We start from the raw sequence: 575,309 nt of genomic DNA, 5'->3' as shown, positions 1-575,309 counted from the left end.
ACACACACACACACACACACACACACACACACACACACACACACACATATATATAAACTCATTTGGTCTTCAAAACAACCCATTCTTGTTACTAGTCCCATTTTACAGATGAGGATTGGGAAGATTGTATACCTTTGCCTACAGGCCCACATTTAGAAAAGAAAGAGGAAATACCCCAGGAATACATGCACATGTCCTCTCTGCCTCTTTTCACCCTCTCTTCCCTCATTTGGTCATCTCATCTCCTGACTCTCATCATCAGTCTAATTTGTGGGGAAAAAAACTTTAATAACATTATTAATTCAAATCAAGTATTTGGGGTATATTGCTGGACTATAAGTCACTAAAAATGATGTAGATGTGTATTTGTTAACACACAAAAAAATGCCCATACTGTATTGTTAAGTGAAAGATGTAAATTATAGAATAGAATAATCCCATTTTTGTTATAAAAAAAACATTTATAGGGCTTCCCTGGTGGTGCAGTGGTTGAGAGTCCACCTGCCGATGCAGGGGACACAGATTCATGCCCCGGTCCGGGAGGATCCCACGTGCCATGGAGCAGCTGGGCCCGTGAGCCATGGCCGCTGAGTCTGCACGTCCGGAGCCTGTGCTCCGCAACGGGAGAGGCCACAACAGTGAGAGGCCTGTGTACCGCAAAAAAACAAAAAACAAACAAACAAACAACAACATATATATATATGGAAAGATATAACTAATGTGCTAAGTTTTGATGAATGAGTATGGCTTCTGTGATAAGAAAATTATATTTTAAAATTATTTTTTGAAGGCTCCAAGAATCTCTGCTTGGCTTCCAAAGGCACGCATGCCCTTGACCTTCCCCTGGTCCTCACAGAATGTGCCAACAGTGAGACTTGTTGACATGCAGCTGCACCCAGCCGGGGCGGGGAACACGTGCCAGCCCCGAAGAAGGTCATCTGGGCACCGCCCCTCCAGCTCAGCATACCCTCATTATTATCACTGCTGGTGGAGCAGGCTTTGCCCCATGATTCTTATCACTTTCATTTTTTTCTTTTTTACCTCATTAAAACAACAGTAGTCTTGGTGTAAGGAGTGGAAATGGGAAATTGACTTTTCAATGGTTTGGTCATAAAAAAGTGGTGGTGATGGAAAGGCAATCCTTGGAATTTTCCAGGTCCCAGTTTATGGCCCAGTGTATTTTTAAGTGATTGGATGACAACATTTGCAGAAACTCCTGCTATGAAATACTGCTTTTAAACTCCCCTGCAGCTGCCCAGTCTCAGAAATGGGACATTTCTAACATTATATGTCTAATGGGGGCTTTAAACTGACACTAGTGTAAAACGGCATTGTCTTGGTCCTCTCCCTGTGGAGACTGGATTTCCCACGCCCATAATTATGGGATACTACTGCTATTTCCATTGCCCCAGGAGCTGGGTTTTCAAACTCATAGGAGGAATTGTCTCAGAAAAGTCTTTCTCTGAATCCATATGCTACAGGAAACAGACATTTTAGTCTCCTTCTCTTCTTTCAGTCTTTTCCTCTGGTGCACCAACCTCTCCTCTATTAACTCGCCCACATTCAAGGGAGACTCTCAGGTTCTGGCTTTCCTATTACATTTCATTGGATTGTCACACACTGTCTTGGTTGGAGTTCCTGGGACAAATCCCTTTGCAGGGCCCAAGAGCCATCCCATGACCCCAACAAGTACATACCCCTTTAAAACAAGAACTTGCTTTGGTGGTCAGCCCATGTTCTGAAAGACTGAAAGCTGTAGGCCTTCAGGGTTGAGGTAGGTAATAACCCTTGATTGTAAGACAGGAGTTTTGGTTTAGCCACCAATGAATGCTGTATGTGAAATGAAAAGGGTGATTGTCTTTTAACTTTGTTTTTAAAGGATTTTTTTTTTCCTTCTCTGCCTCTTAGGAGGTGGAATTTTATTTTATTTTATTTTTTTGTTGAAGTATAGTTGATTTACAATGTTGTGTTAATTACTGCTGGATAATTCAGTTATACATATATACATATCCTTTTTTTAATCTTCTTTTCCATTTTGGTTTATCATAGGATACTGAATATAGTTCTCTGTGTTATACAATAGGATCTTGTTATTTATCCATTCTATAAAAGCATAACATCTGCTGACCCTAACCTCCCACTCCATGCCTCCCCCAACCCCCTCCCCCCTTGGCAACCACCAGTCTGTTCTCTATGTCCATGATTCTGTTTCTGTTTCATAGATAGGTTCATTTGTGTCATATTTAAGATCCCACATATAAGTGATATCATACGGTTTTTGTCTTTTTCTGACTTACTTTGCTTAGTATGATAATCTCTAGTTGCATTCATGTTGCTGCAAATGTCATTATTTCATTCTTTTTTATAGCTGAGTAGTATTCCATTATATATATATACCACATCTTCTTGATCCATTCATCTGTCGATGGACATTCAGGTTGTTTCCATGTCTTGGCTATTGTGAATAGTGCTGCTATGAATATAGGGGTGCATGTATCTTTTTGAGTTATAGCTTTGTCCAGATATATGCACAGGAGTGGGATTGCTGGATCATACGGTAGTTCTATTTTTAGTTTGAGGAACCTCCATACTGTTTTCCACAGTGGTTACACCACCTTATATTCCCACCAGTGGTGTAGGAGGGTTCCCTTTTCTCCACACCCTCTCCAGCATTTATTATTTGTAGACTTTTTAATGATGGCCATTCTGACCAGTGTGAGGTGATACCTCATTGTAGTTTTGATTTGCATTTCTCTAATAATTAGTGATGTTGAGCATCTTTTCATGTGCCTATTGTTCATCTGTATTTCTTAAAGGATTGTTTTTTTAAAGGTGGTTGGCTTGTGTCTGGATAGGCAGTCCCTAAACCTCTGGCCACTTTTAGTAACAGGAAGAACTACACTCAACTGGTCACATAAAAAGAGAGGGGCCAGGAGCCATCTCCACAGGTGGCCTAGGAAAAGGGGATGAGCAGTGTCCCACCCCGATGCTGCTGTTGCACCTGCCGAGGTCCTTGGACCCTCATCCTTTCTCCAGGGTCAACTCTCGTGAGCTCTGTCTGCACTGGGGAGAGAACATACCATTGACTCCCTCCACTGGCTCAGTACTTTCCTCCACCTTTTCTTGCCAGGTCTCCAGAGGCCCCCCCTTGTGGGTCTGAGTCTCCAGTTAACTGTCCACTCCTTAGGGGGAAATGAACCTGCATTTAACGCCATCTCTGGAACCAGACAAATGGATCTTTAATCAAGACTGACACACATGGCTCCTGCTTCCTCCTCCCTAAGTGCTTCAAAAAGAAGTAAAAGCAAATTATGAAAACTCAGTCATGTACCCTGAGTACAAAGAGGCTAGAATATGTTTTTCCCTTTTTACTCAAGTCCAGCACAGCCTCAGGCCAATAACAACATCTTGGGATGATACTTCGAGTTCGCAACTTGCCCTCACCCCACCGTAGTTCATATTTCCTTGGATTTTACGCACACACACACACACACACACACACACACACACACACACACACACCCCTCTAGGCTATTGTGTGTTCATTGTCTTAGAAAATGCAGAAACATCTGGACAGCACACCTTCTTATCAAGCTCCCCACTTTCCCGTAGACTAGAAGATTCCCTGACCTAAAATGGGGTCAGAACGACAGAAGGGAAGTGATAAAGTTGGTGGGTTCCAGATGGGGCCCTGGCCTCTGCTTCCCTGGCGAGACCTCAGAGAGGGTACCACTCCAGAGGTGGCTCAGACAGGAAGGGCCTTTGATGACTTCCCAAGGTCACAAGAAAGCAGGATGACCCCTGTGCCCCCAGCTGGCAGACTTGGAGCAGAAATATCCTCTAACTGAAGGTTCCAGGAGGGCAAGAACTCAAACATCTCAGCAGGGTTTGGCAAAGACAAATCACAGGGCCTTGACAGAGCTCCCATTTAATGAGATTTCTTTCCGGTACTCCTGGGAATTGGGCACTTGACACAGAAATTGAATTGAGAAACAGAAAAATAAAGCAAATGACGCGTCTTGCTTCCCGAGTCTGGGCTGACACACCCTGCACCACTCTATCTAGTGTTCTCTCAGGAAAGCAGGTTGTCCCAGTGTCACAGACAGGGAGCTGAAGAAAGAATGGAATGGGATGGAGAACAAGTTCAGGGTTGTCCAGGTTTCTCACAAGCATGATTTGGGGACGTCCTCCTCCTGTTGCTCTCAGCAAGCAAGACTCGTGCTTTGGAATCACTCTCAGGGAGGACGGTCTTCTCTTGCCCTCACTTAACACCTTAGAGTGCCAGACTTAGAATGCCAGGCTTAGAGCCCCGCATTCTCTCTCCCTCCCCGGGGGCAGAGGCTGCTGTTCCTATATAATAATTGGGGGTCTGAACACTGGAAGACACCTTGACTTTTGGGCCTTGCTTGTGGCTATTTGCTCCTTGGTATTTGTAACCACATTTGCATGCATACACATCCACACATAAGTACAGAAAGCAATCACCAGTGACATCGTCTTAGATGTTCAAAGTGTCCATATTGAGAGAATTTTGAAAGAACATGTGGATCAAAGGTGTAGGAATTGTCCTGGCAACCTTTCATGGCCACTAGAGGGAGGACATGTGACATGTCACTAGTTAAAATCAGCAAATGGCTCTCAGCTTCACTCACTCACTCATTTATTCTGTTTGTGCCCAGAGTTGGCCAGACATTGGAGACATAAAAATGAATAGAACACTCCCTGTGCTCACTGGGAGTAAACTTCACACCTAAAATACTGACAGTCGCATTTATCACATGTGTAAGTGCTGTCTTTATAAACTTAATGTAAGCTTATTTGGTGCCTAAGAAAGTTTTATTAGGGTTCTTTTAATCATGGTATTGACATCGGTGTACAAAAGAGATGTGTTTTTCCAAGTTATGTCTAAGGCCATGTGTGACAAATACATATTTGGTCTTTTTTCCCTGGTTCCTGGCACATCCCTCCTAAAAACCCTTGGAATCTCCAGAGCAATAAGAGTCTTTTGTATGCTAATGAGATGGTTGGTGGCTGGGGGCCCCTAAATAGCTTCAGGATGGAGACTGGTCTCCAGAAAGACCAAGGCATGATTAGAGTATTGGAACTTTCACCCCACCCCCAACTACTGGCATGGGGAGAGGGGCTGGAGATTGAGTTAACCACCAATGGGCAATAATTTAATCAATCATGACTTATGTAATGAAAGCTCCGTAAAACCCGTCAATGATGGGGTTTGGAGAGCTTCTGTGTTGGTAAACACACCAAGGTGCTGGGAGGGGGACGCTCTTAGAGAGGGCATGGAAGCTCCACCCCCTTTCCCCATAGCTTGCCCCATGCATCTTTTCCATTTGTCTGTTCCTGAGTTGTATCCTTTATTTTATTTTTTTATGATTTTCTTTTTTAATTTCTTTTATTTTTTATTGTTTTATTTTTGGCTGTGTTGGGTCTTCGTTGCTGAGTGCGGGCTTTCTCTAGTTGCGGCAAGCGGGGGCTACTCTTCGTTGTGGTGCGCAGGCTTCTCATTTTGGTGGCTTCTCTTGTGGAGTACGGGCCATAGGCCCACAGGCTTCAGTAGTTGCAGCACACGGGCTCAGTAGTTGTGGCACGCATGCTCAGTAGTTGTGGCTCACCAGCTTTAGAACGCAGGCTCAGTAGTCGTGGCACACGGGCTTAGTTGCTCTGCGGCATGTGGGATCTTCCTGGACCAGGGCTCGAACCTGTGTCCCCTGCATTGACAGGTGGATTCTTAACCACTGCGCCACTAGGGAAGTCCCTGTATCCTTTATTTTAAAACTCAGTAATGTACGTAAAGTGTTTTCCTGACTTGTATAAGCCATTCTAGTGAATTACCAAACCTGAAGAGGGGGTCATGAGAATCTCAATATTTTCTTTTTAAGGTTTATTATTTATTTATTTATTTATTTATGGCTGTGTTGAGTCTTAGTTGCGGCAGGTGGGAATCTTTGTTGAGGCACGCAGGAACTTTCGTTGTGGTGCACGGGCTTCTCTCTCGTTGTGGTGCACAGGCTGCTGGGCACGTGAGCTCTGTAGTTTGCAGCACCCCGGCTCTAGTTGAGGCACGCAAGCTCAGTAGTTGTGGCTCACAGGCTTAGTTCCCCCACTGCATGTGGGATCTTAGTTCCCTGACCAGGGATTGAACCTGTGTCCCCTGCATTGTAAGGTGGATTCTTTACCACTGGACCACCATGGAAGTCCCCAGAATCTCAGTTTAGAGCCAGTCAGTCAGAAGTACAGGTAGTAACCTGGGGCTTGTGACTAGTATCTGAAGTGGAGGCAGTGTTGTGGGGCTGAGCCCTTAACCTGTGGGGCCTCTGCTAATTCTGGGTAGTTAGTGTCAGAGTTGAATTGAATTGTTGGACACCCATTTGGTGTTCAGGGAACTGCATAATTGGTCGCTCTTGGGAAAAACACCACACCTTTGATTAGAAGTATTGGGAGTAAAAACAGCTCACCATGTTTAAATTTAGCTGAATCAGAATGTTTATGATCAACTTGAATGGCTACAAATGTAGCTATGTAGCCTGGCTCAGTGCCTGATAACCAGTAGTCACTCAATAAATTATAGTACTTCTCTGTACTGAGCATCAACTTTGTGTCAGGCTAAGAAAATTAACAAAATTCTTCATTAAATAAGAAACAACAGGGCTTCCCTGGTGGCGCAGTGGTTAGGAATCCGCCTGCCAATGCAGGGGACACAGGTTCGAGCCCTGGCCCGGGAAGATCCCACATGCCACGGAGCAACAAAGCCCATGCGCCACAACTACTGAGCCTGCACTCTGGAGCCCACGAGCTACAGCTATTGAGCAGCGTGCCAAAATTACTGAAGCCCACACACCTAGAGCCCGTGCTCTGCAACAAGAGAAGACACCACAATGAGAAGCCTGTGCACCGCAATGAAGAGTAGCCCCCACTTGCCGCAACTAGAGAAAGCCTGTGCACAGCAACAAAGACACAACACAGCCAAAAATAAAAACAAATAATTAATTAAAAAAAAAGAACATAAGGCTTAGAAATAGTTATGGTAAGTTGGGATAGCAAATACTAAGCACGTGTGCCTCCATTTACCTCATTCCCCCTCCCATAGCAGACATTGCTAATCGATTATAGGTCTCTTTCCCATTGAGTCTGAAGATGGCCTCAGAATCCTTCTCTCAGTCAAAGATATAACCCATTTACCACTCCCATTCCTAGGCTAGGAGAAAGAGACTAGGAGCCTAGAGGTTCTTCCTTATTTTGTCTCAAGGTAAGGATGCATGACATTTTTATATATATATATAAATTTATTTATTGTATTATTTTATTTTACTTTTTTTTGGCTGCATTGGGTCTTTGTTGCTGCCCGCAGGCTTTTCTCTGGTTGCGGCGAGTGGGGGGCTACTCTTCCTTGCTTTGTGTAGGCTTCTCATTGTGGTGGTTTCTCTTGTTGCAGAGCATGGGCTCTAGGCACGCGGGCTTCAGTAGTTGTGGCATGTGGGCTCAGTAGTTGTGGCTCGCGGGCTCTGGAGCACAGGCTCAGTAGTTGTGGCACACGGGCTTAGTTGCTCTGCGGCATGTGGGATCTTCCCGGACCAGGGCTGAAACCTGTGTCCCCTGCATTGGCAGGCAGATTCTTAACCACTGCACCACTAGGGAAACCCCAGGATGCATGACTTTGAGATAAGTCATTAAATTCCTCTGAGCATATGTTTACTCATCTGTAGAATGGAGACTATAGCTTCCCCTAACTACCCCATACAGCACTTAGGAGATTTAAATGGTAAGAGGGGTGGGAAAGTGCCTGAAGGGTTAAAAGAGCAAGGCACTCCCAAGGGGACAGCAAGAGCTTCCAGAATTCACAAAAACAAAAATAGCATCTTTGCCAGGTGACAAAGCTCCATTAAGAGCTCTGTTCCTATTTAGAACAGAGAAGATACTGTTTCAAAAGGACTTCCTTCTTACTAACACAGAGAAGGAAAGGAGAAGAGGAAGCAAAATGGAAAAGGAACAAGGAAAAAGGACACAACTTGGAGGCAGAGGCTTAGATTCAGGTCTCCGTTCTGTCTCCTTCAGGGCATGGAGTTGGAATACATTACTAAGCTTCTCTGGGCCTCACATTCCTCACTCATTAAATGGGGAAAGTTACCTTCCAATAACCCTGAGCTCCCTCTCAGGGTTATTGGAAGTATGAAGTGAGTCCATGTCTGTGAGAGGGCCTAGCTCAGCAACAGGCACACAGGAGGGACTTGGTGAACTCCCTGCCTTGGTGAGTAGAAGGAACCACAGCTTGGAGCCAGCCGAATGCCGCAAGGGTAGAAAATGTGAGGTTTTACTTTGTTCCCATTCATCTATCCATTCACCTTCCCTCCCTCCCTCCCTCCCTCCCTCCCTTCCTCCCTTCCTTCCTTCCTTCCTTCCTTTCTTCCTTCCTTCCTCCCTCCTTCTACTGAGTGCACCCACTTGAAGCTGAGCAGAGCGAATCCGTGTAATGTTGTTGAATGTTTCTCTGATCTCAGGGTCACCATAGGGGTGAAGAAGGCCCTTTTGCATGATGTGATTTGAACATTTCCCCAGTATCCCAACTGCCCCACAATTTTACCCCTTTTAAGTTTTTGAGTCTCCCTTTAGGGAACTTTGCTTACGACTCTGACTTTTGAGCTCCAGAGAGACGATGGGCCTCCCTGGGCAATTCAAGGAGCCTCGGGCTAGAAGAATGAGCGCCACCAAGTGCTGCCATGTGGGCACTGTGTGTGGCCAGCACAGAGGACGAGTCTGTGCTTTTAGGAAGTTATCACGGTCCGCCTCATCCTTTCAGGGCCAGTGCAGTGTGACCTTGCCTGGCTGTGAGCTCCTGCAGTGCTTTATCTCTTCCTCTTATCGTCACTTCTCAGCATTTGGAGACACAATGTAATCACATTTGTGCACAGACATGGCTTCACCTCTCGCCTTTCTTAACTTCCCCTGCTCTGGGCTCCTGGCGCTGACTCAGAGTCCTTCAAGCCACTCTTTCCTGCCCCTAGAAATCTCTCCCTGACTATTCCACAGTCATTCTTTCTTCCCTAATTGGATCTGCCCTAATTCCCCTGACGAGTAGAGGCTCCTCTATTCCACTTAACATCCCAGAGCAGGGTCCTTCACTCAGTTGTCTTTCCTCTTCTCCGGTCTATAAGTTCTGCCAGGGCAGGGATGTTTCTTGGGTCCTGCTATATCCTGGGCACCTAAAACAGGGTTTAGAATGTAGGGGGTGCTCAAATAGCTCAATGAGAACTGTATCTTTTATTTATTTACCTACCTATTTATAGTTGATTTACAATATTGTGTTAGTTCCAGGTGGAAAACTGTATCTTCTAACTTTTTCAACCTTCTCCTATACAGATGAGAGTGCATAGCCTAGTGCTAGGTGCTCAATAAATGCTTGATGAATGAATGAGTGAGTGAATGAATGAATGAATGGCTTGTAAAATAACCATAACCCCTAGGGTCTCAGCCAAGTCTATAAATAATAAGGGGTGATGCACTGAATATTTTCTAGATCCTTCCCAGATCTACTCTCTACCTTGTCTCATCCTTTTCAGTATCCTTGAAAGTTGACCTTTATAAGACTGTATCAACGGGTCCTTGTGCCCTCTGGTTGGGTTCAGTCAGTTGGAGGCACCAATAGATTAGAGGGAGGGAGAAGAGTGAAGTGTAGGTAGAGTTGATCCTCCTTATCTGCAGATTCTGCAGCTGCAAACTTGCCTACTTGCTAAAATCTATTTGGAACCCCCAAATCAATGCTCGTGGTGCTTTTGTGGTCGTTCATAGACACACACAGAGAGGTAAAAAATTTCTGTTGCCCGTTGTGCACATTCCCACCTGAGGTCAGACAAGGTAACTGCTCTGCCTTCTTATTTCAGTTCTCTTACCGTGAACAATCGTCCCTTTTACCGTCCATTTAGCACCATGTTTTTGCACGTTTGTGTTTTTTGCTGGTGATTTCACTGTTTAAAATGGCCCCAAGCTTAGAGCTGAAGTGCTATGTAGTGTTCCTTATGGAAAAAATACGTGTGTTACATAAGCTGAGTTCAGGTGCTCTTGACTATGAGTCCAAAGTTAATGAATCAACAGTATATATTAAATAATGTGTCTTTAAAAGAAACACACGTGAAGCAAGGATATGTATTGATCGGTTGATGAAAATGTTGTGGCCAGAGATTGCAGGACCCTAACTCTGGATCGCCCCAGGAGCAATGGGTCAGCACTCACTAATTCAGAGTCAGCTGCAGCTTCATAGAGCATAACTGCCTTGAATAATGAGAATCAACTGTATTTATTCCCCAGGAAGCTTCCTACCTGCTGGGTTGACATGAGGTTGATTCCATCCATCTGTCAAAAGCCACAGCTCCCATCAGGGCAGCTTCTTTGGAATTATAGTTATTGTCTTAGAATTCTGGTAGCAGCTCCCTCTCCTTGTCCCTTTAGGTGCCTGGGGTGGAAACAGGTCCCCACTGAAGCTAGCCCCGGGGTGCTTCACGGACCGTTGCTGACTTCCCTGCATCCTGCCCACACTTTTGTAAATAATCCCGGTAGTAAACTCCCTTCATCTCCCATTTAAGTGTGCTATCAGTTTCCTGCCAGAATCCTAACCAGTACGGACAGTTTATGGAAAATCCCAGCTGTTTTCTTTTTGGAACCTAGATACCCACGTGACCGTGGCCCCCCTCCTCCCTCCAGTTCAGAATGGATCTTCACCCACAGCAGTTCCTCTTTCTCCATGTCAGCCCGACTGGAGAGTCCTAACTCTGGGGCAGTGCTACTCAGTGTGGTCCCCTGACCAGCATCCCTTGGGAGCTTGTTAGAAATGCAAATTGCTGGGCCTCCTAGACATACTGGATAGAATTGGGGCAGGGCCCTGGAATCTGCAATTTAATAAGGCCTCCAGATGGTTCTAACGCACACTCAAGTTTGAGAACCACTTCCTGGAGAACTGGGGGTGGGGAGTGGTTCTTCTAGGACCCTTGCCAGGGCTTCTAACTCACACGTACGTGGCTTTCCAAGGCTTCCCAACCCTTGTTTCTCAAGGCTGAAGCACATTTAAGAACACACACAAGCTGGGGTGCAGAATCATTTGAACCCCATGTGGTGGCTGTTTCTTAATGGGCAGAGCATGATTCCTAACAGGACAAGTATAACAATCCTGGGAGCTCAGCCCTGAAACCTCAGGCATCTCTGAGTGCAGCCACAGGGCAAGAGGGAAGACAAGTGATGTGGTGAAGGGGCCCAGGATGAGCTATGCCAAGGATGCCATTTTGGCGTATTGATTATTTTGAGCTGAAGGTGACTGAGAAACAGCAAATGCAAGAAGAGCTCTGTCCTCCCCTCTTCATAAAGCAGGGTATAAATTTCCCTCTTGAAGGTGGCAGTCATTTACCTCACCTCTTGTCCTAGGATGGGGAGAGTGACCCTTATCATTGTAGATGGAGGATTGGCACCAAGTTGCGTCTGCATAAACAGACCTTACTAATATAACCCTTATCTTCTACCTTCTAGTAGTTTCCCCCATGCATCTCCTAGTCCCTTTCACATAGTTTATTGCCCCTAGAAGCCCGAACCCCCTTTCCTTTGTCTAGTCACTTCTCCACTACTTATCACTTTGTTAAAATGGTATATAACTCTAACTGCTTCTTTGAGTTTTCACCTCTTTTCTGTGAAGCCCCTGTGCACATAAAATTTGTTTGCCTTTTCTTCTGTCAGTTTAATTCGCAGGTCTCAGTGACTAAACTGAGAATAGTGAAGAAGGTCCCCCCCTCCCCGCCTGCTACAGTGGAAAGAACTGACATGTGGCATGTCATTGAAAAAGGAAAATTTTTCATCCCACTTATAAAAACATGTCTCTGTGGTGAATGGAATCTCTTCTGTTGCTGTTATTAACTTTTCTATAATCTCCCTTATTTCAAAATGCAGATTTGAGGCAACTTATTAAGATATACATAATACAAATCTAAAAAAAAGTAGATATCATTGGAGTTTGTAAATTGTTCATTTAAAACGTTCTTAAAATGGTTGGCTTCTTTGCTGGTATGATAGCAACAAAATGTTCCAGTGTTTGAGCATATGAAAGACTCTGATAGTCACCTCTGCTAGAAGTAACAGCATCTAAAGTAAAGACTTAAGAAAAACTTGGTGACATCAAAATTATCCTTCAGGTGCTGCATTCTCTCTATTGTTCTTGGTTATTAAAAAAGAAAGCATACTTGTCACCGAAATTTAGTTAACATCTTACAACTGATTATGTATGTCGCTTAGATAAATGCAATTGCTGTAAATGTCAATATGATCTGGGATTTAGTTTTTATTTGAAATGGGAGCTTTTTTTGTATACAAGGTCATTAAAAACCAAAAAGTGTTTCTGTAAAGAAATGAGTTTTTTTTTTTAGACAATAACAAAAATGCCTTGCTGACTCACTATGAAATCAAAATATCCCTAATTTGTTACTAGACTACTTCAAGCCTTTTGTAAAGGAAATATTCCTTTGCAAATTATTTTAGATGTAGTGTTATAACTTTTTCTTAATTTTTTGTTTTAAAATAAATGTTGGGGTGTGCGTGTGTGTGTGTGTGTGTGTGTGTGTGTGTGTGTGTGAAGGTTCAAAGGCATTCTTTCATTTTCTTTCTTTTTTTCACATTCTTTTTTAAATGACTCATAGACATAATACCTAGTATCCCAACTGCCAGGCCTTCATATTGTAACTCCTGCTGCCACTGATGTAACAAGTGGCCTGATTATGAATAAGAATGAAAGTGTTAAAAGGTTTGATCACAAAAGAAAGTTTTAAAAAACCCTTGTGAATTGGCTCTGAGCAGATTGACTCTCACCCTTGGTGAGTATCACTGTGTGCAAGGTTCTCACCTGAGCCTCTCTCCCCACCCACATCTGTAAGTTACCTGTGCAGGTGCTTCCTTTCTCAGTCTTATTTGCATGGTCTTTTATTTTTCTCTCTCTGACCTAAGAGGAAGAAAAATGTATTGATGATAACTCTTTAAATAGTGTAATTTATTCACTTACAGCATGTCAAAATAAATTGAGAACGTTTGTCCAAAAAAAAAAAAAAAGGGAAACGCAGAAACAAGTGATGAAAAAAACAAGGAAGGAAAATAAGAAGTGGCCCAGGGCTGAGAGTATACACAATGCATGCCACATGTGCTGTATAGTTGCTGAAAGTGAGCTTCCAATTTGGCTCTGAGGTTCAGAGTAGAACGAAGGAAAGAACAAATCAATTATAAGATTCACGGTATCCACAAAATGGAAACACTCCAGAGGCTTTGCTTGATACCAGCAAAAAGGGAACACTGGGGGAATCTTTGGGGAAAGGCCATTAGGGGAGGACCTCAGGGTTCGGGCAGTTCCTTCCTCACTGATTTGGGGATGAGGTTGCTGATCCAAAACCCCGGTGTTCTCAGGGGATTCCACCTTGTTCCTCATTCCTTGTCTAGTCTCTCTAAGCCGTGTACTTCCTTCTGGGACCCTGCAAGCTAGGACACAGCCAGAAGGATAGGGTTGATTTACCTGAGGAGTTACCCTGACTTTGGGGTGAAGCATTTGTTATCACTGCTCACAGGGCTGTGGGTTTCAAACTCTGCACATTAGAATAATTTGGGCAACTTTCCAAAATTAGGTAATTGCCTGGGCACCACTTAAATGAACTGAATATAGATCTCTAGGATTGGGCCCAGGAATTCATATAGATTTTAAATGTTCTAGCTCATGTTTATGTACAACCAGCTGAGTAGAGACCCGCTGACAACTGGGTCTACTTGGAGGTCTACAAACCTGAGTATGTATCAGTCACCTAGGGAGGTTGTTAAACATTAAAATTCCCCAGCCACATTCTGTCTCCTAATCCACCCAGTTTCCGACGCAGAAGGCCAGGGAATTCTGTATTTTTAACAAGAACCCTAGGCAGCCATCTGAGGCAGCCATCCACAGATTCACACCAGTCCATGAAGTTTAAAGGGGGAAAGACTTGGGGTCTAGTCTGCTCTGACAACAGCAGGCTATGTGACCTTGGGCCTATTATTAAGCACTCTAGTTTTGCTCCTCATTGGTAAAATGTTTATAGAAATAATCTGCTATACCTGCACCTCCCAAGCTCCACCAAGTCAGGGACTGAGACCTATTAATTTTTGTGTCCCCCCAACCTAGATCAATGCCTGGCACAGAGTAGACACTCAACTAAATTGAAGATGTGCTCCTATTTGGGAAAGCAGATTTTAAAAGGATTAAGTATGTCTGTGGCCACCAGGTATGCATTTTTATTGGGGGTGTGTGTGTGTATGGGGGGCGGGTTATGTGTACAGAGGGCTAGATTGAAATCCACAAGCCCACGATGGAAATCTGGGTCTCTGGGTTCATTCATTTAAGCCTGTGTGTGAGTTTGGGACATGGGTGGAGGGGTGCCCTTTGGCCTGGTTTCGTCTATCTTATGTCAGAATTTGGGTGGATTTAGATGTAATACAATAGGCAGATGGAAGTTTGCCGCTGCTGGCATAGGCACTTCTGCAAGAACTGAGCTTGCCAAAGATATGCTATAATTGAATAATTTATTTTTGTGACACATGTAGGTCTGAAATAAACCTGTTATAACAGCATGGGTTTTATTGGCCAAGTATAACAGGACAATTTATTGAAGTATGAATATTTCTTGGTGATTTAAGAGAGTGTATACAGGGCTTCCCTGGTGGCGCAGTGGTTGGGAGTCCGCCTGCCGATGCAGGGGACACGGGTTCGTGCCCCGGTCCGGGAAGATCCCACATGTCGCGTAGTGGCTAGGCCCGTGAGCCATGACGGCTGGGCCTGTGCGTCAGGAGCCTGTGCTCCGCAACAGGAGAGGCCGCGAAAAGGAGAGGCCGGCGGACCGAAAAAAAAAAAAAAAAAAAAAAAAGAGAGTGTCTACCATCCTCTGAACAGTGCCCAAATTTTGATCTTATTTATGTGAAATACCCAATTAGTGTACCAAAACTGCACCAAGCGCCAAGTCAGGGGAGTGGGCAGAGCAAAAGACTGAGGCCAGGGACCAGTCTGGGCTCTAGTCCTGACCCAGGACTCACTGTGTACCTTGGGCAAGTTGGCTCTCATCCCTGGGACTAACTTCCTCATCTGTACAATGAAGAGGTTGGATGATTATCTTGAGGGCCCCTTTTGTCCCCCACAGGCTGTGACTATCTGATTGCAAGACTGCAGCTCGGAAAGGCTTCCCCGTTCATTCTCTCTACTCAGTCAGAGTCACCCCATCTGATCAGAGTAAACCAAGTGGGTCTCTCCTTCCCTTTTCTGGCATTCAACCTGCACTCAAACTGACACCCCTGTAACCCAGTCCACACTACTCACTCTTTTGGAAAGGTGATACTCAAGAAGTCTACCAATAATTTCCAATGCAAATAAACTTTAGAGTCGTTATTTCTTTAATAATCCCTATTAAACCAGAATTCTATCTACAAACAACCACCTTCAAACAATAAAGGGCTTATTTGGGGGTGGAGATGGGGAGAGGCCATCTCATTCTGTGGTTAAGAGTTAAGGCTCTGAGCATTAAAAAATAATTACAGTTCCCTAAATCCACATGGAAAACCAGAAATGTCTAATAGCAACGTATATATGACTCATTGACAAAACCAGACTTTTCTTTCCACTATTCCTCCTATCGGTACAAGCAGATATTGTTTCTGTTTTTTGTTTTCAGATATTGTTTTATTGTGCTTCACTTTATTGCACTTCACAGAGAGTTCATTTTTCACAAATTGAAGGTTGCGGCAACCCTGTGTCGAGCAAGTCTTTTGGTGCCATTTTTCCAAAGCATTTGCTTATTTCGTGTCTCTGTGTCACATTTGGTAATTCTTGGAGTATTTTAAACTTATTCATCATTATTATTATATTTGTTATGGTGATCTGTGATTGGTGACCTGTGATGTTACTGATGCAAAAAGATGACCACTCGCTGAAGGCTCAGATGATTTTTAGCAATAAAGTATTTTTAAGCTAATGTATATACATTGTTCTTTTATACATAATGCTATTGTACACTTAATGGATGACAGTATAGTGTAAACCTAACTTCTTTACGCACTGGCAAACAAAAGAATTCCTGTGACTCACTTTATTGCAATAGTTGTTTTATAAATGTTTATTTATTTGGCTGCACCGGTTCTTAGCTGCGGCATGCGGGATCTTTGTTGCGGCATGTGGGATCTTTTAGTTGCGGCATACAGACTCTTAGTTGCAGCATGTGGGATCTACTTCCCTGACCAGGGATCAAACCCGGGCCCCCGGCATTGAGAGCGGGGAGTCTTAGCCACTGGACCACCAGGGAAGTCCTGAAATATTTGTTTTATTGTGGTGGTTTGGAACTGAACCTGCAATATCTCCAAGATATGCCTGCATGTGTATTAGTTTCCTATTGCTGCTATAAGAAATTACTCCAAGTTTCGTGGCTTAAAACAACCCAGATATGTTACCTTACAGTTCTGGAGGTCAAAAGTCCAAAATGGCTCAGCTGAGCTGTGTTCCTTCTGGAGGTTCTAGGGCAGAATCCACATCCTTGCCTTTTCTAGCTCCAAGAGGCTGTCTGCGTTCCTTGGCTTGTGGCTCTGTATCATTCCAACCTGTGCTCTGTCTTCACTTCTTCTCTGACTCTCTCACCTCCCACTTTTCCTTATAAGAACGCTTGTGTTTATACTGGGCCCATCCAGATAATCTCCCATCTCAAGGTCCTTAATTTAAGCAATCTGCAAAGTCCCTTTTGCCAAATAAGGCAATATATTCACAGGTTCTGTGATTAGGGTGTGGACATAGTTGGGGCTGGGGGAGGGGTGGGCTCTTATTTTGCCTAACCTGCAGATTTACCTTCAGATCCCACCGTGGCCACTTACTGTTCATGTGACTTTTGTTTTTTGTTTTATAAATTTATTTATTTTTGGCTGTGTTGGATCTTCATTGCTGTGCGCGGGCTTTCTCTAGTTGTGGCGAGTGGGTGCTACTCTTTGTTGCAGTGTGCGGGCTTCTCATTGTGGTGGCTTCTCTTGTTGCGGAGCACGGGCTGTAGGCACGCGGGCTTCAGTAGTTGTGGAACGTGGGCTCAGTAGGTGTGACTCGTGAGCTCTAGCGCGCAGGCTCAGTAGTTGTGGCACACGGGCTTAGTTGCTCCGCGGCATGTGGGATCTTCCCTGACCAGGGATCGAACCCGTTTCCCCTGCATTGGCAGGCGGATTCTTAACCACTGTGCCACCAAGGAAGCCCCGTGACTTTTGTTAAATTGTATCCTTTCTCTGAGCTTCAGTTTCCTCATCAATAAAAGTGGGTTAATAACAAATCTACTTCATAGGGTTTTTGTTTTGTTTTAATTGGTTGGTTTTTTGAGGATTAAATAAGGTAAAGCTTGTTAAGCACATGGCATACTGCCTGCCTGCTGAGTGTTATAAGAGAAGGAGAAAAATTAGGGCTTTAGTTTAAAAATCAATCTGGAGCTTGTCTACCGTCATCTACATCTTGGTATCATGTGTAATTAGCGATGATATTCAGGATGATGACTCAGATGCTGCAAAATCCTAATCTTCAAAAACTTTAAGTAATTGTTTGGGATATTCTGCTAATTAAGGTAGTGAATTGGAGAGTACTGTTTTAGAGAAATTTTTAATTGTAAGAATTGGGAGGGAAACTCCATATTTCCTAGATATAATGGTAAGTTAAACAGAAAATTCCATTTGCCAGTCTCTTCCCCTCTCTCCTGGATATTCATGGTCCCTGAGGCCTGCCTGGGGGTACCTTGCCTTGGTGCTGAGGGAATGCAGTAGGAAATGTACCGAGTCTGCTGTGAGGGGTACCATCACACTGTCTGGAAAAATGGAAGGAAAATGAGCTCCGTTTTCAGGAGAAGGCATCTGTAATGTATCTTTGTAGCCTATCCATTTGGAGTTTCTTAAAGAAAGGGCCTCTAGTTCCACGTCCAACAGGAAAATCAACTATTCTGCCCACGAGTGTAAATGTGAGACAGCCCCAACTAGAAAAGAAGAGTTTCGGTCAACACAAACACTTCCTTCATCTTTTCAGATGGGAATAATCATCCAATGAAACAAGTGAGGTGATTGATGTTGAACCAGAGGGATAGCAAAGGCCCGGGACACAGACCAATTAACATCTAGTCGCAAAGGCTTTGAAGGATGATGAAACAGATAGAAGTTCCTCCTTTCCACCCAGTGCTCTGAGAAATGCAGTTAGATTTGGCTATTAATCATATGTGGGTGAAACTTTGCAACGGTGTCAGCATAATCACAGATTACATTTGCAAAGTACTTTGGCCTCTGTAAAGAGTTTCCTCATATTTTTTTCATGTAATCCTCAGGGCAACCCTGGGAATTGGCCTACGTAGGTTTTATTACCCCTGCTTTTACAGATGTGGAAACTGAGGCACCAAGGCATGAAATGACTTCTCTAAGGGCAAACAGCAGAGTAGTGGCAGAGCCAGAATTTGAACCCAGATTGATCAGCCACTGGTAGTCTTGTTTTCCTCTTGGCTGCCTCACTGTAAGACTGTCCGTCTGTTGCCTGCATGGTGAAGTGATTGCAGACTGCTTTGTCTGCTCTCTCCTGCCTCTGCCCCTCACCTCACCTTTATGCTGTCCCTAGTTCCCAAAATACTCTACCATTTTGCTTCTAAAAGTGTGGTAAAGTAGCAGCACTGGGCAGTATCAGGGAGCCTGCTAGAAACACGGAATCTTGGCCACCCTAGACCTCCAGACTCAGATCCTAGGTGTCTCCTAGGCACAGTCAAGTTCAAGAAGCCCTACTGTGCCGCATCTGCACCCAGGCCTACCTGGTATTCCAGAATGGCTCCTCCTTTTCCCTTTTTCCTGAGCCAAGCACCACGAGGGTTTTAACAGTGTAATTTCACTAATTTCCTCTTTCCTTCTGGAACTTTCCCCGTACCAGTTGATGGCTTTATGGCCTCAAAAGAACTCCTTAGGCCCGTTCATTCCCCATATTTTTTTCTGTTAAGCCCTTCCACCTTGGAGTCCTGGCTCACTCTAGCAAGAAGTACACTCAAGAAAGTTTTCTCATAAAATGCCCAAAGAGCCCTCAGCATGGTGTGCTCTCCTGAGAGGCGAGCGCTGACCCCATTGTTTGCTTTAAGAGAGACCAAGATAAGGCCTGGACCCCACCAACCTCTCTTGGGTAATCAAAGAGAACTAATCTGAGTTTTTTCTTCCCTCTTCTGTAGCAGAAACAACAGACACTTGGCAGCAAAGGAAGGGGAAAGATATGAGGGGGGGGTGTAATTAAGCCACAGGCCGGGAAGAGCACAGATAATCAGTCAATTGGGAATTGGTTTTGTGAGACAGAAAACAGAGAAGATAAATAACTTGAACAAACTGCTCTCTCACTCTAATGCTTTCTCTCTCCTCCCCGCTCCTCCACAGTTTAAGAAACTTTTTTTTTTTTTTTTAAGAGCACAAATAATTGTCAAATCCCCTCAGGGTCACAGGTCAGGGGCATTACAGGTTTAAAAGTAAACAATGATTTTTTTTTTTTTTTAAGCCAACACCGAAGGAGCGCTGAAGGTTGCCTGATGAAAACAGAAACAAGTAAAATACCAAGATATAGGTTTTAGGCTCAGCAAGTGAAGTTTTAAAAGATTCAAAGGCCTGATGCTGTTCCCAGGGAGGGGCCTGGACAGCGTGGAGGGGGCCATTTTTTCCTGTTCGTGTCAGCAGGAAACCCAGCTAAGCCACCAGTGAGGCCAGGGCACATCTTACACTCTGGAGAAAACCAGAAGGCTGACATGCTCAAACCAATTGTAATTTATGGGTAAACCAGTTGGAAAGAATGTGGTATTTGTTGATTTTTCTCTCTACAACCAGGACGATGTCTCTGGAAGGAAGAACTGGGGTTGACGTAACCAGAAAGCATGAGTGTCAACTGGAAATCTATGGTTTCCTGCAAGGCTGATAAACCTGAAAACCCCAGGGGAAAGGAGGGGTGCAGGTAGTTTGCCTAGGTTTCTTCGAGAGGAGCGCCTTTCCGTCTGACCCAAGTAGATTTTTGTCAGGTTTCGGCAAGGTGGACTGCAGAGGTTTCTCTTTAGTTCTTACAAAAGTTGAATTTAATCTCTCCTGCTGGGTCACTGTGGCTCCTTGGCCACTTATGTCTGAGCCTGGGAGGAAAGAGCTCAAAGGTGCAGGAAGGAAGTCCCGGGATTTAGGATGCCAGTGTTTTCCAGGACAGGGTATCTAATTTTAAGAAGAAAGTGTTTTTCTTAACATCAGAACCAATTTGTAGGTTTGACTGAGTCTCAACTCCTGGAAATGCCCTCCTAGTTCACAGAGGATTACACTTCAAATTAAGAGTCGGTGCTCCTGGTATTGGCCCCTGTGTGGAGGAACACTCCTTGTTCCCCACAGTTGTGGGCTTTATCCTAGGCCCACTCGCTCTCTGCTTTTCCCTTCCTTCCTCTCCACGGGACACACAGGGAGGGTAAATAACAGCTGCATAGTCCCAGCTTGGTCCAGAATCTAAGAGGGCTGTAACTACATGTCAGTTTCATGCTCCAGTATGTTCAAAGCAAAATAAAGATGGGGTGTCGGGGGAAGAGGAATAGAAGGGGGATGCATTTGACAAGACTCACCTGTCACCTAAAAAGAAAAGAAAGAGGCCTGGCTATACTGGCTATATCTGACCCACTCTAGCCCTGTAAACTTTACCCTAAATCGAGAGCTAAGAATTCTGTTTATAATCTGATTGTCACTCAGGGAAACATTTTATCTTTAGCAAGTGTGTCCTTGAAGGTGAGGGCTCAGAAGTTCCATACTGGCAGCTGGAGGGCAGGATCCAGTTTGCAGACCTGTTTTGTTTGGCATGTACAATGATCTCTTTTTAAAATTAGATCTCAACATTAACAGCAGAAGGTTTCACATAAATACCTGAATTTCTGTCATTTCTTGAAAAACTAGAAGACCTGGCTATGCTGAGCCCCAAATTCCACAGAGCAACAGTTACAGATTCAGGTGGGGCTTGAGGTCACAGTTCACCCCAGTTCCTACCACCCCCTACAACTGTAATCTGAACTGTTTTATTCTTACCTTATCTGCCCATATCAGAAAATGATAGGTGAATGCTCTTTTCTGTCACCCCAAATAAGTCAAAGCCACCTTGTGGACACAATAGCACAGTTCTCTTAGATTTTTATCTCTGAATCTCTCAACTTGGGCTCCCGATCTTGCAGGAGTCCCTTAAAGATTAGCCTTACCTCTGGCTAGCCCTTTATGTTAAGTGAAATTAGAACCATGGAGGAATCTGGGAGGAAATGATTTTAAAAACTTGAGGCCATGAATTAAGCTCCTTCCCTTGCCTTCTCTAAAGAATCAGCGTTTCTGCCACAGATCTGTTCATTGATTTTCTCAGGGAAAAAAACCCAAAACACCTTGGAGCAGAAATCCTAATTTGAGTTGCTTGGAAATAAGAAGCTATTGAAACCCATGGACTTCATTATTATCATCACAATTTATAACAATAGATCTGGAGTCACAAATCATTTTACTGTAACTGAACTTGGGCAGGCATCTGTCTCTGGAGCTAAGAATTCTTTTTAAATTCCACTTACTATCTAGTCAGCAGTGTATAATTTATAGTGAATAAAACTTTAAATTATTGTTATTGAGGTAAAATTCACATAATATAAAGTGTACAATTTAGTGGCACTTGGTACATTCACAATATTGTGCAAGACGCCACCTCTATCAAGTTCCAAAACATTTTCATCAGCCCAAAAGGAAATCTTGTACCCATAAAGCAGTTGATTCCATTCCCCCTCTTCCGTTATCCCTGGTAATCACCAACCTGTGTTCTGTCTGTATGAGTTCACCTATTCTGGATATTTTATATGAACAGAATCAGACAATATGCCATCTTTTGTGTCTGGCTTCTTTCATGTAGCATAATGTTTTCTCTGTTCATCAACATTGTAGCGTGTATCAGCACTTCATTTCTTTTTGTGACTGAATAATATTGTGAATAAGTTTTTATTATTTAAAAAAATAAAGTACCTATTCTTTTTTTTGTTTGTTTTTTTGTTTTTGTTTTGTTTTTTTGCGGTACGCGGGCCTCTCACCGCTGTGGCCTCTCCCGTTGCGGAGCACAGGCTCCGGACGCACAGGTTCAGCGGCCATGGCTCACGGGCCCAGCCGCTCCGTGGCATGTGGGATCCTCCCGGACCGGGGCACGAGCCCGTGTCCCCTGCATCGGCAGGCAGACTCTCAACCACTGCGCCACCAGGGAAGCCCCAGTACCTATTCTTGATACTTCTGGTTTTTTGCTCATTAACCTCTGTTAGACCTTCGCGGTCTCCTAGGAGTTTCGACTCGCCCAGGAAACAACAAGAGTCGGAAGCCGATGCAAAACGCAAGAGGTTTATTGAAGGCCGGTGCACCGGGGTTCCTTGGTCCTCACGCAGGAGGTCGAAGAAGGAACCCTTTTGGGCGCGAATATGTCAGTTTTATAGGTTCCCACTTCCCCGTATGTAAATTATAGATTTGGTTGTGTTCTCCTGCTGATTGGTCCCGGCTTAGGCTCGGACCAGAGAGGGAACTTGTCCCCAGCTGCCTGATTGGTCTTTGACAGACACCTTTTTTACATTTTGTTATCTCCCTCCTTCTCCCCAGCTGCCTGATTGGTCTTTGACAGACACCTTTTTTACACTTTGTTATCTCCCTCCTTCTCGGAAGGGGGCAGGACATCCTGGAAATTTACCCATTGTCTAAGAAACCCCTACTGTCTGGAGAGTTCTTAATCATTAGCTGGAACAATGTCCCTCGAGTCCCACACCTCTTATGTACCAAGGGAGACCAAGACTTGAGATAAGAGAAGAAAACAGGTTTTTCACAAACCCTCTCACCAAGAAGGTAGGAATAAAGAGGAATGTACTTGTAAGGATGTGAATGCGTGTATTTCAAGGGGATGGAGAGAGCAGAGCAGTTGCCCTTCCAGTAAAGATAGAAGCTAAGTTTCCCTCGGGCTAAGGTTGCAAACTGCCTTTCACAACTTTAAGTTGCTGTAAAGGGGTCTGTCCGAGTTCTCTGATTTCCTTTCACTCACATAGACACCTGCAAAAGAGTGATTGGAGAATTTGGAAACTGAGTCAGAGACGCAGAGATGTTATCTCTTCATCTTCCGAATGTCCTACAGATAAGGTTCAAACCACAGAATAGGAGCAACAACTGTCACACCTTGAGCTCTTGCCAGGTCTTCCGGTCTAGGCCCTCAAAACAGCCCTATTAGCCCTACTTCTCAGTTGGAGAAGCTGAGGCACTGCAAGGTTAAGTAATTCACTGGAGGTCACACAGCATGTTGGTGGTAGAGAGCCCAGATGGAAGCAGTTTGAGTGCAGAACCCATGCTCTTAACCAGTGCACCTTCCGCCTCTGGCATCCCTATTTTCTAACGAGATGTGGCAAAGTGCTACACTGTTCTTCTGGCCATTGCGGGTGGGGTGGGCACGGCAGGTTGGAAGAAGGTGGCAGCAGCAATGCTGACTCAATCTTCCTAAAGGTGAGGGAGGGACCATCTGGCCCAGGCTCCACTCACAGTCGGCCCGTGTGCCATCTTGGGCTTGTGGACCACAGACAGAAGACCCTTGACTGCACCGTGGTTTACCATTTTGGCGTACGTAGGAATCACAATTTCCAGGGCCTTGCCTGCAGACTGTCAGATGCAGTAGGTGCGTAGGACACAGGAAAACTATTTTTTAGCAGGTCTCCAAGTGATTCTCATGCCACGTGGTCCTCAGACCACACTGTGAGAGATATTTGTTACTCTCATCCAAGATCCATTGTTGTCCCTTTTCTCCTTTGGGTGTCTTGAAGAAGCACAGTTGCAGAGGCTATTTTCAACCAGTAAGGTCCAGATGAAGGTCACAGGCTCACAGGGCAAGTCAACCAGGCCCAGCACAGAGCCAGCGAGAGGGGTTCAGGCAGCTGCAGGAGGAGGTAGCTGCTTAGAGATGGGGTCTCTGGGTGTGCTGTCTTAGATGCGCTGAGCCCTGGCAACACTCATGCTCATTATTATTTTTTTATTAATTAATTATTTTTGCCCGCGTTGGGTCTTCTTTGCTGCGCATGGGCTTTCTCTAGGTGTGGTGAGCAGGGGCTACTCTTTGTTGTGGTGTGTGGGCTTCTCATTGTGGTGGCTTCTCTTGCTGTGGAGCACAGGCTCTAGGTGCACAGGCTTCAGTAGTTGTGGCGTGAGGGCTCAGTAGTTGTGGTACGTGGGCTCAGTAGTTATGGCTCACGGGCTCTAGAGCTCAGGCTCAGTAGTTGTGGCACATGGGCTTAGTTGCTCCGCGGCATGTGGGATCTTCCCGGACCAGGGCTCGAACCCATGTCCCCTGCATTGGCAGGTGGGTTCTTAACCACTGCACCACCAGGGAAGTCCATGCTCATTAATTTTTTGGTTGTCTAAAACAACTGAGCTTCAGCATGGAGTCAGCTTCTCCCACCCCCAAACTGCTGAGTCACCCACCTCTGTCCCTGCTCACCTGCCCCTGCAGCCCCGGAAGGAAGGCAAATAAAACCCTGGGCATGTGGCCCTCAAGTACCAATAAATCCCTGGAGACTTCTGGCTTCCTGGGTTCTTTTCCTCTAATACAAAGAATGTACTATGGATGGAGGGAAGAGAAAATGCAAAATCCAAAGCCATTTAAAAGTCTAAGCACCAGTTCTTCTCTAGTGTCACAGACTGAATTTAAAGAATGAGAATTAAGTGAAAATTCTCTCCAAAAAATTTTTTTATTGGTTCAGCTATTCATTAATTGCTGAATCTTTACCCTAAAACTTTTAGTCTAGAAATGTACTTGAGCTCAGGTCAGAGATGAGGTTTTGACATTGCATTCCCCTGTTGGATCATATCCATGCTGGAATCAATTTAAAAACTGCCTTCCTAAGGATTAAAATGTGGCAGATATTAAGCGTCTTCCTAGACACAGGGTTGAGGAGCCTGACCTCACAGCCTGAGGCTCTTTAAAGAGAACACTGAGATCATGGTAAGAAAGGTAGGAGAGAAATGAATAAAGAAGAGAAAAATCACCCACAGAGAACCACTGTCATTGCATCAATGTATTTCCTTCCACATATTTAATATTCAGAAGTATATGCTTTGCTCAATTTTGTATATTTTTTCCTTCCTCTTAATATTTACAACATGAGCATTTCTCCCACATTATTGAATAGACTTCGGTAATGTTGTATTTAATACTACACGGTGTCCCATACTCTGGATGTACTGTAATTTATTTGACCTTGATTTTTATATGCTGAAGTCATTTCCACATGTTTGATTTTTATAGATGAACATTCTTTTGCATTTTTCTTTTTTTTTTTTAAATTTTATCATATCAACATATTCTGACATGTGAAAATACTACATCAAAAATTGTAGATTCTTTTAAGGCTCCTGGTACATCTTGCCAAATTGCTTTCCAGAAAGGCATTCAGATGTATATTCTATCTGCATCATGTAAGTGCTTATCAATTAAACTTTTGCCAGCGTGCATATTATAATTAAAAACAGAACACAGAAACCTTTTTCAATGTGATAAGTTTAAAATGGCCTACATTTTCACATGTATTCCTTTGATACAAAGGGTGAATGGTTTACATATTTTTCTAATGAGGCATTGATATTTTTCTTGCTGATGTTAATATATATATTAAGTTAAATATAACTATAATAAATTATATAATATAAAATAATATATAATAAAATATAAATATGTACATTAAATTTATCAAGACAGAATGACAGAGTGTAATTAGTCTCCTGTTCTAAAAATTTGTTGAAAATAATGTTTCAAATTTGTCATTTGACTTTTCATTTTTTTGCTGATTGTTTTTGACATACAGAAGTTTTAAATTTTGTGTGTTCAACATGTGATTTTCCACTTTATGATTTCCTCTACTTCTTTTTTGATTAAAGTGTCCTTGGCCATTTCGAATCTTAATTATTATAATTATTTAATTATGTTTACCTTATTTTTTAATCAGTTAAAAATTATTTAATCAGTTAAAAAATAATTAAATGATATTTAATTCTGATTTCTACTTGATTGGGGGGTGTAATATGGCATAAGTTTCCAATTTTATTTTTTCCCTCAAAAGAGCCAATTTTGTCACTCCATTTGTTTCCAAAAGGCCTCTTACAAAATTTATTTTTTTATTGAATTATAGTTGAATTATAACATTGTGTTAATTACTGCTGTACAGCAAAGTGACTCAGTTATACATATATACATTCTTTTTCACATTCTTTTCCATTATAGTTTATCACAGGATATTGAATATACTTCCCTGTGCTATACAGTAGGACCTTGGTGTTTATCCATTCTTATATATGCCAGTTTGCATCTTCTAATCCCAAACTCCCACTCCTACCCTCTACTACCCGTCCCCCTTGGCAACCACCAGCCTATTCTCTATGTCCCTGGTTTTGTTTCTGTTTGATAGATAGGTTCATTGTGTCATATATTAGATTCCCCATGTAAGTATATCATATGGTACTTGTCTTGCTCTTTCTGACTTACTTTGCTTAGTATGATAATCTCTAGTTGCATCCATGTTGCTGCAAATGGCATTATTCCATTCTTTTTTACGGCTAAGTAGTATTCCATTGTATATATGTACCACATCTTCTTTATCCATTCACCTGTTGAGGGACATTTAGGTTGTTTCCATGTATTGGCTCTTGTGAATAGTGCTGCTATGAACACAGGGGTGCATGTATCTTTTTGAGTTATAGTTTTGTCCAGATATATGCCCAGGAGTGGGATTGCTTGATCATATGGTAATTCTATTTTTAGTTTTCTGAGGAACCTCCATACTGTTTTCCACAGTGACTGCACCAACTTACATTCCCACCAACAGTGTAAGAGTGCTCCCTTTTCTCCACACCCTCTCTAACATTTGTTATTTGTAGACTTTTTTAATGATGGCCATTCTGACCAGTGTGAGGTGGTACCTCATTGTAGTTTTGATTTGCATTTCTCTAATTAGTGATGTTAAGCATATTTTCATGTGCCTACTGTCCATCTGTATAACTTCTTTGGAGAAATGTCTCTTTAGGTTTTCTGCCCATTCAGAAGGCCTTTTTAGCCAGATATGGGTTCTTCCAAAATCAGAGAATCTCCTTTCCAGTTGGCCATGGAAAAGGGTTATCAGACATGGTAACTTCAGCTGGTAATGAAACTGGACTGGTTTTCTACCTCCTATGTGGCCACCAGCAACAGGATACTAAAGGAGTAGGAGGGACCAGCCTGGAGTTGGAAGGGGTGGTAAGAGTGGTGCACCGTCACCCTCTCCCTAGGCTCCAAGGACAGCTCAGCTCATGGGCGTAGAAAAGCTCTGAACAAAAGGGGGATTTACAGATCTGGCCTCTGTGCCCTTTATTTATTTAGAAAGCACTGTCTCTTTTATTTTACTTTTTTTTTTTAAGATTTATTTATTATTTACTTATTTTAGGCTGCATCGGGTCTTAGTTGCGGCACGTGGGATCTTCGTTGACGCACGTGGGATCTTTTATCGTTGTGGTGCGCGGGCTTCTCTCTAGTTGTGGCCTGCAGGTTTTCTCTTGTCTAGTTGTGGCACGTAGGCTCCAGGGTGCGTGGGCTCTTGTAGTTGTGGCGCGTGGGTTCCAGAGCATGAGGGCTCTGTAGTTTGCGGCACACGGGCTCTAGTTGAGACGCGCGAGCTCAGTAGTTGTGGCACGTAGGCTTTCGTTACCCTGCAGCATGTAGGATCTTAGTTCCCCAACAAGGGATCGAACCCTCATCCCCTACATTGTAAGGCAGATTCTTTACCACTGAACCACCAGGGAAGTCCCTCTGTTTCCTTTAGAAAGCCCTTTTCCACCGGCACTGTCAGCTCCCAGACTGCCTGGCTTATTGCAGGTGCTTACTGTAGCTGACCATTGTTACCAGCTCCCAAATATTCCATTGCAGAGCTCCATAATTAGGAAGACCAGTTGTCTACCGGCACCCTGAGGCCCTTGCTTAACACTGAAGGGACCTAAACCTGCCCTCTGCCCCCCGAAAAAACAAAACCCAAAACCAAAAAACTAATGGTGTCCCCTGAACCTGAGCATGAGCTCCATCCCTGGCCCTTTAAACAGAGTCGGCCCATCCTCATACCACCTCAGTGAGTACATTAAACCCTGTTGCTGTAGGCAACAGGACCTGTCTACAATATTTATCCAAGATCTTTTTTGCCTTTGGAATCATTGTTCTTGATTTCTCGATCTTTGATTCACTCTGCCTGTCAAGTTTTGACATCTCCTCTGTCTTTTGCAACCGGTTTGCATTCTCTCTCTCTCTCTCTCTTTTTTTTTTTTCTTTTTTGGCCGTGCCACACGCGGCCTGGAGGATCTTAGTTACCTGACCAGGGATCAAACCTGGGCCCTTGGCAGTGAGAGCGAGGATCCCTAATCACTGGACCACCAGGGAATTCCCTGGATTCTCTTCTCACCTCTTGGCTTGGCACCTCCCTTGATTTTAACGTCAGTCTCAGAGAACTTTCACCAAGTGCGCCAGTAGCCCCTCTTCCAAGGAAGGAGGCACGTAGGCCGTGGGATGACCTCTGTGGAAGACAGAGTCTGGCAATTTACCTGAATCCTGACAGCTTGCATGCCTTTCCATTCACCTTGGCCGGGTTACTAGGAAATACTGGAGAGATGGCAAAACAGGGACTTGGGACTCTCAATGCCTGTCAAGTTGGTTTAACTCTCACTTTGTCATAAAGGGACACATAAGAAAAACACAATTATCTGCCAAGCCAGATGAATTGAGTCAACCCCACTGATCAATAGCTCACCAGATGGGGCAGAGGAAGACTCTCACATCCCATTCTGTCCTCATCAGCAATTTGATATGTAGGAACTAGAATGTGTGTTTCAATTGACTGTGGTCTACTTCCCAGCAATTAAAACTACAGATAAATGACCTCAAATACTTCAAAGGCCAGAAATTAGCAAAGTCTTTTATTAGCCTCTGTCATCTAGGTATGGTCATTGTGCTGCTCTGCCTGGCACTGAGACACTGAGTGATCTCATAAAACATAACCTAGAGCATAACATTTTCCTGCTCAAAACCACTCCAGAGTCCTTGCTGTGATCCAGGAGGCCCTCCTTGCACTGGCCCCTGCCCACTTCTCTGATCATCTCTATCACTACTCCCTACCCCCATGCTCAGTCTGCTTTAGCCACATGCCCTGCTCAGTGTTGCTTCAGAACACCCCAGTTCATTTCCCTCTGCTGGGAACATTCTTTCCCCAGGCTTTCATGGCCCTATTCCTGACTTCATGCAGAGAGAGAGAGAGATCAAATGTCATCTCCTCAGAGAGGTCTTCTTTGATCACCTTACTTAAAAGAGCAGCCTCGGTCACTCTCAATTCCCTGCTTTATTTTTCTCCATAACAGTTTATCTGACATTTTATTCACACAGAAACACACACACACACACACACGCACGCACGCACTTTCATTTATTGTCTCCCCACTAGAATGTAAGCTCCGTGAAGGCAGAAACACTGATTTGTTCATCTAGATGTTTACCCACCTTGATCAGCATCTGACACAGAGTAGACAGCCAACAACTGGTAGCTTAAAAATATTCAAATGTGAATAGCATAGGTTATATAAGTCTAGAGAAAGACTGCCTTCCAAGACCCCAACTATAATAGCTCAACTTTCACCACCTAGGACTCTATGATTGTATCATGATAGGAAACTGGCTTTTAACCCATTCTGCCAAGGATTGTATAAGAAGGAAAATTCTGGAAAATAGTATTTAATGAGATTTATGTATGAGGATCTTTCACATGGATTAGCTGATTAATCCTCACTGAAGTTCTTTAAGGCAGCCATTATCTCCATTATCACAGATAAGGACATTTACACTGAAACTTTACCTTGCATAATGCCATGTGTATTAAAGGTACATGATTCAGGAACTCAGATCTTTTTGACTCCAACGATCAGGCTTTTTTTCTTTTTCTTTTTTCCAGTCTTTTTTCTACTATGGTACACTGCCTCCCATGGAATATTGTCAGAGATGCTTAACATACATTATCTATTCAGAAAAAGAGAGCCCAGATGACTTAACCAGTAACACAGCTCCTGAGAAGTGTAACTCATCCCTAGGTTTTCTGACACCCACCCAGCCTAGCAAGTCACAGCATAAAATAAGTAAAGTGTAAAAGACCATGAGACATTTGTGCCCTACCCCTAGGAACTAGAGACCTCCACAACTTGTTATGCTGCAGTGGACAGAGTCATTTCTGAGGTTTTACCTTCCAAAGATGGTGGAGGTGCTGAATTTTTGGAAAGAGACAAGACAGTAAGACAGCTGGTTCTTATAAAAAGACAATATATATTCATTTGCTCATTTAATAAATATGTATTGAGTGGTGACCACGGGCTAAGCACAGAACTAAGCACTGAGGATATAGTAATGAATAAATAAGATAGACATTGTCGTTGGTCTCATGGATCTTAACGACTAAAAAGGATCTTACTGAGCTAAAATTATGCTGCTGCCATAAAACTGTTATGATTTCATTCACTCACACAATCAAGAAATATTTATTGATTACATACTACATGTTGTGGTAAGAGAAGGAAATAAAATGGTGAGCAAAACCAGACATGATTCCTGCCTTCATGGAGCTTACAGTCTAATGAGGAAGATGTTAAATAATTACACACATACAAGGTGCTATGAGATCCTACAATTAGGGGAAACTGACTTCATCAGATTAGGAGATTCTTGCTTGAGGAAGTTCCACTTAAGCTGAGACTTGAATGATAAACAGGAGTTAAAACTAGGCAATGAGGGGAGGGAAGAACATTCCAGACAACTCAGTGTATAAGATCCTGCTGTAGAAGGAAGGATGGTGAGCAGGAAGGACTTTGAAAGAGGTCACTGTGACTAGAGAGTTGGAAATAAGGAGTGCCCTGGTCTCAGGTGGGCCTGAGCAGTAGGCAGGGGCAGACCGGTCAGGTAGTGCACATTCCCAGTTGGTCTCTAGGTTAATAGACAGGGTACCTCAGCAATTCCATGCTGGAGACACAGAGATTTGAGGCAGAGAGGCTCATTGCATCAGCAGGAAGAAGACTAGATGCTCACTAGGGTCTACACTAAAACCAAGGCTCTGCTTCTTCCCACCCAGGGCGACATGGAGGGAGGAATGTCTTTTCTGAATCTTCCTTTCCAGAGTGCCATATTCAATATGCTCTTTTGGGAGCCCACTGAATTAGATTTAAGTTCTTCACCTGTTACCTGTAAGTTCTTCAGCTATTAAGAGGACATAAAAATACTTTCTTTTCAGGATTCTTATGAGAATCAAATGAGTGTATTAAAGCACTTAGCACAGTGTTTGGCTTATGGAGGGTATTCAAGAAATAACAACTATTATTTTTCTTAGTCTGTTAAATGGAGACAATGGTTACCTCACATGGTTATGAAGACCTGTGATTAGATCACTGTACGTGGAAGCATGAGGCTAGGCCTCCTCTGCGCAGTCGTGTTGCTAATATGAAGAGCCAGGCGCCTACTTTTTCCAGAGCGTATTCTAATGCTCCTTGCGAAAGCTGGGCCATTGCCTTCTTCATGATGTGTAAATGATGAACCTCGTGCATTCTTTTTTTTTAAATTTATTTATTTATTCATTTATTTTTGGCTGCTTTGGGTCTTCATTGCTGCGCGTTGGCTTTCTATAGTTGCATCGAGCCGGGGGCTACTCGTTGCTCTGCAGCATGTGGGATCTTCCCGGACCAGGGCTCGAACCCGTGTCCCCTGAATTGGCAGGCAGATTCTCAACCACCGCGCCACCAGGGAAGCCCCCTCAGGGAAGCCCCCTCAGGGAAGCCCCCTCAGGGAAGCCCCCTCGTGCATTCTTTTAAAAACAATCTCTCTTTTCTCACGTTTCTAGGTTTATGCTTATCTTTCCATTTATTAATCTCTGTCCCCACACCAGGCAGGGAAGCCCTGAAATAAGAAGGTACGTCTATCACGCCCAGCCGGGTGTTGGCCCTGCCGCGGAGCCCGCCAGCAATCTGCCCGAAGAACCTGGGTCACGGCGCGGCGGGACCGGCCAATCAGAAGAAGTTTGGCCCTCTGCAGTTTCCGTCCGCTCACTAGGAGGCGCTGCGGCCGCCGCGGCGGCTCCCGGGGCTATCGCGGGCCGGGGCGGTTGGACTGGCGGCTGACGCTCGTGGCCATGGAGTGGGGTTCGGAGTCGGGAGCTGTGAGGCGGTACCGCATCGGAGGGGAGCGCCGGGACGGCCCGGCGGCCGCGCCGCAACTGGAGAGGGAGGCCCTGGCGCAGGAGCCCCCGGCGGACGCGTGCGGCGGCGGCGGCGCGAGGACGCGGAAGCGGAGCGGGGAGGGGAGCGGCGGCGCGAGCCGGGGCGCGGGGACCGGACTGTCTGAGGCGCGCGCCGCGCTGGGGCTGGCGCTTTACCTGCTCGCGCTGCGGGCGCTCGTGCAGCTCTCGCTGCAGCAGCTCGTGGTGCGTCGGGCCGCTGTTGGGCACCGCGGAGAGTTCGACGCACGCCAAGCCAGGTACCGCCGCCTCCGCCGGGCCCGGGCGTCCCTTTTCGGTGCGGGATGCCGCACCTGTGTGCACCTGACCCCGCGGGGCCTCCTGGGCTCGCCGCCCCCGCCCGGCTGCACGTGGGGTGGGGTTGCCTGGCGCGTCCCCCTTCTGGAGCCCCAATTTGCGGGACGCGGGGGTCGCGCGGCCCCCTATTAAGCTCGTGGTACACGTGCGGGTGGCCAGGGTGATTGCGCCGGCTTTTCCATCCCTTTTTTGCCTCACCTGCAGATGGTTTGGTTATTAGTAATCGCCCATCTTTCGGAGCAACTTACGCTTTTTACTAGCTCTCCTACTTTGCGAGTGAGATGGAAGGCTGTGAGGTTTGTGGACCCAGTTCGGTTTTCTGGGAAGGGTCCGAAGGGGCTAATGCAGTGGTCTAAATCTTTGAGGGTCACAGGTCTCAAACCTGAGAGCTATGGAGGCTCTCCCTGGAAGACGGCACATTCAAAATTTTACTATTTCAGAACTTCTCAGTTTCCTGGAGTTTGTCCTTGGGTCCTTGGTGTGTGAGGTTTGGCTTTTTCTTTAAAAAAAAAAACACAAGAGACCTTTACGTATACTAGGAAATGTGAATTAAGTCAAAGGTATTGTGACCTAAATGTGTCAAAGCTCATAAAATCATAAGCTAGCAGACTTTTCAACAGCCTTGGTGTTTTAGAAAACTTTTAAGTACAAAGTGCTGGAAGCTTATTTTCTTAAAGGCTTTCTGAAACACGCCTCCCCACCCCCTGTTTTCCTCACTTGGAATGCAGTGAAAAGACAAAAAATTTTTTTGTTTGTTTTAGGGGTAGAGTTGGTTTTGGCCTGAATTGAAGTTACTTGGCCTTGTGTGCACAATGGGAGGGCTGAGTCCATTCTTCAAAAGTTTTTCTTTGCTTATTTAACCTCTTGACTTAATTGTCTTTGCTCTTGGTTTCTGCTACTTAGAATCAGTAACCCAGCATCAGTAACCCTCCAGAGTGTGACACAATGAAATTGTATTCTGTTCTGTCTAGCCATCAGCAGTTATACGTTTTGAATAAAATCCCTTGTCTTTGTATGGATTCGATATGGGGGTTGGGAGAAGTTGGGAGTGGAGTGAGTGTAGAAAACTGAAGGGATGAACTCATGGAAGGCCAAATAAAATGATGGAACTTTGCAAGTGATTTTCACATGTTACGTGAAATACTAAAGGCAGCCTCTTTTATGTGAGAAGTCAGAGAACTTGTTCTTTGGAAAGGGGAAGTGTGGAGGAAGAGTTGCTCTGTGCGAAGTGTTAGTCTTAAGCCTAGGACGCCTTGTCATCATGATTCTTCTGGTTGCTTCCAGGGATTATCTTGAACACATAACATCCATTGGCCCCAGGACTACAGGAAGTCCAGAAAATGAAATTCTGACAGTGCGTTACCTTTTGGAACAGATTAAACTGATTGAAGTTCAGAGCAACAGCCTTCACAGAATTTCAGTAGATGTACAACGGCCCACAGGCTCCTTTAGCATTGACTTTTTGGGAGGGTTTACAAGCTACTATGACAACATCACCAACGTTGTGGTAAAGCTGGAACCCAGAGATGGAGCCCAGCATGCTGTCCTGGCCAACTGTCATTTTGACTCAGTGGCAAACTCACCAGGTTTGTGCCTGTTTTTTAGTCATTTTGAAATCCTCACAACAAGGAAGCTTGTTAACTCCAAGCTGCTTGAGCAACTGTGGGCACTATTTTCTTAGACAAATCTTCTTTTCATTGCGATGGAAGATAGGATGATTAGAATAATTATCATTTAGTTTAAGGTCTACCTTTCAGTATTCTCTCAAGTGCTTTGTTTACTTAATTTTTAAACATTAGTGCCAGCAGCCCAGCGACAGGGCATCGAGTATTTCTGGCAGACTGAAATAGCCTTATCAGTGTTACCAGTGTGTGTTCTTCAGTCATGGAGTTAGGTCCTGCCACTTCAAGTGTTTGCTCAGCTAGGTGTGCTAGGCTTTGGGGTTGTGGGATGAAGGAACTGTACTGGCCTTCAAGGGACACATGGTTTGGAGGCTCACTCTCCTAGCAGTTTCTGTCGACCTATAATGTGAGAATGTTGGTCCATTGGGGATGCCATACTGGTAGAGTACCTCATTAATCCATAAATCTTGCCCTGAAAATACTTCGGCAGAATAGAGTACTTGATGTTTAGGACAGTGCCTGACCAGTAAATATTTGTTGAATTCAGTATCTCCTAAATTGAACTTCAATTTTTTAGAGTAAGATTCCTCAGAAAAAGGTTTTCAGTAGCTAGAAATTGTAAATAGGGAAGAATAGAAAATAATAGCAATTTGCAATGAGATGGCATCTAGTTCAATCCCCTCATTTGACACAGGAGTACTCTTAGCTGATCACCACTGATCTGAGACAGGGCCAGGACCTGGGTTTCCTGGCTAGTCAGTTCTTTTAGCTATATTTGAAAGGAAGGAGAGTATTAGGATGTAGTTAATGTTCCCTTTGGCAAACTACTTAACTTCTTTCCTCAGTTTCTAATCTGAAAAATGGCGATATAACAGTACTTTCCTAATGGCATTGCTTAGAGGATTAAATGCGGATTAAATACGAGTAAAATAGTAGAATAGCAACTGGCATGAAAAATCCTTTTTTTTGCAATTAGTAGTTATTTAATATTAAGTACTTGCGGATTGCTTAAACTTAAACCAGCCCCAATATGAACATCTAGAGTTATACAAACTATAAATTAAAATTTGCGTGCTTGATAAAATTATTCATACTAGGATATCTTTAATTAGGAATCTTGCCAATTGCATTTAGAATGTAACATGCTTTTTCAAAAATTAGTATACACTCATCTGTTTTATAAAGTCAGAAATACCTTTATATGTGCTGGGGAAATTAGTGGTCTTGTATGTCCATTTTAAAGCGGTAATAAAATAAGCATCACCCTGTGCCCACTATTTTGATGCTTAAAATCTAGGAAGGGACAAATTAACATCATGGTTATTTAAGAGCATTATATAAGAAAGACATCTATACAAGTATCAGAAACAAACAGTACCAAATGTTAGAAATCATATATATGAAGTCCAGTAATGAAAGGATGGCATTTTGTGGGTTACTGGAACCCATTTTTTTTTTTTTTTTCCCCCTGGTACGCGGGCCTCTCACTGTTGTGACCTCTCCTGTTGCGGAGCACAGGCTCTGGATGTGCAGGCTCAGCGGCCATGGCTCATGGGCCCAGCCTCTCCCCGGCATGTGGGATCTTCCTGGACCGGGGCACGAACCCATGTCCCCTGCATCGGCAGGTGGACTCTCAACCACTGCACCACCAGGGAAGCCCCTGGAACCCATTTTTAACTAAAATTTTGTAAGGATACCTATGCCAACAATCTCAGGGAAACTTCTGTCATTAATAAATTGTTAAAAATAGTTTTAAAAACGTTCATAAAATAGATTGTCACCTAAATTATTTTAGTGGATGAACAAACTGAAACATGGTTATTTTTTAAGGGTACTTCTCAGCAAGGTATCTGGAACTTAGGAACTGATACCAATTAGGAGTAATGTTACCCACAGAAAAAGGCCTTAAATATCTTCTTGGGTTTGCTGCATGGTTCCAGGTTGTTACTCTGGGGCTGGCTTCAGTTTCAGGGTTAATTCTAAATGGAAAGGGATGTTGGTTAAGCATCCAGCCCTTATAGATACTGTCCTCTAACTTTCCTTCACTTTCTTAAAGATGTCTAACCCTTCTCTAGGTTTATTCTCAGACACCAGAACCATTAAAATAAAGGAAGATAAAAGGACAGTTTAACTTTTAATCAACTCTATAGAGATATATATCTTTAAATTTCCATTTCTCTTCCTTTGAATAAAGAAAAATTTTACTGCTTTTTATTTTAAAGTAAGTCACAGTCTCAAAGTTAAAAATCATTTGTTTCCTTTGGTTTTTGAAAGGTGGCACTTTTTACTGATAGCTACATTATACTTCCTCCTTGATAGTACTTAGGTAATTATTACTTTGTTTCACTTCGATTAAAATACAATCCAGTAATCACTACTGAGACAAGTATAGCTAATAAGTAGTTTCCTCTCAAGTAGGAATGGGGTCTGGAATTTAACAGCACCAAAACAAGCATTTTAGCTGGCTGCAGAGCCTTCCTTAAGTTTGCAAAGAGAAGGAAAAGCTAACACTGAATGCCTACCACAGGCTAGGCACTGTGCATTACCTTGTAATCCTCACAACACAACTGTGAAATATAGATGTTATTAATCTGCTCTCTAGACCAGGAAATAGTAAAGGGGCAGAGCTAGAATTTACATCCAAGTCTTTTCTTACTCTAAAACCCACACTATTCTCTGTAGCACCCTGCCTCCCATGTGTAAACCCAGAAATGCTGTTGCCTGGGTTGTTACTGTGCCTATTTACTTTGATTATTCTTTGAACTTTTTATTATGGAAAATTTCAAATATATACAGAAAGAGAATTGTTTAATGAACCTGAGTGTACCAGTCACCCAGCTTCAACAGTTCAATCTTGCTTCTTCTCTACTGCCCTACCCCCCACCCCGACCTTGACTATTTTAAAGCAGATCTCAGCTATATCAGTTCCTCTGTAAGTATTTTGGGTTGTATTGTTGAAAGATAAGGACTCTTTTTTTTTTTTTTTGACATGCTCATAACACCATGAAAAACTTAACAATAATTCCTTAATATCATCAAATATCCAGTCAGTTCCTTAATGACTTCTTATGGTACTTTAAAGAAAAGTCTTGGCCCTAAAATCATCTTTATAATCACCTTTAATTAATATATAAAGTTTCTGAATTAAGAGGTTAAGTGATTTGATGAGGTTCTCTGCTTTATCAGTGCTGGGACCAAAGATTACTACTCAGGTCATTAGTCTCCTTTCCTGTATCTTATTAGATTGGGTGTCTTCTTTGTACTTTTTCATCACATGATCCCCTTGGAGAAACTTTAAAAAATGCTACACTATCCATACTGACCCCTCTTATGATTTTTAGCAGGAAAACTAGCAGGAAGGGAGTGGGTGGCAGTTGGAGATGACATAGGAAACCGTGAACACCAGAAGTGAGGATGCTACAGAGGACGTGGAATAAGGATAAAGAATTTTAAAAATTGCTTTGGGCGATGAGAATGCCAGTTTTCAATATTGCCTTAGGTTCCTTCTGGTTGATTATTCAACAGGTATTAATTGAGCAACTATTGCGGGGCCAGGCACAGTTCCAGATACTGAGAGTAAATCAGCAAGCAAACCAAAGATTCCCGTTCTCCTGGAGTTTACTGCTGGTGGGTGTAGTTATCACCAGATGATGACAGAGCTATGCTACTTGCAGCTATTGTGATGCTTCCTTGATGAGAAAACTCTGTTTCTTGCCATAATGGTTCATACTGTAAAGGTTTTAAAATCTGAGAAGCAAATCTGTTTTTCTGATTTAAAGGTGCCAGTGATGATGCAGTTAGCTGTTCAGTGATGCTGGAAGTCCTTCGTGTCTTGTCAACATCTTCAGAAGCCTTACATCATGCTGTCATATTTCTCTTTAATGGTGCTGAGGAAAATGTCTTGCAAGTGAGATTTTACTGTTTTAAAGACTAGGCTTGAGTAATAATGGTAATGAGAATAATAATAATAACAATAGCTAACATTTATGCATTTTGATTATTCATTCGAGTAGTATCATAAAATGACATGCAAAAGAGATACTGTACTGGGCTGTACTTTAAAAAAATCTACAGCCACTTATGTATACATGTTTAATATTTGAAAACTCAACTTAGAACAGATCGTCTTGTCAGTGTTTTTTTCATAAAAGGGCTCTGTGATGGCATAATTTTTCACCTCAGGTTTTCTAGAGTTTCAGAGATGTTTTGAGGCAGGCACACGGCATGAATGCCCAACCACAGGGATAGCGCCTTCCCTTCTATTGTTTTGCACAGGCTCACACTTACTAAAGATGTTGTTTGGCTCCACTCATGGAAATCAGGCTGCCTTCTGTGAAGAGTGACTTTCTGCTGAGCAAACTGCACATGGCCATTAGGCAGAGAGAGACACACAGATAGATGTCTTTAGATCCTGCCTTTGAAAAATATGATTTTTTTTTTTTATTCTTCCCTTCATCAACATAGACGTCCTTAAAAAAAGCAAAATAAAGACTTTAATAGTATAAGATTGTTTAACTGATATCTGTTTTCTTTCCTTCTCATTCAGGCCAGTCATGGTTTTATTACCCAGCACCCGTGGGCCAGCTTGATTCGTGCATTTATTAACCTGGAGGCCGCGGGTGTAGGAGGGAAAGAACTTGTATTCCAAACAGGTGTGTGAGGCTGTACGTTGTATATTTTAATGCTATTTTTGTTTTTATAAAATGGAAGTTTTTTGAATGTAAATAATCTAATGAAATGAACATTCTTTTAAAATCATGAGACAGTTTTAGCTTGTCTTTTTGAAGTTTTTAACAAAATAATATTAATGTTAATGTCATAAAAATCCAGTAATATGAATCAGAGTTCAAAGCTCAGATTTGTTTGGTTAGGGCATACTAAAATCTGATGTTGGTCGTTTCATGCCATTTTCCTGCTCTATTAGAAATTTGGGTAATGTATTTTAGCCAGAGATGTAGCATTTGCTAGAAGCTTAATAATGAGGAGTATTTTGAGGTATTAGGTGGGCTAGGGGAAGTGAGGAAGGTGATATGGGAACTTGTTTTTTATTTTTTAGCACCCTTCACAGACATGATATTGCTTAAGTTATAGAGATATGCTAAGTATGTCTTCATAACCTAAACAGTACCACATTTTAATATTCTCCATCCAACTTACTTTAGACTTTTACCACTCAAAATGAATGTGTATTTTAACTTCAGCCAAACCTATGAGCATCTCAAGGTTATGAGGTCAGAAGCAAGGTTCTCCCTTCTTTTCACCTCAAACCTTTCTGTTTACTCTTCATCTGAATAATGAGAAGAAGCTGGTACCTAATATCTATAGGGGTCGGTGGATGCAACACTATTATCCATTTTCCTCTAATTCTTGGATGTCCGTCAGGGTAAGAGGAACACTTGATATAACAACCACCAGATCAAAAAGCAGCAAGAGAACATTCTGTAAGCAAAGAGGACACTGTGTCTTTCTTTTCTCTGGTGAAAATACTAGGGCTGCACATGGGCAGGAGTGTGTCTTTGTATATTTTCCCTACTGGAAGCGTACTATAATTTAAGTACCTTCACATCCATACTTTTTAATTTGTTATCACTGGACCCTGCCCCTGTACTTCTAGGACCCAAAGAAGAACCAGTCTAAGGTTTAGTGTGTGCCTTTCCTGAATTTTTCTGTGCATATTTATTAATGCATACATATTCTGTGTGTATATATTAATATATCTTTCGTACATATAATCCAGAGAGGTTAAAACACATTTACCTAACTCCTGGGTATACATTCAAAAACAAAAACAGACAGAGACATTAATTTGAATAGTTACATGCACTGCAATGTTCCTAGCAGCATTATTTACAATTGCCAAGATACGGAAGCAACCTAAGTGTCCATCGACAGGTGAATGGATAGTGTGTGTGTGTACACAATGGAACACTCCTCAGCCATGAAAAAGAATGAAATTTTGCCATTTGCAGCAATGTGAATGGACTTGGAGGGCATTATGCTAAGTGAAATCAGTCAGAGAAAGACAAATACTGTATATCACTTATATGTGGAATCTAAAAAATACAACAGACTAGTAAATATAACAAAAAAGAGGCAGACTCACAGATATAGAGCACAAACTAGTGGTTACCAGGGAGGAGGGGAGGGGCACTATAGGGGTAGGGGAGTAGGAGGTACAAACTATTGGGTGTAAGACAGGGTCAAGGATGTGTTGTGCAACATGGGGAATATAGCCAATATTTTGTAATAACTTTAAATGGAAAGTAACCTTTAAAAATTGCATTTAAAAAAAAATACTTACCTAGGGTTAGCAAGGGCTAGACCCAAGTCATTTAATTTATTTATTTACATTTATTGAGTACTCATTTATGCTAGGTCTAATTTACAGTCCCTGCTCTTTTTACTAAATGCGGACAGTTAGACATAAAAATTCTACAGTTTACATTTTAGATATAATTGCATTATTTGGAAGGATATAAACAAACTGTTAATAACAGTCACTACTGGATGGTGGGCATTGCTGTCAGAGCTGTGGTGGGTGTGACTAGAGTGGAGGATGGGGCAAAATGTGAAAAGCCAATTTGAACTCTCCACTGCTTCATAAACTTACAATCAGAATTGCCATTACAGCTTTACTGATACTCTTTATAGTTTTCTGTATTGTTTAAATTTTTTGCATTTCATATGATTACTTTAATAATAAAAACAGACTTGTTACTACTTAGCAATATATATACAATTTAAATGTTTTACTCATTCTAAAATCCTCGTATTTCAAAATTAAGTTTTTTCTAGAGGGGCATCCTACAAATATTTGTAAAGAATGTTTCTCCCCTTTCTTTGAGTCTTTGTATGCTGTTTTCCCTCTAGGTTTTGGTAGCTTATTCTTGTGGCTAAACTGTATACCTGAAAGCTTTCTGGGCACTTTCTGACAGTCTAATACCTTTCCCAGTATTTCTCTCACTTCCAGATGCCCTTCCTACAAAAAACTAGCTTTCTTGTGGGGATTGCTTTCAGAAAGCTAGTTAGTGTTGCTTCCATGTCTGAAGAGGGAGGATGAGGCCTCCTGGGTCTGGAGTCCTGGGGAGCTCTGCCAGACCACCCTGTCCTCAGCTTCTGCAACAGGCACTTTTATCCTACACAGTAGCGCTTGTCCTGCCCTGGGAACGTTTCCGTTAAAAACAGTTTGTCCTCTCTAGTGCTCCATTGTCACTTCAGAGAGACATTCGTTTGGGGAGTTTTTAGTGACTAGAATAATCATTACTACCTAATTTTTAAAAAAATTTGTTTTATTTATTTATTTTCGGCTGCATTGGGTCTTCGTTGCTGCATGTGGGCTTTCTCTAGATGCCGCGACTGGGGGCTACTCTTCATTGTGGTGCACGGGCTTCTCATCGCGGTGGCTTCTCTTGTTGCGGAGCGCGGGTTCTAGGCACGCGGGTTTCAGTAGTTGTGGCACATGGGCTCAGTAGTTGTGGCTCACGGGCTCTAGAGCGCAGGCTCAGTAGCTGTGGCGCACAGGCTTAGTTGCTCCGCGGCATGTGGGATCTTCCCGGGCCTGGGCTCGAACCCGTGTCCCCTGCATTGGCAGGCGGATTCTCAACCACTGCGCCACTAGGGAAGCCCCTTAGAGTATTTTTTGAGGTTCATCCATGTTGTAGCATGTATCGGTACTTCATTCTTTTTCTTTTTTTTTTTTTTCCACCACGTGGCTTGCGGGATCTTAGTTCCCCCCAGGAATTGAACCCGAGCCCTTGGCAGTGGAAGCGCAGAGTCCTGATCACTGAACCGCCAGGGATTCCCAAGTACTTCATTCTTTTTTATGGCTAGATTATATTACATTGTATGGATATCCTGCATTTCATTGATCCATTCATCAGCTGATGGACATCTGGATTGTTTCCACTTTTAGGCTATTATGAATAATGCCACTATGAGCATTTGTGTGTAAGTCTTTGTGTGGACATATAGTTTAATTTCTTTTGGGTGGATTCCTAAGAATGGAATTCCTGGGTCATATGGTAAATTTATGTTTTAACTTTTTAAGAAACTGCTAAACCAAATAAGTTTTATTTTAGAAGAAATGTAAATTCAGATAACAGAATTTTTTTAATACTAGATTTTCAAAAAGTAAGTAGAATGATAATGCCCAGTTCTGATGAATACAGAGGAACAGGCATTTTCAAACACTATTGGTGGAAGTATAGATTGGTGCAGTTTTGGGGCAGTTTGGCCATATGTATCACTTTAAAAAACGTACAGACCCTTCTGTCCAGCAGGTCCACTTGCAGGAATTTATCCTGTAGAAATAGTTGCACATAGACGCATAGGTCTAAGTACTGCATAATCTTCTCAGCTTTTTTTTAGTAAGAATGAAAAACTGAAAACACCTTCCACGTCCATGCATAAGGGACTGGTTATATTAGTGTTGAGTTAATAAACATCTTACTTGGCTTCCATAATAATATTCTCTGCTCTCAGTCTCCTTTTTTAGTTCCTCCTTTTTTTGTTTATTCTGGGCATTGATGCTACCAACTAAAGTTAGAAGAAAGCAGAGCAGAGGGAATGATGCTTGGTGTGAGTTGGTTCTGGACTTCCAGGGAACTTTGGCTTTTCATTGTTGACATTGCAATCTGCCTCCCCTCAATATCACACATGCTCATGCCCTTTGCTCTAAGAAAGATGGGATGCATTCTTGAAGAAGAAATGGGTACACAAGAAACTGGAAGCATCATGGGATTTAGATGATGGCAGGAGAAAGACTATAAGGTGAAAATATTTCTGTGTGTGCCTCCCACCTTCCTCTGTGAGATAATTAAGATAAGAGCTTTCTGGGGGAGGCAGGATAGGTGGTGATTAAGAGCACAGCCTCTGTGTTCTGCTGACCCAAGTTCCAATCTCAGCTGTAGCATTGCAACCTTGGAGCTCCATGCTTCAGCTCCTCATCAGTAAAACTGGGATAATATAGGATTAATAACCAGTGCGTAGAATCCTCAAGTCTGTAATTTCTTGTTTAAGAGCTGCCTTTGCCCTGTTTATATCACAGAGAGTATCTTACTCAGTAGTTCATCTGCCTTCCCCATCCCAGTCTCCCTAGTCTTCCCTTTTTCACCAACACTTGACCTGTCTGTGACCTGTAGGCCTCAGTGGACAATCAGTGAGAGGATGGAGTAGGGCTGGAGCACTACTGTGCAGCAGTGTGATCTGAAAGGGGTCAAAGGCCAGGTAGTGGCTATTCAAAACCCTTTCCTACTGATGGATCTTACGTTCTTCTCAAATATTTTTTATGGTACAAGGCATAAAGTGAACTTAAACTTGATGATATCCTTAGGTGTCTTTATTTCATCTTTTATTATAAACTAAGAAAAGTACACAGCTCTGAGAGTGCTCAGCTTAATGAATTTTTACAGACTAAGTCATGTAACTAGAACCCAGCTCAAGATTGAGAGTATTGAGAGTACTCCAGAAGCCTGAAGCCTCCTCTGTGTCCCTTCTCAGTCTTCTTTCCCCAAGATTACCCCATTCTAACTTATGCCTTGATAGATTTAATCTTGCTTGTGTTTGAACTTTCTGTAAATTGACTCATACGCTATGTTTTCTTTTGTGTATGGCTTTTTTTCACTCAGTATTATGTCTGTAAGATTCCTCTATGTTGTGTTTAGTTCATTCTTTTTCATTGCTGAATAATATTCCATTGACAAGGATATCCATTCTACTAGTGATGTTAGGTTGCTTCTAGGCTTTGGCTCTTATGATTGGTTTTAGGAACATTCTTATGAGTGTCTTCAGCACACATGTTTGTGTATGCACATTTCTGAGTGGAACTACTGAGTCATAAGGTGTGTGTAATTTCAGCTTTGGTAGATAACTTTTGGTAGATATATGCCATACTTGGATGCAAAAATCCTAAATAAAATATTATTAATACTGGTCCTGAATCCAGCAATATATGTGTAGTTACGTGTATGTGTATATGTGTACATATATGTACATACAAAAAAGATAATGCTTTCCAACCAAGTTGAGCTTATTTCAGGAATACAAGATTTTTTAAGTTTCAGGTGTACAACATAGTGACTCAGTATTTGTATATATTGCAAAATGATCATCAGTAAGTCTTGTTAACACTCATCACCATAAAGTTGCAAATTTTTTTTCTTATGCTGAGAACTTTTAAGACCTGTTCTCTTAGCAACTTTCAAGTATACAAGACAGTATTATTAACTTAATTACCATGCTGTACATACACTACATCCCCATGACTTATTTATTTTATAACTGGAAGTTTGTACTTTTTGACCACCTTCACCCGTTTCACCCATCTCCCAACCTCCCCATCTCTGGCAACCACCAACCTGTTCTCTGTATCTATGAAGTCCTCTTTTTTTTTTTTTTTGGTCAAGATTCCACATATAAGTGAGATTGTATGGTATTTTTCTATCTCTGTCTGGCTTATTTCACTTAGGATAGGCTGAATAATATTCCATTGTGTGCGTGTGTGTATACACACACACACACATTTTCTTTATCCGTTCATCCATTGATGACACGGTTGCTTCCATGTCTTGGCTATTGTAAATAATGCTGCAGTGAACATGGGGGTGCAGATATCTTTCTGAGTTAGATTTTTTTTGGATAAATACCTACAAGTGGAATCATACAGTAGGTCTATTTTTAAATTTTTTGAGGAACATCAGTACTGTTTTTCACAGTGGCTGCACCAATTTACTTTCCCACCAAATTCACAAGGGTTGCCTTTTTTCCACGTCCTCACCAACACTTACTTCTTGTCTTTTTGGTAATAGCCATTCTGACAGGTATGAGATGATATCTCACTGTGGTTTTGATTTGCATATCCCTGATGATTAGTGATGTTGAGCACCTTTCAGGGACCTCTTGGCCATCTGTTTGTCGTCTTTGGAAAAAATGTCTATTCAGGTTGTCTGTCCATGTTTCAATCAGATTGTTTGGGGGGTTTTTTGCTCTTGATTTGTATGAATTCTTTATATTTTAGATATTAACCCCTTATCAGAAATGTGATTTGAAAATATTTTCTCTCATTCAGTACACTGCCTTTTTTATTTTGTTGATGGTTTCCTTTGCTGCGCAGAGGCTTTTTAGTTTGAAGTAGTCCCATTTGTTTGTTTTTTGCTTTTGTTGCCTTTGCTTTTGGTGTCAAAACCAAAGAATCATCACCAGGACCAGTGTCAAGGAGCTTACTGCCTATGGTTTCTCCTTGGAATTATATGATTTCAGTCTTTTAAAGTTTATTTATTTATTTATTCTGGCCACATGGCTTGCGGGATCTTAGTTCCCCAACCAGGGATCAAACCCGCCACCCCTGCATTGGAAGCTTGGAGTCTTAACTACTGGACCGCCAGGGAAGTCCCTGATTTCAGTCTTATATGTTCAAATCTTCAACCCATTTTGAGTTAATTTTTGTGTATGGTGTAAGATAGTGGTCCCTTTCCATTATTTTGCTTGTGGCAGTTCAGTTTTCCCAATATCATTTATTTGAAAAGACTGTCCCTCACCAATTGTGTATTCTTGGCTCTTTTGTTGTAAATTAGTTGACCATATATATGTGAGTTTACTTCTGAACTCTATTCTGTTCCATTGATCTATGTTTCTTTTTTTATGCCAGTATTATACTGTTTTCATTACTAGCGCTTTGTAATATAGTTTGCAATCAGGAACTGTGATGTCTCTAGCTTTGTTCTTCTTGCTTAAAGTCGCTTTGGCTATTTGGGGTCTTTTGTGGTTTCATACAAATTTTAGGATTGTTTGTTCTATTTCTGTGAAAAATGCCATTGGAATTTTGGTAGGGATTGCATTGAATCTCTAGATGCTTTGTGTGGCACGGACATTTTAACAATATTAATTTTTCCAGTCTGTGAGCACACAGTTTCTTCCATTTATTTGTGTTATCTTCAATTTCTTTCATCAGTGTCTTAAAGTTTTCAGTGTACATTTCTTTCACCTCCTTAGTTAAATTTATTCCTTGGTATTTTATGCTTTTTGATGCAATTGGATATGGGATTATTTTCTTAATTTCTCTTTCTGATAGTTCATTATTAGTGTATAGAAATGCAAATGATTTTGTGGAATGATTTTACATCCTGCAGTTTTACTAATGGTAAATGAAGATGGCTTAATATTTGAGTCACTCCATGTAGTTCACCACATTATCAGAGTAAGGGAGAAAAACCATCTCAATTGATAATCTCAGCATAATCATCTCAGTAGATAAAGAGCAAGGATATGTTCCTTCAATAACAGTACATTTATCACACTCAAAAAGTGTGACATTAATATAAAACTGTTAGGGCTTCCCTGGTGGCACAGTGGTTGAGAGTCCACCTGCCGATGCAGGGGATACGGGTTCGTGCCCTGGTCCGGGAAGATCCCACATACCGCGCAGCGGCTGGGCCCGTGAGCCATGGCCGCTGGGCCTGCGCGTCCGGAGCCTGTGCTCCGCAAAGGGAGAGGCCACAACAGTGAGAGGCCCGCGTACTGCAAAAAAAAAAAACCCCAAAAAACCCCCCCAAAAAAACTGTTAGTGAATAAACAGTACATATTCAGATTTCTATTGTTCTGATAACATCCTTTGTTTTGTTTTTTAGTCTGAGTTCCAATCCAGGATCAAATGTCAGATGTATTTTGATACATCACAGTCATTATATAACACGCACATAAAAAATATCAGTGTGAACTTAATTATTATAAAGTGAATACCCTTCTAACCCCCACGTGTGAAAGAGGATAGACTCTTTTTTTTGCGGTATGTGGGCCTCTCCCTGTTGTGGCCTCTCCCATTGCAGAGCACAGGCTCCGGACGTGCAGGCTCAGCGGCCATGGCTCATGGGCCCAGCCGCTCCACGGCATGTGGGATCTACCCGGACCGGGGCACGAACCCGTGTCCCCTGCATCGGCAGGCGGACTCTTAACCACTGCGCCACCAGGGGAGCCCGAGGATAGACTCTTGCTACACCCTCCCAGAAGTTTTCCACCTGCCCCTTCACAAATACAACTCCCTCCCTCTCATCTAAGGTTAGCCATTATTCTAATTTTTATGATCATTACTTTCTTTCCTTTATAGTTTAGCTTTACCTGTTTTTCAATGTGGTTTTAATATTTTAATCATAAAACTTTATTAATATCTAATTGTAATAGTAATAATATTTTAATATTTTAACATGATATGGTTTGATAATCTGCTTCCCCACCATCATTTTTTTTTTTCCTTTTACATTTGTGTTCTTCTCAGTGCATCACATCAGAAGCATGTAATGTCTGTCTGATTACTGACGGTGTTAACCTTCTATCACTTGATTATATTTGCCAGGTTTTTGTACTTTGTAAAGTTACACCTTTGTAATAAATAGTTTGAGGCTGTGTAGATATCCTGTTTCTTGTGAAACTTTGATCCTAGTTTTAGCAATCATTGATGATTCTTGCCCCAAAGCATTTTTACTATAATGTTAGCCAGATGCTGTTTTCTGGGTCCGTCATTCCGTCTGTAGTTAATAGTTGGAGTTCGCTAGAAGGAAGGCTTTCTCTTCTCTCTTGTGTGTATTTATTTCAGTGTTTCATGTATGTTTTATTTTATGGATTTTATATTCTGTTATAATCATTTTGATGCATGAATTGTTCCAGTTTAGGCCAGTGGCAGCCCCTTCAGCTGGTGCCTGTCCCTTTGACATGTCTCTGACATGTTTGTTTGAGCACCTTCTTACTTTCTGGCACAAGATGATCCCACTTATCAGTATTTTCCTAGGCTCAGATCTGGAATTGGGCATGTCTCTAGGGAGAACTGGTTCTTTTAGTGGATAATTGTATTCAGAAGCAAAGATCTTGGTGCTGAGTAGGTTTTTTAAAAAAATATTTATCCTATTTGGGGTTTGTAGGGCTTTTTGAATTCATAGCTTGGTATTTAAGTTTTGGGAAATTATTGGCCTTTACCTCTTTAAACATTGCTTCTACTCCATTCTTTCTCCTCTTCCTCTGAGATTCCAGTTACTCATGTTAGACCTTTTCACTGTATCCCATATGTATTATAAGCATTTCTATGTTTTCCATCCCTATTTCCTTCTGTGCTTTAATTCTCTGGATCTATATTTTTTTCTTCTGTTGTGTTTAACTTTGTATTAAACTATATATGTATTAAAATTCTTAACATCAATTATTATGCTTTTCAGTTCCAGGGTTTCCATTTGACTAGGTCTCTCACTCTCTCTTGTTAATAGGTTGTAGTTGTCTAGTGAAATTCTTGCTGTCATCTGTGTTTTTGAATAATTAATAGTATTTATTTTAAAATCCATGCCTGGTAACTCCAGTCTCTGGGTCACTTGGGTGTCTGGTTCTGTAGTGTTTCTCCACCCCTTCCCTCCCCCACCGTTTATGGTTATTTTTCTGTAGGAAAGCAAATTGATTATCTGTTTATAAAGTTATAAAAATGTTAATATTCTTAGATTTCCTGAAATACAGTTACTTGATCTGTCTACAGCAGACAACTTTTTGGTAAATTTAGTTGTAATATACAACCCTTGAATCTCAGTGGATTACAATAGCAAAGGCTTATTTGTTGCTTGCATTACATTCTGGTTCCTGAGTAACTGCAGCTACATCCCATGGTTATTATGTTCTATGTGTCTTATTCATTCTGAGACCTAGGCTGAAGGAGAAGCCCTCATCAGGGATGTTTTAATCTCAGGGCCAAAGTTAATGGGAGAGATGGACCATGTGATGGTTCTTCAGAGTCTTCTCAGTTGAAGTTCATTTCTCTCCCATTCACAATCAATTGACTGAAGCAATTTATGTATGTGCTACTTCCCCAGGGAGGCATTATAAGTTATATGGGAGGGAGGAGTGAATAATTGGGAACAGTAATACAATTTATCTTGCTATCCTAAAGAAAAAATTCCCACATTTGAAAAAAGCTGTATGTACATGAAGATGTTAATGCAGAATTATTAACAATGATAAAAATTTATAGTAGTAAGGAACTTTATGATATATTCAGTGATTATGCAGTTCTTAAAATGATTATTGTAATATCTAGCAACATAGGAAAATGCATTTAGTACACTGTTAAGTGAAAGAGCAATGTAGAGAGTATATATACACTATCAGTACAGCTATGTACACACAGTCATACATTTGTAAGAAAATAGAAAAATGATGATAGTTATCTTAGTGGTTTTTCATTTTTAAACTTAAAGTTTTTATAGTGCTGTTATTTTTTATTTTTTTTTTTGCGGTATGCGGGCCTCTTACTGTTGTGGCGTCTCCCATTGCGGAGCACAGGCTCCGGACGCACGGGCTCAGCGGCCATGGCTCACGGCCCAGCCGCTCCATGGCATGTGGGATCTTCCCGGACCGGGGCCCGAATCTGTGTCCCCTGCATCGGCAGGCAGACTCTCAACCACTGCGCCACCAGGGAAGCCCTAGTGCTGTTATTTTATAATTAAAAGCAATTTTGTTTTCTTAAAGGTTATTTTTCATTCTAAAAAGTCATACACATTTATCAAAGAAATGTTGGAAAATACAGAAAACAGGATTAAAAAAAACAAACTCTTGACCTATCTCCCCAAATCACCACAGTAACTATTTCAGGTGTGTTTAAAAAATTACTATATTAAAAATATTTACCAGATTAACCTTGTATTATGTTGTCATGTTTCATTTCAGGTCCTGAAAATCCTTGGTTGGTCCAAGCTTATGTTTCAGCAGCTAAACACCCTTTTGCTTCCGTGGTGGCTCAGGAGGTTTTCCAGAGTGGAATCATTCCTTCAGATACTGACTTTCGTATCTACAGGGATTTTGGGAACATTCCAGGTATTCTGTCAGTCGTTACGGGCTTTTTTGTGACAGTGATTAATCAAAAACAAGTTTTACATTTTGGAAGTTTGTGAGTGAGCAGCATTTTATGAGAGCAAATTCTCTGTGTGAAAACTGCATATTTTGACTTACTGAAAGAGAGACCCTGATAGTTTCTTTTTCTTTTAAACTCCAGTCTAAGTTAAATGCTTCCCTTTTCTAGAACATGTCATCTTGACCCACAGTGTGACAGAACAGGGGAGAACTGGTTAGCACTTCATTCCCAAAAGATGGTAATAGATCCTTCAGGGGTCTTTTTCATTGTTATCTTGCTGTGCCAACTGCCCTGGGGGCTTGTACAGCTTATTTGAAGTTAAAATTTGGCTCTGGCCTGGCAAGGATGTCGATGGCAAAGTTTTGATGACCTCCCGTGCTCAATATTCCTACCCCTTGCTGTGTGAATTGTAATGCCCCAGTCATAATGTATTGAATTATGTACCATAACTATTGGTTCTGTGAGAATTTGGAAGAGAATTTACATCATGCATTCATGAATGTGACAAAGCAATCATGTCACTGCTTTGATGTTTTGTCTTTCAGGAATTTAATACATTAAACAAATGGGCCTAAAGTAAGGTTGATCTTTAAAATGACTTTTTTTTTTTTCTTCTGTATGTCTTAGGAATAGACTTAGCTTTTATTGAGAATGGATACATTTATCACACCAAGTATGACACAGCGGACAGAATTCTAACAGATTCCATTCAGCGAGCAGGTTGGTATTCTAATTTAGACTTTTTTTTTGCAGTACACGGGCCTCTCACTGTTGTGGCTTCTCCCGTTGCGGAGCACAGGCTCCGGACGCGCAGGCTCAGTGGCCATGGCTCACGGGCCTAGCCGCTCTGCGGCATATGGGATCTTCCCGAACTGGGGCACGAACCCGCGTCCCCTGCATCGGCAGGCGGACTCTCAACCACTGCGCCACCAGGGAAGCCCCTAATTTAGACTTTTGATATTAAGATGGAATACAATGGATGACCTGTAAACCTATAAATATTCTGTGTCCTGTGCATTAGGGAGGCAGTGTATGGTGTAAATGAGGTGGGGCTTTGGAGTTAGATGAGGCTTTGAATTTTAGCCTTGAAATCTAGTTTAGCAGTTAAGAACATAAGACTATTCATTATGAGGAATTTGAAAGGGTGTTGACCCAGGGTTATGGTCGGATTGCTGAGTGATGAGCCTGTAGCCAAAATGGAAGCTATACATTGGAGGTGGCACAAGCACATCTTTGGGCAACTTGCCGAGGTCTGGAAAAGTTACATTGATCCAAGGTTGAGTGGTGAGGGCCAGTGAGTGGGTTATAGGACAGGTGTCAGGACAAGGGGCAAGGGAGTTAAAGTGTTTTCCAGAGAGATCCATAGTAGTCAGGGGAGGTGAGTCTGTTGCTGAGCCTTAAAAAGAGTTGGTGGGATTTGGCACAGTGGAAAAGAGAGGATGTCCCAAGTAAGAGCACAGCACGAGTAGGGTGTGTTTGTGTATGAGGGGCTGTTGGTGAGTAGATTGTCAGAGAATGGAGGTTGCATTTTCAGAAATAGAGGGAAATGAGGCATAAGTGTATAGGGTAGAGAAAATTGTAGAAAGCTTTAAAAATCAGCAAGAAGACACTGTAGGAATAAGGACTCATTAAAGGCCTGAGTACACGAATGAATGATGGTTTAAAATGCTGTCAGTCTGGTGATGCAGTGTGGAGTGGATGGTGGAGACGGGGAGAGAGCCAAGAGTCAGGGCTGTTCCAACAGTAATTTTCGTGTGGAATAGTAAGGGACCTAGACTGGGTGTTGACCAAAGATAGAAATGAAAGCAAGGGGATAGAAAATTAGGTATATTTTGAATGTAAATTCAACAGAACTTGACAGATTAGATAAAAGGGACAGCAAGGGGCAGCATCAGGCCTAGCTGGCTGTGGGAGAGATGATGCAATTGACCATTATGGGAACACGGGAAGGAGGCCCCCATCCAGAGCAGTCATGAAGAGGGGAAGGAGACTGAAGTCTGTCAGATGTAAGACGGAGGGTGTCTGAACTGACCAGATGAAAATATAGATACACTGTTAGAGCTCATGACAGAACTGGATTTCTGGGTTTGGAAATTAAAGGCATAGAGAAAACCACTGAAGTATGGAGAATGGAAATGGTTTTTGGAAGAGGGAAGCAAAGGTAGAGGACTAAACTTGAGCTTTGGGGAAGACACATTCTAAGGTGTGACAGAGGAGCCAATGAAAGAAATCCCGCAGTAAGACAGAGGTGGTGTCTTCAGTGGAAAGAGAAAGTCAATGGGATGAGCAGCAGGAAGGAATGCCAATCATTCATGTCTCCTTGTAATTCTTCATTATTAAGTTCAAACTCGTTTAGTCATTGATTGATATAACAGATATTTGTGACGGCATCTGATGTGCCAGATTCTCCCTGATAATGGCTCTCCCAGCTCTCCAGTTTCATTGTTGAATACTCTCTCTACTCATTCCGGACTTTTTTTCCACCCTGTATTTGGAACTTGCCCTCCTCAGAGCCTTCATCTACACAGATGAACAGTCTCAGCCTGGACAGTCTCTCCCCCGATGTAGCTCCTGTCCATCCTTTAGCTGTAAATTTCACTTCCTCGAGTGCTTCCCTGACTTCTCAAACTCCATTAGTCTCCCGTGATATGTTTTTAGGGGACTCTCTCCTTCTTATTTCTTTTTTTAATTGGGATATCATTGAAATTCCTTATTAATTCTTAACACACGTGTAATAACTTGTTTGGTGTTTGTGAGCTTCATGAGTTTCTTGGTTCCCCACTGAATTTTTGGTATCTAGAGCGGTGTCTGCTACATTAAGTATATATTAAATGAAGAAGGACTAAGAAACAGCCACTGGATTTGTCAACAGCGAGGGTAGAACTGATCAGGGAGTAGCTGTAATAAATAGAAGAGAAAGGATGAAGACCAGGTCACTGAGCTTTGAAGTGGAGAGGAAACAAGAGTAGGGGGCATGGACCTTATCTGAGATATTTAGAAGAAAAGTGGGGGAGAGCAGTAGGATGGTAGAAAGCTATTTCTGTTCACAGTCTTTCTAGGTATTTCTTTACTCTAACAGTGGATGGTTTATTCAACTTTGTTACCTTTCTTTTCTTTTTTTTTTTTTACTAATAGGTGACAATATTTTAGCAGTTCTTAAATATCTAGCTACATCTGATATGTTGGCTTCTTCTTCTAAGTATCAACATGGAAACATGGTCTTCTTTGATGTGCTTGGCCTGTTTGTCATTGCCTACCCCTCTCGTGTTGGCTTGATAATTAACTACATGGTGGTAATGGCTGTTGTTTTATACCTGGGAAAGAAATTATTGCAGCCCCAAAATAAGAGTAAGTATTTTCCTTTAAAACTACTGTACTGGCACGGGTATGGAATTTGCCTGAAGTTTTTTAGTCACTTTGCTTATATCTTTCCAAGAAGTTAAAAATCTTAAGAAAAATAACATTTGATTTATACTGTTGTAAGAAATTTGTAAATGAATATCAGGTTGATATGCTCATTATACTTTTAGTCATGGTGAAGCAGGCAATTTTTACGTACTTATGCACTTCATAGAAGTACCACAAAAGCTTGTGGAAAATGGTTTGTAAAGATTGACTTTTAGTGAAGAGTCCCATTAAAAAGTCTTGTCCACACTACAGACCAATAGCACACTGTTCTGGAATATAAATGAGCGTCTTCTGGTTAAATTGGTCTCCTTCTACTATGTTTTGTACTCTAAGTTGGTGTGTGCTGTTATCAGATAAAATATTTAGCAGCAATTTAAATACTCATTTATCACTGGTTATTTTCTCATGCTACTTCTATTCCTGTGTTAGCTTCTTTTAGTAAGAAGCTTCCATTTCTGCTGTTATTTCAATACACAAAGCATCCCAAAGGTGATGAAGATTAAGACGACCCACTTTTCTAGCCAGGAATATATCTGAACCACTCCTGAAGACTTATCTCTTTGAGTCTTGTATGCACGGACTCTGAGTAGATGTCAATACTTGAATCTTATTCACTGATACTTTCCCTGTGTAGTGTTTAACAAACCTTACCCCTAGGAAATTTCAGTATTTTCAATTACAATGGTGAATTTTATTTTAATGTTTGCTCCTTTAATTCTACTAACTGGTTATGAAATTGATTTGATAAAGACGGTGATCTCTACTTTTTGTTTTCTCTCAATTAGCTGCTACCTACACAAAGGACTTCTTCTGTGGACTTGGCATCACTCTGATAAGCTGGTTTACTAGCTTGGTTACAGTTCTCATTATAGCAGTGTTCGTCTCTCTTATTGGACAGTCTCTCTCATGGTATAACCACTTCTACGTCTCCGTTTGTCTGTATGGAACTGCAGCTGTTGCCAAAATAATATTCATACATACCCTCGCAAAAAGATTTCATTATGTGGTAAGTGTTGGGCATATTTATTGATTTCTTTTTGCTGCCTTCTAGGATTGAAGACAAACTCAGGTGGGTGTTCCTTGTGATTGGCCTTTTGAGCTATCACAGATTGTTTGGCATGGCTATAGATAATTGACTCCCAGATCTGTGTTGACTTTCTGGAAGGCTTCTCATTCTGCAGGTAGCAGACTTCAAATGAGGTTATAAAGCTGCAAACAGTTTGGGGTGTTGGTGACAGCAAGGTGTGTTAGCATAGCCTTTTGCCTCTCCTGAGTCTGCGGTTTTTGTAACCATGCTCTTTAATCTACCAGCCTTCCTTGGGATCACCCAATTATTTATATTTGAATAGCTCTGTTTTCCACTGGACTGTAAGCTCCTTGAGGGCATGGATTGTTTTGTTCATTGTCCCCTGTGCTTAGGCAGTGTCTGAAACAGCACTAACACACAGTAAGTGTTTGCTGTGTGAATGAACGTTGCGCTTAAAACTGCGCTTAAAGTTTTCAGTTTCCTTCACTTTTTTTTTTTTAACTTTTATGTTGTTGATGCAGATTCTGTCAGCATGCCTCTGTGGTCTGGGGGTTATACTGACATATTGCTAAGGAGAATAAGGGGAGGTACATAGGGTTCCAAAATGATTTATGCTGACTTAGAGAATATAGCCATATTGTTGTGGTTTCAACTGTATACCATTGTATTTTGTTTGGTAAAAACAAAATTAGGTATTAGGGTTATGAGATAATAGGACTAAAAATAAATTACAGTGAGAGAGCAAGCAGTGGTTTCTGATTTTCTAAGAGTTAAAGGGAAAATCTTTCTTAGTTCCGTCATTTTCAAGACGGCCAGTGTACACCTGTTTTTTCAGTTTGTACTGCTGGGGATTAGAATGGAGACATGGAAGACTATAATACAGCATCCTTTCACAAGGATGTCTTTGGTACCTGAACCTTGGTCTCAGTTTCAGTTCATGTTGGGATATGATCTGAGGAGCCCTTCTGTGTTTCGGGCCCTATTGAAGAAAGGTTCTTTGAGGTTAGCCATCTGTTTATGGTTGAGCCAATGCTTGTATCTTAGTGGCTTCTGTCTCCAAAAGAATGATACCATGGGGCTCAATTTCACATGCTTATTCTTAGTGCAATGGTATGTAATCAGTCAGAGCATGGCTGACTGTCATTGATACGGCATTGGGGTGCAGTAGAGGGTAAGACAGAAATGCTTAGTAAAGTTCTACTTTGACTGATTTCAGTTGTCTGATTACAAAACTTCGGGCTGAAGGCACAATGTAAAGAATAGTGTGTTTTATTTTCATTTCACAAATGGTCTTTGAGTATCTAGTGGGCTTCCATGCTAAGGTCTGGTACAGAGATTCAGGACATAGTCTTTTTCTTTGAGAAGCTCACAGTTTCATTTGGGGATGAAATGATGGAGAAACCACAGGGGTTTCAGTACATTGGGACGAAGTGAAGTAGAGTGATATATTAACAGTGCTGTAGGAATATAGGGCCAGGAGAGATGAATTCTGTTTGTGGAAGTCAGGAAGGCTTCATGAAAGAGGTGGTGACATTTGAACTGGGTTTCTGAAGCCTGAGTAGAAGTGTGCCAGATAGAGAACAGGTTGATGGGCAAAGGTGGGAATGTACAAGATGCATTTGGCTCACAGTCAGTAAAAAGTTCAGTGTGGTGAAGATGAGGTTGATAGGATAATAACTGAGAAAGCAGGCCAGGGTGAAGTTGGAGCATGACCCTAAAAACCAGTGGGGCCACAATTTAAAATTTCTAAGCAGGATATTGAGTGTGAGAATTTGTAATTTAGTAGGAACACACTGGTAACAGTGTACAGAATGGATTGGAAGGGGTAGAGGGATAATAGAGACGGGGAGAGGGGAACTAGATTTGAGGGATGTTTGGACTTGGGTACAATGTGGGAGCAATGTAAAACATTTTCAGTTATTACAGTCTTCGTTGTTGAGATCTTTGTTTTTAAATATCTGAGTGGAATTTGGCTTCAAATTGAATCCTAAGGATTATTTTATTCTTTTTAAAGACCATGACTCTTGATTAACAGTGTTGAACATCTAATTATTTAACGATGATAGCCTGTCTTTCATTGTCCAAAGGAGGTTTGTCAAGTGAACTTTAACTTGTTTTGAAAACATGTGACAAACTCTTTTGAGCTCTTGAATTAGGGACCCTTATAACAAACATGCCCTGGACTATACAGAAATGAGAAGGCAGAGGAGAGAGAAAAGCTTAAATATATCTATATTTCCATTTTGGTATTTCTGCACTAAAATTATAACTTTCATGTTTACATTAATAGAATCGCTGGTGCAGACGTTAAAATGTATTAAGTTCATATGGCAACTTTCTTCTGAAGAACTCAAGGTGCTGCACAGGAATCCTCAGACTTCAGAGCTCAAAAAATGTAGATCAAATTTTATAACGTGAAACCACCAGGAATCCAGGATGGGGGCAAAGTTGTGCTACAAGACCAGTTGGAGATAGAAAAGACTCAGGAATCAAGCAAAAACCCCCCATGGCTGTGTGCTCTAAAGGTCCTGCAGTTCTCAAGCTGTGCTGTTGGTGGCGCTGCAGCCGCCTTCACATAGGTCATTTCTCCAGTTTGCTTGACATTCCTTGTAAGTTGCATGAATAAAAGAGCTTACAGAGGTGAATGTTTTTAGGAGAGTCCTTTCTTCTATTTTAGAACATTTCCAAAGGTCTTTCAGCCCGGTGGAGGGAGAGCACAGATTATATACAAGTAATGATGTTTTTACCCCCATCTTGTTAAATTCCCCTTTCCTGTGCAGTAATTTGAATTTATTACTTTATGATAGGAGGTAGCTTTGTCAGTGTTTACTTTAAAGTTTAAAGGATAGACCCTGCTCCAAACAAAATATAGCTTTTTGGAGCAGTGGAAGTTACACTACAATAGAAGATCTTTATGAATGGCCCATGAATGAGACGACCTGTATATTTTCTTTCTTTCAGAATGCCAGTGACCAGTATCTGGGAGAAGTATTTTTTGACGTCTCTCTGTTTGTGCACTGTGGGTTCCTTACAGCTCTCACTTACCAAGGGCTCTGCTCGGCATTTATTAGCGCTGTCTGGGTGGCATTCCCGTTGCTCACAAAGCTTTGCGTGCACAAGGACTTTAAGCGGCATGGTAGGGTATTTTTGGTTGTGATACAAATGGGAAATACCTTAAAATACATAAGATAAGGCTTCCAGGAACTATTTCCATATTTGATCCTTTTGGGTAGCCTTTCTAAATTGTTGCTGTTTGTTTTTTTTTTAACTTTCAGATCACACAGATTTTTATCTTACACCTTATACATACCCCATCATTCTCACGTAAATGAGCACATGCTAATATATTACATACTTTGTTTTCTTATTTGTATTCTACCCTAAGTCAAAGTATTTTATCTCACTAAGATAACATGTACCAAAAGGGCAAGAGTCAGAGCTAACCTAATTTCTGTTAGGTGCGTAGGTATACCAGGACTATGAAAAGCTGTTATCTCACTGGAGAATTTCAGAGATGTGTTTTCTTTCTCTTTTTCTGTAGGTGCCGGAGGAAAATTTATTGCCTTTTACCTTTTGGGGATGTTTATTCCTTATCTTTATGCATTGTACCTCATCTGGGCCGTATTTGAGATGTTTACCCCTATCCTTGGGAGGAGTGGTTCGGAAATTCCACCTGATGTCGTGCTGGCTTCTATTTTGGCTGGTTGTACAATGATTCTCTCATCCTATTTTGTAAGGAAAAAAAATTTTTTTTAAATTTCCTTCTTCATTTTATATATAAATACATGATGAGTTTTGCCATGCTAGATCCTGTGAAATAGTGTTGATTCTACTATTAAGCAAAAGAAATGGTGAATGACTCTGCATATTGTGGGTTCGGTATGGGCATAAAATGTAGAAGGGGGGGCGGTTGTTGTTATTTTTGCTTCCTCATCCTCCCAAATCCTCTGATTACACTTCTTTTCAAATAGCTTTCAAACTACCTGAATTTGAATGTGTGGAACGAATACCAAGTGAGAAGTGGTAGAGATTGCTTGGTGGTGAATTTTTAGAGTGTTTTGAACTTACTAATTAGAGGCAAATGTTAATAAATACATGGTAGTTTCATTGGTGCTGTTAGAGCTAGTGAAGGAAGACTAATTCTCATGAGGAGTTTTCCCTTGTCGTTCACCTGCCTTGGTGCTGGCACAGCCAAGGTCACTGATCGAGTCTGTGTCCTTGAGTGACATACACTTAAAACACCCAAACACGCCTTCCTTTACCAAGTAATGAATACATGTTACAGGCCTTGTCATTTTACTGTATCAGTGTTCTGCCCTCACAGGGCGAGTCCTACCTGTGCCATCCCTGCTTCTCCTCCCTGGGACTCTCCGGAGGGAAGAAAAGACATGATGTAGAGTTGACAACCAGACTGCCCTCTGTTAGAGCAAGCTCCAGGCAGAGTGCTGCCCTTGGCGTGGTGTCGGCACTCTCCAGGACTCAGGCCTGGCTGCTCTGTTCTGTGGCTCTTTTCATTGCAGTCCCTAAGAGTAAGAAGTATTTATTGAATACCTGTAGGTACACTCTGAGATTTGAGGCTAGGGTACCAAATAGAAAAAGTAGCTATGACTATTATAGCTCTTTCCTTCATGGAGAGAATAGTGAGCTTTTTCACACTGATATAGTAAAGGGCATCTCATGTGGGGACTAGGGTCTAGGGACAGCAGATACAAGTACCACGTGCGTCGTCAGTGCTGTCCATGCAAGTCCCTTAAATGGCAAATAAACAGCTGCATGTGTGACTGCGTATACAGCCCTGTAGAGTAATTCTTATGCACGCTATTGTTTGAGATCAGCTGTACTAGTTCTGAAAGAAATCTGAGCATTGCAGCCATCTTACTTTTAATATTATGATTTAGTCCTTACTGGTATTTGCAGGGATAGATGGAAAATTCTAAAATGTTCTTTGTTGCCTTCAGGGTTTACTTCTTTTGGTTTTAATATTAAGGCTTTAAATCCTCTGTATATCTTAATAGATGGTTTGCTGTTGTGAGGACTAAAGGAGATGTAGTTTCATCACATGTAGATTAGGTTGTAATCTAGAGTCAGCTGAGTTATGAACTGGACCCCCCCCCCTCCGGCCCCTGCAGTGTATTTAAATCACAGTCAATGAATGAAAGCTACTGATGCTCATAAAAGATGATCAGAATGTGGGGCATTTCAGTTCTGTTCCATAGGGAAGGGGACAAAATGAACCCTGAAAACTTCACTGTGGAAATTGAAAATGACCCCAAAAGCATGGAAATCTTGGAAACCATAAGCAAGCAGATTAAAGTTTATTACCTTCTAAATTACTTTTGGAGAGTGGCTCTTGGAATAGTTTAATGTTCATTATAATGTGAAATAACTCTGCTGCCCTTTGATGCTGTGGGTTATCATTCTCTTCGCTATTTTCTTACTTATGTGTAGCTGTGTTACAGATAGTGGCTTTTTACTAGAGTGAGACTTTTCTCCTTGGGTAATGGAGAATTGAACCACAATGCACACTTCAGAGAGCCTGTCTTTTAGTCCTTGGGGATTTATTAAATATATTTGCTAGGAAGCAATTAAATTGCTGTCAAATGATCGGTTAACAGGTTTCCTGGGGTTCCCCTGTACTGGGGCCATCATGGTTGTACTGATTAAATGAGACTGCTGGTAGGAGCGGGATCAGGAGGAGATTCTCAGAGAGAAACAGAGAAAGAGCCAGCGCACACGGGACACTTCATAGTCCCTTTTCATGCTTCTCTTCATTTTATTTCACACCCATTTCGGAACCTAGAGTGGTATCAGATGTAACATTTAAGACAAAAGACAGTAAAATGTGATACAGTGGGATCCAAACACACTGTCACTAGGCCGTTCTCTTCTTCCTTCTCTCCCACTCTCTGATCACCTTCTCATTTATCACCATTACCAAAGCTCTTCCAGAAGGTGGGTGGAAGAGGCAGAAGATGAGCCTCATGACCTGGAGAAGAGAAAAATATGGATGTGGAAACTGTAGCTTAACCTGAAGTTGTAGGACAACTTTGGGTAGCAACAGGGTTGAGAATGGCAGGAACCACAGCATTATGACAGGAAGGTTTCATTTGGACCCAAACGACTCTGTATACCTAAACTTAACCAGTCTCCCAGTGGAGGCGAAACTTATTACTTGGCAGGATATTTGACCCTGTTCTAAGGAGCCACATTTTAAATATTGTGACTGTCAGGAGAAAGAGGGACGGACAGGGTAACAAATTGTGTTTTGCTGACTCACTGCCATAAATCCTTGGGTACTCTCTTATTTCTGTCCTTCAGTGTAAAAACATTAAGATCTTCGACTTAAGACCAGTACTGTTTTGCTGGAGATTACCCTGGCGGGCATATCGTTACACTGTAGATATAAAATCTCTTAGTTTCATATAGTAGAGTATATGGTAGGTTATGAATATCTGCTTAATTTTTCATTTTCATCTCAGTAAAAATATTTTCACATTTATGTTCTTCACTTTTCTACTTATTGACCCTGGAGGGTGGGCAATAAGGGGGAGAAGGCAAAAGGGGGAGCAGGGACTAGGTCATTGTTTCTCAAAGTGGCTCCTTCAGAACCCCTAAGGGATCTGTGGACATATTCTATAATCATGTGTCCCCTGCAATTTTTAATTCAGTGACTTTATTACAATTAAAAAATATAAACATATTTAGGACTTCCTGGATGCCCATCTTGAGACAGAGCCACTTGCTTTTCCTGCCCAAGTTCAGATTTGTTATTTTGATTGTGTTGGCCTTGGTTAACTCTGCAGTGACAAGGGCAGAATTACCTTTTTTCCCCTGGTTTCAATTTTCATAGTTTTTTTGGTTTTTTTCCCAAGTGAACTATAAGTTGATTTACAATATTGTGTGAGTCTCAGGTGCAGAATTACTTTTATTGCAGTTTTTCCTTATGTGCAGGTCCACAGGCAGAGTCTTGTAGGTGTATCTAAAAGATGAATCCAGCACATAGGCACATTATGAAAGCATTATTAGAACTTGAGTTTTGTTGAAATAGGCCTGCTTACTTGCTTAAAAGCTTACCTCTGGTTCTTTAATAAAAGCCTGATGTCATGATGTTTGGTACAGTTAAATAGTGTCTGCTGTGCAGTTAACTTACAGGGTTTGATAGAATTGGAAATAAAATAAGTTCACGGTTTGACTGATGGTGGATGTACATCCTCTAGTAGTCTCTTGGCTGAGCAGAGACACTGTCTCAGTTGCCTTTTTCCCTCTTACTGTCTGGCTGCCTGTCAGAGAGGCACCATCATGCAGATGGGGGCATCTCTCATTTATTTAGGCTCTGGCTTGTGATGGAAATCCCTTACAATTAGTGCTTTGTGTACTGGGAGTTGGGAGTATGGTAGCACATGCTGATACATGTCCTTTATTATCTGTCTGACAACACCTGTTACAATGTCAAGTCAGTAAAGCCACCTTTCTGCCAATGGTAATTTTTCTATTTTTGTGTTTTGTGTTTTAGATTAACTTCATCTACCTTGCCAAAAGCACAAAAAGAACTATGCTAACTTTAACTTTGGTATGTGCAACTGCATTCCTCCTTGTTTGCAGTGGAACTTTTTTCCCATACAGCTCCAACCCTGCCAGTCCAAAGCCAAAGAGAGTGTTTCTTCAGGTAAGAGCGATCTTGCGTGAGCTATTTGAGATCCTGGAGAGGAAAGGCTTATGGTGTTTTGAGCTTACTAGTCAACAGTGAAGCTCGAAACACATAAGTGACTTTTCTACTGTTGACCTGTTAGTTGGTACCTCGACTATTTTGTGTAAGGCAGTGAGGAAAAGACCATCAAGAGGCATTCTTATCAGCTAGAAACACTTCTCCTAAGAGCCTGAATCAGAAATGTCTGCTTGTTGTTCTTATTACTGTTCAAATTACAAAAATGTACCTACTTGGAAAAACGAGAGCAAATATGTATCATGGAATAATGAGCTGTCAGAAGTACAGATTGTAAAACTGTTTGTGGGCTGAGTAAAAATATGACCTCCTGTCAACTGGCAAAATGAAACAGATTCTTTAAAATGCGGTAAGACTGATCTTAGGTAATGTTCAAGGTAATGTGATAGTGAAAATATAATCACTTAGATATTAATAAAATGAGATTTAGAACTTTCTTAGATTTCAGGTTTTTCTGCAAACTTTTTAGAGCTGGTGTAAAACAGGAAAAAGAATTTAAGTCCCCTTATTTCCAGTCTTCCTGTCTGTTAGAGGGAATGGAGTGGCCAAACAGAAAAGCCAACAGTCATAACCTAGATAATTATTCAAGGACTTGAGTAAGTAGTAATAATATATTTGAACTTAAATATGAGAGAGGAGATTTTGAGAAAGAGCCAACTATTCCTTGTTTTTGTTTCCAGTCCTGTAGGACACAGTGATACATTTTATGTGACAAATTTTACAGTCACATCAGTAGTCATTAGGAAAAGCTAGATTTTTATTTTTAAAAACTCCTGTTCTGATTTGTTTTGGGGTTCTCTTCTTCCCCAGTGCCAGAAGGTGACAAACTTTTCCTATAAAGGGCCATAAAATAAATATTTTAGGCTCTGCCAGCCATGTGGTCTCTGTTGCAGCTACTCTGTTTCTACAGAGTGAAAGGAGCCATAGACGACACCTGCAGATGAATGTGGCCATGTTTTAATAAAGCTTTATTTATAAAAATGGCAGCAGGCCATTTGGCCTGTGGGCTGTGGTTTACCCCTGCCCTTTGCAATCCTTTTTCTTTTCCTATTTGATATTCTTCAGGCTGGTTTCCGTTGTTAATAGAGCTATTCCAGATGGAGCATGGTGCCTTTTCAGAGAATTCTGTTAGGCACAGTGGTGAGCTGTGATTCCTATTTTTCTCTGCACATCAATTAGCATGTAACACCCCGAAAGGGAAATGTGTGTGTATTTCTTTTAGAATGTATTTAAGTCCTTTTAGGACTTTTAAGAGTTCTAGTTTTCATGTCTTTTATATCTGAAATAGTAGGTTTTCAGAAACTTTTTATATGAAATTTAAATTTAGAAACATATTTGTAAGAAATAATAAAGTAATCATGTGAGTATCTATTGAGTTTAAAAGAGCATTAGCTGTATCTTAGAAAACCTCAGTATTCCCTTCTTGATCCCAACTCTTTTGCTCCTCTCTCTCTTATTACCACCCCCAAAGTACTCACTATCTTAAAGGTTGGAGTTAATCATTATTTTACCACATATGTATTAATCGCTAAACAACAACATATAGTTTTGCCTGTTTTTGAGCTTCTTACAGGTAAGGCCATACCATATACTCTTTGGTGGCTTACTTCTTATTGCCCAACAGCATGTCAGAGTCTTCCAGGTTGATCTGTGTCACTGTAGTTCGTTATTTTTCATTGCCGAATAGACTTCTGTCATAGGAGGATGCCCCAATTTATTTGCCCATTCTACTGTTAATGGACATTTGGGTTGTTTCCAGTTTTTGCTAATATGGACAATGCTGAACCAACACTTTTGTACCTTGCAAGAGTTTCTCTAAGGTCCATATTCAGCAGTGGAGTTGCTGACTTGAAGGGTTATGCGCATGTTAACTTTATTAGGTAATCTAAGCAGTCTCCTAAAGTGATTGTGCCAGCGGTGGGTTCCTGTTGCTCAGTAGCCTCATCATTTCTTGGTATTGTCACGTAGTCATTTTTGTTAATCTGGGGTGGGGATGTGGGTGAAGGAGTTCAAACAGTAGTTTCCTCATTAGTCTTGTTCTTTTCAGCATATGACTAGAACATTTCATGACTTGGATGGAAACGTAGTTAAACGAGACTCTGGAATATGGATCAACGGGTTTGATTATACCGGAATGTCTCACATAACACCTCACATTCCCGAGATCAACGATACCATCCGAGCTCACTGTGAGGAGAACGCACCCCTATGTGGTTTCCCTTGGTATCTTCCAGTGCACTTTCTCATCAGGTTGGTTCATTACTTTTCTGCTTTTAGTTGGGGGTTAGTTTGTTCTCAAGTCCTATCACTGTATCAGTACTTTATTATTTTAACTGGTTAACATAGAAGTTGAGTGCTGTTTATACTATTTTTCTTTTTAATATAACTACAGAAGTTGTATTTCTTTGTGGGATAAAGCACTCAGAAGTTTTTTATTCTCCCCCAAATTTTGCTTTTTCAAATTAGGAAGTCTTTCCTCTAGAAAGCTGAATAGTTAGAAGGTGTAGCCCTCTTAACTGGTCTAACAGATAGCAAGCAGCTAAGCATCAATTTCAAATTGTTTTATTTCTGGGGAGTTTTTATGGTTTGGCTGTGAAGGAATGGATGAGAAGAAATAGGATGGGTAGTGGAATCAAGATCACCTAGGATCCTTGTTCTTAACTTTGGGAAGGTTTTATTACACAATAACCTGGGCTTCAGAGAAACTGACATTGTTTATCATATTCATCAGTTTATGTGTTTATTATATATTCTGAGCACTTCCATGAATTATAGTTCAAAATCAACTAATAAAGCAACCTGAATATTGAAGTTACCTTTCCAAATAGGAAAAACTGGTATCTTCCTGCCCCAGAAGTTTCTCCAAAAGAACCTGCTCATTTCAGACTTGTATCCAAAGAACAGACACCCTGGGATTCTGTAAAGCTGACCTTTGAAGCAACAGGTAAGTCATATGGTAGTTTTTTCTTCTCTCTTGTCATTTCTTAAAAATTTTAATACGCATGTATATTTTTTCCTCAAATGTATAATAGTGACCAGCAACTTAGGAAGAACTTGGTGTTTTTAAAAGCAATTGAAGCTGGTTATGATTTTTAAAAGAAAATTTAATAGACTTTATTTTCTAGAGTAGTTTTAAGTTTACAGAAAAATTGACCAGAAAGTACAGAGATTTCCCTATTGTCCTCTCTACCCCCCAGCTTCCCTTATTATTATCCCTTTTGCATTAAGTGTGGTACATTTCTTTTAATTGATGAGCCTACATTGATACATTATTATTAACTAAAGTCCTTAGTTTACATTAGACTTAGTTCACTCCTTGTGTTGTTTAGTTCTGTGGGTTTTGACAGATGCATATTGTCATGTATCTACCATTACAGTATCATACAGAGTAGATTCACTGCCCTGAAATCCCCTGTCTCCACTTATTCACCCCTCTCTCCTCCCTCCCTCTGGCAACCACTGATCTTTATACTGTCTCCATTGTTTTGCCTTTTCCAGAATACCATATAGCTGGAATTACACTTTGTAGCTTTTTCGGATTGGCTTCTTTTGTTTAGTAATTTCCACTTAAGGTGCCTTTATGTCTTTTAGTGGCGTGATAGCTCATTTCTTTTTATTGCTGTGAATGTACCACAGTTTGTTTATCTTCTGATCTACTGAGGAACATCTTGGTTGCTTCCAGTTTTTGGCAGTTATGAATAAAGCTTCTGTACACATCTGTGTGCAGCCTTTTGTGTAGAATAGGTTTTCAACTCACTTGGATAAATATCTAGGAGTGCAATTGCAGGACTGTACAGTAAGCATATATTTACCTTCGTAAGAAACTGCCGAAGTGTCTTCCAAAGGCAGTATGAATTCCCACCAGCAATGAATGTGAGTTCCTGTTGCTCTACATTCTCACCAGCATTTGGTGCTGTCAGCCTTTTGGATTTTAGCCGTTCTTCTTTTTTTTTTAAATTTTTAAATTTTATTTATTTTTCTATACAGCAGGTTCTTATTAGTCATCCATTTTATATACATCAGTGTATACACGTCAGTCCCAATCTCCCAATTCATCACACCCCCACCCCCTTGTGGCTTTCCCCCCTTGGTGTCCATACATTAATTCTCTACATCTGTGTCTCAATTTCTGCCCTGCAAACCGGTTCATCTGTACCATTTTTCTAGGTTCCACATATATGCGTTAATATACGATATTTGTTTCTCTTTCTGACTTACTTCACTCTGTATGACAGTCTCTGGATCCATCCACATCTCTACAAATAACCCAATTTCGTTCCTTTTTATGGCTGAGTAATACTCCATGGTATATATGTTCCACATCTTCTTTATCCATTCGTCTGTCCATGGCCATTTAGGTTGCTTCCATGACCTGGCTATTGTAAATAGTGCTGAAATGAACATTGGGGTGCATGTGTCTTTTTGAATTATGGTTTTATTTGGATATATGCCCAGTAGTGGGATTGCTGGGTCATATGGTAAATCTATTTTTAGTTTTTTAAGGAACCTCCATACTGTTCTCCATAGTGGCTGTATCAAGTTTACATTCCCACCACCAACAGTGCAAGAGGATTCCTTTTCTCTACACCCTCTCCAGCATTTATTGTTTGTAGATTTTCTGATGATGCCCATTCTAACTGGTGTGAGGTGATACCTCATTGTAGTTTTGATTTGCATGTCTCTAATAATTAGTGATGTTGAGCAGCTTTTCATGTGCTTCTTGGCCATCTGTATGTCTTCTTTGGAGAAATGTCTATTTAGGTCATTTGCCCATTTTTGGATTGGGTTGTTTGTTTTTTTAATATTGAGCTGCATGAGCTGTTTATATATGTTGGAGATTAATCCTTTGTATGTTGATTCGTTTGCAAATATTTTCTCCTATTCTGAGGGTTGTCTTTTCCTCTTGTTTGTAGTTTCCTTCGCTTTGCAAAAGCTTTGAAGTTTCATTAGGTCCCATTTGTTTATTTTTGTTTTTATTTCCATTACTCTAGGAGGTGGATCAAAAAAGATCTTGCTGTGATTTATGTCAAAGAGTGTTCTTCCTACGTTTTCCTCTAAGAGTTTTATAGTGTGTCTGGTCTCACATTTAGGTCTCTAATCCATTTTGGGTTTATTTTTGTGTATGGTGTTAGGAAGTGTTCTAATTTCATTCTTTTACATGTAGCTGTCCAGTTTTCCCAGCACCACTTGTTGAAGAGACTGTTTTTTCTCCACTGTGTATCCTTGCCTCCTTTGTCATAGAGTAGTTGACCATAGGTGCGTGGGTTTATCTCTGGGCTTTCTATGCTGTTCCATTGATCTATATTTCTGTTTTTGTGCCAGTACCATATTGTCTTCATTACTGTAGCTTTGTAGTATAGTCTGAAGTCACGGAGTCTGATTCCTCCAGCTCCGTTTTATTCCCTCAAGACTGCTTTGGTTTCTCGGGGTCTTTTGTGTCTCCATACAAATTTTAAGATTATTTGTTCTAGTTCTGTAAAAAATGCCATTGGTAATTTGATGGAGGTTGCATTGAATCTAAAAATTACTTTGGGTCGTATAGTCATTTTCATAATATTGATTCTTCCAATCCAAGAACATGGTATATCTCTCCATCTGTTGGTATCATCTTTAATTTCTTTCATCAGTGTCTTATAGTTTTCTGCACACAGGTCTTTTGTCTCCCTACATAGGTTTATTCCTAGGTATTATATTCTTTTTGTTGCAATGGTAAATGGGAGTGTTTCCTTAATTTCTCTTTCAGATTTTTCATCATTAGTACATAGGAATGCCAGAGATTTCTGTGCATTAATTTTGTATCCTGCAGTTTTACCAAATTCATTGATTAGCTCTAGCAGTTTTCTGGTGGCATCTTTAGGATTCTCTATGTATGTATCATGTCATCTGCAAACAATGACAGTTTTACTTCTTTTCCAATTTGTATTCCTTTTATTTCTTTTTCTTCTCTAATTGTTGTGGCTAGGACTTCCAAAACTATGTTGAATAATAGTTGTGAGAGTGGACATCCTTGTCTTCTTCCTGTTCAGTTTTTCACCATTGAGAATGATGTTTGTTGTGGGTTTGTCATATATGGCCTTTATATTGAGGTAGGTTCTATCTTTGCCCACTTTCTGGAGAGTTTTTATCATAAATGGGTGTTGAATTTTGTCAAAAGCTTTATCTGCATCTATTGAGATCATCATATGGTTTCTCTTCTTCAGTTTGTTAATATGGTGTATCACATTGACTGATTTGCATATACTGAAGAATCCTTGCATCCCTGGGATAGATCCCACTTGATCATGGTGTATGATCCTTTTAATGTGTTGTTGATTCTGTTTGCTAGTATTTTGTTGAGGATTTTTGCATTTATATTCATCAGTGATAGTGGTCTGTAATTATCTTTTTTTGTAGTATCTTTGTCTGATTTTGGCATCAGGGTGATGGTGACCTCATAGAATGAGTTTGGGAGTGTTCCTTTCTCTGCAATTTTTTGGAAGAGTTTGAGAAGGATGGGTGTTAGCTCTTCTCTCAATTTTTGATAGAATTCACCTGTGAAGCCATCTGGTCCTGGACTTTTGTTTGTTGGAAGATTTTTAATCACAGTTTCAATTTCATTACTTGTGACTGATCTGTTCATATTTTCCATTTCTTCCTGGTTCAGTCTTGGAAGGTTATACCTTTCCAAGAATTTGTCCATTTCTTCCAGGTTGTCCATTTTATTGGCATAGAGTTGCTTGTAGTGGTCTCTTAGGATGCTTTGTATTTCTGCGGTGTCTGATGTAACTTCTCCTTTTTCATTTCTAATTTTATTGATTTGAGTCGTCTCCCTCTTTTTCTTGATGAGTCTGGCTAATGGTTTATCAATTTTGTTTATCTTCTCAAAGAACCAGCTTTTATTTCTATTGATCTTTGCTACTGTTTTGTTTCTATTTCATTTATTTCTGCTCTGATCTTTATGATTTCTTTCCTTCTACAAACTTTGGGTTTTGTTTGTTCTTCTTTCTCTAGTTCCTTTGGGTATAAGGTTACATTGTTTATTTGAGATTTTTGTTGTTTCTTGAGGTAGGCTTGTATTGCTATAAACTTCCCTCTTAGAACTGCTTTTGCTGCATCCCATAGGTTTTGGATCATTGTGTTTTCATTGTCATTTGTCTCTAAGTATTTTTCAATTTCCTCTTTGATTTCTTCAGTGATATCTTGGTTATTTAGTAACATATTGTTTAGCCTCCATGTGTTTGTGGTTTTTACATGTTTTTCCCTGTAATTGATTTCTAATCTCATAGCATTGTTGTCAGAAAAGATGCTTGAAATGATTTCAATTTCCTTAAATTTACTTAGGCTTGATTTGGCACCCAAGATGTGATCTATCCTGGAGAATATTCTGTGCGCACTGTAGAAGAAAGTGTGGTCTGCTGCTTTTGGATGGAATGTCCTATAAGTATCAATTAAATCTTTCTGGTCTGTTCTGTCATTTAAAGCTTGTGCTTCCTTATTAATTTTCTGTTTGGATGATCTGTCCATTGGTGTAAGTGAGGTGTTAAAAGTCCCCCACTATTATTGTGTTACTGTTGATTTCCTGTTTTAGAGCTGTTAGCAGTTGCCTTATGTATTGAGGTGCTCCTATGTTGGGTGCATAGATATTTATAATTGTTATATCTTCTTCTTGGATTGTTCCCTTGATCATTTTGTAGTGTCCTTCCTTGCTTCTTATAACATTATTTTAAAGTCTGTTTTATCTGATATGAGTATTGCTACTCCAGCTTTCTTTTGATTTCCATTTGCATGGAATATCTTTTTCCATCCCCTCACTTTCAGTCTGTATATGTCCCTAGGTCTGAAGTAGGTCTCCTGTAGACAGCATCTATGTGGGTCTTGTTTTTGTATCCATTCAGCAAGCCTGTGTCTTTTGGTTGGAGCATTTAATCCATTCATGTTTAAGGTAATTATCGATATGTATGTTCTTATTACCATTTTCTTAATTGTTTTGGGTTTGTTTTTGTAGGTCCTTTTCTTCCCTTGTGTTTCCCACTTAGATAAGTTCCTTTAACATTTGTTGTAGACCTGGTTAGGTGGTGCTGAATTCTCTTAGCTTTTGGTTGTCTGTAAAGCTTTTGATTTCTCCATCAAATCTGAATGAGATCCTTGCTAGGTAGAGTAATCTTGATTGTAGGTTCTCTCCTTTCATCACTTTAAATATGTCATGCCACTCCCTTCTGGCTTGTAGAGCTTCTGCTGAGAAATCAGGTGTTAACATTATGGGAGTTCCCTTGTATGTTATTTGTTGTTTTTCCCTTGCTGCTTTCAATAATTTTCTTTGTCTTTAATTTTTGCCAGTTTGATTACTATGTGTCTCGGCATGTTTCTCCTTGGGTTTATCCTGTATGGGACTCTCTGCACTTCGCGGACTTGGGTGGCTATTTCCTTTCCTGTGTTAGGGAAGTTTTCAACTATAATCTCTTCAGATATTTTCTCGGGTCATTTCTCTCTCTGTTCTCCTTCTGGGACCCCTATAATGTGAATATTGTTGCGTTTAATGTTGTCCCAGAGGTTTCTTAGGCTGTCTTCATTTATTTTCATTCTTTATTCTGTTCCACAGCAGTGAATTCCACCATTCTGTCTTCCAGGTCACTTATCCGTTCTTCTCAGTTATTCTGCCATTGATTCCTTCTAGTGTAGTTTTCATTTCAGTTATTGTATTGTTCATCTCTGTTTGTTTGTTCTTTAATTCTTCTAGATCTTTGTTAAACATTTCTTGCATCTTCTCGGTCTTTGCCTCCATTCTTTTTCTGAGGTCCTGGATCATCTTCACTATCATTATTCTGAATTCTTTTTCTGGAAGTTTGCCTATCTCCACTTCATTTAGTTGTTTTTCTGGGGTTTTATCTTGTTCCTTCATCCGGTACGTAGTCCTCTGCCTTTTCATCTTGTGTATCTTTCTGTGAATGTGGTTTTTGTTCCACAGGCTGCAGAATTGTAGTTCTTCTTGCTTCTGCTGTCTGCCCTCTGGTGGATGAAGCTGTCTAAGAGGCTTGTGCAAGTTTCTTGATGGGAGGGACTGGTGGTGGGCAGAGCTGACTGTTGCTGTGGTGGGCAGAGCTCAGTAAAACTTTAATCCGTTGACTGCTGATGGGTGGGGCTGGGTTCCCTCCCTGTTGGTTGTTTGGCCTGAGGTGACCCAACACTGGAGCCTACCTGGGCTCTTTGGTGGGGCTAATGGTGGACTCTCGGAGGGCTCACACAAAGGAGTACTTCCCAGAACTTCTGCTGCCAGTGTCCTTGTGCTCACAGTGAGACACAGCCACTCCCCGCCTCTGCAGGAGACCCTCCAACACTATCAGGTAGGTCTGGTTCAGTCTCCCGTGGGGGTCACTGCTCCTTCCCCTGGGTCCCGATGCGTATACTGCTTTGTGTGTGCCCTCCAAGAGTGGAGTCTCTGTTTCCCCCAGTCCTGTCGAAGTCCTGCAGTCAAATCTCGCTAGCCTTCAAAGTCTGATTCTCTAGGAATTCCTCCTCCTGTTGCCGGACCCCCAAGTTGGGAAGCCTGACGTGGGACTCAGAACCTTCACTCCAGTGGGTGGACTTCTGTGGTATAATTGTTCTCCAGTTTGTGAGTCACCCACCTAGCAGTTACGGGATTTGATTTTATTGTGATTGTGCCCCTCCTACCGTCTCACTGTGGCTTCTCCTTTGTCTTTGGATGTGGGGTGTCCTTTTTGGTGAGTTCCAGTGTCCTCCTGTCGATGACTGTTCAGCAGTTAGCCGTGACCCTGGTGCTCTCACAAGAGGGAGTGAGAACATGTCCTTCTACTCCGCCATCTTGAACCAATCTTGGATTTTAGCCATTCTTATATTTACGTAGTGGCATCTTATTTTTCAATTTGCAATTCCCTAATGACATATGATGTTGAGCAGCTTTTCATACTTATTTGCCATCTGTATAACTTCTTTGGTAAGGTGTCTATTTGGATCTTTTTGTCTGTTTATTAATTTTGTTTTCTTACTGTTGAGATTTAAGAGATTTTTGTATATATGGGTATAAGTCCTTTATCATGTAAGTGTTTTGCAAATATTTTCTCCCAGTTTGGCTTGTATTTTCATATCTGAACAGTGTTTTTCATAGAGCATTAAGTGTTTTAATTTATTGAAGTCCAACTTAATCACTTTTGTTTTATGGAACGTGCTTTTGGTGGTGTGTCTAAAAATCATTGCCAAACCCAGGGTGTCTAGATTTTCTCTGATGTTACCTTCTAGAAGTTTTAAAATTCTGCCTTTTACACTTAGGTGTGTGATATATTTTGAATTAATTTTTGTGAAAGGTATAAGTTCTGTGTCTAGATTCATGTTTTTGCATGTGGATTTCCAGTTGTTCCAGTACCATTTGTTGAAGACTATCCTGTCTCCACTGAGTTGCCTTTCTTTGTCAAAGATCAGTTGACTATATTTGCGTGGGGCTATTTCTGGACTCTATATTTTGTTCTACTCATCTATTTCTCTATTCTTTTCCCATTACTGCGCTGTCTTCATCTCTTTAGCTTTATAGTATTTCTTGAAGTTGGCTGTATCAGTCTTCCAACTTTCTCTTCAGTATACTGATTATTGCTTGTCTTTTGTCTTTCTATATATCAGTTTGTCAATACCCACAAAATAACTTTTTGGGATTTTGATTGGAATTGCATTGAACCTGTGGATCAAGTTTGGGAAAATGACATCTATTGACTCTTCCTATCCATGACATGGAATGCCTCTCCATTTATTTGTATCTTATTTGATTTTTTTTTTTGGTAGTTTCACAGTTTTGCTCACATAGATCTTGTACATACTTTGTGAGATTTATACCTAAGTATGTCGTTTTTGAGGTGCTAATGTAAATAGTATTGTTCATTGCTGGTATATAGGAAAGCAACTAACTTTTGTATGTTAATCTTGTATCCTGCAACCTTGCTATAATTGTTTATTAGTTCCAGGCTTTTTTTGGTTGATTCTTCTGGATTTTCTACATAGATGATCATGTCCTTTGCAAACAAAGACAGTTTTATTTCTTCCTTCCCAATCTTTATACTTTTTATTTCCTTTTCATACCTCATGGCAATTAGCTAGGACTTCCAGTATGGTTTTAAAAATGAGTGGTAAGAGGGATAATCCTTGCCTTGTTCCTGATCTTAATGGGAAAGCTTTCTTACCAACTGAGTATAATGTTAGCTGTAGGTTTTCTGTAGATGTTCGTCAGATCAGGCTGAGGCAGTTCCCATCTATTTTTAGTTTGCTAAGAGTTTTATTCTGAATGAATGTTGGATTATGTCAAATACTTTTCTGTCTTTTGATATGATCATGTGGTTTTTCTTCTTTAGCATGTTGATGTCATGCATTACATTACTTGATTTTCAAATGTTGAACCAATCTCACATACCTGGAATAAATTCTACTTGGTCATAGTGTATAATTCTTCTTATATGTTGTTGGATTTGATTTTCTAATATTATGTTGAGGATTTTTACGTCTGTGTTCATGAAGGAGTCCTAATCTTTTTTAAGTTTTGTTTTGTTTTGTTTTTATTTTTTAAATTTTATTTATTTTTGGCTGTGTTGGCTCTTCATTTCTGTGCGAGGGCTTTCTCTAATTGCGGCAAGTGGGGGCCACTCCTCATCGTGGTGCGCGGGCCTCTCACTATCGCGGCCTCTCCCATTGCGGAGCACAGGCTCCAGACGCGCAGGCTCAGTAATTGTGACTCACGGGGCTAGTTGCTCCGCGGCATGTGGGATCTTCCCAGACCAGGGCTCGAACCTGTGTCCTCTGCATTGGCAGGTGGATTCTTAACCACCACGCCACCAGGGAAGCCCGAGTCCTAATCTTTAAGTTTTCCTGTAATGTCTTTGTGTGGTTTTGGTGTTAGAGTAATGCTGGCCTCACAGAATTAGTTAGAAAGTGTTCCTTCTGCTTCTGTCTTCTGGAGGAGATTGTAGAGAGTTGGTATAATTTCTTCCTTAAATGTTTGGTAGCATGCACTAGCGAACCCATCTGGGCCTGGTTCTTTCTGTTTTGGAAAGTCATTAATTATTGATTCAATTTTGTTTAATAAATAAAGGACTATTTCAGATTGTCTGTTTCTTCTTGTGTGTATATTGGCAAATTGTGTCTTTGAAAGAATTGGTCTGTTTCATCTGGGTTATCAAATTTTGGGGCCTACAGTGTTCATAATATTCTTTTATTATCCTTTTACTGCACGTGGGATCTGTAGTGATGTCACCTCTTTCATTTCTGAGATTAGTAATCTGTGTCTTCTCTCTTTTTTTCTTAGCTTGGCTAGAGGTTTATCAATTTTATTGATCTTTTCAAAGAACCAGTTTTTGGTTCTATTGATTTCCTCTCTTGACTTCCTATTTCAATTTCATTAATTTCTGCCCTATTTTTAAGTATTTCTTTTTTTCTGCTTAGTTTGGATTTAAATACTCTTCTTTTTCTAGCTTATTAAAGTGGAGGCTTAGATTATTGACTTTAGATCATCTTTTTTAATGTATGCATTCAATGCTACATTTTCCCCCCTAAGCTCTATTTTGGCTGCATCTCACAAATTTACAATTTTAGTTCAATTTATTTAAAAATTTCTCTTGAGGCTTCTTTGACTCATTTGTTATTTAGAAGTATGTTCTTTAATCTTCAAATATTTTGGATTTTCCAGCTGGTTTTCAATATTTATTTCTACAATTTCATTGTGGTCTGAGAGCATACTTTATATGATTTCTATTCTAAATTTGTTGAGGTATGTTTTATGGTGCAGGATGTGGTCTCTCTTGGTGAATGTTCCATGTGAGCTTGAAAAGAATGTGTATTCTGGTGTTGGATGAAGTTCTATGAATGTTTTTGATGGTGGTGTTTTAGTTCAGCTATATATCCTCACTGATTTTCTGCCTGCTGGATTTGTCAGTTACTGTAAAAGGTTGTTGAAGTCTCCAACTATAATGGTGAATTTGTCTTTTTCTCTTTCCATTTTGTCAGTTTTTGCCTCACCTATTTTGGTCTGCTTTTTAGGCACATAGCAATTATACTTGTTTGATTAAACTGATATATTAGCATTTTGATTATACTTGTTAAAAATTATTTTAAGTGGTTTAGAGCTTTCAATAAGTTCACTTTCAAGTAACACTGTACTGCTTCATGGGTAGTACAGATGCTTTATAATGTAATATTCCCAATTCTTCCCTCCCTGGGATTCTGTAAAGTTGACCTTTGAAGCAATGGGTAAGTCAGACATTTTTTTTTTCTCTTTCTCTTTCACTTCTTCAACTTTATAATATGTTGCATGTGAGCTTTTTTCCCCTCAGATTTATTATCGTGACCAGCAACTTGAGAGCTTATAGTGTTTCTAAAAACAAACTGAGGCAGATAATAATTTTTAAGGAGCCTTACTGAAAAACTTTTAGTGTCAGATATTAGTTGTCAGGTAGATCCAAAACAGCATTTGGCCTGGCATTAGTAGACAGTGTGACTTTATTTACCTTTCTTGGTATATTTACTACGTTTAAAACTAGTAGTTAGCTCCTTGAGCTACTCAACTGGTGTTCTGGCTTCTAAGTCTTGTCTCTCATATTATTTTTCAAAAATACATTTGATCACGTCACTTCCCTACTTAAAGAACTTTTAACGATTTCCTGTTGCCGCAGAATACATCCAAATTCTTTGGCAAAGCATGTGTGGTCTTCGGGAGTTTGGCCCAGGTACCCATTTAAACTTTTTTCAGCACTTCCCTTGGTGCATTCCTTAGCTACATCCAACTGCTCCTTTCTGTCCAGTCAAACACACACTCACTCCTGGTGAGAGAGAGATTTTCTTGCTACTACCTCCCACCCAAACTCTGTGTTTCTCCCCTAGGCAAAATGCCAAGATTACTCTGACCTTTCTCTCCCATCTTCTCCAACAGACTAAGCAACTGCTACCCTTTTTCTTTCCTTTGTACATATCTTGATTGTAGCGCTGACCTCCTTGTATCATGATTATTTAGTCAAGGGAGGCAGACATGGTGGGTTCTTACCCTTCTATTCTTGGTGCCCAGTGAAATCACTGACACATAATGGGCACTCAAATGTGTTGAGTTAAATTAAATTAGTCAGCTTTTTTCTTTTTAAGATGGTACCCAGATATGTGAACAAACACCATACTAGATGTTTCCAGTGAAGGTATTTTGTGGATAGGATTGACATTTAATTTAGATCAGTAAATTCTGAGTACAGATTGTTCTCCATAATGTGGTGGGCTTCATCCAATCAGTTGAAGGCCTTAAAAAAAAGACTCTCCTCCTCCAAGGAGGGGAGGTCTTGCCAGCACAGCCTAGGAATTCAAATTCGGCTCATCCCTGAGTCTCCAGCCTGCCAGCCCCTACTGCAGATTTTGGATTTGCCAGCCTCTACAATTACATGAGCCAGTTCTATAATTCTCTTTCTCTTTCTCTACACATCCTATTCTGTTTCTCTAGACAACCCTAATACAGGAAGTTCATTTTTAAAAGTTCCTGCTACTGTTCACTCTGTACTTTAATTACTGAGTTTAAAAAAAAAGGTTGAGGTACTTCCCTGGTGGTGCAGTGGTTAAGAATCCACCTGCCAGTGCAGGGGACATGGGTTTGAGCCCTGGTCCAGGAAGAGCCCACATGCTGCAGAGCATCTAAGCCTGTGAGCCACAAGTACTGAGCTGTGTGCCACAACTACTGAAGCCCGCACACCTAGAGCCCATGCTCTGCAACGAGAAGCCACCACAATGAGAAGCCCACACATTGCAAAGAATAGCCCCTGCTCACCACAACTAGAGAAAGCCCATGCTCAACAACAAAGACCTGATGCAGCCAAAAATAAATTGAAAAAAAAAAGTTGATAGAAAGTTGCCCAGGATTTTATGAGTGAAAGGTATCTTCATACGTAACTTTCCCCCTTGTTTATTTTTATTCATTCATATATATATGTACATGCATATATATATGTATATTTTTAAGGCCTAATTTACATACATTGACACATCCAGATCTTGTACAGTTCCTTTAGTTTTGATAAAAGCATACATATACCCATGTAACCACTATCAAAACACAAATCATTTCCATCACCCCAGAAAGTTCCCTTACACTAAAGTCTCCCTGCCCTGGAGAAGCAACTTTCTGATTCCTACATTGACAGATTCGATTTGCCTGCTCATTCTTGAACTTCATATACATGGAATCATCCAGTATGTAATATTCTGTGTCTGGTCATTAAGCATAATGTGTTTGAGATTGAGCTGTGTTGTTTTTGAGTATCAGTATTTTGTTCCTATTCATTGCTGAGTAGTATTCAGTGCATGACTATACCACAGCTTATCATTCTCTTGTTGACGGACACCTGGGCAGTTTCCAGTTTGGGGCTAATATGAATAAAGCTATTATGAACATTCTTGTACAAAGCTTTTTGGGAATATGTCTTCCACTTCTCTTCTTGGATAAATATCTAGGAGTGGAATTGTTTGGTTCATAGGACAGACTTACGTTTAACTTTTTTAAATTGTTTTTTTCAGTTTTTTTCACTCCCACCAGTAGTATACGAGAGTTCCAGTTACTCCACATTCTCACCAGAATTTACTGTTTTTTTTCATTTTATCATTTCTTGTGGGTGTTTAGTAGTAGTACCTCTTGCATTCCTCTGATAATTAAGATGTGGAACACTTTTATAAGTGTTTACTGGCCATTCACCTGTTTTCTCATGTCTTTTTCCCTTTTAAAAACTGAGCTTGTTGTCTTATAGGACATACATTCATACATTCTAGATAAAATCCTTTATCAGATAACTGGTGTTATCAAGATTTCTTGCCCATTCATTTTCTTAATGATGTCTTCTGATGTGAAGAAGTTTTAAATTTTTATGAAGTCCATTTTATCAGGTTTTTCTTTCAGGATTAATGCTTTATGTATCTTCCAAAAAAAGCTTGCCTACCCAGAGATCATGAATTTAGACTTTTCCTTTTAGAAACTTTATAGCCTTAAGCTTTTATGTTTAGGCCTAGGATGCACCTTGAGTTAATTTCTGTATATGGTGTGAGGTAGAGGTCAAGGTCCTTTTTCCTTTATAGATATCCAGTTGTTCTAGCATCATCTGTTGAAAAGACTTTGCTCACAGAATTGCCTTGGTGCCCTTGTCAAAAATTATTTGACTGTGTATGGTACTGGCACAAAAACAGAAATATAGATGAATGGTACAGGATAGAAAGCCCAGAGATAAACCCATGCACATATGGGCACCTAATTTATGACAAAGGAGGCAAGAGCATACAATGGAGAAAAGACAGCCTCTTCAATAAGTGGTGCTGGGAAAACTGGACAGCTACATGCAAAAGAATGAAATTAGATCACTCCCTAACACCATACACAAAATTATTTGACTGTATATACCTCAGCTTTGCCCACTTTTTACTGAAATTTCTTTTCTACAAGTAGTTTGTTTGGTTTTTGTATTTTCATTCAGTTTAACACAGCAGGGACTTGAAAATCTTGTAAGTGAGGGAAGCTGGAGGACACAAGATGGTAGTAGTGAAATAATATTTGGTAGTTAACCAGTGGGATGAAGCACTTATGGGAAGGAAGTGCCTTAGCTGACACTTCTGAAGGTGAATACTTCCGTTTTCTAGGCTTTAAAATTTTAATTAGAAATAAATTTATTTTGCACTAACTGGTTTTCTTGTTCATGCCAGTAATTTTTTACTTTATTTAAATGCCAGCCTATAAAAAGGAAGCACAGAAAAATTCAAACCTTTCTCTATCCTTTATGCACCATTTGGAGAATTCCAATAAAATTCAGGTTCCTGGCAGGCAGGTTGTACACCTACTGCCCTGTGTTTTGTGATTACAAATGACAAGAAATCATTTTGTAAAAAAATTATTTTTTGACGGTACGTGTGCAGGTCTGTTTGTGCATCAGTTACCACACTTTTAATTACAGAAGCTTTATAATTTAATGATTGGGAGAGTTAAGATCCTTTGTAGTTTTTGTTTTTTAGTATCTTCCTTGCCATTTTTTGCATGCTTATTTTTCCATAATTTTATTTAGAATTTTAGTATCATCTAATATAAAACATATTGCTAATTGGTATTTAGGGGAGTATCATAATAAATTTATAAATTAAGGAGACCCTGACATACAATGTTGAATCACCCTATCCTGAACCTGGAAATGTCTTTGCATTTGTTCGATCAGTTCTACTTTCATGTCTTTCAGGAGTGCTATAAAGGTTTTGTTGCTACTATCATTATGTCCTCAAACTGGCTATATTTTTTATGTATGAAGGCAGTTGACGTCTGTATGTCAATTTTGTATCTTGCTACCTTTCTGAATCTTGTTTTAGTTAACCACTGATACTAGGGTTCTCCAGGTATACCAGGAATTGCCAACATTTAAAGGGCCAGATAGTAAATATTTTAGGCTTTGCCATATGTTTCCATGATAGATTCTTGTTTGTTAACCACTCTTTAAAAACGTAAAAACCATGCTTAGCCTGAGAGCCATACAAATACAGACCTCAGGTGTATAGTTTGTTTACTACTGCATATCATCTGCAGATAATTTTTCTTTACCAACTCTTATGCCTCTAATTGATTTCTGTCTAAATAGCTAATATTTCTAGCATAGGATAGAACTGTTGTGGAGATGGTGAGCATCCTTGCCTTGTTCTTGATATTAGAACCAAGGTCTCTAGTGTTTTCCTATTATATAAGATATTGAGGTTAGGACTAAGGTATATATTTTTTAATCATGTTAAACAAGCATTCATCACTTGTCATTCCTTGAATTTTTTTTAGGGAATGTATTTTAGATTTTAATTTTGTGAAAAGCTTTTTTAGCATCTACAAAACTGATGATGGGATTTTTCTTCCTTGGGTCTTTTAAGTAAATGGTGTATCTTACCAGGTCACACATAGGCTATTATTTTCTTAATGTGATATTGGATTTGTTTGCAAATATATTATTTAGAAATTCCACATCAGTGTTCATGAGTGATATTGGTTTGTGTTGTTTGGGGTTTTTTTTTGGGGGGGGTGGGTTGGTACTGTCCTTATCAGATTTAGGTATACATCATAAATGTATTGAGTGTTACACATCATAAAAACAGTTGGTTTTCATTTTCTTGCAACAGTTTATGGTGCATTAGAACTATTTTGTTGAAAAGTTGGCTTGAATTCCTTTCTAAACTCACCTGGGCCTGGTGCTTTTCCTTAGGGTAGTTTCTTAATAATTTTTCTAGGGAAATTGGTTTGCTTTAGCTTTATTATCTGTTTATTATCTCTGCTCTAGCTTTATTATCTCTTATCAGTTTTGATAATCTGTATTTTCGTAGCAGAATAGCCATTTCATGTGGGTTTTCAAACTTACAGAGGGCTGCAGAGTGGTTATGTGTAATTTTTTAAACAACTTCTGCTTATTTTTCTTATTTCTCTTTGTGTATGTACTTGTTTTCTCTGCTCCACTCTCCTTTCCCTCCGTCTCTTTTCCAATCAGGTTACTTAGTGGTTGTCTTGTTAATTTAAAAAAATAACAGATTTTTGATTATTAGGTCTGTTTCTTCTATTCTCTATTTCATTGATTTCTAGTTTTTCCTTTCTTGTCTTTTTAAAAACTCTGTCCACTTGCCTGAAATAACCTTCGTTTTTTACGCTTTCTGAATCTCTTTAAGTATGTTACAGTATGTGATTAGGTCTAGCTTTGTAAGCTAAGTTAAACTTTTTTTTCTTTTAGCAGCTGGGTTAGGTCTTTTCACATTTATTTTTACTGTATAATACTTTTGGTCTCAAAAATATTTATAATTACGTGTGTTTTATCTGCTATATTCCTTTTTCTATGATGTGCTGTCTTGCTCTTGAAAAAGGTAGTTTCTGGCATATAATGTTTATATTTTTGTTTTGATTGCCTGTTATTTAACCTTTTACTATCTGTGTGTCAGTGTTTAATTGTATTCTTTAACTCTATTAGCTTATACCACAGTTTATCTGCTTTGCCCTTTCCCTCTGTGTTTGTTACATGCAACATTTGCCCATTAGCCTTCTACCCTCACCTCAATATTTGTTTGTCTTAATAATGTATGTGGATATATTAAAATCCTGTCAGTTCTTTTGCTATAGTTTTTGCAGTTATCTCTTGGGTTAGATGAAGCTTATTCTCTAGATTTCTGAAGAAGGGCTCACGAGTGGTAAGGTTCTTCCATGTTTAAATGACCAGACCAAGATGTAAACAGAGGTTTTCTCATTATAAATTCTGTGCCTTTTCTGCCGCACCTCATTACTTACCTTTGTTGATACACACTGAACGTCCAACCTGGCACCTTTTTTAGGTTTGTACTGAGTGTCTTAAAAGTGATATAAAGCATTGAACTTCGTAGTCTGCTTTGGGTGGTGGGTTTCTTTTCTTGTTGCTTTTTCAAAGATTGTTTTAACTATTCTTCCTTCCTCTTATCGTACAGGACCAAGCCATATGTCATTCTACGTCCGAACCCACAAAGGGTCTACACTTTCTCAGTGGTCTCTTGGCAATGGCACCCCAGTCACGAGTAAAGGAGGGGACTACTTTGTATTTTATTCCCATGGACTCCAGGCCTCTGCATGGCAGTTCTGGATAGAAGTACAGGTGGGAACTTCCCAGTATTGCTGGTATTACTGATCAGGTTTCCAGGTGGTATTTGGCAAGAATCTTGGGATCAGTCAGTGTTCTTGCCTTCCTAGCACTAGAGAAGTAACTAATTTTCTCCTCCAGGTCTCGGAAGAACAGCCTGAAGGAGCGGTCACTGTGGCCATTGCTGCCCACTATCTTTCTGGGGAAGACAAGAGATCCTCCCAGCTGGATGCTCTGAAAGAGAAGTTCCCAGATTGGACATTTCCCTCTGCCTGGGTGTGCACCTACCATCTCTTTGTGTTTTAGTCTTGTGGATGAGCTCTAAGTACATGCCCACGGTTTCTCCTGGTGTTTCATGGATGTTTGTATGTAAGTCAATGAATTAATGAGCATATGTTCAAAGAGCTTTGTGGTCTAACACTCTTCAGGGCCCAGCACTGTCTGTAATGGTTATGCTGTGGGGTAGTGTGCATGGCCCTTCTGACACTTGAAAATACCAGTTTTCTGGCACTTAAGCACATGTGGGTACTGCCACTTACCTACATAGGTCATTTTGTATGACCTTAAGGACGAAAGCCAACAAACCACTTTAATAGTTGTCCCCTTAGGATCATGAAAGATGCAGAAGGTACTGTAAGTCCACTGTTAATGAGACAAATGACATTTCCAGTTAAAGCCCAAGAGCATTTTTTTTGTGTCATTGGATGGTAGGTTAAATATCATTCACAGAAGTAATGATTCCCCTTGAGGCCTAACTCTGTAGGTCATTAGAAGGTAACTGCGGTAAAGACTGGGAAAGCACCATTGGGCTTTTGAGGCCCCAGCCTGTGCCGAGAGCTCTGCTTCTGCATGCAGCCTTTAGTGTGCTTTGCATCTCTGAAGCCCCGGTCCTCTGATGTGGAAACCTGTGTGAGTTGGGGACTCCTGTCCTTCTGACAAGTGGTCACTGAGCTCCATCATTGTAATGTTTTTCTGAGGTTGCTTTTTCAATGCCTGTTTCCCTCTGAAACATATATTTTCCTCCTCTCCACACCTCACCATTGTGAGAAGAGTATTTGTCTAGTTACCTTTCCCTCTGAGTTGCACAGGCCCTTTTGGTTTAGAATATTGTTCGTGCAAGTATATGATGTTAACTTCCTTCTTCAGAGCACTAGTTGCCATGGTGGCTATTCTGGGGTGGGAGGAGAGTGGGGTCGGGAGTGGCTGGGCGTTTTATATTTATTCTCACTTTTTAGGAGTCTTCTGTTATCCAAGGTTAATCCTTTAGGGCATAATTTTATTGATGCACTGGGTCCTTATTTTTGTCTGTTTTCCAGCCAGTTGAACAGATTAGTCTCTCACTAACTTACTGTGTTCAGCAGAGCTGGCTTTCCTGAGACTTGAGGCTGTGGCTTGTACTGGAATGTCCTTCTGTAACTGTCCTTAGAGTTGTCGGTGTTCAGATCCTGCATGATGGCAGCTCTAGGACTTAGAGGTACTTTTCATGTTGAGGAAGATGGCTGTTGGCTTCCTGGCTCCAGCAGTGGAAGAGTTTGATTAGAGCAGTGGTAAATTCTGCTAGCTTTCTTTTCTCCATTAAAAATGTAAAAAGACAATTTTTGCATTTAGCAAGCCTAGGCCAAAAAAAACATTTTAAAGAAAAGCCAGAGTAAAACAAAAAAAGTGGCACTCGGATCTGCCTGAACAGGAGGAGCATACATAGTAAGTGTGCGCTGTGGAAGAAAATACTTCTTGAAGCTGCTTGTGGGGTGTATACAGTTTGCTTTCTGAATCATGCTCCTCATATACTGCCTGCCTCATTTGTGACTCCTTAAAAACTGACCGAGCCCACACAGACAGCAGGGTTGCAGCCAGAGCTGAATGGTAACATGCTGTCATATGCGTGGACACTGGAACCATTGCTTTTCCTGGACTCTTTGTAGGAACCATATAGAGTTGATCCTTGAACAACCTGGGGATATGGGGTGCTGACCACTGTGCAGTTGAAAATTTGCATATTACTTTACAGTCATACCTCTGTATCCAAGGTTCTACAGCCATGGATTCAACCAACCACGGATCATGTAGTACTGTAATACCCGTTTATAATCTGCGTATAATTGGACCTGCACCGTTCAAACCCATGTTGTTCAAGGGTCAGCTGTATCACTAGTCTTGGGTGCTTCACATGTCAGGCAGTACACATAAGGTTTGCAGTGTTTATTAAAGCTTTTATAGACTCATCAATTGTGGAGAAAAAAACATCTAAACAAATTTCAAAATACAGGCATATTTTCTGTTCCTGTGGTTAATATGAAATAGATTACAAATTTCAAAATACAGGCATATTTTCTGTTCCTGTGGTTAATATGGAATAGATTAATGGAAATTATTTATAGGAAAAAGAAAAGCAAAATCACAAGTGTTGAAGAAGGACATTACGTGAGAAACCAATAGTTCCCTGTTGTTACTCCATTTCAGTAATAATCATGGTTTTCTTTTTGCCTTTGAGTTATTTTCCTATGCGAACAATTCTCTCTTGTTTTGGTTTTCTTTGGCATTATAAAGCTCTGATTATCGTACAAATGCTCACTAGTCTCATGGCATGCTTAATATTCTGGGGGACTATTTTAATGCCAAAAGTGGTTAAGTAATTATACACAATATCATGGCTCCGTTAAGAACACCGTCAGATCAGCAATCTCTGAGATTAAAGAACTTGTTAGTTTCTTGAGTATCTGATTTGAATGACTCATTTCTAAAAGGGTCTTTTCAAATTCTAATGCATTTCCTACAGAATTTAAAATGTACAGTACTGCACATTCAGGGAAAGTGTGAAGGGTTGCGATTTTGAAGAAATCCTTAAAATTTACATTGTGTCTGACCTAAGATTGTTGCATGAAGTTTTTCTGTTTCCACACTTTAGCAGATGTAAATAAGCACTATAGAGTCCTAAAATGTCACCACTGAGGGAGCCACTACTTACGAAGCCAGACTGCTGACTCAGGAAGCTATAGAAAAAAATGATTATGTCTTTTTCTTTCAACTTGTTTGCTAAGATTAATTATTGCCTTACACTTTAACTGAAATAAACTTTTTAACATACAAGTTAGTATCTTTAACAGAGAAATGGATCTTTATTTTGTTTTCCTGTATCCCCCATATTTGAAGGGTATAGAGCCTTTTAAAAAGACCTAGATGGCTCATGTGGTATCATTGATATTTTAATGGGTCATGTGAGCAAAGAACTCAACATGGCTTCAACTGGAATCCATTTTACTGTGGAATGAAATTGTGCATCTGAATTTCACAGAAATCAATGGCCTATCAATCAATCATTTGGTAAATACTGAGCTACAGCATACTTAGCAGTTTTAGCATTGCCACTGGCAAAGAAAATCACTGAAGGGCTAATAAATGATATTCTTTAAGTGATTGATAGGGATAGGAGGGAGGGAAGAAAATATGGTCTTTCAGCCAGAGAGTAACCCACTGCACATTCCAATCTTCACACAAGGAAGGGTCACCACCAGTCCCCAAACAGTGTACCACTTGTGAGCTCCCAGAGCTCTGTGCAAGTTACTTCCCTTCCTAAGTGAATTCCCTCCGAATAACTTCTATTCTTAAATACACCTTGCCTTCTTTTAGGGCCAGTAAAGCCAAAATGCATCTATGCCTCTTTACCTCTGTTTTTGTTCGAAAAAACATCTTGGGCATTTTTGAAGTGCATCAGTACTTTTTTTGATACCACTACTTCCTGATTTGATTGATTGGTAAAAAATACAATAAGCACGTTGATAATTTTTCTCCAAGTTTGGCCGTACACCATGACCAAATAGATGTATACCAGGAATGGAATGTTGGTTTAACACCTCAAAAAACCAATGTCACATACCAGGTTATTAGAATAAAGGACTACAGTATAATCTCAACAGATGCAAAACTCAACAGCTAAAACATCCTAATTTATGAAAGACTCAATACTTACTTACTCCCTAAGGTCAGAAGGACAAGCGTATCTACTATTGCCACTTGAATACTGTATTGGAGGCTCTGGCCAGGGCTTTAATCGCAGACGACATGATCTTCTATACAGAAAATCCTAAAGAGTCCACACAAAAAACTATATTGGGTCAGCCAAAAAGTTCCTTTGGATTTTTCCTTAAGATCGTACGAAAAACCTGAACAAACTTTTTGGCCAACCCAATAGTAAATGAATTCAGCAGTGCTGTAGGATCCAATTACAGCATAGTATTTTTATAAAGAACAATCCAAAGATAATTCTATTTGCAATAGCATCAAGAAGAATAAAATACTAATAAGCTTAACAAAAGTACCTATAAAACACTACTGAAAGAAACTGAAGACGTGAATAACTGGAAAAACAACCCATGTTCATGGACTGGAAGGCATATTATCAAGACGGCAATATTCTCCAAATTCATCTGAATACAATCCTTATCAAAATCCTAGCTGCCTTATGTGTGTGTGCGGGTGTGCACGGAAATTGACAAGCTGGCTGTAAAATTTCAAATGGAAATGCACAGGACCCAGAAGAGCCAAAATGGTCCTGAAAAAAACAAACTTATGACTTACTTACACATTCAAAATCTCCTACTAAATAGCAACAGTAATCAAGACAATCTGGTACCAGCATTAAGGAAAGACTCCAGAGATCAACGTAATACAACTGACAGTTTCAGAAATAAACCCATACATTTATAGTCAATTGATTTTCGACAATAGGAAAAAAATCTTTTCTGTGTATGGTGCTGGAACTGAACATTCACACACGAAAGAACAAAGTTATAGACCTCTTACTTCATACCATATATAAAAATTAACTCAATGGATCAAAGACCTAAATGCAGGTGCTAAAATATAAAACTCTCATTAGAAAACACAGGCATAAATCTTCGTAACCTAGGATTTAGGCAATGGTTTCTTGGATATGACACCCAAAAGCTCAAGCAACCAAAGAAAAAGCTGGACTTCACCAAAATGAAAAACTTCTTTGCCTCAAAAGACAGTATCATGAAAGTGAAAAGCCCTCAGAATGAGAAAATATTTGCAAATCGTATCTCTGGTAAGTCTAGTATCCAGAATATATAAAGACCTCTTGCAAACCAACAATAAAATAAACGACCCATTTGTGAAATGCGCAAAGGATGTGAATACATATTTTTCTCCTGAGATATGAAAAGACATTAGCCATCAGGGAAATGTAAATCTAAACCATAAGATACCACTTCATACATAACTTAGATGGCTATAACCAAAAATACAGACAATAACATGTGCTGATAGTAGAAACCAGAACCCTCCTCCACTGCTAGTGGAAATGTTAAAAAAAAAAAAAAAAGGCACAGGCACTTGGTAATACAATTAGGCATTGCCTCAAAAAAATTAACCAGTTATATGACACAGCATTTCCACTGCTAGAGAGAACTGAAAACATATGTCCACACAGAAACTTGTACATCAATGTTCATTATTAATGGTCAAAAAGTGGAAACCACCCAAATGTCCCTCAACTGATGAATGGATAAACATGTATATATATCCATAAAATGGATTATTCAGCCTTAAGAAGGAATAAACTACTAATATACAAAGTTGAAAACCTCATGCTAAGTGAAAGCCAGACAGAAAAAGCCACATATAAGTCCATTTAGATGAAATGTCCAGAACAGGCAAATTCAGAGACAGAAAGCAGATTTAGGAAAATAGGAAAAAGTCAAAATTCCACCTATTATTTTAGTCACACGTATTAGAGATGACTAGTTTCCTCTGGTATGTGTACTTTTATATCATTTTTTCATTATATTTTGAGTATTTTCCATGTCATCAATATGGACCGTCTGTTCCAATTGCCTATTTATTGCCAGGCATCTAGGATGCTGCCAACTCTTGATGCTCCTATTAATAAATAATTCTGCATACACATTTTAAATCTAAATTTCGAGTTATTTCATAAGGAAAATTCTAAGAGATAGAATTATATAATGAATATTTTTATGACTTTCAATACATATACTTTTTGCTGTTAACTTGAGATGATGAATAAACAAAAGTTCACGTAATGGTTTTATTGCCCTTTACCAAGTAAAAAAATACACATTACAGAAGTAGCAGCAACTTTAATTACAAGCAAAGGTTGACTCTACCCCCAAATGACTTCTTGTTTTGGTATCAGCAAATAATTTAAACTTCAAATAGTTATATTGAATATTTAAATTCACTGGTTAAAATTATGGCTTAAACAGTCGATATGTGATCCAAACAAGGCAAAATTAAAATATGAATTAAAAAAATTAATGTAACACATTACCAAAGAGAAATTTTCTATAAAGTTGCCAATTTTTTTGCCTTGGGGCCACCTATATCTCTTAGTTGAAAAGCAAGTAGTTTATACAAGAAAAGTTTCGTTCATGGCATTAACCACAGGAATACAGTTAACTTATTGGTGCCCTGCTTTTAAGAGTGCAGGATGAACCCAGCAGCACATTAGGATACCTGAAAAAGATCATAGCTGTTTACAATGGTAAGTCATTTTTATTGACTAAATACACCAAACACAAAAGTAATGCTAGTTCTTCTCCTAATGGACTAGGACAGGAGAAGAAATTCTTCAGTTTAGTTTCCTGCTGGGCTGCATGTACTCACATGGGAAACATTTTCTATCTTAAAATTCAGAGAAAGGTGGTTTAAAACAAAGGCTTAAATAAACATAGCACCAGAAGGACCAGGTACCAGTAATCACATATTCCACCCATTCAGGAGTTTTTGTATGTGAAATTATTGCACTTGTAATGTGAAAAGTAAGTGATAGTAAATTACCAAACTCAATAATTTAAAACCGTTTGATGAGTTATGAACAAAGCATTTTCAAAATGGTTTTGGGTTTCCCTTCAGAGGAAACCTGGCTAGGACAACTAAAGCTAGCCATTTACTTTAAAAAGCAAGGATAGAGGACCAAGTTTTATTTCTAAACTGTAATTGCACTATGAGAAGAGAGGCTGTTTTACATAGTGGTATGAATTTGGTCCACATCAAATACATTGTTATTATAAAAATAAGTTCATTTTTGTAAAAAATAACATTGCATTCCTTTGTTCAAATTGCACAGTACAAACAAGCTATCTAAATTAATACTGTTATAAGGTAATTGATGTACATACAGTGGATATGTGTTCAGTCTAAAGCAATTGAGTATGCAGTCATGTTTTCATAATGTATGAAAACTGAAGTTTGTTATTTCTAGAAATACATAAAATATTTAAAAAGTTACAATGAAGAATGCATTCTTTACATACTAATTTTTAGTAGCTGTGATAATACAGGATTCAGCAGTCTATTTACATAAAAGTCCATTTTTATTCAATTTATAAAAGCAATAAATAAGAAACTACATTAATTTGCACAAAACCTGTTTCATTTCATGATCAGTGTGACCATTTCTGTTACCTTATGACCAAGCCAATAAACCTGTCTTCCTCTATGAAGACTGCTTATATTTGGAAAGAAGAGCAAGCCCTGTCTTTGTTCCAAGAGTGAGTATCTATAGCCATGCAGAATCCAGCGTAAAACCTTACAAATTATAGTACAAGCCCTAAAAATATGAACAGTGCCTTTGAGTATACTTACACAAGAGTACTCACAAAAAGATAACAATTCTTTGATACAAAATAGTTTAGTGGTATCTAATAGCATAATCGATAAAAACTCCTCAGACCTCAGCCCACGCTGACCTAGCAGGAACCAAGCTTGCTAAAAAGCAGGCACACTGACTCACAGGTTAAATAGCTTCCATCAATTCAGCACTGGGATTTAACAGGCTAGAAGAGGAGCATGTCTCCTTCACACAGGCACCTCTTATGCTAGGGCAGGCATCTATTCAGAGGCCCAGTTAGGGAGGCCAGTGCTCTTGATCCACGGGGGCATACAGGTAGCTCAAGTACTTGATGAGCTATAGCAAGCACCTTAGCATTTGTTTTTAAAAAGCAGTCTGAACACACGCTGAACCAGAAAACATAGGAAGCTGTAAGTAGTGAAAAGTGTTTTGCTCATCTGGGGCAAAACAATCCCTGTGGTTTAAGAGCTACCAACCTTTAAGAATAAAACCAAAATATTCTCGTGTACATCTGTACAATATTCTTTATTACTTTCACTGCAGCTTAAAAAAATTTTTTTATGAAAGATGATTTTTTTTGATATCACATTTTTATGGACTCAAAGAGATTTCTTAGAGGAGAAAGAGTTAGTTAAAATTTAGTAATACCTTACCAGAGTCTCAGAGCTGAGTTCTCTCCCTGGTTAAATCATCCAGCTAGGTCACAGTGTCCTCAGCTGCATGCTGCTGCTAATTAATACTGCCCGTGGTGACGGCACCCAATGTTGTTAGGACACAGAACAGTCGTAAGTCCCATCCTGGAAAGGTTCCTCCTCCTCTGCTCGCATTGTGTCCTCCTCTTTCCGGCTGACCAGACTGCTACCTCCAACCTCGCCCTGGGGGATGCTCCCGTGGCTGGAGGAGCTCCTGTTCTCCTCTGCCCGGGGGGTTGTCTGTTCAGGAGTCTTACCCACAGTTACTGGCTGGAAGGCTTCAGGCTGGACCTGCTCTTCTGTTATCTCACTGAGCTTCTGCAGTTGTGGCTTAATGATGTTTAAAAATGGCTTATATCCAGGACTAAGTAGAAGAAAACGGAAATTAGCTCTCCTCTGCCACATTCAAAAGGCTCCATAGCATGTTATGGATGAATTCCTACTAAGCACTGATATAGTAAGGTCAATGAGATTGTGGGCGAGGGGAGGAGGCACAGAAGGGTCGGGAGGAAAGGCTTTTTAGGTGCCAAGGCCACCATTGAGGGAGCAGCACGTAATGTAAGTGTGAGCACAAAGAGCAAAGACTGATATTCTTTATCCAGTATTACGATTAAAAATCGTATTCTATAATCTAAGCACCGATAGGATTTTAGACTTGAAAAACAGGACCTTCAGAGAACATTTAACATGAATGAATCTACCAATTAAGGAAAACTAGACCCAAGTAAGGGAAATCCCAAATCCACACATAACTGGTGACAAAGGGGTAGAATCCCAGGCTCTTTTAACTTCATTCACTACTCTTAATTTGGGCTTGTTAGTAATTGCCATGGAATGTTAAATTCACACAGACCTTAAATTTTTATCTTCTCAAGCAGATGTTTTTAGGTTATTACCTTCTACTTGACAGAACTAAAAATCTCAAGTTCCACCCTAGATCTAAGATCATTTGTACTGCATCAGTCTTGAGTCAGTGACATGTATTCACTGACCAACACTATCTCAATGGATATTACTCATCTAAACTGGTATAAAATGGTAACTAAAGAAACTAGCCTTTAAAGTGAATATACAAAAGGAGTTTTTATCTCTAACAACCTAAAAAATCTCCAAATAAATGAACCAGAACTAAGCCTTAATGTGAAAGGACAGGATTCACCAAAGGACCGTGAAGATAACAAACCTAATGAAACTAGCACTTACCAATCTGTAGAGGCCCATCTGTCCACAGCATGCAGCCCTGTCTTTATGTTCTGTAACATCTCTCCATCTACCTCTGAAGATTGTATAATAACCAAAATCTGGTTGATTACTGAGGATTCTCTGAGAATCAGGCCTATAACAACACACCAGTCCAGACATCCTGCCTCCATGAAGATGTGTAGCAAATACCTACATATATAAGCAGAAACACAAATGACTGATGCTAAAAATGATCTACAGATGTACATAAGGGCAGTCATTATCGGGAAAGTAGCCTCTGTACCCAATTTGCCCAGATTTCCTGAGTAGGCATTCTATGCTTTCAAAATGCTGAGAAACTCACCGAAGCTGAACCTGGGATTTGTGAGGTCCTTTACTTGCCAACTCCATAGAGATGTGCTCTAGGTCTGACTGAGTTAAACTGAGTGTGGAGAAATTTTCATCCACCATTGTCCAGTCTCCATCCACCATGGAGCTACTTTCAGTCAAGTCTGTGGCTGAACCAATACTGCATTCATCACCTGATGAAGAATTGCCAAAAGTTACAAACTAGCTTCATGTAGAAAATATGTTTTCCTTTCATTATATGTTAACTGTCTCTCAGATGTTGATTTCTCTTCAGGATTTTGAGACCAAAACATTAAATCCACTACTAAAACTCCCATGTTACATTAATAATAATAGATATAAAAAAAATTATTAGGAGGTAACCAGGCCTTATGTGCCTTCATACTACCTAAAAAGTAGTCTTGCCCACCTGTGAAAAAAAAAAACCCTAGCAATAATTTGTCTTTTTTTGGGGGGGGGGGGGCGGCGGTTGGGGGCATGCTTCGCGGCTTGTGGGATTTTAGTTCCCTGACCAGGGGTTAAACCTGGGCCCCCTTCGCAGTGAGAGTACAGAGTCCTAACCACTGGACTGCCAGGGAATTCTCGATCACGTTTTTAGATTCAATTACCAATTTACAATACAGAGGAAACTGTCTAAACCATGAAGATGCAATAACCTAAAATCCACATCATGAGAAAATCCACAGAATCAAGTTTATTCAATGAATAAACTGCAAGTGGAAAAAAAAGAGAAATGGGGAGGGGGAACAATCACTAAAAAGAAAATTAAAAAACATAATCACAGTGTGTGAATCTTATTTGGATCTTGATTCAAACCATAAAAAAATTATGACATTATAAAACAGTTGGAATTTGAATATTTACTGGATATTTGATGGTATTAAGGAATTACTATTAAATTTTTAAAGAGATGTTAATGGTGTAATTATCATTATCTTCAAGAAGAGTCTTCAAAAATATATACTGAAATGTTCACAGATAAAATATATCATGTCTCGGATTTAGTTCAATAATACAGGAAGGGGAAAGTGGATAAAACAAATTTGTTCCTGACTTGGTAATAACTGGAGTGGGGGCTGGGGGAAGGGTGTCCATTATACTATTATTTCTCCTTTTTAAATATGTTTGAAGTGACCTCTTTAGAAAGTTTTCTAAAAAAAAAGCAATGATGCCACCTCACGTCCATTAGGATGCTGCTATCAACAAAACCAGCAAGTAAGTGTTGGTGAGGATGTGGCAAACCTGGAATCCTTGCCAATGTTGGTAGGAATGTAAAATGTTGCAGCTGCTATGGGAAAAAAATTGAAAATAGAATTACCATGTGATCTGCCAATCCTACTTCTGGGTATATACCCAAAAGAACTGGAAGTAGGGTCTCGAAGAGAACTCCCATGTTCACTGTACTCCCACATTCATTACAGCGTAACTCACAATTAACCAAAAGGTGGAAGCAATGCAAATGTCCCCTGATGGATGGATAAAATGTGTTATAAACACATAATGGAATATTATTCAGCCTTAAAAAGAAAGGAAATTTCCATGCATGTTACAATAGGGATGAACTTTGAGAACATTATGCTAAGTGAAAGAAGCCAGACACAAAAAGACAAATACAGAGACAGAAAATAGAATGGTAGTTGCTAGGAGTTGGGGGAGAGAGGGATGGGGAGCTATTGTTCAGAGTACAGAGTTTTGGTTTTGCAAGATGAAAAGAATTAAGAGTTCTGCAGGTTGGTTGCACAACAATAAAAATGTAGTTAATACCACTGAACTGTACACTTAAAAATGGTTAAGATAGTAAATTTTACGTGTATTCTACCAAAATTTAAAAAGAAAGTCATGGCAGCTATATGCCTCTCCACATAGCAGAAGCTCCGGTAACAGTGATGACACACTGAAAATCAAACATCAGGTGAATGCCTGGCCATTAAAAAACTCCAGAAAATCAGACCAATTGCTACTTAAGTTCTTATATAAACCTAAACAACATAAATCACTTTAAAACTTCTTCAACCTGTAATGTAACCATTACTATAATTGCAGAAGCTGACACACATTTTTTGATAAAGGGTCAGACAGTAATATTTTAGGCTTTGAAGGCTAAGAGGCAAAATTAAGGATATCATGCAGGAATTTATAAGAGAAAAAATTTTTTCCATAAACTTGTATCAGTGAAATAAAAAAATAGAAGATAACTGGGTACAATTTTATGATACGGGTCTACCTATGAGAAGAATGGAATTCTTTACACACGGATAACATTTTGCTTACTTGAGGTTCAAAGTTAGTGTTTCTGTATCATCACAGTTGATTACAAAGGTTCATTTATTAGTGCTGAGCTGTAATGAGAATTTACCTATTTCATTTATCTAAAACATGGCAAAGTATAGTCAAGGCCAATATGGCCTTGTTCTAGTAACTATCCACCTCTCCAGCAGATACAAATGGCTAATCCTCAAGGACATATCTTGAAAGAAAAGAGTGAAGCTCTCTCTCTGAAGTGCTATAGCATATAAACTTTCCTCCACAGGAACTGAAGAGGAGCTAGGGTTTAAAATGATATCTACCTTTATTAGATAAAGGTGAAAGGAAGGCATCTTGCATCTGTGGTCCATGGGATGAGGCTGTGTCTATTTCATGATGCGTGGGGCCAATGTTGCCAAGCCAGCTCCGACTTCGTTGGACATTAGAGATGCCAGCGTCTATCTCAAGGTTCAAAAAAGGGTCAGCTGACTGGGATGTTAACAGCTGCTCTCCCACTGCAAGGTAGATCCAAAAACAAAGAAAAAAATGGGAATTAAAGGTGCACACACTGCCATTTCCAATTCAGTTCTTTCAGCTTCTCTTCCCTCACCAACCCCAAATACTAAAAGTTCAGAGCTAATTACTGTCCCTACACTGCATCATCCATCCACTGAACCAGGGATGTGGGACTGTAACAGAATGGACTGACTATATAACGCCACCCAGCAGTCATCTTATATCATCATGTATCTTACTAGAACTAGGCAAAACTTCATTCTGTTCATCTTTAAATGATTTTCCTTGGTTTTAACATGACGTGAAGTTTCCAAATGCCATAATAAAGGTTTTTGTTTGAATTTTCATAAGTGATAATAATTACAACAGTCTTCTTTAAAAGACCTGAACTAAAAAACTTTTTTCTTTTATCAAAATACAGTTTCACTTTGTCCTCTCCTAATTTAGAAGATGGCCCAAGCTCTCAAGATGCATTTTTACCATTTCTCTGGAATGAGTCCTGTCAGATAAGTCACAATTTAGCTTATTTTGAGGTCTGTGATTAATAACTCCTTCCTACAAAAAACAAATGTGGGAGCTTCTATGTTCAGTCAATGCTCAACCTGCTGATCATCTGATACAACAATTGGTTGGATTCATAAATTAGACTTAAAGGTCATAAGACATATGTTCTACTTTATTTACATCCTGAGTCAAATGGTGGATGTTCCAAGTGATGCACAAAAAGTTAGCTTTTATCTGTTCTGACCTTGGAATGAAAAGACTTCCTTGAATATCAACTAACAGCAAAATGTCTACATATTTGGAGCAAAATACAATCCTCCCTGTACAAGGAACACAAAGCCTACATTACCTGTTCGGTATTTTCCATTTTTGAAAGGAGAACTGAGAGAAGAAGCTGGGATGATGGGAAGTGGCCACAGGAAATCTTTGTGGAGTCTCTTCAGGGCTAACACAAAGTTGTCTACTCGGGCAGCTCGGGTACGTTCCTTGCATAGCCAACTAATTAGTTCAAAGCCCAGCTGGGCTGCAAAGCAGCCGAGATCCTTTAGCCGAACTTCTTCTAAGAGACGCCGGGCATGTCTCCAGAGCATCATATCAATATACATGTTCTCAGCACAGTCACTGTCTTTGCTCCATCTGTAAATGGGAACACAAGAAAGCTACAGAACAATCTTCACTGGAGGACTTCAAATACTTTTATGAAGTAACACTGAAAACGCTGACAAGGAGGTAAGACATCTAAGATCTAATTCTGATTGAAGCTAAAGTATTAGGGCTTCTCCATGTGATACCACAATCTATTAAACAATACCTCGATCATAGTAGCCTCTTAAAACATATTTGTATAATGAAAATATAGAATAGGAAAGAACAGGAGACTAAGTCAAACCAGGAAGAGGATGGTAGCTGGATAAAGGAAAGAAAGGGAGCAAAAAAATGCTGTATTTGGAAAGACCAATGAAAAGAGGGAAGATCAGATCAAAGGAACTAACGAGAGAGAAGCACAGTGAAATGAAGTCTCTTAATGTGAGTTTTACAGACACATCAAAACGGATTTTTAAAAATTAACTGCTAAATATAGTCTATTGTCCTTTATTCACATGAACTGACATGGTATAACTGGTCTGGTCACTGGGTGACGGGGTGCTTTCAGCAAGAGGCAGTATTGGAGCAGGACTGCCTAGATTCAGATCTTGGCTCTGCCACACATTAGTTGTACAAACATAAAGCAAATTTATTTTTCTGGGCCTCTGTTTTTCACCTGTGTAATGTGGAACAGTATCTACCCAGATGGAGCTGTTGTAAGGACTGAAAGACCTACACATGGAAATGCTTAGAACCATGCCTAGCACATAGTGAGTGCTTAGTATATATTAGCCAGCACTTTTAAATTCAGGGGCATGGCTGAGAAGCTACTGTTTGCCTGGCAATTGTTTACAATCCTCCATGGTTGCATTTAACTTGTTTATAGTCCATGACTGTGTGTGTTTGTGTGTGTGTGTGTGCACACTGGGAATGGGGCTGTATTAATGGCTGTGATAAGAAAAAGCAGTAAAACATCACAATAAAAAATGTTCAATAAGCTCTCACTATGTGTCAGGCACTGTAGTAAGAATACACACAGAACCAAATAACACAGGAAGGAATACAAGGACCTCACAAAACGGAGGAAATTCTATTTTATAATGTTCAGTATGAGTTCATAGTTACCTCTCAGGAGAAATAACCCATCTACGTGTAATGTAGGTTTCAGGCTCCAGGATACACTTCTTTTTGGCTTCCACTGTTTAATGACTTCTCCACTCAAAAGAGTCACAGGAGAGTCAAGTACATGAGAACTAAATTTTACTTTTTGTCAAGAGGTATAGTTGGAAAGAAGGGTAAAACTGCTGACTGTAAGAAGGCTTTTGTTTTGTTTTGTTTTGTTTTTTTGCGGTACGCGGGCCTCTCACTGTTGTGGCCTCTCCCGTTGCGGAGCACAGGCTCCGGACGTGCAGGCTCAGCGGCCACAGCTCACGGGCCTAGCCGCTCCACGGCATGTGGGATCTTCCCGGACCGGGGCACGAACCCGTGTCCCCTGCATCGGCAGGCGGACTCTCAACCACTGCGCCACCAGGGAAGCCCTGTAAGAAGGCTTTTGAATTATCTGCAGATTTATCTGTCTTCCTTTTTATTCTGGTCCTCTATTATCAGAGGTAATTTAAAGTTAGTGGCATTCAGCATGGGCAAACCGAGATCTACTCCAGTACAAAGGGCAGAAACTGTACAAAGAATAAAGAAGTGAACTTTGGAGAAGGAAAAAAGGGAAGCCTTTTGGGAATGTAAAAAGGAATTGCAATTGGATCAAATAGTTGTTTTCCCAAGATGCAATTCTACAAATACCCTGAAATGCAATGTGTCGCAGAATGCCCTAAAACCAGTAACAGCTCTTCATTCTTTTACCTTTTTCCAGAAGGGCCAGACGGCATACTTAGTGTTTTCTGTAAGCTGAATTTACTAGCAGGTACATTTTCAGCTGACTGGGATAAACTGATGCTTCGATTCCTGAAGAACTCAAATCCACCACTTGAACTGGGTTCCTATGATTACACACCGTACAGTTAGAGGAAGATGCCACGTGGGTGTAATGGCCTAGAGAAGCTGTGCAATTCTGCAACTAACCTGAGCTGTAGGTGTGGATGGAGGTGTCTCAGATTCTCCAGAGCCAATGGCTTTAAGAAATCGAATCATGTGTCGACACAGGTCCCACTTGCTTTGTTCCAGGGCTGTGTTGAACAGAAGGGTGGCATGCTGCCTACTTACTGCTGGTACTTCCATGTTCTAGAAAAACAACCAAGGAAGACAAGAATTCCTTTTATACTACAAATGACTTGGGAAGATATAAGCAATTCTTTATCTCCACGGTTCCCTAAACCCAGAGAAGTAATGCAGCTACAACAATGGGAATAGTTTAACAGTAAAATTAAAAGAAGCATTAAAAAGTACCATACAAGGAAAAGTGAGGCAAATACTCTGCTGGTGTAATATAATTTATGATTTCTTGAACTCCCATTATTGCCAGATATCTTACATAAACCTTACATATTCTTTCATTTCTCCTAGTGACTCTCAAAATATGTATTTCATTCTCATTTTACAGATGAGAAAACTGAGTTAAATAACTGTTAAAGATCAACAGAAAAGAATATAAATTTGTCTCCCTGACTCCAAAAAAGCTCAGGTCTATTTCCTGCGACAGAGAGTTTTCTGAAAATGTGACTAAAAAAAATCTTTGCTTTAGGCAATAGTATGTAGTCTTGCTACACAAAGAGCATTCTCTGTAATTTTTTCACAAATTTAAACTTGCTGCTTGCCTTGGCCTTCATGGAAAGGTGCCTAACAGGCAAGTTCAACTGTAATTATTATCTGTCAATCCACAGCAACTTAGGAATTCAGATCAAGTTTCTAATTCCATTGCTTGGGAGATCACTGAAAGTCTAAGGAGTGACCTAAAACAAAACACAGCTGCATTTATTGTTTGTTTTTATGACTGTGTGGCCTTTTAAGAATACCCAAGGAATCACAGAATCTCGGGGCCACTTAGCTTCTGCCTGAATATCCCCTCTGGTTTCAATCAGTTGCCATGAAGCAAATAAACTGACAGGAAAACTGCTTCAGGCAGAATTTCAAACAAGGTCTATGGTTAGCTTCTTTAATCAATGAAAACAACTCTGCAGTAATTTTAAAGAACTTTTAAATGTAACCTATCAAATTCACATCAGACTAATAGGAAAGCAAACTATCAAGCCCTTTTGTCAAATGTATAATGAAACAAATTTTCAGGAGTCTCAAAGAACCCATTATTTTGAGAAAAATTGTGTAATTACTGCGGCAGGTTTGGGTCTTCCCTGCGTGCTATGGGGAGCCTAACGTAAGGTACTCTGTTGTAACCCACATTCTAATCAGAGTCCCCTCAGCAATTCCACACTATAAGGAAAGAGATTATTGTGGAGAGCTCAGACAAACCCACTGATATTCAAAATAATTCTTTATTATTATGTTTCTTACATATTTCAATAATCTTATGTAATATGTGCATATCATTATATGTACTATGATATATAATATGTATATACATATATGTATACATACACTTCTTCAGTATTATTCAAAATAATACTGTAAACTCATTAATTTGTTTTAGGCCTATTTATGGACAAACAGGATTAAAAAAACACAACCCTGCAATGTTACTTTATGATAGTAAAGAAAATTTCTGCCATCATATGGTAAGATTGAGTTCTTCAAAAGGAAAGATAAAAACTGAACAGAGGAGGAGAGGGGGAAGATGGCGAAGAATAAGACACAGAGATCACCTTCTTCCCCACAGATACATCAGAAATACATCTACACGTGGAACAACTCCTACAGAACACCTACTGAACGCTGGCAGAAGACCTCAGACCTCCCAAAAGGCAAGAAACTCCCCCACGTACCTGGGTAGGGCAAAAGAAAAAAGAAAAAACAGAGGCAAAAGAATAGGGACGGGACCTGCACCAGTGGGAGGGAGCTGTGAAGGAGGAAAGGTTTCCACACACTAGGAAGCCCCTTCGCGGTTGGAGACTGCGGGTGGCAAAGTGGGAAGCTTTGGAGCCACGGAGGAGAGCACAGCAACAGGGGTGTGGAGGGCAAAGTGGAGCGATTCCCGCACAGAGGATCGGTGCCGACCGGCACTCACCAGCCTGAGAGGATTGTCTGCTCACCCGCCAGGACGGGCGGGGCTGTGAGCTGAGGCTCGGGCTTCGGAGGTCGGATCCCAGGGAGAGGACTGGGGTTGGCAGCGTGAACACAGCCTGAAGGGGGCTAGTGCGCCACGGCTAGCCGGGAGGGAGTCCGGGAAAAAGTCTGGGGCTGCCAAAGAGGAAAAAGATTTTTTCTTCCCTCTGTTTCCTGGTGTGCGAGGAGAGGGGATTAAGAGCACTGCTTAAAGGAGCTCCAGAGACGGGCGCGAGCCGCGGCTATCAGCCCAGACCGCAAAGATGGGCATGAGACACTAAGGCAGCTGCTGCCGCCACCAAGAAGCCCATGTGTGAGCACAGGTCACTCCCCACGCCCCCTTCCGGGGAGCCTGTGCAGCGCGCCACTGCCAGGGTCCCGGGATACAGGGAAAACTCCCCCGGGAGAACGCACAGCGCGCCTCAGGCTGGTGCAACGTCACACCGACCTTTGCCACCGCAGGTTCGCCCTGCACTCTGTGCCCCTCCCTCCCCCCCTCCCCCGGCCTGAGTGAGCCAGAGCCCCCGAAGCAGCTGCTCCTTTAACTCCGTCCTGTCTGAGCGAAGAACAGACGCCCTCCGGTGACCAACACGCAGAGGCGGGTCCAAATCCAAAGTTGAGCCCCGGGAGCTGTGCGAACAAAGAAGAGAAAGGGAAATCTCTCCCAGCAGCTTCAGGGGCAGCAGATTAAATCTCCACAGTCAACGTGATGTACCCTGCATCGGTGGAATACCTGAATAGACAACGAATCATCCCAAATTGAGGAGGTGGACTTTGAGAGCAAGATATATTATTTTTTCCCCTTCTCCTCTTTTTGTGAGTGTGTATGTGTATGCTTCTGTGTGAGATTTTGTCTGTATAGCTTGGCTTTCACCATTTGTCCTAGGGTTCTGTCTGCCCATTTTTTTTGTTTTCTACTTAAAAAAATTATTTTTCTTAATAATTATTTTTTATTTTAATAACATTTATTTTATCTCACTTTATTTTATTTTATCCTCTTTCTTTCTTTCTTTTTTTCTTTCTTTCTTTCTACTTTTTCTCCCTTTTATTCTGAGCCGTGTGGATGAAAGGCTCTTGGTGCTGCAACCAGGAGTCAGTGCTGTGCCTCTGAGGTGGGAGAGCCAACTTCATGACACTGGTCCACAAGAGACCTCCCAGCTCCATGTAATATCAAATGGCGAAAATCTCCCAGAAATCTCCATCTCAACCCCAACACCCAGCTTCACTCAACGACCAGCAAGCTACAGTGCTGGACACCCTATGCCAAACAACTAGCAAGACAGGAACACAACCCCACCCATTAGCAGAGAGGCTGCCTAAAATCATAATAAGGCCACAGACACCCCAAAACACACCACCAGACGTGGACCTGCCCACCAGAAAGACAAGATCCAGCCTCATCCACCAGAACACAGGCACTAGTCCCCTCCACCAGGAAACCTACACAACCCACTGAACCAACTTTAGCCACTGGGGACAGACACCAAAAACAATGGGAACTACGAACCTGCAGCCTGCAAAAAGATCCTAAACACACTAAGATAAGCAAACTGAGAAGACAGAAGAACACACAGCAGATGAAGGAGCAAGATAAAAACCCACCAGACCTAACAAATGAAGAGGAAACAGGCAGTCTACCTGAAAAAGAATTCAGAATAATGATAGTAAAGATGATCCAAAATCTTGGAAAGAGAATAGAGAAAATGCAAGAAACATTCAACAACGACCTCGAAGAACTAAAGAGGAAACAAGCAACGATGAACAACACAATAAATGAAATTAAAAATGCTCTAGAAGGGATCAATAGCAGAATAACTGAGGCACAAGAATGGATAAGTGACATGGAAGATAAAACAGTGGAAATAACTACTGCAGAGCAGAATAAAGAGAAAAGAATGAAAAGAAACGAGGACAGTCTCAGAGACCTCTGGGACAACATTAAATGAACCAACATTCGAATTATAGGGGTCCCAGAAGAAGAGAAAAAGGGACTGAGAAAATATTTGAAGAGATTATAGTTGAAAACTACCCTAATATGGGAAAGGAAATTGTTAATCAAGTCCGGGAAGCACAGAGAGTCCCATACAGGATAAATCCAAGGAGAAACATGCCAAGACACATATTAATCAAACTGTCAAAAATTAAATACAAAGAAAACATATTAAAAGCAGCAAGGGAAAAACAACAAATAACACACAAGGGAATCCCCATAAGGTTAACAGCTGATCTTTCAGCAGAAACTCTGCAAGCAAGAAGGGACTGTCAGGACATATTTAAAGCGATGAAGGAGAAAAACCTACAACCAAGATTACTCTACCCAGCAAGGATCTCATTCAGATTTGATGGAGAAATTAAAACCTTTACAGACAAGCAAAAGCTGAGAGAGTTCAGCACCACCAAACCAGCTTTACAACAAATGCTAAAGGAACTTCTCTAGGCAAGAAACACAAGAGAAGGAAAAGACCTACAATAACAAACCCAAAACAATTAAGAAAATGGGAATAGGAACATACATATCGATAATTACCTTAAATGTAAATGGATTAAATGCTCCCACCAACAGACACAGACTGGCTGAATGCATACAAAAACAAGATCCATATATATGCTGTCTACAAGAGACCCACTTCAGACCTAGGGACACATACAGACTGAAAAGTGAGGGGATGGAAAAAGATATTCCATGCAAGTGGAAACCAAAAGAAAGCTGGAGTAGCCATTCTCATATCAGACAAAATAGACTTGAAAATAAAGACTATTGCAAGAGACAAATAAGGACACTACATAATGACCAAGAGATCGATCCAAGAAGAAGATACAACAATTGTAAATGTTTATGCACCCAACATAGGAGCACCTCAATACATAAGGCAAATACTAACAGCCATAAAAGGGGAAATCGACAGTAACACATTCATAGTACGGGACTTTAACACCCCACTTTCACCAATGGACAGATCATCCAAAATGAAAATAAATAAGGAAACACAAGCTTTAAATGATACATTAAACAAGATGGACTTAATTGATATTTATAGGACATTCCATCCAAAGACAACAGAATACACATTTTTCTCAAGTGCTCATGGAACATTCTCCAGGATAGATCATATCTTGGGGCACAAATCAAGCCTTGGTAAATTTAAGAAAATTGAAATTGTATCAAGTATCTTTTCCGACCACAACACTATAAGACTAGATATCAGTTACAGGAAAACATCTGTAAAAAATACAAACACACGGAGGCTAAACAATACACTACTTAAGAACGAAGTGATCACTGAAGAAATCAAAGAGGAAATCAAAAAATACCTAGAAACAAATGACAACGGAGACACGACGACCCAAAACCTATGGGATGCAGCAAAAGCAGTCCTAAGAGGGAAGTTTATAGCAATACAATCCTACCTTAAGAAACAGGAAACATCTCAAATAAACAACCTAACCTTGCACCTAAAGCAATTAGAGAAAGAAGAACAAAAAAACCCCAAAGTTGGGCTTCCCTCTTGGTGCAGTGGTTGGGAGTCCGCCTGCTGACGCAGGGGACACGGGTTCATGCCCCAGTCCGGGAAGATCCCACATGCCACGGAGCGGCTGGGCCCTTGAGCCATGGCCACTGAGCCTGTGCATTCAGAGCCTGTCCTCCGCAGCGGGAGAGGCCACAGCAGTGACAGGCCCGCATACCGGAAAAAAAAAAAACAGAAAACATGACTGTAATAGTTCTTTAAACACAATCACAGTGCCAACACAGGACATTTGCCTTCCTTTTCCTCTAGGTTTACGCTCAACAATTCTTATACCTTTGTAAGAAGAGAATTGTTACCTGTAAAATAATAAGGTACGAGGCAGCAGTATCCAAATCCTGAGCCATCAAACATTCCTCAAACAAGTCCTTGGGGTTTCCAACGGCTGCAAAAAGGTAATTCCACAGGGCATATTCAGTCTTCCTGGCACAATGAACAACTGTCTGCAGGAAGAGTGGGAACTCGGTGATAAATTTTGCCACAGTGGGAAGCAGAGGGTCGGGAATGGGCTCCCGTGAGGTAGCTTCTTCTTCCAGCACTTCATGGAGCATGAGCTCCAGCACGTGAGGAAAGTAAGGTAACGCGGCACAGGACTGGGCTAAGAGCAAGGCTTGTTCCCCAAGGTTCCTCACCAGCAGCTGACGTAGAATGTGGTGGAGGTAGATCTGAGAGGTTCTCTCCACAACACAGAAAGGGAAGAGCACCTCCAGCTGTTCCCTAGCACTGTTCCGAGTATACAAGGAATCATACAGTACAGTGTCATTGACAGCACCAAGGACTAATGCATCTTCAAACAGAACAGCCAGGGGGTAGATATTTATGTGGAAAGGCAGCATGATCCGCTGGGACAAGAAGGAATGGGGCTTACGGTGATCCCTAGGGAAGAGAGGGAGCCAGACTTTCATCCCTGAACCTCCACAGCTCAGCCAGAGGGCCTCCAAAAGGTGACGCTTTTGTTTATTTGCTCGACACGTGGTCCAGACATTTTCAACAGACTGGGCTAGTACAACAGGAGGACAGAATGGCAGCTGGAGAAGGAGAGACAGAAATCAGTTTTTCCCCTATTAAATTTGCAGATTCCTAAGTTTTCCTAGGTACTAGTTTCCCAAATCTTTCAAAATGACAGTATAAATTTTGGGGAAAATTAGGGGAATTTATTTAGAGTCAGAGTTAATAACAGTACCCTGACTTTCAAAGTATGTGTATTTAAATCTAAAAAAACCCCAAAAGAACACCCCCCCCACCCCAAGGAACTTCACCAATTTATCCTGTTTTCCCATTAGAATTTGTAAATAATAATGCCTAAGCAGTAACATCCGGCATACAGAGCATTTTATTATCATTTTAGGATCTCATCTTCCACTCTTCACAAACAGTCTTGTACCCAGAGGCTTAAGACTTATTTTATGTACTTACTCACTTTCCAAATCACAAGATAATACTCTCCTCTTAAATTCTTTTATTCCTTCATCCTCCTCCCATACATTCTTAACGTTTTAAATGACTTGCACTTTACTCACAAGTTTCCTTTGGTTAGTGTTACTGTCCTTCTCCCGGATCTGAGGGCCTGATCTGTCCCTCTGCATCATGATGAGCTGTCCTGCAAGATTTAGCATAATGCTCTCTGCATCACGAGCCTGAAAGAAAAATAAATTGTATTTATAAAAATTAATAGGTATGTTTTCAGCATTTCCCCCGCCAATGCATAAGGTTTACAGTTTAAGCAAACAACAATATTGAGTGTGTACTATGTACAGTCATTCTGCTAGGCTCTGTGGAAGTACAACGAGCTGTCTGGCTAGGGTAGAACAAGCTTAACACAATGTAATTAATGAACAATGCAAGTGAACATAAAATTGAGGGCAGAGCTGAATTATCCTGGAAAAACTAAAAGACCTTCAGAAGTTCATAAAAATGAGACATCGCTTCAGTGACCTGGCCGGCACAGCTAGACAGGGCTTAAAGGATGAGGTGGGACTTGAAAGGTGAGGTTAACCTACACGGGTGGGAGAAAAAGCGTTGGTACTTTAGTTGAAGAATGCAATATAAATGACACAGAGGTAGGATAAAATAGTTCTACTGGGAAAGTGAGAACAATCTGGCTAAATTAGGGATGTTATGAGAAAAAATGCTGATGGTAACAGACCTTCAAAGAGGGCTTGGAAAGTCAGGTAAAAATATAGCAGGAAAAAAGCCACCATGTATGGTCCTTGAATAAGGGAGTTATTAAAAATTCTGAGTTATTCAGGATGGATTACTGAGGAGAGGAAGATATCATGGGTGGTGACTTCAAGAATGAAGGAAATAGTCTGCCTTTTTATTAAGGAAAATTTCAATCAAACCCCAAAGTAGAGAACCTAGTATAATGATTTTCACTGAACCCTATCACCCAGCTTTAAGTTTCAGGAGCACTGTTTTAAAATGAATCTCAGACATCAAGTCATTTTCACTTGTAAAGAGGAAAAAGCATTTTGATTAAAACAAAACAAAACAAAAACTTACTTATATTCTAGACATGAAGGGTAGGAAAAGAAAGCTGAATCAAAGATGATTTCAGGGAACTGAATCTTGGCGAGATGCTAGAGAAGTTGCACTTGTCACTGATACAAGTTAGGAGGAGAAAATAGTTTAGGGAAGGGAAACTGAAGAGTTTCCTTCTATTGCCCATTTTAAATTAGAAAGAATCTTAAGACTTTCAAGTAAAAACGTTGTGAGAGATGACTTAACTGGAGATGAATACCAGAATCATAACCATAAAGGCAAACCTGGTAAGCTGAAGGAAACAGATGAGTTTTCTGAGGCAAAGTATATGGGAGGCAAAAGAGCAGAGGGCCACTGTCTAAGCTTTTGAAGGCAAGAAGAGAAATCAAGCATGATGTCACAGACCAGAGAAGGAAAGAGTTTTAAGAAGGAAAGGATGATTATTCAGAAGACATGGATTATGTCCCAGCTTTGACTCTTGCTGGCTGGATGAATTTAAGCTGCCGATATCATTTAGGGTTTGGTAAAGAAAACAACGTCACCCTATGTATTCTACTTGCAAAAAATATTCAGATACATGAAATGCTCTTTTGCACTGCTCTAAGACACAAGGGATTGTGTATAAAGAAATGGCAAAAGGGTACAGAATACTCACAGGCTTTGTTATTCTTTTTTGCTTTAGATCATATCCAGGTAGGTAGTAAGCATGATATGAACTGCTTTTAATTTACAAAGTAGGAATTTAAAAAATAACCCTACAAAATCTCCAAGCAACTGTCACAAAACTCAAGAATTTTATTTGGAAAGAAATCTTCATTTCCCCACTTAGCACATAATGACATGAAAACTAAAAATTGAACATCTGTCCTAACACACGAGAAAAAGCAAATAACTTGGAGGTAAAAGAAGGAAAAATGGAATTTAAAAGCTATGTGGGAATTATAAGCGCTAGAGAGTAGAGGAAAATGAATATGCAATGCCAAGAATCAAACAATATGACTGCTTGGGGACTGGCATAGGGACAAACTCCTCAAACACTTCAAAAGACCTAAAAAGCATTTACTGAAGTTCACTAAAATCTGATTAATGTTCATAATGACCACTTTTAAGTTTTAAGATGGTAAATTCACCACTACATTTTATACTACTTCATTTTTTAAAAAAGCAAAATTCTTTTTTTTCCTTCAGCTCTACATGCAGTCAACATTTTCTACTGATAATATTACAATACGTAAGAACCGGTGACCACGACAGCCCTCTCAGGCAACTTTAATGAACTTTTCAGAAACTGACTGTAACATACAAGCAGGGACTACATGTATCCTCAAAATCCTATATTTGAAGGAACCCAACATACCATCTCTTACCCTGAAAAATCCCTGGTAGATAATTTTCATTGGAAGCTTCAGAGACAAGGTGCTCACCTCTCTCCTGAGTGAAGGCCACCTTACTGTTGAACAGTTCTTACTGCTAGTTTTTTGTTGTTAAATCAAGACTTGCTTTGCTTTAAATCTTGGTCTTCCCTCTGTGCAAGATGTAATCAGTCTATTTCCTATTGTATTTCAACTTACTTCTTAATGTGCTCTTTACCAAGTTAAGTATCTCCTCTTTGTAAAGGGCCCTCTTAAAATGGGGCACCCAGTATTACTGATGCCACTGATTGCCTAATAGTAGTATCTAGGATATACAAGGAGTCCTTTTTTTTTCTAATATGACAACTTCAAACATGATCAAAAGTATGTAAAATGTACAACAAACAGCGCCCCCTTATTCCCATCATCCAGATTCACAACTATCAAGGTTTGCTCCACCTATCCCTCTTTTCTTTTTACTTATTTTGCCAAAGCATTTTAAAAGATACCATGCCATTTTACCCCTATACATTTAATAGGCATCTCTAAAATATATGGATATTTGCTTATATAATCACAACGCCAATATCACATCTAAATGTAATAAAACTTACAACTATTCCTTAGTTCACATTTAAATACTGCAAATTGTTTCAACAGTGTCTTTTTATATATAGCCTATTTGAATCAAGATACAAATGAACTTACGCATTTTGTTGTTATAGCTCGAAAGTCTTATTTAGAAGAATCTTTTCTTTTTTCCCCCACATTATTGACCTGCAGCTTTCCTATAAAATATTATTAAACTAAACCTCTTTCCCTGTATTTTCTGTGAATAGAAGATGACTCTAGAAGCTTGATTCAGATCAGGCTCAATGTTTTTGCTAGTAATTCTTCACGTGAACTTCAGGTTGCTTCACCCCAGGAAGCATGCCACATCTGGTTCTCCCACTTTTAGTGATGCTAAAATTGATTAATAAGGCTTGGGCATGACAACTTGATACCTTCATTGTAAACTTCCCATCAACCTTTCATTGGTTTCATCCAATGATCACTGCCTGAATCACTCATTTCTTCACGGGCTGCAAAATCGTGATTCTTAAATTCTTACATTCCTTCCATATCTTTTAGCTAGAGTTCTTCTGTAAAAGATAACTTCTCCTTATCAACTAGGACTATCTTGTTACATGAAATAGAGTTTGCAGAGAAAAATGGGACCTGTATTTTACAGGCACTCAGTGGAAGTGCCTTAATAGGAAGTAAAAGACAGACTGGGCAGACAGGGATGACAAATAAATCCACACAGAACTTTCCTTTGAAAATGGGTTCCACATTGACATGAAGTTTGGAAACCAGTGGTATAATGGAAGGCGGCTTGGAATAGAAAGTTATAATACCTGGGTCCTGGTGACACTGCTACCTACACAGCTACTTTAACCAGAAGCTATGGGATTATCCCTTCTCTTTGTTCATAATTAACTAATCATGGAGTCCTCTATATGTCATATTCCTTCCACTTCTTTCCATCTTCTTTTCCCTACCCAAGTTTGGGCCACAGACACCATTCACCTAGATCATTACAATGGCCTTTCAGCTGCTCTCCCTACATCCAGTTGTGTCCCACTCTGTTTCATTTTCCTCCTTTGTAATGTTTTCTCTAACATTATAAAGCTTAGATCTAATAACATCCAGCTTAAAAACACTTTAGACTTTAAGACAAACTCCAAAGTCCGTATTATCAATAAGACTCTCATCCTCTCATACTCTATGTTCCAGTCACTCTGAAATTTCTTCCAATTCCTTGAAGGTGTCATGTTCTCTCTTATCTATGGGCCTTTGAATACCGTTCCCTCTGCCTGAAATTCCCCTTCTTTACTTAGATAACTGCCACTTGTTCTTCAGGTTTCAATTTAAATGATCTAGAAATCTTCTGTGATTGCTTAGACTACTCCAGGTTTTTGTTATACACAGTAAGCCATATTACTTTTTGGTATACACATCACAATTGTAATTAATTATGTATGTAATTATTTCTTTATAGTATGAGCAGAAACCATGTTTGTTTAGTTTGCCACTGTAACCCAGCAGCTTCATGCAAGGCAAATTCTAGACATTTAGTATGTATTTGCTGAACAATTAATAGTTCCTAAAATCAAATTAAAACACAAAAAACTGAAATGAAAACTCTAAAGAGCTCTGATAATAGAATGGTACCTGCTGTGGCATTTTCAAGGTGATTCCATTCTCTGTACTCACTGATGTCAGAGTGACAGATACTACCAGGAAAGGGTGGGGAATGTAGCGTGACATGGAGACTTCCTGAAGAACTTGAATACCAGCAGTATTTGGACTGCAAAAAAGAGAAAGAAACCCATACACCTCAACAACAATGCTAATGAGGTTTTTTCCTTTTCCACTACTAATAGTATGAGATTTTATGTTTATGGCCCCAAATGCCTTCTACCTATCATTTTCTCCTCCCCAAGTATCCTTTAAACAGCAGACCAACAAGGTTGTAGCACCCAAGAACACATCTGGAAATGAGGGAGGGAAAAAAAGGGAGTAAGATGTAGAAAGGAAGAAATAAACTGGGAAGAAGCTATAGGAATAGCTTAGTCAGTTGAGAAATAGTTGGTTGAGAAAGACATGCGTTCCGAGGCTAGTAGATTTGTTAATTTTTATTTTTATATTACTCCTCAATTATAAGCTACTTCAGCAAATATGCACTTCATAGCTGTTTAAAAAAAGAAACAAAAACCATTTGAGAACAAAATAAAACTCAAGAAGAATGGTCTAAATGCCGCAAGCCAGCCAGATGCCAAGAATATAGGCAACACGCAGCTCCAACAGGTCTGACAGTTTTTCCTTTCCCAGACTACAGCCATCTAGCTCAGTTAAAATATTAATGAGTCTTCTAAGGTCATGCTTCCTAAGGCCTTAAAGCTGTAAACTCCTACAAATTTCCCCAAGTTTCTAGAACACCAGGATAGTTAGTAACCACTTGTTTTCAAGATTGTGAAAAAAAAATTAGTATTTAAAGCTTTACCCCATCCCGAACTAGATTTTTCTCAAATGAGTCCAGTAAGATTAGCTGAAGAACTTGGTACAGGCTCTTTAATTATTTTGGTAGCTAAAAAATAACTACTATATGAATATCACTAATTAAAATTCCTTGCTTTTTTAACTCCTAAAACAAAGGAAACTAAATATAAAATTAGAATAACTGTTTTGAGAAATAAAAACTACAGAGGAAACATGATAAATAGGAGCAAAAAGTGACCTGTCATACGTTATATACTTACCCATCAGATTTCCTTTCAATACTGTAAAGGCATATTGAACAGTCTGCTCTAAATACTATTACCATGTCCCGGAAGACACTAAGCAGTAATGTTTCTGCTTGTGTTTTGGTGACATGAGCAAAAGCATTGTCCAGATTTGACGTTCTCAAGTATACTCTGAGCTATAGAAAACAAAAATAAAGAAAACTGTAAAAACAAGATACCTACCATGGATGACTAAATACCTTAGACATGCTGTTTTATTATCTACTGATTTTTTCAAGTAAGAGGAGTTAAAGACTAATCTGAGCATTAATAAAAAATGGATGTTTATATTTTGACAGGGTAGGCTCATTCTACAAATAACTAAAAGATGAAGTGATCAAAACTGTGATGTACTATTATGAGATACTCCTTTTAGACCTGCGCATTTAGACCTGATACAGGGAGATCAGTAGTTTCTCAAAAAATAAATATAGAAATAAGTAAGTTAATAAATCTCTAAGGACAGCTATCTTTATAAACTTCTCAACTTTTAACTATTTTTTATTATTTACAAACTTTATAGAGAATGTCTAATGGCTAAAATCCTTAGAAAAAGTTATCACAGAAATCCTGATTATCCCTTTAAATTTTTAAGTAACCTGAAATGAAAATCCCATTTGTTAAAAATGCCAAATTCTTGATTAAAAAGTAAAACGTTTTGTTCATTTTCAATAGGTTATTTTTATATAAAAACCAAACTGTGCTTAATATCTTTAAAATGTAAAAATCTTGTTATTTCTGAGAAAACAAAAACATACCTCCTCTTGATGATCACTTATGTTATAGCATGCAAGGACAATAAAATCATTCCACCAGGCTAAGCCACCTGTCACAATCATATTTTGCTCCTTAAAAGAAAATATAAAAAACATATTTACATTTATTCCTGCCAGTAACAGACTTGTAAAATATTCCTAATCAGACAATGAAAGCTCTAATTATTTCTGCTCTACTCTCTTCCCGCCCCCCTCAACAATAAGTATTACTCTAGGGCCTTTATTAATAATGATTCACATCCTACTTTGAAAGAAAGAATATTTCTGTAAGACATAAAATACATCATTCAAAATAACTGGGTACCATGTAGCATCATTATTCCACATTCAACAGACCTTGGTTTAAATTCTGGGTTTATCATTTATCAGCTGCTTGACTCTGAATCCTAGTTTCTCTTTTATAAAATGGTGAGTAACAATAGTGCTCTCATTGGGTTGTTATGAAGAACAATGAGATAACATATGTGGAAGTGCCTGGTACACGGTAGGCACCTATTAAATGTTAACTTCCTTCTTTTCCTCCTATTTGATTCTTGCAAAATCCAACTGCATATGTTTGTATGCTACCCAAATATTTATGTCATACACAGACAAGCAGGAAATGATCTCAAATTTTGTGGAGATTTATTCCGATCATATCTGATGAACTCTACCTGGAATGTAAGAGTAAATCCTCAAGTTACAGGATTATAGTGTCTGATCTTAACAAGAATTAAAAACAAACCAACTATCTCAATACAAAATCTTTTATCAAATATCAAGTACTTTATCAGAACTGACCCTTAGTATAATCCAGTATCACTTTTTAATATTTGATTTTACTTTTTAATAAGTAAACAGTGGTTTACTTTATACTTATTTCATATTGTAGTTCTCTCATACTTTGAGAAATAGGTTTTTAATTTCAAAAAGACTAACCTGGGTAATGTTTCCAAAAAGCTTCCATTTTTTGGTGAGTAAAGAGTAATGTGCAAAACCAAACTTGCCAACCACAGCAATATTCTGTCCAAGCTTATCAATAGCTGAAAACTGATTAAAAAAAAAATTAAGAGCTCTTCCTTGAGTTTTTTAATTAGGCGTAAAGAGCTGAGGATTATGTCAGGCAAGCAGACTATTAATAAACATTTGCTAAGAGAATTAAATGTACAATGCTAAATTCAAAAATCTTAACATTTATACATGTTACATTTGACCAAATTATAGTTACACTAACAATGTACAAGGAAGCAAGTACTGAAATTTTACTTTTATCAGTGCACCCACTGAAAGGCTCAATTCCCAGAATACCTCCTGCAGCAAATGCTATCCAATGAAAGTTAACACCAACAAAGTAACAAATAACTCACCCGTATAGGCCAATTGCTCTCTAGATAGGTGCTGGAAATCTATAGAAAATAACACATCAGTTTGGTAAGACTTCTGAAATATATTTTAAAGTAAAGCACGTAAAAGCATTAACATCATGAGATTAATTTTCTTGTAATGTTTAACGTGCTCCCAAATAGGGCTTCCCTGGTGGCGCAGTGGTTAAGAATCTGCCTGCCAATGCAGGGGACACGGGTTTGAGCCCTGGTCTGGGAAGATCCCACATGCCGCGGAACAACTAAGCCTGTGCGCCACAACTACTGAACCTGTGCTCTAGAGCCTGCGAGCCACAACTACTGAGCCCACGTGCTGCAATTACTGAAGACCGCGCGCCTAGAGCCTGTGCTCCACAACAAGAGAAGTCACCGCAATGAGACGCCTGCGTACCGCAACAAAGAGTAGCCCCCACTCACTGCAACTAGAGAAAGCCCGCACGCAGCAACGAAGACCCAACACAGCCAAAAATAAAATAAATTGTTTTTTAAAAAGTGCTCCCAAATAATGAGTATTACACTAGCAGCCAATATTTCACAACTCCTGTCTTAACCATTTCATTATATGTTTCTAGACATCAGGCTTTCCTCTTTTTTCTCTACTGTTTTTATTTGATTTAAATTAAATATTGAACACTCAATAAATACAGAATGACAAAAGATATTTAGAGAAGCATCTACTAAGGCAGCCAAGAATTGTGTAGATGGAACAGTTTGGGTCCGCTGATATGAACCATCCCAAAAAACCCTTATCTAATAAAATCAGAGCCTCAGCAAGAGTTTTGTTTATGTTTTTTTAGTAGAAATCTCTTTTATTATTTTTACATTTTCTAATAAAAAAGCAATGCATGCTTATAAAATTTAAACAGTATAAAAGTACACAAAATACAAAGTGAAATTCTTCTGTTATATCATTGCTATCTCTAAACAAACAGCCATATATATATAAAAGTGTGTATAAGCTACTGCTTTTTACTGGGGCGTTCAACTTATTCACCTACAAGTACTTTTAATATATTACAGATATTAACTCTTTATCTGCAACATAAGCAATAAATATATCTTTCCATGTCATCTGTCTTACATCTTTGTACACAGTGTCTTTGTGTCACTCTGAGAATTTTAAACTTAAAAAATCCTCTGTGAGGTATCAATGTAGCTTAAGTCTAGCTTTACTGAGACTGTGATCTATTAGCCTGCTGAGTAAATAGTTTTCATGAGCACATGGTGAATGCAATGTGAAAATTAACAGAACAACAGAATAAAGGAAAAATCTTCTGTTCCTGGAATAAGAGAACCTTCAATTTAATTTAGTTTCCGTTTACTCAAAGAAAAATGATTACATATTTAAAAAGAGAAAGTCAAATTAAAAAGCCAAGTAAATGCAATCAAATCCAATAAGATTCTTTGTGTAATGTGAAGACAAAGCAAAAATCAAGTGAAAACATCTGTATTAACCTTGATAAAATTTATTTATAAAACTATTTTTGTTAGACTTCACTTATTATCCAGTAAGTCAACCTAAAATCTAAGTAAATTAACAGCTTTTAGTACATTAGGAAGTTCTTAACCCCAGTGCTGGTTTGTGGAAGCCTACCTTACAGAATTAAAAATAACTGTGTCAGGATAGATACGCTTGAAGAATGCTTAACTTGTATCTTAACAGATATGCTGTACTATTCAGGCCAACCAGTAAAATTTACTATGATGGGTGGAATTAGTTCAGAATAATGATAATCTGAGGTAATGATCAGGTGGCGAAGTAAAATTTGAAAGTAGTTTTGTAGGACACTGTAAGTGAAATTCTTTTTTTGGATGAAGAAAATAAAAATAGTCACTTGAAGAAGGATGTTCCTGGAGCACAACTGAGCTAGCCATCCATGACACTAAACACCCCGCCCCCGACTTTCCCCAAACCTTAGTGTTTCATAAGTATTTGTGAGATGTGTGGGCAGGTAAAGTGGGAAGTGAGATCTCACTGCCAAAGTGGACTCCAACATGAAGAGTTTCTAATCATGGGAACCAAGGTTAACTTATCATACGATCACATTCTGATGACTATCTCTAGGAGAAAACAAATTCTTTTACCCTCCAAAAGTGTATGAGATGCCACAAATGGTTTACTTTCAAAACTTAAAATGAAGCTTTATTTCTCATATGGTTTTGTGTCTTGAAGATGCTATGAAATAAGAACAAAAACTTGGTTTTGCCCCAGGAGATGTATATGTTACCTGAACTTTGAGTTCCACTCCTAATACTGAGAACAGGAAATGGCAGAAGTAAGAAAAGAGGTGGCTAATGAATAATGAAGAAACTCAGGTTAGGAATGCATAGTCAGGGCACAAAAGTCATGTCATACCACTGGGAAACTCAGTGCTAAGGTACAGAATCTCTACTCTGAACATCTTAGGATTTTTCAGTCTCTTGGAGAACCTAAATCTACCTTTTTTCCCTTGAAGTCATTCTGCTAAAACCATGTCTCCTACCTAGCCTACTTTCTTCTGTAACTGGTGAGACTGTGAGGGCCATCACCCTAGGAGATATGATCTGTGCCAAATACCCAGAACATTTGATACACGTTGTAGGAATGAGAGCAAATCATTTATAAATGAAATAGCCTTTACAATCCTCTTTGTTGACCTCTCTAACATAGTGCCTGATACATTACCCTGCTTCCGACAAGTATGTATTTGTGTTATTTTTGTTAAAGGAGAAAACATGGTTAACACAGAATCTTCTGACCAGGAAACTAACGAGTGTAAGGTAGAAGGCTTAAACAAACAAAAAAAGTCCAGTAGTCTAGATGAGGAACAGATAGAGCAGCATTAGTTGGAGCTCATGTGATGAACTCTAAGCTGTACAAGAAGCATACAAAGTATAAACCACACAAACAAAGCCATTGTGATGGAGGATGCGGGCACTTATCCTAGACAAGAGCATATGTTGAAGGGGGAATTAAACAGGCACCCACATTTCTTCAGGGAATACTTACTAATGGCTAAAATGTCTGGAAGTTAAAAGCATTAACATTATATGGACACTGTAAACCACACTACCAAACGAACACCACCACAATGCTGCACTGACTCTTGTGGCTGGAGTGCCAGCAAACAAAGCATAGGGCAACTCCAAGTAAAAAGAATGTCAAATAGGCACATTCTCAGTTTTAGATCAAGGTCAGCAGTATATTATATGCTTCAACATTTAGTACCTAGGTTTTAAAACAGGTTTGATTATTACTTTAATTTATATCATGGTAAGGATAGAGTCTGCCACTATTCTGCTGTGTGACCTTGGGCAAGTCACCTAACTTCCCTGAGCCTCAATTTCCTCATGTATAAAACCTAGTTGGACTACATGATTGCTAAGGTCCTTCCAGCTCTAAAAATTCTATGAGTCCATTATAACTCAATTTGGGGGGAGTACAACTCTAGCATTATTTTTATTAGTTTTAAGGAAACTGAAAAAATTACGTAAAGCTAGACTTAAACAAGTTTATCTTTCTAAATATTTTAGATACCTAAAGAACAGGATGACAGAAGAATCTTGCTAGTATCTACTTTGCCTGAAGTTGTAAAATCAGTGTTATATGCTTCTAATATGGGATACTTTATAGATGGCTATGAATCACAGAATCACTGAATTTTTGAGCTGGAAGGAAATTCAATTTTTGTTATTGCCTGATGGATTTTTGAGTTCCAGACCTACCTTCTTTGATCCTCTGCTCTACTTGGCTCTCTGGCAACACAGACCTGGCTAGGCAGAACTGGCATTGATGCTAGGTCAGTGTAGAATGAATAGTTCAAAGTATGGGGAAATGAAAATAGCAGAGAAATGGCTATAGGAGAGAAGGGAGCAGTGGAAAATTTTAGTCAAGGAAGTAGCTGATGCAGTTTTATTTAATAACTGTTACTAATTATAAAATGGTATGCACATTGTTTTGATTTTATGAATTTCTTAATGTAAGTTAAATACATTTTCTTTTAGTGTATACCACATGTCAATGTAGGAGATATTCCTCCTTCAATTTTTCACACAATGACCATTCTTATGTCTCTCATTATCTCCTCTCAAAGTCAACCGAAAATAACATGGGAGCTGAAGTAAGCTAGTAAGGTAAAAGTACAGAATGTAGAAGTAAGACAAAGAATTGTGGAAATAGAAAATGCCTAAAAGAAACTAATCCAAGAGTAGGCTCTGATGTACCTAAGACACTCTGGCATGAAAAGTGGGAAGAAAACACTCAGGACTTTGAAATGTGTGTGAAAGTTTCTTTCAAGAAACTTCAATTTACTGATTTACCCAAATTAATTTTATTTGGTATCGAAACTCAGAATTAATTTCTATATTAAATGTCAATGTATCAGAATTACTAAAAGAAACTGCTAATTTAATAATAATCTGGTACAAGATTGAGTAATAATAAAATTATTAACACTAAGGTTCTAGACTAATCAGAAGTCTGCAATTTGGGTCCAAAGTCAGGCAATTAACCTCAATGTGTCCCCATTAGGACTACCAGGTCAGCTGCACAAGGTACTAATCAATATTGTCACTTTTCATTAAATTACTACACTTTAGCCTATGCAAATCCAGAGCTAATTTATACCAAAAATAGGCTGGAAGTAAAATAAACAGTCTTGCACAATAAGAGGACAAAGCATAAACTTCTAGTTTTTTTTAACTATTCACTTACTAATGGACTTAAAGCAGGTGGGCATACAATCTACATCAGGTGGAAAGAAAGGAGAAGACAAGAGGACAAGAGCACAGAACAGCAGAAGAGAGACATGACAGTCAAAAAGTTTACAAAGTTTCTCAGTTTTCTAAAGCAACAAATGAAATACTTAAATATGTGCTTCAGGGTGCTATCTTACCAAGGACTAAGTCCACAGTCAACAGCATCTGAAGACTTACCTGCACTACATGCCAATGCCGATGACCAAGTAAAGTGCTTAAACTCTGAGACTCTAAACTGCCATCTGCAAACGGGCTCTTTTCCTGACTGGGCTTATGATCAGAGTGTGCCGAAGTACTCCTGGGATTCTGGGTTTGTGAGGCCTCTCCACAGTTCAAGTACAAACGATCTTCCCCCTGAAGCAACACTTGCTCTTGGTTACTCTAGATGAGGGAAAAAGGAAGCAGAGGGGAGGGAAGCAAATAAAAACAAGTTAGTATAAGGTAGGGGAAAGTAAGTAATACATTAATTTACTTTTATTGTTGGAAATGTACCACACATCTCAATGCTGATTTTCCTCACAGAGGACAAGACTACCTAATAATCTCACACACTGTTATATTTAACAGACAACATTTTAATGATTACTTCCCAGTGTAAATAAAATCTTTGTTAAAGTCTGTTTTATCATACAGATTCCAAAACATGCCCAGGGCAGTGCTGTGAGAGATTTTCCACCTGAAAACTGAATAAGACTATTCAATGTCTACAGTTTACAAACTAGTTTCATATAAGATACCTCATGAATGGTAGTAAGAAAACATGTCTGGTCAAACTGTTTGTGTGTATACGCTCATCCGTGTGCCCACATGGTAAGAAGAGGGAGTGGATTACGAACAGGGATAACTGGATACAGGAGGATCTTTTAAATCATGGGGAGGAGGAAGAGTAGCCTACATCTGTGGTCCTGGTTCAGAACAATTCAATAATTGCTTGGTGACAGCCCGGTTAGTACCAAGGAGTGTACCAGGTTCTGAGGATGTTTAGACAAAAATATAGTTTCAACTCTCTGTGATTATGCCCTGGTTTTTTTTTTTTTTTTTTTTTTTTTTTTATTAATTAATTAATTTATTTATGGCTGTGTTGGGTCTTCGTTTCTGTGCGAGGGCTTTCTCCAGCTGTGGCAAGCAGGGGCCACTCTTCATCGCGGCGCACGGGCCTCTCACTATCGCGGCCTCTCTTGTTGCGGAGCACAGGCTCCGGACGCACAGGCTCAGTAATTGTATGCCCTGGTTTTTAATTAAAGGCGAGTGTTTTCAAATGTGGGCAGATTATTCACTCACTCTTTAAATTAGATCAGCACTCCAGCCACTCACCTTCCCATTGTAGTCCAAATGTTGTCTTGATATAAAACTCGGAGTGCTTTTAAATTATTTATTTGGGATGTGCGAGCAGAGGAGAAATCCTCTACTCTTGTTTTTCTTATTATTCAGCTATAGTAATGAGGTCTGAGATCCAGGGTATTTTCATTCTTCCTCAATGTGTTATAAATTTTAATTAGAAATTGGTTGCACCAAATATTTAAAAACCCATTGGTGGTAGATACTAAGATATGCACCCCTATCATATAACATATCACTGTTACTATATATCAACAATATATCATATTAATATCTTATTTCAGACTGATAAAACATGAGTTTATGTTATAATTTGGGGCAGTGTTTCCCAAAGCAGGATTCTAGGCTTATTTTCTTCTAGGCATTCCTTAAAAATTCATAGTTAAATAAGCTTGGGAAACAATGCTTTTTATATACCAACTCCTGGACTTTCATGATGCACATCAGCATATTAAAGACTCGAGTCCTATGTTAAAGAAATCTCTACAGCTTTGTTTAACTCCTTTATTTCTTATTACTTAAAAGACAACAGAAATTCTTCTTGTCCTACGTAATTGCTCTTGATATTTCTCACAAGTAGTGCCTGGTGGAACATACTTTGAGAAATGCTATTCAGACAAAGACTAAATTTTATTCAGGTTACTCAAATGAATCTGTAAACACTGCTTTTCCTCAAATTGCTTGTGATCCTATTAAAAAAAGAAAAAAAAAGCATGGGACTCCCCCGGCGGTCCAGTGGTTAAGACTCCACGCTCCCACTGCAGGGGGCGCAGGTTCAATTCCTAGTTGGGGAACTAAGATCCTGCATGCCACAAGGCCAAAAAAAAGCAAAACCTGCTCAGAAATAAAATTGTCATAAGGAAGAGTCATATTCAAATATGAAAGCCACTAAAAAAAACGAACGGAGTTTTAATTAAATAAACTTACCATACAAGGGTTTACGGTGAGTGCACTCTTGAGAAACTGAAACAGTAGAATGCTAGGCTGTTTAACTATGCTCTTGGAGTCAGACTCATTTTCAGTATTTTGAGAACCAAATCCACTGATTACCCATAGGTGATAGCCTTCGGCACCCCAGCTCTTGGAGAGAGGAGGGGGAAAGAAGAAGGGGGTCAGGGAAAGAAAATCAAAGCAATAAAAAGTTTGTTATTCTTTCCCGGTTTGAAATATTCAAATTCTGAAATAACCAACAACAGCATTATTAATGACTTCTGAAGGCTGGAGAAACCATGACAAACAACACAGACAAGAATTATACCTACATCTACTACATCTTAGATCTCCAGTAGAAACCATCACTGCTCTCCACTTAGAAGAGTGAAAACACTACACACCAATCTTAGCTCCAAAACCTAAGAAATGCCTACTGCTCTCTGTAACTTCGCCATTAATTTAACTGCCTCTCAAATACAAAGAAATTCCTTACAGAGAGAAGACCCATGTTACATAGCTGAAGCTTTACAAAGAAGCACCCAAACAGATGCAGTTTTGTACAGAACAAAGAACACTGGATTGGAGGCTATGAGACTAGGGTTTTGCACTCCAGCTTGGCTACCATTTTGTTGTACAACCTTGGCCAAGCTGTTTGGTTTCTTGGGGTATAAGTTTCTTCCTCTGTAAAATGAGAGGGTTCAAATAAATTCTCCAGGCCCAGTTCATTTTAATATTCTATTAACGAGATTCCATGAGAGTTAAAAAAAAAAAATTTTTTTTAACATTAGTAATTCCCAATCTGCAAGGCCAAGAAAATACTAATGCGGGGAGAAGAGGTCCATGAATTGTTCCAAAATTTCAGAAGTTGAATAGAACTTTTGCTTTCCCATGAAAAGTTTTGGTTGCATAAGTTAACTAAAATGCTTAGATTCTTAGTTGTGATTAAAATATTAACTTAGTGAGGTAGGTAACACTGGTTGCTGCATGGCATTCATAAGCACTGATTGGCAGTCAGAGAAATGGTGTTTGAAAACTTATTTTAAAATATGGAGGTGAGGAGAGCCATCAAATGGGATCCTTGGTGGTGAAAGGTTGGGAACCCCTACTGAAGGCAACCATGGTGGTCTTAATTCTTCGAGAAACCCATGATCAGAAAATGCCTTCCTCTGTGGAGCAGCAGAGAAAGGTAGTGATAAGCCTCACAGCCACTAATTCCTCAAAGATGGTACACAGAGGGCTATAGAAAGAAAATGTTTGTATGTAAAGACAGGGGTTACACCTCACTGCTTTCTACAGAAACTCTTGAAAATTGATAGTAAAAATATTGTTACAATTCTTTTGACATACATCTATGGAAAAAATTTTAAATATGCTCAAATAACGTACAAGCACATGTCTTCCAGGAAAAAGACCCAATGAGCATTTCACATTATGTTAAAAGAAAGGAGGCCATGGGAAGTGGGTGCTATTGAGTCACATAAGAAATGTAGGTATGCTTTGGAAAAACAAAGGCCTGATTTGAACAGTTACTATGTTCACAGAGATGACAGGGCTTGCTGGACACATCTAAACAAAACCAAAATCAAATACTGAAAACTGGGCAGCCTCCTGATTTTTAAAGATAATACTTTTATCAAAGCAAGAACTGTATAAGAGTCTGCTGAGACTAGAATAGCTTTGTAATTTTATCAGATCAACATGAGAGAAGAAGAAGAAAAAACCAAGTTTTTCACACTGTATCAATATTTTATAGAAAGAACTTACCATAGAGTTGATCTTAAGGGGATCTTTTTTGGTACCATCAGACCTATAACTGAAACACAATAGAAACTTAATTAAGAAGAGTCTTCTAATTGCATGTAATATTTAGCTTTAATTTTAAAAAACTGATTTTGTTCCTTAGAATGAGAAATACACAATACTGTATGAAATATGAGACTCCTGGTTAATACACCTAGGTATATCACTGAGATACAGTCTTCCGGTTACTAAATAACTTCTTAACAGGGTCATGCAGTTTGGGAAGGTGTGTTCATTATATCAGGACTGAAGTTCAGGGTAGTATATGAAGTGGACAGAGATATTAACCCAGTTCTATCAACCCACTGAGTTAACCTGCATTAACCCAATGAGATAATGTAATTTTTCATTTCCTACTAGTTATTTATGTATATAGCTTACCACTCTTATTAGATAATAAGCTACTTGAAGGCCAATTCATGTCTGATTTAGCTTTGAATCTAACATGTTATCATATACACAATAGGGGTTCAATAAATAAATGCACTTTAACTGAATGGTCAGTTTTAAGAGGATGGAAAGAGGATGGATGTATGAGGAAACAATACATTCTGAATACATTAATTCTGAACCTTACAAATTGTTTTGGGTTCAGAGTCAAGGCAAAATGGTAGCTGTATAACAAAGTTTCTGTGTATGTGTATTGTCTTGGAGAAAATGGAGTTATTTCATCTAAAATTTCTTTATTGACTCACGCAAAATCTCCTCCAAGTGTACAAATCAGCTGAGCTCCAAATACACTCCATAAAGAAAGGCCTCCATATTCCCAGGTCACTATTACAACACTATTGTCAGGAGACCATCTGACCAATTTAACAGCTCCTGTTTTGTTCCAAATGTCTGTTAAGAAATTGTGAGAAGAGTTAAAAATAAATGATTGCTTCATAAATACTTAGTATTTTTTACAGCCTATACCTTCAAGTTGAAACAAGCAGAAAGGTATGCCTGCTTCAAATAATGAGATGAATTCTGTTCGTTTAGGGCTATTTAAAATCAGTATGGTCATTAGCCTTGACCCGATCTAAACAGAACAAAGTCAGTATCCAAGTGATTTATATGAACCAAAAACCGTTTCTGGCCACTATTAGCTTAAATAACTATAACTGTGGAGTCTTAAAAAGGCTTTGGATTTGGGCAAATCAGTTTCTGTAAGATGGGAATAATATTTCCCTTGAATGATTCAACACTGAATGTCAAACTACTCTGCAAAGTATGAGGGTGTTTTAAAATGTAAAATAATATTTTACCATGATCTCCATGTTCCATCAGCAATATCAAAGAGATCCAAGTTAAAATAAATCGAAGCTTAACCTTACATTAGGATTAAGTAGGTAAACTCCAGCCTCAGTACCATAGGCGCTTATATCTTCTTTTAACTAATAATAGTTCTTCATATATAATTAGTAAAGGAGAAAATTTCATTGTGTAGTAAAATCCAAGTTTCTTTACTGCAGAGTTAAATGAAACATAGCAGCATTTCCCATCAGCAATTCAAAAGATCTATAGCTTTCACCTCTTTAAAATTAAAATTCTTTACATCTGCAGTATTAATAAATTTTTGTTATAAGTACCTTTGCCACAAAGGGCTTGTATACAGATTTTAGCCTACAGAAGACAGCCTTTGTTAATAGAGTAAGTAAAACTTTTTTCCTCTGCCTATGTTTGAATCCTCACATTAGCATTTCCCACCATAATTCAGATATATGAATAACTGTATTATTTATGTATATAAAAAATAGTATGGAAACACAAAAGACCCCGAATAGCCAAAGCAATCTTGAGAAAGAGAAACAGATCTGGAGGAATCAGGTTCTCTGACTTCAAACTATATTACAAAGCTAGAGTAATCAAGACAGTATGGTACTGGCACAAAAACAGAAATATAGATCAATGGTACAGGATAGAAAGCCCAGAGATAAACCCATGCACATACTGTCACCTAATTTATGACAAAGGCGGCAAGAACATACAATGGAGAAAAGACAGCCTCTTCAATAAGTGGTGCCAGGGAAACTGGACAGCTACATGCAAAAGAATGGAATTAGAACACTACCTTAACACCATACACAAAAATAAACTCAAAATGGATTAAAGACCTAAATGTAAGACCAGACACTATAAAACTCTTAGAGGAAAACACAGGAAAAATACTCTTTGACATAAACCACAACAAGATCTTTTTTGACCCACCTCCTAGGGTAATGAAAATAAAAACAAAAATAAATAAATGGGACCTAATGAAACTTCAAAGCTTTTGCACACCAAAGGAAACCATAAACCAGATGAAAAGACAACCCTCAGAATGGGAGAAAATATTTGCAAACCAAGCAACTGACAAAGGATTAATCTCCAAAATATATAAGCAGCTCATGCAGATCAATATCAAAAAAACAAACAACCCAATCCAAAAAAGGGCAGAAGCTCTAAATAGACATTTCTCTGAAGAAGATATACAGATGGCCAACAAACACATGAAAGGATGCTCAACATCACTAATCGTTAGAGAAATGCAAATCAAAACCACAATGAGGTATCACCTCACACCTGTCAGAATGGCCAACATCAAAATATCTACAAACAAATGCTGGAGAGGGTGTGGAGAAAAGGGAACCCTTTCGCACTGTTGGTGGGATGTAAATTGATACAGCCACTATGGAGAACACTATGGAGGTTCCTTAAAAAATTAAAAACAGAACTACTATATGACCCAGCAATCCCACTATTGGGCATATACCCTGAGAAAATCATAATTCAAAAGGACACATGCACCCCAATGTTCACTGCAGTACTATTTACAATAGCCAGGATATGGAAACAACCTAAATGTCTAATGACAGATGAATGGATAAAGAAGATGTGGTAGATACATACAATGGCATATTACTCAGCCATAAAAAGGAACGAAATTGGATCATTTGTAGAGATGTGGATGGACCTAGAGTCTGTCATACAGAGTGAAGTAAACCAGAGAGAGAAAAACAAATATCGTATATTAATGCATATATGTGGAATCTAGAAAAATGGTACAGATGAACCTATTTGCAGGGCAGGAATAGAGACAGAGACGTAGAGAACGGACATGTGGACACAGCAGGGGATAGGGAGGGTGGGACAAATTGGGAGATTAGGTTTGACATAAATACACTACCATGTGTAAAACAGATAGCTAGTGGGAACCTGCTGTATAGCACAGGGAGCTCAGCTCAGTGCTCTGTGACAACCAAGATGGGTGGGATGGGGGGGGGTGAGAGAAAGGACCAAGGTGGGGGGGATGTATGTATACATATAGCTGATTCATTTCATTGTACAGGAGAAACTAACACAACATTGTAAAGCAATTCTACTCCAATAAAAAAAAATTCTTATCAAAATAGAAAAAAAAAATGCCCAATAAAGCCATATCAAATGACGAAACTAAAACAAAACAAATAACCAAATAAATAAATGGTAACATGCATAAGAAACCTCGTATCTTATTAGTATACTTTACACATTTAAGAGCGAAATTTAAAACCAAACCAAGAAGAAACATACAAACTCAAATCAAAGCTTACAGAATGGTTATAAACAGTATTCCTATTAATCCCAAGTAAACATATATATACATATGTACATAATATGCATATCTATTTTCCAAGTATTATACACACATTAAAATCTAGTTGTAGAGATATACAATAAAATGTTAATGACAGTTAACCTAATCTTCAAGTGGTAGGAATATGGAAAATTTATCTAGCTGGTAACCTACCATAAACATAGATTGTGATAACCTGCGTGAGAAAAATGTAAAACGTAATCCACAGACTTTCTGTTACAGAGCTGAACTCTGAAGAAAGAAAGGAGAAAACTGAAAGTGAGTTTGGTTAGTGTTTGAATTAAGGCAGCCCAGGGGGCGGAGGTGTGAAGAGTGGGGAGTGGTGAGGTGAAAAAGGTTAGAAATATAGGGACAGAAGGTTGGAATGGGACCTAGCAATGACTAGGGAGTTGGGGTCTCACATCCTATACAAAGACAAGAAAGGGGTTTCAGGCTGGCGTGAGTCTGGGAATCAGAATGGAAGCCGCTGTTATCACATAAGGACTCCTGCAGTGCTGCCACCTGTAAAAATCAGCCAGTGGAGCCAGAAAAATACACAGAAGCTTGTCTGTGTTCAAGATGCAGGACAGCACAAGTCTCCCGACATTTTAAGCAGTTTTTATAGTCTAAAGTTATGTAACTCAAGAAGGCAGCACTCTCCCATAAGAAAAACTGCAAGAGTGAGAGTTAGCAGATAACCAAAGGGAGAATTGGCATTCCAAGAACATGAGAAAAGGAAACAATCTAAAAAATTCAATACAGTGCTGTCAATCAATCAATAGAAGCAATGAGGAGAACTTCCTGAAATGATGATAAATGTTCTATATTTGCTTGGTCTAACAGACAGTCACTAGCTACATGTGGCTATTCAACATTTAGGTGTGACTATGAAACTGAGAAAAGTTTTAATTTTCTTTAATGTCAGTTAGTTTCATTTAAACAGCCACATGTGGCTGGTAACTACTGTAATGCACATCACAACATTAGTATGGATAGAAAATTAAACAGATAAAAGGGTTAGAAAACACAATCAAAATACACAACACCCTATTCTTGTCAGTTGCAGCAAAAAGTGTCCTTAGAAAAAAATATATGCAAGCCTTTAAAGGCTATGCAGTAAGAATGATAAAAACTTAAGGAGCAAATTTCTGTTTCTGGCAGTATAGCGAAATGACACCTTGAATGACTCTCCACACTGAAACAACTAAAATGTTAAACAGAATACTTAAACACATCAAAATATCCAAAAATACTGGGAGGTAAGTGAGTGTACCAAGTGCTCTTGCCCTGAATTTTTCTGCCAAACCCTAGAGACCTGACTTTTACATCTGACGACTCACAGCATGTGAGGAACAGGAGATAAAGCTCAGAGCTTGGCCAAGGCAGGGAATCTAATAGAAGATACCCACGTAAAGCTGGGACTACAAAGATTCCATGAACAAGGGAGAATGAGAAATAAACTCTACCACATGGAAGGTGAAAAAATAGCAAGGAACACTTCCCTGTTTTTGTCCATGGTATTGAATGGAAAATAAAGAAGTTCCCCTGAGAATCTGCAACCAGAAACCAGTCCTCAGTCTGATCTGTAATTTGTGTAACTTGTATGATTCAAAAAAATCTCAAACAGAGAATATAATGCAAAGGGTTCCAGACTGATGTAGTTTTCCCAGGTGATTGGAAGAAACAAACAGAAATCTTCTCTGGAAGAACTCAAATTCAATCTAGCTTTTTTGCTTTCCTGATCAAAAAGCATATAGATGCTTTCTTTCCTCCTTTCCTCTTGACTCAAATGCAGCAGTAATGCTTGGAGCTCAGAAGCTACCCTGTGATCATGACAGAAAGGCCAAATGAATGCCAACAGCAGCTTACCTTTGGATTTCTTGCTATTACAGAAAATAAATCCTATTTGTTTAAGCAATAGTAAGTTGGGTTTTCTGTTAGTTTCATTCAAAAACATTTCCAATGATACAGACTTTAGACTTACATCTGTGGACAGGATTCAATCAACAGTCACTAAGGGGGTTCAGAAAGAGATTTTCTGGTTTGTTTACTGCTGTGTAACCAGCATTTAGAACAGTGTCTGGCCTACAGTATGTACTCAATACTTACTCATTGAATGAACAAATGGAATTGGAAGGCATAAAATAAGAGGCGATGAAATCAGGCAAGAGTCTAAAGCAAAACCCAGACAAGGAATATAGGGGCTAAAACTAAGTGAGGATAGAGAAAACTAAATGAAGAGATATCCCAGGAGCCTCTAGTGACACAGAAATCCTTGGGTCAGAGAGAACATTGTTACATATTTTAACAATATTTGGCCTTTGGCCTCCATCATTTAATTTAAAACCTCACTATACATATTACCTTTAATTAAGAAGAAAAAAAAAAAAAAAAGAAGAGGACTCACCAGGATATTGTTTTGCTGTTAACTCTAGTTTATGAGATAGTAGCATGGCTCCAGTGGTGTTATCTATTGTATAAACCTGTACAGAACCACTGTAAAAATCAAAAAGACTTTTAGTGTAAAGAGACAAATACAAATATAAAAAAACATGACTATGGGAAATATTATGTTCTGCTGATAGGAGTGTAAACTAGAATAAAACCATTTTGTAAATAATTTGCAGTCATCTCTTAAATTTAAACAAATGCATATTCTGTAATCTAGCAATTTCACCTACAGATGTACCCCAGAAATATCCTTGTCTTTGAGACATGTATAATGTTCATTATAGGACTGGGAATAAGTGCAAAGAAATGGAAATAATCTGCATGTCCAGCAATAAGACAAAGGAAAGAGAAACTGTGGTATATTTATATAGTAGTATACCATATAGCACTGAAAATGAATTTTTGTCATGTGCATTAAAATGGACAGCATATCTATCTACCCACCCATCTATCTATATATCTACATAAATAGTATAATTCTGTTTCTATACTGTGAAAAACATTCAAAACATAGTTAAATACATTTGTGGTAAAAATACAACAAGGACCTAATGTACACAGATTCCAGATTAGTAGCTGCCCTGGTGGAGAAAGGGGAATATTAAAGAAGAGAGACAAACGGGGGTTACATCAGTGCAGTACTGGAAACTTTCAGAAATCTTCATTTTGTTATTTTTTACCTTATATTATCTTTTGTATGTATACACATGATACATACTCTTATGTATATGGTAAGTATCATTATTCCATTAAAAAATCTTTACAAGGGTCAAACTTACAAAGGGCCAGAAACCAAAACAAAGAATCTGTATATTACATCTAAGCTATATTTCAAAATTGAATTATAATAATCACAAAAAATATCATTTCTGCTTACAGAGTCATTCTCAGATCGAAAATTTAACATAAATGTTGTTTTAAAAATAATTTAAATCCAAGGCTGCTTTTGCACACATCAGGATGATACTAGCTTATGACTGCCAGAATGTTCTGACCCTTATCTGTACTCCTTCAAGGTAGGAGAAGTTAGATGATCTCCTCACAGCAGCTTTGATCAGTTTCCAGTTTCCAGTTTCCAGCCCCACTCTTCTCAAGGATCAGGATGGGGACTAAATAAAATACCTGCAATAATAGGCCACTTGAAGTTATCCCACAGCTCACTGATGCTCTGTTTCTAAATTCTTTTTTTCTCTCTGTGTTTCATTTTGCATCATTTCTCTTGCTGTGTTCTTCAAGCTTATTAATCTTTTCTTCTGTAATGTTTGATTTGGGTCTTTTGTCTTCCATGTTTCAGTTCAATACTCAGAAGAAACCCTCTACAGCTCTCTGGAGTTCTCTCTTTGTGCCACTCTCTCCTCTGATGTCTGGCCTGTGAGCCCCAGCTGCTTTGGTCTCCCAGACTCTCATTTCCTTTCCACACACTCAACCCAGGGAATCTGCCAGGCCCTGTCTCTCTCTCCTTGTGCTGGAGATTCTCTCAAAGTAATTGAAGCTGGGGCAGTTGAAGAGTTTTCTTATTTAGTTTCTCATCTTTCAGGGATCACTATCCTTTGTTGCCTGATGTCCTATGTCTTGAATTCAAAACACTTGTTTCATATTTTTGTCCATTTTCTTGGCAATTTTAGGTGGGAGAGAAAAATCTGATCTGTTACTCTAACTTAGAAGCCAAATGCCTGGAACAGATATCTATCCAGACTACCTGCCCAATTAGATACCTTGCTGAAAGACAGCACTAAGTGGCTAGCAGGTATTTACTTATTTTTGCTTTGCATCTAACAACTGTCAAGTGCTAACTCTGGGTTGCTGAACTCTAACAAGTCAGTGAGGAGTCCAGATATTTCTAATATAAGAAGTAGGTGCTATGTCAATAGTTACAAAAGACTGACAATTAACGTTTTAAGTATTTATAGTGCCTATATTACTTAAATTATTTTTCTTTCCATTTCTCATAAGCCCACCATAAAAGAAAAATATATTTCATTAAAAAGACACTACTTACTAATCTCAAAGCAAAAAACATCTCTCTATAATAGAGATATATATGGCTATTACCACCGTAAGTAATCAAATTTAGCATCATCAATACTGAGACCACTCAATGTTATTGCTGCATGATGCCATAGGAAGTACAAAACACCTATGACAAAAATGTTTAACCAGAATCTAATCAAACCTTTAAATATAAGGGGAAGAATTAGGCTGTAAACTGTCATCCTAAAAGAAAGCTGGTTTCTTATAGAACTCTAATGAGGTGTTCAAGTCAATTAATCCTGGTAAGTGCTGGCAGATCAGGGCTAGAAGCCACTAGGTCAGTTATGTCACATAGCTATAATCACAAAACTTTCACCCCAACCCACGATCATGCCATAAGAAGGGCTGATCCTCTCCCAACTCATGAAAACTGAGGTAACTAAAAGGCTGAAGGCCAAGATTCCACCTTCATTATCCTGGAAGAAGGGCTAGAATCCTGGCTTCTAAAATCTGGCCTTGCTAGACCCCTGGGTGCTAGTCCTAAATGTAGGTGATGTAGAACTGCACACCTACCACTGTTCCCGTCTCTGTCAGTTTCCTCTAAATGCTGATGTGAGCTTCCTACTCATTTGACTATACTGGCTCAATAAGAACCACCTTCAAGATTCAAACAGGTGTTACAGAAACTAATTAAATGCCAATATGAGAAAACGATGAGACACATTTAGAATGTAGGATATTCTGTAAACAACTGACCTAGACTCAAAAAAAAGTTAATGTCATAAAAATAAGAAAAAAGATACAAGGATTTTTATAGGCAAAAGGTAACTAAAGAGAAATAATAACCAAATATAATTCATGAATTTTGAATGATTCTGATTAAAACAAAAGAGATGAAGGAAATTTGGTGACAACTGGGTTAGTATGAATATGAATTCAATATTAGATCTTATTGGGGATTTATCATTAATTTTCCCATGTGTTTGACTAAAGATGATGCATTTATGTAAGAGAATGTCTCCTTTTTTGGAAACCAAGAAATAATGTAAATGTCCTTTAACAGGAAATCAGACAAAGTATGATATATTCATACACCAAAACACTACTTATAAATCAATCCCAAATAAATGATTTCAGTTACTGGCAAATAAGCTGGACGAATTCACAACGTTGACTGAAAGAATCAAGACACAAAACATAGAATATGATTCTATTCATATAAAGTTCAAAATTAGGTAAAACTAAATTATGCTTTTTAGGAATGCATACTTGAGTGGTAGAACTGTAAAAAAAAATGGAAATGATTATCATGAAAGACAAAATTGGTTACCTTTAAGTGTTAAGGGGGGGATGGGAGTCATGATTAGGAAGTGGCAGGAGTAAAACTTATATTGGCTGGCAACGTTCTATTTCTTGACTGAGTTGTGAAAAGATGGATGTTTGTATTATAATTATTTGTAAAACTGTGAATATCTGGATTATGCACCTTCCTGTTTGTTTTTATTTTACAATATGAAAGTTTTTTAAAAAGGATATTATAAACTCTATGCCAATAAGTTTGACAGTGTATATGAAAGAAACCAATTCCTAGAAAAACACAACCTGCCAAAATGACTAAGAGACAAAAAATCTAAATGTTCTTCAGTCTATTTTAAAACTGAATTGAATTAGTAATCAAGAAAATTCTAGGCTCAGGTGGCTTCACTGACAAATTCAGCCACACATTCAAAGATGAACAAAGAAGGGAAAGAGAGAAATCCTTCCTCAACTTGTCTTATGAGACAAGCATAACCTTGGTTAACCAGGAGAGAGAAAAAAAAAAAACTATAGCAAACTGTACTCATGAACATAGATTTAAAAATTCTAAACAAAATGTGACCAAATCAAATCCATAATGATGAAGAAAAATACGCTTTCCTTTTCTCCTTACACTAAGTTAAATTTACTTTCTACATTTATCTCCTCAGTGAGAAGCAATGTGTTGAGGATAAGGATTTCCTACTTCACAAACAGATTATTGACAGTATAATGAAGGCAGTGATTTATAACACTATCAGTGTATTACTTATACTGATAGAAATACTTTGATACTTACCTTGATATAACTGGAAACAATATTAGATGTTATGTTCTACAGAACCACTAAGTCACATTTTGAGGTCAAAATGGAATTTTATATTTAACAAAGAGTTTTGAAGACTAAAAAGCACTATACACATTTTAAGGCATTACTCTCAGCATCTGATATAATCTTTTTATTTGAGCTAAAACATAAAGCTCAAAAAAGTCAGGTATATTTGTTGTTTTCTAATGTATCCCAAGTGCTTAGAATTGTGCCTGGCACATGGCAGACACAAATATATTTGTTGAATGAATAATTTGTATTCAATTTTACTTCTAAAACCTGAATTATCTGAATTAAAGCAAGAAATTGATTTTATGTATAAGCTTTTAATTTGCTTGTTAACTAAGGCACACCCACTAATTCAAAGGCAAGTCAACACTGATGTCTTAAAAAGAAAGGACTGTTTCCAAAAAAGGAAAACATTCTTCCTGATCTTCTTTTAAACAATAAAGAACCTAAATTTTAACTGATTTAATCTTCTTAACTTGTGACTCAATTTCCTACCACTGAAAAAAAGCTCACTTTTACAAACTTAAACACCCAATCTCCAAAATCTGCCCTTTAGATTTGTTTGCTTCAATCTATTAAAATGCTTTTAAATTTTATATTAAGGCTGATTCATAAATTATGAAAGGCACAATAAAGTTCGTAAGTGTGTTAAGAATATCTTACGGTTTAAAAAAAACCCATTATTTTTGGCAGTAAGTCTTAAAATACAGACATCTGTATCAATTACCTCGCACAACCAAACGCCATCAGTCGATACTTGTTATTTACTGCTACACAAGTTCCATCAACAACATCTTGTGGCCAAACTCCATGAAGCTGCTAAAATTAAGAAAAATAGTTAAGATTTAAAGCATGTTCCCCAAATATACTTTTATCAATAAAATTCTCCTTCAATGAACACAGTTTTATAAGGCTTCATATGGTTCTTTATATGGTTTGATCTGGATAGGAAAACATCCCATCAGAACTACCATCTGGATTTTCTCCCTTAAAAACCTCAATTTCATTAACTGGTTCAATACATATTCCCAAATGAGCTCAGTCCAGTGCTAATCTATTCATAAAACACTAAAAAATGGATATCTGACCTGTAAATTCAAATTAAATGAAGATAACTTTCCTATTAAAATGTAAACCTCTTAATGGTAGAAACTGCATCTAATTTGCTCACTATTATTATTCTTGTCATCTAGCATATAGTGTTGAACTTTTCTGATCAATCGAAAATGGTCGATTTTATTTCATCTATCCTTTAGAAGTGATTAATGATTTGTCAATTGCTGACTATTCTCTATTACTCCTTTGCTTTATAGTACAGTGGTTAGTAGCATGGTATCTGGCAGCCTGACATAACATCTCAGATCTACCCGACTTGCTAAAATGATTATTTGACCTTTCCAAGCTTCAGTTTTCTTATCTGTAAATTACCTCTTAGAGTGTTTTGAAAATTAAATGAGAACTTACATACAAGTAACCCACTTAATACAATGCCTGGAATTCAACAAGTTAAGCTTCAATAAATGAATGACATTATTATTAAGCTTTATATGCTACTTAATTCTGAATACAGACACAGAATAGATTCAGCTCCCTTGTCTGTTTTTATTTGTCAAATCAAGGGCATCCTAGATCATAAATTTCTAAGGCAAAGGTCATCATGACTGTTCAGTAAGCACAAAAAATCAGCACACTACAATACAGCACTTTATTTCTGGATTATCACGATAGTAAAATTAGATGATCCAATCTAATTAAACTGTTTGAAATATAATACTATAGATTTTATTTAATTCCTAACTATAGAATCTACTATCTAAATATGGAATATTTGCTTTTTTATAGGAATTTTATTTATTCTTCAATTTTAATAATAAAACTAGACATTATTTTAGTTAACAAAAATGGCAAAGACAGCATTGAGCATTATTTCTTTGGACTGCTGCCTAGACTGAAATTCGTCTATTCATCCCTATAACAAAAATTTTCCAGGTGCCTACTATTCACCAGGTACTGCTCTAGGTGCCAAGGATACTGCAGATATTCAAACATACCAAAATCCCTAGCTATATCCCTGCTTTACGTTTGTTAAGAGACTGACAAGTTTAAAAAACTGTACAGTATCAAGTGGGAGGTTAGTAAATGTTACAGAAAAAAATAATAAAACAATTAAGGAGAAGAGAGTATATGGGTGAAGATGTAATATTAAAAGGTCTGCCCTATGAAGGTGCCTCTTGAGGAAAGTACTTTCGGAGATACAGCAGTAGAAAGGCCCTGTCACAGTAGCATTTCTGGCATGTTCAAAGAACATCAAAGAGGCCTGTGCAGATGGAGTGGAGTGGAGTGGAATGGGGGAAGGAGAAGGAATAAATGAGGTAACAGATGAAATAGGGGGCCAGATTTATAGGGCTTTGAAAGTCACCATAAGAACTTTGGCTTTTTCTCCAATTCATATATGGGGAGTCATTTGGAGTGTCTTTAGTTTTTTTTAACCCTTTCTATTATGAATTATAATACATTAGAGAAAAATACAAAAGCAAAAATGTACATCACAATAATATCACAAAGTAAACACTTGTGAAATTACCACTCAGGCTAGGAATTACCAGTACCCACAAGTCCCCCAACAGTGTCACTCCTGATCAATATTATCCTCACCTCTACCACAAAAGAAACAATATCCAGACTTACATAGTAATCACTTCCTTCTTTTCCTTTAAACCATTAACACTTAAACATGCGTCCACACAGAACCGATTCAGAGCTGCCTATGTTTTTTGTTTTCCTTCAATTTTATATAAAATAGAATCAGAGCATGTACTCTTTTGTGTCTAGCCGCTTCCACTAAACATGTTTGTGAGATTCATCCATGTTGTTGCATACAGCCTTGTTTGTTCATGCTCACTGTCATGTCAAACACTGGGCTTTTAGCTCACTGGGCCTCTGGCCTCCCCTAACCAGTCTTGTTAGCTCTTTACAGTCTTTTTAGCTCTCCAAAGCCATTAAGCACATTCAAAAAATATTTTTTCTCCAGCTCTTTTAGCTGTCCTCAGCAGGTTTTGTCCTAAATATCTTGTCCTACTGAAGGGTTCTGAGCAGAGGAGTGGCATAATCTGACATATTTTAATACATTTGCTAACTGTATTGAACAGTGCCAAACAGGGGACTTCCTTGGTAGTCCAGTGGTTAAGACTCCATGCTTCCACTGCAGGGGGCGTGGATTTGATCCCTGGTCAGGGAACTAAGATCCCGCATCACCGCTCAGCAGAGCCAAAAAAAAAAAAGAAGGCAGTGCCAAACAGGATTTTTATAAAGCACTTAAATAATGTCCGATATAAATACGGCATTAGTGTATTTCCCAATTACCAGTAATAGATATGTATTGTTTTCTTGTAATTTATATTTTCTACTTATAACTTATTTAATAATGTTTCGTCTACTTTTCATTATTTTAAATCCTTAATTTACTAGAAAACTTTCTTTAACCAAATACTAATACAAGCTGATATTCAGAAATCAGTCACTCACTTTCCAGCTCTAATATTTTTGTTTTCAGTAAAAACATTTAAATCCCAAACATATGTCAACAAAATGAAGAGGCAATCTACTGAATGGGAGAAAATATCTGCAAATCATATATGTGAGAAAAGATTGTATCCAAAATATATTAAAAACTCACACATTTAATAGCAAAAAAATTCTGATTAAAAAATGGGCAGATGATCTGCATAGACATTTCTCCAAAGAACACACAGAGAGAGCCAAAAAGTACCTGACAAGATGCTCAGCATCACTAACACCAGGGAAATGCAAATCAAAACCACAATGAGGTATCACCTCGTACCTGTCAGAATGGCTATTATCAAAAAGACAAGAAATAATAAGTGTTGGGAGGATGTGGAGAAAAGGGAACCCTTGTGCACTGTTGATGGGAATGTAAATTGGTATGCCACTAGAGAAAACAGTATGGAACTTCCTCAAAAAAAAAAAAAAAAAAAAAAAGTAAAGTTAGAACAACCGTATAATCCAGCAATTCCACTTCTGGGTATTTATCCAAAAAAAAAAAAAAGAAGAAGAAGAAGAAAACACTAACTTAAAAAGATAACTGTACTCCCATGTTCAATGCAGCATTATTTACAATAGCCAAATATGGAAACATCTAAGGGCCCACTGATGGATGAATGGATAAAGAAAATTTGGTACACACACACAGGAATATACAGGTGACCCTTACAACATGGGGGTTAGGGGCATCTACCCCCGGCACATACAACTTTACAGTTGTCCCTCCATATCCTTGGTTCCGCATCTGTGGATTCAATCAATCGCAGATCGTAGAGTACTGTGGCATGTATTCACTGAAAAAAACCCAGGTGTAGGTGGACCTGCACAGTTCAAACCTATGTTGTTCAAGGGTCAACTATATTATTTAGCCATAAAGAAGAATGAAATCTTGCCTTTTGCAACAGCATGGATGGACCTTGAGGGCATTATGCTGAGTGAAATAAATCAGACAGAAAGCTGATACCATATAGAAAAATATGCCCTTGAAAACTTAAAATCCTTTCCATTAAACACACTGAACATGAATATTTAGCTTCTCTGACTCTTAAAACCCCAACTTTTATAACAGAAAAGATTTTTTTCAAAATGCATATGTTGGCAAGGACAAAGAATGGGAGAGGAGGTAGTATCAGAAAATTCTGGACGCTGGGAAGCAAGTGGATGAGTAGAATCCTTAACTAGCAGTAATGATGTTGAAAAACAGCCACACTTACATTGTAAGGTACACAAAAGGCCTTGGAATTTAAATGTCTCTCAAAAGCTGAACTAAAAGCAGTAGGATTGGTTTAAAGCCTGTTTAATCAGTAGCTGGCACTGCCTACCTCCCAGTATGAGCAGCTAAGAAATATCCCACCTCCACTCCAATAGAAAACTGGAGTTTTTCTTTAGAGAAAAACAAAAAAATCTCAGTGGTCTCTAGACCACACCAAAAATAGGGATACATGGGAGTTTACATCCTGAATTTGGACCCTCTAGTCTAACTCTTCCATAACTCAAATCCCAAAATACTGGGCCAGCCAGGTACATATTCTCTGAGAAAGACTGCAGGACTCTTCTCCAACAGACACTGGATACGGAGTGGGGAGGAAAAGAAATAACCCAGTTAGCTCACCCTATGATGAAGATCACAGTCAACCAAACCCACCAAAGCCCACACAGCCTTCAGTGAATCCAAATTCTTATTTTGGGTCTCTGTCACAGCAACCAAATTCATATATTAATGAATCAAATATTAATTAACCATTAACTCTGAAAGGATCTAAAAATAAAGGAATATAGGAAATCCACAGGATGATAATGATGGACAGCCTAAAAATGCAACTGTGTTAAATAGGTATGTATAGTAAGCAATCGTCCAGAAGGCTCCAAGAGAAATTTATTCAAGATGAAACGGATACTAACATAATCAAAATCACAATAACTATATTGGGAAGATGGGAAGAACTTACAGACAGGGTGGGGGAACAGGGAAGTGGGAAGTACATGGTCATTTTCCACAATGGGAAGTCAATGAACACAGCCTAAAAACTAAAAATTACAGGAAATACTCAGAGTAGTGGAGATAAATAGCAAAATCACCAGTGAAGGAATAAAAAGTAGTTGCCTCTGAGAATGAAAACGGCATGAAGAGAACAAGCAGGAGGAAAGGAACTATCATTTTTCATTAACATGTCAATAGAATTGTCTACTTACACTATTTATATGTATAGTTTTGATTAAAAAAATCTTAAATAAGGAAAATAGGGGAGGGGTTTAATAAAGACTAAAATTAATAAATGCAAAATTAAAAAATAAACATTCCAAGTAAATAAGTCATACCTCTGCAGTAAATCTACTTGACACTGGTGTGATAAATCCAACTTTACCATCATTAAACACAACAGCAAACCCATCAAGTGTGGCACAGTATTCCATGTCTCTAATGTGCACATCTTCAAAGCCCAGGAATGAACCTGCTGATGAAAAAAAAAGTACATGAAATATGAATATAAATATAGTAAATTAATTCTCTTGTATTTTTGCTTGCAAACCATATAAGGACAGTTAAAAGGGCAAACATAATGACCTAACAACACTAAACAACTGAACTACTCTTTCCTACTCTCTCTCTCTCTCTCTCTCTCTCTCTCTCTCTCACACACACACACACACACACACACACACACACACACACACCCTCCTCCCTTGCATAATTAATTCCAAAGTAGATAAACCAATGTTCATCCATAAGAAATATCTAACTAGTTTATATAAAATATTAAACATCTGGTTCTGTCTCATGAAAAAAGTGTAACTACCTCTAGATGACTGGAGATCTACTGAAAAGGGTACTGTACAAAGATTAATAGCTTTCCTCCCATTTGTCATTCCTTCCCAGTGAATAAGATGAAGAAGTCCATCAGAAGTAGCAACCAGGAGATCTTCCAGCACAGACTGCAAACTGTAGAGAAGTAAGCAATTTAGAATCAATTTCCTTTTAAGAAAAGCATATTGGGTAAGCAATGAATATGAGTATAACTGCTCTGGAGAATATTCATGCAAAGATCATAAAACCACTTAACAAAACTGCCATTTATCTACAATTTAGCTATATATCAGCTTTATCAATGTATAATTCAATCTAGAATCAGAAATTCTGAAAAAAATGAAAGACCACGTGTTGCTGTAGTCACAAACCTGATGAATTATGTTTAAAAACTAGACGTACTGAAACAGCAAATTAGAAGATGGAAGGATAAGTGACAGCTGACAAGAAAGGAAAGAGACAGAGAAACCATGAAAAGAACTAATGACAGAATGACAATCCGGAGACATGGAGTGTAGAGGTAAAAATCCTCTAACCCTATCCAACAGAATTTTCACCAGTAATGGAAATGTTCTGTATCTGTACTATCCAACACAGTAGCCATTAGCCACATGTGGTGATTATACACTTGTAACATGGCTAGTGTGACAGAAGACCTAAATTTTTAATTCTGTTTATTTTATCTGTAATTTACATTTAAATCACTTCATTTGACTAATGGCTACTGTAGTGGAGAGCATAGTTCTAGACCACAGTATTTCTAGGGTATCAAAGAATCTCACATTGTGCATCCATTCAACAAACATTTAATTAAGCCTGAGCTCTGTGACAGGCACTATGCTGGGCTGGAGATTCAGAGGTGAATAAAATACAGTTTATCCCTGCAGAAGACCTCTCAGCTGACTAAGTAGTGAAAAGTAATTATGTAGTATGATCTCAGCACTTATTGATACTTGCAAAGAGATTTAACAATTACAACTGCACGGCAATAAATGCCTGACTTGTTTACTCCTATAATGCCAAGTCCCTAGGGCAATGTTAGTTACATATGGCACCAAATGTTTGTGGGAGGAAGGTCAAGAGGGAAGGGGAATCCAAAAGTGAGGCTACAAAGATAATGGCAGAGAGAAAGAAAGAGAACCAGTGGAAACTGGTATCAAGAAAGTCAAGGGAATAAGATGGACTTAAGAAAGAGTACTCAAAAGAGTATCAAATGCTGTAAAAAAAGAAAATTTAAGTATAAGAAAGAATGAAAAATGTAATGTCTATTTATATACTCTATTATGTACTGTTAAATTTCCTTTCATACTTTAGAAGTTAAGAGTCTATTTCAGAAATATTTTAATCCATAGTGGTGAAAAGAACGTTTTTAATGTTTTCTTTAACTTTTAATTCTTTGGAAAGTTAAGTTCAATGACTTATTCCACCATATATTTCAGATGATGAAGAATTTACTGTACTTTCTTCCCAACTATAAAAATATTAAAAAAGATAAGAATAACATGTCCCCTTACTGAGCTCCATCTCTTGAACTTCAGAGCATTTGCAGTCAACTACAATTCCCAGTTTAATGAAAGTTCACCTTTTAAAATTATATTCTTTTATTTCAAATTTATATTTTAGTGGTAAAATTTATGTGTAGCATGTGGTGGCTAGAATATAAAAACTTTGTTTTAGACCTGATATAAGAGAGGCAATTTAGTGGAGGAGTCACTGGTTTACCAGTGGTTTTCATTCAGCAGGAGTCAGCCTCGGTTTTTTCAAACCACATTCTCCCTCTCCCCAGCTTGTATCTCCCTGGAAGAATCACTGCATATGACGATTAGGAACAAGATCAAGGTTACCCTCCAGTAATTTAATTGCCTTCTAGGCAAAACTCAACACTTCTCTGACAAAGTTAACAGAATTCAGAATCTCTACATCATCATCATCCACAGTACTGTGATTAAAAATGACCAGATGTCTGAATAAACAGGAAAATGTGACCCAGAGTCGAGAAAAATCCATCAATGTAAACAGACTCATAAACAATCCTGACGTTGGAATTAACAAATAACTGTGACAAAAATGATAAACAATCTATAAAAAGGATAGATTCTCCCCGTTTAATTGAAAGTAAACAAACTTTCAATTAAAGGCTGATATCAGATGTTAAAGTACTGAATATTTCCATGAAGTTTAGTAAATAGGCCTTGTTTCAAGTCACCCAAGGGTCTCTCCCCACGGATTCCCATTCTCACAAAGACTTAAGAACTAAAGGATTAATTCTTGCCACCTGGGGGATGTTAGGACCCTGTACCAATAATTTATATCCTATGTCTTCATATGTTGTACTGACTTTTATTGAAAATCACCCCTACGTGTAAGTACACACAAAATACACATAAAGATACTCTAAGTTATGCCCTTAGAGAGGCATAACTATGCCTCTAGTTATGGCATAGTTATGCCCTCTACAATCACTGACTTCTATGGGCTTTATTAACAGCTATGTGGTATACCACAGGTGTTTGTTATTGCTGTTGTTTAATTTAGGATCTTAGAAGTAGAATAATAGGATTTGGGGGGGAGAATAATAGGATTTTGGAATCTGATTAATCAAATATTCTTAATATAAAATGAATAATTCACAATTACCGATTCTCAAATATGTAAATATGTTTAATACCTAATTAACATTAAATACTATATATACTACATGGGTCTTTCTAAGTGCCTGGGAAGAAGGAAGATAATAAACTGTAGTATTTATTAGTATTAGTTAGAAATAGACTAAGAGTTTTAATTATAAATTATATCAGTTCTTTTTAAAAAAATTTTTAATTAATTAATTAATTAATTTTTGGTTGTGCCAGGTCTTAGTTGCAGCCGGCGGGCTCCTTAGTTGTGGCATGAGAACTCCTAGTTGCGGCATGCACATGGGACCTAGTTCCCTGACCAGGGATCAAACTGCATCCTCCGCATTGGGAGGCAAATTCTTAACCACTGCACCACCAGGAAGTCCCAGTACTTTTAAACTTTCTATATATTCTCTACCCTCAATTAATAACAAGGTGTAGATGCTTAACATTAATCCAATTCTTTCTTCAATCAAAAATTAAAAGATGGCAGACTCTTGCAATCTTATGCCTATAAGCAACAGCATAATCATTGTCCCTAACTTTATTTGACTAATTTTTGGTAGTAGGAGGGAAAACAGTTGGTTTAAAGGCCAAGTTTCATGCCCCCTCACTCAACTCAAAAGTATATAGGAATTCTCCAATCAAATTTCCAGGAGGTACATGTTACAGGTGCTAATAATAACACTGCTCTGAAATGCGATCATTTTACTGAAGTTCTGAGAGAAAATGAGAGATTTCCAATCATCTAAATTAGTAGATTAAAAACTAGCACCTGACAAGTTAAACTTGTACAAGACAGCAGGAATTCTTTTTTTTAAGGCTCTTTTTCTATCCTATATCCATGAACCACACAGTTTTTGCCACCAGGTGGAGATAGAAAGCCATGCTTGTACAGTTCCATCCAGCTTGGAACCCAGACATTCAAAATTCCTTACACAAGTTACACTCTTGAAAAGGATCTCTATTCTGAAATAAAATCTGAGATAAAGAGTAACCTGAACTCAATCTCCTGTAGCCCTGATCACATTTAAACAAATAAAAACAACAACAAAAAGGCATTCTTTTTCTCTGAGGAGACTTAAAGTAAAAAAAAGATAGATTAAACAAGGCAATAGCCAGCCACTTGTATACAATTCTATTTAACATGTTCTAGTATCTGTACTGTATTCTAACAAGAGAAATGATGAAGGAAGCCTTTAGTTAGAACTGTGAATCAGAAGAATTTAAGAAACATATGTATTACATTCATATAGTTTAATATATTCACGTATTGTATCCGTATTGTATAGGTCAACACTTAATAAGACTACATAGTAAAAAGTCTTTTTTCCAAAACTGTCCCCCCTAGCCACTCAGTTCTCATGCCCAGTTTCTTACGTATTCTTCCAGAACAACACATAAACTACCACCACCAGCTCGCTTTAAAATAAAATAGTAGCATTTTTATGTACAGTATACCTCACTTTTCTTAACCCAACAACGTATTTGGGGAGTTTTTTCAAGAAAAAGTGCCCTCGGGCTTCCATGTTGGCCCAGTGGTTGAGAGTCAGCCTGTCAATGCAAGGGACGGGTTCGTGCCCGGTCCGGGAAGATCCCACATGCCGCGGAGCGGCTAGGCCCATGAGCCATGGCCGCTGAGCCTGCGCGTCCGGAGCCTGTGCTCTGCAATGGGGGAGGCCACAACAGTGAGAGGCCCGCGTACCGCAAAAAAAAAAAGAAAAGAAAAGAGAAAGTGCCCTCAATGTTTTTACAAATGCATATGAGTATCTTTTTAAGTAACATGTACTATGTTATACCATTCAAACAATTCTAGATCTTATCAAAAAATATAAATTTCTAAATAAAATTACAGTTGGTATACCCAAATTGTGGGCTTTATTACAGTAATTTAAGTATAATAATGTACCATTTGTAAAATTTTACATTTTTATAAGGGCTAATCAAGAATTTTTAGGACTAAAAAAAATGATCCTCAATGAAAAGAAATAAAATCAACTTTCTTACTGCTCATGCGATTAACAAACTACACTGTATATTGTCATCACAAAATGCTAAATTTAACCAAAGTACTGTACCTCATGATGGGTGCTTGCAAATCCAATATTTTCCTCATCTCTAAATTTAATGCTGGAGCACACTGTTCTTCCTTAAAATGGGGTGTCCCCTTCACTTGTGGACTTCCTCTAAAAAAAAAAAGCAAATACACAGGATTAAAGAGAAAGATACTGAATTCTCCTCCACTCTGTGACTAATAGCCAATCAAATAAAGTAACACAATCAAACGTAAAAATCAGGTGTTCATCCTTTAGATTCTCAAATGAAAAACATACTTAAATTCCACTATAGCAGACATATCTATTTATCAATTAGAAATAAATGTGTCTGACCAGTGTAACTTATATTGGGGGGAGTGGGAATGGAGGGAGAAGAGAGAGAGGAGCAAAGAATCTTAGGGAAAAAAAAAAAGTAAAGATAGAAGTTAATTCTCAAGGGAACCAACAGGCATTTAAAATGACTGACAGCCCTTTCTGAGTTGAGCAACTACGAAACTTATATACCATTCTATTATACAGTGCATGTCCGAAGTGATCAAATCGTCACTTCATCTTCACTTGCTCCACACCTCATTCTTGATTCCTATCCTTTAGGTATGTATCAGACTTAAGGTCAGATACAGGGATGCAATTAGGAGATGTTTTACATTAAGTGGCAAAATGGGTAAATTCGAAAACTCCTTGGCACTAAATGGCTGCACTAGAGTGGCTAGGTCAATGCCAACATAATTGAGCTGTCACATACAAGCCCTCAAAAGGACTATAAAGCTGTTTTGGAATCTTTATATCCATATGGCATTGGACCATTCTTTCTCAATGCCTGTGCTAGAATTTAACAGCTATCTGTCTCTTCTCTTACTATCAGCTATCACTTACTTTAGGCAACAATTAGCCTGCCTACATCATCTTTCCTTCTCATCACCTACAATCCTAGAAACCAATTTGTCAATACTATTAAAACTAAGTGCAAAGAATCTAACAAGTTAAGGTTCCTAGCTTTGTGAAAATTATCTGGATGCTCAGAAAATTATTTAGATGCTTATTAGTTTTAGATTACTTTCCATACAGAAACCTGGTGGTGCTTTATTACTATCCTGCTCTGCTACTGCCATGACCTGGAATATCTGATTCCTTCTACGTGCCTGAATGGCTAAATTGGCTAATTTTTAACCAAACATGTTCATGTTCAATTAGTATGTTTGATATGACAGCCCTTAAAAGGACATCATGAGTTATTAGTTTACAGGAGTCATATCTGAATTGCTAACCACACAAGACACTGTGATGAATTTTCTGAGATGTTCTCCATGTACATCTAGTTTTAAAGTTATTATTCAAAGTAATACATACACATAAATAGTCAAACAGTGCTAGAAGGCTTATGACAAACAAAAATAACTACTGAAGTAGTCTTCTTTCAGTGAGGAGGCAACCAGCTTGAATTCTTTGAGCTGTTATCTTCTTCTATTTACCTGCGTATTTTTTAAACCATGTGTTTACACTGCTTTAACATCATTAATTTTAGACATTAGCTTTTTATTCTCATTTACCCATTTTTTCCCATCCTTCTAACATAATTATACCAAACTGTTTTCATTATGATGATTACATAAATATTTTTCACTTCTGGGTCAAGTAGTGTTCAGTAATCTTTCCTTAAATAACTTGGTAATTTTCCACATGCTTTCATTGCTTGGTTTTCTTCTTCTTCTTTTTTTTTTTTTGCAGTACACAGGCCTCTCACTGTTGTGGCCTCTCCCGTTGCGGAGCACAGGCTCCGGACGCGCAGGCTCAGCGGCCATGGCTCACAGGCCTAGCCACTCCGCGGCATGTGGGATCTTCCCGGACCGGGGCACGAACCCACGTCCCCTGCATCGGCAGGCGGACTCTCAACCACTGCGCCACCAGGGAAGCCCTGCTTGGTTTTCTTTAAACTTATACCTAAGTCATCTCATACTCCTTAATAGGTCTGACAAAACAATTCTCAATACAATCTTCTATGTGGTCAAACCTGCTATATATAGCTTATGATTTCCATTTCACCCCTGCCCTTGGAGGCATCCCTCTTTATGCCCATTGCCCTACTAAGTCTAATGCACAGCTATCAACATGATATTTACTTTGTCATCATCCTTATGATTTCTTTGCTTCTTTCCTATGTTGAACTCTTTATTTTATAGATCCTGTGTCTTCCTCGGTTCACATATTCTTGGGGCTTTCTGGAAAGGTGCATGAGAAGTAAACTTAGAACTCTCAAATCTGAAATGTCTCTATTTTATTATGACACTTGAATGAATGTCCCTTCAAAAAAGACTATGATAAAGTTGTCTGAAGACATTTCTTCTGCCACTGTTCTATATCCTGGGAGGGTCTGTCAAATGTTTTTTTTAATGCTTTTATTGAATTTTTAATTTCTGCTATCATACTTTTCATTCCAGGAACTTTCTCACACCCACCTCCCCTTTTTTCTTATAGCATCAATTTTTTTTTAATTAGGCAATACCTGTTTAAGGTGGTTAATTTTCATTTCACCAAAGTGTTTTTGTTCCCTATATTGCCTATTTCCTCTGAGTTTCCTTTTTTCTGTTGTGTGTCTCTATTTTACGTTAGAAACTTTCCTAAGATGGATAACATCTTTCTTCCTGTTCAAGAGGTTAATGAGAAAAAACTAATTATAAGTTCTATGTGTTCAAGTTGGGTTGTCAACTGGTGGACCTCAGGGTAGGCATTTTTGTTTGAGGTCTTCCAATATGAGAGGCTGTTGGGTCATTCATCGGGAGTGATTTAATTTCCCTAGGAAGAATCCCTCAATCAAGTACAGAAGCCAGAAGTCTGGAGCCAAGCAGGGGAAGAAAGCTTGACATCCTACTGTTCAGTACAACAACTTTCACTTAATCCCCATCTTTAGTTTAGCATCTCATCCTTGCCCTACTCTGTGTCTGGAATCCCTCTGGTTTAATCAGACATCCTGTCTCCTGTGAGGTGAGAACATAGAAATCCTATTCCTTATTCAGATTTTTCAAACAATCCCCATTTATGGCCCCTGGTTCATTCCTATATTCTGTGGTACTAGTACCTGAGCCATTCTAGGGTTTTGCAGATCAAACATTCTAGGGTTCTAGGGTTTTGCTTTTCATCAATATCATATATGTAACGTTAGGCTCTCAGGTTTGATATTCTTCCTAAGTCATTTATTTTTTCTCATCCAATTTTTAGGTCATGGGTTAGAGATACCTCCAGCTCTCATTAAAGATGAAAACAGTATTTCAACTTTTTGTTCTGTTGGTGATTTTCAAGAAAAAGGTGGAAACCTCATTACCCATCTTGAAACTGGAAACTATTTTCCTTTATATAAATACTACCATTTATTAGAGCTAAAAGTATTATGATAAGAATTTTATAGCAAATTTAAGTAAATCCTGACTTCACAATGACTTCCATTATAAAATTAGGAGATAAACTTCACAGTATAATTTCCACCCCTTCCTCCAAACATACTAAAATGCAGTAAACTGTTAAAAATTACATTAACAAAAAAATCTAACTTTCTGATCAAAAATATTATTACTTATAGTTCAACAGTAATTTGAGAGTATTGCATCAGATTTTTGGAAGGGAGAGCCAAACTATGAAGAGCACTGAATGCCAGGAGGAAAAAAAGCAATAAATTGAGCAGTTACCAAGTATGAGTGTACAAAACGTTCTGCACACATTATGTCAACTGATTGATTACAATCCTTTGAGTCAGGCGTTATTATCTGTATTTTTCCAGAAAAGAAACTGAAGCTTCAGTTTATTATCAAGAATTTTGTTTATGGTCACAGAGCTAGTAAGGTGAAGGAGTTAAACTGAAAACTAGTAGAGTTAAAGAGACTAATAATAACCTTTGTGTACACAAAGAAATATTACAATGAATGCTAAAGAATGGACTGGTGATAGAGTGGGGAGGGAGTAGTGTGTAAATTAATTAGGAGACTGTTAATAAGAGTACACAAAGGCATCTACTAGCAGTGGCAGTAGAAATGTCTTTTCAGACAATTTTATCATAATCTTTTCTGAAGGGATATGATAAAAGCATATTGAGAATTATAGTTCCCGGTCATTAACAGAGACTTCTCAGAAACAGACACATACAATCACATTGTATGCATACCTGGTTGTCATTCAAGCTATTGAAACATAATATATTCTTCATTCTGGGGTACAGAGAGAACTGTGCTTTCCTCACCACTTAAAATTAGGTATGGCCATGTGACTTACTTTGGCCTATAAAACACAAGGGGAAGTGACTTGGGTCATTTCTGGGCAGAGACTTTAAAGAGCCAACACTTGGTACACAATGCTCTGCTTTTATCCTCTACCGCAGGGACTTAGCCTATGCTGACTTACACAGTACAGCTGTCCCTTGGTGTGTGCAGGGGACTGTTTTCAGGACCCACCATGCATACCAAAATCCGCTGATGCTCAAGTCCCACAGTCAGTCCTCTTTATCTGTGGTTCTGTGTTCACAGATTCTATCAACCGTGCATCATGTTGTACTATTTGCGTTTACTAAAAAAAAAAAACGTGCATAAGCAGAGCTGCACAGTTCAAACCCATGTTGTTCAAGGGTCAACTGTATACCACATCAAATAACTGAGAGTTGTTAGACTGTGGTCCAGTAAAACCCAACAAATTAATAGTTTGTGATTATTATTCATGAGTGATTTTATTAACTATGTAGTCTGAGGAGCAGGAAGAAAAAACAATGAAGAAAAATGAACACAGCTTAAGAGACCGTGGGATACCACCATACATACCAACATTAAATATAATGGGAGTCCCAAAGGCAAGGCAAGAGGAAGAGGCAGGAAGAATATTTGAAGAAATAATGGTTGAAAATGTCCCAAATCTAACAGAAACATCAATCTAACCATCCAAGAAGCTTAGCAAACTCCCAAGAAGGATAAATTCAAAAAGATCCATACAAGATACATCGTATTCAAACTACTGAAAGACAAAGAGAACCTCGAAAGCAACAAGAGAAGTGACGCATCATATACAAGGGATCCTCAATAACATTAGCAGCCAGTTTCTCATCAGAAACCATGGAGGACAGGGGCAGTGGGATGACAATGCAAATGCTGGAAGACAAAAAAAAGCTAACTAAGAATTCTTTAACTAGAAAAACTATCCTTCAAAAATAAAGGAGAAATTAAGAGATTTTCAGATAAACAAAAGTTGAGGGATTTTGTCACAAGCAGATCTGAACTACAAGAAACACTAAAGGGAGTCCTTCAGGCTGAAATGAGAGATCACTATACAGTAATCCAGAGCCATATGAAAAAAATAAAGAACATCAGTAAAGGTAACTACATAGGTGAATATAAAGCCAGCAATATTGTATTTTTGATTTGGAAATCCACCTTTTTAACTATATGATTTTAAAGACTAATGAATGAAAAGATAATTCTAAATCTACATTATGGGCACACAATGTATAATGATGTAATGTGTGACAATAAGAACATAAAAGGGGAAGGATGAAGATGTAGAGGAATATAGTTTCGTTACTGAAACCAAGTTGTTATTAATTCAATCTAGGTTGTTGTAAGTGTAAGATACTACGTAATCCCAAGATAACCACTAAAGAAACCTGAAATATACAGAGAAAAGGAAATGAAAAAGGAATCAAAATTAAACACAAAAGAAGACAGTAATGAAGGAACTGAGGAACAAAAAAGATACGACACACAGAGAACAAATAGCAAAATGGCAGAAGTTCTTCCTTATCAGCAATTATTTTAAATGTAAATAGATTAAACACTTCAATTAAAAGACACATTGTCAGAATAGATTAAAAAACATATGATTCCATTTCTAAGTTTTCTATAAGAAACTCAATTTAGATCAAAAGAAACAAATAAGTTGAAAGTGAAAGGATGAAAAATGATACTCCATGCAAATTGTATAAGAGCTTAGTGGTTACAGTAATATTTGACAAAATACTTTAAATCAAAAATTGTTAAAAGAGATAAAGGACATTATATATTGATGAAAGTGTCAATCCAGCAAGAAGATATAACAATTATAAACAGATAACACATGTAACAACAGAGCCCCAAAACACATGAAGCAAATACTGAAGCAACTGAAGGGAGAAAAAGTTCTAAAGTAACGACTAGGCAATAGTTCTAAAGTAACGAATGGACAATACCGCACTTTCAATAATGCATAGAACAACTACACAGAAGATTAGTAAGGAAACAGAGAATCTGAACATTACAAACCACTCAGACCTAAGATGTATACCAAACTCTACCCAGTAACAGCAGAATACACATTCCTTCGCAAATGTACATGAAACATTCTCTAGGATAGAACATGTTAGGCCACCAAAATGCCTCAATAAATTTAAAAAGATTGAAATTATCTTCTCTGACCACAATGAAATGAAACTAGATAGCAATCACAGAAGGAAAACTAGAAAATTCACAAATATGTGGAAATTAAACAACACCTCTGAGACAGCCAATAGGTCAAAGAAAAGACCAAAAGGAAAATTAGAAAATACTTTGAGACTAATGAAAATGAAAACACAACACCATAGGAGGCAGTGATCAGAGGAAAATTTACAGCTAAAATGCTTGCACCAAAAAAGAAGAAAAATCTCAAATCCATAACCTAACTTTCCATCTTAAAAGGATCTAGAAAAAGAGCAAACTTAACTCAAAACTAGCAGAAGGAAGGATATAATGAAGACTGGAGCAGATATGAACAAAAAACAGAGAATGGGAAAACAATAGAGAAAATCAAGCAAAGCAAAGGTAGTTCTTTGAAAACAACAACAAAATTGAAAAACCTAAGGAAAAAAGAAAGGAAGACTCAACTCACTAAAATCAGAAATGAAAGGGGGGACTTTACTACTGACCTTAGAGAAACAAATGGATTATAAGAGAATCCATATATTTAGTGAACTTGAATTTCCTTCTTTCCTGAACACACACAAATTGTCTTAAATATCCAGTGGAAGCAGATTATGTTTAATAATTCAAAAGGCAACCTAGACAACAACAACTGCAACTTACTAAGAACGTACTAACTCATTGTTCTCATTTTATAGATGCACAAAAACACAGAAAGTAACTGAACAAGCAGCTTTTCCAAAGTTATTGCCTATAAAATGTAGAGCCCAGACTGAAACCCACGTGGCTCTAATTTCAAATGCTCTTCAAATTCTCTTCTCCACATCTCTAAACTGCTGTATATTTATCAGAGGTAGTAATATTAAGTCCAATATCGTAAGAAAGTAGGGAAAATGAAATTAAGCCAGTTTAAGAGTTTTGCTTTACTGATGTATTTTTCATGAATTAAAAGCAGTTTCCAGGCTTCCCTGGTGGTGCCAGTGGTTAAAAATCCACCTGCCAACAGAGGGAGCACGGGTTCAAGCCCTGGTCTGGGAAGATCCCGTATGCCGCAGAGCAACTAAGCCTGTGCGCCACCATTACTGAGCCTGCGCTCTAGAGCCCGAGAGCCATGACTACTGAGCCCGCATGCCACAACTACTGAAGCCCACGCGCCTAGAGCCCATGCTCTGCAACAAGAGAAGACACCACAATGAGAAGCCCGTGCACTGCAACAAAGAGTAGTAGCCCCCGCTCGCCGTTAAGTAGAGAAAGCCACGCACAGCAATGAAGACCCAACACAGCCAAAAATAAAAATAAATTTATTTTTTAAATAAAGTTTCCTAGCTTTCCATTCTAATGAATGCAATGCATTCATGTCAATGAACAGCCCCCAAAGGGCAATGAAAAATGAAATGAGGGGTAGGTCAACTACTAGTCAAACTTCCCATAGCCTTGAGGAGGGAGCAGTTTCCCACTAAATTGATAAAAATAAAAAGCAAACTACAGTACTCAAAAACGTATCATAAAAATTACAAAGAAGTCTTAAAAGAGAAAAAAATGGGCTTCCCTGGTGGCGCAGTGGTTGAAAGTCCGCCTGCCGATGCAGGGGACACAGGTTCGTGCCCCAGTCTGGGAAGATCCCACATGCTGCGGAGCGGCTAGGCCCGTGAGCCATGGGCGCTGAGCCTGCGCGTCCGGAGCCTGGGCTCCGCAATGGGAGAGGCCACAACAGTGAGAGGCCCGCGTACCGCAAAAAAAAAAAAAAAAAAGAGAGAGAAAAAACTGCCTTTAATATATATGTCAAGTATGCTTTGGAGGGCTAAACAAGATGATACAGAAAACTGTCACTATGCAATTAAATTCAACAGGCATTGATTTCAACAAAGTCTAGTGTGCAGGACATCTCAAATACTTTAAGTGCCAGCTAAAGAAAACAGTAACATAGCAGATAACCTGATAGATTTGGTGGTGCTGGGGGTGGGGTGGGCAGCAAACAACCCAGGGACATCGGATAGGAATTTCAGAAGTACAGCTAACTATACAGTATTTTTCCTAGCAACATTACTTACCCTAAGGCCTATCTTTCCTTCCAAGTATAGCTCAAATCTCCTTATCTACAAACCTTTCCCTGACAACTCAAGAATTTTCCCCTGAAATGCTACTAACACCTTTAGGGATGTTCATTCACTTGGCATTTGCCATTGCATATTGCCATTAATTTTAAATATGTCTCTCTTCATTAGCATCTTATACCTTTTCAGCAACAGAATAGCTAGTGCCTTACAAATGATAGCAAAGCATACAATAAGTGTTTGATGATGATGGAAAAAAATCTCATTCCAGATTTTCACATTTTTTTTCCAGTTTCTTGAGGTGTAATTGACATAGAACACTGTATGAGTTTAAGGTGCACAACAAAATGATTTGCAATATGTATACACTGTAAAATGATTACCACAATAAGATTAGTTAACATCCAACACCTCACAGTTACAATTTTTTTCCCCTTGTGATAAGAACTTTCAAGATCTACTCTCTTACAACTCAGGTTATCAAATTTTAAAATGATTCTGGAATGTATTAGGCTTGATCCAGGAAGTTCTGGCAATCCTAGGTGAATTCTGGACCAAAAGGCTTTGGTTCTCCAACCATAGTTCTGGAAAGGCTCAGGATGGTTTCTTTCATCAAACTCCATACCTCCTGTTTCATCATTTTCAGTTAACCTAATTGTTACCAGAATATCAATAATGAAAGTATTTGGGAATGAAATAACATGATGATATCTTGAATGTGCTAAAACATACTCAGTGAAAAAAGACTGAAAATTGTTCAAGCTGACTGATGGACACATAGGTGGTCATCAGTCACGTTATTATTATACTAACAGCAAACTGGTGCCAAATTAGCCCTCCAGAAACAATAAAAAAAATAACTGGTCAAAATATATAAAACAACCATATTCAGACACTGCATAACAGGCAGAACAGGACTATAATCCTGAGTGAAGGGAGACAAACAAGGTTTTCTGATAGAAGTCACTTTCTAGACTACCATGTATGGTGGGAAGACACAAGCATAATATGGCAGTCTTGTTAAGCTGAGGAGAAAAAGATTAAAGTTCAGGGAAGCATAAGCAGCTATTTGTGGAACAGAGTACAAGACAGGTGAGAGATACAGAGAAAGAGCTCTAGAAACCTAGAGCTTAAGGGATTCCCCTTAAGTCTTGCTGAATACTAAGCTATGCATATATATGGTGAAACCCCACAAGGTCAGCCAAAGAATAACTACCAGAGTTTTCAGCTGTACCGTTCATATAGGGCTGAGAGACATTCCAGTTCTGACCACATAAAAGAGACCTTATTAAAGACTCAGGACATTAGCAGAGAGCTCAGAAGCGCTAAGCTAGTCTACAGTAAAGGTTGAACCTACCCTAAAAATACATAAACAAGCTTCAAAAGGATCAAGAAGCTCTCCAACTTAACTGCCATCCAAAACAAAACTCAACATTCTTTAAAGCAAAAGAATGAAAATCAGACATTTGATATCTAATACAATGCCCATGATCCAACCTAAAATCACTAGACATGTGATATGCCCCAGCAACTCAACTCTTAGGTATTTATTTACTCAAAAGATATAAAGCTAACTGGAGAGTGAAATGAGACTGGAATCTGAAAAAGCAGACAAGGTTCCCAATTTCACTTTTTACTTTTTGTATGTCTCTCATTATCTGTGTGCTTTTTAATACAATTTTTAAAGGTTACACTCTATTTACAGTTGTTACAAAATATTGGATACATCCCCTGTGTTGTACAATACATCCTTGCAGCCTATCTTACACTCAATAGTTTGTATCTACTACTCTCTCACCCCTGTATTGCCTCTCCCCTCAATGGTAACCACTAGCTTGTTCTCTGTATCTGTGAGTCTACTTCTCTTTTGTTATATTCACTCGTTTGTTATATTTTTTAGATTCCACATAGAAGTGATATACAGTATTTGTCTTTCTCTGTCTGGCTTATTTCACTTAGCATAATGCCCTCCAAGTCCATCCGTGGTGCTGCAAATGGCAAAATTTCATTCCTTTTTATGGCTGAGTAGTATTCCATTGTATATATATATATACACCACTTCTTCTTTATCCATTCATCTGTTGATAGACACTTAGATTGCTTCCATATCTTGACAATTGCAAATAATGCTGCTAGGAATACTGGGGTGCATGTATCTGTTCAAATTAGTGTTTTTAGGGTTTTTTTGACATATACCCAGGAGTAGAATTGCTAAGTCATATGGTAGTTCTATTTTTAGTCTTTTGACTAAAAATATGGTTTTCCACAGTGACTCCACTGATTTACAGTCACACCAACAGTGCACGAGACTTCCCTTTTCTCCACATCCTTGACAAGACTTGTTATTCATGTTCTTTTTTAGGATGGCCATTCTGACAGGCGTGACGTGATATCTCATTGTGGTTCTGATTTGCATTTCCCTGATAATTAGCAATGTTGAGCCTCTTTACATGTGCCCATTGACCATCTGCATTTCCTCTTCAGAAAAATGTCTATTCAGATCTTCTGCCCGTTTTTTAATTGGGTTGTTTGTTTTATTGATGTTGAGTTATATGAGCTGTTAATGTATGTTGAATATTAATCCCTTATCAGTCATATTGCTTGCAAATATTTTCTCCCATTCAGTAGGTTGTCTTTTTGTTTTGTCAATGGTTTCCCTTGCTGTGCAGAAAGCTTTTATTTTTTTTAACATCCTTATTGGAGTATAATTGCTTTACAATGGTGTGTTAGTTTCTGCTTTATAACAAAGTGAATCAGATATACATAAACATATATCCCCATATCTCCTCCCTCTTGCATCTCCCTCCCGCCCTCCCTATCCCACCCGTCTAGGTGGTCACAAAGTACTGAGCTGATCTCCCTGTGCTATGTGGCTGCTTCCCACTAGCTATCTATTTTACATTTGGTAGTATATATATGTCCATGTCACTCTCTCACTTCGTCCCAGCTTACCCTTCTCCCTCCCCATGTCCTCAAGTCCATTCTTTACGTCTACGTCTTTACTCCTGCACCTTGCTGTGCAGAAGCTTTTAGGTTTAATTAGGTCCCATTTGTTTATTTTTGCTTTTGTTTCCTTTGCTTTAGGAAACAGATCCAAAAAAATATTGCTGTGATTTATGTCAGAATGTTCTGCCTACGTTCTCCTCTAGGACTTTTATAGTATACAGTCTTACATTTAGGTCTTTGATCCATTTTGACATATTTTTATATATGGTGTTGGAGAATGTTCTAATTTCATTCTTTAACATGCAGCTGTCCAGCTTACCCAGCACCACTTACTGAAGAGAATGTCTTTTCTCCATTGTATATTCTTGCCTCCTTTGTCAGGTTAATTGAGTATAAGTGTGTGGATTTATTTCTGGGCTCTCTATCCTGTTCCATTGATCTATGTGTCTGTTTTTGTGCCAGTACCATACTGTTTTGATTACTGTAGCTTTGTAGTATAGTCTGAAGACAGGGAATGTGATTCTTCCAGCTTTGTTCTTCCTTCTCTAGATTGTTTTAGCTATTTGGAGTCTTCTGCGTTTCCATACAAATTTTAAAATTATTTGTTCTGCTTTTGTGGAAAATGCCATTGGTATTCTGATAGGGATTGAACTGAATCTGTAGATTGCCTTGGGTAGTATGGTCATTTTAACAATATTGATTATTCCAATCCAGGAACATGGTATATCTTTCCATCTGAGTCATCTTCGATTTCTTTCATCAGTATCTTACAGTTTTCTGACTACAGGTCTTTTGCCTCCTTAGGTAGGTTTATTTCTAGGTATTTTGTTCATTTTGATGTGACAGTAAATCAGATTGTTTCCTTAATTTCTCTGATAGTTCATTGTTAGCGTATAGAAATGCAACAGATTTCTGTATATTACTTTTCTGTCCTGCAACCTTACCGAACTCACTGATGAGCTCTGGTAGTCTTCTGGTGGCATCTTTAGGATTTTCTACGTATAGCATCATATCACCTGCCAACAGTGACAGCTCTACTTCTTTTCCAATTTGCATTCCTTTTATTTCTTTTTCTTCTCTGATTGACGTGGCTAGGACTTCCAATACTATGTTGAATAAAAGTGGCAATTGTGGGCACCCTTGTCTTGTTCCTGGTCTTAGAGGAAATGCTTTCAGCTTTTTCACCGGTGAGGATGATATTAGCTGTTGGTTTGTAATATAGGTCCCAAATCAATAAAATCAGGAATGAAAAAGGAGAAGTTACAACCAACACCACAGAAATACAAAGGATAATAAGAGACTACTACAAACAACTATATGCCAATAAAATGGACAACCTAGAAAAAATGGCCAAATTCTTAGAAAGGTGTAATCACTCAAGACTGAATCAAGAAGAAATAGAAAATATGAACAGACCAATCACCAGTACTGAAACTGAATCAGTAATTTAAAAACTCCCCAAAAATGAAATTCCAGGACCAGATGGCTTCACAGGTGAATTCTACCAAACATTTAGAGAAGAGTTAACACCTATCCTTCTGAAACTATTCCAAAAAATTGCAGAGGAAGGAACACTTCCAAACGCACTCTATGAGGCCACCATCGCCCTGATACCAAAACCAGACAAAGACATCACACGAAAGGAAAATTACAGGCCAATATCATTGATGAACACAGATGCAAAAATCCTCAACAAAATACTAGCAAACCAAATCCAACAATACATTAAAAGGATCATACAACATGATCAAGTGGGATTTATTCCACAGATGCAAGGATTTTTCAATATCCACAAATCAATCAATGTGATACATCACATTAATGAACTGAAGAATAAAAACCACAGATCATGTCAATAGATACAGAAAAAGCTTTTGATAAAATTCAACATCCATTTATAATAAAAACTCTCCAGAAAGCAGGCACAGCAGGAACATACCTCAACATAGTACTTGTTTGTTTTTATAAGAATAAATTCATGGACTACCAGTGTAAATTTTTTTAAGTGCCATGGGATTATACATGAGGGATCAGCTATTTCTTGGGTACAAGGGAAGATAGGAGAGTTGAGGTCAAGCTTTATAAACATTTGACCTGAGCTTGAAAACCAAGTGAGATAGCTTTCTTACATAAAAAAAGATAGCGGTGAAGGCATACTAAGTAAAGCAAATAGCAAATGAACAGAATTAAAATACATAGGAAGTGTGGGTTCAGTGTGCTAGAGATAGGGGAAAAGTAAGTTCTAAATGCCAAGCCAGATCTCTTGGACTTTATTTTGTGGGGACTGGAGAGCAACAGAAGTTTATGAGATAAGGAATTAATACCCTGAATATATATAGAACTCCTAAAACTCAACAGCAAAAAACCAAAACAACCTGATTCAAAAAGGGGCAGAGGACTCAAAACAGACATTTCTCCAATGATACACAATCGGCCAATAAGCACATTAGAAAAGTACCTAACATCACTAATCATTAGGGAAATACAAATCAAAACTAAAGTGAGATACCACCTCACACCTACAAGTTACTATAAAAATACATATATAACAATAAGTGTTGGCAAAAATGTAGAGAAATTAGAGTCCTTGTGCACTAAGTACAGAATATGGTACAGCCCCTGAGGATAATAGTATGGCAGTTCCTCAAAAAAATTAAAAAGAGAATTACCGTAACATACAGCAATTCTACTTTGGAGTATATACCCAAAGGAACTGAAATCAGGGTCTCAAAGAGACATTTGAATACCCATGTTCATAGCAGCATTATTCACAATAGAATGTGGTATATACATACAGTGGAATATTATTCAACCTTTAAAAGGAAGGAAAGTCTAACATATGCTACAAAATGAATGAAACTTGAGGACATTATGCTAAGTGAAATAAGTCAGTCACAAAAGATAAATACCATATGGTTTCACTTATATGAAGTACAGTTAAACCTTGAACAACCTGTGGGTTAGGGATGCAGACCTCCATGCACTTGAAAATCTGTGCATAACTTTACAGTTGGCCCTCCATATATGTGGCTCTGTATCCTTGGATTCAACCAACCAAGAATCCTGCAGTACATATTTACTGAAAAAAATCCATGTATAAGTGGACCTGCACAGTTCAAACCTGTGTTGTTAAAGGGCCAACTATATAACTATACTTTAAAACATTATGATGATAAATGTTACATTGTGTATTTTACCACAATAAAAAAATTAGAAATAAAAAAATTTACTGATATGATCTTTCTGAAATAATATTCCAGGAAGTACTGATGTATAATGCTAGCTTTTTTGTATCTTTAGATCCAGGTGTTAATTATTTAGAACAAAGTAAATCCAGACTTTAAAAAAAAGTTTCTGAGACAAGAATCACATCATCAAGTTTCTGCTTTGAAGAATAAATCTGGTTATCAGTGCAAAGAATGGATTTCAGTATGGAGGAGAAAGAGACTAGAGGACAAGAATGAGTTAGTAAACAAGCTTTTCAATAGGCAAGGAGAGGCCATGAATGCCCTTAATATGACAAGTGAGAGTAAAATACATACTAGCAAATTTTAGAGGCACTAGAGAGTTGTAATCAATCAATACAATCTGATTACCAAACAAAGAAGAGAAATGAAGAAATAAAGATTCCAAGGTTTTCAACATCACACACTGTATAAAAGATCATGGTAATGGCAATAAATTTTAGAAAAGCAATAACATGTTTGGCTTGGTAGAGAGGAAATGAGTTAGGTTTACACATGATGAGTTTGAGGCTGCCTAGAGACACCTAAATAGATTTGTTCCAGAAAGGTGGGCCAGAAGCTTAAGAAAGTGGTACTATATTACAGAAACGTCTGAACCTCATCCATATATACTGGATAATTAAAGCCAGTAAGAGCATGTAGAATACAAGAGAACGCATAACAAAATCCTGGGCAACAGTAAAGCATTATTTTAGGTACTCTACAGAGTAATTTAAGGTGTTGATTTAAACCTAATGACAGGGCTTCCCTGGTGGCGCAGTGGTTGAGAGTCCGCCTGCCTATGCAGGGGACACGGGTTCGTGCCCCAGTCCGGGAAGATCCCACATGCCGCGGAGCAGCTGGGCCCGTGAGCCATGGCTGCTGAGCCTGTGCGTCCGGAGCCTGTGCTCCGCAACGGGAGAGGCCACAACACTGAGAGGCCCGCGTACCGCAAAAAACAAACAAACAAACAAACAAAAACAACCTAATGACATCTTCATGAAGTGGATATTAAATCCATTCTTCAGATTTGTAAAATAAAACTCAAAAAAAGTAAGCAACACGATTAATCCTGAAATCTAAGAAAAGCCACTGAAAAACTGTAGAAAAATGGCAAGTTAATTTTATGTTAGAAAAATTCATTTAGGGGTAAACCACAAAAGATTAATTAATAAGATATTACAATAATCCAGGAGAAAAATGACAGAACCCAAGCTAAAGTAGTGTTGCTGAGAATTAGGAAGAAGGGAAAGACATGAGGGATACAAGGTAGAATATACTGGACTTGATATAGACTGGCTATTGGAGTTATTAAGTCGTAAGAATAAATAAGCTCAAATGATGGTGCCATTTACAAAAAAAGAGAATAAACTGTAGGCTTTCCCAGGATTAGGTTATTTTAAAAGCAGAATGTAATTTTTCTTTTTATATTTAATAAAAAATTTCTCCCTTCTGATTTTTTCACTGTAAGTTATTAGATAAGACCTAGGATTTATTCACAGTAATTTCTTCTTATTAACTTTCTTACCTTCTAAATCTCACCAATCCAGAATGCTCTGGCCATGGGTGTATGTTTTGTTTCCTCATCTCATTGAGAACTTTTAAAACATCATCTTCTCAGTAAAGACCCTGACCACTCTATTTCAAGTTGTTTCCCCACTTCCCATTCCCTTTCCCGGCTTTATTTTTCTCCATAGAATGTATCACCTAATTTGTAATGTATTTTACTTATTTATCACCATCTATTACAAGAATGCAGGCTGTATGAGTAGAGTTTCTTGTTGTTGTTGTTTTTCTTCTTTTTTCTTTTTCCTCTGCTGCATCCCAGTATCTAAAACGGTCCTGGAGCCTGACAAAATTTAATACTTAAATGGACAGATGGATGACAACAATTTTTCAGAAGAGTTTTCTGAAAGAGGTAAGTACTCTTTATCACCAGGCATTTTATATCATTTTTCTTAAAAAGAAAAAAAAAGCTTTTTATTTACATTATCACAAAATCAGACAGCTTTGAGTCCGATAAGAACAATGCACAGGGCTCTTTGAATCAGGCAGATTTCTTAACAATTCTGTGATTCTTTGAATTCAGGTGCCAGTCTTAGAAGTGTGGCCAACAGGGAGTGGTTTTCACTGTCCAGAATTTATAGAATAACGTTGCTAATTAATCTTATTAGTAAATGCTCATGCAATTATAATGTAAGCTAATGGATACATAAAAGACACAAAGTTGAACAGCTAAAGGTTACACATGTACTGTTACAGAATACATACATATTGAAATCAAATTACACATGCAACGTTTTGAGAAGATCAAAGGGAATCAAAAATGTTAGGATAACTAGCACACTTTGTCAAGTTCAAAAACTGAACTTAGACCAAGATATATTGTTAGAAATAACTTTCTAAATCTATAGAAGCTTAAGGGGAAAAAAGCAGTTAAAGTTTATTCTCCAGAAAACTAACACTCAAAACTTACTAGCAAAAAGAAAAAAACAAATGTTGAGGGGAATCTTTCACATCTGTAAGTAATTCAAACCTCTTTTATTCCCTTTGATGTAACTGAGTAAATGTTTATATCCCCTTACTTGCAGGTTTCTCCTGCAAGAAGCTTTATTTTATTGAAGTATAATTGACTTACAATGTTATGCTAGTTTCAGGTGTACAGCAGTGATTCAGTTGTATATATAATATATATGTGTATATATATATATCATATATATGTTATTTATCAGATTTTTTTCTCTTATAGGTTATTGTAACATATTGAGTATAGTTCCCAAGAAGCAGGATTTTTGAAAAGGCAAGTTGTGTTGAAGTTAGAAATTGCTAACTTCAACTAATTATTCTCTTCTTGCTTCCCACCTAGCACTAATTCATAACAGATGGTAAAAATATTGGCCTTGGGGAGGGAGTGGGACGTCTGAATTTTGATAGTTGTTTTGGAGTGATTTTTTTCAGTGAAGAAGATAATATCTTCATCTTTAATAGTTGATAATTAAATATACTGAATTTTAGTACAGTAACTTTTCTTTTTAAAAGACCACTAACCTCAATAAGGCTGGTCTCAATAAGGTGGAAAGATAGAAAGAATAAGGAGAAAAAAATCTCTGCTCTCAAAGTAGTATACATAATGATGAAATGTTTGTTGAAATTATTTTCATTATGAAATTAAATATGATTTGCAGTTTCAAGATCTACCAAACTCATACTTAAAAATAAACACATGAACATATTCTAAAGCTTAACACAAATTATTTCTGATTTATCCCTGACAGAGTTTCCTTCATTAATTGCACTGTAAGTTACAAGACATGAAAGAAAAAGCCATCAAGATGACCCCTTCAATGGAAAAGTCCATCCATTGGCCTGTGTAACCAATATGAAGGAATATTTTAATATAGAATGGAATTTATAAAGATGCAAAGGATGAAAGAAATGGAAAATTCATTAATCAAACAATAAATGACCTAAATGACCTTTGAGGCATAAAGAGTCATTTAATATAAGACTGTAACCATTGCTGAAGCCTGACTCCCACCATCAACAGGAAGGATGTTGGAAACAACACTATGTGGAAACTCTGAAAGATTATGGGGGCATCTGACCTGTTCTAAGATGAAGCACTATGGGAAAAGAGGCAGTCTGAGGTTAAGATGCTGTCACATAATACAAGGAAGTTGAGATACTATAGAAAAACTCATGGGAGGAACTTATAAGATTTAGAGAAGAGAAGCAAGAGACAATAGCGTTTCTAAAACTGTGAAGAGGATGACTAACCACTGGCCTCAATTATGCTGTCTCTATTCTTCAGGACTACTATAAACCACTCCAGATCATTTATCCATTTTTGGTTCCCTAACTCCCCAAATAAAACCCAAAGTAGTAGATGGCTAGATGGACACACGGGGTTGAAGTGTAGTATTGGTGGTTAATTTAAATACACAGATTTTGCAGCTACAACACTTAAGTTTAGATCCTGACTGTGTCACTTACTAGTGTATGACTATGGGTGAGTTACTTGGCCATCTCTGTGCTGCAGTTTGTATAGTTACTGTACATAACTACCTCATCAGGTTGCTACAGGGATTAAGTTAGTTTGAAAAAGTGCTTAGAATAGTGTCTTGAATTGCATAAGTGTTTACAATGGCACAGATGATGATGATACACTCTCAAAACTAAATTTTTTTAGTTTTTAAAAATTTTTATACAATTTACTTTCCATTTACAGTTATTACAAAATATTGGCTACATTGTATATTGTATAATACGTCCTTGAGCTTATCTTATACCCAATAAAAACTAAATTTTAAAAAAAACTCTCCTCAAATCAGGTTTTAAAAACCTAAACTCACATAACCCTCCAAACAACTGAAGAAAATATTTTTATTCCCATTTTATAAACAGGTTCTACAGAAAAACTAAGAAACTTACTAGACTAAAAAGCCGAACTAGAAAGTAGTCTAGCAAACAAATGCATAATAGGCTGATTCTAATCTGCTCTGCGAAACTGTTTCCATATAAGAGATTTTGTTTGATTTTATGTAACAGTTACTAGAAGTTAAACTCTGAAAAAAGTATATTATCAAGTTAAAAACAAAAAATATATATAATATATACAATTTATGTAATGTATAAAATCACTTTATATATATAATCACTTAAAACATTAGAAATAAAGTAAAAATTTGATGAGGGAAAAAATATATTAATAATAATAGCAGCTGTCCATTATTAATTTTTCCACAAGCTAGGCACTTACCTAAACATTTAATATGCATGGTCTCATTTAATCCTATAAAATAATTACTACTGTTATCTCATTCTACAGATGAGGAAACTCAGGTTTTTAGAGGTATTTTAACTTGATAGGAGACATACAGCTGAAAAGCAGCAGAACTGACATTCAATTCCAGGTCTATCTGACACCAAAGCCTATATCCCCCCTTAATTTCTATTTATGCTGCTCTAAGGCAATAAACATTTTATTGAGCCCACATATTGAAACTCAAACTCTTCAACACAGTGGAAGAACATCCAAGTTTAAAAACAAAACAAAACAATAATGCTCTTTACTTAGTTCTTTAGCTTAACATATACAGTCAAACGCAGCATAGCTCATGCATTGTTGGGACTACTACTTAGTTAAGCAGTGTCCCCTGGAGTCTTAGAATTAAAAGGTAAGAAACTTTTTAAAACCTCTGGAAAACAAAAAGTGAGTCTCAAAATACTATTCCAAAACACTCTAAATATATGTAAATCATGTTGGCAAATGGAAGAAAATTGTATTTTTCACTGTTTCAAGAGATGTTATTTCCCTCCCCTGCCCACCTATAATAGTCCCCTGCCCACCTATAATAGTATAAAAAATAATCAAGTTAAGTACAGGTGATTCTGTTTATTGCTTTTTATTTACAGGAGAGTGTCTAAATTGAGAATTAAAATGGAGATAGTTCCTCTCATGAGATTGCTTTTATCTATTTATCTTTTGAAATCTTTCAGAGTATGTCTAAATTGAGAATTAAAATGGATGACATCTCCTCTTATGAGATTGCTTTTACGTATTTATCTTTTGAAATCTTTGTGTTTCTTAGCAATTTATATGACCCCTTCATATAAAAAACAGTAAGCCTTGGTCTTGTTTACTGCAAAATTTTCCCCCAGTTTGTTATCTGCCCTTTTAATGTTGGTCTTTTTTTTTCTGTTAATTTTCAGAAATTTAAACTTTCATATAATGTAATCTATTTTCCCTTTAATTACTTATATAACTAATAACCTCTGTCTTCTATCATCTAGAAATGTGATAAATAATTCATTTATATTTTCATCCAGTTTTAATGGCTTGATCGTTTTTTAAAAAGGTGAAATACTTGAAAATTACATTACATGTTCTTTTATTTCAAAAGGTCTTTCAATAAAATGTTCTCTTGTTTCACAAGTAAGGAAAATAACAAAAAAGGAAAAAAAAACAATGCAAAACATACAGAACACAGATTAAAGATCAAAAGTCCAAGTTCCCTCAAATTCTAATCAAGAGGTAACCCACTGTTTGGGGTACATATTTTTTCTATGCATATACTAAAATGTACAGGAAAAAGTACGTACAGCTTACTGACACTTCACCTCTTCCCCTCATGATCTTAGCTCATACATCCCCAATAAAGACTAAAGGATGCTAGATCTGGAGTATTTTAATAGTAATTCTGGAGATAGTACATCCATCCAAGATTTTCAGACTTATTTAATTATAGAATTCTTTATTCAAGTGACAGCAGTTCAAAGACCTGGTAATCTTTAAAACAGTGTTTTGGAAATGCTGGCTTAGCACTTGAGACAACCCCAAACTGTAATGTTTTGTGAATACAAAGTATGCAAATCAAATATTTAAAAAATGAAAGACAACAAACTTACTTGGGATACACTGGTTCATAAAGGTACTTGTCCCCTCTTGTAGATGTTATATGAAAAAACAAGATGTAGCCATTTGCCGTCTGAAAGATAAATTTTATTTACCATGAATTAAAGGGTAAGGCTATGACTGTAATCTTAATTTTATATATTGTTACTTTGGAAACACTTCAAGAACCCCCTTTTGAAGAGCTATAGCTTAATTATGCAAATAAAAAAATCACTTTGCTTCAATATAATCCATCTTGTTTAAAGTAACTCATGAAAGGGATTTACAGATTTCAAAATATTTCATAGGTAATTGAAATCAATAGTTCGTAACATGCTGTAGACATTAATATTCTAAAATAACTTTATTATTCAATAATAGATGATTATTTTGCAAAATATACAGAACGTTTTAAACTCTGGAATAATACGGCAAATAATTTTTCTGAGTTTTTAAAGCAATTATGTCACCAAATAGTAAGTATGATGAAATTCTTGACTCTACTCAAAGTTTATATAGTGTAACTTCAGAATAACATATTTTATACATTTCAAAATCAATCAATTAGCCTCTGATTTACTACAAAATATATCAAGACAGAAGTAAAAACAGAGCAAACCTCCAACTTAAAAAATTTGAACATCAGCTAATTTTTCTAAGTTAATAAAATGTTTTAAAAATATAAACTGTATTAAGTGAAGTAAGTCAGAAAGAGAAAGACAAATACCATATGATATCACTTATATATGTAATCTAAAATATGACACAAATGAACTTATCTACAAAACAGAAACAGACTCAGAGACATAGAGAACAGACTTGTGGCTGCCGGGGGATGGGGGGGTGGGGGGGTTGGATTGTGAGTTTGGGATTAGCAGATGCAAACATGATATGCATAGAATGGATGAACAACAAGGTCCTACCGTACAGCACAGGGAAATATAGTCAATATCTTGTGATAAACCATAATGGAAAAGAATATTAAAAAACGTATGTATATGTATAAGAATCACTTTTCTGTACAGCAGAAATTAACACACATTGTAAATCAACTATATTTCAATTAAAATATATATATAAATTATATTAAAACAAACCGTGCCATCATATGATCATGGCACATATCTGACTTGTAAAGCTCAAACAACCATTTTACATTTATATAAATACAATATTTAGCTTTTTCTAAACAAACATTTTCAGGCATTAACAGAGTGAAGTGGCAATGTTTTACCCAAACTTCCTTATATTCACACTGAATTCTTATCATTTTAGAGGCAGGAGGGCTTTTACCCAAAGTAGAACTAAAGAAACTGAAAAAATTATTCAAAGTTTCAAGTTTCTTTCCAGTACTGGTTTTCTGTTTTTCACATAAAGGAATGCCAGAGGAAATACTCAATTTCTTCAGCAAAGCCAGGTGTTTTGTTTCTAAGCTATAAACTTTAATATTTTAATGTATTCCAAAACTCTAATTCAACATATTGGGATACAAAAGAAAAAAGGTTAAAATCCTTCAGAAAAGATCATCATTCTAATTACTCATGTGCAATTTTTTATTCTTCTAATGTGAAAACTATGGGATCAAAAAGAAAATGGATTCAAATCAAACCATATTGAAAGTTTCAGACATCATGACCCCTATATAGATTAGTGACTGTTTAAAATGTGTAAACTCTACTATTACAGGGGCTAGAAAAGTAAAATAATACGGTCTAATACTTAGATGAATAACATACAACCACTGTCTGAATATCAGTCACTCAAGGTCAAAAGTTCAACATTTCAGAATATCAAATGCTAATAATGTACTCAGAATTTTAACAAGTGCTTAGAAGACTATAATGCCAGGAAAAACACAGCATCACTTTGCACCAGCATTTAGAAATTTTATATAGACAGTATACTAGATCAAATTACAAATAATGGCTTGATTTACTATTTTGGTATTCTGTATCAATGATCTTTACCAAGTTTCTATGGCTTTGCATGTATATTAAATGCTATTTATTTCCAGATCTCAATGACATTCATCAGTGATAATTTCATGAACAGTCCTGCCTTTGAACAACTTAAAAAGTTTTGGTAGCAAAAACATGATCATCCTTAAAAAGTAGCATCTTTGTGTATCTATACCCAAACTGTTTTTTATGCAGTGTTATGATGGTCCTTCTCTTCCTATCCCTAAAATACTGCAAAAAAGTATATAACTACTGCTTACTCTGTAGGCAACAATACCAATACCTTCTTTGAGTATACATCCATAAACACACGCACACACCCCAAAACTAACTTTTCTAAGTTAATGAAAAGACAAAATAAAGAACTTCGAAGTTCTCTTTCCTGTTATCCCTAAGTCTTAACAATATTTTTTTCTTTCTCCAAGGTATATTACTGGATTATGTGCCTTTAATTACAGAGGCCCAACAATCTGTAGGCAACTTATATGACAAGTCTTTATGTCCCCTTCTTTTGTCTATCCATGAATTAGGGCCATAAGGTCATAAGGATAAAGGTATTGAGAGGATAAAAGAAAATCACTACTTAAATAGAGGCTGGAAGAGACAGCCTTGTCTCTACTAATGCTACTTAGAAGAACTAGAAACAATAATGTAAAAGGATATTAATAATGCAACAAATTATCAGTCAGAGAGGTATGAATATTAAAGTTTCACATCATTTATTTCAATTGCAAATCTAGTAACAGAGCTTTTAAAAAACCAGGCAAACTACCTCACCTAATTCCACATTTTAAAAAGAAGAGATTGAATTCTACAGGTGGTGGTGGTAGTTGATACGGTTATCATTATTATTATTATTATTAACTGCCTGTTTCTATTCTGCTTTGTTTGGGCATTTGGGAAGTTTTCACTTGCCACCCCAAATTAAATGTATTTTTAAATTATTTTATGACTGATGCATGACATATATATTACAAATAGTAAACTTCTGTAAACAGGAGTAATTTAAATCTAACCGTGTCATGAGACAAATCAACTGCTATATATAACTAATGCTTAACCTGTAGGCAGCATCCCAATACTTTCCTCTACCAACCCAAATACTTTTTTGTACATGAATTCACCAGATAGTTTAGAATTCCAAGTCATAGTGCATTTCTTCCTCAGCATATACCATTTTTACCATAAAGAATAGGACAGATTTATGCATCTGGCTCCAATGACTTGAATAACGGCATCACAGAGATTTCTGTAATAACTTAAGAGAGAAGGATTCGATGATTTAGAGATGTATCTTCTATCCCAACATACTGTCATATCAGGTTTCAAATAAGGCTGATAACAGACTAGCATTTTTTAATTCTTTACACTGGTTTATAAATGATGCTCTCTGTTTTTAGCTTTATTTTTTTGTTATACATGTTCAAGTATATAAAATTACTCACCCCAAAGCATAATAAGATAATGATCTAACACTTTTGTATACTCTTTCAGACTTTGTACATTCATACCTATGAATATAGTTAAATGAAAAACAACAAAAATGGTTATAAATAACACATTCTCTCAAAGATAGGTGAAGAATATCTTTTGATACAAATAGTCATCAAAAATTATTATATTATTACTAGTTCTATCACATTGTTTTATATCAGAATACTTAAAAAAAAAAACACTTCTGCTTCCAACGAAGATGGATTAAGCTGAAGTCAATTTGTGCTTCCATCTGAAACAACCAACCAAAAACCAAACAAAATATATGAAACAATGGTTTTCAAAACACTGACAAGCAATGAAGGCTCGTGATCTCTGACACATGGAAAACAACTCAGGTGAGTTCTATGATTGTTCCAGCTTACTCTCTTGAGTTTGCAGGTCACAGCACTGAGAAGGGGAATAGAGACAGAGCCTGGCAGACTCCCTGAGTTGAGAAGACGATGTTGAGAGTCCAGGAAGAACAAGGCACTAACAAAATTTATATGACAGAGTACCAGAGTCAAGAGAGCTGCATGGAGAAAGAATCAAAGAGCACCAATAAGCACATGCATGTGAGGATACTACCAAGGCAGAAGAGAAACCAAAAGGATTAGTAAAGGGAACAGTGCATGGTGCTCCAACAGTCCAGAAAACAGTCCCTGTCCCACCAGCAAGACTGAGGAAACTCATAACGCACAGGGCATTGATTAGAATGCTCAGGAAGGTAGTCCTCAGGTATGGCTGTGGTAAATTGACTTTTTTTTGGTTTTTGGGGGTTTTTTTTGTGTTTTTTGGGGGGGGCGGTACGCAGGCCTCTCACTGTTGTGGCCTCTCCCATTGTGGAGCACAGGCTCCGGACACGCAGGCTCAGCGGCCATGGCTCACGGGCCCAGCCGCTCCGCGGCATGTGGGATCTTCCCGGACCGGGGCACGAACCCGTGTCCCCTGCATCAGCAGGCGGACTCTCAACCACTGTGCCACCAGGGAAGCCCTAAACTGACTTTTTAAACAAGAATAATAGCAATCTATGTTGGGGTCTTACCATATATAAAAATAAAACATGTATAATATATGTTCCTTCACCCCAACAGAATTAAACTAGAAATTGATGACATAAGATTTCTGGAGAACTCTCAAATATTTGGAAACTAAATAATATGCTTGTAGGGCTTCCCTGGTGGCACAGTGGTTGAGAGTCCGCCTGCCGATGCAGGGGACATGGGTTTGTGCCCCGGTCCGGGAAGATCCCACATGCCGCGGAGCGGCTGGGCCCGTGAGCCATGGCCGCTGAGCCTGCGCGTCCGGAGCCTGTGCTCCGCAACGGGAGAGGCCACAACAGTGAGAGCCCCGCATACCGAAAAAAAAAAATAATAATAATATGCTTGTAAATAATTCATGAATAAAAGAAGAAATCAAGACAGAAATTTAGAAAAATACAGGATACTAAAATTTGTGGGGTGTTATTACAGCAGTACTTAAGGGAAATTTTATAGCTTCAAACACCTGTATTAGAAAAAAAGAAAAATGCCAAATCGGTGACCTTGGGTTCTACTTTAAACAAGAAACAGATGAGCAAATGAAACCCAAAGTAAACAAATTAAAAAAAAAATAGAGGAAATAATACAGATCAGCATAGAAATCAGTGAAGTAGAAAACAAAAATAAAATCAATGAAATTAAAATCTGTTTTTTTTTTTTAAAGATCATTAAAATCGATATACTTCTAGTCATACTGTCCAGGAAAAAAAGAAAGAGAATAACCACTATCAGAAATGAGAGAGGTGACATCACTACATATTCTACAGATATTAAAATAACAAGGGAGTACTGTGAATAACTTTATGACAGTAAATTTCCAGCTTGGATGAAATGGATGGGTTCCTTTAAAGACACAAACTATTAAATCGTACTGAAAAGAAAGAGGTACCCTACATAGGCTTATATCTACTAAAGAAATTGAAATTTCAATTAAAATCCTTTCCACAAAGCAGAACAAAACTCTAGGCCCACATGCTATCACTGGTGAATTCTATCAAATACTTAGAAAAGAGATATCAATTCAACACAAACTCTTCTAGAAAACCAACAAAGAGGGAACACTTTTGATCACATTTTATGAGGCCAGCATTACCCTCATACTAAAAGAAGACAAAGACATTATGAGGAAAAGAAACTACCAGCCAATATCGCTTATTAACACAGATGTAAAATTTATAAACAGTTTTAGCAAATTAAATCTAACAATGTATTAATACATCATAAGTAAATGGGGTTTATCCAGGAATGCAGGGTTGGTTTAACATTCAAGAATCTATAAATGTAAGTTACCATATTAACAAACTAAAAAAGAAAAATAGTATGATAGTCTCAATAAATGCAGGAAAGACATTAGAAAAAATCCAATATAACATTACTAATTAAAAATTTTCAGCAAATTAATGAGAGGGTTAATTTCCACAACTTGATAAAGGGGATTTACAAAATATCTATAACATGATTCTTCTTCTTTTTTTAATATTTATTTATTTATTTATCTTTGGCTGCACTGGGTCTCTGTTGCTGTGCATGGGCTTTCTCCAGTTGCGGCGAGCGGGGGCTTCTCTTCATTGCGGTGTGCAGGCTTCTCATTGCGGTGGCTTCTCTTGTTGAGGAGCACAGGTTCTAGGCACGCGGGCTTCAGTAGTTGTGGCACGCGGGCTCAGTCGCTGTAGCTTGTGGGCTCCAGAGCACAGGTTCAGTAGTTGTGGCACACGGGCTCAGTTGCTCTGCAGCATGTGGGATCTTCCCGGGCCAGAGCTTGAACCTGTGCTCCCTGCATTGGCAGGTGGATTCTTAACCACTGCACCACCAGGAAAGCCCCTATAACATGATTCTTAATAGTAAAAGACTAAATGCTTTCCTCCTATTCAAAATTGTACTGGACAGTCTAACCAATAAAATCAGGCAAGAAAAAGAAATAAAAGGATCCAGATTGGAAAGGAAAAACGTAAAACTGTTTTTTGACGTCACTGTCTATACAGAAAATCTGGCAGAATCTACAAAAACAGTACTAGAATAACTGAGTTTAGCATGGTTGCAAGATACAAGATCAATAGAAAAATCAACTGCATTTCTATATACTATCAGTGAACAATCAGCAAATTAAAATACTGTTTTCAAAAACATCAAAAAATATAAAATACTTTGGGATAAACCTGGCAAAAGATGTGAAATACTTGTACACTGATAACAAAACATTGACAAAGTTAAAAATATCTAAATAAAGGAAGAGATATATGTTGTTCATAGGTCAGAAGATTCAATACTGCTAAGATGAAAGGAAGAGATATATGTTGTTCATAGGTCAGAAGATTGAATACTGCTAAGATGACAACTCCCCCCAAATGGATCCACATATCCAATGCAATGCCAGTCAAAATCTCAGCAGGTATTTTCATAGAAACCGACAAGCTGATGCTAAAATTCATACAGAAACAAAAGGTCCTAAAACACTGAAAACAACTTTGAAAACAAAGTTGAAAAAGTAACACACTGTGATTTCAAAAATTATTACAAAGCTAGAGTAATCAAAAGTAATACTGTATTAACACAGACAAATATATCATGGAACTGAATAGAGAACACAGACAAAACCCCACATACATGTGGACAACAGATTTATGACACAGATGCAAAAGAAATGCAATATAGAAAGGATAACCTTTTCAACAAACGGTGCTGGAACAACTGAATATCAATATGCAAATAATTAACTTAGATCCATATCCTGCACCATATATAAAAATTAACTCAACATATATCAGAGACCTAAATATAAAACCTAAATCATAAGACTTCTAGAAGAAAGCATAGGAAGAAGATAAGAGCCATTAAAAAATAAACTAATGAACCAGACATCATCAAAATTAAGTACTTCACGCATTCAAAAAATAGTGTTAAGAGAATGAAAAGACAAGTAACATACTAGGAGAAATTCTTCGTAAAGCATATGTGTAATAAAGGACTTGAATCCAAAATACACTAAGAACTCTAGAAACTCAACAATAAGAAAGCAAAGAACCCAATAAATAAAATGGGCGAATGATCTGAAAAGACACTTTACCACAGAAAACACACATGGCAAATAAACAAATGAAAAGATGTTCAACATCATTAGTTATTAGAGAAATGTAAATTAAAACTATAATGGGATACCACCACACAGCCATTAGAATAGCTAAAATTAAAAAGGCACACCTTAGGTTGGCAAAGAGGAATGAGAACTCTTGTACCCTGCTGGTAGGAATGTAAAATGGTACAACTGCTTCGTAAAAAGTTTAGCGTGTCCTTAAAAAGTTAAACATAAGGGACCTACCTTACGATCTAGCTGTTCCATTCATGGCTATTTACCCAAGATAAAAGGAAATATATGCCCATATAAAGATTTGTACATGAATGTTCATAGCACTTTTATTTAAAATAGCCCAAAACTATAAACAACTCAAATGCCCATCAACAGATAAATGGATAAACCAACTGTGTTATATTCAATAAGATACTCAGCATTAACTACTGATCCATGACAACATGCATGAATCTCAAAATTATGCTGAGTAAAAGAAATTAGAAAAATGTCATAGCACATACTGTATGATTCCATTTGTTTAAAACTCTAGTAATCTGTAGTGACAGAAAGCAAATCAGTAATTGGTTTTAGAGGGAGGTGAATCATGGCAGGATGGAGGAATTACAAAAGGGTACAAGGAAACCTGTGATGGATCTGTTCACTATCTTGACTGTAGTTATGGTTTCAAAATTTATCTAATTGTACATTTCAAACATGTGCAATTTATTGTATACCAACAGTACTTCAATAAAGCTATTTAGAAAAGAGGAATGGAAGTGATGGTTCGACTTAGAAACTTCTGCTTCTTGAAAAGCTTCTACCATCACAAGAAAGGCCTTATCTAGCCTACTGGAAAATAAGAGGTCACAAAGAAAACCAGAACAGACAGCTACAGTCAACTACCAGATATGTAACTAAGGGGCTATCCAGCATCAGTGGAGCTGTCAAATGACTGTAGCCACATCAGTACTAGAGGTGAGATCAGGAGAACCATTTGACCAAACCCAGTGCAAATCACAGAATGAGAGTAAACAAATGGCTGTTTTGAGCCACCATTTTGAAGATAATGATTAACTGTGAAAAATAACAACCCTAACAAAAATAGTATAATTTAAGGAAGTATAAATAGTATGATTTAAAGACACCAAGTTATGGAGACAAGAGCAAAATTCAAAGAGATCCAGGAGAATAGCAGAGTAATCACTTCCAAAACAGTGTCTGGTCACACCAAGATGGGAAAAAAAAAGAAAAAAAAAAAAAGAGAGATGAATGGGTACTATTTAGAACACTGTACTCCTCTACAATTTGCTGTATTCCACTCTCTTATAATACTTTGCTTTCAGCTGTTATTTGGTGACTCAATACATTAACATGCTGGGAACGGGAAAAAAAATCACAATGAAACAACAGGAATTCTAAATTAAACTGATGTCTTTCCCTTATTTATAAATAAGTTATATTCTAATTCATGTCACAGTAACTCATGTTGTGGCAAAACAATCTACATTTCCATTTAGCTGGGTGTGAAAGAGAATATTAAGAGTAGCAATGAGAAACAGAGTTGGAATGGCAGGTAGAGGCCAGATCACAAGATGCTCTGAATACTAGGCTAAGAAGTTTGGAACACATTTTGAATGCAATGGGAAGCCACCAAAAGGTTTAAAGTAAGAATAATATAAGTGGGACTTCCTTGGTGGTCCAGTGGCTAAGACTCCAAGCTCCCAGTGCAGAGGGCCCGGGTTCGATCCCTGGTCAGGGAACTAGATTCCACATGCCGCAACTAAGAGTTCGCATGCCTCAACTAAAGACCCCGCATGCTGCAACTAAAGATCCCACATGCTGCAACCAATATCCCACGTGCCACAACTAAGACCCGGCACAGCCAAATAAATAAATAAATATTTTAAAAAATAAAAGCTGTGATTCAGAAATAGCTATGCATAATTTAGATGCATTTCAAGTAGACAAAAAAATGTAACTGAAAGTTTTGAGTTCTAGGCAATCTACAAAAGATACTAAAAGCCTGTGCTAAGGCAATGACAATGAGAATAAAGAGAAGAGGATGGCAGTAAACTAGAGACAGGACTTAGCAAAATACTGGTGATTGGATGGAAACACAGAACCAAGGGACTCCAGGTTTTTTCCTATTATAAGCAAAGCCTCAATAAAAATACTTACGCATATGCCTAAATATGCTGGTGCTACTATTTGCCAGACACAGTCCTAGAAATGAGACAGTACTTCAAATTCATTTTAATGTTCCTTGCGCATGGATATAGATCAATTGTCTAAAACTGAGGAAAACTGTAAGGATATTTATGGTCTGGTAACATGTCTACAAAAATGATATTCTACTTCTGATGCTCAGAGAATGCACACTCCCAAAAGCTATGGGCCAATTCTTAAAATGGTAAAGGATTTTCTTTCTCACACCCCATTAAAAAACAGTGTCAGTGAGATTTCTTTCTAAGGTACAAGTTGATAAGGAGGTGACTGTGGTTCTGTTGATGATACAGTACTAGAATTTTTAATATAACTGACATGTCAGAGCATACAATGACTATACCTGGGGATCAGGGGGAAGGCCATAAGAAAATTAAATGGGGATGACTGCTTTGGCTTTGACTTAATGTGCAGAGAGTGATGCTGTATTGCTCTATAGGTCATACAACTGTATATCCTTCTCACACAGTCGATCAATGATTTTTTTTGTAGAAGCAAATTTCAAAGCATCTCCTAGATTCAGCTTTATTCCATAATAGCTAGTAAGATTAAACAACCATGCTAACAGAGAAAGGCAGCAAGGCAAAATTATTAAGACTTTCAAATTCTAGAACCAGCCTTCATGGGTTAGAATTCCATTATCAGTGATGTGATCTTAGGCACATAGTATTTATGTAATCTGGGGCCGGTGCTTTAACCTGTCTACCATAGTTAGCTCTACTATATGGTGGAAGCAATAAAATTACCTACCTTTAGAGGAGTGTTTGTTTTATGTATTCAGGTGTTCCTATATGGGTGCATACACGTTAACATATGCTATCCTCTTCTTATATTAATCCTTTTATCATTGTATAGTGTCCTTTTCTGTCTTTCTTTATGGCCTTTGCTTTGAAGTCTATTTTGTCTGATACAAGTATTGCTACTCCCACTTTCCTGTCATGTCGATTTGCATGAAGTATCTTTTTCCATCCCCTCATTTTCAGTCTATGTGTTCCTTTTACCCTAAAGTGGGTCTCTTGTAGGCAGCATGCTATAGGTTCTTGTTTTGTTATCCAGTCTGCCACTCTGTCTTTTGATCAGAGCATTTAGTCCATTGACATTTAAAGTAATTACTGATAAGTAGATATGTCTTTATTGCCATTTTAAACCTTGTTTTCCAGTTGATTTTGTATTTGTCTTTTGTTCCTTTCTTCTTTTTGTTTTCCTTTTGTGGGTTGACAGTTTTCTTTTGTATTATCCTTGAGTTCTTTTCTTTTTATTTTTTGTAATCTATTGTGTGTTTTTGATTCGTGGTTACCCTGATTTTCAAATATGTTAACCCATTACTATATCTCCTTGCTTTAGACAGGTAGTCATATAAGTTCAAACACATTCTAAAAGATCTATATTTTCTTACTCCCCTCCCCTACATTTTGTGACTCTGATGTCCTATTTTACATCTTCATGTTATCCTCTTGCTGTTCATTGTAATTATAATCACTTTCACAAAATTTTTTGATTTTTTAAAAAATCTATGTACTGGCTTCCTTAGGTGATCAAACAATCCCTTTACGTACTTGCCTTTCCTATTGCGATTTCTCTTTCTTATAGAGTCTTGCTTCTTTTCTATTTAGAAAAGACCTTTCAATATTTCTTTTAGGATAGGTTTAGTATTGCTGTATTCTTTTAGTTTTTGCTTGTCTGGGAAATTCTTTATCTCCCCTTCTACTCTAAATGATAATTTTGCTGGGTACAGTATCCTAGGTTGCAGATTTTTCCCTTTCATGACTTTGAATATATCTTGCCACTCCCTTCTGGCTTGCAAAGTTTCTGTAGAGAAATCAGCTGATAGCCGTATGGGGGTCCCCTTGTAACTGACTGACTGTTTTTCTCTTGATGCCTTAAGAATCCTCTCTTCATCTTTAAATTCTGACATTTTGATTATAACACGTCTCAGTGTAGGTCTGTTTTAGTTCATTTTGTTTGCAACCCTCTGTGCTTCCTGTACCTAGATATGTTTCCTTCTTTAGATTTGGGAAGTTTTCAGCCATAATTTCTTCAAATACACTTTCAATCCTCTTTTCTCTTTCTTCTCCTGGGATCTCTATTATGCATAGATTGGAAGGCTTAACATTACCCCATAGATCTCATATGCTGCTTTCAATTTTTTTTTTCACTTGTCTTTCTGTCTGCTGTTCTGATTGGGTGATTTCTGTTATTCTATCATCCAGATCACTTATTCATTCTTCTGCCTTATTTAGTCCACTGTTCATTGCCTTTAGCTCAGTTTTTATCTTGGCAATTGAACTGTCTAATTTTGACTGGCTCCTCTTTATAGTTTCTAGTTCCTTGCTACAGTGATCTGCATTTCTATCAATAATCTTTCTTAATTTCTTTAGCATTTTTATTACCTCCTTTTTGAACTCAGTGTTTGGTAGAATGGAGAGGTTTCTTTCATTTTGTGTTCTTTCAGGGGATTTCTCTTGTTCTTTTAATTGGGAGTAGTTCCTCCAATTTTTCACTTTACTCATATTTCTCTCTCTGAATTTAGGAGAAACAGTTATCTACTGTGGTCTTAAAGGGCTGTTTTTTATTTGGGAGCATCCCTGTGTAGCCTGTGTGAGTCCAGTGTTTTTGGTGCAAGGCCTGTATTTGGTATGGATGCCTGCCATGTTCTGGCCGTTATCCCCTTGACAGACGGGTTGTGTTGTGGTGACCAGAGCTTGCACTGGATGTTGGGCAGGGCCTCTTCTTTGCTCTGTGGTTGTCACAGCCCTGTTGGGAGCAGGGTCTGCTCCCCAATTGTTGGAGTAGAAGCCCCCAGATCCAGTTCTAAGCTACAGTGTGAGGTAGGCAGGACTGGAAAGCTCTCACTAGGAAAGGGGCCTCTGTGTATTTTTCTCCAGGAGCTGTCCACCAGGACGTGCAACTCCGTGATATCACCTGCCACCCGGTGTGTGCGCCCACAAAGTACAATACTGCTGGCACTGCCTTCAAACCAGCCTCCGCTACAGGAGCATCAATAAACAACAGACTCATACATTTCTCAGGGATGTGCATGCTCACAACGCCACTGGTGCGAAAACCCACCAAAGTCACTCCTGCACCCACTATCGGAGTGCTGGTAATCTGCTCAGATTTCAGCCCTGCCTTTGCACGTGCACACCCACTCTGGTGGCGCTTGCATGCTCCCAAAACTTGCTGGTGCACATTTCTAAAGTCCGCAGTGGCTGCAGCCATGCCCCGCTGGGAGCATGCTGACAATGAGGCTGCCATGGTGGGCCCACACCCTTCCCTTCGTGTGTTGACAATGGGGCTCCTATGGCAGACCTGCACTCCGTGCCAGTTGCATCCCAGACCACACTTCAGGCCCTTCAGGCTATCTCTGCACAGCCAAACCAAGTCCCCTCACCAGGTCTGTCCACTGAAGCCCGAGTTTCAGCATCCAGCCCCTGCACATACCGGCAGGCCTGCATGTCGGGCTGGAAAGTGCACCAATGTGCAAGGACCGTCTATGCTGGTCTCCCTCTACCCTACCTGGCTATAAGCTGGCTCCTGTATTCGTCTCTGAAGCTCCCTATCTGTCCCAGTGGACCTCCCAGCTGGTGAAGGAGGTTCCCAGGGTGAGGAAACCTTTCTTCTTTCACAGGTCCCTCCCAGGGGTCCAGGTCCTGTCCTGATTCCTTTTTATTTCCCCTTTCATCCTAACCAGTTACGTGGGCATCTTTCTTGCAGCTTTGGTTGTATTAGATCTTCTGCCAGCTTTCAGTGTGTATTCTGTGAGAACTACTCCACTTGTAGATGTATTATTGTATGTATCTGTGGGGAGGAGGTGAGCTCCACGTCCTTCTATGCTGCCATCTTGACAGCTTGTCCCTTCTCGATAAAATCATTACTGAAAGGTAAGAGACTTGGAAGACAAATTCAGGAGCTCTGCAAATAATGAATTAAAGAAAGAAAACAGGTATGCTAACACATATATATGGAATTTAAGAAAAAAAATTTCATGAAGAACCTAGGGGTAATACAGGAATAAAGACACAGACTTACTAGAGAATGGACTTGAGGATATGGGGAAGGGGAAGGGGAAGCTGTGACAAAGCAAGAGAGAGGCATGGACATATATACACTACCAAACGTAAGGTAGATAGCTAGTGGGAAGCAGCCGCATAGCACAGGGAGATCAGTTCGGTGCTTTGTGACCGCCTGGAGGGGTGGGATAGGGAGGGTGGGAGGGAAGGAGACGCAAGAGGGAAGAGATATGGGAACGTATAACTGATTCACTTTGTTATAAAGCAGAAACTAACACACCATTGTAAAGCAATTATACTCCAATAAAAAAAAAAAGGGAAGAAAACAAGACAAACCTTGTTCTATTCTTCTCTTATTTAGGAAAAAGAGAAAAAAAAATCCCTAGCTGCAGAAACAGACTGAAGTCTTCAGATTGAAACGCCTAAGACTCAGGTTTAATTTGGGTGGATTGGCCCGGGGTGGGAAGGAGGGAGGCAGGCAGAGGGAGACAATTTAATGAAAAAAAAAAAAGATACAATCTTGTAAGTAAAAATAACTTAATTTCAATCACAAAGAGAAAAATCTTTCAGAGAAAAAGAATAGGTTTCCTGAGAAGGGAAAAGACTCAGATTAACACTAGACTTCTCACTAATAACCCTAGAAACCAGAGGGCACTAGAACATTACCTCATGGCTAGGAAAAAAAAAAAAAAGAATCTCAATCTAAGAATCCTGTACGTAGACGGGATATCCTTCACTATGCTTAAAGAACAGTACGTTCAGATATTATTTAATATATGAATGCCCACTGTGTGCAGAAAATGCTCTTGGCATTGAAGCTATAGTGAAAATAACAAGCAAAAAGATATGGAACTAATATTCTGGGTTTGAAAAATGGACAGGGACTTCCCTGGTGGCACAGTGGATAAAACTCCGCACTCCCAATGCAGGGGGTCTGGGTTCGATCCCTGGTCAGGGAACTAAATCCCACACGCATGCCGCAAGTAAGGGTTCACATGCCACAACTAAGGAGCCTGTGTGCCACAACTAAGGAGCCCACGAGCCACAACTAAGACCCGGTGCAACCAAATAAATTAAAGAAAAAAAGAAAAATGGACAAACACAGGCAACCTACAGAAGAGGAACTGCAAAGGGCCAATAAATATAGGAAAAGATGCCAAACCTCACTAGCAATAGAAATTAAACAAATGGAAATTAAAATGACAAGACCATTTTTCACCAATCCAATGCAGGCACAATGTAGGTAAACAGGAATCTTAAGAACACATAGGAGTGACTCTGGAAACTGACACAATTTTATGAAAAAATGATTTGGCAATACTCATTAAAAAGAATATACATACACACTTTGACCCAGCAATCCTACATAGGGAAAAGTGCCCTAAAGAAATAAATGCGCCAATACAAAAGGGTATATGTATAACGATGTTTACTGTAGCACTGTTTATAGTTGCCAAAGGTCCATTAAGAGAAGAATAGCAAAGAGTATAAGAAACTTCCACACTATGGAATATTATACAAATACTAAAACTAATAAGTTAGAGTGTATGTATTAATCTAGAAGGGTAGTCATAATATACTAAGTGAAAAAAATCAAATTCAGAGTAATGTGTAAATTAAGATGTTAATTTTGTGTGAAAATAATGAAAATTTCTATATTTATCTATTTAAATATCTACTCATCTGTAAGTTAGAATCCTATGCAAACATTCAAAATCAAGTTACAGAAAAATGTTGAAGTGAGACAATGTTCATGATATAACATGTCAAAAAAGCTGTACAGTAGCTTTCTATAAAGAAAAAAATATGTTTTCAATAATCCTCTACCTATGAAAACTCACAGATTTATCAAATGTGCTCCTCATGAACAGGTGACATTAACAGTCACTTATAGTAATATCACTTTGGATTTAAAAACAAACAGACTTCAATAGCCTTTCAAATTCTATGTACTATTAAATATAAGTGTATCTGCAAACAACCGTTAAAAAGGTATAGGAACATAAGTAAAAATTAATGATTATCTGTGAGTAGTGAAGTTATTTATTTTTTCTTGTTTATCTCTACAATTCTCAGATTTTCTTCATCGAACATTTATCCCCCTTATTAAAAACTAAAACTTTTAAAAATCCAATTCTCAAAACTATAAAACTCCTAAAAGATAACATAACAGAAAATCTACATGACCTCGGTTTGGTGATGACTTTTAGATACAACACCAAAGGCACAATCGATGAAATAAACTGATAAGCTTGACATCATTAAAATTACAAACGTCTGCTCTGCAAAAAATCTGTCAAAAGAATGAAAAGAGAAGCCACAGATTGGCAGAAAATATTTGCAAAAGACATATCTGATAAAGGACTGTTACCCAAAATAACAAAAAACTCTTAAAATTCAAAAATAAGAAAACAAACAACCCAACTAAAAAATGGGCCAAAGACCTTAACATGCACCTCACCAAAGATATATGGATGGCAAATAAGCATATGAAAAGATATTCCAGAGCATATGTCGTGAGAAAAATGCAAACTAAAACAAGGAGATACCACTACACACCTATTAGAATGATCATAATCCAAAACACTAACAACACTGTCAAAGATGTGGAGTAACAGGAACTCTCATTCATTGCTGATGGGAATACAAAATGGTACAGCCACTCTGGAAGACAGTTTGGCAGTTTCTTACAAAACTAAACATAGTTTTACCATACAACCCAGCAAGCGCACCTCAGCGCATGAAAGGAGTTGAAAACATGTCCATACAAAAACCTGCACATAGATGTTTATACCAGCTTTATTCATAACTGCTAAAATTTGGAAGCAACCAAGATGTCCTTCAGTAGGTGAATGTGTAAACTGTAATACATCCCATGATTTAATATTCATGCTAAAAAGTAATGAGCTATCAAGTCATGAAAAGACATGGAAGAACGTTAAATGCATACTACTAAGTGAAAGAACCTAATCTGAAAAGGCTACATACTGTATGATTCCAATTATATGACATTCTAGAAAAAGCAAAACTATGAAGACAATAAAACAGATCAGTGGCTGCCAGGGGTTATGGGATATGAAGGGATAAATAGGTAAAGCACAGAGGGTTTGAGGGGCAGTGAAACTACTCTTTATATACTATAATGGTGGATACATGTCATTATAAATTCATCCAAACCCACACAATGTACAACACCAAAAGTGCACCGTAATGCAAACTATGGGCTCTGGGTGATAATGATGGTGAATGTAGATTCACCAATTGTAACAAACGTATCACTCTAGTGGAGGATAATGGGGGGAGGCTATGCATGTGTTGGGGCAGGGAGTAATGCAAGAAATCTCTATACCTTCCTCTCAATTTTGCTGTTAACTTAAAATTGCTCTAAAAAAGTCTATTTTTCATAAAGTCCATTTATGAACTTATAATTCATATAAGCTAAACCATAAATTCATGTTTTAAATTATACAGAGATGAATTAACTTAAATCACTTGAATCAGGTCAGCATTTACTTAGCCTATTTAACATAAACCAGACTACAACAGCTAAATTTATGTTCATCATGACATCTCCAGTTGTATGGAGATGTATCTTCTAGAAAAAGACTATAAGCAATAACCAGGTAAAATAAAAACTGGACTTTCAGTAGCCAAAAAGAGTAAATTGTTTGTTATCTTCTCTTACATATGTATTTTACCCACCCCCAACTTGAGAACAGAAATAATTCCTAACTTCTTTGTTTTCTTAATATTTAGTATATGCAAAGGTTAATAAATTATTGTGAAATTGTTTCTGTAGAGGCTGTTTCTAGTTTATCTGGTAACTGGCTCTGGGGTAATTAGGAGTGGGGAATAGTGGCCCTAGGTAAAGAGCTCCATAAAGGATGTGGTTGAGGGTACAGGCTGTGAAGTGTTTGGTTTGCACATGAAAGGAACATTAGCAGGTAATCCTTTACTATCTCTAGAAATTGGCTAGCCCTGAGAGGGGCAGTCTCTCCAGGGCCAGCGTCAAAGCATCAAAATACAGAAAAACAACAACACAAGATTACAGAGAGAAAACAAATTTTCATAAATTTTACTGTTACAAAATTCTAAATATAATAGTGATGAAAATTTAGTACAATTTTTCTTTGTAATATATATCCACTAAAGAGAATGAAATTCTTTTTGTGGGGATAATATTTTTTGCTTAATTGAGGTTTAAAGTTAATGTTCCCCTGCCAACATAATACTCAATGGGGAGAAGCTGAAAGCCTTCCTGCTAAAATCTAGAACAAGACAAGGATGCCCACTATCACCACTTCTATTCAACATAATATTGGAAGTCCTAGCCAAAGCAATCAGACAAGAAAAGGAAATAAAAGGTATCCAAATTGGAAGGGAAGAGGTAAAATTGTCATAATACACAGATGACAAGATACTATATATTGAAAACCCTAAAAACTCCACACAAAAACTACTAGAACTGATAAACGAATTCAGCAACGTAGCAGGATACAAGATTAACATACAGAAATCAGTTGCACCTCTTTACCCTACCAATGAAATATCAGAAAGTTAAAAAAAAAAAAGATCTCTTTAAAACTGCATCCAAAAACTGAAATAAAATACTTAGGAATAAAACTGACCAAGGAGGTTAAAGACTTATATGCTGAGAATTATAAAACACTGATAAAGGAAACTGAAGATAACTCAAAGAAATGGAAAGACATTTCATGCTTTTGGACTGAAAAAATTAATATTGTTAAAATGGCCATACTACTCAAAGCATCTACAGATTTAAGGCAATCCCTAGCATAAAATTACCCATGACCTTTTTCACAGAACTAGAACAAATAATCCTAAAATTTATATGGAACCATAAAAGACCCAGAAGTGTCAAAGCAATCCTGAGGAAAAAGAACATAGCAGGAGGCATAACTCTCCCAGACTTCAGAAAATGCTACAAAGCTACAGTAATCAAAACAGCATGGCATGGTACTGGCACAAAAACAGACACATGCATAAATGGAACAGAGAGCCCAGAAATAAACCCACACTCAGTCAATCTTTGACAAAGGAGGCAAGAAGTCGTCTCTTCTTCTTCTACTTCTTGCTGAAGAAGTCTCTTCAGCAAGTAGTGTTGGGAAAGCTGGACAGCTGCATGTAAATCAGTGAAGTTAGAACACACTCTCACGCCACACACAAAAACAAACTCTAAGTGGCTTAAAGACTTAAATATAAGACAGGACACCATAAAACTCCTAGAAGAGAACATAGGCGAAACATTCTCTGACATAAACTGTAGCAGTGTTTTCTTAGGTCAGTCTCCTAAGGCAATAGAAATAAAAACAAAAATTAAAAAATGGGACCTATTCAGACTTATAAGCTTTGGCACAGCAAAGGAAACCATGAACAAAATGAAAAGAAAACCTATGGAATGGGAGAAAATATTTGCAAATGATGTGACCAACAAGGGCTTAATTTCCAAAATATACAAACAGCTCATACAACTCAATAACAAAAAATCAAACAACCCAATCAAAAAATGGGCAGAAGACCTAAACAGACATTTCTCCAAAGAAGACATACAGATGGCCAACAGGCACATGAAAAGATGCTCCACATCGCTAATGATCAGAGAAATGCAAATCAAAACTACAGTGAGGGGCTTCCCTGGTGGCGCAGTGGTTGAGAGTCCGCCTGCCGATGAAGGGGACATGGGTTCGTGCCCTGGTCCGGGAAGATCCCACATGCCACGGAGCGGCTAGGCCCGTGAGCCGTGGCCGCTGAGCCTGTGCGTCCGGATCCTGTGCTCCACAACGGGAGAGGCCACAACAGTGAGAGGCCCGCGTACAGCAAAAAAAAAAAATTACAGTGAGGTATCACCTCACACTGGCAGAATGGCAGTTATCAAAAAGTCTACAAATATTAAATGCCAAAGAGGGTGTGGAGAAAAGGGAACTCTCCTATACTGTTGGTGGAAATGTAAACTGGTGCAGCCACTATGGAAAACAGAGTTTACCATATGATCCAGCAAGCCCACTCCTGAGCATATGGTCTGGAAAAAAGAAAAAGTCTAATTTGAAAAGATACATACACCCCAATGTTCAGAGCAGCACTATTTACAATCACCAAGACATGGAAGCAACCTAAGTGTCCGTCAACAGATGAATGGATAAAGATGTTGTGTATATATATACGAAATACTACTCAGCCATAAAAAAGAATGAAATAATGCCCATTTGCAGCAACATGGATGGACCTAGAGATAATCATACTAAGTGAAGTAGGCAGACAGAAAGAGACAAATACCACATTATATCACTTACATGTGGAATCTGAAATATGATACAAATGAACTTATGTATAAAACAGAAACAGAGTCACAGACACAGAAAACAAACTTATGGTTACCAAACGGGGATGGGGGTGGAGGAGGGATAAATTAGGAGCTTGGAATTAGCCAATACAAATTACTATATATATAAAAAAAAAAACCAAGGTCCTACTGCACAGCACAGGAAACTATATTCAATATCTTGTAACAAACCATAATGGAAAATCATATGAAAAATAAATAAATAAATGTAAACATATATGTACGTAACTGAATCACTTTGCTGTACACCAGAAACACAACATTGCAAACCAACTATATTTCAATTAAAAATAAAGTTAGTGTTGCCACGATCAAAATCAATTGCAAAGTTTCCTCTTAATGCTAGTCTGTAATGTGATTTTACATATTTATATGTGAAAATGTGTTTTCAAACCAGTACTGCCAAATACTGATATCAACCCATGAGCATATGATTTTAATTGAATACATTCATCACTTGGTAGGCAATTATAAAGTCTACCAGATTTCTTCTATGTTTGCCTATTAACATGTCATTACATTGTAATCACTTCCAACTGAAGGTTAGGTGGAAGCACTCCTCATTTGCACAATTAATGGATTATGAATATGGAAATTTCTTTTGCAACTGCATCAAGATCCAAAAAATACTACTTGAACTGTGGTTTGACCTTAGAAAAAATACCTATTGCTAATTTTTCTTGGAAATAGACATGTTCTTATTAACTTTTGACAGCCTGACTTTACTTGTAATTCAAACATTAGCTGTCATCAAAATGGCTTAACCACATGTAAGTTTCACATATAAGCGCTGTTTTGCTTTATAGTTTTAAATTCATTAGGAAACATTATCAAGTCTGCAGCAAAGCTATTTTCCAAAGCCATTCAATGCCCCACAGGTGATTAAGAGTGGTTCCTCAAGTTCAAAAAATTTCAACCTCACACATGAGCTCAAAAAATTCACAATAAATGTTTACCACTAACTGCTAAGCCATCAAAAGACTGTGGTCTTGGGCAAGTCAGGATATTCAGCTTCTATTTCTGACAAAAACTTAAAATAACCATCAGTTTTAAATGTTTACATATTCATAAGCTTTGTAAATTTGTCCAACTGAAGCCTTTTTCTGCTCCATGTTTTTACCACCATCAATCAAGACACCTTAGTGGATTCTACTTCAGGTTGTATTGAATTAGTGTTTTCTCAACTTTGAAAATTTTTTTCACCTGAAGTTGTCCCACACATGCTATTCATGGGGAGTAATTCTTAGTCATTTCACATTCTGTCTTGATATTCAAATAAACTGAGCAGTATTAACATTTGTCAATTCATCATAAGAACCAAGCAAACTTACTTTGATTGCACCTTCATTTTAATTTTTTATTTTTGTGAAAAAAATCTGATGTGATAAGATAATCCATTTTAAATTTTCTGATTTTTCCTGACTACTAATTTCAGTGAGCTGGGAATACTGTGATGAGTACGTAGCTGGGTAATTTCAACTTATACTGTATTCTTCTGGCATCACTATAGTGTCATTCCATAATAAACACAATATTTTGCCATCTAATTCGGTAATAAAATAATACACATGTGCTTTAAAAGCATGAAATTCAAAATCTATTTTTCTCTTTTTATTCCTTTGACATGATCAGTATACACTAGTAATAAAAATAATGACATGTCACAATATAGCAATATGCGTGGCACTTGAAACAATGAATTTATAAATGCTTTATTATAATTTATACTGCACTGAGCAGAAGAGTGAAGAGATAAAGCACCATGTATGGTCACTGTCAGGATTACTCAACTCAGCTGTTGTCCCTTGAAAGCGGCCAGACAACATGCAAAGAAATCAGCATTTTAATACTCAAAAACAACATTATTGATGGACAATAAAATTTAAATTTCATATAATTTTCACCTGTCAAAAATACTATTCCTCTTTGATTTTTTCCAATAATTTAAAAACATAAAACTATTCTTAGTTCATGGTCCACACACAACAGGAAGCAGAGTAAATTTGGCACATGGTTGGTAGTCTGCAAACCCTTGCTGCAGGAAGTGAGGAACTACTCAATATTTTTTATTTTATGGAGCCACTTTCAGATGATTAACCCAGTCAGCATTATATAGCATGAACAGGAAAAGGACCGAAAGCAGAGAGATATCAGTGTAGTACTTGACAGTAAATGGAATCTAAGTACCTAATTCTAAAGTCCTTCTCTCCAATATACACTATCTGTATAACTTTGGATAAAACTTACTTTCTCAAACCCTCAATACACTAATCTACTACGAAGGACAACTGTATCTACTTCGAAGTGTCAAGCTTAGAAGACATGATACACCTAATGCGGTTATAATAATAGTTACATGGAAGGTGCTCTCAATAAATGTATTATTGCTAATTCGAATTAGGTGATGATGACAGCCCAAGAGCTGACAATAAAAAGGTAAAATTAACCAGACCTAAGCACATTAATGGAATAGAGGAGAAATGCAGAAATAAACCCAAATGGATATGAGAATGTAGTATGACATAAACACAAAGTTTATCATTTTTATGAGACATCCTTGGGAACAGAGGGCAGGATTTATAACATAAATTTGGGAATACCATGTAAATACAGATGAAAGCTTAAAAAATCTAGATTAGACTTCAAGGACAAAACAGCAAAGTGAGAGGAATAAAAAGAAAAGGATATAGGCACCGTTTAGGGATGGGAGGAAGTAGAAGAATCAAGAAAAACGATATAGTAGGAGTAACCTGAATAGAAGAATCGGTACAGCAATTCCTATCACAGATGGTAAATACTAATGGGTGTGAAAAAGTGAAAGGATCTCATCTAAGAGAATTAAATTTAAATGCGATGTAATGATTTCATAAGAAAACAGCATTAAAGTTGAAAAATGTACTTACTGACACAGCTATCATGGTACTATCTGGCCTCCATTCAGCTTGCGTGTAGGATCCAAACTGAGAAGATGATTTTGCAGGTTCCTTGTAGGTTATGATTAATACACTAGGCTGGAAGACAACAGTTTTATTTTATTAATATCTCATAAAAAGTAAAAGATATCATCAAGTACACTGACAGTATTTTAATAATTCTAGAAGTATAATAAAAGATAACATAATCCAATATTAAATGAGTTTAAACAGTCCAAGCAAATCAACTAAAAAGAACCATAAAGACAAACAATCTGAATAAGCCTATATCCATTAAAGAAACTGAATTGATAATTAATAATCTTCAAAAACAGAAAGGACCAGGCCCAGATGGGTTCACTGGTGGATTCTACCAAACATTTAAGGAAGCAATTATACAAATTTTCTATAATCTCTTCCACAAGATAAAAGCAGAGAATACTAACTCCTTCTATGAGGCCAGTATTACCCTAATACTAAAACCAGAAAAGACATTATTAGAAAATAAAATGACAAACCAAGAGCTCTCATGCACATAGATGCAAAAATTCTGAACACAATATTAGCAAATCAAATCCAACAATGTATAAAAAGAATCATATACTATAATCAAGTGGGATTTACTATAGATCTGCAGGATTGGTTCAACATTTGAAAATTAATATAATCCACCATCGTATCAACAGACTAAAGGAAAAAAAATCACATGATCTTATAAATAGATGCAGAGAAAGAATTTGACAAAATCCAACACCCATTCATGACAAAAACTCTCAGCAAACTAGAAACAGAGGGGAACTTCTTCAACCTGACAAAGAACATCTACAAAAACCTATAGCTAACAACATACTCACTGGAAGAAACTAGCTTTCCTGATAAGATCAGGAACAAAGTAAGGATACTCCCTCTTACCCTTCCTTTTCAAAATCATACTGGGAGAACACAAGAAAAGGAAATGAAAGATATACAGATGGAGAAGAAAGAAATACAACTTATTCTTAGATGACATGACTGCCCATATAGAAAATCAGAAAGAATGAACAACAACAATAACAAAAAAACTTGTGGAAATAATAAGTGACTATGGCAAGGTTGCAGGATACAATATTATTATATACAAGTCAACTGCTTTCCTATATACTAGCAATGAACAAGTGGAATTTTCAACAAAAAATATTTAGATATAAATTCAAAATATGTGTAGGATCTATGTGAGGAAAACTACAAAGTTTCAATGAACAAAATAAAATAAAAAATAAATGGAGAGATATCCCAAATTCATGGATTAAAAAGCCCAGTATTGTCAAGATGTTCAGTTCTTCCCAATTTGATCTACAGATTCAATACAATCCCAATCAAAATCACAGCAAGTTATTTTATAGATATTGACAAACTGGTTCTAAGGTTTACATGGAGAGGCAAAAGACCGAGAACGACCAACACAATATTGAAGGAAACGAACTAAGTTGAAAGACTGACACCACCCAACTTCAAGACTTACTATAAAGATACAGTCATGAAGAGAGTGTGGTATTGGCAAAAGAATAGAAAACAGATCAATGAAAGAATAGCCCAGAAACAGACACACATAAATACAGTCAACTGACCTTTGACAAAGAAGCAAAGGCAACACAATGGAGAACAGATAGTTTTCAACAAATGATGCTGGAACAACTGGACATCCAGTTTCTGGCACTACAAGAAGCTCCACAAGGTCATCTGGTACTCTGTCTGTCCTTGCCCTAAAATCAGCCATTTTTTCAGGGATTCCTGACCCTTTTATTAGAGATAGTATTTAGAAAAGAAGACCTGAAAACAAGATGCTTACTGTTAGTGGGGTGTCATTACTTGTAGGTCCTCTCAGCAAACACAGTAGGAAGTATATGAACCTATATAACCCACATATACACACGTATCTCTACATATTTCTTTCAATATATGCATATATTTATAAACAAAAATATATGTGACTATAATCAAGCACAATGTGGTTCTTTCTAGCCTTCTCCCTTACTTATTTGGAACTTTCTTCAGACAGCGAGAACCTGGCTATCATTTCATACAACTAATTTAGTTCTTTGTTCAACCTTACCATATGTATATAGTATTTTGCAATTGCTAACTATACCCCTATAAAAAAACAAATTTACCAAATACAATACAGTTTTTTTGGATAACTTCTACTTTAGCCTTAGAATAACGAGTTACAATGCCATTTTCCAAAGTTACATAGGTCATCCCCTTAGAAGTTTTTTTAATCTCTGAAAGTGAAATACAAAAGTTTCTAAGAAGCTAACAAAGCTCCAAACACATTAAAACTGCTAGGCATTAGTTGTCTGTACTTCAAATATCAATTAAACATTAAAAACAAATACCCTGGGGGCAGTGACATTAGCAAAATGTCAGAGTAAAAAGCCTTAGATTCTCTTCTCCACCACCCCCCCCCACGACAATTCGCAGACAAATCCCCTTTTGTGAGAAATACAGAAATGAATTGAAAAGCACCTGAATGCTGGATGAATGAGAGATCACACTCATCAAAGCTGGTAGGGAAATTCAGGACACCTTCTCACCAGAATTCCTACCACCAACATAGTGCCATACAATCAGGATGAAACCCTCCAACTCCCAGCTAATCCCTACAAAGGAAAAGGGGTGGTCTGTGTGTCAGATGCCCCAACCTTTCCACAGGGATCCTCAGAGGACAGGCTTCTAACTTGTCAGTCTTGAAGCACTGTCAGAACCGGCATAATCTAGCTACCTGGGGGAGAATAGAGACAACAGCATGGACTGGTAGTCACCAATAGCTCCTCTCCACAGCTTAGCACAGAGTTAGCAGAGAAAATAATTCTAGCTCTCAGCTTTTCCCTGGGAAAAAAAGAGTTGATCCACACGTCCAAAAGCCCGGTTTCTATGGGGCCTATTCAAAGGAATGGGTTCTGACTTACCTGCCTCAGAGTGCTGACAGGATCTGGAAAAATCTAGCTGCCTGGGGGCTAGTAAGCACAGAGACAGAGGTTTGGGCAGGCAGTTGCCATAGCCCCTCTCCCTGGCTAAGTATAGAGCAAGTGGATAAAAAAGCCAACCCCAACTTCTCCCTGGGGAGCTAAAGATTAGCCCACAATTCCAATGCCCCAACTTTTCTGGGGGCTGCCCAAAAAAGGGGTGGTGGTGGGGTCTGTCTTGCCTTCCACTGGGCAATAATGAGACCTGGCATAATTTAGCCACCAGATGCTAATGAGAATAGAGACCGAGGTTTGGGCTGCCAGTTCCCAAAGCTCCTCCCCTCAGCTCAGCACAGAGCAAGTGGATGAAAAAACGCAGCCCTCAGCTTCTCCCAAGGGAGGGAAAGAATTGGTTAAACCATCAAATGATCTAACTTTTTTAGAGGCTGCCTGAGAAATGGCTTCAGTCTCACTTGTTTTGATGCTGTGAGGGGATGTAGAATAACCTAGACACCAGGCGGCTGCAAAGAATAAAGTAAGCATGCTGAACTAGAATATAGTTTTGAGATGCCACCAGAATCTCTGGCTGGGCTGACTGGTAGGGATCTTCTTCTGTATGAGGCCAATCCATAAAGACTGGAGAGGTGGCTGCTTTGCCTAATGCACAAACACCAAAAAAGAGGGTCAAGGAAGACGAAGAAACAGGCAAATATGTTCCAAAGGACACAAGATAAATCTATAGAAAGAGATCCTAATGGGGCTTCCCTGGTGGCACAGTGGTTAAGAATCCGCCTGCCAATGAAGGGGACACAGGTTCGAGCCCTGGTCCGGGAAGATCCCACATGCCGCAGAACTAAGCCTGTGCTCCACAACTACTGAGCCTGCACTCTGGAGCCCGAGAGCCACAACTACTGAGCCCACATGCCACAACTGCTGAAGCCCATGTGCCTAGAGCCTGTGCTCCGCAACAAGAGAAGCCACTGCAATGAGAAGCCTGCGCACCACAACAAAGAGTAGCCCCTGCTCACCGCAACTAGAGAAAGCTCGCACACAGCAACAAAAACCCAATGCAGCCAAAAATAAAATAAATTAATTTAAAAAAAAAAAGAAAGAGACCCTAATGAAATAGAGATATATGATTTACTAGACAGATAATTCAAAATAACCATCATAAAGATGTTCACTGAGATCAGGAGAACGATGCATGAACAAAGTAAGAATTTCAACAAAGACAAAATACTAAATAAATAATTATTAAATAAACATACATAAATAGGGGCTTCCCTGGTGGCGCAGTGGTTGGGAATCTGCCTGCCAATGCAGGGGACACAGGTTCGAGCCCTGGTCCAGGGGGATCTCCCATGCCACGGAGCAGCTGGGCCCATGCGCTACAGCTGCTGAGCCTGTGCTCTAGAGCCCACAAGCCACAACTACTGAGGCCGCATGCGACAACTACTGAGGCCTGCATGCCTAGAGCCCGTGCTCTGCAGTGGGAGAAGTCACCACAGTGAGAGGCCTGTGCACTGCAGCAAGGAGTGGCCCCCGCTCGCCACAACTGGAGAGGGCCCGTGTGCAGCAGCAAAGACCCAACACAGCCAAAAGTAAAATAAATAAAATGAATTAAAAATATATATATAAACATATTTTGTATACATATTATATATATATAATTTATTATATATAAATATAAAACTACCAAACAGAAATCACAAAGTTAAAGAATGTAATAACTGAAATAAAAACTCACTAGAGGGATTCCAGAGAAAACTAGATCAGGCAGAAAGAAAAAAGGTCTAAGAAAAGTCATCAAGAATCATTCAATAACAAAAAGAAAAAAAAAATGAAAAAAAGAGTAAAAAAACAACCTAAGGAACTTGTGAGATACCAACAAGCAGATCAATGTATGCTCAGGAGAAAGAGAAATGACCAGAAAACTTTTTCAAAGAAATAATGGCTGAAAACTTCCCAAATCTGGGGAAGGAAATGGATGCCCTGATACAAAAAGCCCAAAGAACCCCAAAGAGGAACTCAAAGAAATCCCCAATGAGACAAATTAAATTGTCAAAAGTCAAACCAAAGAGAGAATTTTGAAAGCAGAAGAAAAAGGCAACTTGCCATGTACAAGGGAACCCCCATAGAACTATAAGCAAATTTCTCAGCAGAAACCTTGCAGGCCAGAAAGGAGTGGGATGATATATTCTAAGTGCTAAAAGAAAAAAGCCACCAACCAAGAATACTATAACTGGCAACTTATCCTTCAAAAAAGAAGGAAAATTAAAAACTTTCCCAAACAAACAAAACCTGACGGAGTTCATCACCACTAGACCTACTCACCAGAAATGCTAAAGGTTAAAATTCTTCAGGTTAAAATGAAAGGTCACAGAACAGCAACACTGTAGCATAAAAAAAAGTATAAAACCGACTGGTACAGGTAAATATATAGACAAATACAGAATACTATAATGATAAGTAAATTCCTTTTAATCCTAGTATAAAAGTTAAAAGACGAAAGTATCAAAATAACCTAATAAATACAGTAATAGATGTATAATATCTATTAATTAATTAATTCACCTATTTAGAGACCTATATGTAAAACCTGATCCATCAAAGTTCAGGAATATAGAAAATCTTTTGTGGTCCTGGGTTAGGCAAAGAGTTCTTAGATAAGACACAGTATTTATTTCATGGCTCACAAAATAATATTATTAAAACTGACAGACTGGTCCTTATAAAAATCAAATATTTCTCTTCAAAAAACACTACTAAAAAGAATAAAAGACATGCTACAAACTGGAAAAAAATATCTGCAAATCACGTATCTGCATCAATGACTTGTATCCAAAACAAACGAAGAATTCTTAAAATGCAGTAAATATATATATATACACAATCCAATTTTTAAAATAGGCAAAAATTTAAATAAAATAATTACAGCATTGTATTTAACACGTAAATACAAAAACATACTGATATAAGTAACTGAATAAGTGAAAGCAAAGGGACAGCTCTTTCTTACATAGAATTCCAATTAATAAATAGAGAAGGAAGAAGGATGTAGAGAATCATCATTAGATAAACACCACATAATTAGCTGCAGACAAGATCCAGTGATGGACATAAAATCAGTGAGCAAGTTTCAGGAAAAATAAGATATGCACAATATCTTCCCCCAGTTCCTTTTTAACTACAAAAAGAAAGTTTATAGTAGAGAAACCTGGCAGACACCAAGTGATCAAGGTAAAGGTCACCAATAGTAAGATATATGAACATCATGAACTCCTTGATATAATACTGAGTAGGACATTTTTGTGATAATTTCTGCCAAAAACACATAAGCGCATTCCATTCATGAGAAAAATCAAATAAACCCAAGCTGATAGATTCTATAAATGAACTGATCAGTATTCTTCAAAAGGATCAAGGTCATAAAAGACAAGGAAAATTGAACAACTATTACTGAATGGAAAAGACTAAGAAATAACAACTACATCAGTAGAAAAATTAGGGAAAATTTCAATGAGATCTGTACTTTAATAATACTGTACCAATGTTAATTTCCTCTTTATAATTATGCTAAGTGAAAGACACAAAAGAACAACCAATAAGCAAGTACATACTGCCTGATTTCATTCATATAAAATTCTAGAAAATGAAAACTAATCTACAGTGAGAGAAAGTAAGCAGATGAGTGCCCAGAGATGGAGGGCAGTGGGAAGCCACTACAAAGAGACAGGAAGAAACAACTGGGCGTAATGGATATGTTCATTATCATGATTATAGTGATGGTTTAATGGGTGCATACACATCAAACTTAATCAAATTTACACTGTAAACATGTACAATTTATGTGTATGTCAATTATATTTATATTTATGTCAAGTATATCCTAAAAAAGTTTAAAAAGTTAAAAACAAGTTATCTTAGATGGTCTTTTGAAGAACTAATTAAAGGGAAAAAAAACATACTTACAGAGGCCTACTCAGAATCTGTTGCAAAAACCTAAAAGAGAAACCTGAACTATGACAGAAGGTAGGAGGGACAGAAAGAAGACAAAAACAACAAAAACTGATTGTAATTTGTTTCACAACTACAATACATACATGCAAGATACAAGTTAGAGTAAATTGCATCTTTATTTTTGATGATTTAGGGATCTCTTATCTATTTGAAAGGTTGTTTTTTAATGTTAATGACAAAGGAGACAACGTTAACCCATCAAAAAAGGGGCTTTTAAAAAGGTTTCTATTGTTATAATCAGCAATGATGATAATTTGCCAACTGGATTAATAAAGGTAAAAGAGCCAATCAGAGTGACAATATTTAATCACTAATTTAAAATCATAGTATGTTTTAGTATTTACTTATTTCTAACTATTTCAATATTTATATATCTTATAAACTTTTCATTTCTCGAAATGAATGACTTCCCTAATTTGGGAGTCAGAAAGCATATCAAACCTGATATTGTTATTCTGCTTGTATCCATATCAAAAGAATAATGTACAATAACGTGGGCTTATGAAACTGCTACATTTTTATGTAAAGCAGACAACCAGCAGTCTTCAGTCCCACCTCTCTTCTAGTAACTTACATTTTGCATAAATGTTAATAAGTACTACTTTGACTCTGTAAATAGCAGAAATCAACGTGTTTAAAGGCCCCCAATTAATTGTTGACGCTATTAAAAAAAATACTTTCTACGAGGCAATTTTACTCCTTACAAAACTACCTCTGTGTCTAAATATATGTATAACTAAAGAAGTCTATCAGATATTTCCTTGTAACTTGTAACATGGTAACAAAGATTCAAGTAGGCATGAATTTTTCTGCATAAAAAGTACTTTCTGGTACTGGGGGTTAGGACTTCAGTATATCTTTTGGTGGGAGACATGATTCAACCCATAACATTCTCTCTGTAATGCTCTATAATAATTGAGAAGTGGGGCACTAAGAGTAAATAAAAACATCCTATGACTGTATGTCTCACTGTGTATGTCTACTAAGGCTGTACAAACTTTCTGCAACAAGAGAAATGCATTATCCAATACAGTATATACTACTCACATGTGACTACTGAGCACTTGAAATGTGGCTAGTTTAAGGAAATGATTTTATTTTACTGAATTCTTAATAAACTAAAATTTTTAATAATATGTGACCGGTGCTTTCCAAGCTGGATATAATGAAGTAGGTTCTGTAGAACTGGTGATTGTTCATTTAAAGGGCTCAAGACCAATTCAGTTACAAAAATCCTGTGTTAACACTGAACAGGTTTCTTTACCACAGAGCTTTACCAAATCTTTAGTGGGCTGATGTACACTGTAAATCTTCAATAGATACAGTACGTATATTTCCCAAGTTTATTTGATTAAACAACTCGTCTTTCCCTAGATTACCACACAGTATCAAGAGTTCTGTATACCAGCCTCCAGGAAATTCTATTCTACACTTTTCAAGTAAGTTATATGTGTATATTATGTCTGATAAACTAAATGTCATCAACTTTTAAAGTCTACTTTTTACTTTTTATAGTGTCTAATTTACTGTGCTTTAGTGTATTCAGAGTTGTGCAATCATCACCCCTATATAATTTCAGAGCATTTTTTAAATCACTCCAATACGACACTCTGTATCTATTAGTAGTCATTCTCCATTCCCCCCCGCCCCCACCCCCAGCTCCTAGCAACCAATAATCTACTTTCTGACTCTATGGATTTGCGTATTCTGGAGATTTCATATAAAGGGAATCATATGACACGTGGCCTTTCACTTAGCATAATCTTTTAAGGTTCATCCATGTTGTAGTATGTATCAATACTTCATTCCTGTTATGACTGAATAATATTCCCTTGTATCGATATACAACATTGTGTTTATCCATTCATCTGTTGATGGATGTTTGGGTTGTTTCCACCTTTTGGCTATTGTGAAAAATGCTGCTATGAATGTTCATGCACAAGTTTCTGTTGCAACACCTGTTATCAATTCTTTTGGCTATATACCTAGGAATGGAGTTGCTGGGTCATATGATAACTCTGTGTTTAACTTTTTGAGGAACTGTCAAACTGTTTTCCACAGTGACTGCACTATTTTATTATACATTCCCACCAGCAGTTCATGAGAGTTCTAATTTTTTCACCTCCTTGCCAACACTTGCTACTGTCTTTTTAATGGTAGCCATTCTAGTGAGTGTGGTAGTATCTTACGGTTTATTTACATTTCCCTAATGAATAAATCACGTTGAGCATCTTTTCATGTGGCTATCTTACATCATCTCTGGAGAAATACCTATTCAAATCCATTGCCTATTTTTTTAACTGGGATCACCAACTTTCAAAGAGGTACTGTTCCAATATCTGTCTTTTTAAGTTGATTACTGGGGTTCTTTTGTTCATATAGGAAAATTCACTATAAATGGTGATTAGATTCCCTGACCAGCTCAAGAAGGTCTCCTAAGCCCACATATACTAACAGGGAATATAATACAGTGATTAATAACACAAGCTCTGAAGTCTGAATGCAAGGTTCAAATACTTGCTCTGCCATTTAATAGCTTTGTGAGCTTGAACAAACTAATTTCTCCTATGCTTCAGTTTCTGCATCTTTAAAATAAATCTAACAATAGAACCTACCTCACTGGTAGGTTCTGCAAAAATTGAATAAATAAATAACAGCACTTGGCAGAGTGCTTAGAGCTCAGCAAGTGCTGTAGATATTATTTGTTGCTGTTTTATTATTTTAATGTCCCAGGATCACATTATTAAAAATACTACAGAACAAAACTCCCAACTGCTTCCTTGAGATAATGTATTTGAAATTCCTACTTAAGACACCAGTAACATATTGCTTTCTGCTACAGCTTAAGCAATGACAAGATCAGCCCAACTCTCTGGCAGTATAGGGCTTGGACCACCAGATACCTGAATGGGGAGAAGAACCAGGCTGACCAGAAGTAGACACAGGGAACTTTCTGGAGTGATGAAAATATTCTGAATCCTGATTGGAATAGTCATTACATTAGTATATACGCCTGTCAATATCCACTTAAGAACAACACATCACTGTACATTAAAAAACAAAAGTCTAAAAGTAAATAAATAAATAAGCCATCATTTAAGTATACTGAATACTATTTACAAACACAGGAAACATTACTAATATGTTTAAGATGATTTTCAAAAAAGGTTTTCTGGTTAATTGTTGACAGTCCATTAGGTATTATTTTCAGAGTACACAGGTCACTTCTATCAGTAACATGCACTTTCTTCTACTGATACCATGTCAGTAGTGATAAGTAATTAACTCCACGCTTCAAACATTCCTCGAATTCCAAAGTGCAATTTTCCTTAAGGGTAGCAGCTAATGACTGTGACTGATGACTCAAGCTCAACACCAATACTCATGGCATTAAACTGAGATGATCACCTTCATGTACAGGAAAAGGACAGCCAATAAACTTTGGTTATTTTCTTTCTTTCCTTTACGAAATGAGTAATACTTGAGAAATACCTGATTCCCACTTTCAAGCTCCTGAAACCAGACTGTTTACCTCCTACCATGTTACTATTCTTTAGCCTGTGCAATATTACCTCAATTAACAAGTACTCTTGAATGGAAACACTTTTAAAATTAATTTCATGAATACAAAAATCACGCATAAAGTATTCACACTAGATATGCTTAACTTTAATCTAATCAAACCTTTAAACGTAACTTTCAGTTTACAAGAAATATAGCGGATTCAAGGAAAACATTAACAACTAAGCAAATCCAGAGTGTGAGGGTGATCTTTCAAGAAAAGTGACCTAATCTATTAAAAACAAAATAAATCTACATATTGAATAACTGAAAGTAAGAGAAGGAAGGAAGACTATCCTAGGTTAAGCGATAACAATTTCTAAGATACAACAATCCAATGGAATGTGTGATCCTTGAGTAGATCTGTTTTAAAATAAGAAAAAGGCTATGCAAGTAATTTGGGGAATACTGGGGAAATTTTCAAGTCAAACTCCATAACAGATTAGGGAATTATTAATTTTCATATTATGGCTATGTATATTTAAGTCACTTTTAGAAGATGAACACCAAGTAGTTAGGTATTAGTGTAGTGTCTTGATGTCTCCAACTTCACGCACAGACATATACATATATACACCCAAGCAAATAAATGAGAAAGAAAATGTTGACAATTGCTGATTCTAGGTGGTGAGTATCCAGGTGTTCTGTATGTTTTAAAACTTTTATAAAACTTTATAAAGAAAATAAGGAGTTGGTTGTATTCTTAAATTGGGAAACAATACTTAAATCTCATGAATTAAGGAAACCACACTAGTCCCTCTAAAGAAGCACCAGTTTAGTCCTATGTGTATACACAATTGGACATAATTTGAGGTGGAAATTTCTAGAAACAAACTGTACAGAGCTGAAGGTATGCAATCTGTATAATTTATCTCCATTTCCTAGCATATAGTTAAGAGCAAACTGTGGGTCACAGACCAACATACCTCAACAGCACACCATGATATCAACAACAGAGACTCTAGAAGTCTTATGTACTATTTGACTTAAGAGTCTTCACTATTACATACTACTTACATGCCAGATAAAGAAAAAACAAATAACAGAACTTCAGAAAGAGTTTAGAAAAAATAATTAACTAAGATTTATAAGTTGGACTTAAAGAAATAGAATCAGTTATCTGGAAAATAGACTTAGGGAGACTACCTAATTCCCCTATTCCAGAAAAATAGTAAACATTTTAAAATACACTAAACAATATAGTTTTCTGGTTTGAAATATACATCCATGTTTTAAGACTTTTCTTCTTCCTATACGCCATCTTTCCAGCTGAGTTTCATAATCTTCCTTTAGTTCAACCTCAGAATTGGTGGAACCCAGGCTTACGAAAAGGCCTAAAATGGAAAGAAATCCATTCTACTTCACAGTATCATTTCATTTAAACAGAATATACCAAAAGATTATTAGACACCGTGCTTGAAATTTAGTGGGCATTTATTAAACAATCTTTAAGTCTGAACAGAACTATTTGAATATGGTTTTACTTGAGTTGTTGCTAAGATATCTTTCAAACAGATTGTCTCAACTGTTATTGTTCTTACTTTATAGGAGAAGCAGCACGGGACAATCCCCACGAAATCAGCTTTGGCATTAAGCGTGGGTTTGAATCTCAGCTCTGCCATTTATTAAATAATTTCCTCTAGGTCACACAATTACTTTATTTGAGCCTCAGTTTCCCTATCTGGAAAACAGAACTAAGACCAATCTCCCAAAATTACTGTAAGGATTTCATGAAATAATATACATAATAAACTTAAATAGAGACTGACATACAATATGCACTCAATACTTGTTAGTTTATATTTGTTCTCTTTTAGGTTTTTAGTTTTAAGGTCAGTGGATATATATTTCATGTGACTGACAGCGAAAAAAAATTAACAAAAATTCTATCACTCTTCTGCTTCAAAAACAAGTGATACTGACGATGGCAGCAGAGCTGATGGTAGTGGATCTGGTTTTTAAAGAAAGTGATAACAATAATGGTAATGTAAGACAAATGAGACCCCAAAGCTACTGAATACTGTACTGTAAATAACCAAGCTTCAAACATATTCTCTTCCTACCACTTCTCTCTCACACACACACACACACACACGCACACACACAAACACACACTCAAAACAGCTCAGTCTTGCTTTAAGAAGAAAGCAGAAATTACATCAACAATTACATGTGCTTAAAGAGAAAAATTAAGGAATTATTTCTTCTAATGACTGAGAATTATGACACGAAGAGCCAATTTGCTCAGTTTTACCCCATTAAGACTTAGGGAAACAGTGGGCTGACTGTAAAGTTATACGCAGATTTTTGACCACACAGAGGGTCAGGGCCCATAACCCCTGTGTTATTCAAGGGTCAACTGTACTGTATTTGAAAAGTGATGGCATACAAATTAAGAACATTTTATGCATGGGAAACTTCTGAACCTCAGATAAGAACAGTGGCAATAAATGATGTTCTTGCCAGGACTGTTCCCATCCCCTCACCAAACTCTGGTAGGCAGTAGTGCCACCAGGGTAGGGCTGTTGGTGAAAAACCAGCAGCTTTGCTGCTGCCTTGACATGGAGCAGAGTGCAATACAGCCTGCAGCACTGTTAAAGTGGCAAATTCTTAGAGAACAAACAGAAAAAGCTAACAGTGTTGCTAGCCAGAGTTTGCAGACCTGCTTTGGGCAAGCAGCACATCCCTCAACCAGCAAGAAATTTAACAGGAAAATCCTGGAAACCAGAGAGTCAAAGAGGGAACAGATAAGCTTGCCACACATCCTTGGTTCAACGGGAGGCAGACTTATAAAAGGGAAAAACGCTGAAGCACCCAAGCTCTCCACTCATCCCTGTCTGTCAGGGAGGCTGTGTACATGCAAAGCTAAGGGCACTTGAAAGGCCAAGCTCCCCACACATCACTAGCTCACTGGGAAGCTGTTTGCAAGGAAGTTCCAGAAAGGCCTGGCAGGAAGTAAAAGCTGGGGCAGACATTAAAACGTCCTGAACTTTGCCTGTACTCCCAAACCCACACATCATCCCACAATCAACAGAGAACAGATGCCTTACTGGCTCAAGATGTTTGAACATCTAAACACTATGCAGATATGGAGGCAACCCCTAGAAAGCCATTGTAAAAATAAAAATAAGAAAAAATAAGCAGAGACATTAGTCAGTAGCTGCACATTGCTGGGGAGATCAATTTTGCAGATTAAGTCCAGGAAACTTACTAAAAAACAATACTAAAACAAGTATCAGCAACAATGACCCTCAGGAAACAAAACAAAAAAAAAACAAACTCTAGAGTTATTATAATAAATTATCCAAAATGTCCAATCATCAACAAAAAAAGTTTGAAGATATACAATGAGTGACCCAGACTGAAGGAAGAAGAAACTACCTGTGAGCGGGCCCAGAATGGCAGGCAAATAATTCAAATCAGTCATGAAAAACATATTAAAAGAATAAAGGAAAGTATGTTTAAATAATGAAAAAAAAATATGATGACACCTAAACAAGTGGGGAATCTCGAAAAAGAAGTAAAATCAATAAAACAGAACCAATTCTAGAAATTCTACAGTTTAGAAGTATTGGGTTGGCCAAAAAGTTCACACAGGTTTTTCCATAACATCTTATGGAAAAATCCGAACAAACTTTTTGGCCGACCCAATACAATAACTGAAATGAAAACATTATACAGACTCAGCGGCAGATTTGAGATGGCAGATCAAAAAACATGAAAACACTTCAATAAAATTAAGTAATATAAAAAACAGAAAAGAAAGACTGAAGTGAAGAGAGCCTCAGAGACCCCTAAGACATCAAGTGCACTAACGCACGTATAATGGGAAGTTCCAGGAGATAATACATGGGATAAAAAAAATATTTGAATAAATAATGACTGCAAATGTCCCAAGTTTTATGATAGACATTAAGCCCCAGATTCAGAATGCTTGACAAAATCCCAGTGGGATAAACACATGCACACATACATCATACACAAAACTACTTAAACTCAACAAAAAGAAAATGTTAAAAGAATATAGGTAAAACAAGTGATCGCACACAAGACAACAAAAATACAATTAATGGCTCACTTCTTGTCAGAAACAATGGAAACCAAAAAGACACTGAAAGGACATATTTAAATGCTGAAACAGAAAAACTGTCAACCATGAATTCTATATCCAGCAAAACTATCTTTTGGAACTACAGACAAAGACATTCCCAGATAAACAGAGATTAAAATATTTGTTCTTACTGAACCTGCCTTATGAGAAATACTAAAAGAAATCCCTCAGGAAAAAAGGAAAGGACATCAAAAGGTATGCAGAAAAGAGTTAACTGGCTTAAGACTGCTGTACTAAAAAACAAACAAAAAAAACCCGCCTGCCTGCAAGGTTGGTCCTGAGCTGGCATCTGGGAACTTGGATTTTGGGAGGGTTCCCACCATTCCAAAACTAATTAGAGTGCTGACTGTATCTAAACTGTTTATACAAATCAAACAGCTTATGCTGAAACACCTGTTTTCTTTCAGAGAATGTGAAATTCAGTATGTGCTAGGCAGAAAGTCCCCAGTAAAAACCTTGGGGACTAGGTCTATAACAAGCTTCCCTGGTATTCAACATTGTACAAATGTTGTCACAATTTAATGGAGAAAATAAGCACATCCTATATGACTGCACTGAAAGAGGACTATTTGAAGCTGGCAGCTGGTTCCTCCAGATTTTGCCCACTAAACTTTTTCCCTTTGGCAAATTTGCTTTGTATCCTTTTGTTGTAATAAATCACAGTCATGAATGTGACTATATGCTGTGTACTGTGAGTCTTCCTAGCAAATCACTGAACCGGGGGTAATTTAGGGGACTACTGAGAAAGATGGTAACTCAAATCCAAAGGAAGAAACAAAGAGCACAAGATATGGTAAATGGATAAAGGTAAAAGACTGAATAAATGTATTTTTATCTTTCCTCCTTCTAATTTCTCTAAAATATATCAGCCTTTATAAGACAATAACTTAAAAACAAAATACACTGCACTATTGGGCTTATAACATGCAACATACATGACAATAATACCTCAAAGAAAGCACCTGAGAACAGAACCAGACCAAAAAAATCAAAAAGAGAATTTGAACAACACTACAGACTAATTTGACTTAAAAGAAATATACAGATCACTCCATACAACAGAAAAACACACATTTTTGTCAAATGCACATGGAATATTCTCCAAGACAGATTATAGCTTAGGCTACAAAACAAGTCTTAATAAACTTTAAAAGACTGAAACAATCCAAAGTATTTTTTCTGATCACAGTGGAATGAAAGTGAAGATCAACAGCAAAAGGAAAAACAAAAAACTCACAAACGTGGAAATTAACCCACTCTTAAACAATCCATGGAAAAGAAAAAATCACAAAGGAAATCAGAAAATATCCTGAGACAAATGAAAATGAAAACACAACACACTACAACACATGGGATGCAACAAAAGCAGTGCAAAGCGGGAAACTTACAACTAATGCTTACATTAAAAGAAAAAGATCTCAAACCAACTTTACTTTACATCTTATGGAAATACACGAAGGATGAATTAACCCAAACCTAGAAGAATGAAATAATAAAGATTAGAGCAGACAGAAATAAAGTGAAAAAGAGCAAAATAGAGAAAAATCAAAGAAACCAGGAGTTGGTTCTTCTAAAAGATCAACAAAACTGAGAAACCCTTAGGTAGACTGACTAAGGAAAAAAAGACTCAATTAACTAAACTCAGAAGTGAAAGGGGAAACATTACTACTGAGTTTACAAAAATAAAAATGATTATAAGAGAGTACTCTGAACAACTGTATCCTGACCAATCAGAAAACTGAGATAAAACGGACAAATTCCACAACTGAATGTTGAAGAAATAGAAAATCTGAATACATGTATAAGATTAAATCAGTAATCAAAGAAAGAAAAGTCCATACGGTTTCACTAGTGAATTCTATCAAACAATTGAAATAAACACCAATTCTCCTCAAACTCTTTAAAAAAACTGAAACAGGACCACTTAGTAACTCATCCTATGAGCCCAGCATTACCCTGATACTAAAGCCAGACAAAGACTCACAAGAAAAGAAAACTACAGGTCAATATCCCTGAAGAATACATATGCAAAAATCCTCAACAAGATACTAGCGAACCAAATTTAACAGCAGTATGAAAAGAATTATAAACCAGTGAGATTTATTCCTGGAATGCAAGGATGGTTCAACACAAGAAAAATCAATGTAGTACACCACATTAACAGAATGAAAGAAAAACACCACATGACCATCTCAGTAAAAAAGCATTTGACAAAACTCAACACCCTTTCATAACAAGAACATTCAACAAATTAGGAATAGAGGGAACTACCTCAATGTAGTAAAACCAATACATAAAAAAATTAGTCAACATCATACTTGATGGTAAAAAACTGAAAACATTTTCCCTAAGGTGAGGAATAAGACAAGGATGTTCACTTTCACTACTTCCCTTCAAAACAGTACTGTAAGTCCTGGCCAGGGCAATTAGCAAGAATATGAAATAAAAGGCATCTAAACTAGAAGAGAAATAGAATTATCTCTGTTCTCTGAAAACATGATCTTTTATGTAGAAAACCCTATAGATTCCACATAAAACTGTTAGAATTGATTAAGCAGTTAGCACAGTTGCAGGATGCAATATCAACACACAAAAATCAATTCCATTTTTATGTAATGAACATCTAAAAATAAAATTAAGAAAATCACTCCATTTATAGTGGAAAATAAAAAGAATATACAGAAAATAAATAAGTAAATATAGAAAAGAATAAAATACTTAGAGTTAAGCTTAACCAAGGAAGTGAGAGACATGTATGCTGAAATCTAGAAAATGTTGCTGAAATAAAGAAGATGCATATAAATAAAAAGACACCTCATGGGCTTCCCTGGTGGTGCAGCGGCTGAGAGCCCACCTGCTAGTTCAGGGGACGTGGGTTCGTGCCCCGGTCTGGGAGGATCCCGTATGCTGCGGAGCGGCTGGGCCCGTGAGCCATGGCCGCTGGGCCTGCGCGTCTGGAGCCTGTGCTCCGCAACAGGAGAGACCACAGCAGTGAAAGGCCCGTGTACCGCAAAAAAAAAAAAAAAAAAAAGACAGACACCTCATGCTCATGGGGTAAAAACTAATGCTAACATGTCAGTACTACCCAAACCACCAATGTACAGATTCAACGCAGGCCCTATCAAAATCACAACACCAGTTTTTTGCAAAAATATGAAAATTCATCCTAAAATATGGAATCTCAAGGGACCCCAAATAGCCAAAACTTGAAAAAAAAGAAAGTTGAAGGTGTCACACTTTCTGATTTCAAAACTTACTATAAAGCTATAGTAATCAAAATAGTACCACACTGGCATAAAGACTGACATACCCAACAACAGAATACAACAGAGCCCAGGAATAAACCCTCATATATATGGCTAAATGATTTTCAACAAGGGTGCCAAAACCATTCAATGGGGGAAAAGGACAGTGTTTAACAAACTGCACCAGGGGGCTTCCCTGGTGGCGCAGTGGTTGAGGGTCCGCCTGCCGGTCCAGGGGATGCGGGTTCGTGCCCCGGTCCGGGAGGATCCCACGTGCCGTGGAGCGGCTGGGCCCGTGAGCCATGGCCGCTGGGCCTGCGCGTCCGGAGCCTGTGCTCCGCAGCGGGAGAGGCCACAACAGTGAGAGGCCCGCGTACCGCAAAAAAAAAAAAAAAAAAATAACCAAACAGCACCAGGAAACATGAAAACCCACATGGAAAAAAATTAAATTTGATCCTTATCTCACACCACATACAAAAATCAACTCAAAATGGATCACATTCCTACATATAAGCTAAAACTACAAAATTCTTAGAAGAAAAACAAAAGGTGGGGCTTCCCTAGTGGCACAGTGGTTAAGAATCCGTCTGCCAAAGTATGGGACACGGGTTCGAGCCCGGATCCAGGAAGATCTCACATGCCACGGAACAACTATACCCACGTGCCATAATTACTGAAGCCCACACGCCTACAGCCCATGCTCCGCAACAAGAGAAGCCACTGCAATGAGAAGCCCGCGCACCACAATGAAGAGTAACCCCCACTCTCCGCAACTACAGAAAGCCCACGTGTAGCAATGAAGACCCAACACAGCCTAAAATAATATAAATTTATCAAAGAAAAAAAGGGCAAAAACTTCATGACTTTGGATTTGCAATGATTTCTTGCATATGACACCAAAAGCACAGGCAACAAAAGAAAAATTAGTTAAGTTGGACTTCATCAAAAGTAAAAGCTTTTGGACATCAAAGGGCACTATCAACAGAGTACAATGGCAACCCACATGATAGGAGAAAATATTTGCAAATCATATATATGATAAGAAATTGATATTCAGAATACAGTTGACCCTTGCAATGCAGGAATTGACCATCTGTCAAAAATCTGAGTATAACTTAACAGTTGGCCCTCCATAACTGCAGCTCCACATCTGAGAATTCAAGCAACCACATAGAATGTAGTACTATAGTATCTACTACTGAAAAACGTTCACATGTAAGTGGATCCATGCAGGTCAAACCCGTGACGTTCAAGGGTCAACTGTACATACAGAACTCCTACAGGTCAACAACAAAAAGAAAAATGACCCTATTTTAAAATGGGCGAAGAATTGGAACAGATGTTTCTCCAAAAAAGATACATGAACCGCCAATAAATACATTAAAAGGTACTCAACATCACTTGTCATTAGAGATGCAAATCAAAACCACACTGAGGAGGACAGAGTCAAGACAGCGTACTAGGAGAATGCAGAATTTGTGTCTCCTCACAACTAGGGCACCTACCAGGCACTGGTGGGGGACCACGGACACCTAAGGAGACGGGAGGAACCCCCAGCGACTGGGTAGGACGTGGGGTGTTGGGGGGGAGTGAAGGGGGAGAAGAAGTGGAGGCAAGACAGGACTGGCACCCCTGAGAGGTGGCTGGGGGAGGGGAAGAGTTCCCATGCCCAAAGGGGGAAAAGGGGAACCACTGGGGACAGCGGATCAAAAGGGAGTGTGGCCAGGTTTCCCCTGCTCACATGGGCCCCCAGGAACCTGCTGAGATCCCAGGACAGATCCTCTGCCCACCTAGGTCCCCTCCAGCCGTGCTGGTCCTGAGGGTGTGGGAAGGAGGGAAGTGGAGCAAAAACAAAGGCCAGACCTCCGGAACCAGCACCCCTGAGGGGTAGCTGAGGGAGGGGAGGGGAGGAGTTCCTACACCCAGAGGGACCCAACCACTGTAAGGGGTCCAGCGGCGATGGGGGAGACCCTGGGGGAGATGGTGGGGGAGGGGCACGAAGGAACAGAAGGGAACACGGCCAGTGCTTTCCTGTCCACTTAGGCACTGGGGAGCCTGTTAGACTCCCAGGCCTAATCCTCTGCCCTCAGAGCCTCCCCCCTGTTGTGCAGAACACAAACCCCGCCACTATACCCCCACCCAGGGCCCTACCTCTACACTCAGAGACCCCCTCCAACGCGATGGGCCTAAACCCCACCCACGCACCCTCACTCAGGGCCCTACTTCTAAACACTGGAACTCCACACTCCAGAGGCCCTTCTTTCGTGGAAGGCTGCCTCTTCCCTTCCACACAGGTCCTAAGCAGAGGCCCCGCCCCACACTCAAACGTCACCCCCCACCCGCCTAGGTCCCACCCCATGCTAAACCCCTCCCCTGCCTAAGTTCCACCCCTGCCTAAACTCTGCTCCTATAGCCAAGGCATTTTTTTTTTCCTTTTTCTTCCTTTAGATTGGGGTTCTGTTTTACCTTTTTGGTTCACTGTTGTTGATTCTTTTATATTCTTATTTTTCCTAATAAATCTTTCATTTTTCTAATTTCATTTTATTCTTTATACTTTGTTATTATTCTTTCCTTTTGGCTTCTCCCACCCCCCATTTTTTTTTCCATTCTTTTTCCTGTTGCAGCTTTATTTTAGCTAATTGCAATTGTTTCAATTATAGTTTAATTTTTCCTAATATATTTTTTATCTTTCTAATTTTATTTTCTTTTTTATTCTTTGATATCATACTGCTCCTTTCTTTTTTTTTAAACACCATGCCACAAAGCTTGTGGGACCTTGGTTCCCAGGCCAGAGGTTGGGCCCAAGCTCCTGTGGGGGGAGCTCCAAGTCCAAAACACTGGACTAACAGAGAACCTCAGACCCCAAGGAATATCAATCGGAGTGAGGCCTCCCAGAGGTACTCATCTCAGCACCAAGGCTCTATACAACTGCCTGCAAACTCCACTGCTGGACGTTTCAGACCAAACAACCGGTAAGACAGGAATACAGTACCACCCATCAAAAAAAAGAAAAATGAAACAACAAAAAAATATGTTACAGATGAAGGAGCACAGTAAAAACCTGTAAGACCAAATAAATGAAGACAAGATAGGGAACCTACCTGAAAAAGAATTCAGAGTAATGATAGTAAAGATGACCCAAAATCTCAAAGCAAAATGAAGAAACATTTAACAAGGATCTAGAAGAACTAAAGAGCAAACAAACAGTGATGAACAACACAATTACTGAACTTAAAAATACTCTAGAAAGAATCAATAGCAGAATAACTGAGACAGAAGAACGGGTAAGTGACCTAGAAGATAAAATGGTGGAAATAACTGGCAGGGAGAATAAAGAAAAAAGAATGAAAAGAATTGAGGACAGTCTCAGAGACCTCTGGGATATTAAATGCATGAACATTCGAATTATAGGGGTCCCGGAAGAAAAAAGAGAAAAAGAAAGGGTCTAAGAAAATGTATGAAGAAATTATAGTTTAAAACTTCCCTAAGATGGGAAAGGAAAGAGTCAATGAAATCCAGGAAGCGCAGAGAATCCCGTAAAGGATAAACCCAAAGACAAACACGCCAAGACATATATCAAACTATCAAAAATTAAATACAAAGAAAAAATATTAAAAACTGCAAGGGAAACGCAACAAATAACATACAAGGGAATCCCCATAAGGTCAACAGCTGACCTTTCAGCAGAAACTCTGCAAGCTAGAAGGAAGTGGCAGGACATATTTAAAGTGATAAAAAGAAAAAACTTACAACCAAGATTACCCAGCAAGGACCTCATTCACATTGGACAGAGCAATGAAAACCTTTACTTACAAGCAAAAGCTAAGAGAATTCAGCACCACCAAACCAGCTTTACAACAAACGCTAAAGAAACTTCTCTAGGCAAAACACACAACAAAAGGAAAAGACCTACGATAACAAACTCAAAACAATTAAGAAAATGGTAATAGGAACATACATATCGATAATTTCCTTAAATGTAAATGGATTAATTACTCCAACCAAAAGGCACAGACCAGCTGAATGGATACAAAAACAAGACCCATATATATGCTGTCTACAGGAGACCCACTTCAGACCTAGGGACACATACAGACTGAAAGTGAGGGGATGGAAAAAGGTATTCCATGCAAATGGAAATCAAAAGAAAGATGGAGTAGCAATTCTCATATCCAACAAAATAGACTTTAAAATAAAGACTATCACAAGACACAAAGAATGACACTACAGAATGATTAAGGAATCAATCCAAGAAGAAGATATAACAATTGTAAATATTTATGCACCCAACACAGGAGCTCCTCAATACATAACACAAATACTGACAGCCATAAGAGAGGAAAGCAACAGCAACACAATAATAATAGGGGACTTTGGGCTTCCCTGGTGGTGCAGTGGTTGAGAATCCGCCTGCCAATGCAGGGGATGTGGGTTCGTGCCCTGGTCCGGGAAGATCCCACATGCCACGGAGCAGCTGGGCCCGTGAGGCATGGCCGCTGAGCCTGCGCGTCCGGAGCCTGTGCTCCGCAACGGCAGAGGCCACAACAGTGAGAGGCCCACGTACCACAAAAAAAAAAAAATAATAATAATAATAGGGGACTTTAACACCTCACTTTCACCAACAGACAGATGATCCAAAATGAAAATAAATAAGGACACAGAAGCTTTAAATGATACATTAGACTACATGGACTCAACTGATATTTATAGGACATTCCATCCCAAAACAACAGTATACACTTCTCAAATACTCATGGGACATTCTCCAGGATAGATCAGATCCTGGGTCACAAATTAAGCTTTTGTAAATTTAAGAAAATTGAAATTGTATCAAGTATCTTTGCCAACCACAATGCTATGAGGCTAGATATCAATCCCAGGAAAAACAACTATAAAAAATACAAACACATGGAGACTAAACAATACACTACTAAATAACCAAGAGATCACTGAAAAAAATCAAAGAGGAAATCAAAAAAATAGCTAGAAATAAATGACAATGAAAACACGATGACCCAAAGCCTATGGGATGCAGCAAAAGCGTTTCTAAGAGGGAAGTTTGTTTTTTGTTTTTTGTTTTGCGGTACGTGGGCCTCTCACTGTTGTGGCCTCTCCCGTTGCAGAGCACAGGCTCTGGACGCGCAGGCTCAGCAGCCATGGCTCACGGGCCCAGCCACTCCGTGGCATGTGGGATCTTCCCGGACCGGGGCACGAATCCGTGTCCCCTGCATCGGCAGGCGGACTCTCAACCACTGCGCCACCAGGGAAGCCCTAAGAGGGAAGTTTATAGCAATACAATCCTACCTCAAGAAACAAGAAAAATCTCAAATGAACAACCTAACCTTACACCTAAAGCAATTAGAGAAAGAAGAACAAAAAAACCCCCGAAGTTAGCACAAAGAAAGAAATCATAAAGATCAGATCAGAAATAAATGAAAAAGAACTGAAGGAAACGACCGCAAAGATCAATAAAACCAAAAGCTGGTTCTTTGAGAATATATACAAAATTGACAAACCAATAGCCAGACTCATCAAGAAAAAAGGGAGAAGACTCAAACCAACAGAATTAGAAATGAAAAAGGAGACGTAACAACTGACACTGCAGAAATACAAAGAATCATGAGATTACTACAAGCAACTATATGCCAATAAAATGGGCAACCTGGTAGAAATGGACAAATTCTTAGAAATGCACAACTTCCTGAGACTGAACAAGGAACAAAGAGCAAATATGAACAGACCAATCACAAGCACTGCAATTGAAACTGTGATTTAAAATCTTCCAACAAAAAAAAGCCCAGGACCAGACAGCTTCACAGGCGAATTCTATCAAACATTTAGAAAAGAGCTAACACCTATCCTTCTTAAACTCTTCCAAAATACAGCAGAGGGAAGAACACTCCCAAACTCATTCTATGAGGCCACCATCACCCTGATACCAAAACCAGACAAAGATGTCACAAAAAGAGAAAACTACAGGCCGGTATCACTGATGAACAGAGATGCAAAAACCCTCAACAAAATACTAGCAAACAGAATCCAACAGCACATTAAAAGGATCATACACCATGATCAAGTGGGGTTTATCCCAGGAATGCAAGGATTCTTCAATATACACAAATGAATGTGATACACCATATTAACAAATTGAAGGAGAAAAACCATATGATCATCTCAATAGCTTCAGAAAAAGCTTTTGACAAAATTCAACACCCATTTATGATAAAAGCTCTCCAGAAAGTAGGTGTAGAGGGAACCTACCTCAACATAATAAAGGCCATATATGACAAAACCACAGCCAACATCCTTCTCAATGGTGAAAAACTGAAACCATTTCCTGTGAGATCAGGAACAAGACAAGGTTGCCTACTCTCACCACTATTATTCAACATAGTTTTGGAAGTTTTAGCCACAGCAATCAGAGAAGAAAAAGAAATTTTAAAAATCCAATAAAATCGGAAAGGAAGTAAAACAGTCACTGCTTGCAGATTACATGATACTACAGAGAATCCTAAAGATGCTACCAGAAAACTACTAGAGCTAATCAATGGATTTGGTAGAGTAGCAGGATACAAAATTAATGCACAGAAATCTCTTGCATTCCTATACACTAACGATGAAAAATTTGAAAGAGAAATTAAGGAAACACTCCCATTCACCACCACAACAGAAAAAATAAAATACTTAGAAATAAACCTACCTAAGGAAACAAAAAACCTGTATGCAGAAAACTATCACACTGATGAAAGACATTAAAGACAATAAAAACAGATGGATAGATATACCATGTTCTTGGATTGGAAAAATCAACATTGGGAAAATGACTATACTACCCAAAGCAATCTACAGATTCAATGCAATCCCTATCAAACTACCACTGGCATTTTTCACAGAACTAGAACAAAATATTTAACAATTTGTATGAAAACACAAAAGACCCCAAACAGCCAAAGCAGTCTTGAGGGAAGAAAAACGGAGCTGGAGGAATCAGGCTTCCCAACTTCCGACTATAGTACAAACCTACAGTAATCAAGACAGTATGGTACTGACACAAAAACACAAATATAGATCAATGGAACAGGTTAGAAAGCCCCAAAGATAAACCCACACACATATGGTCACCTTTGATAAAGGAGGCAAGAGTATACAATGAAGAAAAGACAGCCTCTTCAATAAGTGGTGCTGGGAAAAATGGACAGCTACATGTAAAAGAATGAAACTAGAACTCTTCCCAACACCATATACAAAAATAACCTCAAAATGGATTAAAGACCTAAATGTAAGGCCAGACACTATAAAACTCTTAGAGGAAAACATAGGCAGAACACTCTATGACATCAATCACAGGAAGATCCTTTTTGACCCACCTCCTAGAGAAATGGAAATAAAAACAAAAATAAACAAATGGGACCTAATGAAACTTAAAAGCTTTTGCACAGCAAAGGAAACCATAAACAAGACGAAAATACAACCCTCAGAATGGGAGAGAATATTTGCAAACGAAGCAACTGACAAAGGATTAATCTCCAAAATTTACAAGCAGCTCAGTATCAAAAAAACAAACAACCCAATCCAAAAATGGGCAGAAGACCTAAATAGACATTTCTCCAAAGAAGATATACAAATTGCCAAGAAACACATGAAAAGATGCTCAAAATCACTAATCATTAGAGAAATGTGAATCAAAACTACAATGAGGTATCACCTCACACAGGTCAGAATGGCCATCATGAAAAAATCTACAAACAATAAATGCTCGAGAGGATGTGGAGAAAAGGGAAACCTCTTGCACTGTTGGTGGGAATGTAAACTGATACAGCCACTATGGAGAACAGTATGGAGGTTCCTTAAAAAACTAAAAATAGAACTACCATACAACCTAGCAATCCCACTACTGGGCATATACCCTGAGAAAACCATAATTCAAAAAGAGGCATGTACTACAATGTTCATAGCAGCACTATTTACAATAACCAGGACTTGGAAGCAACCTAAGTGTCCACTGACAGATGAACGGATAAAGAAGATGTGGCGCATATATACGATGGAATATTACTCAGCCATAAAAAGAAATGAAATTGAGTTATTTGTAGTGAGGTGGATGGATCGAGAGTCTGTCATACAGAGTGAAGTAAATCAGAAAGAGAAAACCAAATACTGTATGCTAACACATATATATGGAATCAAAAAAAAAAAAAGGTCCTGATGAACCTAGGCGCTGGACAGGAGTAAAGACAAAGATATGGAGAAAGGACTTGAGTACACGAGGAGGGGGAAGGGTAAGCTGGGACGAAGTGAGAGAGTAACACTGACATATATACACTACCAAATGTAAAACAGATAGCTAGAGGGAAGCAGCTGCTTGGAACAGGGAGATCAGGTGGGTGCCTTGCAACCACTTAGAGGACTGGGATAAGGAGGGTGGGATGGAGATGCAAGAGGGAGGGGATATGGGCATATACATATGCATATAGCTGATTCACTTAGTTATACAGCAGAAACACAACACTGTAAAGCAATTATACTCCAATAAAGATGTTAAAAAAAAAACACCACGAGATACCACTTTGCATGTTTCAGGATGGCTATAATCAAAAAACAAACAAAAAAAAGAAAGTGTTGGCACAGATGTGGGAAAATCGAAATCCCTGTACATTGCTGATGGGAATGTAAAATGGTGCAGCTACTGTGAAAAACAGTACAGCAATCAAAAAAAAAGCAATTTCTCAAAATATTAAACACAGAACTACCATATGATCCAGCGATTCCACTTTGGGGTATATATGCAAAAGAATCAAAAGTAGGGACACAAACAGATATTTGCACACTAATGTTCACAGCAGGACCATTCACAGTAAGTGAAAGCAACCCAAAGAGTGGATGCAACCCAAGTGTCCACGAACATATGAATGGATAAACAAACTATAATATACACCTACAATGAAATATTATTCAGCCTTAAAAAGCAAATTTTGGTACATGCTATAACATGGAAGAACCCTGAAGACATTCTAAGTGAATTAAGTCTATCACTTAAGATCAAATATTGTGTTTCCACACTAGTGGAAATTCATAAGGAAAGAAAGTAAAGTAGTGGTTGTCAGGGGCTGGGAGGAGGGGAAATGGGGAGTTACTGTTTACCAGGAAGGGAGTTTCAATATGGGAAGATGAAAAAAGTTCTGAAAATGGATGGTGGTGATGGCTGCACAAATGTGAACGCACTTAACGTCACAAAACTGTATATTTAAAAATTATTAAAACGGTAAATTTTATGTACATTTCATCACTTTAAAAACATAAAAGTAAAAAGAAGGGATGAAAAATTTGCTATATTTTACTGGAATTAATTCAGTATTAACTTGAAGTATACTGTAATAAGATTCATTTTTTAATTGCTAGAGCAACCATTAATAATATAACTCAGAAAATATGATTAAGAAATCAAAGCAATTAAAGGAATAACGGGTAAACAAAAAACATGTGAGGTGTAGAAAAGCAATAGCAAAATAGGTAATGTAAATCCAACCACATCAGTAATCACATTATATGTGAACGGACTGAACAGTCCAATCAAAATGCAGGAATTATCAGACTGGATTTTTGAAACAATAGCAAAAAAGCAAGATCTAAGTATGTGATACCTATACAAGACACCGTTCAGACTGAAGGACATAAGCAGTTTGAAAGTAAAAGGGTGGAAAAAGATATGTCACACAAGTGGTAATATTAAGAGAACTGTAGTGGCAATGTTAAGGCAAAACAAAATACACTTCAAGAAAGGGAACATTAGTAGAGAGAAGGAATTTCATAATGATAAATCAGTTAATACAAAGGGAAGATAAAACAATTATAAATGTATACAAATCTAACAACACAGCCCAAAAACACATGAAGCAAAAACTGACAGAACTCAAAGAAGAAACCGGCAATTCAACAACAGAGCTGGAGCCTTCAATCTTCACTTTCAATAACTGACAGAACTAGACTTAACATTAGCAAGGCTACAGAACACTTAACAACCATGTCAACCAATTTAACCTAATATTTAGAGAACACTCTGCCAACAGCAGAACACATTCTTTACAAGTGCACACTGAACATTCACTTACACAAACCATATGTTAACCCATAAAACAAGTCTTAATAACCTTAAAAGAATAAAATCACCCAAAATATATATTCCCCAACCACAATGGAATTACGTTAGAAATCATAACAGAAAGAATTTGGGAAATCCTCAAATATTTAGAAATTAAACCACAACACTTCTAAATAATCCATGATTCACAGAAATTGGTTAAATTTTTAAAACTGAACTAAATGAAAACAAAATTGGAACGTATCAAAGTTATGGTGGGGCAGGCGATGAATGGGCAGAACACAGAATTTTTAGGGAGGGAAAAATACTCTGTATGATATTACAACGATGGATATGTCATCAGACATCTGTCCAACCAAAATGAACACACATACCAAGAGTAAACTCTTAGGTAAACTATGAACTTTGGGTAAGCACGATGTGTCATTGTACGTTTATCCTTGGTTTAAAAAAAAATGTACCATTCTGATGACTGATGTTGATAATGGGGGAGGCTGTGCATGTGTAAAGAGGGGGGATATGGGAAATCTATGTACCTTCCTCTCAATTTTACTGTAAACCTGAAACTGCTCAAAAACAAGAAAAAAGTTATGGAATACAGCTAATACAGTACTTAGAAGAAAACTTAGAGCTTAAAATGCCTATTTTAAAAAAAGAAATGCCTCTAATTAATAACCTGTTTTCAACCTAGCAAAATTTACTTTACTTTTGTGTGTGTGTGTGTGTGTGGTACGCGGGCCTCTCACTGTTATGGCCTCTCCCGTTGTGGAGCACAGGCTCCGGACGCGCAGGCTCAGTGGCCATGGCTCACGGGCCTAGCCGCTCTGCGGCATGTGGGATCTTCCCGGTCCGGGGCACGAACACGTGTCCCCTGCATCGGCAGGCGGACTCTCAACCACTGCGCCACCAGGGAAGCCCTACTTTACTTTTAATTTGCTTTATACAATTAAACCCAAAGCAAGCTGAAGAAAATAATTTTTTAAGAAAATTCAATGCAGAAATCAATAAAATAGAAAACAAAATTAATAGACTAAGATCAGTAAATCCAAACACTGGTTCTCTGTAAAGATCTAAAAAATTGATAAAATTTTAGCTAGACTGATGTGGGGAGTCCCTTGTGATTCCGTATCAATTTTAGAGTGATTTTCGTATTTCTGCAAAAAAACACTGTTGGGATTGCACTGAATCTGTAGACTGCTTTGTGTACTACTGGCATCTTAACAATATTGTTTTCCAACCTGTAAAGATGAGACGTCTTTCCACTTATTTCCATCTTCTTTCTTTCAGCAATGTTTTGTAGTTGTTAGACTATGTCTTTCGCCTCCTTAGTTAAGTTTAATCCTAAGTATTTTACTCTTTTTTTTCCCAACAACCATTTTTTAAATTAACCATTTTTAGTTAATTGACAATGTTGTGTTAGCTTCAGGTATACAGAAAAGTGACTCAGTTATATCAAATACACACACACACTTTTTTTTCAGATTCTTTTCCATTATAGGTTATTACAAGACATTGAATATAGTTCCCTTTGCTACAGAGTAGATCCTTGTTTTTTATCTACTTTATACATAGTAGTGTGTATATGTTAACCTCAAACTCCCCCCACAGCCTGTATTTTATTCTTTTTGATGTTACTGTAAATGGAACTTTTTTCTTAATTTCATTTCTGGATGCTCATAGTTTTTGTATAAAAATGCAACCGAATTTTGCGTCTTGATTTTATGTCCTGTAATTTTGCTGAATTTATTAGTTCTAACTACAAAAAAAACTAGTGAAGTAAACAAGCTTTGGCAAGGTTGCAGAATATACAAAAATCAATTTTATATCTATATACCAGTAACAATCTGAAAATGAAATTACATTCAAAACAGCATCATAAAAGATAAATAAGATACTTAGAAATAAGTTTAACAAAAGTGAGAGACCTGTACACTGAAAACGAAAAAATACTGTCAACAGAAACTTTGGTTTTGTTTATTTTATACTGAAGTATAGCCGATTAACAACAGAAACTTTTTACAGTCTAAATAAAAGGAGAAACACTCATGTTTATGTGTGTCTGATTTAGTGCCATTTCCTGAAAATACCAGCAAGGTTTTTTTTTTTTTCTTTTTTCTTTTTGGTAGAAATTGACAAGATGATCTTAAAAATTGATATAGAAATGCAAAGGATCTAGAATAGCAAAATAATTTTGAAATCAAAAAGTAGGAGTTTCACCACCTTGCCATAAAAGCTATAGTGTGATTTCTGCCTGATGATAGACATATTGATTAACGGAACAGAATAGAAAATACAGAAATAAACCCTTACATTTATGGTCAACTGATTTTTGACAAAGGTGCCAATGCAATTCAATAGTGAAAAGAGTCTTTCCAACAAATAATGCTAAAACAACTGGATCTATATGTAAAAAACAAACCGAACTTAGACGTTTACCTCAAACCATGCATAAAAATCAACTCAAAACATGTGACAGACCTATGTATAAGAGTTCAGATGATAAAACTTACAAAAGAAAATACAGAACATGTCTGTGACCTTGGACCAGCCAAAGGTTCCTTAGATAAGACCCAAAAAGCATGATTCATAAAAGAAAGAAATGATAATCCAGACTTCATCAAAACTAAACTTTTGTTCTTCAAAAGGTCACATTAAGAAACTGAAAAGACAAACCAAAGACTGATAAAATATATGCAAGTCATATATCTGATAAAGAATTTGTATCTAGAATATATAAAGAACTCTTACAACTCAATGAGACAAACACTCCAATTTTTAAAAAAAAGGGGGCAAAGGATTTGAATAGATATTTCACCAAATAAGGTACACAAATGGCTAATAAGCACATGAAAAGATGTTAAACATGTTTAGTCATTAGGAATATACAAATTAAAGCTACAATGAGATACCACTAAAAACCCACTAAATGGCTATAATAAAGAAGATTGACAGAAGCTTGACAACAACAAGTGTTAACAGGATGTGGAGAAACAGAAACCTTCATACACTGCTGGTGCGGATACAAAATGTGACAGCTACTTTGAACATTTTGGCAGTTTCCTAAAAAGCTAAAAACAAACTTACCATACTACCTAGCACTTCCATTCTTAGGTATCTCCCCAAGAGAAATGATAATATATAATCTCACACACAAAAAAGTATACACAGATGTCTACAGTAGCATTATTCATAATGGTCCGAAATTAGAAACAATCGAAATACCCATCAACTGGTGAATGGACTAAAAAAAATATATGGTATATCCATATAATGGAATAATATTCAGCAATAAAAAGGAGTACCGCCAAATCCAAAGGGACAAAAAGCCAGCCAATGATTTCCTGGGGCCGGAGTGGGAGCAGAGGTTGACTGCAAATGGGCATAATACTTTTGAGGCTGCTATCAATGTTCTAAAACTAGACTGTAATGATGACTTCACAATGCTATTAACTTACTAAAAATCACTATACACTTACAATAGATGTATTTTATACACCTCAATAAAGCTGTTTGAAAATTAAACCACAGCAAATTCTACTGTATATTTACAATAATATCCAAAATTTCGTATGAAAATTTAGGTATGATTTATGATTGAAATAAGGCAATCACTTGGGGAGACAGGTTTGTGATAGCAACTCAAAGCAAAGCAATTATAATGAACTTAAAAGAAAAGTAAGATACCTTGATTTCAAACAATTGATGTTTGCTGGTCAGTTTTTTAAAAAAACAAGAAAATTAAGCAATTGTCTCACTCTGTAGCAAGTCTGAATTCTAGAACATTTTTAAATGCTTAAATTGTAAATTTATCTTTTCTAACCTGAAACTGCATAATAAATGCTTTATTTAGCAGTAAATAGAATGCTTTAAGGCAATATTTTCTATACTATTTTAGGTAACATATAAACTCTGTATTAAATATTTAATCATATGTGAGAAAATAATTTTCTTCAATTCTTCAATCCTTTTGATTTAGGTACGGAGGAAATCTGCATGAGGGGCTAGTTTACTTCTAAATACCTCTCATGTAATCTGCAAACTGCCCTTTTAAAGAAAAAGGTAACAGCCTTTGGCAGGAAACTAGATTTTCATAACATTCTTTTCATTGTATTCCCTCATGCAGTAACCCTCTATTCATACAAGTGGTGATAGTTTTCCATTTGTAATAAAGATATAAATTTATTTTGAAAGAGAACTTCAAGTCTAAAAGTTAGACTGGATAGGTACTATGAGGACAGAGCAAAAATCATGAGTGAGGTATGTTAAGAACCTAAATTCAGGAAACTTTGATTCCCATGTTGTAAAGCACACAGTCCGCAGTAAACTCAGAATGAATGTTCATGAGTAAAATGGATCACTTCGATAATTCACAAGCACCTGAAGATAAGCAAAATGTCTTTAATGTTCTTATTCTGCTTCTTTTGTGTGTGTGACCTTCTTTTTCCATAGATCACATCAATATAAACACATACTAGGAACCAGGATTTCAACTAGCTGTAATACTACACAGTAGTTTAAGTTTTGGCAAACAGCAGATTATCTAATAATTAAAGAAGGACCCTTTATCACGTACCACTTTTTCCCACAGCTTTAATGAGATATGACTGACATATAACACTGTATAAAATCAACACTGTACATGTTGATTTGATACACTTATATATTGCAAAATGATTACCACCATAGTCTTAGCTAACACTTGCATCATGTCACAGAATTACCATTTCTTTTTTGTCGTGAACACATTGAAAATCTACTCTCATCTAAGCAACTTTCAAGTATATAATACAGTATTATCAACTATAATCACATGCTGTACATGAATTTACTCATCTTACAGCTGGAAGTCTATGCTCTTGGACCAACATCTCCCTTTTTCCACCCTTCCCAGCCCCTCGTATCCACCATTCTAGAATGTTTCTATGCATTCAGCTTTTTCAGATTCCATATATGTAAATGATATCATACATGAATTGTCTCTGACTTATTCCACTTAGCATAATGCCCTCAAGGTCCTGCCATGTCGCCGCAAATGGTTTAAGATGTCCTTCCTTCTCATGGCTGAATAATATTCCACTGTGTATATGTACCACATCTCCTTTATCCATTCATGCATTGACAGATACTTAGGTTACTTCCACATCTTGGCTATTGTGAATAACATGTACCACTTTTCTAATATAATTTGGACTGTGTGTAATAAAAAAGTATTTAATTCACCTTCACTTATATAACCCTCCCTAATCAAATTTTTCTGATTTTAAGTTGTAATTTAGTATTACCACATTTTTTAAGTTACATGTCAACATTTAAAAATCTTCCAATTATTAAAACTTGAAAAAATTCTGTGCTACGCATAGGACAGATACCCTAAATTCATTAATTTATTTTAAATACTTATTAAGCATGTGCTTTGTGCAAAGTGTTATGGATAATACAAAATAAGATCACTTCTAAAACAACACAATGTTGTAACTCAATTACACTTCAATTAAATAAATAAATAAGACCACTTCTGCACTCCAGAAACTTACAGTGTAGTGGGAGAAATAAAGCATGTGTGCAAAACTACAGTACAAACAGTAGTTCATCAAAAAAACGAACACTTCTAATTACAGTAAATAAAGAATGACTCAGAGCAGGATTTCAACAGTAGCTAAAGTTTGAATAATATTCTGATAGGCAGAGATGGGGCAAGAGAGCATTCCAAGTGGGGAGTGTCTCTGTTATCAAACTAAGGAGTTTGAACTTCATTCTTTAACCAACAGTGAACCCTAAATGACTTCCAACCAGTGAGTTTATAAGGAAGGCTCTTTGGAGGCATTAACAGAATAGGGTTTAAAAGGTGAGAAATGGGAGAGCTGGAAAAATACAGGTACCATCCAAATTAAGTTACTTTCCTAAGGTCACACATTTAACCATACACCTGATTCTTTGAACGTGTATCTCATTGTTTTCCATTATTAATATACAGCAACAAGAGGATAAGTTTCTATTCAGGGTTACTCAAAGACAATTTATTTCATAAGGCCAGTAATTATTTATCTATTTCAGCTTTTTATTAGTAGTGATAACTCACAAAATTTTCATTTATATTAACACACTAATATCTTCGGATAGAATGTTTTTTTCATACAATGTGCCTCTTAATCCCTTTCATATACTGCCTATTTATACTACCTTTTTCACAGGAGGTGTTCATGTATTTGAAATAATCAATGACCTGAAAACTGAGATAAGACTAATTTAGAATTAGAGCATTCTAAGGTATCATTTTGTGGTTCACATATGTAGACTTTCTGTACTCACAGTTAAGCAGTATATTAAAGGAATAATTCTAGGCTCTCTGATACAATACAAAACACAATTCATCTCACACAACACACATGTTAATCATAAATCATAATGTGCTTTAAACAGCAGCTTCATCCTCAAAGCTGAAACTAGTCCTTTTACAATACCCTTGGCAGAAATACATCAGCAACTGCTCCATCAAGTAAGTCCCACCTCTAGCATCCCAATCTAACATACATACCAAACCTTTTTTGGGTTCCAAAATATATGGATGATCCCTGTTGTAAGCTCAAGTAGTTTTTAAAACTCCTAAGTAGAATCACAAAGTAGAGAAAGCAATTTACATCAACATGTTACAATGAAAACAAGTCACATCCTCACACTAAAAATGAAATCAAAAAGCAAAGTGAGTATCTACAGAAACTCTTTTGTTTATTAACACATCTGAAAAGCACTATACTACATTTCTCAAACTTGGAGTCAGGAAAGAATTTTGAAGAGATACGATTCTATAACACTGGGATTCCAAATAGCTACTTAGAGTTTATAATAGTAGCTATAAGAGGTATTGATACATATAAGCTCACTAGAAGACCAATAAAATGTACCCAAGTTATCCTTAGAGATTTTATTTTAATGTTTCCATTGTCTCATGTCTAATCAACATTTTCCAGACAGCAATTCTTTTAGACATTAAAAAACAAAAAACAGCTAGACTATCAAATGCGCGATCCTCCCACAAAGCTAGCTTTTTTCTTTTTAAAAATGCATTCCTCCTAAGTGAGTTTAACTTACTAAGAGAGCCCTAACAAAATTTCAAGTAAGCCAATCGTGTTATATCCTCTCATCTCTTTGAGCATGTTTCTCCGTCTCCAAATGCCCTCAAGCTGCTTTTAAGACCTCAAACTCCATAAAACCCTTCTTCAGATCTTCAAAATTCACTTTATTCTGTAAAATTACTTGCATATACAATGTCTCCAAAATCAAAGCTTTCATGTTCTCACGCAAACATTTTAAACCAATTCACTCTAAATTATATAGAAATAACTGATAGCTACTCAATTTAGCTAGAGGTGTTTTCACTTCTAAAAGAAGTCTGTTGACCTAAATTATGTAAGTTAAAATAAATTTAAGTTTAGAAATTAAAAAATCAAAATAGAAACTGGGGTCTGGCACCTGTTCCCCCATTCACCCAGTTATAGACCTTAAATTCACCTGGTCCAATACTTGATCTTTAAAGTGACAGTGATGCCAGAGATCAAAGTTAACCATTCGTAAACCTACAGTACCATGGAGCCTCCTCTAAGGTTTTCCTGCATCTCATTTCACATACTTCTGAGCCCACAGATTCTGTACAAACTAACTTTTTGCACAGTGGATCTTAATGGTAGTGGCCCCAGCACTTCTGTAGGAAGTAGCTATCTGTGTGCACGGTAGGAATCTGAAGGAAAGAAGTATGAGTAGTTTTACATTCCAGGACTGCCTTTGATTTACTTAGTATCTAAGTCCAAAAGCAAAAAAAAACTGATATTCTTAATAGTCACAATATCCCCGTCAAGGTGCATTTTTGTTTCTTCTACAGAGGAATAGTAGCCTACAGGCTTCTGGTCTCTTCCTCCTACAAATTAAGTTTAGTTCCGCCTAAAATTAAGTCAGGTCTGCCCTTTATAGAGATAAGGAAAGTTAAATTTTAGGCTTTACAAACAATTTGTTAAATTAGAGTGAAATTATGTACTAAATTCAGAAGGCAATTTAAAATTCAAGTTCTAATTATTTTTTTCTTTATATGCTTTAAGTATAATAGTTATATACAACCAAATAAAATATTATTCAATTGGCATACACGCTGTAAATGAATTAGTATCTCATTTAAGAACCAAATGATATGCAATACATATATTCAAAAAATGCCATCAAGCACCAGACAGAAGAGTCACACTGTTGTTTTATAACAGCCTATTTTGTTCTGATATATAAAAATTAAATCAGCTAAAACTTAATGGCAAATAGTCTGATTTAAACACTAACTATGATAGTCATATAAAAGAGATACCAGAAATATCTAAATCTCATCATCACTATTACCAGGGCTGTGTGTGAGGGTAGTCAAGGGCCTCACAGGCATTCAAATGGTCAGATACACAGATGTGACAGTTTTAGCTAATTTAACTAAAGCCAGTATTTCACACAGATCTAACAAAGCTAAGGTCACGACCTATTTCCACTTGGTAAAATTAGCTTTGAAAAGAGAATGACTTTACTCTGACATCGATTAGTACGGCCTTCGGGGGGGGGCATTTTTATACTCTATTTTGTTGCTTTTATAAACAGAACCGTTACGGAAAATAAGGAGTATCCTATCCACCACTTATTTTTGAAGTTATCTACTCAGTAATTAGATACAAGAAATAAAAAAGCAAGATTCACAGAAAGCAAAAACAGAACACCGGTTCACGCTCTTCCCAAATCTTATTACTTCCAGGTGTGAATACCAGGAGCAGCGCGAACAGATTTGAGCTCTACTTCCGCTCCTACTAACCCCCTACAATTCTCTACAGAAGAGTCCAAGAGCAGCAGAAAAAAGAACTGGCCTGAAAGTGAAAAGGAGATGTTGGGGTGAGGCGAGGAGTTGGATTATCAAAACTTTAGTAAAAAATAACTCTGGCTGTAGTTGCCAGAAATAAGTTATCACAGCATGTAAAGTCTGACACTGGGTAAAGCCCAACAGGCTTTCCCTAACTTCAAAACAATGGCCTTTAGGGCAAGGAAGGGCTAGGAACAAAACAGCGGCCAGATTCCTAACTGTGGAAAGTTTAAACAAATTTGTTCCTCAGCGAATGGGGGAAAGGAGAAGAGGGAAAGTCTGGGCTCTGCCGACGGAGCGCTTGGGGTCCGCACTGTGCGCGGCAGTCGGTCCAACGCAGGGAGGCGCTGGGATTTGGGGCAGCAGCGACGACATCCACCCTGGAGCCCTGGCCGGAGGACGTGTTAGGACCCGGGGGTTCGTGTGGCCGAGTAGGTGGAACAAGGACGCCGACGGCGAAGACGAGTGGGTCCGGCGCGAAGGGGCAGGGGTCCCAGACTCTGGGGGGAAGTTGGGGGCGAGACGGTGCCGGGACGCCGGGGAGGGAGAGGCGAGAGACGGCGGGCGGCTCTACTTACTCGGCTGTACCAGATGCTGAGGCGGGCCGGGGCCAGCACGGCGAAGAAAGTCCTCTGGGGGTCGGACTGAACGTGGAAAGGCGCCTCGGCCGGGCTCCCCAAAGGGCAGAGCAGCCTCTTGGGCCAGCCGCTCAGGAAATACATGGTCCGCGCGGAGCCGCCGACGCCGCGGCGCCCGGCGGCCCCCGGCCCCGTCCGTCACACTCAGCGGCCCGGGGCCGGACGCCCGTCTCCCACACCGCCACCGGCCGAGTCGGCGGCGGCGGGGGTGGCAGCTCAGGGCATTTGCCCGTTGGCCGGGCCGGGCCGGGCCGACGCGAAGCTAAGCGACTAAGGCACCCCGGCGCAGACGGGGCCCAGTGTAGGGTAGGGAGGGGGAGAGCGAGTCGAGGCCGGGAGGGGGCGGGAGGAGCTGGAGGAGCTGGAAAAGCTGGGAAGGCCCGCCCCGGCCCCGCCCCTTCCTCGGGCCGCCCTGGCGTCACCACGCCGCGCCGCGTGTGTTTGGCCAGGGAGGGCTGATGAGCACGCGCGCGTACTGGAGACTTCTCCCCTCCCCCTCCCTCTGCTTTCTGAAGCTTCGCCTTGGGCTTCACTTCAACACGCATGCGCCTGTGTCCCCCACCCCGCCCCTTGCTCCTTTGCACCTCCCACTTGCAATGTAGAGCGTGTAGTCTGGGCTGGAAGGCGGGACTACCGCCTGAGACTCGGCGACAAGTGGGCCGAGCCAGCGAGACGCAGCTACAAGGCGACTACGAGCTGGAGCCGCCCGTTGCCTGGCCTAGCCAAATTTGACTTCCCTCGCGGATTGGTGCGGCCTCTGATGGAGGCGGTCCCGGAGCTGCACCGCCGAGCGGGGGTGGGGGTGGGGGAAATTGCAGAGGAGGACGAGTCACGTGACGCTCCGTGCTCTAGTTCCGGTCCTGGCTTCTGGGCCGTGATCTCTGTGCTGGGTTGTCGTGTCCCTCGCCCAGTGAGCCTTTCTTGTGTGACAAGGTCTGCGGTGAAACCTGCTGGTGAACTTCCTGCCCTCATGGAGTTTACACCCTAGAGGAGCCCTTTATTTCAATTCGTAAATAAACCACCATGGAAGTGCCTGAATCCTGTTCTCTGTCGTTCAGGAATTCTAAATGTAGTGTATATTTTTGAATTCAGTTTGCATTTTTCTGTCCCTTTACCAACCATAATGTTAAACAAGGCGAGGCTTTCTCTTTTGCACTCTCAGTAGGGTATAAGATTTAATTTTAGAGCTGGAACAGACTTTAGAGATTCTGTAGTTCAATGTTTAACTTTTTGGACCCAGGGATCACCTTAACAATAAGAGGGTTTTCTTAAGTGTTGACTCTACCTCTGAATAGGATGGCAGGAGTGGCGAGGGAATGCGGAGTAGGGGAAGGGGGGGGGGGTCTGGATTAAAAGACTTGCTTCTCATTATCTACTTTTTTGTACCGTCTGAATTTTTCCACGTGTTTCTATTACTTTTTCAATTAAAGGATTTTTAAGTTAGCCCAGGTTTTAAAAAAAAATGTTAGCTCACATGAAAAAGTAGCAAGATAAACAGCAAAAGAGGAAACAAAGTAACTTAATCCGTATCAGATGTAGTATTGTAGCTGGTATTCATAACAAAATATGTAACTTTCCATAATTTTCCTAAACATTCAGTGCATTCCCCAGAAGGCGATCAAAGAACCCAGGATTCCTCAAATCAAAGTTGAAATTGCCTCACCGCTCACCAGCCTCTTGCGGTCAGACCGTGTCTCCTTCCTGGTGTTTTTTTCTGACAAACAGCAAAGCAGCCTGGAACGTAGTAAGAATAGTAAACTCAAAGTATTTGTCAAAGGAAACTTTGGATGAAACCGTGATCCAGCTGAACTGTACCATTAGACAAATAAAGAGGCCCAGAGTGGTTTCTTGACTTGCCAATATAAAATTGTAGAAGAATAACAGTGGCATCATACTGTCATCTAACATTCTCAGATTCAGTTATGCACTTGGCAGAAAGAGAGAGGAAATTAAAATAAGTTACAGGGCACCAATTCCACTGGCAAAATTTCCTGAGAGTGTATTCGTCCCAGCTCTCCTTCAGAGGTTCTTTGTTCTCACGTGCTTCGTAAATGTTAGCATTTAACTGCACTCAAGCACATTTTAAGGAACTTCTAAGTAATTTTCATTGCTCTCAGTTTTAACTTTACTTGCTGGCTTTAGAATCTAATTTCCCTGCCACATTCCTTTGTAGTATTTAAGGTTTGCAGAATATTTTCAAATGCATGACTTGATTTTGTTCCACAGTAAATCTTCAAGGTAGGTAATACTGGTGTGATGTTATTCTCACTTTCTTAATGAGGAAATAGGACCAGAGTGGTGAACATGCCTAAAGTCACATGGCCTGAAGAAAACTGGCCTTCCTTCTACAGACCTAGTGATCTTTGGATTGAACTGAACTGTCGTAGCTGCTCCAGGCAGTGACACCCTGTAGGCCTTTCGCCCTGTGGGGGGAAAAGTGAAATATCTGACTCTCCACAATCCCTTACTTAAGAGTTCCCCCATTATGATAGAAACCTTATGAACTGGACTTTCCAGCTTTCAAATATCAGTGTAATGTTACTCTAAATACACTAGCAATTCCTGTGCCCTGAATGTTCCTTCTCTTCCTTTCCCTACACCACCACCGTCACTCTCAAGTCAAACTTAATGAACTCTATTCTAAGACTCAGGTGTAAGTGAACATTAATAGGTATGTGTTTTCATGTATCAAATTAACAGGTTTTTTTAATTAGAAAAAATATTCGTACACAGAAACAGAGGTACATTTATAAACGGTTGGTGGAAGTATAATTTGGTGCAGTTTTTCTAAGGAGTAGTTGGCATTACATTTAAGAAAGAGAGATCGTAAAGATATGCACACCTTTGGCCCCAACTATTTCTTTTCCTATGATTATTTTCTAAGAAATGAACACCAATATGTACAGAGTTTAGCTTTAAGAATGTACCCCACAAAGGTGTAGCTAAGAGCAAGTAATCCAAATGTCCCCCAAAAGACATTAATTATAGTCCTTCCTTACAATGGAATATCTTGCAAAAATAAAAAATTATGTTGGGGAAGAATATGTAATCATATAGAAGTATATTCACTATTATGAAGTAATGAAAGCAGGAAAAAGGCAGTATCCCATGTTCATGAAAAAAGAAGTATAAAAAGGCCTAGAGAAAAAAAAGGAAGAAAATGCACTAAAATTCTGGTATTTACCCTGACTATGGTGCTTTTTATGTTCTTTTGGGGGCTTTTCTGTATTTTCCAAATTGTCTATAACGAACACATGTTACTTCTGTAATGAAAAACAATTATGTAAAACAAAGTTAAATTGCTCATGACTGATAATGACCCACTTGCCTGCTTTAAGTGGGGCCTGCAGTGCTGGCAAATCAGGGTGGAATGTAGTAACGTGGAGCTTCAGGCACTGTCCCAAGACTGGTGAGAGGAGGATTAGGAGGAAAAGCACCCTGAGTCATCAGACTGAAAGTAGGCTCTCTGCCCTTCGGACATTCACAGACTTCTTATAACAGTACACAGTTGGACTGGAATTTGATCCTTCACACACCGCTCCCAATATGGGGGGAGCTCTATAATAACCTATCACAGTATTCACCGAAAGTGATACTGCTTTAGTTTTTGACTGTTTAATATGCTTTTTTAAAAAATACTTATTTATTTTTGTCTGCGTTGGGTCTTAGTTGATGGCACGTGGGATCTTTCCTACGGCACGCAGGCTTCTCTCTAGTTGTGGCACAAGGGGGTGGGCACCGGGCTCCAAAGTGCGTGGGTTCTCTAGTTATGGCATGCAGGCTCAGTAGTTGCAGCTCTCGGGCTTAGTTGCTCCACAGCATGTGGGATCTTAGTTGCCTAACCAGGGATCGAACCCGCATCTCCTGCATTGGAAGGCGGATTCTTAACCACTGGACCACCAGGGAAGTCCCTAATATGCCTTTAACATTCAACTTTATGACACTTCTGTTATGTGCAACTGATGTATTTGCTTCTGGGATAGATTCTTGATTATTATTCATCCCCTCCTGAAGATTGATAATATCTCAGCTGAAATGATACAATGTCTGTGTTTTGCTTCAAGGTAATCCGGGGGTGAGTGGAGAAGGTGGAAATATATATGAAACAAGGTTGGCCGTGAGTTGATAATCTAGGAAGCTAAATGTTGGGAACTTGGGAACTCATCTTGTTATTCCATATGGTTGAAATTTCCACTAAAAAAGTATAAACATTTAAATTTTAAACAAATCAGGAACTCCATCATGTGTGATTAACCAATCTACCTTGTCCACAATCCTCATGGTAAATAGTGTTAAATTTTACTTAGAATCATTTAATTAACCATAAAGGCAGAATGGCTTATTATTAATAAGCCTTAATTGATGCAAATGAGACTCCCTAGGCTGGCACTTGAACACAAACTAGAAAATAAAGTGAGGAAGTCTGCTGTTCCTAATAAAGCAAAATGGGAAAAGAGTCACTATTCTTTCCCTTCACTTTGATCTTTTTAGAAATTTTAAAAAAATCGTTGGAAACAGACCTGATTCCATTCAAATAGCAAACAATAACAATCGTTATGTTTGACCATGTCTCATCCAGTTTTCCAGTACAAAAAATGCCAACCTGAATTTTCTGTGTGTATTCTTTATTAAAATAGCAAGAGGAGTTCGAATGAGAAATTGTTTAACCCCATAATGTGAGACAACAGAGTTCACCATAATTCTAATGACACCTCCCTTTCTTCATTCCCCCCCTTCTTCCTCCATCTCTTCCTCCTTCTTTTCCCTCTATATTCAGAGAAATTTCCCTTCATTAATTTGGAGAAAAATTCATATTCATTGCATTATCTTTTTTATTGCCTGTATTTACCAGTAAGCTTAGAGTCATGTTTAGTGCCCAGGTGTAACAAACCATTCTGGTATATAATAGTTTTGTCTTCTGCGCTATTCTCATCCATTAGTCTTAGGTTTTCCACTAGGTTTAATCTGACAACTTTGAGAATTACAAATCCCAAGTGAGTACAATTCTAGAAACTTAACAGTTTACATGAAAAATTTTTATCAAACCAAACCTTAATATTAACTGTATAACTTATGTTTTGTAACAGTTCAAAATGTTATAAAAGGGCAACACTCTTTTTTATTACCTTTTTTAATGGTTTAGCTATTGTGTTGTGGTAAACATATAACATAAAATTTACCATCTTAACTATTTTTAAGTGAACAGTTCAGTAGCCTAAGTATATTCACCCTATTGTGAAACAGATCAACAGAAATTTTTCATTTTGCAAAACTGAAACTCTATATCTATTAAACAATAACTTCTCTCTTCCCCTGCCTCCCAGCCCCTGATAACCACCATTCTACTTCCTGTTTCTGTGAGTTTGACTAGTTTAGTTTCCACCTCATGTAAGTGGAATCATACAATGTTTGTCTTTTTTGTGACTGGCTTATTTCACTTAGCGTAATGTCCTCAAGGTTCATCCATGTTGTAGACTGTGATAGTATTTCCTTCCTTTTTAAGGCTGAATAATATCCCATTGTATATATATAACACACTTTGTTTATGCATTCATCCATTGATGGACACTTGGGTTGCTTCCACATTTTGGCTACTGTGAATAAAGCTGCTGAGAATTTTGGTGTACAAACATCTGTTCAAGTCCCTGCTTTCAATTCCTTTGGAAATGTACCCAGAAGTGGGATGATTAGATCATATGGCAGTTCTATTTTTAATTTTTTGAGGAACATCCAATACTGTTTTTCATAGAGGTTGCATCATTTTGTAATCCCAGCAACAGTGCACAAGGGTTCCAATTTCTCCACATCCTCACCAACACTTGCTATTTTCTGGGTTTTTTTTAATAGTAGCCAACTTCATGGATGTGAGACGATATCTCACTTTGGGTTTTGATTTGAATTTCTCTGATGATTAGTGATGTTGAACAGCTTTTTATATACTTGTTGGACATTTGTATATCATCTTTGAAGAAATGTTATTATTACCTTTGATACAATGTCACATCAGCAGGTCTGCACAGAAAGACAAAGCTCAAGAGCAAATCTTTGAGCTTAAGTTTTGGAGGATGTCTTTTAGGTTCTCCATCAAGTCTGAATGTGGTTAATCCTTACATTCAGAGAATTGCAGGAGTCTTACAAGTATGACATCTTAGTCAGAATGGGCCTTAAATAGTATCCAGTCCAATCTCTAGACCTGATAAGAATATAAATGGATTTCATAGAGTAAGTTTACATATATTTAAAACATAGAAATAATTTATAAAACCACTAAAGAATTAATATAAAACGAACATATCTATGAAACAACACTCAATACACTTGATTGTAAGTACCTGAGAGATACAGAAAAGTGGCTACATATTTAAAAAAAAAAACAAAACTAAAGGGACAGCCATCAAAATATTTGCAGCAGTCATCTCTAGAAAATATAATTACGAATGGTTTTTCTTTTCTTTTTCATTCTCGGCACTTTCTGGGTTTTTTTTCTTTTATAATCAGAAAAATAGTAAGTGCTATTTTTTAATATGTTAATTTGTTATTGAGGAGATCAGTTTTCCCAAAGTGTGGTCCACTCATCACTGCATCAGAATTGTCTGGAGATACAATTTAAAATGCAGATATCTACAAACTATCATGTATAAAATAAGCTACAAGGATATATTGTACAACACAGGGAATATAGCTGATATTTTATAATAACTATAAATGGAGTATAACCTTTAAAAATAGTGAATCCCTATATTATACACCTCAACATATAATATTGTATATCAACTATACTTCAGTTGAACAAAGAAAAATTAAAAAGAGAATCTGCCACACACACAAAAATAAAATGTCGATTCCTTGGCCAAGTCCCAGGCTTCCTGAATCAGAATTCCTTGATGGTGTGGCCCAATAATTAGCATTTTAAACAAATACCCTCATGATTCTCATGCATATTAATAAGGTTGATAAAGAGTTGATTAGAAGTTAAAAAGCTAAAGTGCCTCTTGTTTGTACTCTATATGTGGGCTACAATTTCTGCACTGAATCTCCAATTCTCCTGTCAGCATGCAAACAAGTCAGAATCCAGGTGCACTGGATTCCTAGGAAGTGTGGGCATGAACCCTCTTCCAGCAAATCCGAATTTTCTTGATTTCCTGATGAAAGAGTTATCCAAAGGGTGTAACAACTCTGCTGTAGAGACCAGATGAGACCAAGTTGTTGAAGTGACCTTAGGTCATTCAATAGCAATCATCATGAGTGAGCTGAGCCCATGCTTATGGACTACCTGGCCCGTGCTCATCATATTTGTTTTGCCCTCCTAGCCCTCTGAGCTACACTTAACTGTTCCTCATCTGTAGAGTGGAAATGATAATAACTATCTTATCAGATTCTTTTTTTTTTCATAATGCTGGAAACCGAGAGCTCAGAGTAATCTGTGCCCTTAGCAGTATATTTTGGATTAGACACAAAGAACTTCCTAATGATTAATGCTATTACACGAATAATAATAATAGTAATAATAATAATAACAACAGCAACTAGTAGTTATTCAGCCCTCATTTTGTGCAAATACTGCTCTAAACACTTAATTTTTATTGTCCTAACAATCATATGAGGTAGCTATTATTATCCATATTTTACAGGTGAAGAACCTGAGGCTTAGAAAGACTCAAGGTTCACAGAGTTAAGAAGTGGTGGGGGCTTCCCTGGTGGCGCAGTGGTTGAGAGTCCGCCTGCCGTTGCAGGGGACGCGGGTTCATGCCCCGCTCTGGGAAGATCCCATATGCCGTGGAGCAGCTGGGCCCGTGAGCCATGGCCGCTGAGCCTGTGCTCTGCAACGGGAGAGGCCACAACAGTGAGAGGCCCACGTACTGCAAAAAAAAAAAAGTGGTGGAGTCAAAACTTGAACACAGAACCCAAACACTTAACAACTTCAATACTGTCTCTTTCTACAAACTCATTTTCTCACCAACTAAATATACATATTTTATGTCAGGCTGACTTATTAACTTTTTTTAATTCCTAAGAATATTTTTTATTAATCCTTCATGCAGAAAAATTGCTAAGAAAATGAATGAAATTGCCATTTTCACATTCACCTAGCAAATAACATCATTTGTATCTTTAGCAAAAATGAAAACGATAATTTATCCAAAAGGTCATGTGAATTCTTAAAAATTAGCAGTGGACAGAAGAGAGGGAAGAAGAAATCACATCACTCAGGTAGGATGTTGAAGGCTATAAAGTGAATCAAGGAATTAGTCTTTTAAAAATTGGATAATAGTTTAACAACATTAACCCACCCACATCGTTCAATACATGATTCACCAAAGGAAGACTCTCCCCTTACCCAAGTAACTTCCTAAAAATGCCCATTGGAATGCACTGCAGGCTCTTTCCTCTGAAGGTCCTTAGGATTTGATTGTGTTCCTGTCGTGTGCTGCACTGCCTGTGGCTTCCCGATAGAGAGGAATCTTCTGTAGGACCCTGCGAAAGGGAGCATATTGTTCCAATTTCTCCCCTCAATCTACACTTACCCAACCCCAGGCAAGCACATTGTTCTCAGAGGTTGTCTCAGAATTCCTCTGCAGTAAATACAAAAAATTGACAAAGATGGCAACAGCTCTCTCCAGGTTTTTACCTTGACCAGGTGGAAGGAAACACATGGGTTTATATCAGCCAAGTGTGTGGATTAGAAAAGGAACTTGGCCATTGCCTGCATATACTTTGTTATTAAGCCCACATCCTTCCATGATCACAGAAATAAAAAACAGTTTACCTGTTAATGTCTGTTAAAAAGTAGAAAGAGTTATCCAGCTCTGTAAGCCAGATCTCTGGTGAAAAGTCTGTCTAAAATGGGGCAAGCTCCAAGACTCAAGGAATGGGGAAATGGGTGCTGAGATCCTCTAAAGCTTATCCCTAAATATGCTATTATTGCTCATACAGTTCCCTCTTGTGGCTAAAGTAGTCACTAGAAAAAAAAACTACTCAATTTTGTATCATCCTCTCTTACTCTACAGATTTTATAACAACTATGGGCATTTCTAAGTTTGTTCACCTTGGAAACACTAATAACAATACCCCCAAGCTAAAGGTCCGAAACAAACTTATTCAGACCATATAACTACCATACAATAAATTTTAAAGATGTCAAAACTCAGTTAATGCAGACATGAAGTTGAGTATATGAAATCAAAGACAGTCAAGGAATTAAAATGTGTGAACACGATAGTTAACACTTTACAATGCCATTAACCTTAACAAAGCAAGAGTTTCCCAAAGCCCATGTTAGTCCCTGAAAACATATTAGACACCACTGGAAGTCCAGTTAATCAGCGAAAGGCCATAGAGTCACAAGTTGGTGAAAGAGTTTGTCACAATGAAACACAGTATGTAACATTATTATATTCAGGCCATGGGTAAGCTATAAATCCTCCAAAATTATGTATGTACTTTTAATCTTTCATTTACTTATGATTGCTTCCTCAATGTTCTATTGAGAACATGTTTGCATTTATACCTGTTTCACTATTCCACTTATTAATGCATGCATTTCCTGGGTTCTCTTCTTATTAAAACTTTAGACAAATATAAATTTAAAAGGAATGGAGCAAAAGAGACTTCTGAAAAAAGGTCCACCAACAAAGCAGTAAAAGAACCATCTAGTGGGCTTCCCTGGTGGCACAGTGGTTGAGAGTCCGCCTGCCGCTGCAGGGGACACGGGTTCGTGCCCCGGTCCGGGAAGATCCCACATGCCACGGAGCGGCTGGGCCCGTGAGCCGTGGCCGCTGAGCCTGCACGTCTGGAGCCTGTACTCCGCAAAGGGAGAGGCCACAACAGTGAGAGGCCTGCGTACCGCAAAAAAAAAAAAAAAAAAAAGAACCATCTAGTGTGTCAATATTCAACAATCCTTCAAAACCTTTCTCTCCTGTCGCCCAAAGACACTGTTACCTTCAAGAACAGGGAACCATCTATGAGGCTGCTTCCTAAAGAAGCAACCCTGTGCTCTCCTCCCAGCAATGCGGCACCTCCTCCACCTGGGTTCTCCTTCTTTTGTAGACCCACCTTTCCTTTACCCTTTGTCTTCGTTTTGTTCCCCCAGAAGCCAACAAGAATACATATGCCAATAGTTTATTTGGGTGTTGGTAACAGGAAATGCCAGCAGGGGAAATAAGCAAGGGAGGGAAGACAGCCAATAAGGGGAGTGTTTTCAAGCACATTAGCAGTATGGGTAACAAGTGCTTAGTCCCTCTGGGGAATTTTGGGAACCAGTGTAGAACCCATGCCTCTGAGTTATTGCACCTGAGAAGCAAGGGAGCTGGAGATTTATGCACCAACTCTTACCAACCATTAGTTAAGGGCTGCTCCTGGGAGGCATTAAATCTCCGCACACCCAGCCTCCATGCCCACGGTTGGATCTCTAGCCACTAGAGAAAGCCATGGAAAGGTGGGGCAGTTGCTGGCAGGTGGTAAGGCCCCAGGGAGACATGGTGCACCAATAGCCCCTGCTACACTAGTGTCTGAGATTCCAACCTAGTACTACACGGAGACCCATTATCAAAAGTCAGGGCTCACTGAATAGTGAAGAAGGTCAAAAGCTCTGGAGACAGACTGATTGGTTTCAAAATCTGGGTTCTTAACCTCACTAAGCTTCAAAAATCCACGAAGGATTGTTGTGGGGACTAAATAATGTAATTCATGTAAAAGTACCCAGTATTGTGACTGGCACATGGTACATACTCCCCAAAACGCTAGTGATTAATATTATTCTTAACACTGGATCCCCTTAAACCAGACCAGACCTAAAAATGTTCTGCTTGACCAGTTTGCCCAGCAGGAACCCAAAAATTCCAGTCTTGCTATTGGCACAGCATTTATGCTGGTGTCAGTGAACAGAACTGGCAAAACCTTTGTGTTTCAACCCAACTAGTCTTGAAGACCTGGCCAGATGGAGCCCTGAATTCTCATCAGAGTGGGAGAGGGTTATCTGAAGCTGAGTGGGGCTCAATAGATCCCACAAAATAGATCTCCCAAGGAAGGCATAGGTTCCAGGACAGGACATGGTCCAACTCACCCTCTCCACATTATTTTTCTACCCAGCCACTCAGACAGTCTTTAATTTTTTTTTAATGTTTATGAGAAAAAGTAGAGGAGGAAAGAACTAGTACTTATCCTTCTTCCTAACAAGTTCCAACACAAAAATATAACTGCCCTTTCAATAAGCAAGTATTTTTGGAATTCCTTAGTTCAAATGAAATTACATGGTTCACATGCCCAAGGCATATTTTTCCAACTGTTTTTCCTCCCAGTCAGTGAAGACCAGACTTTTGGAAAAACTCAAACTTTCATTAAAGTGCAGCCATGCAGGATATAAAAGCTGGGTGGGTCCTACTTAGATTTTTCTTTGTGGCTAAATATCTCTACCTGATAGCAAGAACAGATTTTAGGAAGAGATACAGAGGGCATGGAGAGTGAGGTCACATAAAGACGAAAACAAAAGGAAACTTTGAGAAGAAAACATATATTTTCCAAAAAACACCAAAATTTTCAATTCTTTAGTGTCTGAAAAATATAGCAAATTTGTTTCAGTACAATGCTGTGTTTTTCTAAATCGCTCATTGATAATGAAGACTGTAATTGAAATTCCAGTTTTGAAAATGTTTAGCCACTAATATTTACAGACGCTTGATAAAAAATATTGCCCTCTTTAATTAAAGGAAACACATATCCTCCAAAGTCGACACTCGAAAGAGAATCTCCACATGGAAAGGAACAGCTGGATCTTATATCTTCTCCTTGGCCTGGGTGGAGGGCACTTTTCCCTCCTTTAACATTGGCCTAAGCCAGGGCAGTAGACTGGTTTGGTTTCAAAAGCATTTTCTAATAAACTTCCTGTACCCTAATCTCTGTCTGAGTCTGCTTCCCTGGGAACCCAATTCATGGCAGGTACCCACAGCCCAGGTGCAAATATCTAGACACCTTAACTCCTCAAGTCTAGACCCAAAGGAGTATAGGAAGAGAAAGTCAAAGCAGCCTGTTATTGCCTGTATGTAGAACTGTCTCATGCTCAGGTGATCGGTGGTTTTAGTGATCGATTACTCCCTTGCAGGAGGAAGTTTGCCCGTCTCTCTCTTTTGAGGTCTCTGAATAATAACCATATCAAAATATAACTTAATAAGTACCATATTTATAAAAATGTGGGTTGTGGGGACATTTTGTTGTAAACTGTCTTAGAAATAGAGTAAAAATAAATTAGCAAAAAAAGAATAGAGAAAGAGACTTAGAAATGAAAGAAGTACTTATATATCTCACTTTGTAAAAAAAAAATACATTCCTGAAAAAATGGACTATGAATCACATTTTGGTGAATTAAATTATGTTTTAAAGTCAGTAGCAGAACTCACCATGTAGAGATTTTTGTGACGAATAGTTTTGCAGAGAAAAAATTGCAAATTTAAATCACCAGCTTCCAATTTGTTATTTTATGAAACTAGATTTTCACTCACTGAAATGATTTAAAGTATTTGTTACTCCAAATCTAAAGCCACAGCAAAACATCGAATGTAAAATTGCATTCAACTCTAATTAACTGCTCTTGGCCCAATGTTTTTAGATAGAGAGGGAGAAAAAGTCACTTCAAGTTATATATTGTGATATTGTTCTTAAGATTAGCCAAATGCTTTCCCAGTACTGCAACTTTATTGTATTATTATTGCTCAAAATAAATGCATTGGCGAAGACTTATCATTCTCTCCCTTAAATAATTTTAATTCTAATGCTACTTTTTTTGTTGTTTTTTTTTAAATTAATTAATTAATTTATTTTTGGCTGCGTTGGGTCTTCACTGCGGCACGCGGGCTTTCTCTAGTTGTGGCGAGCAGGGCACGTGGGATCTTTCCGGACCAGGGATCGAATCCGTGTTTCCTGTGTTGGCAGGCAGATTCTTAACCACTGCACTACCAGGGAAGTCCCTAATGCTATGTTTTGGTAATGGGCTTAAACTTCATTCTGGAAGTCTTTAAGAACAGAGAAATGAAGGTTGGGAACTTACTTATCCTCTTCTGCCAAAGAGTGTTTTTTTTTTCCCCCTAGATTAGTAGTTGCAGAGTAACCATGGATAATTTGGTACCAGATTTGGATAGAGGATTGAAAACTTGTCCTTACCTCAAAGTCAGCAATTCACATTTAAATAAAATGCACATTTGGATGCAGTGCTCAAATTTAGATAAGATTACGTTAAAGAGATTCAGGAGGAAATAAGTCCTAAGATGACGTGTATTTACAGTGGAATGAGGAACTTCCTTTGGAGACTAATAAGTATCAATAGATCTGTTATTGCAAAGCTACCTAAACCTGCTTATATGGTATCATGAGAGGCAACAGGCACAAGTACACGCGTCAGGAATGTCTTTTGGAGAGGAGGAATAGCATGTACTCAGATCCAAAATATACTGACATGAGCTCTCTTGAGAAGAGTTTCAGATGCATAAGGATATTTCTTAAAAATAGGCTTCTACGTTAGGAGTCACTTCATTTCTCTGGGCCTCTTAGACTTATGTGAAAAGACAAGAGACATTTTGTGCCCAGTACAGAAGTGGCAGTGAAGGGATGACCCTAGTTCCTTGCACTGAGGATGTCCCTGCAGGCCTATAGCTCACCCAACTCCTTTCAAATTGTCTGCTCAGCTTCTCTAACTCTTGGGTAAGGTGTGTGTTTAACCCCACGGTGAATGGCACCAGGGATTTGGGAGTGGGGAGAGACTAGTGCAGATTCCAGTCCATCCTCCTGGGTTCCAGTGTGTCCTTGCTTCCCCCACTTCACATCCTGACTTCCTGTCCTGCGCACTTTAGCTCTAGCATCAGACACAGGAACAGCAGCCTCACATAGATGGTACAACCAGCTTCTGTAATTGCATATCGTCAACTCCCTATAATAAATCCTTTATTGTGTTCATTTCTCACAGAGGTTCTGCTTCTCTGAACAAATCCTGACTGATACATTTGGGTTGAAAAAAAAATTTTTTTTTTTTACTATTATAAAAATGCCACTATGAACATTCATGTTTGTGTTTTCTGGTATACTTGTGCAAGAATTCCTCTATAATAGATACCTAAGAGTACATATTTCTGGATTGTAGGGTATTCAAATATTCAACCTATAAGCTAGTGCTGAATTTTATTCTTGAGTAGTTGTGCCAGTTTATACTCACACCGGCATTGTTTAAGAGCTCCTTTTGATCCAAGTCTTTGCAATTACTTAGTAGAGTCATACTTCTTAATTTTAACCCACCTGTAGAGTATAATATGGTTTCTTATTGAAATCTTAATTAACATTAAGATTAATGTTTAATCTTAATATGATTACTAATGAAGGTGGAGAATCTTTGTATATTTCTATTCTCCACATTTTCTCTTCTGTAAAACAACTATACATGTCTTTTACTCATTTTTCTTTTTTTTCTTTTAACATCTTTATTGGAGTATAATCGCTTTACAGTGGTGTGTTAGTTTCTGCTTTATAACAAAGTGAATCAGCTATATGTATACATATGTCCCCATATCTCCTCCCCCTTGCATCTCCCTCCCACCCTCCCTATCCCACCCATCTAGGTGGTCACAAAGTACTGAGCTGATCTCCCTGTGCTATGCGGCTGCTTCCCACTAGCTATCTATTTTACATTTGGTAGTGTATAGAAGTCCATGCCACTCTCTCACTAAGTCCTAGCTTACCCTTCACACACACACACCCCACCCCGTGTCCTCAAGTCTGTTCTCTATGTCTGCGTCTTTGGTTCTTCAGAAACTTTTTTTTTTTTTTAGATTCCATATATATGTGTTAGCATATGGTGTTTACCTTTTTTTTTTTTACTCATTTTTGTATGGCACTGTTTGATGTTTAATTATTGATATACAGAAAGAGTTCTTTATACATTCTGGAAACAAATCCTTTAGGGTAATTATGCTGTGGTGTGCTGGAGCTGGCTTATACAGTCTCACAAGAGTGATTTTGTGCTTCTCTTCCAAACTGTGTGTAATGACACCATGTTGATAGCTTGAAATAAGCCATGGTGGGATTATTTCCTCCATGGTAATCATCAAACCCTACAAATCATGGCTTTTTCCCTTGGAAAGCTAGTTTTAAAACATTTACAAGCACAGCACTAGTTATATATGTTGCAAATATCTACTCTTGGTTTGTGGCTTGTCTGCAAATTCTTTTGTGAGGTCTTTTGAAGAACAGAAATCCCTAATTTTAGTAGAGTCAAGTTTGTCAATCTTTTCAGTTTTCAGTTTTGGATAAGATTTTGTGTGTGTTTTGTTTAAGAAATTCTTCTCTACCCCAAAGATATAAAGATACTATTCTATATTTTCCTCTTAGATGTTTAAAAATATCAGCTTTCCCATCCTAGTCTTTAATACACCTAGAATTGATTTCCAATATACCTGTGGGGTAGGAATCTGATTTTGCTTCTTTCCCTGTATTTCCCCAGCACCACTTATTGACTAATTCTCCCTTTCCACGGTACGTACAATACCACTTCTCTTACATATTATGTCCACAAATATGTGGATCTGTTTCTGGAATCTCCACTATTCCATTAATCCAATTGTCTGTTGCAGCATCAGTCAGTACCACACTCTTTTCATTCTTATAACTTTATAATTAAAATCTAGAAACCTGGTAGGGCAAGTCCTCCTACCTAATTGTCCTCCTACCTAATTCTCCTCCAAAAGAGTCTTAGTTACATATTGAAATTTGTTTATCTGTCCAAATTTTAGAATCAGCTTATCAGTTTTTTTTTTTGGTCGGGGGGGGGGAGGAATCCCATTGGGATTTGGAATTAGATTATATTGAATCTATAGATCAAATTGGGGAGAACTGGCAAATTTACAATAGAGTCTTCCTATTGAACATCTTCCACCATGTATTCTGTGATAGGTCCTCCTTGATGTTCATCAAATAGAGTTTTGGAATTTATTCCATATAGACCTTATACAACTTTCATTAGGTAGCTTATATATTTTTTATTGTTATGGTAAACTGCATTGTTTTTCAAAATTGTATTTTCTAACACTTTGTTGCCAGTGCTTAGAAATATATTTGATTTTGTGTATTGGTCTTCTATTCAGCCATGTTGCTGAGCTCTGCTATTATTACTAATCATTTGCCTGTAGATTCATTGGAATGTAGACGACTATATCTTTATGAAAAAAGACCATTCCAATACTTCTACCAGGTACTGCTTCTCCTGTCTTTGTGGTTTGTTATTTCTTTTTCTTGTCTTACTGCATTTGTTAGGAAATCCAGTATAATGCTGAATAGAAGTAAATGGACTTCTTTATCTTGTTCCTGAATTTTTAGGGTCTGCTTCTCAGTTTTTCATCATTAGGAATATTGTTTGCTGCATATTTTGGATGATCATATGTTCTTTCCCCTTTAATCTGTTAATGTAGTGAATTATATTTGTTTATTTTCTAATGTTTAACTACCCTTGCATTTCTGGATAAACCCAAATTGTTTACGATATTTTATCTTTTTAAAATGACCTCTTGGGTTTTTAAAAATTAGCATTTTATTTGGGGTGATATGCTGGACAAAGGGATGATTCATGTTCCAGGTGGGATGGGAGGGTGCTACAAGGTTTCATCACACTATTCAGAAGGGTGCATAATTTAAAACTTATCAATTGTTTATTTCTGGATTTTTCCATTTAATATTTTCAGACTGTGGTTGACTACAGGTAATTGAAAGCATGGAAAGCGAAACCATGGATAAGAGGGTACTACTGTATCAGACTTTTTAAAAATTTTTAAATAATTAAAAAAAATTTTTTTTTGGCCACACAGCACAGCATGTGGGATCTTAGTTCCCCCACCAGGGATCAAACCCACACACCTCCATCCCCTTCCCACCGCCCCCCCCCAGATTGGAAGCGTGGAGTCTTAATCACTGGACCACCAGGGAAGTCCTGTATTAGACTTTTTGATTATTGTCAATTTGATAAGAGAAAAGAATACTCTATAAATGTGTTAGTTTTCTATTAAGGAAAAAAAGTATCATAGAAGTTATTTTAAAAATCTTCAGGGATTCAAAAGAGGAAGAAACATCTGTTTGGGAATGAGAGGCAGGGGAATTCTTGTAGGAGGTAGCCCTTAAGCAGGGTCAGGAATAATAGGTAAAACTATGGCAGTCGACACGCAGGCGGCGGGAGCAGGGGGGCAGGAGCAAAATATTCAAGGCCTGAGCAGTGTAGAGGATGTAGCATGAGCAAGGCATGGAGAGTGGAAAATTGTCTTACAAGTGACGTAATTTGTCTAAAGTGAAAGGAGCACATTCTGAGTAGTGAGGGAAATACACCTCACAGGCAGTATTGAATCATTAAATCAGGGACTCCCAGCCCTGGCGGCCCATGACACACACTGGTGATCTTGAAAAAAAAAAGAATTAATGCCTGAGTGCCACCTCAGGCCAATTAAATTGGAATCTCCAGTAGGAGCTTCCTAAAACTCCCCAAAGGATATTTTCTATAGCCAGGGTTGAGAATTGCTGCGTTAAGGACATATGAACAGAGGAGTGATAAGCTCAAAAGTGGGCTATGGAAGATTTACTATCTTAGATCACATGCTGTTTACCTCTAAGTGTATTTAATAGTTTGAAATATGGGGGGAAAAATCTTAACTATTTAGTTCAAAATTGAATTTAAGTCAAGGTTCACTATCTCTTTAAAAGAAAAAACAACAAATGTTCTGTGTCTCAAAATAATTATTTTCTACTTTTAGGGGATAAGATCATTCGCCACGTGGGTATAATTCCCAATGAAAACTGCTTACACACACCAGTGATTTGGAGCAGAGAGCATGTCTGCCCCGGAATTCCTCCTGAATGAGTCTGTGCTCTGAACTCAGTGAAGCATTGCTTTGACGCTAGGTGGAGCCATGGATTGTGATTAGATGAAAAAGTCACACGTCAAAGAAATAGGTAGAATTTGGAGAGGGGGAGAGACTTTGCAACCATTTGCTCTAGTCCCTCATATTACGTTTAATTTTTAATTTATTTTTTGTGTGTGCAAAATTTATTACTTTTCAAATAAATTATAGATTCACATAGTTCTAAATGTACAAGATAAAGGCTATGCATGCAGTTTCTGTGGTGGATAGTCTCTGCTCTCCAGATCCACTGCCACCTGCCTTGGGCCCCAAGAGGCTCTTCTCTAAGGGTACACTTACAGTGTCCTCTGCCCTCAGGCTTCTGGTAGGGTTTTCCCTGGGGCAGTACTGGCAAGAGATCAGAGGGCAGGAGAAGAATGGGGTCAGGGTCTTTATTTAAACCCCAGCTCCTTCCCTGCTGGGCTGTGGGTTCATCTGGGGAAGGCTGTGTCTGCTGTCCAGTGGCTCCTTCTACACCTACAGTTCTCTCTCTGGGTTCAGGAAACCACTTATTCCCCTTGTCCCATAGGGCCCAGGCATGGTAATGCGGGCCCAGACTCCGCTCTGTAGCCCAACGGTGGACACATCACAATCCTTTGCTGGGTGCTTACCCCTGTCCACACTGTTGCAAATCATCCTTTCAATAAACTCTCTTTAATTACGCTTTTGAGTGTGCCGTGTACTCCTGCTGGTACCCTAACTGGTACAGGCTTCCTCCTCACATCTCTGTTCCCCATCTGCCCAGTTCTCCTGAAGCAACCAGTTCTATACGGTTCCTGTATGTATGCACATACAAGCTTAAAAGAATGTATATATATTCCTATCATTCTTATTTACTCAAATTGTAGCATACTCTATACCCAGTTCTATAACAATATATCCTAGAAATCACTCTAAACAGCATATAGAGCTCTACCTCACTCTTTTATGGCTGCGTTATATTCCATTTTATAGGCGTACAATCCTTTTTATAGCCAGTCTCCTCTCAATAGACATTTAGGTTGTTTCCAGTTATCTGCTATTACAAATGCTGCTATAAGGAATAACATTTTACATGGGTCATTTCTCCTTATTTTGTCCATGAGGAAAATGAAACTGAAAGAGATTAAGTACATTGTCTAAGGTTAATTCTTGGCAGAGCCCGTGTCATCATGGTCATCAGTTTATAGGGTGAAACTGCAGTGACCTGCACAATGGGCTCTGAATCTTGCTAGGGTCCCCCCCACAAAATTTACTGCACATTTCCACTCTTTGAAATTTCCACCCTTATACAAGAATGGACTCCAGAGCCACAGCACCAGGGTATGTTTCCTGCTTCCTTACTAGTAGGCTGTGCGACCTTGGACAAGTCACTTAGCCTCTCGGTGTCTCAGTTTCTCATCTCTAAAATGATTCCTACCTCATGGTGTTGCTGAGAGCATGAAGTGCTTGGTATAGTGCCTGGCATATACTAAGAGCCACATAAGCACTGGCTCTTACTAGTGGTGTTATTATCATTCTTTTGGTTTGAGGCAATGCTCCCAGTACAAGGTGAGAGGGATAACTCATTGTGTCTCATCAATAGTTTATCTTCTAAACTGAGAGTATCTGAGATTATCAGATCACTTCTTAAAAGCAGACATAGATGAAGAAAGATAGGCAAAGAACAGGGAACTTGGGGCCTGAAATGGGTCTTAAAAGAGAAGGGACTTTCTAAAGATAACTTTGCCCACCTCACAAGTTGATTTTGGTTTTCCTGTTCACGGGTACTTAAAGCAGTGAGACCCACACAGGTTTATCTGCCTACTGGACATCCTCCCCAAACACCTTACAGTTTCCAAACTAGACTCACTGTTCACAAGCCCTCCACCAACCTCCAATCTTACCAACAAAACCAACCCAGTCTTCCACAGTCTCACAGCACATTTAGGTGAGTCAATTTAAAAAATCTCAGAATCATCTATGACTGCTGTATTTCACATATTTCATGGCAAATTTGTTATCAAACCCTGTAAATTATTTCTTCTTAATAGTTTTCAACTTCATTCCCACCCCTTCCTCTCTATGTTCTCTGAGACTACCTTAAATCAGGCTCTTGTTATTTCAGTGGGCCGCTGTAATCAGCCTTCTCCCTCTCTCCTTCCCTTCTCTCCCTCCCTTCCCTGGTCCCTGCCTTTCTTCCCTCTGAAAATATGTATTGAATGACCATTATTTACCAGGCCTTGTGCTGGCAGAGGGGATGCATAAGTGAACAAGACAGAAGGATCCTAAATCTCTCTCCAACTTTAACCTAATCCTAATCCTTAATTCATGAAATTTATAGTCTGGAGAGAGAGTCAGACATTAAACATACACAAATAATTTGTTCACGATGACAGGGATCTTGCTTTCCATTCTAGGAGGTCAGGGCTTCCGAGTCTCAGGGATGCATTATAACCCTTGCTTTAGAAAGCCTCTGGGATGGTAAGAACTGGAGTTTTGCAGGAGGAGGGGAAAGGAAGTGGCTTGACCCTTAGGAGAAGGGAGAATGCATGAGACTGGCATGGATAAGGAACTGCGAGGAAGAGATTTGCAGTAGGCTCTATAAAGAGCTGGGGATCTGATTGCAATTTTGCACATTACTCCACAGAGGATGAGACCTCTGGTGGGGGAAGCTTGGATGGATGCCTGTGGTAGCCTGCCCTGAGCACTTTGGCCCCAAGAGCAGTGGCAAGAATCCCTTACAGCAGACCTGTGATCAAAATAGAGAAACACTGTGGGAGCATCTCTGTATCCTGCCAAGGGCAAAAGACCCAACAGATGCTAAAGGACCAGCCAGCAATGGATAGTGAGAGGCACAGTAGCTAAGAGACCAAAGACCAGACACTTCCCCATCTTCACGCCAATATGTAAGCCCTAGGGCCTAGAATGACCCATTTTGGGGATTGGGGGTAGTAATTGCAATTTCCTCTGTGTAAGGCAATAAAATTCTGACTTCGTGTCATGAGCCTTATGCTATGAGCCATTTCTAGAAGGCCAGAGAGGCTGATTAATTTCTATTCTTTTCTTTTTTTTAAAAAAGAAAATAATCCAAAAAGGTAACATATTTTTAAATCACAAATTAGTTGTGTTATCATGAGTACGCCAGGAGTCCCCTATGGGTCTCAGTTCCCTTATCTGTAAAATGTGGGGAATGATGTTGAACTTTAGTTCTACCCTCCCAAGGTTTTATGTTGTCTCATCTAAAGAATGGAATTGTTAATACGATAACTTGAGGGTTTCTTTCTTGGCTTTAATCATGTTGGTTGCACTCCCAGCTGAGAAAATGAAAGCTGATGAGGTTTATCTGCGTCACCAACTAGCAACGTTTTTATAATTCCTGCTCATTTCCCTTAAACTCTTCCTGTAGATGAAACCTGCAGTTAGCAGTAAAGCTGAGGTGAGAAGTTGCTGCCTTTTTTTGGGAGCAGATGACCTGTCTTTATTTGAGGCAGGTCATGTGAAACTGGTACCCAGGAGACCTTCTCACCTGTAGCTGGCAGCAGCAGATGGAAGGGGAAGGAAATGCCTCAATTTAAGAGACTTTTCATGCTAAATGAACAAGAAAACTCATCTTCCTCTCCTCCAGTAGCACAGACAGAGTTAGTCTCCATTAAGCCTCTTCAGATTGGGAGTGAATAGGCTTCACGGGCAAATAGCCAGCTCCTCCCGTGGACCTTGGGAAAGGGGGTTGTTAGAGAATGCAGCTTTATTGAACTTGGCGTTCCGTTACTCAAGTGGGTATAATGTTGGAGGAGGGTGGCTAGAAGGAGTCAATGTAATTTTTCAACTGGGGGGAGTAGACTGCTAGTTGAGACAATCAAGTATAGGGATTAGAGGTGTGGACTCTGAGACAGACGGCCAGGTTCCCATCACGGCTTTGCCACCTGACAGCTCTTTGACTCTGGGCAAATCGCTTTCTGTTCCTCATATGTAAAATGGGAATAATAATAGTATCTAGCTCAAAGGATGAATGTGAGGATTTTATTATGAAGCTTAAATGAGTTAGTAGTAGTTGTAAAACACAAAGAATATTTCCTGACACACGGTAAGATCTTTGTGACTGTTATTGTTGCAGTTATTTTATATGCCAAGCCACACATAATGACCCAAACGCTTTTGGTGCTTAAAACAAAGTTTGAAGCTTACAGCTTCAGGACTCAGCTTGAAAGCAATTCCGTATCATTGAGTAAGAAATTTAGCAGCCTACTATGTGGTATCCAAAGGAGTCAGATCACTTCAGATTTCTTCTGAGAACTGGGTAAAGGAGCTAAGAAAAAAGAGCTATATAAGAAGTAAAAATGTACACTACCACATGTGAAATAGCTAGTGGGAACCTGTGATATAGCACAGGAATCTCAGCTCGGTGCTCTGTGATAGCCTGGATGGGTGGGATCGGGGGGGTGGGAGGGAGGTCCAAGAGGAGGGGATATATGTATACATATAGCTGATTCACTTCGTTGTACAGCAGAAACTAACACAACATTGTAAAGCAATTATACTCTAGTTAAAGAAAAAGAAGTAAAAAATGTTATGGACACAGAAGAAATGTCTTGTAATATCTTAAGTGACATTCTAAGTAATAAAATTTCCAGAGTTAATCTTTTTCAGAAGGATACATCTGAATTGCTTGATAAATAACATTCTGGGACTTCTCTAACTTTCCTGAATGTTTTTTTTTTTGTGTGCCAGCCAGTATCTGAGAAGGTGCTTTCAGCTTTTCTCCGAGATGCAGAAACAGCAAACAAGGATGTCAAAACCTTTCCTGTTTGGTTAAAAAAAAAAAAGCCATGTGACAGATCAGGAAATCTGCACTCGCATCCATTGAAAGAAGTGATCAATATTCACATATTTTCTTAATTTTTGAATTTGACATTAAGATTTCCAGATTATTTTACTTGCACAATTCCACTGATCCTCAGAGTGTAGGAACATAGCCTGCATTTGCTTCATTTAGTGAACGTATGAACACAGTTTTCATGTGCTGATTTTCTCTATGGCTTGAAAAGCTACAGTAAGCTTTTGGTAAGGTTGTGCTAGTTGGTGGCAATTGGAGGGATGCTTTTTTGGGGGCGGGGGTGACTTCTCTTATGCTTTAAAATTTTTTCTAAAATGAGAATGCATTTTTTAAGAATTAAAAGCCTTTTAAAAATGAGTATTTGCTATTTGGCCTATTTTCTTATGAAAAAAATAAATTAACTAGCTTGCCTTTCTTCTAGAACTGACCCAGGGAATAAGGGCATGAAGTCAGCACTTTTTATTGCTCTAAAAAGAGGAATCTTTGCAATTACCCGATTCTTGACTCCAGCATAGTCCATGGGTCCTGGGCAGTTATCAGTGGTAAGTCTCATGATGGTGATGTGTCAGAAAGACCTCATCTCTATTCTTTTTGGTAATGACTCCTTATCACCCTGATCACAAATGCTGGTCCCTTAGATGAAAAGATAAGGCCCCCAATGCTCTCAAATGCCTCCCAATTGTTTGCTGGAGATCTGGGATTAAATTTTGTTAAGAGGTAAATGGAAGTCTGGTGATCTTAGCCTACTTTGTGTGTGTGTGTGTGTGTGTGTGTTTAAATGAGGTTTTGTTTTGAATAACATTTTATCCTGAAGTCATGTGGTAGCATACAGTATTCAAGATTCTCAGTTCCCCTTACTGCAGAACCACAGCTGTAACTTCGGAAATTGGCCTTAATGAGAATAAGATGATGTAAGAAGGCAAAGCCCAGGTTGGGTTTTTGCAGCGTATCAGGACGTTTCTCAGAGGAATCTCCTTCTCAGTGCTGAGGTGAAATTCTGGATATTTCGGCCGAGGATGATTAGCACTTTGTGCTTGCTTAGTTTACCGTCAGTGACAGCTGTAAACTCCCTGCAAATTCAGCACCTACTTCATTTCACGGAGTATCACACACTCTCAGGAAGATAAAAGGTGTCTAAGCGTTGGTCCCAACTTCTGGGAGCTTACAGTCTTGTCAGAGAGACTCTCTTGGGAAACACCTGAGGAACTCATGCAAAGAAGATCAAACGAACCCATTTTAAAGATTTGTATCAAGACGCTTATTCATCTGGGCTGTGCCTTTCTCAACAAAGCCCAGGCCCTTAGCAGTTGTGGGATCCTCATTTTCACAATCCAACACATTCTCTGTTTTGTTTCTGACTTCATCCCTTCTATGTGAATACATGGTTTTGTCATCACCTCTTCTTGTTCTCAGGACCTTTTTGCTGATTTTAGTAGCCTCTAAATCTTATGACCAAATAATATCCTCAGAATCTCCCTCGTCCTCCCCTAGATCTGAAAAGACATGACAATTTAGTATTGATTCTGGGCAGCCTATGTCTTTGCTGGTACTGATGAGTCTTCTAAAGGTGCTGACTGTAGCCTTTACATCTTTTCACTAATACCTATTATAATCCTTTTAGTAAAATGGGGTTTTGGAGGGGCTTCCCTGGTGGCGCAGTGGTTGAGAGTCCGCCTGCCGATGCAGGGGACATGGGTTTGTGCCCCGGTCCGGGAGGATCCCACATGCCGCGGAGCGGCTGGGCCCGTGAGCCATGGCCGCTGAGCCTGCGTGTCCGGAGCCTGTGCTCCGCAACGGGAGAGGCCACAAGAGTGAGAGGCCCGAGTACCGCAAAAAAAAAAAAAAAAAAAAATGGGGTTTTGGAGACCTTGCCTTTTTAGCAGCACATTAGCAAATCCCAGACTTCTTGCTTACAATTCAGTTAATTTACCTTTAGAATTGAATGAAATTATTGTCTGTGCATTGCTTTCAGTAGCTCATTTCTTTTTCTCATCATTTATCCATTCAACAAACATTTCATTGAACACTGAATAGTGACAGGCACTATGCTAGCAGATAAAAACATAAAGATGAATGAGACTTGATTCCTTCCTCAAGGACCCCACATCTGGTAGAAAAGACAGAAAATCAGCCCATATGGTGCCACGTGTGAAATAGAAGAGGTCATCCCTCCCTCTTGGTGGAGGCAGCTCTGCACCAGGGCTCCACCAATGGGCAAGTGGAGAACAGGATGGATTTCAAGCCCCTCTTGCCGCCTTGACCAGGCGCCCTTGTCCCTGGACTCAACCTGAGCAACCCTATGCAACAGCCCTGCACGTGGAGACAGCATGTTACAGTTCAGTGTGATGAGAACAGAGGAGAGAGGGCATGGCCATCTGGTAGGATGGGGAGGCGGGAGAATTTTCATTGAAGAGCTTACATGTGAGCTGAGACACGGAGAAGCTCATCCAGTGAAGGGGGGTGAAGGGCAGAGGGAAGATGTACAAAGCCACGCAGGTTTGAAGAGCATGGCGCGCCTGAGGCTCTGCAAGTCATTGATGAGGGCACAGTGCCGAGTGGGGTGATGAGTGTGGGAGAGATTTGGCAAGGACTGAAGCCGGATGACACTGTAGCAATTGTCTAGGTCCTTGTTACTCAAAGTTCTAGACTCCTCTGCAGGGCAGCTTTGGCATTACCAGGCAACTTTTAGAAGTGCAGAATCTTGGGCCCCACCAAGACCTACTGAATCTGAACCTGCATGGTAATAAGCTTAATATTTAATAAGGTGGTTCATGTGCACATTAAAGTCTGAATAACAGTGGTTTAGGTGAGAGCTGATGAGAACTAAGGGTTTGCTTCGAAGGCATATTCTCTAGATATTAACAAACATGGTGTTTTCCTTATGTTTTCACAAATCTACCACCAGTAGATCTACCTTCAGGGTGTCTCAGTGACAGTACCTATAATTCAGAGTTAAGGAAAACAGAGGCCCAAGGAAGTTAACCTCATAACCACCAGCAAATTAAAACAGAAGGAAGAGAAGGCAGATTCCTCTGCTTGCCCTTCCCTTTCCTCTCTTATTCCTTACTATCCAGGTGTGCTTATCTTAAGCCTCTGCTTGGGAGGTGTGGAACTCATGGTCTAGCAGTCACTAAGGTTGGAAAGGTGAAATGATGGAGAAGCCTTCAGCCTGGAGGTGGTGCCTGAGCATCATCCTGGAGCAACTGGGAAAAACAAAAACAACTGTAAAAAAGATCCCAGGAAGAAAGGCAGGTGAAAGTCATCTATGAAGCACTGCTTTACCTCTTCTCTTCTGCTTCTTTCCTTTCGCCTATTTATTCATTCAACCATTCAATTACTTAGTGTATACATTGAGCACCTATTGTTTGTCAGGCATTGATATCTGCATTTTCCTGGTAACTGCAGGGCTTTCTACACACTTTCAGATCTCTTGAAAGATCCCAAGAGACCCCTTCCCCAATCCTCTAAAAGCCACTCTTCCCTGTGCTAGATCTTCTTCCTCTCCGGCCCCAGGTGGTTCATCAGGACAGTAGGAACAGTTGAAGCTGGAAGGCTCTGGGGTTTCTGTTCTCTGCTCAACCCTCTGCCTGTGGCTTTCCTGGTTCTTTTTCTCCAAGAGGAACCCTAAGGGGGGAAAAAATCCAGGTTCAAGTGGGGCTTCAGCATCTGTGGAAGATCATTATTGGACTTGACTGAGTGAGGGACTGGCTCTGGTTTTGGTAAGCCACTGAGGTCAGAGCTGGGGTATATCCTTATGAGCCACTGACTGATTTCCCCTCAAAAGAAGGGTAGGCTGAAGAGTTTGAGGTGCACAGAAGGGACCTTTGGGGTAGGGGAAGCAAAAGAGAAATAACACTTCTTCCCCAAACTCTTTCTGGGAATTCATCATAGAAACCCCATAAGGTAATAGTGTCATCATTCTGTGATAGAAAACTATGTTCCCACAAAACAGGGATGACAAAGGAAAGGTAAAGGGGGTGGTATGGTGGTGTCTGGTTTGGTTTTTACAACAGATTCCACAATAAGACTGTAAGACCAGTTTAGATGCTTTCCGTGAGTAAGTGGCTTTGCTTATGTGTTTTCTCTATGTGTGGGTGCAGGATCAGAAGAGGAGAAAAACAGGGGAAGAAACATGCAAACATCGAGATTCTACCCTTGTGCTGCCAGAGGCAACTTTAATCTCTGAGATGATAAAGATAACAGTCTTACTCAGAGTTATACAGCAATCACCGGCAAGAAAATATAATCTAGACCTCCTAATGCCTCTCATTTCCTTCAGAAAGTCTACAGGAACTTAAGACTGCTTTAAGCAGCCCCATGGGTTGCTTGAGTTAAAAAAAAAGGCAAAAAGAGAAAGAAGAAAGAAGTAATTTGCAATTATTTGATACACAGAGACCGTGTTGAGGTTCAAATGGTTAGGTTTTTCTTAGAAGTAACCCATGGTAAGGCTGTTGTAGCTGAAACTGAAAGTATCAGTGCTGTCAAAGTGTGATCCGTGCATCTGTGCCCACCCACCAACTGTTACTGGTCTGTGAAGGCTTGTGTGGTCAGTGCTTTATAAGAGGGCTATGAATGATCAAACTGTAGACCACAGATGTGCCTTTATATGTCAACATGATTTTGCATGAATGAGGGATATTTTTTTAAGCTTAAATTTTGGGGCCAGATGTATAAAACAACTTGTGTTTTAAACAACAGATTTGTATTAACGTTCTAGGCAACTGTTTGATTCCCCAGGACAGATAGATATGGCCTCTTTACTCCTATCACCCAAGAAAACTTAGTCGACTTTGTCATGATCTGTCTGAAACTGCCTTTCATCACTTCTTTTTCCTCTGTGACAGTTTTCTAAGTGGTGAGGAAGAGTCTGAACCTGGCCCTTCTGCATCTCAGGTTTCAGTTACAACTGGAGGTCAATGTCCACTGATGGGCAATTACTTACGTTTGCTTGGAAGCAGAAAGCATTTCTCCCAATGCATTTTTCTTTTTAATTATGTTTTGTCCCCAAAATACATTTTCCTTTGTGGTTGGTGTAAAGAACTTTGTAGTTACATAAACCTGTACTTGGACCCCAGAACTCTTACCTACTTGTTGGTTGTGTTACTTTGGACATAGGACTCTCAGCTTCCGTTTCTCATCAGAAAAAGGGGATAATCTTACCTATCTTGCCAAATTGTTGTAAGGGTTAAATGACACAGTTTATGCAGAACAGCACATGCAGTGTTTAGCATAGCAGATTTCCATAAGTGTTAATTGCTTCTTTGCTTTCACTTGGGCAACAGGGCCCAAGAGGGAGCTTGGGAGAAGCACGGATGGTAGGTAAGAAAGAATAAGAGAGGAATAAAAGGAAATAGCTTTGGATGAGCAATCTCTAGTCCACATGCTCAGGACATTTGTACCCCAGCATGTGAAGTAACTTGCATGTTTCATGTTATGTGAGTTAGTGGAGAGTGAGTTGCTCTGGCTTGATGTTCTTGGAAACTGTGCCCAGTGGCTTGCTGTCATGGGAATGTGTCCAGTTGCTTTGTGAGGATCATTCAAGCTGCCCACAAGGACCAATGTATAACAGTGGTGTCCTGCCTTCAAAGAATCACACCTCTCATTAATGCCCAAATACCTGAGCTTCACCTCTCACGTGACTGCAAGAAAGCCAGTCCCTGACTTCTCCTCCCCCAACACTTCTGGGAATTCCCAAAGAATGCTTATTTCAGTCAACCACCTGGAGCCCCAAGCATAGCCCATCTCATAATCCTCCACAACAGAGAACAGACTGCAACATTTAATATAACTTTACTGAAGGAGAAAGAAAAAGACAATGCATAAAAAGAAATATCAGACTGGGCTCTCCACAACATCTCCTCCCCTCATCTCAAAGGAAGGGTATCTCTCCCTCAGTGCCTTTCCTGCTGCCATGTGGGAGGGATCAAGTTTCCTACAGACAAGAGTCCATTAACCATGACTCCTCTTCCCAGACCCCAAGGAAATGCAGGTTCAGGGCTGCAATTCTACTCACAGTAAAGGCAACCTTTTTGCATAATCAGTGCCTTTTATGTACAGTACCTTTTGTAATATATGTAGCAAGTGCTCAATAAATATTTGTTGAGTGAATAAAGGAATGAATGGTCCCAACCTTCCTGTTCCAGATCAGGAACTGGTTTTACATTTATGTGATTAAAAAAATTATTAATCTTTTTACCCTGAAATAATCAATCTCAAATGCAAATTTAAAATCTTCCTTCTAGAACAACTAAAAAAAAAATCTGCTAGCTTTGAAATAGCATCTTCTCCCCATTTCTGCACCCATCTTTCTTTTTATAGCAATTAACATTTAATGAAATATTTACCCTCAAGTCTAAGCTGCTATACCTCATTACAGAGGGCATTTACTGTTAAGAGTGTATTTCCTGCAAATCCCAGGATTTTCACTTCTGCATGATGGCTGGCTGAGCAGACTCTGTTATCTCTCAATACAGCTTTTAAGACAAATTACTTATACTAGTAGCTAATCATTCATTAAGCTCTGGCTCTATGGCTATATACTAACTGTGATAGGAACTTCAGTGTATTTTTTTTTAATGTTTATTTATTTATTTATTTGGCTGCACCGGGTCTTAGTTGCGGCATGCAGGATCTTCGTTGCGGCATGCGGGGTCTTTAGTTGTGGCATGAGAACTCTTAGTTGCAGCATGTGGGATCTAGTTCCCTGACCAGGGATCGAACCTGGGCCCCCTGCATTGGGAGTGCAGAGTCTTAGCCACTGGACCACCAGGGAAGTCCCTAGTTTATTATCTTGAATCCCTTCAATAATGCTGCCAGTTAAGATTCATTATTTTATATATGAAGAAACTAAGGCTGAGAGAGAGTGAACTGCCTCTGATGATGTAGCTGGTTAGTGGCAGAGCTGCCTTCAACTCAGGCCTCTACTTCTGAGCCTCAAGGCTGGTTGTAAATATAGACATGTAGACTCAACTAGGTAACTTTATGAAATTACATCCCATTTCCCACTTCTCTACAGTATTCTGCCATGTACCCCTAATGGTTGTGAATGTCTGCACAAGTCAGCTGCTGTTACTAATGGAGAGTGTTGAATTATCCTTCAGTGTTTTGAGATTAAAAGTCTGAGAACCACCACAGCACGCTATTTCTCTCATCTGCCTTCTTCTGTCTCAGGCTCCAAAAGAAAGTTTCTGAGAATTCTAGCTCTTCGCCCTTACCAGTATTGCCCAGGGTGACTCCTACTTAATTCTGTAAATGACCTCCAGAAAACATAAAACCTTGCAGCAAAAATTCATGGCCCCAACACTTGGCTGAGAGGTTGTGTTTGACTTCCTTCCAGTCCTTACAGAATTACTTTTCCCTCCCTTGGTTTGGTGCCCCCCATTGGCCAAACCAGCAGGTTCTGGCCACTGCCCTTAGTGACTAAAGGGGTTGGCATCATCACCAGGGTAAAGGCCCTTCATGGGCTGCTCCACCCACACATATCCACGCTGCTTTCCCCATTTTAATCATCTTGTGACATCTCTTCTTTTTGCATACGTTATCACCTGTGTAAAAGGTTCGAAAGGGGGTTTCTGTGACCTGCAAGCCCCTTGAGGACAGGGATGATGTTCTACTACCTCTGTATCCCTAGTGCCTAGTACAGTGCTTACACTAAATCAGTGGTAAAATAAATGAAAGGCCCATGTGACAACTGCAACTCTGGACAGGCTCCTCAACTTGGTACCTAGCTGAGTGTCCAGCACCCAGGGACACTGAGTTTGGTTTCACAGACAGAGAGACACAGATAGATGGCTAGTTAGACAGATGGGTAGATAGATAGATAGGCTGAGAGATAGGTAGATCAAATGAAATACCATATGCAAAAGCAAGTTGTAAATGTTCTTGTTATACCATTTGCCCTCATTCAAGGCTGATTTTCAGCAGATACTCACAGGTATGGTTGCATGATTGTAGTGGATAGAACTGAATAGAAAATAGCCACTGCCTCAAGCACCCTGAGTGCCCCAGCACCACCCTGGCCATGTCCCAGGACTCCCTGCTCCTCCAGGACCCCCCTGATATTCCCACAATCTAACAACTACAGAAGTAACTCCTGGCTCAGCAAGGAGCTTCCAGGATGTTTTCCAGCATTTGGACCAGTATCCATTCTGATCAGCCAGGGCCACTGCTGAGCAAGTTGGTGGTTTTTTAATATCATCCCTGCCCCCATGACTTAGCTACTCCCTACCCATCATGGAAAATCCTCCAGGCCCTGTGCATTCCTCATCACCGCCCCCCACCCCGGTCTCTTGTTCTTCTCCCTCCCATGGGAGCTCTGAATTCCTACACCCACTCTGAATTCCTTTGTCTTATGATCTGTTCCACTCATTACAGAGTGAAGTACGTCAGAAAGAGAAAAACAAATATCATATAATATTGCTTATATGTGGAATCTAGAAAAATGGTATAGATGAACTTATCTGCAAAGCAGAAATAGACACAGATGTAGAGAACAAACTTATGGATATCAAGGGGGGAGTGGGGGTGGGATGAATTGGGAGATTGGAATTGACATATATACACTACTATGTATAAAATAGATAACTAATGAGAACTTGCTGTATAGCACAGGGAACTCTACTCAGTGCTCTGTGGTGACCTAAATGGGAAGGAAATCTAAAAAAGAGGGGATATATGTATACACATAGCTGATTCACTTTGCCGTACAGCAGAAACTAATACAACATTGTAAAGCAAACTATACTCCAATAAAATTTTTTTAAAAATTAAAAAGACAATTTTACGTGGCCTTGTTTTTTACATAACTTTTCCTGTGTGTGATGTATTCCTCCCACTTCCTATAAATTCCCCAGGGTGAAGCATACCTAATATAGACTTTGTATCTCTCACAACATCTCATACAATGCTGACTGGGGTTCAAACTTCCAAGACAGAATCTGATAGATCCTGGGGATTAAACCTTAATGCTCAGCAGCTCAGAAAGGGAGGAGATGCTTTCCGGGTAGTCCGATGAATTCCCCATCTCACTGATGAACACTCAGAAAAGTAGGGCCTCTGTCAGCCTGGGTTTGCACTTTTCATTTTGACTCTGGGGGATATAGCTGGAGACTGTCAGCCTGGCATTTTTCCTAACAGCTTTCAAATGTCACATTTTAACATCTAGTACTCACTGTTCTTTCCTTCTCTTCATTTTTAGAACACTCAGAAAAGTTTTTGTGTTTTTGGGAAGACCCCTCTTGCTCCCCACCCCTGAATTTTCTGCTTTTAGGAGAGTGGTTCTTGAGGACTACTCCCCAGAGCATTATTTGGAAAGGATGTGAGCAGCCCGTCCTGTCACATGTGTGTCATGTGCTCTGTCACAGCCCAGTCATGCATTGTGTGCAGAGGCCCATGTGACATTCAATGAAGCAGGCAGTATGGTGGCAACCCCAGAACCTGCTCAAACTTTCACTTAGTAAACTTTCCTTTTAGTTTCTCTTTAGAGTCTCTTTAAAACACAGGTGAAAGCATGTACCAGAAAGAGGAAAAACACGAGTAGCGCATATAAGAATTTTTCCCAAAACACCGTTATACTTGGTATTTGTGCCACATTTTGATTTTCAATAAACACTGAATTTCTAAAATTTCAAAATATTAAAAAATCTTTTGAATTTAATTTAAATTTAATAATTAAAAAATTAAGTTTAAAGATTATTTTTTAGGTTAAAATTGTTAAATATGTTTTTCAAAACCTTTCAAACACAGGAAGAATATAATGAAAATAAAAATTGCCCATATACTCATCACATCAACAGAGCAGGTTACTGTTATCACCATACTAATTTTACAGTGAAGAAAGCAAAGGTGAGGAAGGAAGAAAAAGAAGGAAGGAACATGAGCTTTTAGATTTTCTTCTCAAACCTTTAAAAATAAAAAAGGATTCTGTGGAAATTAACCCACAGAATTTTTGAAAGGAATGACAGATATACTGTATTCCTAATAACACTTATACTGCCGGGAATACCACTGCTGTTTCTGAACATCACAGTGTTTCAATGATCAATAAGCTTTACAGAGCTCTGGATTCCATATCACAGAGGACATATAGATATATATCGATATATATTGATATCGATCTATATATGAAATGTTTCATGAAATTGTGTGTCATCCATGTGCAGGGGCCATGCTAACCTTCTCTGAATCTTTCCAATTTTAGCATATGTGCTGCTGAAGTGAGCACTTAAAATATTTTACAAAAGTACTATACATTACCAAAAAATCTTGTAAAATAGAGAAAAGGGGGAAATTACACCAAACCCTACCTCTTTAACAAAACCCTATTAATACTTTAGTATACTTCTTTCCAGCCTTTTGTATCATTCTCACTTTTAAAATTTTATTTATTTACTTTTTTGTTTGTTTGTGTGGACTTAACATTGTAATAGAAAGGAACCAGTTATGATAAGACCACCCACACTATTGCTCCACTCTGATTTTTTTCTCTCTCTCTCCATATATATTTTATATTAACGTTTGCTTATTATCTTCAGGTGTCTAGGGCTTTTATAGCATGTTGGATAAGGAGAAATGGCTTTGATATCAGTTAGCTTAGGTTTGAATACCTGCTGTATGAACTCTGTGAACTAGGGAAAATTACTAAGCAACTTTGTCTCAATTTTCTTCTGTCGCTGAGGATAGCACTCTACCTACTCTTCAGGTTCTGTCAGCACGAAAAGAGATAATGTGTATAAAATGAGCAACATAGTGACAGGCTCATGGTAAGTGCTCACTGTATAGAAACTATTTTTCTACTTAAAATTATATCATATGGGCTTCCCTGGTGGTGCAGTGGTTGAGAGTCCGCCTGCCGACGCAGAGGACACGGGTTCGTGCCCTGGTCCGGAAAGATCCCACATGCCGCGGAGCGGCTAGGCCTGTAAGCCATGGCCGCTGAGCCTGCGCGTCCAGAGCCTGTGCTCCGCAACAGGAGAGGCCACAACAGTGAGAGGTCCGCGTACCAAAATATATATATATATATAATTATTTCATATTCTTATATAATCTTTATAACTGTCATTTTTATGACTAGATTACTATTTAGTCTGTAATGCAAATACCAATCACTATGACTAATTCACTTCTGTTTTGTTTGACAGATTAGTTCCAGTTTGGGGCCATAGATAACACTGTAATGTACTTTTTCATATAATACCTATTTCACTTTAGTCTATGGATTTCCTTTAAGAAAATCCTTGGAATGGTATTTTTGGGTAAAAGTATGAATCTTGACATGATTCTTGCTATATATCCAAGCACTTTTTTTTTTGAGTTCATTTTTTTAAAACTTAAGAGTAATCTAAGCAAGTATAGAATTTTGTATGTTTCTTTTTTCTTTCAGTGTTATGGCAAAGCTTTTAAAAAATATATATTTATATTTACAATGAACCTCTCCACGTCTATAACTTTTTCTATATTTTTTGGCTATTTTCTCAGATTAGAGTAGATTTACATACTGTAGAATTCCTCGAACAAATGGTATGACAAACTGTAAGACCTCTGTTCTATAGACAAATAACCTTCCAAAAACAATTGTACTGATTTATATGACCACTAACAACTTATGAGACTATGAATTTAACGTGTTCTGGAGCATTATGCGTTATAAATTTAAAAAGCTTTTGCCAATGTAATGATTTAAAAGGCCCACTTAAGTTTTGCTTTGATTTAAATTTTAAATGACCTGTAAGTTTGAGCCTTTCATTTTTTGAATTTTAAAGCAAGGAGAACTGAGACACTGGCATGTTGCCTGATTTGACCAGCAGCCTGATTATATTCCACTTCAATCTGCACAACACAAAATTTCAGGCATTAGTTGCTTCCTCTGTACTTCTTGCAGCTGTTCTGCTTTAAAATGGAATTCTATTTTTATAGAACAAACAGAAATGAGCAGAAAACATGCTGCTGTCTTTGAGTTTCTTCTCCTACGTGGAGCCTGCTTTTGAGAATACACAGTTATAGACAAGATGCAGCTGATGACCAGCATAAGCATCCTTACAGAAAAAAATTTCTTATTGGCATCACCAAGGTCTTACCTTAAAGGTCCAGAAAACTGATTTTGTCAGGACACTCAGAATCAGACTAAAAAACTGGATCATGCTAACCAAATTCCTAGGACTTTTCTATAATAAGAAATACTATTAATGTGCAGATCAGAAATTGCTTCAGAACATTCTATTCCCATACAGAATCTATATGAAAAGTCAAATTATAATCAGTTTGCTCAGTAACCAGAGAATCAGGATGGGGTAGGAAGGGGGGACGGTGGCTGGGATGATTGTAATGGCTGATGTCATCAAGCTATGTGAATTGGATGCATCCATCACCACTGGAGGGATAGATCAGACAGGTGGTAGCAATGCATGTGTGGATGTGCTGGATGTGCTTGGATTCACCATCACACTTTTCCACATTGGCCTCTCTTTCCTAGACTCCATGCATTTGCCTTCAATTCAATTCCACAGTATTTGTCAAGTATCTTCTATGTGCCAATTATTGTATTGGGTTCTGGGACTACATAAATGAATAAAAATCCAGTTCCTGTTCCTAGGTACAATGCAGGCTTTTGGAGAAAACCAAACACATATGTAATTACAAAATACCACACGATGAGAGCTTGACTGTGTTACAGGTCTAGGACCATGGCTGGCTTGCAGAATCTTTAAGATCTTGCTCTGCTATGTGACATGAGCAATTTGTTTAATTTCACTGGGCTTTAGTTTGCTTGCGGGTAAAATAGAGACATTAATTGTCTCTATTTCATTGAATTGTGAAGTTTAAATGAGGTGATACGTGTAAAGCAAATAGAACAATGTCTGGCACATGGCTTGAAAGTTATCTATAATGATAAACAATTAACCTCATGATGGCCAGATCTGAAGCTCCTGGATGAAGAGGAGAATTGGACCCCTTAAGAAAGGACTGTGCAACAATGTCGCAAATAATTGGCATAGATCCTCCTCCAAGCCATCCCCAAAGGAATGTAAAATCATTTACTAAGGGGTCTGTGCACTGGGGGAAATGGAAATACCCAAACTTTTCAGGAATTCCAAAACACTGCTCTGAAATGACACTAATTCTTAGGAATCCCAAATACCACTGTGGTCCAGTGGTCAAAATAGGGGTTTAGAGTGATCAGGTGATAAGCGGAGTTTGGGCCCAGTTCCAGTTCATCATGGATCTGTAAGCCATGCAGCCATTAAAAATAATTAGGAAGACTAGTCAGCCACATAGCTGTGAACTTATACACAGCGACAAATTTGAAAAAAAGGACAGAAAATGACATGCTAACAACAATAGCCAAAATTATGTACATGTCTGGACAAAGAGCAAATGCCAACAACAAAAATGAAAATACTTGTGCTTGGATGATGAGATCATAGGTGATTTTTGTTTGTTTGATCTTTCTCAATTCCTCAAACTCTCCCAAATGCTATTTTTGCTTTCTTTGTAGAAGGTACTTTTTCAAAAAAAGACTTAGAACTCATCTAGCTCTTTTGTTTTGAGGATTGCCATAATATACTTTTCAGCCAATCATAGTAAGGTCATAATAAGTAAGAATGTTAAGTGTAGCCATTTTCTCTAATATTATAATGAGTCTCAGAGCCAATCATGCATGAGGCATCTATCACATAAAAGATGCTGCAGGAATGACAAAATCTCACTCTCTCCTTGTCCTCCAGCAGCTTATAGTCTAAGGGGAAGATATAAAATGTGCTCAAATCCTCATGATTCAAAACTGAAAAAGATAACTGCTTTAGAGAGGGACAAAGAAAACACTGCTCTGCCCAGAGTAAAGAGAGCTCATATTCAACTGGAGAAAAACAGAAAATATTTACTGGCAGAGCTGGCATCTGACGGACACATAGGGTTTTGCAAGGGAGAATTGAGGTCCCAGAAAGGAGATGTTCCAGGTGAAGGGGACAGCACAAGGCATACTGGAGAACTGGTGAGCCCTCTGACTTAGCTGGAGAATTCGGCACGTACAGAAGAGCCTGGGGACAAAAAACCCCTTGGCTGGAAATCCTTGGAGCATAACTCACTTCTCCCTTAGGGCTAGGATTCAGGAGAAATATCCTGCAGACAGATTAGCTTAATAGTGTCACGACACTGCCTGTTTGGCAAGAAATAGTGGCTGGTACATCAGGGATTACCAATGATACTTGTTATTTAACAGGTATTTACCATGTGCTGTATAAGCTAAGTGCCTGATAAAGGAAGATGTTAACAACCTTTCTTATATTACAGCTGGCCCCTCATATCCACAGGTTCCACATCTAGGAAGTCAACCAACTGAGGACTGAAAATATTAGAAAAAAAAATTGAAGGAAGTTCCAAAAAGCATAACTTGAATTTGCCATGTACCAGCAACTATTACATAGCATTTACTTTGTATTTACAGCTATTCACTTAAGCATTTACATTCATTGGGTATTATAAGTAATCTGGAGATGATTTAAAATATGTGGGAGGATGTGCATAGGTTATACAAAAATACAGCACTATTTTATATAAGGGACTTGAACATCCACAGACTTGGTATCTGAGGGGGTCCTGGAGCCAATCCCCTGCAGATACCAAGGGACGACTGTATTCATCTTTTAGATAAGGAAACGGATGGTTAGAGAGATCAAATGATACATGCAAAGTTGTATGATTCATATATAGTTGAGTCGGAGTTGGAATCTCTCATGTCAGAGCCTCTTCTCCACCCACCCTCCTGTAGTGCCTCTTTGGAAAAAGTAAGAGTGAAATTAATCCTAGGCCAGCAAAAAAAGACCACATGGTGTATGTAACCAGTAAAATCCCACCTTAAAGTCCCATCGGGTAGGAAATCAGGACACATGGTGGGGTATAATGAATATGGTTTCACTGCCCTAGCTCTATCCCTTCCAAACTAAACAGGCAGCCTTAACCAAATTTCTTCTCTGTGCCTCAGTTTCCTTATCTTTAAAATGGAGACATAAATAGTGCCTTTTTCAGAGGGTTTTGAGAGAACGCATTCCAATGACATGTATAGAACGCTAAACAATATCGGGCATGTAGTAAGTACTTGGTAAATGTTAGACATTATGACTGTAGGCTGTAGTGTAGAACGTTCCTCCTGCTAGGACACAATGCCTAATGGTCTTCTTCCCCAAAGAACGCTGAATTTTGGGGTATTGGAGGTAGGCAGCCCTGTCCCTATTTGGTATTTTAGAAAATAGCCCCAATCTAGGACTAAAGATGGTGGTATTTTGACAGAAATCATTATGCCACCGGGTTCCTAATAGAGTTAAATATTACCACCCAAGGATGCAGCATGCCAGCCACACATCTGTGGGGAGGTGGGGCCCAGGATGGAGAGACTTGCTTCTTCAGGGAGAAGGCCTTGCCTGCCTGCTCTGATCTCTGCAGCCTTAGGAGGTGCTGCTTCTCCAGCAGGGACCCCAGACCAAACCATGGGACCCTGCCCTTCTGAAGAGGGCATCCGAGTGTGCCTCAAAGGCTTTTAAACCTATGGGAGCCAACTGGCCTGAAGGAACATTAAACCTACTGACCTGGATGGGCCCTGAGGAAATCACTTAGCCAAAAGTAGGACATCAGAACACGCTGAAGAATAAACAATTGAGTTTTATTCTTCAACGGCATTCTTTGATGTCTATAGAAGAAACTGAGATGTTATATTATTTGTGTGTTACTCACTTTCACACCACTTCATTCCCATAAACCTAAAATTAGTCTGTACACCAGTTAAAGAGTTTGCTTCAGGCCCACTCATCCATCTGTTATGCTTGATAATGTTTACATTTGGATAGTTTAGGGGTCAATTAATGTCCTGAGCTTTGTGGTCCCAGCACAAAGACCAAATTTAACATGATTAGCCCGATGTCACCATGTCCAGTTACCCTCCTCCTTGACACACCCATAATGGGATCTCACAGGATTTCTAGTGTTGACATCAAAGGCCTCAGCTTGTGAGTATCACCGTATCACAGACCTAGAAACTGAGCCACTGAAAGGTTAAGTTTAAAGTCATATAGAGGGCTAGGAAAGGAGACTTAGTCTGGAGCTTTGATCATCATGGCTACTCATCTGAAATCTTTGCAGAAGTAGCATATTAGCATGCCAAAATTTAAAATGTGTATCATTGGCTTCTGAGGTTAAGGAGACAGAATTTTTTGAAGGAAGGATGTAATTAAAAAAAAAAAAAGCACTATTCAATATGGTGCCATTACAGGTTAAAACCAATGCTTTGTGATTCAGACCTCACAAATAATACTCAATGGCTTTTTTCCACAATTTGTAGTTGGCCACTCTGTGTACTTAAATGCTTAAATACTTCATTAGAACAACTCAGATGCTTTCAAGATTCCTGTAAGTCATAAAACATGTCAATTATGGCTTGACTTTGTATAAAGCCCTGTCTGTGAGCTCACAGTCTCAATAGGCTTGTCCAGTAACCAGAGGAAACTACAGATAAAAGTATCTCTACTGGCAATCTGTCCACTTCTGTAACTGGAAATTTCCACTGGTCTCTGCTTCTGGAAATCACTTTGGAAACTTAGGGGGAAATAATTCCTTTTGTTTCCCGTCCAGAAGCAACAAAGAGCCTGAGGACACTCACTGGGGTCCAGCATCCGGTGTGGTCTTTTTCTAAACTGCAGTAGTGTGTGATTGGAGCCACGGGCTGCAGGAGTAAGAGCCCGGATCAGTGGAGGGGTGGCTGCCTGACTTCTGTAAGTACACCTTGGCAGGTGCTGCCTAGTCTTGCTGCAGTCTCCAGATTAAAGTGCTGGCTCACACAAAGGCATTTGAAAAGTGCACACAACAAGCTCTGCAGGCCAAGGGATTCTTGTTCAGAGTCTAGAAGTTTCTTGAGGATGTCCCATCAGGTCACTCCAGCTCATCAGGCCACAGATTCAAATCTGGGGAGAAAAGTCCACAAATAGGAAAATCGTTTTTCTGACTAGAAAATACATAACCTCTCAAAATCAGATTGGAGTGAGAAAACTGGAGTTAGAAAAAAACGCTCAAAAGGCAGCATGGCTTAAATCTTTCTTTCCACCCCCTCGATCATTGCCCTAGTCCAAATCTTCAGCCTTTCTCTCCAGACCTGTGGCAAGAGGCTTCTCTCCTCCGTACTCTGGCCTGTAGTCAGCTCAGCAATACTGGAGCAAAGTTCTTGGGGCTTCCCTATTCAGACCTTTTAGAATTCCGATTGTGCCAGATATTCCTGTTTGTTCATGTAGATGCTCTCTCCACCCTGCTCTGTCCTGTTCATACCCCAGGATTGAATCACTGGCCTTTCTTCCCTCTGGTTTCCATTCCTTCAGTTCAGGGGAGAAAGGAGATTGCATCGGTGATAGGAGGGTGAGGTTGGAGTATCTCTTCCTCAGCCACCTTCTGGACAGTTTGCAGGTCAGTTTTATTCCTCCGTTAAAGCCCACAGCTCCAGGGGGCAGCCCTTTCCTGTTGCTGTTTTCACCAGTGTTCTGGTAACTGCTCCCTCCCCTTTCCCCTTCAGGCTGAGGCTCAGTCACTGGTCCCTGCTCTTTTAGTCTCAGGATGCCTAATATCCCTCACTGGTTTCCCCTCATCCTGCTCATGTCTTTGTAAAGAGTAAAAACTTGTAAACTTGCTTCAGTTACCCCCCTGTATGTGCCCTCTGTCTCCTGCTGAGACCTGACCAAGGCACCCACGCCTGGTGAGTAAAATATAATCTCCTTTGCCCAGAATTCATGACTCACGATATGGCCCCCAACAATCTTTCCCCTTATCCCATACCTGGCTCTTGCCAAATGAGGATCACATGCCTTCTCCTTCAGATGCCTCACGTCTTCCGGTCTCTCTGCCTTCCCTCCCGTGTCCCCTCTATCTAGAATAGTCTGCTATTTCTGTTTCTGCCTGGCTCAAATGTCACCTCCTCCATGAAACTTTTCCTCCTCCCTGATTATCCCCAGCCCAAAGTGATATTCTTCCCCCCATCTCTGAACTTTTGTGCATTATGTGTACCTCTTGTAAGTCATAGAGAACCATAAAAAACACAGAGACTTCTCACACCAGTAAAAATCTATGAGCACTGGTGAGTGAGGCCATTCCTGATGCCCCCAGCCCCTTCTCCCTCCCTGGGACAGCTGTGCTCTGTGTGGAAAGGAAGCATGATGTGGGGTGGGCATTTCTGGGGATTCTGTGGCCAGATAAATAAGGTGGGCTTCAGAATAAAGTGATCATAGAAGATCACTTCTATTACATGATTTTCCAAATATGTTCCAAGAAGCACGAGGTACCTTGGAAGTCTTTGCAGGGACCTATGGAAGGGTCTTTATATCCTCTATCCCAATTCTGCCACTGTTTTAATCTACTTTTGTAAGATAATAGAAAATATATATATTGGTCTCGGCCCCCAATTCCTGGCACAGAGTTCCTAAAACCTTTGTAATTTCCTAAGTGGTAAGAGCACTAAGAGCATCTTTTCTTCTAATATTTGGTCCTGGTTCCTGATACAGACCTCCTAAATCCCTTGGACTTTCCTGGGTGGTAGCAGTGTCTTTTGGTCTAGTGAGGTGACTCTTGGTGGGCTGCTGGATGGGTGCTGGTCACCAGAAAGACCAAGCCATAATTAGAAGTTTGGAATTTTCAGCGCCACCCCCTATTCTGCAGAGAGGGGAGAGGGGCTAAAAACGGAGTTAATGATTCATCATGCCATTAAAAATCCCCAAAGGAAGGGTTTTGAAGAGTTTCTGGATTGGTGAACATGTGGAGGGGCTGGGAGAGTGGCACATGGAGAGAGCATGGAAGCCGTGTGTGCCCCTTCCCAAGCAATTTGCCCTACACATTTCTTCCACCTGGATGTTCATCTGTATGCATTATCATATCCTTTTGTAATGAACTGGTAAACCTAAGTATACTATTTTCCTGAGCTCTGTGAATGGCTCTAGCAAATTAGTTGAACCCAAGGAGAAGGGCATGAGAATCTCAGATTTATAGCTGATTGGTCAGAAGTACAGGTGACAACCTGAATTCATGATTGGCATCTGAAGTAGGGTGGGAGCAGTCTTGTGGGACTGAGCCCTTAACCTGTGGGATCTCATGCTATCGCCATGTAGATAGTGTTAGAATTGAGTTAAATTGTAGCACACTCACATCGCCAGGTAGATAGTGTTAGAATTGAGTTAAATTGTAGGACACTCACCTGGTGAGGCAGAGAATTGCTTGGTGTGGGGAAAACCTCCACACATCTGGTGTCAGATGTGTTTGAGTGTGATAGTAGTGTGAGAGTAAAGGAGGAACATAGGAAGACGACTCAAACTTTTCCTACTCAGTATATATAGGTTTTCTTTCTAATATCTCCTTTTTAAAGGCTTATAAAAAAAGATTGGGAACCACTGGAGTAGGAAGGGGGAAAGGAGACACATCCATGGTGCCATGATGGAACGCCAAGGTTGTGGTCAGTTCTCAGGTGGAAGTTCTTAGGGGGAAGACAAGAGACTCAAGTAAAAAAACAAAATAAAACAAAATGTAGAGATTGGATCAATTACTAGAGGATATATAGAAAGCTGGCCTCTTTTATTTTAATTTTAACCAAACTATAGCAATGAGAACAGGGTTTTGAGTACATCATCTCCAATACTTCATTGTAAGACTCTTGGATGACTCATGTGCTTAATTCATCCTTATAATTCTCACATGGCCTACCAGACACAGAGTCTTTCAAATAGCAGACACAGTACATGTTTTAGAGCGAATGAATGAATAAATAGTGTTATACTGGGGATCATAAGATCTTTTATTTATTTATTTTTTGTCATTATTTCATCAAGAAAGTCACTTAACATCCCTTAGCCCCAGTCTCACCATCTCTAAAGTGGAGAAGTCAGGCTACATGGTCTGGAAGCTCTAAGAAAGCATGGTTTGATGACTAGAATAACTCTTTTTTTTTTTTTAAAGGAAGCATGATACATATCTATGGTATCAGAATCCACTCCTCAAGTTATACTGCTTGACAGCTTGGTTGCCTGCATAATAGCAAGAAGCCATGGGCCTGAACAGCATCACATGAGTAAAGTTAGCTGCAAGAAGAACTTCCACAAATGGAAAGGGCAAGAACAAGTCCCAAGACTTCATCTCCCGAGGTGATGCTGAGTAAGAATGTGAGGGCCCAGGATGGCTCCTGGAAAGCCTGGAACCTAACACTGTCCCCACAGGGGTAGTTTTAGGGGTGAGGCAGAGTTGGGGTGACAGAGAATGCGTGTGGGAGAGTGACAGCCCCGAACTGGCTGGGCCTAAGCACTTCCCGGTGGGCTCTGTCTTCAGACTTCATGAAGCTGAGGTAAGAGTGGGGGTGGCCTTAGGTCTCTTAGTACAGGAAAAGTACATCGAGGTGGGAGGAGGTGCAAAGCCTGGAAGAGCCTCTAGGTCAGGGGTCAGCAAACGTCTTCTGTAAAGGGCCAGATTATAAAAAATTTAAACTTTATGGGCTATACGGTCTCTGTTGCAATTATTCAACTCTGCCATCAGAAGCAGAGGAAGGGGTGTGAAATTTGGGGGAGGGTGACAATATGAAAACAATGAGCATGGTTAAGTTTCAATAAAAATTCAATAAAAATTTTGTTTATAAAAACAAGAGGGTATTTGACCCCTGGCTATAGTTTACCTACCTTTTTTTTGTTAATACAAAAAAAAGATAGGTAAACTAGGTAAAGAGGTAGGATAGTAGAGTGTTAACTGTGGTTGATTCTCATTAATAGGTGCCTACTAAAAGTACTACAGATGTTCTAGAAATCATGATAAGTTATTCTCTTTTGAGCTGGAAAACTCAACTAAAACAAGATGTTTTATTAGTGAGCCAAATTTGGTCCATATCAGTCACCTTCTTTAAATTTATCACAGAATAAACTAAAAGAAGTACTGACAAATGGACAATAAAACAAACACCAAATACCCAATACTTTCATTAACAGTAATATCTCACTTCATTGCATTGACTAAGTAGACATAAAATATGTACACTTGGAAGCGGCCAGAAAATAATGCTGTGACCATGTGCTTAAGAGTAGTACAGACTGTGTGTACAATGCAGAGGGAAAAAAAAGATGGGTGAGTTGGGGGAGAGAGTCTTACAGATTAAGAAAGGGAGTACAGTGTAGTGTATAGGCGTGGGCTCTAGACTGGGATACATGGGTCCATTTACTGGACCTTGTATTTACTAGCCATATGGCCTTGCACAAGTATCTCGTCATCTCTAAGATTGGAGATGGCGGGGGGAAGTATATACCTCATAGGGCTACCGTGAGGATTAAATGTTAGTACCTCTAAAGTGTTTAGAACAGTGGTCTGGCATTATAACAATAATAATGCTAATTATTATTCTATATTAAGATAGATCCTGCAAGAAGTTTGAATTTGGGTCAGCAAGAAGGAATGGGGAGGGCATTCCAGGCAGAAGATACAACATGAGCAAAGGCACAGAGGTAGGAATGAGCTTGGCATGGGAACAGGAGAGGGAGAAGGATGCCCTGAAAAGCCATGCAAAGGAGTTTAGATCTAGTCTAGAGACAGGAGACTGGCATGATGATGAAAACAGTGTAGGGGGAATCGGACCTCACAGAGTGTGCCGGCTCCACTCAAGGGGACTTTCCAAAGCTATCTGTACATTTTAAAATGTCTCACTGGGAGTTGGTAAGGAAACAAGATATTAGATAAGTCAAATCTATTTCATGTAATCTCTTCATTTTACTGAGAAGTAATTTCCAAAAACTGTAGTTTGATTTTATCAAGTAACATTTGACTACAAGTTTGTTTTTCTTTCCCCCTCTAGATCTACTCAGATATTCTTTATTTCAAAATACATAAAGTGGCAGAGTCTGATGCCACAGATGTTCTTTTGTTGCTGAAAGGTTGAGAGGCAGTGAGCTGAGAAAAAAATCCTGCTGAAATATGCAAAAAACCCTAAATAGTTAGTCTGCACGAAAATCTGGGGTGGCAGCTACATGGATGAACAGGTATTAGACAGAGCCCTGGTCATTTGGACAACTCCAATGACCAGAAAATAGATGGCCACATACTTCTATTTTTAAAGGCTCTGAGAGGTCTGATAACTTGACTTATTCCAGGCAAAATGTTCCCCTCAACTCCTGATGCCATGATGGTTAATTTTATATGTCAATTTGCCTAGACTAATGTGCCCAGTTTGGTGAAATGTTAGTCTACATGTTGCTGTGAAGGTGTTTTGTAGATGCGATTAACATTTACCGTCAACTGACTTCTTTTTTTTTTAAGATTTTTTTGATGTAGACCAATTTTTTTTTTTTTTTGCGGTACGCGGGCCTCTCACGGTTGTGGCCTCTCCCGTTGTGGAGCACAGGCTCCGGACATGCAGGCTCAGCGGCCACAGCTCACGGGCCCAGCTGCTCCATGGCATGTGGGATCTTCCCGGACCGGGGCACGAACCCACATCCCCTGCATCGGCAGGCGGACTCTCAACCACTGTGCCACCAGGGAACCCCTGATGTGGACCATTTTTAAGGTCTTTATTGAATTTGTTGCAATATTGCTTCTGTTTTTATGTTTTGGGTTTTTTGGCCCTGAGGCATGTGGGACCTTAGCTCCCTGGGATCAAACCCACACCCCCTGCATTGGAAGACAAAGTCTTTAACCACTTGGACCGCCAGGGAAGTCCCTACCGTCCACTGACTTTAAATAAAGCAGATTACCTTCCATAATGTGGATGAGCCTCATTCAAACAGTTGAAGACCTTGAGAGCAACAACTGAGGTTTCTCAGAGAAGAAGGAATTCTGCCTCAATACTGTAATGTAGAAATCCTACCTGAGTCCCCAGCCTGCTGGCCTGACCTATAGATCTGGGACTAAACATTGCACCTTCAGCTCTTACCTGAGTTCCCAGCCTGCCAGCCTGCCCTACAGATTTCATACTTTTTGGTCTCCTAGCGGTTCTGTGTTCTGTTTCTCTGGAGAAGCCTGAAGTACCCCTCACCCCCAACAACACGTACCAAGTTTTCTTGGCTGTCCAAACACTGGGCCCCAGACCTAGCCTCTTCCTATTTCTCAAATCAGTATCTCCATGTCTGGCTCCCTCTTCTTCCCAGGGGATATTATCCAAAGCATTAAATCCATTCTAAATAAAGAGTTAATAACTGATGAACAACTTTTTAGGGAGGAAATTAAAAAGCATCTACTGAAAATCTAACACATTGGTATTTGTCTTGACAAAACCATAAAACATTATGCTAAGTAAAAATGAGTTATTTGTTCCTTTAATACTTCATCATTAGTGATCATCAGTCAAGTTCTACATTTTATGCAGCTCTAAACATGATTACAAAGACTTGGATCAATCTGAAAATAACTCTGAATGCAACTGAAACATGTAGAACACAAAATAATGTCATGTATGTATGTACATGACAAAGATGAATGGAAATACAGACAAACGCATAATTGTTTTTTTTTTAATATATTGTCAAGGACCATGACTTTTCCCACCCCACACCCAAGGCAGACATTATTCATTCATCAATCACCACACTTTCCATCTAGAAATAGTCTCCCAAACCATCCTTATCTCTGCTCTAGGCATTCCCTGCACCTGACATGAGGCCTGTTTGCCCTTCTGGATTTGGTCCAACTTTCTCAATTTACAGTTGACAAAACTCAAGCACAGAGAGGGGGCAGATCTTACCTAAGGTTGTGTAGCTAGCTCACAGAAAAACTTAAATCTAAATGTCTTGAATTTTAATTGTGACCTCTTTTTTTATAAAAATAAATATTTCAGGCATAAAATAAATTATAGAGAATAATGTAACGAACATCTGTATAACCACTACCCAGTTTGAGGTTAAATTTGATGTTTATCACTTCCATACTATTTTTGTACTTTTATATCACATGACTGTTTCCCATAAACACTACTTAGGGGTTGTTTGCATGTGTTTTTTTTGTTTTGTTTTTTCTTTTTGCGGTACGCAGGCCTCTCACTGCTGTGGCCTCTCCCGTTGCGGAGCACAGGCTCCGGACGCGCAGGCTCAGCGGCCATGGCTCACGGGCCCAGCCGCTCCACAGAATGCGGGATCTTCCTGGACCGGGGCACGAACCCGTGTCCCCTGCATCGGCAGGTGGACTCTCAACCACTGCGCCACCAGGGAAGCCCTATTTGCATGTTTTTAAACTCTCTGTCATTGGTAATATGCTATCTGTATCTGTCTTTCCTCTCCAACTTATATTGTTCAGATTTATTCATCTCAAAAATACATCTAGTTTTGGTGCTTTCATTTTAATTACTGTCTAGTCTTCCTATTCAACTTTTCTCCTATTGATTCATATTTGATTATTTCTAATTTGTTGCTATTATAAGTAATAGTACCGTGTACATTCCTATGTGTGTCTTCTATGATGTATATCTAAGTGGTCCTGACTTATTTACACTGTACCACATATTCTCAGGTAAGTGCCAAGGAGGGGTGAGGGAGAAAGAGGAGAAGCATCACTCTCTCACCTCCCTGACTCTCCCTTCCTCCAGGTTAAAAGGTAGAGACTGTGACTATATATAATTGTGGAGGGGCGGGGGGCCAGGCAGGGGGAGGAGGGAATTAGTCCCATTTCTTTAACTTGATTTTTGATCAAGATAGTTACTCTATTTTGAATTTCAGACACCATTAAAAGAGGGTTTGAAATTTTTCTGTTTATAAGGAGCTGTACTGGTTAAAAATGACTGTGATACACTGTTAATCCAAAGAAGTCACTTTATAACAGTGCAACATGCAGACTATGTGGCAGGCCATAGGATAGACATTTAGGTTGGCAGCAAGCTTTTGAGTGTTCAGTTCTCCAAATAGGTGTTTCTGCCTTCATTACTCAGATCCTAGGCTCTTTCCTGACAATATTTTCTCTCTAGGAAAGAGCTTGAAAACTGGTCATTGACAGGCTCAATTAGCCTACGGGCACATTTTATTTAGTTTGTTTGGTATTTGAAATACTTTCAGCCAGCATTTAGTAATTAGGTTGTTTTTATATAAAAATATGGATTTCCATCTTCTCAGGCAATGTTAGGCTAGTGCTAAATTGACATGGAATATACTCTCCAATTTGTTGAAATCCCTCCCCCACTCCCTATCAGGTTATACTAGACAGTGTTTACTCATTTCATCTGCCTGGCCCTAGTAGGCACCTGAGTTTATTACCTCTGTGCTCAGGACTTCCACTATGCTTTCTTCCTTATGCTGAGCCATTGAAGGAGTCGCTTATACACTCTGACCTCGTGAAATTCAGACAAATATTGGGCCTCTCCCATGGAAACTCACATGTAGGCCAAGCAGATCAATTTATAGGAATATAGGATTTTTGTTTCTCAAGAAATGAATGTTTCTATCAGGCCTGCCAGTGTTGATCTGAAAGTTTTCTGAGTCAAGAAAATCTTGTTGCTGATTCAGAAAAGCTCAGGGTAACAGTCCGGCCTAAGCTGCAATTCTTTCCTGGTGCTGTGCCCAGGGATGCGTGTACAGTCACAGGATGTAGTTTCAAGAATCGCTTTCAGGGAAGTGGTGGAGACAGGGAGGGTGCAGGAGCCTCTTTTCATTTCATTCTTTTAAGTTTCATTTTGTGCTTCTAAGCTGCCATGTCTGATGCATAAGCCAGACACAGACCCTGGTATCTGAAGGTTTTCTAGGGTTATTTTCACAATTGGTCCCTCTGGAATTTTGGGGATATATTCAACAGAATTTGAAAATGAACAGTTCTGAATATTCTGACTAGCCGATACATAGTTATTTAGAAATTTCTATGAATCGCCTATCATTATTTTGGTGACTCATAAACTTGTGTGTCACACCATGTGATCCCTAGATTGCAGGGAAAGGCAGCTTTCCCAAGAAAGCCAGAAATACCCATTTTACAATGAGACCCAGGCCTGTTGGTCCCCAACACACCACTTCCCCAGGGTCTAAGCTTTTCATCCAATGAGCCTGAATGATTTCAGCAATCCTACTTCTCCTAACCTCCAGATCACATCCTCTCTCTTCCACAAAGTCCAGCTCCATGCCTGTCAACCTCGTGACATACTTCTACATCCCCAGCAATGCCCCTGACACACAGCCCCCAACAGTGTACTTAACAACTGTTGCAAAAACATCAGCTGTTGATTGTGCCACAGTAGAATATCTTCTCCTTACTGTTAAATTTAACCATGCATCTAATTTTGTGAGCCCAGATGTCCTGTGCCTTATTTTCTAGGGGTGCTTAGGAATACAGACAGACGAAAGGCTACAGAGTTGTTCTTTGGCTATACAAGACACCATCTTGTTCTCCAAGAAAGGTATGGAACAACACAGGGTTGCAAGAAAAACGGGCTAAAAATGCCACTTAACAGGAAGATTCTGCACGAGCCTAAACTATTCAGTTGCCCTTGGTGCATTAATAGAGGTTATTTCTTAATTCACGCTGGGAGAGGAAAGGGGGTGAAAAAGAAAAGAAAAATCATGATTACTTACAGCTCTGTCCACTTCCCTCCTTACCGTGGTGACATATCTTTTTGTTGTGCCTGAAAAAGAAAAAATCCAGGGATGGGTTAAGATTAACGAGGAAATAGTTCTGTTTATAGGCTAAACAATGGCAGAACAAAAAGTAACTTCAAATAAATCCACATATAGAAGTCCAAATGTCCACCGTGGTTTGAGACCTCAGGCTGAATACGACGAAAAACCATACTCTTAGGAGAAAATTGTGAAGAAAGAAGGCCCCCACTTACTTCCCATTCTGTTGTCTGCCTCTGGCCCCCAGGTACTCAGAGGCTGAGGGGCTGCTAATTTGGGTATTCAGCCCAGGAAATGTCTCCGAAATTATCTCTCCCTGTTCTGCTTTAGTCCTGAATACCACTTCCTTCCTGTCTTCCCTAAACAGAGCAGATGGTCTGATCAATTAATTTACTCTAAGGTATAAATGACATACTTGTTCAAAGTAATTCCTGGGGCAGAAGCGCAAGTTCACATGATGGGACGCTGCTGACCACTGTTTCCCTGGTTTCATCTCTTTCTCAACCGCTGATTTCACATGTTCCCTCCCACTCTGATTTTCTTCCAGGGCTTGATGCCCATGTCCTACAGTTGCCTGGGCTCCTGAACTCAATCCATCCCTAATTCTGCTTTTGCTCTGTACATCAGATTCTTTGTAACTCCCTCATAACCATCCTGACCTTGGCCTGGACTTAGAGGGCTTCTATCCCACACGGCAATCTCCTCCAAGAGTGTTTGTATTTGAAAGGAGCCCAATGGTTAGCCTATAGAAATTGCCCTTGAATGTTGGAGATTGAGTGAAGGTCTCTAATGCCTGAGGTCAGTGCTGCCATTCTCTGTGGTTCTCATGCAAGCATTAGCCAGCATATTTGGCCTTTGGTTTAAATCCCTGCAAAGTCCTGGCTCAGTCTTTTAGGGCAGTGCCACTCAAAATGTGGTCCATGGGCTGGTACCAGTGGGTGAACTGATTGTTAACAGTCTATGATGAGATAGATACAAAAATCAAGTATAAACATTTAGAAACTTTTATAGAAATTCTTTTAATATGTTTTGTTTTTTAATGATCATATTTGTTGAAATATATATTTATTGAAATATCATATTATATTTATTGAATCCAGTAGAAATTGGAAATACTGCTCTATCCCACAGAGTAGCTACTAGCCACATGTGGCTATTGAACACCTACAATATGCGAGCACTTAAAATATGACCAGGGACTTGAATTTTTATTTAATTTAAATAACGACATATGGCTACATTGTACAGAGCAGGTTAGCATACATATCTGCACATGGGAGGTTAAATGTCTAAAATTTTGTTTAACGTCTATATATGCCAGGTAATGTTTTAGACACTGGACATATACTGATGAATAAGAGAAACACAGTCCCTGAACTCAGGAAATTTAAAGATTAGCAGATGAAGCAGAACTTGACATTGTTTTTGTAATAGAAGGCCAACTTCTTTTCTGGAACCCAGCAAGTCACCCTGCAGCCGTAAACTATTGAATGGTTCCTCTTAAGTGGAGATGGTAAACAGAACCCTGTATGGACTGTCAACAGCCTCCCTATACACCTTGGTGTGCAGAGCTGGTTGCTGAGACATAGGTGGGTAAATCTATTTAGGAGCCAAAGAGCCTTCTGGGTGGACCTGTTTATTTTACTCTGATAGATTTAGAAGTTTGGGACAGCAATGTCACCAAGAGGAACTCAAGATAAGGCAGTTAGGACTGATGTCGCAGGCTCAATGCAAAGGCTGAGCGCAGAAGAGGCTGGCTGGGCACAGCTGCTGTTAATGCAGGAAGCCCCTTCTGCCACACCAGCCCATGAGAATCTTGCTTTAGGAGCAATGGCAGAACGTGTGAGGGGAGCCAGAAGAGTTGCCATCCTGCATCACTCTGGTCTGTGTGGGGATCTGGACTGGCAAGGGTACCTTTGTGTGGTGGACAGAGATACCCAGAGGGAACAGAGATGTTGCACGGCAGTAGAAACAGCTGCAGCTCAAAACCAGTGCCCTCTGGTGAACTGACCTAGCTCCCCAGTAGCCTTCCTGCCTGTTTTGAAGCAGCACTGACCCTGGGGGCTAAGCAAGCCTTCTGACAGTCTGTGGGAGGTGGGGAAGTACATACTGTAAGAGGGAGACACTGGACTTCTTGCTGAGGTAGGCAGGTGGGTACTTGAGGATTTGGAAAATTAAAAGGGATGCAATTCCAAGCTATTAAAACAGGCCGTAAGTATGTAATGTGTGCTGAGTGCATTGAAATGAGAAGTAGGTGCTATGGAAATATCTAACAAGGGGATTTGAAGTAATGGGTGTCGTGAGGGAGTAGAGTCAGGGGTGGGAGTAGAATCAGGGAAGGCTTGATGAAGTGACAGCTTAGCTAAGATTCAAAGGATGACTCCAACTCAGGTGGACAAAGAAAAGAAAGTATTTTAGAAAGAGTGAATATTATATGAGAAAACTCAGAATTGCAAGAATGAGATACCTCTGTGGACCAGACAATTCTGTATGGCTAGAGCTTGGAAAACAAGGGTACAAAGCCGAGATGTGAGTCATAGGACCAGGGACTTGTTGGGACTTCACCCAGCGAGCAGTGAGAAGCCATGGAAGAGGTGTGAGCAGAGAAGACATGGTAGATTTGAGAATTTAAATGCCTGTTCTAGCTAAATTGAAAATAGACCACATTGGAGGCAGGAGTGGGTGCAGGGAGACAAGTAGGAGGGTTCTGCCCTAGTCCAGGTTGAACCACAGTCGTGGCAGTGAGGTTGGATCAATAAGCTGGAAAATGTTGTTCTCATATTGCTTCCTGCATCAGATGGAAAAAACACCTCAAAGAAGTTGAGTGATTCGTACAAGATCCTAGAACCAATATGTGGGAGCACCAGGTCCAGACCTAGCTTCTGTCACTGGTTTAAAGCTCTATCCAGAGTACCAGAACTTCTCAAGCTTCTTCTGTGACATGAGTTTGTCTACATGGCAGATGCATTTCCACACGTGTATCTGTTTACTCCCTTGCAAGAAAGCAGATCCCAAAGCACAAGAGTTAGAGAGGGGGGTTATTACATAGGCAACGGTGATTTCACTCTGGTTCATTAAAAACAGAAAAGGAATCATTTGAAAATGTATTCACTTACCTCTTATTAGTAACAAATCTCTCCCACTCCAGTTGGTGCCTGAGACTTGCACCCAGCTTGAAGCTACTGATAGCTTCACTTACTCTTGAGATTGGGATGGGAGATAAGGGGAGGATTTCTTTTTTCTGCTCTATCTTTAAGGAATGTTGCTCCATTTCATTTTCCCAAAGAGAGTAGGGACAGAAGACTCTGCTGCTCATTTCTGAGGTGACTAATGGGTTCTCAGGTCCCAGGTCTGGGACCTTGGTTATAAAGTTGTTTCTGAGAGGTACGTACGAGGGAGGTAATGAAAGAATGCAGAAGGTAAGATTTTGATGAGCTGCATCTGTCATGACTCTCTGAGGTCATAGATTTGCAGAAGTGATTCTGTTTAGTCAAAGTTCTTTGGGGCAAGACCCTGTAATTCCTCCTTTATGGTGAATTGCCCTTCCCCTCCACTTCTATCCCCTCTCTCTCTCTCTCCCCACCCCATTTTTCCTCCTTTCCTCCCTCCCTTCTTCCCTTCTTCCTTCCTCCCCAACCCCCCTCTTTCTTTTAACAATAGTTCTTGGATGCTGGATTCCATAGTAGAGGGTTTTGTGGTTAATACCCAAGCTAATGCACACATAGGTCAAAGGAAAAATTATGACAATATTTCACGGCAGATGAGACTATAGAAGTTAGACTGTAGACGTAGGATAACAATCACCTAAAAGCCCCCCAATTCTCAAATAGTGACCATTCCAAATTCCTACTGAATTACTCCCAGATGCATTTTCCTTTTCTATAGGCCATGTTTAGATCTTGGGAGGAGCTCACTGGGTGCTGACAAAGGAATAGTTTTAGAAAGCACCAGATAGGCCTGCAGGTATTCTGGCATGGGCTCAAGGGCCACAGGCATCCTCTGTCCCAGCTGTCACAATAGAATAGGAATGGGTTGGTGAGCATGTGACAGGGTGAGGAGGGAGCTGCTGAAAGACCTCAGGGTACCACCAATCATGTGCTTTCCCTACCCCCAGATGGCCTCATACTTTTTTCCTTTCCTTACCCAACCAGAAGATTCAGATTCTTGTGGGAAGGAGGAGGGCTCAGCCCAGCTCAGACCCAGAATGGAGAAAGGAGGAATGAGAACTAAAGGAATCCTCATAAAGGATCCTGGCATCCTCCCACGAGTGAACTCTGACCACATACTCATCTGTATTGCGAAAATAACACTGATCTCACGAGGCTAATGACATTTTCTTGGCTCAAAGATCACAGCAAACAATTTCGGCCACAGGAACAAAACATTCCTTTAAAAATATTCAGTGTAAAGATTCCAGCTCACTGAAGACTGGAGCCATTTTTTTTCTGGGGGAAAAATCATCAGGAAAAGCCCAAAGCAATTCATAAGCCCTGCGTGGACTGAATTTGAAGCTGGGCAGCTGTAGGGCAGTGAGGCCAAGCAGAGCCTCACAGTGCAGATACCCAGTCCACTCAGTTACCATGAATGAAACTCACTTACCTTTTCCAGAATAAAACTTTTGGCAGAGCCGTTTTCTTAGGACTATCATTGTGGCTATGAACATTAAAGCAATGATGAAGGAGAGGATGAAAATATAAAGCAGTGAAGATGGACGGATCTCGGGGGATTCCAGATCACCTGGAGGAAAGAAAAGCACCAGAATCCCATTACATGTTACCTTAGAGGTAAACCAACAAGTTGGCCAAATGACTGGGTTATAACCAACATGGCCAACTTGCACTGAGCATTTACTCCATGCCAGGTACTGTCCTATGAATGCTGTATGTATATGAATGCTGTATATATATGAATGCTGTATGTATATGAATGTTGTATGTATTAGCTCTTTTACTCCTCACAACCATCCTATGAGACAGGCTCTACTATGACCCTCCTTTTACTGATGAAGGAAGTGAGGCACAGAGGTCTTTCCCAAAGTTATACAGTAAGTGACATAGCTGAGATATAATCCAGGCTGCCTGGTTCCAGATCCCATGCTTTTCATCATTCTGATACACCTATCATATTATGTCTTCCTTCCTTCTTTCTTTCTTCTTTTTCTTTCATTTGTTTCTTTCTTTCTTCCTTCCTTCTTTCTTTCTCCCTTCCTCCCTTCTTTCCTTCCTTCCTTCCTTTTTTCTTCTTTCTTTCCCTTCTTTCTCTCTCTCTCTCTCCTTCTCTCCTCCTTCATCATCTCTCTTTTCCCAGTAGGATAGTCCCTCAGTCCGAATATGTCTCCTCACTCCACTGGTAAGCACTCATGGTGCTTAGAATTTTTACCATCAGTTATTCAATCTCCAGGATTAACAGGATCCTTTTGAAAAAACTAGAATATCATACCTTAGCATGAATCACTACAACTAGCCCTTTTCCTTGTCTCAGCTAATCAAGGTCTGACAGTGAGGAAAAGATGAATTAGTAGAGAGGTGGATGAGAAGAGTAATTTTGGAGGTTGGGGGAAAGACTTGTAAAGGAGAGCTCTGGTTAGAATGAGGGCCCCATACTGACAAAGGGCAGGCCTGAAGGGGCGTCCACTGTAGGGAGATGGAAGGGTATCCAGGGTAAGCTGTGCCCTTTCCAAAAGGCTGAATTTTGCCTCATGGAGTAACTCATAAAGAATAAACATAACAGGGAATTCCCTGGAGGCCCAGTGGTTAGGAGTGTGTGCTCTCACTGCTGAGGGCCCCGGGTTCAATTCCTGGTTGGGGAGCTAAAATCCCACAAGCTGTGCAGCGTGGCCAAAAGAGAAAAAAGAACGTAACAGCCTGGTCCAGGAAAAACCTGGCAAAACTGCTCATGAGGAAGGGCTCAGTCCTGCCAACTGCCCTCCCCCTCCCCTATCATAGTGCTGTCTGAGAATCACAGACAGTTTTAGCTGAGAAGGGATCAGATATCATTTAATGTGAGGCCTTCGTTTTACAGTTGAGGAAGTAAGGCTCTGAGATGCTAAATTATCTATAAGGTCATCACTGCTAAGTAAGTGACGAAGCCAGGATTGCAAACCTAGATCTGTCTGATCCAAAGCTCAGGCCCCACAGATATTTGTCTCTATCCTAAGATTGTGGTGAACATTAAGAAAAATAAAAAGCATTACGAAGTCTGGTTCATCTACACATTGGATAATCCATATATAAAAATTTTAATTGAGGTATAATTGTCATATAACATTATATTAGTTTCAGGTATACAACATAATGATTTGATATTTGTATATACTGTGACTGATCACCACAATACGTCTAGTTAATCTCCCTTACCATACATAACCCATAGTAATTAATATCTTCTAGGAAATGCTGATTACGCACTTGCTACATGTAGCACCATAAGTCAAGGAGTTCTCACTGTCCCCACAAGAGGAGAGGCCCCTACTTCAGTGCCTTTATGCAAACCCTTGTCCTGGGCAGGTTCCCTCATAGTTCCTTCCACACACAAACTCTACTTATTCCTGAAGACTTTCTAACATTGAACATCCAACAGGACATCAGTCTGCTTAGATTGTAAGTATCTGAAGTGCAAAGATTTTCTCTAAGTCATCTCTGAATCCCCTATAGAGCCAGGCGCCAGCTACATGAAAGGTGTCAATAAGGATCTGTTGGGCTGAATTGACCATCTGTGTATCTAGTCTACCTTGCCCAATCTTCCTTGTCATTAGTTACCTTGTGGCAGACTGCTGCTTATCCATTCTCCATTTCTTCTCTAGTACTAGCTAGGGATTAGGTGGACACATGGCTTCTCTGAGACTACATTTCTAAGCCTCCCCTGCAGTTAGGTGTGGCCAGCCACATGAACTAAGTTCAGGACTAGAGAATGGGTCTTTTGAGTCTTGGCCTTCAAACACTGAATGTGTCTCTTTTCCTTTCTGAAGGCTGAAACATGAATGTGGCAGTGACCCAGCTTTGACAATTCAGTAGGGGTAACATCCTGGAGAGTGCCAGAGCAACAAGATGGAAAGAACCTGGATTATTGAATAACTTTATGGAATATAGTGACTTCCCTGCTCTGAACCACCTTCTATCTCTGACTGTGACATCAGAGAGAAATATACTCCTGCTTTATTTGAGTCACTGTATTTTGAGGTTACTTAGCCTACATCCTAATACATCTTCTTTTAGATTGTTTTATAGTAATTGCATGCTACTTAACAATGATGTCATGATGCAATGGGAAAAACATTGGATTTATCCTATCTACAGCCTCATGCACTCATAAGGAAGTCATGCCTCTCACTAAAGGTACCATACTTTTTTTCCTGTTTCATCCTTTCTGACTGCTAAGGACTTTACAAACATATTTCATTTAATCCCCACAATAACCCTATTAGATATCTACCATTATTTACCCTCATTCTACAAATGAGAGGCTGAATTCTAGGGTGGCACAGTCATACGTTCATGTTCTCAGAGCTAGTAGGTAGCAGAGAGAGGATTTGAAATTCAAGTCCATCTGACTTCAGAGCCCATGCTCCTGACCACTGCCAGAGAGTCACTTCCAAGTCTCCTGGGAGAACTTCTCTGCCAGCCCTACAAGGGTCTTGTTATAATTATTTCCTGTGTTCCAATCTCATTATATTTCCTAATGAAAATGCAACACTGCCTTAGTGGAAGGAACCCTGTTTCAAAGGGAAAATAGTCTCATTGCTCCTTCATTTCTGATTGAAAATTAGGATGTTCAGTCATCTATTCTAGAGCCACTGGAGCACCTCCCACCCCAGACTCTCACTGCTATATTTGTTTTATTCATTGACTTCTGGAGAAGCATGTTGTGGGTCACAGAAGTCAGCTGTGAGCTGCTCAACTTACGAGAATGAGTAAAAAGGGGACAGTCATAAGACAATTTAAAAATGCCTTTGTGAAACAGAAGCAAGAATGCCTTTGTGGGAGAATGTGTGACTTTGGTTATTTTGTTGCTATTTTGTTGGTGTTTGTATCACAAAGTAGGGGATCATTTGACTGCTCTGATCTGGCTGTCCACACAGACTAGCAGCTGGGATGATGGGACTGGGGTCATCCAAGACTAAGTCTCCAACCCATTAATCTGACATTTATTGAGCACTATATGGGCAGAGCACTGAGGTTTTGCTTTAGTTTGGACATAAAGAAGACTCATGTGAACAATTAAAATACATGGAAAATAAAATACCAATGAAAGAGAAAAGACAAGTACAGTCACAGGCAAACAAAGAAATGGTACAGGCAATAGGTTTTAGGACGCAAGATGAAGGAAAGATGCCTTATACCCTGGAGTTACCTGAGCTGCCATGGAGAACTGGTGAAGAGGGCGAATAATGATATTTTATGTGGAAGAAACTACTAAGCAGAGAAGTCATGGTGATTGGAGAGGTACAAGAGGTTCAGAGAGTACAGGGAAAGGAAGGGGAGCTGCCTGGAGCAGAGGATCCATGTCAGGGGATAGGATGAATATAGAGCTGGGAAGGATTCTCAACATATCTCTAGAGACTGGTTGAAAATCTCTGACTACACAAAGATTCCTCCATTCCCCTGCCAGCCGCATTCATGAGTGGTATCCTAGGAGCTCCCAACCTCTGATGCAGACCCCACAGTTCTCTCCCACGATTGTTGACTATTCCATCAGCTCTGTTGGCTCCCTTGGAGAGAAGAGCCAGCTTACTTCATTCCTAACTTCTCACCACCTCAAGACTTCCAGAAGAATGGTTAGTCTGCTCTTCCACCTCTCTACCATGAAGAAAAAAATACTGATGTACTCAGTGATGTGAAGTCTAGATTCCAGTTATTTCCAAATTCATCTTACCCAGGCCCCTGTTTCCCAGCAAAGCTCCTTATATGTGTCATTCTAGAAAACCACATTTCATCCAAAGTATTGGCCAAAAATTAACCAGGCAGAAAATTCCACATAACAAAGGAGAGTTTACTAAACAATTCTTGGAAAAAAATAATTCCCCTGGGATTGTAATATATAAGACTCTAGACCTCTGGTACGAATTAGTTATAGCTCAATTTTTATAAGGTGACAAGTCTGGTGGTCTTAGCTGTGATTTAAAAAAGAGGTAGAGAATATTGAAAGGTCCAAACTTGCCTAATTCACTATTTTCACTCAGAGTTGGCCCTAAAAATGGTAAGTTGCTAAATCCTTAGCATGAATCCTCTCCTTACTTCCTCACTTCATCATAATCACTTAGTTAGAAAGAAGCTGGGCTAACTTTAGCGCTGAAATTGGGTAGCCAAGTGTGGATAGCTGGGGAAGCGGGGAATTGGGGGTTTGAAGATGACAACGGAGCTGGCTGCCTCTGAAAACTATATCAGGGAGGATTCTTTTCTTGTAAAAAAGAGAAATGCTAGGAAATTAATGATGAGATGGGCATTGAGTCACTTCAAAGTTCTCAGTCTGGTCTGTGGATTGATGCCAATCCATGATAAAATTTAATTTGAGACAGGGAAGGTATCTCTGGTGCCCCAACTCATATTCTGCCTGTCTCACCCCTGATTTCAGCTATGGCTGAATGTGGCTGAACGATGGATGGTTCTGTGCAGGTTCTAACTCACTTCCCCCAGACAGTCTTGCCTCAACCATGTGCTACTTTTATGCCAGGGCTCCCCCAATGCTGAGGGTTGGTCCCTTTCATCATTACTTCCAGTGACCCATTTGTAGAATTTTTGCTTCTCATCTCCACAAATTTAGGCTCCACTTAAAGGTCCAGCTTCCTAGTGGCAAGTGCTTCTCCCAAAGGATGCTGTACCAAGGGATATGTTCTATTGCATCTAGATAATGCCTAGTCAGCTTGAGCTCTACCCACTGTCAGACCAGCAGGCAAAGAAAAGAATCATTGCACTGGTAGAGTAATCAATCTTGATTACCAGGAAGAACTCAAATGCTGCTACATAATGGAGGCAAGGAAGACTATGTCTGGAACTCAGGGATCCACTGATTCTCTGAGTCTTGTTACTTCCATACCCAGTAATAACAATGAAAAGGCAATTGCAACAACTTCAGTCTGCTAAGGGCAAGGTGACTACGGGCTCATGTCTCTCAGGGTTGAAAGTCTGAGTCACCCCCAACCTCTATTTCTCTTCATCTTCCAGGCAAACAAACTATTCCATCTGAAATGTTGAGCGAGGGAAATCTAGAATGTATGGTGGATGAGAGAAATGTCAAACATCACTTACGGCTTGGGATCAGTTGCAGCAGCAGAAGCTGTAACTTGTTCCATGAACTCTCGTATGTGCATCTTGTGCAGAGATTGTAGCTACTTCCCTGCCTGAAGCCTCGGAGACAGTGGACTTAATGTAGGGCATGAATGGAGGGATTTGAGCAGCACAAGGGATAGACTGTTGTAGTCCTGCCTCATTTCCTCTCAGCTTCACCCCTGATTTCAGCCACAGACTGGGTAGAATTCAGGGTGGGCCTTGACTCACTTCATGGTCAGTGATTCACCTCAAGTGGATACATTGCTTTCTGCCCTGGAATGACTTTGATGCTATAGATGCTGTGGGGAGCTCACTCAGCCCACATGCATGCATAGCTCACAGTAGAAGGCAGTTAACGCTCCTGGGGACAACTGTTAACCACTGGGGGTAAAAGCAGATTGATTAGTCCTTCCACCTGAAGCCCTTTGAGTAAACATCTTAGGAGATGATCTATGCACTTCTCAGGTGGTCCTTGAGTACTTAAGCTTCTATTGTCCACACCAACTTTGGTAATGCACCCTTCTATTTGCTTTTCCTTCTTTCCTGTCTTGATTTCCTAAACCTCTCACTTCTGCTCCCTGGGGTCATCACCTAAATACCTGCATGCCACACAAGTCCTTATCATAGGCTCTGTTTTATCTAACTAAGGTAAAGGGCAAATAGTGAAATATAATGACAACATAGCAAATCTTCTATAAAGTCAAATTTATCATAACTAGGGGCTGTTCTTTACTTGGAGATAATATCCTTTATTGGTATGATAGCAGAATAATGACTCACCTCAAACATGTCCATGTTCTGAAACCTGTGAATGAGTTATCCTACACAGCAGAAAGATTTTGCAGATGTGATTATATTAAGGACCTTGAAATGTGAAAATTATCCTAAATTATCAGGTTGAGGTATGTATTGCGGGGAGGCATATAATGTAATCACAGGGTCCTTAAAAGGTGGAAAAGGTGGCCCTTAAAAGGCAAGAGAGTTAAAGAAAGAGATGTGACGACAGAGGCAGAGATCTGAGTAATGCAATTGCTGGTGTTGAAGGCTGTAGGAAAGGTCCACGAACCAAGGAGTGCAGGTGGCCTCCAGAAGGCAGAAAAATCAGGAAAATGAATTCTCAGAGCCTGTGCAATCCTGTCAACACCTTGATTTGAGACCAGTGAAGCCGTTTTCAGATTTCTGACCTCCAAAAGAGTGAGGTTAAGCCCATGATGTTTGTGGAACAATAGGAAACTTATGTCTCTGGTGATAAAATGACCTGTCTCTTATGAAATGATCATGATACTGGATGTTAACTCTCTTATTTGGCAAATGAATGTTCTTGGCAGATAAAAGAATTGTCCGACTACCAAAACTGTCAGAAATTTTGCTGGTGCACGAAATTCTAAAGTATGGGATTCAGCATAGCCAGTGAAGGCTCTAAATGATTATTTTAAGAGGCCAGTATTCCTGGAAAACCCTAAAACCACTTGGCTGGCAGCAAAGCCAGCAAAGTAACATTCATACTGCTGACTCGTAGTACTGTGCCTGAATCACAATGATGAGCCTTTATGCTGGGTGTTTTCAGTTTCCTCTCTGGATCCATTCTCTCCACTCCAACACTCAGTTCTGAGCTCTGAGAGGTTGACTTTATGAACATGTCAGTGGAATTCCACCTGGGTTCTGCTAATGGGAAGCACCAGCAGGAGACTGGAGGGTGGGAGGAGAACGAGGTTGTGATATCCATTCATCAGCTTCTGCTCTTTGGAGTTGATGCAGGTGGCAGCATCCCTGTACCGGAGGCCACAGCTCCCTCTTCCAGGTTCCAGTAGCCTCTCCAGGGTGGTAATTGCTCCCTGACCTTTGAAGCCCCAGGTGTCCTGCACTACCTTTAGTACTTTCTCTAAATCCTAATCCCACCTTCATAAGTAGTCCCTTTATTACACTGTCCTCAGATTACTCATTCTGAATGTGTCATCCATTTCTTGCCTGAACCCTGAGTGGTAAGCTAGGCAGCTCTTACCTTGGTCAATGATGGCCGAAGTGAGTTCCTTCATATTGGCATTCCAGAACACACAGCTGAAATTCCTGCCAGGGTGTGGCTTTAGGCGCAGAACACTAGTGACCTGGTAGAGGCCTTCAGAGGTCTTGGTGTGGCTGGTGTTGGTAGGAACACTGATATTTGGCCAGGATACTTCTGCCAGGGGATAGCCTACAGCCTGGCAGGTGAGCTCTACCTCATCTGTCCCTGGGACCTTAAGGTTGCGAGTGTTTATTTTCTTGTAGGAAGCTGGATAAGAGAAGAATAAAAAGAAATAAGTCTCTCTTTTCTGATTCCCGTAGATCTCTGTACTCAATGCCACGTGAAGTAAAATTATCATTATCAATATTAAGTACTAATAGTTTTAACTTGTTAAACATTTCCTATGTTCCAGATATCATGCTATTTTACATACACTGAATTATTTAATTTTTACAATACATCAAAACAGCATTGTTAATATACCCAACTTTTGTTGAAGGTAATTGAGGCTAGAGAGGTCGAGATTTCACTCAGAGGCACAGGGCTTTTAACTGGTGGAGCCAATTTATGAACACTCGAGGTTTGATTCCAAATCTCAATGGTGCTTTACGCTACCACAATCTGTGGCATCCTGTATTAATGTAAATTATCTTACAATTGGGGATTGGAGAAAAGAGAGGCTGGATAAACTAAATCACTAGATAACCCCCACATCTCACTTTATTTAGTACTTTTTCTAACATCTTCAGGAGAAAATTTTCTTTCCATGTCCTCCTTTCCTCTGTCCTCTTTAAGATTAGGAGGAGAAAAAATAAGGACCTAGAAATCTGTTGGAGGTCAGATTCATTGCCATCTTGGTCCCAGATGGTTCCATCTGGGTTTGTTTTTTCATTTTTTTAACACCTTTATTGGAATTTAATTGCTTTACATTGCTGTGTTAGTTTCTGCTGTATAACAAAGTGAATCAGCTCTACCTATACTAACATCCCCATATCCCCTCCTTCTTGCATCTCCCTCCCACCCTCCCTATCCCACCCCTCTAGGTGGACAAAAAGCACCTAGCTGGTCTCCCTGTGCTATGTGGCTTCTTCCCACTAGCTATCTATTTTACATTTGGTAGTGGCTATATGTCAATGCCACTCTCTCACTTCGTCCCAGCTTACCCTTTCCCCTCCCCGTGTCCTCAAGTCCATTCTCTACATCTGTGTCTTTAGTCCTGTCCTGTCCCTAGGTTCTTCAGAACAATTTTTTCTTTAGATTCCATATATATGTGCTAGCGTACGGTAATTGTCTTTCTCTTTTTGACTTACTTCACCCTGTATGACAGATTCTAGGTCCATCCACCTCACTACAAATAATTCAATTTCATTTCCTTTTATGGCTGAGTAATATTCCATTGTATATATGTGCCACATCTTCTTTACACATTCATCTGTTGATGGACACTTAGGTTGCTTCCATGTCCTGGCTATTGGAAATAGTGCTGCAATGAACGTTGTGGTACATGACACGTTTTGAGTTATGGTTTTCTCACGGTATATGCCCAGTAGTGGGATTGCTGGGTCATATGGTAGTTCTATTTTTAGTTTTTTAAGGAACCTCCATACTGTTCTCCATAGTGCCTGTACCAATTTACATTACCACCAATAGTGCAAGAGGGTTCCCTTTTCTCCACAACCTCTCCAGCATTTATTGTTTCTGGATTTTTTGATGATGGCCATTCTGACTGGTGTGAGGTGATACCTCATTGTAGTTTTGATTTGCATTTCTCTAATGATTAGTGATGTTGAGCATCCTTTCATGGGTTTGTGGCAATCTGTATATCTTCTTTGGAGAAATGTCTATTTAGGTCTTCTGCCCATTTTTGGATTGGGTTGTTTGTTTATTTGATATTGAGCTGCATGAGCTGCTTGTATATTTTGGAGATTGATCCTTTGTCAGTTACTTCGTTTGCAAATATTCTCTCCCATTCTGAGGATTGTCTTTTCATCTGGTTTATGGCTTCCTTTTCTGTGCAAAAGCTTTTAAGTTTCCTTAGGTCCCATTTGTTTCTTTTTGTTTTTATTTCCATTTCTCTAGGAGGTGGGTCAAAAAAGGATCTTGCTGTGATTTATGTCAAATAGTGTTCTTCCTATGTTTTCCTCTAAGAGTTTTATAGTGTCTGGCCTTACATTTAGGTCTTTAATCCATTTTGAGTTTATTTTTGTGTATGGTGTTAGGGAGTGTTCTAATTTCATTCTTTTACATATAGCTGTCCAGTTTTCCCAGCACAACTTATTGAAGAGGCTGTCTTTTCTCCATTGTACATCCTTGCCTCCTTTGTCATAGATTAGTTGACCCTAGGTGCGTGGGTTTATCTCTGGATTTTCTATCCTGTTTTTTGATCTATATTTCTGTTTTTGTGCCAGTACCGTACTGTCTTGATTACTGTAGCTTTGTAGTATAGTCTGAAGAACAGGCGCCTGATTCCTCCAGCTCCATTTTTCTTTCTCAAGATTGCTTTTGCTTTTGGGGGTCTTTTGTGTTTCCATACAAATTGTGAAATTTTTTGTTCTAGTTCTGTGAAAAATGCCAGTAGTAGTTTGATAGGGATTGCACTGAATCTGTAGATTGCTTTGGGTAGTATAGTCATTTTCACAATGTTGATTCTTCCAATCCAAGAACATGGTATATCTTTCCATCTGTTTGTATCACCTTTAATTTCTTTAATCAGTGTCTTACAGTTTTCTGCTTACAGGTCTTTTGTCTCCTTAGGTAGATTTATTCCTAGGTATTTTATTCATTTTGTTGCAATGGTAAATGGGAGTGTTTACTTAATTTCTCTTTCAGATTTTCCATCATTAGTGTATAGCAATGCAAGAGATTTCTGTGCATTAATTCTGTATCCTGCTACTTTACCAAATTCATTGATTAGCTCTAGTAGTTTTCTGGTAGCATCTTTAGGATTCTCTATGTATACTATCATGTCATCTGCAAACAGTGACTGTTTTACTTCTTCTTTTCTGATTTGGATTCTTTTTATTTCTTTTTCTTCTCTGATTGCTGTGGTTAAAACTTCCAAAACTATGTTGAATAATAGTGGTGAGAGTGGACAACCTTGTCTTGTTCTTGATCTTAGAGGAAATGGTTTCAGTTTTTCACCATTGAGAATGATGTTAGCTGTGGGTTTGTCATATATGGCCTTTATTATGTTGAGGTAGGTTCCCTCTATGCCTACTTTCTGGAGAGTTTTTTTCTTAAATGGGTGTTGAATTTTGTCAAAAGCTTTTTCTGCATCAATTGAGATGATCATATGATTTTTCTCCTTCAATTTGTAAATATGGTGTATCACAATGATTGATTTATGTATATTGAAGAATCCTTGCATTCCTGGGATAAACCCCACTTGATCATGGTGTATGATCCTTTTAATGTGCTGTTGCATTCTGTTTGCTAATATTTTGTTGAGGAATTTTGCATCTATGTTCATCAGTGATGCTGTCCTGTAGTTTTTTTTGTGTGTGTGACATCTTTGTCTGGTTTTGGTATCAGGGTGATTGTGGCCTTGTAGAATGAGTTTGGGAGTGTTCCTCCCTCTACTATAGTTTGGAAGAGTTTGAGAAGGATACGTGTTAGCTCTTCTCTAAATGTTTGATAGAATTCGCCTGTGAAGCTGTCTGGTCCTGGGCTTTTGTTTGTTGGAAGATTTTTAATCACAGTTTCAATTGCAGTGCTTGTGATGGGTCTGTTAATATTTTCTATTTCTTCCTGAGTCAGTCTCGGAAGGTTGTGCTTTTCCAAGAACTTGTTCATTTCTTCCATGTTGTCCATTTTATTGGCATAGAGTTGCTTGTAGTAATCTCTCATGATCCTTTGTATTTCTGCAGTGTCAGTTGTTACTTCTCCTTTTTCATTTCTAATTCTGTTGATTTGAGTCTTCTCCCTTTTTTTCTTGATGAGTCTGGCTAATGGTTTATCAACTTTGTTTATCTTCTCAAAGAACTACCTTTTAGTTTTATTGATTTTTGCTATCATTTTCATCATTTCTTTTTCATTTATTTCTGATCTGATCTTTATGATTTCTTTCCTTCTGCTAACTTTGAGGTTTTTTGTTCTTCTTTCTCTAATTGCTTTAGGCGTAAGATTAGGTTGTTTATTTGAGATAGTTTCTTGAAATAGGATTGTATTGCTATAAACTTCCCTCTTAGAACTGTTTTTGCTGCATCCCAGGTTTTGGGTCATTGTGTTTTCATTGTCATTTGTTTCTAGGTATTTTTTGATTTCCTCTTTGATTTCTTCAGTGATCTCTTGGTTATTTAGTAGTGTATTGTTTAGCCTCCATGTGGTTGTATTTTTTACAGATCTTTTCCTGTAATTGATATCTAGTCTCCTAGCATTGTGGTCAGAAAAGATACTTGATACAATTTCAATTTTCTTAAATGTACCAAGGCTTGATTTGTGCCTCAAGATATGATCTATCCTGGAGAATGTTCCAGGAGCACTTGAGAAGATAGTGTATTCTGTTGTTTTTGGATGGAATGTCCTATAAATATCTATTAAGTCCATGTTGTTTAATGTATCATTTAAAGCTTGTGTTTCATTATTTATTTTCATTTTGATTGATCTGTCCATTGGTGAAAGTGGGGTGCCAAAATCCCCTATTATTATTATGTTACTGTCAATTTACCCCTTTATGGTTGTGAGCATTTTCCTTATGTACTGAGGTGCTCCTATGTTGCATGCATAAATATTTACAATTGTTATATCTTCTTCCTGGATTGATCCCTTGATAATTCTCTAGTGTTCTTCTTTGTCTCTTGTAATAGTCTTTATTTGAAAGTCTATTTTGTCTGATATGAGAATTGCTACTCCAGATTTCTTTTGATTTCCACTTTCATGGAATATCTTTTTCCATCCCCTCACTTTCAATCTGTATGTGTACCTAGGTCTGAAGTGGGTCTCTTGTAGACAGCATATATACGGGTCTTATTTTTGTAACCATTCAGCCAGTCTATGTCTTTTGGTTGGTGCATTTAATCCATTTACAATTAAGGTAGTTATAAATATGTATGTTCCTATTACCATTTTCTTAATTGTTTTGGGTTTGTTATTGTAGGTCTTTTCCTTCTCTTGTGTTTCCTGCCTAGAGAAGTTCCTTTAGCATTTGTTGTAAAGCAGGTTTGGTGGTGCTGAATTTTCTTAGCTTTTGCTTGTCTGTAAAGGTTTTAATTTCTCCATCGAATTTGAATGAGATCATTGCTGGGTAGAGTAATCTTGGTTGTAGGTTTTTTCTTTTCATCACTTTAAATATGTCCTGCCACTCCCTTTAGTCTTGCAGAGTTTCTGCTGAAAGATCAGCTGTTAATCTTATGGGGATTCCCTTGGATGTTATTTGTTGCTTTTCCCTTGCTACTTTCAATATTTTTTCTTTGTATTTAATTTTTGATCATTTGAGTAATATGTGTCTTGGCGTGTTTCTCCTTGGATTTATCCTGTATGGGACTCTCTGAACTTCCTGGACTTGACTGACTATTTCCCCTCCCATGTTAGGGAAGTTTTCAACTGTAATCTCTTCACATATTTTCTCAGACCCTTTCTTTTATTCTTTTTCTCCTGGGATCCCTATAATTTGAATGTTGGTGCGTTTACTGTTGTCCCAGATGTCTCTGAGACTGTCCTCAATTCTTTTCATTCCTTTTTCTTTATTTTGCTCTGCAGTAGTTATTTCCACTCGTCTATATTCCAGGTCACTTATCCATTCTTCTGCCTCAGTTATTCTGCTTTTGATTCCTTCTAGAGAGTTGGTTTTTTTAAAAAATATATTTATTTATTTATTTGGTTGCACCAGGTCCCAGTTGCAGCAGGCAGGCTCCTTAGTTGTGGCATGAGAACTCTTAGTTGCAGCATGCATGTGGGATCTAGTTCCCTGACCAGTGATCGAACGCAGGCACCCTGCATTGGGAGCATGGAGTCTCATCCATTGCGTCACCAGGGAAGTCCCTCTAGAGAGTTTTTAATTTCATTTATTGTGCTGTTCATCATTGTTTGTTTACTCTTTAGTTCTTCTAGGTCCTTGTTAAACATTTATTTTATTTTCTCCATTCTATTTCCAAGATTTTGGATCATCTTTACTATCATTCCTCTGAATTCTTTTTCCGGTATACTTCCTATTTCCTCTTCATTTGTTTGGTCAGGTGGGTTTTTACCTTGCTCCTTCATCTGCTGCATATTTCTCTGTCTTCTCATTTTGCTTAACTTACTGTGTTTGGGGTCTCCTTTTCACAGGCTGCAAGTTCATAGTTCCCGTTGTTTTTGGTGTCTGCCCCCAGTGGGTAAGGTTGATTCAGTGGGTTGTGTAGGCTTCCTGGTGGAGGGGACTGGTGCCTGTGTTCTGGTGGATGAGGCTGGATCTTGTCTTTCTGGTGGGCAGGACCACATCTGGTGGTGTGTTTTGGGGTGTCTGTGAACTTATTATGATTTTAGGCAGCCTCTCTGCTAATGGGTGGGGTTGTGTCCCTGTCTTGCTAGTTGTTTGGCTTGTGGTAACCAGCACTGGAGCTTGCTCGTCGTTGAGTGGAGCTGGGTCTTAGCATTGAGATGGAGATCTCTGGGAAAGCTCTCTCTGATTGATATTACACGGGGCTGGGAGGTCTCTGGTGGTCCAATGTCCTGAACTCGGCTCTCCCACGTCAGAGGTTCTAGCCTAACAGCCGGTAGGAGCACCAAGACCCTGTCAGCCACACGGCCAGTTACATGGGGAGTTTCTTGCCTTTTGGCAAGTCTGAGGTCTTCTGCCAGCATTCAGTAGGTGTTCTGTAAGAGTTGTTCCACATGTAGATGTATTTTAGATATATTTTTTGGGGAAAGGTGATCTTCACATGTTACTCCTCCACCATCTCGAAGGTCCTCTGGGTTTGGTTTTTTTGTTTTTGTTTGTAGCTTCCTTTCTTATCTCTGGACACTTTAACTTAAAGATTTATGTCATTCCTGCTAAAGATGGGGGTTGATGGCTTTTGAGCAAAGACCTGGAACACCTCTGGCAACACTTTGAAGATGAATGAGTTAATACATGTAAGTGCTCAGAAAAGGGCAGGAACACAGTAAGCACTTGATAAATGCTATTATTATTTTTAAAGACTTAGATTCTGCCTATAAATAGTCAAGAACTGAGTATATTTATACTTCTCCCTGACACACACACACACACACACACACACACACACCCTTCTGTGCAGTGGATGCTGAATGAATTGATCAGATATGTCTCCCTGCCCTCTAGAAAACTGAGATCTAAAATAGACACAAGTGACATTGAGAGCACCAGGAAGACACAAGGACAAATTGTCCAGTTATCTTAAAATAAATATTTTAAGCTAAATATTTAAGCTAAAAATAAATATTAACCACGTACGCAGATACCAGGGAGTGTAAAAAGTAACCTGCTGATTTTTGGTGAAAGGAAGAGGGAGTGAGCACTAGCTCTCATCAGGTAGGAAATACTTCTTTAAGAAAGAATTTCAATACAATCTTTGAAGTAAAGATGTATATATGGCACAGATATGATGAAACATTTTTTTGTTAAATTTTTGGGAGGAGTATAAATGAGCACAAACTGTGAAAAGTGATTTTAAATTAAAATAATGCTAACAGCCATGTGGAAAATATCAAATATGTATGATTTACTAAGTGTTTTCTAGGTGCTGAGTTCATGCCCTGTGCTTTTACATTCTGTGGAGGTGAAAGGAAGATTCATTTCCCTCTCCACAATTTTTGCTTTTTGAGAACCTCCCTTGTGCGTCTCTGTGTTATGAGTTGCTAATTTGATTAGTTATAGCCAAAGTCACTCACTGAGTCACGGGTCACTGGAGAGCAAGGTGACTGTGTCTTGAAGTGCTGCTTATAACCTGTGGCCTTCTCTTGAAGTTCTTTCCATGCCATTAAGAGTAGTTGCCCTGGCCTGCTGGCCTGCCTGCCTCGAAAATCTCTCACATCTTCCCGCACCCACAGTATTCCAGCTTCTGCTTGTGACTGGGTGGGTGGGGCAGATTTTCTTATCTATGAGTTTGGATGGATAACTTCAGGGACTGATGTGTAAACCTGGACTCAGTTTAAGACAAGGGAGCAAGAAACAAGAATTCCCTATTCTGAGTCATGTTCTCCAGTGCAAATTATCAGAGAATCTCCAAAGTGGGGAGAGGGGAAAGGGAAAGATTATGTGCTCATCCAGTTGTTAATTTAAAAAAATGGAGTTCATTTCCATTTGGCTACTGATTCCTCTGGGTACAGCTCACTTAGTCAAGAACTTAAAGAGGAGCAGGGGTGAGTAGCTCTAACTATTGACTCCATCCTCTTAATATACCTTATCTTGCTTAAACCACCCAAGGATCTTAGGAGGTAGGAAAATTTCATATTCCAGTAATAAATAAGGAAACAGCTGGAATATGGGGTGGTTGGGGAGCTTTGAACTCATGTCCTTCATGGGTACAGTATTCTGAATTCTGCACTGGGATCATCACAAGAGGGTGATTCTCTATGTAATCACAAAAGTCCAGGGATGAAGCAACATACATGGGAAGAGAGATATGTTTCCCAGGGGGACTTCAAAGTACCCAGAAGTAGAAGAAGATAAGAAGAATTAGGTTCTGAAGCAGGCTACTGAAGGTCTTGAAGTAGTTAGACTCATTAGTCTCCTTGGAGCCAATTTTGGTCTATCTCTAGCAATCCATCAGTATCTGAAGCATGCATTTTGAGTACTCACTTTATCTAATTTTATATTATTTTATCTACACTTATTGTCCCTTCATTTGATGTCCTCTTATAATCATTTAATCCTATTCTGTTGTAGATTATTTCTGTAAGCTCTGGGGCTTTGGAGGGGCATAGAGTAGGATAAATGGATTCATAGGAGTAGTGTGTTACAGGTGAGGGCTTGGCCTGCTCCAGCAAGGTAGCTCAGGACAAGATGCTGGTCTTGGTTGCTGAGTTGGTAGGTGATTTCAGAGGTAGGAGGGCCATGAATCAGGATCTGGGCTGAGGCTTTGACTTGGGATATATAAATAAGGGAAGAGATGGGAGAGATGTTCAACTAAAAGAATCGGCGAGAAAGGATGCGACTGACAGGGACTGATTTCCAAAATATACAAACAGCTCATAGAGCTCAATATCAAAGAAACAAACAACCCAATCAAAAAGTGGGCAGAAGACCTAAATAGACATTTTTCCAAAGAAGACATACAGATGGCCAACAGGCACATGAAAATACACTCAACATCGCTAATTATTAGAGAAATGCAAATCAAAACTATAATGAGATTATCACCTCACACCAGTCAGAATGGCCATCATCAAAAAGTCTGTAAATAATAAATGCTGAAGAGGGTGTGGAGAAAAGGGAACCCTCCTACACTGCTGGCATGAATGTAAATTGGTACAGCCACTATGGAGAACAGTATGGGGGTTCCTTAAAAAACTAAAAATAGAGTTACCATATGATCCTGCAATCCCACTCCTGGACATATATCCAGAAAAGATGAAAACTCTAATTTGAAAAGATACATGCACCCCAATGTTCAGAGCAGCACTATTTACAATACCGAAGACATGGAAGCAAAGTAAATGTCCACTGACAGATGAATTGGTAAAGAAGATTCCATTGTATGGTACATACATACAATGGAATATAACTCAGCCATTAAAAAGAATGAAATAATACCATTTGCAGCAACATGGATGGACCTAGAGATTATCATACTAAGTGAAGTAAGTCAGACAGAGAAAGACAAATATGTGGAATCCAAAAAACTGATACAAATGAACTTATTTACAAAACAGAAACAGACTCATAGACATAGAAAACAAACTTATGGTTACCAAAGGGGAATGGGGGAGAGGGATAACTTAGGAGTCTGGGATTAACAGATACACACTACCGTATATAAAACAGATGAACAACAAAGATATACTGTATAGCACAGGGAACTATATTCAATATCTTGTAATAACCTATAATGGAAAAGAATATGAAAAAGAACACATATATATATCTGAAATACTTTGTTGTACACACTAACACAACATTGTAAATCAACTATACTTCAGTTTGAAAACTAAAATTTTTAAAAAAGAATGAGCAAGGTTTGGGGGAGGGACAGGAGCACACACCCTACATTTATGTAATATTAAAGATGTCTCCACAGCCTCTTTCTTATTAGGGAAATGGCTGAAAAGACATCATTATCAGCAATACACAGTGGGGAAGCTGGACTGAGGGTGACATTCTTAGGAAAAGATGAGTAAATTTTGGAATTTCAGAGGTGGAAGTGATCTTAAAATTTGATTAGTCCAACTTCCTGCTCAACGAGAAGTATCTTCTCCAGCAGCTTTGCTAGATAACTATCTTGATGAATGTTTCACATGCACTTGGAAACAATGTGTATTCTGCAGTTGTTGGGTATAAATTTTATATATGTCAATTAGATCAAGATGGCTAATTGTGTTGTTCTACTCTTCTATTTTCTTTTTTGTGTGTTCTACCAGTTATAACAGAGATGAGTTGAAATCTCCAAATATAATTATGGATTTGTTTATTTCTCCTTTTAGGTCTGTCAATTTTTGTTTTATATATTTTGAAGCTATATGGTTAGATGTATACACGTTTAGGATTGTTACATTTTCCTGTTGAACTGATTTTTTCTATCATCATGAAATGCCCCTTTTTATCTTTAATAATACTTTTCTTCTTGATATTAGTAACCTGCTAGATAACTAACTTTTGGTTAAACACATCTGTGAATAGAAACTCTTACTTCCAGAAGCAGTCATTGCCACAATTAGACAATAAGAAAGTTAAACTTTCATTGGGAGGATCATCCTTACGCCAAGTCAAATTTTGCCTCATGGTAGCTTCAACCCATTGGTACTTGCCTCGTTTAGCAAAACAACATATGGTAAGCATAGTAGTTAAGAACATGGGCTTCAGAGTCGGAAAGGTTTGACTAGGCTTAAGCCAAGTGGTGGTTACGTGACCTGTCAAGCCTCAGTTTTCTCATTTGTAAAATAGGTATGATAATACTTATCCTTAACAGGGGTGTGAGGATGATTAAATGAGTTAGGTACCTAGAACTTATTAAATAGTCAGTACTGTCAATTATTATTATCTCTTTTATGTGACAAAACCCTTCAGATACCTGAAGATCACTGGCAAGACCCCGTATAGTCTTTCCACCTCTTAGGTAAAACATGCCTACTTCCTTCAACCATATCTCACAGGACATAATTTTCAGCCCCAGTTCCAGATAGCACTCTTCGGATACACTTTGTTTTTGCCAGTGTAACATGACCTATATTCCAGATATTATCTAAGCAGCACAAAGTGTAGTGTGACTAATTATTTCCTATGTGCTGAGTACACTTCAGGCCCAACACAGGGTTTTAAAGCAGCCTAAGGTCGTAAGATCGATTTTGTTGAGTGATCTACTGCCCAGCTAGGTTGGCTATAACAGACGCCTTATCACTTGGAGATGGTCTCCAGGTTGACCCAAGACCTTTGTTGCCCCTTAGTCAACAACTACTACTTGTTCAGTCGGTTATAGATCCAGTCAACTACACTATTATTCATCCCATGTTTTACCATTTTATGCACAAGGTGTGTGCTGTGTGGGTCCTGGGCCTGTTTGCTCTTAGATCAATCCTTCAGTTTCTGCTCTATACGGCGGGAAGGCTGACTCCTGCAGGCTGTGTATCCCAGGCTCGTGACAGCCAACAGCAGGCATTCGGGAAGATGTGAGAGTTAGCAGGAGGAAGGAGAATGAGTGTTTCTCCCCCATACTCTATGCTATAAGGCCTCTCCAGCAGCAGCCACAGCTCTTCCCTGGCTCCAGATACCACTGGACAGGCCCACTTGGGTTCCACCCCTGGGCCCATTAACCCTGCCTTCCCCCTGTTCCTCCATCCCAGCAGTGTGGTAGCAGCTTCCTGCTTTTGCTAACTGGTGATTTGCCTCCCTAGTCCCCATTTGGCTTCTCAGTCTGTTCCATCAAAAGAATTACTATTTTCTGGTTTCAATTTCCATTGGTTTAAATGGTTTCTGTTATCCCAGTTGTCTCTATAATTCAAATGTTACTGGCAACTCTAGCATTTCTGAAATAAAGATAAGCTTTATTATCTTTACTATATGTTTTACTACTATATTATCTTTACTACTGCACATAGTATCATCTGCTTTATCATCATAATGACCCTAACTAAGGTGAAAAAATGTAGTTTTACATGCATTAATCTTAGAGAATCCTGACAGGTTTCTAGTAGTCACTGAAAGAAATCTTTTAGGATGGCTCTCAATTGGTCTGTTAAATGGCCTGGGGAGGAACATCAGGTTAAACAGTTTGTAATTCCCAGGAGCTTTCTCCCCTTCAAAATTCAGGATATTGTTTTCTTAACTCAGGGTTTCCTTATTCCCTTCAGTTTCCCCAAGGGAGAAAAGACACTGAGAGCAGATTTAGCCCCATTAGTAAGTTTTTTTAGCAAATGCTTTCTCTGGGCCTAGAGGCTAAATGTACAGACATCATTTCACTACCGAGTTGCTTCTCTCGGGCTGTTCTCCTCCCTATGCCCTCTGCCATCTGACTTCCCCTTTTAGGGTGAAGGCCATTTCTCTTGCGGAAACGGAAACTATGCTGCCACCTTCCTCCACTTGTTTAAGTTGTACTCTATCTATCTTGGGCCTTTTTGTTGATTTAAAGTATGTCTGTAAGCCTCAGCCTGCTCACGCCTTCAGGCTGGTTTGGCCCTTCTGTTCTTAGTACCTGCTCTGTGTCTATCTGGGATCCTTGCTCAGGCCAGTTCTCAACCTGTGGGCTCAATCCCTGGCTTCTCAGGGCCTCTGTACCCTTTTCTTCAGTCGTGCTCCCTGGCCTTCTTCCGACAGATTTCTAATTGCCTTGGGGTTGCAACCTGGCCTTTCAAAAACTGCAGCCTTCTGTTATTGTCTCTTCTAGACTCTCTAGCCATGCTACCTAGCAATTTTTTCCCTGTCCTTATGAAATCAATTCTCTTTTCACTATATTTAATATGAACTGTTGCCCAGACAACAAATAAAATGCTATAAACCTATTTTCAAGGTGTATGCCAAAACTTAGGCATTTTAAGGACAAAGCACATCCTTCCTCTAGTATTGTTCTATGTAAGCGCACCCTAACTGGAGTCCTAGATCTCCCCTGCTTCCTTCAGACACCCCTCATCTGGGTAGAATATCCTTATGTGCTGGTCTTCAATCTTTTTTTGTTTGTTTGTTTGCATTTCTCCTAAAACAATCGTGATGCAGTGTGCTCCTTCTCACACATTTATTAAGTTCATTCTTAGAATATATCATAGGTTTCTATATTGGAAAAATATACAATGTTTAGACCATTATAAACACATATTTTTAGTAAGGCAATTATTTCACTCTTTACAAATGCATCCAATGTCACCTAGAAATCAAAGAAGGTGTCTTTCATACACACCACCATCCATTGAAAAATACATATAAAAATTCTTCTCTAATGGTCAGAACTTTACGTTGTTTCTTTTTATTCCTCGAATATCAGTTCCCATTCCACTTCTGCAGAATTTTATTCTAATGCAACATGTTTGAACACTCTTTTGGTGATTATCCTTTTGTTTCTTTGCAACAACATGTATAGCTATTGAAATTAAATTTTTTTTCTTGTGACCATGAGGCTTTAAGTGTTCAAAGTTTTCTTCTGCATTGAAATCTAATTTCCATTATTATCAGTACATGTAAAATCAAAACATAAAATATTATGAATATTGATAATTATTAAACATAAAAAAGTTTACTGGAAATGTATCTTTTAATGGGATGGATGGGGCTCTCTTTTTCAATCTGTTCATGAATCTGAGGATGCATATGACTTATGGTTGGAATGAGACAAGGTTCAGCATCAATTCTATTTCTATTTTTCATTTTTTGTAGCTATAAGGGCTAAGGAATCTTGCTCATATGAATAAATAGGTGGGAATGGAAGAAGTTCGGTTATAGTAATATCATTTCATTCTTTGAAAGCCTTATGATTTATACGACAAAAAATTACTTTATTTTTTTATTATCAGCTGTTAACTCTATTAGGGCCTCCTTCAATTTTGTTGAAAACAGAATTTGATACCTCCTGGTTTGCAGAAGGATTTGTTAGTCATTACAATTTGGTATGGTATCAATATTTCCAATCATTCTTTTGTTTATCACTATGGAGGATTTTATACCTCAGGGCAATGCACTGTATTCATGATGGGTGAAAGGGAGCCTTTTTATGAAGTGGGTAAAGCAAAAATAAAAGAGGAAGCATTTTAGGAGAACCCCAAGAGCCTTGCCTGGAAGGCATATTCTCAGGCACACTCAGTTTGGGGAACGAGTACTTGGGGAAGATGAAGATCTAGAAACTAATTTCCTAAAACCGCCTATGCTATGCATCTCATAGAAAGTCTTTGTGATCCCATATACTCTAGCTGGAAGATCATTAAGGGCTTAAGGAATTAATTAACTAATTAATTAATTAAGGTTTGAGGAATAAATCTGTTCCTCACCTGATTCATCCCTGGTCTAGATGAGGAAGCAGGCAGAGTGCCCTCCCATGGATGAGGGACATCCCTCAGCCCGAGCAAGAAAGAGGGGGACTGGTACCAAATTGCCCAAAGACCCTAGGTGCATTATAACACTCAAATAGAGATCAACAAACATGGGGCAGTGATTTAGGGGTGCAGATACCCAAGTACACTAGGGGATTGTGAGGATGTAGAGCCCTCTCTCTTCCAGTTGACTGAACTCAGACTAACTTCAATGCTCTGGAGTTCCTCCCAGTTGATGCCTGTTTGTAGGAAATGCAATAAAGATAGAAGGCAGTTACATCCAGCTAAGGGCTTTCCTGATGACTCACTATTAGTTGAGATGTAAGAGGGCACCATCCCTGCAGTAATTGAGGGTCTTTGATCCAAACCTCTGGGCACTCACCGTATGCCAAGCACCATACTCAGCTCTTTGTGTTCATTATCTCTTTTAATTTTTACAATAATCCTATGTGGTAGATGCTACTATTGCTATTCTTTTACAAATAAGAAAAATGCTAGATTAAGAGAGGTGAAATAACCTGCCCAAGGTCAGGTGAAAACAACATTCAACCTCGTGTCTAATTATTCTAGTTTGTCCTTCTTTATACCAGATCATAAAGTCACCCCACTGCTGTCAAGGTCAATGGTCTTTAGGGACCAAACTCCACAGACCCTCCAGAAGACAGAACATATCCTCTGAGTGTAATGTGTGGAATAGGGAGGGGACAGAGAAAAACTGGCATAGTTTAACTCAGACCAGTCAGCGAAGGCTGAAAAACATAAGCCAATGAACAGAGTCAAATCTATTCTTCTACAGTTGTTATATGTCTTTCCTCAAATGACCTTTCCCAGAACAAACAAGAACTTGAAGATTCTCTTCAGATTTAGGTTCTTGGCTCGTGTTGTGGTGGAGAGAGCCCTCAACCCAGAGGAATGGGGACAGCTATTGATTCACTGGCTCCCTCAAGCTACCCATTTCAGTTCTCTGGACTTCAGCTGTTTCATGTGCAATAGATTAGGCTGGGACTAGAGTAGCATTTTCCAAACTTTTTAGACTATGACCCAGAGTGAGAAAAAAATTATCACACCACGAGCCAAGATGCACACACACGCGCGTGCGCACGCACACGCACGCACGCACACACACACACACACACACCCCTCTGAAATAATTTGTGTTTCACAAAACAACACTAATCCCTACTATGTGATGCCCTGATATATTCTATTCTATTCATTCGGTTCATTCATTTTATTGGTAAAAAACACCCACCTGGTTGCTACTCATTAAACTAATATTTTAATCTGTTAATGAGTGGCAAATCATGGTTTAAAAAACTCTGGACTCTGAAAGAGTAGTTTAATATCAAGTCAGTATTGTTCCTGTGAATTAGGCAAAACTTATCTTTGGTACTCTCCCACCTTTCAGGGACTCATTTTCCTGGCTTTCTCTAGACCAGTTTTATTCTCTCTACCCCTATTTACCCTAACCTCCACTGCTTTATACTCAGATATCAAAAAATATTTCTGAGCAGGTGCTTTTGTTTTCTCTGAGGTATCTCTGTCTCTTTATAGCCATCCTCCTAGTTTTGGTTTGAGCTTGTTACTTGCAGCTAATGCAGGTCTTGTGTTGGAGAGATGCCTCCATGTATTCCAGTCCCTGAAACTACTCACCTTTGACTTTCAGAGTCAGGTACTTGTAGTCCCAGGCGATCCCATAGATGATCAGGCAGCGGTACTGCCCTGCATCTCTCACTTGGACTTGGGGGATGTGGAACAAGGCCTTCCCCAGGGGCAGCTGCTCCTCCAGCAAAATGGCTCTTTCACTGAGCAAGGTTGTATCATTTTCCACCTTTTGCAAACTGGCTTTTAAATCTCCGAGTTCCACATGACCTCCGGTGTCAAAATCACACTCCAAGGTCACATTGCCACCATAGTCTACCGTGTACATTTCCTTTGGGACCGTCACTGTGAATAAAGCTGAACAGAAAATAAGACATTCTCAGATTGTCTGCCTTCACATTTCAGTTCTGTACAGAGTGGGACCTGAGGAGACCTATCCCACCCCCGTTTCCCAAGAGATACCTGTCATTATCTGGGCATTTGTGAAGGTTCCTTTCTCTCCTTTACCCTCATCCATTCTGGGAAAGAGTAGAATTCTTGATCTGCTCTGAGGTAGTTCTCACCTCTCAACACTCCTCACCTGTGCAGCTGACTGCCTTCCTACCCCCTATTATCCAGGCTCATTTTCTTCATATGGGTCAAATTACATCATTATCTGCCAAATTCTACCTCCTCTCACCAGTGATAGTAATAATAACTACCACCCATTGAGTTCTTACTAGGTGTTAGGCCTCTGCTAACACATGATCTCTTTTAGTCCCCCCAGGAAGCCAGTGACGTAGAGCTATCTTCTTTTTAGAAAATGAAACTGAGACACAGAAAGGTTAAGCAACTTGCCTAACATTGCACAGCCAGGATCAGACCCAGGTATTGTTAAGTTCAAGCGCTCTTAACCATCATATCATACAAGTCTACTGTAGAAGCGTCTTTTCTGTCAATAAGAGGAAAGAATGGAACTAATACTTAGTGTATACCTACTATGTGCCAGCCACTGTTCTAGGCTCTTTATAACTATATCATTGGGACTTCCCTTGTGGTCCAGTGGTTAAGATTCCACGTTCCCAAGGCAGGGGGCCTGGGTTCGACCCTGCATGTCTCAACTAAGATCCCGCATGCAGCAATGAAGATCCCGAGTGCCGCAACTAAGACCCGGAGCAGCTAAATAAATAAATGTTTTTTAAAAAACCTATGTCATTTAATACTGAAAATACAAGCATGAAACATGTACTATCATTACTGTTTTATAGTTGAGGAAACTGGGTCAAAGAGGTTTGCTCCAGGATGTACAGTTAGTAAAGTTAAAATTCTGAGCTAGTCAGATGGTTGACTTCAAAATCTGTAGTCTTTGAAACAGTATTTCCCAAAACGTGAGGCACATACTTCTAGAAGTATGCAAAATGATTTTAGATACGGCAGAATCAAGGCCCAAAGGAAGTTGGATTATTCGGAGAGGAATTTATTCCCTCTTCAATTCTATTCCAATCCTTCAAATTACATATAATTTGCAACTAGACTCTCACGTCTCTAACAATGGTTATTTTTCTTTTTATTTTATTTTATTTATTTATTTTTGGCTGCTTTGGGTCTTCGTTGCTGTGCGTGGGCTTTCTCTAGTTGTGGCAAGCGGGTGCTACTCTTCAATGCGGTGCATGGGCTGCTCACTGTGGTGGCATCTCTTGTTGCAGAGCATGGGCTCTAGGTGCGTGGGCTTCAGTAGTTGTGGCTCGCAAGCTCTAGAGCGCAGGCTCAGTAGTTGTGGCACACGGGCTTAGTTGCTCCGCAGCATGTGTGATCTTCCCAGGCCAGGGCTCAAACCAGTGTCCCCTGCCTTGTCAGGTGGATTCTTAACCACTGCGCCACCAGGGAAGCCCTATTTTTCCTTTTAATAGAACAAGAAGCTCTCAGGCAGATATTATTATCTGGGTAGAATTTAATAGCACCACTTTACTTTCATTGCATTTATTTTTGCTCATATCCTCTATTTACCTGTACCAGTGATACTGGTTTTCCATTTACCACAAGGGTAGATTGTTTTGTTCAAAAAATAAAAGCTCAGTTGATTTAGATAATTCTATAAAAACAATAGCACAAAGAGTAGTCAAACATGGCAAAACTAATGAAAGTAGTGTATGCATGAATAAATTGTACAAAATTATGCTGCTTCCATTACTAATGAGTGGTTAGTCATTAAGACTGAGTGTAGGATCTCGAAGTAGCTTCTGAACTGTGACAGAAGATTAGATCAAATTATGTTCAGTAGAGCTTACTTCATTAATCCATTCATTTAATCAGTCAAAACATCCACTTATATTTGGGGATGGCTTCTAAGAATATGCTATTTGAGTGGTTGTTTCCACATAAAACGTGGTATGGAAAGAGCTTGGGATTTAGTGACAGATGAACCTGGGTTCAAATTTTGACTATATCAGGATTATGAGCCCTTTGATCTTGATCATGCCATTTAAACTCTATGAGTCTCAGCCTCTTTATCTGTAAAGGTCGAAGATAACATCTACCTGTCAGCATTGTGGGGAAAACTAGACAAAAGGGCACATGTGAAGTGCCTTATTTTGGCAGGTAGTCAGCAAACTTTCTTTTGTACAATGTTTTAATTCTTGAGAAAGTGGTATTCGGACCACCCTGGATAACAGATTTCACAGTATAAATAGTTCGGGGGTTTTCTGTTGCTTCAGTGATTCACATCATAATTCTCTTCTGACTGGAGTTTTTCCTCCTACCATCCTGCAAATCTTTGAAGGCAGTGACCAGGTTGAATTTGCTTTGGCGTCTCCAGTGCCTAACACATACTAAATTCCAGTTAAGGGTTTAACATAAAATGACAAAAACGGGGAGAGGGAGAAACAAAAGGATGAGCCTCCCCATATTCACTTTTGCTTTCCTCTCATCAAACAGCAACTTGCCCCAAATTGCACAAACTGGCATTCTTTTTTTTTTTTTTTTTGCGGTACGCGGGCCTCTCACTGTTGTGGCCTCTCCCGTTGCGGAGCACAGGCTCCGGACGCGCAGGCTCAGTGGCCATGGCTCACGGGCCCAGCCGCTCCGCGGCATGTGGGATCTTCCCGGACCGGGGCACGAACCCGTGTGCCCTGCATTGGCAGGCAGACTCTCAACCACTGTGCCACCAGGGAAGCCCCAAACTGTCATTCTTAATCACCACCCAGCACAGGTGACAGTGTAGTGCACACACTTGAGTTTTTATCAAAAATTAATGACGAGCTTATATATTGCCTCCAACCCCTGTTTTAACCACAACTAGAACATTAGCGTGCCTTTCTGACAGAGATCTATGATACAAAAAGGAGTTCACAGCTGCCTGGTATTCTTTTGCGCAGGATGGGGGTGGGGGCAGGCTACAATGTGAGTGCTTCTGTGTAAAACAATGCCAATTCAGCATTTGCTTGGCCAGGTTGAGAAGACTCTGGGACGATACATGTGAGAAAAGATGCCATGCTTCTGAATTTCCCGCATGATTCCATTTTGTGGAATTCCCTGAACACTTGTAATAACTCTCACTGGTGTCTCCATAATAGGATACTCTTTAAAGTAGATTCCTTTATGATTAGAATCATCTCCAAATACTTGAGTTATTAAGTCCCCTTATAATTAAAACAGAGCTGCCTGATACCAAATCCACTCTACCCTGGAGAATAATATTTATTTATTCATTCTCTAATATGTATTAACCATATTCTATGCACCAGGTTCAGGAATTTACACTACTTTTACTCTCCTCATGGTATTTCCTTCTCTTATTTTATTACACATGATGTAACAAGAAACAGGGAAGAGAAATGGGGCTTGCAGGGAAGGTTAATTGCTGAGCCTGAGATTTAACAAGAATCAGAGGACTTTGGGTGTAGTCTCTATTGAATTTATTTAGTAGATTTATTTACCACACTTATACTTTCTTCTCATGAGAGAAGGAACGCCTCTAACTTCCTCTGGAACTCCCCATAGCATACAGCAGAACTTCCCTCTTCACTGTCTGGGCCTTTGAAAAAAAAATCCGTTTTCTGCTTGCTTTTCCCCTCCGCCTTGTGCAGCGTGTGTGTGTATATACAGAGGTTGGAAGCATAAAGTATGCTACCTCTCAGGCAGGTGACATTTTCCATCTAATGTTCACAAGAGGAAAGAGCAATTGGCAAAGATGAATCACATATCTGAGTCGCTCAGAATAACTAGAAGATTAATTGTTAGTTGGTCTATTTTGCCCCAACTAAAGCTTGTAAGACATGCAAAGCTTTGAGCTTGATTACTCGATACAAAATGACAAGTTTAGGAAATGCAATACTAAAATATTCTTACTTATTGTAAACTACAGAGGAAATCAAAACACTCTTGCAAGCAATTCTGTGAAGAGGTTTTTCTCAAGCTTGGCTGCACATTAGAATCACTAATGAGAGGGCCTCAACCTTGCATCATAAGAATCACCTGGGAAGCTTTTAAAACACACTAATGCTCAAACCCCACTTTGGATCCTCTAAAATTAAATTCTAATTATTTTGTGAGGCCAGCATCAATTAAAAAAAAAAAATTCCCTAGGAGTTTCTAAGGTGCAGGGAGCATTGAGAAACCATTGGCTGGACAAATAAAACACCTGCACTTGCAAACATTTTTTACCATTCTGCCATCCAAAGTGTTGTCCTCAGTTTTCCCTGGGAGCTAGTTAGGAATGCAGAATCTCAGCCCATGCCCTGGACCTAGAGAAGCAGAATCTGCATTTTAACAAGGTTGGGGTGATTCACATGCACATTGACATCTGAGAAACAGAGTTATAACACTGGTTTGCATTTGGACTGTGACTGGGAAGTAGAGTGAAAGATAACATTTATTAAACTCAATGAAGCAGACACTGGGCTAAACTGTACATCACCATTTCATGTTCCCAAAACTCTGCAAGGTAGGAGTCACTACCCCCATTTTACAGATGGGGAAACTGAGGCTTAAAGAAATGATACAACCTGCCCAAAGTAAAAAAGTGGGAGCTCATGGAGTTGGAATTCAAATTCATATCTCTGTGTGTTGAAAGCTTGTACTTCTAACAGATAGGACTATATATCTACTGGCATGTGTATACTACATACATGAATGAAATAGATATACTTTCCAGCTTTATAATAAGGAAAAGACATTTGTTTTCTATTTCATATGTCACATGGTTATTAAATTAAACTCCAACCTAGGATTGAACTCCTGATGTCATCAGACAAAGGAGAAAACTGGAAAGTTTCCACAACTGAAAATTAAGCCAGTAAAACATTCATTTGGTCATCTTGACTAAATTAAAGGGCAAAGGACTTGGCCAGAGCATGAAAAATTAATAAATGCACGTTCTTTAGACAGATTAAAATAGCTGGCTTGAGTAATGTTGGAGCCTTTCTGAAAGTTCTTGGGGGAAGTTCGCCTTTTATTTGCAGTCAGGGCATCGATGGAGTCAGACCTGTCACATCTCCAGGAAACACAAAACAATTTATTTGCATTACCTACCAAGATAGCTTCCTCTTTAAGCTAATTTTATACCTTTTTTCCCCATTAACAACAGAAGCTTAAGTGTTTACAGACTTCTTAAGGTATTTTGAAAGGTGAGGATGGGTGTAGGCAGTGAGGGGAGGGGGGACTGCTTTACACAGCCAGCCTTCAGAAAGCTCTAGTTCCTGGTTTAGAATAGATGCTGCTCTGATCACTTGATGCATGCACTTCTCTTAGCAGGAATGCTGCATGAGACATCTTGTCTATTAGAAATCCCTTCCCCAACCTGATTCTTCTACTTTCTATACCTCAGGGGTCAGCAGATATAGTTTTGGAGGTCAGCTATAGGCTAAGTGGAGTGACCCAGGGTGTGGTCCCTGCCCTAGAGTGACCTCAAGCATCACCCTGGTCATGGGCTTCCTGGGTTTTATTCTTCTCTGGTGGATGAAGAAAGAAGGAGACATCAATGAAAGACATAAGACTGGGGTTACTTTTTCCTTCAAGACATGACAAAGTACAAAAATAAATATTTCCCCTTAAATGTGTTTGGGTAACAAGATGTCCTTAGGTTTTGAAATGAAAATATAAGGAAAAAATTGAACTACAACACTACAGTAATAAAAGAGTGAGTGATATAAGTGAAAGAATATATACATAGATCAATAGAACAGAAGGGCCAGAAAAAGACCCACACAAATATGGACAATTGATTTTTTACAAAGGTGCAAAGGCAATCAATGGAGAAAAGATAGTCTTTTCAGTAAATGAACAAATGGGGCTGGAGCAACCGGATGTCCACGTGCAAAAAAAAAAAAAAAAAGCCCCAACCTATACTTCACACTATACAAAAATCAACTCAAGATGGATGGTCAACCTAAATGTAAAATGTACAACTATAAAGTATTTAGAAGAAAACAGAAGAAAATCTTTCAGGTCTTGGGTTAGGCAAAGAGTTCTTAGATATGACAATCCATCAAAGAAAAAATTTGATAAATTAGGTATCTCCAAAATTAAAATCTTTCCTCTGCAAAAGACACTGTTAAGAGAATGAGAGGGACTTCCCTGGTGATCCAGTGGTAAAGAACCCATCTTCCAATGCAGGGGACGAGGGTTCGATCCCTGGTTGGGAAACTAAGATCCCACATGCCTCGGGGCAACTAAGCCCGTGCACCACAACTACTGAGCTCGCGTGCCTCAATGAAAGAGCCTGCATGCCGCCAACTACAGAGCCCACGCGCCCTAGAGCCCGCACACCACAGCTAGAGAGAAGCCCACTCCCCGCAACAAAAGATCCCACATGACTCAACAAAGATCCTGCTGCCACAACTAAGACCCGACACAGCCAAAAAAAAAAGAGAATGAGAAGATGAGCTACAGACTGGGAGAAAATATTTGTATATCACATATCTGATAAAGAATTTGTATCCAGAATATATAAAGAATTCTCAAAACTGAACAATAAGAAAATAACCCAATTAAAAACAGTCAAATGATTTGATATGCCCTTCACCTAAGAAGATATATGAATGGGCAATAGGCACATGAAAATATGTTTATCCTCACTAGGTACTGGGGAAACGCAAATTAAACCACAGTGAGAAACTTCTACACACCTACCAGAATGAGTTAAAAAAGAAAAATAACAATGTCAATACCAAGGGCTGTCAAGGATGTGGAACAATTGGAACTCTCATACTTTGCTGGAGGGAATGCAAAAACAGTACAGATTCTAAGAACAGTTTGATGGTTTCTTATAAAGTTAAATATGTACTTACCATATGACTCAGTAATCCCACTCATAGGTATTCACCTAAGTGAAATGAAAACCTATGCTTCCACAAAAACCTATATACAAATGTTTATAGCAACTTTATTTATAATTGCCAAAAATAGGAAACAACCCAAAAGTCCCTCAAGAGGGAAATGAATAAACAAAATGTGGTGTGTACCTACAGAGTAATACTACTCAACAACAAAAAGGAATGAACTATTGATTCATATAACAATATGGATAAATTTCAAATGCGTTATGCTAAGCGAAAGAAGCCAGACAAAAAGAATATCTAATAAATGATCCCATTTATATGACATTCTGGAAAAGTTACAATGACAGGATAGAGAATAGATCGGTGAGTACCTGGGCTTAAAAGTTGGAGGAGGGTTTTTGTTTGGTGATAGAACTGCTCGGGATCTTGATTGTGGTGGTGGCTATATGACTATGCGTTTGTCAAAACTCATAGATGCTTTTATAAAAAAGAGTAAAATTTTACTTTATGTCAATTTAAAAATAAATATTTAAAAAGTGAAATGAAAATATTTTCCAATAGCTTTTCGCTTCAATCTTTAAATTATTTTATAGATAAAATGGTAGAGCATCCACAGAGCACTCAAGTAAGGAAAGAGTTAATTTTGCCTGTCTCTAAAAATCCCAGCAGGGCAGGGTCTCTTAGAAAGGAAATATCAAGTGTTCCTTTAGCTGCCACTGCAAGGGCAGGCCTGGAGTAAGCAGAATATTGGGGTGTTCTCCAAGGATGGCCCCAAATCACTGTCTCTAATGCCAGACCAGGCTGAGCAGCCCAAGGGAGGGGGAGAAACGTGACTGGGATCACCTGGAAGAGAGGGAAAAGCTCTTCAAAAAGTTATCAGTGCCAAAGAAGGCATTCTTTCTCAATGAAAGGCAGAATGTTGGATGACTTCCCATGGGATCGGGGCTGTTATCATAGAGGACCTAACCCCCTTTGTCCACCTCTGTCCTCTTCTCTTACCTAATGGTGTTCACCCACTATAATGCACTCATGGTCCTGACCGCATATGTGAATAGTCTAAACTACCTTCCCCAGGAAAGCAAAACTCTGAAACTGCTTTCCTCCTTGCTACCCACACCCTCCAGTAGAATATCTTTCTCCAAAATCCAAAGGCATAGCTTTAAGGTTCATTATTCATTTAGGTACAAGGAAGACTCTGAGTTTCCAATTCAAGTAATCCACATTAATGTGTGAATGACCCATGGTTGCTACTGTTGCTTTCCCCACCCCCCCCCCCCCCCCCCCCGGTACGCGGGCCTCCCACCGTCGCGGCCCCTCCCGCTGCGGAGCACAGGCTCCGGACGCGCAGGCTCAGCGCCCATGGCTCACGGGCCCAGCCGCTCCGCGGCACGTGGGATCCTCCCGAACCGGGGCACGAACCCGTGTCCCCTGCATCGGCAGGCGGACTCCCAACCACTGCGCCACCAGGGAAGCCCTACTGTTGGTTTTTAAAAGCGGAGGTGTCCCCCTGACCTTTGTCTCCTCACTGTCCCTGACAGAAGAAAAAAGGACAGCTTCTTGGCAGCTCACCTTTCAGGACACTCAACCCATGCCCTCTTGTGTCAGTTCAGAGGTGCATGGCCTGAATGGTCCTGTCTTCTTGTTACTACCTTTATTGGAAAGTGGGGATAGATGGATTCTTAGTCCCTGTTTCTGTAAGACAGGGACATGGGTATGCACATGCCACCCTGGGCACCATTCTTTTGGCTGTGCTTGTAATAGCTGGTAATCACACTTCCTCTCAAAGAAAGCCTTCAACTCAAGGACTACATTCTCATCCTTGGCTTCAGCTAGGGGTCATCACCTGTTCCTCTTTCTCAGGCTCCTCCCTTGGACCTTTCTTACCTGCTGTCTGATGAAGCGGCATTCCCAGGCTCATAATTAGCAGGAGAAGGAACATTTTCTGTACCGGATCTGAAACAGACAATTGAAAGTCTCAGGGCCTTCTGCAGTTTTTCTGGGTCTCATGATTTGGTCATTTGCTCACTTCTGAAAACAGAACAGGGAAATGACTGGTAAACAAATCTTTTGGGGAGGCAGTGGACCATGGTGGAGTAGAGCTGGGAAAAGAAGTTAAAGGGTGATTGCCTAAAGGAGAGGAGAGATGGGGAAAGAAGAAGCGAGGCACCCTTTATCGATCCAAGTTAGAAGCTCATATGAACCAGTGCTCATGAGTTACCCACACAGCTGGTTATCTGTACCTTTCTGTTTCTTCCATAGTTTCAGTGTAGGCCCTTGAAAACCAGTCTTGTTCATCAGATGAATAATGCACATCATCTTTTCCAGCTGGACTAGAACTCTGTGAGTTGGACACTCAGTGCTCAACAGAACAGAGCTGGATTCTCAATAAATACTTGCTAGTTGACTGAGCAGGTAAAGTTGTCAAGCTCTTTAGAGTGCTGTGATCCAGTGTGCCCATCACTTGAACTACCTGTTACTAAGAGGTGCAGACAGGGATTGCAGAGAACTGCAAACCCAGCTGAGTGGGTGCCAAAACTTAGTCCTGCTTCACCTTTCGTGCTTCCACTTTTGCTCACAAACTTTCCCACCCAAGGACTTCTCACGGTTGAAGGCAAAAGGGACAGGGTATACCACTGTCAGCTTTTTTTGTCCTCAAAGCGGCTTTCAAAATTTTATTAGCCATGGAACCATTTCTTCAAGGGGAATCAATTGGAGCCATACATCTAAATCAGGTAAAAGCAGAGCTGCTCTGAGTACAATGGAAAGCCAGTGGAGGATTTGGATCAGGAGAATGACATGATCTCATTTACATTTTTAAAAGAGGATTCAGTTTTGGTGTAGACAATAGACTATTGTTGTGAAGGAGAGTGGGATGGGCAAGATTGGAGGCAGAAAGATCAGTAAGAAATGTTTTCACAGAGATGATAATAGTTTGGACCAGAGTGGTGGGGCTAGTGGAGGTGAGAAGGGGTCTGTTGAAGGTTTTTTATATTTATACATTTTAAAAATGTATTAAAATTTTAAAATTGGTTCCTTAAATTTATTAAAACTTTTAATATCTTTATTGGAGTATAACTGACATACAATAGAGGATTATGTGTGTGTGTGTATACATATATATTTAAGACACAGATGATTTTGTGGTATGATTCAGTGGCTTTTAGTATATTCTACAGAACTGTGCAACCCATACCACTGTCTAATTTTGGATCATTTTCATCACTGCAAAAAGGAACCCAATACCCATTAGCAGAACCCCCCCAATTCTTCTTCCCTCTCCCACCAGTCCCTGGCATTCACTCATCTCCATTCTGTTTCTATCAATTTGCTTATTCTGGATATTTTATATAAATGGAATCATACAATATGTGGTCTTTTGTGTATAGCTTCTTTCACTGAGCATATTATTTTCAAGACTCATCTGTACTGTAACACATTACCAATACTTCGTTCCTTTCTATGACTGAATAATATTCCATTGTATTAACACATCACATCTTTCTTATCCATTCATCAGTTGATGGACATTTGTTTCCACTTGTTGGCTATTATGTGTAATGCTATTATGACATTCATGTACAAGTTTCTGTGTAGACATGTTTCCAAATCACTTGATTATATATGTAGGAGTGGAATTGATCAGTTAAATGGTAACTCTATATTTAACTTTTTGAGAAACTGCCAAACTGTTTATCAAATATATGATTTGTAATTAATTTCTCCTATCTGTGATTGTCTTTTCAGTTTCTTGGTAGTGTTCTTTGAAGCACAAATGTTTTAATTGTAAAGTACAAATTAATTTAATTTTGATGAAGGCCAGTTTATCTGTTTTCTCTTTTAATTGCTTGTGCTTTAGGTGTCATCTCTAAGAAAATATTGCCTAATCCAAGGTCACAAAGATTTACGTCTATGTTTTCTTTTGAGAATTTTATAGCTTTAGTTCTTTGATCTATATTTAGGTCTTTGATCCAGTTTGAGTTAATTTTTGTGTATGGTGTGAGGTAAGGCTCCAGATTCATTGATTTGCACATGGACATCCAGTTGACTCTGCATAGTTTGTTTAAAGGAGTATTCTTTCTCCATTGAATTGTCATAGCACCCTCACCAAAAATCAATTGACATTAAATGCATGGGCTTAGTTCTGGAATCTCAATTCTATTCCATTGAACTATATGTCTATCCTATGTCAGTATCACAGACTGTTGATTACACGGAAGCTTTGTGGTAAGTTTTGAAATCAGGAAATGTGAATCTTCTAACTTGTTTTTCTTTTTTTTAAGACTTTGTGTGTGTGTGTGTGTGTGTGTGTGTGTGTGTGTGTGTGTGTGGCTATTCTTGCTCCCTTGCATTTCCATGTGAATTTTAGGATCAGCTTGTCTATTTCCACACAAAAGAAGCAGCTGGAATTTTGAAAGGGATTGTACTGAATCTGTAGATCCATTGGGGAATATAACCATCTTTATAATTTTAAGTCTTTTAATCCATGAATGGGGCATGTCTTTCCATTTATTTAAGTCTTCTATATTCTCAAGAAGATTTGATGGGAATTGCTGACAGGATGGAAATGTAGTTTGACAAAAGTAAAGAAATCCAGGAAAATTTCTAGGTTCGGAGCTTGAGTCACTAGGGCAATGGAGATACTATTTATTAAAAAGGAGAAGACTAAGAATGAAGTAGATTAGGGAGCAGAAATCAAATATTGTATTTGGAATATGTTTGGTTTGAGATGTCTATTAGACACTCAAGTAAAGATGTTTAGTAGGTGGTTGGACAACTGGTGATCCAAAGTTTGGGGCAGAGATATAAATTTGGGAGTCATCAATGCATAAGTGTTACTTAAAGCCATGGTTCTGCATAGTACCACCTAAAGAGAGATAGAGAAGAGAAGGTGTCAAAGGACTGAGATATGGGGCATTCCAACACTTAGGGGTCTTTGAGAGGGAAGGTACTAGCAAAGAAGATTGAGAGAAGGGATATAAAGGTAAATTAACCGTCTCTTTTATTTTCTGTATTCTGATGCTTTGACATCTGGAATCTTGCTGACTTTAGAGGGACTGCCCCCTCAGGATTAGCCAATTCCTAGAGACAGTAAACAACTGTCCCCTGAGTGTGCCTTTCATATGCAAACCAACCAGTCCAGAGCCCTACCTCCAATCACCTTTTTATTGGGCTCTCACTCTCTGGGTCACTATCTATCTGCCCTAATCACCCTAGGGTCAGTTACCAGATACCCCTATGCCCCCAAAGTCTGCTGAAATTATACAAACTAGCCCCATTCCTTCCTGTGGAACCCACAGTAGAGGCTCCTGCGTACTTTTCTCCCTCACCCTCTGCCTCCTGTGTGATCCTGGTATTTGCCTGTATGGCCCACTATGGTGTGGCATGCCCCTTTCTCTTGGGATCTGTGAGTATAACGAACTATTTTTTCAAAGGCAGTCACCTCCTGATCTGTTGGCCTCACCATGCCTAAATAATAGATATAATAATAAATAAAATAATAGTAATAAATAATAATAAAACCTAGAGTTTAAAACATAGTGCTGGAAGGAGGGAGTGATCAGTTGAGCCAAATGTTTCTGAGAACAGGATTTAGCAGAGTATGAAGGTCATGGATGACCCTGATAAACACAGTATCAGTAGATCTGGTACAGATAAAAATAGGAAATAAGGAAGTGGAGACAACAGAATATAGGCAACTTGTTAGAGAATAGTGCTATAAAAGGGCGCAGAGATATGAGGCAGTAGCTACAAGCGAATGCAAGGTCCACAGTGGGCTGTATTCTTGTTTTTAGTTTAGGGAGGGAAATATTACAGCAGATAACAACTAGGAACAGAATCTAGTGCTTTCTACCAGGAAATGCTCAAGACACACCTTAGCTAGACTTGAAAACCCTCTTCCTTACTGAAACTACAAATATATCTAGAAAATATACCATTTTAAGCTGCACCTGCAGTCTAGCACTTGCCTAGCATTTTTTTTTCCTAGAGTACAAAAGGATAGCATGTAACATGCAGTTCTGGCAACAGAAAGGACTCCTGGTTCACCCATCACTCGTTTTAACTTCCCCTTCTTCCCTGCTCATCGAAGGGGACTTTCCTTGCACACTGTCTCCTTGAGTCAACTGAGAGACAGACACTGTCGTAAAGGTACTTTCCAACTAGCAGGCTTCTTTCTCCTAGGGATAAAGTGCCCCATGGAATGGTTAAGAGCTCAGGTTCTAACGTCAGACACATCTGGGTTCAGATTCTGAGTCTACAAAGTATTAGCCTCTAAGAACTTAGACAGTTTATGAAAACGTTTTGTGTCCCATTTCCCTAAAGTGCCAATAATAATAACTCCTACTTCAAGCCGGAATCCTGGGGGTGTCATCTTAAATCTACACATCGCTTATCTTGCACATTCAGTCCAGCCCCCAGTCCTATTAATTCTACTTCCTGGATACACCATAGCAGAGCCTCCTCACTGCCATTTTTACCTCCTAGTCTTGTTTCCTTCTGCTCCATCCTTCTCTTGTCGTCACAAACCTTGACGTCATCCTTGGCTCCTGTCTTCTATCACCAGCATCTGATTCATTAACACATCCTATAGGCCCTTCTTTCAAATATATCTAGAATCTGACCATGTCTCACTGCTTCCATATCAACCTAAGCCATTATCGTGTCTTGTGGCTATTCTAACCTTGCCTTCCTACAGTTGACTCTCAACACAGGAGCCAGAGTGATTCTTTAAAAATGTAAGTCAAAGCAGGTCTGCTCAAAACCTTTTGATGGCTCAGTATTTCACTGAGAATAAACTCCTAAGTCTCTCCAATAACCAGGTAATAGGGGCCTCTGTCTTGAGTCACCCTGCCATGCTTTAGATGAGTGCACTGTAGCCATGCCCCTCCCTGCAGTGTGGCTGTTTGCTGGGTTGAGAGGTGTCATCTGGACCTCTGGACCTCCCCCTACTACCCATTATAATCTAGGTCCTTGGGATGCTGGAATTCACTGCCCAAATGGCCCTAAGCCCACTTCCAGGCCTGTGTAGTGTCTTCACCAAATCCATCCCTTCAAGTGTGGATTCTGCTGCCAGTGTGCCTGTCCCTACACCTGGATGCTTTTTTCGCTCTTTCTGGTGAGTCTGCCTTATGCAAAAAACTGCAACAGCACCACTCCTCCAGCATTCCCAATTCTCCTTGTCGTCTTTCTTTTCCAAAACTTTCATTACCATCTAACTTACCATATAGTGTACTTGTTTATTATATTATTACCTGTCATCTTCCATTAGAATATAATCACTCAAAGGACAGGGATCGTTGTCTGTTTATTTACTACTATGCCTTCAGCCCCAGAACAGAGTCTGGCAATAAGTAGGTACTTGGTTAATACTTGTTGGATGAACTATCTCTTTACCTAGCAGGCAGAACAATCTCTTGAATACTGAATAATCAAATCTGACCATGTCACTCCTGCTTAAAAGACTTCAACAACTCCCACTATTTACAAGGTGAAGTTCTCCTTTAGTGTGGCCTACAAAACCTTTCCTGATCTGGCACCTCCTGCCTTGGCCACAGAGAAACACATGTGCTTTCCATGACTAGGACCTCACAGGTGCTTTGAGAAGTCTAATCTCACATCTAATCTCATCTTATTTTTTCTAATCTTATTTTTCTTCTATCTCAATTTCTTCATGAGCTTAAAAAATTGTATTGCATCATAAATAACTCCTTAAGTGGCCTTACATTTCATGCATTCAACAGAAGTGGATAAGTCTTTCCTAACTGTCTTAGTCTATTTCTTCTGCCTCAATTGTATCTGCTACTCACCTCTAGTGTAAGTACTTAACTCATTACTGGTATGCTGATTTATTACACTTCTGTTTTCTAGGCTAGAATAGGAGCTCTTTGTACAGTCATCCCTTGGTATCTGCAGGATATTGGTTCCAGGATCCTCTGTGGATACCAAAATCCACAGATGCTCAAGTCCCTCATGTAAAATGGCATAATATAGTCGGCCGTATATGTAGGGTTGCAGAACCCTTTAGATACGGAGAGCGGACTGCACTTGATTAGGTCCTTATAACTGTGTCCTGAATGGACAAGTGAATGAGTGCTTGCATGCATGACAATTTAGCATCATACTCAGGAATCTGAGATCACTGGCTCCCACTTGACTCCACTCTATCGGAGAAACAGAAACCTTAATTTGGTTGTTTATTTTTGCCACAAATAAGAACTTTCCATCGAATGGAGCCACTCACAACACAATGGACCACTAATGGGGTGGGGAGGCATCATCCCTGGTATTGTTTAAGCAAAAGGTGCATGTTGAAGCAAGAGTTTCCACAAGAGGTGGAAGGTGATCCCTTTTTAACAGCAAGATTATTTACAAGATTATCTCCCAGAAGAATGTTTCCACAGGTATCTCAAGCCCCTCACCAACCTCTCTCAAAAGACTAGGCTATCCGGATAAGACCTCTACCCTCTGGGTTCTTTAGGAGAACCACGTTTTCTGAAAGAGCAGGTTCTTGAAGGCGTTAATGTTGGGGAAGTATGAACTCTTTCATACTCAGACAGGCAAGGCCTGAAAGAATTTACTTAGAGAACTTACGGAGTGCATTGCCAAAATTAATTAACTCAATGCATCATTTAAAGAGTATCCATGTGTAAGGCACTCCTTTGGCCAAATGAGCATTGTGATGACTCTTCTCCACGATACAATGAACATGTTCAAACAACCACATCTCTCTCTAGCCTCCCCTTTTAAAATTCACCTTTGTTTTGGATATAAATATCTTATTGTCTATGCCTAGTCAGCTGTTCATTTTCATCTTAATTGTATATTCCTTATGTACATGTTTGGTTTTGCTAGCTTTTCCATCAAGCAGAGGGTGCTCATTGTAGCTATCTTTATATCAGTCAGGCTGGGCTCTAATGAATACTTTGGAATGTGAATGGAAAAAAGTAGTTTTTAATCAAATGATCAGTTTAGCTGAATTTCTTAATTTCTGGATAATTCTTAATGAAGTTATGGGTAATTCTTGATAATTCTGCCTATGAACATGTCGTAGTATTGCAGTTGAGGGCAAGTCATTATCTAAAATGGAACAGAATGGCATAGGATAAGCTTCAAGAACTTTTTCTGGTGGCTCCAGGAGTCAAGAAGGGCCCCCTCAGTAAGGAGATAATCAAGCTTGAGAGTGAGAAGAAGCAAAAGCTACTCTTTTTAGATTTGTGCAAAGTCCTGCTCAAATTGCTGCCCCCTTGGCTCTCACCCAGGCCACTAGAAAAGCTGCTTCTCTTGGTGGTGTGGTGGAAGCAGCAGTTCTGAGCTAGGCATCAGGAGACAGGAGTTCCAGTCTTTGCTCTATCCCTGCTGCCTTAGGAACTCACTCTCCACTCTCTACAAAAGAAGGGGTGAACTAGGTGACTTCCAAGGTCCCTTCCATGTACCATCTATGCAACTAACAACCAATCTCTACCATTTTGTTTCGCCATGTTAGGTAATACTCAAGTGTGTAACATATCAAGATTTTTGATGAACCGTGAACATTTTAATATTTTTGATATTAAAGTGTGATTTCATTTCTAACTACCACCAGTATTATTGGCCTATCAGTAACAGTTGATCACTAGTGTTTAAGATAAAGTTAAGATATGTAAGAATGGCCTTATTCCAGCTGAAGTCTTTTATTCTTCCCCTCTAAAAGGCATTTAAGAAAGTGAGTTAAAATGATATCATGGAGATAAGTAAAAAACTTCAACTTATAAATGTGTATATATATGAATGTGTACATAGACATAAAGTTAAACTTTTGATAATTTAGGCACTTTGTTATTAGGAACATAAAGTAATGTGGGGAGTTGCATAACCTTTGTTGCCTAGGTTGTGGCAGAGCTAGTGACCAGTAATGCAAAGTTTGGTTGGTCAGTTGTGTCCTCATCTAGGGAGACGTGGACCTGGAGAAATCTTCAAGAGTTTATGGATACCGTCAAGTGGAAGGTTCCTGCTTCAGTGGACATTCTCCTCCCTCCCCCTCCTCTTCTTCTTCCTCCTTCTGCTCCTTCTGCTCCTTCTGCTTCTTCTGCTTCTCCTTTTGCTTCTGCTGCTGCTGCTTCTCTTTTTCCTCTGTTTCTCTATCCTGCTCAAGAAGATTAAGCTCCCCAAGGGCAGAAATTTCTGTCTGTTTTTGTTCCTTATTATATCTCTGGCACCCCAAACAGCTCCTAATACATGGTGGGTCCTCATTAATATTCACTGAATGATTAGATCATGCTCCTGTGGTCCAAGAGCCATAAATGGTCCTTCTAACATGGTGAGATTGCGAGGGGTGGAAATCGGAAATCATCGAGTTCTCTAATATCTGAAGCTCTTGACCACACCACAGTCAATAAACAGAAATGACTGTGGACAAGGTACGTGAAAAATACTTGGTAAATGGCAAAGCGTTCTTTACATTCATTGTCATTATTACTTAGGATGGTGACTGATGATCTTTGGTCTAAAATTCCCATGAATTCCTAATATGGCCACTCCTTTCACTAACCCACGAAGGTTTCGCCTGGTAAAATCTACCTAGTCTTTAAGACTCACTCAGCACCACCTCTTTCACGACTACTCCCCTGTACCTCCTAAGTAAATGTTCACAGAACTGTTGTACCTTTCAGAGTACTTCTTGTCTATCTTGTATTTAATAGGTTACGTCTAACCTTCTGCTTAGTAGATGTTTAGATCTTATTCTGCTTATTTCTCCATAAAAGATACTAACAGCAATTTATTCAATTGTATTAAGAAGTCGTATCTTTCCAGAAAAATCAAGAAAATTTCTGTAAATTCTGAGAAGGTTGTAAGCAGAAAATGTAAGCAGGAAAACTTTTCCAAGCAAAATTTGCAAGAGAACCAAAAATTACTATAGGTGCTAGAAGGTTCACTTTCTGGTTGCTTCAGGCCCAGTTTCTTGCCATTTCACCTATCTACTGAAAGCTATTTGTGAATTTATAGATGAAATGAAATTTATGGTGCTGAAATTATGTACAGAGGTTTTAATTCTTTCTTTCTTTTATTCAAGACATTTACTCTCTATTTTCTGTGTGGCAAGCTCTGGTATGCAGAGGTAAATAAGACAGAAACAAAGCTTTCAGAATTCTCTGGTCTCTAGAACAACTAAGGCACAGGTACTTTATGGAAATATCTCAAGAATCCTAGCAAATAATTTCTTTGTGTAATAATAACCAGCATAAAGGATCATGCTTGTATAACACTTTATTCTCTGCTGAACATTGCCAGTCTTAACTCATTTTGCTTCTCCCTCTTCCCAAGTGTCTAGCACAGCCCTGGATATCTGTGAAGACCTAGATAAACACAACAAACTGAACTGAAATACCTGACTTAATCACTGTTTTTGAAGCCAAGTGTCTAAAGCAAGAATTGTAAGTAGCAATGTTTTAAAATAATTTGGATCTGAGTGCCTTTGGCAAGTAATGCAGAGTTTGCCCCAGGCCCTGCTACTCCCTATTGTATGATCACACATTTTACTGTCTACCAGTTCCTACAGGCATTTGAGATTTTAGGGAATCTTAACAACAGTGGCTCTGTTTTTAGAGGTGGATTCAGTATTCAATATCTAAACCATCTAGACATATGTAGACAATCTGTAGCCTTCAATTTAACTTAAATTCAAATTGAATCTCAACTTTTTAGTCAATAAACACTGAGCTGCCATTTTTTGCAAGTCTTTGCATTAGACTGTGGAGAATCAATAGAAGGATTCATCTAAGAAAGGATTCCTGCCCTTAAAGACATTATAACATAGTCAGAAGTTTAAAACTCATACACATGAAAAATACTAAGAAGTGGTGTAAAATATTTTGCATGATGATGCAAAAACCCTGGAAGCTGACTGGAAGAAGGGAGACTTCTCGGATGGGATTTGAAATGAGTCTTTGAAGCACTGGTAGAAATTGGAGAGTTGGAACAACTCTTGAGGGCACTGCAGATGAGTCAGGAGCAAAGTTTTAGAGGTGCAAACACACAGGGCATGTTAAGGAAGACAATGAACAGCATAACCTGGCTGGAAATAAGTTTGGGACAAGAATATTGAGAGCTTAGTGCCAGGTAGAGCTGCCAATAAAAAACAGTGACAGTCACTCAAAAACTGAGTGACAATAACAAAGAAGTTTGAAAAGATTAAATCTGAGTTTGTTTTTTTCAGTATGTAATAGAGGGAGAGTGGAATTGGAGGCCAGCTACTTGATTAGGGGGTCACAGTGTTCATCCAGATGTTTGGTAAAGCATCTGATTTAGGATCAGAAGAGGGAAGAAAGGGAGAGGAAGGAGAAACTTCCTGTCAATAAGATAATTGACAGGACAACTGACAAAACAATTGACAAGTGATTAGTCACATGGGAAAGAAACAGAAGCAACAAGTTGACTGTGGTTTTGAGGTCAGACTATCAAAACAATATTGATGTCATTGGGTGGGGGTGGGGGGGAGGAAATATAAGATCAATAGCTGATTTTTTTTTTTTTTTGCGGTACGCGGGCCTCTCACTGTTGTGGCCTCTCCTGTTGCGGAGCACAGGCTCCAGGCACGCAGGCTCCAGGCGCGCAGGCTCAGCAGCCATGGCTCATGGGCCAGCTGCTCCACGGCATGTGGGATATTCCCGGACCGGGGCACGAACCCGTGTCCCCTGCATCGGCAGGCGGACTCTCAATCACTGCGCCACCAGGGAAGCCCAAGAGCTGATTTTTAAAGGGAAGATGATGAGCTAGGTTTGAGTCATGAAGTAATGCAAGGCAGTCAAGAAAAATGTAGGTCTGGAGTGTGGAACACAATTTGGGACTAGAGATAAAGATAAAGAAGTTATTTGTAATAAAATGTTAGTTGACTTTGGGGAATGAATTAACTCTCTGAGGGGGAGAGTATAAAAAGAGAGGTTAGAAAGAAAAGATCTGAACTCTGAGGAATGCCCCAAAATTTGGAGAGCGGGAGTAAGAGACCAGAGACAAAAGCAGAGAAGAAATGATCCTAAGAGTGAAAAGCTTCCCCATCACAATATCTCAGAGCCGAGGGAGGAAATCCCAAGAAGCAGAAGTGGTTGACAATAGAGAGGTCGGGAGACTAGGAACTGGGAATCAGCCCCAGGGTTATTAGGGAGGGCTGGAGGGTATTGAGGTGATTGGGGCTGGATAACCTTTCAGATTCCTTTATCTATCCTGGAATTCTGTTAGTCAATTTGAAGATTAGGGGAACACAACATGAGAGAGCCCCACAGCAGTAGAGCAGTGTGGGACATGAGGAGGTCAGGCTGCAGTTGCCTCATTACAGGGTAACCCAAGTATGCTACAGTTAAGTCATGTGGTATATTTGAACGTTGCCATGTGGAATAAAAATTACACACGACAACCTATGGATCACTGTCCGATGCATCTTAAAGAAAGTCAGCTCTGAAGCATGATCCCTAATACTGTCCCTGAGAAATCTGCATCACCTCCATCAGCCCCAATGTCCGCTGTATATTATGCAAATATCCCACATCTGGTGATTCACCAGCCACTTCATCAAATCAATTAATTCAACAACTCAACAAGCACCCAATGAGCACCCATGCATATTGTGAGGCACTGTGAGGGGTACTTGGGATTCAGAGAACCTAAAAGGTGTGGTCTTTGCCTATGAGGAGCTACAGTTTAATGGAAAGGCTCACAGAAGAAATCTGAGAAGACACGTTGAAGAGTGGGAAAGGAACATCCTGCTGATGGTGAGAGTTCAGGTAATAAAGGCAAATAGACCAGTTCCAAGTGGCAAGAGATAAGATTTCATCTATTCATAGAATCTTAGGCTTCAAAGGGAGCTTAAAAAACATCCAGATCAATTGGCATTTGACTCCTGCTACAACTGTCTGATTACTGCTCACACTGAATATTCTTACTGTACATTTTTGTCAATGTATGTTAATCACTCCCTTCCACAGAACCACAGAATTTCAGGGTCACAAGACCTTATTTGTAGGTAATTTCATTCAAGTTTCACCTCCTCACTTCAACCCTTTCTCACATAAATCCATCGTCATCACTTTTCTACTATGTGCACCTGGATAGTGACCAATAAATAGCAATAGTTGCAGTTTTCCTTCATTTTGCTAAACACTCTTTCATCATTTTATGTAGAATATTAAGCATTTTAGTAGGCCCAAATCACGCTTTTGTTAAATAATGGTTGCCTATATTATAAGTTAATGTAATTATAGTTTTTTTTTTTTTTTTAACAGCTTACACTTGAATATAGCTTGTAAACACAGGCTAGACTGGAATGTTGACTGCCTGCCAAAGGGATAATCACAAACAGGTGTTAGATGTAAAAATCCAAATTTTTAAGTTCCATTAACACTTCAAAATTCTAAGCAGAGAGACAACTTTAGGAGTAAATTTTTTTTGGTGCAGATTTATTTTGTGCAGAAAAAAAAATAACCCACCTCATAAAACTGCTCAAGAAGAATAATAAGCATAGGACCAGCAAGAGAAATCCTACTATTTTGAGGACAGGAGGAAATTAGCTTGTTTGTGTACCTGAGCACAATTTCTGAGGCAGTTTCCCCTGCCTCCAATGGTGTGGAGAGAAAATGTGCCCATGCTTACCCAACTATGGCATGCTCATCATGGTCTACAACACCAACTCAAAGTATGAGAAAATCTCAACCCACTCGATACTCACATCAGGCCTTGGCACGGCTCCTCAGGCAAAGACGCAAAAGAAAATAAAACAACAAACAGTTGCTCTTTGTCAGATTCCCTCATAGAAGCCAACAAAACAAACAGCCAAAACAAAAACAAAACCTAGGTTGCTGCTGAGACCAATGCAACAAGTAGTAGCTCCAACCCAGGGTTCTTTTTAGCTGGCAGAGGGACGCACGAGGATGGATGACAGAAAACTGTGGGGATAAGGTACACTGAGCAAGACAAGAAAAGATATCATCCCCATCCAACTCAGGCTTTCTCTTAATATGAGTACAATTCAAACCAAAACTGATGCTAAGGAACTGACTGAAGCCCAACCTACTGGCAAGTTTTGGTTTTACTTTCAGTGGCACGTCTCTGCATGCAAGTACTCATTGACCTGTGTGTGCATATTTATTTATTTATGTATTTATTTATGTATTTACTTGTTTTAGGTTGTTTCCATGTCTGGCTATCGTAAATAGTGCTGCAATGAACACTGGGGTGCATGTGTCTTTTTTTTTCTTTTATTTTTGGTTAAAAAAATTTTTTTTAACATCTTTATTGGAGTATAATTGCTTCACAAAGGTGTGTTAGTTTTTGCTTTATAACAAACTGAATCAGCTGTACATATACATATATCCTCATATCCCCTCCCTCTTGCGGCTCCCTCCCACCCTCCCTATCCCACCCCTCTAGGTGGTCACAAAGCACTGAGCTGATCTCCCTGTGCTATGTGGCTGCTTCCCACTAGCTATCTATTTTACGTTTGGTAGTGTATATATGTCCCTGTCTCTCTCTAGCTTTGTCACAGCTTACCCTTCCCCCTCCCCATATCCTCAAGTCCATTCTCTAGTAGGTCTGTGTCTTTATTCCTGTCTTACCCCTAGGTTCTTCATGACTTTTTTTTTTCTTAGATTCCATGTATACGTGTTAGCATATGGTATTTGTTTTTCTCTTTCTGACTTACTTCACTCTGTATGACAGACTCTAGGTCCATCCACCTCACTACAAATAACTCAATTTCATTTCTTTTTATGGCTGAGTAATATTCCATTGTATATATGTGCCACGTCTTCTTTATCCATTCATCAGTCGATGGACACTTAGGTTGCTTCCATATCCTGGCTATTGTAAATAGAGCTGCAGTGAACATTGTAGTACATGACTCTCATTGAATTATGGTTTTCTCAGGGTGTATACCCAGCAGTGGCATTGCTGGGTCATATGGTAGTTCTATTTTTAGTTTTTTAGGGAACCTCCATACTGTTCTCCATAGTGGCTATATCAATTTACATTCCCACCAACAGTGCAAGACGGTTCCCTTTTCTCCACACCCTCTCCAGCGTTTATTGTTTGTAGATTTTTTGATGATGGCCATTCTGACTAACGTGAGGGGATACCTCATGGTAATTTTGATTTGCATTTCTCTAATGATTAGTGATGTTGAGCATCCTTTCATGTGTTTGTTGGCAATCTGTATATTTTCTTTGGAGAAATGTCTATTTAGGTCTTCTGCCCATTTTTGGATTGGGTTGTTTGTTTTTTTGAGATTGAGCTGCATGAGCTGCTTGTAAATTTTGGAGATCAATCTTTTTCAGTTGCTTCATTGGCAAATATTTTCTCCAATTTGTTTTGTTTATGGTTTCCTTTGCCGTGCAAAAGCTTTTAAGTTTCATTAGGTCCCATTTGTTTATTTTTATTTCCATTCCTCTAGGAGGTGGGTCAAAAAGGATTTTGCTGTGATTTATGTCACAGAGTGTTCTGCCTATGTTCTCCACTAAGAGTTTGATAGTTTCTGGCCTTACATGTGGGTCTTCAATCCATTTTGAGTTTATCTTTGTGTATGGTGTTAGGGAGTGTTCTAATTTCATTAGTTTACATGTAGCTGTCCAGTGTTCCCAGAACCACTTATTAAAGAGTCTGTCTTTTCTCCATTGTATATTCTTGCCTCCTTTATCAAAAATAAGGTGACCATATGTGAGTGGATTTATCTCTGGGCTTTCTATCCTGTTCCATTGATCTATATTTATGTTTTTGTGCCAACACCATACTGTCTTGATTACTGTAGCTTCTTTGTAGTATAGTCTGAAGTCAGGGAGCCTGATTCCTCCAGCTCCATTTCTCTTTCTCAAGATTGCTTTGGCTATTCGGGGTCTTTTGTGTTTCCATACAAATTGTGCAATTTTCTGTTCTAGTTCTGTGAAAAATGCCATTGGTAGTTTGATAGGGATTGCACTGAATCTGTAGATTGCTTTGGGTAGTATAGTCATTTTCACAATGTTGATTCTTCCAATCCAAGAACATGGTATATCTTTCCATCTGTTTGTATCACCTTTAATTTCTTTCATCAGTGTCTTATAGGTTTCTGCATACAGGTCTTTTATCTCCTTGGGTAAGTTTATTCCTAGGTATTTTATTCTTTATGTGGCAATGGTAAATGGGAGTGTTTCCTTAATTTCTCTTTCAGATTTTTCATCATTAGTGTATAGGAATGCAAGGGATTTCTGTGCATTAATTCTGTATCCTGCTACTTTACCAAATTCATTGATTAGTTCTAGTAGTTTTCTGGCAACATCCTTGGGATTATCTTTGTATAGTATCATGTCATCTGCAAAGAGTGAAAGCTTTACTTCTTCTTTACCGATTTGGATTCCATTTATTTTTTTTCTTCTCTGATTGATGTGGCTAAAACTTCCCCAACTATGTTGAATAATAGTGGTGAGAGTGGAGAACCTTGTCTTGTTCCTGATCTCAGAAGAAATGGTTTCAGTTTTTCACCATTGAGAAGGATGTTGGCTGTGGGTATGTCATATATGGCCTTTATTATGTTGAGGAAAGTTCCCTCTATGCCTACTTTCTGCAGGGTTTTTATCATAAAAGGGTGTTGAATTTTGTCAAAAGCTTTCTCTGCATCTATTGAGATGATCATATGGTTTTTCTCCTTCAATTTGTTAATATGGTTTATCACATTGATTGATTTGCGTATATTGAAGAATCCTTGCATTCTTGGAATAAACCCCACTTGATCATGGTGTATGATCCTTTTAATGTGCTGTTGGATTCTGCTTGCTAGTATTTTGTTGAGAATTTTTGCATCTATGTTCATCAGTGATATTGGCCTGTAGTTTTCTTTCTTTGTGACATCCTTGTCTGGTTTTGGTATCAAGGTGATGGTGGCCTTGTAGAATGAATTTGGGAGTGTTCCTCTCTCTGCTATATTTTGGAAGAGTTTGAGAAGGATAGGTGTTAGCTCGTCTCTAAATGTTTGATAGAATTCACCTGTGAAGCCATCTGGTCCTGGGCTTTTGTTTGTTGGAAGATTTTTAATCACAGTCTCAATTTCAATGCTTTGATTGGTCTGTTTATATTTTCTATTTCTTCCTGATTCAGTCTCAGAAGGTTGTGCATTTCTAAGAATTTGTTCATTTCTTCCATGTTGTCCATTTTATTGGCATAGAGTTGCTTGTAGTAATCTCTCATGATCCTTTGTATTTCTGCAGTGTCAGTTGTTACTTCTCCTTTTTCATTTCTAATTCTTTTGATTTGAGTCTTCTCCCTTTTTTTCTTGATGAGTCTGGCTAATGGTTTATCAATTTTGTTTATCTTCTCAAAGAACCAGCTTTTAGTTTTATTGATCTTTGCTATTGTTTCCTTCATTGCTTTTTCATTTATTTCTGATCTGAAATTTATGATTTCTTTCCTTCTGCCAACTTTGGGGTTTTCTTGTTCTTCTTTCTCTAATTGCTTTAGGTATAAGGTTAGGTTGTTTATTTGAGATGTTTCTTGTTTCTTGAGGTAGGACTGTATTGCTATAAACTTCCCTCTTAGAACTGCTTTTGCTGCATCCCATAGGTTTTGGGTCATCGTGTTTTCATTGTCATTTGTTTCTAGGTATTTTTTGATTTCCTCTTTGATTTCTTCAGTGATCTCTTGGTTATTTAGTAGTGTATTGTTTAGCCTCCATGTGGTTGTAGTTTTTACAGATTTTTTCCTGTAATTGATATCTAGTCTCATACCGTTGTGGTCAGAAAAGATACTTGATATGATTTCAATTTTCTTAAATTTACCAAGGCTTGATTTGTGACTCAAGATATGATCTATCCTGGAGAGCACTTGAGAAGAAAGTGTACTCTGTTGTTTTTGGATGGAATGTCCTATAAGTATCTTAAGTCCATGTTGTTTATTGTATCATTTAAGCTTATGTTTCATTATTTATTTTCATTTTGGTTGATCTGTCCGTTGGCGAAAGTGGGGTGTTAAAGTCCCTTACTATGATTGTGGTACTGTCAATTTCCCTTTTTATGGCTGTTAGCATTTGCCTTATATATTGAGGTGCTCCTATGTTGGGTCCATAAATATTTCCAATTGTTATATCTTCTTCTTGGACTGATCCCTTGATCATTGTGTAGTGTTCTTCTTTGTCTCTTGTAATAGTCTTTATTTTAAAGTCTATTTTGTCTGATATGAGAATTGCTACTCCATCTTTCTTTTGATTTCCATTTATATGGAATATCTTTTTCCATCCCCTCACTTTCAGGCTGCATGTGTACCTAGGTATGAAGTGGGTCTCTTGTAGACAGCATATATATGGGTCTTGTTTTTGTATCCATTCAGGCAGTCTATGTCTTTTGGTGGAAGCATTTAATCCATTTACATTTAAGGTAGTTATCAATATGTATGTTCCTATCACCATTTTCTTAATTGTTTTGGGTTTGTTATTGTACGTCTTTTCCTTCTCTTTTTCTTTGTATTTAATTTTTGATAGCTTGATTTATACGTGTTTTGGCATGTTTCTCCTTATATTTATCCTGTATGGGACTCTGCATTTCCTGGACTTGATTGAAAAAATATGGAACGCTTCACAAATTTGCATGTCATCCTTGTGCAGGGGCCAGGCTGATCTTCTCTGTATCGTTCCAATTTTAGTATACGTGCTGCCAAAGTGAGCACACATGTGCACATTTAGGAGTAGGAGAAGGGAAGGGAAAGAAGAATGCCAGCATGTTCTAGCTACATACCAAGAACTTTACACAGGTATCATTATTTGTTTTCTGGGGCTGCCATAACAATTCAGCACAAACTGGGTGGCTTAAAACAGTAGACACTGTACTTATAGTTCTCTCCCAATTCTGGAGACGAGAAGTCTGAGATCAAGGTGTCACATGGCCATACTCCTGCTGAAGGCTCCAGGAAAGAATGCTTCCTTGTCTATTCCTAGCTTCCGGGGGCTCCTTTCAATCCTTGGCATATCTTGGCTGCAGCAGGTCATTCCAATCTCTGCCTTCATCTTTTCATGATCTTATTCGTTGTGCATATCATTGCATGTCTTTCCTCTTCTTATTAGGACACCAGCCATTGGGTTAGTGCCCACCCTATTCCAGTATGACCTCATCTTAACTAATTACATCTGCAAACACAATACTTCCTAATAAGGTCACATTTGGAGGCTCCAGGTGGGCATGGAATTTGGAGGAAACATTATGCAAGCTGCTACAGTACTTCATTTCATTCTTGGAGCAACTTGTGGTCTAGATACTGTTAGACCCATTTTACATATGAGGAAACAGTTGACATCGAGAAGCCTTTCTTCATTTGCATGGTTGTACTTGAACTAAGCCCTCTGCGGCCCCATTACACCACGAGGTTTTTCAATATTTTCAATAGTGAGACTCAAACCTGATGGCAAGAAAAGGCCAACTTGCATGCAGTCCTGATTATCAATCCAATTCCAACCTCCTCATTTCTCTTGGGCTCATAAGAGTGGGGTCAGAAGAGACAGGGTAGGTTTTCTAAGCCATATTTCTCTAATGTGTTCTAGTCCTCTTAACATGCCTTGCCTCTAAGTCCTCCCCCAACCTAATTGTTTTTATTCTGAAAAAGCAGCATTCTCGTTTCCTCCTTCTCATTCTTTTTACTTTATACCTTAAAGAAGAAGGGATGAAATTTGTAGTAGCTACAAATGGGAGTGGCTGCCTAGGCCCCAAGAATGGGGCTGTGTGGGGAACTGCTTCTCCACCCATAACTCCAGGCATGTGGTTTCAATAAGCGTTGCCTGCTCTTACTTGACCTCCCTTCCTCAGCTACCGTGATTGGCTGAGGAATGGGCATATGTCCTCTGCAAGACTCTAAGAGCTTAGTGTCTATAGGGTCCATACACCACCGACCAGAGCTCCTGCTCCTCTTTAGAAGGGAGATACACTTGCCCATTGTTTCCCTTCCTCCACCTCATCTGGGCTCCCTCCTGTCTCAGTCTACGTCTCTCCACCCTTCCCTCTGGGCAGCTCAGTTTTTCCTCCACACCTAGGCTTGGGAAAACAGACTCATCTCAGCACAAAGGAAAGCCCTGGGGTTTTCACAACAGGGCCCAAATAAAACTCAAACTAATATCTCAGTACATTTTCCTGCCTCATAAATCTATATGCCTCAAAAAAATACTGGAGCAGTAGATACCAAGGTGTTAACAGGGGCGTTTCTGGGTGGAGGACTTGCACAGGTTTTTTTACTTTCTCCTTTTCCCCTTCTATTTTATTTTCTAAATAACTTGCCATGGACACACATTGCTTTTTAAACAGAAATAATTTTTTAAAAATCAGTAATGGAGAGTATAGTTAAATTGCTAAACAACAGCAACAAGAAAACATTTTTAGAACTTGGCATAGTTGCACTGATACTTAGTAATGGGAAATTGGAATTTAGGTCATAAATATTGCATAATAATGATCTCACTAGTGTGCACAATCAGTCTACAAAGCTCTTTTCATTTTCTAGAAGGGAAGGTTGAGGTGAAGAGAGATTACGTGGCTTAACCAAGGACTGATCACCTTGTGAGTGCAGGGCAGGGTTCATTTCTGGTTTTTCCTCCCAAATATTTTCCTCCAAAAGTAATGCGATACAATGCAATGTGATATGATGCGATGCATTATAAATATGTGAGGGAGATTAAGAGGTACAAACTTCCAGCTGCAAAATAAATGAGTCCCAGACATAAAATGTACAGTATGGGGAATATAGTCAATAATTATGAAATATCTTTGTGCAGTGACAGATGGTAACTAGACCTTATCATGGTGATTATTTTAAAATGTATAGAACTATTGAGTGGGTCCTTCGTGGTTTTCTGGTGACATGGTTGGTGTGCCATGGCACTGGTGAGGCTGGCAGCAAGGTGGCAGACAGGGAATTTTGGGACACGTGGTGAAGGAGCTTCACAGGTAGGATTCAAGAATAAGAATGTGAAACAGATGATATTGCAATCTAACCATCTGCAAGCCTTCATGGGGAGTGTTCTTGAGGGACAAGTCTGCATTTTGAAACGAAAGATTCAGCAAAATTACAAGAAATTACTATGGAAGGTAAAAAAGGCTCAAACCACACAGGAGTCCCAATTCACAGATTGGTACCCTGATCATCTGAAACATCTCTATTTAGATGAAGAGGAAAGACTCAAGAATCAACTTAGAAAAGTTGACCAGTCTTTGTTAGAACAAGTTGACTGGCCTTTGTCAGAAGAACAAGTTAATCAGCCTTTGTCAGAAGAGCAATGTAACATTGACCAGGCATTGTCTGAAGAACACTGTAGCAATGAACAACCTCAGCCAGAAATAATGTAGCATAAGAGTAAACTTCATTACTATGCCAAAGAAAAATAAAAGAAAACATCAAATCAAAAAGCACAGGAAGGGGACTTCCCTGGTGGCACGGTGGTTAGGAAACTGCCTGCCAATGCAGGGGACACGGGTTTGATCCCTGGTCGGGGAACTAAGATCCCACATGCTGCAGAGTGGCTAAGCCCACGTACCACAACTACCGAGTCTGCGCTCTGGAGCCCGTGAGCCACAGATGCTGAGCCCGCATGTCACAACTACTGAAGCCTGCATGCCTAGAGCCCGTGCTCCACAACGAGAGGGGCCACTGCAATGAGAAGCCCGCACACCACAACGAAGAGTGGCCCTCGCTTGCCGCAACTGGGGAAAGCCCGCATGCTGCAATGAAGACCCAATGCAGCCAAAAATAAATAAATAAAATAAATAAATTTATTTTAAAAATATTTTTAAAAAAGCACAGGAAGAATATGAACAGGTACAAGCTAAGTGTGTTGCTAAGAAACAAGAATTTGAGAGTAGAAAACAAGAGAGAGAAGAAGCTCAAAGTCTCTACAATAAGAAGAAAAAGTGTTCAAAATATTGAGCAAAAAGACTATAAAAGGCCAACCAAACTTGAATTTACAAATGGAGTAGCTTCTTAAAAAAATACAAGAACAAAATTAAGTCAGACATGTTATCCTTAATCAAGGGTTAAAATATCTGCTGTTTACTGAGTTCTCTGTATACGTACTAAACCTCCTAACAATTAACTAAATTTATCGGCAGAAACTGGGCTGCTAAGCTATACTAAATTTAAAATGTCCAAATATTTTTGTTTTTGTAAGATAAAATTTTCTATGTATGTTCTACATAATATTCTTGTTTTAAAAATTTATTTGCGGGGCTTCCCTGGTGGCGCAGTGGTTGAGAGTCCGCCTGCCGATGCAGGGGACACAGGTTCGTGCCCCAGTCTGGGAAGATCCCACATGCCGCGGAGCAGCTGGCCCCTGAGCCATGGCCGCTGAGCCTGCGTGTTCGGAGCCTGTGCTCCGCAAAGGGAGAGGCCACAACAGTGAGAGGCCCGTGTACCGCAAAAAAAAAAAAAAAAAAAAAAATTTATTGGCATCTGAAGGAAGGTTGGCCTGGAGAACTGAAAGAACCTCCTATTTGAGTGACAGGTTCAAGCATATAATACTTTTGCACCATATGAAATTCAGATGAAATAAAATGTTAAAAAAAATGGAGTTACTATGTTGTATATGAGGAACTAACATAGTGTTGTAGATCAATTAACCTTCAAAAGCAAACAAACTCATAGAAAAAAAAGATCAGCTTTATGGTTACCAGAGTTAGGGGTGGGTGGAGGGGGAATTGGATGAAGGCAGTCAAAATGTACAAGCTTTCAGTTATAAGGTAAATAAGTACCAGGGATGTAACGTACAACATGATAAACATAATGAGCAGTGCTGTATGTTACATATGAAAGTTGTTAACAGGGTAAATCCTAAGAAAGGGAAAATTTTTTTTTATTTCTTTAATTTTGTATTTATATGAGAGATAAATAATCACTAACTTACTGTGGTCATCATTTCATGATGTATGTAAGTCAAATCATGATGCTGTACACCTTAAACTTATCCAGTGTGGTATGTTAATTATGTCTCAATAAAACTGGAAGTAAAAAAAATGCTCACATAAAGTACCTAGAACAGTGTTTGCCACATAGCAGGTGCTAAATCAGTGTTAGCTATTTCAGGTCCAAAAAAAAAGTCCAGTGTTTCCCACTCTGCTAGGCCTTACAGGGAAGAAAAAAAAGAACACAGCCTAAGTGTGAGAAAGAAATGAACCTAGGGTTTTTGGGACATGGGCAAAGAGGAAGAGCTCAGGAAGGGGTGAGAACTACAAGAAGCCAGCAATTTACCTAGAACCAGCCTTAGCAACCCTCCTAAAGTCAGGAACAAACTCTTGATACGAGTTTACCTGGAATGTGACAAAAAGGAATGATGGCTAGCCCCCTGTCTTGAAAATGGGGATAGGGGATTCAGAGGTGGGGAGAAAGTCAGGGCAGAGGGGATCAGATAGAGGAGGGAGGAGTCCACATGTGGGCCACCCTGAACACTGGCTTTCCTTGAGTTGTGGTCAACCCAGGGGCTGGAGATTGGTCTCTTGCCATCATACCAGAAGTCACATACTTGGCTTGGAATCCCATGTGGTCTCCACCTGCCAAAGAAGGCCTTTGCTCAAAGTGAGGGAAGGGAAAGTGTGGATGGATATTCTGGCCAGAGCAACTGAGGTGGCTGTTTTTAGAAGGAAGGAGGTCCAGGTTTGGCTCACTTTCTGAAAGGCACTCATATAAAAGAGAGTTTTATGGTTTGATGTAAACTGATGATTAAGTACTTTTCCTGCCCTAGCAACCCCCATGTTACTGAATGGAGAAGAAATAACTGGGGAGATGGCTCCTTGTTGAGAAAAAAGTTACTAAAGTCACAAAGGTCAAGTTTCATTAAGGTCAAATTCCTCAGGTAAATCTCCCAAGTGCAGGGGTGGGGGCAGGAAATGAGGGTGGAGAAGAGAGGGGTATGGGAGAAGTTGAACTGCTCCACTGGCCTTTAACAATGAAAAATAAAAGAGAGGGATTCAAGACAAGGAGGAGGTTCTGGAAGGCCTGGAAAGAATGTGTCCTGTCCTCTTCTTCTCTCATTCTTGGGGAGAAGAAGGAGATGCGGGACACACATCCTTGACATTTGAGAGTGCCCTTATGTAGAGATTAATACCTGCTTCTTGCCTGAAATTTCTGAAGGGAGAGGTTCACTGGAGTTTAGGGGGGTGAGGGTGTGAAGGGCTGTAGGGCTGTTTTCAGGGATGAAGAAAATTCAGGCACCCCTCATTCCAGGACCCTGAGCCTTTAGTGACCTCTGAACACCCCAAAAGTTATTGTGGTTTCAGGCGACACAGAGGGAGGGAAATCAGGGGCACAGGAGTCCTGGGCCCTTATCAGGACCACTGACATTAGACTGACCAGGGTGAGCCTGGGAATATTTCCCTCCCCCACTCCAAGATAACAGAGCCACAGTTTAGCCTGTTCTGGGAGAAGGGGGGGATATTTGAAAAGCACATATGATTGGAATTTCAAGTGGGACTGGATTCTAGCAGTTCCCCCAAAAGTTAAACATAGATTTACTGTATGACCCAGCATTCTACTCCTAGGTATATACCCAAGAGGATGAAAATATATGTCTACACAAGATGTATACATGACGTGTGGACACCAAGGGGTGAAAGTGGCGGGGGGCAGGTGGTGGTGGGATGAATTGGGAGATTGACATATATATACTAATATGTATAAAACAGATAACTAATAAGAACATGCTGTATAAAAAAATAAATAAAATAAAATTAAAAAAAAAAAGATGTATACATGAATGTTCATAGCAGCATTGTTCATAATAGCCAAAAAGTGGAAAGAACTCAACTGTCCAGCAACTGGTATATGTACAAATAAACTGTGTTATATCCATACAATGCAGTATAATTCAGCTTAAAAAAGGAATGAAGTACTGATACATGCCACAATATGGATGGACCTGGGAAACATCATGCTAAATAGAAGAAGCACATATTGTAAAATTCCATTAAATGAAATGTCCATAATAGACAAAGCCATAGGAACAGAAAATAATGAGTGGTTGCCTAGAACTAGGGGTATGGTGGGGAGGTAGATGGATGGCTGATAAAGGGTGTGGGGTTTCATTTCCAGATGATGAAAATGTTTTTAAGTTGGTTGTAGTGATTGTTGCACAACTCCGTACATATACAAAAAAAACACTGAATGGTACACTTTAAATAGGTGAATTGTATGGTATGTAAATTATATTTTAAAAAGCTGTTAGAAAACATGGGACTGGATTGAGTCATAATAAATGATCTGCAAATTATGAAACTGGACTGAGATGTGATGGAGGTCACTCTGCCCAATGGGCTAGGAGGTTTGACAGGATACTGTTGGCAATAGTTACTAGAAAACAGTTGCTAGCATCTTCAACCATGTAGCCCAGATAAGCTATTCAGAGAGAACCTACGAAAGAAGCAGATGAGAAAGAGGGACAGCCCTAACTAGAATCTTGGTCCTTGTTTCAGGCCCTTTCACAGTCTGGGTTGTGGTCCCAGCGTCAGGTTTGGCCAGATACCTGTGTGGAATTATGATTTTTGCTCAAGTGGGTCTCTGCTACATCAGACAGTTCTAAGAACACAAAGGATCAAAAATGCCTGAGATTTACCTACTGCTGCATGCCGACTAGGCCTGACCTCGTTTTTAGGGTGGTTGGGAGGAGAAGGACAAGGCAGACCTACAGAACCAAATAATCTACATGTGTTCTAAATTTTCTCCTTTTTCCTCGTCCTGACTCATCTCTGGGAGGAGAGAGGGAGGCAAAACTGTTGAACCCAGATCTAGGATTGCTGTAAGATGAACCTGGTGTGATCCCTGCAACTCAGGCTGAAGGGTCCCCAGAGTCCCAAAATTTTAGGAACTCTGCACCAGAAATGGAGACAAAAGACCAAATATATATTTCTCATTATATATCACAATATCACACAGCCATTTCACCCAGGGACTTCCTAACCAGGGCTGATCAAGACTACAATATGTTCCCAGGACTAAATGGAGGAGGGAATCTATCACCTGAAGCCTGAACCTGGGGAAGCAGATGCAGTGCTTGGACCAAGTGGAGGGGACACCTGAATTCATTGTCACGTAAAGGAAGTCTGAGGTTCACACACTGGTCTTTGGTTTCAATTCTGTTCGGGAAAAAAAAAAAAAGTGAAATGATGATTTCTCTCTTCAAATTCAGTCAGGGGCAGGAGGAGACTGCTGACTCATGTTTTGGGGTCAGATCAGTGATTCCCAAACCTGGCTGCACAGCAGAATCCCCTGGGGAACTTCAAAAAAATACAGATGCCTGGGCACTACTCCAGACCTCCTGATTCAAAATCTCCAGGGCTGGGGTCCAAAAATCTGTATTTTATGAAATTTTGATCAGGTGGTTCTGAATTAACCTGCCTGTCCTAATTGGTTACTCAGCATTAGGGAATCCCTAGGTTTGATGACGTTGGTCACAACAATATTTGTGAAGAAAAGTAAGTAAAAGGGAGAAAAAGAAGGTGAGAACCCAGAGACAAACAGGGGCTATTTAAATATCTGGCTTACATAAAAAGAAATGAAATTGAGTTATTTGTAGTGAGGTGGATGGATCTAGAGACTGTCATACAGAGTGAAATAAGTCAGAAAGAGAAAAACAAATACCGTATGCTAACACATGTATATGGAATCTAAAAAAAAATGGTTCTGATGAACCTAGGGGCAGGACAGGAATAAAGACACAGACGTAGAGAATGGACTTGAGGACATGGGGAGGGGGAAGGGTAAGCTGGGACGAAGTGAGAGAGTGGCATGGACATATATACACTACCAAACGTAAAACAGATAGCTAGTGGGAAGCAGCCACATAGCACAGGGAGATCAGCTCAGTGCTTTGTGTCCACATAGAGGGGTGGCATAGGGAGGGTGGGAGGGAGGGAGATGCAAGAGGGAGGAGATATGGGAATATATGTTTATTCATAACTGAGCAATTATACTCCAATAAATATGTTAAATAAATAAATAATAAATAAATAAATAAATAAATTTGTCTTGTCTGTCTGTGCCTCTGATTTTCTTTTGCTAAGAAGAGCTGATATTGTGAGCCTCAGGTTACCAGTGGGGAGAAAAGTGGAAGCACTCAGACATGAGTTTATCTCTCCTAAGGGGCCAGAATCAGTGGCAGGTTGGCTTTCAGAAACCACAGTAACTGGTTAGAGGGGTGGCACTGTGTGGAAAGTGGAGAGCAGTTGACACAGGGGGCTGAAAAGTTGGATCAGGATCCACTCCTCACCAGCTGTGTGAGTTGACTGCTCTGAGCATTGGTGGTAAAATGCCTGAACCAAGAGAAGGAGTTCTGTTAATGATATTTTGTAATTTACATAGAATACCCAGAATTTCTTGCATTAGGTGATTAAAGTGAAATAGGGCCTGCTGGTCCCTTTTGCTTAAGTGGCATGTTAAAAATTAGTGACTTCTTTACTTAATGACCATTCTTACTCTGAACTTGGTGTCAGATGAGGTGGAAAGCAGAAAACAAAAAATAAAGAAATTAATATGCAAGCACTTCTTTCCCTAACTATTACTCTGGAATCTTAAGACCACATGGCTGTAATTTTCAAATATTCAGTCCACAAAGAATGCTTATTAATTGAACAATGTTATGTTCCAGGCACCAGGGATGCAGAGGTACCCAAGACATTGTTTCTGCCTCAAGGGGTTCATGTCCAGTGGGGAAGAAGACAAATGAGCAGAATTCTCGTAGAGGGTGATAAATGCAGGCACAGAGAGTGTGCAGCTGTCTTCCAGCCTCTCTGACAACTTGTCCACCGGGGGAAACCCTCTCAGCCTGAGATGGGATGTTGGTGGTGACAGTGGGGGGGCAGTATAAGTGCCACAACAGAAGTAGCTCCTAGGCTGGTACACAGTATAGAGGGGAGACTAATTAATTCTAGGCTGGATGGCTTAAGAAGGCTTCCTTGTTTTATAAAAGAGAAAGATGAAGCTTAGAGGGGTTCAGTAAACAAATAGACAGTGGGAGGCTGAAGAGCCTTCAGAAACAGCAGGGGAAAGAGGACAGAGTCCTGCTCTCATCACCTTCCCACTCCTTCTCAGACCTCAGCACCCTCACTCTTCCCTGCAGAGAAGGAGTGGGTGAGCCATACTCAGAGTAGCACAGGGGTCATGACCAGAGACCTCTGCCCAAATCTCTGTTACATCGTGTACTAGTGTGAGACCTTGAACAAATGACTTTCTCTCTTGGATTCTGTTTCATCTTTTAAGAAATAAGGATAATAAAAGACCTGCCTCATAGGATTGTTATATAGATTAAATGATCTGAGACAGGGAAAGTGCTTAGAACGGGGCCTGCTGGCACGTAGTAAGTGCTCAGTAAACGTTAATTATATTATTCTTATGCTGTTACCTGGTTGGTGTGGCCAATCCAAGCTCAACCTAAAACCTAGCTCATTTTTCCCCCTCACAAAATGTAAAAAGCTTAGTTTTTATATTGCAAAATGATACATTGTATCATTGTAAAGTATTTTTTTAATGGAAAAAAAAGTAAAGATACCTACCTACCTAACCCCAGAGATAACTGCTTTTATATTTTGGTAAACATAATTCTCTATAGCTCTCTGGACACGTCTATATGAATGCAACTTTAGTAAGTGGCATTGTATCAGGATGCTATTCAGTGAATGGCTATTATTACTCATCAAAGATATTGTACCTTTCCATGTCAATAATTATAGATCCCATAATTATTTGTAAAAACTGGTAAGTATTTCATTGTATGGTTATACCATAATTTATTTATGCCATCCCCTAGTGTTGGTCAGTTAGGTTATTTCTAATATTGTTGATATTGCACAACAGTGGCACCACTGAATGACCCTACACAGTCAGCTGTGGGCCCTTGTCTGATTATTTCCTGGGACAACTTGCTGTAAGTGGAGTCTCTGGATCAAAGGGTATTAAACTGAAGACATGTGTCTCAGTAAAGTAACTCATATTGCGAGAAAAGAGACTGGCTAGTCAGCTGGCTTGACAGGGTGGCTTTTGCAGCAACTTGTTGTGGGAGGACAATTAGGCTAATGGTCAGTTTGTGGGAGAGCAAATATGTGGAGGCAGTCCCCGCCCTCGGGTTTCAAACATGTTCCTACGCTAGCAGGTAATTTTTCAGGCCTGAGAAGGAATTCTGTGGGAGAATTTACTGATCTCTTTGTTAGAGCACCAGTGCTGTAGAATTTCTCTGAATATCTGGCTTTTCTAGGAAATCAGTTAGGGAAGTTCAACTGGCTGATAATCTCACTTAACTTTTAAGGAACCTTTTAAGGGTATAACGTCCAAGGGTATTTTGTGCCAATCAGGCTTGGGGAAGATTTTTCCTAGCCCCAAACTTTCCTCATCGCTTGGCCAGTGATCCTGAGCATTTTCCTTAGCAAATGAAGCTGAGATGCGAGGCAACAAACAAGAGTGGTGGCCATGAGACTCAGTGCCTTCTACTGACCAGAGAGTAATGAAAGATGAAGAGAGGGTGGAAAGGAGATGGACACAGGCTGAACTGCATCAAGGGTGGGCCAGGTCAGACTCTTACAGGTGGAGGAAGGTGAGGAAAATGTCTGGCCCTCCACCCTAAACCAGGGATCTCCCATTCTACCCATTTTATTCCAGTCTCCCTTCCTGACCACTTCAGACACTGTCCTAGCATGGACATTCCAACACACAGGCTTGGTGTGGGTGAGGAGTGATCAGGAGGAATTAGTGGAGCGTGCGGTCTGCTATGACTTTTAGTAATTCCTAACTGAAGTGGAACGCAGTAACACAGGCTAACATTCACAGAAGCCTAAGTATTGCCAGGGCAGTTCCAAAAACTTTATGTGTATTAACCCATTTAACTCTCACAGCAACCCCAGGAGGTAGGTACTCTCGTGGATCCCATTTTATAAATAGGGAAACTGAGGGCCAGAGGAGGTAAACAATTTGCTGAAGGTCACACATCAGGTAAATGGGAGAATTGAGGTTTAACTTTCATGTCTAATTCCGGGGTTCCTTTATTTACTATTGCTTCTCTTCATTATTGTACGAATGGGTATCTATGATTCTATCTTCAACCAGACACTCCCAAAATAATCAGAAAAAATATACATATGTACACATACATACATATCAGGGGTAACCTTAGAGAAGCTAATGGGAGTTCTTGAGCCTGTTGGTCAAAGTGAAACCTCTTTAGATTAATCAAAGGCTAATAAATAAAAGAAGATTCGACGGAGCCCCTCCAGGCCTGGGATTGGGAAAGAAAACACTGTCTTTAGTGGCAGATCCCTGGGGATTCTAGCTGGAGGATGTATGACATTATCTGACAGCCACATGCTTTGCATTAAAAGTAGGAGAAATGTGAGCATCTTTGCTTTTACTCTTTGTCAACTCTAGTTTCTTTACTTTTCCCTCCTTGTTCCTTTTGTCCCTTCCTCATAGGCTGCAGCTGCTTTGTATCCAACACACACACACTATTCATTTCTCACTCGTGCACATGCATATATAGATTATATAGTTATACATCTATATATCCATATCTATGTATATATACATATATATTTCATACATACACAATTTGTCTCCACAAATTGTTAATTTTCTAAAAATGTTATTAAGTCATCAGGTTTAGGAAATGTTTTACTCCATGTACTGTATTTATAAGGTCATGAAATTATGACCTCACTGCTCAAGAAAACAGGACAATAGTTGGGTCAAATGAGGTACCCAAGATAGCCAGATGCCCAGTCAGAGGCCTGAGCCATTATATGATACTGAGAATGAAGAGACAGAGATGCTGGGAGAAGTGATCAAAAAGTGGCCAGAATCAGCAAGCTATCAAGCAGTGGATGGGAAGGAAGGACACTGGGCTGGCTGGGAGGTCTGGCCTCAAGAGGGGGAGCTCTGCATTTCCATTATGGGTACAGCAGCCAGGATTTTTGCTCCCCATCCACACCCACACTGGGCAGTGAACACCTAGTAGGAGATTTTAAGGATAGTCATGCTACTTTAACTTGACACAGGCTCACTTGCATAAGACATTTGTTATGTCTTCTTTTCGATAGATGTGCATGTGTGTCAAATGTATGTGTATATAACTACTGATTTCCAGTAACTTCCTGAATTTCAAACCAGACCATTCTCATAACTATCCTGACTTTGAGGAAGTAGTCTCCTGTCTTACTTCACTCTTTCTATGTTCACCCCTGTTTCCCCAGTTGTAACTACTCTCTTCATAGCTACCAAACTTGAGGTTTCCCTGACTGTCCATAGACTTTCCAAGTGTTGTCCTTTCACATAATCCTAGAAAAATATCAGAAAAACTTTATTCCAAGCATCATGACCAACATTCATAAATTGTTCTTAGTAGCAATTTGGGTTTTTCTGGATCCACTTTCTCTAAAAGTCCCAACTATCTTCACAACTGGAACTTAATTAATCCACCCAGAAACACCAATCTTCTTGAGAAACAATAAGAAGCAGTATTTGTTCTTCCTGAGCACTATAATGAAATTGTTTTTGGAACAAAGAGAGATCTATATCCTAGGATTCTAGGATGATGTGGGATATCCAGAAAGGATTTAAGGCTCTTCACAAGGGTCTATAACATACAAAAAAAGGAGCAAAAATAAAAAGTGGGCTAAGAAAGGGAGGGAAATAAGAATAGACCCCAAACCACAGAGTCTCCTTTTCTCCCTAAGCACACGCCAGGAACACACACTCCCTGCCACATTGCGCAGGCTTTCCATGGCTGAGATACCATCAGCTTATGACACCTGTCACCTAACGGTTCCCCTTGCTTCCATGCCCCTTTAATGCTTCCTCCAACTGCAGCAAAACTGATTTCATAACACAAGCTGGATCAATGATCCCCCTGCTTAAAACTTTCAACAACTTCCCACTACACTTAGAATGGAATCCAACTCTTCACCACGGCCCTTAGGTTTCCATCTCATCTTATGCCCTACTCTCCAGCCATTTATTTCACAACAGGAACTTTTTACCTCTTAATCTCCCTCACCTATTTCTCTCCTCCCCTGCCCCTTTGGCAACCACTTGTTTGTTCTCTGTATCTATGACTCTTTTGTCAGTAAAGCTTTATTGGAACGTAGCCACACTCACTCATTTACCTATTATGTATGGCTGCTTTTGACTAAAATGGGAGAGTTGAGTAGTTGCAACCACATGGCCCACAAAGCCTGAAATATTTATTTTATGGCCCTTTATAGAAAAAAATTTGTCCAGCCTTTTATAAGGGACTAGAGAGAAGGAAGGATAAAGACATAGGGTGTTAGAACACACCCTCACACCATACACAAAAAGAAACCTAAAATGGCTTGAAGACTTAAATATAAGACATGACACCATAAAGAGAACACCTAGAAGAGAACATAGGCAAAACATTCTCTGACATAAATCTTACCAATGTTTTCTTAGGTCAGTCTCCCAAGGCAATGGAAATAAAGGCAAAAATAAACAAATGGGACCTAATCAAGCTTATAAGCTTTTGCACAGCAAAGGAAACCATAAACAAAACAAAAAGACAACCTACAGACTGGGAGAAAACATTTGCCAATGATGCGACCTACAAGGGCTTAAGTTCCAAAATATACAGACAGCACATACAATTCAATAATAATAATAAAAAAAAAACAATTGATAAATGGGCAGACCTAAATAGACATTTCTCCAAAGAAGACATACAGATGGTCAAGAGACACATGAAAAGATGCTCCACATTGCTAATTATCAGAGAAATGCAAATCAAAACTACAGTGAGGTACCAACTCACACAGGTCAGAATGGCCATCATTTAAAAAGTCTATGAATAATAAATGTTGGAGAGAGTGTGGAGAAGAGGGAACCTTCTTACACTGTAGGTTGGAATATAAATTGGTACAGCCACTATGGAAAACAGTATGCAGATTCCTCAAAAAACTAAAAATAGAGTTGCCATATGATCCAGCAATCCCACTCCTGGGCATATACCCAGACAAAACTGTAATTTGAAAAGATACAAGCACACCTATGTTCATAGCAGCACTATTAACAATAGCCAAGACATGGAAACAACCTAAATGTCCATTGACAGATGAATGGATCAAGAAGATGTGGTATATATAATATATACAATGGACTATTACTCAGCTATAAAAAAGAACGAAATAATGCCATTTGCAGCAACATGGATGGACCTAGAGATTATCATACTAAGTGAAGTAAGTCAGAAAGAGAAAGACAAATACCATATGATATTATTTATATGTGGAATCTAAAATATGACAAAAATGAACATATCTACAAAACAGAAACAGACTCACAGACATAGAGAACAGGCTTGTGGTTGCCAAGGGGGAGGCAGGTTGTGGGGGGATGGATTGGGAGTTTGGGATTAGCAGATGCAAACTAGTATATATAGGCTGGATAAACGACAAGGTCCTACTGTATAGCAGAGGGAACTACATTCAGTATCCTGTGATAAACCATAATGGAAAAGAATATATATATGTATATGTATACATATATGTATATGTATATATGTATGTATAACTGAATCACTTTGCTGTATAGCAGAAATTAATACAACATTGTAAATCAACTATACTTCAATAAAATTTGAAAAAAAAAAAGAAAAAAACAGGCATAGGGTAGAGGCTGATTGTGGGGATCTTGAATGAGGAGGCCAAGGTGTTTGGACTTTATCCTTCAGTTAGAGGGGAGACACCTGGGCCCCCTGACCAAGAACGTCTGTCTATGGTGACAGAAGTGTGTTTAAAAAGGATTGTACTGGCTTCATTATAAATGTTGAGAACATGGGGGCTAAAAACAAAAGGCAGGGAGCACAGGAGGTGGCTGCAATTATTCAAAGTAAGGCAGGCACTGTTGGTTATCTACCATCATTCAAACCTCATCTTCCATGGTAAAAAGACCCTGATTTTGTTCAGGTATCTTTCCTCATGTGATGCAGAAAAAGGTGATCTCATCCCTGGCTACTGGGTAACTCCTTGCCAGCAACTGGTTTGTGGGGGGTAGGCATGTGACCTGGTCTGGCTGATGAGACATGAGGTGTGATAGGAACCTAGAACTGCCACAGCTGCCTTGATACAAGCTTGGGTATAAAGCCAACCCACCAGCATGGTGGGGCCAAGGAAATTGCAGAGAAACAGAGACAGAGCCTTTCCATCTGCATATTTCTTGTTACATGAGGTAATGATCTTTTTTATTTCAGCCAATATGAACATCCTGATATAAAGGCCAAGAGAGGATAGTAACAGCGAATTCACAAGAGAAGTAATTGGAACAAGAGATTCTGTGAAAGGGAATTAGGTCAATACTGAAGCTGAGCCATGAGGAAGAGGGAGGAGTGAACTGATGGTCCTGAGGTTTAGCTCTGGTGAGTGGGAACTTGATAAACCATTAACAGAAATGAGAAACCACTGGACATGGCCCACAGTCTCTGTTTTAGTCAAGTCATCGCCCTGCAAGTGAGCCAGTGAGTCCCACAGACATCTCAACAGGAGATCTGCTTTGCATGTTGCTATGTGACTCTACTCCAAACTGAGATAAAGTTTATTTGATCCTACAATATTGCAGCTGTGGGCAAACGTTCTCAGAAGCCACAGTCATACACAATATTCATTTTTATTATAGATTTTAAAATTATAGTAGAAAGAACATATTTTGTAGTGGTTATTAGGTTGGAATAAAATCATTTCTTTGTAGAATTCAAATAACCATGTTGTTTTAGGGTGAGTGGAAAATATTTTTCTAAAATCAAAAACCACTGAATTTATAGTAGAAAACATTTTCATTGAAGCCCATAGATAAGTGTAATTTAATTTCTTTTTTATTTAAAAAATATATTTAAATCCCTTATTAGTCTACTTTTGAAATAATGCACAAAGAAGAGAAGATATCCAATAAGTAAAATAAATGATAAGAGTATACCTTTATACTTCTGGAGAAACAAACACATTCAGAGAGAAAGATAGAGACTGAATACAGACTTAGGGTGAAAGTGGGAAGGGTAAACGGGGGAGAAAGAGATGGGGGTGTCTTTTGCACAGCATGGATACACATAGGATGGAAGTCTCAGTGGGTGCAAATGCATGGCTAGGGCTGCAGATGAAAAAATCACAAGCTCAAGTATTGTCCTAGCCCCAAGAGGCAAAATTCAAACTCATTAATACAGCTTTAACATTAATACAGCTTTAACAAAATTAATACAGCTTTAACAAAATTAATACAGCTTTAACAAAATTTTCTAGATGTAGAAACAAAGGAGCTGATCAACATAATAGAACAGAATCCAGAGGCAGAAAGAGAGAGAGAGAGAGAGAGACAACTAGAGAGACATAGATATAGATACAGTCACTTGGTTTATGATAAAGGTGAGACTGCAGTACAGGGAGAGAAAGTATGGTCTTTTCAATAAATGGTGTAGGGACAATTGGATATTCATATGAAAATAATGTACTTTGACCCCTACCTCACATGATATGCAAAAAAATTAATTCCAAAAGAATTGCAGATCTAAATATGAAAGACAAAACAAAGAAATTTTGGAAGAAAACATGAAGGGAGTCTTCATGACCTGAGCGTAGGCAAAGTTTGCTTAAATGGGACACAAAAGTAGAAAAATAGAGGAAAGAATGTAGAATTTAGTTTACCATTGTAACTACTAAATTACGTATTAGATACCAAAGATTATAAAGAATGCTAACAAATGGCTAATAAATATAAAAAGATTCTCTGATTCAATAACGTTGCCAGGAGCGTGGCGAGATGAGAAAAGAGACATAGCTAAAGACTGCTTAAAACAAAAAGAAAGTCAAAACTACAGTAGAAGTGACTCTTCTAGGGAAGGATACAAAAAATATAATCAACTCTGAGGCTTTAAAACTGAGATGTTGAAATATCAGTCCATTTCTTGTCATGGAATCAAAACTCAAGAGGAATTTGAATCAAAGGATAGTGTTGATATGTTACATCAGAAGAACAGAGCGAAGACAGTAGCCATGCCAGAATAGGCAGAGTCTGTAGCAAAATCCCCTGGGAATTATGTCTGGTAGGAGAATAGAGATTAAAAACCCGTAGTCTGCTCCCAGAGGACAACGCAGGAGTCTTTAGCAGCTGAGGACAAAAAAAGCCCTAGTACCATGCAGTAAAGAGAGTATTTGGTGGTACATGAAGGCATGTGATCTTACGAGGAGTTGCAATGACAATTTTCAAAAGTGGCTGTTTTCCATGCTGTTATAGTTCCCTGAAAAGTCAAATGGACCCCTACTCAAAATTTGGTTCACATTGAGACTGATGCCACACCCATTAAAAGGATATGAAAAAGTTTATTACTTACATAATTGAGGCCCCTGGCGAGAACAAGGCAGACTCTCAAGCAGGTCTGAAATGGCTTTAAAAGGCAAAGAAAGGCGATTAGCCTGGGTTTTTATCATCTTTATGGGGTAGGGCTGGAGTGGTGGTTCATGTGCAAGAAGAGGCTTGCATGGTTTGAATCTCTCACCTGTGCCAAAGGAGGGCAACCCAGGTCTCCTTATCAGCTTGATCAGATGTGGGGCACCAGAGGAAGAGGGAGAGGTGAGGCTCAAAGCTGTCAACAGTCAGACATCAAAAAAATGGAGTCAGACTCCTCATTACACATACCAATGCCCCCAGTACGATTATCATCATTAAAATTTCTCATATATAGGGAGGGTGGGAGGGAGGGAGACGCAAGAGGGAAGACATATTGGTACATATGTATATGTATAACTGATTCACTTTGTTATAAAGCAGAAACTAACACACCATTGTAAAGCAATTATACCCCAATAAAGATGTTAAAAAAATTTCTCATATATTAAAATTGAAAACACATATAAAGAATAGACAAACTATATCATAATTCTATCCCATAAGGACATCATAGCTAACAACTTAGCAGGTGGCTCTGTATCCACAATTCTCAAAATTGCCTGCATATTGGAATCATCTTAGAAGCATTAAAATATTATTGATACTTTTATCTCACCTCCAGAAAGTCTGACTGAATTGGTCTGAATTAAGTATTGGTAATTGGATTTTTATAATCTAAAAAAGAAGTACTAGCCATAAAGGAAAACAATTGATAAACTGCACTATGTAAAATTAATAACTCTTGTTCATCCAAAGGACCCACTAAGAGAGGGTATAGACAGACCAGAGTGGAAGGAGGTATATTCAATTCATATATCTGACAAAGGACTTATATCTAGAATGTGTTAAGAATTCCTACAAAATCAGTAAGATAGACAACCTAATAGAAAAGTGGACAAAACCCTTGAAAAGACATTTCATAGGAGTTTATTGCCAAATGACCAATAGACATACAAAAAGGAGCTCAATTCCATTAGTCATCAGGGAAAGGCAAATTAAAACCATAATGTAATACACCTCTACGGATCTACCAGCATGCTTAAAATAAAAGAAGCAGAAAGTACCAAATGTTGCTGAGAATGTGGAACAACTGAAATTCACATACACTGATGTTAGGAATGCAAATTGGTACATTTTCCAGCAATTTCTACACTATGCCCCAGAAATTCCACTCTTATGTATATACCAGTGATTCAGCAATTGTACCATTAGGTATATACTGAACAGAAATGAATTTAAAGATTCACTGGAAGACCCATACTAGAATATCTATAGTTGTGCTAGTCAGATTAGCCCCCATTGCCTAGAAAAACAAAAATACACAGGCTAACAAACCTCTGACTGCTTCGGAGTTGTTCAACCCAGGCAGGTATCACTGTACTATACTCCTCCAACAGTATTAAACTTTGAAACCTCAGTTAACATGACTCAGTCAATTATTCAGGTGTAGCCTAGTGTAGAGTTTAGGAGCATGAGCTCTGAAGCCAAACTCTTCGCATCCTGGGGCCTTAACTTTCTAGCAGCGTGACTCTGGCTAAGTTACTTAAACTTTCTCTTCCTCAATTTCTTCATCTGTTACCAGGAGAAGATAATAGTAGTATTTTCCTCATAGGGTTTTTAGGAAGACTAAATAAATACACATGAAGCCCTCACAACATTGCCCAGCATGCAGTAAATACTAAAAAAAAAAAAAACCCTTAATACTATTTATTAACTCTCTTCCATGTGTTTTCTAGCACTGTGATTACACACTAGAACACATGGAACTACAAAAATACTGTATTTGGATTAGAGTCATTGGGGCACCAAAATATATGAATTAACTTGCAAAGGTTTGATAAAATATAACTCGAATGGTAGAGAGTGTAAAGGTTGAGTTCAAAGTGCTTTAATTATTTTCTGGTGATTCAATGGTTTGTGTTATTATTTATAACAATGTTATTTGTGTCTTTCAGTTTGTTTTGTTTTTGGAAGAGGAGGGCCTATGCCTATAACTAATGACAGTATGTTTCACTCTTCATGTTTTTAAGGCAGCTTGGATATCTGGATCATCTCTGTATTCTCCATAATGCCTAGTGGATACAGTAGGCACTCAACCAATGTTCAATAAAGAGGATACATTATCATTTACCGTGTGTTCATTTCTGTGTAGTTAGAAACCAAGCTGGGTCATTATTTTGTTATGTTTTCAGTTTGACTGAAGAATAGACAAATATTTAACTTGAGGTGTAAAAAGAGGAATTGCTTTCCACTACAAAGCTGTTTGTTCTGAAACTAGCAAAGAACAAAGCATCTTTCTTTAAAAACAAACAAAACATGGTTTATCCAAATAAACATTTCCTAAATTTCCCCTAAATAAGTTTTAAGTTATCTTATGTAAGTAACTTCTGCTTTATAATAGCTCAAAATTTACCAACACGAGGGGCCCAGATGAATCAAAAAGGAATGCCAGAATTTTAAATGTGCAAATTGAAAAGAAAAAGGAATTCTAGTTAATTTTGACATTATGAAAGATAAAAAATTATAAAGTCTATCAATTTAGACTTTAACTTGGCACAATTTTAATTCAGTTATTTTAACTTTTAAGATAGAAAAATTAAACACTTTAGCTTTCAATTTTTTATTTTTAAAAATAAATAAAATTTTAATAGTAAATACTTTTAATTAAAAAAAAAATTTTTAAGTCATCCATAACAATAACAGTCTGGCTGGATTCATAGCTCTTGGAAAATAGTTTAATAAACCATTTCTTGGCATCAGTAATATCAATACACAAATTGATTGCAGGCTTTTAGAGCACCAGGCATTGTGCTAAGCATTCTAGATACGCTGCCTCATTTAATCTTCACTCCATTTTAGTCGCAAGGAAACAGGCTCGGTGCAGTTAAATAACATAGCCATGGTCATAGTGTTAAGAAGACTGGAACTTGGGTCTGAAGGATTCCAGGTGTTTAAAAGCACTCTCACTCTTCCCAAATGTACATACATTTCTCAAAACAGCTAATTGTTTTTTCTCCTTTCTTTCATAGTCACTTGAAATGAAGCAACTTGAGAAGAGCTGGTGGTAAGTATAAACAGGTGTTTGTTGTTTTTGTCTTTTGTGGGGTTTTGCATTTTTTCTCCTAGATACCTGAATCATTTAAATCAAGTTTTTAAGTCTCCAAACACCTTCAGTGTCCTAGAAAGAGACCATTTTATTCTTGCTAAGTCATCTGTATCCAGAAAGGAAGAGAGATGGTTGACAGATGAAGGCTGCTCTCAGTCATTTGCTGTTACTAATATTAGTTTTTTCATTACTCAGTCCTGACGTAGCATTTTCTTTAATTCTCACAGCAAAAACAGTTCTTCTAATCAGTTTCAGTTATGTAAGTTTTGTTGTCTATTGAGTAACTCCTCTATGATCTCTCTTTTTCATTTTTCACCATTGCAGAGCACTGAGGCGAAAACAGCTTTCTGTGTCTTGTCAAAGGCTGGATGTTTGATCTTAGGGCAGACAGCCAAACTTCCTCATGGTGAAGCCAAGATAATGAAAGGGAAAGCCTATGGTTTGGGGATTTTGATAGTCACCAATAGCCCCCAAAATGCTGACCAAACTTTTCTTTGTGGTTATGCAGAAACTTCACGTGTGCTAAACTCAGTTCTCTGACTGGATAAATTATAAGTTGGGATCATTCTTGCAAGCTTTCCCAAGGTTCAAATATTTTAGTTAGTTCATATCTGTGGAAGCATATTTCATGTCCATGGCACTATAAACAATGGGTTGATTTGGCCTATTCATTCTTTTTTTTGTTAATATTTGTTTGGTTGCACTGGGTGGGATCCTTAGTTGTGACTTGTGGGCTCCTTAGTTGAGGCATGTGGGCTCCTTAGTTGCGGCTCGCTGGCTCCTTAGTTGCGGCTTGTAGCCTTCTTAGCTGTGGCATGCAGGCTCCTCAGTTGTGGCATGCGAACTCTTAGTTGCAGCATGCATGTGGGATCTAGTTCCCAGACCAGGGATCAAACCCGGGCCTCCTGCACTGGGAGCATGGAGTCTCAACCACTGTGCCACCAGGGAAGCCCCTGGCCTATTCGTTCTTTCATAACAGTTTCCTTTATTATCATGAGGATCCAAACCCATAGCTGCTTAATCAGAGCTCATAAATAAATTGATCATGCTTTCACATACTAGAGGCTGTTCTGGGAGTGAGACCAGTGAAAAACAGGGAAAAATTAAATGAAAGAAAATAATTCAATACAGCTGGGCTCAAGTCCAGATTGAAATCCAGCGGTGGCTGAATTCAGTTGTTCAAACTCCCTCACCTCTGATGTTTGTATTTGGCCTTATACATTAATGAGAGTTATCATTTCCTTAAAAGTACATGGAAGTTCCTGGAAGGCAAATAATTGAGCTCAGATTTTTTAAAATTATAATTTGTTTATTTGGAATAGGTAATAATATGATTCAAAAGTCAAAACCAATAAAATTCTCCCACTATAAACCCAATATGCCACCCCAAAGGCAACCAGTTTTAACAGTTTCAGATGCATCTTTTCAGATATATATTTTTTGCATATACAAGGAAATATGTATCTAATTTTTTCCTTTCAAAAGTGCAAAATTTGTATCTGAAAGGATGCATAGTGTACATAATATACAAAATAAGTGTACACAGTATACATACTACTTATTGTGAAAGTAAATGCTCATAGTATATGTGTTGTTGTATACCTAATTAATATAATTACAAAGTGTAGCGTATTGTACTCTATCTTGGAGATTTGTTTCATGTCAGTACAGAAAAGAACTTCCTTATTTTTTTTTTTCTTCCTTATTTTTTGATGTGGCTGTCTAATACAGTATTCTGTTGTTTGGATGTGCCACCACATTTATTTAACCAGTTCCCTATTGACGGACATTTGGGTTGTTTCCAGTGTTTTGCTATTATAAATAAAGTTGCAATAAATATCCTTATGCATATGCCATTTTGCACATATGAGAATACAGCTGTAGGGTAAATTTCTGCAAGTAGAATTTCTGGGTCATTTATAACTTGATAGATATTGCCAAATTATCCTTTTCAGGGTTGTATCAAGTAAATGTAAGGGATCACAGATTTTCTTCGATTGTTAAATTTAACCTGTATGAAAAGAAAAGAAACTGCTTTCCACACTGCTATTATCTGAATGTTTGTGCCCCACCTCCCAATTCACATGTTGAAATTCTAACCCCCAAAGATGAGGTTATTAGGATGATGGAGCCATTGGGAGGTGCTTAGGTTATGAGGGTGGAGCTCTCATGAATGGGATTAGTGTTTTTATGAAAAAGACCCCACAGAGATCCCTTGCCCCTTCCACTATGTGAAGACACAGCGAGAAAGTTCCAGCTGTGAACTAGGAAGAGGGTCTTGGCTGGAACACAACCACACTGGCACCTTGATCTTGGACTTCCCAGGCTCCAGAAAGATGAGAAATAAATTCTGTTTATAAGCTACCAATCTGTGGTATTTTGTTATAGCAGCCCAAATGGACAAAGACACAAAACATCAGAGGTAGGCATCTTCTCCACTCTCCAGGGTCCAAGTTGAATCTGGCTTCCTTGGTGAAGGCTTTCTAACCCTTACTATTTCCTCCCTCCTCTATTTCACAGCATTTGCTGTCCTCTCTTCTCACTGTCTTGAGACATTTTTAAAATGTCTCATCTTTTCTAACACTTGATTTATTACTTAATTCTTCCTAAATTTATATATCATTTCCTCAGTTAGACTGTAAGCTCCATGATAGCATGAGCCACACTAAATATCTTTGACTCCCCTACAATGCCCTGTAAATGCCTGGCATGTAGAAGATGTCCAATGAGTTACCTGACCCACTGAGATGTTTGTAATGGAACTGTGGGAAATGGGAGTGGAATTTCAGGGAATAAAGTGGTACTTTCTAGGTTTCAGCTTTGGCATGGGCTTGGGGAGGAAAATCGACCCTCAGGCAACAAAGAGGGAGAGAAGAGGTGGAGGGACATACACAGAGAAAAATCAGATTAATATGTTGAGGTATGACACAATCCTGCCATAAAATCTTAATCTGGTAAACCACTTATTTCTTGAGAATTTTCCTGCCCCAAAATGTAGGCTCTGGAACACTGTCCTAACTCAGTTCTGCCACCATTGCAGACATCCCCAGGGGTCTCAAAGTGTGAATGTGAGAGTGTGTGATCCTTTGGCTGGTCTCCAGCCTAGAGATTATTGCAAGTTTGGAGACAGGGTGGATCTTCACCTCCCTTTACCTCCCCTTCAACCAGGATGCTGCTGCCTATTTCCTCAGGCCTATCCTTGAAGTGGGTAGCTCTTCTTAACATTTTTGACCTCCCATCCCCCTCTGGATCATCCCCTGGTTTGCCACATGGACTGAAAAGCTCTGATGAGGAATTAAATCCTGGGGTCATGGATGAGATTTCACTCCACACTCGAGGCTGCTGCCCATCTCCCCAGCTTGACTCTCTCCTTGGTGAGATTGTATTAGCCACTTTCATTTTCTACAAAAAGAGATCTCCTAGAGAGGTCACATTGACTGGAAGGGGGAGGTTGGGGATCTGTTTACTGATAATATTTCCTTGAATGGAAATGCATATTCAGAACTCCTGCCCCCCAAGTTGCATCTTTATACTATAATATCTGCAGGCAGATCATAAATTGGTAGAAAATGGAGTCAAAATACGATAGCTTCACAACAATAAGAAACTGAGAAGTGTATATCTTAGCCAATGTTCCACAACTTACTCTCCATTCAAAATTAATGTCATAGTCTTATATATATAACATTTAAATGGCCATTTTATATTTTTCTGTTGAGGGAAAATATTTAAGTAAATAATCAGCAAGAATTATAATAAAAACTCTATTTAAAAAAAAAAAAAACCTTCCTGGGACTTCCCTGGTGGCACAGTGGATAAGACTTCACGCTCCCAGTGCAGGGGGCCCGGGTTCAATCCCTGGTCAGGGAACTAGATCCCACATTCATGCCACAACTAAGGAGCTCTGGAGCCGCAACTAAGGAGATCCATGTGCCACAACTAAGGAGCCCACAAGCTGCAACTAAAGAGCCTGCCTGCCGCAACTAAGACCTGGTGCAAACAAATAAATAAATAAATAAAAGCTTCCCATAATATCACTGTAATTATGCAATTACTTATTTTCGCCTTTTTAATGCTCCGGTTTTCGTTAACTTTCTGGATTTGGTAGCTCTCCAGGTAAACATGATGCACTTTTTTGGTACACTTTATCACCAGCCCATGACATTAAATGAGATAATATGTGTAATCCCAGTGCCTGACATAGAGTACATGCTCAATAAATGGTAATTATTATAATTATTAATGATAAAACCCCACCACTAACAATTGCTTCAGTTTAGTCAAACTTTAACCTCTTTTAAAATATAAATAATTCTGGAAATATTTAAATTATATAGGGGTAATTTGATTTGTAGTATTAATTCCCTTGAAACTTTGTGGGCCTGGAGTAGGAAAAAAGTACGAAAACGGCATGTATCTACCTTCACAAATTTGGTCAGGGATATCTACAGTGAAAAAGCTAATTTTGAATTCTAAGTTTTAAAATAGTAATAATCTATAATTTTCTAAAATATTTAGATAAAAATATATTTGGTCCACTTATGGCAGATAGTCACATGCTTGTAAAAGGGATTGGAGTAAAAGCTTAATGACAGCTTATGGTACATTTTCAAGCTAACTTTCCTACAGTATGGACCCTTCCAGTGTCACGAAAGTCCATCCAGAACCATGACCACCAAAGCCAGCCAGGAAGATTGATCAGAAAGGTGAAATATACTGATGCCAACCATGCATTTTTATTGCTTTCATTGCCCAGCAGTGGCATAAACATTATATCATCATCATTTCTACAAAGATACTGATACTCTTTCTTTAGAACCATCTAGAATCTGACATATTCTTAGAAATAGTCATCATTATCTTTTGAGAGTGTCTGGTTTAGAGAAATGATCAAAAGTCTCTTTAAAGTAAGCCTGATGACTAAGTAATTAAATTAGTTGACATTAAATCTTCTTACTGTCCCACCCTGAACCAGGCCTTAATCCTCAACTTGACTTCAATCTAGGTTTCTCACTTCCTTTTCAGAACCGCATGATTGAAATACATCCAGCTTCGTATGCATGGGCTTGCATATCCATATCTACTGATCTGAGAAGAGTACTCTCATAAAGGAAAGCCCCTTCATTTCCCTATAGTTCTCTTGAAGACCACTCCTCTCCCATCTCCCTTCCCTCAGATCTTCAATTTGGACAACACAATTTTGACTCTTTTCTTGGTATTGTCCTAAAGGAAGCTATCAAGTGAGAAAGGATGAAAATTTTCAATGCATTCTTTAAAAAATTCTTTTGATATTTTTTCATCACACAGGATGCAAGAGTATGCTGTGTAAACATAGAAGCTATGAAAAAAAGAACTAGGAAGGTAGCTGAAGATGTTACAAGTAACTGTCTCCATCGGGATGTTGAACTGGGAATGGTCTTATAAAACATGTAGAAAACAAGAAAATAGATATGTGGGTGCACTGAAGAACAAAATAAATAAGAATATTTTATTAAATTAATGCAGGTGTAAACAGTGACAATCCACTGCAGAACTAGATATCATCTCTGCCTGTATCATTTACAATGAAACACAAGACAAAGGGATAAAGTGCCTTACAAATCCCATACCACAAGAAGGCATTAAGATTTAGGAATGGAGTAAATAGACTTTACGTCTTGCTGAACCAGAATCCTCACTTGTACTTCACACAAACAAAGGATACTGTCACTCAAACAAAGGATACTGTCACTCAAACAAGGGATATTGTGCAAATGAACATGTACAAAAAGATAACAGGAAAAGTTCTATTGGAGATTCTGTTTCTTCAGCCTTGACATGTGGCAAAGCAAAGACAGTCTTCCTTGTCAGTGATCCAGGTAAATGGCCAAGAGGGAAGAAATACTCTGGGACCTCCTGAGAGGGCATCTGAACTTTTGGAAAGCAATGTATTAGGAGGTCTGTGTAGTGGTGAGAACTGGTGGGACTCAAGGGTTCAGGCACAGCTCACAGGCATCACAGGCCTTTTCTGGCACAGATGAAGGTCTAGGGTCAAGGTACTTGACTGGAATTTCCAAAAAGAACATGTAATTTTGCAAGTGCAACATTGAATTCAAGTTTCTTTTTTTTTTTTTTTGCAGTACGCAGGCCTCTCACTGTTGTGGCCTCTCCCGTTGTGGAGCATAGGCTCTAGACGCACAGGCTCAGCGGCCATGGCTCACGGGCCCAGCCGCTCCGCAGCATGTGGGATCTTCCCGGACCGGGGCACGAACCCGCGTCCCCTGCATCGGCAGGCGGACTCTCAACCACTGCGCCACCAGGGAAGCCCCGAATTCAAGTTTATACTCAAGAGAAAACAGAAAAAAAACAAGTTCCAGACATGATTCTGTCATACAGACTTAGCAATAAAGTCATCCTTTAGAGCCAGGTTGACCCCATGTACCCTGGAAAATCCATTTTGAGAAACACATTCTCTCTTTGAGAAACACAAAATAAACCAAATCCAAACACAGTCATAGAGCAAGTACTCGACAAATGCTGGTTGTCTAAATGTAGATGTAGTAACTCTTTAGTATGTACTACATCATATGAAAGATACTAAGAGACTATGGAAAAGATGACCTAGAACAAACAAGACATAGTACCCAGCCACTGGGAACTTCAAATTTGTTCTGTCTACTACATAAGAAATAGTATATTAAATAAAAATAGCAAAGGGCACAGAAGACGCATAATGCATTACTACTTATGTGAAAAAGAGCAAAAACTAAAAATATATACACATTTTACAAACATTTCCACATATGTTCATAGAATATCTTTAGAAGACAAATAAACAAAAGACAAGTGTTATTGCTTCTGGAAAGGGAAACTAGATGAGTAGGAGGATGGAATAGAGACTTTTTAATGTCTCCTACTGGACTTTTTGAATTTTGAATCATAAAAAAGTATGAATTCAAAATTCAATTGCATTTAAATAAAAAAGAAAACTGCTAGACAATACTAGGCACTATATAAATAAACATCAAATTGCATGGCAAAGGCAAACAAATCAGGGGTAAATATAGTCATAGAAAAGGAATTCAAGAGCTGTTTTCCACAGTTTTAAAAAATCTGACATCTCATAAACTAAAATTGCTTTGATTATTAAAATGTTTAAGTATTTTCAACTGTCCAGGAACACACTGGCTGGCTACCCAGAGCGTCCCCTCCTTCGGCAGCATTTCTAGACTTTCCTCCTCATACAAGCATTCTCCTCGAACACCGTATACTATGATAATGCACCATGTTGTAGCAATACATTTTCTTACTGCTGTCCCCATGATACTATGAGCTCCTCGAGGGGAAGTGCTTTATCTTGCTCACATCTGTATACTCTGCCTGGCACAGTGATTAACATGGTAGGGCGCTTCCTAAATGTTCACTGAATGAATGAATTTCTTAAAGTAAAACAGAGCTGTAAATTGTATTCTAAAAGGACAGTGGTTAAAAAAATTTTTTAATTAAAAAAATATTAAAAAGAATGTGTATATGTGTATAACTGAGTTACTTTGCTGTACAGCAAAGATCGGCACAACATTGTAAATCAACTACACCTTAATTAAAAGAAAGAAATAAAAGGACAGTGGGTGACAGTCTCGGATATCTGAGGTCTGCTGTTTATTGTCTTGGGCACGTTATTTTATCTTTGCTCCCTCAGCTGTGAAATGGGTAGAATAGTGCTTGCTATAACACAGCTGCTACAGGAATGAAATGAGATTATGTGTACACATAGTTGTAAAGCTGATACTTAAACGTAACATATTTTGGTAATGTATCTTACTTTGAGGTCTGAGAATAAGATTATCCAAGTCAGTCAAAGTATCAATGGGTTAAATAAGGTAATATCCTATACAAACCAATGGTTTGTTCTCTATGGTTCCTATGTACTGATAGTTATAGAGGATATCAAGCAACTTACAAATACTATATTTTGCTGGACACACACAAGTCATCAAGCAGTAAGTTTGGTCTGGTGACATAATTTTAACTTCTAATACAGCATATCTTCAAAAGAAATCACTCACAACCACACTCACATGACAAGACCCCACAGACTTAAAATAAATAAAAATAACTCATACTTAAGTACTGTTGCAACACTGGGACTCTCAATTACCCAGAAGACAAATCAACACTGAGTGAAGGCAAAGGGCACTTCTGCAGGAACTGACCATTAAATCAGGGAATCTCAACCTGTTTTCCTAGGATGAGTGATGGATAATTTGCGTGGAGATTTATCATTCAGAAGTGTCCTTTCTCCTTTTCATATGCATTGATGAGTCTCCCAGTCATTTTGAAGTACCAAGGTTTCCTTCCAGGCTAAGGCTACCTTTTTTACTCCTTCTTCCTTTGTTCTCTTCTTCTTTCCCAGCTTCCATTTTCAGAGCTTGGGCCTTTTAAGTTCTACATCATCTGCAGCCCACTGGCCCATTGCATGCCTCTGGTCATGCCTAGCCCTGACGAACCCAAACCACAGGCTGAGAATCCCTGCTTTAAGATCAGAAGTTTCAACGTCGGATTACGTCTCCTCAAATTGTGTATCTGGAGAGTGAAAATGAGAAACATAAGTTATATTTGCTAGATGATATAATAAACTTGCAATAAGAGAAAGAAGCATATTATATTTATGTCCAATTCCCCTTACATGATAAAGTGTAACCAACCATCCTGGTTTGCCAGGAACTGTCCTGGTTGTGAAACTGAAAGACCCATGTTCTGAGAAAACCCTTAGTCCTGGGCAAACTGGGATGGTTTGGCACCCTAGGATGCTCCAAACAACACTCATTAATTAGCTTTACAACACAAATGAGTGCTATGGACTACATAACGAAACATGCCTGAGCTTGTCCAAGGTAATTAGACTACTTTAAACTTGGGCTCATTGTGAAGTGTGGTTTCTAATTACATTAATAAGAATTAGAAACCTTAATATAACTTTCCTCTTAGTTCAATCATCTGGGTGAGGTCTTTGTGGACTTCTACAAATGTAGACATTTGTTGTGGAATGGATTTAAGTGAACAGGTTAAGAGTAAGGTTCTATAGTCAGGCTAGTGGGCCCCAACGCCTTATTTTTGCCAGATTTGTGTTCTTGGGTAATTTATATTATCTTCTTGACGCTCTGTTTTCTCTACTATAAAATGGGAATAATCCTAGTATTATCCTAGGATAATAAATAAATAAATTCTCTTTGATTTTGTGGAGGGAGGAGATTGAAGTACTGCACATGAAGCAGTACACACAGTGCCTGATACATGTTTTATCTATCTATCTATCTATCTATCTATCTATCTATCCATCCATCCATCCATCTATCTATCACCCATCCACATAAATCACTTTGGTCCCCTGTTGCAGGGAGATGTTAGGATGCAGAGCAATAGAAACCTAACAGAGAGAAGCTGCCTCCTTCCCCCACCTCCGCAAAGAGCCATCCCTCTACTCTCCTTTGCCATCCCTAAATCTCAGACTGTGGGAATAGTTCTTATATCAGAGTTGTGAGGCAAAGAGGAGCTGGCAGTTCCAACAGTCAGCATTCTGTAAAATGAGGGGAGATTATGGCTGATAGCCTTCTCCTTGTTCTTTAACTTTTTGTTTACTTTTCCTTCAACTTCCGATCCCTGCTAATATTCTTACCATTTTGCTGCTTTGAGTTCATATCTCGGGTGCCACATTTTTCCATATCCATCACTTCCACTTGAAAAAAAAATTATTTTTATTTCCATATAACACAACTCTACATCCCACACAGTGACTCAAGTTTAAATCCCAGGTTCCTATGAAACATTTTTAATCCCTTAGGAAATCTGGTAGACTTCCATATTCCAGGAGTCCCAACCCCTGAGGTTAATTCAACAGTTTAATTAATTCAAAATTTTCTAGATTTTATTCAGGAGTATATACTTATATTTTCCATTCTTCCCCCAGAGATGTACCATATTCTGAGATACTTTATTATACGCTGGTTATCTAGTCGTTTCTAATGCCAACTAATTATTTTTCACATGGAAATGCAAGTTGGCCACAGCCACTTCCTTGGACAAATCAAAGCCATCTCAGGTCTTCCTATCACTGAAACTTGATCCTTATACTCTGGCTATCTCAGTTCTGTTAAGTACTTGTTCATTAGAAGAAGCTGACCTCCACTCCCTCAATTACACCACTTTCCCAGATCCACCCACCTCTTAAGGGGTTGTAGGGAATTTCTCAACGACTATTGGAATTCCCTTCCATTTTCCACTTCCCTATTTGTCATCAGATAACTCTATACACAGATCATCATCAGATCCTTTGGTGTACTTCTCAAAGTACTGGGGAAATGTTCGCTCTGAATCATCTTAAAATGAAAGGAAATTATTTGAATAGCCACGTTTCCCTGAATTTTAATTGCCCCCTTGGGTAAATAGAGAAATACACACATTAAAATTATTTTAAAATCTATATAACACCCTCAGCCAGAAATCTTGCAAACTACTCTATGGTAAAAGTATCACTGCTCTCCATAAAGAACTATTTTTATTATTTAAAGGTCCCAGAAACCAGCTCAATATAACAGTGCAACTAATGCTTGACAAATTGAACTGAAACCAACAGGCATTTAGCTTTTTCTCTTCTGTAAGTCTGTGGTTATTTGCATGACAGAAAGAAATTGTTTAACACTTGGTCTTCTTCAACCTCCATACACAACCTTTCTCTCACAATCTTCACCCAGCAATCCTGTACAGCTTCACTATAATTGCTATCAAACAGTGGAGTGTCTTTGTGCTACCTTGCAGAGGCAAGTCAGGTTTGCTTGCAGCCATGATCCAATTCTCACCCCCTTGGAAAGGTTACTACAAGTGTTCACTGCCGCCCTTCAATGAAAGTGATACTGCAGAACAGTAACTAAAAACCTACTTTGCATAACTGAAAGTTGGCCCTGGAAGGGAAAGCTAATAGGAAACCATTTGATAAATCACTGTTTCCTGCTGGGGGCACCTCTAGCATTTTGGGTAGAAAAGCTCCCTGTTACATGGGACTGTTCTGCAGATTACAGGAGATTTAGCATCCCTGGCTCTGCCCACTAAGTGCCATTGTGACAACAGTAGCACTCTCATACACTTCTCCTCAACCCCAATGGAGACTATTACAATAAAGGAAATACCATCTCTTTTTAGATAGAAGATGATTGTCAGGGTTACACTAAGGAACAACAGGAGAGCTCCCAGAATCACCAAGTGAGTCCTCTTTTTTGCTGGATCTGGATATGGTTCTGAAAAACAAAACAAAATAAAAAGAAACTAAAGATAAAATCTTCTTTGGAAGGGCAAGAGAATAATCATCTTTGAAGCTTAATTTAGGATAGTATGAGGTTAATTTTCTTAAATACCATAAGTTCCTTTCCAGTGAGTGGCTGGAATGGTGAGATACCTCAGATATGAAAATGGGAGCAGCATGGAAAAGTGGAAGCAGCCCAAGTTTTGGAAAGATGAACCTGGGGTTAAGTTCTGCTGCCACTCACTAGTTTTGAGATCTCCAGTAAGTCCTTTAACCAGCCTAAAAAATGGAAATGCTAATGAAATTTTTGTGAGGCTAATGTTTATAAAGTGCTTTTCACAAGGAGTGGCAACTCAATATTATATGGTAGCCTTGATTATTTCACTTCCTGCATTCCTTAATATAAAAGGTAGCAGCCTACTGCACATGGCAAAGATGGAACATGAAGGCCAACTGGCATTGTCAAAGAGCTCCTGCTTCCCCATATCTGTGGCCATGATTGGGACCATTGTTTGCTATCTTTTCTTTCTCCACAGTTTGAACATCTTGGGACATCTAATCATTGGCACCTCTCACCAACCTGTCTCCAGTCCCATGCAGGAAGAAAAGGGGTCTTATGGCACATGATGCTCAGAGACTGCTAACTCCCACCTCCCACCATTAGCCATGATCCATGACTACCTAGTTCAAGCTTTAAAGCTGTAGTCAGCTTTTCTCTAGTAGCTTGCAGTTTACAGAGCCTGTTAATAACTTTATGAATTAGGTGTGCCATTTTTTATTTTTTAAATCCCCAGGTTACAGATGAGGAAACAGATTCTGAGCAGTTAGGTGAGTTAACCCTAGGTCTTCCCACAAGTAAGTTATCATAAAATAGCTTTTAAATGACAGGAACCTATTATACTAATGCAGCTCCTACCAAAGTGATTCACACCCCAGTAAGAGCATCTCTTTAATTTTCTAAACTTCTTTTGTTCTTTTTGTTCATAGGACCACCCTGGATTATTTTTTCCTATTGTTTACCTTTTCTATTCAATTTTTTATTTGTTTTCTCTGAAGTACCTAAGCTTTACTTTCAACATCTAGTGGGGGAGAGAGTGGTGAGAAGTGCCTCTGAGAAGCAGACAATATAAACCTCTGGGTTTATATTGGGTTGGCCAAAAAGTTCACTCGCTTTTAAGTAAAAATAAAAGACACATTTTTCATTTTCACGAAGAACTTCATTGAACAACGGATTCACTAACCGAACGAACTTTTTGGCCAAACCAATATTAACATCATGCTCTCAAGCTCGCCTTCTCTAAAGGTCTGAGCCTCTCACTAGACTGTATCCTGCCTTACCCACTTCTATAGGAGAGTGAGATAAAAATAAAATAGTTGATTCTGCGCAAACAAGAGTCTCAAATTATTTTCATACACCGTAGCTCATGTATTCCTATGATGGTATTGCCCAATAGGTTATAACTATATAAGAAAAGTGAAACACACAGAAGTCAAGTTGCTTGCCCAGGGACACACAGCCTTATATCTTACGCACTAAGCAGACTACCTTGGAGGAGGCAGATGGGGAGGAAGGATCTTTCCCGTTTGGAATAAGATAGGAAAGTACATTCCATTTGCTTCCTGCCACAGAAACCCTGGAAAGAAGGAAACAGCTCTGATGTGCTCAGATTTGGATTCCTGAAACTTGGTCTGAGTTGAGTCTTCCTCTCAGGTGCTGCCCTAGATCCCCCAGCCACAAGAGCATGTCCTACATAAAATGAGATTGCCTGTTTTATTATCTACTTCCTGGAGAGTGTTAACTGAGTCCCCAATGCCTGGCACGTACCACATATTCAATAAATATTTGCTGAATGTTTATTAAGTTGCAATATGACTTGGACGAATGGAGGTGAGGAAGTAGGATGCATTTTGTAAATACAGTGTTATTCATTCATTCAACAAACAATGAAAGCTTACAATGAGCAGGCATCAGGCTAGGTACCAAGGGACAGTACTAGGCACATTTTAATTGAGACATTCATAATATTACCTGGGATGACCAATTCAGCTGTACTGTTTTCCTCATGACCTAATCTCCGAAAAATGCAGTAGAAAATCTCGTTAGCTGTTGTGTTGATTCTTAGTGTGCTGGTCACATTGAAAAGCTTCTCCTCCCTCTTGGAACTGGTAATGGTGGTTTTGCCACTCAGGACTCGGTGGTCACTGTTTGTCCAGATGACTTCAGCCTCAGGGTAACCCTCAGCCTGACACATTAGTTCATGTTCAGAGGTGACTGGATCCACAGAAATTGTTTGGTTGATTTTGCGGTATGAAGCTAGGTCATGAGCAAAAAGAAGGCATGGCTTTCACTTAGCACAGAACTAGACATGTGGCTTGGTCTTGTCTACCTTAGAAATAATACCAGTCCAGGCTGTTCTCAGAGAAATAAGCTTAATTTTCAGATGTTTCAGCAGTGGGGAATGCCTGGTAGTTCTGCCTCAACTCTTCCACTCATACTTGGGCCAAGTTTGGGCTTAAAGGAACAACTACCTTGCTATAAAAAACATATTGCTATTTTTATTGAGCTCAAAGTATTGATAAATGTATAGATTAATTAAAAGAGAATTGTCATCTTTAAACCAGTAGTCTTTCTATCTAAATATAAAGTATGTTTGTCCATTTACTCAAGTCTTTATATGTTTCGCAGTAAAGTTTTACAGTTTTTACAAAGGGCCAAATTCTTAAATTTATTATCTCTTTGTTGATGTAAAGCTGTCTTTATAAACATGAACATCTCCAGCTGGTCAGTACTGTTTTCTTAGACTTTATTTAATAAACAGAAAATCTCATTTTGATGGGCCATTCACTTTTCCAATTTTAGGTAAATGATAAGAAATTAGGTATGAAAATAGTATAACATCATTGTAAAAGTGGATACGTGTTCCCTGCATGATAATTTTTAAAGTTTAAATGCATTTTAAAAAATTTTACAATAGTTTTAGATTTACAGAAAAGTTGCAAAGATAGTACAGAGTGCCCACATACCTCTCCCGTTTCCTCTATTGTTACCATCTTACATTACCATGGTACTTTCATCCTAACTAAGGAACCAACATTAGTACAGTACTATTAACTAAACTTTATACTTTGTTCCATTTCACTAGTTTTCCCTAATGTCCTTTTTCTGTTCTAGGATCTCATCTAGAATACCATATTATGATACTTATTTTTTAAACTTTTTATGCTGGTTATTTTAATAAATCATTTAATTATACTCAAGGAAGAAACTTTGATTAAATTTTAGATCGTAAGTTTGGAACCTTTTAGGATTAAATGTACTAAATATTCTAGTAGATGTACTAAATATTCTAGTAGATTATTTAGTGCATTTACAATGCCTAATAACTTTTTCATGTTTATTCATGATAAGTATGTTAACATGTTATTATTCTGTTGGCACAATTTTTATTTTACTCCTAATATTTTAGTGTAACCACTAATGGTCCACCTAGAGCCTTAATTCTCCATTCCTTTACTAAAGACACAACAATGGCTTTGTGATATGATATATTCACAGAGATTTAATACAATACAGCCAGGATCAAACAAAACTGAAATAATGATATTATGTTCAATGAAAACATTGGAAATCAACATAATTACAATTTCAAAACATATAAATAATGGTTCTCATGAGTGCTTGAATCCTCAACCTTTATCTATTATATTTAAGCATTCTTTTAAAAAGGAATCCACTGATTATACCTCATGAAATAATATTACCATAACAGGTTCTAATTCATATAGCACATAGCTTGATTTTTGGACAATTAAAATTCTAAGCCTAAAATCAGAGTGAATAGTAAATTTTAAGGGTAAAATGTTTGCTTTTTTACCCTTTGATTATTATTTTTAATGGAATAAGAATAAAGAAGAATGTTGTTTCATGCCTGGGCATATGTATAAATGTACTGTACCGTTAACGGCCCAACAAATTAGCGGATTCATTCTACTCACTGATTAAATACCCATTTTATTAGTCTCTCAAGTGGAGCACATGTATTTGGGTTTAATAAGAAAATATTAGAACCTCCACTTATACGTATTTTTATCAAAACAATTAAGAAATAATCTAAGCTTAATGAGATTTACTGATTGACACTGGGCCTCACTTTGTTTTAAAGGAATAGGGGAGTTTTATAACACCTAAGGGAGGACAGTGACTTGTTTGGGATTATTACAGATATTCAGGTTCTCTCATATAATTTCTTTTTAAATATTTATTTATTTAGCTGTGTCGGGTCTTAGTTGTGGCATGCGGGATCTAGTTCCCTGACCAGGGATCAAACCTGGGCCCCCTGCGTTGAGAGTGCAGAGTCTTAGCCAGTGGACCACTAGGGAAGTCTCTCTCATCTAATTTTAACTAAACTAACCTGCTTACAAAATGAACAACTAATTAAAAGGTTCCCCACAAAGAAACTGAGGACTGGATATATTACCAATAAATCAAGCAAAAACCAAAAGGAAATGGCAAGAGTGATACTTCTTACCATGACTTTATGAAGTAAAACAACAAGTACCTAATTGGCTCTGACAAGGCATTGGTTAAAAAAACCTTAAGATTGTCAAGACCATCCATTTTTGTTAATGCGAAATTTCACCTAAGATATATTATGCCTTGAAATATTAGCTAACTATAGTGAAGCATCATAATTAGTAAGACTGAAAATATTGTTTATTAAATTTTCATTTCATATTTTTAAAATTTCTATTTTTGTACATTTATAGAATGTGCAATGTATTATGTTGAACCATATGAAATTGGTGATATTCAATTTCTTTTGCCTTTAAAAAATGTCAATTTCTGATGATATAACATATATTAGCACAAGTACATTCTTTATAAACACACACATACATATATTAGTTTAACATGCTTTACTAATGGGGTAGGTAATCAAAAACATTTGCAGACTCCTGGTTTACTAGATCTAGCGTACACATGTTCTAATGCAACTATTACATCTGGACAACGAAAAGCTAACAGTAGTTTTGAAGTCAATATACAACTCAGGGCTTCCCTGGTGGCACAGTGGTTGAGAGTCCGCCTGCCAATGCAGGGGACACGGGTTCGTGCCCCAGTCCGGGAAGATCCCACACGCCATGGAGCGGCTGGGCCCGTGAGCCATGGCCGCTGAGCCTATGCGTCCGGAGCCTGTGCTCCGCAATGGGAGAGGCCACAACAGTGAGAGGCCCGCGTACCGCAAAAAAAAAAAAAATACAACTCAATACACACTTTGGAGGTACAAATACAGGAAATAAACCTGGTTGTTAAGGGCACAGACTTCAGAGACAGATTGCTTGAGTTTAGAACCTGGCTTCATCACTTAATAGTTTAATGAACTTGGCAAATTACTTAATTTCTTTGGACCTCAGTTTGCTCAGCCATGAAATGAGAAGAATACCACCACATATCACTGACTCTTAAGATGTCACCTACTGAAAGACACACTCAGATTTCAGAGATAGTAAAATGTGAAAAACATGCATCTTAGACATGATAAAGCTCCTACTCCATAGAGTCGCTTGAGGATTAAATGAGATAATATAGGCAAAGTGCTTAGGATAGGCCCTGGCACATAAGTACTATATAAGTGTTAATTACTACTGCTTTTACTGCTAGAGCTGCTCTTCCTCTTCTTACTACTAGCAAAGTGCACTCATGTGGTATTCTTTAGAAAGTACTGACAGTTCCTGATGAACAGTCTTGGAAATAAATTTTCATGTATCCAAACCTGTTCGTGTTTCAAATTTTTTAGGCTTATCCTATTTGAGGAAATATGCCATTCATTCATTCATTCAACATATATATTTTTGTAGGTTCTTATCATCCTACTACTCTTATATGCCAAGTCCTAGGGATACAGTAATAAATAAAATAGATGAAATCTCTGCCTTTGTGGACTATATATTCTAGAAGAAGGAGAGAGATAATAAACAAAATATGTAGGTACATTTATATGATATGTTACATGATATATTAGATGGGGATTTAATGCTACAGGGAAAACTTAAACAGGGCTGGTTGGTGAATTTGGAGGAGAGATGGGGTTGGTGAAGAATGATAGCAGTTAATCCTTGGTCCATATGAACAAATTGGCTTTATCAGGGTAACTATACATACTCTGTTCTTTCAATGCCTCATCCCATTTAAGTTCTTGAAAGTAGAAATGGGCACTTCATTTTCCCTGCTATTAGATTCAGTGTTTAAGGAAAAATAACATTTTCAACTGAAAGTCAGATGCCTGAGAGTCTGGTATTTAAACAAACATGAAAGGTACAATAACACCAAAGGGATAATAATTGAGTTAATCTAAAGCTAAACTCTTTCAAATTTCAGTTTTGAAATGCTTCACCTTTAAAATCCCATGGTGAGTAAACTCCCTATGGGGAAGCTGTGTTACCACATGTTTGCAGTGATGGGAAGCGAAGCCCGACAGCGTTACTGTGAAATCGTTTGCATATGGAGGTGACTCAGGAGTTCTACTTCCCTGAGTTGTAAAGCTCATGCAAGCTGGCCACACTTCTTTGGTGACACTGCCTCAGTGCAATTGAAGCTTGGTAGCTGACTTGCTTTCAGTGCAGCTCAACTTGACCTCCAAGACCACTATGTGCAAATGACAACTAGATGGAGTGGGACTAGGATGCCAAATTAGTAATTTATAGTACAAAATGGAATGGTCAGACAAATCACATCCTCAAATCTGGTTGGTCATCTGCTTTGCTCCATCAAGGACCCCTCCTTGGAAAAACCATCAGTGCCAAGAGATTTCCCATTGTGTCAAACCACAGCAAAGGAAATCACAAATCCACAAGGGACATTACAGAGCCCAGATAACCTGGAAGAACACCCTTCTTCACTACAGGGACAGTTTTTCCACTCTCTGCATACTCTCTAAGACTGATGAGAGACTCTTCTTCTGGAAGCAGAGACATATACTCTATACTTCCTTCTAACCGACTGCCAGGCTTATGCTCTTCCTCCCTACCCTAGATCCAGCAATGCTGGCTGTTCATGGAGCTAAGTCTTGATAATTTCTTTAATGCCTTGAAACATAGTATGCCTGATATTTGCTGATGGACTGAAGAAAAGTTAAAAATCCCAACTTGGGATCCCATCAGCTTGCTTTCATGAATATCTGTTATGGAGAAGCATATGGTAAGATACAATTAAATTAAATCTACCTCACAAGACAAGTGACATTTTGACAACAGTAGCATTAATTGAGCCAGAATTAGAGACCCAGCAATGTACCATAAAACAGATGCATTTCTCCTAATTCCTATATAATTTTGATTTTGACTTTATAATGATTAGTTACCCCTTTATGATAAGTGTAAACTTTTTCTATTTATATTCCTGACATTCAGATTGATGGTACTTAGGTCAGGAATAGAAACACCAAGGGATGATGATTTAATTCTAGTCACATATTAAAAGGTCACCATGTAAACAAAAGAAGCAAGCAGATAATCTCAAAACTATGACTAGAGATGGCAGATTTCAGCTCAATATCAGAAAGTAATTACAATAGGCTATAGAAGGAAGGTCCAAATGACAGGGGTATCATTGTAGGAAGTATGTGAGTAGAAGATCCTTTCAGGGGATTGCTGTTCTTTGGGTGTTTGGATTAGCTGCTCTTGCCTGGGATCCTTTCAGCTCTCAATTTTATGAATCTTAACAGTGAAAGCAGAGGTGGTCAGCTAAGGTGTTTTCCTTTACTGAGCTAGAAGCAATCCAAAACTTTGAATCCAGGTGACCTGATGTCATATTTATAGGTCAGTACCCAGGAATTTGACACAGTTCCTCTTCAATACTCCAAGATAAAAATGGTACAGATTTTTAAGATGAATGTATGCCTAGTGAGCATAGTTTATACTGTCTCTGAGGAAGAATAGTTTATTCAATACTTGACATGATTATTTTTTGCCTTCATAGATTGACTTCAAGTCTTTTTGAATGTGAACCTTACAATGGGGTTTGTCATTAATATATTTATTTGGATTTGACATAGAGAGGTTCAAAGAAAAAATGCTGGCAGACCTCATAAAATTAAGAAATAAGTATTGAATTTAAAAATTCTTGGAGGGACACACAAATAGTGACTATTATCCTTGCATGCCATGGAAGATAGTGGTGAAGGGAGGAGAGACACTTTTGTGGTTCATTTATTCTCTTCCACAGTTTCCGAATTATTTGCAAGAAAAAATATATATATATTTATATATATTACTTTTATAATAATAAAAAAGTGAAGATTAGGAATTTATTTACTTTTTTATTTATTTTTTTTAATTTTTTTTTTTTGCGGTATGTGGGCCTTTCATGCCGTGGCCTCTCCTGTTGTGGAGCACAGGCTCCGGACGCGCAGGCTCAGCGGCCATGGCTCATGGGCCCAGCCGCTCCGCGGCATGCGGGATCCTCCCAGACCGGGGCACGAACCCGTGCCCCCTGAATCGGCAGGCGGACTCCCAACCACTGCACCACCAGGGAAGCCCTAGGAATTTATTTTTAGGAAAACTGAACATGTTGTGAAACATGACTGCCACATTTGGCTCTGGATCTCCAGGGACTATCAAACAGGATGTGCTCAAGCAACGCTCATTGGATGAGTATGTGAATGAATGAATGAACAGACTGCTGCTGTGGAAAGTGAGGCTGGACTTCCAAGATTGAAAAGTTCTCAACACTGAGATATGGTTTTAATAAAGGCTGTGTCTATCTGTAATAGGTCTTACCATTGACTTTCAAAGTAATCCGCTTGTAGTCGGCACCGCCATAGCTGATCAAGCAGCAGTAAATTCCTGCATCCTGCAATTTCACATCTGTTATCTGAAGTGCGGCCTTCCCCAAGGGGAGCTGGTTCTTCAACAGCAGGGCCCTCTGGTTGTAGCTACTGTGTTGAACATTCAGGTCTTCCTCCCCATTCACAAACTGAATAATTTTCTTATCCTCCATTTCCCAGTAAACAACTAATGCCAACAGGTTTAATTGTTTGTCTACTGGAAATCTGCATTCCAATGTCACATTGCTGCCATATTCTACCACATACAGGTCCTTGGGAACTGTGATAGTAAATGCTGAAAAGAAAGATGACCAATCTTTAGAAGACGGAAAATTCCTCAAAAAATTTATAGAATGAATGCAGGGTTTATAAAAGCTTTATCTGATCACTTATGTGATAATTACATTTAAGGACTTACTTCCCTGAAATACATATTTTATCCAGTGAGCTTGAGACATGTTTTACGATGTATATCTTACTCCTGAGTTAAAATAATAAAATTAGCTAAACAAGTTGTAGTCCCAAAATTCATAAATATACACTACTGTAGAAATATTACATGGTAATGGGGTGCTTATAACAAGGGATACTTTGTTTCATGTGGACATCCCCAGAATGTCCTTTGACTGGACACTCATTGCTTTTTACATAGTCTAAATCATAGATTCCAATAGTCCTCTCTACATACTGACTGAAACTCTTAATCAGTTGTCTGGCCAGAGGTAGATGAGTACAGAGATTTAGGGAGGGTCTCAGGCTGATGCCAGTACTGTGTTACCCTGACACTGCATGTACACTATAATTCTTCCTTAGAATATACTCACTGGGAAAAGCAGGTCATAGAGCAAGGTGGATAGAATGATCCTGCTTGTTTAAAACAAGCATATAAAAGTATACACATAGGCCATTTCCTCAGATATTTTAAGTAATTACCCTTGGGAAATGGATAATGGATAATGAGTAATGGATAAATGGATATGGGTTAATTTTGTTTCTTTAGATGTGTCCATACTCCCTATATCTTTGTCCATTGAAATAGGTCTATGAAATATGTTTATGAATTATAATGAAGGAAAAATAGAATGTCTTCTCTACAAAAATTATATCTATTTTATTATTTCAGTTTTTATCTTATAGTTAAAATATTTAAATTATAGAACCTAATGAAAGGATTTGGTGTCTTACCTTTCAGCAAACAACAGTAAGCCATGAATGTAAAGATACTGTATATCCTCATCTTTCTGGAATGACCTAATTATGGAAAACACAAAAAGAAAACTGCTTTACTCAATAATTGAATATCCAGACATTATGGGACTTGGCAGTTTTAATTGAAATTGTCTTTTGATAACCAGACAATGACTGATTTGTAAGTGCTGAAATACAGCAGGGAATTTAGAAGTTCAATACCTTCACTTAATATCCCACAGCCACATAAAGCTAAATGAAAAAAAAAAAGGTACTATGATGAGAATTCTAATTACAAGGCCTGTAAAAAAACTTGTACACTCAAAAGAAACCAAGAAGAAAATATTGCACCAAAATCCTCTCAATTACTTTTTGTTTTTTTCCTGCAGTGTAACATATCTAGAAATCCAAGCCTGCCCTATACAAAATTTCAAAGCAAGGAGAATCTAACTTCCATTATCTCCCACCTTTCAATGCCTCTTCCTCCCACTAGCAGCTTTCATCCTACCCTTTAACTATTCAAGCCTTCCACATTATTATCCCAACCATGCCAGTTCTCCCTCAGGTTCCATCCTTCTAAAATCTCCTCTTTCGTCCTTTGCTTATCCCAAATTATAAATTCCATTCCCTCAATAAACTGATTCCACTAGTAGCAGGGGGAGTGAGAAGGAGAAACAGTTGGATTCAACCACTTCACATTAAGATGTGACTCACTCACAGCCCTCTTTCAGGGGTATCTGCCTAGATTCTACACTTCATTGTGTCATCCTGCTTGAAATTCTACCAATTCTTTGATTCAGCAAACATTGATTGAGTAGTTTTTCTGTGCCAGGCACTAATTTAGGCATTAGGGATACAGCAGTGAACAGGAAAGAAAAGTCACTCTCCTCTAGGAGCATATATTCCAGTAGAGGAGTAAATAGAAATTTGTTCTATAGTTCAGCAAATCTGTTTATTTATTAATGTATTTTCTCTCTCATGTAATACATACATTTACATTTTGAGAAGAAAGCCAGCTTTCTGCCTTAGGGTCTCTTCGACCTTTGTATACATACAAAAACTCACAATTGATCAATTAATCAATGTTACACATATGTAAGGCAGAAGATTTATGTCATGCATATATAAATAGCTCCTAAAAATCAATAAGAAAAGTACACACAACCCAACAGGAAAATGAGCCAAAGGTTCTAATATACAGTTCAGAGAATAAGAAATACAAATGACATCTAAACATAGGAAACGATGCTCAATTTTACCAATAAAGAAAAAAATAATAGTTTAAGATATGAGACACCATTTTTCACTTATTAGCTTGATCAAAATTATAAAGTTTCCTAATATTTAGCATTTCTGAGGATATGAACAAATGGGTTTCCTTACCCACTAATGGTAGGAATGTGAAGTTGTATAACCTTTTTTGGAAGGGCAATTTGGTAATCTCCATTAAAATCTTAAATGTATATGTCATATTAGCTTTCACTTCCTCTCTGAGAAATATATCTTACAAAAACAAAAACACATGCATGTAACAATAGACGCCAAAGGATTAGCATTGCTAATACCAGCCCCAAACTGGGAAAACCCTAGATAGCCTAAATGGTTAAATAAATTTTGGTATGTCCATATAATGTAATACCATTAAGGAAAGAATACATGTAGATGTATTGACTTTGTAAAGATGTAGAAAGTAAGTTGCAGAACAGTATATGTAGCAGAAATCCACTTTTGTTTAAAAAAGAAATAATCTGTGTGTGTATATTTAGACATGGAAATTTACAGAAAAATCCATACCAAGATGCTGACAGTAATTATATCTAGGAACGAAATTAAAGGAAGAATAGTCAGGTATTTATCTCTTTATAGTTTTCGAAAGGAAGAAAGGATGGGAGAAAAAGAAGAAAAGGGAGATGAGATTGTGAATGACTTCTTTGGTGTTTTCCTGTGTCCAGATTTTCAAACCAATGAATATGTTTTATTTTTATTAAAAAAAAATAAAAACAAAATTTAATGAACCATTTCATCTTGCCAAGCGGCAGAGAGTTTGGCAGATGGAGTAGTATAATGGAAAGAACCCCAGAACCCCAAACATCAGAGTTGAGGTAGAATAATGGCATGTGTTTATTTTTCTGTTTTTTCTTCATTATTAAAATAATATTACCACATTATGGCAAATAAGAAAACAAGGGGAAAGTCACCCACTATTCCATCACTTAACCCAGGGAGCATCTGGTAATGCCTGGAAACATCTTTAGTTGTCAAAATAGGGTGGAGAGAGGGTTGCTACTATCTAGTGAGTAGAGCCCAGGGATGCTGCTAAACCTCCTACAATGCACAGGACAGCCCCCACAGCAAAGAACTATCTGTCCCAAAATGTCAACAGTGCCAAGGCTGAGAAACCTTGCAACCACTGTGAGCATTTCGGTATATATTTTTGTTCCAGTCTTTTTCCCATGAAGCTTTTAAGAACAATTATACACATAACACCCATTTTTTCATTGAATATTTTGACAAATAATTTCCATTTTACTGCATGATATTTATAAGTATCTTGTTTAGTGGTCCCGTAATGTTTAGTTTCCCTGTTGTTAGGTAAGGATTGTTTCCAGTTTTAAAAATATAAGTATTTGTGTATTCAGCAAATATTTGTTAAGTGTCTACTGTGTACCAGGTCCCAGGCTAGGCCCTGAGGACAGATTTTCCTCAAGCGGAACTGTTGATCAAGGACAAAGAACATTTTCCTGGTTCTTGATACATGTGGATAATTGGTGCCAGTTACATTGGGTCTTCACTTAGCACTTGGTTTTGTTTAAAATATATATTTTTTCTAATTTAATTACAAAGTACAACTTGAAGTTTGTTGATTGTTTTAGTTCTTTTATGAATTATATGATCATTTTTTGGCCTGTTTGTCTTACTGGTTTCTTATCAACCTGTATGAATCCTTCATGTTCATATAGATATACACATACAAAAACGGTAAAATAAAAAATATCATCATCATCCTCTTGCTAGTGTTAGGTACATAATTCTTATTTCACTCCTTTCTGTCTGCCCTGTACATTGGAAACAGGGATGGCAGCCAGGACTGTGAGAACACAAAGGTTGCTGAAATGAGGCTGCAGCAGCTATCTGCCTATCCTTTACTTGGGCCAGAGTTGATTATACCACAATTATAAAATACTAATGTGATATAATAAACACAAATACATTTATTGGGCAGAAGAAAACTTAAGATGCCCCTAACTCCAAGTAAAGAACTGAATAAAACAGAGGGGCATTAAATCCACTCATGGATTTCAACTAACTTTTCCAATGTTTATGGCATACCCTGGTGGAGTTCCTACCCCTTAACGAATTTAGTTGAAAATTTTAGAGGTAATAAAAGTTTACTGGAAGGTGATGGATTAGATCTGATATTTACCTAATTCCTCATTACAGCTCCTCTTCCAAGGCTCCATTCCCTTGGAATGCAGTTGTTGTTAGTGGAGGGAAGATAGGTAGATAGATAGATAGATAGATAGGGACCATGTAAACAGACATGGTCTTTGACCTCTAAACTCCACATTAGGGCAGTTGGTCTGAGAACACTGACATCTTCTTCAGGGAAGAAACTCTGACAGTATATCTGAATTCCCAGACAAGAACTGAGATATTTAAAGAGCAAGGAAAACGTGAACTAGGGAAGAAGTGATGGTTCATTCAGGATGGGGAAGCAGGTTTGTCCCTAGGGGAACCCAGTGTAACACTATGGAGCTGATACTACTTCTCTAGCTTGCTAAGGTAGGATGGGTAGGACGAAAAGACAGGGAAAAGAACTCAAGCTTTCTTTCTCAAAAGTATAAGCAAGGAGTGTCTTGATATCTGTTAGTTCAGGGTTTCCTTTGATTGTTACCTGATGTATATGTACTATGATTTGATTTTTAAAAATTCCTAGAGTTTGAAAATGTGTCTCCAAGTAAGCTGAAAACCTACCCAATTAACAGATCGAGTTGATCTATTTAAACCTCTATGAAATACAAAACTCTATTAAACTCGACTAAACCCTGTGTCCTTTCTCCTTCCCCTCAGTCACACTGAGATATTCTTGTACATTTCCCAGGTGTCGCTTCAATTCCCAATAGTATTTCTGTGGCTTCCTTTAAGACCACACTCTAACTATTGTCCTGTAACCTCTGCCTACTGTACTTAACTGAAAAAAAGGCTATTTTTTTCTTTAGAGTATCACAGTTCTTAAAAACTGCTGGGCAACTGTCAATGTGAACTGACACAACCTTTCTGGAAGGAAATTTTCAATTTGTATCAAAAGGCTGTTAAAACATTCAGACTTTGATTAAGTAGTTATACTTGTAATAGTTAATCCGAAAGAAATAATCAACAATGTCCCAGATATTTATATGCAATGATGTTCAGTGAATGGCTAAAATAGTGAACCACTGTAAATAATCTTTATGTCCAGCATGGGGGATTAATTTTGTTTGGTTATCCAGCACCATGGAATGTAGCCATTAAAAAAAATCACATTTTTAGACAGCAATTTAATCCATAGAAAATCAGCCACATTAGGTGCACAAAACAAGGTGAAACAATGATACGTGAAGACTCCCTGTGTTTTAAGACAAACCCAAACTGAACTTTGACATAGGCTAAGCTCAATGTGGCTAAGAAATGTTTAACATTTTTTTCCTTAGGCTCCTCTCTTCCACCTTCAGGACTCCTTTAGTCCTCAAAGCAGATAGAGCAAAGAACTCGGGCTCGGGTATCCTGGCTCTTACAGCAGGAAGGGACCTTAAGAGATGCTGCAGGTGTGATGACTTACACAGATCAGACTGCTAGTGAGCAGCTAAAGGTGGACTGGGACCCGGGCGTCCCGACCTCTAACCCAGGAATTTCCCTCTAGACCCGGTTACCCACCTCAGGACCACGTTCGTGAACGCGCAGGAACATATATGTACTTACAGGATAAGCAAAACTGAATCCCCCTAGCTAAAGGCTAAACTTGTTACTTGTTCCAATTAACCTTAATCGGCTCTACTGCACCCAAACCATCACGCTTTCCCTTTCCCTTCTCCTCTCTCCATCCCAAAGAAAGGGTCTGTTGACGTTCCGTTTTAAAGTGCCCAGGGAGATGGCCAAAGATGCTGGCCAGTGAGCGAGAACGCTCCCTACCTGCGGGCGGGAGACTCTCGGCTGGCGGGGAGGCTTCGGCACTGCGCCCGGGACTGCGAGGACCACCCGCGGCGGCCCGCAGCTAAAGAGCTAGCGTGGATGAGTTCTCCGCCCACCCCTGCCAGACAGTCCCGCCCCCGGGTCAGCACCCCACGCCCCCGACTGGATTTTCTTACGCTGCCGCTAAACTTGTAATCTGGAAAACAAGCGGATTTTTCATTTTTGGAATAAAAGGTTAGATAAGTGAAACCAAAAGTGAAACTTAAGTCCGGCTTCCCGTAAATCAGCTTTTCAAAAGGAAAGCTTCAAAGATTAAAACAAATTAATATCTGATGTTTTAAACAATGTTTAAAAACAAACCAACGTCCGAAATCATCGCAAAGATTTCAGACGTTGGTTTTACCTTCAGAATTCACACTCTAAATTCTGCCAGGCGGTTTCCCCTCTTTCTGATAAAAGCTTTTACAAGATAACGGATCATCCTGATAACTTGCTATAAATCTACAACATAAAGAAAGTAAAACGACAGGCCCATATGGCTTTGGTTTTTATTCTAGAAAGTAGGTGTGTGTGATAGGAAACATATTTTTAAAACGTGGACTTTGTCACTTCCTCAAAGTTCCTCGACCTAGTGAAACTATCATTGCTTTGTCATTAAAATAACTTCCCATCAGGACTTAAACCTTTTAAGAATGCTCTGGATCCCTGCTATCCTGCCGTCCTTGAGATCCACGTTGGGGTAGCACAGGTGAGGGTTAAGAAAATCCTCTGGTAACTCCGGATCAATGGTTGAGCCCAAGCTGAAACCACGTCACTCATACTGAGGCGGCGGCAGAATTGTGTCAAGCATTCCCCACTACTGAACTTCTAGATGCGGCTCTCTTGCTCTTTCGTTCTCTCGCTCTCTAGCGCAGTCTCGCTCTCCCTCTCTTCTTTCTTTTTAATTTTAAATTGATATATTGGACTCTTCATTGTTTGATTTTCCTGTTTATTCATCTCAACTGCAATTCAAATTACTGCATAAGGAATGAATATTGAGCTGTCTGTTGTCTTGGATACGGCATTTGCTTCCCAAGTAAGAATTTTCACATTCTTAGAATATCACATATTTTTATTTATTTTTATTTTTTATTTTTGATGTTGGGGGTAGGAGTTTATTAATTTATTTATTTTTGCTGTGTTGGGTCTTCGTTTCTGTGCGAGGGCTTTCTCTAGTTGTGGCAAGCGGGGGCCACTCTTCATAGAGGTGCGCGGGCCTCTCACTATCGCGGCCTCTCTTGTTGCGGAGCATAGGCTCCAGACGCGCAGGCTCAGAGTTGTGGCTCACGGGCCTAGTTGCTCCGCGGCATGCGGGATCCTCCCAGACCAGGGCTCGAACCCGTGTCCCCTGCATTAGCAGGCAGACTCCCAACCACTGCGCCACCAGGGAAGCCCACATATTTTTATTTTTTAACTTGGAAAAATACAGAAGATACTGCCTTTACAATCTGGTGGGGAGTGTGAAATTCTCTTTAGCCTCAATAAAATTGTAATAGACTTGGAGATTAGCTCAAATCTCTTTTTGAGGCCACATGGTGAAATAGAGCCGCGTTTTCTCAACTTTATTCCCTGTGATATTTTCTATTTAACCAGTTTCATGTTTCTAAAAATGACACTCAAGACCCAGGACATAGATTTCAAGACCTGCTAGTGGGGTCATGACCATCACGTGGGGAAAAGCTGGCTCTAGAGCCACCTACCACTAACTAGCTGCGTTTTCCTGAGCAAGTAATTTACTGAGTAGGCAGGAATAAGTGATATCCTCTTAGATGGTCTCTATGATGCATGAATAATTTTTAAAACTGGGGGCGGTGGGGGGGGATGTTTAATTGCTTGTTTATTTGTTTTACCAAAGCAATGTTCAAGGTCTACATAATGATCAGCAGGCAAGGCAGGAGGTGAACGGAATTTGCCTTTCTCTGAAGTTGCTGATGGGAATGGAAGGTATTTACTCAGCTTTCTCCTCAGTGATTTACATATTACTAATCTGAGGATTTGTGATTTTGTTCATCTCACCCACCTGTTTCCATTCATTTTCCTATACTGTTTATCAAGTTTCTTAATGAAGCCATTCATTTTCCTATACTGTTTATCAAGTTTCTTAATGTTTTTATATCGTCTGGAGACAGAAAAACAGGATGTGTTTAGAAAAAGAGATTTTATCACTTCAAAAAAGTATATGAAAATCTAACAGCCAGGGGGGCATCAGTCCCAAAACCTTGTTCGTGTTTTGTGATTTGGGTGAAGTGGATGGAGGAGTGCTGAGATATGGGACGAGCAGTGGGAAGCCAGAGCTATAGAACTAGACACCTGATCATCTCCAGTATTGCCATGTCCCATTCACACCCCTCTTAATCTGTTCATTTTTAGAGGTTAAAAACTCATCATTGCTGATGTGCTATTTCTCAGAGTGTTTCTGAGGGTCACTTGCATCACAGTTGACTTGGGATAGGTGTTTAAATACAGATTCCCCGTCTCTGCCACAGACCTGTTAAATCCAATTCTCCTGGGGGTGGTCCTGGGAGTCTACATTTCGAAACCATCCCCACATGAGTCATGTGCACACTGAAGTTTTTTAAATTGATGATATAATGTTTAAGGGAAAAAACTGAACGAAGAGTTCTTTGCAAGTACAGTTATAACTCTCCTTCCTCCAACTAATTTGGTTTAATTGGTATCAACACCATTCTTCACTCTACCTCTGCCTGTTCTACTTTCACTTTTGCCCCTAAAACAAGAGAGATGATCTTTGTTTGTCCTGACCTTAGAGAGAGAGATTCCAGGCTCTTACAAGTGGGTCTGAAGTGATACTAGCAATTTCCTGGTGAAGGAGCAATTTCCAGTATACTTTCTTGATCATCAAGAACAGGACATAATAAAGATACTTAAACAAACAAAAAGATATTAACAAACTGCTTTGTTTTCATTGAATATGTAGAAATGCATTTTATTATTATATATAAAGACAACATCCAGATTTTCCCCCATGTTCTAGTTTTGATTGTGTAGGCTTGTAAACCACTGCCGTATGTTATGCCCATTTCTCTCTCTCTGTCCCCATCCACCAACTCTCACCTTCTGTTGCCTCCACCTTTGCCATCCACCCCCATAGACTGGTGCCAAACAGATTTCATGGAGCAGAACACTTTGCTCTGGTTATACAATACAACTGTTTAAAATACAGGAGCAATTAACATGTGTGGATGGCCAAGTGGTAGCAGCTTTCATCACTTGACACCCATGCTCAGATGCTTCTCTTAACAAGGGCTGTATTTGTCTCTTATTTCCTGTCCTGAGCTGGAGGAGAGCTGGTCAGGTGAAGAGCTCTTGGCTACAAAGGGCAGCTCCCACACTGTGGGTTCTTTAAAACAAAGATGAGGCCTCCAGCAATGTCCCTTGTCCTCAAGGAATTCATAAACCCAGACATAGATAATTATGACCCAGGTAAATGCTGTGGGAAGTTGGGAACACTCTATGGTAAATAATTTAATTCCAAGGAATCTCAATAAATGAACTGAAGACTGCTAAAAATAGAATTTACAATTGGGAGATACCCTTTCAGAGAATACTGGGAAATATTTTATAGATTTAATATCTTAGAACTAAGTAACCTAAGTGAATGTTGTACAAATGAAACAGTTCCCTTGTGAGTCATTTTACTTGGTTCGAGAACATGATTTAGTTCAAACGTGTCTGTAGAATTGCCTCCAGGAGTATTATTTTATACTCATTCTTGGTTTTAAACTAAGAACAATATGACTTCTAAGAGTCTAAAAGTCTTCAGAATCTCTACTTGAAAGGGAAAAACTGATTTTTGTTTTCTGGTATAAGTAGTTATTCAAAGGCCAATTATAGTCACATCCAGGTTACTGGATCTAGAACCTAATTAATCTGCCATTCATGATAATAGATTCATCATAAAAGAATGAGATATAGTTTTTTCTTTTCCCCACCCTATCCTGAAAGGACAGCAAGGCCTTTCTGTTTCTGGAGAGAGAGAGAGAGAGAGAGAGAGAGAGAGAGATTCCAAACATAAACTAATAAATTTCAGATACTGGAGAGTCCTATTAGAAACAAAAAAAGAAAGAAAAAGAGGTGGGACAATATGATAGAATACGTAGATGTGAGGCTCCTTTAGTGTGGTGGCGAGGGAAGTCTTCTCTAAGAGGCGATATTTGAGAAACAAATTATGAAGACAAACATGAAATGATTTGCAGGAAGAACATTCCTGGTAGAGGGGTCAACAGATGCAAAAACCAAGGCTTTTGCAACAGATGCAAAAACTTGGCAAGTTTTAGGGATTGAACAAATGTCATTGTGGCTGGAGTACAGAGTGAAAGAAGGGGTGGTGATCAGATCAGATCATGGTTTTGAGGACCAAGGGAAGAGGGCTGGATTCTAATTGCAATGGAAAGCTGCTGGATAATTTAAAGCAGTAGGGTTACCTGATTGGTGCTCCAAAAACATCACTCTAGCTGTGGTCTGAAGCATGGAGTATAGAGGGGCTAGCATGGAAGCTGGGAGTCCTTTAGGAGCTATTGCTGTAGAGTACATTCAAAATATAATTTGGAAGCAGAACTAACAGAACTTGTTGAAGGATATTAGTACTAATAGAGAAAAGGGAATCAAGGATGATAGATATGATGTAATACGCTATTTCAGGGTAGGATACTACAGCCAGAATTACAGGCTTTCACAATATTTTAGACTTAGAGCTCACAATGTGAGCTCTTTAAGGATATCTAAAAATGAAACACAAACTCTCCCATTAAATTATCACTGGAAACTGGTTGTAACCCATCAAGAGACTCATAACTTATTAAGAAGAAATTATTGATACAATCCTTTGTAGAAATGGAAAGTTGGTGGCAGTATGCTGGAAGTGGTCCAAGGCCTTGGTCCTGCTTATGGGATTTAATCAGGGTACAACATGACTGGTCTAGGTCATTTGCTATCATAAGCTGAAGAAATTCACTGGGAACACTGTGCTAGAGATGAGAGGAAAAGGCTCTGAGTTATGGTTAGAGCATTCCTTTGACAAGTATGCAGAGGGAAAGCCTCAGAGGCTGAGAAATGCCATCAGCTAAGGCAATAGCATTAAGGTGTGTGTTTGTGTGTACTCTAGGCATGAATTGGTTTACTTCTTACAGAATATGGCAAAGTGGAGAGTAAGGGGAAAGCATAGGTTTCATCCGCGCTTGTGCATGAACAAGCCAAGTAGAAACATGAATTATAGACTAGAGTAATAGACATTTTACAACCCCAAGCAAAGGCCCCCGACCCAGAATCTCTTGCTAATTTTGTGTTAATCAGAGCTGACATAGCAAAAGAGAAGACCATAGCAGCATTTTAAGAGTAAGATAGGATAGTGACACACTGACCTCAAACACTGAGGTAGACTTGGAAAGTCAGAAGCAACATAGGCATACTTCTACCTCTTGAAGTCCAACTCTCTCAAGGCAAGGCCCCAGGGGGTGAAGATAAGCAGTTTCCCCAAACCCAGTGAGGCCTGGCCTAGGTGTGAATTGGACAAGGTGGTTCTAGTTTGCAGCTGATATATTGTAGGGTTGATATCAAGCAAAATCATGGGGTATCCATTATTCTGTATGTCACAGACTCCAACAGTTATGAAGATAACCCTCATTTGCTTGGTTTTGATAAAGGGGATAATTAATGCCTGCTGTAACCACAAAAAAATTAACCCAGTGAACTCATCATTTTTCGTGTGTTCTTGGAGATCCTAAGAGGAAGATGGGGAGTTGGCATGGGGAAGAATAAAGTCTAACATTGACATGCTTGTTCCCACGTTTGCTTAGAAAAAGTTTAATGGACACTGTCAGGCCAAGCTTTGCAGCACTTCCAGGGATTCTTGCCACAGAAGGAAGAGAAAAAGAATGAAGAATGAACTCTGGGTATGGTTTTTTGATGTCCCTGGATGGCCCAAACAGATGTTGTGTCCCTCTTGTGAAGAGCTGCAAAAGAGAGAATATATAATAAGGTAGATAATTTTATTCATCAGAGTTCAGAGACTGTTTTCAACTTAAATTGAAATGCTACCTGGGATTCCAGGTAGGAGACCAGGCTGAATTTCTCAGAGGTGCAGGAGGCTGAGAGTCACTGGCTAGGAACAGGGTTATGTGAATGGCATGGGCTGTAGGTGAAGGAACTTATCAGGGGTTTAGTCTAGTGATATGGAAACCTCATGGTTGAGAAGAAGGAAAAATATAAGCAGCTACTGTAAGTGGAAAAAATATTTGGAAAGAGAGAAATATCTAGGGAAGATTTTAGGCGTTTCCTGTTAAATATGCTGTGCAGATCATTTGCAGGGACTGCTTAAGAAAGCTTATGTATTATTCTTAAGTGCTTCAGCTGTCAGTTGATGTTTTCTTAGATTGCTGTTACATGCTTGTACTGAACCATGTGAAGCTTCAGTTTTATTTAGGTTACACTCTGAAATACAATCGCCCACTGCTCAAAAAAGCTTTCCTTGACTTGGCTGCCTCCTTAAATTACTATCATTTCTGATTACTCCATTTCAATGGCAAACCTCAACAAACTATATCATCACTTTTTCAACTCTCAAGTTAACAAAACAAAATGCAATAATTATAATAAAGATTATAAATATAGCATTTTTATAAAATATATAGCATTTTTTGTCAGACACCATGTCTTGATGATTTACCTACATTAGCTAGTTTACATTTTACAACAATTCTATGAAGAAGATACTATTATCGCCCCTATTTTATTTTTTAATTAATTAATTAATTTATTTACGGCTGCGTTGGGTCTTCATTGCTGCATGTGGGTTTTCTCTAGTTGCGGTGAGCGGGGGCTACTCTTTGTTGTGGTGTGTGGGCTTCTCATTGCGGTGGCTTCTCTTGTTGAGGAGCACGGGCTCTAGGCACATGGACTTCAGTAATTCTGGCGTGTGAGCCCAGTAGTTGTGGCTCGCGGGCTCTAGAGTGCAGGCTCAGTAGTTGTGGTGCTTGGGCTTCGTTGCCCCAAGGCATGTGGGATCTTCCCAGACCACGGATCAAACCCGTGTTCCCGCATTGGCAGGAGGATTCTTAACCACTGCACCACCAGGGAAGTCCCTATCACCCCTATTTTAGACATGGGGATACCAAGGCACAAAACTGAAGTAACGTGTCTGAGCTTATATAACTAGGAAGTGGTACAGCTGAGATTCAAACCCAGGTACTGTGGCTTTAGTGTCTATGCCCTTAACCACCATATAAGTGTATCCTTGTTCACTGCTGGTGGCATCATGTATTTGTTCAACCTCAAAAAATTAAACATAGAGTTACCATTTAACCCAGCTAATTCTACTCCTATGTATATAACCAAGATAATTGAAAACATAGGTACAAAAAGTTGTACATGAATGTACATAGCAGCACTATTCATAATAGCAAAAAAGTAGGAACAATCCAAATGTTCATCAGTTTTGAATGGATAAACAAAATGTGGTATATCTATACAATGAAATATTACTCAGTCATTAAAAGGAATGAAGTACTGACACATGTTACAACTTGGATGAACCCTGAAAACCTTATGCTACGTGAAAGAAGCCATATACAAAAGGCCATATGTTGTATGATTCTATTTATATAAAATGTCTAGAATACGCAAATCTATCGAGACAGAAAGCAGACTAACAGTTGCCAGGGGCTGGTGGGGGAAGGGGGACAATGGGGAGTGGCTGCTAAAGGGTATGGGGTTTCTTTTTGGGGTGATGAAAATGTTATGGAATTAGGTAGGGGTGATAGTTGAACAACATTTTGAATATACTAAAAGCCACTAAACTGTACTCTTTTAAACGGAAAATTTTATGATATGTGAATTATATCTCAATATAAAATTTTCTAGGTAGGGAGAAAACAAGATTTGAGTCCACTGCTGCCATTATATTACAGTGCCATATGGTGTCACTTGAGGAATGGACAAAGTCCAGAGAAGGCTGTCCAAAGCTCAGTGATGCTCTGCTGGTTCAGATTGCGCCCAGGCTACAGTATGCCCCATGAATGAAGTCTAAAGTTAAAATTCAGACTGTGTTCCAGAGTATGCGCAACACAATTCCAGAATAGCTTAATACTGAAGACTTCTATCATTATCCCCACACATGCTCTTCTTCATAGACTGAAGTTCTTGGCTAAACCTGTTTCCCATTTTAATGAAGAAATTCACACTCCTTTCAAAAGCATCCCTTTAAAAGGGAATACCTCTAAGCACATCTTGAACTTCCAAAAACTTTAAAAAAATTTATTACTCTATAAACTTTTATTTATTATTCTAAATATTCTTTTTTAAATTCTGGGGCTTCCCTGGTGGTCCAGTGGCTAAGAATCCATGCTCGCAATGCAGGGGGCCCAAGTTCCATCCCTGATCAGGGAACTAGATCCCACATGCCACAACGAAGATCATGCATGCTGTCACTAAGACCTGATGCAGCCAAATAAATAAACAAATAAATATTTTTAAAAAATAAAAAATAAATTAAAAAAATAAATTCTCATTGGAGTATAGTTGATCTACAGTTTTGTGCCAGCTTCAGGTACACAGCAAAGTGAGTCAGCTACACACATACACATATCCACTCTTCCTTAGATTCCCCTCCCATATAGCCCACCAAAGAGCACTGAATAGAGTTCCTTGTGCCACCCAGTAGGTCCTCATCAGTTATCCATTCCATAGTAATGTGTACACGTCAATCCCAATCCCCCAATTAAAAACTTTGTTTTCTTAAAAAACTACTTTATGGATATACAGGGAAATATTGAGTAATTTTACTGTCGTGAGGTAGGGGACTTTAAATGAGTTGAGAACTTTATGGATTTTACATCAATTCTTTCTATAATATGTATACTATTTAATCCAGTATTTCCAATCAAAATATTAAAAAGCTATACATATATGAGGCGATCATCATGATGTTATTTTTTTTAGGGTCTGGGAAGCCATCTAATTCTTTTTTAAAAATTTTTTATTTTATATTGGAGCATAGTTGATTAACAATGATGCTACTGACAGTAGCAAAAAAAAATCAGAAATATCCAATGATGGAAATTGTATACATACTTGCTGAAAATCTTACATATGTTAAATGGTATATATGAATTCCATTTAACAACATGAAAATCCTTATGCTATAATGCAAAATGATTTTTAAAAGTACCTATTTGTATGTGTGTATAAAGCATATATACATACATTCACAAATTCATACAATTAGAAATAATGCACACACCAGTTAGTTATATGTCATTTGATATTGAAATAATTTTCCTTTAATCTTCTCACCCCACAGTCTACAAAATGTGTTCAATATCTATACCAAGATTTCTCTCAATTCCCAGAGTAGATATTCTCATAGTCACTTTTTTCACTTATATTTTAAAATACATACAAGAGTATTTATAATGTATGTGTATAAAGTGTATCCATTGGGTTTCCATCAGGAATCAGAATTCTACTCAGTTGGTCTGACTAAAGAGATCTTAGATGCTAATTAAAGGAGTGGGGTTAGGGTTAAGAGAACCATCTAGCTCCCAACCACCAAGTTGGGGTGAAGAACCATCAGGTTGAGAGTATAACAGCAGCGGGAAACCCATAGCATCTCTAGGCTGAAGAGCAAGGGAGGAGAGCATTTCCAGAGCTCTGTGAGCTGGAGCCACAGAGGAGGGGCCACGGGTCAAGAGCTGAAGTTGTGGAGAGACACAACCACTGCCAGATCCTCAAACAGAGAAAGAATGGATAAAATATACCCTACCTCTCTTTTCTCCTGCCTCCTGTCTCCTGTGGATGCCTCCAAAGTCCCAACCCAAATGGAAGCCAGCTGAGAAGAGCCCAGGTGCTGTTTTCCAAAGAGGTCAGCTGCTGGGGTATAGAATAGGGCAAGGAAGGGGGGAGAATGGATATGAGGGGAGGCAAATAGAAGACCGGGATAGTCTACCTGTTTTGCCACCCAGTATTTATTCTTTCCCTTTGCTCAGATGGAGAGAAACGCATCCCCTAAACATGAGAATCACAGAGTCCTACCAAGTACTATATTGCTTTGAGGTGACGGCAATACTCTGACCTAGAAACTAAATTATAATGTTTGTCTCCATCAGTATTCTTCATTCAAGGAAAGAGGGAAAGGAAGGGCAGGGAAGAAATAATCAATTAACGTTTTATATACAGAGCTACAGTAGTCCCTGCCTCTATAGATTGTTGCTAGGCTAAAATTGATAATCATAATTTCCTACTTCATTCACTTTTGTTTCCCTTGCTCTATACAGTATCTTAGTAGATTAGGATTTTTTACCTGGTATGGTGATACAACACTTTAATTCCTGTATGGTCTGAAATTTAAGTGCTCCTGACTTTATCAGGTTACTGTAGTTATCTAATGATCATTATTATTGCACATGGGAGTATTAACATATGCTCAGTGAATCTTTGGGAGTCATGCACATTTCCCCTTGCCCTCATTGTATAGCTGCAACCCAATTTCCTCTTGGTAATTAGGATCAGTTATTCCAATTCCATCATGATGAGGAACCAAACTGATCAGGGGGCAGTTTCAGCTTCCAATTCAATGGAGCTATGGCTGGGTCCTCTAGTGGAAACATTTCTTCCTTTTGAACTAGTACTTCAAAGCATGATAAACCCAAGGTTGTAGAAATGGTGTGCTGGATATTTTCATTTGTCCGGAACCTCTACAGACTGTATGGACCTGGCTCCCCTATCTTCTGGCTTTCTTGTGGATCCAGCCAATGGAAGATTTCAGCAGGATTTCCGAGCATGGAAGGACAGAAGGATGTATCTTTCTTTTCCACCCTATCCCCACTTGGAGCTGAGGTGCTAGCAGTGGCTACAACTATAGGATCTTACCCTCCTGGGCCAAAGGTCAGCATCGACTGCTTTCCTCTCCTGAACAACATAGCTCCTGTTGGTAGCCCTCTTATACAGCCACAGCTATGGCTCTCACCTGGTTTTAGTAACTGCTCCCTTACCTTTGTCCCTTCAGACCTAGAGTTAGTAACAGGATCCCACTGTTGCTGGTTACTACTGTTTATTTAATGCTAACTGTGTGCCAGACATGGTGCTAAGTGCCTGAATATATTATCTCATTTAGTCTTCACAATCCAGTAAATTAGATGGCTTTAGTCCTATTGTAGAGATGATAAAAGTAAGTTTTGGAGAGGATGAAGAGTGACAGTGATGGAGCTGGAAATCAAATCAAATATAGGTGTGCTTATGCTAGAGTCCAAGCACTCAAATGCTATCATACCAATTGTTATCCCCTCTTAAAGAGTCAAAGTTCCATGTGGCTTTGCTTCTATGGTGCCCCAGTCACTCTGGCAACAGGTCGGTGTGGTGTTCGCTCACATACAGAGCCTGGGGAAGGTTAGATCCCTTCTCCACAGGTGTGATGGTCAGCCAGGGCTAAGGGCAGTGACCTTCCTCATTGACCTTCCTCAAGGCCAGAGCCTGGTGAAGTCCATGGTATTCTTCCAAGCCATTTAATAACAAAGAACAGAATGCCAACAGTTCCTCAAGTATTCTCTCAATGAAGCTGGGTGAGAGGCTTGACTTACTCAAGATAGAAATTACTAGTGGGGTGAGAAGAAATGAATCTCTCAGAACAGAAGGGGAGAATGATAGCTCTGTCAAAAAAAAAAAAGAAATTTGATTTGGTAACTCTGGTCAAGTCTGCTCTTTTTCGTTTCCTGTCTTAATCTTTTTGCCACTTTAATGGTGGCAGCTCAACAGATGGAGTAGGCTGAGGCTCTAACAAATTAAATAAACTATGTCTGTGCTGAGATTCAAATGGGGAAAAAAGTCCACGCTCAACATAAACCTATTCTATAAGAAGAAAAGCCCTTACATATGTTTATAACTGTGGATTATGCTTAAGTGACAACCGCTCACGAGACACATTCTCTTCTAGAAACAGAGCCTACAAGTGGTGGTTGACATCGTATGTGAACAACTGTGAGACGGCTCATTAAGCTCTATGGAGGTTTTAGCTCTGCGAGGGAGCATGGATTGCTCAGGCTCCTCGTGGGTAACTGACAAACCTCACTGAGGACTTTAAGTGAGATTTCCATTATGCTTCTTCTGCCTCCCCTCAAAATTTGAGTCGCTGGATTTTGAATTTGCCTTTTTAACCTGCCCCTTCCAGGCGCCAGGCGGGAAAGAAAACACCAGGCCTCCTCGGTCAGGCAAGCGGGCCCTTTAAGGAAGACGAGACCTGCGCTGATAGGCTGAGGCTCGGAATCCCTGCCATGGCTAGCCAATCCCAAAGCTCTGCGGGGCGAGACCCGGTCCGTGCGGCGGACTGGGACTCCGGCCTGGAGGCCTCTGCTTTGATCAGTGTCCCCGCACTTCCACTGCCCACTGCCCAGTGAGTGAGCGCCGGCCGTGCGTGCCAGGCCGGCCGCAGGCTGCTGGGGAGGGCGGGTCCGCGGGGCTGCGTCTGCGTCTGCCGGCGCCGAGCTCAGGGCCTTGGGCTTGCCGGGCCGCGCTGGGTGCCCTCTCCTTGTGAGTGCCCTTGGCTTTCCCGCTCCTAGTATTGCCAACTTCGTTTCGGAGGAACCGCTTCTAGTGCTAAAGACTCCAGACCTCTCCCATACCATTGTAATTAAGTTGGGGGAAGTAGGCAGAGCGTTATCAACGGAAATCAGCATACCACTGCAGGAATTCCCAAGTTACTGTGATTGGGTCCAGGATGAGCGGGTGGAGTTATAAATTACAGAAAACCTACCTGAAGCTGTGAGTTCTCGGCTGGAATTTGCAGGGGAAATGGGCTAGTTGGAATGGAACCCAAAGACTTATTGAAAATGATTGTAATTATGCAACCAGTCAGAAATGTAGGTAGTTAATGTGTCATTCGATCAGGAAATGAGTCAGCGCAGCAACTTGGATGACAGAGGTTATGGGTCATGGAATTATCCTTTTCTTTTCTTTTTAAAGTAAAATCAAATCCTGGCTCCTAGATGCAACCTGAGAAGGGCTGCCTGGAACTTGCGGTCCCAACACTTCTTCCTCAGAAATACCCATGCCTGTTGTAATCTGTAGCACAGTTGAGGCAGGGTTGGAGCATTAAAGAGTCCTTTCTAAGGTCTCAGGAGTAACTGAAGGAAAAACGAAGGCAGAAAGGACCCAAATCAGCATTCTTAGCCCTCTGACACACGCTGGGATCAAAGTTTTAAGTAGCAAGGCGTTTGTCACCAATGACAAAGTGTTAGCATTTTTGAAAGACTCACCTTATACAATTTGGTGAATTCAAAGTTACTCCTATTGCAAGGTCACTCCTGTTTATTTTCTGATATATATTTTGTGAGTGGGAGAGTGAAAGCTGAGAGTATTGTGGATACCCTAAGGAACCTCCCAGACTTTGGAAAATGGCTTTCTTAGGGTGGGAAAAGAAGGAGAAGAAGGTTGAAAATACCGAATTCCAGGGCACAGTTCACAAGGTGTGGTGCACTCATTTTCAGGTGTGGTCTCCTTTGGGAACCAAGGGAAAGCTCTTCTTCCTGCTTGGCTTCTACCTTTAACCCGTGGGAATATCCCCTGATACATCGAAACTACAATCCAGACCCAAGAGAGCAAGGACAAGAAAAAGGTAAGCCTAAGTCCTAACTTTCCACATGGTTTCTCTTCCCTGGATCACTGACACGAGGATTGTCACTCCGCTTCAGGGGAGAGTCCACCCCCTTATAAATAGGAGCACTCTAAGGGACATAACTCTGACATACAGGGTGTGTGTGTGTGTGTGTGTGTGTGTGTGTGTGTGTAAATGGGATTAGAGGACAGCTGTTTTCTTTATAAATGTTTGCTGCATATGTAAAAATTCAATGATCTACTCCTACACGCAAAAGAAAAATAAGGAATGGCAACTGCCTGAGCTACACTTTCTCTTGTGTCACTCATGCTTTCTGCACATTTGTGGGAAAGAGACACCTTGGTGACTGCCAAAATGGATAATATATTGCTTCTGCCTTCAGGCAAGTTCTGCTCTGCCGTTGGAGACAATGGACTTGGGGCTGTCAAATCTGGAGACAGCAGAGAACTTCTGCTAGATCTGCCCACCCTTACTGGGTGACTCTGCCTCTGGTCACTCACAGGATGGAGGAGGGCAGCGGCTGAGGGGTGGGGTGGGTAGGGAAATCTCATGACCTCCCAGGCCTGTTCAGGACTCTGCCTCTCCTCCTCTGGCTCAGCCTCCTGTGCCTAGCACTGAAGCTGACTCTGGCTCAGAGACCCCTATAAATCCAGGGTGCATCTCTGGCCAAAATACAGGGAAGCCAGTGAAGTCTGGCTTGTAGTATACACTCACTTGGAGCCCCATTAGCAGGGATAACCCATTGCGTCCGGCATGAAATATCCTCCCTCTCCCATCATCTTCTCACCAGTTAGCTAGATCCCAAGATTTTCTGCTGAGGCTATGGAAAATAGGAACTCTGTCTGAGCTTCCCACAGAATATTGTGAATTCTGGGCAGAAAGCATTAGGAATGGCCACTCTGACCTGATGTTCACAAAGTGCTCAACAGCCTACCAAAGAGAATCAGCAACATCGCTGAAGTGGGTAGAGTAGTCATAACTTCCCTGAGTTCTGCAGTCTTCTGAAGGTAGAATCAACAACTAACTGAGGTCTTCTGTACCTACCCAATTGACTTAAGAACAAAAATTGGAGTTCTGGACCATCTAGAATTGCCAGCCCACTTAAGAACTTCTTAAGTAAGATAAATAAGATAGATGATAACCATGTATTCATTTAAAATTTGTGTTTCCCAGAACATTTAAGTATCCTTAGGTTTTCCCCCTTTTGAGAACTTCAGTAGTAGCTTAAGAAGAAAAAAGTGAGGCTAGAGGAGGATGGCCAAGGGATGTTAGCAGTGGGTGGATGGAAAGAGCAAGTGGGTAGGAGAGGGGTAGGGATTATAGGAAGAGTATTGATATAGTAACCTTGAGATACCTAAAACGTCCTAAAATACAAATGCAAGGAGCACAGAGAAATCGGTGTTCAAGTTGTACAGTGCATCTTCTAAATCACTCCTCCTCAAAAGCAAAGGTTCTGTCATCCAGCTGTACAGAAGGTAAGAGGGTGGATGGTATTCACCCTGCCCCTCCTAAAAATGAGAGCGTTTTTTTTTTGTTTGTTTGTTTTTAAGTGCTCAGTTCTTCAAGATATACAGTGGGAAGAAAAATCAGGAAACATGAAGCTATAGAGCAGGAAAAGATTTTGGAAATCATCCAGTTCAATCAGCTGTTCTTATGTAAGTAAATGATGGCCAGACTGGTTAAGTTTGTCCAAGATCAGACAGCTAGTTAGGAGCAAAGACTAGTGTCCATACTGTGTTCCCAGGTCAGAAAATTTTCTTTTTTTACTTTGTCTTAAGCTCATGGTAGCCTGAAAACAGAGCATATGAGGATGCATGTAGAATATATTGTTTTAAACTTTGCTTTTTTACATTTTAGGTCAAGATGGGGTTTATATTTTCAAAATCTATGAATGAGAACATGAAAAGCCAGCAGGAGTTCATGCTTATGAATGCCCGACTTCAGGTATATTTTAATTTTTTTAATTAAAAAAAAAATTTTATTTATTTTTGGCAGCATTGGGCCTTCGTTGCTGCACGTGGGCTTTCTCTAGTTGCAGAGAGCGGGGGCTAGTCTTCACTGCAGAGCATGGGCTCTAGGAACATGGGCTTCAGTAGCTGTGGCATGTGGGCTCAGTAGTTGTGGTTCACGGGCTCTAGAGTGCAGGCTCAGTAGCTGTGGCACGTGGGTTTAGTTGCTCCGTGGCATGTGGGATATTCCCAGACCAGGGCTTGTACCTGAGTTCCCTGCATTGGCAGGGGGTTTCTTAACCACCGAGGGAAGTCCTTCAGATACATTTTTAGATAATTAAGCTTTTATGTTGTTACGGTGGTTAAAGTTTCTGTCACATGTGCTCCAGCACTATGTTCTCCTTAACCTCCCAAAAGGTAAAATGCCCTCGGTGCTCTACCCTCAAAGCCAAGATGAAGTAGACTACTAATTATCTGGTGAATGGGCTTGTTTAAATCTCTAATCTAGATATCTAATGTAAAAATTTCCATACTGCAGGAAGAGATAACTGCTTAGAGTGTATGGTAGAATAATGCCCCTCCCCACCCTGCCAAAAAGACATCTGCATCCTAATCCCTGTGAATATGTTACCTTACATGGCAAAAGGGATTTTACAATGTGATTAAGCTGAGGAGTTTGAATTGGGGGAGACCCTGGATTATCCTGGTTTATCTGGATGGGCCCAGTGTAATCATAAGGGTCCTTATAAGGGAAAGAGGGAGGCAAGAGGGTCAGAGTCAGAGAGAGAGAGAGATTTGAAGATGCTATGCTGATTGATGACTTTGAAGATGGAATAAAAGGGCCATGAGCCAAAAGATTCAGGCAACCTCTAGAAACTGGAAAAGGGAAGGATACAGATTCTCCCCTAGAGCCTCCAGAGGGAATGCAGTCCCTCCAGTCCATTCTGGACTTCTGTCCTTCAGAACTGTAAGGTAATCAATTTGTGTTGTTTTAAGCCACTAAGTTTGATAACTTGCTATAGCAGCAATAGGAAATTTTAATACAGTGTGAACATTCGACATTGGATTTATACAATGGCTGGATAAAAAGATCAAAGCAAAGTAGAAGATTGTCTAAATGCCTAATATAGGTTATCAAAAGGTATTTTAAAATGTTGTACATCAATCAAGTATTAAAAGTTTGACTGAAATTATTTTCCTAAGACGTCTAACGAAGATCTCTAGGCCTCTGTGGTTCATTATGGCCCTGGGAATAGACGGTCCTATTGTGAGACATATAGTGAGTGGTTAAAAGTGAGGACCAAAGCCAGGCAGCCTGGGTTTGAATCCTAGTTCCACCTCCTGACTAACTGTGTGGCTTCTGCTTCAGTATCCTAACCTATAAACTGGAGGTTATAGTATCCCCCTCAGAGGGTTGCTATGAGGAGTAAAGATGACAGTATATAGAGAATGTGTAGAACAACGCGTCAGGTCTTTCGAACAATGTCTCTCACTCTATAAGCATTAGTTGTTGCTGTTATTATTGCTTCTAAAGAGTGATAAGACTGTCTTGTGCAGGATAAAGATCTCTTTGGGGGGAATGGAACTGTTGAAAGAATAGGCAATTGAATTGTTTAACAGAAGAAAGTGACCTAGAGGAGACCAAACATTAGGTTTATGAACCAGCAAAGTATGTCACATACTCAGAGAGTCCTTGTCCAAGACCCCTGGAAACTACAGGGCTTTTACTTTTATGTCAGAAGTCAGGGTCTGTGAAGGGTTTGGAATTTTACCCTACTTGCAAGCTAAGAGATTAGCTTATTACTATCCCATGGATGCTGGCAGAACACAGGAGACACCTACAGCAGACGGAGGAGTTTATTACTCACAGCACAGCAAGAGCATAAGCATGAGGTTCGTGTCAATTCCCCATGCCTCTCAAGTCTCACAGAGGTGACAAAGATGGGTTCACATGGGTGCTGTACACTCAGTGGGTTGTGGCACCCTTGAACTTTGGGAATCTGCTGCTTTTCTAGTTAATGAGGAGCTGGTGGAGTTGAGGTGGGGAGAACTTTAACCCCTTCCTGAAGGTTGTTCCCTGCAAACATAACCTCAAGAAATGGCCTGAATAAGCAGCAGTGTGGGCCTTGCATTCTTGGCTTACCCAGAATGTGGGGGTACCTTCAGGGACCGTGGCAGACTGCCCCCTCAGTGCAGTTGACCAGAGCTTTGAGAACAGCCTTGACTTCTGCCCACTGATCCAAGCGACCATTATAGCTGGTGCTGAGGGTCAAACTGGCCGGAACACTATCAGCACCATTAGTTTTCAGCTTAGCTGAACCAAAGGTGAACCAGGCCCAGGCATTTAGGACAGTCTCTGTGAACCCAAGGGCCTTTTGAGCCAGTAGCTTTGCTTCAGGTGGCAGAGTCAGGGATAAAGTTTTCACCAAAGGGTAGCTACTACTCCTTTATGCAAAACTGAGATGACATCAGGGCCAGGCTAGGCACATCCTCAAATACATTATTTTCATTTGACCAGCAAATGGGTGCTTTCCTTGTAGTTGTCATCTCCACCCTTCAAAAATAGGGATGTCAGGCCTGAGTCATAAATTCTCCAGGGGTAAGGTGTTCATTTTTAACAGGAGCTCAGTAATAGGCCAATAACTGCCTCCCCATTTTGAAAGGGGTCTGTTATGGGTTTGTGTCCCATCCCCCCGCTCCAAATTCATATTGTTAAAGTCCAAACCCCCACTACCTCAGAATGTGACCTTATTTGGAGATAGAGTCTCTACAGAGGTAATCAAGTTAAAATGAGGTCATTAGGATGGGCTCTAATCCAATACGACTTGTGTCCTTATAAAATTTGGACACAGAGACGTGCATACAGGGAGAAGGCCATGTGAATATGAAGACACCATCTACAAACCAGGAAGAGAGTCCTGAAACAGAGCCTTCCTTCACAGCCCTCACAAACAACCAACCCTGCTGACACCCTAACTTTGGACTTCCAGCCTCCAAAACTGAGACAATATATTTCTGTTGCTTAAGCCACCCAGTTTGTGGTACTTTGTTATGGCAGCCCCAGAAAACTAATACAGGATGTATCTGGTGCCTGTGTCCAGCGTGTGGCGCTGCTGTACTGGGCAATGGCCTCTGGAGATGGCTGTGATTTTCTCTTTTTCGCCTGGGATTCTATATTGTTTCTATTGGACCACTTGGAAGGGGTCAGAGAACCCCTGAATGGGAGAATGTCCTCTCATCACTATGAATGTTTACAATAGAAGCAAGCAACACAGAATACATTATATATTTATATTCAGGGGACACAACTGCAGTACGTTGAATCAGCTGAATGTTCTTTAACTTCCCTTTCTCACTGCAAACTGCTCAAACCCTATCAGTTGAATTTTGCTCTGTGGGAACACAGATCAAAGATATTAACATAGGTACTTCAGGGGTTATCATGATAGTTTCAGGAGATTAGGCTGTTTCCCAGCTGGGGGAGATAGAGAATACAAATGTGTGTTTGCCCTTTGGTTTCTCATCCCAGAATTGGTATTACTTCCTCCACTGGGCTCCCCTGGCTTCTGGAGAGCACTGGGGCTCAGGGGCATCATTGTTTTAGCCAACACTGGTGCCACTGCTCTGCCCTGTATCCTCAGCACTTTGGGCCACCCTGGCACTTAGCACATCCTCCCTGCACTGGACCAAGTAGACATGGGTGCCCACATCCAACAAAGCTATAAACATTGAGTTCCTCCTCTCCCCTCCCTGAAATTCCCTGGCACACTCAGCCTTCTTCCCTAAAGCAGCTCAAGTTGGAGGAGTGGAGGAGGGAAAGAGCAGCTCGGTGCCAGTCAGCAAGGGTTTGAATTTACTCTGTTTCAAAGGCCTCCCGTCGCTGGACTCAACAAACAAATTTCTAACGTATTTAGCCTATGCAAAGTTCTATATCTTCATTGCTAACACCATTATTTCAGCTTTGGGTAACCCTTGACCCATCAGCCATAGCCACATTGCATGACTTTTGGCTGGGGTGTGGGGCTTGCTGTCCCATTGATGTCATGAAAACATCCTTTCCTTCTCCCACTCCAGAGGAGAATGTGCCACAACCAAAGCACCATCTGGGAGTCTTGTTTGGACCCTATTGTTTCTCAGCCTCATTTAACACATAAGATAGTGAGAGATCTTCACTCTACCCTCTTACTTTCACCACCACCTATGCAAGAGCATTTACTTCCAGATCTCAGGGAGCCTTCTGATATCCTCTAACCTGACCAACAAGGGCCCTCTTCCAGAACGCCATCTCTATCAGCATCTTATCCTTGTCACCCAAACTGGCAGGCCGCATGAAGGGTCTGGGATTTTACCCTACTTGCAAATTAACAAGTTAGCCTGTTACTGTTTCACAGATGCTGGCAGAAGATTTTGTTACTCACAGCACAACAGGGAGCATAAGCATGGTGTTGCTGCCAGTTTTCTATGCACTCCAAGTCCCGTGGAGGTGATGGAGGTGGGCCTAGTTGTATGCTTAGGTGGATGCCTGGGTTTGTGACATGGGTGAGGAACAGTGAGCTCATAGAATCTATCACCTTTGTCATGAATGGTAAGCAAGGCTGCTCTTTGACTGGGAAGAGATGTTACTTCATCCCTCAAAGTTGCTTACTGCAAACACAACCCTGACAAATGGCCTGGGCAAAGAGTAGTCAGGGCCTGCATCCTTGGCCTACTCAGCAAGAATGCTTAGGCCCCATGGCAGATTGATTCTTCCAACACATGTGTTGGTTAAGATGATTAGTTTTTCCTTGTTGAGCAGGATATATTTTATTAATTATCTTTTAATTTCAAGGAAGGATGACAAAAAGAATATAGATCAATACAGTTGAAGCAGCCTTCCAACCCTAAAGCTGCTTGAGTTCTCATCCTAACTGGGGCAGCCAAGGGAGAAACATACTCATCTGTAGCAGTTTTGGAAGATTGGGTTGGTCCTTGAATGTTCCTCATTTAAAGAAACTAAACATCTAGCATCATTTTAAGGCTTAGGGCTATTCTCCTTTATATATATAAGAAATATCATGAAATATCTTATATATACAAGAGAATATATTTATAAATTATGAAGCATAATAAAATGAACACCAATGAACCCATCACTAAATTGAAGAATTATATTATCACAATACCCCTGAAGCTACATATGGGTTCCTCCCTATCTGCTGAATGAACCCAAACAGCTAAAGTTGGGCTGGAATGTCCCAGAGTTCCTAGAACTAAGCAGGACTCTGAAAATGGAAGGAATGGGCCACTGGGGTGGGAGATGGCATGTCAGTTCTTCAAAGGGGAGGTTTAAAAAACCCCCGTTGAAACACCAGGCCTACTAATATCTCTTGCCTGTGATGTCTTTTGGCTTTTTTCCTATTTGATGGCACTTCAATTAAAAAGGATAAATAGAAGAAATAAAGCAAAACATTTATTAAAAAGAAGCCTAATAACTATAATCCTTTTCCCAGTGTTTTTTTTAAGCTCTACTTCTTTTTTTTGGTAAAAAAAAGATAAATCATAACTTGATAATTCCATATTATTGATGCTTATCTTGCAGAATAAAGGACCAGAATTAGAGATTCAGCTACATCTTATACCAGGTTCCCGCCTCTGGCTGTATATTCGATTCAGAGGGGCTTTCGAATGTACAGGTCCCACCCCAGACCAATCAGATCTCTTCATGGCCAGACACGTAGTTGCTTTAAGCTCTCCAGGGGACTATAATGCACAGCCTGGGTTGAGAACCTTTGCCCTTGCCTTTTGCTACATAATTGTAATTGGTGATTGGCAGTGATTTAATATAGCACACATTGGAGATAAACCCAAATAAGTTTTCAATTTAGGTAAGTTAATCATGAAATTAAATCAATCACTGGAGTCTGGTTAATAAAAATTTATAAAAGGCTTCAAATCAAAATGGTTTCTTTTTTATTAACAAGTTGGTTCCAGATGAGCTAGAGGGGATTCATACTACTCAGTATAATAATGTTTTCAGATCATCAGCAAAAGTCAGTTTCTCACTGCTCTGTCTAGCCTCAGTTACTGAGGATGGTGGATGGATGGCTGTATTCATTAAGCCAAGTATCAATCAGGTAAAAATGAATACTTCCTTAAAAATGCCACTAGATGGCACACCTAAACCAATTTTATATGACCTAAGTGGCCAGAAAAGCATTTTGATGTTATAAAATAGGATAGAAACTGGAAGTATAAAGCAGAAAAAAATGAGGGAAGATTCCATGGGTTTTTGCTGTGCTGTAGTGCTTTGTAGGAAAAGCAGTCATGGTCCATGTATAAGATTAGTAGGGCAGTTTATTCATTGTTCACTATGAGCAGGCAACAAACTAAAGACTTAAAAAAATACATGAGGGACTTCCCTAGTGGTGCAGTGGTTGAGAATCAGCCTGCCAATGCAGGGGACACGGGTTCGAGCCCTGGTCTGGGAAGATCCCACATGCCACGGAGCAACTAAGCCCGTGCGCCACAACTACTGAGCCTGTGTTCTGGAGCCCACAAGCCACAACTACTGAGCCTACATGCCACAACTGCTGAAGCCCGCACTCCTGGAGCCGGTGCTGTGCAACAAGAGAAGCCACCACAATGAGAGGCCCACACACCACAACGAAGAGCGCCCCCCGCTCGCCGCAATTAGAGAAACAGCGAGCCTTTGACCTGTAAGTCTATGTAGTGTTTGGTGTTAAGAAAATAGGGTATAGTTATAAACCAAAAATACAGTTATTTAATATATATGAAATAATGTGCTACATGCTAAGCAGGATTCAGACGTGTATAAGGTGCGGGCTCTATATTCAAGGAACTTCTCATCTAATTTGGTGGGAAGAAGGTGAGGTATGCTGCAAATAACCAGATGTTTGTGGTATGAATGTGACAGGTAGAATAATGACCCCCTAAAGATGTCCACACCCTAATCCCTGAAACCTGTGAATATATTACCTTATATGGCAAACAGACTTTGTAGATGTGACTGAGGGAACAGGCCTTGAGATGAGAAAATTATCCTTGATTATCAATGTGGACCCAATCTAAACACACGAATTCTTAAAGTAGAGAGTTAAAGACAAAAGAGTCAGAGAGATGTGATGTTGCTGGCTTTGAAGATGGAGGAAGGCACCCCCAACCAAGGAATGCAGGTGGCCTCTAGAAGCTGGAAAATGCTAGGAAACAGATTTTCCCCTAGACTCTCCAGAAAGGAACACAGCCCTGCAGACATCTTGATTTTAGCCCATTCAGACCTGTGTTGGACATCCAATGTCCAGAAGTACAAGATAATAATCTGTGTTGTTTTAAGCCACTAAGATGGTAGTAATTTTTCTGTACAGCTATATATGTTAGGGTTATTTTTACAACATAAAATATAGTGTAGACTCAATAAATGCTTTTTCAAATATTTAAAAAGTAAAACAGCAAATAATAGCAAATAACTTATGAGAACTTGAAATTGCTTAAACCCCTATAACTCCCAACATCTATAATTCTTGTGCCCTCCCATCTGTTTTTTTGAGGTGAAAGCTGTACCAACATCTTAGAATAAAAAGGGCTTGATGTTCTGAGGAAAGCAAGAAAGTACAGTGTTTGCTTTGTATAGAGTCTTGTGGCGACAAGGAACCCAAAATGTAGAGTAGGTAGTGAAGAGGAGAGGAAAGCAGCCAACTCCATCTATAGCAAAAAGATGACCAAGTGGGAGTTGGCTCAAGAACTAGAAGTGTCAGCAGACTTAACTAGGAAGTGCCTTGGAAAAAAAGGCAGCATGATCAACACAAGTTCACCTACAGTGGGAGCTACAAGGAAGGCTACAACAGCTTAATTCTTGTGCCTGGATTCATAACTGTCTTCAACTTACCCCTCTGAAACTCATTTCTGCCCATGTCCCCATCCTGGTTACCTGCTCTTAGCCTCCCTCTTCTGAGATTCTTTTTTTTTTAATTGTGGTAAAATACACATAATATAAAATTCACGTTTTTAAAGTGTGCAATTCAGTGATATTTAGTACATTTACAGTGTTGTGCAACCATCACCACTATTTAATTCCATAGCACTTCCGTCACCCCAAAAGGAAACCCCATACCCATACCCATTAAGCAATCACTCCTCATCCCCCCTCCTCTCAGACCCTGGCAACCACTAATCTGCTTTCTGTCTGTATGGATTTGCCTGTTCTGGACATTTCATACAAATGGAATTATACAATATGTGGTCTTCTGTGTCTGGCTTATTTCAATTAGCATAATCTTTCCAAAGTCCATCTGTGTTGTAGAATGAATCAGTATTTCATTCCCATTCATAGGTAAATAACATTCCATTGTATTAATATACAACATTTTCTTTATCCATTCCTCGGTTTAAGGACATTAAGATTGTTTCCACTTTGGGCTATTTCCCACTTTGGGAATAGTGCTGCTATGGGAATTCTTGTACAGGTTTTTGTTTGAACTCTTGCTTTTCAATTCTTTTTGAGTATATATACCTAGGAGTAGAATTGCTGGATCATATGATAATTTTATGTTTAATCTATTCAGGAACCACTAAATGTTTCCCACAGTGGCTTTACCATTTTACATTCCTACAACAATGTATGAGGGTTACCATTTCTCCAACATTCTCACCAATACATGTTATTTTCAGTTTTTGTTTGTTTGTTTTTAAATTCTAGCCATTCTAAGTGGGTTTACAGTGGTATCTTATTGTAGTTTTGATTTGAATTTCCATAATGACTAATAATAACATTAAACATTTTTCATGTGCTTTTTGGCCATTTGCATATCTTCTTTGGAGAAACATCTCTTCTAGTCCTTTGCTCATTTATAAATTGGGTTGTTTGTCTTTTCCTTGTTGAGTTGTAAGAGTTCCTTATATATTTTGGATACTAGATCCTTATCAGATATAAGATTTGCAAATATTTTCTCCCATTCTATGAGTTGTCTTTTTACTCTCTTGACAGTGTCCTTTGATGCATGCGACTTTTTAATTTCTATGAAGTCAAATTTATTTTTTCTTTTGTTGCTTGTACTTTTGGTATCATATCTGAGAAAGTGTTGCCAAATCCAAGATCATTAAGATTGTACCTACGTTTTATTCTAAGAGTTTTATGGTTTCAGCTTTTATATTTAAGTTTTTGATCCACTTTGAGTTCATTTTTGTATATGAAGTGAAGTAAGGGTCCATTTTCATTTTTTTGAATGTGAATACCCAGTTATCTCAGTACGATGTTCATTCTTTATGAACATGAAGTTAGACATTGCACAGTAAAGATTAGGAATCACATAGTAAGTCTGTTACTGACGCAGATGAAGAAGCTGTTCACCTGGGTCCAGGCCCTCTGAAATGAGCATCTTGACTTGTTAGTGGCCTTCAAGTGCCTGAACTTCAAGATGGTAGTAACCTGCTAGTGTCTTTCTTTACCAAAGTTGGAACGAATGGAAATAAGTTAATTTAACGATATTATGAAGGATTGGGTCTAAATGCAAAGAATATACTTAATGAATTTCCTGACTTTTAAAGAGACTTCTAAAAATGTTAAGTCTGTTTAAGTGTGGGACAAGATATTAATATGTCTGGAATCACTTAGAAGAGTTAATAAAAACACTAAGATTTCCTGTATATTGTCTATGTTGAGAAATGGTAGGAAATGAAAGTAAAATAATTAATAAAAGTCATTGGTAATAGGTCAAACCCCCAAGTTGATCCTTTGCTGCCTAGTCCTTCCATGCTGACAAGTTGGTCCAGGACCCTTCCCACACTTAATTCTCCAAGGGGGACATTGGTTTTAAGTTTGTTCACAAACTTAAATGAGATCAATAAATCCAGTTATAGATGATCAGAAAGCTTTTCCTTTTAGTTTCCTCCCTCAGCTACAATTCTATTTTCATAAATATAATCAGAGTCAATTTTAATTTATTTCTAGTTCTTCATTGCTTGAGCAAGCAGGGGATGGAGGGTTACTTTACTTATTCATTAACTTGAGCGTTTACTGAATGCCTAGTATATAAGATTTTGGGCCCAAAACTATTAATTAAAAAATGATCCTATGGTTTTAATAATTATCTTCACTTTCCTCTATAAATCTTCATAATATGTACATAATGTGTACACATATACACACTCACTTCATCTTATTTTGAAAAGAATGTAAAGTAGGCTTGCTGTTAAAATCTTTAGACTTCTCATATGTGTCTTGTTTCTACTTCATTTTCTTCCTTAAGATAACTGACGATATAGGGCAGCAGGGGAAAAAGGATTTTAGAGAGAAAAAGAGCCCCATAAACATCCTTAATATACAATTAATAAAAGGGAACAAGCTTAAGTGTCATTATTCTTGAATAAATTTACTAAAATGCAGAATAATAGTGAATCCACATTTTAAGAAATGTTTTAGTTTGAAATAATTTTATATTTGCAGAAAAGTTGCTAAACTAGTAGAGAGTTCACATATACCCTTTGTTTAGCTCTCTTTAATATTAACAATTTACAAAATTATAGTAATGATCAAAACCAGGAAATTAACATCAGTACAATACTGTTAACTAAATTACTGATCTTTCTGAAGTTTCACCAGTTTTTCTCCTAATATTCCTTTTTTGTTCCAGGGATCCAAGATCTCACATTGCATTAAACTGTTGTTTCTTCTTAGTCTCCTTTGGTCTGTGACAGTTCCTCATTCTTTCCTTGGCTTTCATAAGTACTTTTAATAAGTACTGGTTATTTAGTATAATTTCTCTCACTTTGGGTTTTTCCAGTATTTTCTCATGACTAGATTGAGGTTGTGCATTTTTTACATATTATTCTTAAACCACAGGATGCTGTTATGTCTCTCTCATTACATCATACCAGAGGATACTGTTGGTATAACTTATTACTAGTGATGTTAACCTTGGTCACTTGGTTAAGGTGGTGTACACCAGGTTTCCCTACTGTAAAGTTACTATTTTTCTTATTGATAAATATCTTTGAGGAGTTACATTGAGACTCTGTTAATATCTTGCTTCTCGTTAAACTTTTGCCCACTGATTTTAGCATCCATTGGTGGGATCTTATATGGAACAATTATTACTGTGGTAATTTTTGCCTAATGGTAATTTTTGTATTTCCTTCATTCCATTTATATTTGTTCATTGGAATATCTGTCCCTTCTCCATGTATTTATTTATTCATTTATTTATATCAATATGGACACATGGACCTACTATTCTGTGGGTTATAATTTAGTACCATCATTATTTATTTTATGGCCTAAGTTGTTTTGGCTATTGGGAATTCCTTCCAGTTGGTTCCCTATGTCCCTTTGACGTATCCCATCCTTTTTTGCTCATTTTCTGTATCATAAGTTAGTTCATATATATTGCCCAGGCCTGGAATTAATCACTCATTCAAGGAGTCCTAGTTTTTTAATTAGAGAATGATATTTAGAAATCAAGATCTGGGCTCTAAGGGTGCTTATTGCTATGGACACTGTTCCTAGATCCTTTCAGCAAAGACATGTACTTATATACTAACCCATGTATATACACAGACTTATACATAGAAGTATTTCATACTATAAACCATGAGTTCATACTGATACCTCTAATTCCAATGCATTATAATGTTTCATTCTGGCCTTTCCTTTTTCTTTATATTTAAGTTCTTTCTCAGACAATGAAAAGCCTGGCTCTCATTTTCTACAATATATTCACTTCAATCCTAGTAGAAACAAGAAACAGTTACAGGATTGCCAATATATACTATCCAGCATACATTATTTGTATGTTCTTTTCCCTTTTACACTATCAATTCAAAATACTGTTTTCCTATAAATTAGGGTAGTTCTTCCTGGGCTACTTCAGGGTGGTAATTTCATTTAAAATACAGTTATACTTTGTATTCTCTCCACATCCTGTTTGAGTTTAGTTACAGGGTAGGGGAGTATATGAAACAAAACTATGTTCTAATCATTAAAGCTATACAAAAAGATACACTCCAAGAAGCATCCCTCCCTCCTCATCCTTGCTAACCTATTCCTATTCTTCTCTTTATATACCCTTTCCCATGCTGTCTCTGTGTCTGATCTCTCTAGTCTTCGGTTTATCATTCCTGCATATCTTTTGTACCATAAACAGATACACGTTTATTTTCTTATGTCCCCTTCTTTCTTACATGAAGGGTAGTGTACCATTGTACCCTTTTGTACCTTGCTTTTTTCATTTAACTGTGTATCTTGGAAATCATTCCAATCAGTTCATAGAGCTCTTCCTCATTTGTTAACAGTTACATAATGCTCCATTGTGTGAATATACCATTTATTCAAATGGTGTATGGGCACTCTATTAGTTTCCTATTGCTATGACAAATTATCACAACACAAAATAATTATCTTACAGTTCTGGAAACCAGAAGTTTGAAATGGGTCTCACTGGAAGAAAGTCAAGCTGTCAGCAGGGCTGCATTCCTTCTGGAGGGTCTAGGGGAGAATCCCTCTCCTTGCCTTTTCCAGTTACTCGAGGCTGTCCGAATTTCTTGGCTCATGTCTCCTTCCTCACTCTTTAAGCCAGAAGTGTAGCATCTTCATCTCTCTCTGACTCTCTTGCCTCTATCTTTCACTTATGAGGACCCTTGCGATTACATTGGGCCCACCTGGATAATCCAGGCTAATCTCCGCATCTCAAATTCCTGAACTAATCATATCTGCATAGTCCCTTTTGCCATGTAATATAATATATTCATGGGTTCTGGGGATTAGGACATGGACTTCTCTTGGGGGGAGGCATTATTCTGCCTACCACAGGTACTTAGGTTATTTCCAATATTTTGCTGTTACAAATAGTCCTTCAGTGAATAACCTTGTGCTTTTACATTTTTGTGCTGTTTGAGGTATACCTTCAGGGTAGAATTCTAGAAGTGGGATTGTTAGGTCAACGGCACGTGCCTTGTAGTTTTGTTAGGTATTGCCACATTTCCCTTCAGAAAGGTTGTACCAATTTGAGAGTGCCTGTTTTCCCAAAGTCTCCCCAGCAGAATATGTACTTGCTTTTTAATTTTTGCCAATCTGATAGGCAAGAAATGGAATCTCAGTCTTGCTTTAATTTGCATTTCTTTAATTATGAGTAAACTTGAACATTTTCTCACATGTTTGAGGGCCATTTATATACCTTGTTTTTGTGAATTGTCTGTTTATTGGATTTTTGTCCCTTGTCTCAACTTTTAAGAGTTCTTTATACATTGGAGGTATTGATCTCTTGCCTGTGGAATATATTGCAAATATTTTCTTGCAGGTTATCATTTGTCTTTGACTTCGTTTATGATGGTTTTCTTTTTTTGCCATGAAAAAATTTAAAAATTTTTATGTATTCAAATGAACAATCCTTTATTGCCTCTGCATTTTAAGTCTTTATTTTGAAAGCCTTTTCCTGTACTAAAGTTAAAGAGGCAGTCACCCATGTTTCCCTATAGTACTTGTATAGCTTCATTCTTTTTCCTTTGCATTTAGATCCCTCATCCATGTGGAGTTTGTTCCATACATGGTGGGAGATATGATTTTAATTTTATCTTTTCCCAAATGGCTACCTAGTGGTACCTGCGACATTTATTAAAATCTCCATCTTTACCCTCAGTGATTTGAGATGTCACCTTTAATAACCTTCTGTATGTACTTAGATCTGTCTCTGGACATGCTGTTCCACTGGCCTACTTGTCTATTCGTGTACCAGTACCACAGTATTGTAATTAAAGGTGCTTTATAATATGTTTTGATGCCTGGTTAAGCTAGTATGCCCTTGTAGTTTATCTTTTCAATGTTATTACATGCTTGCTTTTTCATAGAAACTTTAGTGTCAACTTGTCCAACTCTTTAAAACAGTTTGTCAACGTTTAAAATTGGGATTGCATGCTTTTATAAATTTATTTAGGAAGAACTGTTAAGTAATCCTATCCAAGAACAAGGAATGTTTTTCCATTTGTTTGAGTCTATTTTTATGTCTTCCAGGAGTTTATAAATGAATTACAGACTAAACCAAAGTGTTTTTGGTTAAAAAAGGAAAAAATTTAAGTTAAATTTTAAAATTTCCTGTAAATGATCATACAGATATTCTTACAGTTGGATTCCTTACCTGTTTGGTAAGGGACTATGTTACCAGTGCACATGAGGCAGGGACATTTTTATTCTGAAATGTGTGAGACTGAAGACTAGAAAGAGAGAGAATGGCAGAACCTCCAGGCAGGTTGGGATGGCACAATGGGAAATCTAGAAAGAAAAACTGGGCCCCGGACTGTTGCCTGCTGGATGTAAGGCCAGGCTATGGCTGCTAAGGACTGTGGAATTAATCTTCTTGCAATGAGATGTTCACAGGCATTGGAGACAGAAATATCTAGGGCCAACCCTGGCTCCATCACTTACTAGTTGTCTAACCTTGGATAAATGACATAGGCTCTCTGAGCCTCAGCTTCATCACTAAAATGGGGAGAAGGATACCCAAGTACTACTAACTTGTATGGCAAAGGAGATGCTCAATAAATGTTCCCTTATGTCCAATTTTTCTACTTTCCTTTCTCTTATTTACTCATAGTCTCTAATTCATTCTTTCTGGCATCTCTAATTTCATTCTCCATTTTTCATTCTTTATCATTTTTTAATCTTTCCCCATCTCTTCAATTCTGTGGTCAGGCATATGCTTTTCTAGTTCTCTTTCTCCTCTGTCTTGCAGGATGTTTAGCACTTTAAAAAATCAATTCTGGTAATGAGAAAAGGGAACTAATTAGCCTTTTAGCCCCACATACTCTCATAGGCATTCCTGATCCCACTAAGTATGCTCAGCCTTGAGACACTAAGAGACCTTAGCAAATGTCCCCTCCAGAGCCATGGCAGAACCTAAGTCATTCCAAAAGATCCCTGTGACCTGGTCCAGAGGACATGGATGTACTCCTGTGTGCCCACCTTGGTACAAAAAGGAATCACTTCTTGTTCATTTCTTTTGCACATATGATATTTCAGGGTTTTTATGCTTTTTTCCCCCCAGGAAATTTCAGAACAAAAAAGAATCCCAGTTTAAAGTGAGTTCACTAAATACCAATTTAGTTGTGATGTACGTGAAATATTGCAAAGGAAACAGCACAGATTTAGATAGGTACTGAGTAGACATTGTCCTGAAGAACCAGAGTAATTGGGGAGAAACTAGCTTCTCTCTCTTAAGAGCCATTTATTTAAATTTGACTGACTATAATAGCAATTTAAAGTATAATTGCTTCTATTATAATCATTGAATAAAAGTATTTCTTGGGCTTCCCTGGTGGCGCAGTGGTTGAGAGTCCGCCTGCCGATGCAGGGGACACGGGTTCATGCCCCGGTCTGGGAAGATCCTACATGCCGCGGAGCGGCTAGGCCCGTGAGCCATGGCCACTGAGCCTGTGCATCCGGAGACTGTGCTTCGCAACGGGAGAGGCCACAACAGTGAGAGGCCCGCGTACCGCAAAAAAAAAAAAAAAAAGTATTTCTTATATCTAATTTTTCTTGTCAAGAGATCTGATACCTATTCTAATACTTAGCATTTACTTTACAACTAATATTGATTTGTATATGACCATATTATCTGTAAAAAAATTAAAAAGTGATTTACAATTTGTTGCCCATCTTTATTAATACTTTCTAAGACTTTTGGATCTGATCTAAACCAGAACTCTGAAAACATTCTTTCACACAGAATCACATCATTATTTCATATAAATCAGGTCACCACTTTGTTGGTTATTCTCTGTTCGACACCCCTTACCCTGCCCCCACCTAGATCCATTCTCTGCCCTTGTCTACCCTGCACTGGGGGTCTGACCCTTGGCCTTGCATCTCCCAGACTCCCTTCCCCTCTGGCTTCTGGTTGGACCATTCATTGGGAGGCACCAGCAGGAGCCTGGAGGGTGGGAAGGCAGTGAGTTCTGGAGGTGGTTCTGAAACATAATTTTTACAGCCCTTCCTACACTTAAACTTCTTATTGCTTAAGTTATTCTTCATGTCTTTGATGGACATCTGTTAATTTTCATGTTTGAACTTATAGTAATGTCTATTGTACAGACTGGAAAATAGAACACTAAACTTCTGTACTTGAAAATGACAGCCTTAAAAGCTCATATCAATCACACACACACACACACACACACACGGAGGTACAGTCAACTCCAGCAGCAGCAAATTTTCCTTCCTTTCGAAAATAAAGTTTTTAAATCAAAACATTACTTTAAAACTCTAATCCAATTTTATGATCTCTCTAACTTGGTTTCTGGGGTTTTTAAAGATAAACTCTCCCAATACCCAACTTCTACATTTGTCCAGAAATTTAGGCATTTGCAAAGCAATGCCTCAGAATGTTTCTAGAAAAATATGCTAGAATTACATTAACTTTGCTGCCTAGCATTGTAATTGACATGTTGTCATTTCTGTTTGGTTCTCATTAATGTTTATGTAAAGAATAGAACTCCAAAGAGACTATTCTGATACTGCTTTATTAATTCAATGCTTATTCAACACTGACCACATGCCAGGCCATGTGCTAGTCAATAAGGATATAAAGATGCAAAGACAAAGTTGAGTAATTGTATTATGTTCTGAAATGGTTCATATTATTTCACAGAGTGCTTTTCTTGGAAGAAGAAATGGTTGGGTCATTTTCAGGAAAGAAAAATTTTGTGTTCTCTTTGAATCTATTCGGTAAATTAAGGATAGTTTTAGGTTTGGGGTTAGGTTCAGCTTGGGTATATTTACTGATGAAAAATTAGAAATGTGTAGGCTATTATATTTTAGATTTATTACATTAATGGTAATATATAATTTAGACTTTGAAATTTTGTTATGTATGAGCACATTCACTTGATTTTTAAACCATTGTACATGGCTCAGACACTGAATTATATAGCATGAAATATTTATTTTCAGTTATGCACCCAAAAAGAAAAATATTATTTTGAAGCCATGTTTGTTTTGAGGAAAAATTGAACATGAATACTTCAAACCTTAAAAAAAATTATATTAGAATAGGTGATTATCAGTGTTTTTCCTCTCTTGAAAAATCTTTCTGTGATTATATGTATCTTTATAATATACACAAACAAGTAAACAGGGAGAGCTGCAGTTGTTGACCCCGTACCTTAGCATTAGCAACTGCCAGTCTACCCACAAGGCTTCTGGTAAAAGTTTTTTTGCACATATCATAATAAAAATCAATTCCACCATAAAAGCTGATTGGGAATGTATATTTTAATAGAATATTTTGCTCATGTTTTTAGTATTTAAATATTTGCATATTTAAAACCTTTAGGAACTTGAAAGCAAAGGAAACTCCATTAGGTTAGATTTTTTTTTTTAAATGTGTTAAAATTGATATAAGTAACACTCTGTTGGTGTGCATCTTTAATAAGTATGTCAATTAGAACTTTCATTTGCAATATAACTCATTTTCAAGAACTGGAAACCCAAAATGCACACCTCTGAAAAAAAGGGGAAAAAAATCTGCCCATGTGACAGATAAAAGGGAAGAGACAGGCTTCCAAATTATAATGCAATCACACAGGAGGACAAAAATTTCTTGAAGTTGTGAATAGAGATTATTATACAAAGGAATGTGCCCTGTTCTAAAGATGTTCTTAAATTTAAACTTTTCTTTTCACCTTCTCTTATGTTATTTTCTGCTGTATGAGTTCATACATTTTTTTCCCCTAATGATCACTGCCCTTATTTTCTAAAATTGCTCCATGTTTCTGCGAAGTTATCTACAGAGAGATGGTTAGAACCACTAACCAGGCTTTCAGTGACTTCTGGTTTAGGTAATTGACTGGGTAGCTTTCTTGCCAATTATTACAGAAACTAATATCATGCCGCAGAGTAACGATCACACAGGGAAGATTCTTTTTTCAGTTACATGCTTCTGTAGCTTACATAAGTACGGAAAAAACCTGAAAGAACTTTTTGGCCAACCCACTAATTTAACCTAAATCTTAATACAAGTCTGTCCACTTAATGTGTGTGTGCAGGCACTTAACTAGTGTTATTTCCTGAGTACTTCTCATGCAAATTGATAAGAAAGAAGCCCCCCTCCCAACTTTTGTATACAGCAACTATTTGAAGATAATCTTTTACAAAGTTTTCTTTTAGCAAAATCTTTTCACAGCTAGGAAAATCTAAGTGTGATGTTTTGAGTATAATGTTTTGTTGTAATAATAGTTTGCTAATAAAATAATTAGTGAATTAAAACATGTCTGAATCTGTCATTGCTGCAGCCTTGCAGAATGGGCAGAATGGGAGCGCCTCTGCCCCGATCTCTCTACCCACTAAGCAATCACCACCTTCACATAGGTGTCTGTTGCAGCCAGCAACACCTCAGATTGCTGTTTGGAAATAGTTCAACTTTAGGCTCTATCTCAGGCAAAAAGAGAGTTGATGAAAAACAGATGTGTTTAAATTGGTGCTAGAGGGAACTGATAGTGTATTTTGTCTACAGCATCCAATATTTGGCTTTTTCTAAATGAAAAGTTACTATTAAAAAACCTTTCAAGAAAGAGAAGTTACATTGAGAAGTTTCATACAGTTATATTACTTCCAATTCTTTCCCCCTTGTTCTTTATTTCCTTACATCTTGACCATTTGTTTTGCTTTTTTTCTCAGTGACTATGTTGCCTCCTCTACTTTCTGTCTCCTCATCCCACATTGATCAGTAAGTGATAAAGGCTGCATGTTCTTACTTCCCAAGAATTTCAAAAACCTCAGTCATTATATCAAAAAGTCTAGACCATTAAGCCTTTGAAAAGTTCACTTAACCAAGTAAATTATAACTAATGTGTTCACAGTTCCTTAGGAATGTGTTCACAGATATGAAACTTGGTGTTAATAATAAAAATAGCAACACTAGTTGGAATACTGAGCTAGGGAGATGGTCATTCTACAGATTTACTAATTGAAGGAGAATGAATCTCTATAAAATATAAGATTCTTTCCTTCCCAAATCATCAGATGTCTAAGTACAGTTATCACAATTCAGTTTTTTTTTATGGTCATTTCCATGAAGGCACAGGTTTGTATTTGATTAGCCTTTTTGTTATTACCAATCATATAAATCTTTAAAACAGAAATATATTATCTTTGGAAACTACCCAGGAAGAACTAGTTTTACTTTAAATCAACAAATGGTTAAATATTATTAGAAGGAAATTACTTGATTTCTTGAGTTTGCTGGTCTTTATTATCAGCTTATTAAAGCAATAAAAACCTGAATATAAACTATAAACTAGTAACAGAATATCTGGAACCAAAAGAAAATAATAGATAAGAAAAAAAAGAAAATTGTTAGTTCTGTTAATCTACAGGTCCCTTTGAGAAAGCACATATTATCTGTTGCTAAGTAAAAAAGATTAATGTTGAAAGACCATATTAAATTATAGAAGAAACTGCTTTGAGGGGTATGGTTATGAAAAAACAGTTATACCTATTTACACATGCCTTAGTGAGATTTTTACAGCAACATTATTTAACTGCTAGAGCCAATTTTTAAAAAATCTATACCTTTCACAGTAACTATGCTAACAATCAACAGGAGGTATAAGGTATACACAGAAGGCTTAAAATTTGTTTCATATTATTATGAGATGTTCATTGTTCAAACCAGCTATTTCTTATTACTGAGTAGATGATAGGAGAAAAATAAAGAATACTATTCATCACCCCCTGCCCCAACTTCCACCAATCAAGAGAGAAGTGAAAATGGCAGGATGAAGTCTCTTTACTATAACATTGCAAATTATTTTACTTTTTAAAATTAATTATTTTATTTTATTTATTTTTGGCTGCATTGGGTCTTCGTTGCTGCACGCGGGCTTTTCTCTAGTTACGGTGAGCGGGGGCTACTCTTCATTGTGGTGCACAGGCTTATCGCTGTGGCTTCTCTTGTTGTGGAGCATGGGCTCTAGGCACATGGGCTTCAGTAATTGTGGCATGCAGGCTCAGTAGTTGTGGCTCGTGGGCCCTAGAGCACAGGCTCAGTAGTTGTGGCGCTTGGGCCTAGTTGCTCTGCGGCATGTGGGATCTTCCCAGACCAGGGCTTGAACCCGTGTCTCCTGCATTGGCAGGCAGATTCTTAACCACTGAGCCACAGGGGAAGCCCGCAAATTATTTTTTAAATCCATGAATTATTTTAATAAAGAAACATGTCGATAAAACTAATAGCTAATTTTTACTGAGTGCTTACTAAATGCCAGCCACTATTCTGAGCATTTTATGTATTCTCTTATTTTATTTCATGATAACCTAATAAGGAGATCAATTATTATTCCCATTTTATAGATGAGGAAACTGAAGCCCAGAGAGGTTAAGTAGCTTGCCTGAAGTCACACAGTCAGTATATAGTGTATATAGTAAGATTCAAACCAGGGAGTCTGACTACAGCATTTGCACTTTTACATAACAATACTTGTCTCTTTCTGCTTCAAGTAGTTTTTCACAAAACATATACAAAAGCCCAGGGTAATTACCTAATATGAGAAGGTGAGTTAACCTTAAACAGTTTGGCTTATGAATATCTATGTAGTAATTGCACAATAATGATACAAGAAGTGTGAGCAGGAATTTTAAGATAAAATTTAGCATAAGCCGTGGAAATAAGAAATACACTCTCCTGGGGCTTACTGTCAATGAAAATTAATTTATTTGAGCATATCAACCCTAAGCAATTAATCTGAATTATGATATCATCTTTATTGTAAGCATCTATAACAACTTGGCAAGTGTCACTTAATTTATTCTAAGAGTTCCTCTCTGGAGCAGTCCTGAGGAAAGCAGATTATATAACAGTTATTGCCATGTCTAAAACAGAATTGGGAAAAAACCAAAGGCAAGGAAAAATCAGATTTATTCCAGTGTTCAGCCTGCTCAAGTCTCATTTTGATTAAACCCCAGTTCCCCAGCATTGTTGTTCTAAGACATTTGCTGCCTTTCCCCCTCTGGATATCATAGTACCAATGTCATAAATCTAAGAAATGCGTTCAGTGCTGTCCAGGCCAGGCCAACTTCTCACCTCTGAGCATCCTTGCAGCTAAGGAGGTTGGCCTAGGACTGCCCACTTGAGGAGAACATGCCCACACCCTTCAGCATGTTAGCAGTGGGTAAGGGGGAGGTGTATCCAAATTACCTGTGAGGCTTTCCAACCAACCCTTCTTTCCCCAAATTTTATACTGAACCTAGTAAGTCACCAGCTTCAGGGTGTCTTGGCTAGCTAAAAGATTGAGGACAGCTGAGAAGGACAAAGCACAAAAATCAATGCACATACCAAAACACCTATGCGGCTGCCTGCTTTGTTGCATGGTTCGACAGCTTAGGGCCAACCTTACCCTTGCTTCAAGGCCACAGACCCTGCCTTTGACTCTGGAGGACAATCTCAGAAATGTGTGCCACTGATCACAGGATGATGCACAGAAGGCAGAGCTCAATCAACACCAGTTTCTCACTGCTTCTGACCAAAGCTCTAAGAACTGGTCAATGCGAATCACCTTTGTGCCCAACAGCACATCCTTTGTTTCCTACATGTGACAAACTACTTCTGTGGAATTTTCTAATAGAAAACTAAAGTATACTACCCTCATGAGAAATACTATGATAATCTAGATAAAATTAGTATTGCAGTAGGTTATGACTTCCTTCTTTTATCTTAACCTTTCCCCCCAGACAATGTTTTAAGACATCTTGGCTATTTTCTTTTCTACGCTGAGTAAACAAATGTCATCAATTGCGATTGCTTCAAAGAAAGTAATCTTATTTTGATTTAGCACAAATCAAAATCATATTGCTTCATCCAGAGTTTACGCAAATCAATGATTTTAGATAAAGTTAATGATGCTTTACGCACACACAAACATTTAACCATCTGAGACAAATTTAAGGTCTTTTGTGGCCAACATCAGCTCAGCAAATTATTTTTCTGGCTATTAGGATATGCTATATATCCTTCAATTGCTGTTCCTAGAAAATCTTGCTACTTTGGTATTTAGGGTAAAGAGACTTAGTAGTGTAAAAGAACAAATGTCCCTTTGTTACAATTTTTCTGACAGTTGAGCATTACATTAGTCAATAGATTTTTTAAGTCATTTTATATTTGGAAGACATTTAAAAATTCCTCCCTGAAAATATTCCCACTTAACATGAGATGTGGAAGGCAGCAGAGATGTAGATCTGACTGGCTATCATCATCCTTTGTTTCCTACACCCTGGGCTGCCTTTTTACAAATATTATCTCTAAGTCTCACAATAACCTTGCAAGGGAGGTATTACTGGTTGCATTTTACAGGTTGAGGAAACTGCGGTGTAGAGTTCCATGCTTGAGATCAGATAACTAGTAACCAAAGGAGGCTGATAATCTGGTCTCTCTGGCTCCAGAGCCACAGACCCCAACTTGATTTGGTGAATCATGTAATGCCACAGAGAATAAACATTGTAGAGTAAAGGTGAGAATGATGTAATAGTATTCACATTGTGCCCTTGGACCCTGTGGGGATACAGCCCAGGCAAGAAGGGTCTCCAGGCTCCACAGCCTGCTTCTTTGACCCTCTCTGCCTGACACCACTCTGTTTGGCCTCTCCTGTGATTTTTCAGATTCTGAAATTGGTCCAACATCAGGCTGCCTTAATTCTGTCAACATGTTCAGGTCTACCCCTGGCAATCCATGGTTTTACAGGATAATTTTACTTGGAGAAAGGCAAGCAAAATATAATCAAGGACTTAACTACGTACGAGTGGGCAACTGCTGGGATTCTAAACAAAAACACCCCCCAGCCTGAGTCAAATGAAGGCAGGCACCAGGATTTCAGAACCTTCTAGACAGCTTGCATTGGGTCCCCTGATTCCACTGGGTTTTGACAATGAATATCTGACCCAAAAGATTCCTTCTTAGTGCTACTGGCCACACTACAACAGCTTTCCTGGTTGTTTACATTTCAGACCCCTGAAAACTTCACCCTTGCTCCTTTCTCCTCCTTGATATTTCTCCTTGGCATTTCAGTTTTCCAGATGTACATTCTGGCTGGGAGTTCCCATGGGCTCTGTCCCTCAGGGAAGGTCAGTCCTACTTACTGTGAAGCTAGTCTCTCCACTTCATCTTCATAATGGCTTTGGATCACCTAGGAGAACACCATCTTATCCTGGAGTATGTGCCAGGATATCTTCGCTCCAAGAGCCAGAAGCAAACTCCCATCACCTTCTATTTTCTTCCTGGGCTCACCTCGAGTCACCCACTAATTTTCTATCTTTTTCAGAGAGCTTCCAGAGAGCAGCTCAAAGCAGAGATGATGGGCACATCTAGGACTAAGCAATCAGAGTTCTCCTTGATCAGTTTACCCTCTCTGCCCACCTCTCTGGGTTCTCTTTGATGACTCATGACTCAGGTGTTGTCAGAGGAAATTGAAAGTCTTCCTGAAGTCTTTTTTTTTTGTGGTACGTGGGCCTCTCACTGCTGTAGCCTCTCCCGTTGCGAAGCACAGGCTCCGGACGCGCAGGCTCAGCGGCCATGGCTCACGGGCCCAGCCACTCCGCGGCATGTGGGATCTTCCCGGACCGGGGCACGAACCCATGTCCCTTGCATCGGCAGGCAGACTCTCAACCACTGCGCCACCAGGGAAGCCCTTCCTGAAGTCTTTTGATCACCCCCTCAAAGCACATGTCATTTTACACAGAATGAGAAAGAAAACTATCCCACTGACAGCTAGGAGCTGACCTGGCACTATCAGCTAGTCCATGGTGTTCTCCTGTGGAACATAAGTAGTTTCACAGATCACCACCATCAGGCAAGACCACTCTGTAATTATGTCAGGAAACAGGCAAAGATATGAACATTGTCCAAACTGCAGAATGGCCAAGTATGCCCCCACTCTGACTAATATGAGTGCTACTGCATCTTTACTATTTACCACTTAGATCTGCTTGGTTCCTCTCACCTTCTCGATAAGAAGACTTAAGATCTCCAATCATGGAATTACTCCCACTTCCTGGCAGCACCCCATCCAAATGATCTTTGAACCTCCGCCAAATCACTTGACATAAGTCCAGATGGTATAAATCTTTTTCTAATACCTTCTCACTGAGACTCCCCACAGTTCCCCATAGTATGTGTCTTCTTTACTGCAACAAGTCCATGAATCCCACTTTTTTTGACTATAGGTATGTTCCTGGTATTCTTTAGCTGGAGGACATTGATATCACTATGATAATGTGATAAATGTCTACTGTTTATTTAGCGCTTACTTTGTGCCAAGGTCTGTTCTAAGCTTTTTGTATATATTAATACCTGTAATCCTTGTTACACATCATGGAATGGGCATGATAATTAGTCCCATCTTGTTGATGAGGAAACTGAAGCACGGGGAGTTTGTATACGTGGTAGTCCTGTTTCCCTGAAGCAGGATATTCCCTCATGAGTTTGGGCAGTCTTTAAACTACAGAACAGGCCAAGAAAACACTTCATTTCTCTATGATCTGTAGGACCGAGGTGACTGAAGGCTAGGCTAGTTCCCTAGGGCTGTTCCAAATGGGGAGAAGATCCTTTCCACTTGCCCATCTTAAGCCAAAACCTCAAGGGCCAAGGGGAAAGAGTAGAAGCGTGAGCTCATTTCTGAAGAACTTTTATTTTCTTCACTGCAAAACATGATCTCCTGCCAAGAACAATGATTTGATATATATAGGTTTTAATGTATATTCTCCATGATATTCTCCATATAGCCTATGATATTTGAACACTTAACTATGTGACAGGCATAGTTTCAGATGTTTACTAGTCAACATAATTAATATCTCAGTCCTCATCACACTCAATTTCTCAGCAACTCTTGACACAATTGACCATTGATGACTCCCTCCTTGAAACACATTCTTCAGTTCCTTTCTGGGAAAACACACCTCTTAGTTCTCTTCCTACTTCCCTGACCACACCAGCTCAGTCCCCTTTGCCTCCTCTTCTCCCTGACTCCTGCATATTTCTGGAGTGGCCTTGGCTCAGATCACATTTGTCTTCTCTTCTCCATCTATACTCACTTCCTAGGGGAGCTCATCTAGTCTCATAATTTCAAATACCACGTATATAACTGATGACTTCAAATTTCTATTGCTAGCCGAGACTTTGGCTGTGACTACAGACTGCAGACTTGACATATCCATCTGGATATCCACAAACATCTCAAACTAACATATGCAAACCACAATTCCTCATTCTCACCCATTCTGACCCCATTCTTATCCATCAAATCTGCTCATCATCCTGCAGGCTTCTCCATCTCCATAAGTGGCACCAACATGCTGTGGTCAGGCTACAAACCTGGGATCGCCTCTTACTCTTCCCTTTTTCTCACATCCCTTTATCAAGTCCATCAGAAAATGATTTTCAGCTCTAAATTCTAAACATATCCAGAATCCAACCACTTACCACCTTCACTGCTGTCACTCTACTCCATACCCCCCTTTTGCTTGGATTAGTGCTACAGCCTCCCAGCTGCTTTTGCAGTTTTTACACTTGCTCCCCTACAACTTCTTATTTTCTTGAAGTGCACAAATCTTGTGTGCAGAGCTCAGTGAATTTCTACATATGTTTATACGCATATAATTACCATCCAGATCAATATATAGAATATTTCCAGCCCAGGAAGCTTCCTCCTGCCTCTCCCACTGCTAAAAGCAACCACTATCCAGACCTCTGCAGCCATTAATTAGTTTTGCCTTTTTAATGCTTCATATATATGGGATCATACAGTATGTACTCTTTTTCATTTTTTTTAAAATTCATGTCTGTAAGATTTATCCACATTGTTAGTTGTAGCAGTAATTCATTCTTTTTCCATGCTTTGTAGTATTCCATTATATGAATATACCATAATTTATGTATTCATCCTACTGTTGATGGATATTTAGATTGATTCCAGTTTGGGTCTGTTATGAATATTGCTGCTTTGAGTGGTAAACATATGTGCTTATGTCTCTTGGGTACATCATATTCTTCAAAGTCAGACTGATCCGTTAAAATGTCATATCACACAGCTTCTTGCTCAAAGCCCTCCAGCAGCTTCCCATCTTCCTCACAGTTTTTTACTGAAGTTCCAGCAAAGGCCTACAAGACTTGTTTCAAATATGGTCCACTTTTTAAAAGCATCAACACTGGAGCTTGTTAGAAATACAGAACCATGTGTCCCTCCTTGTCCTACTGAATCAGAATCTGCTTTTAATATATCCCCCAGGTGATTCACATGCATGTCTGAGAAGCACTGCCCTTGGTGATGTAGCCCTTTGCCATCACCTCTCTGACCTCATCATCTACCACTTTCCCCCTTGCTCATTCCTCTGTTGCTACACCGGTTACTTTGCTGTTCCTTAGATACCCCAGACATGCTTATCATTGAGAGGTTGTGTGAGCAGGACCTGGTCAGCAGTTTCTTCTCCTGACCCAGTTGTTGGCTTACCATGTGACCTTAATTTCACAGTATGGTAGCTAACTTCTTTTTACCCATAAAGAATGAACCCAGAGTATAATTATAGGTGAAGGACATGGGAAGACTAAGATTAAGCAGTGGTGATGGGGGAAAGGGAAGAAACAGATGTCAGGAAAAAAAATACATATATATGGGGATATATGTATATGTATAGCTGATTCACTTTGTTATAAAGCAGAAAGTAACACACTATTGTAAAGCAATTATACTCCAGTAAAGATGTTAAAAAAAAGGCAAAAAAATACATATATAGCCATGCATGTATATATACATACATATGTGTATATATATATATATATATATATATATATATATTAGGCTGAAAGATTTTTCCACATCAGAATATATAGCTGCATAGGAATAATGATGATGATGATAAGAAGAACAGAAAAAACAACTAGTTTTTATTAACTATTGACTCAGCCTGAAAGTGGAAGTGCTAGATCAAGGGGTAGGTGCATTTAAAATAGATGTTTCCAAATTCAACCATAGGGTTGTATTATTTCTACATGCTATTCTCCTTAATAATGTAGTCCTCAAGACAACCCCATGAGGTAGTTACTATTATTTTCTATATTTTACAGATGAAGAAACTGAGGTACAGAGAGATTAAGTGACTTGCCCAAGGACACAGTGTTAATAAGTGGTGGCATCAGACTCAAATGCAGGCAGTCTGATTGCAAGGCCCACACTCTTAACCCCTTCACTGTGCCTCTCTCGTGTAACCATCACTACCATCCAACTCTAAGAACATTTTCATCTTTCCCAACTGAAACTCTGTAGGCATCAAACACTAACTCTCCACTCCCCTCTCTCCCCAACCCCTGGCATGCATCATTCTACTTTCTGTCTTTATGAATTTGACTCCTATAGGTACCTCATATTAGTAGAATTATATAATATTTGTTATTTCATGATCTGCTTATTTCAACTGGCACAATGTCCTTGAGTTTCTTCCATGTTGGAGCACGTGTTAGAATTTTCTTCCTTTTTAAAGCCGAATAATATTCCATGTATATGTCACATTTTATTTATTTGTTCACCTGTTGGTGGCCATTTGAGTTGCTTCTACTTTTGGGGTATTGGGAATAATACTGCAATGAACATGGGTGTATAAGTGTCTACTCGAGTCCCTGCTTCCATTGCTTTTGGGTATACACTCAGAAGTGGAATTACTGGATCATATGGTAATTCTGTAATTTTTTTTAAGGAATTGCCATGTCATTTTCCATAGCAGCTGCACCACTGTACATTCCCACCAGCAACGTACAAGGGTTCCAGTTTTTCCATATCTTTGCCCCGGGCCAATACTTGTTATTTTCTGTTGTTGTTGTTCATAATAGCCATCCTAATAGGTGTGAATTTTTTTATTTTTCATGTATAAAATCTGTTAATCTTTTCCTTCATGTTTCCTGTTTTTCTTGGAAAGGTCTTTGACTTCCTAAGGTTATACAAGCAGTCTCCAAATTTTCCTTATAATATATTTATCACTTCATTTGGTACATTCAGGGCTTTGATTCACCTGGAATTAATTTTCTATTTGATTTAAGATAGGGAGTACTAACTGTCTTCTTCCAGACTGAAGAGTCAATGATGCAAGTGTCATTCCTGATAGTTCGTGCCTTTCCCTTTCTACCACTCTGACTTTCCTGTGGCTCCCCTGCCCCCCAACCGAGGGCCAATACTGAGCCACTATTGTTTTTAATACTTCCTATCTTCGCTTGCTTATCAATGCTATCAAATTAGGCTTACTTTTATCACAAGAAAGTGAGTGTGAATAAACAGCCCATAATAAAAAATCTACCTCCTTCTTATGAAAATAAAACATTCAGGAGGATTATAAAAGAAAATCTTATGGCTGTTATCATTTGCCTTGTATATTGAGGTGCCCCTATGTTGGGTACATATATATTTACAACTGTTATATCTTCTTGGATTGATCCCTTGATCATTATGTAGTGTCTTTCTTTGTCTCTTGTAACAGCCTTTATTTTAAAGTCTGTTTTGTCTGATATGAGTATTGCGTCTCCAGCTTTCTTTTGATTTCCATTTGCATGGAATACCTTTATCCATCCTCTCACTTTCAGTCTGTATGTGTCCCTAGATCTGAAGTGGGTCTCTTGTAGATAGCATATGTACCAGTCTTGTTTTTGTATCCATCCAGCCAGTCTGTGTCTTTTGGTTGGAGCATTTAATCCATTTACATTTAAAGTAATTATTGATATGTATGTTCTTACTGTCATCTTTTTAATTGTTTTGGATTTGTTTTTGTAGGTCTTTTTTCTTCCCTTCCTCTTTGTTCCCTTCTCTTGTGATTTGATGACTATCTTTAGTGTTGTGTTTCAGTTGCTTTTTCTTTTTTGTTGTGTATCTATTGTAGATTTTTGGTTTGTGGTTACCATGAGGTTTTGATATAGCAGTCTATATATATACAAGATTGTTTTAAGTTGCTGTTCTTTTAATATCAAATGCATTTCCAATATCCTGCATTTGTGCTCTCCTCTTCTCACGATTGCTCCTATTGATATCATATTTGTGTGTGGATGATTTCCTACCTTTACTGTATGTTTGTCTTTACTGGTGAGCTTTCCCATTCATAAGTTTCTTGTTTTCTATTTGTTGCCTTTTCTTTTTTGCGTTGAGAAATTCCTTTAGCATTTGTTGTAAATCTGGTTTGGTGGTGCTGAATTCTCTTAGCTTTTGCTTGTCTATAAAGGTTTTGATTTCTCATTCGAATCTGAATGAGACCCTTGCTGGGTAGAGTATACTTGGTTGTACATTTTTCCCTTTCATCACCTTAAATATATTGTTCCACTCCCTTCTGGCCTATAGAGTTTCTGCTGAAAAATCAGCTGATAACCTTATGGGGAGGGATTTCCTTGTATGTTATTTGTTGCTTTTCCCTTGTGGCTTTTAATATTTTCTCTTTGTCTTTAATTTTTTTCAATTTGATTAATATGTGTCTCAGAAATGTAGATCGTGGAACAGTATAGAAAGCTCAGAAATAAACCCATGCACCTATGGTCAATTAATCTACAACAAAGGAGTCAAGAATATACAATGGAGAAAAAACAGTCTCTTCAATAAGCAGTGCTGAGAAAACTAGACAGCTACATGTAAAAAGAATGAAATTAGAACATTCTCTAACACCATACACAAAAATAAACTCAAAATGGATTGAAGACCTAAACGTAAGACTGGATACTATAAAACTCTTACAGGAAAATATAGGCAGAACATTCTTTGACATAAATTACAGAAATATCTTTTTTGATCCACTTCCTAGAGTAATGAAAATAAAAACAAAAATAAACAAATGGGACCTAATTAAACTTAAAAGCTTTTGCACAGCAATGGAAACCGTAAACAAAATGAAAAGACAACCCACAGAATGGGAGAAAATACTTGCAAACGATGTGACTGACAAGGGATTAATCTCCAAAATATACAAACATTTCATGCAGCTCAATATCAAAATAACAACTCAGTCAAGAAATGGGCAGGTCTAAAGAGGCATTTCTCCAAAGAAGACATACAGATGGCCAAAAAGCACATGAAAAGATTCACTACATCGCTAATTATTAGAGAAATGCAAATCAAAACTACAGAATGGCCATCATTAAAAAGTCTACAAACAATAAATGCTAGAGAGGGTGTGGAGAAAAGGGAACCCTCTTGCACTGTTGGTGGGAATGTAAATTGGTACAGCCACTATGGAGAACAGTATGGAGGTTCCTTAAAAAACTACAAATAGAACTACCATATGACCCAGCAATCCCACTACTGGGCATATACCCTGAGAAAACCAAAATTCAAAAAGAGTCATGTACCAAAATGTTCATTGCAGCTCTATTTACAATAGCCTGGAGATGGAAACAACCTAAGTGCCCATCATCGGATGAATGGATAAAGAAGATGTGGCACATATATACAATGGAATATTACTCAGCCATAAAAAGAAACGAAATTGAGCTATTTGTAATGAGGTGGATAGACCTAGAGTCTGTCATACAGAGTGAAGTAAGTCAGAAAGAAAAAGACAAATACCATATGCTAACACATATATATGGAATTTAAGAAAAAAAATGTCATGAAGAACCTAGGGGTAAGACAGGAATAAAGACACAGACCTACTGGAGAACGGACTTGAGGATATGGGGAGGGGGAAGGGTGAGCTGTGACAGGGCGAGAGAGAGTCATGGGCACATACACACTAACAAACGTAAGGTAGATAGCTAGTGGGAAGCAGCCGCATGGCACAGGGATATCGGCTTGGTGCTTTGTGACCGCCTGGAGGGGTGGGATAGGGAGGGTGGGAGGGAGGGAGACGCAAGAGGGAAGAGATATGGGAACATATGTATATGTATAACTGATTCACTTTGTTATAAAGCAGAAACTAACACACCATTGTAAAGCAATTATACCCCAATAAAGATGTTAAAAAAAAAAAAAGTCTACAAACAATAAATGCTAGAGAGGGTGTGGAGAAAAGGGAACCCTCTTGCACTGTTGGTCAGAATGTAAATTGGTACAGCCACTATGGAGAACAGTATGGAGGTTCCTTAAAAAACTAAACATAGAGGTACCATATTATCCAGCAATCCCACTCCTGGGCATATATTCAAAAAAGATACATGCACTCCAATATTCATTGTAGCACTATTTACAATAGTCAAGACATTGAAGCGACCTAAATGTCCCTCAACAGAGGAATGGATAAAGAAGATGTGGTACATATATACAATGGAATATTATTCAGCCACAAAGAAGAATGAAATAATGTCATTAACAGCAACATGGATGGACCCAGAGAAGTAAGTCAGACAGAAAAAGACAAATATCATATGATATTTGTCCATTTGTATGTGAAATCTAAAAAAATGATACAAACGAACTCGTTTACAAAATAGAAACAGACCCACAAACTTAGAAAACAAACTTATAGTTACCAAAGGGGAAAGGTGGTGAGGAGGGATAAATTAGAAGTTTGGGATTAACATATATACACTACTATATATAAAATAGATAATCAACAAGGACCTGTTGTATAGCACAGGGAAGTCAACTCAATATTCTGTAATAACCTAAATGGGAAAAGAATCTGAAAATATATATATATATGACACTGAATCATTTTGCTGTACATCTGAAACTAACACAACATTGTAAATCAATTATACTCCAAAATAAAATAAAAAATTTAAAAAGCCACTAAAAAAAATTTATGTTTACAAAAAGCCTGTGTGAAAACGTTTATAGCACAAAAAAACTTATGACATAAAACTCTAATTACATTTATGTTTATTTCTCAGTTTGACTTCTCTCTCCCTATCTGTGGCTATTTAGTTTAGGTTTTTATTTAGCATTGTATTTGAAAAGAAATGAGTGTCACTACAGGGATTAAACAGCAGCAAATCTAAGACTTATTGGTCTTCACTGGGTCAGGCTCACCTTTCTGCAGAACTCTGAGATCCATACAAATCAGAACAGGACAACATGTAAAAATAACATGTTTTTCCATTTCAGGAATTAATGATTATTTTCTTATAATAGTGAGATGATATTTTATTTTTAAATTCATGTGAACATGAATTATCAGAAGTATCTTTTCCCAGAAATGGATAACTAAATAATGAATTCTTTCCACAATCTACTTTTGTTTTCATATTGAAATCAGGTTTAAATAAATTTCTAATTTAAAGGCTTGCCTAAAATTAATTAGAATTGGAAATGACTTGCCCCACAAATTCTTCCCATTAACAATTATTATATCACTAGGTTAATCTTCCGGTGTTAACTGGATTCTGATTTTAGCTGCTGTATAAATGTATTTTCCTCTAAATAAAAGAATCTCTAGATTAACAGCCATCTAAGCTGAGCTCCCAAAATAGCTTGCAAAACTGGTGGTGAGCCAACATTTGAGCAATTTTTTAAAGTAAGATGGATCAGCTCAGCTCACCCTTTTAACCAAAAATTTGCTGTGGTATATATTGCACCTCTTTAGGGCAAATAAGGTCTAATACCCAGGGAGGGTGATATGAGTATTAGGGATAGGAATGCTTGAAGAGAAAATAGAAACATTTACAGAGAAAAAAACAATATCCTCCCCGCCTCTTGACATTGCAAGGAAAATTTTGGTGGTGTGTTTTAGTATGAAAATAGAAAATGTATGGAATATAAAGCTTAAAACTAATTATTTATGAAAAGGACTATATATATAATGCTAAAATGTTTTTTCTTCTCTCTTTGATAAATATAAAGATGGAATATATTATTATAAAATGATTTATAAAGTCTTTGCATCTGAATAGAGTTATTCCTTACCAAGTGGCTCAGATGTTTCTGAACAGTTCTTGAGAGCGGAACATGAAAAACCTCACTAAGACACAGGAATAATTGTGTGGTCAGGCAGCTATATCACCACAAAGCATCATCATTTTTGTTAATGATTTAAAATAAACGCATGCTGTTACTTACTGATGCTGAAAGGCTACTCTGTCCCACTTCCATTTTTTAAACATCTTTATTGAGTAATTCACATACTCTAAAACTGTAGGGGTACACGTTGTGTGGGTACAATTCAATGATTTTTAGTATTTTTATAGAGTTGTACAACCATCACCATAATCCAGTTTTAGAACATTTCCATCATCCCCAAAAGTTCACTTGTGCTCAAGTATAGTAAATCTTTGATCCCAACTCCAGACCCAGGAAATCATTAATCTACTTTTTGTCTCCATAGATTTGCCTTTTCTGGACATTTCACAGAAGTGGAATCATACAATTTGTGGTCTTTTGTGTCTGGCTTCTTTCCTTAGCATAATATTTTTGGGGTTCATCCATGTTGTGGGATGTTTCTCCTCCAAGGGACTTTTCAAATCAGTTTGTCAAGCAAATTTTTAAAAAATTCCTGTCAACCAGGTGGAAAGTCCTTTGTTCAACAATGCTTTTAATCCCTCTTATTTCTTGCTTTGGCTTCCTCATCTTCTGAAGCATTTTAGAATTATTTTATATTACTTATGTATGTAAGAAAAGCACATCAAAGTACAGAAATACTTTTTTATTGGATTAAAAAGAACCTCTAGGGGCTTCCCTGGTGGCGCAGTGGTTGAGAGTCCGCCTGCCAATGCAGGGGACACGGGTTCATGCCCCGGTCCGGGAAGATCCCACATGCTGCGGAGCGGCTGGGCCCGTGAGCCATGGCCGCTGAGCCTGCGCATCCGGAGCCTGTGCTCCGCAACGGGAGAGGCCACAGCAGTGAGAGGCCCGCGTACCAAAAAAAAAAAAAAACCTCTAGTTTTGGGGATTCCATGGATACTGAAATGTAGGGTCAGAAGCACACACAACTCATTGAGAAGATAGAAGTGAAACTAATTAAAGAATGTTCTACATGGTCACAGTTGTATTCATTGGGGTTTAGTTTTGTCTTTTTGTTTTACTTCTCTTTTGCCTTGGCTTGTATTCTGAAAATAAGTACTTTATTAATTTCCTGGCTATTATTATAAAAGGTGTTAAGTAGTATTACTAAGAAGTAAAAGAAACACCCAGGATGTACGAGAGCTACAGGCACTGGCAAGTTACTTAATCATTCTTACCACCAGTTTTCTCATCTGGAAAAATGGGATATTAGTGACACCTGCCAAACATACTGTTATAAAGAGTAAATGACTCAATAACCATTAGCCTTTAAGGATACTATGTTCATTTCTGTGGAAACTTTGTCTTTTTCTCCTGAAACGTATTTTTACCTCCCTAGGCTTCAAGATTTACAGAAGTGTATTTCTGATTGACACTATGTAGACTGCTGCTGCTTTTCCCATACAAGCCTGCTCTCCCTCAACAACTACAGGCATGTTAAAAAAAAGATGCTCTAATTCCTTTTTAGTCTGATAAAAAAACAAAAAATCCCACCAGGAAGGTACTGTTATTATCCCCACTTTACAGATGAGAAAACAGGCTGTTTAGACATGCCGTGACTCACCTAAGGTCACAAGGCCAGGAAGAGTCAGATAGAGCCACATTTGGAAAACTGCAGGAAGTCCACCTGACCAAAGCTGAGAAGGGCTACAGTAGAAAATGAGGTGAGGCACAGATCTGGTCCAGAGGGCTCAGAAAGCTGAGTAGAGCATTTATACATGATGTAGCAGAAAACAGAAGTTTCAGAAGTTTTTGAGCAGGGGAATGACAGGAGCAGAACCTTTTATTTAATTTAAAATATTTTAAAATAATCTTGCAACCTTACGTCTATTTTCGAGGCAAATAATAGCAGCTAACTTTTATTGAATCTTTATTAAAGCTCTGCTCTAAGACCTTAACATGTATTTGCTCATTTAATCCTTACAACAACCTTTTAAGGTAGGCATTGTCATTTGCCCCGTTTTACAGATAAGAAAACTGAGGCACAGAGAGATGCAAGAACTTGCCAGAAGCTACACAGCTTGCAAGTGGTGGAGCCAGGCTTCAGTTTCAGGCAGTCTGGCTCCAGTGTCCATAGTATTAACTTCTGGGCCACAGTGCTTTTTTGTTAATAGATCTATACCACAGGCTAGACATATAAGGATAACATGGGGCCATTGCAGTACCCAAAGTCTAAGGTGATAGGGATTTGGATTTCAGGGGAGGCAGCAAGAATGGAGAAAAGGGGAGATTTCAGAGAAAAAGCAGGTGGTAGAATTTCTGGACTAACTAGATACATGGGGAGTTAAGAAGAGTGAGTTGAAGATGGAAACCAAAGTTTTTATTCCTCTGGGAGAATCATGGAGCTTCTGAGGAGTACAAGGAGCTGGCAGGGGGGCTGGTCTGGAGGAACTAACAGTCACAGTGCAGGGAGTGCTGAATTCAGTGTAGTACCAGGAACACAAGTCAGCCAGCTGCAGCTGGCAGCATTGCTCAGTGAGTTGATGGGGCTCCGGATAGAGATGTGGGCATCTTCAGCAAAGAGAAACTTTGAAGTCAGAAAACAGGTGAACTGTCCTAGAAAGAGAGACGGAAGATAGTGAAGGAAAAAGGCTAGGTAACCATTGGGACAGGAGACAAGAGGAGAAAGCAAGACAAAGGGGCTAACACATTCCAATGCCTGCGGTGCAAAACTCCCTTTCAAATATGCCATCTTCTTTAGGAGAGCATCCCTGTAAGGTAACTATGTTGCTCCTAGAGATAGAGAAATTGGAGTCAAGACATTTAGGGGGCTTGTGCACAATCACATAGCAAGTTTGTGACAGAACTAGAATTTGAACCCAGTCCAAGTGACTCCAATGTCTGTCTCTTTCTATGAGCAAAAAGCTGTGGAAAGATGAACGTGCCTAGTCTGGGTAAGGATTGCTGGCTCTGGTCTAGGGGAAGACTGTCAGGACATGAAGCCCAAGAGGTAAATTGGAATAGGATTTTTAAAGGCCGTGTTATGTCTAGGAATTAAAGAACCAGTAAAATTTTTTAAGCAGGAAAGTAACATGAGATCGCTTTTGAGATAGGAATAGAAATGTAAATAAATATAGAGAGAGCCATATAAAAGATGGATTGGAGGGAGAAGAAACTAGGATAGAGACAGATTGGTGGTAATATAGTGCTTTTGTTGATGGGTAATGATGCTCTGAGCTGGAGCAGGTACAGCAGGAAGAAGGCTGGATTTAGAGGTGTGCAGAGACATCTAGGTAAGACTTGGCTGTCTATCTCCCCGTGGAGATGCTCAGAAGACAGTTGGAAACACAATATACCACTGAAAAGAGCTCCAGGGTAGAGATTTAGAATTCAGATGTCATCAGCAAGAAGTGGTAGCTGGATCCTGGAAAGTGATAATATCACCAGGAGCTGAGAAGACCAAGAGGAGATGGATGAGAAAAAAATTCTAGGGGAAAGTAAACAAATAAAGGATTTGAAGGACCTTCTCTGGAAAAGGTTCTAGTACCTCTGTGTTTTTAGGAGTTGCCTTTCCCCTTTGTATTTCATTTATGGAAGGGGAGCAGGTCTTGACTTTTCAGAACCTCCTTAGCTTCCTGTTCTGCCCTCACCTTGAGCACAGACACTAGTTTCCTTATAGAGCCACGGGCTGGCCTTGTTCTCTCCCAGGGCCCTTGGCCTGAGCCCCAAACACACGCTTGCACAACAGCGTAGGAGAGGCCACATCTCAAGAAATGTTTAGAAATCAAGTCTCCAGGCCATGGTCATTATTTGGATGTGGTGGCTGCCCCCAGTTCTCTGAGAAATTAGATATGACAACGAGGAGGAGGTCACAGGGGCCTTAGGAGGCTCACATTCAGAGAGTGCTGGTCACTGTAATCACTACAGGGATGGGGGCATAAAATCAGAGACAGTGTGTAGAGAGGCTCTTTTAAGGGGAATTAAACAGAGTAATTCAGGTCAGCCTGTACCCCCATAAATTTAGAGCTCATTACTCAGTGTCTTTTTAAAATTCTTGTATTAATTATAATAGAAGGCCAAAGGCTTTTCAGATGGTAACGACATACCCTGCCTGCTTTACTCCCATTTTCCACATTGACTTGATTACTGCCAGTGTACTGAGAGTAGACTGCAAGGTTGGGCCTTGGAACAGGCAGGCCTGGGTTTGAATCCTAGATCTGCCATTTGATAACTGAGGCCACAGGGAAAATCAGTCGAACTCTGATCCTCAGTTTCCTCAACTGTAAACTGAGTCAATACATCCTCTGCTCAGCTTCCATTCCATCCAACTCCCTTATGGCAACAGAGGCTGGAAAGCCAGAGGCAGATTTCTCAGACTCTTGCAGCTGGGTTTCACATCTGACATGGTTCTGCCATCTAGGCACACCTGAAGGAAACCTGGGAGGTGGACATGGGCAGTATAAAGCTTCTAGAAGATGTTGGATCTTCTTGTAATCACTGTAGTGGAGCTGACATTTGGGAATGTGGAGGTGGAATTTCAGTATTTGGTTCTGAGCATCTATGACAGAAGGCAGTAGCTGTGGGGTTCCCATAGGAGAGTCCCCTGTTCTGGCTGAGCATTTCTCCCTGCTATGTTATTCCTGATAGTATAGGACACAAACTAACTTCCATGGCTCCCCTAGAAATTCTTAACCTGCCAAATACCTTGCAATAAGTCCCATTCTGTTTAAATTACTAATTGGAGTGGATTCCATTATCTTTAACTCATAGACCAGCCTCATAGGGTTTTGCAGGAAAGTCAATATATGTAAATTAAGTACAGTGCTTAGCACCTGGTGAACCACATTATTATTTCTATCAGTGTATCAGCTGCCACAATAAAGTAGAAGTAAGCATCTTACACTACCTTAATGATTTTCTAATTTTATTTTTGAAGCATATTTTGTTTCTAAGATTTTTTGTTCTAAGTATTATAGAATAGAGGTCTTAGCTTTGTGCACAGCTAGGATTGACATAGAGGAACGTTAATTATCAAAGTAAGAAATATGTACTCTTTAAAATGAGGAAATCCAGGATAAAAGAAAATATGCTTATTATCATTTTTTACTTAAGTTCTGGAATTGTCTTCAACTTCAGTTAATAGCATTTATAATGTACCAGACACTGTTAGCAGCTATGTCTTTACAGAATTTTAGGTAACGGACGAGAACGTCATTGATCTTTCGTTCTTTCCCAGGCTCTACTCATCTTGTCAGCATCTTCTGATCTTGCTGGAGAAAGTCCATATATTTTAGAATCCATAAGTAATATAAAGGGCTTTTGCTAAACTGGAATTCTTAGTTTTTACATAGGGTGACCTTATTGTTTACAAACATCTGAGAATAAGAGTGGATTTAATTGTGTTGTAATCTTTATTGGAAGGTATGTAACAAGATGCTGTAACCAAAGCTTTTAAGCTTCTGAATAATACTTCAATGTTTTTATTTTCATAAGTCATTGATTAAACAATGGACTTATTTTTAAATCTATTTATTTATTTATCTATTTTTGGCTGTGTTGGGTCCTCGTCTCTGGGCGAGGGCTTTCTCTAGTTGCGGCGAGCTGGGGCCACTCTTCATCGCAGTGCGCAGGCCTCTCTTGTTGCGGAGCACAGGCTCCAGACACGCAGGCTCAGTAGTTGTGGCTCACGGGCCTACTTGCTCCGCAGCATGTGGGACCTTCCCAGACCAGGGTTCGAATCCGTGTCCCCTGCATTGGCAGGCAGACTCTCAACCACTGCGCCACCAGGGAAGCCCTGGATTTATTTTTAAAAAGCTTCAATTTGTTATTCATTTCTCGTTCCAGATTCTTCCCAAACTACTTACTGGATGTTGAACATTTAAAACATCTGTAGAGCAAGTTAAACTTAAATGCCACTTGTCACAGCTTTCATTATGGTTGCTTTATTTTAATGATCTTTATGGTTTGTTTACCTGAAATTCTGATTTTGCTTTTAGTTTAGAAGGTATCAATAATGTCTCTGTTAATTTAAAAAAGGCATAGACAAATATAAAATATTCATTTCTGATAAAACAAAATCTCTTTTGTGACAAAACATGCAGAATAGCTTTTTGGCATTGTCCAGTTAAGCAAATAAAAAGACATCTTTTCTATTACATGTGAATATATTATGCATAAGTTAAAAGACTGTTGGAAACTAAAAACACAGAAGTATACGGATTTTTTTCAAGGTTGGCCTAATTATTTCTCAAAAATAGGAAAGGCTCTAATTAATAAAAAATTAAAACTACAATGAAGATAATTTATAGGACAATGTCATTGCCTTTTTTGTGCTGTGAAAATGTTTTATGTGTCCGCATGAAATTTAATCATTTTAAGATTGTATTAAAGGGAAACGTATTAAATGGTCTGTGGATTTTTACATAGTTGCCCCTTCTGAGACTCAAAAGATTGACAAATTACTGAGGTCAGTAATTTTGTGGCTGCCCTTAATATTTTTTAAACAAAAAAATCTGAAGAGTTAAAATACACAAGAAAGAGTGGATGTAACAGTTTTATGAAGGTGGTCATAATGTGGTTTCTCCTACTATGAACAATGATTTTTTTTTAAAGAAACGCTATGATGATTTTTTAAATTAATTCATTTATTATTTACTTTTGGCTGCGTTGGGTTTTTGCTGCTGCGCGCAGGCTTTCTTTAGTTGCAGCGAGTGGGGGCTACTCTTGGTTGTGGTGCGCGGGCTTCGCATTGCGGTGGCTTCTCTTGTTGCAGAGCACGGGCTCTAGGTGTGTGAGCTTCAGGCTCTAGGCACGCAGGCTTCAGTAGTTGTGGCACGCGGGCTCAGTAGTTGTGGCTTGCGGGCTCTAGAGCACAGGCTCAGTAATTGTGGTGCACGGGCTTAGTTGCTCTGTGGCATGTGGGATCTTCCCGGACCTGGGATCGAACCCATGTCCCCTGCATTGGAAGGTGGATTCTTAACCGCTGCGCCCTGAACAATAATTTTTAATAAGCTAGCTCTCTTTTATTATATTCTCTTTAAAATTAATTGTGGCTCTGTAATTGTTAAACTAGTACCAGCTAAGCCTGTAAAATCATCTTAGTCTGAAGTCATAATGAGGAACATTTTAATTTCAAATTGTCCTATAAAGCAGTATCAAAAGTAACAGAGATAGGAAAATAATTATTATAAAAAGGTGTAAAATTCTTTTAAAATAGGATAAAGAATTTTATATTTATGATTTGGGTTAAAGACTGTTACAGAAACTTACTGTACATGTTCTCTTTTGCTCTTGTTATTAGCGTCAATATTTGGGGAAGAAGGGTGAAAATGAATGTACATTTAGTTAAATAATGCCTATTACTGGTAAATTAATAATTACATTAATGTAATTATCTCCTTATGGCTATTGAAAAAGTTTGGTGATAAAATTTATTAATTAATTTGAATTTTAAAATGTATTTGGACCTAGACCTGTGACTTTAAATACAATTTTATAAAGTATGTGGTCATTAATAAAGTTTTAATTGATAATTAGCATTATAGCTCAATGATGTCCTTCATCAGGATTTTTTGCCCATGAAAGAGAGGGTCTGCATGGATTTTTTTTCAACTCTAGACTTAGTTTATTGCAGATATAGTCTAGCTGATTTTCACAGTTTCTCTGATATATGGAGATGATTGCTTCTATTCTTATTGGTAGAGATTAGAGACCTAGAATATATAATAAAAATAAACTTAATAAAAAAATAAACTTAAATTTTAGAATAGTTTCAGATTAATAGATAAGTAAAGTTAGGGTATTCAGAGTTTCTGAATATCCTTAGTTTTTACCCAAGTGTCTATTATTGGGTTCCTGGGCCCTAGGCTTTGGTGACTCTCTGGTAAGCCACATGCTTTCAATTATCAGCTACCTTCTATGACCCTATCCAGGTTGACCTGGGAACCTTGCAGACTTTATCCACAACCCTTGGCAACTGAGGGAGACCGGGGTGGCCTCTCTCAGGCCTTCTTCTATAAGCCTAGATCTGCTCTGCAACCATTTCTGCTTTACTTTATATTCTTTTTTTTTTTTTTTTTTTTGCGGTACGTGGGCCTCTCACTGTTGTGGCCTCTCCAGTTGCGGAGCACAGGCTCCGGGCGCGCAGGCTCAGCGGCCATGGCTCACGGGCCCAGCCGCTCCGCGGCGTGTGGGATCTTCCCGGACCGGGGCACAAACCCGTGTCCCCTGCATCGGCAGGCGGACAGATGCCCCTTCCCAGAATTCTTGACAGGAGGCAGAACTACAAGTGCTCTCTGTCTGAGGATTCTCAAATTCGAAATCCATTACATCCCCTGGGGCTTCAACCTCCACGAGGGGTCACGGAGCCAAGCCCCATCTTTTTTCATAAAATCTCATTCTCCTCTTCCAGTCCCTTCCCACAGGAGAAAGAAGGCATGGAAGGAAAATTGAGTCACATTATTACTCATTCCTCTCACACTGTGGTTTATATGCTTGCTATCCTCTAGGCTTTGCTAATGATACACAGTGCCAAGATTTGAGAATTTAAAAAGAGCTCTTTTCTCTCTCAAGAATCTAACTCTTTCAAAATAATGGGCTTGGGCTTTCAGACTGTTGCTTCTCCTATGTATTTTCTAAAAAATCCATTCAGAAATACAGTCTCCTGTGTTCTGCGCTGTATCTGCTTTCTGTTCTAAGGCAGTGAAAGGCACTGACTAAAGTGGTGAAGGACTTGAGGCAACAAGAAAAATGTGGCAAAGAAAAATCTCTATTGATATCTCAAAATAATACCCCTCTACCATCATATTATGATGCAATATGGACCCAATACTTCAAATGAATTTCAGTGTGGAGTTGGATGGTTTTGGAAGACAAAATCATTTCAGTGCAAACGGTAATTAAGGCCAATAAAGTGTTTCTGTATTTAAAGGCACATAGATATTTTTCTCACATTTCATATAGTAAGCTGAACATATATTTTGGGCTTGGATAAACGTTCCAGACTACATGCATACAAGAGCTGAAGAAGAATATCATACTTATTCCATATATATTCCAGATTTCACTGCCAAGATTACAGTTGGGGATAGCAGTCCAGAAGGACTTTAGTCAAAGTCTCCTGAGATTAAAAAAAGAAAAGACATGAATTAAAGCTACTGAAGAAAGAAAATCCACTAGAAAAGCAGATTATTAACTCTGTGCTCGGATTCAAAAGATGAATAACCACACTTTGTCTTTTGTTTTGTCCTCAGCTGGAAAGGCAGCTAATGATGCAGAATGAAACGAGAGAAAGACAAATGGCTATGCAGATTGCTTGGTCTCGGGAATTCCTCAAATATTTTGGAACTTTTTTTGGCATTGCAGCCGTCTCTTTAACAGCTGGGTATATTTGCTACTTACTTTAAAATTTTCTTCTACTTCTTTTTGTCTCTGCCATGATCATATTATTAAGTTGGCCAAGACAGGACTTTGATCCAAATAGTACACGTATAGGCGAACAAAGTAACCCTGATAGCTTAGTCCTTGGCGGTAACTCTGTAGAACCAGGATAGTAATAGTTAATTCTTCCTTTAGTTTCTTAGATTTCTTCTGTACTTTTCTCCATTTTATAAGTAAGAGAGAGGACTGACTTTGCACCAAGACAGAAGGAAGTCTCTACAAATTCATCTCCACAGTCCCTAAGGGATAGATATCAATACTTAAATATTTTTAAAATGAGTAATCTGAGCCTCAACATCAAATAAAGATGAACAAATCATAGACCCTACCCAAGAACTGCAGAATCTGCTGAGGGATTATGGGTAAGCAAATCCTATTTCCATAGAAGAATTAAGTAACTTCTGAAATGGAGGATATTCTTCCCAAAAGCAGATAAATTATTTCCTTTCATCAAGTACAAAGATATTTATTTACAGGTTATTCCTTGATATTCATTCTTTTTTGTTCTTGAATCAGAGCAATTAAAAAGAAGAAGCCTGCCTTCCTCTTCCCTATCGTTCCATTAGGCTTTGTCCTTGCCTACCAGTATGACATGGGCTACGGGACCCTTATACAAAGAATGAAAGGTAAGTCTTTGATAAGTCTTAGACCAGAGTCTCAATTTCTGATTCATTTTCTGGTTCCAGGATCCACTCCTCACACCCCCTTGAATTATGAAAATTCTGACAAGACTCTCCCTGAGCTACCAATGACCGATATTTCTGCCCCCTCTCACATAGTGGTATGCTGGAGTCACCTCATACCAGCTCACAAGAACCAACCGTCAAATGTTCAGGAATTTTGTAAGCTGGTTGTTAAACACAGTCATTATTAAAAATTAAATTATATAAACTAACACAACATTGTAAATCAGCTATACGCCAATAAAATTTTTTTTAAATTATATAAACTTACAATTAAATAAATTACAGAAAATACATAATATTAAATTATATTAAAACACTAATAATCAGAACTTAGTTTCTAATTATTTTACAAATATCTGTACTCTTAAGTTATGTATATCTATTCTTTTAAGTTATGTATATCTACTGTATCTGTATGGTGGCAATGCAGATACAATATATAGACACAATAAAATACAGATACAACTCTGACTTCAGTGACATCCCATTGGTATGTCAGCTTGAAGGTGGTCATGGTGGGAGTATTTACACCATGGAAATCTACAAATACCAAATCAAGGCTTGACTTACTATTTTGTTGATTGTCTAGATCAGGGGCTGACAAACTATGGTCTGCAGGCTGGCCACCTATTTTTGAAAATAAAGTTTTATTGGAACACAGACATACCCATTCATTTCTGCTTTTCCATTTCCATGACAGAGCCGAGTCACTGCAACAGATATGCAAGTCCCCACAAGCCTAAAATATTTACTATCTGGCCCTTTAAGAAAGTCTGCCAACCCGTGGTCTAGACTTAAGAAAATGATGAAGAAAATGTTAATGATGTATATTAGTCTTAAAAGTGTGTTGTGTCCATATCCATTATGTTGTGAATAGCATAAAAAATTCAGGAAATGTCCTAATATTTAAAAACTGTTATCTGATTCAACAAAGTCCACAATATCACTGTTTCACTTTTGTCCTACTCATTAACGTAAATGAAAACACCGACCATCATTCATGTTGAAATTATACTTTCTCATCAACTGCTTAGGTGAGCTATGGATAAAAGAGTTCAGCAAAAATCAATAAAAACATTCTTTGAGGATCAATTTGCTATATAGAATTTATGATAAAGGGTACTGTACATGTTATTATCATTTATAAATTGTATGCTACATATATTTCATAGAAGTAAAATTTATAATAAACTTATGTACATAATAAACTTATATACATTTGTTTTTGTTCTGGAAAGCTGGTTGTTAAATTTTCACCAGTACCGTACTGTTCCCACTGAACTCTGGCTTTTATTGCCCTAGAAACTAGCACTGCTGCCACAGATGCCATTCCTGTCCCAAGAAGACAGAGTTTCCCGTTAGTCTAGGATATCCATGTCTTCCAAATTCCCACCACTACACACCTCTCATGAGGATCCCTATTTCCCTAATCCTCAAGCCTTCAACCCAGAGCATGCTGGAAACAGTGCTTTCCCAAGCCTTCATTTTTGCCATCCTGTTCTCTCCTGGGCTATAGGCACATCACTATCCCTGAGGCTCTGTGGGGACTGGTTTAGTATGGGAAAGGAGAAGGTGCAGGTATTGGGAGTAGGCAGTAGAACATTTCATGCACAGACTTAGGGAAATGGAGGAATTATATGTTCTTAAAAATTCCCATTTGAAAATAGAAGTACATTTTCCACATAGAAACTATGTTAAAATGTCCTTTGGGGTCAGACATTATTGGTATCATAGTTCAGCTATATTGTGGGCTAAACAGTGTTTTGCTGATGGCCTAGAAATTTATTTATAGCATATATTACTGTGGGAAAATGTATTCTGAGTTCTAAAACACTGATCTACAAATTAACTTTTGGAGTACAATTCCATTTTAAGCTGGAAACTAACTGTACAAAACTGATTTACTTATGTTAAAACTCATTTCAATAACCTGCTCAGGTTCATGTTACTCATTTGCTTAAGAATTCATTAGTCTGAGCTCAACTATGTCTCACTGTTTATAAGAACATTAGAGTTCTCAGTCCCTCATAAAAGTTAGTATGTAGTATTAAGAAATCTCAACTCTATTATACAGCATTCACTTGAATGTATTACTAATGGAGGGCAAATTTATTTTCTAGGAATATTTTGATTGTATAATTGGGAAGTAATTTTATAACAGGTCCATCAGAGTCTATAGAATATAAAAATGTAACTTCCAAGGAATGTTGTGGAAATTTCCTGTTTAAAAAAAATAAAATAAAACTTTAGAATCCACCAGGAAATTTACCATATTAAAAAGTTTAGTTTATAATATATAGCCCTGTTAACTAGAGATGACCCCAAGATATATACTTCCTGTTTAATTGACTTTATTATCAGCCATTCTGTAAACATATACTAAGAATCTGCCATATGGAAGGCACTCTCTCATGGAAACATCTAGTCTGTCCATCAATAGCCTGCCCAATTACATACAATTTTATAATGATTTTTACTTACTATTTAAGATTGAGAAAAAAAAATGTTTGCAGATTGTTAGAATGCTGTGATAATTTGCAAATTGTAGCCTGCCCTGTTGGGTTTGGAGTATAAATTAATTGTGCATTAAAAGAGGAATACTTCAAGAAAACAACTGCCTTTATTCCCAAGGAAAGTTTATGGAATGTCAACAACATATATTATAGTTTTTCAGAATTTCGCTAGTCTTCAACAATAAAAGTTGGCAAATGTCACTGTGCCCAAGAAATTACTAGCTATTATTTAAGAGGAATTGTTTATAAAAATGTGTATATGTGTGTGTATGTATGTATATATGGACTAAAGAACATTTAATATTATTTGGGGTATTTATAAGTAGTTTCAAGTCAAAGATTAGCTTTCCTGAAAAATTAGAGTTTTTTAGTAAACTTTATTTTCTTCTCACATCACTTATGATATAATAAGGGGCAACAAGAAGAACCATATGGGGTTTCACCACCCTGAACCCCTCCTAACACAACTAATAGTTATCCTAACACAACTAATAGTATTCTTTATAACTAAAGAATACCAAGTACTATTTTTTTTCCTTGAAGGAAAGTCAGGATGTTTTCATCCTGACTTTCCTTCAAGGAAAAAAAATAGTACTTGGTATTCTTTCTCTTCTACATTTTAAAATGCTGTCTTCTGTCAAAGTCTCTGGCATCTGATTTATCTCTTTATGAATCTTCAGAATTCATTACTGTGTTTCCTTTGGGAGGTCACTTCACTGGGGACAGTGGGTGAAATATGTAACTGTGAGATCTGGGGGCATGCCTCCACACAGTGTTACAGCATGTCAGTGGAACACAACAAGTAGGTCTTCTCACAAAATGCTGATGACCCCTTTGTCACCTTGCACATTTCTGTACTTTATTTAAGGTGAAGCCGAGAACATACTGGAAACAGAAAAGAGTAAGTTGCAGCTGCCAAAAGGAATGATCACTTTTGAAAACCTTGAAAAGGCAAGAAGGGAACAGAGTAAATTCTTCATAGACAAATGAAATCATGTTTACCCACCAAATCTCAAAATACAGAATTGTTGACTTGAATCATGGCCTTTACAATTTTTTAAATGCTTGAGATTTTGATATAATGGTTTTTATTTTAAAATAATAAAATTTAAGATGAACTTTGTTAAATTATTTTAAAATAAAATGTATAACATTCAACACAAAATCATGGAGGTACTCTACTTTCAGATTTCCTCTATATGTGTGTGTATCACAAACATCTAAATGTAAAATTAATAAACTATATTTTTTTGAGTTTCTGGAAGCAAAAGTTTTATTGTTCTCATTTCTCTGTTGCACACACTTGCCCCATCACAGTAATCTCCCACAGATACTGCTTTTATTTGGATTTCTCAATTGTGTCCTGTCTCCACATGATAGAAAACAACTAATATTAATGATTAACATGTATATTGCACTTGCTATGGCCATTGTCTGATTGTTTTGCACATATTCTTGTAATTATCCCAACAATCCAATGAGGCAGGCATCATTTTTTTTTAATAAATTTATTTATTTTTGGCTGCGTTGGGTCTTCATTGCTGTGCACGGACTTTCTCTAGTTGTGGTGAGCAGGGGCTACTCTTCGTTGTGGTGCATGGGCTTCTCATCGCAGTGGCTTCTCTTGTTGCGGAGCACAGGCTCTAGGCGCGCGGGCTTCAGTAGTTGTGGCATGAGGGCTCAGTAGTTTTGGCTTGTGGGCTCTAGAATGCAGGCTCAGTAGTTGTGGTGCATGGGCTTAGTTGCTCTGCAGCAATGTGGGATCTTCCCGGACCCGTGACCCCTGCATTGGCAGATTCTTAACCACTGTACCACCAAGGAAGCCCCCATCATTTTTTTTTTTCCTTTTTTTTTTTTTTTTTTTGTGGTACGCGGGCCTCTCACTGTTGTGGCCTCTCCCGTTGCGGAGCACAGGCTCCGGACACGCAGGCTCAGCGGCCATGGCTCACGGGCCCAGCCGCTCCGCGGCACGCAGGATCCTCCCGGACCGGGGCACGAACCCCTGTCCCCTGCATCGGCAGGCGGACTCTCAACCACTGCGCCACCAGGGAAGCCCCCCATCATTTTTATAGATGTGGAAACTGTGGCATAAAGAGATTGAATTGCTTGCCTAAGGTCATACACAGACAGAACTGGGACATAACCCTAAATGGTTTGGCTCCAGAGTCTATACTCTAAAAGGTCTTGCAAAAGTTATGCCTTAATGCATTCTTGACATGCAAAGACAATTGTGAAAGACAAAAGGTAAAAACATTCAAATAATGACTCAGGGCACAGTTTCTAGAGAGGTGGGAAGGAGGGGAAGGTTGATTAGGATGTCCACCTTTTTATTTCCACTCACCAGGAAACCTATACTCATAAAATAATCCTATTTATATCCATTCCTACAGTTGCAAACCCTACATACACTAATTCCAAAGATATTTATTAATACCTGCTATGTGTCAGCCACTGTTGTAGGCACTGGGGCTACATGAATGAATGCATAGACAAGGTTGCTATATGTTAGGCAGATAAATATGTTCTAGTGAGGAGTGGGAGAGCTGGGGAGAGAACAAATAAACATGAAGATAAACAAGTTCATTTCTGATGGAGACAAATGCAAACAGGATAATAAAAGAATGATTAGAAGAATATTGGGGGAGGCTACTTTAGATGTGGGACAGTAGGGGCTGCCTCTCTGCAGAGGTGACATTTGAGCTAAGACTTGAATGAGGCAGTCCTGTGAAGAGCACATATGGGGACAGGGAAGAGATCTCTAGGCAAAGGGAAGAGCCAGAGGAAAAGCTCTGAGACTTGGCATGGCCAGAGAATAGAAAGAAGGCCAGAGAGAATAGTGGAAGATGAAATCTGAAGGGGGGAAACAATTATGAATATAATGGCCACTACCCTCAAGCATAGCAAGATATGGTTTTGAAACAATTAAAGGTGGATGGACCTAGAGTCTGTCATACAGAGTGAAGTAAGTCAGAAAGACAAATACCGTATGCTAACACATATATATGAAATTTAAGAAAAAAAAAGTCATAAAGAACCTAGGGGTAAGACAGGGATAAAGACACAGACCTACTAGAGAATGGACTTGAGGATATGGGGAGGGGGAAGGGTAAGCTGTGACAAAGTGAGAGAGTGGCATGGACATATATACACTACCAAACGTAAAATAGATAGCTAGTGGGAAGCAGCCGCATAGCACAGGGAGATCAGCTCGGTGCTTTGTGACCACCTAGAGGGGTGGGAGGGAGGGAGACGCAAGAGGGAAGAGATATGGGAACATATGTATATGTATAACTGATTCACTTTGTTATAAAGTAGAAACTAACCATTGGAAAGCAATTATACTCCAATAAAGATGTAAAAAAAAAAAAAAAAAGCTGTAGAGAACTTGGGCCAGATCTTAAAGGATCCACTGAATTTCTCCAGGAAGATAAGGAAGTGAAGAGGAAGGGCATCTTGGTCAGAAGACTGATTAAAGGCACGTCCATGTGTGTCAAGTCCGGGGATCGGCTGCTGGTTGTTCAGTTTGCCGCGAGCAAGAGGTTCCTTACATGGGGTACTTTTTAAGAAGTGAGCCTGGAGGCACAGCTCAACTCCTGAAGGACCTTGGGTGTAACACTCTATAGTTTGCACTCTATCTTCAGGGTGATGGGCGTGAAAGAATCTGAATTGGGATCGGGATTAGTCCATTGCAGGGGGAAGATCCCAGCGCCCAATCAATTGCTGCAATGGTCCACCTGAGCATTCACCAGGGCCCAAATATGGCTAAGGCGTGGCTTTGGGGATGGATTCAGGAAAATGAAAAGGAATAATAACAGGACTAGGAAACCAGTTTGAGGTTGTAGAGGGAGAAGGTGATTTCCTTTCATTTAATCCACATGGATTATCTGGGGCCTCTGGAGAACATGGGAAAGAAGTGATTGGGAGGCATACTGGTAGTCTACTGGATATCTAATATCTAGCATTGGTTTGTAGACCATGTCAGAATCTGGAATTGTAAGTCTTTCTTTCCCCTTAAGTTCAATCATGCTGTCCAAATATTCCTGACATAGTCTAGCCAGGGCTTACCAAGAGTGGGTTTGAGTCCCCTGCAAGGGTTGACTGGCTAAATAACTTACATGGGATTTGTGTTGCTGTGAAACATATCCAGGCCCTGAGCCCCCTCTGAACCACCAGGCCATTCATTTGTCTTGGCTTCTTGGCATTGACCCTGAGTTAATAATTGTTACTGAATAGAGCCTCTGCTAAACACATGCACATACTCACACTTTTGTTTGCTCCCAATTGTGTGGTGAGGCAAAAATCAAAGCAGAGCTATTAACTAATGGCTTTGCAACTCGACTATATTAAAATATATCCCAATTGTCTTTGGTATTACTGATTATCCAAAGCTTTCCCCCTAATTTATTATTTACAGTATCATTTAATTGAAAAGACAAACATTTATGCCCTGATTCTTGAGCTGTTCCTTAGTCATTTATGTTAATTAAAACTTGCATTAATAATAAGCCCTGATTAACAACTAGACATCTGACATTTCCAAATACTGAGCCTGATAGGGTCTTTGTTCAGCTAGCTTATAACCACAAAGTTTTGTGATATTACAAGAAGAATAAGGAAATTATTCTGAGAAAGCGTATAAGGAGAAGGATGAGAAACTATTGTCTGATTATGAGCAAAGATTTAGAGATTAAAATAATGGTAGCCTCATCCAGTGTCTTTGTCAGTGATTAGGAACAAAGTTGGGGGGAAAAATCTCATCTTCAGTCCATGTGGCTACCCATTTCTCCCCAAACATTGTTGGTTCAACTAAAGCAACACAGAGACTCTCTTAGTGTATGTGGAGGTTGTCATAGTTTAAAGGAAATAAATACGGGTCCAGAAATTCTCTACAGCAGAATGACCCTTTTTGGAAATCACTTTACAATAGTAAATAATATTGTAATATTAAAAATGCAATTTATGACATCACAGTACCTAAGTGTTTTGAATGTTTTAAATTCATATTTAAATGAGACAACTGGGGACTAAAATTACAAATAAATAAAGTTTATATGGTGTTCCACCCAATTCAGTTTGTGTTTGGGGGTAATGTTGAATGGTCCTTAGTGGCGCAGTACTCAACTGCACTTTGTAAAGATTATAGCAGTGTCCCAAATCTACTCAAAACAGTTTTAATGACAAATACTGAAATTATTGTCAAGATGTTAAAGAGGGAGGGAAGACCCTTAGAAGTGGTCTAGTCTAAGTCCCCATTTTTACTGTTGAGAAAATGGAGGCCCTTAGTGATTTACCTAAAGTTTCACATCTGGTAATGGTAGTTTGTACTAGAACTTTGGTGTTTGGTATCACTGGCAGGAGTTTTTCCAATGCAACATGCTGCCTGACTCTAAGAGGACAATGACAAAGTCAAAATCAGAAATAATTTTTAAAAACTATCACATATGCTCAGTCTCAGAGCCTTAGAAAGTGTCCTAAAGTGAGGTTAAAAGGGCATGAGTTAGAAGAGGATGGGGAGGAATCAGACTCAGATTGCAAAAATAATCTACAACAATGTAATAGGAATATGAGCAATAAGAAATTGAAAACATTTTTATAGACTTCAACAATTTTAATATTCACATGTTCAAATGGGATATTCTAAAGACCCTTGCCAGAACCTATTGTGCTCCATTATTCTGGGAAAGGAACAAACTCTTACTGAGAAAATATTTTTTTTAATATTAATTTTTTTTGAGAAAATATTTTTAAATAAAGCCTGTAACTCAGGCGGTGTGGTTTCTCTTGGCCTTCGAGTGTGTCTGTTTTGCATGAGGGTTGGAAATGTTTCCTTAGGTTTGGCCTTGTGGATGCCTACAGGAGATTTCAGGAATACCCTGCATACTACCCACTGTCAATTTGTAGAGAGTTGTTTCTAACATTCAGGGCTAACTATTTAGCATCTCTGATGATTTTTCTACAGTAACTTTGTGTCAGTCTTGGAGTTTATGAAGGTTGGAGCAGTACTTGGGCTACAGGTGCACCAGGAAGCCCAGAATGGCCAGGGGCAGAGAAGGGGAAGTGAGAAAGGCCTAGAAAATAAGAATAGGACCAAGGAAGTGTAGTATCATGAAGGAATAGAGCTGACTCAAATGCCTTTCACAGTAAACAGCTCAAGAATGGCTGCCAGGGTTCAGTTACTAGCTTGTTTGGGGGAGCTGAGCCCCCCAGGGACCAAAGTCACCCATGGGATCCCCTCACAGGCCAGTTTATTTCGCTGTGCTAACTTGTTCCTCTGGCTACTTGGAAGACAGTAAGAAGTGTGCCTGGGGCAGCACAAATTCATCATGACCACAGATAAAAGCAAATGGAAATCTGTACTCCACTGATAACGACTCAGTAGTACTGCTGAGTCTGAGGTTTGGATGACATTTTTGGTATACAATTTCTTAATCCACAAGTGTCACAGGGTTGAATGATGCAATGCTAACCTCAGTTTACCTGGTTCTTTTTTGGAGGACTTCATCTATGGTCAGCGGCACTTTGTGGGTGTTTTCTGCCCTGCCTGGACATAAGGGACAGACAGACCCTGAACCCAAGTTGGTTTTGGCATTTCATTTGGTGTTAGGAGAACAGAGTTAAGAATGTGCCCAAATGAAGTTAAGTCCCATGGAAGACTGACAATCAGAGATCTATCATAGCTTGACGGTTTCAAAAAACTGTAAGGACTCAGCTATTGAATGTATGTGAAAGTCAACAGACTAGAGATATTAGTAGACACTGAAATGTGATAAGGGAACTCTGTGAAAAGCTGTCAGGATGTCAGGATAATATGGTTGGGCTTTGAGGAATATAGGTGACTATTTTTCCTTCTCTTCCCACCATCCCCACACCATTAAAGTACTGCTGATGAAGATCTGACTTGAGTAGAAGGTAGCACCAACTCTATCCACCAAGGTGATTTTGTAAAAGAAAGAGAGACAGAGGCAGAGAGAGCGCTAGGAACCCAATATGGATTCTGAGATATTGACAATTTTACATCTTCCTAAAATAACAGAGAGAAAAACTGGCCTCTGGAATGCTTTTCTTTTCATCTTCAAAGAACTAAAATTTTTGAAAAGAGTCCAACTAATGCTACCTATTTCAAACTAGCAATAATAAAAAGATACCTGGGGTTTGAATACAGTTTGTGCCTATGGATAGTTACTTCTCTGAATTCAATAGCCATGGAAAACACAGGGTGCCGGACTGAACTTCCAGCCAGTTTCCTTTTCTGAACTGCAGACTTAGGACAAGCCCACTACCTCTGAAACAGCCTGAAAGTCTAACTAGGCAGGCAAAGGAGGTTCAGTTCAGGTTCTGACTTTCGTAAGTTCTTTTCAGCAATTCAAGCAGAGACATCAATTTCCTACTAGAACAGGAGTATTTTAGGAAAAGGAAAAATTCAAACAGGCTCATGGGTCATAGTTAAAAGGCATTGTGTTCTCCTTCCCATTTTCTTTTCCTCAGATATGTTCACTTTTATCTCTTTTAGCTGTCTCAGTGTAGGTTCTCCTTGAAGCGAATTTTGCAATAATGACTTGATCAAGGCATTTATTTGGGAGATGCTCATAAAAACACTTGTGGGGAATTGGGGAAGAAAAGGAAGCCAGTAAATGAAGTCTGACCCAGGAAATTACCTCTGTGGGCAACTGGAGCTTAATCCTGCTGGGGAACTCTGAGAAATGATTTAGAACACACCCTCCCCTCAGGCCAGAGTTATCCCACCCAAGGAGTGAAAGAGCTGGGGTATTTATAACTCACTCTTGAGTTAATTGGTGGAGGGCAGTTCCTGGTATGTTATTTCTCCAGCACAAATGGTGTTCAGGCAAAATGGGATCTAGAGGCCAAAGAAAACCATCAGACAAGAGTGCAGGTGGGGGGACTTTCAAGATGGCAGAGGAGTAAGACGTGGAGATCACCTTCCTCCACACAAATACATCAAAAATACATCTACATGTGGAACAACTCCTACAGAACACCTACTGTACACTGGCAGAAGACCTCAGGCTTCCCAAAAGGCAAGAAAATCCCCACGTACCTGGGTAGGGCAAAAGAAAAAAGGAAAAACAGAGACAAAAGAATAGAGACAGGACCTGCTTTGGCTGTGCTGTGCGAAAAGAAGAAGCTGTGCAAAAAGAAGAAGAGAAAGGGAAATCTCTCCCAGCAGCCTCAGGAGCAGTGGATTAAATCTCCACAATCAACTTGATGTACGCTGCATCTGTGGAATACCTGAATAGACAATGAATCATCCCAAAATTGAGTCAAGGGACTTTGGGAGCAACTGTGGACTTGGGGCTTGCTGTATGTGACTAATTCGTTTTTGATTTTTATGTTTATCTTAGTATAGTTTTTAGCACTTGTTATCATTGGTGGACTTGTTTATTGGTTTTGTTGCTCCCTTCTTTTTTAAAAAAAATTATTATTACTTTTTTATTTTAATAATTAAAATTTTTTTACTTATTTATTATTTATTTTTCTTTCTTTTTTTCTCCCTTGTCTTCTGAGCCACGTGGCTGACAAGGTCTTGGTGCTCAGGTGTCAGGCCTGAGCTACTGAGGTGGGAGAGCCGAGTTCAGGACGTTGGACCACAAGAGACCTCCCGGCGCCACATAATATCATTCGATGAGAGCTCTCCCAGAGATCTCCATCTCAACGCTAAGACCCAGATCCACTCAACAGCCAGCAAGCTCCAGTGCTGAACGCCCCATGCCAAACAACTAGGAAGAGAGGAACACACCCCACCCATGAGCAGAGACTGCCTAAAATCATACTAAGTTCACAGACATCCCAAAACACACCACCAGACTTGGCCCTGCCCAGCAGAAAGACAAGATTCAGCCCCACCCACCAGAACACAGGCCAGTCCCCTCCACCAGGAAGCCTACACAACCCAATGAACCAACCTTACCTACTGGGGGCAGAAAGCAAAAACAATGGGAACTATGAACCAGCAGCCTGCGATAAGGAGACCCCAAACACAGTAAGTTAAAAACGAAGAGGAAATAGGCAGTCTACCTGAAAAAGAATTCAGAGTAATGATAGTAAAGATGATCCAAAATCTTGGAAATAGAACAGAGAAAACACAAGAAATGTTTAACAAGGACCTAGAAGAACTAAAGAGCAAACAATGATCAACAACAAAATAAATGAAATTAAAATTCTCTAAAAGGACTCAATAGCAGAATAATGGAGGCAGAAGAATGGATAAGAGACCTGGAAGGTAAAATAGTGGAAATAACTACCACAGAGCAGAATAAAGAATGAAAAGAATTGAGGACAGTCTCAGAGACCTCTGGGACAACATTAAACGCACCAACATTTGACTTATAGGGGTCCCAGAAGAAGAAGAGAAAAAGAAAGGGTCTGAGAAAATATTTGAAGAGATTATAGTTGAAAACTTCCCTAACATGGGAAAGGAAATAGTCAAGTCCAGGAAGCACAGGGAGTCCCATACAGGATAAATCCAAGGAGAAACATGCAAAGACACATATTAATCAAACTATCAAAAATTAAATACAAAGAAAAAACATTAAAAGCAGCAAGGGAAAAGTAATAAATATCATACAAGGGAATCCCCATAAGGTTAACAGCTGATCTTTCAGCAGAAACTCTGCAAGCCTGAAGGGAGGGCAGGACATATTTAAAGTGATGAAAGGGAAAACTCTACAACCAAGATTACTCTACCCAGCAAGGATCTCATTCAGATTCGACAGAGAAATTAAAACCTTTACAGACAAGCAAAAGTTAAGAGAATTCAGCACCACCAAACCAGCTTTACAACAAATGCTAAAGGAACCTCTCTAGGCAGAAAACAAAAGAGAAGGAAAAGACCTACAAAAACAAACCCAAAACAATTAAGAAAATGGTAATAGGAACATACATATCCATAATTACCTTAAATGTAAATGGATTAAATGCTCCAACCAAAAGACATAGACTGGCTGAATGGATACAAAAACAAGACCCATATATATGCTGTCTACAAGAGACCCACTTCAGACCTAGGGACACATACAGATGGAATGTGAGGGGATGGAAAAAGATATTCCATGCAAATGGAAATCAAAAGAAAGCTGGAGTAGCAATTCTCATATCAGACAAAACAGACTTTAAAATAAAGACTATTACAAGAGACAAAGAAGGACACTACGGAATGATCAGGGGATCAATCAAAGAAGAAGATATAACAATTGTAAACATTTATGCATCCAATATAGGAGTACCTCAATACATAAGGCAAATGCTAACAGCCATAAAAGGGGAAATGGACAGTAACACAATCATACTGGGGACTTTAACACCCTACTTTCACCAATGGACAGATCATCCAAAATTAAAATAAAAAAGGAAACACAAGCTTTAAATGACACATTAAACAAGATGGACTTAATTGATATTTACAGAACATTCTATCCAAAAACAACAGAATACACTTTCTTCTCAAGTGCTCCCGGAACATTCTCCAGGACAGATCATATCTTGGGTCACCAATCAAGCCTTGCTAAACTTAAGAAAATTGAAATTGTATCAAGTATCGTTTCCGACCACAACTCTATGAGATTAGATATCAATTACAGGAAAAAAACCTGTAGAAAATGCAAACACATGGAGGCTAAACAATACGCTACTAAATAACCAAGAGATCACTGAGGAAATCAAAAAATACCTAGAAACAAATGACAATGAAAACACAATGACACAAAACCTATGGGATGCAGCAAAAGCAGTTTTAAGAGGGAAGTTTATAGCAATACAATCCTACCTTAAGAAACAAGAAACATCTCAAATAAACAACCTAACCTTACACCTAAAGCAATTAGAGAAAGAAGAACAAAAAAAAACCCCAGTTAGCAAAAGGAAACAAATTATAAAGATAAGATGAGAAATAAATGAAAAGGAAATGAAGGAAACAATAGAAAAGATCAATAAAACTAAAAGCTGCTTCTCCGAGAAGATAAACAAAATTGATAAACCATTAGCCAGGCTCATCAAGAAAAAAAGGGAGGGCTTCCCTGGTGGTGCAGTGCTTGAGAATCTGCCTGCTAATGCAGGGGACACGGGTTTGAGCCCTGGTCTGGGAGGATCCCACATGCCACGGAGCAACTAGGCCTGTGAGCCACAACTACTGAGCCTGTGCGTCTGGAGCCTGTGCTCTGCAACAAGAGAGGCCGCGATAGTGCGAGGCCCGCGCACCGTGATGAAGAGTGGCCCCCACTGCCACAACTAGAGAAAGCCCTCTCACAGAAACGAAGACCCAACGAAGCAAAAATAATTAATTAATAAAAAGAAAAAAGAAAAAAATGGAGAAGACTCAAAGCAACAGAATTAGAAATGAAAAAGGAGAAGTAACAACTGACACTGCAGAAATACAAAAGATCATGAGAGATTACTACAAGCAACTATATGCCGATAAAATGGACAACCTGGAAGAAATGGACAAATGCTTAGAAAAGCACAACCTTCCAAGACTGAACCAGGAAGAAACAGAAAATATAAACTGACCAATCACAACCAGTGAAATTGAAACTATTTGGTTTGGTTTTTTTTTTTTTGGCCATGCCGCACAGCACATGGGGTTTTGGTTCTCTGACCAGGGATCGAGCCCGTGCCCTCTGCATTGGAAGTGTGGATTCTTGGCCACTGTACTGCCAGGGAAGTCCCAAGACTTCTTCATGAATGTTTATAGCAGATTTATTTGTGACAGACAAAATCTGAAAACAAACCAAATGTCCCTCAGCAGGTGAGTGGATAAACAAATTATGGGATACACACACAATGAAATACCACTCAACAATAAAAATTAGTGAACTATTGGTGCACACAACATCAAAGTAATTAGGCCAGACAGTGAAATAAGCCAGACAAAATAGTACCTACCATATGAATCCATATTTTTAAATTCTAGAAAATTCATAAAATCTATAATGACAGAAAGTAGATTAGTGGTTACATAGGAACAGGGAAGGGGCAAGGCAGGGAAGGGCAGGTGTAAGAATTACCAAGGGGACAAGGAAACTTTGGGAGATGATGAATATTATCCTGATTGTGGCTGTCATTTCATGGGTATATACATATGTCAAAACTTATCAAATTATACATTTAAATATTTACATTGATTGTATGATAATTATACCTCAATAAAGCTGCCAGAACCATAAAAAAAAAAATCTTCCAATAAACAAAGCCCAGGACCAGATGGCTTCACAGGTGAATTCTATCAAACATTTAGAGAAAAGCTAACACCTATCCTTCTCAAACTCTTCCAAAATATAGCAGAGGGAGGAACACTCCCAAACTCATTTTACGAGGCCACCATCACCCTGATACCAAAACCAGACAAAGATGTCACAAAAAAAGAAAACTACAGGCCAATATCACTGATGAACATAGATGCGAAAATCCTCAACAAAATACTAGCAAACAGAATCCAACAGCCCATTAAAAGGATCATACACCATGATCAAGTGGGGTTTTCCCAATAATGCAAGGATTCTTCAATATACGGAAATCAATGTGATAAACCATATTAACAAATTGAAGGAGAAAAACCATATGACCATTTCAACAGATGCAGAAAAAGCTTTTGACAAAATTCAACATCTATTTATGATAAAAACTCTCCAGAAAGTAGGCCTAAAGAGAACTTATCTCAACATAATAAAGGCCATATATGACAAACCCACAGCCAACATCGTCCTCAATGGTGAAAAACTGAAACCATTTCTTCAAAGATCAGGAACAAGACAAGGTTGTTCACTCTCACCCCTATTATTCAACACAGTTGTGGAAGTTTTAACCACAGCAATCAGAGAAGAAAAAGAAATAAAAGGAATCCAAATCGGAAAAGGAGAAGTAACGCTGTCACTGTTTGCAGATGACATGACAGTATACATAGAGAATCCTAAAGATACTACCAGAAAACTACTAGAGCTAATCAATGAATTTGGTAAAGGAGCAGGATACAAAATTAATGCACAGAAATCTCTTGCATTCCTATACACTAATGATGAAAAATCTGAAAGAGAAATTAAGGAAACACTCCCATTTACCATTGACACATAAAGAATAAAATACCTAGGAATAAACCTATCTAAGGACACAAAAGACCTGTATGCAGAAAACTACAGGACACTGATGAAAGTAATTAAAGATGATACAAACAGATGGAGAGATATACCATGTTCTTGGATTGGAAGAATCAACATTGTGAAAATGACTATACTACCCAAAGCAATCTACAGATTCAATGCAATCTCTATCAAACTACCAATGGCATTTTTCACAGAACTAGAACAAAAAATTTCACAATTTGTATGGAAACACAAAAGACCCCAAATAGCCAAAGCAATCCTGAGAAAGAAAAAGGGAGCTGGAGGAATCAGGCTCCCTGACTTCAGACTCTACTACAAAGCTACAGTAATCAAGACAGTATGGTACTGGCACAAAAACAGAAATATAGATCAATGGAACAAGATAGAAAGCCCAGAGATAAACCCATGCACATATGGTCAACTTATCTTTGATAAAGGAGACAAGAATGTACAATGGAGAAAAGACAGCCTCTTCAATAAGTGGTTCTGGGAAAACTGGACAGCTACCTGTAACAGAATGAAATTAGAACATTCCCTAACACCATACACAAAAATAAACTCAAAATGGATTAAAGACCTAAATGTAAGGCCAGACACTATAAAATTCTTAGAGGAAAACATAGGCAGAACACTCTGACATAAATCACAGCAAGATCCTTTTAGACCCACCTCCTAGAGAAATGAAAATAAAAACAAAAATAAATAAATGGGACCTAATGAAACTTAAAAGCTTTTGCACAGCAAAGGAAACCATAAACAAGAAGAAAAGACAACCCTCAGAATGGGAGAAATATTTGCAAACAAAAGAACTGACAAAGGTTTAATCTCCAAAATATACAAGCAGGTCATGTAGCTCAATATGAAAAAACCAAGCAACCGGGCTTCCCTGGTGGCGCAGTGGTTGAGAATTTGCCTGCCAATGCAGGGGACACGGGTTTGAGCCCTGGTCTGGGAAGATCACACATACCACGGAGCAACTAGGCCTGTGTGCCACAACTACTGAGCCTGTGCGTCTGGAGCCTGTGCTCCACAACAAGAGAGGCCGCGACAGTGAGAGGCCCGCACACCGCCATGAAGAGTGGCCCCCCCGCTCGCTGCAACTAGAGAAAGCCCATGCACAGAAACGAAGACCCAACACAGCCAAAAATAAATAAATAAATAAATAAATAAAATTTTAAAAAAAGAAAAAAACCAAGCAACCTAATCAAAAAATGGGCAGAAGACCTAAATAGACATTTCTCCAAAGATATACAGATTCCCAAGAAACCCATGAAAGGATGCTCAACATCACTAATCATTAGAGAAATGCAAATCAAAACTACAGTGAGATATCACCTCACACCAATCAGAATGGCCATCATCAAAAAATCTACAAACAATAAATGCTGGAGAGGGTGTGGAGAAAAGGGAACCCTCTTACACTATTGATGGGAATGTAAATTGATACAGCCACTATGGAGAACAGTATGGAGTTTCCTTAAAAAACTAAAAATAGAACTACCATATGACCCAGCAATCCCATTACTGGGCATATACCCTGTGAAAACCATAATTCAAATAGAGTCATGTACAATGTTCACTGCAGCTCTATTTACAACAGACAGGACATGGAAGCAACCTAAGTGTCCATCGACAGATGAATGGATAAAGATGTGGCACACATATACAATGGAATATTACTCAGCCATAAAAAGAAACAAAATTGAGTTATTTGTAGTGAGGTGGATGGATCTAGAGTCTGTCATAGAGTGGAGTAAGTCTGAAAGAGTAAAACAAATACCATACGCTAACACATATATATGGAATCTAAAAAAAAATGTGGCTGTGAAGAACCTAGGGGCAGGACAGGAATAAAGATGCAGACATAGAGAATGGACTTGAGGACATGGGGAGGGGGAAGGGTAAGCTGGGACAAAGTGAGAGTGTAGCATGGACATGTATACATTCCCAGATGTAAAACAGATAGCTAGTGGGAAGCAGCTGCATAGCACAAGGAGATCAGCTTGGTGTTGTGTGACCACCTAGAAGGGTTGGATAGGGAGGGTGGGAGGGAGATGCAAGAGGGAGGGGATATATGTATACATATAGCTGATTCACTTTGTTTTAAAGCAGAAACTAACACAACGTTGTAAAGCAATTATACTCCAATAGAGACGTTAAAAAAAAAAGATTGCAGGTGCTAGAAGTTGAAAGTCAGATCCAGTCAAACTGAAATGGTAAGGGCCAATGGGAAGTTGTTGAAAGCACTCATATTTATTTATTTATCTATCTATTTGTAAAAATTTTTTTCACACACACACACACACACACACACACACACACTGTATTTTATTTTTACAAGAGATAATAAACTGACACCAAGCACTGTAAATGGATGACCACAACAAAAGCAACAATGATTGCAATTACCAAACACGAAACAGACTCATACTATGTCATAATATTTATAAAAATTTTATTGGAGTATAGTTGCTTTACAATATTGTGTTAGTTTATACTATACAGCAAAGTGAATCAGCTATGTGTACACAGATATCCCCTCTTTTTTGGTTTTCCTTCTCATTTAGGTTACCACAGAGCATTGAGTAGAGTTCCCTGTGTTGTACAGTAGGTTCTCATTAGTTATCTATTTTATACATTGTATCAGTAGTGTATATATGTCAATCCCAATCTCTCAATTCATCCCACCCCCCTTCTCCCTTGGTATCCATATGTTTGTTCTCTACATCTGTATCTCTATTTCTGCTTTGTAAATAAGATCATCTATACCAATTTTTTCAGATTCCATGTATATGCGTTAATGTACGATATTTGTTTTTCTCTTTCTGACTTATTTCACTCTGTATGACACACTCTAGGTCCATTGATGTCTCTACAAATGACCCAATTTCATTCCTTTTTATGGCTGTGTAATATTCCATTGTATATATGTACCACAACTTCTTTATCCATTCCTTTGTTGATGGACACTTAGGTTGCTTCCATGTCTTGGCTATTGTAAATAGAGCTGGAATGAACACTGTGGTACATGATTCTTTTTGAATTATGTTTTTCTCAGGGTATATGCCCAGTAGTGGGATTGCTGGGTTGTATGGTAGTTTAATTTTTAGTATTTTAAGGAACCTCCATACTGTTCTCCATAGTGGCTGTATCAATTTACATTCCCACCAACAGTGCACGAGGGTTCCCTTTTCTCCCACCTTCCCCAGCATTTATTGTTTGTAGATGTTTTGATGATGGCCATTTTGACAGGTGTGAGGTCATACCTCATTGTAGTTCTGATTTGCATTTCTCTAGTAATTAGTGATGTTAAGCATCTTTTCATGTGTTTGTTCGCCATCTGTATGTCTTCTTTGGAGAAATGTCTATTTAGGTCTTCCACCCATTTTTTGATTGGGTTTTTTGTTTTTTTGATATTGAGCTGCATGAGCTATTTGTATATTTTGGAGATTAATCCTCTGTTGGTTGTTTCGTTTGCAAATATTTTCTCCCATTCTGAGGGTTGTCTTTTCGTCTTGTTTATGGTTTCCTTTGGTGGAAAGCACTCATACTTTAGTTAATGACTGTGTTACTTCGTGTAACTTTACCTCTTTAAGTAACACTCCAGTGTAGTTACTTCTTTTTTTTAAATGCTTTTATTTATTTTTTAATATTTATTTATTTATTTTGGCTGTGATGTGTCTTAGTTGCGGCATGCGGACTTCTTAGTTGCAGCATGCGGACTCTTTAGTTGTGGCATGCGAATTCTTAGTTGCAGCATGCATGCGGGATCTAGTTCACTGACCAGGGATCGAACCTGGGCCCCCTGCATTGGGAGCACAGAGTCTTACCCACTGGACCACCAGGGAGGTCCCTGTAGTTACTTCTTAATGTTTCAAAATATTTTTTTGATACTATTTCTTGACATACTATTTTGATCATGAAGAAGTTGCTCTCTTAGCTTTCCCACCACACCAACTCCACCACAACTGCCACACACTTGCATCCTTCCCATTCCCCCATCCTTCAAGTGCTGGTAGATAATCATTTTAGTTAGATAAATATTCAATGTTCACATTATAATGATGATGAAAACACTTTTCACAGCTGTGCCATGAAATAAAGTATAATTACTTTTCCTTTCTTGCTCAGCTTCCTGCTTTCTCTGGAATTAGTCTTGTTCCTGTTTTGTGTGCTTAATGTTCTATGCATTTATCACTTCCTTAACCTCTAACTCTTCATTCGTTTCTAAATCTCCTCCCAAGACATTCATTCAAATCAGTTATTTAATCAATATCATCTTGAAGAAATTTGGAGACTTCTGACATGCTCTCACCTGGACTGTTTTCCCTCTACATCTGGTACTTAGCTCTCATCCAGAGTTCTCCCTTCACCACCATGGTGGAGGTTATCCCTGTGTTGGGCCTTTTGCTTCCTACATTCTATGTTGCGCTCCCTCATTTGCTGGAACTTATCTTCCTATAGCTTCGTGAGAAAAAGTGAATGGAAGAAAAATGTTGAGACCTTACATACCTAAAAGTAACTTTATTCTCTTCTGACACTTGATAGTTTGGTTGGGTACAATATTTCTGGTTATTAATAATTTTCCATCAGGATTTCTAAGATATTATCTCATTTTCTTTTCGCATTTCTCAGCCTGCTTGTCAGCACCCTTGCCAGGAAGCCCTCCTACACAGATCCCCCTCCTTACCCTGCTTGAGCTCTAGCCACTCACTCTGGCTACCCATCACACAGACAGATGTTTTCCTCATCCCACTCACATGCTGACACACTAGCCCCACTGTGCAGAAGCCCTCCTTAACCAGCTCAGACCCGGAGGTGGTCTCACCGGACCACCTTCCCTTTCTCTCTGACCCCAGTGTGAATGCCCTCCTCACTCTTCTCAGGTTCCAACACCCACCTCTGAGCCACCACAGCCTTCCCCAACCCCTACCAGCATGGACACATCCTTTGTTCTGCCCTTCCTAAAGTCTTTAGCATGGAATTATTCAGAAAGAAAAGGGAAGAGGAAGAGTAAAATAACTGAATTTTAACATTTGTCACCTAATATATATATATTTTAGAATTTTTGAAACAAAAAACTTACTTTAAAATTATATGTTAATGGTATTGATTTTACAGGCCAGATCCTTTTATTTAGAAGTCAGATATAGAGGTTTTCACTAAAGAGTACTCAAGCTAACTGGAGAAAAGTACTCCAGTTCTAGCAATGCCAGAGAGCAGAGAGCTGGATTTCAAGGGCAAAGCAACCAAGGAACCCCCTCCTCAACAAAAGAGGACTGAGTCTTGAGCCATTGACCAGATTCTGTATGGGATGCAAATACTCTCAGGAAGCGTGCTGCCCCTGAAATATTTGAATATCCAGTACTCTGGCAATTAATTGAGAACTGAAGTCTAAACACTAGCCTTAAAGCAACATATTTTAGAACTCATTAGCCTCATAAATTTACTTATTAAATGCCCAATCATTAGCCTCATAAATTTACTTATTAAATGCATCACCATTTCAGCATTTGTAATTACTTGAATAATTCTAATAGTGTATATCAGTGTAAAATTTTAATAGTGTAAATGAAACTATTCTGTTCCTTTAATCCAGGATTTTTCAACCTCAGCACATTTGGGGTCAGATAATTCTTTGGCGGGGGTGGGGGGGTGCTGTCTTGTGCATTGTAGGATGTTTAGCACCATTCCTGGGCTCTATCCACAAGATGTCAATAGCAACCCCCCTTTATCCCAGTTGGATAATCAAAGATGTCTCCAAATCATCCCTAGGTGAGAACCACTGCTTTGAATTTATACTTTAATCATTTAGACTCCCTTCTATTTTTGTTCAAAATGTATCTTTTTCCCCGAAAGTGATGAACAACCATTGCTTTTTAGCTTCCCAGCTACACAAAATTAACAGATGATTATTGAAAGATTGCTATTGATGGTAGCAATATAAAATGCTAATTTAAAAGGTACTCAGCTTATGTTAATTTCCACTATTATCTCCTCTTCAAGTTCTAAGACTTCCTATTTCACAGGTTTTTAAGTAACCATATTAAAAGGTGGCTGAAAGCAAAAACTGAGCAACAAAAAGGAATTGGATTTTAAAAATATATTCCAGGGAGAAAGTTTATCTGTCAAACTCAAGTTGTCAACACTTTCTGAAACAAATTATTTAATTTAAAAACTATTTCACTGGTGCTTCAGATCCTCATTTATTTACTTAGCTTGGAGTCATATGAAAGGTTCTAACCTCAAAATCATTTTGGAAGAAAAGATTGTACTTTAAATTGTTTTGGCAATGTTCACGTCTCATATGTGCAATGTACCAACATTTGACTGGTACCTTGCTATATACTAAATTAAAATATTCTTGCTATGATTTTAATATTATAGGCATTTTTCTTTATGATCTATTCTCTTTATTAATTCATTTCTCAAGCTCCAAATTTTCAGAGGGTAAACAGGAAGAGCCCATGTCCCTCCACTGGGATCTTAAGTAGGGCAGAGTTTTATAACTGGTATTTTAAACTTGTTGATTTGCTTTAAGTGGGTGAAGGAATTAAAGGGTTAGAAAACATCCTTCAGCTTCAAAGGATGAAGATGTGTGTTATATAGGTGTGTATGTTAATTATAAAAATCCAAACTATAGTTAATTTTCAAAATCGAATCAACATGTCATTGCTGTGTTGACTGCCAAGTAGGCACTAAGGGGAGATGACACTTTGGTGTGTCAGAAAAGTCACTGAACTTGATGTCTGAAGTCTTTGCTTGAGTCCTACCATACACTCTTACTAATTGTGTGATCTCTGGCAAAGCAACTCTGAATTTTACCTGTAAAATGGACCAAATACCCATGTAACATGATTGTTGTGTGGGCAAAATTAAATCATGTTTGTAAAATTTCTCAGGAAACTGCAACTGACAGCCAAGTGTTAAGAGCCCAAGCTCTGCAGGCAGACAGTCTGTTTGAACCCTCACCCCTCTCTCAGCTCACAAGACCTGAACATGTGACTGAATCTGTGTTCCTCTATCACCTCATTTGTAGTTTGATGATACAAATATTACTCAGGTCAGAGGGCTGCTGAGAGGGATAAAAATGAAATAATGCATAGTGTTTGGCAGATGATAAGAACTCAATATTTCCTAGTATTGTGCTATGTTTATTGACATTCTCCAAAATAGACATATTCCATGTCTATTGCTATTTTCACTCCACCCTACAACTTGATGAGTTCTACTTTACACAGGAGAAACTGATAGCTGACTGCAAACCCTTCTCTGTTAAGCAGTTGACTGTATACCTTATTTCTCAGAAAATGACTATGCTATGGAAACAGTGAACATATTTGATCATTAAAACTACAGTGAGTGATGTGACAGGGGACCGTATTTGACTGACACATCTAGATGAAACCACAAAAAAGGTATAAATTCAACTAACATTTAGATGTGCACTAAACAAATGATATTTACAGAAAAGAATAAAACTGAAATCACAGCTGTCTTGGAAAATCCAGAATGTGAGGTATCTGGCCCTGTGGACGAAAAAAACCCTGAAAACAGGAAAATGGGGTGTTCAGAGAAAATAGTGTCTTTTAGGGAAGCAGTCCTAGGCATTTAAAACAGCTGGTTTTTCAGACCAATAGACTCAAACCCTAGAAGTAAGAAGAAGGTATCTCCATTCATTGTGATGAAATGAGCAGATATTATGCACACACAGCAAACAGTAGGAAGATCACCCTCATCAAAAATTAATAAATCACTTGTTAGAAACCACTGAATCATAGATGAAGAGAGTTCATAATCATATAAATGCATACAACTTTCCCTAGATTCTTAATCAATTTTCTTCTCCACTGGTCAGCTTAGTTCAGAATGATTTTCTTTTGTCAAATGTTTTTGGGTAGCCCCCTTACTTAAAAAATTACATATATAGCCAATCACACCTATCACTCAATGTCAATATAAAAAGTAGAATTAAACTTCATTTATAAGAAGGGCAATTCACAACTTACAATTCTGTTCAAATGCAGCTATGAAAACAATACTTTTTGAATAGCAACAGAATTGTATGTTTTTCTAAAGCCTTAAAATGTCATCTCTGGCATGCTAATAAGTGCTTGAGAATTGTTTGAGAACAATTAATAAGGATTATTCTGAGATCTTTCAAGGTTGGTATGTTGAGCCAGGTACAAGTAAATATAACTTGTTAATTTCTTCAAATATATGCAAATTATAAATGACATTTGACGCCCCTGCATAATAAAATGTTAATGTTGAAAGTCAAGGAGGAAGGAATGAAGTATGATTGTTCAGGTTCTATATTCATGAGTAAACATTTTCATACTAAATTTTCATGTATTCCACTGCTGTAAGATTGAAGTAGAGTAATTAATGTGTTTCTATAAAACACTGGCTAGAACCTTAGAAGTTCTAGTTACAAAATATATTTCCCTTTCCATACATACACATTTGTTTTTGTTTTTCACCATATTAATTAGCATATCCTTGTATTACTGACATTAGCTCTTTATAACACATTTAAAGTGCATAACCCATTTATGCTGAAGACTGCTGTATTTAGGAATTTTAACTCTATTAATTTCTTTAGGATTTCATTAAGTAACAAATTCAATGAAATTATTCCCAAAATCATTCACCAGAGTCTTTGGCCAGTGGCTACGTGGTAGTTTACCAATTATTTGGTGCACTGTAGACAACTAGGGATCTTTTTTTTTTTTTTAACTAGGGATCTTTAAAAGTGCTGATGCCTGGTTCCCACACCAGGCTATCCTGTTTAATTGTTTTGGCATGCAACATAAGCACTAGTGGGGGTGGGGGTGGGGTTCTTAAAGCTCCCCAGGTGATTCTAATGTGCTACAATGTTGGTGAAACTTTGGGGTGAGGTAAGGGCCCAGGTTGGGAGTGGGAGCCACGGACCATTGGCTAATCTGAACGATCAGTCATCCTATTCAAGAAAAAATTCTAGATTATGGGGAATGGGGATAAGTAGGGGGATGGGGATAAGTAGTGTCCTGGGGCAACTCTCACACAATTGCTGAATAGTCTGTAAAAATGTGCAGATGGAGCCATTTATTGGCCAAGGCATCCAGTGCTAAGATGACTACCTGAAGTTTGGCCAACTGTGCTGATTGTTGGATTCCCTTTATGAGGGAAATCCAAGTTAAGGGATTCCACTGAATGTTGCTTCAGCACATATACGGAGATCATATCATCCATAAAGTATACTAACTCCATTGTTGTTCACTCAGTTGATCCCAAAGGACTCCCCAGGTACCCAAGGGGTCTGGGAGAGGGGTGCCCTCCTCCAGCATCATGCCATCTTGCAAGGGTTTGAGGACACGGAAGGCCATCTCTTTCTTCAGGTCCAGATATGGCGACATTCTACAGCTTGTGGGGGTGCTGCTTCCATGACCCAAGACATAATGGGCAGCTGGGTATGGAGGGTCACAGGACCAGGGGCTCTAAGAACCTCTGTTTCCAGGAGAGGAAAATATGTGGCCAGCAACTGTTGTTCTAATGGTGTATAGTATTGCATCAGAAGCCCATGGGCAATTTACCAACATAGGTGGTCCAGAGACTCCAGAAGGCACAAAAGGAGGTTATTAAAGCCTGTACAGTGAAGGCATCTTGTAAGGCACTAACTGGAGTACCCTTTGATTTCAAATTGGACCGATTCTGGAGACATTTTATGGAGGGTGGCCCATTCCAGGTGGGATGATTTGTAAGTTACAGTATCAGTGTGATTAAGTAAAAGTTGTAAATAAGGAATATGTTTACTCCATAACCCAACAAGGACTAAAACATGATGGATTTGTATCAACACTGTGGGTGCTAAGAATGTCAACAGCTGTTTCTTGACAGTGTCAGGGGTGGAGAAGCCCTCCGTTTACTAAATAATTTTCAGGGATTTAAAAGAGGTGGAAGGGCCTTGCATTATGTGTGCAGCAACAGCCCATCCCTTTCATGAGCTCCTTTGTATTTGTTATGTTCTTAATGAGTATGTCAAATAAGTCTCCTCAGAGGAGAATGTCATCAAGGTGATGTCATACCTGTGCTCTTGGAGGAAGGAGATGTTAAGATTTTGCCTGCAAAGATTGTGTATGATAGCAAGGCTGCTGAGGTACCTCATAGGTAAATATGCATTGTATCCCTTCAGAGGTGAAGGCAAACTACAGCTGAAAGGCTGTTGAAATAAACACTGAATAAGACATATTAGCTAAATCTATAATAGTGAAATATTTACCAGTTGCTGATTAGATGGAATTAGTAATTTCAAAAATATTGGGTACTGGCTTTTGGGGCCTTAATGGATGGTACTACATTAAGGTTGCGATAATTTACCATGAGGTGCGTTCATTCATTCATTCTGGGTTTAAGAACAGGTCAAATTGGGCTATTAAATGGAGAAGCAGGGGGGATAATCACCCCTTCCCTCATTAGATCTTATAAGCTTCAATTCTTGAAGGCCCTGTTTTAATTTAGATTGGGCCATATTAGCTATTTTAATTGGGGAGGGAGGTGGTCAGTGGGGTCCCATTTTGTGAAGGCAATTTGTAAGTGCCAAAGACTTAATTTTAATTTATCACTCATTAGGTCAGAGCATCTATGCTTACTATGGTCTATTTTAGGCCAATGGGTGCAATGGGGAATTTAGGCAAAACAATAGTTCCAATGGTCAAGTCATACCTATTGGTTCTCTATTTCATATGTAGTAACTCCCTTATGATCATAGGCGGTGCCATGTTAATATTTAGTGGGATCCCCAGGTATAACTGTAATTTGAGATCCAGTATTGATTAAGTCCATGAAAGTTTGCCAACAGTTGCATTTCAGCAGATGTTGTAAGAGGTTCAAGAGCCAACCAGCACACCTGTATATCTTTGCTATACACATTATTTGAGTAAATTTGGATTTCTAATTAGGTCAAATTATGGATCTTTGCTTCTGTTTTCTTTTTCTTTTCTTTTTTTCCTTCCCCTATACCTAGGTTCCTGCCCTCCCTCCTTCCTTCCTCCCTTCCTTCCTTTCTTCCTTCCTCCCTCTCTCCCTGTCTCCATTTTTTTCTTTCTCCCTCTCCCTTTTTTTGGTTGGTCACTAGATACAGTTTTTTTTCGGGGAGGGGGTGCTCTCTACCCTGCACTTATTTATAAATTTCTTCCTCCAGAGTCTCAAATCATCAGGCTTAGGGGCCACTTCCATGGCAGCGGTTGCTTTTTAGGGTTTAAAGATCCCAGGCTTAAGTCAGGTTTGAATTAACTCCTTTGCTGTGCCACAGGGATGCTATGGATATTTTTCCCTATAACCCTGAGGCTCAGGATGTTTGTTGTCACAGAAGCATAGGCGGCAGCAGCAACAGAAGAGGTATTTAAGGGTCCTGCTGCGCTGTCTGCTATTAGTTATGTGAACTACAGCACCAAACCTGTTGGCTTCTCTCTCTCTCTCTCTGTTCAATTTCCCTCAGAACATTTTGTATTTCTAGCTACAAAAAGTCATGGCTTTCAGTTTCTGTCTCCATCCAATCACCCAGATTGCAGATCTTCTGGGTGATTGTGGGAAAAGTTCAGGAACTGAGCAGTAAGCCTTGTGGGTGGCCACCTCTTCCTCCAGGGAATACCAGTCAATCTCCCAGGAGTCAGGGTCCACATCCAAGAAAGTAATTTTGTCTATGGCCTGTTTGAGGGCCATCAAGCTCTGGGATTGTCAGATTAGCCCTTTGGCATCCTGGTAATCAGCAACACTGAGCAAAGCTGAGGTACACTGGACAGGGATTTTGCAATAGGAGAGCAGTTGAGTTACATCCTCTGGTGTTTTGGGAGGGGCTGGTACCAAATGCTCCCCTGCTTTTCTTTTCTCCTCAGCCCCTGGCCACAGGCCTCTATGGCTTTACACCTTGATACACTTGGGGGTCAAAAGAGTACATATGACAGAAGCAAGGGAAGCAGCAGCACAGGAGACAGGCACTACCTTTGCCTGAGCAACAATTCTTCTTAAGCAACTGGGGTGCCATGCTTAATTCTCCCAGGGATGGTGGTGTCCTTCCTTTTCACAAACCTCACAGAGGTCCATCCCTGAGCCTGTCTCAGAGGAGCAAAATCACAAACAATATCCATATGGCTGCCCCCAAGCTGCCAGTTACGATCACCAGGCTAGATGCAGTGACCAGATCATTCTAGCTGGATCCTTGAAAATTGGAACTCAAGAGCCAATCAGTTAAGGTTAGCTGTCCCCACCTTAACAGGTAGGAGCCTCGGAGACCACTTGCTAAAAACGGGCCAAACCCAACAACATATCAAGCTGTGGTACAGTAAATTAATGACAATTCTTGTCTTGGGAATGAGAGTATTTTAGGGTCGAAAGAGTTGGCAATACCGACAAAGACAAAAAGTATACCCAAAGCATAGGACTACAGCAACTGGTAGTTCTGTCTCAGGTGGCCTTTGCCATAACATGGAACCAATTAGTTAGCCAAGAGAAGTTCATTAAAGCTGAACAAGTGTCCTTGGTGATGACTGCCATCTTGTTCATGATGCCATTGTTTTAATTGCCTCCTTTTTATCCAGTTGGTAAGGAGGGAATTCCACCCCAGAGTTATAGGATGGCCACATACAACATTCAACACCTGACACTGGAGAGATGAGATGGGCAGCAGTTTATTAGTCATATACTCACAGCCCAGGGTAGGAAGACACTGCATGCCACACAAGGTGACATGGGAGCTGTATTCAGAACAGAATGAACAACCAGGGGCTGTGGGAGGCAGGCCTTGTAGTATCAAGAGAGAGAGGTAACCCTGGTTACTGTGAGAAAATGTAATTGGCTTTGAATAATTCCATTGGCTAGCAGGGAAATGAAACCCATTACTCAGAGATAAGCAGGAATTGTGCCTGGTCCTCTTGCTGAGGAGGGACTAGTGGACTCCATCTGTGGGAGCAGAATAGGGAGGGGAACTTGTGGTTAAGCCATTTAAGTCCCTCCTAGTTTCACCAGATATTAAGGCAACATATAATATTAGGCCTTAATTTTAGACTCAGTATATTAACATTTATGTTGATTTTAAAAACTAGCATATTTGCAGACCTATTATTGAGTGCCTACCACATGACAAGCATGTATCATCAGTGAACAGAACTAAGATCCCTATTCACATGGAGTTTCTATCAGGTGGCATGATTCTTTCTGAACATTCCCTTAGCACATGTATTATTATTTGTGTAGAAATAAGAAGAAAGAAAAAAATGAAGTTATTTATTTTTTCTAATCTCTTAACCAAGAGATTTCCAAAGGTTTGATGACCAGAGGACTTTTTGAAGACCTCAATTTCCCTTTACTTTTTGTTTCAGTCTTCTTGATAAAGCAGCATGATAACCTGAAGTGAAAGCACAAAACATCTTATCTCTATGAGATATAGAGTCAGCAATGACTTCTGACCAGGATGCTCGAAAAATTACAAAGGTTTACCTCTCCTCCTTCCCCAAATCCCAGTTAAATGACAGAAGAAATATACAAGCAAAAATAGATCCAGTGCAGTCCTGATTACCATGGGGATTGAGTGGGGTTATCTGCTATTGACAGATCAGAGAAAACAATGAAAATTTATTATAAGACATAAAGCTTGTAGAAAGATATTAGTGGTGAAATATAAAAAAGCAGAGTCTCATATCTTTTAAAAAGTGAGTTTCTCTGAGAACCACTGGCCAACACCAACTGGATATAGTGGAGGCTGGAAGGTAATGCAGATAGAAGGCCACGAGCAAGGGAATTCAGTAAAGGACTATAGAACCTCAGAGGGTGTCTGCCACCCAGGACAAAGTTTATTGGAAATGGAGATTCTAACCCAGAAGAACAGTGGCAGTGCCCAGGAAACTTATACCCTGGGCAGGACAAAGATGCAGCCTCAGAGACAAAAACCAGCTCCCCAAACCCTGCCCCGACCTATGTCTCTCATCCCCTCCTCCACAAAATCCCTGGAGGCAGTGTTCCTGGTCCCAGAATCTGCATTCACTGCTTCTTATTATATGACGGGTTTTTAAGTGGTACAAAAATAATCTGTGGTAAACCATCTAGCATAAGCACTTAAATAATTACTGCAATCTTCAAAATATCTAATTCAATCACTACTAAAGCATACCTAAAACTCCCATGAGAAACTGATGAATGTAAACTTAATTTATTTCTTGTATAAAATATTTCCTCCACTTATATATATGTATCAATTAGAAATGTAAATAACAGAAAATGCTAAAAGAGTAGCTTCAAAGAAGTCTGTGGGGTAAACATCCAACCCTGTTTAGCATCTGAATGATGCCAGTAGGCTCCTCACACTTTTCCTGTTGCTACCTCCTATTTTCCCCACCTCTTGGTTCCAAGACAGCTGCTCAGTGTACGTGTTTCAGATAGGAAAAGAAGGGGACAGAAGAAGACTTAGTGCCTGGATCAGAAAAGCAAAGGCTTTGCCAGAAACGTCCACCCGTGTGCTTATGTCCTACTGGCCAGAACTGTGTCACATGGACACTGTTACCTGCAGGAGACATTAGAAAATCATTTCTACCACTTACAGCTTGAGCTTGGTAGAGAGACTTGAGGTAGTTAAGGGTGAAGGGTCTAAAAAGGAGATTGAGGCAATTTCACTTACTGTTACTATAGGTTTGCTTACTGCTTTGTACCTCCAACAGCTGTTTTAAAGACATTACTGTTTATCCATTAACTTTCACCATGCAGATTAATGCTAACTGGAGCTAGATCCAAGGGATACAGTGGAATCAAAGAAAGGGGGCTTTGGAATCCAGTAGACATGGGTAGGAATCCCAGCTCCAGCACTTTCCAGGTGTGTGCATGGCACACATTTGGTTTTTCTCTTTAAAGAGGTTTCTTTGGGTTTTGTTGTTGCGTTTGTTTTAAGAATATGAAATACCATTTAGTTGTGTCTATAAAAGCTATGAATCCTGAATTTGCCTGTTACCCTTAACAGTAGGGCAAGCCCACATCTGGCACATGTGCTAGACAAGGTTGCACAAGTTAACTTGACTACTCTCAGCTTGCTTCCTCTCTCTGTAAAATGAGAAAATGGCCACTTCACTGGACAGTTGTGAGGACTCTATAAGATTACCTAAGTAAGGTAAAAAATTACACTCCCCTGGAAATTTATATTTTAAATGAGCAGTTACTTTGGAGGACAGCCCTGTAAATGGATTATTTTTTGCAATAACTGTGAACCCACAAAAATACCGTCAAACCTCAGTTTTGAGAAGCCTGGCCCAAATTGCTTGTCTTAGCAGAAACCCATCTAAAAGCACTATCGTGATCATTCCACAGCTTTGGTCAGATTTTTTTGAGCAATTATGCAATGCATAGCATATGACCAGTGCTGAATGCACCCTGTTAAAATTAGCAGCAATCTACAAATTAGAACTATTCTATTCCATAGTTATATTTGTAACTAAGTGATTGTTGACTTTTTACTCAAATTCAGAGCTACCCTAACTTCTTCCAGGTCTCTGATTTACCTGGTGGAGCTGAGGTAATCTGAGTACATTATGAAAACAAGCAAATAAATTATTCAAAAATGAACCTATTTGAACTTACAAGTTTACTGTCCATCTAGAAAACCTTAATGAACATATCAGCTCAAATTATATTGAATTCTTTAAAAGTTAAATTAGAAGGTGTTAAAAATTACCTCACCAAATACAGCAAACATAGAGTACAGCAAAAATAAAATAATCATATAATTTTTGTGCTGTAATCTGCATTATATTCCAAAATATTCTTTCTGGAATTGTGGGATTCCATTGCTTTTTTTCTTTTCTTTTTTGGTCTCTCTCGAGACACAGAATACAATCTCAAATTAAAATACTCAAGTAACTGGTTACAATCAAGCTATGTTCCAGAGGAGTCCAAGGAAAGTCAGTGGAGAAAGTGCATTGTAAACTTAGGACACTGTACAAGCCTAAAGCGATGCATTGAGGATTTTAATGTTTTCACCAGAATTTAGATAAAAAGTCATCAGTTCTCCCTCTCTTGTCAATGATATAACCATTCATTCATCATATTTTTATTTACTGATATACCAGACACAATATTAATTAACCTAACTATAATCTTATTTAGATTTGAAGGCTCACGCTGGGTTGTGAGAATATGGGTGATTTCAATTTTATTCTTGATATAATTTAGCACAGTGGCCATGCCTAGCTTTATAATAAAGACTTCAAATATTGACTAACCCTACCCAAGTATACAAAATGGTTAGAGGGAAAGAAAAAAGAGAGGAAAAAAACCCTAAACAACTGTAAAAGGGCCACGAACAAAAGGATGGACAAATGGAGAAAAGTTGGTAAGGGTAAACCAGAGCTGGTGGGGGAAGGGGGTATTTCAAACAGGTGGGTGGGGAAAGGGGTGGAGCTTGGACCCTTGACTCAAGGTCTAAGCGGTAGCCAGAGGGCTATAAAAGCTTGGTGGAGCCAGGCAGGGAAAGCAACCTAAAGGTCAGGATTGGCACACTGACGGAGGCCGGTAGGCTACAGCAGGTGCAGTATCTCGAGAAAGGCTAAAACGCTCAGAGCAGACGAGATCAGGTCCAGGATGCCGCGCCAGTTCTTGTCCCACCTGCTAGGGGTCTGGCTGCTACTGAGTCAACTTCCCAGAGAGATTTCAGGCCAGAGGACGAACGACCTTATTAAGGCATGCGGCCGAGAATTAGTCCGCCTCTGGGTCGACATCTGTGGCTCGGTCTCCTGGGGGAGAACGGCTCTGAGCCTGGAGGAGCCTTGGCTGGGATCCGGACCGCCCGCAGGTGAGAGCACCCAACCCCCGCCCCCGACCAGCCGCTCTGCACTTCCCATTGGTTGCTGTCCGGCTGCCGAGCAATGGGAAGGGCTGCCCACATGACTCTGAAGCTGCCGGTGCCTAAAAGTTTGGGATTTTGCCTCGTAACTTGCTTTCTAGGCAGGATTTCACCCGGGATTTCACCACAGGGAGAGAAAGCAGCGGGAACAGCAAGTGGCCTTACCTGAGAGGCACTTGGTGCCTTCACCTCCTGGCAGTCCGGGTGGCAGGGCAGGGAGGGAGAAGGAGGAAGCTACAGAGGGAGGTAAGTGCTCAAAGACCCACAGTAGGCGGGGCGTACTCAGCCCGGAGGATCCGTACTCAGGCCAGAGGATCAGTCCGAGGGCAGGACTGAAGGCTTGCTGATGGATGGGGCAACTGGACAGGGCATCTTAACTTGAGATGACAGGGGGCAAACAGTGAGGTGTGAGCTGGTTATCACGCGTATTTGCGCACCAAAGGGCATAGGGCAGAGACCTATGATAGGGTCCTGAAATGTAAACATAAAAGGGGGCCTTAAATTTAACGACCCTCCTTTGTTTTTTTTTAAAAAAAAAGCAATCTCGGCTGTGGCCCATGCCATCGAAAACTTACTCTTTTATTTTTATTTGTTAACTTCACCAAAGGGGAGGACGTATCCTTCCACTTCTTTGAACTGAGTCTTGAAGTTCATGTGCGAGAGAAGGGATTAAAGAGAAAGAAAAGGGCCTGATGGTCTGCAAGAGAAACTGAAGGGGAACAAGAGTCAAGGGAAGTTTGCCCTTCAGCCAAACAAAGCAGAAAACGTGATTGATGCTTCAAGCATTTAGAAGCTGCAATGGATTTTCTTTAAAAAAGCAAGATCTCAGAATCAAATCTGGAATTTTTTTTAAAAAATCACTGTTAAGTTATAAAGCATTTATAAAGATAAATTGGAAGCTAAGTTTAAGTAACAATGGAAACTTTCACTGAGGTATAGCCTAGTCTAATCACTGTAATGGGTCATGTTAAAATCAGAGAGGGCAAGCTCAATTATGAATAATTGTTTTATATTTCATAACACATGCAATTTATGATAAATCACAACTATATTTATAGGCTATATGCATATCCTCTATATAAGTGACCCTCATGTAAAATCATTGTGCACACTAAGTACATTTACTGTCCTTTTATGGGACTTAAAATATGATTATAAAGTTTTTTACCTAACTTTTCTACATTGTTGGTCAGAGACTGATTTATTTAATGCAAGTTTTTACATACTTCTTGTATAATATTAATAGAAGAGTACCACAGAGTTTAGGAATTCACTGATTCAAAGTAGGCAAGAGCAGATTGCATTTGCTTCATTGTTTCACTTTTTCTGAATAAATAATATGCTCATATTAAAGACTGAAAAATATACATAAATACAATAATGAAAAGCACCATTAGATATTAAAGACTGAAAAAAATCTGTGAATTTAATGATAAAATGAAAATATCTATATTAAATGAGGAAATGGAAAGCAATATTAATATTTGGCAATAGGTATGTGTATCTCCTGCATTTTCATTTAACATTATATTGTGAGCATCTTCTCACATTGTTAGACTCCAAAAAGATGATTTAAAATTTCTTTCTGGTATTCCACGTCATAAATCTACCATATATATTTAACCATTCTTAGCAGACATTTAGGTTGTCTCCAGATTGTTGCTTAAAAATGGTTTTCTGACTACATTTATACCTATCTAGATATTTGGCCAAATTTCTATTTCTGTAGAAAAGGCTAGTGATTTTAAAATATTTTTAAAGAACTGTCTTTGTCACTGCTCAGTACATAATTTAACTGGAAATAATCTAACAAACTATTGCCTGCAAGTGAGGATCAAGGGAAGTGTTTAAATTACTAATTAAGAATCACTTTGGAAGTACATGTCAATAATCTGTGATTCATGAGGTTTAAAACCTCTATTGTTCGATAGTTTCTATCTGTTTGTACATTATTAAATTATTTTCCCACAATGCGTGCAGAAATAATACTCATTGTACCGTTTTAAAAATAAGATAGATATTTTTAATTAGAAGAAGTCTATGTTAGTAAGAGTTTAGTCCAAAATATACTGATTAGGAGGCATTTGTATGAATTCAGGTTGATTAGGATATTATCTTTTAGACTCCAGAACCTAAAGTTGTTGTGAATTGCAAAATGTTTCAAAATAAATTAAAAAAATAATTTTAATAAAGAGTACAATGCAGGCAACAAAAGCAAAATTAGACAAGTGAGGCTACATCAATAGACAAAACTTCTGCACAGCAAAGGACATACTCAATAACGAAGGGGCAACTTATGAAATAGGAGAAAATATTTGCAAGCCATGTACCTGATAAGGAGTTAATTTCCAAAATATATAAAGAACTCCTACAACTCAATAGCAAAAAAACTAATAACCTGGTTTTAAAATGGGCTAAAGACTTGAATAGACATTTCTCCAAAGAAGACATACAAATGGCCAACAGGTATAAGAAGCAATGCTGTATATCACTAATCATCAGGGAAATTGAAATCAAAACCACAATGAGCTATCACTTCACACCTGTCAGGATGGCTATTATCAAAAAACAAAGGAAAAGTGTGGTTAAGAATGTGGAGAAATTGAAACCCACGTATAGTATACTGTTGGTGGGAAAGCAAATTTGTGCATTCACTATGGAAAAGAGTGTGGAGGTTCCTCAAAAAAAAAAAAAAAAGAACTACCATATGATCAGCAATTCCACTTCTGGTATTTATTCAAAAGAACTGAAATCAGTATCTTGAAGAGACATTACCACTCCCATAATCACTGCAGCAATATTCACAATAGCCAAGATGTGGAAACAACTTAAATGTCCATCCACAGACGAATGAATAAAGAAAAGGTGGTATATACATACAATGGAGTATTATTTGGCCTTAAAAAAGGAAATCCTAAAATATGCAACAACATGGATGAACTTGGAGGACATTATGCTAAGTGAAAAATGCCTGTCTCAGAAGGACAAATACTACTTGATTCCACTATTATAAGTATCTAAAATAGTCAGACTCATAGAAGCAAAGAATAAATGGTGGTTACCAGGATTGGGAGGAGGGAAAAATGGGGAGCTGCTAATTATCATGTATAAAATTTCAATTATGCAAGATGAATTGGTTCTAGAAATCTGATTTATAACGCTGTACCTATAGATAATCATGGTGTATTGGGCACTTAAAATTCTGTTAAAAGGGTAGATCTCACGTTAAATGTTCTTACCAAAAAAAAAAAAAAAAAGAACTCTGGGAACTCTGTCACATTTTTGTGAATTTTCTGTAACTTTAAAAGTATTTCAAAATAACAAGTTTTTAAATTGAAAATAAAAAGTGCCAAAAACAACAACCTATGAATAAATGTAATAGAAACTACAAATGTTTTGCCTGATTCATTAACTGACTTCAAGTATATGGAAAGTTACAATCAGCTTTTCTTTGTATTCAATAAAGCTTCAATTAGAAAAGGTTTAAGTTAGAGCAAGGAGAGTTTTTATGAAGAGATTGAATTGAACTTAGGATGTCTTACTGAGGGAAAATGTGAACATTTCTGACTACCAAAAAATGGTATAAATTCTCATCTGTCATTGCCAGTTTGGAACTTGAATGAGAGAAAACATTGGGAGGAAAAATAAAATGTTAGAATATTGTTTTCTTTCCACTGAAAACTCCAATCGTTGAAGTTTGTTGTTGGCTGAGATCCTTGCTACAGAACTCATAGGAAGTGAACAAGCTGAGACCATTCCTGCCTGGGTGAGGGGGCATGGTTTTCTCTGATCTGTAAGCATCAGTGCTTGCCCAGGAATCCACTTTCCATGCTTAGATTTATATCTCTTGACCTCATTGTTTCCACTATTTCAGGAGGAATGTCTTATTATAAGCTGAAATGGACAGTTTTGCTGTCCATGAAAAACAACAAGTAGTGATCCAGGTTTACACTATAATTTAAACTTCATCTGTGTTTCAACTTTTTTTTGGTGCTGTAACTCTCAAAATTGTGTAATGGGGATAGGTAAGGTTAGGATAGAATTTACCTGGAAGTTTTTTGAGGGCAGGAAAGTTGTTTTCTTTTTATTTATATCTCTAATCTGGCAGAGCCAGAGACATGGAAACTATCAAAGGATGTTCAACTGAACTGAATGGGTGTAAAGAAGGAAGATGTCAGCTGGTCCCTGAAAGTTGCCAGCCCAAGTCTCAACCTTCATGTATACCCAATCCTGGGATGCTACTTAAGACCAGGCTCCCTTCCTAGGGAACACACAGAACTTGCATAGTTTATGATCTACAACATTGGAACAAAAACCATACACAGTAGTCAGTAGACACACACCACAACAGATTAAAAATCTCTTATAGTCAGTGATTTGTTGGTTAGTGTTCTTTTAACCCATTTCTCCATAAAGTAAAACATTACTGATTTGCAGTAAATACTCTAGGGAAGAGAAATTATTAATACATGTATGAGGAGCATCAGAGACTGGTATCTCCTGACTGCTAGATCAGAGCAGTTGGAAATTCTGCTTTTTAACTTTATCCTGAAGCAGTAACTTGCCACCATGGAACAGTTGATAGTTTAAAATAATTAATATACTTTTCAAGGATTACTATCATAACTCAGAAGTTGCTTAGTCATGGAAATAAATTACTCAGGTAATAAAAATTCATCTGTGGTCAAACTGAGTGTTTTTGAGGATCAAGATGACTTCAGAAGTATCAGAGATAAAAAAGTGCTATGGTGAAAGCATTAAAGGGACATGAGGAGAGATGACAAGGGTACGAGTGGAGTAAAGCAGAACTTTGGTAATGTTGTTTAACCTGCCCAACTATAATAAACTAAGCTTTTTAGATATCAGGACACTTGCTGATTCTGTTTTATTGTTGAATTCTATTGAGGCAATGCTTTCCTTTGTGTCTATGCAAAATTTTATAGTTTTCCTGATGTACTTTAACATGAATATTTTTTCTCTTCCCCCTCTTTTTTAAATTAGAAATCATGCCACCCTCCATCACCAAAGATGCAGAAACCTTAAAGATGCTGTTGGAATTCGTTCCTAATTTGCCACAGGAGCTGAAGGCAACACTGTCTGAGAGGCAGCCATCACTGAGAGAGCTACAACAATCTGCATTAAAGGATTCAAATTTTAACTTTGAAGAATTTAAGAAAATTATTCTTAATAGACAAAATGAAGCAGAAGACAAAAGTCTTTCAGAATTAAAAAACTTAGGCTTAGATAAACATTCCCGAAAAAAGAGACTGTTCCGTATGACACTGAGTGAGAAATGTTGTCAAGTAGGTTGTATCAGAAAAGATATTGCTAGATTATGCTGAGATGAAGCTGTGTATTTCATCTAATGTTCACATGTATTCTCACTGACACATTCACCGATGCCTCTGTCGCCCCACTGATTACTAGAATATGAGAAATTAGTGTTTAGGTTTTTCAGTTGATGTGTAAGAAAATGTCCCTTGCATTATTGTAGTTTCTGATAATAATACTTTTTATGTGAGAAGATATTTTTGGTTTTTATTAATGATATAATTATGCTATTGCTTTTTTAATGCTATTAACTTAAAATGACAATAAAATCTTTATCACTTTAGCCACACACAATAACTCAAAGAAAATTTTAGAACTAGATAGCTTAGTAAAATGCTATGTCTTGCATAAGTGAGAATGGACAAGTCTATTTTTGAAATCTGTATCTGATAAATTATAATCTGTCACCATTTTCCCTCCAAACATAATGCCCAAATGTTCTTTCACAACTTAATATCAAATGAATTATTTTAATAGCAAAAAAATAAATAAAAATTTAAAAATAACTTACACAATACCTAACACCAGGTACATAAAATGGACCAAAACTTTTTTATTGAAATTAACTCTTAGTTCGAATATGCAGTCACAAGATTTGAACTTTTCTAGTAGATTTTAAAATATTTTTTGTGTCTTACTGAACTATTAATTGCAAAAAAATCAGATTGGACCCTAAATCAATTTAATTTAGTTGAGGCCATATAAACTCAAGTATTTTTCAAACTAGGGTTCTTACCTTAATTCTACTGTCTAAAACACTAAAAAGTAAATTATAATTTTTTAAGGAGAAAAATGAATATATAATACATATAAAAGAGAATAAACAATTTCGTGTCATATATTATAGAAAAACTGTATTAGCAAGGAAACATACTTTGTTTGCTATTTTAGAATTTACAAACCATTTCTATAACAAAATAACTGTGAAATGATATGAAAACTTATTAGTATAGTAAATTAACAGAGTTATCATCTTAGTGTTTAGCCAGTTCCTTTGATTTACATACACTTAAATTTTTAGGCAGCATTTATAGAAAAAAGTACACTTAAATAGCAATTTAATCTCCATCATATGTCTGTAAATAGAATTTAAAAGAATTAAAACAGCAACTCCCATATTTCAAATTCCCATACATGATTAATCATAATCAGGCCTCCAACTAAGGCCACCTTGTAAAACTTCATAAAAGGCTGTGCAACCTCAGAGGCCATAAGCCACCTTGGACAAAGCCTGGAAGAGTGCTGTCTGAAATGGAAAACCCAACACAGGAGAACAAGGGCAGTGACCAGGAAGCTTACAGCCCAGAAAGGACAAAGAGGCATCCCCAGACACAAGAGGCATCTCCCCAGACCCTGCCCTGGCCCATGTCCCTCATCTGCTTCTCCACAAAAGCCCTGAAAACAGGGCTCCTAGCCCAAGAATCTGTATTCACTACCTCTGATGATATCACTTTTTAAGTGCTACAAAGACCGTCTGTGGTTAACCATCTACTATAAATACTACGATAATCAGTTAACATCTTTAAGATATCTAATTCTTGGGCTGCTAAAGTCCTCCTAAAACTCTCATGAGAAGCTGATGACTGTATGCTTAATTTATTTCTCATATAAAAAATTTACTCAGGGGGCTTCCCCAGTGGCACAGTGGTTAAGAATCCACCTGCCAATGCAGGGGGCACGGGTTCGAGCCCTGGTCTGGGAAGATCCCACATGCTGCGGAGCAACTAAGCCCATACGCCACAATTACTGAGCCTGCGTCCAGAACCCGCAAGCCACAACTACTGAGCCCACGTACTGCAATTACTGAAGCCTACGTGCCTAGAGCCCGTGCTCCGCAACAAGAGAAGCCACCACAATGAGAAGCCCGTGCGTAGCAGCGAAGACCCAATGCAGCCAAAAAAACTCACTGTTTATATATATGTATCAGTGAGGATTGTGTTCCCTGTAAATAACAGAAAGCCCTACAACAGTGGCTTCAAAGAAGACTGTGGAGTGAACATCCAACACTGAATGATGCCAGCAGGCTCCTACCACCTTTCCAGTCAGTTCTGCTTAACACATAGGCCTTCCTCCTTATACACTTCTTTCTCCTCATGAGCCCAAGATGGCTGCTGCACATCTAGATCTGTGTACATTTTAGGACATAAGAAGGCTTAGTGCCTGGATCAGAAAAGCAAACGCTTTGCCAGAAACCTCCACATGTGTGCTTATTTCACATTAGCCAGAACTGTGTCACATGGATACTACTACCAGCAAGAGACATTGGGAAATCATTTCTACCACTTAGAGACTAGAGAGTTGAGGTAGGCAAGGGAGAAGGGTCTAGCAAGGAGATTGGATCAGTCAACCTACAGCTTTGCTCATACTTGCTGTTCTTGTACTTACAATGTCTGTTTCAAATACATTAATCTTTATTTATTAACTTTCACCATTAAGATGAACTCCAACTGGAGTTGGATCCAAATGGTATGAGAAAAAGAAAGAAGTCTTTGGAATCCAGTAGACATGGGTAGGAATGCTCTAGCACTTATCAGCTACATGCATGGGCACATTTAATATATCTCTTTAAAAAGCTGTCTTTCTTTTGTTTGGACTGAAAACATTTTAATTTCTGAGTTAACAGACATTATTTTTTATTTGAACTATAGTTGCTGTACATTATGTTACAGGTGTACAATACAGTGATTCATAATTTTTAAAGGTTATGCTCCACTTATAGTTATTATAAAATATTGATTATATTCCCTGTGTTGTACAATATTTCTATATAGCTTATCTTATGCATAATAGTTTGTACCTCTTACTCCCCTACCCCTACAGTGCACCTCCCCACTTCCCTCTCCCCTCTGGTAACTACTGGTTTCTTCTCTATATCTGTGAGTCTGCTTCTTTTTTGTTACATTCACTGGTTTGCTGTATTTTTTAGATTCTACATAGGAGTGATATCATACAGTATTTGTCTTTCTCTGACTTTTCACAGCATAATACCCTCCAAGTCCATCCATGTTGCTGCAAATGGCAAAATTTCATTCTTTTTTATGTCTGAGCAGTATTCCTGTAGTATGTGTGTTAGTGTCTGTGTGTGTGTGTGTATGTATTATACAACATCTTCTTTATCTATTCATCTGTTAATGGACACTTAGGTTGCTTCCAATTTTAAATAATGCTGCTATGAACATTGGAGTGCATGTATCTTTTTGAATTAGCGTTTTTGTTTTCTTCAGATACATACCCAGGAGTGGAATTGCTGGGTAATATGGTAGTTCTATTTCTAATTTTTTGAGAAACTTCCACACTGTTTTCCACAGTGGCTGTACCAATTTACATTCCCACCAACAGTGTTTGAGGGTTCTCTTTAATAGACGTTATTTTTTAAAGCAGTTTTAGTTTACAGAAAAATATAGTGAAAAGTATAGAGTTCCAATTTGCCCTCTCATCCACAAATACAGGTTCCCCAATATTAACATCTTGTATTAGTGTGGTAAAATTGCATCAACTGATGAACCAATATTGATATATTATTACTAACTAAGATCTGTGGTTTATATTAGGGTTCATTCTTTGTTGTACATTCTGTGTTTTTTAAAATAATTATTTGTTTTTAGATCAGTTTTTAAGTTCACAGAAAATTTGAGTGATAAGTACAGAAGGTTCATCTTCCCAGCTTCCCCCCAACATTTGTATATTTGTTTCATGTGGTATATCTGTTAGGATTGATGAACCACACTGACATATCATTATCAGCCAAAGCCCATAGTTTACATTGTGGTTCAAACTTGGTGTTGTACATTCTACAGATTTTGACAAGTGTTTAATGACATGTATCCATCCTTATAGTATCATACAGAACAGTTTCATTGCCCTAAAAATCCCCTGTACTCCCTCCTTCCCCCCAGACCCTGGCAACCACCAATCCTTTTAGTCTCCACAGTTTTGCCTTTCCAGAAACTCATATAGTTCATTTCTTGATAGCACTGAATAACACTCCATTATATGGATATACCACAGCTTGTTTATCCATTCACCTATTAAAGAACGTCTTGGTTGCATCCAAGTTTTGGCAGTTATAAATAAATCTGCTATAAACTTCGTGTGCAGGTTTTTTTGTGCAGGACATAAGTTTTCAACTCATTTGTGTAAATACCAAGGAACATAATTGCTAGGTCATATGGTAAGAATATGTTTAGTTTTTTTTTTTTTTTTGGTACGCGGGCCTCTCACTGTTGTGGCCTCTCCCGTTGCGGAGCACAGGCTCCAGACGCGCAGGCTCAGTGGCCATGGCTCAAGGGCCCAGCCGCTCCGCGGCATGTGGGATCCTCCCGGACCGGACCGGGGCACGAACCCGCGTCCCCTGCATCAGCAGGCAGACTCACAACCACTGAGCCACCAGGGAAGTCCGAATATGTTTAATTTTGAAAAAACTGCTAAACTGTTTTCCAAAGTGGCTGAACCATTTCGCATTTCCACCAGCAATGAATGAGAGTTCCTTTTACTCCACAACTCACCAGCATTTGGTGCTGTCAGTGTTCTGGATTTAGGCCAAACAAATAGGTAGTGGTATCTCATTGTTGTTTAATTTGCAATTGCCTAATGATGTATGATGTTGAGCATCTTTTCAAATCCATCTTATTAGCTATCTGTATATCTTATTTGGTGAGGTGTCTGTTTAGATCTTTTGTCCATTTTTATATTGGGATGTTTGTTCTCTTATTGTTGAGTTTTAAGAGTTCTCTGTATATTTTGGATACCAGTCATTTATTAGATATGTGTTTTACAAATATTTTGTCCAGTCTATGGAATATTGTTTCATTCTCTCAAGAGTGTGTTTCATAGAGAAGGTTCTAATCTTAATTAAGTCCAACTTACCAATTTATATTTTCATAAATCATGCTTCTGGTATTATATCTAAAAAGTCATTGACAAACCCAACATCATTCAGATTTTCTCCAATGGTATCTTCTAGGAGGTTTATAGCTTTGCATTTCTTTTTATTGTGATAAAATACACATACCATAAAATTTACCACTTTAACGATTTTTTAAAAATAGCATCCACCTCTGTGGAAGGTGTTTTTTTTTTGGCTGTGCTGGGTCTTAGTTGTGGCATGTGGGATCTTTTAGTTGCGGCATGCGGGATCTAGTTCCCTGACCAGAGATTGAACCTGGGCCCCCTGCATTGGGAGCGTGGAATCTTAATCACTGGACCACCAGGGAAGTCCCCCATTTCAAAACCATTTTTAAGTGTACAGTTCACTGGTATTAAGTACATTCACACTGTTGTGCAATTATCACTATTCATGTCTGGAGCTTTTTTATTATCTCACACAGAACCTCAGTACCCACAAAATAGAAACTCCACATTCCACCCCTGCAAGCCTCTGGTAACCACTATTCTACTTTCTGTCTCTATGAAACTGCTTCTCTAGATCCTCATATAAGTAGGATCATACAATATTTGTCCTTTTGTGTGTGGCTTATTTCACTTAGCATAATGTTTTAAGGTTCATCCATCTTATAGCACATATCAGAAATTCATTCCTTTTTATGGTGGAATAATGTTTCACTGTATGTATGTACCACATTTTCTTTATCCATTCATCCATTGATGGACATTTGGGTTGTTTCCACCTTTTGGCTTTCGAGAATAATGCTATGAACACGGGTGTATAAATATTTAAGTTCCTGCTTTGAGTTCTTTTCAGTACATACCTCGGAATAAAATTGCTGGAGCCTATGATCATTCTATTCTTAACTTTTTGAGGAACCATCATACTGTCTTCCACAGCTATACCATCTTACATTCCCACTAGCAGTGCCCACGAGTTCCAATTTCTCCACATGCTTGCCAACACTTATTTTTGTTTTGTTAATAGCCATCCTAATGGATGTGAAGTGAAATCTCATTGTGCTGATTTGCATTTCCCTAACAACTAGTGATATTGAGCATCGTTTCATGTGCTTATTGGCCATCTTCTTTGGAGAAATGTCTATTCAAGTCCTTCACCTATTTTAATTGGTTTATTTGTTTTTATGTTGTTGAGTTGTAGGAGTTCTTTATATATTCTAGATGTTAATACCTTTTCAATATGTAATTTGAAAATATTTTCTTCCATTCCATGAGTTGCCTTTCACTCTATTGACAGTCTTTTTTTTTTTGGCTTAAACAACAAAATTTATTTTCTTATAATTCTGGAGGCTAGAAGTCCAAGATCAAGTTGCTATCAGGGTTGGATTCTGGTGAGTCCTCTCTTCCTGGCTTGTAGATGCCACCTTCACACATGTTTTCACATGGCCTCTTCTCTGCAAGTGCATGGAGAGAGGGAGATCTTTGGTGTCTCTTCGTCTTCTTACAAGGATCACATCTCCACCCTTACAATTTCCTTGAACCTTAACTATCTCCATTAAGTGCCTTATCTCCAAATACAGTCACATTACAGGTTAGAACTTCAACATATGAAAGGGGGGTGTGGGGACACACAGTTCAACCCATAATAATGACCATTTTTATTTGCAGACCTTTTGTTAATATTTATTTATTTTTTATTGGAGTAAAATTGCTTTACAATGTTGTGTTAGTTTCTGCTGTATCATATGTTTGCAGACTTTTTAATGATGGTCATTCTGACTGGTGTGAGGTGGTACCTCATTGTAGTTTTGATTTATATTTCTCTAATAATTAGGGATGTTGAGCATCTTTTCATGTACTTGTTGGCCATCTATATGTCCTCTTTGGAGAAATGTCTATTTAGATCCTCTGCCCATTTTTCTATTGGGCTGTTTGTTTTTTTCTTGTTGAGTTGTATGAGTTGTTTGTATATTTTGGAAATTAAGCCCTTGTAGGTCTTATCACTTGCAAAGACTTTCTCCCAGTCTGTAGGTTGCTTTTCATTTTGTTTATGGTTTCCTTTACTGTACAGAAGCTTGTAAGTTTGACAAGGTCCGATTTAAACTTTTTGCTTTTATTTCTATTGCCTTGGGAGACTGACCTAAGAAAACATTGGTACGATTTATGTCAGAGAATATTTTGCCTATGTTCTCTTTATGACAACCACCATTTTTTTTTTTTTTTTTTTTTTTTTTTGTGGTACGCAGGCCTCTCACTGGTGTGGCCTCTCCCGTTGTGGAGCACAGGCTCCGGACACGCAGGCCCAGCGGCAGCATGTGGGATCTTCCCGGACCGGGGCACAAACCTGTGTCCCCTGCATCGGCAGGCTGACTCTCAACCACTGCGCCACCAGGGAAGCCTGACAACCACCATTTTTAATGAAGTCAAACCTCCTCCCCAGGAAAGCAGCTCTAACTTACCAGTTGCCTAACTTTCAATGTTGTGCATTATTTGTATGAAAAGTGTTCTTTCCAATTTGGATTTGGCAGAAACTTCAAAACACACAGATAATCTAGTAGCATCTGCACCAGGTTTCAGAGGGTTGACAGTTCTCCCTGTTGATAGTCTTTTGATGCATAAAAGATTTTAAGTTTTAGTTAAATTTATCTATTTTTTCTTTGTTTCCTATGCTTTTGGTGTCACATCCAAGAAAGCATTCCCAAATCATTTGTCATGAAGTTTTTCCCCTGTGTTGTCTTCTGAGAGATTTATAGTTTTAGCTATTACATTTAGGTCTTTGATCCATTTGAGTTAATTTTTTATATGATATAAGGTAAGGGTTAAACTTCATCCATGTTCATGTGGATATCCAGATTTCCTGCATTATTTATTGAAAAAAAGTCATTTCCCCATTGAATGGTCTTGGCACCTTGTCAGAAATAATTTGAACATATGTGTAAGGGTTTATTTCTAGGCTCTGTATTCTATTCCTTTGATCTATATGTCCCTTCTAATGCCACTACAACAATGCTTTGATTACTGTATCTTTGTAGTAAGTTTTGAAATCAGGAAGTATCAGACCTCCAACTCTATTCTTTTTTTCAAGATTGTTTTGGCTATTCAGGGTCCCTTGTGATCTCATATGAATTTCAGGATGTGTTTTTCTATTTCTGCAAAAAAATCATTGGGATTTTGATAGGGATTGCACTGAATCTGCATATTGCTTTGGGCAGTACTGACATCTTAACAATATTAAGTCTTTCAACCTATGAACATCAGATGTCTTTCCACATAGTTATGCCTTCTTTAGTTTCTTTCAGCAATATTTTGTAGTTTTCAGTGTACAAATCGTTGACATCCTTTATTAAGTTTATTCCTAAATATTATTCTTTTTGATGCTATTTTAAATTGACTAGTTTTTAAAATATCCCTTTCAGATTGTTCACTGTTGGTGTATAGAAATTTAACTGATTTTTTCGCGTTGATTTTTTATACTGCAATTTCACTGAATTCATTTATTAGTCCAGCAGTTTGTGTGTTTGTGTGTGTGTGTGTGTGTGTGTGTGTGTGTGTGTGTGTGTGAGATCTTTAGGGTTTTCTACATCATATCACCTAGAAATAGAGAAAAATTTACTTCTCCTTTCCAATTTGGATGCCTTTTATTTCTTTTTCTTGCTGAATTGTTCTGGGTAAAACTACCAATACTATGTTGAAAAGAAGTTGCAAAAATGGGCATTGTTGTCTTGCTCCTCATCTTAGAGGAAAAGCTTTCAGTATTTCACCATTGAGCATGATATTAGCTGTGGGTTTTTCATACATAGCCTTTATTATGTTGAAGTATTCCTTTTATTTCTTGTTTGTTGAGTATTTTCTCATGAAAAGGTGCTGAATATTGTCAAAGCTTTTTTTGCATCAATTGAGATGATCATGTGGATTTTCTTCTGTCATTTCTGTTTATGTGGTATACTACACTGATTTTCAGATGTTGAACCATTCTAGCATTCCATGAATAAATCCCACTTGGTCCTGGTATATGGTCCTTAGAATATGCTGCTCAATTTTGTTTGTTAATATTTTGTTGAGCATATTTTTTTTTTTTTTTTTTTTTTTTGCGGTACGCGGGCCTCTCACTATTGTGGCCTCTCGTGTTGCGGAGCACAGGCTCTGGACGCGCAGGCTCAGCGGCTCCGCGGCATGTGGGATCCTCCCGGACCGGGGCACGATCCCGCGTCCCCTGCATCCGCAGGCAGACTCTCAACCACTGCGCCACCAGGGAAGCCCTTGTTGAGCATTTTTGACTCCATATTCATAAGTGGCTTTGGTCTGTAGTTTTTCTTGTAGTGTCTTTGTGTGGTTTTGGTATCAGGGTAATGTTGACCTCATAGAATGAGTTAGGAAGAGTGCCTTCTTCCTCAATTTTTTGGAAGAGTTTGAGAAAGGCTATTGATAATTCTTCCCTAAATGTCAGGTAGAATTCACCAATGAAATTAACTGGTCTAGGGCTTCTCTTTGTTAGGAGGTTTTTGATTACTGATGCAATCTCTTTACTAGTTTATAAGTCTATTCAGATCTTCTATGTCTTCATGATACATTAAGGGAGGTTTTGTTTTTCTAGAAATTTGTCCATTTCCTGTAAGTTATGCAATTTGATAACATACAATTGTTCATGGTACACTATTATAATTCATTTCTGTAAAATCAGTAGTAATGTCTCCAATGTCATTTTTGATTTTAGTAATCTGTCTTCTCTTTATCATTGTCAATATAGCTAGTAGCATTTTGTCAGTTTTGTTGATCTTTACAAAGATCTACCTTAAAATTTTTTCTTATTGTTTTTCTATTCCTTATTTTATTTATCTCTGCTAATATTATTTTCCTCCTTTTGCTAGCTTTGAGTTGTTCGTTCTTTTTCTAGTTTATTAAGGTATAAAGTTAGATTGTTGGTACCATGGTACATATTATGGAATAATAGTCAGCATGTAAAAGCAAGCAAGTATTGATGAATATAATAACCTAGGTGAAAATCCACAGAACTAGGGTGAGTGAAAAACGCCAGTCCTAAAGTTTACATACTGTATGACTTCTTTATAAACATTCTTGAAATGACAAAGTTATGCAAAGGGAGAACCATTTCACCAAAGGTTAAGGCCAGGAGGAGTTGTTTGGGAGGGAAGTTGGTATGACTATAAGGAACTTTGTGGTATTAGAATGGTTCTATATCTTGACTATAACAATGTCAGCATCCTAGTTGTGATATTGTACTATAATTTTACAAGATGTTACCACTGGAGAAAAGGGATCTCTCTGCATGATTTCTTACATTCATTCACATGTGTGAATTTGTATTATCTCAAAATTTAAAAATTAATTTAAAAAATTCCTCAAAGCCCTAAGACCCTTAGGGATTCATTGTGAATTGTTTGCTGTGGACACTCAGGCAAAAGGGTAGGAATCCATGGAAGATATAAAGTAGTTGGAAAGATATTGGTTGTGAAATATAAAAGAACAAGAGATTCACTCTTTAGATATCTATTTCAAGTTCTACTAAAGTTTGCCTAAAACTCTCATGAGAAACTGATGAATGTATGCTTAATTTATTTCACATAAAAAATTGACACCACTTATATATTTGTATTGGTTAGGATTGTGTTCTCTGTAAATAATAGAATATCATACCACAGTGACTTAAATAAGCCTAAGTAGTAAACATCCAACCCTGGTCCAGCAATTCAGTGATGCCAGCAGGTTCCTCTCACTTTTCCTATCAGCTATGCTTACCATATAGGCATTCCTCCATATGCTCCCACCTCATGGTTCCAAGATGACCGCTGCATTTTCAAGTATCAGTGTGCATTATAAGCAGGGAAAGACGAAGACACAAGAAGGCTTAGTGCCTGGATCAGGAAAGCAAAGGCTTTGCCAGAAACTTCCATATATGTACTTATGTTGTATTGGGCAGAACTGTGTCACACAAACACTGCTACCTGCATATATCAGTTTGCTACAGCTGCCATAACACAATACCACAGACTGGATCGTTTAAAGAATAGAACTGTATTTTCCCATAGTTTTAGATGCTGGAAGCACAAGATTAAGGTGCTTATGCAGAATTAGTTTCTCCTGAGGCCTTTCTCCTTGGCTTGCAGACAGCTGCTTTCTTCCCGCATCCTCACATGTTGTTTGCTCTGTGTGCTCACATTCTATGTGTCTCTTCTTCTTCTTATAAGGCAACCAGTCTTTTAAATTAGGGCCTCACTATATGACATTTAACCCTAATTACTTCTTGAAAAGCTCTATCTCCAAATACAGTCATATTCTAAAGTTCTAGGGTTTAGGTCTTAGGTCTTCCACATATGAATTTTGAGGGAACACAATTCAGTCTGTAAAATTCCACTCCCTAGACCCCCAAAATTCATGTCATCCTCACATGCAAAATACATTCACTCCCATCACAACAGCCCCCAATTCTTAACGCATTCTAGCCTCAATTCTATCTAGTTCCAAAATTTCATCTAAATATCTTCTAAATCATGTATGGGTGAGACTTGAGGTATGATTCAGCCTGAGGCAAAATTCCTCTCCAGCTGACAACCTGTGAAACCGCATAATTCGTATGCCTCCAAAATATAATGGTGGAAAACAATGGGACAGGCATAGAATAGACATGCTCATTCCAAAAGGAACGGAGGAAGGAGGGAGGGAGGGAGGGAAGGAAGGAAGGAAGGAAGGAAGGGAGGGAGGGAGGGAGGGAGGGAGGTTGGTTGGGAGGTTGGGAGGTTGGGAGGGAGGGAGGGAGGGAGGGAGGGAGGGGAGAAAAGAAAAAAGAAAGAAAAAGAAAGGTGATAGGTCCCAAGCAAGTCTATAACATGTCAAGGTAAATTCCATTAGATTTTAATGCTAGAGTGTAATCCTCTTTGGCTCAATGCTGTTTCAGGCCCACTGGGGCTCTACTTTGGGCAGTGGACTGCCCCACAACTGTGAACATCAGCCTTGCCCTCAAGGCAATGGGAAGTAGCAGCCTGGTCTTTTGAAACCAGAGAAGAGACAGTCTTGTCCCTGGACCTGTGGTGCAGGGGGTCGGCCCTGCCAATCCCTGAATCACCCATGGGATCATTCTTCCATTTTCCTGAAGAATAATGTATATTCACAGCTGAGTAGCTCTATTGTTCCATTTTGTAGACTCCTAGAAGTCTGAGAGTCTTCCTTCATTTTGTTTTGTGTTTGTCGTTTTTGTCCAAGCTGCATGTATTTCTGCTACTATAGACCCATCTTTATTCCTGGTTTCTGCTGAGATGGGTGCCTAGATCCACAGGTAATCTCTTTATGGAGACATTCTTAGTGTCCTCTCCAGAATACACTTTCCATTTTTTTCAATATGGATAGGCTGAGAATTTTCCAAATCTTCAAATTCTGGGTCCCTTTTACTTAACAATTCCTTCACTTTATCTCTCTCCCCTAGCATTTTACTTTAAGCAGTAAGGAGAAAACAGGTTGTACCTTGAATAATTTACTTAGAAATCTCCTCAGCTAATTATCTACATTAATCACTTTTAACTTCTACTTTCTACACAACACTAAAACACAATCAGACAAGTTCTTTGCCACTTTATAACAAGGGATCACCTTCCCTATAGTTTCAATAACACATTCCTCATTTCTGTCTGAGATCTCACACAGAAACACCATTACCATTCATATTCCTACCAACAATCTCTTCAAGGCAATCTAGGCTTGTTTTAGCGTACTTTCAAAACTCATCCAGCCTCTAACCATGACCCAGTTTTAAAGCCACTTGCACATTTTTAGGTTTTTGTTACAGCAGCAACTCACTTCTCAGTACCAAAATCTGTTAGTTTGCTAGGGCTGCCATATTAAAGTAGCACAGTCTGAGTGGCTTGAACAACAGTAATTTATTTTCTCACAGTTCTGAAGCTGGAGGTGCTGGCAGGCTTAATTTCTCCTGGGACCTCTCTCTTCGACTTCCTGAAAGCTGCCTCCTTGCTATATCCATGGCTTTTTCTCTGTTTGCACACATCTCTGTGACCCTTTCTCTTCTTGTAAGGACATCAGTCATACTGGATTAAGAACCCACCTTTATGACCTCATTTAAACTTAATTACCTCCTGATAAGCCCCATCTCCCAAAACAATCACATCGTAAGGTATTGGGGGTTGGGGCTACAACAAATGAATCTGGGGACGGGGTGAACACAATTAAGTCCATTAACACTGCAAGAGACATTGGGAAATCACTTCTATCACCAACAGCCTCAAGAGTTGAAATAATCAGGGGAGAAGAGGCCAGAAAGGAGATTGGGTCAGCCAACCTAACTAAAATTTTGCTCATGCTTGCTGCTCTGATACCACCAATTACCCATTCAAAGACATTAATCTGCATCTACTTACCTTCACTGTTATGGTTAACTCCAACTGGAGCTGGATTCAAGGGATACAATGGCAACAAAAAAGGGGTTTTGGAATCCAATAGACATGCAGTAATCCCAGGTCCAGAACTCACCAGCTATATTCATTGGCACATTTATACTTTCTCTTTAAATAGTTTTTTGGTTTCTTTTTTTTACTACAAATCTTTTATTTATTTATTTATTTATTTTAATTGGGGTATAGTTGTTTTACAATGTTGTGTTAGTTTCTACTGTACAACGAAGTGGAGTTCCCTGTGCTATACAGAAGGTTCTCATTATCTGTTTTATACATATTAGTATTTAAGTACATGCAAAGCACTTTAGCTGTACCCCAAAGGGCCATGAATCCTGAATTTCTCAGTGACCCTTAACTAGAAGGTAAGCACATATATTGCACATGTACAAGTCAAAGTTACACTGGAAAGTTCCTTCATCCCTCTTAACTTGATTCCTGTCTTTGTAAAGTAGGAAAAATGAACATATCAGTGGTCAGTGGTGAGGACTCCATAATACCACCCTTGTAGGGTAACCGCAAACCACTTAAGCACTCATTATATGTGTTCTTTTCCTCTTCTCAATTCCAATCTATGGTCTGCTTAGGATGCTTTATGATCCATTTAACTCTCATTCATCAAGGCAGTCAGGCCTCAGGAAATAGGTCTAAACAGTTTATGAGCCCCTTGAGTTGAAAATCTTATATTCATATTCTTTGAATCTCCTATGACAGTGCCTATTATGTACTAGGTACACCACAAATGATAGTCTGAACAAATAATTCTTTGCTGCTTTGCTCAATTATTTCTTACACAGATGAGTTGATACTAGTTTCTCTTGCCAGAGTTGAAAGAATTTCAAAGAAAAAGTAAAAGTACCTGAAAAAATTTATGCTACATTGAAAAGAAAATAATGAGCATTATCTTTCCGCATTGCAGAAGAAACAAGATGTGTCTTCAGATAAAGATGTGAAAAAATACATGAAAAAACATAAAATGTGTAAAAACATGAAATAAGTTATAGCTATCATGTTGTTTTCAATTTAAGGACTTCAGTATATTTGTAAAGTATTTTTCTATTTTTGCACTGCATTATTTCAGCTAAGGAAGATTAAGGATATTTTACAAAATGTCCTTGAATAATAGAAAACAGAGCAAAATGGCAGAGTTGGAAGCTACAAGATCTTGTTCCCCTGTGTGGAAATTGGTAGAACTTCAGAATAATTCTGGAAAACCGTGAAAAAAATTGGATTAGAGTAACTTAACAAAAGCCCCAAAAGATAAAGCCACCTTCAGAACAGTAGGGAAGATTTGTGATGTTTTAATTGCCCTTACCCCACCCTTACATGGAGTGCTAGTGTTGGTCTGGAAAAGGAGGCAGTCCAGTAACCCTTTCCCTCTCTTGAACCAGAGTGAAGAGCAGACATTATTTATAAATTATCATGTATGTCTGACAGCTATCTGAAGGACTGACATTTGTTTAACGAAACTCAGATCTCAGGTGGGAAAATAGAAGGCACTGCTCAAGAAAGGTGCAATGACACTACAGACCCACAGACAAGTGGGGCAAAAGATTATGAGCACAGACACACAACAGACAAACTCAGGCCCTGACAAGAGTGGGACAAGACTGTTTAGGAAATTAAATTAAAAAAATTTCAAAGCAGCTGTGTATACAAAGAAATTAAGAAAAGTACAGGAAGACCAAAGCAAGACATAGGCTTAGAAGAGACCTGAAAAGAACAACCTTTCATCTTTGGCTGATCTCTAGGCTCAGAGCAAGTCTAACTCATTGGTGAAGGACTGCACCAGTATGGAGACAACCTGCAAAAAGTGGTAGAGGTGACTGTAATTCCAACTGTCTCATTTCCAACCAGAAATCACAATGCATATAAAGAAAGAGGAAAACAGACCATTCAAGGGAACAATATAGACAAAAAACAACCCCAAGGAAGCCCAAACATTGGATGTACTAGGCAAACACTTTAATAAAACTCTTAAGTATCCTGAAAGAACTAAAGGAATATATGTGCAAAGATCTAAAGGAAATTAATAAATTGATATGTGAACAAAATGAGAATATCAACAAAGAAATAGAAATTATTAAAAGGAGCCAAACAAATATATTAATGAAGATGAATTTATTATTCTGGAGCTGAAAAATAAATTACTAAATTGAAAAGTTACTAGAGGGGATCAACAGCAGATTTGAACAGTCAGAAGAGATAATTAGGAAACTTGAAGAAAGGACAATTGAAATAACTAAGTCTGAGAAACAGAACTATTAAAAATGAAGAAAAATAAATAGACCCCAAGGGACTTTTGGGGCACCATTAACTGGCCATTATACACATTATGGGAATCTCACAAGGAGGAGAAAGAGGGAGATGGGGAAGATAAACTACTTGAAAAAATAATGGCCAAAACTTCCTAAATTTGATGAAAGACAAAAATGTATAACCCAAGAAGCTCAACAAACTCCAAGTTGGATAAATACAAAGTAAACCAAACAGACACATTATAAGCAAAGCAAATAACAAAAGACAAAGGTGAGGAAAGAACCTTTAAATAAGCAAGAGAGAAGCTATTTATCATATACAAGGGCTCCTCAATTACTTTATCATCTGATTTCTCAGTGACAACCATGGAGTCCAGAAGGCAGTGGGATGACATATTTAAAGTGCTGAAAGATAAAAGTCACCAACTAAGAATTCTATATCTAGCAAACTGTCCTTCAAAAATAAAAGACATCTCAGATAAGCAAAAGTTGAGGGAGTTTACCACCACCATGTCTGCCCTAAAAGAAATAGTAAAGGGAGTCCTTAAGGTTGAAATAAAAGCGTTATGCTATGGTCTGAATGTTTGCGTGCCCTCAAAATTGATATGTTGAAAGCTTGATGCCCTATGTAATGGTATTAGGAGGTAAGGCCTTTAGTAGGTGCTTAGGTCATGATGAGGGAGCCTTCATGAATGGGAATTAACGTTTTTATAAAAGAGACCCCAGAGAGCTCTCCACTACCTTCCACTATATGAGGACACAGCGAGGAGTTGACAGTCTGAAACCCAGAAGACAGCCTTCACCAGAATTCAGCGATGCTAGCACCCTGATCTCAGACTTCTAGCCTCTGAAACTGCGAGAAAGAAATGTTTGTTGTTTATAAGCCACCCAGCCTATAGTATTTTGTTATGGCAGACTGAACAGACTGAGACTCTATACTAATATCAGATTAAATAGACCCCCTAGTCAAAAGCTGTTACAAGTGACAATGAGAATGTTATATATTAATAAACAGGCATATTCGTTCAGAATATATGACAGTTACAAACATATATATAACATTCTCCAGAGCTCCAAAATATATGAAGCAAACATGGATAGAATTCAATGGAGAAGTATACAGCTCTACCACACAAGTTGGAGATTTCCATTTTTTTTGAAAAGATCAACAAAATTGACAAACATTTAGCTGATTAATTAATGAAGACAGAGAAGACTCTATTGACTAAAATCAGAAATGAAACCAGGGACAATACTGCTGACTGTAAAGAAGTAAAAGGTATAACAGAATACTATTAACTATTGTATGTATACAAAAGGAGTAAGGAGATGAAATGGATATATTCTTAGAAAGAAACTATACCAAGAATGAATCGTGAAGAAATAGAAAATCTAAATAACTGTACTTAGTAAGGAGATTGAATCAATAATCAAACACCTGCCAACAAAGAAAAGCCCAGGACAAGATGGTTTCACTGGTGAATTCTACCAAATATTTAAAGAAGAATTAAAAACAATCCTTCTCAAACTTATAGAAAAAACTGAAGAGGCAGAACACTTCCTAACTTATTCTCAGGGCCAAAATTACCGTAATACCAAAGCCAGACAAAGACACTACATAGAAAAGAAAACTACAGGCCAATATCCTTTATGAATATTGATGCCAAAATCCTTGACAAAAAACAGCAAACTGAATTCAACAGAATATTAAAAGGATGATACACCGTGACTAAGTGAGATTTATTCTTGGAATGCAAGGATAGGTTAACATACAAATATCAATTAATGTATTACACCACATTAATAGAATGATGGAAGAAAAAACATGTAATAAAAGAATGACAAAATTCAACACCATTTCATGATTAAAAAACAACCAACAAACTAGGAATAGAAATACTCTTCTTCAACATGATAGTCTGTGTATGGAAAACCCACACTTAACATCATCCTCAGTGATGAAGGACTGAAAGCTTATTCCTTAAGATCAGTAACAAGACAAAGATGCTCGCTTTCACACCTTCAATTCAATGTAGTAGCCAGAGAAATTAGACAAGAAAAATTTTAAAAGGCATGCAAACTGTAAAAGAAGTAAAATATTCTCTGCCTGAAGATGATATACTCTTACATGTAGAAACACCTAGAGATTCCACAAAACAACTTTTAGAACTAATAAACAATTTCAGTAAAGTAGGATACCAAATTAACATGTAAAAATTGGGTGTATTTATATATACTAACAACGAACATCCATAAATGAAATGGAGCATCTACAAGAGCATCAAAAACAATAAAATACTTAGGAGTAGAGTTAAATTAGGAGAAACCTACAACACATTGGTAAAAAGCAATTAAAGAAGGCATAAATAAATGGAAACACATACTACATGCATGATTGGAAGATTTAATATTGTTACAAGGTAAATACTACTCAAAGCAATCTACATTTTCAATGTCATTCCTATTTAAATGCCAATGACTTTTTTTTTGTTTTGCAGAAATAGAACAAGGATCAATCAGAAAAAAATTTTTTTTCCTTAAAAAAGAAGAAAGTGGGCAGACTCGACTTCCTGATTTTGAACCTTCTACAAAGCTCTAGCTACAGTAATAAAAACAGTGAGGTATTGGCATAAGGACAGTCATGTAAATCAGTGGAACAGAACAAAGTGCCCAGAAAAAAACTTGCATTTTTGGTCAAATGGTTTTTGACAACAGTGTCAAGACATTTAATGGGGAAAGGACAATCTTTTCAACAAGTGGTGCTGAGAAAACTGATTATCCACCTGCAAAAGAAGGACTTGGATGCTGACATCACAGGATATGCAAAAGTTAACTAAATGTATCAAAATTTAACTCTAAATGTAAGAGCTAAAAATAATCTTCTAATTAGTTCTTCTAATCTTTCTTCTAATTCTTAGAAGAAAACATAGGGAAAATCTTCTTGACATCAGATGAGGCAATGATTTAATAAATATGACACCAAAAGCACAGGCAACAAAAGAAAGATATAATGGGCTTCGTCAAAATTTAAAACATTTGTATATCAAAAGACATTATCATAAGGGACTTCCCTGGTGGTGCAGTGGTTAAGAATTCACCTGCCAATGCAGGGTACACAGGTTCAAGCCCTGGTCCAGAAAGATCGCACATGCCGTAGAGCAACTAAGCCCATGTGCCACAACTACTGAGCCTGTGCTCTAGAGCCTGCGAGCCACAACTACGGAGCCCACGTGCCACAACTGCTGAAGCCTGCGCACCTAGAGCCCATGCTCCGCAACAAGAGAAGCCACCACAATGAGAAGCCCGTGCACTGCAATGAAGAGTAGCCCCCACTCTCTGCAACTAGAGAAAGCCCACGTGCAGCAACAAAGACCCAAAGCAGCCAAAAATAAGTAAATAAATAAAATAAAATATTAAGGAAAAAAAGACACTATCATAAGAGTGAAAGGAAACTCACAACATGGGAGAAAACAATTTCAAATCAAATACAAGATAAAAGTTTAATATCCAGAACATATAAAATAGAAAACAATGTTTAGAAAGAATTTTTAGCATGACATGAACAGACACCTGGAAATTCATTTTTAAAATAATCAATTACTTTGTAGAACAGTATTGCACGTGGAATGTTCTCCAAAATCAGTTAACCCATAAAATACCTTCAAAACCTCAGTTTTGAAAAGACCCTCCCAAACTGCTTGTCTTAATGAAAAATGCACCTAGAATGACTACTCCGACCACCCCATTCTGTAGCTCTAGACAGGTATTATGTGGACTTACACAATGCCCAGTATTTGATGAATGATGACTACGTCTTCCTCCAATTATGAGGGACCTAGATCATATCTTTTTTATTGGAATCTAAGAGTATTTACTAGTTTATTTCAAAAGTACCATAACTTCTGGACTTCCCTCATGGCAGAGTGGTTAAAAATGCACCTGCCAATAAAGGGGACACGGGTTTGAGCTCCGGTCTGGGAAGATCTCACATGCTGCGGAGCAACTAAGCCCATGCGCCACAATTACTGAGCCTGCGTCTAGAGCCTGCAAGCCACAACTACTGAGCCCACGTGCTGCAACTACTGAAGCCCACATGCCTAGAGCCCGTGCTCCACAACAAGAGAAGCCACCACAGTGAGAAGCCTATACACTGCAATGAAGAGCAGCTCCCGCTCGCCGCAACTAGAGAAAGCCCGCACACAGCAACAAAGACCCAATGCAGCCAAAAATAAATAAGTTTATTTTTTAAAAAGTTACAAAACATTAAAAAAAACCCCAAAATATCATAACTTCCATCAAGCCCTCAGGCTTACCTCAGTGGATTTTGACTAGATTTTGAACACAAATTAATCAGGTTTATAGATATGTGGGCCTATTTGCATTTAAAAGTTTATGTATACTTTGAGAGTCATTTAGTGAGCTCATTGCACCCCAAACCCTATTGACTTGCTTAAAAATTTAAACAGTGATACAAACTTCGGATCACAAAATACAACAAACATAGAATACCATAAATCCATCATAAAGATATAAGTTTTTGCACACGAACATGTGTTACCAACCTATTCTTCCTGGGATTGTGAAATTCTATTGCTTTTCCTTGCCTTTTGGTTTTGAGTGTGTTTGTGTGTGTCTGTGTGTGTGTGTGTGTGTGTGTGTGTGTATATATGTCCTCCAGTCTCTAGAGATAACAATTTCAAATTAAAAAGTTCAGATAGCTGGTAACAATTTACCAATCACCTAGGGAAGTTAGAAGAAAATAAAAAATTGGTATAAAGTGAGAGTCTGATTACCTACTATACACTATGTAAATGGCTAACAAGTCAATTGCAAACCAACTGAACATACAAATCTTAGTGCTGGTGCTGAAATCTCTTCAGGATAGTCATTATGATCTCAAAGTTTGTTTCAAAATTTGCAAGCGTCAAGTGTCAATCAAAACTGAAGATGAAACACTATTGAATGTTAAATTCTCATGCTTTAGGTGTACTTCCTTTTTAGAGTTTTTGGTTCTCTGCTTTTTTTACTGTACTGTTTCATTTAAATTTCCTACACACGAACTTTGTTTGTGCAATTGAAATAAAACTGCAGTATATACATGTTAAAAAAAAAAGGCAACCCTAGAGGTCCATGTGTTTTCTTAATCCTTGTCAGAATCGCTAGAGAGCTGAAGTTCCCTCCAGCCTTAAGATTCTGGTCCTCTGCAATAATGAATAAGAAAATCTGGGTAACCTTTAAACACTGTACAAACTAAAAGTGATATTTAGGAAATTTTAATACTTTTCACATAACTTGGTTCAAACATAATCAGTTTTCTTTCTTTTGTGAACAATTTTCCATCCACCCATCATAATACTATAGATGGATACACAAGGCACTACAGAAATCAATCTAATTATAGTCTTTTAATGCTTTGCAGAAGAAATACAAATAAATTCAGGGATACTTTGGAAAAATAATAAGTTATACAGCAAGTGCCAACTGAGATAATCTCAAGCTGATGAGTTTACAGGTCAGCTTTATTTTTATTTTAACTATATTTTCTATAATGACCATGCCATACCTTTACATGAGAAAATGACATTAAAAATTACAAATATTTAAGTAAGTACAAAAATAGTTGTGGAGGAGGAAAGGAAGAAGAAGAGGTAAATTAAAATTTTAAAACAAGCCGGAAGTAGAAAAACACTGAGAGCATGGAAGGAAATGGGATGTGGGGAGGAGAGGGGTAGAGGGTGAACAAAATCTGAGAGAGAAAATTCTTTGGAAGCTGTTTCGGAAAGGGTTGGGACCACTGACTCAAGAGCTGAGTGATAGCCCAAGGGTTTTAAAAGCTACCTGGAGTCAGGGAGGAAAAATATTCGGAAGCTCAGGACAGGCATACAGGGCGAAGGCCATAGCAATGGCAGCTGCAGTCACCAGAAAAAACTGAACTGGCAGAGCAGGAGAGACCAGATCCAGGATGTGGAGCCTATTTTTTTTCACCTGCTAGGAATCTGGCTGATGCTGAGCCAACTCTCTAGAGAAAGCACGACCCAGTGGGTGAGTGATGAAAGGTAAAGTTATGTGACATCAAATTCCTAGAATCTGTGATGGTTATGTGTGAGAAATGCCACAAGAGAATTTCCAACATCCAGGAAGAGCTGCTACTGGGAACTGAAACCCCTGCAGGTGAACGCTGTTGCCCCTGCCGGTCCATAACTCCCATTGGTTGCCATCAGGCTGCCAACCAACTGGAATGGCAATATGCACCACCAGCTCAAAAGCTCATTAGCTGCCTGCGCTCAGCTCCACCCTGCTGACGCAGATGGAAGTAATCTATCAAATAATCTGAGGGAGAGTCAAAAGTACCACGAGACCAGCATTAATGCAGTCTTGGGATGAGTCCAGAGAGGGACTGGGTGGAGGAGGCAGAAGTTGGTAATGTAATGCTTCAACTCTAAGTAAGCTAAGTTTAGCTATTGGGACACTTGCTGATTCTGTTTCATATTTAATTACACTGAGGCAATGGTTACCTTTTGGTCTATGCAAAATTTTATAGTTTTCCTGATTCTGCTTGACATGAATATTTTTCCACACCTCCCACCTCTCTTTTTTAATTTAACAGAAATTTTGTTATCCTCCATCAATAAACATGCAGAAACCTTAAATACAATGTCAGAAAGTATTCCTAATTTGCCACAGGAGCTGAAGACAACACTGTCTGAAAGGCAGCCGTCTTTGATGGAGGTACTACTTTCTGAACAAAAGGAAAAGGAAGCAATCAATATAATTAACTTATGTTGTGAAAAATGTTGTAACAACAACGACAACAAAAACCTTTTCTTAAAATATGCACAATATAGAGTAATTATTGATTTTTCATTTACCTTCATGTATATTCTCAATGATGCGTTTACCAATGTCCAAATCAGTCACCACTGATTATTAGAATATGAGAAATCATTACTAGTGTTTACATTTTTCAAGTGTCCTGGAACAGTATTGTCTTCCCACATCATAATTTCTCTCAAAAATTAATCCTTTTCCTGCTAGTCTTTGTCTTTTTTATTAATGGTATCATTGCATCAATTACTTTTGTATCCTATTAACTTTATAATGATTTTAAAAGCTTTATTATTTAACTGACATAATAACTCATTTTATACACACCTAACACCAGGTACAAACAAAAGTAATAAAAAAATTTAATTGATCTTGTCAATATACACTATGTGAACATTAAACCACAAACCTAGCAATTTTCTACTTGAGCCATGGCAGGTGTTTTCTTTTGTTTTTTGTCTTGTTGAAATAATGTTTGAAAACAGTCAGATTAAACACCAGATACATTTGGATTTTTGTGCCTAAATGAACTCAATTGTTTTTCAAGTTACAGTACTTTCATGCTTCTAAGAGATTCAAGTAAATATTTTTAAGTGACATAAATGAACAGTCATATAGAGAACTGAAAAAATAAGTCAATGGGTTTTTTTAGAAAAGAACTAGATTGGTAAAAAAAAAAAATGCATTCAGGTTCACCATTTTAGAATTTACGGAACATTTACGTAAGCAAAATAAACTGTGAAATGATATGAACATTTGTTAGAATGGTAAACCAGCGCAGTATCATCTTAGTATTTAGTCAGTTTCTTTAACCTACATATCAATACATTGTTAGCTAGCATTTGTCGAGAAAATGTACTTATAACAAGTTAATCTCCTCCATCAAATGTCTGGCGATGAAGAATTACAGAAGATGAAGACAGCATTTCCTATACTACAAATCCCCAGACATGGCTAATCATAACCAAACCTCTGAAGTTCATCATGTCCTCCCCAAGGCCACCTCCCAAAGAGCTCCTTCTCATTAGGGAAGCAGAGACCAACAGAATGTAACTCTTCAGGGAGAAAGTCAACATTTTCCAAGAGTTACACTTTCATCATGAAATCTTTGTTGCTGATTTTAACACTCCCATTCATATCTTACTTACTCCCCAGCACATTGCTCATTGTCAATTCCAGAACTCCATTTGCTCTGAGGTCTGCTCCCCATCCGACTAGTTCTCACATCATACTTGAATAACACTGAAGTCTTTCACCATTATCTGGTGACCCAGTTAAGTTTCATCTTCCAGTATATACCACTACTCCTAGCCTATCTCTTCCTCCATTTTAGATGGAAAAGTACCCCCCAAATGTAACCTCTTCACCTGCCTGTATAAGTTATGACCCATGCCTTTCTTATTCCTAAAAGATTGTGTCTATGTGTAACAGGTATGAATTTGCAAGCACAGTCTCTAGTGTGAAACAAATACCCAACTACTTTATTCTTAACAAATTGATATGTTTAAATTCTGTCACTGAATTTGGAATTTAGCATCAGACATTATTCTAATGGAACTTTCCCCTTAAGCTGTACTTGAAACTCACGGTCTTAGCACCAAAGCATTAAGTCTCCAGGACCCATAGTTTCAATGGCTACCATCATGACACCTACTATCCTAGCCTGCATTGTCCCCTCAATTCAGGTCTTGCCTCCCTCGCTGGGGGTCAGCAGAACTTTGCCAAGTGTAGTTGTTCTTCTACTCAGTGTCCTGTTTCCCTAGGTATACCATACGGCCATCCCTTCTGATGCTTCTCCTCTCCTGGTCACTGACACTGAGCACTGAACAGAAATAATCCTTTATTTCAGGACTCCAGACCTTCAACCTCTTTCCAGTATAAGGAAAATCTCCCCTCCCACCCTCCACCATCTCTCCCTCTCCCTCCCCATCTCCATTTCTCTCTTACTTGTCCACTGGGGACACCTGCATAATTTTGGCCTCTTCCAGTATTTAGGGGTCATGGTAAGAGCAACTTAAAGCAACTTCTGCTTTCTGCCCTGAAAAAGTCCATCAGGTAGGGAAACACTTAGGCTCTGGATACTGGTTTAAATTTGTGGCGTGATGGTGTGAGAGGCCAAACGGAAAAATATACTGAGAAAATGTAATGTCTCAATTAATTATTTTGCCACACTCTTTGACCTTGCATATTATCAACCTTTCCTTCTGCATGGGAATCTTCCTCTGTTTCTAATATTTTTCAGTAAACAAATAAAACTGTCTTTGCATCAACTCTTCCTCTGCCAAATCAATAGAACTGCTCCTAGTTCTTCACCCCTCATTCCCTCTGGGACCCGCTATGAACTGTTCCCTAATTGACTCTTATCCTGTTAGATTCCACACTGGCCTCCAATCACAAAATTTAATCTTAATTCTTTTCTCTTTTACTTCTCTTTCATATTTTGCTCCATTGATGACTCCATCTTCTAAAAATTCTCTTCCCTTTTTGCTTTTCTGAAATGACATTATTCTGATTACATCCTCTTTAATGCTTATCTTTTCTCCTTCTTTATCTCTTTTCTTGCTTCTTACCACATGAAATTCCCTCTTCTTTGCTGCCTTGAAACTGTATGCCTGTCCATCAGTCAGAGAGTTGATTTAATTTTATTTCTTTAACTCACAACTCTTTTGCTGTTGACTTCCAAATCTGGACCTCCAGGTTAGACATCTTAGCATATTTCCAGCCCCACATTTCCATTTGCTTTATTAAGGGAATTCCTTGAATATTTAACTGTTATCTAAAATTCATCATGTCTAAAACTTTACTGTGGGATTAAATTCCCCTCATGATTTTTCTCAGTGTCATCAGCTTTTCATTCTCTACAACTCAAAGCCCTGGTCTCCCTGACATACAGATGGCCAATAGGCACATGAAAAGATTTTCAACATTGCTAATTATTAGAGAAATGCCAATCAAAACTACAAGGAGGTACCACCTCACACCAATCAGAATGGCCATCATTAAAAAGTCTACAAATAACAAATGCCGGAGAGGGTGTGGAGAAAAGGGAACCCTCCAACACTGTTGGTGGGAAAGTAAGTTGGTGCAGCCACTATGGAAAATAGTATGGAGGTTCCTCAGAAAACTAAAAATAGAATTACCGTACGATCCAGAAATCCCACTCCTGGGCAGATATCTAGACAAATCTATAATTCAAAAAGATACATGTACCCCTATGTTCATAGCAGCAGTATTTACAATAGCCAAGACCTGGAAACAACCTAAATGTCCATCCATGAATGGATAAAGAAGATGTCGTACATATATACAATGGAATACTACTCAGCCATAAAAAAGAACTAAATAATGCCATTTGCAGCAACATGGATGCAACTAGAGATTATTGTACTAAGTGAAGTAAGTCAGAAAGAGAAAGACAAATGCCATATAATATCACTCATATGTGGAATCTAAAATACGACACAAATGAACCTATCTATGAAACAGAGACAGACTCACAGACATAGAGAACAGACTCGTGGTTGCCAAAGGGGAAGAGAGGTGGGGAGGGGATGGACTGGGAATTTGGGGTTAGGAGATGCAAACTATTATGTATAGAATGGATAAACAACAAGGTCCTACTGTATATCACAGGGAATTATATTTGATATCCTGAGATAAACCATAATGGAAAAGAATATAAGAAAGAATGTATATATATTTTTATATATATGTATAACTGAGTCACTTTGCTGTACAGCAGAAATTAACACAACATTGTAAGTCAACTGTATTTCAATTTTAAAAAAGCCGTGGTCTTCTTAAATTTTTTTCTCTCTCCCACATACAGCTTACACATAATGAGTCACCAAATCCAATGACGGTTCATTTAAAAATCACTTTTATGGGTCCTTTTTGTTTATTCCCACTCTTTCCATACTACTGCTGGCTCCTGACAATTCACGGATCAAAAATGTGGACTTCTAGTTGGTTTCTCCATTTTCAATTCTTCTCCTTCCACTTCTGTATACACTAGAGTCAAGTTACTAACTTGACTTAAGCTTCAATTTCCATCTTGTCCATACATTATCCACAAACTATTTTATAACCTTCTACTCTCCATAGGATAAAAACAATAAAATCCATACTCCTTAGTCTGAATTTTAAAGTCCCCTTTGTCTGCTAGCAATATTCCATCTTCTACTAATCCCTAACATCACTATTATAGGTTCTTTTCCCTAGAATATGCCTTGCTCACTTGTTTCCATGCGTTTGCACCTGCCATCCTCTCTTCTTCCTGAAATTTCAGCCCCACTTTTGTACTACGTACCTTGCCATCAAAGCCTGGTTAAGTTCTATCTCCTAGATGAAGTCTTCCAAGACCACTGCAGCTCATACCAGTCTCCCCCTTCTATAAATTATTTTACTTAAATTTTCCACAATTCATTTCAACATTTAACCAATGATGTTTTTACTCCAATATGTTTTCAACATAATTAGAATAAGAAGTCTAAGCTTCTGGTGCTTAAAGATATTTCACTTATTTCATTTATAACTCCTAAACACAAAAGACTTTTTTCCCCAACTGACTTAATGGAAAACCTCTTCTTGTAGGACTGGACCATGCCTATATTGACTGCATACTATCCTTTATGTACTAGAAATAAAAAGATGAAAAATGATTTTAAATGCATTTCTCAAGCTCTTGCCAAATTAACAGTCTGGTACCTGATATACAAAAGAATACAACATTTATTTTAAAGAACATTGAACCTATTATCTCACTTGATTCTCACATTCCAACAAAATAGAGATGGCAATAATTATAACAGCTAATACTTATTATTATGTGTCAGGCATTGTATTTTCTCATTTATTATCTCATGTGTTATTTAATATATTATCTCATATAATCCTTTAACAGCACTGTCAGAAGGTACTATTATGATCTACCTTCAACATATACCACATGTTCTTATATTCATGACACACATAAGTAAACTGGGGTATAAGATTTCTGTAAAAGTTTGTACAGCTACCTACTCTTGTGCCTGTGACCAGCCTCTAAGTGTCTTTATTACCAATGGAGTGAACTTTTAAACTCATTCTGAGGCAATTACTTTAGTGTGTGTGTGTATGCTTTTTTTTTTTTTTTGTCCAAATTATTATTTCCTCTAATTTAAGGTTTTGGTCTAAAAAGATTTGCTCTGATATTATGATGCCATGTACTGCCATCACCAAACCAGATTCTTTGTTTTTGTAATTTTTTTGACAAATTATGGTTATATAAAGTAGGTTAAGAGTTTGGTCTCCAGAGACAGACTGACTATCTGTGCTCCGCACGTACAGGCTCAGCGGCCATGGCTCACGGGCCCAGCCGCGGATGGGATCTTCCCAGACCAGGGCACGAACCCGTGTCCCCTGCATCGGCAGGCAGACTCTCAACCACTGCGCCACCAGGGAAGCCCCAGACTGACTATTTTTAATCAGCCTTCTGCCCCTTACTTGCCCTCTAATTTCAGGCAAGCTTCTTAATCTATCTAAGATGAGCTCCCTCATCTATAAACTAGAAATAATTTCAATACTATTTGATATGATTACTACAGGATTAAATAGGGTAAACTGTGTACAAGCACTTAGAGTAATGCTTGACATACAGTAATCACACAACAAATGATGTGTTATTATTATCGCTCTTTCAAAAGCAATAGTACTATTATTACTATTTCTGTACTATCTGTATGTACAGACTTGGTGTAAACACCAAGAATAAAGTGTTAACAAGACCAACATTATAGTGGGGAAGACAGACAACAAATTGAACAGAAAGCAGAAAAGTAAATAAAAAAGATATTACCTATTAGCTGTTTTATAATCAAGCATTAATTATAGTTACTATAATTAATTGTACCCACAATTAATATCGTTAAGCTAAAAATTTTAAGGACTCAATCACGGGAATCCTAGTTCCCATATCAATATAAAATGCTAAAATAACTTGAAAAACAAATATTCCAGTATAATTACTAACAATTCCATATTTTTCTTGCATAAATGGAATTTTCATTTATAAATACTCAAATATGGTTTATTGGGCAGCTCCAATTTTATGACAATGTTCTGGAATAAGGTAGCTAGGATAGGATACTAACAAATAAGTCAGGAATTCATTCAGTAATAATAGTAACTTATTCATTCAAAATAAGCCATTTCACTAATAATTTGTTCATTTCAATAAATTAATTGACTCTTGATAACAAGTAGTAGCAGTAGTTAAGAATGTGTTCATTCATTCAATAAATGTTTATTAAGGGTCTACTTAGCAGGTATTGTCCCAGACACTGGATATTATCAATAAATATGAAACAAAAATAGTTCCAGCCCTTAATGAGCTTATAACTAGTAGAGAAGAGATAATTACGTGATTTTTTAAAAAATTCACCATAGTGCAATAAAGAATAATTATGACATAAGTATGAAATAGGGTATAAAGGAACAAGTAGTCAATTCTCAGGGAGTTTATTCATTTACCAAATATTATATGATTATTGATATTAACATTTTACTTATTATTTGTTCATATTAATCACTATAATTATTTACATTAAATTATTACTGAGAACTTACTATGACACTGTTAACAATGTCTTTGTCTTTAAAGGCAAAGATGATACCAAAGTAAACAAAATAAACAAAAATCCCTGTCTGCATGGAGCTTACAATCGGTAGGAGGAGACAGAAAATATGGAGAAGTAAAATATATAGTATGTCAGTCTTTAATGAATGGTATGAAGAAGTACAAAGGAGGGTGAGAATATAGAGAGTACAAAGAGAATGGGAGTATAAATTTGCTTGGTTCTGACATACATTGCTTGAGAGGTGTTTTTTTGTTTGGTTTTGGGTTTTTTTTTGCTTTAAAAAAAATCTTCCTCTCAGTATAATGATAATTTTCCTTTCTCACAGGGTTTCCCAGATAAAGTTCTGCCTAGGACTCATGGCCACTATAGTTTGGACATGAACTGTTTCTCAAAGTAGGTGATGAAATTGTGCTAATCAAATTACATCAATCTTTAAAAAAATCCGACTGCCAGTTAATGTAACAGCACTCACGGATGCCCCTGGGAAGCAGGGCAAAGCTGGGCGAACAGAAAATGGAGAAAAAGGCATAGAGGCAGAAGGCAGAAAGGAGAAGGGGAAAAAAATAACATTTTAGAGCAAAGAGGTGAGGATAGCGTTGACAATTGCTGGAGCCTCTGAAGCTTTGGCATCCTGAAGTTGACTACTCCTGAGACGGCCCCTGACTGCCCCCTTGTGGCTACTAGCACACCCTTCAGCGCCGACACACTCTAATAAAATAAAATTTCATTGAAAATAACAAGGCAACCTATACCGATTATGCTGCACTTCCCTGCCCCTTCCCTCTTAGTTTAGCGAAATGCTGATATTCTTACAAGACAAATCCTCTACAAGGCCCTGTCACACCATCAACTAATATTGTAGCCAAGATAGACCTGAAGGGGGCACTCTCAGGCCCTGCCATGCATCATCAATTGCTCCACACAGGAAGAGACAGTTGCCTACATAACCAAGAGGACGGCACCTCTACTTATAATACAGCAGGAAGAAAAAAAGCTTCTCTCCGGCCCACATATCCCTGCCAATCGGAAACTAAGCAGTCCAGCCAAGGAGAAAACCCCATACTTTGGACTCCCAGCTTCCTCAGTGGACTCTTTGGTTATCACACTCCCTCCCACCTTCCACCCCTTTTCTCTATAAAAGCAAATTCTCTTCCTCGTTCTCTGGATTTGCTTACGGCCAGTCAAGGTTCATATGTCCTGAATTGCATTCCTCTGGCTATTCCTGAATAAACTCACTTTTGCTGATAAAATAACCGGCTAGTACTAAACTTGGCACTAATAATTTGGCAATGGGCAATCCTCTATAATCTATAAACAAAAATACTAGATTATCCCAAATCCTCTCTTTGTTCTGGAGATTGAGGCTAAGGCCCATTTCTCCCTGCAGAACTGGTAGGAATTTCCTCAGAAAGCTTTGCATCTGACTTTAAAACGTGCACACATGTTTCCACATATTTGATTGCCAACTATGCGTCAGGCCCTGAGGTACAATGGGAAGCAAGAACAGACGCCGGCATTGCCTTCGTGAAACCCGGGGATTAGGGGAAGAAATTATCAAACAGGCGCAAAAATAAATGTGAGGAAACCTACCGAGATAAACGCCATGAAGAAAATGAGAGGTTTCTCGAAGGAAGCGATGTCCCAACAGGCAAAAGAGGCGGGAAACGCATTCCACTAGAGGGATGCGTTAACTACGGCCCCATATTTCATTTGATGAGTCTCCCTAGTGAGGATGGCAAGAAAAACTAATCAATCATTTTAAAAATTAACAGGCAGCCACCTGGGACGGCCTGAGAGCCCCGCGTAACACGGGAAGTTTAGGCGCCGGCGCCGCTCACCTCGTCTTGAAGTTCTCGCGAGGTCTGCACGCGAAAATCAGAAGGTCGCCAGGTGCGCACGCGCAGTCGTGGGACAGCCGGCAGTTAGGGCCCTCGGCGGATCTGTCTGTGTTGGGGGTCCAGGGATGCCGTGGCTCTTCTGCTTGTGTGTCGTGCTCCTGCTAGTTCGGGTCTCCCGTGAGCTGAACAACATTAGTCGAGCCAGGAGATTGTGCGGCAGGCATCTGCTGCAAGAAATAGTAAAACTCTGTGGCACTGTTAACTGGAGCCACAGTGAGGAGGAAAAGCCTTTCACACAGCTGCTTTCCCAGGCCTCGGAGAAGGTCGAAACCTTTATCCCTGACCGGTTAGAAAGCTCGCAAACCACTTTCCCGGTCTGGAGGAGAGCGACAAACCCAGGTAAAAATCTAAACCAGAGGCATGTTTTTTCATCTTTGTACACTTCTTATTCCCGAATTTGCCCTGCCAGGCATGGAACTTCTGCAGGAAATGGAATTTGTGCCTAATACATATACAAAAGCCATGAAGTCTTTGTTTTTGTTTGTTGTAACTTGGAGGAAAGAAGCGTACACATGTAAGGCTACACATTTGTATAAGAATAATGCTGTTTCCCTCGCTTTCCCTTTCTGCAGTGCCCTTGTCACCTGGCAAACTATTTTGCCCTTCAAAGCCTGATTTAGGTATCATTTTCCCTGTGAACTCATCACTGACCATTTCATAGCTACTCACTCCATTCTCCATTCTACCGCAATATCTAACACATAATTCTATTTAACTATTTATATTTAACTGTAATATTTAACTGTAATGAGGACCTGCTACATAATTGGCCCGGCCTAGTGCAAATAAAAATGCAGGGCCCCTTGTTCAAAAAGCAGGAAAAACTGTTAAAGGTACTAAAATATAAAGCTTTTTACCTTTCTTGTGCGTATCTCCTCTGCTCAAACACATGGTCCTCTGTCCCATCAGACTTCACATACAAGTCAAAAGATAAAATTATTGAGAATTTCAAGACTGGGACAACAGAGCATTAAACAAAATGCAGGGTCTTTCTAAGCACTAGGCTTGTGCTACTGGCAAGTCTCAATCTCTTAATGCCAGCCCTGTATGCCATACCATGTTATAGGGGTTGCTCATGTATGTTTTTATCTGAAATGTCTAGCAGAGGGCTGAGCACAGGGTATGTGCTTAATATGTATTGAATTTATACTTAATGCTTTTAAGCAGTCTTTAGGAAGAATATTTTTGTTTCAGATCCATTCTTCTGTTTTTACATTTTGTGAGTAACACATTTTAGTCCCAATATGTTTGCCATTTTAAAAGAAAATGCACTTTATTTGTAGACTGTGGTCTATAGAGTGTAGTGTCATTGAAGTTATTGCCTTTTATAGTAATCCAGTTGATTCTATTTGGACAAATTTTGCAAAAGTCAAGATTTCTGAAATTAAGGAAAGGAGTTAGACTATCGTGCCAAAAGAGAGACCCTAATGTAGATGACTGAAACAAGCTAAAACATTGCCTAGCACATTATAAACACTTATTCTTTTTTTTGTTTTGAGGTATAGTTGGTTTACAATATTAGTCTCAGGTGTATAACATGGTGATTCAAAATTTCTATAGATTATATTCCATTTAAAGTTATAAAGTATTGGCTATATTCTGATAAGCACTTATTCTTCTTTAATGAATGAATGAATAAATCTTATAAGATTATTGTTGCTAAGAGAATAAAATTGTTTTTATTGATGTGTATTTGATTTACAATGTTGTGTTAGTTTCGGGTGTACAGCAAATTGACTCAGTTGTATTTATATATAATATTAGTTTAGTTATTAGATTAGTTATATATGTATATTTGTATATATTCTTTTTCAGATTTTTTCCATTATAGGTTATTACAAGATATTGAATATAGTTCCCTGTGCTACACAGAAAGTCCTTTTTTAATTTATTGTATATATAGTAGTGTGTATCTGTTAGTCCCATACTTCTAATTTGTCCCTCCCCCCTTTCCCCTTTAGTAACCATAAGTTTGTTTCCTATGTCTATTTCTGTTTTGTAAATAAGTTCATTTGTATCATTTTTTTAGATTCCACATATAAGTGATAATCATGATATTTGTCTTTCTCTGTCTGACTTACTTCATTTAATATGATAATCTCTAGGTTGCACCATGTTGCTACAAATGGCATTATTTCATTCTTTTTTATGGATGAGTAATATTCCATTGTGTGTGTTCCTTTGGTTTTTAAGTAAAAATAAAAGACACATTTTTCATTTTCACCCATAACTGTTGAACAATGTATTCACCATTTTGTTCCACTACCCTCTGCCATTTTCCAGGCAACTTCATAATTCCATCTTCCCAAAACTTTATATCTTTTTGAGCAAAGAACTGTTCCAGGTGCCTTTTACAATCTTCCAGGGAATTGAAATTTTTTCCATTAAGAGAATTTTGTAAAGACCAAAATAAGTGGAAATCTGAAGGTGCAGTGTCTGGTTAATACGGCAGATGAATCAGAACGTCCCAGCCAAGCTGTAACAGTTTTTGCCTGGCCATCAAAGGAACATGTGGTCTTGTGTTATCCTGATGGAAGATTATGTGTATTCTGTTGACTAATTCCAGACGCTTTTCACTGAGTGCTGCTTTCAGTTGGTCTAACTGGGAGCAGTGCTTGTTGGAATTAATCGTTTGGTTTTCAGGAAGGAGCTCATAGTAGAGGATTCCCTTCCAGTCCCACCATATACACAACATCCCCTTCTTTGGCTGAAGACCGGCCTTTGGTGTGGTTGGTGGTGGTTCATTTCGCTTGCCCCATGATCTCTTCCATTCCACTTTATTGTACAGTGTCCACTTTTCATCGCCTGTCACAATTTGTTTTAAAAACGGAATGTTTTCATTACATTTCAGTAGAGAATCACATGTGGAAATATGGTCAAGAAGGTTTTTTGCTTAACTTATGTGGAACCCAAACATCGAAGTGATTAATATAACCAAGCAAATGATTTTCATTGCTTGATTTGGATATTTTGAGTATGTTGGCTGTCTCCTGCATGGTATAACGTTGATTGTTCTCAATTAATGTCTCGATTTGATCGCTATCAACTTCAACTGGTCTGCCCGACTATGGAGCATCGTCCAGTGAGCAACCTCCAGCACAAAACTTCGCAAATCACTTTTGACACATTCGATCAGTCACAGCACCTTCTCCATACACTGCACAAATTTTTTGCGTTTCAGTTTCATTTTTACCTTTCTTGGAATATTAACGAAGCATAATATACCGAAAATGTTGCTATTTTTCTTCCATCTTCAGTATTAAAATGGCTACACAAAAATTCACCAATTTTGATAAGGTTTTTTTCTTTTTAGATTTTTTTTGGTGGGGACCATTTTTAAAGTCTTTATTGAATTTGTTACAATATTGCTTCTGTTTTACATTTTCGTTTTTTGGCCGAGAGGCATGTGGGATCTTAACTCCCTGACCAGGGATTGAACCCAAACCCCTGCATTGGAAGGTGAAGTCTTAACCACCGGACCGCCAGGGAAGTCCCTAATAAGTGGTTTTTTTTTTTTAATATGCTGATATGACAGCTGTCACAATACAAACTAACAAAATTGTTTCGAATGAAGTTAAGGACACCTAAACGCTACCAGAGCCATCTTACGGAAAACAAAAACAAAAACAAATGAACATTTTGGCCAACCCAATAATTTTTAAAGGAACCTCCATACTGTTCTTCATAGTGGCTGTACCAGTTTATATTCCCACCAACAGTGTAGGAGGGTTCCCTTTTCTCCACACCCTCTCCAGCATTTATTATTTGTAGACTTTTTGATGATGGCCATTCTGACCAGTGTGAAGTAATACATCATTGTAGTTTTGATTTGCATTTCTCTAATAACTAGCGATGTTGAGCACCTTCATGTGCCCATTGACCATCTGTAGTCTTCTTTGGAGAAGTGTCTATTTAGTTCTTCTGCCCAGTTTTGACTGGGTTGTTTGTTTTGTTTTGTTTTGTTTTATATTGAGCTATATGAGCTGTTTGTATATTTTGGAAATTAAGCCCTTGTTGGTCACATCATTTGCAAATATTTTCTCCCATTCTGTAGGTTGTCTTTTCATTCCGTTTATGGTTTCCTTTGCTGTGCAAAAGCTTATAAGTTTGATTAGGTCCCCTTTGCTCATTTTTGCTTTTATTTCTATTGCCTTGGGAGACTGACCTAAGAAAACATTGGTATGATTTATGTCAGAGAATGTTTTGCCTATGTTCTCTACTAGGAATTATATGGTGTCATGTCTTATATTTAAGACTTTAAGCCATTTTGAGTTTATTTTTGTGTATGGTGTGAGGGAGTGTTCTACCCTCATTGATTTACGTGGGGCTGTCCAGCTTTCCCAGCACCACTTGCTGAAGAGACTGTCTTTTCTCCATTGTATATTCTTGTCTCCTTTGTTGAAGACTAATTGACCATAAGTGTGTGGGTTTATTTCTGGGCTTTCTATTCTGTTCAGTTGATCCTTATGTCTGTTTTTGTGCCAATATCACACTGTTTTGATGACTGTAGCTTTGTAGTATTGTCTAAAGTCTGAGAGGGTTGTGTCTCCAGCTTTGTTCTTTTTCCTTAGGATTGCTTTGGCAATTCTGGGTCTTTTGTGGGTCCATATTAATTTTAGGATTATTTGTTCTAGTTCTGTGAAAAATGTTGTGGGTCATTTGACAGGGATCGCATTAAATCTGTAGATTTCTTCCAATCCAAGAGCATGGGATATCTTTCCGTTTCTTTGAATCATCTTCAGTTTCATTTATCAATGTTTTATAGTTCTCAGGGTATAAGTCTTTCACTCCTTGGTCAGGTTTATTCCTAGGTTTTTTTTGTTTTTTTTTTTTTTGATGTGATTTTAAAAGGGATTTTTTTTTTTTTTTTTTTACTATCTGTTTCTCATATCTCATTGTTAGTGGAAAGAAATGCAACAGATTTCTGTATGTTAATCTTGTATCCTACTACCTTGCTAAATTTGTTTAGCAGTTCTAGTAGTTTTTGTGTGGAGTCTTTAGGGTTTTCTATATAGAGTATCATGCCATCTGCATATAAGGGGAATGAAAACTTTTAAAGACAGAAACAACAGAAAGCATCAGACTGAATCTTAATCATTTTCCACCATCAAAACCGCCTACATATAAACTCACTTTATCCTGCTCTTATAAAGAAGGAATTGTTTCTCACCAGTCTCTAAATTGTACCTTAGTTCAGTTGATATTCACACTTTAATGTGTATATGAATCACCTGGGGAATACTGTTAATATACAGATTCTGATTCAGTAGGTCTGGGGTGGGGCCTGAGAGTCTACAGTTTTATAAGCTCCCAGGTGATGCTTATTCTGTTAGTTGGACACTGCTCTTTGAGTAACAAGGGAATAGTTCACTTCTCTATTTCTTCATTACTCTTTTCTCCCAGAAATGCAAGGTGGACCTACCCTTTCTACTTCATGTTCAGTGGGCATTTCTCTCACATCAAATACTGTGCTCTCATTACCTATAACCTAGTCAAAATTTTACCTTCAGTCATCCAAGCTTGAGTTTATTATTGAAAAAGAGTTTAGAATCCTTTTTCTCGACAAAGCCTACTCTGGAGGAAACACTTTTCTCATTAATAAAAAGTCAACTTTAAAACTCAGAGCTGATTAATCACTCCTTTGTCTCAGGTATTATTCACAATCCCCTGAAGGAGAACATGTCACTAATTCAATGAGGAGGGATCTGCAATGAAACAGGATTCGTAGGAAATGAAAATACATCTGATAATATTTCAGAGTTCTCATACCCATTAAACATGTTACTATGGGAGCTATATAAAGGGCCGTTTGCTGAAGTGGAAATATCATGTGGCAATAAAACCATGGTTGTTTTAAAATATATGGAAGAACGAAAAATGGATTTAGGTTATCAATATGAATGTGTATTAAAATTTAAAGAATTCTTAATCTATAAGGAAAGACGACATGTAGTCCTATTAATTTCTAGTCAATAATTTAGAAATTGTAGAGAGGTATGTGTTTCCAATATAGAATTCCAACGTAGAATATATAAGTATGCAATTTCTTTTACATGTGAATGTTGCTGTAAAGTTGATTGATTTTTATTTAGCTTATATCAGCAGAATATATTTCTATATTAGATCAAGTCAGTTATCAACAATTTTAATCTTCTGATGATCTATTTGAGTCTGACACAGGAAAAGATAGTTTGATACACTCATATTCAAAAATGCTTTTTTTCAGGACTACTCATGCATAACTTGAATTTGAGATGTGTACTTCTTGTTAGTGGATCCTGAATGTATGGGCCATGTCTCATGCTTACCTCATAGTGTGGCACCATGAAGCTAACGTCATATTTCTAAATTCTGGCTGAGTATGGTGCTGCCTAACTCTTAGTACCAGGTGAAATCATCAAAGTTTCATCACCAGTTTTTCATAATCCATAACCACTATTCCAGTTAGACAGGCTGTATTCCCCCATTCTTGGTCTTCATTCACTTGTTCTTGTTTTTTTGTTTATTTTCTTGTTTCTTTAGATATCATTATCACAACTGGCTATGCAGAACCTCTCTATTTATATATTAATTCAACAAAATTTGTGTGCCTGTTGTATATTAGTTAGTATTCATGCTGCTTGGGATATAAGAGTGAACAGTTTCACTCAGGAGGCAGTGAAGGTTCTTGCCTTCATGAAGCTTACAGAATAGTGAAGATAGACAATAAACATAAATAAATTATATGGTATGTTAGAAGATAATTAGTCTCCACATATCTCCTTTCTTCATGCCCATTCTCCTCCTCCCATAGGCATCCATTCCAATGTTTTATTATGTATTTTTGTTTTTATACGTTTTATTGCAAATTGTGCATTATTTCCTGTGCATGTATTTTAAAAATATATCTAAATGGTATTTGAGATCTATATCTTATTATTGCTATGTGAACTTTTAGTCATTGCTTCAAACTGCTGCATAATATTCATACGCATTCCTCACATTTTACTTATTCTTTCTCCTAGTGATGAACATCTAACCTATATAGCCTTCAACTCCCTGCCACTATAAATAACACTGCAGTGAGCATCATTGTATATGCCCCCTTATGGATCTGTGTGGACATTTCTCTGGGATATATACCTAGGGGTAGAATTGATGTATCATAAAATATATTATGCTTAATTTACTTGAGGTGCATTCAGATTGCTTTGCAGAATGGCTACACCAATTTATAGTTGCACCACTAGTATATGAGGATTCCTGTGTTCTTGTATCCCTGTCAAGAATTAACATTATACAATTTTTAACTTTTGCCAGTGCCACAGGCGTGAAATAGTGTCTCATTTTTGTCTTAATTTGCTCTGAATTTGAGCACCTCTTCATATACATATTAGCCTCTTGGGTTCCTTTTTTCTGAAAATTTCCTGTTTATACATTTTGCTCACTTTTTGTTGGAATTGTCATCTTCCAGTTGATTTGTAAGAGTTATTCAAAATCTAGATACAATAGTAATCAGCTGTAGGTTTTAGATATTACAAATATGTTCTCCTATTCTGTCATCTGTCTACTGGTGTTTGACAGAAAGTCTTAATTTTTATACAATTAGACGATAAGTGTTTTGCCTTATTGTTCATACTTTCAAAAGTATGAACAAAACTTTCAAAAGTTTTAGAGGTTCCTTTTCTGTTCTGTTAATTTTATAGTTTTACTGTTCTCATTAGGTCCTTAATTCTGGGGCCCATTTTTGGTTCTGTTCTGCTAGGGATACTATCTTAGTTTTCTCAGTGTCTTACTTTTCTCTACATGAAGAAATAATTTTCTGAATACCATCTACTGAACAATCGGTTGTTTCCCATTGATTGTAGAGCCACTTTTATTGTTTATTAAGTTTGTCTGAGATTCTTATTTAATTGGTCTTTTTGTTTGACTTTGTATTATTACTACACTGTTTTAGTACTATGACTCTGTAGGGTGTCATTTATCTTGGAGAGCAAGTCTCCAATTATTTTTTTCCCTTAAGGTTGACTGAACTAATCCTCTGCCTTTATCCTTATATATACATTTAAGAGTAAGCTTATTGAATTTATTTTATAAAAACCCATCTGGAATTTAAATGGGATGCATGGAATTACAGAGAATCATTTGAAGAGAATTGACATCTTTTTAACAAAAAGTCATCTCAGCCAAAAACATGGAATATCTTTGTATTCTGTTATTAGAATTTTAAAGTTTTCTCTATAGAGACTTTCTGTATTGTTGGTTAAGTTAATGCTTAATACTTTAATTTTGTTGCTATTGTAAATACTTGTTAATTATATTTCTAGTTAGTGATCATTGGTTAGAGAAATGCAGTTGAGTTTTACAGGTTGATTTTTTTTTTTTTTTTTTGCGGTATGCGGGCCTCTCCCTGTTGTGGCCTCTCCCATTGCAGAGCACAGGCTCCGGACATGCAGGCTCAGCGGCCATGGCTCACGGGCCCAGCCGCTCCACGGCATGTGGGATCTTCCCGGACCGGGGCACGAACCCGTGTCCCCTGCATCGGCAGGCGGACTCTCAACCACTGCGCCACCAGGGGAGCCCTACAGGTTGATTTTAATCCAGTAATTATGTGGAACTATCTTAATAGTTTTTTGTCACTTACTTTCTAAACTTTATACCACTCTTCTTTTTTTATTCTTATAGCATTTGCAAGGAGTCATTACAGGTTTTTGAGCAGAGGAGTGACATAATTGACATTTTAAAGGGATCACTTTGACCACTGTGTTGAGGATACACTGTAGGGAAGCAAGAGTAGAAACAGAGAGACCTGTTAGGAAGGTATTAGAGAGGATAGCATCTGGATAAGGATGGTAGCAGTGAGTGGAAGCAGTGATAACTGTTATAATCTAGATATATTTGGGCAGATATGATGTGAGATATGAGAAAAAAGAAAAATCAGGAATTACTCCAATATGTTAAAAAAAATATGTGATTTCAGAGTTTTTGCTTTGAACACCTGGAAGGATAGGGTTACTATCAACTGAAATAGGAAAGGCCTCAAGTGGAACAGGTTTGGAAAACAGTATTAGTAGTTCATCTTTGGACATTTTGAGTTTGAAAAGTTCAGGTGGAGTTTTAAACATGTTGAGTTTGAGACATCAGAGTGGAGATGTTGAGTAGCAAGTAGGATATATGAATCTGGAGTTTGGAAGAAAAAATTTGCTTGAAGAAAGAAATTAAGGAGCCACAGGTATATAGATAATTTTTTCAGCCATAAGACTGGATGAGATCATGAAGAGAGTAAGTATAGATTGAAAAGAGTACCAAGGACTGAGCTCTGGGAGACATCAACATTAAAAAAAACTGAAGAGGAAGTACTTGTAAAGGAGGTAGAAAGGGGCAAATAGTTAGGTGGGAAGGAGAGAGAATGTGGTATCCTGGAAACCAAGTGAAGAAAGCATATCAAGAAGGAGTGGTTTTTATTAGTTAAATAAGATGAGAGTTGGCTGTTGAATTTAGCAATATAGAGGTTGTTTGTGAGCTTGCTAAGAGAAGTTTTGGTGGAGTGATGGAGTAAAAGCCTGTATAGAATGCGTTTCAGACCGAGTAAGAGAAGAGAAGTGAATTAATAAATACAGAAGGAGTTTTGCTACAGAGGAGAGAAAAGAAATTGGATGGTAAGCAGGGCCAAGAGAAGTGTTTCTTGTTTTTTTTTGTTTTTTTAAGTGGGAGAAATAGCACATTTGCTGATAGGAGTGGTTCGCTAGAAGTGAAAAAATAATGATGAAAGAAAGATAAAGAGAAGCACTGCTGGAGTGATATCCCAGAGTGGGCAGGAGGAAATAGATCTAGTCCATAAGTGGAGGAATTGGTTTTAGAGTGGATAATTCATCTATGGAAATACTTAGGAAGGCAGAATTATGGGTACAGATGTTAAGAGATGAGTAAAAAGACAGTGAAGGGAGCAAATACAAGTTCTCTTCTGATTCCTTCAATTTTCTTATAAAGTAGAAAGCAAAACCAGCTGAGAGTGAGCATGGGAGTCTATTAATATAGTAAATTGCATTGATAGATTTTGTGATCTTGCATTTCTGGGATAAACACTTTCTTAATATATTTGTAAAATACGTTCATGGATTCAGTTAACTAATACCTTATTTGGGACTTTCAAACAAACATTTGTAAGTGAAATGGGCTTATGGTTTAAAAAAATGTTTTTAATTGAAGTATAGTTGGTGTACAATATTATATGTTACAGGTGTACAATTTTTATACTCCATTTATAGTTATTATAAAATATTGGCTATTATAAAATATTGGCTATATTACTGGTATTGTACAATATATCCTTGTAGCTTATTTTATACATAATTGTTTTACCTCATAATCCCCCACCCCTGTCTTACCTCTCCTCCCTTCCCTCTCCTCCCTGGTAACCACTCACTTCTTCTCTGTATCTGTGAGACTGCTTCTTTTTTGTTATATTCACTATTTGTTGTATTTTTTAGATTCCACATATAGTGATATCATACAGTATTTGTCTTTCTCTGTCTGACTTACTTCACTTAGCATAATACCCTCCAAGTCTATCCATGTTGCTGCAGAAGGCAAAATCTCATTCTTTTTTATGGCTGAGTAATATTCCATTATATATACATACATACATATATATATATCTCTCACAACTTTTTCTATCCATTCATATGTTGATGGACACTTAGGTTGCTTCCATATCTTGGCAATTGTAAATATGCTGCTATGAACATTGGGGTGCCTGTATCTTTTCGAATTAGTGTATTGTTTCTTTTGGATATATACGTAGAAGTGAAATTGCTGGGTCATATGGTAGTTCTAGTTTTAGTTTTTTGAGAAACCTCCAGACTGTTTTCTAGAGTGGCTGCACCAGTTTACATTCTCACCAACAGTACGAGGGTTCCCTTTTCCCCTCATCCTTGCCAACATTGGTTGTGTTAGTTTTGATGATAGCCATTCTGGTAGGTATGAGGTGATATTTCACTGTGGTTTTGATTTGACTCATTTCCTTGATGATTAGCGATGTTGAGCATCTTTTCATGTGCCTGTTGGCCATCTGCATTTCCTCTCTGGAAAAATGTCTGTTCAGTTCTTCTGTACATTTTTTGATTGGGTTGTTTCGTTTTTTTGATGTTGATTTGTATGAACCACTGTTGTATCTGTATTGTAGTCCTTTTTTTCCTAGTGTATTTTGTTCACATTCATCTTTTTTTCTTGATTAGTCTGGCTAAAGTTATATTTTATTAATCCTTTAAAAGAGCCAACTTTTGGTTTTCTAAATCTTTATATTGTTTTGTTTCTATAATTCATTGATTTCTTTCCTTATTACTTATTTGGGTTATCTCTGTTGCTCTTTTTCAAATTCATTGATTTGAATACTCATTTTTAACCTTTCTTGTTTCCTGATGAGTACAGCTTGTTTCCCTTTTAAGTTCCCTCTCCAATTTGACATGTACTTTTCATTAACTAGTCCCTAGTTGCCTTCATTCATGAACAAGTTTCCTTCTTATTGTCTGCCTTTTTTTTCCCTTTAAGTGGCAGAACATGGCACATCTCATCCAGGAAGGTCTTTCTTCAACCTGCGTAGACAACCTAATTCACTTTTCCCTTCAGTGTACTCTGTTCATTGTGACACACTTTAATTGATCACATATTTATCTGTCTTAGATGACATTATTTGCTACTTTAGAATAGATTAATATCTGTCCTAAAGTTTTACTATTCCACATTTTGTCTTAGGCATTTATTAAATACAAAGTTATTACAGAGTATTCTAATAGGACTGTCACTGCAAGAGACAGAGTTTCTCCTAAATACCCTCAAGAAAAAAGCGGAGGATAGTTATTATAAAAACAAGATCTGTAAATGGATCTGGAAAGGCCCTGGAAAGCCTAAGGAATCAAGTCAGTGCTAAAAATCACCTTCTCTCTTTCTCTCTCTGAATCTTTTCTCCTCTAATATCTATGTTCCTTTATAACTTTAGCTTGTCATGATAAGCTTCATAGTATCCTCTCAGTTTTGGTTCTAACTCATCTTGTTCTCATTACTTCTTAGTTCTAATTTTAAAGAGAGGAAATCTGATTGAGCCAACTTATTTTTCACATGGCATGGATTGCTGGCCACTGTAGTAGATTGGTTTGTTTGGGGTCAGGTGCCAACCTCCTGACTATTCATCTGTGGATATAAGGTGGAATCACCCTATGACTGCCTAAGGGTGACTCTACAGCAATGGCTAGAGGCAAATATATCTCCCAAAAGGGACTGTAGATGGGCAAGGGCAATGATGGAAATCCAACAAGCCGCCAACTAATTACCTTCTGGTGTTATTTTAATTTATTATCAGTAATATTGAGTAAGAGCAGTATAATAGAAATAATCAGTTCATTGAGCGTATCACTACTTTTCCATTTCTTTATATTTCAACAAAAACCAAAATGGCTTCTACTAACCACTTAGTTAAAAATGTGCCTAAAAGACAAATAATTAGAAATTGGCAAAGGATTTGAATAGACATTTCTACAAGGAGGATATATAGTAAGCACATGAAAAATGCTCAACATCATTAGTTGCAAGGTCATTGCAAATTAAAACCACAATGGGATACCACTTCACATCCATTAGGATGGCTCTCATCAAAATATGAAAAATATCAAATGTTGGTGAAGATGTGTAGCAGTTGGAAGCCTAGTGGTGGGATTGTAAAATGGTACAACCACTGTGGAAAATAGTTTGGCGGTTCCTAAAAAAGTTAAACAAATTTACCATATGATCCAGCAGTTCTACTCCTAGGTATATATCCAAGAAAACTGAAAATGTGTTCACACAAAAACTTGTATGTGGGTGTTCAGAGCAGTGCTATTCATAATAGTCAAAAAGTAGAAACAACCCAAATGTTCATCAACTGATAAACAGATAAACAAAATGTGATATATCCATACAGTGGAAAATTATTCAGCCATAAAAAGAATAAAGTATTGCTAGAGATGCTACAACATGGTTGAACCTTGAAAATATGCTCAGTGAAAGAAACCAGACACAGGTGGCCACATATGGTATGATTTAGGCAGATCCATAGAATAGAAAGTAGATTAGTAGGTGCCAGGGGCTGGAGGAAGAGGGAAATGGGAGTGACTGCTAATGGGTGGGGGTTTCTTTTGTGGGTGATAGAAATGTTCTGGAATTAGGTAGTGGTGATGTTTGCACAACCTTGTGAATATATTAATTGTATACTTTAAAATGCTCAATTTTATGGCATATGAGTTATATCTCAATATTTTTTGCATAAAAATGTGCAAATGTTTCTAGGCCTTTTTTATAGGAAAACAATACCTACAACTATTTTAGTTAAAAATATACATTGCTTTCAAATAACCATTTTACTAGTTAAAATGTGATTACTTGTGTTTTCAAAATTAGCTGACTCTAGTATTACAGCATTATGATTAAATTTTCAGCTAAACGAAGATTTTAATAAAGTAGGATTTTTTCTTGTCTCTCAACAGTCTCTACTTTTGCCTCTCAGGAAGAAGCATTAAACAATTTGAAGATGCAGTCACTGTCTGAGCATCAGTACAAAAAGGCCAACTTGCCTTTTAAGACAAGATAAGAGATATTTTCCTCATCACAAGATATCAGTCCATATATTCATGAGATTGTAGAATTTCAGAAGAAAAATACAAACAAAATTAAAACCTTAAACAATTTGTTTTGGGGGAATCATCCCCAAAGAAAGTGCAGAGGATACTCAGAAAAATGTTGTCTGAAGGGATGTACAAAAAGAACTTATTATTGCATGCCTTCCATATATTGATTATAAAAACTTAAAGAAGCATCAGCAGTTGTGACTGAGATGTACTAACCATCATAGGAATTATACTAACTTAATAAATAGCTTAATATATTTTACTTTTAATTTTGGTGATTGTCCTTGTAAGTTCTCTACTGTGAACAACATCTGAATGTACTTGCAAGCACTTGACAATATTTTATGGTGGTAATAGGAATCTTAGTATTTTCTTTGGTGCCCTATTTTTCATATATTTTTATATTTGAAGAAGATGTTACCGGACATGGCATGATCATTGTAGACATCTAAGAATTAACCGGTTTATTTTTGTCAGTATGATTGAAACTCTCTTAAGCTACATTTAAATGGATTATGGAATGTTCTGCATTCCATGTGTATGATATACAGACTGGTGCCCATGACTATTACGCTCACTCCAGTATGCTAATACATCTGTCCTACCAATTTAAAACTAACTAATCAACTACTACTCCTAGTAGGAGCTCTTATACTGCAATAGTAGGTACATTTAAAATTCTTTGTGTTTTATAATAGTAACTGGTCAGTCAGAAGTTTTTTCAGTTTCTATTGAGGACTTAGAGTTCAGTGACTTTCTTTAGGTTGTAATCTCTCTCCAGGATCCTCTGTCTTTGCTTTGAAGGTACTGATATAATGTGAAATTTTATTCTGCCTTGGTCAGAATAGAGGGCTGACCAGGTTAGCAGTGTCAGCATCACCTGGGAACTTGTTAGAAATATAGTTCTAATGTCCTCCCCCAGACCTACTGAATCAGAAACTCTGGGTATAGGGCTCAGTGGTCTGCATTTTTATAGGCCTTCTGGGTCATTCTGAAGTAGGTTAAAGGTTGAGAACCACTGGTAATAGAGTCACTATATGAATATTGTAGAAATTCTGCTATTTATGTGCTTTCGTATCTCAACTCAATATAGATGTTATAACACTTAAGTTTTTGGTGTGTTTTTCCACTTTATGTCCACATGTGAAGATTTTTTAATGCTACATATTAATGCTACATATAAAGTTTATACATAGAATCAAAAGTGGAATTCCTACTTTTCTGCCATTAATTAGGGGGTAAGTATCATTTGAAATCTTTTTCTAGTTTCTTTCCCAAATATGTACTGTAATGTTCTTTTTAGTTAAATTTTTAAATTCCTATTTGGCTCTGTTATTTCTTAGGACAAAGGTTCTTTTCCACATATCTATATAATATACACTTACAATGCATTAATATGTTTGAATTTTTTTGCGTATATTGAATCCTTGCATTCCTGGGATAAACCCCACTTGATCATGGTGTATGATCCTTTTAATGTGCTGTTGGATTCTGTTTGCCAGATTTTGTTGAGGATTTTTGCATCTATGTTCATCAGTGATATTGGCCTGTAGTTTTCTTCCTTTGTGACATCTTTGTCTGGTCTTGGTATCCGAGTGATGGTGGCCTCGTCGAATGAGTTTGGGAGTGTTCCTGCCTCTGCTATATTTTGGAAGAGTTTGAGAAGGATAGGTGTTAGCTCTTCTCTAAATGTTTGATAGAATTCGCCTGTGAAGCCATCTGGTCCTGGGCTTTTGTTTGTTGGAAGATTTTAAATCACAGTCTCAATTTCAGTGCTTGTGATTGCTCTGTTTATATTTTCTATTTCTTCCCGGTTCAGTCTTGGAAGGTTGTGCTTTTCTAGGAATTTGTCCATTTCTTCCAGGTTGTCCATTTTATTGGCATATAGTTGCTTGTAGTAGTCTCTTATGATCCCTTGTGTTTCTGTGATGTCTACTCTAACTTCTCCTTTTTCATTTCTAGTTTTATTGTTTTGAGCCCTCTCCCTCTTTTAGTTTATGAGTCTGGCTAAAGGTTTATCAATTTTGTTTATCTTTTCAAAGAATCAGCTTTTAGTTTCATTGATCTTTTCTATTGTTTTCTTAGTCTCTATTTCATTCATTGCTGCTCTGATCCTTATGATTTCTTTCATTATACTAAACTTGGGTTTTTTTGTTCTTCTTTCTGTAGTTGCTTTAGGTATAAGTTTAGGTCATTTATTTCAGATTTTTCTTGTTTCCTAAGGTGAGACTGTATTGCTATAAACTTCATCTTAGAACTGCTTTTGCTGCATCCCATAGGTTTTGGATCATCGTGCTTTTGTTTTAATTTGTCTCTAGGTACTTTTCAATTTCCTCTTTCTTTAGTGATTCATTGACTGTTTAGTAGCATATTTTTTAGCCTTCATGTGTTTGTGTTTTCTTACAATTTTTTTCTTGTAGTTGACTTCTAATCTCATGGTGTTGTGGCCGGAAAAGATGCTTGATGTGATTCAACTTTCTTAAATTTATCAAGGCTCACTTTGTTGGCCAGCATGTGATCAATCCTGCAGACTGTTCCATGTACACTTGAGATGTGTATTCTGCTGCTTTTGGATGGGATGCTCTATAAATATCAGTTAAGTCCATCTGGTCTAATGTGTCATCTAAGGCCTGTTTTTCCTTATTGATTTGTCTGTATGATCTGTCCATTGATATAAGTGGAGTGTTAAAGTCCCCCACTATTATTGTGTTACTATTGATTTCTCCCTTTATGGCTGTTAGTATTTACCTCGTATGTTGAGATGTTCCTATGTTGGGTGCATATATATTTACAATTGTTATATCTTCTGTTTGGATTGATCTGTTGATCATTATGTAGTGTCCTTCTTTGTCTCTTGTAACAGTCTTATTTCTTTAACAGTCTTATAGTCTTTATTTTAAAGTCTATTTTGTCTGATATGAGTATTGCTACTCCAGCTTTCTTTTGATTTCCATTTGCATGGAATACATTTTTCCATCCCTTCACTTTCAGTCTGTATGTGTCCCTGGATCTGAAGTGGGTCTTCAGATCCAGATCTTGTAGACAGCAGACATATGGGTGTTGTTTTTGTATCCATTCAGCCAGTGTCTTTTGGTTGGAGCATTTAATCCATTTACATTTAAGGTAATTATCAATATGTATGTTCTTATTGCCATTTTGTTGTTTTGGATTTGTTTTTGTAGGCTTTTTTTTCCCTTCCTCTTTTGTTCTCTTGTGATTTTTTTTCCCCTTGTGATTTGATGACTATCTTTAGTGTGGGTTTGGATTCCATTTTCTTTTTTGTGTATATCTTGTAGATTTTCAGTTTTCAGTTAACCTGAGGTTTTGATATAGCAGTCTATACATAAGCAAGATTAAGTTGCTGGTCTTTTAATTTCAAATGCATTTCCAATATCTTGCATTTGTGCTCTCCTCTTCTCACGATTGCTCATTTTGTTATATTTGTGTGCAGATGATTTCCTACCTTTACTGTATGTTTGCCTTTACTGGTGAGGTTTCCCATTCGTAAGTTTCTTGTTTCTAGTTGTGGCCTTTTCTTTTCCCCCTAGAGAAGTTCCTTTAGCATTTGTTGCAAAGCTGGTCTGGTGGTGATAAATTCTCTTAGCTTTTGTCTGTAAACCTTTTGATTTCCTTAGAATCTGAATGAAACCCTTGCTGGGTAAAGTATGCTTGGTTATAGGTTCTTCCCTTTCATCACTTTAAATATATTGTGCCACTCCCTTCTGGCCTGCAGAGTTTCTGCTGAGAAATCAGCTGATAACCTATGGGAGTTCCCTTGTCTGTTATTTGTTGCTTTTCCCTTGTTGCTTTTATTTATTTATTTATTGTCTATAATTTTTGTCAATTTGATTACTCTCGGTGTGTTCCTCCTTGCATTAATCCTGTATGGGACTCTCTGTGCTTCCTGAATTTGGGTGACTGTTTCCTTTCCCATGTTAGGGAAGTTTTCAGCTATTATCTCTTCAAATATTTTCTCAGGTCGTCTCTCTCTTTTCTCCTTCTGGGACCCCTATAATACGAATGTTGGTGCATTTAATGTTATCCCAGAGGTCTCTTAGACCATCCTCATTTCTTTTCATTCTTTTTACTGTATTCTGTTCCATGCAGTGATTTCCACCATTATGTCTTCCATCTCACTTATGCATTCTTCTGCCTCAGTTAGTCTGCTGATTCCTTCTAGTATATTTTTCATTTTATTGTTCATCTCTTTTTGTCCTTTATATTTTCTCTTTGTTAAAAACTTCTTGTAACTTCTTGCTCTGTGCATCCATTCTTTTTCGTGTTCTTGGATCATCTTTACGATCATTATTCTAAGTTCTTTTGAGTGTACTGCCTATCTCCATGTTACTTAGTTGTTGCTTTGGGGTTTTATCTTGTTCCTTCATCTGGAACATATTCCTCTGCTGTCTCATTGTCTAAATTTATATTTGTATTCTTATGTATATGGAAGGTTAGTTATGTTTCCCAACCTTGAATAAGTGGCCCTCTGTAGGGGATGTCCCATGTGTCCTAGCAGTTGACTCTACTCTTGTTGCCCAAGGGCCAGGGACCACCTGGTCCCAGGGTAGGTTCTGACCTGTGTTTGCAGACTCAGTTCCACAGGCTGCAGGATTTCAGTTTTCTTGCTTCTGCTGTCTGCCACCTGACAGATGTCTGGCTTAGAAGCTTGTGCAGGCTTCCTTGTGGGACGGGCCGATGCCTGCCCACTGGTGGATAGAGCTGGGTCTTGGCCCTCTGCTGGGCTGGGCCGTGTCAGGGGCCATGTCTTGAGGTGGCCATGTCTGAGGTGGGCTCAGAAAGTTTTTAGGCAGACTGTCTGCTAATGGGTGGGGCTGTGCTCCTGCCCTGTTGGTTGGTTGGCCTGATGCATCCCAGCACTAGAGCCTACAGGCTGTTGAGTGATGCCAGGTCTTGGTGCTATAGACCCAAGCAAAATATCTGCCTCCAGCAAGAGCTCCAGTAGATGAACTCTCCCCAAATATTTCCACCACCAGCTTTTATGACCCCAGAGAGAGCCACAGACACCCCCTGCCTCCCCAGGAGACCATCCAATACCAGCAAGTATGTCTGGCCCAGGCTCCTATGAAGTCACTGCTTTTGCCCTGGGTGCAGGTACCCTGGGTCCTGGTACCCTGGGTCCCAGAGACCTTCTGTGCACTGTCCTGGCATCTGCTACACCTGCTCCTTCCTGTTCAGCTCAGTCATGTTGTACCTCCCAAACCTTTTTTTTTTTTTTAAAGTTTATTTACTTTCAACTTTCTCTTGTCATCTAGCAAAAGGTATTATTATCCCTTACATTGCTCCTTCTACAAAGATTTACTTTTCTACATTTTATCAAATTGTTGTGCACTTAAATCTTTTTTGGAGGATAGGATGTGAGAGTACATGTAAAAATATATTCAAATAATTTTCACTGGGAACTGAAATGACTGATTCTGTCATCTTGCCACCTGGGAAATACAATCACGGATCACTGTAGAAAGCTTATCTAGTTTATTGCTGCTTTATATGCATGCTGCCAAAGCTGTGAAAGGCAGCATAGTGAAGTGGTTATGAACTCTGGCATTGGACTCAGACTGCCTAAATTCAAATTCCAACATCCCTTCTTTCTAAACGTGGGACTTGGAAATTCGTATCTTGCTAAATTTCAATGTCTACATGCTTAAAATGAGAAAAATAATAGTACCTACCTCAGAGTTGTGAGGATAAAATGAGGTAATCTATGTAGGAGGATACTACCCCGACCCTAAGTACAATCTACAGATTTAATGCAATCCCTATCAAAATCCCAATGATTTTTTTTGCAGAAATAGAAAAGCCCATCCTAAAATTCATATGCAATCTCAAGGGACACCAAATAGCCAAAACAATTTTTAAAAAGAACAACAAAATTGGAGGTCTCACACTTCCTGATTTCAAAACTTACTACAAAAGCTACAGTAATCAAAACAGTGTGGTACTGGCATAAAGACAAACATAAAGACTAATGGCATAAAACAGGAAGCTCAGAAATAATCACTAATGTATATAGTCAAACAGTTTTCAACAAGGGTACCCCCAAGATCATTCAATGGGAGAAAGACACTCTTTTCAAGAAGCGGCGTTGGGAAAACTATAAATCTACATGCAAAAAATGGACCCTTACCTTTCAACATACAGAAAAATTAACCCAAAATGGGTCAAAGACCTAAACGTCAAGAGTTAAAGACATAAAACACTTTTGAAGCTTTTTCCCAATGTTTTCTTCTAACAATGGATTTGGCAATGATTTCTTGAATATGACAGCAAAAGTAAAAGTAGATAAGTTGGAATTATCAAAATTAAAAACTTTTGTGCATAAGAGGATACAATCAACAGAATAAAATGGCAACCCACAGAATGGGAAAAATATTTGCAAATTATATATATGATAAGGGGTTAATATCCAGAATATAGAAAGAACTTCTATAGCTTAACAAAAAAAGAACCCAATTTTAAAATGGGCAAATGACTTAAACATTTCTCCAAAGATTAAAAAAATGGCCAATAAAATTGCATATTAAAAGATGCTTGGGCTTCCCAAGTGCAGAAGTTGAGGGTCCGCCTGCCGATGCAGGGGACACAGGTTCATGCCCCGGTCCGGGAAGATCCCACGTGCCGCAGAGCGGCTGGGCCCGTGAGCCATGGCCGCTGAGCCTGCGCATCTGGAGCCTGTGCTCCGCAACGGGAGAGGCCACGACAGTGAGAGGCCTGTGTACCGCAAAAAAAAAAAGAAAAATAAAAAAGATGCTTAACACCATTAATCATTAGTGAAATGTAAATGAAAACCACAATGCTAAACAACGTCACATCCATTAAGATGGATACAATAAAAGAGAAGAAATAAAAGCTGCAGCATTTTTCAAAGATGAATGCCTTGACTGGGTAATTTCATAGCACAGATATGATCTTCATTTGGTATTGTTAGTTTCTTTACTATTTCTGTGGAAATTTTCCTTTGACTTTAATATACAGTAATATGCCATGGTTTTAGTATCTTTCTTATCACCTCTTATGATCAAGAAGAAAAACTGCTAATACACTGCATATCATTAAAATACCCTAAGTTTTTTGAGAAGATTATTGTATCTTATTTATTGTGAAATGTAAAAACAAGACAACAGAATGGTACTCAGGGGTGTATCTCCACTGAAGAAGACTTAATTTTTGTATCTGTTAAGGAAAGTCCTTAAATTCTAGAGATATTAAAATTGGATGACTTTAAAAAGATTACATATTAACTGATTTTTTTCTTTTTTAGTTTAGATACACTATTTAGAATATTTGCTTAAAGATCTAATACTCTCAGGGCTTCCCTAGTGGCACAGTGTTTAAGAATCCACCTGTCGGGCTTCCCTGGTGGCGCAGTGGTTGGGAGTCCACCTGCCGATGCAGGGGATATGGGTTCGTGCCCCGGTCTGGGAGGATCCCGCATGCCGCAGAGCGACTGGGCCCGGGAGCTGTGGCCGCTGGGCCTGTGCGTCCAGGGCCTGTGCTCCGCGGCGGGAGAGGCTGCAGCAGTGAGAGGCCCACGTACAGCAAAAAAAAAAAAAAAAAAAAAAGAATCCACCTGTCAAAGCAGGGGACACAGGTTCGAGCCCTGGTCCAGGAAGATCCCACATGTCCTGGAGCAACTAAGCCTGTATGCCACAACTACTGAGCCTGTGCTCTAGAGCCCATGAGCCACAACTACTGAGCCTGTGTGCTACAACTACTGAAGCCCGCACACCTAGAGCCCGTGCTCCAAAACGCAATGAGAAGCCTGCGCACTGCAAAGAGTAGCCCCTACTCGCTGCAACTAGAGAAAGCCCGTGTGCAGCAATGAAAACCCAACACAGCCAAAAAATAAAATAAAATAAATAAAAAACAAAAAGATATAATACTCTCAGTGTCCTCACACTGACATATCTTCCCTCTCTTACTGAAGTCACTTCTGAGGTAGTGCTGGTTTGGCCCATGTCCACATGAGTACACTTCAGAGCAGTGTTTCTCTACTTTTTTTGCATTATCCCCCATCCTTGGAAGGAGGTTTTTAGACATTTTCTCCTAATCTCTTTCACCATGAAATTTTCATATCATTGCATACCTGTTTATGTACTGTATGTATGTCTGTGCTTTATACATAAAAAGAACAAGGTTTTTCATCAGTACTCACCCCGAGAGTTGATATCACCTCTGCTGAAAAAGCATGCTCTAAAGAGAAGTAATACATGAAACTCCAACTCTCATATTAGGCCCAGGCCCAAGATATCCTTTCTATGGATCCTTTATATTTGAGATCATTTGGGGCCACACCAAACTAGATTCCCTGAAAACACCAGGATTAGGGCTCATATCCTCAAAGCTGCAGCAGAACTGAAAGTTTAAATCTCTTGGTTTTCTCTGAATATTTACTTAACAGGAAATTCTAAGGTGAAATACCTTCAGGATTAACCCTCCCATAAGATTACCCAGGATTCCTTTGTCTATATCCACAACTGCACTATCTACTCTTCTTTATTCTGAATATGTGAATGGGATTTAGGATTTTATCAAGAGGTGATGGCTTCATTACTACAACCATTAACATGAATTATCTGATGCAACTTGAAAGTCGTAGGGAGCTTGCATTTGTCAGCATTGGTAAGTGAGTGCATATATAGGAAGGTCTGAAGTGGTATACAATGTGGATATGGTCATTTTTTTTTTTTTTTTTTTTAAGTTTAGAAAAGAAAAATGACTCTACTAAGAATCTGACCCTTAAGTGGCCAAGTTGGAGCAACTATAAGAAAATGACCTAGAGAATTACTAGACCCATAGTAGTTGGCATTTGACTGAGCTATCCATACTCTAACCTTCTACATTTATCATAGTAATCCTAAAATAAGAGAAATTCAAGATGTTAGAAAAAAATTCCCATTAAGTGTGAGTTTAATCTGAGATCTGACAGAAATTTAGAAATTCCCTTTTCCCATCACCACACTCATTGTTCCTTAGGTCTCAGATTTCCAAATCATTTTTAGGAAAAAGATTATCCTCTATTTCTCTAAATTTTTGGAAATTTCTTCCTCTGTAATAGTAGCTTTGGAAGTAAACTGGGCCACCTTAAAGAATTATAATGGTATACTCGAGTTTTAGAATTCAACTTCAACATTTCTCAAAGTCCTTCAATAAAAAGGTAAGACTTTGTTTCAATTTTTTTTTCTTTGTCACCAATACCTTTACTCTATTATCAAGAATTCCTATTCAGTAAGCTGCATGATAATGTTACAAAACTAGTAACAGGAAGGAAAAGAAGTGGTACCATGGGATTCACGCTATCCTCAAATTACTGATAGAAACAGGATTTAAAACACTTTTTAAAAGAAAGAAAGAAGAAAAACAATATTCTGGCAGAATTTGTGGGAAACAGTGACTTGTTTTTAAAATGCTTTGTAAACAGTAGACAATAAGTGCTATCATTTGACACAAACTACTTCAAATTTGTCATTTAGATCTGCGCTACCTGCAGCTTGCACTCAAGGGCTTAGGCTACCTTGGTTATGCAGATTAAAAGTATTTTAATCAGTACTGTTGGAGAATTCAGTTATTTGCTCTTAAGAATCAAGGTGAAATCTTTGATTCTACAAACAACTTTCTTTTCATTCCTCTCCAACCAAAATTAATCCAACATCCTAAATGTTACTAAGGACATAAAATAAATTTTGTTCTTATATACTTAAAATTTGGGATAGTTATAAAGGTTCATTACAGCAACCTTCAACAAAACTATTATTGCAGAAGAAGAAAGTATCATATGTGTATTTCAAGTTGTTGAAGTTGAAAGAAATTTCAAGTAGATATTTTCATAATTGAGTGTAGGTTTATCTTTCTCATTTTATTTCCATTTTCTTTAGTATCTATGACTTTCTTAATCTCTAACGTTTTTAGTTTCAGTAAATAAATTGCAACTCACAAGCTTATACTCCATGCTACTAGAAAATTCACGCTCTGAGATTCACATATATTCCAAGCATTTGAAACACCCTAAACTTTTTCATTAAAAATACTTAATTATCTTTTTTGCGTGTGAAAAGCACCTAAACATTTTTAACTATGATCTTGAAAGGATAATTGATGAACAAACCTTTCTATTGCATACTTTCATTTGTGTTTTTAGTGTACTTGTTCTGCTTATCATCTGCAACTGGTAAGTTGCCTTTCCAGCTGCCTGCTGTCTCTATAAAATCCTGCTATATGCCTTTTCCTTACCACCTAGTTTTGTTTATTAATGCTATTTACCTGTTGTCAGACTTAAAAGCTATGCTACTGTCTGTTCACACTGCTCAAAGTTGACTTGCTTGACCCCAATAAATAGCATCTATAGGAGTGCTTCCTAGTACAGGTATTAAAAACATAACACATATTCACAAAAGCTAAGAATATGGATAACTGGAACAGAGACTCCTAGAAGCTCTTTTAATGATCTCATGTTGTAAATCTGTTCCAGTTCAAAATAAGATGTTAAGCAATTTGCTATGCAAAGAAAGGCCTTATAATAGAAAATGATAATTAAAAACTTTTAAAGATATATTAATAACAATTGGTGTTTCAGTTGGAGATAAGGATTTTCCTTATAAATTTTATAAGACTGGAAAAGAACAATATTTAGGGCCTGCACTAAGCAATGCCATCTAGCATAAGCACAGTAGAAGTTAATTTCTTAACCTATGAAGAACATACTGTAATAAAGGTAAACAAAATTGGTAATTTTAATATTTAGGTATATAATGTGATGTGCATATCATATGCATTTGACTAATGTGAAAGTTTAAAAATTCTCTCACTGTCATTCTGAAATCTCTCTAATGTTACTGTCAGTATCATAAAACAGTTAGCAGCTAGTTATCTTGAAATTAAGTACAACCAACCCAAATCAGGGTGTCAATATAAAGTATTTTCTGATATTTATACTTTTTTTTTTCTTAAATAAAATGAAGATTATCTCATATAACCTAGTCTTTTGTTTGGATAGTTCTGCTGACTTACTGTTATTATTTATTCTAATATAGGAGATTAAAGATCTTTAGTAAGTTGTACTGGAAAATTAGAGAAACTTTCATTAGAAATAATTTACATACCAGACCTAGGGTGGATATAGCAGTGTTCATAAGCAGCACAAAGTAGTTGATAGCACTCTTAGGAAGCATTTCTTTTAAACTGAAAGGTAAGTTTACTTTATAAAAGTCTTTCTCTGCATATCCCTAAATCAATGTGTGTACCTGCAGTTCCTTGGTTAGGTGACAATACAAAAGAAAATAACTTCTGAATATTTATTACATGAGTATTTCAGTTTTGTGGGAACATGCTAAAGGCACAATGAAGAAAATAATACAGTCTCAATCTGACCACATCATGCCACCCCAAAAAGAATGGCTCCCCAGGTATAGAACTATAGGTATTTTCTAAAGTCTACTCTATAGCAAAACTCTTTAAATAAAATTTAAATATCAGGAGTTATGGTTTTGATAAAAATTTCACTTGACTTTAAAGCAGAAGTCTTGGGTTGTAAGAAAGCACTCTTCCATAGCAAATTATAGTGCTACTGGCAGCATACATAAATAACATGAAAAAGTGACTATTTCCCAAAGCAGGTAGTCATGGATATAGGGAATTATTTATATAAAGACTGTGTAACTTAAAATACTGGAATATTTACAGAATTGCAGAATTTTAAGAAAATCTTTACGCTCATTTCTGAAGAGTATTACTTTGAAGAAACATTTTGGCATTAACTGGTACAATACTGACTTACCTGTGTCTTGTGCAGAACCAACTAAACAGCTGCATGGTTAATTTCCTTTTATGTATGGTCAGAATCAAAATTTAAAACATCACAAACCCTCAATAAATAATAATTCTCTTGAAAACTTAGAATTTTACAATAAGGCTGTCATCCCATTCTAAAAACTTAAGATGTTTATGTGGGATTTTTCTCCTAAAACTAAAAATGGAAACATTAAAAGAAAAACTTTTAAAAAAGAAACCTAGTTACCATCCTTGTTTTTATAAACAAAATGTTATCAACCTTTAAGAATCTACTTTTAGGTACTTAAGTTTTAGTACAAAAATCTGCAATCAAACATATATGATATGCTACTTTGGACATGAAAAGTAGCAGAACAGAAGATCTCTTAAATGTATTACATACAGAGATCCTGGAGGAGTCTTTACAAATTAAACAAAAATTATATTCAACTTTCATCAAAATATAATGTTTACTAGAAATCTTTTAAAATCTAATATATTATTTTAGATGATTTGTGCATTTGGTGTAACTACTATTTGGTAAAATGCTTTAAAGATAGCATAAAAAGCATTTCTTCCCTTTCCTTCCAACAAAAAACTCAAACTTTATATGTGAGGCATTTTTTTCTTATATAATATTCGTTTTAAAACCAGCTCCAAAAAATAGAAAGATAATCAAAAGTCTTAAGTTCAAGTTAAAAGAAAAAAAGCATATAGCATTGAAAATAAAGAAACTATTTTCTCCAAGTATTTTAAACTTTGTATAAATAACACACAGACAAAAAACTCCACCAAATTTTAGGTATGGTGTCTAAAATGGAGTAGCACTAAAACAAACGACAACAGTAACAAACGACCCTGTATACTCAGTTGAAAAATGCTGATTTTTCTTCAAGACATTATGAATTTTCTACTGGCATTCTTGAATAAAATTAACAAGCATACTTTCTTTTTTTTTTACCAATTTACTCTCATTTCCCCCTTGTAAGAATCTAACAAAAGAAAATCTCTTTTATAGCGGCAACAGATTTCTGAAATCCCTAAAATATAAATTCTTTAGAAAAAATTCCTAACCCACTGTGCATCTTAATAGGCATATATATATGAAAAACAATCTATTTTATGGCTTACACTTAAATTTAATCCATGACTATAGGTCCCAGGGATTGAAGAGTCTTATTGGCAGCCAGTAGCTCAAGGGATGACAATATTCCTGGCATTCGTCATCTCAAAATTTTAAAAGAAAACTGTTCACTGTAGTCTTAGAAAAGCCTGGAGACAGTTCTATTTAAAAAACATACTCGCCACAAACAGATACTAGGGAGAGAAATAAGAAAATAGATTGTGTTATATCTTTGTAAACTTGTTCCATCTCAAAATGTATTCTTTAGAGTCAGGGAAATTCCCTATACAAATAAAACTAAACATTTGTTCCCTTTGCTTTGAAAAATATTTACAGTACATAGAACAGCAAGCTAAAAGTATACAGCTGCTTATATTGCTGGCCAGTGATATAGATGAACAAGGACACAAAGGTGCTTATTCAATTATCTGAGCATCTTAATTTGTACAGTGAAGTTATTACAGATCAACTATGGAAAAATTAGAAAACATTATTTATGAATACCAGCTCTTGTGTAAAACATCACACAAGATGTCAAGGTATTATACATTCACTGTGGTAAAAACTGTACATACGTATTCTGTGCATATTAAACATTTACAATTTTTTCATCTCTCATAATTCTGAGTTGAAAAAAGTCTGTTTCTTCTTTTGCCAAAGGTGATATTAACTGGCTGATTAGGTTCACGAAACTTTTTACAAAACTCTTTGCTAAGGACTTTTCATCAGTATCTTTGGCTGGTGTCCTCATGAAGAAAAACTCACTAAACTTTTGAAAGCTCTGAGCAGATACTTCCACACCTTTGCTGGCTAAAGTCATGATATACATAATAATGATACATGTAGTAACAGTCCACAGTAATGTGAAATATAACACTTTGTTCTGTAAGTCTATTTTGGTCTCAGAGTGAAGTTCATTTCTTTCATCCAGCCATGCTGTCTCTTATTTGATCAACTCGAAGAGCTAGGTCTCTGAAAGAAGGGCGTTGGTTTACATTATTGTTCCAGCATTCTGTCATGATTACATAAATCTGTAAAAGGGAAAATAAACCAAACTTACAATGAGCACAAAGTGCCATCTTTTAATTGGTGAAGACATAAATTCAGAACTCCCACTTAATTTACCTGTACAGGCATGTGTCATGGATATACCTATATCCGCAGTCATGATTATGCTATTTTTCTACAACCTCAGCAAATTAAATTACATAAACTGACCTGAAATCCTTGGGTAAAGAGAGAAAGAAAATGCATGATTACTGTGGATAAAAAAAATTTTTTGTTACCTCATCTGGGCATCCATCTGGTCTTGGTAATCTTCCATTATTCTTCAGGAGTTCTATCAAATGAAACACAATCATCTGTCCTTGTTTGTCATTGCCAATCATACGCATAAATTCCTGAAACACAAACCCACTTTTCAATGACACATTTTTGGTACATTTAATTTGAATCAGAATTCTTTCTCAACTTCTTCCAGTAAATGGGAAAAATCCTGTATGTTTCCTTACCTTGAAACATTTTAAAAACAGACTATTTTAACTTCAAAAACTTTGTTTTCAGTCACAGTTCAGAAAAGATTGTTAAATGTGGAACGTCTATAATGCCATTTCCATAACTGTAACATACTCAGCACAAATTCCCTGAAAAGGTTCAAAACCAGTGAACTAAAAACACTTACTTTGTTTTAACACATCATATTACATTTCAGGTGAAATAAAAAGTTGAATGTAAAAGAAGACATAATAAAAAGAAAACACAGAATGAATATTTAAGCATAAATGGAACGGAGAGAAAAAGTTCTATGTTTAAAATTCATAAAATTGAAGTCTGAACCATAAGCTAGAGAAGTATTTACAATGAACACATCGTTTATTTAAACACAGAGAGCTCTTATATACTTGTAAGAAAAATTACCAATATAAAAATGGGCAAAGTACATGAAGATACAATGCACACACGCACAGACTCACCCCAAATACCCAATAAATATGTATTCAATCACACTAATAGCAGAAATGCAAATTAAAATCCAACAGGTACAACTTCTCTCCCATCAATTTGGCAAAACTGTGTAGAAATATAATAGTCAACACTGGCAAATGATAAAACGTATACCCCTATGCACAGCTACTGAGAGTCTAATCTGGTACAGCTTTCAAAGCATTTTGAAATAATGAAAATCCTATGAAAGAGTTCATAACGTTTCACCTATAATTATACTTTTACTCTCTAAGATGACAACCAGAGATGAACATAAATATATATAAGGATGTGCACTATGTTCAATGAAGTGTTACTTAAAAGACTGAAAAATAATTGTCCAGAAATTATATCCTTATGATGAAATGCTACCAAGGAATTAGAAGTCATATTTGCAGTAAATATTTACTAATATAGGAAAATATCCATGCTATAATATGTAATGAAAAAGCAGGATAGCAAACTGTACAGTATGACCTGTTATAAAAGAAATCTTTTTAATAAAATTTCGCTTTTATATATAAAATTAAAAGAAGCCTGTAAGAAAACATTAAAGTGGTTATTAAAGTGGTATTAAAGTGGTTATTTCTGAGTAGTTGAATTAGAGATTATTTTTATTTTCTTTTTTATACTTTCCTATATTAAAATTATACAATGAACAGAAAAAATATTACTTTAAAAGGTTTAACTTTTGCAATAATTCCTGGAATGAATGAGTTTATCGGATTTACTGAAGATAATATTAAGAGAATATACTAAATAGTACTCCAATCCCCACTTTTTAAAACATCAAGTTAATTTAATGAGTAAGTTTGGGATTATTTTGTTGGATGCTGTCTTACAAATAAGCAATAGGAGCTCTAAAATAACCCTAAGCTTACTATATTATTCTTTGGAAAAAGCTTTTCTCATGTTAAAAAAAAACCTTGAGAGTAAATAAAAAGCAAACTGACCGCTGGTGGGCTTTTACTCTTCTCAATATATGTGAAAAGTTCATACAGAACCACTCCAAAGCTCCAAACATCTGAGGCCACAGAAAACTTGCTCTCTGTCAGTGATTCTGGCGCATACCTGTAGTATATTTAAAAGACAGTTACTTGATGTGTCAATTCTTGATTTTATCTGCAAATCACTGGATTAAAAAAAAAAAGCTGTAGAGAAAAGGGTTAACACAGCAGGCCTGAGGCTGCCATCTTCAAAAAGGTCTGTTTGCAATGTTGACACTTGACCGGTACCTGGGATCTTAGATTTCCGGAGGGTTTCCACAATTCCCTAAATGATAATAAAAGTGGCTCACTATACCTAAACCATTTCTGCAAACAAATGAGTCTAGAATCTTGTTAATGTGCCAGGCAGAGAATGTCTACATGGCCAGTCCCAATAAAAACTGTGGGCACTGAGTCTCTAATGAGCTTCCTTAGTAGATGACATTTCACACATGTTGTCACAGTTTATTGCTGGGGGAATTAAGTGTGTCCCATATGACTTTACTCGGAGAGGACACTTAGAAACTTGTGCTTGGTTTCTTCCAGGTGTTCCCCCAGACGCCTTTTCTCTTTGCTGATTTTGTTTTGCATCCTTTTCCTATAATGAGTCATAGCCATGCTTATGGCTGTATGCTGAGTCCTATGAGTCCCCCTAGTGAATCATCAAACCTGAGGGTGGGCTTGGGAACCTCCAAAACACAAAGATAACTAAAATCCAAAACAAAATAATGTTTGGCTCAGTAACATCAGGGTTAACTGCAAAGTACCTTCCAAGAACTGAAAAATAGCTGATCTTTGCAAGTTAAGCTTAAAATGAATCCAGATAAGAATCCTAGAGAAAAAGTGCCTTTTAAGCTGGAGAAGACTTGAAGCTACTAACATATAAAAGAAATAACCTGTTAATCTGAAAGGGGGTGATTTTGAGAGAGAGCACAGAAAATAGAAAGTCATAGGGGAAAATGGTGTCATCCTCTACTCAAGTATCAACACTACCCAACTGAGAATTTTGGCCAATGGATTATGAATATCATGGTACCATTGCTAAATTTATCCTATTATAGAGAATTGCAATGGAGATCTGTTTTAGACTGAGGTTTAAAATATGAATTACATAAAATGAACCTCTCCTTCAAAATCCAACTTCCAGAAATCCTCCTCTGACTACTTAAGGTCATAATGACCTCATGCTACTGAAATTCTAAAGTACTTATAGTCTATACTTATACAATTAACCATGTAATGTTATATTCTTTTTATATTTAGTTTTTTTAAAAAGTTACATATTTATGTTATTTTAAAATAACATAACCTCCTTGAAGGCAGTACTACTCCCTCAACCCTTGAAAAATATTCTCTTGCTGTGGCTTTCATGAAAGCACTCTTTGTAATTTCCCCCTTCATCTCCAAGGCTGTTTTTCTCTTTCCCATTACTTATGTAAGGATAAATACAAAGTTAAAAAAAAAAAAAGTCCATGTGGAAAAGGAGAGAAAAGACTCTCCTCTCTTCTTAGAGCATTTACTTTAGAAAATTTAAAATTGTGAATTCTCTGTCTCTTTGAAATTTATGTAAAAATCTTTTTAAAAGCTTTTGCTTAAAAGCCTCTTGCCAGGTTTACATACAGGAATGTCTTTCTCAAGAACTTGGGAACTACCTCTTTGGAATGTAATCATTAAGGATTATCATGCCCTTACCTCACAGTTTCAATGGCAGGGCAGGAGCCTAACTTGGGCAGGTGTATCCTTCAAGTTGCAAAACTATCTCCTATCATAAAGATATGAGAAGTTTATTTTTCTTTTGGATAAAGCCAATTAGCTAACACAGATGGGCACTCCTATTACTAAGTGAATTTAGGATGAACAATGTGTGACAGATGGTGCTGTCAAGTCCTCTTACTTGAGGACTAGTTACTGTTTATCCTGAGAACATGTATGTAAACGGGTTGAATCTGTTTGGCCATTTTATAAAAGGGTGAGATTTCTTTCTGTTTTTGTAATCTCTTAGCAGATTGCTTATGATGCACATTACTTTCTGGATTACTGCTTATTCAGTAATGAAACTGTTTTCTTTCTATTCTGCTTTTGTGGAGAGGTTCATTTCCTGTGTTAACCTTTCCCCGAAGGTTCCATCACCAGATCTCTTCCTCTCTGTAAAAAAATTTCCCTTAGGTAGTATCATTCACTTATATACTACAGTCTCCCAAATTTACAACCACCCTATCTTTGACCTTTCTTTTGTGTTTCAGACTTATTGAACATTTCCATATTAAAGTTCTGCACAGGCAAAAAGAACTCCATCCCCACCTCTCTGACACTTGCTGATTATTTTATTTTCTCTATGCAATGAATGGTATCACAATCTATCTAACTCCCCAAAATGGAAATCTTAAGAATTATTTTTGACTCATCTTTCACTCCCAAGTCTACTGAGCCACTAAAGTATGTCTTAAAAATGTCTCAAATCAGTCTCCTAACCAATACTGCTATTACAGTCTTAGGTTAGAGCCTTATCTCATGACTAGTACAGAGATCTTCAAACCAGGTGAAGAGTAATAAGCCCAAGGATATACAAAGATTTTCCAAGGGGCTCTACAGCAAGAACCGTATAAGGATTCTCCATGAGTCCAAAACCCTGCCTGAACAATTAAAAAAAATACGTTAGCAGAAGCATTTTCCCTGCAGTTCTTCTTAATACCACCCCACAGGACATGCTGTTAGCTAAACAAAGAATACTTTTGAACAATAAACGCAATGTAGATGACAGTGATTCTTTTAAGTGAAACTGTATTTTTTTAAAGATATGATGGCTAAATCCTATGGATAAAAATTATGTGATTTCTTTCAGACTATAGATTTAGTGTTTGTTACTCAACAAGTTAGGTAAAATCTATCAACTCATTCTGAAATATTTATATAAAAATTAGTTAACCTCATTTCATTATATAAAACATATTTTTTTACTTGCTAATATAAAAATAAAACTGTATGTCAACTCTCCATCTGATAAGTTTTTATCAGTATATAGCTTTCTTTTTTCATTAAATACATAAGAAAATTTTGACCAAGATGAAAATGTTCTTTCTGATTTTTATACAAGCTTATTAGTGATTCCCCAAAGTCAAACATCAGAGTTCAATCTCCCCAAAACATTTACTGAAGGAATAACAGGCCTTTTACCATATTCCTTACTTCATAAATTATAATCTTAACTATATTTTATTCTGTATTATTTAGTAGAAATTAAGTAATGAGAAGTGGTTTATCTTATTTTCATAACTTAATTATGAAATTATTTATATTAGATATATATCATCTTAAGCTTATCCTGACTGCCCTTGTGGTTAATCTTTACAGATATGCAGGGAGAAATACTGGGCCCAAAGTTTTAGGGGCTTTCTTTATGACAAAAAATATAAAATGAGGTGTGAAAGCGAATATTTAAAATTAGAAAAGAAGGAATCTTGAAAGGAAGGCACTCTGGTGGATATGCTTTGTTAGCTTCATTGTAAACATGCCTCTGGCACATGTGTTCTGCAGTTTAAATCTGTTTTTTAAAATAATATTTCATAACATTAATATACTTACTTGAATTGAAAATGAAGTAAGACCTTTTCTGTTGGAAATTAAGTATATTTGTTTATGAGGCCTGGCATTGCCAAAAAGATTGTAATGAAGGACACTCTTCATTAAGTGACTCTATCTTTGAGGCAGTGCAAGGGTTTCCCATATTTAAATCACATATTTAAAATGTGATAAAAGATGTTATTAAAAACTACCGTATTTAAACTAACTATTCTATTTTATGAATGTATCAGTTTAAACAAGATGCCTCTAAATGAGAGTAATATCATAATTTGAACTAATTTTAAAAGATATTTGGTATACTTCCCAGAAACAGAAAATGAATGACTCTAATGATTTGGTAGTAAATCCACTTTTGAAAATCAAGTGGGTTTAATTCTTCGTTTTCAATGAAACTGAAAAAAGAATGGATCTAATGAAATTGCCAGCTAACAAATTTTACTGGTAGATCACTATATACTGTTTTGCTATGTACGTATCAGGAGTCACAGAAATGAGTGACATTGTTATGACGAAACTCCTTTCTTTCTTTCCCATCTCCTTATTTATACAAAAAAGTTTTCTCCATGTTTACAAATACAGAAATAAAATTAGAATTTATGTGGAATCTGGTCCCATTATAGAAGTAAATAATATTTATCTAAGGATATATGGACTAGTTGGAGGGGAAAGAAAAGCTCCATTTATTAAGAAATGTCTCCAATGCAAGAGGGAGAGGATATGGGGATATATGTATACGTATAGCTGATTCACTTTGTTATAAAGCAGAAACTAACACACCATTGTAAAGCAATTATACTCCAATAAAGATGTTAAAAAATTTTTTTTAAAAAGAAATGTCTCCAATAAAAAATTTTAAAGAATTATTCAAATTAGTAATTCATTTATATTGCTTTGGAAATTTCATCCTGGCAGTAACTTCGATGATAACTTAATCTGGAATAAAAAGGTGAATACTTTTTTTGTGGTCATAGGAAATTTTAAAATTAATTTAAATTTATATATTTATTTTGGTTACAACGGAGATAGGTAATCAAAAGATTTTCCAAGTACAAAATACATTATACAAAATTTTGAGATGGGAAGTGGAAATATAATTTTAAGAAGAAAAAGGAATAATGCAAAGTTTCTATCAAGAAGAACATCTGTTCCTATACATTTTTAAGTGGGTGACAATGGGTATCAAATTGCTGTGGTGTCTGGATTTCCTTGTATACATTTAAAAGATTGATGTACCATACTTCAATGTCATTATTTACAATACTTTATAAAATATATTATTTACAACCATCTAAATTTACAAAGGAAAAAATTAGCTATCAATTTAAAAATGTGCCAGAAAGAATATAGCTTTTGATAATTCTTTCAATGGGTATATATGCACAAAGGGTTTGAAAATCAATGACCTAGATTCCTGCAAAAGTTGCCTAACTAGTCTTCTCTCTGCTGTTAGCCTCTTCTCAATACAATGTACCCTCTGTACCTCTAGTTCTCAAAACTTCTGGTCTGAAGTCCCCTATACTCTTAAAAGTTATTGAAGTGCCCCAAAAGCTTTCATTTATGTGGGTTGTATTTACCAATATTTACCATATTAGATTTCAAAATTAAGGAAATGTAAAAGTATAAACCCAGTAATGTAGCATAAATAACATTTTTATAAAAAAATAACTATTTTCCAAAACAAAAAATTTTGTATTTAGAGTAGTATGTTTTACGTTTTTGTAAGTTTAATGTTGGTTTAATAGAACACATTTTCTGTGAGTGGTTTTTTTTAAAAAGTTTTTATACAGTTTTTAAAGGTTATACTTCATTTACAGTTATTACAAAATACTGGCTATATTCCCCATGTTGAACAATACATCCTTGTAGCCTATCTCAAAGGGCCCCTAACTCTCGGGCTGTGGACCACTACCGGTCTGCAGGCTGTTAGGAACCGGGCCACACAGCAGGAGGTGAGTGGCAGGTGAGTGAGCGAAGCTTCATCTGCCGCTCCCCACCATCCCCCATCACTAGCGTTACTGCCTGAACCATCCCCACCATTGCTCCCATTACTGCCTGAACCATCCACTGCCCTCCCCCCACCGTGGAAGAACTGTCTTCCACGAAATCGGTCCCTGGTGCCAAAAAGGTTGGGGACTGCTGGCCTATCTTATACCCAATGGTTTGTACCTCCCATTCCTCCATCCCTATATTGCCCCTCCCTACTGGTAACCACTAGTTTGTTCTCTATATCTGTAAGTATGCTTCTTTTTTTGTTATGTTCACTAGTTTGTTGTATTTTTTAGATTCTACATATAAGTGGTGTCATACAGTATTTGTCTTTCTCTGACTTAGTTCACTCAGCACAATACCCTCTAAGTCCATCCATGTTGCTGCAAATGGCAAAATTTCATTATTTTTTAAGGCTGAGTAGTATTCCATTGTATGTGTAAAATGAGAGTGAAAAAGGGGAATAACATCTTAGTATTATTATAAAAATACTTCTGACCTCACAGACTCCCTAAAGGGTGTACCAGAGGTCCCCAAACTTTGAGAACTGCTGTTCTCCACCAAAAGTAGAGCTATCTTCCTAAAATATGAATCTCACCATTATCCCTGGATAAAGCCTCTAATATCCCACCTGCACACTGTCTAATGAATAATGTCTGAACGCACTAACATGGCACACAGAACGCAGTATTATTCCGTTTGTTCTGTGGTAACACCATTCACTTACAACCCTGCTTATCCTGTTGTTCTTCTCATCCTCCTCATGGAATACCCTTCCTCTTGTCCATCTGGTGAACTATTAATCAATAGTTGAAATGTCATCTTTTAGTTGTGGTTTTCTCTGATTAATTTAAACCCTCAGCAGAATTACTGCACTCTAATGTTTTTGCATCATCTTCTTCATTATTGCACTTACATACTGCACTGCAATGACTGGATTACACATTTGATTTTTCCTAAACTAAGAGACCTTAAAAGGCAAAGGATTATGGATAGTGGACCTGTCAGTTGAATTTCCACGCCATATCAAACTTTTCCACTTAGTTCAGCCTTCCTTGTAAGGGACAGTTCTTTTTTTTCTGATGCTGATCCTATCTTCTTATTCCAATTTCCTTGTATGATGTTTGGAACACAGTAGGTGCTTTATAAGTAGGTGCTTAATAAGTATTTATTAAATTGTATTCACTAAGTATGCCAAAATCACTGGAAATCCATATAACTAATCATTATGGATTGCTAGTTAATTCCATTTAACTTCTCTAATTTCTCATTCTGGAAAAACAGAATGAAATTCATGTATCACTGGGGACATGACCAAAATAAGACAGTCAAGTTTAGATAAGTCTTATTTTCTAGTTTCACTTAAACCCTAAAAATAATTAGATAATGCTAATGCTCATAATTATCATCAGGATATTCCTTTAAAATGTTTTTAGTATTATAAAAAACTTCAAACATATACAAATTAGAGAACAATGAACAACCATGTACCTGTCACTTAGCTAAATTCATTGCCCACCTTGTTTTATCTACTACTCCCGACCTGCACACAACAGTATTTATATGAAATGAGTTCTGGATATGACAGTATTTCAACCATATTTCAAACCATAACTATCCCAGTATGCATCTCTAAAACATAAGAAGTCTTCTTTAAAACACATTCACAATGACATTATAAATCATTCTCCTGTGTAAGGGGTTCAAGATGGCAGCCTAAGAAGACTCTGAGCTCACCTCCTCCCATAGACACATCAAATTTACAGCTACACATGAAGTAATTTTCCTCTGAAAAGTGTATGATAACTAGATGAACAGCACCTCCACAACAAAAGATAAAAGAGACTCATTGAAACAGGCAGGAGAGGCAGAGAGACAGTCCCACCCAGGACCCCATCCCAGGAGCAAATCAGAAGGATAACAAAAATATGTAACTTTTTGGAGTAAAAAAAAGAAGGAGTAAAGGGATTGAGCTCCAAATAATGTACCTCAACCCTTGAGTGCAGCACTGGGAACACGAGCCCCTAAAACATCTGTTTTTGAAAATCAATGGGGATTAAGTCCAGGAGAACCACATAACTGTAGGGAACAAAGAACCCACTCTTAAAGAGCTCACACAGACCCATCTACCATGAGAAACAGCACAAAAGCAACAGTGTGAAAACACCTACACCATAAGAGAGGGAGACCTACTTACTGATCTTAGAGCAGCTGCTAGAGAGGCAGGAACCTAACGGGACTTTCTCTGGAGACAAAAGCACTGGTAGATGACATCTTTCAAATCTCATTCTAACTTGCTGGTGATACAGCTAGTGGGCACTATTTTTGGTGCCCTTCTTCTAGCCTCCTAGCACCAGTAGGTGTGCTCCTCCCACCCTGAACCACAACTGAGCCAAAGCGAGTACCTTGAGTGCCCTGCCTACCCAGTGCAGATGTCACACCACAATTGGGCTGGACAAACACACGATACCCCACCCTCCCCACACACTAGCTGCACCATAACTGGGATGAGCAAGTGCCTCAAACCCAGTCCACACTATGCAACAGCTCACTACAACCAGCAGGTGAGCACCCCAAATCCCACACATCCCACATCATAGCAGCAGCCCCACCACAGCTTGTAGGTGTGCACAGTCCACGTGAAGAACACCCGTGAGTGCCTGGGTCTGGTGGCCAGGGAGATTGTGCTTCTGGGCCCTATGGATTATCTCCTACACAAGAACAAGACTGGAAGAGGTAGCTGTTTCACCTAATGAATTTAGACAAATAGAGAAAGTTATGCACCATGAGAAGGCAGAGGAATATGTTCCAAACCAAAGAAAAAGACAAAAGACATTAATGAAATGGAGCTAAACAACTCACTCAACAAAGAGTTCAAAGCAATGGTCATAAAAATGCTCATTGAACTCAGAAGAAGATTGGATAAACACAGCAAGAACTTAAACAAAGAGGTAGAAAATATAAGAAAGTACTAAATAGAAGTTATAACTGAACTGAAAAATACACTTGAGGGTTTCAACAGAAGACTTGATGAAGCAGAAGAACGAATCAGCAAGCTGGAAAATGAAACAAATAGAAATCACCCAGACACAGTTGCAAAATGAAAAAAGAATTTAAAAAAGTGAATATACCTTAAGGGACTTCTGGAACAACATCAAGCAGAACAGCATTCACATTATAGAGGTCCCAGAGGAAAAGAGAAAGAGAGAAAAGGTCAGAAAATTTTGAAGAAATAATGAATGAAAACTTCCCTAATCTGGGGAAGAAAGCAGACATTCTGGGTCTAAGAATTTCAGAAAGTTCCAAGTAAGATGAACCCAGAGAGAACCATACCAAGACACATTACAATTAAGATGGTAAAAGTTAAGGATAAAGAATCTTAAAAGCAGCAAAAACAAACAAAAAGCCCCCCAAACCCCCAAAACACTACCTATTAAGTACAAGGGAAATCCCTAAATCAGCAGATTTTTCAGCAGAAACTTTATCAGCCAGAAAGAAGTGGATGACCTATTCAAAATGCTGAAAGGAAAAACTTTCCAACCAAGAATTCTCTACCAATTCTACCAGTCAAGATCATCAATCAGAACTGAAGAAGAGATGAAGAATTTTACAAATAAGCAAAGGCTAAAGGATTTCATCACCACTAAACTGGCCTTATAAGAAATGTTAAAGGGACTTCTCTAGGCTAAAAAAGAAATGGCACTAATTAATAATAAGAAAATATATGAAAATAAAAATCTCAGTGGAAAACATATAGTAAAGGTAGTGGCTCAGTCACTTATAAAGCAAGTATGAAGACAAAAGTAGTAAAGTTAACTCAAATTACAGTAATACTTAAGGGAAGCATAAAATAAGAATATGCAAAAGGCATCATCAGGGCTTCCCTGGTGGCGCAGTGGTTGAGAGTCCGCCTGCCAATGCAGGGAACACGGGTTCGCACCCGGTCTGGGAAGATCCCACATGCCGCGGAGCGGCTGGGCCCGTGTGCCATGGCCGCTGAGCCTGCACGTCTGAAGCCTGTGCTCCGCAACGGGAAAGGCCACAACAGTGAGGGGCCCGCGTACTGCAAAATAAATAAATAAATAAATAAAATAAAATAAAAAGGCATCATCAAAAATATAAAATGTGGCAGGAGGGAGAGTAAAAATGTAAAGCTTTGCTTTACATTTTAAGTTGTTATCAACTTAGAAGACACTGCTATATACATATAATGTTATATGTGAACACCACAGTAACCACAAAGAAAAACCTTACAGTACACACAGAAAAGAAAATGAGAATGGAATCTAAACATAATATTAAAAAAATCCAGCAAACCACATGGGATTTTTGCATATATGTTCATCCAGGTACTGGCCTGTAAAAAATCCAGCAAACCAAAGGGAAGACAGAAAGAAGAAAGGAACAGAGAGGAACTATAAAAACAGCCAGAAAACAATAAACAAAATGGCAATAAGTACATGCCTATCAATTACTTTAAATGTAAATGGACTAAATTAGCCAATATAAAGACATATAGTGGCTGAATAGATTACAAAAAAAAAAAAAGACCCATCTATATGCTGCCTAGAGATTTATTTCAGAAGTAAAGACATACACAGACTGGATGTGAGGAAAAAGTAATGAAAAGAAAGCTGGTGTAGCTATACTCACAGCAGATAAAACAGACTTTAAAACAAAGCCTGTAATAAAAGATAAAGAAAGGCACTATACAATGATAAAGGGGTCAATCCAGCAAGAAGATAAAACATTTATAAATATATATGCACACTACGTAGGAACACCAAAATATATAAAGCAAATATTACTGGCCCTAAAGGGAGAAATTAAAAGCAGTATAATAATAGTAGGGGATTTTAACACCCCGCTTACAGCAATGGATAGATAATTCACAAAAAAATCAATCAAAAAGGAAACATTTGGCCTTAAATGACACATTAGATAAGATGGAGTTCACAGATATGTTCAGAATACTCTATCCAGAAGCAGCAGAATACACATTCTTCTAAGGTACACATGGAACATTCTCCAGGATAGATCATGTGTTAGCCCACAACATGTCCCAGTAATTCAAGAAGACTGAAATCATATCAAGCATGTTTTCCAACTATAATGGTATGAAACTAGGAATCACAATAAGAAAACTGGAAAACCACAAAAAAACAACATGCGACTAAACAACTAATGGGTCAATGAAGAAATCAAAGGAGAAAAAAAGCCTAGGGACAAATAAAAACAAAAATAAAGCACACCAAAATCTATGGAATGCAGCAAAAGTGGTTCTAGGAAGGAAGTTCATAGCAATACAGGCCTACCTCAAGAAACAAGTAAAGTCTCAAATAAACAACCTGAATTTGCACCTAAAGGAACTAGAAAAAGACCAAAGCCCAAAGGTAGTAGAAGGAAGGAAATAATAAGATGAGGGCAGAAATAGAGACTAAAAAGACAATAGAATAGAACAGATCAATAAAACCAAGAGCTGGTTCTCTGAGAAGATAAACAAATCAAGAAGTCTTTAGCTAGACTAACCAAGAAAAAAAAGGAGAGGGCTCAAATAAATAAAATTAGAAACGAAAGAGGACAAGTCACAACTGATACCACAGAAATACGAAGGATAATAAGAGAATACCACAAACAATTATATGCCAACAAAGTGAACAACCCAGAAAGAACAAATTCCTTGAAACACATAATCTACCAGGACTGAATCGTGAAGAAACAGAAATAGAAAGCCTGAATAGTCCTGAATAGTAAGGAGACTGAGTCAGTAATCAAAAAACTTCCAACAAACGTCAAGTCCAGGAAACAGACAGCTTCACTGATGAATTCTTCCAAACATTCAAATAAGATTCAAGACTTTTCCTTCTCAATTCTTCCAAAAAAACTGAAGAGGAGGGAACACATCTAAACATGTTATGAGGCCAACATTACCCTAATACCAAAACCAGACAAGGACACCGCAAAAAAATAAATTACAGGCCAATACCTGGATGAATATAGATGCAAAAATCCTCAACAAAATATTAGCAAACTGAATTCAACAATACATCAAAAGGATCATATCCCATGATCAAGTGGGATTTATTCCAAGGCTGTAAGGATGGTTCAACATCTGCATGAACAAAATGAAGGATAAATACCATATGATTGTCTCAACAGATGCAGAAAAAGCAACTGATAAGATTCTAACATCCACTTATGATAAAAACTCTCAACAAAGTGGGTATAGAGGGAACCTACCTCAACATAATAAAGGCCATATATGACAAACCCACAGTTAACATCATACTCAACAATGAAAACCTGAAAGCCTTTCCTCTAAGATCAGAAACAAGACAAGGATGCCCACTCTCACCACTTTTATTCAACACAGTATTGGAAATTCTAGTCACAGCAATTAAGCAAGAAAAAGAAAGAAAAGGCATCCAAATTGGAAAGGAGGAAGTAAAACTGTCACTCTTTGCAGATGGCATTATACTATATAGAGAAAACCCTAAAGACTCCACAAAATTAAAAAAACAAAACTTTTAGAACTAATAAATTCAGTAAAGTCACAGGATACCAAAAACAAAAAAATCAATATACACAAGCCAGTGACATTTCTATACACTAATAGCAAACTAACAGAAAGAGAAATTAAAGCAATCCCATTTACCACTGTATCAAAAAGAATAAAATATCTAGGAATAAATTCAACCAAGGAGGTGAATGACCTGTACAGTGAAAACTGTTTAAGACACTGATAAAAGAAATCAAAGAAGGCACAATTAAATGGGAAGACAGTCCATGCTCATGGATTGGAAGACTTAATATTGTTAAAATGTCCATACTACCCAAAGCAATCTACAGATTTAATGCAATTCTTATCAAAATTCCAACGACATATTTCACAGAACTAGAACAAATTCTAAAATTTGTACGAAACCACAAAAGATCCCTTGAGAAAGGGAACAACCTTGAGAAAGAAGAACAAAGCTGGAGGTAGCATGCTCCCTGATTTCAAGATATGCTACAAAGCCACAGTGATCAAAACAGGTTGGTACTGGCATAAAAACAGACACCCAGATCAACCAAACAGAATTGAGAGCCCAGAAATAAACCCATATATATATGGACAATTAAATTACAATAAAGGAGCAAAGAACATACAATGGAGAAAGGACAGTCTCTTCAATAAAGGGTGTTGGGAAAACTGGACAGACATGTGCAAAAGAATGAAATTAGACCACTATTTTATACCACATACAAAAATTAACTCAAAATAGATTAAAGACTTGAATGTATGACCTAAAACCATAAAATTCCCAGAGGAAAACATAGGAAATAACTTCATTGATTATTACTATAAATATATAAATGACAAACTATTAATAGTAAAAATAAAGTTTGAAGTTTGTGCTCTAAAACTTCATTTTACTATACTAAAATATACTCACCAGAATATGGGACTTTCACCAGGTTCTTTCACTTTGTAGTATTCTTTGCCTTGTGGCAACACTTTGGTTAAGCCGAAATCTCCTATTTTAACTCTGTTTTCATTCTCCACCAATATATTCCTCGTTGCCAGATCCCTGTGGATATACCTTTTTGTACCAAGATACTCCATACCCTATGAATAAAATAACATTTTTCTTTCAGCTAGCTTTATAAACATAAACAATTTAAATAGTCTTGTATCTTTCTACTCCCTTAATTATCTAAGAAAAACCTTAGAGGATTTCTTAATAATTACTTCAACATATTCTCTTCATCTACAACAAACAGCCAGGATATTAGGTACCTTGCATATCTGAGATGTGTACTGAAGAAGTTTTTTATGATCTATCCGTTCTTTATGTTTTTGGAGATAGTCTCGTAAACTTCCATATGGTAAATATTCCATAATTAATCTTAGATTACGCCGGCCTATTAACACACAAATGAGAACATAACGTTTTACTCTGCTATACTTTACTGATGAACTATTAGAAAACAACCGTATAAAAATGACATAAAGGGCTTCCCTGGTAGCGCAGTGGTTGAGAGTCCGCCTGCCAATGCAGGGGACACGGGTTCGTGCCCCGGTCCGGGAAGATCCCACATGCCGCGGAGCGGCTGGGCCCGTGAGCCATGGCCGCTGAGCCTGTGCGTCCGGAGCCTGTGCTCCGCAACAGGAGAGGCCACAACAGTGAGAGGCCCGCGTACCGCAAAAAAAAAAAAAAAAAGACTTAAAAGATATATAAAATCTGAGTCTAAGAGACTTCCCTTGTGGTGCACTGGATAAGATTCCACACTCCCAATGCAGGGGGCCCGGGTTTGATCCCTCAGGGAACTAGATCCCATATGCATGCTGCAATTAAGAGTTAGCATGCCACAACTAAGGAGCCTGTGTGCCATAACTAAGGAGCCCTGGAGCCGCAACTAACACCCAGTGCAACCTAAAAAAAAAATAATAATAAAGCATGACTGGAGGTTTTTTTTTTTTTGGCTGCATTGGGTCTTCATTGCTGCGTAGGGGCTTTCTCTAGTTGCAGTGAGCGGGGGCTACTCTTCGTTGCAGTGCATGGGCTTCTCACTGTGGTGGCTTCTCTTGTTGCGGAGCACGGGCTTTAGGTGTGCAGGCTTCAGTAGTTGTGGTGTGTGGGCTCAGTAGTTGTGGCTCACGGACTCTAAAGCACAGGCTCAGTAGTTGTGGTAAACGGGTTTAGGTGCTCCGCAGCATGTGGGATCATCCTGGACCAGGTATTGAACCCACGTCCCCTGCACTGGCAGGTGGATTCTCAACCACTGTGCCATCAGGGAAGTCCTGGAGTCATTAATAAAAAAAAAAATCTGAGTCTAAGATGACAAAACCTGATTATAAAATTAAAGGTGATGTAGTAGTTAAGAACAACGACTTTTTTTTTTTTTTTTTTTGCAGTATGTGGGCCTCTCGCTGTTGTGGCCTTTCCCATTGCGGAGCACATGCTCCGGACGTGCAGGCTCAGCGGCCATGGCTCACAGGCCCAGCCGCTCTGCGGCATGTGGGATCTTCCCGGACCGGGGCACGAACCCGTGTCCCTTGCATCGGCAGGCGGACTCTCAACCACTGCGCCACCAGGGAAGCCCAAGAACAATGACTTTTTGAATCAAAAAGATTTGAATAGAAGTTTTAAAAATAGTTATGTTTTAATCTTCTGTAACCCATTATGCAAACCAAAATAAGCTGATGAGAAAACTTCCTTTCTCTTCATCTATACTGAATAAAAAGCATCTAATTTAAAAAAATAATATTTTCACAGAAAACTTCTTTCTTTAAAAATGACATTCCCTTGGTAAGTTTAAGCAAGAATGGTAACCACCATCCTCAGTGAAGAGAATGATCAATCAAGTAGTCAAGGACTTCCTAACACCAAGTACAATCTCCAGTCATACAGAATGCTTCTTTCTCTGGGTACTGGAATATTTTAAGTCCAGATCTGGAGGCATTATAAGTTTCTACAATATTACCCAGGATGTCAAAGACATACCCTGAGTTCAAAAAAGGTATCAATGGGCAACATACCAGCACTGTAGCACACTCCCTTGTACTTTACAATATTGTCATGTTGCAAGGATTTAAGGATTTCAATTTCCCTTTCAAAGTCTCTGAGGTGCTCTTCAGTACTGTGCTGGAGCTTCTTCACAGCCACCACCTCTCCAGTGTTGTCTTGTAGAGGGTCATACCGGCACATCTCCACACTGCCAAAATTACCCTAAATAATACATCACATTAAGATAGAAATCGCAAGTTTTCTAGAAAAAGTACTAATAAATTATACAGGCAATTTTCAGCAGCTAGAAGATGTATCTCGAAACTCACATTAAACAACTTTCAGAACAAGAAAAGGAGATAATATTTCAATAGGTGAGTAGTAAACTTAAATATTTAATTTCTTCAAAAGGAATTACAGGCTGAAATATAAAAACTTCAAAAAAGCATTTAAACAAATCATTAACATTAATTTTTAAGATAAGCCAAGGGACATGCCAGGGAATTCCTAAATTTCTATCACTAACTTCCAGGAAGAACTTTTCTTCTTCACAATATAGCCTTTGATGTCACTGTCAGTGAGGTATATGGAATAAGGGTATGTTACAGATTGAATGTCCATGCCCATCCCCCCAAATTCATATGATAAAGTCCTAACCCTGAATGTGAGTGTATTTGGAGATAAGGCCTGTGAAGAGGTGATAAAGATTAAATAAGGTCATAAGGGTGAGTCCTTCATCCAGTAGGGCTGGTGCCTTTATAAGAAGAGGAAGAGACACCAGTTCTCTCTGCCATATAAGGACACAGTGAGAAGATGGTCATGTGCAAGCCAAGAAAAGAGCCCTCATCAGAAACTGAACCCTACCGGAACCTTGATCTTAGACTTTTCAGCCTCTAGAATTACGAGAAATAAATGTCTGTTGTTTAAGCCAATTTCAGCCTGTGTGGTTGGCAGCTTCTGTGATTATCTCCCAATGTTCTCTACATTCTGACATTCAAGCTCTTTTAAAATCCCCTCCCCTTGAGTGTAGGCTGGATTTATTAACTCATTTTTAATGAACAGAATATGGCAGGAGTGATAAGATGCCACTCCTGAGATTAGGATATGAAAACACAATGGCTTCGGTCTTGGGTATTTGCTCTCAGCTCCCGTGTTGTGAGGCAGTCTGTGGAGAGGCCCGTGTAAGTGAGCTTGGAAGCAGATATTCTGAGGCCTTGTCAATAGCCATGTGGTAAGCTTGGAAGTAAGCCTTCCCCTAGTCAAGCCTTCAGAGAAGACTGCAAGACCTGGCTGACACTTTGATTACAGTCTAGTGAGAGACCTTGAGCTATAACCACCCAGCTAAGTTACTCCCAGATTCCTGACTCGCCTAACCTGTGTGATAATAAATGCTTTTTTGTTTTCAGCTGTTACGTTTTAGGGTGATCTGTCGCACAGCAATAGATAACTAATACACCCAAATACATACTTTTTTTTTTGTCATTGCTACATACTTTGAAACATTCGTGAGACTATTTTACAAACCAGGAATGACAGCAAGGTATTAATATAACTAAGCCAATACATAATATAACACCCAATGTTTAGCTCTGGTAAAGCTGGATCAGAACATTTAGTTTAGATTCAATACCTAAGTGAGGCCTTCATAATACATCCAAGCCAAAATCCAGTTCATAAAGCTACATGGTACAGAGCCCTATACTAGCAAGCTTAGAGGAAGAAAGAGGGCTTTACCACTATGATTGGACCTGCTAAGAACTAAGGTTTTCTTGGTCTTACTTAAAATATGTCAGGCTATGCATGACTGTGTGACCTTTCAGCAGGGAGAGACTGTCTGCTAGTAAACATGGTCCAGTCAACATCTAGACTCTGAACAAGCAGATTAATTATTTCTCTCTGAGATGACTGAAAAAGGACATCGGTGGAGAGGCTTAATTAATTGTTCCTTTCTGTATCTCATAACCAAAGCGCCCTCTACCAAGAGTCTCATGGTCAAATTAATTGGGGAAAATACTGCCTAATTTATCCATCTCTTGAAAATGTTCAATGCACAGTACATGTTAAAGGTTCTGAGAAGTTCTTCAGTAAAGACAGCTGTTTATTTAACACAGCATTTCTTCAACATCTGACAACTAAACCTTTTTTCTACAAACACTTTGTTTTAACTTTTTATTTTATATTGGAGTATAGTTGATTAACAATGTTTGTTAGTTTCAGGTGTAGAGTAAAGTGATTCAGTTATACATATACATGTATCTGTTCTTTTTCAAATTATTTTCCCATTTAGCTTGTTACATAATATTGAGCAGAGCTCCCTGTGGTATAGAGTAGATCCTTGTTGGTTATACAAACAGTCTTTAAAATTTTGTGGAAAGTGAACTTTAGAGAATCTCTTAAGCCTTTTTTTCCCTAAATAAAATGTTTTACGATTATATTTCAACTATTTAAAAATCTTCTGACATCTTACCTTGCCAAGTTGCTGTAGAAATTTCAAGTGTCTCTCTTCAAATTGTGTAGGGTCTCGGTCTTCAAAAGCACCAGAAAACCCTAAGGCACCTATTCTCATATTAGGTAACATGTCATTTTCTGTTAATAGTTCGTAATCTGGAGAAATAAAGAATATTTCTACCATAACCTGGCAAATCCATTCTCTAGGTTAAAATAATACATATTCAAGCTGACCAAAATAATCAGAATGAGTTAGAAATACTAAACACAAATCAATACAGGGCAACTCTAATAGTTTTGATTATGTTAATGGAAGCCTTGAATTATAACCATAATCTAACATGTTTTCAGTAAAGATTTTTGCAAAGGATAAATGAATACTTTCCAAAATAGGTAGTTTTAATAGTTATAAAGTAAGATTATATGCCGATTTTTGTGGTGAGAAGAGTAAATAATATTGGAACAGGAAATACTTATAGGTCAGACACATGTATATTTAGCTATGTATTTTAAAGGAGGAGAGGACAAACAAAAACAAATCTACCTCATGTTTACAAAATTAATCAATTACAGAATATATGAGAACTAGTTAAAAAACAAAGAATTGTTTTTAAAAAGTCAAATAAGTCAAATAAACTTCTATAGTTTACTACTCATTAACTGGCAAACTAAAATGAGGTTATTAAAAGGGAAAAAGCCTTTTTTAAAAATGGAAATACTTCACAATCAGTGAGACCAGAAAATGTATAAAGTAGGAAAAGTCAAATGAACGTAAGAAATTAAGAGGGTCAAAAAGATATCAGGGAACTTTCCAGAGGGGATTACAAAATTAGTAAGGATTTATTAAATATAACAAAGATAGAAAGATAGCTGGAGACTCATTAAGATTGCTCCATCAATACGTACCTGGAGTAAACAAACTATTAAGATCTCGTATGATGGCTCTGAAAGAAGGTCTAAAATCTGGTTCGTAATCCATACAATTATTAATAAGATTTGCTAATTCTGTCCACTTTGGTGCAGGAAGCTGGTGCCTATTTTCATAAAACTGTAGTTTCTATAATTAAAGAACCACATGTTGATAATAAATTATAAATGCCGTATCAACCTTTTTTATATAAAATGGGCTAAAGAATATCAAATCATGTGCAAAAAATATCAGGGATCACACGGTAATTCCAACTTCACCGTTTACATGAACTTACTCTTTGAGAATCCAAAGCACTCAGGGGCTTATCTCCTCCACTGCAGATTTCCCACAAAGTGGTACCAAAACTCCATTTGTCTGTTGCCAAATTTAGATTTTTAGGATTTTCAATGCATTCAGGTGGTACCCATGGTATTCTCTCCTGCAGAACTTTCAAATGATAGGAACAAAGTATGGTTAAAGAGTTCCCACAATTAAAAAATTCTTATATATGTTAATAATTTTTGCTGTATAATTAAGAGAGTACAGAGTCCTTTCTCCTTCACCATATGAATATATATTCTCTTTCTTCACATCCCATTCCAAAGGGTAAAGTCCCCCTGAGTATCAGATCTAACTAAGATCCTATAACATTTTCTGCCCTACAGTCTCTGTCTTCACTTCATATAAAGGCACCAAGTTTAAGTACTACTGGCTGAAATAGGAAACCATGCATCAGTGTACAAAAGTTGATAACTTTGGATTCTAAGTTTAGACATTCAATTAGAGAAATTAGCTAATGTAATGAAATACAATTACAACACTATTTGGATCAAAAAAATGCCTCTCAATTATCTGACTGAATTTTTTACTTTAATTAATTTTGTTAAGGAGAAGGTTATCAACACAAAAGTTCTAAGAAGTCATAAATTAGCTGAATAATTAAACTAAATAAAAAATTCAAACTTGATAATATATCTTCTCAAATTTCTATTTAACGACTAAAGAGAAGAAAAATTTAGAAGAATTTACTTGTGGCTCAAAGAATGATACTTAAAAATTTCACAATAAAACTGGATAAAATCCAATATTCCATATATAATTAGGGATTAACACTGTTTTAAAAAAATCATCTTACAGTACATAGAAACATGCTTATAAGAAAGGAGAAACAGAGACTAGGATGTAACTATAACTTAATTTAGATTGCTAAAAATGGTAACTAAATTTTATTATTAATCAAGAACATGTCAATAAAATAGAATTTGAGAAAAATTAACAGTCTGATCTTTAGGCCTCTTTCTAAGCAAAGCTTAATAAAGTTAAATTCGATCCTTGTAGAACTTACTGTCCTTTGGCAAAACTGTAATACTAATGCCAGGATCACTAAGTTTGATGAAAGGAGGATTTCCTGTCTTCCTGTCTTCTTCTCTGATAAGAAGAATATTTTTGGTGCACACATTCCCATGAATAAGGGTTTTTTCTTCCTATTAAAGTTAAATGCATATACATTCAAATATTAATCCACAAATAATTTGAGCACTTAATATGTCCAAGACCCCAAAATGGATTTAAAAAGTAAAAATAAGAAAACAGTATTAATAAACATTAATTGGAGGCGCACTTTGAGAAAATAAAACGAAATTTTATGGCATCACCGTGCTTTGTGTTTTACATTTTAAGTGAAACAATGCTCTATACCCACGAAGAAACAAATACTTAAAAAAAAATAATTTATTTATTTATTATTCATTTTTGGCTGCATTGGGTCTTCGTTGCTGCGTGCAGGCTTTTCTCTAGTTGCAGCGAGCGGGGGCTACTCTTCATTGCAGTAAGTGGGCTTCTCATTGCGGTGGCTTCTCTTGTTGCAGAGCACAGGCTCTAGGCGCACAGGTTTCAGTAGTTGTGGCACATGGGCTCAGTAGTTGTGGCTCACGGGCTCTAGAGCGCAGGCTCAGTAGTTGTGTGGCATGGGCTTAGCTGCTCCGCGGGGCATGTGGGCTCTTCCTGGACCAGGGATCGAACCCATGTTCCCTGCATTGGCAGGCGGGTTCTCAACCACTGCGCCACCAGGGAAGTCCCACGAATACTTTTTAAAACTACTTAATGCCAGTTCACTTTATTAAGCTGAGATTTTAAATAGTATATATTTGTAGGTGGTAGTTAACAGCAAGAAATACTGTTTCTGTTCAGTAGGTGCATTCTTAAGGATCTGATCACTAGCTGGCCCTCTGGTATTCTGCTTCTCTGGCAAAACTGCTTTCTCAATGGACATAATGTCCAATTACCCACAAATACCATAACAAGGTATTTTCTGCAGGGATTTTTTGCTATTCATAGTTAGCACAACATTTTTTTGATAATTTTTCGTTAAGTTCTCTGAAGCCAAGATACACAAACTACAGACTGTCTATCAGCAGTTCTAAGAGATTGATGGGATGACAAAACTATTTCTTTCAAAATTGATTTCACATAAATATACGCCTAAAATAATCCCTTTCATCAACTAACACAGATTATTTTAAATGACTCGGCATCCATTTACAGATTTATTTCTTGGTCCCACGTCAAGATCCTTTCACATTGCTTCATAATCTAAAACAGTAAGTTGACAAAAGAATATAATAATTACTTACTAGAAAATGCATGGCCCATGCCAGCTGTTTAGCCACTTCAAGTTTCCATAATATATTTATAGAATTTTTATTCTTTTTCAGATATATATCTAGTGATCCAAATTTTACAAACTCCTGAACCAGAATATCTGCATTAAAATATAATGATAATAATAAGGCTCACGTACAGTACAGTAAAATATATATAATTTTAAACTTTTATAATTATATTTATAGTTATATGTGATGATACAGGTAAAGAGATTAAACTACGTAAAATTCACTAATTTAAAGAAAGGTTAACAGCTATATAAAATGTATATTGGGGTTTTAGTTTATTCACAACAGAAAGAGGTAAAGTCTAAACAATTACATATAAACACAATTTATATATAATTGTACATTATGTATAATAATATGTAGATGCATGTAGATTGAATCCCAAATTGTGATTCCGCTTCATCTAATATTAAAATTAGTTTTCATATGATATACAACAACTTTTGGTGACAAGACTACCTTAGGACCTTGCTGGGTAACTAAAACAAATGTTATGAAAGTTTTTATGCCTATAGTTAATTTGGAGAACAGTCAACATGTCAATAATAAAGAACTGACTGCAGGGAAATTTACATCAGGGCAAGTGTCAAAAAAAAGATCTAAGAGTTACAATGAGCAAGAGCTTAGTAAAACTTTTTTATGTGGCATGTAAGACCTACTATATTTCACAGATACCACTGACTGTCATATGTCCCATTATTATGTGTCATAAAATTTTAAAAATTGCCAATTAAATTATGAAATGCCATCAATTATATCACACTTCCTAATTTCAGATATTTTTAATGTGAAAAAAAGGTATCACAGAATCAATGAAATAAGTATAAAAGCAAATGTAAGATCTGGGATTATTTGCTCTAAAACATTGTTTTCAAACTTTGTAAAGAAGTATATTCTTTTTTTCCCCTAGATGAAAATTTATGGGAAACATCAATAAATAAAAAAGAGAAATACAGAACCACTTTAGTTGGTGGTGAGAGGCAGAACTCTCCACTCTGCATTTAGATTTACTCCCATTTCATCAGTCCCCTGAGATACCTCTACAGAACAGATTTGAAAACCACTGCCTCTGAAAAGACTATCAACTTTCAAAAACATGAAAAAATGTTATATAAGTATGGATGCATATTTAATCACATTACTAATGGAAAATGGGAAATTAATTACATAAGTAATTTCTGAATGTAAACTTTTGAGGGTTTTTATGAACAGTTTAAATTTAGCCATAAATTATATCTATATCAACATCCAATCATTTCAGTCAGTTCCATTACAATTCAATCTAACATTTATATGCTTTGTCTTAATAATTTCAAAGAGATCTGTACTGAAATGGCCAGTTATTACAATGTTATGTTGAACCAGCCATAATCTGTATTGCTATGGTTAACAGAAAAGGTTGCTTTTGTTTACTATAATACTGTACTGTTCTGGCATTTTAACATAAGCCATATTAAACTGTTTACTGCATTTTAATTTCATTCATTGGTTTCCTTTATAAGAAGATATAACTGAACAGTTCCACAGTGGTTTTGGTTTCAACAATATTTAATTCCTGTTATAGTTTATATTGATATCTATTAATCTGAAATTGAATTTTCTATATAAATAAAAATGGATGTTCTGAGAAAGGCATAACATTAACATAAGGAAGCCAGTCGTTTTACTTACTCTCCTCTCCACAGACACATACTCCATAATTTAAAACCAGATGTTTGTGAGAAAGCTGGCTCATCATGCTTGCTGCTTCAAAGAAAGACTAAGGAAAAGAAAAATATACAAAAGATGCAAAAGAATTATTTTTTGTGTCTAAAAGCATTCATAATTCAGAAAGATTCTCTCTGCCATAAGAGAAATGCACTTTCTCCTATTAGCAGGACTATAGATAAGGTTACAATGTGCTTTGGTCCCTTCAGATGGAGTTACAACTGCCATCAACCTTGATGTTAGAATTCATTCTCAGGAAAACCTTGAGTAAGCTTGGTTCAAGCGGACAGCAATGTGAAAGAACAATAGTGGTTGGTACAGAGCAACATGAATGATGCAAGATTAACAGGCTTAGACCCATAGCACCTAGAATAGAGAACAGAGGTACGAACAGAGACAGACACCAAAGACAGTGATGTGGGACTGCAGTAAATGGATGGGAGCTTCAAGTAACACTTCCTAAAAAATTAAGAATGATCGCTGTGCAGATAAAATAGTGTAACAACTATGTCAGGAAACTGGCATGGTATTAACATCACTCCAACTCAACTAAACTTTGCCTTGAACTTCTGGGTATGGCTGTTGAAGATCACAATCACCAACACTGTGGTGTTCTGGATTAGAACAACTCTTCGGCTTCTATGTTTCACATTATCTTCTACTAACATCCTTTAAGACATTTTAAGTATCATAAATGTTTGTTACATCATGTTTGGTGATATCTTACTATACTAAGGACTTTGGCAACTGGCAGCTGGGTTTCTGTTGGCTAGCATCTTTGGATGATGCCCAGAGGTAACAACATTTCACCTAGAGTGCTCCTCACGTACACTGCCTTTCAACTTTTTTTTAAGTAGGCGAAATTATAGAGGAAACCTGTGGAACCCATGAAGCTCTGGGGAGCCAAATTTAAAAGCCACTGCTTTAGTATATACAAAGATGTAATAATACACATAACACAATGCTTAATATTTAGTTTGGAAATTAGTTATTATGAAAAAATTCCATATTTTTTTAGACCCACCAGAATACATCCTCAGAAAGGTTCTTGACATATATACTTATAAAAATTACAATTTTGAAAAGCTGCATACATGAATGTGTTGTGTACATATGAGAGCATATCTTTAAATATCATAAACTACATGAACTACAAAAGGAATATACAAACCTCTGAATAGTTTCTATGTGCTTTATCCAGAACTTTTAAAAGAACTTCTGTTTCATGCAGTTGACCATAGTCTCCTACTTCTCTTCTTACACCTTTAAAAATTTTGGTAAAAGTTCCTTGGCCAAGGCTTTCATGCTTTAACAGAAAAAATGGAAAGAAAGAATGAATAAAGATGGAGAAAGAAGTGGGAATAAGGAAATATGTTCAATGACAAACAGTCTTAAAAAATCCACTAGTACTTCTTGCATATCTTTACAGAATAATTGTTGAAAGACTGCACTCTGAAGCAGGGCTGCCTGCAATCTATTATTATTAGTTTTGTAACGTTAGTCAGGTTACCTGGCAACTCTCTGCTTCTTGTTACTCACATAAGGATTCATATCTTTATAATTCTGGATAATTCTATCTATTGTCTCCTTAAGGAACTCAGACATTAGTTGGTTTTGCTCATTCTACTCTCCATGTCCCTTAAGTTCTGTTTCATAACTTCCATTTCTTTCTCCCTCTCTGCTGCCTTTGAATAATTTTCAGATCTAACTTTCAATTCACTAGTTTTCTCTTCAACTATGAGTAACTGCTTTTTAATTTGTTCATTTTTTTAATGTCAATGAGTGTATTTTTCATTTCTATACTTCCCCCCCCCCACCAAATCTTTTTGGGCTGTTTTGATGTCTTGGTTTTTCCCATGTTTTCAACTCCTTTTTTATTTTTAAACATATATATATATATATATATATATACACACACACACACACATACACACACACACACACATATATATATATATATATATATATGTATTTTATAATCTCTATCTGAAAAGTCTGTTATATGAAGCTCTTGAAGTATAATTTGATATTTGTCGGTCTTCTGACTCTTGCTTAATCCGGAATTATTTCTCTGTATGTTTTAAAATTTTCAATTAAAAGCTCATGTTTGTAGTCATTTTAACTGGGAATCTTCGGTGGCCTAGATTAAGAGTATATTCTTCCAAAAAGATTTTATATTTGCTCTGCCAACCACCACAGGGTGTTACTCGGGGAATACCACTTGTTAATTTAATTTATTGGCTTAGGGTTTCTCAAACCATGCAGGTGATATAAAGAAACCCAAACTCAAACGTTTATAATTACAAATTCTCAGGACAGACTTTTTCATAACTAAGAGCTCAACTAAAACATACAACACTCTTCTCTTTTTGCTAGCAGGTGAATTTTTCACAATCCAAATATTTTTCACTGAGGATGTATTTACGTGAGGGTCCTGGTAATCCTGATCCCCCAAAATGTTCTGTGGCCAAACATCATCTCTTATGTACTACTTTGTTTTCAGTACCTTCCTTGAACTTCCCTTACTTTCTTGAGAACTTGAGAATTAAGATACTTTTTTAGAGGAAGACTTTTAATTTTTAATTTATTAAAAATTTTTTTAATTCCTGAAAAGAGAATACAATTCCATTCTTAAAATAATTAACTTAAGTTCGGTATCACATTTTCACAAGAAATAAAAATATGTGAACTGCTATAAAATTTTTATAACATAGGTTATAATAAAAGAGTTCCAAATGTCATATGAATGTAATGTGGGTTAGAAAATGAAGAAAACAGTTGTTGTTTTAAAAAGACAAAAAGACAATAATCAGCATCTAATGACTTACAAATATCAGATCTTCATTTCTGATTTTGTGGAACACCATTTGGTTCACATTATTATGCCTCTGTAATGTTGGTGAGGTTGGTACATCAGAAATACCATTGGTTCTGAAGACTAGAAGGTTTGATTTATCTGTTTAAAAAAAAGGACAGAATGAATGAAAAAATATATATATATATAAAATCAAAACACACTGAGGATATAAATTGCTCCAAAGGGATAAAATAAAATGTGTTCTATGTACAAGAAATGCTTAACAGCCTCTTATTGTTCATTTTTTTTCATAGAAAATTATTTTAGGAGTTTATTCATTGAACTTTGATGTACTCTAACCACTTATTTTATATATTCAAAATTATAATCCCTTCCTTAACTAGTATAACTTTTCAGGAACTTTAATAATAATTTTAATATGCCTGTTACTTTAAAGGATTTCCAACCTTACTATTTTTATTTTAAAAGATAATTTAAAAGAAATTAAAATTCTAAAAGAATCTGAAAGTTTTTACTTAGAATAACATATGAGAATTTGGTACTGAGGTCTTTCAGTTCAATAAATAAGTGACTTATTGATACCATGAAATTATTTTTTTTAAGTACATTTTAGAATTACAAAACTTTAAGTCACTTCTAGAAAACACAAACCAAACTGAACAATTCTATTAGAGGATGCCTGTACAACATACCAGGAAAAAATTAATTTGTTTTTGGAGCTTCCTCTTTCCTATTTCTTTTGAAATCAACATGCTGAAAATAGCTCCCACCATATACACCATCCATGGCCAATATTTTAAAAATAACTAGAAATCTATTTTACCTTTTGGCTTTGGGGGACAGCATTTAGTAAACTGGAAAATTATACTGTCTGAGCGAACAGTTTCCATCTGATAGCAATTCAAAAGATCTTTAAGATTACTGAAGTTCTTCTTAGTACCAGTGAGGTTGTATTCTCCATTCTCATTTTTTGTAATCAAACAGTGCTTATATTCAATGACGTTTTCTCTCTATGTAAGTTTAATTATAAAGAGAGGGAAGGAAAAATCTCAACGGTCATAATAGTGATTACTGTGACAAAAATGATATCACAAAACAACCAAAAGAACATTTAGACATTTGAACCATGAATACCAGCATAAGGTGAGAGAGGCGTTTGGTTCCTCAAAAAGGCATCTAATTACAACTGCCTAGCCTACAGAAATGGCTTAAAAGTTATTTTATTGAAAGGCAAGGAAGAAAGCAATAATAATAAACAATAATAATACCATCCTTAACAGCATTCCACCATTTACAGAATAAAGTCTAAAACTATTTTAGCATATAAGGCCTTCCATAAGCTGGCTTCTGCCTCCATCCCCAACCTCAACTCCTGCCACTCTCAACATACAACCCATGCTCTAGCTACATTAGGTGACCTAAAATTTTTCAAGCAAATGCCATGACGTTTCATGCCTTGATAACTGTACATGCTGTCTCTCTACAGAATGTACATCCTTTCCTTTTGAGCAATGTACTTTTTATTCAATCCTTAAAACTCAGTTCAATTTCCACTTTTTCTGTGAAGTCCTCCCTAACTCTGACCCCATTCCATAAGCAAAGGTGACTACCTATTGTGCCTCTACTGTATTTGTTAATGATGTCTAATATGGCAATTTTAATATTTTTCAGTTTTTCAATGTTTGTCTTATGTGCTCTATTATGAACTTGCTCAACCATCTATTTTTTGAACTGCTTCTTATAAACATATTCAACTGACTTAGAACCATTTTTACAAAATTGACTCATTATCTCCAGTCAGTCTCAAGTGCTTCCTACTCCAAAGGACCTTTCTTAATAATTGTAATCCCTTCTCTTATTGTCAATATTTGCTTACACTGGATATACTGGGTAATAAACAATACTCGATTTAGTATTTTCTGGTATACTTTATTTTTGTTTTTCCAAAAGATAAATTTCTTGAAGCAGAGTTATAGCATAGACTCCCTGATATTTAGCCCTCATATTATGCTGGGCAAATACAGTAAATATAAAAAATATATGCATTTTGATATGATAATTGAATATAATAGACTGTCATATATGACAGTAAAGATACTGTGAAATTAGGATAGATTATCAGTATTTTACAATATTAAAGTCATGGAGCAACCTACTTTATGTATTGTATTTATGGACAATTACTCCACTTTACATATGCTAAATATAAGATGACTGCTTTTTATAAAAATTAAAAACACAATCCTTACATTCTCTAATTTTAAAAAGATAAATTTTGTAAGCAGCTACAAAGTTTCTCAAGATTTATACCATGAAACTGCCTTATAAGTGATAGTATCTTTTTAGATAATTTTGGATAGTAAACAATCTTAGCTGAGATCCAAAATGATCTGTATTAACAGTGAGATTTCCTTGCAGTTTTAAATTTAAAACATACATTGTAGATCATTATTCTTAATATTGGAAAACCACTAGTTAAAAGTGCAATAATGTCTCTTTCTTTGTTATTACCCTATTTCACTCTAATCCTATAACCATTATCTGTAAAAGGAAAGTTTACTTCTGATTTATTTAGTTCTACATGTTTTGGTAAAGATATGCATTTTTGTGAAAAAAGAAACTTCAAGAGACTTGATGAAAGTTAACAAACTGGTAACACCCAAACATCAAAAAAACAAATTCCAGAAGATAGTAAGATATTACAAATAATTTTTAACATAAGTCCTAGAAATTATATCTTGTTTATGAAGAATAGCTGAGGTAAATTAAGTTTACTTAATTGCTAGTTATCATATCCAAAGCCATCATATCCAAAGCCATCATTCTGAGTATTAAAAAGGAAATATGGTAGATATTACAAAAGGGAAATTATATGCACTAAATAAAGATGTTACCATTAATTAGTGTGACATACTAACCTCAACAGCAAAAGTCAGAAAATATTTATTAAAGTCCTTAGGACTGCATCGAAGTACATAGAGTCCAGTCTGATTACCAGTTTTCTTCAGTTTACTGATGGCAAAATCCATTCTAAAGGTAAAGAAGTAATTTGCATGATAATGTAGCAAGAACCATGACATTATGACCAAAATGTCATCTAAAAGTCGAAAGTCAAATCTAAAACTCTCAGAATTTTTAGAAGTCTCCTCTACTTTATATTTTTATCAATAATCTTACAAGGAAAAATATTAAAGTACCAAGCTATTTTGCAATAAATTCAAACCGATTCAAGGGGCAATTATATTGCTTTAAAAACAAAAGGTATTATAAGACATACAAAATCACAAAGAACAATTCATTCATATGAATTTTCTGCCTTCTGATTTCAAATTTAGTATTTTAAAAACCATAATCTCGGGCTTCCCTGGTGTTGCAGTGGTTGAGAGTCCGCCTGCTGATGCAGGGGACACGGGTTCGTGCCCCAGTCCGGGAAGATCCCACGTGCCACGGAGCGGCTGGGACCGTGAGCCATGGCCGCTGAGCCTGCGCGTCCGGAGCCTGTGCTCCACAGTGGGAGAGGCCACAACAGTGAGAGGCCCGTGTACCACAAAAAAAAAAACATAAACTATACAAACAATATGTCATAAAACACTCATGTCTCTTCTACCACAGCAATTGCTAATATAAAAATTTGTGCATCTTTAATATAATACCAAAGTCTAATAGAAGACCCATGACAAGCAACAAAGACTACAAATTTTTAAAATTTGCTACATGTTTAACTGAAGCTGCACATCTTGAAAGAAATGCAATCTACATGAAAGCAAGAGTTATCTGTTTCACTTATTACTGTATTTCTCATACCTAAACCAGTGCCTGGTGCATATCAGGTACTCAGTAAATGTTCTACAAATAAATGAAAGAATGGATGGATGGATAATGAATGAATGGATAATGAATGAATGGATGTAGGATTTTAAAAAATACTGAATATGTAAATTATAGAATGTTCAAGTAGTGCAACTTTTTCATATCAACCGTACTTCTTAAACAGACATTAGGTATAGGCCAAATCAGTCTTAAATACCAGTCAGGACATGATTTCTCAAATAGTTAAGGATAGGTTAAGGTAAAAAACGTATGCTCAAAATCCCAGATTGTTTCTTCTGCTCAAGTCCTTCAGACCTGGTGCCAATCATAAAGCACATCCTGGCTGAAAGATAACTAGGACTTGGGGTAAATAGATGTTGTGCATGATAGCTGGCTTTATCAGTGTTAAAGTAAAGGTTTACAACTGTGTGTATCAACACGGTAGCTAGTAGCCACATGAAGCTATTTACAGTTGACCCTTGAACAACGTGGGTTTGAACTGCAAGGGTCCACTTATTCGCAGATATTTTTCAATAGTAAATATTACAGTACTGCACAGTCTGTGGTTGTTTGAATCCAAGGATGCAGAGGAACCACTGATACAGAGGATGGACTATAAATTATATGTGGATTAACACCTTGTGTTGTTTAAGGGTCAACTGTAAATGTAAAGTTATTAAAATTAAATTAAATTAAAAATTCAGTTCCTTAGTTGCACTAGCCACATTTTAAATACTAAATAGCCACATGTGGCTAGCAGCAATTATTAAACAGCACAGATATAGAACATTTTCATTTTCATCACTGTGGGACATACTGCACAGAACTAGTCTAGAAATATGGACATCATATACATTTTGTGTTCAAAGCTTTCAGTAGAAGGAGATGGATTATCCAAAAATAATGATGATTATCAAATTTTGCACTGTGGCTCCTCTGCAGTATTTCCAAATTAATGAAACATAAATTGGAAGGTTTTAAAAAAAATTAACACCGAAGAATTAATTAAACACACCTAGGGAACTAAATATCAAACTTATACAGCAAGTTAGTATTATAGATTGGGATACAGATGGTAAGTTATATTCTAAATAATTCTAATTATTATGTAGTCTGATTGGAAATAGGCTTTCATTAAAAGAAAAACAATTTCTGTCAGATTAAGATAATATTTCTTTCCTAAACTTCCTAAACCTAGGTATATCATTCTGTTGTGTAAACTCTTCTATGTAAATACCTCATTTACTTTAAAAAAATTTTACTTTTAAAGTCTGTATTACTCACGAAATTGGGCCATGACAGTTGCTTTGTATATTTTCAAGCACCATTGGAGGTGCTACTTCTTTACAAAGATAATGATGTGCATCTGCAGTTAACCTGTAATATCCATCAATTAATGACACAAAAGACAAAGCTTCTCTTAATGACATAAGTTCAATTTCCTAAGAGGAGAAAAGAAAAAGAAGAAAATTATTTTCACTCCATGTTGTTAGATAATTCTTCTAAATTGGTTTCTTCTAAATTGCTCAAATGTCTTTTAAGGCTCCCAATTACCCAAAGAGAATTACAGATTCTTGTGTCCGATATTTAAGGCCCTCTCAAATATGAGTTTATCATGCCTTTCTAGTTATAGTTCACTCTACACCCATAATTTTATTGTATTTTCCAATACACCTATTAGACAAATGTGCTAGTCATCTTAATTATAAATCTATCTAATCTGATATAAAAGTTTGTATTAATTAGAAATACTGAAAAAAGTTGAAGGTATGATCAACTCCCAGAAAAACAAAAAGTTGTATGTACAAGAATGGACATGTGATCACGATATAATGCTTGGCTCAGCAATATTTAGTCACAATGAGAACACAGAGTATGGACTTATATCAAAAATTATAATAAGGAGAGAACTGTGGGAGGTATCTGAACTACAAAAGGTATCTAGCTAACACAAATAGGCCATAAAAATAGGTACTATAAAAGATACCATAAACAATGTTAAAAGACTTGGCAAACTGCAAACCTGTACAACAAAGGATTAATACCTAAGAAAAGGAAGGCATGCTGACGAAAGTGAGTTGCAAGTTTTATAATTTTGGTCATAAAACCCTGAAATGGCCTGGTAGGTAAGTCACGTAGATACTTAAGTTAAATAAACAAATAACATTAATATGACGTTTAAGCCCCAAGTACAAGAAATATCTGAGTTAGAAAGAAAACAGAGCCAGAAAAATAAGCAATTTAAGAGCAGAGTATAAAGGAATTCATTTCTTCCCTTTCAATTAAAGTAAGTGGGGTGTCTGAAGCTATTCTGTTTTATTTTATTATTTTTTTTTGGCTACGCCATGCAGCATGGGGCATCTTAGTTCCCCAACCAGGTATTGAACCCATGCCCCCTGCAGTGGAAGCACAGAGTCCTAACCATGGACTGCCAGGGAATTCCCTCTGAAGCTATTTTAAAAAAGAGAAGGGGTTAATCTTTTAGAGTCAAACATGTCTCACAGTTTGGGTAGGGATCACTTGGGATTGGTTTACATTTTGTTATATAAAGAGGTGGTATGACCAGAATTACGTACATCTCTATTGGTAAAAAAGATTATACAGTTGTTCCTCCATCCCTCTGTATCTATCTCTCCCTCCACAGATACCGAAATCCGTGGATCCTTAAGTCTCTTATATAAAATGACATATTATCTGCATAAAACCTACTTACATCCTCCCATATACTTTAAATCATCTCTAGATTACTTATAATACCTAATATAATGTAAATGCTATATGAATAGTTGTAAGTTCAATGTAAATGCTATGCAAATAGTTGCCTGTACATAGTAAATTCAAGTTTTGCTTTTTGGAACTTTCTGGAATTTTTTTTCCTGAATATTTTCAATCTGCGGTTGGTTGAATCTGTGGATATGGAACCCACAGATACAGAGGGTTGACTGTAGTGAGGAATGAGCATTACAACAGGGAACTAGCACAATTGAGGCTGGGGGTGGGGGAGGAGAGGGCAGGAGGTAACTGGTGCTTTTTCTAATTATGAAAATGACTGAAAAATACATTAATGTACAAGATAGTCTACGGGAAGATAGTGTTGGTAGTGATACAAAAAGATAGATGTAATCAAAAAGCTTACTAAATTGTTGTTTATGTTTACAGCTCTATTTAAAACTATAATCAACATCCCTACAAGAAAGTAACTTTGGTATTAAGATTCTGAAATACTTATTTCTGACAACTGTAAGACATAACCATTATTAATGATAAAGCAAACTTACTAGACTTTTACCATCTTGCTTATGAATAGTTACAATTCTGCTTTCATTTGAGCCTTCTTGGTTTGCTTGTTTAATACTGACATCAATAATATCAGGAAAATCACAATATAACTGTAAATCCTGTAATTAAGAGCAGTTGATATTAAAAACAGGTAGAATTTATGGAGCCATTTTAAAACAAGACTCTTATGAAGGAGATTTCATTCCAAATTCTTTTTAAAAAATATTGATACCAATAGATTAAGCATTAAATGGGATTCTCTCCCCCAATAATGTAACCCTAAAACTACACTGTATCTTGCTTTCACTTAAAAATGAGAGCATTAAAGGGTGCCAGGAATCTAAAGAGTGCTATAGTACCCTTCAATCCAATCAACATTAATAGAAACCATTGCCAGAAAATTGAGTTTACCAAAGAATGAAGATAAAAAATATATATATATCAGATAACATCCTAAGAACCACATAGATATGAACAAACTTAAAATTTGTAATGCAAACAAAAACTAAATTATTTAACAAGTATACATCATAAAATCAATGAAAATTAATCTTTTTGAACTAATTAAATTTCATGATTGTGCTTCATACTATCAATAATAGTAAAAGGAAAAAAGGAAGCAAAACTACCTTAAACATCACTCTTAGAATTCAAGAGTGAAACTACAAGAACACCATTACTAATTATTTAGTCATAAAAAATTAAATAAAATGCCATTTAAGAACAATGGGAAAAGAACAATAGGGTATGACCTTGTTGGCATCACGTTATTAAAAACTTCCATTTGTATCAATGGGAGAAGAGAAGTGCAAGACCATGTTTCAAATGACTAAAAGTACTTTGCTTCTACTGCCATTCTACTTAAATTAACAAAGAATGAGAACATATCATTGAGGATTACCTGTTCTGTCAGTGTCTCACTTTCTTTATGTTTCCCTCTTGACCACTGAATTCCACCGTTTCCAGTTATTATAATGGTTGCAAAAATCTCCTCACCTGAAGGACCTCTTCCAGGTTCTTTTACTTCAAATTGCTCTGTGTAGAAGGCAGACTGAAGAGTTTCCAGATTTATAAGATACTTAAGTTTCAAGTTTCTGGCAGTGGCTTTGCAATGGCTGAATTGCTCAATAAATCTGCGAAATCTGTACCTTATTCGCTTCCTTGTCAAAATATGATAGTCTTGGATCTTTGCTCGAACACATTTTGGTAAAAATGTCTTGTAGCTAGGGGTAAAGAGCACACACAAGAGCAGAACAAATTGGAAAACAAAATTAAAAGAGAAGTCACCAACTTTCTCCATAATAAGTAAACAGCACAGTAGTCAAATGGAAAAAAGTGACACAGCCACCATCCATATAGTATAAAACCTTAAGGTTTTGTTTGATGATGTGAATGCCTTTACAAATTCTGAGTCACCATAAATTTTTAGAGCAAGAGATGTTAATTTTCTTCCATAATGAAATGAAGACATAGTCTAGTTAACATTGGAGTCTAAAAATTTATTTTCTCTGATTATCTTATATACCAGTTTTTGGCTGTACTCTAAAATGTATCTGAATTCTGGAAATTGTTACATTTTGTTAGATGCTACCGATATACATTAGGTAAACACACTTCTTTTGTATGCATTATTTTTCTCAGGCAAGCTTCAATAACTCCTAATAATTCCTTTGCAATCAAAACATTCCATTTGGAAATGTTCTGAATCTTTTGTACTTCCATCTCTATGTAAAATATCCTAAGGAAGGTAGATAACTTATTTCTCTCCTGCTCCAATGTCTCACAAATGAAAAACATTTTATTTCTGAATGTACAACTATATTAAATTTCCATGCCTTCACATATGCTAATCCTCCTTCCCATCACCCATCTCTTATCTGGTTAGCTCTTACTCATTCTACAAGTCTCAGCTCAAGCATCATCAAATCCAGGAAACCTTTCTGGACCTCTATAACCTCGTTAGATGCTACTCCCTTTGTATGACAGCATTCTGTGCACCATTCCATAATATCACTTACCACATTCTACCGTACCTGAGTGATGGAGCTGGCTAATGTTTAGAGATTATTGTTACATTTTAAGGATTATTTGTTAAATAGCACTGATTATTAAACAGTGATCATTAAAATTTAACTTAAATAAACTTACAAATTAAGTATATTTAAAATATAGGTAACGATTACTCAAAAGGCATCACTTCCTAATTATTTTACATTTTTAATTTTATTTTACATTTTACTACTATCTATGCTTTTGAGGTATAAATGTCTATCATATCCGAGTGGTGGAAAAGGTTTGCTATTCCTCATCTCTTTTCAATTCCGCATTCAGTAATGTCAGGTTGATACTCTGAAACTGGCCACAGAGAGGGTTTTTAAACCATGGATATCAGCAAAAATTACAAACAAATCAGACTTTTTTTTTTTTTTTAAGAACTGGTTGTTAAACATTTACCAGCATACCACTGCTTACTTACTCCCTTTCCCTCTCTACCCTAATCCACTTAAGGAACTCTCAGTTTTGTACTCAAGTAGCCAAAGCTGCTGGAGAAAGTCATTTGACAAGGTAGATAGGTTGCATCATAAATTCGTAATCACCAATTTCAAATAGGCTTTTATCACTGCCATCACTTTTATGACATTTCTCTGTTTAATTAATTTTCCCAAGTACCACAACTATGTCAAACCCTCTCCAAAATCCTCAAACCTCCTAGCTTTCTTTTGCCTTAAACCTCAGCTACATTTCTCTTCACTTTCGGCAAATGACTTCACCTCTTTCTTAGGGAGAAAAAGTAAAAAAAGCTTCTCTAAGCAGAGATCCCTCAGTATCTTGCTAGCAAACTTTCATACATCTGCATTCATTCTCTCCTCCTTCCCACTTGTTACAATAAATAAGGTATAAATCTGTTAAAGCCATTCCTTTGACATGTACTTACCTATACCCCCTCTTTTCCTCTAATATATATCCACCCTCTGGGGAATTTTACCCTATATATTATTTCTCTTCTATCCACAAGTTTTAAAAATACTAATGTTCTTCCTATCTTAAATGTAAAATTTCCTTATCCCTCATCTTCCTCCAGCTACAGCCTATCTGGCTTCTTTTTGAAGTTTATATAGCCATTTCTATTTTCCTTCCTTCCATTTACTCCTTAACTCACCCCAATCTGGCTTCTGTTCCATCATTCCGTAGAAACTTCTCTTGCTAAAATCAAGAAAAACTTCCATGTTGCTAAAACCAAATTCCTTGTTCATTTTACTTGTCATTTTTCAGCAGCATCCAACACTGTTGATCATGCTCTCCTTCAAACTGTCTCCCCTTAGCTTTCCTGATTTTCTTCCCATCTCTTTGGCTACTCGTCAATCTTCTTTACAGGTTCAATCCCCTTTAGCTGGTGATAATTGTTGGAGTTCCTCAAGACTTAATTATGGGCCCTCTTCTCTTCTTATCTACACTTTCTTTCGCACTAGATACTCTATATGCAAATGACTGTGATATCTCTAGCTGTAGCCCAGATCTCTAAGCTCCAGACCCATATCTTCCACAGTCAAGTCAATTTACCCTTATAACATGGATGTCTCAAAAGTGCCTCAAACAATGTGTCAAACCAAACTCATGAGTCCCCCTAACGTCCTCCCCGAAAGATCCTCTTACAGCATTCCCTATCCGAGTACACAGCACTACAGTTCCCCTATTTCCACAAGCCCTAGAAACTCAGGAAATCATCCTCATACCACCTCTCTATCAACCCCCACTATTCAATCCATCACCATTTTCCTTTGATTTTACCTTCTAAATATTTCTCTAATTTGCCCATTTTCCTCATTATTAACCCAATCAACTGCATCTCCTGGAGGAACTACTGCAATGGCCTTACTCTCTGGTTGACCCACATTTCCATTTTCTCTTCCAACCCTCTGATTTGTTTTCTACACTGGTGTGGAGTCACGGGGATCTTTTAAAAACACAAATCTAATCTTTTTACCCTTGCTTAATACTCTTAAATAGTTTCTTAGTGTTCTTACCCTTATCAACACGTTGCTAAGGTTCTACATAGTCTAGTCCCTGCCTCATCACCTACTAACTCTTTGAGCTCTAGCCATACTGACTCTCTTCATTCTTCCTATGGTCCCTTCTGCTACAAGGCCTCTTCCATGAGCATCTACTCTCCACCTCCAACACTTACCTCTCTCCACCCACTAAATTCTACTCATTTTTCAGATATCAAAAGTCACACTCCTTTCCTTTTCATGGCAATTATATATTTGTAGATAAACAGATATATAAAATTTAATGAAAGTCTTGATAGGATATAGGAGAGCCTCAGTAAGTGTAGGGGAAAAAAACTGAAAAGGTTTAAAAATACAATCAGAATACAAATGATTCCTACTTTATCTACTTCTGTCAAAAACTTTAGTTATACCAAGAGCCTTAATAAATTTGGATTACAATTTACATAAACACCAATGGCTACTTGATTTAACAAGGCTTTGAAAGCTTATCTGGACATAAAAAGAAGAGTTTAAGATAACAAACTACAAGTCTTTCCACTTTGATCCCTGGAATAAAGGACCAGACATACATCCTTTGCTAACACCACAGTAATGTATGATTTCTTAAATATAGTGAATCCACTTTGATGTCATGCTATCCGAACCAGACTTGTTAGAAACACTAAAATTTTTCAAGAGACATAGTTGTTAACTTTTGAAGCATAAAAGCATTTTTCCTGATGTTTTTCTTATATTGAATTTTTAAAGTAGCCTAAAATTCAGGTTCTAAAAGTTCTGAAATTAAGCCTTGCCTTATTATACTATTTTTGTACCATAAAATGAAACCTGCATCTTATTATTACAATTGGAGTAGGCCACTGGAAACTCTAATATTTGCTTAGTTGTCTAGAAAGGGAGTCTAGTGATATGAGGTATATAATATACCTCAGTTGCTATGTAAGTGGCCTTGGCCCTGGCCTAGTGTTTGCAAATTCAGCAGGGTCTCCTTTAAACTCTTTCCATTTTCCAGCTCTCTTCTTCCCACCCTTTAGCAAACCTAGGATTTTAAAGAGCAGATGGAGAATGAAAACAGAAAAATCTTATTTGTTTCCTTTATTTTCTGCACTCCAATACCTAAGCCACAATGTCCAATTAGGAACTGGCATACAAAAGAGTAAGTATCTTATACATACACATGCACAAAGAGATGTACAAAGACATATTGATATATACAGGTACATATGTACACACAGAGGCATGTGCTCACAGACACAGATGCACCTAACACACAGGCACAGACACACAGAGATGTTATCTTACACGTATTTTTTTTTTAAGTCTGGGAAAGAATATGTTTTTAGTTATACTAGTCAGAGATCCATACTCTACTGGATATTTCTAGGAACAAAGAAGCTTATTTCATTCTGCCAAGAACTAATCATTCATCTGTTCTTCCATTATTCCTGAAAATTTTAAAAATGAGTAGAGTTCCTTGATTATTTCTCAGAAATGAGCTGGAAGTGAAAATTCGGAAAACATCAGTGAGTTAAGTTACATTAAGAAGTCAAGCAAATCAAGCATGTTTTTCCTTCAGTAGAGGCATAAATTATTTATCTAATATTAAAATATCATGGTACCAAAGACAAAGGAAAATACAGATAAATTAGATTACTTCAAAATTTAAACTCTTGTGCTGCAAATAATACTTTCAAGAAAGTGAAAAGAATCCACAGGATGGGAAAAATATTTGCAAATCATAAATAGGAGAACCTATATCTGGAGACCTGTATTCATAATATATAAAGAACCTTTACAACTCAATAAAAAAATTGAACTGTACAATTAAAATGAGTGAACTTTATGATATGTAAATTATACCTGAATAAAACTGTTTTAAAATATCATGAAATCTTATCAATATAATGAATATCTTCACAGTTTTAAAAGTAAAATAAAGGAAAAATGATGCAGAATTTTGCAGATGCATTTATATCCTGGTAAAGATAATCAGAGAAATACAATTTTTAAACATTCACTTGTTTTAGGACACTAGGTTTTGGACAATATTATGGTCTCCAAAGCATAAGTGTTCTATCATAGCTTAAGCCTAGAGATGGCTTCATATTTAAAAACTCATTTTCAGTGGCTCAAAGTTTCTGTTCTTCAACTGTGTTCCTTTCAATTCCTTCAGTTTCTATTTATTTATTTATTTATTTGCGGTACGCGGGCCTCTCACTGTTGTGGCCTCTCCCATTTGTGGAGCACAGGCTCCAGACGCGCAGGCCCGGCGGCCATGGCTCACGGGCCCAGCCGCTCTGCGGCATGTGGAATCTTCCTGGACCGGGGCACGAACCCGTGTCCCCTGCATTGGCAGGCGGACTCTCAACAACTGCACCACCAGCAAAGCCCCTTCAGTGTCTATTAACGACATCTGAGATACTCCTTCCCTCACTCCATTCTACTATGGTCTTGCTGTAGCAGGTATTCAATAAAAAGTTGTTAAATGAATGAATGAATGAACGAATGAATAAGTTACTATCCTAAGAGGTGTTTGTCTGTATTTTAATAAAGATCAAGGCATTAGTGGAAAACAGAAATGTTTTCGTTTTTCCTTTAGATGTTGGAATCTTCAAGACACCTCATTGAGTTCCTGAAATCATACCCTATGGCCTGCACCCTTAGGTTAAGGACTACCAGACATCTGAAAATAAAACAAGAATACCTAAAACCAAAGAGGGAAACACAGAAACTGATAACCTGTAAATTGGGTATTTAACTGTTTTGAGGGCACTCAGCAAAGGAGGGACTGAAGCCAGTTATTGAGAAAAGGATTTCTAGGAATAAAAGGAATTTTAACCAGATCATGACGTCCTCAAACTTCTAATCAGGTAAGCATATAATATGTAAAACAAATGTTTAGTCTTCAAACTTCAAAAAAACAATCAAAGCATTCTTATAATAGTCATATATACCTTTAAAAAGAGTGGAAGTTTTATAGCCATTAAAGCTGGGCTGTAGGAGTAGTGTTTCAAAAAATCATATAGGCTTGACTGTCAGAATTCAACTTGCAGAAGAATAATTTGGAGAATGTGGATCACTTGTATAAGAATCTGCTGGATCTGTTATAAGATGAATAAGGTCTAAGGAGCTAATGTAAAACATGGTGACTATAACTGATAATACTGTAGTCTATTATTGAAATTTGCTAAGAGAGTAAAACTTAAATGTTCTCACCAAAAAGAAAAAAAAAAGAAAAATATGTGAGGTGATGGATGTGTTAATAAACTAGATAGAGGGAATCGTTTTACAATGCATATGTATATATACCATGATGTACACTTTAAATATCTTAACAATTTTATATGTCAAATACACCTCAATAAAGCTGAAATTTTAAAAAATCTCCTACAACACTTGTAAAAATTCATATTTGTAGGCATCACCTCAGATTTACTAATTCCAACTTCTTGGGTTAGAGCCCAAGAATCGTCTGTTTTAACAGGCACCTCAGGTGATACGAATTCAAGTAAAATATGGAGAAATACTGACTCAATTATTTATACAATTTGTGCTTACCAGAAATTATGTCTCCAGGTGCTTTTTTCATTCCTTTGAATTTACCTAGTCATTTCAGAATGAATGAACTAAATAATAAATAGGTGTTGAACACCTATTGAAACCAAGCAGAACCTTGTGGGCTCCCACCCAAGTACAAAGGCTCCTCTTGTATATAAAAAAGCTTAAGTCTCCCAGGACTCCCTCAGTCACAAAGAGCAGGCCCAAGAAATTAATAATTAGGACAATAGAGTCACAGAACCTTTCAGTGTCTGATGTACATTCCTGAGTTGTACAGATACTATAACTGCCACCAGAGGGGAAGAGCTAACTGCATGATGACCAGACTGTGACCATGACATAAGCTGCTCCATCTTGAGATGTACTGAATCTATGGCTAGCACAATTCCAAGAACCAGCCTCAAGAGAATGGGAATAACACTATTGCTCTTAATCATCTGTATCTTTGTGGGCTTCAAAATAATTGTAGCTTGTTCTACCCGTATATGTAAGTGGGCAACTAAAATTGCCAGCAAAGAGATGCTACAGACCCATGTTGACATCTTCTACTCTAAGAATACAGCACACCCTATGTCAGCATGAAGAAGTTACAGAAGACAGACCTTCACCCATAATCCCATAGAAATGGAATGATGTCTGACAGTGGGGATTTGTAGGCAGCTCTTTGCAGGAAGCAACCCTTTGCAGGAAGCAGCTCTCTGCAGGGGACCCCTTTTGTATTGCCACTTTAGCAAAGCTATATTTTAACTAGCCTCCAGCCCAAGCACATCTTTCAAATCTTTTGATCACCCAATGCCTCGCCTAACCTGTTGATACTTTTCTTAGATTTAAGAAGAAATGAAGAATAAGTAATTAAGAGATGATAAGCTCTTTTTCCCAGCTTCCCCTTCAGGAATCTCATGAGCAAACTGTGTGAAAAAGAAAGCATCTAAAGAAAGATCACTAGGAGTCGACAAACTCACATGCAGTGGGAGATGGTGAAGAATGTGACTCCTGCCTCAATGACAGACTGAGATTACTTCCCCTTTCTCCCTTTAAAAACTTTCATGGCCGAGCAGAATATTTGGAGGTGGTTGTGGGACACGAATCTGCATTCTTCCCAGGTTGCTGGCCTCCAGAATAAAGCAATCTTTCCATTCCTACAAGCACTCGTCTCTCAAGTATTGGCTTTCAAGCAGTGAGCAGCCAAACCCGAGTTCAGTTAACACTATGATATTTTCTGTAGTACTCCAACTCTTTCAGTAATTTCTTTTAATTATACAATAAATAAGTACTCAGAATGTAATGTACTACAGTTAGCATTGCTGTATGGTATTACTTGAAAGCTGTTAAGAAGGTAGATCCTAAGAGTTCTCATCAGAAGGAAAAGATACTTTTTCTTTCTCTTTTTTTTCCATCTACATGAGATGATGGATGTTAACCAAATCTAATGTGATAATAATTTCATTATTATGTAAGTCAAGTCATTTTGCTGTACACCTTACATTGTTACAGTGCTATATGTCAACTATATTTCAATAAAACAGGAAAAAGAAAAAGGAAAAAATAATGATTTCTTTTATCTCACAAAGTCCGCGTTACATAAGGAAGAAAAGTTACTCATACAATACTTAATTATTATGAAATCAAAAAATAAAATACCTAGGAGTAAAGTTACCTAAGGAGGTAAAAGATTTGTATTCAGAAAACAATAAAACACTGATGAGACAAAATGAAGATGACAAACAGATGAAAAGATATACCAGGTTCTTGGACTGGAAGAATTAATACTGTTAAAATGACTATACTACCCAAGGCAATCTACAGATTCAATGCAATCCCTATCAAAATACCAATGGCATTTTTCACAGAACTAGAATAAATAATTTTAAAATTTGTATGGAGACACAAAAGACCCCAAATACCCAAAACTTTTTTTTTTTTTTTTTTTTTTTTGCGGTACGTGGGCCTCTCACTGTTGTGGCCTCTCCTGCTGAGGAGCACAGGCTCCGGACGCACAGGCTCAGCGGCCATGGCTCACGGGCCCAGCCACTCCACGGCATGTGGGATCTTCCCGGACCGGGGCACGAACCCGTGTCCCATGCATTGGCAGGCGGACTCTCAACCACTGCGCCACCAGGGAAGCCCCCAAAACATTCTTTAGAAAGAAAAACAG

At 38.3% G+C, this 575,309-nt stretch overlaps 8 protein-coding genes, 2 long non-coding RNA genes, 3 other non-coding genes and 1 pseudogene across 35 annotated transcripts in view; 7 read left to right on the top strand and 7 right to left on the bottom strand.

Moving 5' to 3' along the window:
- Window positions 1-32,220: 32,220 nt before the first annotated feature.
- Window positions 32,221-85,017, top strand: ERMP1 (endoplasmic reticulum metallopeptidase 1). Its single transcript, XM_027105837.1, has 15 exons — window positions 32,221-32,623; window positions 33,966-34,267; window positions 38,083-38,210; window positions 38,850-38,955; window positions 49,994-50,140; window positions 50,805-50,897; window positions 53,313-53,525; window positions 54,371-54,591; window positions 57,574-57,748; window positions 58,154-58,344; window positions 62,126-62,278; window positions 64,383-64,585; window positions 65,164-65,279; window positions 81,782-81,945; window positions 82,072-85,017. Exons 1-15 carry the CDS (start codon window positions 32,280-32,282, stop codon window positions 82,234-82,236), a joined length of 2,721 nt encoding a protein of 906 aa, XP_026961638.1. The 5' UTR covers window positions 32,221-32,279; the 3' UTR covers window positions 82,237-85,017.
- A 2,966-nt stretch (window positions 85,018-87,983) lies between these two features.
- Window positions 87,984-224,481, bottom strand: RIC1 (RIC1 partner of RAB6A GEF complex). Of its 5 annotated transcripts, none has more exons than XM_027105831.1 (26): window positions 224,111-224,481; window positions 186,665-186,772; window positions 163,644-163,723; window positions 142,629-142,736; window positions 137,925-138,067; window positions 137,446-137,582; window positions 132,293-132,384; window positions 127,417-127,505; window positions 122,128-122,272; window positions 121,397-121,445; window positions 119,627-119,779; window positions 117,539-117,742; window positions 112,610-112,648; window positions 112,182-112,292; window positions 111,246-111,335; window positions 110,464-110,624; window positions 109,376-109,511; window positions 104,849-104,965; window positions 103,628-104,356; window positions 97,711-97,869; window positions 97,492-97,628; window positions 95,399-95,685; window positions 94,353-94,544; window positions 91,781-91,958; window positions 91,438-91,626; window positions 87,984-90,598 (listed from the first exon to the last, which is right to left on the bottom strand). In XM_027105831.1, the coding sequence occupies exons 1-26, from the start codon at window positions 224,252-224,254 to the stop codon at window positions 90,310-90,312; spliced, it is 4,266 nt and encodes a 1,421-aa protein (XP_026961632.1). In that variant the 5' UTR covers window positions 224,255-224,481; the 3' UTR covers window positions 87,984-90,309. The 5 variants fall into 5 exon arrangements, with proteins under 5 accessions (XP_026961632.1, XP_026961635.1, XP_026961634.1 ...); XM_027105834.1 differs by having other exon boundaries at window positions 132,293-132,381; XM_027105833.1 differs by having other exon boundaries at window positions 137,446-137,579.
- Window positions 224,482-232,068: 7,587 nt separating this feature from the next.
- PDCD1LG2 (programmed cell death 1 ligand 2) lies at window positions 232,069-324,268 on the bottom strand. Of its 5 annotated transcripts, XM_027105828.1 has the most exons (8): window positions 323,866-324,267; window positions 311,058-311,126; window positions 301,969-302,274; window positions 285,712-285,978; window positions 278,044-278,181; window positions 273,403-273,452; window positions 269,911-270,035; window positions 261,247-263,826 (listed from the first exon to the last, which is right to left on the bottom strand). In XM_027105828.1, coding segments are annotated over exons 2-8 (942 nt in total). In that variant the 5' UTR covers window positions 311,113-311,126; window positions 323,866-324,267; the 3' UTR covers window positions 261,247-263,825. The 5 variants fall into 5 exon arrangements, with proteins under 5 accessions (XP_026961627.1, XP_026961630.1, XP_026961628.1 ...); XM_027105826.1 differs by lacking the exons at window positions 261,247-263,826; window positions 269,911-270,035 and adding an exon at window positions 232,069-232,645; XM_027105829.1 differs by lacking the exons at window positions 261,247-263,826; window positions 269,911-270,035 and adding an exon at window positions 248,851-250,083 and having other exon boundaries at window positions 323,866-324,263.
- TRNAG-CCC (transfer RNA glycine (anticodon CCC)) lies at window positions 253,580-253,652 on the bottom strand. The gene has a single exon. It is a non-coding gene; the product is annotated as a tRNA-Gly (tRNA).
- On the bottom strand, window positions 256,996-257,102 carry LOC113620278 (U6 spliceosomal RNA). Its single transcript, XR_003432727.1, has one exon. It is a non-coding gene; the product is annotated as a U6 spliceosomal RNA (small nuclear RNA).
- LOC113620111 (uncharacterized) lies at window positions 264,222-278,037 on the top strand. 2 transcript variants are annotated; one of them, XR_003432667.1, is made up of 4 exons: window positions 264,222-264,319; window positions 266,849-267,033; window positions 273,146-273,227; window positions 274,879-278,037. It is a non-coding gene; the product is annotated as an uncharacterized LOC113620111 (long non-coding RNA). The 2 variants fall into 2 exon arrangements; XR_003432666.1 differs by lacking the exon at window positions 264,222-264,319 and having other exon boundaries at window positions 266,624-267,033.
- On the top strand, window positions 278,153-280,662 carry LOC113620112 (uncharacterized). Its single transcript, XR_003432668.1, has 2 exons — window positions 278,153-278,305; window positions 280,412-280,662. It is a non-coding gene; the product is annotated as an uncharacterized LOC113620112 (long non-coding RNA).
- A 4,445-nt stretch (window positions 324,269-328,713) lies between the features above and the next one.
- On the bottom strand, window positions 328,714-328,820 carry LOC113620271 (U6 spliceosomal RNA). Its single transcript, XR_003432719.1, has one exon. It is a non-coding gene; the product is annotated as a U6 spliceosomal RNA (small nuclear RNA).
- Window positions 328,717-332,401, top strand: LOC113620110 (thyroid transcription factor 1-associated protein 26-like; annotated as a pseudogene).
- A 23,550-nt stretch (window positions 332,402-355,951) lies between these two features.
- On the bottom strand, window positions 355,952-386,938 carry CD274 (CD274 molecule). Of its 3 annotated transcripts, XM_027105816.1 has the most exons (7): window positions 376,105-376,208; window positions 370,933-370,998; window positions 369,701-370,042; window positions 362,952-363,236; window positions 360,810-360,917; window positions 359,303-359,362; window positions 355,952-358,209 (listed from the first exon to the last, which is right to left on the bottom strand). In XM_027105816.1, the coding sequence occupies exons 2-7, from the start codon at window positions 370,982-370,984 to the stop codon at window positions 358,187-358,189; spliced, it is 870 nt and encodes a 289-aa protein (XP_026961617.1). In that variant the 5' UTR covers window positions 370,985-370,998; window positions 376,105-376,208; the 3' UTR covers window positions 355,952-358,186. The 3 variants fall into 3 exon arrangements, 1 of the variants encoding a protein (XP_026961617.1); XR_003432665.1 differs by lacking the exon at window positions 376,105-376,208 and adding an exon at window positions 385,922-386,938 and having other exon boundaries at window positions 359,303-360,917; XR_003432664.1 differs by having other exon boundaries at window positions 359,303-360,917; window positions 376,105-376,209.
- On the top strand, window positions 377,052-438,479 carry PLGRKT (plasminogen receptor with a C-terminal lysine). 8 transcript variants are annotated; one of them, XM_027105823.1, is made up of 7 exons: window positions 388,343-388,543; window positions 389,637-389,764; window positions 391,315-391,419; window positions 391,622-391,708; window positions 433,824-433,954; window positions 434,527-434,636; window positions 438,078-438,479. In XM_027105823.1, exons 4-7 carry the CDS (start codon window positions 391,628-391,630, stop codon window positions 438,197-438,199), a joined length of 444 nt encoding a protein of 147 aa, XP_026961624.1. In that variant the 5' UTR covers window positions 388,343-388,543; window positions 389,637-389,764; window positions 391,315-391,419; window positions 391,622-391,627; the 3' UTR covers window positions 438,200-438,479. The 8 variants fall into 8 exon arrangements, with proteins under 8 accessions (XP_026961620.1, XP_026961624.1, XP_026961618.1 ...); XM_027105819.1 differs by lacking the exons at window positions 388,343-388,543; window positions 391,315-391,419 and adding an exon at window positions 377,052-377,179; XM_027105817.1 differs by lacking the exon at window positions 391,315-391,419 and having other exon boundaries at window positions 388,347-388,543.
- A 28,327-nt stretch (window positions 438,480-466,806) lies between these two features.
- Window positions 466,807-472,705, top strand: RLN1 (relaxin 1). 2 transcript variants are annotated; one of them, XM_027105997.1, is made up of 2 exons: window positions 466,807-467,128; window positions 472,181-472,705. In XM_027105997.1, exons 1-2 carry the CDS (start codon window positions 466,918-466,920, stop codon window positions 472,519-472,521), a joined length of 552 nt encoding a protein of 183 aa, XP_026961798.1. In that variant the 5' UTR covers window positions 466,807-466,917; the 3' UTR covers window positions 472,522-472,705. The 2 variants fall into 2 exon arrangements, with proteins under 2 accessions (XP_026961798.1, XP_026961799.1); XM_027105998.1 differs by lacking the exon at window positions 466,807-467,128 and adding an exon at window positions 467,253-467,425.
- Window positions 472,706-503,435: 30,730 nt separating this feature from the next.
- On the top strand, window positions 503,436-518,463 carry INSL6 (insulin like 6). Its single transcript, XM_027105815.1, is given in 3 exon segments — window positions 503,436-503,709; window positions 516,867-517,140; window positions 517,142-518,463. Coding segments are annotated over 3 exon segments (615 nt in total). The 3' UTR covers window positions 517,209-518,463.
- Window positions 518,464-528,302: 9,839 nt separating this feature from the next.
- JAK2 (Janus kinase 2) overlaps window positions 528,303-575,309 on the bottom strand; it is a 161,472-nt gene continuing 114,465 nt past the window's right edge. For 2 of the 4 annotated variants that reach the window (XM_027105795.1, XM_027105796.1), the window contains exons 7-25: window positions 566,488-566,809; window positions 565,586-565,705; window positions 563,592-563,749; window positions 561,416-561,527; window positions 559,321-559,507; window positions 558,508-558,635; window positions 556,851-556,985; window positions 555,644-555,731; window positions 553,934-554,061; window positions 552,646-552,784; window positions 551,596-551,747; window positions 551,297-551,447; window positions 550,410-550,546; window positions 547,975-548,164; window positions 546,232-546,356; window positions 545,888-546,060; window positions 532,851-532,968; window positions 531,201-531,314; window positions 529,657-530,945 (exon numbers count right to left, since the gene is read on the bottom strand). In XM_027105795.1, the coding sequence (XP_026961596.1) occupies window positions 530,838-530,945; window positions 531,201-531,314; window positions 532,851-532,968; window positions 545,888-546,060; window positions 546,232-546,356; window positions 547,975-548,164; window positions 550,410-550,546; window positions 551,297-551,447; window positions 551,596-551,747; window positions 552,646-552,784; window positions 553,934-554,061; window positions 555,644-555,731; window positions 556,851-556,985; window positions 558,508-558,635; window positions 559,321-559,507; window positions 561,416-561,527; window positions 563,592-563,749; window positions 565,586-565,705; window positions 566,488-566,809 (2,785 nt within the window). In that variant the 3' untranslated portion in view covers window positions 529,657-530,837. Of the gene's footprint in view, window positions 530,946-531,200; window positions 531,315-532,850; window positions 532,969-545,887; window positions 546,061-546,231; window positions 546,357-547,974; window positions 548,165-550,409; window positions 550,547-551,296; window positions 551,448-551,595; window positions 551,748-552,645; window positions 552,785-553,933; window positions 554,062-555,643; window positions 555,732-556,850; window positions 556,986-558,507; window positions 558,636-559,320; window positions 559,508-561,415; window positions 561,528-563,591; window positions 563,750-565,585; window positions 565,706-566,487; window positions 566,810-575,309 lie in introns of all 4 variants that reach the window. The other 2 variants (XM_027105794.1, XM_027105797.1) reach the window with 2 other exon arrangements.

The sequence above is a fragment of the Aethalodelphis obliquidens genome, unplaced genomic scaffold (assembly GCF_003676395.1).
Source record: "Aethalodelphis obliquidens isolate GAN/ISIS:26980383/991018 unplaced genomic scaffold, ASM367639v1 scaffold7, whole genome shotgun sequence".
Classification (NCBI taxonomy): domain Eukaryota; kingdom Metazoa; phylum Chordata; class Mammalia; order Artiodactyla; family Delphinidae; genus Aethalodelphis; species Aethalodelphis obliquidens.
This window is presented reverse-complemented; position numbering and strand designations above follow the sequence as displayed.

Bases quoted from the DNA above. Each gene is read 5' to 3' on its own strand.
- ERMP1 (XM_027105837.1), top strand. From the start codon at position 32,280: ATGGAGTGGGGTTCGGAGTCGGGAGCTGTGAGGCGGTACCGCATCGGA. The intron at 34,268-38,082 runs GTTTGTGCCTGT...TCTGATTTAAAG, and splicing joins CTCAGTGGCAAACTCACCAG to GTGCCAGTGATGATGCAGTT. The intron at 54,592-57,573 runs GTAAGTGTTGGG...TCTTTCTTTCAG, and splicing joins CAAAAAGATTTCATTATGTG to AATGCCAGTGACCAGTATCT.
- RIC1 (XM_027105831.1), bottom strand. From the start codon at position 224,254: ATGTATTTCCTGAGCGGCTGGCCCAAGAGGCTGCTCTGCCCTTTGGGG. The intron at 110,625-111,245 runs GTATGTTTTTGT...TGTTTTCTATAG, and splicing joins TAAGTGATCATCAAGAGGAG to CTCAGAGTATACTTGAGAAC. The intron at 90,599-91,437 runs GTAAGTGCTAGT...TCTTCTACTTAG, and splicing joins AGATGGGCCTCTACAGATTG to TCCTGGATATAAGCCATTTT.
- PDCD1LG2 (XM_027105826.1), bottom strand. From the start codon at position 311,112: ATGTTCCTTCTCCTGCTAATTATGAGCCTGGGAATGCCGCTTCATCAG. The intron at 278,182-285,711 runs GTAAGAGCTGCC...TCTTTCCTCCAG, and splicing joins TTCGGCCATCATTGACCAAG to GTGATCTGGAATCCCCCGAG. The intron at 232,646-273,402 runs GTAAGTAATCAT...TCCCTTTCGCAG, and splicing joins GGAGGGAAGTGGACAGAGCT to GGTCCTACAGAAGATTCCTC.
- CD274 (XM_027105816.1), bottom strand. From the start codon at position 370,984: ATGAGGATATACAGTATCTTTACATTCATGGCTTACTGTTGTTTGCTG. The intron at 360,918-362,951 runs GTAATATTATGA...TTTGTTTTTCAG, and splicing joins AGCTGAATTGGTCATCCCAG to AACCATATCCAGATCCAGCA. The intron at 359,363-360,809 runs GTATTTCCTTTA...TTTTTTTTCAAG, and splicing joins CTTCTATCTAAAAAGAGATG to TGGAAGTGATGGATATGGAA.
- PLGRKT (XM_027105819.1), top strand. From the start codon at position 391,628: ATGGGGTTTATATTTTCAAAATCTATGAATGAGAACATGAAAAGCCAG. The intron at 391,709-433,823 runs GTATATTTTAAT...TTTTGTCCTCAG, and splicing joins TTATGAATGCCCGACTTCAG to CTGGAAAGGCAGCTAATGAT. The intron at 433,955-434,526 runs GTATATTTGCTA...TTCTTGAATCAG, and splicing joins GCCGTCTCTTTAACAGCTGG to AGCAATTAAAAAGAAGAAGC.
- RLN1 (XM_027105997.1), top strand. From the start codon at position 466,918: ATGCCGCGCCAGTTCTTGTCCCACCTGCTAGGGGTCTGGCTGCTACTG. The intron at 467,129-472,180 runs GTGAGAGCACCC...TTTTTAAATTAG, and splicing joins GGGATCCGGACCGCCCGCAG to AAATCATGCCACCCTCCATC.